Genomic DNA, 576716 nt, shown 5'->3' with positions numbered 1-576716 from the left:
ACCATCCCGTGGGTTATGTTGAGTGAATTTGCCTGCGATACTAGTCTTGAATGGAAAATTTTCCACAATCAGGTATCATTACATAGTGTGTTCCATGCTTCGAAATATCATCATCTTATCCACTTCCTCCCAGATCAGCCATCATTCAGGCATTTTGGAGAGTGATGTCATCAAGAGTATGGCAATGGGCTGTGTCCAACAGGTCCACTATAATGCTCTGCAGTTGATTGATGTGAATAGAACTGTTGATCATGGTGCATTTGACTGGTGGTGGAAATTGGTGCTAGAGATCTATAGACCTCTTCTTCAATCTTCTCTATTACCTTTTGACATGGGATGGACATTCATGGCTGCCATATCTTGTGTACTATGTCTGACAGTTCTAGTTGCTGCAAAATGCTGTATCTCCTGTCTTATTGCCTGACATATGAGAGGTGAAGTCATGGTGGTTCTCCACAGCACCCATTGGGAATAGGGACCACATCAGGCAGTCATACCTGTTTGATCCAGCTCTTTCCTGTTGCATTTCCTTGAGATGCTGGTGCCACTTGAATTCCTCGATTGTTGTGCTTCTTTCACTGGAAGAACTAGGTACATGTCTTCTGTGACTCCATTTCATAAAGTGTGAGATTTTGCTAACATGTCATATTCAGGTTCACATTGTGACATAGTGCCAAAACATTTTGCTTGTAAGACTGTGCCATTTCTGTATGATTGAGACATGTTCTTCATTTGTCTTTCACCAAGTGGACTTGCAGCTGATTGGTGCCAAATATTTTCTTCAGTTCGGCCTGAAATTTACCCTATCTATTGAGCTTCCCTTCGTAGTTCTTGAACCACTATTGCTCTGTGGTGCCCAAGTAAAATTATGCAAAAAAAAGGCATCTCAGCTATTGTATTTGGCAAGAAGTAGCTGAATACTTTCAACCATTTCATAGCATCCTAACCAGTAGCTTTGGTGAACACAGGTTGATGCCTAATACACAGCTGATTAGCTGTTACTTTGGAATCCATTGTTTTCTGTAATATACGGATCGTGGAATGATGTACTGCTCATATTCAGGTTCCTGCCTGTGAAGGTGATGGATCATATGCTGCCTAATTTGAGCTGCAATGATTTAGGTACTTTTGAAGTATTTGGCTTTTCCACCAAACAGTGTCATGTCGTATCCGTAATAAAGTGCAAACTCAAAAGCTGGATCATCAGTGAAGTAAAACACTTGGCACTAGAAGCACATTTATTATGAACACCAATGTACACCCAGAACAGAACTGAACACTTGGGTAGTTCTTGTTGCTGGTTATACAAACATAAAATTTTCCAGAATATACAAACATAAGACATTCCAAGAATTTTCCAGAATATACAAACATAAGACATTGCAAGAATCTTCCAGAAATGACGAATACTAAATAATTGCTGGTAATCAGGTTTGAGCTGATGACCCACAGCATGACAGCCAACAATGCTAACTGATGTGATACACAGCTTGCAGCACAACTTGTGAGAATATAATTAATCTGAAAGCTTCTAGGGTCCCTAGGACTTTCAAAGTTTACAGCCTTTGTTCATGAATCTGAAACCAAGTGTTAGTGATGATTAAATTATGCTTTGTGCAGGAATCTACTAAGCAGCTTCTTCTTGCAAATACACTTCTTGGGTATTCCTCCAGATCATATCGTGTAAATCCCATAATATTTCTTGTAAGCAAATGCTTGGCATCTTCAGGTGGTGGTAGTTGCTGCTCTCACTGCTGCGAAACTCTACTGATGATAATCACGTGGCAGCATTGAAATTTATCAGGCCAGGAGCAGGCAATACACATGAGTGGAAAGACACTTGCAGTTGGAGGAAAGCAGCACTCGTAGTGCCCCCTGCTGCAAGTCACAGAAAGACCTCGGTGCATGCACTGTGGACAATGACTATGCTGCCAGACACCCCTGTGGTTAAAAGCAGAATTAAAAGGCATTACCTGTGTTCTCTTAGTATTTATTCCTTCTCTTCCAGTTTGAATAATTTATCTCATTATACATTTTTATTTAAATCTTGTCCTCATCCATAGAGCTAGTTGACACACAAACTTGTAGTGTAGTGATGGGAGTTGGCTTTGTGACTGTCCTAGCTGTGATGATGTGTTTACTGTTGATAGCTTACCTGCACCCTATTTTCTCAATTGTTATTAGGCCTACTACTGTATACTGCTATTTCATTTGATGTTGTATTGTGAACCCTGTATTGACATGACCAGATGGCCTGTTCTTGCCATTGCACTTGATTGCCTCTCCTATGTCTTAAGTGTGTCCATTTTTCTTTTTAAATGCTCTAGCCTATCCACTCAGTTAAAGGTCTAACATTCCACATTCCGACCCATAGAATGTCAGTTTTGTTTTTCCTGATCACTGCCTGAAGATTCACGTAAGGTACCATTTTACCCTTAGAATATTTTCCCCATGTACATCTGCATACATATCCTGCAAACCACTGTAGGCCTATGTTACACAGTGGAGGGTTCCCTCTCTGTATCACTACTAGTCATTTCCTTTCCTGTTCCACTATCAAAAAGAGCAAGTGAAAAATGACTGTCTATGATGCCTCCATACAGTCTCTAATTTCTTATCTTTATGGCCCCTGCGTGAAATGTATGTTGCTGGCAGGAGAATAGTTGTGCTGTCAGCTCCAAATGCTGGCTCTCTAAATTTTTGTCTGCAGTGTCCCTCAAACATAATATTGCTTCCCTCCAGGAATTCCTATTTGAGTTTCCGAAGCTTCTCCATAGTACTTGCATGTTGTTCAAACCTACCTGTAATGAATCTAGTAGCCCGCCTCTGAATTGCTTCAGTGTCTTCATTCAATCCATCCTGTATGGATCCCAAACACTCGAGCAGTACTCATGAATATAAGAGATTGGGCTGAAATTTTGTGGGTCCACCCTTCTTTTTATACTGGAGTCACCTATGCTCTTTTTTGCTAGTCTTTTGGGACTTTGTGCTGGGTGAGAGACTTGCAATGCCAAAGACTATTCTTTGTAAAACTGTATTGGTACTCCATCTGCACCTGGTGACTTATTTTGCTTTCAACACTTTCTGTTGTCTCTCTATGTGGGAATGCTTATTGCTATGTCCTCCATAAGGAAGTCAGTTAATGATCAAACAGTGATGAATGATTTGTTAAATGCTGAAATTTAAAACTTCAGCTTTCCTTTTCTTATCTTCCACTGCTACACCAGGGAGGTTAATGCGTGATTGGATAGAAGTCCGAAATCCACTTAGTGATTTTACAAAGGCACAGTGATCTTTTTACAGGCATATGAATTTGTACTAACTTTTGTCTGTCATCACAAGCATTTTGTCTTTTGAACCAAGATTTCTACAGCCTTTACTTTCTCGGCAATTTCCGAATTTCATTATTAAACCGCAATGGGTCTTTTCCGTACTTAATCTCTTTACTCGACAAATACTTCTCCGTGGTACGATTTACTGTCTGTTTAAGCTCTACTCAGTTCCTCTATGTCCATCGTACTGAAACTAAATTATATCAATTGCTTGTGTAACAGGGATGTTAAAACTGCTTATCACTGTGTGTAGCAGAAATACTCTCCTAGCCTTTCTGGTCAGTTTGTTAACTGTAGTAACCAGTCACTAGTACCTGTTTATATTGATGCTGTCAGTAAGGTTGAGCCTTTTTGCAACTACAAGGTCCAGAATATTTCCATTTCCTGTGGACTGTCTAGCTAGCTGATAAAGACAGTCTTTTGGAAAATGTGTTCAAAATTACTTAGCAAGATTGTCTGTACCTCCCTGCATTGTATCCATAGATGTCCCATACCACACTAGATAGGTTGAAGTTTCCTCCAACTAATATCGCATGATCTTAGTAACCACGCTACCAACCCTGGACTTCCTGTGAATGATTATAAAACTGTCAAAGCAGAATCAGGTGGCTGGTAAAAACATCCAATAATTAACTTTATTTCACCCAGACCTGTTATACATGAATAAGTAACTTCATAATCATGCCCAAATTTGATCCCAATAGAGACAATATTTTTGTCAACCACAATGAATGTGCCTTCTCCCATGGTGTCTAACACGTCTTTCTCCCCTTGCGGGTCCGGGGTAAGAATAGGCCCGAGGTATTCCTGCCTGTCGTAAGAGGCGACTAAAAGGAGTTTTAACCATTTCGGCCTTCCACGTGATGGTCCCCCTTGGGGTTTGACCTCCATTTTTCAAAATTCTACAGAAGTACGAGCCTTTTGGGGAAGGACACCTTACGTGGTGTACCACTGGTCCTAAGTGCACTAAGACCTTGGCACTCAGCATTGTACCGGCGTTGTAACCATACCCACTATTCCTCAAATTGGGCCTAAACGCCTGAGGGGTTGTCCAAGTTACGTCCATAGTGCGTCCCCATCTGCACCAGCGATCATGATGGACTTTCCATGGCACCAGAAATCCAGCACTGTAGCCAGCCCGTTGTGGTGGGGTCGTCATGTACCCTCTAGGTTGTAGCCCCCTGACAACACAGGGATCGTACTGCCGATACCTGAGCTGCACCCTCCCCACGTCGGCCAAGGAGTAGATGCCCGTCTCCTTGGGGCATCAGGACTCCCGGCAACCCCCCCAGGGGGTCCACAACTCTTTCGTGGATACGTGCGTGGCGAGCACGGGGCCCCGAGCCATTGCAGCCTTCTTTCTCTCCCGGGCTGCATTTCCTTTCCCTTCCCCTCCTTTCCCCTCCATACCCCTTTCCCCTCGCCCTCTCCTGTCCCTCTATTGGTGTCCTTGCTTATGTTGGCCCCCGCTATCCTCCTGGTTCTGTTGGTTTTACACTCCGGCTTTGTTGCGTAATCATCTCCTCCTTTTGGCATTCCTTGGTCCCCCTCTGGGGTTTGACCTCCATTCCAAAATTTCTCTTCCGTAGTGTGAGCCATTTGGGGAAGAGCACCTTACCTAGTGTCTCCGACGTGTGCCCTCCTAGTACATTCCACCTTTTCTTTTACGTCGTTGTCTGATGCTAGGGTGCATAGCCAGCCCGTGTGGTGGGGTCGCTATGTACCCTTTTGGTTGAGCCCCCTGAACACACAGGGATCACACTTCTGATACCTGAGCTGTGACCTCCTCATGCATGCCTTGGAGTGGTTGCTCGTCATCCTGGAGCATCGGAACTCCCGGCAATGGCCGCCGTGCCAGACGGCCCTTGCTGTGGCTGGGTGGCGCCCGTGAGGAGAGCCCCTGATCGGAGTGGGTGGTATCAGGGCGGACGCTATGCAGATGAAACGCATACGGGTCCAAAACTCTGGCCGCTATTCTGCGGCCGTCTCTCTGCGTGGTACTGATTCCTCAAGTGCTGCTTCTCTTGTCCCTTCGGCCTTCCCTTCCGTGGCTACCCCCTGGGAGGAGGGTCAGGCCCGTCGTGTAGGGGCAAAACCTTTCCCCCGTTATCTAGTTTGCACCAGGACTGATGGAGATACTTTCACCAGTGTCAAACCTTTATTCTTTGTGGAACACATTGAAGACAAGTTGGGCGAAGTGGACTCCCTGAGCAAGATGCGGTCGGGTTCGTTACTGATAAAAACTGCTTCGGCTGCCCAATCTGCGGCCCTTCGTGCCTGTACCCATCTTGGCACAATTCCCGTGTCCATTACCTCTCACCAGTCTCTAAATATGGTACAAGGTGTGATTTTTCACAGAGACCTCATCCTTCAAACTGATGAGGAACTTCGGGACAATCTCGGACGGCGGGGTGTTCACTTTGTTCGGCGTGTTCAGAAGGGTCCTAAAGATAATCGTATTGATACTGGTGCCTTTATCCTGGCCTTTGAAGGGGATACCCTTCCTGAGAAAGTTAAGATTATGGTCTATCGCTGTGATGTGAAGCCGTACATCCCACCTCCTATGCGGTGTTTTAAGTGCTTGCGTTTTGGCCACATGTCTTCTCACTGTACCCAGGACCCTCTCTGTGGTGACTGTGGACGTCCACTCCATGAGGGGAGTCCCTGTGTTCCCCCTCCTGTATGTGTAAATTGTCATGGTAGTCATTCTCCACGTTCAGCAGATTGCCCAGTCTATAAGAAAGAAAAAAAGATACAGGAGTCTAAGTCTCTTGATCGTTTAAGCTACACAGAGGCCCGTAAGAAATATGCACAATTGAACCCTGTGTCCATGACATCTAGTTACGCCTTGGTTACATCTTCATCCCTTCCTCCCCCTTCCTTACCCCCATCCCGGACCCCTCTCCTTCCCCCCTCCCCTGCGGCTCCCACACCTTCTCCTCTGGGCGCTGCTCCCCCTCCCCAGCCGGAGAAGTGTCCCACTCCTTCGGCGTCTGCCGGTCAAGGGCGCCTCTCCCGGGATGCCCCTTCCCGGCACCTTCCAGGTCAAAGGTCTGCTGCAGCGCGGCGACCGCGAGAGCCGCGGTCTATCGGCCCCAAGGTCGCCCGGTCTCTTTCTGTTCCTGATCTTGCTGCAGCTGGCCCCATTATGCCACACAGCCCTCCTCGATCTCAGCCTGAAAAGAAGAAGAAACATAAGTCCCGGGACAAAGAGCCTCTGGTGTCACCGGAGGTCCCTTCCCCGGCTTCACAACCGGATTCTGACCTGTCGTTTATGGATGTCGCCCCCTCCTTGTCGGTGACGGGTGGGGACCCGGTGGTATGACTGGATTTAGCGTGTTCAGCCCTCATTTAAACCATCGTTCTGTGGTTCTCCAATGGAATTGTAATGGCTACTATCGTCACCTTCCGGAATTGAAATCCCTTCTTTCGTCCTACTCAGCAGCTTGTGTGGTTCTCCAGGAATCTCATTTTACTGATGCTCACTCACCGACCCTCCGTGGGTTCCGTGTTTTCCGTCGAAATCGGGTCGGACCCTTGCGGGCTTCTGGTGGCGTTTGTACGTTGGTCCGTACAGACATTGCTAGCACGTGGATTCCTCTCCAAACTACATTGGAAGCGGTTGCTGTTAGGGTCCACTTAGACTCTGCAGTCACAGTATGCAATCTTTATCTCCCTCCTGACAGGACTCTTACACCTGCTGCCTTAACCACCCTTCTTCAGCAACTTCCTCCTCCCTTCCTCCTCCTTGGGGATTTTAATGCTCATCATCCTTTGTGGGGCAGTGCCTTTCCATCTAGACGAGGTCTTCTTATAGACCAATTTATTGCAGACCACGACCTGTGCCTTCTTGATGACGGCTCCCCTACTCATTTCAGTGCTGGTCATGGTACCTTTTCTGCCATTGATCTTTCTCTTTCTTCTCCCTCTCTCCTCCCTTCATTACACTGGTCGCCACACGACGACCTTTGTGATAGTGACCATTTCCCGTTGATTATCACGCTCCCTTCCCGCTCCCCGATGGACAGGTTACCTCGTTGGTCTTTCCATCGCGCCGATTGGCCTCTATATACTGCACAGGTCGAGTTTTCTCCCTCTTTGTCGGGTTGTATTGATGACGTCCTACGTGACGTGTCTGACGCGATTGTTCGCGCTGCTAACCTTGCTGTCCCGCGCTCATCTGGACAATTTCGTCGTCGGCAAGTCCCGTGGTGGAGTATGGCCATTGCCATTGCCATCCGTGATCGCCGTCGAGCTTTGCAACACTTTAAGAGGCACCCATCTGTAGCCAGCCTTTCTACCTTTAAGCGCCTTCGCGCTAAAGCCCGTTATTTAATCAAACAGAGCAAGCGGATATGTTGGGAACGATTCGTTTCTTCCCTTGGTTCCACTGTCCCTCTGTCACGGGTATGGGCTACACTTCGCTCTCTCCAAGGTTGCCATCGGCAGTCCACCCTCCCAGGCCTTCACCTCCCAGATGGCATTTGTGCGGACCCATTAGTTCTCGCAGAACATCTTGCGACCCATTTTGCGGTGGCATCAGCGTCGGCCTCCTACCCAGCTGCTTTCCTTCATCAAAAACAGCAGGCTGAAGCTGTCACCTTATGTTTCACCACTTGTGAGTCAGAATCTTACAACGAACCTTTCACTGAATGGGAATTTCTTTCTGCTCTATCTTCTTCTCATGATACGGCCCCTGGCCCAGATTCCATTCATAACCAGCTGCTTCAACATCTCAGTGCTCCACAACGGCACCATCTTCTTCGGGTGTTTAACCGTATCTGGCTCCAGGGTGACTTCCCTTCTCAGTGGAGGGATAGCATTGTGGTTCCTGTCCTTAAGCCTGGTCAGAACCCCCTATCTGTTGACAGCTATCGGCCAATTAGTTTGACCAATGTTGTTTGTAAGTTACTTGAACAGATGGTAGCCCGTTGGCTCACTTGGGTCCTCGAATCTCGGGATCTATTGTCCCCTTACCAGTGTGGCTTTCGAGAGGGACGATCTCCAATCGATCATTTGCTTCGCTTGGAATCCGCAGTTCGGCAGGCTTTTTCCCAGCGCCGCCATTTGGTTGCAGTGTTTTTTGACCTTCGCAAGGCCTATGACACGGCCTGGCGCCATCACATCTTACTAACCCTTCATCAGTGGGGTCTTCGGGGCCCACTCCCGATTTTTATCCGCCAGTTCCTGATCCATCGGTCATTCAGAGTTCGAGTTGGTACTGCTTTTAGTTCTCCACGGACCCAGGAGACGGGCATCCCACAGGGTTCTGTCTTGAGTGTCCTTCTTTTCCTCATTGCTATCGATGGACTTGTGGCCTCTGTCGGTCCCTTGGTCACCCATGCCCTGTATGTGGATGATTTCTGCATTTGGGTTAGTTCCTCCTCGATGCCATCTGCAGAACGGCAGCTCCAGGTGGCTATACGGCGTGCCTCTGCATGGACCCTCTCACACGGGTTTCAATTCTCTCCTTTAAAATCGCGGGTGGTCCACTTCTGTCGCCGTACTACGGTCCACCCTGATCCAGAGCTCTATCTCACTGCACAAAGATTGCCTGTGGTTCCACAGTTTCATTTCCTAGGTCTTCTTTTCGACAACAAGCTCACTTGGCTGCCCCATATCAGACTCCTGAAGGTAGGATGTTTCCGTAAACTCAATGTCCTTCGCTTCCTTGCCCACTCCTCTTGGGGTGCGGACCGTTCCCTCCTCCTCTGTCTTTATCGTGCTCTAGTTCTGTCACGTTTGGACTATGGTTGTCAAGTTTATGGTTCAGCTGCTCCTTCCACGCTGCACGTGCTGGATCCAGTCCACCATCGTGGTATCCGTTTGGCCACCGGTGCCTTCCCTACTAGCCCTGTTGATAGTCTCCTGGTTGAAGCTGGGATCCCCCCCCCTTTCTGTTCGGCGGTCCCAGCTTCTGGTGTCTTATGCCCTTACTATCCGTTCTTCTCCCGCTCATCCTTCCTATTCTATCCTATTCCCAGACCATGGACATCGCCCGCCTGACTCCCGCCCTCGGGCGGGTTTACCGGTTGGGCTGCGCCTTGCGTCTCTTAACCGTGATTTTCGGCTTCCTTCTTTGTCCTGTCTTCCTCGCTCCCTCCCCTCCACCCCTCCTTGGTTAGTTCCTCGGCCTCGAATTCGGATGGATCTCCGCCGCGGTCCGAAAGATTCCATCCCCCCCGGTGGTGTTCCGTTCCTTTTTCCGCAAAATTTTATGGGAGTTTCGGGATGCTGTTGTTTTTTACACTGATGGCTCTAAATCTGCTGATCATGTTGGGTATGCCTTCACATCCTTTGTTGGAACGGAAAATCATCTACTGCCACCCTCATGTGGGGTGTTTACTGCGGAATTGATGGCAATTTCCCGGGCCCTTACCTTTATTAAACAATCCCAACACAACCGCGTTTTGTTATGTACGGACTCGATGAGTGGCCTTCTTGCTATTGACCGGTGTTTTTCGCGCCATCCCTTGGTCTCTGCCATCCATGACCATCTCCCTGATCTTCACCGTGCTGCTTGTTCCATTGACTTCCTATGGGTCCCGGGCCATGTGGGTATCCCGGGTAATGAGCTCGCTGATCGTTTGGCTGGGGGAGCAGTTACTTACCCCCCGTTTTCTGTAACCCCTCCTGCAGCGGATTTACGGCTTCACATCAAATCCCACTTTGCACAGTCATGGGCCAATTCTTGGGAGGCTACTCCACTGTCTAATAAACTTCGTTCCATTAAGGTGAATCCAGGCCCATGGCGTTCTTCCTTTAGCCTCTCCCGCAAGGACTCGACCACACTGTGTCGTCTCCGCATTGGCCATACCAGGCTGACCCATGGTTTCCTTTTGCGTGATGAGCCACCCCCGCTATGTGGTTGTGGAGCCTTCCAGTCAGTGGCCCACATTTTGGTTGAATGCCCCCTTCTTTTGGCTCTGCGTGCTAAGTACAGACTACCCCACACTTTACCTTTGATGTTGGCTGACGATTCCCGGATGGTATCTCTGGTTCTAGGTTTCCTCCGGGAGAGTGGTTTTTATTCTCAGTTTTAAAGTTTTTAATCTCCCTCTGGTGTTGGGGCAGGGCGGTGAGTGTTTGGGTGTCTCCCACTGTAGGCAGTGTTCAGAGATTCCCGATTCACCTCCCTGACCGGAATCCTCTTTTCTTTCCCTTTTACTCTGTTTTTACCCCTTCTTTTTAAGGCTTGGTTAGTTTTTCTATTCCCATACGTACTTTCTGCATTATAGCAGTTGTACCTTTTAAGTCACAGGTGGTCTTGCCTATGCTGCTTCAGCATAGTGTTGGGTTCGTTCTCTTGCCAACTTCCCTCATTTGTTTTTTACTATTGACAACGTGACTGCCCTTTTACGTTTCCCCTTTTTCTGTTTTATTTTTCTGACTATACTGAGATGTCCCGTTAGCAGAATGGAGTCTATTTGAAACAAGGGACTGATGACCTTGCTGTTTGGTCCCTTTAACCTCAAACAACCAACCAACCAACTCCCGGCAACGGTCATCCTGCCAGGTGGCCCTTGCTGAGGCTGGGTGGCGCCCGTGGGGAGAGCCCCTGGTCGGAGTGGGTGGTATCGGGGCAGACGTTTCGCAGATGAAACGTCAACACGTATCAGGTCGCTCTGCGGCCGAGTCTTTCAAAAGAAAAGGTACCGTTTCTAGTTCTGGTTCTCCTGCCCTTTCCCCCTTGGCCACTCCCTGGGAGGAGGGACAGGCCCGCCGGCTTGGGGCGAAGTACTTCCCCCGGTATTTGGTCTGTTCTCGAACCGATGGGGGACGTTCGCCACCTCCAAGCCCATGTTCTTTGTTCAGCACATTGAGGACATCTTCGGGGAAATCGAGGCTCTCAGCAAGATGCATTCAGGGTCCGTTCTTATCAAGACCACCTCCGCCACACAGTCGGTGGCGCTCCAGGCGTGCGACCGCCTAGGGGACATCCCAGTGTCCATTGTCCCGCATCTGGCACTAAATAGGACGCAGGGGGTTATTTTTCATCGTGACCTCCTGCTACAATCTGATGAGGAGCTCAGGGCCAACCTGGAGCGCCGAGGCGTGCATTTCGTCCGGCGAGTCCAGCGCGGCCCCAAAGACCGTCGCATCGACACCGGGGCCTTTATCCTCGCCTTCGAGGGGGACGTTCTCTCGGAGAAGGTAAAGGTGATGTGCTACCAGTGCGACGCGTGACCTTACGTCCCGCCTCCTATGCGCTGTTTTCGGTGTTTGCGCTTTGGGCACATGTAGTCACGGTGTGAGGCTGAGCCCCTTTGTGGCGATTGTGGACGTCCTCTTCGTGAGGAACATACATGCACCCCACCACCTCGGTGCATTAATTGTCCTGGCATCCACTCGCCTAGATCCTCAGACTGCCCCGCATATCAGAAGGAGAAGAAGATACAAGAACTCAAAACTTTGGATCGGGTCTCTTATTCTGAGGCCAGGAAGAAGTATGACCGCCTCCATCCCGTGCCGCTGACCACTTCGTTTGCCTCAGTTGTGTCCACTCCTTCCGCGGTATCCTCACCCCTATCCTGTCCCCCCTCCGCCTCCTCCGCCCATCAGGGGGCTCTGCCTCCGCCTCCCAAATCCCTCCCTTCCAAATCCTCCTCCCCCGTGGCCCCCACCCCCTCTGCCCCAGGGGCCACCCTTCCTCCTCCTCCTCCTCTCCCCTTGCCACCTGAGAAGCGATCCTCTTCTCAGGCGTCCATCGGGGAAACGTTCCGGACCCCAGCTTCCGAGGTCCGGCGTTCCAAAACGGACCCCGCGCGTGAGGACCTTCTTCCAAGAAGGCCTCCAAGAAGAAGTCTCTATCCCCCTCTCCACCCCGGCGCGTTTTGTCTGATGCTCCATCCGTGAGTCGCTGCTCCCGGCCCTCCTCAGTTTCGCCGGGACGCTCTGCTGCCAGGCGCTCAGCTGGCCTCTCGTCGGCAAATGATGATGCCCCTCCTACACAACCAGGGACAGCGGCTGCAGCTGGCGACGACTCGATGGAACCGGATCCGCCTCCTGCCGGTTGTAGCGTTGTTCCCTCGCAACCTGGCCCTCCGCAGCCGTCGAGGTGACCAGCTCTTCCCCCGTCTCGTTCCCCCAACTTTTTGACTAGCGATGGCCTTGTTACATTGGAACATAAGAGGTACTCGATCTAATCGGGAGGAATTACAACTGCTCCTCCGCCTGCACTATCCGCTCGTCCTTGGTGTCCAGAAAACCAAGTTGCGGCCGACTGACCGGACCGTATTGCCTTTACCCACTATACCTCGGAGCGGTATGACCTCACCCCTGTGGACGGTATCCAAGCTCATGGTGGGGTCATGTTGCTCGTTCGGGACGATGTCTATTACCATCCCATCCCATTGACCACCCCACTCCAAGCAATAGCTGTCCGTATTAATCTTTCTGCTTTTACTTTTTCAGTTTGTACCATCTACACTCCACCGTCATCTGCTGTTAGTCGGGCTGACATGATGCACCTGATCGTTCAGGTTCCCCCACCGTTTTTATTGTTTGGCGACTTCAATGCCCATCATCCCCTTTGGGGCTCTCCTGCATCCTGTCAAAGAGGCACACTCTTGGCGGATGTCTTCAACCATCTCAATCTTGTCTGCCTCAATACCGGCGCCCCGACTTTCCTCTCGTACTCTACTCATACCTACTCCCACTTGGACCTCTCGATCTGTTCTACCACTCTTGCCCGTCGGTTCGAGTGGTATGTCCTTTCTGACACCTATTCGAGCGACCATGTCCCCTGTGTTGTTCATCTCCTGCACCACACCCCATCCCCACGTCCTTCGCACTGGAACATACTGAAGGCTGACTGGGGACTTCACTCCTCCCTGGCGACCTTTCCGGACCACGATTTTCTCAGTTGCGACAGTCAGGTCGAATACCTCACAGCTGTTATCATCAATGCTGCCGAACGTTCCATTCCTTGTACTACCTCTTCTTCACGTCGCGTTTCCGTCCCCTGGTGGAACGAGGCTTGTAGGGACGCTATCCGTGCTCGACGACGTGCTTTACGCACCTTTTGCCGCCATCCTACGTTGCCGAATTGTATTGAATACAAACGACTCAGAGCGCAATGCCGTAGAGTCATCAGAGACAGCAAAAAAGCTTGTTGGGCCTCTTTCACCAGCTCCTTTAATAGTTTTACTCCCTCTTCCGTCGTTTGGGGTGGCCTGCGCCGGCTGTCGGGCATTAAGGCCCACTCCTCGGTACCTGGCCTGACCTCAGGTAATGAGGTCCTTGTTGATCCTGTGGCTGTCTCCAACGCCTTTGGCCGCTTTTTCGCAGAGGTTTCAAGCTCCGCCCATTACCACCCTGCCTTCCTTCCCAGGAAAGAGGCAGAAGAGGCTCGGCGACCTTCCTTCCACTCGCTGAATCTGGAAACTTATAATGCCCCCTTTACTATGCGGGAACTCGAACGTGCGCTTGCACTGTCCCGGTCCTCTGCTCCGGGGCCATATGCCATTCACGTTCAGATGCTGGCACACCTTTCTCCGGCGGGCAAAAGCTTCCTTCTTCGTACCTACAATCGCGTCTGGACCGAAGGTCAGGTCCCCATGCGTTGGCGTGACGCCGTCGTTGTTCCTATACCCAAACCCGGGAAGGATAGATACCTTCCTTCTAGTTACCGCCCCATTTCTCTTACAAGCTATGTCTGTAAGGTGATGGAGCGCATGGTTAATGCTCGGTTAGTCTGGATTCTTGAATCTCGACGACTACTTACTAATGTCCAATGCGGCTTTCGTCGCCGCCGCTCCGCTGTTGACCACCTTGTGATCTTGTCGACATTCATCATGAACAACTTTTTGCGAAGGCGCCAAACGGTAGCCGTGTTCTTGGACTTGGAGAGGGCTTACGATACCTGTTGGCGAGGAGGTATCCTCCGCACTATGCACAGGTGGGGCCTACGCGGTCGCCTGCCCCTTTTTATTGATTCCTTTTTAACGGATCGAAAGTTTAGGGTATGTGTGGGTTCCGTATTGTCCTACGTCTTCCTCCAGGAGAACGGAGTGCCTCAGGGCTCCGTCTTGAGCATAGCCCTTTTTGCCATCGCGATCAATCCAATTATGGATTGTATTCCACCTAATGTCTCAGGCTCTCTCTTTGTCGACGACTTTGCGATCTACTGCAGTGCCCAGAGAACATGCCTCCTGGAGCGCTGCCTTCAGCGTTGTCTAGACAGCCTCTACTCATGGAGCGTGGCAAATGGCTTCCGGTTCTCTGAAGAGAAGACGGTTTGTATCAACTTTTGGCGATATAAAGCGTTCCTTCTGCCATCCTTACATCTCGGTCCCGTTGTTCTCCCATTCGTGGAAACAACTAAGTTTCTAGGGCTCACGTTGGACAGGAAACTGTGTTGGTCTCCACATGTCTCTTATTTGGCGGCCCGTTGTACACGTTCCCTTAATGTCCTCAGAGTTCTTAGCGGTTCATCTTGGGGAGCGGATCGCACTGTCCTGCTTCGCTTGTATCGGTCCATTGTCCGATCAAAGCTGGATTATGGGAGCTTCGTCTACTCGTCCGCTCGGCCATCCCTCTTACGCCAGCTCAACTCCATCCACCATCGGGGGATACATCTTGCGACCGGAGCCTTCTACACTAGTCCTGTCGAGAGTCTTTATGCTGAAGCTGCCGAATTACCATTGACCTACCGGCGCGACGTACTGCTGTGTCGGTATGCCTGCTGGCTGTTGTCTATGCCCGACCACCCCTCTTACCAGTCCTTCTTCACCGATTCTCTCGACCATCAGTACGGGTCGTATGTGTCTGCCCTGCTGCCCCCTGGAGTCCGCTTCTGTCACCTGCTTCGACAATTGGATTTTGCCCTCCCTACCACCTTCAGAGAGGGTAAGAACCCGACACCACCTTGGCTCCAGGCTCCGGTTCATATTTATCTCGACCTCAGCTCACTCCTGAAGGAGGGTACTCTGGCTGCAGTGTATTGCTCATGGTTTGTCGAACTTCGTGCTCGACTTGCCGGTCACACCTTTATTTACACCGATGGCTCCAAAACTGATGATGGTGTCGCCTGTGCCTTTGTCGTCGGGGCCGCCACCTTTAAATACCGACTCCTCGACCAATGTTCGAGCTTTACGGCCGAGCTTATTGCTCTCCATCAGGCCGTTCAGTATGCCCGCCGCCACCACCATTCATCGTATGTACTCTGCTCTGACTCACTCAGTGCTCTTCAGAGCCTTGGAGCTCCCTATCTGGTCCATCCCTTGATTCAACGGATACAGCAGTCCCTCCATTCTTTCGCTGGTGATGGTTCTCCTGTCAGCTTTCTGTGGGTTCCCAGACATGTAGGAGTGCCTGGGAATGAGGCTGCGGATGCTGCAGCCAAGGCTGCAGTCCTCCTGCCTCGGCCAGCCTCCCATTGTGTCCCGTCATCTGACGTTCGTGGGGATGTATGTAAGAGGCTTGTGTCGTTGTGGTGGGATGCTTGGTCATCCCTCCAAGGAAACAAGCTCCGGGCAGTAAAACTGCTCCCAACTGCTTGGACAACCTCCTCCCGACCATCTCGGCGAGAGGAGGTCCTTCTGACCAGGTTGCGGATTGGGCATTGCCGGTTTAGCCACCGCTACCTGCTCTCCGGTGACCCAGCCCTGCAGTGCCCTTGTGGTCAGGCATTAACAGTGCGCCATGTTTTATTGTCGTGTCCCCGTTTTAGTCAATTTCGTGTTGTCCTGTCCCTGCCATCTACTTTACCAGATGTTCTAGCTGATGACGCTCGAGCAGCTGCTCGTATTCTGCGTTTTATAACTGTGACTGGCTTGTCCAATGACATCTAACCTTTTTACTTATTTTATCTGCATCTTTGTCAGGTCCTTATGGTGTCCCCCCCCCCCCCCCCCCCCCCCCCCCCAATCCCCTTGAGTTTTACTAGATTCCATGTGCTCTAACAACAGTGACTGGGCGCTAATGACCTCAGCAGTTGAGCGCCCTTAAACCCCACCAAAAAAAAAAAAAAAATGTCTTTCTGACGTACGTTCCATGACTCACTAAATATCTAGAGCTTCCTAGTTTGGGTTTCAGCCAACTCTTGGCCCCGACAATAATTTGAGAGCAAGAAATATCATGGAGTTTAGTAAATTTGGGACCTTTGTTGTGAATACTTAGACAGTTTATTGATAAAATTTTGACAGTTGAAGTGTGTGTATTCTTGACACTGTCTGGTGTCACTTTCTGCATATTGTCTGGTGAGTGTTCGTCTGAGTACCTAAACTACTGCCCAACCTGAAAAACCTCCATGTGCACTCCACAAGTACTCGATTACCCAAGTAGCTGTTTCCTTTGTCTTGTGCTGCCCTGATCTATCAAGGGAAGTCCTCAAATTACCCACCCGACAATGCAGGTCCAGAGTTCTACAGGAAAGACCATCACAGTTTCGATGAAGTGTTTGGTTGAGACCTTCCACTTGGTTCCAAACCAAAGGACCCAAATCAACTCCGGCAACAATGCTGCAATTTGCAAGCTCTGCTTGCACCTTGTGCACAAGGCCAGCAGCTTTCACCACTTCCACCAGCACCCTGTATGGACTGAGGATGGCCTCAAATCCCAAGTGAAGTTGTTGGTAGTGATGCGAGCCACAACTTGCAAACGGCTGCATGCTATATGGTCACAGGCAAGGCCTCCTCCACATCTCGGATGAGGCCCAAACCCATCTCCCAGCAGACATACTGAGCATACATTGGCTTTCTTTCTGTTCCTGAACACTATTTCCCTAAGGGGCTCTATGATGCACTGATAACTAGCAAACCACTGCCCCCATGTGGCTGCTTGGACCCTGCTGAAGAAACAGCCAGCTGTCCGTTCACAGGGCAAATAGGTGAAGCCAGATAGCCATTCTCCATATTGGGCACCTGCCGCAGTCAACTCGAACATGTTACCACTCACCGCTCATCCTGCTGTGGGGGCAGATCCGCCACATGGGATACACAAGAAGGTGCCTTAGCAGCAGAGCCTGTGAGTGAAACAAGTGACACCTGAGGTGCCCTATGCTCCGTGCCCCATGCCCCATGCGATGCATGCCACTGCTACACCGAGGGGCAGCAGCCGGAGGATGACTGACAACAAGATAGAAACCTAGAGAAGCAACTTGCTACCCTCCTGGCATGTCATCAGTGGAGGCTGATGCCTTATGAGCTGTGTAGCTAGCTGTGCAGAAGAAATTACAACCATGCTACACTTTACATTTTAGTTACGAAAATGCGAGATTGCAGCTCTTAAATAGAAAAACCCGCACGGAATTTAAGAAGTATACTAGTTATAAAACACTTTTACTCTTACACAAGATTGTGCTATGCTCATTTAACCAGACAGTTGTGCTGCAGGCCCTCAGGACAAAAAATGCCTATAGTTTCTCCTTGCTTTCATCTGTCTGCCATACCAGCACAGAAAGGCCATGTTTGCTAATGTTACTAGGCCAAATCAGTCAGTCACTTCAATTGCCCTTGCAACTACTGAAAAGACTGCTGCCCCTCTTCAGAAATCATTGTTTAGTCTGGCCTCTCCACTGATAGCCCTCCATTGTGTTTGCACCTACGGCACTGCTATCTGTATTTTTGAGATGCATAAGCCACCATCCTGAGGTCTGTGGTATGTGGGTAGCTGTCGGATCTAAAATGTTAAGTTTTCTTTTCCATCTCTTCTACCCAATATGGCTGGATAAATATGACGCTAAGTGGACGTTCATCAAATTGATTGATCTATTGAACACCTGTTTTGACTCTTATTGAACACAATTAAAATTTTTTATGTGGTCTTAATGTATATAAGGTGTTTGCTTGAGGATGCAACAGTTATCATCCAAAGTAGTATCACTTTGACAATGCTATAAATTAGTTTCAGTAAGTAACTGCAAGAAAAGTGTTTGCTTAAATTAGATAGATACATGTCACTTTCATGATATGATTGTCTAGTTGAGAGGGCTGAAATAAAACTGCAAACCAAGCATTGTTTTGTACGTCACTGAATGGCTGCTCAATATAGTGTTGATTTTCTGATGCATAATGATGTATGTTCTGAGATTTCACATATCCAAACAGGCTGAACCAGTCCCCCAGGTTAGTCTTCCGGTATTGCCTGCTGAACTGAAAACTTACAGGTTTGTCTGGAAGCTTTATTTCGTGCAAATAGAAGATTTGTAAAGTTGAAACTACAGGTATTTTAGAACTGTGGGATGGCTATTTGATAATTCTCTTTGCCACAGCTAAAGTGCATTGCAGTTTTGCTGCCCCTTCTTCAGGCTTTCTTTCCCACGAGTAGTTTTACTGGTTCTCCACACATTTAAGATATTTTGTTAATGATCTCTTTGTTATGTTGTCATGAAAAGCTGAAAACAATTGTTGGACGAGTTTTGATTTTACTTAGTGAATTTACATTATTGATATGTTCATTGTCATAAATAGCACCCATAATTGTCCTGCAGTTGTGTAAATTGATCTTAGGGGTCCAGCATTTGTTTGCTGGGTACAGGCTTGGCGACCCTGTGGCCTGTGGTTCCTGAGCTGGAGCTGGTAAGTGCCACCCGTCCCAGCGTGATGGGCATACCGCCTGGGAGTATTCGCATCCATTCATCCAAATGAATGTGGGAGGCTAACCCACCTAATAATAAGGATCAGTTGGACTTTAGTAACAGGGCTCAAGGAGGTGTAAAACAAAATGTTTTTAGTGATCAAGAGGAAGGAGAGGCCGTTTGAAAAAGTGCCCCCGTTTATCCATAGAGGTTTGGAAGGACTTGCTGGCACCTTAGTGTCTATTAAACACTTGCATAATGGTTCGTTGTGGGTTGGAACTAATCAGTTGAAGCAATTTGAACTTCCTAAGAAATCACAAAAATTGGGTGAATATGATAATGTTGAAATGCAAACACCTTTCAGCTCAAGCAAGGCCACTACAAGCACCGGTCCTTGCACATGTACATGCCAAAGCAAACTGAGCAGTTACAACAAAAGAGACCAGCAACAGTTCTGCAATGAGCATCCAGAAGGCACAAAAAGCATTGTCTCAACACCCCCTTTCCCCATCATCCTCGAATGGACAGGGCTCAGGGAAAGGATCAGGACGTTTGGGTCAAAAGCTATCCTGGGCCCCGTCAGACATCATTCTGGCATGTCTCGCTAATGAAGAGGACATCATGCTGTTGGATGCCTGATCATTGCACCCAGGCAGGTCCTCCACTCCTACTTGCTCTTTAAGTGCCTCACCTTCCTGATGCAAAGGTGGTGGTAAATTAAAACAACGCCATTGAAATGACTCCCATACTACAGTGGAACATGAATGGATTCAGGACTCATGTGGAGGAAATGAAACTACTAGCACAGGCACACACCCCTTGTACTTGTGTTTACAAGAAACAAATTTTAAAGATCTTGACAGCCCTGTTCTACAGGGCTATATCCTACACTAAAAGGATGACCTGACTGGGAAAAGAGCCAAGGGAGGGGTCACTGTGCCTGTCAATAACACACTCCACTCCGTTGCTCTCTCCCTGGCAAGTAGCTGCATTTGAAATTCATGTGTACGAGAGGATCACTGCTTGCTCACAGCATTTACGTTTGCAAGATGCAGCCTCATGACATCTCCTGAGCTGTGGATCCTCAACACAGGTACTCCCACTCATTTCTGTGCTACTAGTGGGTCATTCTCAGCCATCGACCTCTCTTTCTGCTCTCCAGCCCTTGTGAACTCTGTTTAGAGGAATTTATTGACCTTCACTCCAGTGACCAGTTCCCACTACGCGTTCGTCTACCGAATGGAGTGTTACCTGAACAGAAGCCACTAAAATGAATGGTAAGCGGGGCTAATTGGACACTGTTCAGCCAGCTGACAGTGTTTGAACACCACAACAGTGTCTAGAAATAGGTGGATCACAACGCACAAGTGATCCATCGTGCAGCTGACTTATCCAACTCAAAGTCGTCAGGTCATCTTAGGAGGCAGCCTGTATCTTGGTGAACTGGTGATTGCTGTTCAGCAATCTTTGACAGGTATGTGGATCTTCGACGATTTAAATGCCGCCCAACAGCAGCCAACCTCACAGTCCAATCATTCCACTTGTTCTACAGAAGTACGGGAAGCCATCCGAAGGATTTCCGGCAAACACATTTGTTTACCAATAGCAGCAGTGCTGAAATGGGTGTCTCCAGACAATGCCTGGAGACATCGCTCGGGCATTTTGCTATGACTACTGCCAATGCCAGCCAGGATCTGGCATTTCGCTGCTACTGTGTGACTGTAGAGAAGGGGAGATTGGAATAAAAACTACCCTTTCTTCATGTGGGAACTGGAATCGTCACAGAGTCTCGTGATACTGCACCCTGTTATGACCAAATCCAGTACTGCATGCTTAGACATTTGCCAGCAGTGTCAAAGGAAATCATCCTTGAATATTTTAATTTGATATGGCTACAGGTCACTTCCCCAAATTGTAGAGAGGCAATTTTGATACTGCTCCTCAGACAAGGAAGGGACTGCATGTGTCCCAGTAGTTCCCGGTGTACCACCATAATGAGCTGTGTAAGAAAGTCCCTGGAGTAAATAGTTAAGCATCTTTCTGGTCTGGTTGTTAGAGATCAGGCAACTCCTTAGCTACTCTCAGCGTGGATTCCGGAGATTTCTGTTCACTGTCGACAACCTGACACAGCTAGAGGCGGCTGTTCAGCGAGCTTTCCTATGTAAACATCACTGTATTAGCATATTCTTTGATATCAATAAGGCATATGATACTACCTGGAGACAGTTTTCTTGTGCAGCTGCATCAATGGGGCTTGCGTGGTCACCTCGCCATCTTCATAAAGTCTTTCCTGTTTTATCCGCCTTTTAGGTCCCGAATTGGTGACATGCTGTCAGTTGTTTTTTAACAGTAGAATGGTGTGTCTCAGGGATGTTTCTTTACCCTCTTCACCATAGCAATAAACAGTATCAAATCTTCGGTAAGCAGTCCTAAACAGTTCTTCTTATTTTGGATGATTTTGCTGTTTTCTATTCCTCCTCCATTGTTGCAGCAGTGACCTGTCAGTTGCATCTTACAGTGCGAAGGTTAGAGGAGTATGGTGCAAAAAAGTTTTCATTCTTCTGCAGAAAAGGCTGTCAGTGTGTGTTCGTTTTAATTGTCATATTTTTAATTTGCCTGACTTGCATATGAGGGACACCAGTCTACATTTTAAAGACTCAATGATATTTCTGGGTCTCATTTTTTTACTCCAAACTGTTGCGGTTACGTCATCTGAGGGACCTGAAAGCCAGAACTTAAAAGGCACTGAATATCATAAAGGGCCTTAGCCACAGGTCGCGAGCGAGCTGACGGGGCTTTTGTGCATTCATGGCTAGACTATGGTTGCACAGTATATGGATCAGCAAGGTCTTCTTACCGGAAGATTAACGCTATCCACTATGAGGGAATTAGGCTGACCATGGGTGCTTACAGGATCAGTCCCATACCCAGTCCACATGCTGAGGCTGGGGAACTGCCCTCGCCATCTGGCAACAGCTCCCTATGGTGCGTCACTTGCTTGTAAGTTTTTTGCAGCTCCAGATTCACTTTCATACCATACAATTGCTCGTTCCCAGCTGGAATGCCTTTCCTCCAGTCGTTCACAAGCAACAATGCCATTTTGGATCCGTGTGCAGCCTGTGCTGGAGTCATCTGATGTGGAAAACTTACAACCCCAAGCCAAGGGTTTTAACTGCCTGCCACCATGATTTTTGCATGGACCCAGAGTAATTTTAGAATTAGTGCAGTACAGGAGAGATTGCACTCTTGCATATGTTTTAATATCCTTTTTTCTGCCATTTCAACTGAGCATCACAACTGTGCAGCTGTGTTTTGCAGATGAGTTGGTTGCTCTGTTGTTTTCCCTAATTGTGTCATTAAGGTCCGATTGCCCTGAGATTTAACTGTCTTCAATGCAGAATTATATGCAATGTTGCAGGCACTGGAGCAGATGAGGCATGCTTAAAGTGCTAAATTCCTTATTTATTCTGATTCTCTGAGCACTCTTCACTCTCTAAGACGCCTGTACCCAGCAGATAAAGTAGTCCAGAATATCTGGAATGCCCTCCTTCAATTAAAATGGCTGGGGAAGATGGTACCTTTCTGCAGGGTACCAGGACACATGGATATTGCCACATAAACTTGCTGTTGGGGTACAGTCATGCATCAATGGGAAGGTGAGTGGCTGGAAGTGGCTGATAATAAGCTGCATGTAGTAAATCCCACTGCACGGCCGTGGCGTACCTCTTTTCGATCACAAAGACGAGATGAGGTCCTGCTTACTCTTCTTCACACATGCCACAGTCCCCTGATGCATGGCTTCTTGCTGTGGCGAGAGAATCCTCCAGTGTGTGGTGCTTGTAACACGCAGTTAACTGTAAGCCACATTTTATTGGACTGTGTTTTAGTTTTGGACCAGAGATCAGTGGCAGATTTGCCCTATAGAATAAGTGATATTGAAATGAATGTGGTTAGAGTTTTAAGATCTTGTGATGTGTGCAACTTGTTTCCAAAAAATTTAGGGTGATGTGCTTAATGTGTTAACAAGGAGACTGGCTCATCCATGTTTTTTGTAAGTGGTCAGCCACTCACATTTCCCTGTGCCTTTCTTTTAGCTCCTCTGTAGTCGTATTTCAGTTTTAACCCCAGGACAGTTATCTTTCACCCTACTCTGTTATATGAAGGCCTGTGAGATGGAGTGATTGAGGGGGTCAACACGAGTGGGGTGAAAGTGAGTGAATGAGTGTCATTTCATAGGTTTCCTCCTCACTGTGTGACACTGATTTTAGATGTTTTATCATTTGTTTCTTCTAATGTGTGTAAGGGTGCTGATAACCTGTGTTGAGCACTTGTAAACTCCACGCACGCCCCCCCCCCCCCCCCCCCCCCCGCCCACACACACACATATTATGTAATGGCTACTAAAGTGGTATACATAGTGGTGGTCGATAATCTGTAAGGTTTGTAGTGTCCAGGCAGAAAGCTCTAGTGACCCAAAGCCCTCTGACTTTTACCTGTTCAGAAATCTGAAGTCCAACAGTTAAGTTCATTACATTGTAGATTCTAAAACACTGGACTTACATTTGAGAAAAGCAAAGGTTTTGAATCTCATCTGGTTAATTTTTTCTTTCTTATTTTTTGTGTTTTGTTTAAAGCCAATGTGTCAATACAGGTGTTTTCACACAATCAAGAAGTCAAACAATGAAAAATCCAGGATCCTTCCCCCCACCCCCACAGTGGTGTTCCACTGCCCACTGGACCCACACAATATACTTGTCCATTCCTACACCCCCCCCTGCTCCCAACCCTTTGCTTCATGCCTCATATCCATGTAATAGATGCAAGACCTGTCCCATACATCCTCCCACCACCACCTACTCGAGTCCAGTCACAAACATCACCTATCCCATCAGAGGGAGGGCCACCTATGAAACCAATCAAATAACCTGCAAGCTAAGCTGCAAGCACTGTGCTACATTCTGTGACAGGCTGTCTGTCCACATGAATAGCCACCATCAAGCTGTGGCCCAAATACAACTGGACCGCCCTATTGCTGAGAACACCACCCAAGACATAAGTCTTCATTTCAATGACTACTTCACAGTCTGTACCATCTGGATCCTTCCCACCAACACACCAGCTTTTCTGAACTATGCAGTATAGCCTACGTTCCCATAACCCTCCTGACCTCAGCCTTTGTTAGTAATTGTCCTTACCCATCTAGCCCTTTCCCTGTTCCCATTCCAGCACTACACAACCATCTGTGCTGCCAACCCACCCAGTCTTTTCACTTCTCTCATTTTCTGCAACCCCCCCCCCCCCCCCTCTGCCATCGCCCTCTGTCTAATTAATCTTCAGACTGCACCTAGCTGCCCCCCCCCCCCATTTTCCACCTTTTCCCTGCACACTTCCCCAGCAGTGCTTTAAGCTCCACTCCCTCCCCCACCCCACCCCTCCATAACCTGCTATCCCTCCTGTCCCCTCCCCTCCCCACCCCACCTGGTTGCCTCTCCCATCATCTGCTGCTGTTTGTGGTCTGGCTTCAGCTGCCTGTGTGTGTGTGTGTGTGTGTGTGTGTGTGTGTGTGTTTGTTTGTGTGTGCGTGCGTGCGTGCGTGCGTGCGCGCGCGGGGTGTGTGTGTGTGACAGACAAAAACCTTGTTGGCTGAAAGCTTATTTTGTGACAGTCTTTTTGTTGTGCCTATTCTGCGACTCAGCATCTCCTCTGGATGGTGAAAATCAAGAAGTCAATAATTTAACAAAAATAATATAAATTTTATTGTTTTCTTCAATGTAAGGTCTGACACCAGACATATATGTGGTTATAAAAATGCTTCCGAACCACCTGTTTTTATGTGGATCAGAGAGGGATGAGGGTTGTGCATAAAGCAGCAACTGGTCACTTGGTTGCTGCCATTGAAGAGTGTATGGAGGTAAGAGGTGCAATGTGAAAATTTCTGCAGGTCAACAGGTTGGTGAACTTGCATTGAGAAGTAGGATTGACGGTGGCTCCCCCTCCCCCTCACACACACACACACACACACACACACACACACACACGCACACTGTAAAATCACTGCTGACTGTCAAATGTTTGTAACTCTGAAATTCTCTGTCAAAATAAGATAAGAAATAAAAAGAAATGGGAGTAGAAAATATATAGAGACAATGAATTGAAGGAAAATTCTCTGCAAGCCATGTGTAATGTAATTATTGGAAACTAGTAAACGACTAATACCCAAGATTGATTCCAGAGTGCCTTCTTTAGTCAGTTGTCTACATAAGCAAACTGCACAGAGAAAGACAAGGATATTCAAAGGGATAGGCAAACTAATCTGAACAGTGGTAGTAATGGGATGGTTGTGTTTGACGGTCAACAATGCTAGTAAGGCATGTGTTGCACTGGTCTGTGGGAGTTCAGTATGGACTAGGTATCAGTGCAGGTTGCCTACAAGTAGTGCACACTTCATATTTGCATTCAGAGCCCAAGGTCAACATGCAGTGAAAGACCTAGCAGAAGAGGGCAGTTTATGGGGACCCGATTAGCTGGAGCATTAGTAACCAAGACCAATTGTTTCAACAGTCTTGACAGTCTACAAAAAAGTGGAAAGACATCATCATGTAAACATAATAGTGGGTGAAAATCAAAACTAAATGACAGATGGTTATACGCTAACATGAATTGTGTCAAAAAAACCCCAAAACTATGGCAGCTAAATGACTGCAGAGCTCAGTAGCCATCTTTGAGATGGTATCTATCGACACTGTCCGCTGAGAACTCCATAAAGCAAATATTCATGGACAAGCTGCTCTACCAAAGCTATTAGTGACAACAACCAATGCAAAGAACTGTAAAACATGTTGTCAGAATAATAAATCCTGGATATCCGATCACTGGAGACAGGCCGTATGGTCCAATGAGCCAACGTTTTCATTATTTCCAACATCGCACAAAGTTTACGTCTGGAGAACGCCAAAAGAAGTCTACAATCCTGATTGCTTGAGTCCAATGGTTTAGCATGGAGGTGGAAGTTTGATGGTGTGGACAGCCATATCGTGGTATTCTGCTGGTCCCGTCATTACTCTCAAAGGCCATTTTACAGCCAACAATTATGTGAACATTTTAGGTGATCAGGTGCACCCACGATTCAAATGATGTTCCCCAACAATGATGGCTTATTTGAGGACGATAATGCACCCTTTCACACAGCCAGGATAGTACAGTCATGATATGAGCAGCATGCAACTGAACTACAGCGTCTTCCCTGGTCAGCACAGTCCCCGGACTTGAACGTTATCGAACCCTTGTGGGCGGTATTGGAGCGCAGACTCCGGAGCAGATTTCTGCCTCCCTCGTCATTGTAGGATTTAGAAGATGTTCTGATCGAAGAGTGGCGTAACATTCCACTGGAGACTATACAATCATTATATGCCAGTATTCAAAGTAGAATCACAGCTGTGTTATGGGCAAACGGGAGTCCAGCCCCTTATTAACTCACCGTCCCCAAGTAAGTACCGGTACAGGTGTTCACATTATTTTGCCTATCCCCTGCAACTACAGCATTGCTAGTTTCTACCAGACACTACTGGGGTTCCTGAGACATGACATCATATATGGTGTATTGTGTATTTAATAAGATGGGTGGTGGGGTGACAGGCAATGGCAAGGAGCAGTCTACGTCATGACACTTCACCCAGCAGCATCATTCTGTGACATACGCTTGTGCCACACACATCAGGATGCATGTAAAACATTTAGCATTGATTTTCATGTTAGTTTAGTTACGATGGGGTTACTTGACCACTACATACTCATTATGTGTGGCATAAAGCAAACATGACAAGTATAACATTAAGAACTAGCAGCATTAGTTTTCTCAGCATTTAAATTCTACTAGGGACAGTCAAAAGCAAGACTAGTAGCCCGGTGGGTGCTCACCCTGGTTTTGCCAGTTAGCAGGGGAGGCGAGACAATGGCTGGAGCATGATTTTGTGTGTGTGTGTGTGTGTGTGTGGGGGGGGGGGGGGGGAGGGGGGGGGGGAGGAGAGAGAGAGAGAGAGAGAGAGAGAGAGAGACTGGCACCACCACAAAGTGTTCTGTCTGTCACTGTGCAGCAAGTATCATACAGCCGCCTTCTTGAAAGTGCACCACTAAAGATGGACTGTTTTCCTACTTTGCGCCTCAACTAAGTGTGTGGTCCCCAGATTTTATCTTTTGCTTATTTACGAGGTGGAGTCCAAAATTTTCGGGACAGGTGCTGCCATCTGGATAGTAGTAGTAGTAGATATTAGCATGGCCAGGTGGTGAGATCTGCATATCTGAGGAATCAGTGTGTGGAGTGGCATTCAGCTGGGAGGATGTGTTGCGTGTCCACAGTGATTTCCATAATACTCTGTGTTTGGTGTTTGGCAATTTTACGATGGATCTGTGAACAGAACAGTGTGTGTGTATCAAATTCTGTACAAATCACGGGAAAAGTGCTATGGAGGCCCTTGCAATGATTCAACTGGATTTATGGTTATGACCCAGAGACAAAGCAACAATCGTCCCAGTGGAAGAGCCTGGGCTCTCTAAGACCCAAAAAAGTGAGACAGGTGAAGAGCAAAGTGAAGAGCATGATCATCATTTTATTTGATACCAAGGGAATTGTGCATAAAGAATTTGTCCCGCCCAACCAAACAGTGAATTCCGCATGCTGCTGTGACGTTTTGTGACGGCTTCGTGAAAACGTGCAGTGACAACAGCTCGAACTTTGGTGTCGAGGGAACTGGCTGCTGCTTCACAACACACCCTGTCACGCATCCTGGCTCAGCAGGACCTTTTTGGCAAAAAACAACATGGTGGTTGTACACCACCCACCGTTCTTGGCAGATTTGGCACCTTGCGACGTCACGCTATTCCCAAAACTGAAACTCAAGTTGAAAGGTCATCGGTTCAACACTCTAGAGAGGATTCAAGAAGCATCGCTGGCAGTGATAAACATCCTCAAAGAACAGGACTTCCAGAAAACGTTAGACCAGTGGCAGGAGCCTTGGGGCCGGTGTGTACGTGCGGATTGGAACTACCTCGAGGGTAATGGTGACCATTAGTCCAAAGATGGCAGCACCAGTCCCAAAAATTTTGGCTAGCACCTTGTATGTTTTGTGTTGTACAGCTCCAGATGTTATGAGTATTGGTTACAATGTAACAGTTTTAAAGATAATAGTTCAGAACAAACTTAACGTAATTACATTTAAAGTTCAAATTGATTATCTTAATTGCAGTACTCGGGAAACAACTGATTGCTCATTGAAAGTTACAGACTACGAATTGTGCAAGAGGTGCAGAATGATCTTGAATCTTGTCCACCTTCTTTAAACAATAGTTACTAGTTAAAATCTGAACAAGAAGGAAATGGCAACATGTAAAATTAAACCTAAAAGCAATGAAAATAATTGGTGAAACATGCAAAACTTAGACAAATTTTATACAAAATAATTATTTGGGTTTTAAATAGACCAATTGTCGAACAGCAGAAGCATTGTCATTGACTGACACACAAAAAAGAATGAAAACTTGCTAGCTTTGAGCTAGCAAATATGCTCTCTCATACACCCTACCTCATGTGCACATGTACAGCCAAGTGTGCCACCTGAACACATGTCAGGATTGCAGTTTTTCTTGTAGAATGGGATGAGTGGTTGTATCAGTTGGGTGAGTAGGAGAGGCAGGAAGGGGATTGCGAAAGAGTAGCTGGTGGCTTGTAGTGAGGCAGCAGATGTGTTTTGTAAGAATGCGGGAGTGAGAGACAGCAGGTGAATAAGATAGGAAAATTACACATGGGACTGAAGCCATGAGTTTGTACGGCACGCGATGATGTGAAGGCATAGGTTAGGATGGGGTGACAGGACATAGGAAGGAGAGACTGTTGGGTAGAGGGTGTGGGTGCATTGGCTTAGTGGAGATTGAGGTCAGGAGTGAAGGCTGTGTGCAGGGATAACTCCCATTTGCGTAGTTGAGAAAACCTTGTGCTAGAGGGAAATATCCAGATGATATCGGTTGCTAACCAGTCATTGTGCTCAGCAGTGTGTTCCTCCAGTTCATTCTTGGAGACTGCTAGTTGTCATGCCCACGTAAAATTTTGTGCAGAAATGGTAGCAATGCTGGTATATGATACAGCCTACCTCAGATGGGATAAGACAAGCTGGTGAAAAGGTTAAGTAGGGTGTGCTGGGTGGGTGGATTGAGCAGGTCTTTCACAGTGATTTGACTCCTGAGACAAGGATGTGGAGTGAGGGATAGACGAGGTAACTGTGTTGACTGGATAGGAGGTGGCAGAATATCACTTTAGGAGGTGTGAGAAGGGTCTTGGATAGGATGTCCCAGATTTCCGTGCATGGTGATAGTCGAAGTCCTGGCAAAGGATATGGTTCATTTGCTGCAGTCTCTGGTGTTATTGGGCGATGGGGGGGGGGGGGGGGGGATGCTCCATTGCAGCTAGTTCTAGGAGGTGGTGGGAGGATTTTAGGTGTGTGGGGAAATGATGTAGGAAATCTGTGTGTGGACTTGGTTTTGGGGGTATTGTCTGTTTGTGAAGATCTTTGTGAGACCTTCAGCATATTGAGCTAGGAACTTCTGGTCACATCCACAGGTAGCCGGGCTAAATGTGAGCAGTTTTTTGGTGTGGATGGGGTGACACTTGGTGGGGAACAGGCTTTGTGATGGTCAGAGCTGTGGATGAAACCATCAGAGGTGAAGAAAACGTCCAGGAAGGAGGCATTTTTTGCTGAGGAGGACCAGGTGAAGCAGATGGGGAGAGGTGTTTGGGAAAAGGGTTTTGGCCATAAACAGTTTGGCATAAGGGGGTGCCCTGCATGTCCCACAGATATGCAAGGGATTTGTTTGTTTATTTTCCTGTCAAAGGAGTAGTAGTTGTATGCGAGGATATGATTGGTAAAGTGCATAGGAAATTAAGTAGTATGTGTGGACTCTAAAGGACACTGGGGAGGTACTGTTCAATAGCAATAATGTAAGCAACATGAGGGATGTTGGTATACGATAGGCAGCATCCACAGTGACAATTTGTAGTATAGGTGGTAGGAGGTTAGTGATGGTTAAAAGTATTTAAAAATTTGACACAAGAGGCTAGTACCGAATGGTCATTTGGAGATGTTGATTGACAAGAGTAGAGAGTGTTTCTATGGGAGCAGAGTAACCAGGTACAATGGGGTGTCCAGGATTGTTCAGTTCATGGATTTGGGAAAGCATATAGAAGATGCTTGTGTGTGACAGTCATTGGGGTAAGGGGAAAATGGATTCAGAGGAGCTATTTGAGTGGGGATTGGAGGTTATGTTGGACTTCTGGGATGGGATCACAATGGCAGAGCTTCTAGGTGGAGTAGTCGGGCAGTTAGTGGAAGCCTTCTATTCAGTAGTTGTTGTGATTCATCACAACTGCGGTGAGCTTTCATCTGCAGGGGAATGTTGTAAATGGCTGTTCTTTCCTGTGTTAAGAGGTTTGTGTTCTTGAGACTGCCTTGTGGGGCTGTTTAACAACCCTTGCCACCTGGATCCTTCCTCTAACCCCATCGTGTCTGATCTGTGCAGGTGAGTTATTCTTGCAATACATTCTGTGCCCTTGTGATCCTCCTGACCTTCGCTCTAACTCACTGGCTCAGGTGCATATGTGTCACATTCCTATCCTGAGCACCCACTGTCTCTCTCCCTCCCGTATTTCTAACTCGCACACCTGCTGCCTCAGCCCATTCCATCTGCGAAATTTCAATCCCAGCATTGTGTGTTCATCTGGCACAAGGCACCTAGACAGGTGCGTGCATGTGAACTTAGGGGTGGTGTGTGTGTGTGTGTGTGTGTGTGTGTGTGTGTGTGTGTGTGTGTGTCCTCCAGCTCATTAAAGGATTTGTTCAAAAGCAACCAAGTTTCCATTCTTTTTTGTATGTCCATAGCCTTTGCTATTTAGTAAGTGGTCTCCTTTACTCCTAAATTATTTTTCTACCAAAACTTTCCTTACTGTGGTTATGATAGTAAATATGATATGTAACAATAAGAACATATTTTTAAAAAAGAACCCATACAGTGAAGGTCTGATATCGCAGGAAGGAAATACAAAAAACCTAAGGAGAAAGACTGCGAAGAGAATGATAGTAAGTTAAGACCAGAATGATGATATGGCCACAGTACGTGTTGGAGAGCTGGTTGCAGCACTTAAAGTTAGGTCATGCAAGTAAGTTTCCACAGACAATAATGGAGACCATAAATTTGCGGAGGTCCTCAATGTGAGGGGACTTGCAAGGACTTGGCTGACACGTCATCTCCTTCATCACGAGGATCTGCTGTACTGCGATTGTGATGCCCATTTGACGGTGGTTCCCATTTTGCTGGACTTTCATAACCCAGCCACCCTGCGGTGGACTTTTATTAATCTTCCTGACTCGTTATCTCATGTTAATTGGTAATGGCTCAGTGGCTGACCTGGTTTAATGGTTTATTTATGAAGGGGTTTTTTAAACACCCTCTCTAAGGGAGGGCGCCTCAGCCTTGTCGGACCATTGAGTGTTTGGCAGGATGCACTGTTGCCTCCTCTGCCCCAAATGGCCTGCGACTTTTGGGATTGGTGGTCCACCTCGGCCCTCACCCTACCCTCTCTTTTTGTTCTTCTTCCTTCTCAGGTGTTCTGTTTGACTTTGTGTTCTGCCTTTGTTTTCCTCTGATTCTCTCTCCCTGTCCAAGTTGCTAGACTTTTGTGGGTATTGAGTAGGGTGCTTTCTGCATTTGGGGCCTCCAGCTGCTCACTGGATGAGGCACCTTGCCCACCTTTCTTCCTTTTTGCCCCTGTTTCTTCTTCCTTGTCCCTTTCTCTAGGCCTTGTTGATGTTTGGTAGACCTTGGAGTCTTTTCTTGGGTTTTGCACTCTAGAGCCTTCTTCGATGTGTAGTTATGTTGACTTGCCTGCTCCATGCAGGAGGGTCTAATGATGTCCCAGTTTTTGGTCCCTTTAATCATTAAACCAACCAGATTTTCCCTGTATTGCCAAATTAATGATCAAATAATGTTAATAATCAGTATGGCACTTTAAAAACTTCAGTACATGAAAGATTGAAGCAGGTGTTTCAAAGCATAAATACACATGTAGTTGCTGCACTGGACATGAGAGGCTGAGGCATATCTCTCACTTGCCAGTCAAAAACGTTTACAGTTAGTGATTCTGATAAAAGTTTGTGACACCAGTGTAACTGGGTAAGGTTCAGAAGTCTGGTTGATACCAGAGGGAACAAAAGTGAATGAGCACCGGCAAACAAGGATTCTCTGTGGTATAAATGGTAGCAGTGTGTGAGCAGATGTCATTCATTCCTGTTGAGCTCATATTCACTGATGGTTGCTTGTGTTCCACTGGTTGTTGGGCTTTCAGTGAACCATCAAATTAACTTCATGTCTTTTCTGCTTCTGTGCTAGCAGCACAGAGAGCATTTGTCTGCTGTTTTGAGAGTGAACTTTTGTCGGTGACTTGAGTTGCATGAGCAGTGGAATGGTTTGAAGAGAATGTAATGTTTCTTATAGAAGAATATGCATACTTGTGAGAACCATAGTGCAAATGCTGAACCAAATGACTATGATGCCAAGAAAATTTCCAAAGCACTCGGAGGTCCATCTGGATATATGAAAGACACAAAAAATTAATGTTTCAACCAGATGGGAACAGAGTGAATAAGCACAAGCTTTGTGTTTATTTTTATTAAAAAGTAACAGCACTGTAAATTTCCTTGAAAGTTAAAAAGAACAGCTATGTATCTATTATGCTGTTTAAAATTAAAAATATGCAAAATCCCTAATCATTCTTGTTGCTTTACTTCACTAGCTGTAGTTACATGGCCTGTATATCACTGTTACTTTAGTGATGTAATAACAGAATAAATAGAAATAATTTTCCTGTTACCACACTAGTTGCCCTCTAGCAAAATGTGTAGGAGATTTTATCAAGTAGCTTATGTGACAGGTTGTTCGTATAGTCACATTTCATTAATCATACTTTGACATTACCTTCTTTAGATACACTTCAGTAAAATCCTAGATGTGCTTACAATATGTATTTGTAGACACTGGGAACTATCTGGGATATACGAGCTACATACAATTTTAACCAAAATGTCTTCAGTTCCTAATAGTTAGAATGTAAATGGTAGCTTTTCTTCATTATGTTGTTCACATGCTTTTAAATCTCATCCTCTTTTGTAATACAGAACCAGTGGAAAGTGTCAACCGAGATATGAACAAAGTTTTGGAATTAATAGTGTTTTTGAGTTCATAGCCTGGCTGAAGTTACCTACTGTGGCTAATGACACAGCCACATGCTTCAAACATATGACCATGTAGCACTTGGTCTCTTGTGTCCACTTTGGATGTAGGTTTGAAAAAAGGGTATGAGGTGCTTCCTTAATTTATCGCTACACCTCAAGCTTTTATTCTTATTCCATACATTACAGTTATAATCTTTGATTGTAACAAGTATCATTATTTTATTTTATTAAGACTTAGATGTGACATTCTGATGAAATGATCTATCTGCAGGAAGTCAGTAAGGGCCATCATTCTGTGGGGGATTCACTCACCTACCACATTCATTTATTGTATCATACTCCTGGAATTCTGAGGAGGAGGAAGATAATACAATGTACTAACATGCCTTTGTATAGCAATGGCCTAGGTAACCTTATATTACAGTTTGCTTACCACACTACATGACTTAGTTCAATGTTCATGTCTCAGTTTTTATACCTAATGTGGTAACGTGTATAAAATAACTTTCAAAATGGATAGTCACTTGAAAGAAGTGTAAAATTACTAAGAGACAGAATGACTGGCCAGTATTTTTATTAGCGGTTGGAATTCTCATACAATCAATAGGCTCATTTAAAATAACAGTAATCCTAACTTTTGGAACTATTGGTTCCTTCCTCAAGGTGGAAATAGGAATAGGTTGGGGGGAGGTTAGAAAGGAGAGGCAAATTACTCAGATCCCAGAATGCGAAAAAGTAGACCCACTAGTTATGAGAAAGAGGATAGAGGGGAAGGCTTCAAAGATAGTATATTGGCAAGCACTCTCCAATCCATAAGTTAGAGGGAGAATGATAGTTGAAATTTCAAAGGAATGATGCAATTAAAAACTAAAGAGGAGGTGGGGATATAGAGTGAGAGGAGGAAAGGGAAGGGGTAATGTTGATAGAAAAGGAACAAAGAAAATAGAGCAGGGCTATTGAAAATGGAAATTACATCCAGAAGGATGGCAGCAAGCAACAATATTTGAAAGCAGTTTCTGATTTTGCAGTTCAGAGAAACTAGTATCTGATATGAGGATCCCAATAGCATGTGTGGTGTAGCAGGTATTCAGGTAGTCTTTGAGTCAAGCTGCAAGGCATGCTGATCTACTGGCTGCTATATGTCCCCAAAATGGGCTGTTTTTCAATGACCATATGTGAACTTGGCTAGTCTTGTGAATCATTACTATACAAAGCACCGTGAGTTGCTTTTCCTTTTATATTGTAGGATTCACCAGTGATGAGACTAGAGTAAATTTTAGTGGGTGGGCACATGGAGTAGGTTTTGCAGGGGAATTATTATTGCAAAGATAGGAATCTCGCAGTAGCGATAATGGTCAGGAAAGTCCACATATTTTTCCTCTAGTGCTGCTTAATCTACACTATTGCTCTTAAATACATCACATGACACATTCCTATAGTTGGAGTCACAGTGGTGGTAGAGTTAAGACTTGTCCTGCGCATCTGTCACTTATTGTCCATCACCCAATGAGTATGCAGCAGTGTAATCACTGCTCTACTGTAATTGTCGTAGCGAATGCGAGAATGAATTGTGATCGTTGAGTTATTTAGTGAATTTGTATTCTATTTGTTGCGAGTCACCACGGCTGATAGTGGTGAGCGACAAGTTCTGCACAAGCGAGTGAAAGATATAATTTGCAGTATACATGATTTCTTAAAGTGCAAAGCACTTGTGTGCACTTACCAGAACCATCGCTTGGAGCCGGCAACGGTGCAGTCCTGTGTCTGTGTCTCGATCTGCGTGGACCACGATCATTCATAGATCAGACTATACCTCTGACTGTAACCTATATTTCTCCATTAAATTCAATTGATCAGTCCAAGCCCTTATCCACATTGGCCTTGAACAATACATTTCTCCCTCCAACCGCCACTCCCAACAGGTACTGTTTATTTAAAATAGTCCGCTTGCACCTAGACATGTTGCCATATTGTGCATATTGTCCTTGAATCCACACTTCTCGCCACTTGAAGAAAATCTCTGGCTGGTTGGTCAGATAACTCTGAAATGGTGTCCCTCTCTCACACCACGACCACGATGACGATGACCACCACCACCACCACCACCATGACCACGATGACCACCACCACCACCACCACCACCAACAACAACAACAACAACAACAACAACCTCCTATCCAACAGTTCTAGCCTTGTCTCCTTATTTATCCTCCCAATTTCAGATATCACTAACACAAACCTGGCCATAACTGAAATCACTCTCCAGCATCTCCCAATTGTGGCACCTGTTCAGTCCTATACCTCTCATCTGGACCCTCTTAAATGCTGTGAGGCATTCAGCCTTCTCAAATGCCTAACCATATGTGTCTCAGCCACATTCATTCACACAGGCCTAGTCAAAGATCTCTTGTCATTCAGACTTAAGCTTAATTGAAAATATCACTTCATCTTTGAATCTCAATCCACAACCAAAAGATTAAGCATCAAACCCTCCCAACACAAACCCTGAAGTGGCCCTCATCCTGTTGCATCCAGTGTTGTCTTCAAGTCTTACCTGAAAAGGTCACCAAAATTCTAACCTCACCCAAGCTTAACTCGGAGTTGTCTGCACTGAAGGCAGACAAAGTTCCACTACTGTGGTAGAGCAGCTCACTTGTTCTGAGGCCAGGAGCAGCATGATGACTGGTGGGATATATTTCTTTATGAATTAATTTCAAGTTAACTTTGCTGATTCTTTTCTAATTTCAGTGTTTGTTAATCTACTACAATTAAAAATTTGCTCTAAGAAATGAAACTAAAGCACCCATGACTTGTTTTTTCAGTAACGAGAGAAATCTGGGTAAAAATTAATGACTTCGGTAAGCTGTTTGGAAGTAGCGGGTGCACTGAGTTAGGGAACACTCATCTGTCTTGGGTAAAATTTTAAAGAACCTTTTATCTTTGAACAGCCAGAATATTGCAATTTTCATCAAAGAGAGAATAAAGGAAATGGTGGCAACAATAATAAAAGCATACACTATGAGCAGTTTAAGGTTTTTGTAAAAAAAAAAAAAAAAAAAAAAAAAAAAAAAAAAAAAAAAAAAAGTTAAATAACAGCATTTTAGCTCCAAAATTCAAGAAGGAACCATTTCTGTCTCGTTATTTGCATGATGAATATACTCCCGTTAAAGAAAAGTTCCAATACAAATTACACTTACCAAGTAATGAGCCTAGCTCCTACTGAAGTAATCCCCTTGGCTATCTATACACAATTGCCTATGTTTCTGAAGGTCTAGGAAGCAAGCAGGAAATTTTAAGCTGTGATGCTTGTAAGTTCATTTGTCACAGCCTGTTGGATGTCTGTGATATCTTGATGACACTTTCCTTTCAGTCACTTTCTTCTCGCAGAAACTAGGAAAAATCGCAGGAGAGAGGTCGGGTGAACATGGCAATAGCAGAATGTCTAGCCAGATATGCAGTAACAGATTAAGCAGAATGGGGTCTTGCATTATCATGTTGTAAGAACAACTCGTTAGAATGCTACTAATCAGGGCAGTGACGTCGAATTGCTTGTCGCAATCAAGACTTCAGTGTAAAGAGTTTGGTTCACTGTTTGAGCTGGAGGAACAAACTCACAGTGTACTAATCCTTTACTGTCAAAGAATGTGGTCAACATTGTCTTTGTTCTCAAATTGGAGAGAAAAGTTCAACCCAAATGTTTACAAAGAACCTAGAGATGTTCAGAAGGGATAGATTAAGTACATTTGGTGGCAGCGTATTTTTTGCTGTATGTAGTAGTTTGATTGGCAAAACTGAAGTATAAGGAGCAATCAAATGAAGACTGAACACCTGCCACAACAGGACATTCAAAAGTAATCCCCCACACATGTTAAGACATTCAAGACTGTGAGTCCTGTTTCGTAGAATGTGGTCGGCCACTGATGGATCTACAACCACACTCACTCTTGCACGTCCTGTCTGATGTGAGTCACACGGTTAAGAATCTGGACTGCATGGATGGTGTTGCAGTGTATCCCAAACAAATCGCTGATGTGTAGCCTTCATCCGATTGGCAGCATGATAGTGGATGTCACATGTCAACAGGATGCTTCAGTCTGACAGCATTCCTGGTTGTTTGAATTTAATGGTGTGTAACAGTTTCTGCAAAGTGTCTTCATAGTGTTGCGCGTTGATTGTGGTTCTATGCTCAAGGAACTCCGTGAGCAGAGGCACACCGCACTCGAAACAGGTGGTTGTCGTGACTTTACTGGAACCTCTGTGAACAGCTTTAGATTTCTTTGGTGGGGAGATGTGGTTTGTTTCCGCTGTTGGCTTTGCCATTTACCCTCAGGTTGTCGAATCATCCTATTGCATGTTTATGCCCACCCCCACACTGCCAATCATACGTAGGCTATGCTTCAGCAGTTTGGTTGGGAAACACTGCAACATCCTCCATGCAGCTTGGGTCCTTCAATATGTGATGTTTCACATCTTTAGCAACCTGAAGAAAGACTTGTGGACATCAGCTTCAGTTGGACAAGGAAGTGCAGGTGTCGGTGCAGTTGTGGATCTGTCAGCAGCTGATCGCATTATGTGAAATATGAACTGGTCATCTCATCTCGCCGTGGGATACATGTCTTAATGCATATGGTTATTACCTGTGAATGAAGCCATTCCATGGTCTTGTTGGGGCAGGTGTTCGGTTTTCATTTGACTGCTCCTCATACATTGTTCCTGTGAATTAGAATGGGTAAAGGTTATAGTTGACAATTGGAATAAATTAATAATTGGTTCCTTTTACGAACCCTCAACTCAGACAATGCAGTTGCTGAATAGTTCTAAGAAAACTTGTCTCATATCCAATGGGTAACCCACTCATACAGTTGACTTCAATCTGTCCTTGATATGTTGGCAAAAATACATGTTCATAGCCAGCAGTAGCTATTGTCAGAAATTGTACTAATGCTTTTTCTGGTGATTATTTGAGCAATTCGTTCAGTAGACTACTCAAATTGTAAATGGTTGCGAAAACATACTTGACCTCTTAACAACAAATAATTCTGAGCGAACAGGGAGTATAATGATTAGTGGCCACAAGGTCTTTGTAACGAAACTGACCACTGCAACATGAAAATAAAAAAAAATAGATAAAAATTCTCTTGATGCCTTCCTAAGAGACGGCCTCCACTCCTTCCCAACTATCTGTGTAAATGTTAACCAGTTGTAGCTTGAGCTCAAAGAAATAGTATTGACTGTTATTGCGAAATTTGTATCGAATAAATCAGTGAAAGGTAGTACTGAGGCTCCCTTGGTACACAAAGCAGGTAGTTACCGAAGCAACGAAAAATCATTCCAGATTTGAAACAACACAAAATGTATAAGATAGTTTTACTGAGACTCGAAACTTAGCATGGACTTAAATGCGAGATGCTTTCAGCAGCTTCCACCACAAATCTTTGTCAAGAAATGTGGCAGAAAATCCAAAGAGGCTCTGCTCATGTGTAAAGTAAACCAGTGGCTAGACACAATCACAATCAACTTCGTGATACAAATGATATTACCGATGACATCGGCACCAAAGTGAAGTCTTGAAAAACATTTTCCGAAATTCCTTCACCAAAGACGAAGTAAATATTCAAGAATTCGAATCGAGAACAGCTGCCAGCATGAGTAACTTGGAAGTAAATATCCTCAGTGTAGCAAAGCAGCTTAAATCATTTAATAAGGGAGAGTTTTCCAGTCCAGATAGTATTCCAGGTTGGTTCTTTTCAGAGTATTCTCATGCAGTAGTCCCCATACTTTGAATCACAAACAACCGCTCGCTCAATGAAAGATCCGTACCAAAAGACTGGAGAGTTGCACAGGTCATGCTGGCACTCACGAAAGGAAATGGAAGGAACCTAATGAATTACAGACACACATCACTGACATCGATTTGCAGTAGGCTTTTGAAACCCACGCTGCGTTCAAACAAAATTAATTACCTCAAACGTAACTGTCTATTGATACAGTCAGCGCGGATTTAGAAAATATCGTACTTACTAACCCTTTATTCGCACGAGGTAATGTTATTAACAGGTGATATCAAACTGATTCCTTATTTCTAGGTGACCTGAAGGCTTTCGAGCTGCTACTCACAAGAAGAAACTTCTAATCAATTGCTTGCCTATGGAGTATAGCTTTAGTTGTGCGAGTGGATTCATGATTTCCCGTCAGAAGGATTACAGGACTTGGTAATCTGCGGAAAATCAAATGAAACAGAAGAGATACATGATGTGCCCGAAGGGAGTGTTCTAGCCATATTCTGTCCTTATCTGTATTAACGATTTAGTAGACTAGACAATCTGAGCAGCCCTCTGGTGCTACTGTCATTTACTGTTAGCAAATTCATCAGAAGAACAAAACCAATTACAGAATGACTTAAGACAAGATATCTATATGGTGTGAAAAGAGGCAGATGTCCCTGAATAAAGAAAAATGTGATGTCATAAACTTGAGTACTAAAAGAAATCCGTTAATTTCAGTTACTACACGGTAAATCACAAAAATCTGGAGGCTGCCAATTCAACTGAATGCATAGGAATTACTGCTATGAACACCCTAAACTGGAACGAACACTCAGGTAATGTAGTGGGGAAGAAAAACCAGACTGCTTTCAATTGGCAGAATACTTAGAAAATGCAACAGGTCTACTAAAGAGACTGCCTACAGCCGTACACTGTGCTTGCCCGTCCTTTACTAAGAATAATGCCATGCGATATGGGAATGTTACCAGATATTTCTGACGGAGGACATAAAGTCCAAAGAAGGGCAACTTATATTATCGCGAAGTAGGTGGGAGTGCCACGAATATGATAAGCAAGTGGGGGTAGCAGTCATAAAAACAGGCATTTTTTGTTGTGGTAAGACCTTGTCATGAAATTTCAGTCACCAACTTCTCCTTCTGAACGCGAAATATTTTCTCACCAGCCTACTTAAGGAGATATGCTCATCATAATAAAATTAGATAAGTGAGAGCTCGTACGGAAAGATTTAAGTACAATCACCGATTGGGAAACCACGAAGCTCAGGTTGGTTTACGGAACTAAATTTTAATCTGCCCGAAGATAGGACACAATTGAATACCTTTCTCGCCCCAAATCGTTTTGATGCCAACCCGAGTTGTCCCTCCACTAGTTAACCATATACAACCCATACCTGATATTACGCGTAGATTAGAAATATCTTGGCCGAGCGGTTCTGGCGGTAGTCTGGAATCGCGCGACCGCTACGGTCGCAGGTTCGAATCCTGCCTCGGGCATGGATGTGTGTGATGTCCTTAGGTTAGTTAGGTTAAAATCACTAAGTTTGAGGAACATTTGTGAATAAACTACCAAATAGCAAAATTTGTTTTTTTACATATGGAGTGGTTTAGTATTGCAGTTATGACAGAGGGATTTTGGAGTATCTTTTCTAGTTTCCTTCCAATTATATTTATAATCAAACTGAAATGAAACTACTGAACATATTGCCAAGTGGCTGTGTTACAATGTAAATTTGACCGCTAGGAGTGCTTTATAAAAATTTCATCTCTCTAGCTTGAGTGAATACTTTGACGTACCAGTACCATTCTGTACTGTTTTGGTTTTTTTAATGTATGTTTTAAATCTATTATTATGTGTGCAGTATGTGTAGGATTGTTGAGCAAAGTCGTTGGCCATCTGCAGCAATCATTTCTTGGCATTTGTACACACAAGAAACCCAAAGCTCGAAAACTCGCGATTTCTTTTGACAGTGTTGAATCTCAAAAAAGACTGGTAGAAATTAGGCATTTTTACTTTTTATACATTTCTGATAGCACAGGTCTGCGTAATTAATGGTCAGTTCGTTTTAAACTGAAATATACTTTCCGTAGGGTATTATATATCATGAAGAAACAGTTTCGTGTTTTATTCTAAATAAAAATAATGAAATATTCTACATGTGGTTGGATAGGATGATTGGAGGAATAGAGAAGTAAAACATACATCTGAAGTGTATAAAGACTGTAAAGTATGGTATGCTGTGCCGAGGGAAATTTCAGCATCTGCTTCAGAACACTTCAGTCATTTATTTTTATCACAAAATTGGCATCCTCACTCCTCGATTGTGTGTTCTGCTTTGCAACTAAGTCAATATGAAATCAACAGACTGAACGTGAACCAGAGTAATGAGGAACAAAAATCACACTCCCTCCAAGTCGCGGTGACTGTGGGACTCCACTGCTGTAATATCCTCGTCTGAACAGCCCCACCTAATTACACATGCTGGCTCAGTCGCTTGGAGGCCTAAGTATACCTATTGGAATAGGGCCATAGAATCGCACGTCCCATATATATACTACTAGGGCCCCTCGCGTTCGATAGGCAGTCATTCTGTAGAGATATCGTTGGTCATCCCTCTACCACTGCACCTCTCTGATTCCAGAGATATTTAAATATTTGGCAACACTGCCTGGAGGCTGGAACTTCCGTTGGAGTGAGCACATGGGTGGTAGATCACCGAAGTTTAGCTGTCTTCCGGCTTGTGTGCGACATATATGTTTAGTACTACACAGTGTTTGAAGACATCCATGAGGTAGACTACTTCAACTAGCCACATCATTTTTGAATGAATAATTTATTTCTCCGCATATACTTCTGGGTGTATGTTCTGCATCAGAGTGTAGCCACTGTTACTCCAAAAAAAATTAACGTTTGTTCTATATCACACAATATAAAACGTGAAACCATTGATTCATATAATATGTGGCTAGTTGCAATACCCTTGATAAATGATGTGGAAATATGTTTCTTTGCTGGCGGATGCATATGATTATATAGTTCCACGGTAAAATGGCAGTTTATGACTATTGTTCGAAGACTGAAGAAGATTGGCCTCCTGCTGTGAATAGGGGACAAACTAGTGGTGGGCAGGAAATCGCGTATCTGTTAGAAATCGCAGTGACTGAGAAGTCACAGATATCACAGTAGCAACTTTACAGAATCTAACTGCGATTTCAGTCACAGTTAGCAGTCGCAAGTAGTATTTCACATTCAAACACGTGAGCCATCTATTGGTCGAATTTAGCACTGCTTTCTGCGATTTCAGTGAAAAGTCGCAACTAAGAGTCGCAGTAGCAACTAAAAAGCGCGGTTAACAGTGGCATCTGTTGGCCGAAGTTCGTACTACGTCCATCTCTGCGGTACGCTATGGAGTCTAACTGCGATTTCCGTGACAAGTCGCAACTAAGAGTCGCAAGTAGCAACTAAAAAGCGCGGTTAACAGTGGCATCTGTTGGCCGAAGTTCGTACTACGTCCATCTCTACGGGACGCTATGGAGTCTAACTGCGATTTCCGTGACAAGTCGCAACTAAGAGTCGCAAGTAGCAACTAGAAAGCGCGGTTAACAGTGCCATCTGTGGGTCAAAGTTCGTACTACGTCCATCTCTGCGGTACGCTATGGAGTCTAACTGCGATTTCCGTGACAAGTCGCAACTAAGAGTCGCAAGTAGCAACTAAAAAGCGCAGTTAGCACTGCCATCTGTTGAGCAAAGTTCATACTACGCTATTCGCTACAGAGTCAAACTGCGATTTCTGTGACAAATCGCAACTAAGAGTCGCAAGTAGCAACTAAAAAGCGCAGTTAACATACTTTTCCTAGTGTCATCTGTTGACCGACGTACGTACTTCGTTATGAGAGCCTTGTGCCTCACGAGATCGATGTGCTGTGTGTGCATATGAAGGGCTTATTTCAATAGTGGTACAAGTCCATTTTTGTTATTTTGAGATATAGAGTCGTAAAGTTAAATGAGTGCTGAAAAATCTGCAGTTGAGATACCAGAAATATTCAAGCATATGGCTTCTTGCTAGAGATGAACCTTTATTTATGTTTGTTTGGATCGCTAACTTCAGAAGCATTATAGACAGAAAAGTGTAGGTAATGGACTTGTACCACTATTGAAATAAGCCCTTCATATTATATGACGACATGCACATTCAGCATCAGTTATGGTTGGTCAAATACTGCTGTGACTCTGAATGTATTATATTAATAAGAAGCAACATTGCCTTTTTCTCCTGAAAATATCAAGTAACGTAACAAATGTGTTTGATTCTGCTTCCAATATGACAGTTTTGGTTAATACTCCACATGCCTACAGGACTTTGCAATGTTAACACAGCAGAACTCAGACATCTGTATAAGTGTAGAGAAATGAAAACAGTCATATGAATGCCTCACTTTTATTCCGACACAGTTCAAGACTCGGGAGAAAAGTTTTACACCTGATGTTCTACATGGCAACTTCACACACAAGAACTTTTTGCCGACACTACTACCACCTACATAAGTAAGCTTTTCCTGTGTCACTTTCAAGTAATGCACTTAAGCTATTCCTGATTTAACTGGAAGATCTGTACTTCCCACTTTCATATCAACAGCCTCAAAATGCATATTGTAGACTTCGGGATATGTTACAGGTCAGTGTCACACCAAGATTGGTGAGAAAGGGGGGGGGGGGGCGGCACGTCGGTATCCAACAAGTGTTTACCAATAAATAAGTGGCGGAAAATTACGGGTATAGGACGGCTTAACATGTGGAAAATAACATTTTTATTATTCACTCAATGTATTTAACATTTATTATTCCTTTAAAATCGCACAACAACTTCAATAAAACACTTTAATCAGTCACACACTTATTTCATAATTATTTCACTTTTAAACTCCAAATCCTCTAAGAGCTGCCTTGAATCTTCACGAGTCTCTCTCAACAGCCTTGATGTGGATAGATATGTACAGCAAACAGTAAACAGTCAGAACTGCGTCTGCAAAAACACAAGGATTATTAAACAATTTTTGCTGTCACTTTACTAGCAATATAATTGACAGTGTACATTGCTAATATTTGCTATATCACATTTGCTAATATTTGCTATATCACATTCGCAAGAACGATCTCACTGAAGTAATTAAGTCCATCAAAACGCTTAGAAACTAACCTCTCGTCTGACGAAAACGGTCTAAAGACTGACAATTTCTTCAGCTCTGTTGACAATGATATTTTGAATTATCACTTTACTGAGTGACTGAAATGTAGTTCAGGTACCTACGAACATAACAATATGTTAGAATTCATTTTCTAAACACGAACTATTACGGTACTGTGCGGCTACTTACATATTAATTACACTATTAATATTTTCACAGTTGTTTCTTTAATACAAAATTAAAGCCAACGGAAGAATAAACGTAAAACATACTTCCCAATGACAGATTTGTTGAGATGCAATTTTCTGTGTGGACAGATGTAACTTTTTCATACGGTGGTACGTCGCAGAAATCGCAGGAGTCACAGAAATCGCAGAAGTCGCAGAAATCGCAGAAGTAGCAGAAATCGCACAAGTAGCAGAAGTCGCAGAAATCGCGGAAGTAGCAGAAATAGCAGTGGCGGAGGGATACGCGACTTAGGTTCCTTAACTGCGACTCTTAACTGCGACAAATCACAGTTAAGAATAACAGATACTGAAAAGTAGCATTCACAGAAATCACTGATATCGGAAAATCGCAGTTTAGCCCAACACTAGGACAAACCATCCACGTCTCTGCGAAAGTGTTCACCGAGAAAACTTACATACGTATTAATCAGAAAAGATCCCACCTGGAAGAAGGTATCTATTCCACGTTGGACATGCAGAGCATATCGAAAATTACAAGAATTAAAAAACATTGCAGACCATTATTTGGGTTAATTTTGCGTGATGTGTATCATATAGAAGAAAGATTGCATGAATTTTTTTGTGGGGATGGATATATTTGACCCACCTGAAGGAAATGCTACCGAATGGCGCATCTGTGTAACGATGATGCAAGTCCTACCATCATAATTCTGTCCGTGCGTCAGCGAATTGTTAGCTCGTTACATTAACGTTTACCAGGTATGTGACGAGATGTAGTCGTAGTTTGCTGTTTTTATGCAGATTTTGTTATTAACATTTCAGTAGTTTCCTTATTAAGACAGTACTAAGCCGAGCCGCTTACCACAAATGGCACTAACAGTGATGCGTTTATTAATAGATAGCTTATGTAATGTGTCAGTAGTTTTCGATGAAAGCACGTTAAAACATATTTAATTAAGGCTCGAAAAACTATCAAATTGAACCTCTACAGAACTCTGAAATACTTCAGCAAAATTCACAAAGTAGACATCTGAAAACATTTTTTGTAGTTCATGTACGGTATACGTAAATAATATGGACGAAAATACTCATCTAAGCTATGCCCATTATTGAAATATATTTTCTGAGTTTACCTGAAGTTTTAGCAAATGTAATAGGGCAGTCACAGAAAGTGTTTGTAATGGCTAAATTTTATTAAAGGTTAGATGATATTTCAATTAGATGTGTTAAAATGTCTGAATATGAAAGTTGCCTGGTTCTTAGTCTCTTACAGATGTACTGAACAATGATGCTTCTACAGTTCCTGACCTGTTCTATGCTGTGCATGCTCTGAACAGTGTAGGTCAGCGCAAATGGGATACACAGAAGCTAATAAAAGGTCTGCAGTCGGCCTTGAAGAAAGATGACAGCCTTCTTAAGTATGTTATATCTTGTGGTGTTATTGTTGTTGCTCTGTTGACATTTTGATTGAAATCCAAATCTTTTGTTACTTGTATTATATTTCTAATTTAAATATTTTCATGCAGCTTGGGGTATTCATTCCATATTGCTGTTTTGCTGGGAGCTGATGGGACATTTGCATTTGATCGAATTGAAGATGCTATAGTGCAAGCCGATGAAGTAGATAGCCGTTTCCTGCAGTTTGAAGGTGGCCTAAGCATCACAGGTATGTTCAGGAAAACTGGGCCTAAGTCCTTTGAGTCACTCAGTGTTAATTCAGCCACGAGCTCCAGCTCATATTCTCAGATTTGGCTGAAAATTAATACACCAATGTTACCTTGTGTGGATCATTCATGTAAAAAAGTACTAGATTCCCCTGCTTAGTTCCAGCATTATAGCTTGCGAAAGAAGGTGTGTGACCCAGAAAATATAACACACAGTTAAACTTCAGTGCTTAAAAACTTGACTTTTCCTTACTGTTCAGTGAAATTTTACCATCTAGTAAGATCCACTTAGGGAACATACTCAATGTATCAAAACACCAACATGTTTGATGGGAATACGAATTTCAAATTGTGCTAAAAAGGTAACTTGTTAAAAGATACGTATTGTAGGTGCTTGCTAAATATAATTCACCCAGGTGTGTGTGTGTGTGTGTGTGTGTGTGTGTGTGTGTGTGTGTGTGTGTGTGTGTGTGTGATGTAGGCTAGAACACACACACCACATCCACATCTTTGACTCATACTGAGATACATTCATAGGAAAGAAGAAAAACTTGAAAAATCATTGGAAAAACTTGAATTCTCAAATAGTGGTAGCAAAAAAGGGACAAGTGATGAAGCCAAATTTCAAACACTGCCTAAGGATACCATAATGTAATGTCTCAGTTTCAACATGTTGTTGCAAGGCATTTGTGTACTATAAAAGTTGACTTGTATTTGGTGATATGACCATTGTTGCAGAACAAAAAATAATCTTTAGCTCTTATCATCCCCATGCCTCTTGATCACTTAGCAGCAACATATGAGTAGATTAACACAATCTACCTTAACTTCAACAAAACAGGGTGTTTAGAGCAGAAGTTTTCCTATCCTCTACCTACTGTACACTGTACATCAAATGGCAAATTGTAATGTCATCCTGACTCAGTATAGGAACTATAATGGTCATTAGAGTATGTTAAAAAGGAATCAAACTCGTGTCTGTCAAACATGCCCATTGAAATGACTTGCTGGTGCCATCACCTTCTGCTTCACAGCATGCTGGCACATCCTTAGTACCATTTGCCATAAATAGCAGCAACATAGTAACCTGGTAGTACATTGCCACTTTTGATTCTGAATCCAGGGTCAGGTGCACTGTGAAGACACATGCCATGTGTGAACCAATAATTATAACCCAAAGGTCTGCTAATTTACACATTATCAGAGTAAACCAGAGAAAAGTAATGATGGCTCGTTGTGCCTGCAAGAGTTTTAACATGTTCAAACTCTTCAACAGATTTCGCTTCATCTTTTGAAACATTAAATGAATTTATGCTGGGGACATTTTTTTGTACAAAGTTAAATAATTTAAGGTGTTAGAATGTAGCCTTCCACAAGGTGCTGAAGATTAGGTAATGATCCCATGTGCTTAATGGTAGCACCAATACAGTCACATAGCCTACTTATATACCAGCAGATGTTGCTGCCAAAAAATTCCAGTCTGTATGATTCTGAAGATCATGGTAATTCACGCACAAGTTTTGAAGATTTTTATGATTTTTGTACTGGGTAGCTGTCCCATTACGGAAGTATTTTGCAGAATGTGAGAGAGGCTGCTTGTAAATAACATATGCCATGACAGTGTGTATGTGGGCATGAACTGCAATGGCATCAAGAATTGCGCAGTTCACACAAAAGTTCATGGTAGGCACACCACCTGGTTCATCTCTTTAGTAAATTGTAAATGGTTGGACAATTTCTTGGCTGTTGTCCCAGTGATATCCTAGAATAACATGTTGCACCATAAATGCATAATTTTTAGAAAAGTCCAGTATTACTATAATTTCATCATGTTTCAATTGATCCTCACTGCTGGAGATCTGCAGATTTTGCTATTGTAAAGCTGTGTGCAGTTAGGTTTTTCCCACACAACACAGTTCACAAATCTCCCACTGTACTTTGCTTTCTTTCAAGAGTTGTCCAGTCTGTGTGTGTCCATTGCTTGGAAGAAATAAGTTAATCATCGATAAGGAACTCACCATACAGTTTATTATTCATATGTTCTGCAAGTTTTACGTTGCCCATACACTTCACCTGTGTGTGGACTTGTAGGCACTGATATCCACACACTAGCATTTTCATTGCATTCTTATAATCCAGACTAGGATCTTTTATAGCAGCAAACATTGACTTAGCATTCCGACAAGTCTCACATATACATGGTGTGTGCCGCTTACACTTGCAGGCACAACACGTATTGGCTGAAGACTGAAAAGGCAGTAAACCCACTTTGTCATTGGGAAACATTTCCTTGAGTTCTACAGATAGTTCAGATATATATATATATATAATTTTTTTTGTCTACACATGTACATTTTCCATTTTTACCATAACCTATTCTTTCTTGCCAGGCATTATTCAGCTGTAGTCATCATTTTCATTAAACTCCGACACTAGCACCTTTTTCTGAACTCAGTTGTTTACTTTGAGTGTACCCTAAGTTCGGTAAGCAGTCCTTAGGTTGCTTCATTTCACCTGGTTTGCTTTACCATGTATATAGAAACATTTAATTTCTTGCAGTATGCTCAATAGACCAAATGGAAGATGCAATGTTAAGAACAGTACTTTTTCTGGCATGTGGTTACGATACATTTTTCTTTCAAATTGTGCAAATTTCTGATTTTTGTTCCCTTGGAGTGTACAGTTCTTACTCAACCACCATTAGTGTCTGCCATTTGGTGTTTCATTTCCATTTCAGCTTCTTATAGTTATCTTCCACCATAACTGGGTCTGTCTGTTTTCCCAAAATTCTGTATCTTCATGGGAGACAAACCAAGAGCAGTCACTGAAATGTGCAGCTGCTGTGTCTAGTGGCTGGCACCCTTTTGTCACCATCATGTACTTCATCAGAATATTCTTCACATTTAAGTTGTGTGACACCTGGATCATAATTTTTGTTCATTTTAAGTCCTGTATACTGATTCACTTTCAACACTGATTTTATACCAACTTTTCTAAGGCTGCATCTTACTCTCTCCTTATGTATCCGAAATGCGTCAAAACAACATATTCGTAGGAAAGAGTACTTAACCAGCAACACTTCATGTGGTAATAACACACACGTTTCCTGGAACTGTACTTCTCGTATGCTTGTGGTACGTCCCAGATCTGTATAGCAACAAATCTTGGTGTGATTAATCCAGATCATGTACAAAGCGAATGCCACATTTAATTACATGTGTTTTATGACATTCAGATTCTTGTGCTCTACCAACACTGCAACTTGTTTGAACAAAAACACCAGTAACACACACTTCTGCCTCCATACTGCTTCACCACAACAGCATGGACCAATTTGATCTAGAACCTTGAAAGCATGAGTAACCTGTGATGCTTGATTGTTTCCTTTTTCCTTTCTGCCCCACAATGACTTATGTTTTGAACGCTTCCATTGTTTAACTTTCAATTGCTAAGTGGTTCCCAACACTTGCTGCAGCTTTATGTGAAACAAGAAATGAATCTCAAACAATGGAAACTTCAGTAGAAATATCAACCATTTAGGAAAAGTCAGATAGCTACTTATCGTAAAGAAGGTACATGAATTTACATACGAGCACAATTAAGGCACTATGTAAAGCTTCCGGCCACTGCCTTCATCAGTAAAAGAGAGACACACAAGCAAGCACACCTCATGCATACAGCGGTATGAAATGAATCTCGTCAAGACTACAGCTGTCGACATAACCACTATAAATTGCTAATCTATTAACTTCTGTTCCACACAAATGCCTTGCAGTAATACGTTGAAACTTTTGAGACATATTACATCATGGGTTACTTATGCAGTGTATTAAATTTGGCTTATATGTCACTGGTCCCTTTTGTGCTTAAACACTTTGAAAATCCACATTTTCCTGGTGCTTTCTAAATCTTTTTGTTTACCTGTGCACGTAACTCAGTCTGTATGAAAGATGTGGACACGCATGTTGTTTAGCTCACGAAAGGCCTACTACAAAAAATATTCCTGTCCTCATGGTAGCATTCGTATGCTAAATTTCAGCCAAATCTGAGACTGAGCGGGAATGCTTTCTCAAACTGTTTGAACTGATGTGGAATGACTCTTCTTTCTTTATCTGCCCAATCCCCATTCTTACACCATCTTCCTATTATCCCATCCACATTTTTTACTTTCCAATTGTCATATTTGTATTGAGTGTTTCCATTAGTAGTCAGTCATTTCCTTCACATACAACTCTTCTTATTGTTTACCAGTCCTACCTTTATCAAGGCTTTATATGATTGTAGCAGTAGCATCCTCATTAAAAAAAATCATCTCATTTGTGTGTATCTTAGTGAATAACCAAGTTTTTGAGAATTTGTGGAAGTTAGAAGTGTCATGTGTAACATTCACCATAAGTCGTCATAACTTCAACCATGCCCTAGAGAACATTGTTATGATCCTTGCTCTTGTTGTACATTAATGACATTGCAGACAATACTAATAGTAAAGTTTCACAAATGATGCAGTAGGACCATTTCATGTCAAGTAGTCTTATTTCAGGAAAGTTCCCGCATGACCATCATGATTTTGATGAAATTTTGTGTGAAAATTTCCACATGTTCTCAGTAAACATTGGTAAATGACACACTTAAAGTAGTAAAGGAGTTTTGCTATTTGGGAAGCAAAATAACTGATGATGGTCAAAGTAGAGAAGATGTAAAATGTAGACTGGCAATGGCAAGGAAAGCGTTTCTGAAGAAGAGAAAATTGCTAACATTGAGTATAGATTTAAGTGTCAGGAAGTCGCTTCTGAAAGTATTTGTATGGAGTGTAGCCATGTATGGAAGTGAAACATGGACGATAAATAGTTTAGACAAGAAGAGAATAGAAGCTTTCGAAATGTGGTGCTACAGAACGCTGAAGATTCGATGGGTAGATCACATAACTAATGAAGAGGTATTGAATAGAGTTGGGTAGAAGAAGAGTTTGTGGCACAATTTGACTAGAAGAAGGGATCGGTTGGTAAGACATGTTCTGAGGCCTCAAGGGATCACCAATTTAGTACTGGAGGGCAGCGTGGAGGGTAAAAATTGTGGAGGGAGACCAAGAGATGAATACACTAAGCAGATTCAGAAAGATGTAGGCTGCAGTAGGTACTGGGAGATGAAGAAGCTTGCACAGGATAGAGTAGCATGGAGAGCTGCATCAAACCAATCTCAGGACTGAAGACAACAACAACAACAACAACAACAATGCTTGAGTATCCGTGGTACAAGCTTCTATGACAGTTGTTTGTGCAGCAGCTGCAGTTCAGTAGTGGATTTTTAATCATGGTTTTGTTGGTGTGTCAGTTCTGTGTCAAATGGTATCAGTGAACATTGAATTCTGCAAGTTTTGATGTTTGATCCATTTGTCAATGAGTTTGTAATACTGTAGTTTATAGGTAAGTTCTGCACGAGTAACTGACCATAAATTGATTTGTTAAAAAAATTGATTTAGCATCAAAATTCCTTGGTTAAGTATGTTGTTGCAAATTTTCAGAATGATTTGAACTAGTCTATATTTTATTCCTGTGTTCAAGTTTGGCGTGCTTACAGTATTTGTGATATTGAATTAACCCTTTGACTGCTGAAGGCACACCACCATCTTGGCGCGCTGAGGCGCCGCAGCCTGCGGCATAGTCTGTCTACCTGTGCTGCGTGCCCCTCTCTCTCTCTCTCTCTCTCTCTCTCTCTCTGCTGCCGGGACCGGATCGGCCCGCACTGCTCAACCAGCCCTGTCCTGAATATTTCTCGACTGAATATGACTCGCGCAGAGCCAGCGTGAATTTTTGGGAACTTTGAGCTGCAATATCTAGGGCAATAGTTTTTGTTAAGAAATAAAATTTGGCCATCTTGTACAACTTTATGCGTTCTCTTAAGAATAATAATGAAAAGAATTTTACGAGCCATATTGAGCCAGAACATTGTGGGTAAATTGGCCAAAAAAATAGGCGCCCAAAAAAATTTCGGGCTTCTTGCATCTCCTGAACTAATGCTGTGATGAATGTGAAACTTGGCATGTAGTAACCTAACAACAAAAGGTTCTGAAATACACAGTTTCATTTCCATAGCACTTTTCAGTACTGAATGAATTAAGCACAAAATTGAAGATTTTGCAAAAACGTCAATGTGGTATTTTCGTTCCGATTTTGCTAAAAAACTATGCTCTGTAAAACATATCAAGCTGTGCAACTGGAATGAAAGTTGGGTGCGAAAATCGGGTCCAAAAACAATGTAAACTTGGGGTCACCATGTCTAGCAGTGTGAACGCATGATGAAAATGAAATTTAGAGTGCAATAGATGGACTGCACAATGATGAGGAATAAAAATTTTTATTCCCTTACTATTTTCCAGTAATCTACAAATTAGTTGATTTTTATGAAAAGATGAAAGCAGGGTGTATTCGATATTTCTTTTTCAAATGCCGTTTTCTATTAATGCTTCAAAGCCAGTCTCATTTGAACAACAAATTTTAAGCCCCCCACCCTCTCCAGAGCAATGAGTTTAATTTTCAACATTGGCTAACAACAGAGGCAAAGTAGCAAGAAAAATCACACTGAGAAAAGAGTTTTAACTTTGGCATGTTGTTTCTTGTTGATCAAAGGCATTTGAATGAGTTCTGGGAAACATGTTTCGTACAAGTAGACAGTGCGTGATCTACATTTGTACTAGTAAGGATAGAAGAATATAACTGTCCATGTTATGTGTTAATAATTTAAATGTATCGTATGCACATTAATGCATGGGTTTTATTATAATGGTGCAATGTACTCGGCGTAATTACATTTGCCACGGTACAGATATTGCGCCATTTCAATTACCAGGTTCGTTCATTTGAAGAAGATCTTTTCGATCCGGTCTTTGGACTGGCACTGGCGAAGTTAAAAATAGATTTATATTTTCTTTACATTTTTGCCATTTTTTAGTAATTCATTCAGAAGCATCGATTAATTTTCTTGGATTTAGTTCCCAATGATTAGTAATGCTTCTTTGTATGATAAGTCTCAAAGCAGGGTGCAATGCATAATGTAACGTTGCAAGTTTTGCATTGGTATCTAGTTTCCCGGTGCACTTTCTGTTTTGTTCAAACCACACATCTGTGCATTAGCGTACTTTTCTGCGAATGTTCACTCGCCTTCCCCTACCAGCTTTTCTCCATTCTGTAGCATATTTTTCTGCAATCTCCCTTATGAGAGAAAGGTGAAACTCCGCGAGTGCCATGTTTTGCCCTGTTTCCGGCCAGTGGAGAGCATGAGCATTTAGAATGCACAAATGCAGAATGTGAAAAGATTATTTCTTATACCATTTCACAGTTTTAAGCACTAATCCCACTGAGCTGAGTAACATGTCACAACGGTCAGCTGCACCCGTACTTGAATTGTAATCTACAATACATTGCGGTTTCTTTATTTTTTTTGCCAGTAGTTCTGTCAGTCTTCTCTGTTTCAACCATTTGTGTTTACAATAAAATCTAAAATATACCCACTCTGACTGTGTCTTTATTACGAATCTACTTCGCTTGGTTCGAACAAATTGCGTAAAAGATAATTGCGTTTGAACAGTAAGACACTTTCATCTATACAAAGATTGTGATGTGGGCGAAATGAATCACAAAACTTCTTATAAACTTTGTCAACAATCGACCTAATTTTAAATAGACTGTCACCTCCGGTACTCGCAGAGTTATCACTGAAGTGTAACATTCTCAGAAGTAGTAAAAAATGGTCTCGGGACATAATTTCGCTGAAAACAGGTGTGTTCAAAAGTGTGTCTCTGGACCAATAATCACTTAGTTTTAACTTTTTAACTTGCGCCATTAGAAGGCAAACAGCGAGGAAACAATACATTTCCTCAGATCAAGTCTCTTTCCACTTTGACAGTCGAGAATTCGCAGATTCTGTAGTATTTTCTCTGGTGTAAACGTAAAAACGATTTGTTTCGTCAGCAATAAGTTGCAACAGTTCTTCAGACATAAATATCACAAAAAATGAAAGAATGCTTGAGTCAGTATCTAACTGACATTTGTGTTCTGAACTTGAGGCATCGAAGTAGTGGTTTAACGGCTGGAAATTGGTTTCTTTCCAGTCAAATGTGTCACTTAAGCACGCTCTTTTCTGATCCGTCTTGCTGTCGCTTTCAGATTCCTCGGATTCAGAGAAACTGCTGACAGTGATTCTTGCTCTCCCCTCTGATGTAAAGTGCTGAGGACTACAGCTTCGAGATTCTGTTGAAGACTCATCACTGTTAGCAACGTTAGATAATTCACACTCACTGTCACTCTTAGTGAGCATAACCAGGATTTCTTTATCTGAGCAACCACAGTGACGTGACATTTCTCACGTAGAAAACAAGAAAACTGACGAAAATACAGGAATCTAAGTCGAATTCTGCAAAGAGTGAACATAGCAACAAAGATATATGCACTCTCGAACTACACAATCAGACCACTGAACTGCTACTAGAAGAGTGGGGCGGAAAGACAGCTGTGTGTGTATACACGTCCGTAGCGCTCAGGTAGCTGTGACTCGAGCTCCTAAACTTGTACCTAGTGGTGGGAAGGCCGGTGGCGCGGGACACGTAAACACGTCCTTAGTGCTGTAGGGAAGACCCAAGGCTGTATACATGTCAGGCGCGCCAGGGGAATGGCGAGGCATGACGAGTTAATATGTCCGCAGCAATCAAAGGGTTAAATCTGTAACTAAACAGTATTTTCTTTTCTGCTTGCGTGTATTTATTTACCTGCATTACATTGTAAATCATACATGTAGCTTTGGTTATTCATTACAACTTTGTTTCAGCTTTGCTGGTTAATGGAGCTTACAAACTTGCTGGTACCATCAATAAGCCACCACCAATTACAGGAGATCAAGCTGTGAAGTTTGCCAATTATTTCCTAAGTCGACGCTCAGTCCAAACTCCAAAAGGGGCATACAGCTTATTAGAAGTTCTTAATACTCTTACAAATAACAAGGTGTGTTTGTCAGAGTTAGTCTTAGAACTGATTTTTAAGTATAAAGCTAAGATAAGGTATGAGGGGCAAGAAGTAACACAGTGTATGTGAAGGGTTAATATGAAAAATCTGTTGTTCATGAGGATACATAATCTTATTTAACTATGGCTTAGTTGTTTGAATCAACAAAATTTATCTAATTGGTTTCCATGATTGAAGATGTAAGATAAATACTGTTTGAAGTGAACTCATGGCTGTTCTCCAGATTTCTTCCATAGAAAGGGTGCTCAGGCTTAAAATGGTCATAATTGAATTTTGTAGGTCTGAAAGTAGTGGACCAATGGAAGTAACTGTGTTGTACTTTTTGTTTCTCCTTGTTTACAAATGTTCAAAGAAGTTACAGGAATGTGGCAGGGTGATTTATTCAACGATTCAGAATGATATTTTGACATGTGAACACCCTGTCATTTCCAAGCTGAAAATGTAATGAGTTAGTGCTGTGAAAGGAAATTTTAAAACTTCAGTTTGGAGGTTGTATGCTGAAAGAAAACACATGCACACACAGTGTAAACAGTAATGCCACCATGCAACCAAAGATGACCCATGCGGAAGTTATCAGTAGTAAATATTAATTACCAGTGAGTGAGGTCCCTTTATTATTTGACGAGATAGAGAATAGCTTGAAGTGCACATCAGAACCTCCTTATTGTCGTTGGTCCTTTGTGGTCGCAATAGCCTGACCAATGTATGGTAAGACACAACTGCAAGGTATTCGGTAGACACCCATCATATGCACACAAAGATCATCCTTTTGCAGACCCCTAAGGGCCCTGATCTTAGATGGCATAAAGAAATACATTTTACATTGTGTTTCTGCAGAATTTGACTAATTATTTTGGAAAAGCTTCCTACATAAGACAAAAATGCCGTAGAGTTTGGTGCCACCTTATCACTCACCCAGTGCACGGTTGGCACGTTGGCTTCCTATAAACTGCAGGGCCCAACATTGTCTTTTGTTCCTCCCACCCTGCAAGCTCCAGGACACTTTTTGAAATCATCAATAAACAGATTGGCAATAATAGGTGACAAGGGCACCCCTTCACATGTCCATATGTCTGTTTATAGAGCTGGTCATGTGCCTATAAATTGTGCAATGATTTTGCTGTACAGGCAGTGGTTGTATTTAATGATGTCTCTGTATGTGGGCTGCATATGTAGGATCCTTTCCAGAAAGAAAACTTGAACAGCATGTTTCAGGTCCCCCCCTTCTCCAGAATACATGATTTAATAACCTATATTGATGACTGCATCTGAGGAATGTATTGTTGTTGATTTAATTGCTTTGTTCAGTTTTATTGACTTTTAATTCCTATGAACTACAGTAATCGTGTTATTCATTTGTTGTTACATTTCAATATGATGTACTTTGAAAACTTTCGTTCTTCTGAATATCGTTGACAGAAATGAACGTGGACTGATAAAATTTTATTTCTATAAATAGTACTTCATAATCACTTACAAAAACTAACTTCCAATTTTATTTGTAGTTCCATTTACCAGTGGCAATTACTTTGGCAAGCCCACCAGCTGTTTCTTCGGATCAGCCAAAGGTTTCTGTTAAAGTGAGCAATCTTCTGGGGAAGCCTTTAAGTTCAGATCCACTTTCAGTGACTGCCGAGAGTGCCACAAGAGTTGGTGATGAAGTAGTTGTACTCTCCAAAAAAAAATTTGAACAATCAGCAAGTGACAGGTAGTTTTTACATTTTTGTTCGTAGTTTCACCTCATGATATTAAATTTCACATACACACCATTGACTTCGACATTTTGTTTAAGTAATCTAATTCTGTTTCTAAGATGCTTAATGTATGTTGGACAATAATCAACATAAATTAATAAGGAAAGTTCATTTTAATTTTTTGTACAGGACTATGTATTCATTAAATTTGATGGAAGTTAAACCAGAGCGAGGACTGTACAAACTTACAGTTAGTGCAGCATTAGCAAAACCTGATCCACGTCTGGTTGGAAATGTTGGAGCCTCTCTCACAATAAAAGTCATGTGTGCAGTAGCTGTTGAAAATGTTGAAATAGGCACTGCTGATGCAGATCAAACCACACAACCAAAGTTAACAAAGTGAGTACCATTCATAGTGTTCCGTATTGTCCCAATAATTTTACTGCCTTGTTTGGTAACACTGCAGCTATACGGTTGGGACAGAGAAACTTGATAAGCAGTGCACATTCTTTGCAAAGAAGGTTGTTGCACAGCATGATCAGACAGAACTTAAATGCTATTTTAGATGGGCCTAGAATATTTTTGCTGTCTATATTTGATTTCTTTATCTTAAAATTTTTCTTCTTGGTGTGCTAAAACAACAGTATTTACGTGCCATTTGTTGTATTCGCTTAATAAATTGTGCTGCAGATCACAGGTTCTTTATTTTCCTGTTCTTAAGTACTGATAATTTATTATGGTGAACTGAATGTAAATTTTATACTTTCAGAGTATTGTTCCCAAACCAGTTAGCAACAACAATTGAAGCAGATTCTCTTCAGAAGCTTATTATGAAATTTACTCTGAAGGACAAAACTACTAATAAACTAATGACAGTACACCAAGCATTTGTCAGATTATATAAAAAGGATACCAACCAAGAAATTATATTTGTAGCTGAACCTGATACTTCAAAAACCTATAAATTTGATATGGTGAGTTATTGTTTCACTTTAAAAATCCAGAGTGTGAATAGAAATAAAAAAATTAAAAAAAAAAAACTTGTTTAATAGGTGAGATGTAGGTAATAGAGATGTAAGTCGGAGCTTCCAGGTAAAAATTTTTATTTGGATAACAGCAAAAAAATTGGTTGTAAAAGTTGCAGTGTTTGGGGTTGGAGTTTGTAGGCTCAGATTGATTTTATTAAGTTAAAAACACCTGTCTGTACATAAGGAATATTTTTTTTTTCTTAGAATTGTCTTCTCCCTTAAAATAAGAGATTCTTTCTTAATAAAATCTGAAGAAATACAGTTATTTTTTTGTCCTCGAGGGTGCTTGTAATGAACATGGTACTCGTTTGGAATGATAATAGCACATTCCCAGTGTATCATTGTATTTCCTTTGTGGTTCATCTCCCTTTCATAAAGATGCTGCAACCTTCCCATAGCATTAGCAGGGTAGTTCTGAAGCTGATAACTTTTAAGGTGGTGTAGCATGTTCACATGGCAGCCAAAAGTGTATCTTACATCTTGGGACAGAGTAAATGACGTATTTATAACCTCAAAATATCTAATATTAGTCTCACCAGATTTCCTCAATAAGTGCTCTTTTATGAAGTTAAGGTTGTGCATACTATATGCTAAATAATACTTGTACTACTTCTAGTTTTTTTCATGTAACTCATTGCGTGTTAAAACTGTTGTCACCGCAGAAAAATCTAATCACGATTGATGGATGAGATATAGATCACCATAGATAACAGCATTCACGAGGATGGTGTTAGTAATTTTCGAAAGTTTATTAATGGTCTGCATCATCAAATCGACAAAGAATTGATAGGTTCAACAATCTGTGCATTTGTGTAATGGAACACAGTTGAGTTCTAATAGCTAGATAGAATGTTAATTTGTGGTAGCTAATGTCTTTTACTTAAAGGCAAATATCTAAAGCTGAGGGGCAGAGGCCACCAGATAATCCCAAAAATCTATTGGCTGAATTGAATTTGTCCCAAGACATGGATGTACATGGTTCTTTCTAGGACCCTCCAGCTGTAATATTGGATCTGATATCAAGATATCCTCATCCTAGAATATTTCTAAAGTGTGTGGGACTCACGACAAATAGCATGGACAGGGGGTATTGAATGTACAAAGGGGTACCGAAAAGAAACTGGAGTAACATTGCCAAAGGCAGAGCCTGTGTTCTAAGTATTTCTCCCACTAGGCTTCTATAGCATAACTCGTTGGCATTTGTGCTGCTAGGTGTTCGTTGTGCAACTCGTTGCCAGTTCAGTGCCACCTGTGTTGTTGTTGACCTGGCTTGTTCTTTTCCTCTGCTGTGATTGTTTTTGCCAGTGCTGTTTTGTTTTTGTTTCGTTCTTTATGATAGCAAGTTTTAGTGAACAGTGTGCAGCTGTGAAATTTTGTTTTCTACTTGGTAAAAAATTCTTCTGAACCTGTTTGAATGTTGAAAACAGCTTACCAAGATGACACCAAGGGAAAACTCAAGTGTAGGAGTGGTTTGTTCAGTTTTGAAAATGGTGACATGTTGATTGATGACGCGACTCATTCTGGACATCCATCAACTGCCCGAATTGATAAAAATATTGAAAAATTTCAAGAGCTTGTGCTCCCAGACTGTTGACGTACAATTGATCAACTGTCAGTGAATAGGGATTGCAATATTCTTCAAGAAAGATCCGATTTATAGCAGACAAGAGACTGGTTCTTCCACAACAACACATCTGCACTCACAGCCATCACCTTACTCCCCTGACCTTGCTCTGTGCGACTTCTTATTCCACGCATGAAAAGGGGTATGAAAGGACACTGATTTGACAATATTGAAAAGTCAAGGAAAAAATGAGGGAGGAACTAGCAGTCATTTCTAAAGATGACGGAAAACTAGTTGTAATAGAGAGTATTTTGAAGGGGCTGAGGTTTTTTCGTAAACAATTAAGAAATATATAGCTTTTAAAAAATAATTCCATTTTTTTGGCACCTCCTCTTGTATAAAGAAGGGCAGCCTAAATGGTCACAGGTTTGACTTCTAGGAAATTCTTTGAAATTATGGAAAACGTAAACTATCAGACTCTTCAAGAAAGACTAATTATCCTGCAAAAGCCTAATTACAAAGTTTTAAGAATCAGTATTCACCAAGGAATCTAGAAGTATATTTAAGTTCCCATACATATCACTTCCGTTCGGACCACAAGACAACTCGAATAAATTACAGCGTCCATAGAAGTGTTGGGCTGTCATTCTTCCAGCACTCAATTATTATGGGAAGAAATCATAACATGGTAAAGTGCTAAATCAAACACTGAAAACTCCAGATGGGAATATCAACAATGTAAGGAAGAGAGAGATTGCTACACTTAAAAAATGACACCCTGAATTGCAGGCAGCACCATTAAAAGAAACAGCTTTTGGCCAAAGCCGCCTTCTGTAAAGGAAATACTCTCTCTCTCTCTCTCTCTCTCTCTCTCTCTCTCTCTCTCTCTCTCTCTCTCTGTGTGTGTGTGTGTGTGTGTGTGTGTGTGTGTGTGTGTGTGTGTGTTTTCTTTACCGAAGCAGGCTTTGGCCAATAATCTATGTGTAAGTGTCTCCATTGGGGCTGTTTGCACTCAACTTCTCATCTTTACAGTGATTAGCAGTGTGTTTTCCTTGTATTGAGGGTAAAATTCTAGAAATACTCTGTCATGCACTCTATTGCAGTATGTCCAGTTCTTAAGATACATTATCCATTTATGTCAGCATAGATTCCAGACAACGGTTGGGTCACCAGAAAACGAATGTGGAAACTTATTTTCAATTTGTGTTATTTATACTGCAAATAACCAAAATAATGCTAAAGACATAGTATTTGTTACAGGGTGTATGTGAGCTCGGAAATCCTGGGAAAATGCGGGAATTTTTTCATCCGTTAAAAACTTGGGATTTTTTATGACTGGAAATTTTTCATTGTTTTAGTTTTCAGTTACATTTTTTGCAACTTTGACTGGTAAGACCTGATATTCTAACAAAGAATTTTACTTTAACCTGCTCCTGCTGAAAACTGCAGCAGTAAAACATAAATGAGAGAAAAACACTAAGATAAAATTCTACTTGCAAAGAAAAAGTGCCATTTACAATAACAAAACACAGTGCACACACACACACACACACACACACACACACACACACACACAGGTGTCTACCAACAGAAAAATGCGTCAAAGGCTTTAGGACGAAGACCAGGCAATACTTCGTAACAATAGACTACTTTGATGAGCATGTCATCACAGCTGTGCACATTTCTGATAAGTTGCAGGAAAATATTGCAAATGGTGGTTTTATAAGTGTTACTTCCAAAGCAAATTTACTTTCACACAAAGTGAATTATGCTACGTGTGAGGGCGTGCAATGAATTTCTTAAATCCAGAGCATTCAACCTTTTTAAAACTAAATACTTGGAGGACCAATCACTTTTTTGGGCCCATAAGACCAGCCAGTTAGGCCATTATGAAAATTTTACTGTCACGTTTCTGTGTGATATATCTTGTAAAGTGTAACACACACTAAAAATTTCCAAGCTTCAAGGTTAGTTTTTCATGTTTATTTTAGTTCTTTCACAATACAAATTACGTGGTAGCAATGGAAAAAATGGAGTTCCCGAGCAGTTTCACATGTAACATTCCTGTGGAAAAGTCAAAAGTGCTGGAAGAAACATGTATTCATCCAGGTAATCTACAAAATGTTTAGTGCACAGCAGTGAAATTTATAATATTGCTTGTCAGACTTATTCAGCTGGTGCCTAACCACACCCTCTGGGAAAACAGCAAATACATTTTGACAACCAATGTTCTGTGTGGAAGCTTAGCTTTTCTTGTAGCTGTACTGTAGGTATACTAATTCAAACCATTAACTTTTCCTGTTTGTGAATTCACACTCGCTTACTACTTAATGGTGATGTTGCTTTTGGCTGACTGCATCACATATACTAAGCTACGAATATCTACTGCCATTGATGGGTGAGATTGCTTGACATGAGCTGTAATTGGCTGACACAAAACACATTGCAGACTCGATTCCAGTGCTTCAGGAGCTACCGTGCTATATTTGGTGAAATTTGTATTTGTTAATCACTGGGTTTTGTTTCCTAAAGTGCTGAGAAGTTCTGTGCTGATGTATAAAACCTCACCATTCAAAGGATTGACAAGTTTTAACCTGAGGAAAAGTATGTAGTCACGTAACATGGAAAAACTTACTTTCACATGGGATAGTGTGTTTTCACGCAGGAAAGTGTATTTGTAACCGGAAACTGTGGGAAAAATGCAGGTTCCCCTCCCTCGTGTACATACTCTATACTAACATGTTTATTAAAGGCATGAAAGGCAAAGGAAAATTTGGGATTGCGAATAAATTTCCAGGAAGGGTCTGTAACACATACGTGAGAAATTAGTTTATGACAGTACTTCTGTTGTTTTACAGTTGGTGATGTACACATGCTGGGTAATATTTATTGTAAAAACAGGGAAACATACGAGGGTTGGAACTTACATAGTTGCAACTATTTATTCACAACTGATACAAAAGTTACATGTTTGCGCCTGTTACTGTCCTTCAAAGTAGTCACCAGCATTGTGTACAATCCATTGCCAGCGATGTGGATGGTGTAGTATACCGTTAGCAGGGCCTGTTCCGTTGATGGTGCGAATGGAGTGGTCTACTGCCTGTCGAATCTCTGGAACAGTTCTGAAGCGAATGCCACAAAGTGGTTCCTTCATCTTCGGAATCAAATCAGTCACAAGGACTAAAGTCTGGGGAGTATGGTGGGTGGTATAGTACTTCCCAGTCCCACCGACTCAACAGAGCAGCCACAGCTTATACTGTATGCGTCCACGCATTGTCGTGCAAAATGATGGGTGGGTTGCACAGAAAGTGTCATGGCTTTCGCAAAGCTGGTCGCAGATGATGCTCCAAAAGCGAACAGTAATATGTCTTAAGTCCTTGTGACTGATTTGATTCCGAAGATGAAGGAACCACTTCGTGGCACTTGCTTCAGAACTGTTCCAGAGATTCGACAGACATTAGACTGCTCCATTCGCACCATCAACAGAACAGGCTCTGCTGACTGTATACTACACCTTCCACAACGCTGGTGACTACTTTGAAGGGTAGTAACAGGTGCAAACAAGTAACTCTTTTGCATTGGTTGTGAATAACTAGTTGCTACTATTTAAGTTCCAACCCTCGTATTATTCGCGTGCAGCTACTTATAGCTGCTTGAAGGTCAAAATGAAAGTAACTGAATGTGAAGTTTTGTATGCTTTAATAATATACCTTCTTGGATAGGTATTTGCAGTTATTGTAGATGCTGAAAGTACAATCATTGCTTGGGAAATTTTTGCCTTCCCTTTTCATGCCTCTTGTGGAGATATACATTCAGCATTATTACAGTTTATTTGCAGTATAAAGAAAGTAAGAGTTGAAAACTAATATAAAAAAGTACCCTCATATGGTTGCATTCCTGGGATTACTCGTCTAAAGTCTTTATACCGTTCCAACCATTATCTGGAAACTACACTGAGATAAATGGCTGGTGACTCTATCGACCCATGCCAAAAATCCTAATTTCTCTAAATGCTTGGGAATCTGGAGCTGCCATTTCTGTTGGTTTCATTTTTTACCCAAGCCCTGCATATAACATAAATTTGAACAAAAGCAGTGTGATGAGTAGGTGTGGTCCCCTTGTGTGGTGTTGGAAGTGAAATTTAGTTCAGTTTGTTTATTCTGAGACTTTGAAATAGCCATCAAAAAATTCAATAGTATCATTCATTGCAGGCCTAGTAAATAGTCTTCCGAGTAATAGTGTTTTGTCATATGAGGAATTGTAATGTTACCTCTTATTTACAGGATGTTGGAGGTAAAGCTGCAGAATTTGGGCACAAGTCTGGAGTATACAGTATTGAACTTATAATTGGTGATGCAGTTTTATCAAATTCATTTGCATGGACCCTTGGTTCTGTGAATTTGAAGTTTGCTGAACAAAGTGCAGCTTTTGCGGGTGCTAAAGACCCATATTTGTATGCCATTAAACCAGAAATCAAGGTATTACTTCAAATGTATTTTATGTTTTGTTTATGAAATTTACATTCAGAACTGTTGTAAGTAACAAACTTTTTTCTTTGTTCCATCATTTAGCATCTATTCAGAGAACCTGAGCGGAGACCACCTGTTTTTGTTTCCAATCTATTCACAGGACTACTTTGTATACCAATATTGATATTATTAGGACTGGTGAGTAATAAATTTCCTTTATTTGAAAACTGAAGAATACTCTTCATTCTAGAGCGGTGTGCACATCTGGAGGCAGCTGTAAGATTTATTTATTTATATATTTTTTTTTTGGGGGGGGGGGGGGGGTTGGAGGACTTGGTGTTGTTGCAAAGTGTGCTCTGTCCCATACAACTCTCTCTCTCTCTCTCTCTCTCTCTCTCTCTCTCTCTCTCTCTCTCTCTCTCTCTTGTGTGTGCGTGCGTGCGTGCATGCGCCTAGTACAAAGATAGCTCTCATAATGTGTGTAGTAACACTGATCCAGCAAGTGCTACTGACAGGTGCAGCATATTGGCCCTGTTATGTGCCAAATAATGCAGTACACTGCGTTTGGTTGCCATGTACTGCCCTATCACCTCCCTACTTATGTGTGCACTATATTATAAGGTATATAAATTTATAAGTCACATAATAGGTCATCTATTCTGGTTAGTCAGCTCAGGTGGTTTCCTAAGTGTTAACGGATACTTACCCATTGAAATTTATATAGTGGCAATTGTTTTGAACTTACTTATCTTGCTGCAATTTTGCAAGTGATGTTTTTGTTAGGTCTTCAGGTTTTTGCAGGCACACATCCAAATTGAGAATTAGATTGCTGGGGCAAAGTAGAACTACAGTATAACCCCCATTTCTATGTTCCCAGAATTAACGTTTTCCTGTCATTTACGCCATTTTTTTGTCATTACTGTCAAACTTCGCCACAGTGGATACACCGGTTCCCATGAGATCACCGAAGTTAAGTGCTTCGGGCGTGGTTGGCACTTTGATGGGTGACCATCCTGGCTACCATGCGCAGTTGCCATTTTTCGGGGTGCACTCAGCCTCGTGATGCCAATTGAGGAGCTACTCGACCTTTTAGTAGCAGCTTCGGTCAAGAATGCCATCATAATGACTGGGAGAGCGATGTGCTGACCCCACGCCCCTCCTATCCGCATCCTCCATGAGGATGACACGACAGTCGGATGGTACCGGTAGGCCACTCGTGGCCTGAAGGAGGAGTGCTTTTTTTTTATGATTTACGCTTTGTGAAAAAATGTTAATGGGGAAACCGACTGACATAACTGATGTTACACTAGGCTGGCTTGGCACTGGCCATCAAGTAGACATTGTTAAGGTTTTTGACACCAAGGGGCTCTACTAAGCAGATCTGAACCGGGAACTGGGTAAAAGTTGGAACAGTTTGTGCCTTACCTCCTGCTGCTACCAAACACTACCTGGCATGTTGGCTGATAGGAGTGACAAGGTTTTGTTTGAATAAAGGTATTGTGACCAATTCCAAACCATCTCTACTGTGCATGAACAGCTTCACGATTGTTGTGATAGTCTTTGTGTTATTCGAACTATATTTAGTATGTTTTGTTGTTCGGCCACTTGTAGCTCTAGTTGACATATTTTCTGACTTTGCAGCTAGTGCAAATATGTACAAGTATTTTTTGCGATGTTTCACAAACAACGTGAGTGATTGTTTGTGTATGGTTTTTATGTAATTGAGGAGGCACAATACCTGATAATCTGAAAAAGATGATTACAGTGAAAGAGACGCTGAACACCATATATGCAGACACCACACAATATACTTACCTAAATATTCGCATTTGACAGAAAGAATAAATTCTCAAAACAGAATGTAACTGGTGCAGTGTTTCATTATTTACGTTATAAATGACAGTTGCAGTCTTTCAAAAAACATCGATTATGATGTATGAAATTAAGTCAAACATTTCTACATCCCCGTAGTTACCAGTTACATCGGCAGTTTTTATTAGATAATAAATAAGTCTCTGACAAGTAATTTGATGCCTGTTATGAAAAATGCAAGGTGGGATTCTGTATGTAACTTTTAATGCTTAAAACATTTCCCACATTTTATATTTTCCCTGCATTTTACAGTTTTTTTTTTATTCCCTAGTCCCTTTAAAAGTGTAAAAGTGAGGTTTCATTGTATTTTTGCCTGTTTCTTCTCCCATTTTACTTATTCAGAAACATGAGTTTTGGAAAAGGGAAAGTGTTGTTATTTAAGAAAGTCATAATTAACTAACGAATTTTTTATGTGAAGAATTGTTTTAAAGCCCCAGAACAATAGTGTCATATCCCGATTGGATCATTTTATTGTGATGTTACAAAAAAAAAACTTTCGTTCTTCTGATGAGAGTGATGTGAATACATATACACTGAATAAACAGATTATATTTTTACATGTCTTTGATTTTTCTTATGTGCCAGCATTGATTGATTTACTTGTTTCAGTGGGTGAAAATAGGTGTCAACATATCAAACTTTCCGTTTTCTCTTAGTGCAATTGGTTTCCACTTGGGATTAGGTGGTAGGTATTTTCATTTCTGTGGCGCAATATACAGTTTTTAACAGTGTAAAGAAAGAATTAATTGCCATTGTGTTTATTCCAGGAATTTTTGCATTATTTGGAATATTCTGGCTCCAGCTCAACATGTTCCAGACTGTTAAATACCTTCTTGGAATTGGTGTTGTCACATTTTTGTGTGGCAATAAATTATTATCAAAGATTGCAAGTGAACGTAAACATCGGTAGAATAGTTATTGAGCTTTCTGTGCAATTGCATTTTGTTGTGACAGTGTATGAGAAGACTTTTGTGTTAAATAAATTTGTTTTCTAAACATTGGACTTAAATTTATTATTTACACTTTCTCTCTCTCTCTCTCTCTCTCTCTCTCTCTCTCTCTCTCTCTCTCTCTCTCTCTCTCTCTCTTGCAAAATACTGTCCATCCATTCTATATGGCACAAAATACATTGAAGATAAAAAGCAATGAATCATCGTAAAATAGATAAAATGCATCTATTGAAAAAAATGCACAATTTTCATGCTACATGTTATGTGATTTTATTTTTTTCCAATTTATTGAGAGTTTTAATAGCTAGAAACCTAGTATGTAGCAGGACTTTTTTGTGAAATCTTAATTGGGGTACAAAATTGAGGTTGCATCCCTATTGTTCATAATTCAGCTTGTAAAGTTCTTCTAACTTTATGTATTAATCTATCCATGTTGTTCACTGTATTAATCTATCCATGTTGTTCACTTTATTTCCCATATTGATTACATAATTTACTTTAAATGAATTATTTTATTGTTAGAGCTTTATCTTTTGGCACACATTGTCTTGGAATAGAGCTAAAGTGTAGATACAAGGTGGGTGAATCAACTTATGAGTCACTAACATGGAACAGGTACTACGTATTACGGATCCTTCTTATACTAAACTTCAGTGTATTTTGCAAAACATGACCGGAAAGTTTAGTTGTAGCAAACTTTCATTACGTGACCATGAAACTAGTTTTTATTTATATTATTTAGCTACACTCACTACTTTAAAATGCGGGGGGACCAGGGGCCCCAAAAGATTGTTCATGTCGAAAATGAACATGTAGAATTTTACCGATGCAGTGCTTCAGATTCCCCCCCCCCCCCCTCCTCCCCCCCCCCCCCCCCCCCCCAATGAAACGAACCAAGCAAACGTCTACAATCTGTGGAATATTGTTAGTACCCTAAGAGCCGTTTCCAGAATTTGTCTTGGAATCATCGCTGATTGACAGTGCATACTTTGTTACTGATTACCAGCAGTTCTCTTTTGTGTGTTCATCAACGCTCGTACTAGTAGAGTCATCCCCTTGTATAGAGTCCTGTTTTCCTTGGGTAGTTTTGCTAGGTAAACATCTTGAGCACTGATACTTCTCCCAGAAGTAACAATTATTCTTTTTCTCTGCATATTCAGTGGTTCATCACCACCTCTCAGACTCTCCAGCATGTCAACTACTATTTGTGACACAGTATGCAATGGTGAATTTATTTCACCATTTCCAGAACTACGGGAGGACTGGTTGTGAATTCAGTCTGTTCAGCACATCAGCACATTGCTGACATTGAGAAGATGTATGCCACATTTGTCAAAACCAGGCACTAGATTTTCACTTATTCTGTACTGTGTTGGATATAACTTCTCGTAAAGTTGATTGAGAAATGGTGGAAATTGATCCTTGCTGAGTGTTTTCTATTTTCTTTTGTCCAGATGATTTCAATGTGTATAGTACATATCGTCAGAGATGTTTCAATGGTCCGTAACAGGCAACATTCAGTGGGTGCAGAAAGTGAGTTATTTTTGCTGGCAGAAATATGAATGTAATAATATTTTCTTGTGCTTTTACCCTCTCTCAAAACACTTTTATTGAAATGGCTTTTGAGATTGTCACCTATTAATACTGTCCTTCCTGGAATATTTCTGACATGAGAAACAAAAATTTTTGAACCAGTTTCTGAACGTAATTGCGTTTAGCCAGCCACTCTTAACTCGGATTATATTGTGTATGAGGTAACCACCTTCTGTCCATGTAGACCAGATGTAAGCTGGTGACATAACACCAGAGGCTGACTCATATAACATGATTGAAATGGAGCTATTGACACTGTTCTGGATTGTGTGTGGGGTATTTGACTCCCCTGTTAAATATGCAATGTCTCTGGTCAGGGTCATCTGACATATTGGTCTTGTCATAATTAAATATATTATCAGTTGGGACATCAGAGCCATCGCCATTTTTTCAGAGTTAAACTAGAGTTGTTAAAGTAACCTTTAACATTTCCTGCAGATAATGAAGCTATGTTTGTTGTAATGTGGTGTCTCAAGCACTGTGAAATTCTGTCCCTGTATCTTTTCAGAAAAACCAGAGCCCAATCTGCAATCTGGCACATTATTTTTAACTGCAGGAAATTACGTCCTTATGCTCTCAAATAGGCATTTGCCATTATTCGCAAGTCTAGCAGGTCAAATGGAAATCCCCAGTCAGATACAATTAAGGGATGGTCAAAGGTACTTTCTCCTCATCAGAAAATGCTAATGGCTATCCTATATTGGTGTGTGTGTGTGTGTGTGTGTGTGTGTGTGTGTGTGTGTGTGTGTGTGTGTGTGTTTCACAATTGATTGACGAGAGTTCCTATGAGAATGGAAAGATGCCTGCTAGCTGTTCTCATAGTCATTCTACCATTCTCTACTGCATTCACACCTTCCTCAAAGATCCGCAAGAGTAGCTCTTGTAAAGATGGGAATCAGCTTTATTTATGTATATCCTTGGCATTTTAAAACTGAAACATAAAAAATCCACCATATAACACCTACAAATGCTAATTTTAGTATAAAGTAATGATTAATTTCATACAAAATTGGAGGAATTATGAGTGGTAGATAATTTAAATTGTGGAGTAGCTCTGAACAATGTTCTGGCATAACCTTAAGAGAGGTTCAATGCAGAACTCATATATGTGACATTTATTGAACTTATTAAAGACTACTATACAAATATTTTCAGAAGGTTAGTCAAATACTAACCTATATGAATATAAAAATGGTCACATGTGAAGAATTAGACAATTGGTGGTGCCATTTCAAATTTCAACCAAAGAATGTACAAATGCTATGAGACACAAACATTGGTACCAATATGTTTGACATAAATATCCCAAACAGAAATTTACCTTTCAATATTGTTTCAGTTGTATTTATAATAGTGTATGTAACTTTCTGGAAAACTATTCAGTGTTACACTGTTGTTCAAAGTAACTTCATTTTACAGTAATCATTTTAGTGGGGTTACCTGAACTAAACATAACAAAAATGTTATTAAATAATTTAGAGAATGTCTTAATTCTTTTGTGGGTGTTGTGAAAGTATGTGGAGAAAGTCTCAAGTCTTGTAGTAGTACACAGCCATAAGATATCACTTGTCCCAAGGGGAAATGGAGTACTTAAATTTAGTTCATTTTGCTTTTCAGCATGGTATGTCACTCATATTTTATTTTACCTTACAGTTGAAAAGGTTAAAATTTCAACCATGTTTTGGAACATGAGCAAAGTTGCTGATAGAATCAGGTTGCATTTCCTGAATTGTTTTCTTTTGAAGACTTTTTATATGTTTGAGAGTCAATATTGTTCGTCAGATTGAGATTTCATAATTCCTTTGTGGAAGACATTAGAGAGAAAGTGTAAAATACTGAAAGCGACCAATCTGTGTAACATTAAGAAGCAAAATATGGTTAGAGCGTACGTGAAAGACACTACTTCCTTTTCCATCAAAATTGTAACATTGTCTAAGAAAAGTTTTATAGTTAGCAGTATATATACTGCATTGTGTTATTCTGATGTTAACAGCTTGCTTCCATGACATCTTTGGTGTATTATTTATGGCCAATGGTCCTCTTTCACACTTCAGTTGAGTTGATGTTTGAAATCAATTACAGATTCACAACTTTTCTATTACATTTCAGATAAAAACTTCTCCAATGTTTTTATTGATGTAAAAATAACATTTGCAATAGATTCCGAGCTAATACAGGTCATCTGGTACCTTTACCAGGTTATATCAAGACTTATACTCGAGGGTCAATCCATACAAAGTGGTCCAGCTCTGTTTGCAGTACCATCGCAGAAAAATTGATATTCGCTAGGTGAAGCCCCTCAAGGTGGGCTCAAAAATACATTATCAGTTATCATTTAGAAACAGTGCCATTTTGTTTCAGGTCACAAGCATTCTTTCACATTTAGCATCTGTGGTTTTTAAAATTATTCAGTAATGGGTTGCCGTAGACCTTGCAAATGAGAAGCATTTAGTTCAGCACACACAAGACTATAAATTAAAACCATGGTTAACTATCTGAATGTATTCTTTATTTAATTAGACGGACAAAATCTACCCACCAAGTGGTGGCAGAACACATACCTAAAAGACTGTTGTGATTGGTAAGCTTTTGGAACCAGTGGCTTCTTCTTCAGGCAGAAAGGGAAGAAAGAAAGGTGAAGGAAAAGGACTGGAGAGGCCTAGGGAAAGGGGTAGATTTTGGGAGTTGCCCAGAACTGTGATTCAGGGGAGACTTACTGTACAGGATGAGAAGGTACCATACGGTAAGACTCACCTGACTTGCAGTTCTGGGCGACTCCCAAAATCTGTACATCTAGAGTCCTTTTCTTTCACCCTTTTTCCTTCCCATTCAACCATTCTGCCGGAAGGAGCCACTGACTCCGAAAGCTTGCCAATCACAACAGTCTTTTATGTATGTGTTCTGCCTATGCTTAGTGAGTAGATTTGAGCTATCTAATTAAATAATTTTATCAATATTTTTTGTGCCATTACACCACACAGTATAGTTACTTTCTATAGAGTATCTATAGTGAAAATCTTACACTTAAAAAATACACTATTTTAAAAAAACAGATTTTTTGAATTTTTCATTCTTTGGCCTGCAATATCTTTATTAGGGGACCAGATAAATTCTGAAAATTACACACTTAATAAGACCTTCAAATTTAAGTATAAATCTGCAATATCTGGACTAATAGATAAAGTGTATCAGTTACATGTTTAAACATACCAGTGATCACTTTTTTTAAAAAGAGCCCGTTAGCTACATTATCTTGCTCACCCCCCCGCCCCCCCTTTTTCACATTTCCATTGACCAACAGAAACTTCCTCACCCAGTTTCGGTGTTAGGTTAAAAGTTCCCCTAGTTGCAGTTGTAAATTCCATGGTTGACAGCTTCTCCAGTACATTTTTAACAGGCATCCAGACTTGACCCTTTTAAACGTTTTTAAAATGAGGTCCAAGTTGATGGTAAAAAAATATCGTAAACTTCTTGGTTTTGACAATCAGTATTACCAACTTTGGCAGTCCACGACTGTTAACCGTAAACACAAGCCAATAACTCCTTATTTTGAAGTGTCAGTGGTACAAGTTTTCCACATTGATAAAGTTCACTACCAGAGGATGTTGATGTGAACTTTACGCTTGAGCAAGTTGTGTGACCGAGGTATAAAACAATGCAAAGATTAGATGCCTTTAATCTTCTGACAAGTGCTGAATTTCCCTTCCTACAAACCACTGGAGTAGAGTTCTTGTATTTCTTCACATTTTACAAAAACTTAGGTAATCCGTTTTACTTGTTCTTCACAGAATTTAAACATTTCTTGAGGTGTCAAGATCTAGTACTCAATAGTCCACTGCAGACTAGCTTTAGTGACAGCTCACTTTGTTGTACCCATGGTGGCATCACATGTATTCTTCCCATGGCATGATGCAAAAAAGTGCCATTCTGCATCAAGTTCACAGTCTCCTTTGTGAAAGGAGATGGTAATAACATTCTTTTAAATATTGGCTTGCAGCACCATCAGAGAAGTAGATCAGTTTGTTTATGGAAGGGTGCTGCTGTTTTATGTAATTGAATTGAAGTTGAGAAGCATGCATTGCTGTAGCATTGTGTTCAAGGTAGTCACTTACGATACAAAAATTGTGAAACTTCAGTTTATCTTGATCTTAATAATAGAACGCAAGATATTAATAATAGAATGCAAATGGCATCAACTGTCAAGGTTTGCTTTATGTCTTTCACAAATTAACCCTGAGCTCTGGCAATAAAATGCATGTTAAGGTTTTACCTACCAGCACTTCATGAAACTCCTTGTGGCTTTGTAATTTTCACCGTTTCCATTTTGTCTTGCCCATTGTTTGTATTTTGTATGGTCAGGTATCAAATCGTCATCTTCAGATTCTTCAAACATGCCAAGTAAAGCTTGTTTACCTGGACAGCCTTGACATTTTGCCATGATCATATAATTGCAAAAAAAAAAAAAAAAAGAAAAAGAAAAAAAGGTCTCTATAGTCAACTCTTAAGATTGGCCCTATACATCAAAAACTACACATTCTGATGATACAAATGCAAATATTGAGAGTCCTAGGTGCCCCTGCAACACTTGTCTCAACTCTCAAAATTTCTATGTTTCAATAATAAAAAGTTGGGATTTTCTTTTTTGAATTTAGTGAATAGTTCATTTAAATTACATAATTTTAACCTTTTTTGTCTCTGAACCTTAGTACCATTTTCTTTCACAGGAACACAATCTTTTGTACCAGGCATTGAATGGCTGTTATTGTCATCTTCATAAAACCTAATAACTTTTTCAATCATGTTTTCATCTATGAAATTGTTGACATTTTTATTATGTAATGCAGGTAAAATTCCCTGCTCTTTTTTGAAATGCCTAGATAATTTAACCAAGTGTTGTAACACATTAAATTCATCACTGACTTTTACTCGACTCTACGAATTGGAAGGAAACTGATAAGATTAACTTTATCCTCTTTGTTGGAAATATGACATTTAGTTTTTAGCTTTTCTATCGAATCATATTCGGCCGAAGAAGTTTTAGAACTTCCATCTGGTTTGGTGCAACATTTATTTTGAAATGAAACTTCCAAATTCTTTTTGACAGTAGGTGTCACTTTTCAATTTTTGCATCAATGCAAAAGTCTCTTTTTCTTCATTTAGTTTTCTAATTTTACTAGCAGGCAATACACCTACTATTTCACAATCTAAATAAACTTTTTATAGTTTCTGAAGAGTCAGAAAAACTTCATCTGAATTATCATGATCCCTTTCGTTGTTAATGACGAAGATCTTAGAATAACAATGATCAAACGTTATTTCTCTCAGACCTTTTGTTTTAGGCTTCATATGTTTCTTAAGATTCTAAGCAAGACTAGCCAAAAGGGCGATGAAATTTCTTTAAGTATTTAATTTCATACTACGTGTAAGTTGAGTTAACCTCTGAGAAAACTCGCAAGTAAAATGACACTTCACTGTAATCCTCAATTAACATCTTTAGGAAACACCCCATACACAATTTTACTGCAAGCTTCATTAATAAGAACACCAATAGAACTCTGAGACTCCATTGTAAAACTGCACACTGAAAGAGCTCATTGGTAACTGAATGTAAGAGAACAAATAATGATGGAAGGGGGAAGACAACATGCAGGCTTGTCTATGAGCCTGTACAGGCTTGCAGATGCTGTCTGCTAGCCTGCTGAAGCTTTCAGCAGAGGATTGTTTCAGCAAATAATGATGCTTTACTTTAATTTCATGTGTTGTTTTGTGTGTTAAATAATATAATTGATATACTTTACTCCATTAGTTTTGATATTAAGAAATGTGTTGTTGACTTGTATATTTGTAATTTTTTTAACTTCCCATTGAACCCCAAAGTTGAAATTTATACTGAAGTTTGATGATATAAAGGTTTATTAAGTGTGTAATTTTCAAATTTTTATTTATTTTCCCAATAAAGATTTGCAGGCCAAAGAATGGAAAAAAATCTGTGTCTTAAAATAATGTAATTTTTAAGTGTAAGCTTCTCACCATTTTCTCTGTAATACTAAAAAAGATGTTACGGCTGAGAAATTACTTCGTCTTTGGAAAAATGATGTTCAGAATTTGAGTTTCTTAATTTTCAACCAGTAACTTTGAGCCATTAGAAAAATATTAAGGAATAATTCATCTAAGTGATCATGGTTTTAGTTTGTAGTCCAGTGTGTTGAACTAAATGCTTCTTGTTTGAAAAGTCTCGGCAACCCGTTACTGAATAATTTAGGGCAAAATATAAAATTTTTCTGAGATGGTCGAGCAAAAAATTATTTTTTTCCTGGACCACTTAGTGTGGAATGACTATTAATTTAATCATGCAAGGGTGTGTGGCCCTTACTACTGTTCAGGTAAAAGAAGACTGTCATCTCACTGTGTGTCTAAAGCTCTTTTTCTTTGGATTCCTGTCAGAGAATATTCTTAATTTGTCCGTACGTACTGTCAGATAGCAAAGCACAAGCACTTGGCTTTGCTTATAAATCAGTCTGCGAGCTGTGACACCAGCAAGTGCCACGAGTATCTTGACTATATTAATCAAAACAGGCATTGGGTTCACCAATCTGGATGGTGCATCCCTGCTCATCTACAGTAAATATGCCAATCACACCCATCTGTTAATGCTTTTGCTCGAATAAGCTTGGAGTTTCTCGATGTGCCGAAGCGCTCGACACAGTATTGACCTTCCTCAAAAACTAGCGGCGTCAGTGCAAGTAATATGTGGGAAACTGTGAACTAGACACTACAATAACATAATGCTCTGTTTAAAAATTGACATATTTGGGAAAAACAGGAGGAAATAGCATTAAAATACAAACTTTTGTTATATTTGATCAAGTTAGCGATAAACGTTATGCATACATTCATGCTGCTTTTTAAGAAATAATCAAAGGCGAAAATCTTGCCCTTCAAAGACCATTGTTTGACTCTGAACCCAAATCAGTATTATATTTGGTTATTAGAAACTTTAATGATTTACCAAGTGGGCTACTAATGAGAAGTTTAACTGCTGTTCATGTATGAAAATACTGGGATAAAATGTCACCAGCTTTTAATCAGCTTTAGAACAAGATTGGTAACATTAAAGTGAATCGGGAATTAAAATTAATCCAGAATTATATGTCCAAAAAACGAAATAATCACATTGGACTGCACGCAAGAATAAATCACAGCGGAAAAGCCCGTTGTGGATATAGTACCAACAGAAGTCACTAGATTGCAGGACAAGTGAAAATACACGAATTGGAGTGAATAGTGATCGCAATCCTTTATTTGTGTATAAGTTGCTGCTGTTACGTATCACGTGCACCATAGAAGATATTGCTGTCGTGTTTCACTATTTCTCAAGCAAAGCAGTACGGAATGGTTGGAAGGGGGCGACACCAGCTTGGCTGAGAACTAGGATGATTGCCGGAAGGGGATTGGTAAGCTTGCAGCAAATTTCGTTGTGCTGCCAACCGTGGGAATCTGTACTGTGTACTATGGCTTTTTATAAAAATATACTATGTGTAAACTGCAGTTTGCCTGAATCCATTTGTGCTCAGAACCAAATTGACTCTTCAATTGGAAAATACTTAACAATAGCATACACTTCTGCAGGAGATGCTATAAGTCTAGATTGCAGCCAGTGGCCTACTTCTGTGTTTCTTGCAACAATGTCAGCATACACCATTGGGTATGATGGGAACAATAGGGTGTGTGTCAGCTACTGAGTAGGCAGCCAGTGAGAGAATGGCGTGCAGGCGATATGTTTAGGAAGCAGGAGATGTACCACTCTCATGTCAGTATAGAAGCAAAATACGCTGTGTGTTTAGAGGAAAAAAAAAGGGCTGTGCCCTCAGGTCCCGCCTAACTACAACAATCACAACACATTTGGGAGAAATAGCCAATTATTTGTGACAATGAAGATATAAGTTTCACAGCTTTCCTGGTAGGTTAATGATGATTATTAAAAATAGTGATACCACAGGCGACAGTAAAATAAAAAAGGCAGTGAAGATAAAAAAAATGGTTTACATTTTATTTTATTTCTCCTTGTATTATCAAAATGTAGACAATGAATAAATGACCAAAGTTTAGAATAGCATTTTTAACTTTTTAGGCAAATACCTTACATCAATAAAAGTTGATTAAACGAAGGGAACTCCAGATAGTGATATCATCAATGTAGGAAAACATGAATTGCTACTTACTGTGAACAAAAAACATTAAGTTAGAGACAAGCACAATTAAGACACACACGTTACAGACACATCGTTCATCAGTAAAAGAGAAACACACTTCACTCATACACACAAGCAAGCACATTAATTTGTGCATAAGGTGTCTTTGTTTGAGTGTATCAGAGGTGTGTCTTTCTCTTTTGTTGAGGAAGGCTGTGGCTGAAAGCTTTATGTAAATGTCTTGGAACTGTGCCTGTCTGCAACTTAACATTTCTTCTTTATGGTAAGCACCAATATAGCTATCCTTACAGTGCTGTAATTTTGATTAGTTAGAATATGTTGAAAAATAAATTTTCCTCAAGGATCCTCTTGGAAAAAGGGGGTACATTATATTCATGGTCGACTAGTACTCTGGTAATAATGGCATCACAATTACTGTGGGCAATGTTTTCAGGTGTTGCAATAATACACACCTTGAGTAGAACAGTATTTTCTAATATTCATCAGTGGTTGAATTGTTTTTGTCTGCATCTAATCCCAATTAACCCTTTTGCTGCTGTGGGTATATATGTATATCAGGCCCTGGTCATTCTCCACATGCTGTGGATGTGTATATGTGCGCCACTTAGGTTTTCCTACAGTACTATTGATCTCTGTATGTCACACGAGCTGCTGACATCTCATTGCTGCAGATGAGTTACTTAGATATCTTGGTGCAAAAAAAGTTTAAGAATATTTATCATAGAACATATTAGTCTCTTTGCGTGCTATCATGTGCAAAATATCTTGTTTTAATCTCTTGAACTGTTCAAGAAATATGACGATTGTTATAACCACATAAAATATGATGCGCTGGGACGGAATTGGGTGAGTCATGTACAACTGACTGTCAGATATAAAAATCAATAACTAAAGAAAAAAATGAGTGTTTGTGCTGATGTCAGTTTTAAATAAATTTCCAATGTCTTACCTACATTTCATGTACTGCAATGTATGAGCTAGTATCAACTGCACACAAAGTTTATACAACGAGTTTTTACCTCTTGCAAACTCTTTACATTTTCATGCAATGTTTTACTTAATTTCATGCAGCACAGCAACTCTGACAAATAACAAAAAGAACTTCTGTCCTTTATTGAGCAAAGATGTTGGACTCTACGATGTGCAAAACTGAAATCTTTTCTGCAGATAGTTTTCTTAAAATCAGATAAGTACTTCATAGTGGCCAAAAAGTAGTCTCTCAGCACAGATAGTAGGGTTTCGGGAGCAGTACAGTCACATCATATCCCTAACAGCAAAAAGTTTAATCTATTAGCTCGAATAATCTTTTTCCAAAAGTATCCCAGCTTTGCTTCTAATAATGTAGTGCACAGAAACAATACACCAGCATAAAAATGTTAGCAAAAATTATTATTCTGTGGCAGTGCCTTGAAACACACCTCTATTTCTTTCTATTTATGAAACTTTTTGGCAGATAAAACTGTGTGCCAGAGTGGGACTCTTTAATTGGGACCTTTGCCGTTCATAGGCAAGTGCTGTGTCAACTGAGCTATCCAAGCACAACACACGACTTGTCCTCACAACTATACTTAAGTTAGTAACTCATCTCCTATCTCCCAAAATTCACCAAGCGTGGTGGTGCAGTGGTTAGCACACTGGACTCGCATTCGGGAGGAGGACGGTTCAATCCCACGTCCGGCCATCCTGATTTAGGTTTTCCGTGATTTCCCTAAATCACTGCAGGCAAATGCCGCGATGGTTCCTTTCAAAGGGCACGGCCGACTTCCTTCCCCATCCTCCTCTAATTCGATGAGACCGATGACCTCGCTGTCTGGTCTCCTCCCCCCCCCCCCCCCCCCCCCCCAAAAAAACAACCCAACCCCAAAATTCACAGAAGTTCTCATGCAAACTTGCGGGACTATCACTCCTGGCAGAAATGACATTGCAGACACTTGGCTTAGCAACAGCCTGAGGGGGTGTTTCTAGAATGAACTTTTCACTCTGTAACAAGTGGGTGCATTGATATGAATGAAATTTCCTGGCGGATTAGAACAGTCCCCAGGCTGGGTTAAGCCAGTCTCCACAATATCCTTTCTTTGAGGAATGCAAGTCCCACAAGTTTCACAGTAGAGCTTCTATGACGTTTAGAATGTAACAGATATACTGCCAAAAGTAAAGTTGCAAGGTTGTTTCGTGAGTCATGCTTGGGTACCTCAGTTGGTACCGCACTTGCAAGCAAAACGCAAAGTCCCAAGTTCGAGTCTTGGTCTGACACACAGTTTTAATCTGTCCGGAAGTTTCAGGTCGGTGTACACACTGCACTAGAATAAAACAATCCATTCTTTCTTTTTATGCTTCCACCTAAAACCAAACGAAAGTATCTCCTTTTTGTTGTAGTATGTCATCTTACTGCAATCACTACAATCCACATTAGTAGTTCATAATCTCTGTAGCTTTCCTCCACCATAATTTCTAGAACATAATTGATGAAATGTATGATGAGATAAAAGAAATTATTCAGATAGTGAAGGGAGACGAAAATTTAATAGTCATGGGTGACTGGAATTCAATAGTATGGAAAGGAAGAGAAGGAAACGTAGTAGGTGAACATCGATTGGGGGTAAGAAATGAAAGAGGAAGCTGCCTGGTAGAATTTTGCACAGAGCATAACTTAATCGTAGCTAACACTTGGTTCAAGAATCATGAAAGAAGGTTGTATACGTGGAAGAAGCCTGTTGGTACTAGAAGGTATTAGATAGATTATATAATGGTAAGACAGATTTAGGAGCCAGGTTTTAAATTGTAAGACATTTCCTGGGGCAGATGTGGACTCAGACCACAATCTATTGGTTATGAACTGTAGATTAAAACTGAAGAAACTGCAAAAAGGTGGGAATTTAAGGAGATGGCACCTGGATAAACTGACTAAACCAGAGGTTGTACAGTGTTTCAGGGAGAGCATAAGGGAACAGTTGACAGGAATGGGGGAAAGAAATACAGTAGGAGAAGAATGGGTAGCTTTGAGGAATGAAATAGTAAAGGCGGCAGAGGATCAAGTAGGTAAAAATACGAGGGCTAGTAGAAATCCTTGAGTAACAGAAGAAAATTGAATTTAATTGATGAAAGGAGAAAATATAAAAACGCAGTAAATGAAGCAGGCAAAAAGGAATACAAACGTCTCAAAAATGAGATCGACAGGAAGCGCAAAATGGCTAAGCAGGGATGGCTAGAGGACAAATGTAAGGATGTAGAGGCGTATATCACCAGGAGTAAGATCGATGCTGCCTACAGGAAACTTAAAGAGACCTTTGGAGAAAAGAGAACCACTTGTATGAATATCAAAAACTCAGATGGAAAACCAGTTCTAAGCAAAGAAGGGAAAGCAGAAAGGTGGAAGGAGTAAATAGAGGGTCTGTACAAGGTGATGCACTTGACAATATTATGGAAATGGGAGATATGATACTGCGTGAAGAGTTTGACAGAGCACTGAAAGACCAGAGTCGAAACAAGGCCCCAGGAGTAGACAACATTCCATTAGAACTACTGACAACCTTGGGAGAGCCACTCCTGACAAAACTCTACCATCTGGTGAGCAAGATGTATGAGACAGGCGAAATACCCTCAGACTTCAAGAAGAATATAATAATTCCAAACCAAAAGAAAGCAGGTGTTGACAGATGTGTAAATTACCGAACTATCAGTTTAATAAGTCATGGGTGCAAAATACTAACGCGAATTCTTTACAGACGAATGGAAAAACTAGTAGAAGCAGACCTCGGGGAAGATCAGTTTGGATTCTGTAGAAATATTGGAGCATGTGAGGCAATACTAACCTTAAGACTTATCTTAGAAAATAGATTAAGGAAAGGCAAACCTATCTTTATAGCATTTGTAGACTTAGAGAAAGCTTTTGACAACGTTGACTGGAATACTATCTTTCAAATTCTGAAGGTGGCAGGGGTAAAATATAGGGAGTGAAAGGCTATTTACAATTTATATAGAAACCAAATGGCAGTTATAAGAGTTGAGGGACATGAAAGGGAAGCAGTGGTTGGCAAGGGAGTGAGACAGGGTTGTAGCCTCTCCCTGATGTTATTCAATTTGTATATTAAGCAAGCAGTAAAGAAAACAAAAGAAAAATTCGGAGTGGGTATTCAAATCCATGGAGAAGAAATAAAAACTTTAAGGTTCGCCGATGACATCGTAATTCTGTAAGAGACAGCAAAGGACTTGGAAGAGCAGTTGAACGGAATGGACAGTGTCTTGATAGGAGGATGTAAGATGAACATCAACAAAAGCAAAATGAGGATAATGGAATGTAGTCAATTTAAGTCGGGTGATGCTGAGGGAATTAAATTAGGAAATGAGAGACTTAAAGTAGTAAAGGAGTTTTGCTATTTGGGGAGCAAAATAACTGATGATGATCGAAGTAGAGAGGATATAAAATGTAGACTGGCAATGGCAAGGAAAGTGTTTCTGAAGAAGAGAAATTTGTTAACACTGAGTATGGATTTAAGTGTCAGGAAGTCGTTTCTGAAAGTATTTGTGTGGAAATGAAACATGGATGATAAATAGTTTGGACATGAAGAGAATAGAAGCTTTCGAAATGTGGTGCTACAGAAGAATGCTGAAGATTAGATGGATAGATCACATAACTAATGAGGAGGTATTGAATAGAATTGGGGAGAAGAGGAGTTTGTGGCACAACTTGACTAGAAGAAGGGATTGATTGGTAGGACCTGTTCTGAGGCATCAAGGGATCACCAATGTAGCATTGGAGGGTAAAAATCGTAGAGGGAGACCAAGAGATGAATACACTAAGCAGATTCAGAAGGATGTAGATTGCAGTAGATACTGGGAGATGAAGAAGCTTGCACAGGATAGAGTAGCATGGAGAGCTGCATCAAACCAGCCTCAGGACTGAAGACAACAACAACAACAATTGAATGTCACTCTCTGTGTGGTGGTAAACGTGTATTTTTCTACATGATAGTCCTAAAGCAAAAATTCTACGGGTTTTGTTAGATCTCCCAAACAAATCTTAAGACCGAAATCACTATACACTTGGAAGTATATTGCCTGCCAATAGAGCTTGTTATAGTCCTGTATCAGGCCTGACATTAATGAACATTTTTTAAATTCTTTTTATTTGTGGTTTTTCAATTCAATTCTTTAATACAAAGTAATATAAAATAAGTAATGTTATTCAAATAGATACAAAATACTTCTCGAGTGTAACTGATTACTTCTTTTTTAGTTTCCCTTCTTTTAGCTCATTATGCCGGAGACACACACATTTGAAATTATAGTGGACTCACTAATGTTGACACACACACACACACACACACACACACACACACACACACACACACACACACGCACCTGGAAACAGCATTTTAAAACACTCCGATTCAGCAGTGCTGTAATAATAAAACAGGAGGCAGGAAGGTCTCCAGTGTTGAACAAAATGAAATGGAATTGTATCTTGAGTAACATGGTAAAGATGCAGGCAATCTTTCTGATTAATTTGGAATTTCATGTGAGTAGTTTGAGGAGTGTATAACAGAAGCATGTGAATTAAGGAAAACAGTGTTATTAATTGTAACAAAATACAGGGTGTTTGAAAAAGAACTCCCTAGTTTTAAGTATAAATATAATGGGGAAATTATGAAAAATTATATCAATGAGTACATATCGTGGATGAGAATTACTTTGAGTTTTGTTAAATGTTAGTAGACTTCAATGTGGGATCCATTTGTTGCCCTGCACACGTGGAGACAATGTTTCACTTCTCGCCACATATACACCTACATTTCAGGTGTAACTGTCCCAACCACCATGACGATTCTTTTCCGTAAATGATTGATGTGTCTGATCTTTTCACTGTATACAATTTTTATGTGGTTCCAAAAGAAAAAGTCTGGTGGAACTAAGTCTGGGCTTCGTGGTGGCAAGGTATTGGGCCAGACTTCCTGTCCACCTTCTTGGAAAGCGAGTGTCAACAGCCAACATGCACATGGTTACTCTAATGAGGTGGGGCGCTATCTTGTTGGAAAAACACAAGCCTCTTTTTCCACCTCAATATTGTCCATTTGGGGAAAGATGTACTCTTTCAACATGCCACAGTAAACATACCTGTTTGTTTTTTTCTACAGAAACAAAAATGAAAGAACCAATCACACAATCTTCCATCAAACCATACCAGACATTAACTTGGGGAGTCACGTTGATGCTGAATAACTTCTTGTGGATGCTCTGCTCCCCCCTCCTCCCCTCCCCTCTCCAAATGCTGCAGTTATGACAATTAACTGTTCATAATGACATGAAATGTAGCCTCTTGAGAAAAGAAAATCTTTTTTAAAAAACTGACATCATCTTCGTCATCATTAATTCTGTGTAGAAAGTCAACAGCAACCCTATACCTTTCGATTTTATCAGTAGGTTTTATTTCATGTAACAGTTGCAATTGGTAGGCGTGCAACATCATACACAATACCTTTAGGCACTCCTAATTGTAGACTATGTGTGGCCAGTGACTTCTTTGGGTTCCAAACACACGAAATACGGATCTGTTCAACATCATCTTCAGACGTTCTCGGTCTACCTGGTAATTTTGATTTTAAAACACTAGCAGTTTCCTTGAAAGGCTTAAGTCATTGACAGATAGTTTTTGCTGTAGGTGGTTCACCACCACATTGACATACAAAATTATGTCGCACTGTTATAACTGACTCAGATTTCACACCAAATAACACATTGTGCTTTCTTTTGCGGAGTATGCATTGTTGCTGAGTTGCTCTGCACCGCATGCACACGTGGACTGAACTGTGGGAACAGAGGAAAAAAACAGCACTGGTGCCGTCTCAAGATCAAGCAGACTTGCCAACTTCAGGGGAGCCAAACTTGGAGAGTTAATGAATCAAGTGCCACAAACTAAAATAGTTAGAATGATGTATATCACTTTGTACAGATTCTAGGACATGTTAAGACTAGGGAGTTCTTTTTCAAACACACTGTACAGTGCATGCAGTTTCTGGCACAAATACTGTAATGGTGACGCTTCCTTGTGGTTCATTTTATGTGCCCAGGACTTACATAAGGCAAAATAATAAAAATAACAATATTTTGTCAGGCACTGTTGATTTTCAGTTAGATGGACAGAATTCTGCTGTCTTGATGGCCTTATCATGCTACATGTAGATCTTCTGTGGTGCAGGGTCCGGGCAGGTATCTGCAGGCCAGAATGTGATGTCAGTCCTGCAGATCACCAGACTCGGGTGACTCATCTTCAATCATGGAGCCCCACTTTCTGAGGTGCGCTTTGCATTGTGACACGCCTGTCCTCAATTTGTGTAGTGTCTTCTAGGCCACATAAGGCAGACGAAAGCCTGCGGCAAGTTCTTGTTTGATGTTCTCCCCAACCCTTTCGGTTAATTAATTTTGCCATAGCTCTGTTTTGTGAATTCCAGGTGTTGATGGGGTTGCTGATGATGTGTGCATGATGCTGCTCCTTGACCTTAACCTAGACTTCTGTAGTTCTTATGCAAACAGGGGATGTCAGGGTTTGATCTCCTGTTTTTTTTTTCCTCCTGTGACTGCTGTTCTGCAGATGTCAGGTGGTGCTATATCCACAATTTGATAAATTTTGGCAATCAGGTAAAATAGTTGAACATTTGACTGTTGATGGATGAAAGCAAAACGCACTGCTGTTTTTTTCTGTAAGAATATTATCTGACATTGCAGTACAAAGGCTTGGTGACTTTGCTGCCTTCCACTCTATTAACTCCCAAGGCATCATATTTTTGCATTCACAAAAAACAATCATTGGTGAGAAAAGGTTGGTTTGAATAATCTGTGCAAATATTTACATAGGTATTTTATGTATTTCAGAAATCAGACGAAAAAAATCTTTGACTTCGCAGCAAACGATACATACAATGCAAGAGGGGCAGAGCAACAGACATATATCATCACATAAAGTATCTATGTAAATATTTGTTCTTGTTAATGAGAATAAATACTGACAACATTGTCATGTTAAGCATGAAAAAATGTGCAACTAGTGCAGTGTATCATTATTTAAATCATGAGTGACACAGATGTTCCACAAACATAACAATGAATGAAATGAGCATATTCTTTGCAAATATGAGGAGCTGCTTCAACAAGGACAGATTGAAATGTTTGTCCAGCCATTCTGAAATAATTTTCATGGTTTGTCTGTACACTGTAGTTCATGAACCAAATTCTGGTGAACACTTGAGCTTTTCTTCTCACTATCCATGGTTTCACCCATAATCATTTCCATTTCTCTTCCTTTTCAAGCAATGTGCTTATCACCTACATCACTAGAATGCTGCTGAAGGGTCAGAGTTACAGGAAGAACCTGTTAATACACCAACCGAGGAAGATACTCTATGCTGGAATTTAGTTGGTCCTTATGTTTTAGAGCTTTCCTTATCTTATAACTACATCCACATCTATACTCTGCACACCACGATGACATGCATGGCAGGGGGTATGTTCCATTGTACCAATTATTAGGGCTTCTTCCGGTTCCATTCACATGTGGAGTGCAGGAAGAATGATTGTTTGAATGCCTCTGTGCTTGCAGTAATTATTCTAATCTTATCCTCACAATCCCTATGTGAACAATGCACAGGGGGGTTTTGCATATTCCCAGAGTAAAGCTGGTTCTTGAAACTTTGTTAATAGACTTTTCAGGATAGTTTAATTAATCTTCAAGAGTCTTAATGTCCAGTTCCTTCAGTATTTCTGTGACACTCTCCCATGGATTAAACAGACCTGTGACAATTCGTACTGCCCTTCTCTGTACACATTCAATATCCCGTGTTAGTCCTATCTGGTATGGGTCCCACACACATGAGCAATATTCTAGAACTGGTCGCACGAGTGATTTTTAAGCCATGTCCTTTGTGGACTGATTGCCCTTCCCCATTTTTCTAACAATAAATCAAAGTCTATCACCTGCTTTACCCATGACTGAGCCTATGTGATCGTTCCATTTCATATCCCTACAAAGTGTTACAGTTATTCTTTGATTTCCTCATTGTGGACACCCTCCTGCCATTGTTCCCATCTACTAGTACCTGCAATCATCCTACCTACTTTCATATCCGTAACCTCAACCTTGTTGATAAGGTAACCTGAATCCACCCAGCTTTCGCTCCCATACAACAAAGTTGGTCGAAAGATTGAACGGTGCACAGATAACTTAGTCTTGGTACTGACTTCCTTCTTGCAGAAGAGAGTATCGTAGCTGAGCGCTCACTGCATTAGCTTTGCTACACCTCGCTTCCACTTCCTTCACTATGTTGCCATCCTGTGAGAATATGCATCCTACGTACTTGAAACCGTCCACCTGTTCTAACTTTGTTCCTCCTATTTGGCACTCAATCCGTTTATATTTCTTTCCCACTGACATTACTTTCGTTTTGAAGATGCTAATCTTCATACCATAGTCCTTACATTTCTGATCTAGCTCTGAAATATTACTTTGCAATCTTTCAATCGAATCTGCCATCACAACTAAGTCATCTGCATATGCAAGACTGCTTATTTTGTATAAGGGGGCTATGCTCCAGACTGAACGCTGAAAGGCATAATCAGTCTTAGATGATGATGATGATGATGATGATGATGACAAAGTGTTACACCCAGGTATTTGTTGTATAAGTTGGCCGATTACAACAGTGACTCATTCACGTTATAGGTTTTTAGTTTTGTGAAGTGCAAAATTTTACATTGCTAAATATTTAAAGCAAGTCCCTAATCTTTGCACTACTTTGAAATCTTATCAAGATCTGACTGAATATTTGTGCAGCTTCTCTCAGGTAGTACTTCATTTATAAATAACTGCAAAAAGCCTGATTTTACTATCAATATTGTCTACAAGGTCATTAGTATACAGCATGAACAGCAAGGGTCTCAACACACTTTGCTGGGGCACACCTGAAGTTACTTCTACATCTGACAATGACTCTCCATTCAGGATAACATGCTGTGTCCTCTCTACCAAAAAGTCCTCAATCCAGTCACAAATTTCACTTGATACCACATATGATCATACATTTGACAATAAGTGTACGTGTGGTACTGAGTTAAAAGCTTTTCAGAAATCAAGAAATACTGCACCTACTTAGTTGCCTTGATCCAAAGCTTTCAGAATGTCGTGTAGGAGAAGTGCGAGTTGGGTTTCACATGGTCAGTGTTTTTAAAATCCATGCTGGTTGTCATTGAGGTGGTCATTCTATGCAAGATATCTAATTATATTTGAGCTCATAATATGTGCTAAGGTTCTGTAACAAATCGGTGACAAGTAAATGGGGACAATAATTTTGCGAATCAGTTCTACTACCCTTCTTGTAGATGGGTGTGACCCATGCCTTTTTCCAAGACCTGGGTGTGGTTTTTTGTTTTAGAGATCTATGATAGATTATAGTTAGAAGAGGGGCTAACTCAGCCACAAATTCACTATAGAATCTGACAGAGATTCCATCAGGTCCTGGAGCTTTGTTCAGTTTTAATGATTTCAGCTGTTTCTCACCACCACTAACATTAATACTCATTTCATCCATCTTTTCAGTGGTGCATGGATTAATTAGGGCAATTCTCGTGGTTTTCCTTTGTAAAGGAACATTTGAAAATTGAGTTACGCTTTTCTGCTTTTGTTTTGCTATCCTCAGTTTCAGTTCCTGTCTCATTCGCTAGGGACTGGACACTAACTTTGGTGCCACTAACACCCTTTACACACAAGCAGAATTTCTTTGGGTTCTGTAAAAGATCAGTTGCTAATGTTCTGCTACAGCAGTCACTGAAGGCATCATGCATTGCTCTCTTGACACTCAAACATGTTTCATTCAGCATACCCCCATCAATCCTGGATTTTTTTTAGTAAATGAGGATAAAAGAAAGAACTTTTTGGCAAAATTTTATTGTGCTCAAAATTTTTTATCATGCTTGAAAAGAAAGATGAAATGTTATGCCTGTACATTAGCCACTTGGTTGCAAACTGAACACTGGAGCCACAGGGGTCAAACTACCTAATAACAACCTTGTAACAACCAAATCTCAGCACTACAATAGTTTCTTACTGTGTTCCCTGATAAGTTTTAGAGGTGCTAACATGGTACAATCATGTTTAATATTCACAAATAGTGATAAGTATATTAAAAATGCTACTACAGTAGAAATGTACTTATGGGAGTAAAGTACATTCTAAAAACTTGCACTACCTATCAAAAGGTCAAAGTTAGTGTGTCATGGCAATCTGCTGTCTGTAAATTCATATGGTCCTTTGCCCAGAGGAAATACGTAACCACACCTCCCGTTGTTATAAGTTGTTGGTCCCTATAAGAAGGCAACAGTTAGTAAATTGTAAATAACAATAAGCATACTATACCTAACACAATGTGTCCCACATAAATCCGGTATGCCTCACATGCATGCATTGTCTGACATGTGCATTATTGGCCCCATACATTTCTATTGCACCGTAAATAGTGCCAGATATCAGTGATCTTTGTTCCCATGCACAATTAACATCCAAAGAAGATATATGCAGTACTCCAACAAGATGGAGCAAACCAAAGTATGGCCCACATCACCAACATGTTCCTGAAGGCATACCGATTTTGTGTGGGGCACCCAGTATAACAGCGGAACGTCGGTCTAAGTTGTACCCCCTAAAGAAGGCAAGTTGTGGGCCATTGTTAACCATTTAGTGAACAGTATTTTAAAAATACTGTGAAACCTGAAAGGTGGTTGTCAGACAATTGAGACTCTTAGAGCAGATTTAATTGAGTGCGGTGTGCTTTGTAATATATATGTCTAGGAAGGTAGGCTGAGCATTAGTAAAGTGTAATAAAATTAGCTAAGGGTTGGAAGTAATCTTTGGGGCCCTAAACTAGACGACTGTCAGTCAGGCTCAAAGTGTTGCACATTATACACCTGCAGAACAGCAAGTTTATTATTTGAATTTTTCCTGATTTCACTTATAGTATATTTCTTAAATTTCGTGCATACTTTTCTATTTAAGAGGAGTGATATCACAGCTTTGCAACTGCAAAGTGTAGACTCAGGCAGACTGTAGCACAATTGTTATTTCCTCTGAACAGCCAGCTACATAGCTCATAGGTGTCGGCCTTCACAGTGATACATCAGAAGGGTAACAAGTTGCACACACGGCTTTCTGTCTGTGCTTTTAAGGTTAGTACAGATTCATGCAGTTGTACAAAGATCGATGTGTGAAGCATACAGCTACCACTGACATACCTTAGCAAAACATCATAAGAACAAACTGAGAAAATTCTAGTCCTACGTAAAATCGCAAAGTAGATCTAAGGGTTCTATCCAGACACTCATTGACTAGTTGGCTGTGGCAGTAGCAAATAGCAAAAGGAAAGCTGAAGTTTTAAATTTCGCGTTTAAGATACAGGACATACTAATAGGCATCACTGGTATAGAGAAATAACTGAAATAGTTGAAAACAAGTCACTCCTCGGGTCCGGTTTTACACATAGAACAGCCATGGTTTTAGAAAACATCACTTCTGTGAATCTCGGCATGCTCTTTTTTTTTCTATTGATGAAGGGCAACAGGCAGATTCCACATTCCTAGATTTCCGAAACATGATGCCTCACTGCAGACTGTTAACAAAGGTACGAGCATATGGAATAGGTTCCCAGATAAGTGAATGGCTTGAAGACTTCTTAAGTAACAGAACCTAGTATGTTGTCCTCAACAGCAAGTGTTAATCAGAGACCATGGTATCCCAGGGAAGTGTGATAGGGCTGCTATTATTTTCTGTATACATAAAAGTTCTGGCAGACAGGATGAGCAGCTATCTGCAGCTGTTTGCTGATGATGCTGTAGTGTATGGCAAGTGTCATTGTTGAGTGACTGTAGGAGGATACAAGATTACTTGGACAAAATTTCTAGTTGGTGTGATGAATAGCAGCTATCTTTAAATGTAGAAAATAGTTGTTAAAGTAGATGAGTATGAAAAACAAACCTTTAATGTTCGAAAACAGCATTAGTAATGTGCTGCTTGACACAGTCGTACCCATTAAATATCTAGGTGCAATGTTGCAAAGTGATATGAAATAGAATGAACAAGTAAGGAATGTATAGGTTGATGCACAAAAAACCAGAGTACAGATTGCTCGCCAATTATGTATGAATTGTTGCCCGCCGTGAGCAGATGCAACAACAAATAGATTAATGTGTAATAATTAGATAATAAAGAAATAACAAATAATCTAATGCTATTGTTGTTATCTGCTCATGGCAGGCAACAATTCATGTGTAATTCGCAAGCAGTCTGCGCTTTGGGCCAGTCTTTTATATGCCTCCCTGTAGCAGGGAAGACGAATGGTCAACTTTGGTTTATTGGGAGAATTTTAGGAAAGTGTGATTCATCTGTAAAGGATACTTCATATAGGACACTAGTGCGACCAATTGTTGAGTACTGCTCAAGTATTTGGAATTCGCAATAGGCCCGACTACAGGAAGACTTCGAAGCAAATCAGAAGTGAGTTGCTAAATTTGCTACTGATAAGTTTGAACAACACACAAATATTACGAAGATGCTGTGGGAGCTCAAATAGGAATCCGTGGAGGGAAGGTGACATTCTTTTAGAGGAACAATATTGGGAAAATTTAGAGAACTGGCATTTGAAGCTGACTGCAGAACAGTTCTACTGCTGCCAATGTACATTTCGGGTGAAGAACATGAAGATAAGAGAAACTGGGACTTACAGAGGCATATAAACAATTGCTTTTCCCTTGAGTTATGTGCGAGTGAAAAAGGAAGGAAAATGACCAGTAGTGGTACATCGTACCCTCCACCACGCTAGAGTATATATGTAGATGTAGACTGATGGTATCCATTCTATAGGATTGACAAACACCATGACACCAAGTAGGTAGTGTAATCCTTTCCACAGATGTAATCCTGAAGTAGATGAGGCAGGGAGTGGGTTATGGGTGCCTGTTCATGGAGGTACCATCTTTCTCTGTTTACAATGTCACATTTTATATTTTTCATATCTTCTTTTTCCTCTCAAGTGGAGGAAATCAATCTTTCTTGTTACTTCTTTCCATACATTTATATTTACTTGTGTCACCTCTTCTCATCGCACATCCCTGACAGTAGTCCAGCTGACAGGTAATCATGACGTGTAATACTGTTCCCGAGCCCTTCCCGATGAGATCTCATATGGCAGAATTCATTTGTGTTTGCATAATAATAATAATAATAATAATAATAATAATAATAATAACAACAACAGTAGCAGTGGTAGTAGTAGAAGTAGAAGAAGAGGAGTTAAGATTATAGTAGCAACTGTTGTTAACTTAATCAGTTAAGGCATCTCTTTCCTCCTTAGTTATTAATTACTGATTGCAAAAAAAGGTGTTTTTACACCATTTGTGTGTGAAATGTGTTAAAGCTAGTAAACACAACTACTGTAGTGTAATGGATACACTGTCATGTAGGTGGAAGACTGCTCGAAACTTGCACTGTGTTACAGACAGGCCAGTGGGAACACAGTTACACTATGCGAGACATTCACCTGGGCTTCTAAGGACTAATGGTAATAACTGAAGGCACCATGATAACTGTGGACTATGCAAACGTTATTGTGGACCACCTGTGTTCCTTATCTCCCAGAAGGATAACTGTCCATGTCAAGGGCAAGAATTGTGTTATATCGGTTTAAAGAGTGATGGATGCCTTTGCCACCAAAGTTGCCTGATATGAACCTGATGGCATACATCTGGGAAGCTGCTTTGCGCCAACAGGCTACAGCATCATAATTTATGGGAATTGTGTGATCTGTGAGTAGACATCTGGTGTCAGATGCCTCTGGAAAACTGCTACATACTTCTTGATTCCATGCCATACAGAAGAGCAGCTGTGCTGTGTCAGAGGTGGGCCACCAAGCTATAAGCAGGTGATCATAATATTTAGGCTCATCAGTGGCACTTGAATTGATCAGTATCCTGATTCAACTTGTTAACTAAAAAAACAATAATTGTTAACCACTTACCTGTTGTAAGAATAATATGAACTGTCTGAAAAATGCAAGTGACAATAGTAATACAAAAAACTCTCCAGCTTTTTATATCTGTCACTGCCACCATCATCAGTAGTTAAAACTTCTGACTGCAGCATCCAGAATGTTCCAGAGGTGTCCTAACTAAACACTGCTGCTTCGTGTTTATAAGACTAACTTGTTGCATACCCTGCAGTCCAGAGAATGATGATGGTAATAACTGTTGAACTTTGAGAATTTTATCTCAACCAATGAGGCTTGGAAATCAATACAGTGCAGCAGAAACCTGAATCACACAGAGCAGGTGACTAACCACAGGTGCCAACTTCAGATTCCTGTATGTAGAAGGTTCTTTGGAGAATGGATCCTCATTCTCTTCTGTTCAGTCGTCCTCTGGTAATCAAAATTACTTATTTCCACGCTGGCCTCACCTTTCTTTCCTAACTTCTATCCCAGTGAGCCCAACATTGCTCTTACAGAACTCACAGCTATCCATAACCTAAAAACCAATACAGACCTTATTATCCTTTCCAGAGACAAAGGTTCCACCACACTTGTCATGAACCGTAGTGCCAATGTGGCTGAGAGTATCTACAAACTATCTGACTCCTCTGCATACAAACCTTATGACCATGATCCCATCCCAGACACCCGGCATGGCCTCCAGCACCTGACACCAGAATCCATTTCCTCCTCATACCACCAACCCCCCACATTCCTATCTTTTACCTACCCCTCCGAAATCCAACCCCACAAGTCTCCCCACTAATCATCCCATTGTCGATGAGTGCAGAGCTCCCACAGAATCAACATTGGCCTTTCTTAACCAACACCTCCAAACTATTGTCCCTAACCTCTCATCCTACACACAAGAAAAAGTTCATTGCCTTTACTGCCTCTCCAAAGTTCTCGTTCCATTACTAGCAAACTCCTTGTACATCAACATCAACCATACCCATGCGGTCATGGAACACTACCTTTCCCAGTGCCTCCATGACACCAAACCCACCATCTCTTTCCTAATCCTCCTACCCAACCACATCCTGGCCCACAATTACTTCTTTCAAAGGCCAAGTCTATAAACAAATCTGTGGTTCTGCCATGGGTACTTGCATGGCACCACCCTACATCAATTTATTTACGGGCCATCTGGAGGAATCCTTTTTCTCCAGTCAACATCTAAAACCCTGTGTCTGGTTCAGATTCATTGATTACATTTTCATGATCTGGATTTATGGCAGGAATGACATTTGCTCCTTTCTCTATAACCTTCACACCTGCTCCAAAATCCACTTCACCTGGCCCTCCTCAACTCAATTAGCAATCTTCCTAGATGGGTCCTTAAATACATCTGTTCAAATCAAATTCACCAACCACCAACAGTACCTCCACCATCTCAAGTAGCGTCTTCCTCACAGCCTTACCACTCATGACCACTGGTCGAAATCTACCAATGCTACCAGAGCCTTGGAAATGGTAATGTCGTGTGGCTAGGGCCTCCCGTCGGGTAGACCGTTCGCCTGGTGCAGGTCTTCCAATTTGACGCCACTTCGGCGACCTGTGCGTCGATGGGGATGGAATGATGATGATTAGGACAACACAACACCCAGTCCCTGAGCGGAGAAAATCTCCGACCCAGCCGGGAATCGAACCCGGGCCCTTAGGATTGACTGTCTGTCACGCTGACCACTCAGCTACCGGGGCAGACACCAGAGCCTTTATTGACAGATAATATCCTACCCAACTCATCCATAAATAGATCTCCCATGCCATCTCCTCCTCTGACACCAGTAAACCTATTAGCCAGCCACTCACCAGTGCTTCCCTGACACCCATTATCATCTGGGCCTTCGACCGTCTCACAGTGTCCTGAGATAAGTGATATCCTACTCACATCACCCAAAGTTGTGTTGTGCCACCCAACCAACATAACAGAATACCCTTGTCCACCTCTATCCCAATCCTGCACCCCATGGGTCATTCCCTTGTGGTCAGCCCAGCTACAAGAATTGCTCCATACATAACCCCCAGCACCACTCTCTCCTACCAGAGTCCAGTCATACACATTTTCTACATGATAAAAGGCAGGACCACTTGTAAAAGCTGACTTATTCTACCTAAGCTAAGCTGCAACTACTGTACAGCATTCTATGGCCATGACAAGTAAATCCACTGTCTACTCACATGGATGGCTGATGCCAAACTGCAAACCTGACTGTCCAATTGCTGAACATGCTGCACCACTTCATATGGGGCAATTTCAATCCTCCTTTCCAGCAAACATTTCTCCAAACTACACAGGTGGGAACAGTCGGTCCAGCATAACCTGTGCTCTCGTGATACCCCTGGCCTGAACATCCACTATCCTGTTACCCACTCCGTCATGTTACTTTTTACCTTCTCTCTTCGATCCACACCAAGATTGTGTACTGCCTTCTCCCACCACTCTTGCTCCCCTCACGAGGGCATTATGTCTCTCTTTCTCTCTCTCTCTCTCTCTCTCTCTCTCTCTCTCTCTCTCTCTCCCCCCCCCCCCCCCCCCTCTCCATCTCGTGTCATCTGTCAGAAAGCCTGTCTCTTTCCTGCATCCTTCCCTACCCCTGTCCCACCTCCTTCAGCACAGGAAACTGTTTCCAGTAATACATAATAAATAATCAGTCTCACCATGACCACAGGAGTGTGCATTTGTATTTGTGTGTATGTGTTTACTTTTGCTAGAAAAAGAGCAGCAAGAGCTTGAAAGCTATTGTGATTAGAGTTCCCTGTTACGTATTTCTGTGCCGTACACATCAGTCCGCTATAGGTAAGTGGTTACTTTTCCCTTATTTACATACCGAACAGTGTGTTTCTGACACAAAAGATCTCTAGTATAAACTTCAACCTGTTCTGAAGTTATCATGTTAAAACTTCAGCCAAAATGGATGCTGATAAGAGAATTTCAGATTCGGGCTTTTTACTGGTTATCTGCAGTTTAATGGCAATTTCTGAAAGGTACAACTTCTTTTTAGAGGAAAAAAATATTTTATTGAGTAATTTCATGAATTGTGTGAAAGCTGGGTTTCATATAAGGACTTGGATTGCACCTTAAAAGCTAGGTTTATACAGCTTATGTCATCATCAGTATATATTGAAGCTTTACAAACATTAAACTTTTTTTTCCGGAGATTGGTTCACCAACTGACTCAAATTTATAAATTTCAAATGTTTAACTTGCTACTGCTTCCCCTCTATATCAGACCAAAAATATATCACAGTAACATTGCTGAGGCTGTGATTATGTTGAGCTCTCTGACAATTTTCTCATAGTCCCACAATAAGTTTGAAATGTATGGAGAGGAACTAGTGTCATGTTGAATCATTCTCTTCATGTGAGAGCAAAATAAGTACCTTTCCTTTATATCACTATTTTCAACTGTCATATTGGTTTCAATTTTACCTATTTTTACCATACTTTAGTTGAATGGACTCGGTGCACAAGCCTTTTGTGAAGGTAAAAGAGCATCCTACATGCAAGTGATACCACTAGCTATTTACCATAAATAAAACAAATATTTTTTCTTCAAACATTCATTTATAATTGTGCAGTGATGCACTATATTACTGCATTCATTCAAACATTATATACACGTGTATACATAAGATGGTTAACAAAAATATAAACTCATAATCTTATTTAAATAATTTGATTAGAACACAAAAACATAAGTAAAAGTGTTAAGTAACTGTACAATAAAACATTTCTCTGTGTTTTCCAACAGTTTGCTGCATGACCAATAGTGCTCATTCATGGACTGTATGTCACCATTCTTGGATGAAAAGAACAGACACAATCCATACAGGACATCTGAGTTATTCTTTCTGTATCTTTTCACAGCTTTGCAATACAATCTCACCTGTGAGATTGGTTATAGCAGAAACTTTGTACCTTTCTTGAATGCCACACTTTAAAATAAAGTCTATTTTTTTGACTTATTAAATAAAAAGACAATGGATTGAGAAGATAAACTCCTGGTTGACTAATGATGATGAAGATGATTTTTTAATACCCACTTGGAGTAACTATTATGTTAAAGGTGATATTACGGATAAATATGTTTACACATTTTACTTGACCTACATTGAAGTACAAAACATATTCCTGATGCCAAAAAAAGATAACTCTGGTGGCTTAGACACCAGTTGTTTGAAGTATGCTGCTGTACATTTAGCAGCATATGATGCAAGTTATACCAATCACTGTTCACGGAATCTGATAATTTACAAACTAATTATTTAAAAGAATATTGATTGATTCAGTCAACACTTACTGTCCGTAACAAATAGTAACAGTCTGCATCCATACAAAATCACACACATTTATTTGACAGTAACCACCATTGTGTGTGAAAAAATTTACAAAAATTTCAAAATATTTAATGTTTAACATCCTCATAGAGAAATAGTAGGAAAAAGATAACCCATTTCTTGTGAAATGAACATATTCCCAATTACGGGTGTAGATAACACACCTTAAGAAAAAAAAAAAGTTTACCTGAGTCAGCTGCATTACAGATGTTATTAGGTAACTACTCACACAACAGACACATGAAATATGCTATATTGTTAAAAAAAAATCACACCATGATTAGTGCAACAAAACTTATACAATATGGTTTGCTTACAAAAAGCAAATTGAACTTTAACTTTCTGCTGGTGTGATATCTATGCCCAGCAGTATTTTTAAAAAAGGAATGGAGGGGGAAATAATTTATGTGGGAATACTGGTTAAGGATCAGTGCCACTTTACATTGCTGCTATCAGATGGAAACTGAACTGTGATAAATGAAGAAATGCAACCAAGCAAAATAACTGAACAAGTTGTTATCTATTCAGAAACCATGTTCTTTAACTATGTACACAACACACAGAATACTCTGCTTTTATGCAAAAACACATTCATCTTATCCTTACCCTTGTAATGACATTTCTTTTGCCCCTCTTTGGAAAACGAGATTATCAGCTCCGAAAGTTCCAACTATTTTTGTTGTCATTTTTAACAAACCTATAAGAAATCCTAGTTCTAATACTAATCCAAACTAGAGTGCCACATAGACATAAGTGCTGAAAACATTCAATGAAGAACCAAGCATTAATAAACATCAACAGCTACTAACGACATTTGGGACCAAGTATACCGGAGAGCAGAGAAATATGAAAGCCCAAAAATCAAAACTAAGATAATCACTTAAACCACTCAGTTTAATTTACACACTGAAAATCAACAAACAGAAGTAACTAATCCAATTCCTTGCGAAAGGAAAAACCATTCTCCTAATAAAACAGGACTTTTGAACACTAAAAAACACAGGTTCATCAAAGGGGAAACCTGGCAAAAGGTGAATGAAGCATGTCAATGATGTTGACTTTGACTACCTTTCTGGTGAAGTTTGAAGTGGTGTTATTAGTGTTATGATGTACTGTGAATGGCAAGAATCTCTCCATATAAATATGTTCAAATAAAGTGAATTCTTTCAACTGTGATGTGCTGCATGTTTGTGTATGCTCCCTACTGTTTTCAAAGAAGATTAACAGGGTATGGGCCTAGGATTACCACTCCACAGTGACAGGAAGTGAGGGTGCCATCAAAATGACAAGAAAGGCTGGAAAATCTTTCAAACACACTGATGAACTGTGGGTACTGAAAATTTTCCCTTTTACTGAATACAAAGAGAACTTGCAAGTGATTTTATGAGATCAGTGAGAAAGTGATAGAAGCGTCTGAATTGGATGATAATAAGTGAGAAAATATATGAATCAAACAATGAAAAATCCAGGGTGGAATGTAACAATACCAGAGAAAGGAAGTTGCTACTCGCCATATAGCGGAGATGCTGAGTCGCACTAGGCACAATAAAAAGATTCACAAAATTATAGCTTTTGACCATTAAGGCCTTTGTCAGCAGTAGACACACACACACACACACACACACACACACACACACACACACACACACACACACACGCAAACGCAACTTGTACATACGTCTGCAGTCTCAGAGAGCTGAAACTACACTGCGAGCAGCAGCACCAGTTCATGATGGGACGCGCGTGTGTATATATGTATGTATGTATGTATGTATGTATGTGTGTGTGTCTACTGCTTAATGCCTTAATGGCCGAAAGCTATAATTATGTAAATCTTTTTGTTGTGCCTATTGTGACTCGGCAACTCCACTATATATTGAAAAAATATATGAATGGACAGTTTTTGTGGAGTGTGATACATTTACGGTACATAATCAAAAACTCAAATGTGGTGGACCAGCAACAGACTGAACTGCTGAATGAAGATAATTATCACCACAAGTCAAAACGAATCAAGGAAATTCTCATAAGTAAATACACCAAGGAAGGGTGAACAAAGAGCAAATGAATGGGCTGTGGGGATTCTGTTAACAAGACCACAAAACTGTGAAAAATATACGACATCCTATAAGATTCCCATTTGCATTTTGATTAGTGGGATGGAATGCCTGCAATAAAGGAATATGTGAACTTTGAGTTGAAAGCAGATGAATTAATGTTAAATTACCATGTAATATGCAACATGCTGCTGATTCAAAGTTTGTGGCCCTGGCGTAGAATTACCAGATAAGTAAGTAAATGTGCATACCTTGACAGGTCTACCTTACAAAAATGAAACTTTTGCAACTGTGTTGATGAACATCACTGTAACCTGACCACTGAGATAAATCAGGCTGAACTGTTTGAGCTGCCTAATGAATACAAGGATGAGAATGCCAGGTGTCCTTCAAGCGGTAGTTTTGACCGAGCTCCTCAGAAGGATGAGTAGAAAGATGGGTAATAACAAGGTTTCTAGCAAGAGGCTGCCAGAGTGCCAAAGTTGCCGGCAGAGAGCAACAAAGAAGCCCGCAGAAGAAAGACATTTTACAAACATGAGATAAAAATGGGTGAGAGCATTAAAATTTCAACAGTCTGAAGAGAGCAACCACAACAAATAAAGTGGGGTGGAAGTGTTCAAATGGGACAAAGTTGTAGCATCAGCCAGCATAATAACAGTCTCGGCAATTATGAAAAAATATATAGCCATGGTCCACGATGTTTTCATTGTTAATAGCATGGGAATATTGGGAAATATTGCACACAATAAGGGGATCACATTTCAACCAACACACCATAGAAAGGAGGTAGATAGTTACCATCATTTTAAGTGACACTAACTGCAAGCAAACGTGTGTTACTAACAGTGAAACACAATGACATAAAATATCATCCTACACATGAATTAAATGCAATCATGCTGGACAGTGTTACATATTCACATGTGACATACACCACTTTAAGAGAAAATGAAAGAAACACTGTGTGGATTCTGGACATTGTAGCAACAGATCACACGGCTTACCAATGTGATAAATTAGTCACTTTCACCGAATGGGAAGAGTCCGTAAAGGCAGCTGGTGGTGGACATTTGCAAAGTACAGGCTTTGACACTGTGCGCCTACAACTATCAGAAGAATGTGGAGGGCAAACACTTGTCTTGCACAATATGTTTTACATTCCATCCATCATGTGTAGTTTGATATCAGTCTCTCAGGCAACTGATAGAAGAGTGATGTTATTCTTAACAAAAGCTGAAGCTAGTCATGACACATAGGAGAAATAATCATGATAGCTCCAAAGAAAGGCAATTGGTACTACTTCAGTGAAGACAACTCCAGTATTTCAATGGGTTGACTTGGGTGGCCCTGTCACAAATTTTACCACTAGTCACAAATGGATTTATGGCATCCACTCACTTTGAAAAAGCTAACAAAATGATCCATGGTAGTGGAATAATACACTAAGTATCATACATCAGATAAATCAGTTGTACAACGTGTGCACTGAAGGCAAGATGAAAGCCAAACCTTTCCCCATACAGACTGGAAACAGAACAAATTAATTGCTACATTTAATACACAGTGATGCAGGTCTGTGTCTAACTAACACTTAAATAAAAGAGCTAAATATATTGTCAAATTTATGGATGATTATTATTAACGATATGCAGTAATATATTTACTAAAACTCAAAAGTTTCTGTCATTCAAAGAGTACAAAGCATATGCAAAAAATTTTCCGCAGAAAGTATATGGCTAAAGCAAATGGACAGTATCTGCTAAAAGAAGTAATTTGGAGGCAGTTGACCAATTCTAATACACTTCAATAAAGGGGAGTTGCAGAACAGTTTAATGGGTTTAGGTAACGAGGAAATCTGACAATTTTTGGGAGTGCATTTGGAAAAACAATGAACTGTTGCACTAAGAAAATCTGTAAGAGTAGCGAAGCAGAAAAACAGCTTTCTCAGTGAGATCGTTCATAGTCAAAGTGCAAAGGAGCAAGCTGAAAACTGTGAGGCTTCGGAAGAACAAGCTTGTCGAGTGTCTGACAAAAGCATTTGACAACTTGTGGTTGAAAAGACATCAGAAGTTAATAGGTGTCAGGGACCAAGGGCTGTCAGTGATGTGGACTATAATTTTTGTGAACTTTGAAGTGTTGTTGTACTTGTTATGATGTATTGTGAAATGAGGAAATCTCGCTGTATGTATGTTTAAATAAATGTGTTCTTTCAACTGTGATGTGCAGCATGTTTGTGTGCGCTTCCTACTAATCAGAATAAGATTAACAAAATGTACCACTCGTCCAAGAACTGCGTGCAGTGTAAATAAAAAGATATTTCTACATATTGTATTCCTCCAACCTTATATTACAGTTAATGTTAATTTTTAAATGCAGAATCAAGTACCGCATTTTTATTAAGTTCCTTGTACCAGTCCACATAGAAAACTAGTTTAAAGTAAAACTATCATGAGAATAACTGGGAAACAAACTACATATAATTTCCAGATAAATTCTTCAGTGTACCGAAAGAAAATACATCAAAATGGCATAAGACTGACACAAATTTCCAATGCCTTTTATTTGTTTACTTGAATGAATAAGTCTGTTGGAAGAAGGTGTGTGTGTGTGTGTGTGTGTGTGTGTGTGTGTGTGTGTGTGTGTGTGTGTGGTGATTTACCTGTAGTAACAATGAGGCAAGGCAAACTGTTTCTATTCATGGTACTAGGAATTGTGCTGTCAACAGGAAAGCACTAGGAAGCCTTTCTGGCTCTTTGTCATCTTAACTATTTTTCCATCTGAATTTTTTTGTTTGATGCATATACCTCTTTTTTATAATGTCATGGGAAACAAAATATCTGTGAATGTCAAAATATGGCACTTGGATAATTTTGAATAGATCATGTAGTAATGTTAATATAAAAGGAGAAGCCCATGAAATTCGGAGCTGGAAAAAAAACTGATATTACAGTAGGCCAACATTTTTCGAAACCAAATATTCAAATGAAAGTTAAAGTTTACTGTCAACACTGAGATAGCTGAGGATGAAATATTAGCAAAGCTGCAGAATAATGGTAGAAGGGAATACATCTAGACTCTCAAAGAAATTAGGGATTATATTTGCAAATTTAGCTCATAATTATAGGAAATTAACAGTGAAAGTTGGGAACAAATCTTCAGAACAATCACCAAAACAGTGAAGGAAATAACTACAGCAAAACATAATAGAATACTGAATGTGATAAAGTCCTATATAATAAAATTACAATCATGGAAAAAATTTCAGTAAGAAGAAAATAATTTCAAAAGCCAGCAAAAATATCATTTCACAAGGTGCTTTAAAGAGTTTATGAAATATATTCTAAAAAAATAAAAACCCAAAACAGTAAACTAGTCTGATTTCTTAAAAGAAATTGCGAACTTGAAGAAGCGGGGAAACAAAAGCATGGGCTATCCACTGTGTAGTTTAGAGGAGAAAATTCTTTGGAAATAGAAAACACAGACACATTCACACAAGCACAACCCTCACACTGTTTCCGGCCGCTTCAGCCCAAATGTGCCTGAAGTCTGCAGTCCGAGCATTGTATATGTAAGAAAATTATCTGTATTTTGTCATGTTTGCTCTTCATAAACACCTTACAAACTTCTCCCCACCTCTCAATACAGGGACTATGGACTATTATAACATGCATTTCACTGACCATTAATACCATTGTGTGTTCATTTTATTATCACATCCATAGTAATTAATAGAGAGCTGATTATTCTGTGAACAAGTTTTGATGTGACTAATCTCTCAAAACATGACATATCTTGTAAATGCAAACTTCTAGTGAAACATGTGAGTTCCCCTTGCCTCTCTGATCTGCACAGGAACTGACAAATAAGGCTGAAGCCAATAACTATGAAGCACAGGAACAAAAGCTTTCTAAAAGGTCTCACTTTTCACATAAATGTAAACTAAACAATAAATATATTTTGGAAATAACACTGCAGTTATCTATCAGTAAACCTACAATGATTCCCTCTAAATACTTACTCTTACTTGTGAGCTTTCCTACAATTATGTCAGTGCACATAATTGCCACAATTCACATTCTGTGTCTGCTAAAAAATTACTGAATTGCAGTAAAAAAGTGTTTTTCGTTTGAGCTAGTTACAATCACCATGAACTTGTTATTCCACTGTATACAGTGCTCCCCAAATACAGTTGCAGTATTTAGCCCCGCAGGTTACTTCTCCCATGCCACTGCTTACTAAAGCTGTCATTTTAAAAAGAGAATACATTACAATTCCACTGGATGGATTTGCTAGCCATAACTCCGTGAATGATACAACAGTTGCAGAAATATTAAAACACTCCTACCAAAATACCATATTACATTTGTCTCCTATTGTTACATCATTCTTAAGTTCATTATAAAACAGTGAGTTAACTATGAACAATGGGTTTCAACAATGTATAAAAATTATAAATCTGTTCTAAGTCGCTTCTGCAAACTTTTATGAAATGATTCACATTAAATGGCAGTGATTGGACAGAAGTTCAGAATATTCTTGTACATGTCAGTATATTTAAGGAAACAAATTCTTGATGTGTTTGAAGGAGTTGCTCTGCCAATGAATGGTGAGCAAATGCAGGGCATTACGCACCAGAAAGCTGCAAAACATGTAAAAGTTTTAGTATTAACATACAGAGTGATTTTTAATATGTAGAACACATCACCGGTACACAGGAGACACAGGAATAAACGGAAGGTCTACATGCACATGAGTTTTAAGTTTCCTTTCATTGTGAATTATGGCCCACATTTCGACTCTGCGGTAAACAACAATATGAAAACTTTCATTATGGGCAACATACTAAATAAATCTGAGGATTCTGGTGAACTTGAGGAAAGACTACATATCAATACCTGTAACACACAAGTGACACCAGATCTTTTCCTCACTTCCATCAGAAACTGGAAAACAGGGAAGATGATCTTGGAATGCACACAACAGACTCTACTAACTACTTACATATGATTAATTAGTAGCTTTCATCTGTACTTTAAATTATGAAACTCTTTTCAGTGGCAATATTAGCAACACTGCCATATACAATGAGGTGACGAAAGTCATGGGATACCTCCTAATATAGTGCTGGACCTCATTCTACCTGGCTTAGTGCAGCAGCTCAAAGTGGCACGGACTCAACATGTCATTGGCAGTCCCCTGCAGATATATTGAGCTATGCATCCTCTGTAGTCGTTCATAATTATGAAAGTGTTGCCGGTGCAGGATTTTGTGCATGAACTGATCTCTCGATTATGTCGCATAAATGTTTGATGGGACTCATGTTCCAGAATGTTCTTCAAAACAATCATGAACAGTTGTGGCCCTGTGACATGATGCACTGCCATCCAGACAAAATCCATTGTTTTTTGGGAACATGAAGTCCGTGAATAGCTGAGAATGGTCTCCAAAAGTAGCCAATGGACCAGAGGACCCAGTCTATTCCGTGTAAACTCAGCCCACAACACTGTCGGGCCACTACCAGCTTGTACAGTGCCTTGCCATCAACTTGGGTCCACAGCTTTGGCGGGGGTATATGCCACACTCGAACCCTACTATCAGCTCTTACCAACTGAAATCGGTACTCATCTGGCCAGGCCACGGTTTTCCAGTTGTCTACGGTCCAATGATATGGTCAGAAGCCCAGGAGAGGCACTGCAGATGATGGGCTGTCAGCAAAGGCACTCATGTTGGTTGTCTGCTGCCATGACCCATTAATTCCAAATTTCATAGCATTGTCCTAATGGATATGTTCGTTTCACATCGCACAATGATTTCTGTGTTTACTTTATGCAGTGTTGCTTGTCTGTTAGCGCTGACAACTCTATGAAAACAATGCTGCTCTCGGTCATTAAGTGAAGACCTCCGGCCACTGTGTTGTCCGTGGTAAGAGGTAATGCCTGAAATTTGGTATTCTCAGCACTCTCTTGAAACTGTGGATCTCAGAATATTGAATTCCCCAATGATTTCAGAAATAGGATGTCCCATGGGTCTAGGCTTCAACTACCATTCTGCGTTCAAAGTTTCAATCCCACCATGCGGCAATAATCACGTCGGAAATCTTTCCACACAGATCACCAAGCACAAATGACTGCTCCAGCAATGCAATAACCTCTTATATCTTGTGTACACAATATTACTGCCATCCGTTTATGTGTGTATCGCTGTCCCATGACTTTTGTCACCTCAGTGTAAATGTTGCTGTCAAAAATTCAGAATAGCAGTAAACATTCTGAACACAAAATGAGTGACCATAAATCAGCATCCAACATTGAAACAGAACTGACAAAAAATCTAAAAATACATAGTTAATCATTATTAGATACCACTCACAGCTATGTAACAGAGCTTAAGCACAGTGATTGTAAAAAGATCCCGGTCAACAGGGACATGGAGTATCACACCTTGGCAATAACTAAAGGTTTCAAATTTGACACATCTCCCTCAACCAATTCATGAGTGAACATTGTGAATGGAACTGCATGCAATGGCCATTTGGAGTCGAGTAGCTCACAAAAAGCTATTGTTCACAGCACCACATAAAGCTGCAAGTCTACAATAGACCAAACAACATAGAAAATGGATAACAGCTGACATTAAGTGTATAGCATCGCCTGATGAACAAAAGTTATGTAATATAACATACTGAGACTAATTTATAGTACTACACCATACACCTGTTTAATCCTTATGCTGCTGCAGACGAGGTCTTTGTATCCTGTTCTGAGGCTGCTTTTGTTATGGCTGTACTGCTTGCCAAATGCTAGAGGGACAGTGTTCTGGATGATATGACACGCGTATCACCCAATATTTAAAAAACAATTAGGTGTAAAAAATTTGCACATCTTAAAGTCTGATACCTTCACTCGATAAAGAACTGAATTTCTTTTCATTGTCCATCACACTTACTGCACTGCATCAAATTAAATGAAACTTTGCATGAAATTTTAAAAAGTTCACAGAGTAAAAATGCACTGTGTAAACTTTGTGTGTGGTTGAGTTTAGCTCATACACAGCAGTCAATGAAATGTAGATAAGATATCAAAAATTTTATTTAAAATTAAGAGCAGAAGTATATCTCATTTTGTTCCCAAGTTATTGGGTTTCATATATGAAGGACGCTCGCATGTGACATGTCCATTCATGTCCCTGTGCATCTCAAATAACGTGGTCATAAAATTGTCATATCCCATAAATGATTCAAGATATTGAAACATAGTTTTCTGCGAATGATAGAACACAATGAGGCACATATGTTGTATGATAAAACTTCAAAACTGGGATATGGAAGTAACTAGTCCACAACAGTGAGAGGCCAGTGGTACAAGGTGCTTTCGGATGTCCATAGTACTGTAGAAAAATCTAAATGGTGCACTTATATAAGTCCAAAACGCCTGGGAAATGGTGTAGCAGGATACGTATACAAGCCCATAGCAGTAAAAGGGTTTAGAAAATATATCAATTCAATATTGGGTTGTTTATGCTATTTTATGTGACTACATTTCACATTTATTTTTTATTATTTAATATTGTAAGATATAATTATGAATTGTATGCTAACTGATGTTAAATACCGTGTGTTTTGTGAATATCACAAAATTTTAATAACCTACAATAATGTATTTATGCTACTGGGAAGAAATGACAAAGTAATAATATATCTGTTCACTAATGTATACCATAATTTACTAAGAACCAACTAAATTAAAATATATTACTTCCGAGTGAGATCTCTTGTAAATGTTAGCAACTGAAGTAATTATGCAAGAAGGAAGAAATCTTAAGTTTTTTAACAACTAACTGTTTGCAGATCATATTTCACAAGATTTTACATAGAAAAACTAAATTTGTTAAAATTCAATGGATATCAAACATTGTTCTTATTTTTGTAAGGCATTATGTTGCACTTAAAAATGGGTGAATATGTAATTTGTCATTGTACATTAACTGAAGTAACTGTCTCAATAATGAATTTATCATTTTGGATTATTACCCCCCCCCCCCCCCCCCCCCAACCACCCATACACACGAAGAGCAAGAGAGGGAGGGGGGGGGGGGGGGAGAGGAAGTTACAGCAGTTTTAGTGCAGACCATTAATAAATCAAGCATGTAAATTTATTGGAGGTGTATAAGTTTTTATTTAAAGGTGATCAGTCAAAAATTGTAACTAGAATACCATTGTGCTCCAAGAGGAATGATTTAGGACTTCTTTTGTTGCAGCAAGCACAAACAGCTGATGACAGGAGCCATGTGCAAAGGGCTCCCTGTGCATGTTTCTGATTTGATAAACACTCAGAAACAGACACTTTGACTGGCCAGCAAACCCATCCAATCCTTACCCAACTGAAAATGTCTGGGAGTATGTGGAGCAGTGGATGAAATATAGAAATCAACATCACCACAATTTGGTAGCTTTACAAGATCTAATAATCAATTAATGAATGGCTTCAGTGGCAAATGGAGTACCTGAAGAAAATCTTGGACTCTTTTCCTTCTCAAATTGAGACCATTTTCAAGGCTTGAGGTACATGTTGTTGTTGTTGTTGTTGGGGTGTATGTGTGCTCAATGAAAACATTATTAGCGCCCTTACTAATATTGAAAAAATGAATAAGTGTAAAAGCGCTAAAAATGTTGACACACTCACTCATTCACTCCTACCTCACTCGCCTTGACCCACACAATCACTTCCTATCATATGCCACAAAATGAAGGAGATACAGTGAAAGGTGCTACATATTAGATGAAAACAGAAGTAAAGAGACAGAGGAGCTAAAACAATGGCACAGGAATATGCGACTCCCTGACCAGTTACAAAAAAAAAAAACAAAAAAAAAAAACAAAACAAAAAAAAAAACGTGTGAGTCAGTCACCTATTAACACAACAAGAATATCTCCCTAAAATTTTCAGAAACAGGTTGGATAGATCACAAAACCTCAAAACTCTAATGACATTTGTTTCAATGTCACTTAAAACAGAGGGCAGAACTGCCAGAAAATCTGCCACTGCCCTCTGGTCTGAAAATAAAACACAGCCTAGTAAATGTGGCGTACAGTGATCTGTACGCGACAAGCACCACACATTGCAGGATCCTCTTGCTGAAGCAAGAAGCCATGCAGCAGAGGGCTGTGGTGTATGTGAAGGTGCGTAAGGACAACTGCATCCCATCTTCATGGCTGAAAGGAGGTATGCCAAGGCTGTGTAGTGAGCTTTAACACATGCAGCTTACTGTCTGTCACTTACAACCAATGGCCTTCCCACTGATGCAAGACTCTGTACCTCAACAGCAATGTGATAGCATATAGGGGGATGGCACACTGAAATAATTGAGAATCACAGTACAGCTCCTTAGTTGCTGCATCCCCCCTTTCATTCCCAGCAGTAGCCATGTGTGCTGGTACCAAGTAAAAAGACTTCCATCCCTAGCCATAGTAGTTGGAGGAGGGTGTCTTGGATATTCTGGACTACTTTATCTCCTGCCTACAAGTGTTGTACAGAGTGAAGGGCATTCAGAGAATTGGAACAGTCAAAGAATTTAGCACTTGAAGCACACCTCATCTGCTCCAATACTTGCAAGATCACATATAATTCTGTACTGAAGACAGTAAAGTCTCGAGGCAGTTGGACCCCAAGGACACGTTCAGGGAAAACGACAGGACAACCAATGGAGTCCCTCTGTTTCGACCGATCCTTGAAGGCAGCTGTAGAGTTGTGGTGCTCCATTAAAATGTCGTAAAATAATGTATTAAAAATATATGCACGAGTGCAATATCTCCTGTACACCACCAAACCTAAAATCACTCTGGTCCTCTGCAGTATCCATAGAGGCATGCGGTTAAAACCGTCAATCGCTCCAGAGTCTTTCCTGCATAGTTCATTAAGGTGACACTCCGTTGACTAATGGGACATGTAGATAGAGATATCAAAATTCTCTCTCTCTCTCTCTCTCTCTCTCTCTCTCTCTCTCTCTCTAAGGTCTGAGAAAGTGACCTGTCTGCCCTATCAAATTCAAACATTCAAAGAGGATTTCCTTTGAAGCCACTGGAAAATGCCGAAGCATGCAGTACTGGATTTAGTTGTGACCAGGTGCAGTACAAGGAGTCTCAGATAATGCCAATTACAGCTCCCACAAGGAGGAAGATCAGTTGTAAGACTCAGATTTGTGTTATCTGAAGTCCAACTTGCTCCCCTCTGCAGTCACACTATAGTGGCAAAATTCCAGATTCTGGCTGTCATTGGAAGCAGCCACTGCAAAATGCTCTACCATAATCTGAGTGATGTCTCCAGGAATTGTTTGGAGACACTCCTGTTCCAGCACTACTGCTACTGGTAAACACATTCGTTTACCAGAAAAATCTTCCTGATGGTTTCCCATTCTTTTGTTGAACATGATGGCTGATGGAGTCCAGAAACACTTGCCATGACCTTTTCTTGCTCTCCTTAATTATGTATCAAGCCTTGGATCACCTGAAGGCTTAGGGATGGATAAGTTGTTGGCATGACAGATCACTTGTGTGATGTGGTCCATCCATTCTTGGATCCTGTCGTGGTGTTCAAACACAGCCAGCTGGCTGAATAGCATCCAGTTAGCCCAGTTGACCATACATTTTGGTGGCTTCCTGGATTCTGTTCAAGTAGTCCTCCATCCAGTAGGCAGATTCACAGTGGGAAGCGGTCACTGGAATGGAGGTCATCAGTTGCTTCCCATTGTGCAGAGTCTGCAAGGGTTACAGAACAGAAAGACAGGTCAATGGCAAGGTCAACCCAGTAGCAACCGAGGAATGAGTGGGACTGCCTATGTTGAGGACACACAGCTCTAAGATATGAGGTTCTCCAAGTATCGAACCCTGGGGCAAGTATAGTTTGATCCCCACAATACATTATGGGCACTGAAATCACTCAGTAGGTAAAATGGACAGGGGAGTTGTGCAATAAGGCCTGCGAGAGCCTCGGAGTCTACGCCATCCTTTGGAGGTAAATACAGGGAGCAGATAGTGATCTTCTGAGCCATATGAACAGCAATGGCTACTGCTTCTGGGTCAGTAACCAAGGAAGGAGCAGAGGAGTGGTGTGTGCAATTGACAAACACAGTAACACACTTGGCTCTGCCCTCAGTCAGGTCATCCTTTCGGTGAAGGGTATAGCCCCCAAGAGTGGGGGCATCAGTGGCTTTAAAATGTGTTTCTTGTAAACTTTTCCAGGAGTTTCAATTCCTCTACATGTGTACTGAAACTACTAACATTCCACTGCAGTAAGGGAGTCGTTTATCAGGGGTTGAGCCTGTAGGGGTTGAGGCACAGTCTTGGGGTTGAGACTCGGTTTTGGGGCAAGATAAGTGCCCTAGGCCAACATCAAGCTCCATCAACTCAGAACACGAATTATGAGAATGTCAGAGAGAGCAATGTTGAAATTGTAAGACTGCTTACCTCTAGCCTCCATCAGTAGCCGAGTCTTTGCCTCTGTCTTTGATTTTTTGCCCTGGGTAGGCTTCAGAGCCACAAATGTGGCAGTGGTAGTGGCAGTGCTGGACAGAGGACCAAACTGTATCTTTGGAGGAGCAGGGATCTCTGCATCATCACCTACCGTGGCCTTATCTGATGTTTTGGGAGGAAGTATAGGCTTCAAAGTAACTGCAGAAGAAAAATTGTGATGACAAATGCAGATACTAGTGCTGACACTGTCTGTGTAGCAATTTTGGATTTCTGAACTAGTTGTTTAACAACCAAAGCAAAGGATGTAGCAAACAAGGGGGGCTGCATGGCCTCATCGATCTTTTTGGCCTCACCATAGGGGATACATTTTGCCGTTTTGATCTTCTGTATCTTCTGTTCTTCCAGGAAGACACAGCAGACTCTAATCCAGGTGAGGTGAGCCCCAGAGCAATTCACAAGCTTTGGAGGAGATGAGCATCTGACTCTTTCAGGGCAGCCTTACCACATTTGCCACAAGTGGGATCTCTCTTACATCCAAGAGAGGTGTGGCCGAAGTGCTGGCATTTAAAACAGTGCACTGGGCTGGGGACATGGAGTCACAGTACGGGAGTTTCGCACTATTAAAAGTGAGGATGAATCTGTTGGGTTTGATTACATCACCTTCCAACCTTTTAATGATATTCTGCACATCTACAATGCCTTCTAGGGCCCACTCAACTTTTAAGTCTTCTTTGGGGATGTTTGCCTTGTTTCTGCACATCAAAACACCATTACTTTAGTTTTCAGTGGTATGGAGCTCAGTCTCAATGGCACATTCCCCAAGGCTTTTGGCCTTTCGTAGGTTCGTCACTTGTTGACATGCAGCTAGGGAAATAAAAGTCCATCTAGACAGAGCCCTGTGGGCATGGGTAAGTCTTATACAACTGGGAAGCAGCAGTCTCTCCAGAGGGTGTCCAGTAATGACACTGTTCCACCTCAAAGCCATGCATCTCATCACTGGGCAGAAGCCCATGAGATTGAGGTTTTTGTTCTGGAGGATTTTACCATCTGAGCCATCAAGCCAAGATCGCCATTCCCTGACACGCCGCACACACGGGTCACTGAAGCATGCCTAGAGCTTACGGCGACAAGAGGCCTGGCAGTGCATACCAGTCCGCAGCTCGGGAACCCAGGGATCATCCAGCCACAGCTCGGGAACCCCAGGATCACACAGCCCATACCCAGCAAATGAATGCTGCGCCCTTGAGGGCCTTGAGTTGGATTCAGTCTGCTTAGTAGTACAGATACAGTAGTTAGTTGGTTGTAGTAGTTGTGGTAGTTGGTACAGTCTTGATAAACAGTATGAATAGCTACACCACTCTATGGCGCTGCTCCCAGAGATTCTAGACCTTATCTCATTGAGAAACCGTCTCAGGAGAGACTGGCAGAACACCAGGTGCCCACTGTATAAACTGCACATTAACAGGCTCCAGGGTATCATATGGAATAAAATACGAACATTTAAAGCCACACAATGGAACCAAAAACGTGCTGGGCTCGATACCATGTATCTTGGCATATGGCAGCTAGCTCGACACTTCACAACAGGAAAACACTACATACCAATGCTACAGGGTTCGGACGGCCCCACATATTCTGCGGAGGAGCAAGCAGAGCTCATGACCACCACACTAGCAGTGTCTTTAACACTGAATATGATGTCTTCCAATCCAGAGTTCACATTTCAAGCTAACCAGGTGGTTACACATCTTATAGTCCAGCCAGCGCACATTGAAATCGAACGCACGATCATTCATGAAATTACATGCTCTACTGAGCAATCTTCACCTAGGAAAGTCCATGGTCATGATGGCGTTCAGAGCTGTGCCCTCCATGAGCTCATGCCTAAAGCTAATAAATAACTTGCACGCATCACAAATGCCATCCTACAACACCAACACTTCCTTGCCTATTGGTAGGCGGCCAAAGTCCTGATGTTCATGAAGGCAGGGACAGACCACCCCCTCCCACAAAATTACTGCCATATCAGCCTGCTGAGCGAAAGTTGTTGAGAACGTAATACTAAAATGATGCACTTGGTTTAGTATCGACAATAATACCCTGTGTACGGAGCAATTCGGTTTCCAGAATCACCACTCCACAACACAACAACTCCTAAGAGTGGTAGAGTACATGACACATGGCTACAACACGAAGAAAGCAACTGGGGCTGTGTTCTTAGACATCAAAAAAGCCTTTTATCATCTCTGGCACAATGGCCTCATACGCAAACTCATAGATGCTGGGTTCCTCATTGGACTCATATGTCTTGCTCACAAACAGATGTTTCAATATGCACATTCAGAGCAAACAATCTCAGCATAACATATCCAAGCATTAATAATACCCCAACAACACGCAGCATGATGGTAGCCATGCGAATGCGAATGCGAATGACACTGCCGTCTTTGTGCAAGACTGTAATCCATCGCACATTATCAGGGGACTACAGACAGCACTTGGATAGTGCATTAAAAAGTAAATGTTGAGAAGTGCAAGGCAGTTTTGTTTACTGTAGACAGATAACGCTATAAAAGTGCTCAATATGCTTCTGTGCAAAAGTCAGATACCTCGGCATCTGACTCGAGAGGAAGCTTACTTTGGGGCACCACATTCATACATGACCAACAGAGCTAACACGAGGCTTAAACAACTATACCCAATGTTCGACAGGAGTGGATATGCAGCAGCTACAATACCTAACTGCCTTCAGAAAATACAGAATAAAATTCTATGCATCATAAGCAACGCTACCAGACATACTCGTATAGTGGTTCTTCACAACAAACACAATCTGAAGACTCTCTCAGAGGTGTTCAAAAAACATGCCACACCCACACAGCAGTATAGAAAATCTGGTCACTCGGTCAACCCTCACATCCAAAATCTGGGGAACTATGATCACAGCTAAAGATGGAAACACAAGGGCCTAAAGACACTGCTCCTTAGGGACTATTTATGCTATCATGCAAACACACAATAAAGCGAGCCCCTGCATAACAGACACTGACTAGTACTGCTATCTGAGCCGCAGTCAAAAGAACTGGCAATTGCAGGGAAGTATAACACATTTCCAACATAAACTACACTAGGTACCAATACATATACCCAATCATTAGTGCATTCTAATACAATCTGACCCTTGCATGATCTGCTGCAGACAGCAAGAGACTGCTACTGCCCTTACAACCTGACGCGACTATCGCAGAGGTTTGTTTCCCTTGGCACTTTCTCCCCTCTGCCCTTCAAAACCACTACCCTTCGACCAACTCTATCCCCTGATAGGCCCAGGTGATGGTTCAAATGGCTCTAAGCACTATGGGACTTAACATCTGAGGTCATCAGTCCTCTAGACTTAGAACTACTTAAACCTAACTAACTTAAGGACATCACACACATCCATGTCCGAGGCAGGATTCAAACCTGTGACCGTAGCAGCAGCATGGTTCCGGACTGAAGCACCTAGAACCGCTCGGCCACAGCGGCCGGCAAGGCCTATGTGACATCACAGACGCATCGTACGAATTCCTTGATTAAACACTACAAACCCATAGGTGACAGTACAACTTTTGTTACGGTCACCATGCCAGTGCAGGTATGATGGGGCTCCACCCTATTTTTTTTTAAAAAACATGCACACCCATGAATGAACAGCAAAGATGTAGTCAGTAATAAATTTTCTATCTTTGACCAGTTTGTGGGGGTGTCAGCAAGAAAAAGTTTGTTGATGGTTTGAAATTATATGTGAAGTTTGTTGAAAGTCACTACGTGCTCTCATTCTCAAATACTGGATGAAAATAGTCTGGGTAATTTGCGCACCATGCCTCAGGACATACCATATTTACTCGAACCTAAGCCACATTTTTTTTCCAGTTTTTGTAATCCAAAAAACCGCCTGCAGCTTAGAATCAAGTGCAAAGTAAGCGGAAGTTCTGAAAAATGTTGGTAAGTGCCGCCAAAACTAAATTCTGCCATCGAATTTGAGTAGCGCTTCACAGGCATGTTTGCTGGCACAAAGATAAATAATGGTGCCAAAACCTCTGCGTCAGTAAATAAATTAAAAAGAAAGGTAGAAGACGAGCTTTTTTTCTCCGCCCCAAGTTTCGACCAATGCATTTTCATAGATCTCCAACGAAGTAAATAGAAATTCTGTATTGTTCATCTTTGAATGTAGCAGCCTTTCAAATATTCATAGCAACAAAAATAAATTTCTTTACATAAAAATACCAACAATGCACAAGGCTTTAGGATTGTTGCACGAGTTGATACACTGGGGCTCATTAAGATTTCACGTAGCGGCACCTATTGCTTTTGTGGAATTTCGTTAAGTGCTTCTTTGGTGTTAGTGAACCATAATCAAGCGCTTTCATAATAGTGCCAAATTCAAGAAGGGAGTTATTTCTTTTGCAGAACAAAGTCCTAATTGTGTTGCAGGTCTGTGATACGGGATTGATGAGAGTAACGTCAGGCGATGGCGACAGCAGGGAGACAAATTATTTGAATGTTCAAGTAGCAGAAAAGCATTTAGTGGGTCAAAGTGTGGCCGATACTATGTACTAGAAGTGATTTTAAATGAATTTGTTATGGAAGAGCTTCAGAAATTCCTGCCTGTGAATGCCGAAATTTTAAAAATTAAGGCAATGAAATTGCTAGAGAGCAAAAAATCAAAAATTTTAAGGCTAGTCGCAGCTGAATTGATCTGTTTATTAAGTGCTGGGCACAGAAGCTGCTGAAAAATTATGAAGAAAAACTTGTAGAATTTCAGCGCTTGATAATTAGGCGGCGCACAGAAAAGCAATATGTTCTTAGTCAGATAGGAAATGCTGACTAAACTCCCGTGTATTTTGACCTGCCATCAAATTATACGGTTGACGCCAAAAGAAAGAAAGACCTAAGTGTTCTTACATCAACCAGTGAAAAACAGCGGATGTCCGTCATGCTTGCTTGCACAGCAGATGGACATAAATTACCCCCATTCATAGTTTTCAAGCAAAAGTTTACCGAAATTGGAAGTGTTTCAAAAAACTGTAATTGTACCAGCAAACGAAACTGGGTGGTTTTCGGAGGACATGGTGCTGGAATGGATTAGGCGTGTGTGGAATCATCGTCCTAGCGCAGTCTGTTGGTATTAGATGCGTACGCAGGCCATATAACACCTGCAGTAAAACAAAAATTAGAGGAAAGCAAAATGGACGTGGCGGTAATTCCAGGTGAGATGACATCAATTCTGCAACCACTTGACATCTGTCTGAATAAATCATTTAAGGATAAGCTTAAAAGTATGAACACAGACTGGCTTTCGAAAAGCGACAGACAACTGACACCAACAGGACATGTAAATTGCGCAAGTTTGTCGCAAGTGTGCCAATGGATTTATGATGCATGGAAGTGTGTTCCAAATCAGGCTGTGCAACAAGCATTTAAAAAATGTTCAATATCCAATGCACTAGATGGTATGGAGGAAGATGATCTGTATGAAGAAATGAGCAACAAAGAATCGAGTATAGTGATTCAGAATCATGACTGATATTTTAAACATTTCGTATAAGATATATTACAAACCTAATAAAATTTTGTTTTACATTTCAGCATTTAATTTGTAAGTTATTTTCATTCCTATTTTATAAGTTCTGCTACTCTGCATTGCACAGGATAGAAAAGCATGGAGAGCTGCACCAAATCAGTCTACGAACTGAAGACAACGACAACACACTCTGCATTTGAAGTCATCATTAAAAATCTACGATGAACATCCGACTGGGAAGACCGTTTGGGATGTATGTCAATATGGCCAACTCTACGCTTTGAATTTTTTCCTACCTGTGACGAGATGGTTGCTAATAGGAACTTCTATGAATTGTGAACCATATGCATTCACCATAAGAATAATACGAATGTAAACATTATGCCATGTATTCTTTCGTGTTTGCTGCTATCTCATTTAAATCCTGTTTGCTTAATAAACTACGAAACTAGAGTGAGACAATAGCAAACACGGAAGAATATACATATCATGTCATGTTTATATTTGTATTATTTTTATGCTGAATAGTGATACAGCCAGAAATGAAGCACAGCAGCTGATTAGATTTTTAAATCTAAGATGACTCTAATTTTTGTGCAGAATGTAATGTACAAAAGAGGCATCTGCAGAGCTTTCCAAACGGAGAAAAATTTTCGCTAAACTCTCATTCAGAACATCTTCTACCACATGCAGTCTGTTATTTGGTTCTTGTTGATCATTATTAAAGAAAGCAAGCAGTGTAAGTAACAATAAATAGCAGTCTCTTGCCATTGTTTCGCTAATGAGACTGTTCCTCTCTTTTTTTTATTGTAAGTGGCAGTAGTGCGCACAAAAGCAAGCCATGCTGCAAGTGGCGACAGGTCGTAACCCCTCATTACCAGAATGTGACAAACAATCCATGACACAGTACAATAATGCATTTTCAGCTTAGAGAGACGTAAATACCCATAACAAAGAGAATGGCACTTATCAGATCAAAGCAAAATAAGCAATCAATTTAAACCAGGCGAAGCACGTAAAAGAGGAAGGGTACCCTTATAAATACAGACAGAGTACCTGACGTATTGCAATGGCTACCTGGTAAAGCTTAACTGCTAAGCTTAAGTCTTGAATCAAACTACTGTAGCTGTATCTTCATCCATTAGACCGAAATTGTGTCTCATGTTACAATGGACCAACTTTGTTTCTATTTGGAGGTGCGGTCTAAAACTTTTCTCTCCCCTAGAATTTTGAGACTCAAATTTCAGGTGCAGCTTAGATTCGGGAAATTTTTTTTCCCTTGATTTCGAGTCTCACTTTTCAGGTGCTGCTTAGATTCAAGTAAATACAGTATACACAGCTTCTAATTGTAAAAATGAAATGATCGTGTGGCATTGATGGCCGGGAGGCCCGGGGGCCCCGCCCGGGGAAGTTTGGCCATCGAGTTGCAAGTCTTTATTTCAGGTGATGCCACATTGGGCAACTTGCGAGTCTGTGGTGATGATGATGATGATGATGATGATGACGGCAACACAACACCCAGCCCACAAGCGGAGAAAATTTCCAACCCGGCCGGTAATCGAACCCGGGCCCGCTGCATGGTAGGCAAACATGTTACCACTCAGCTAAGCAGGTGGACTTCTAATTGTAATATATGACATATTGTTTTAAACCTTTAACATAACATTATAGCTATGGAAATGGAAATGCCATGTGGCTAGGGCCTTCCATCTACATCTACATCCATACTCCGCAAGCCACCTGATGGTGTGTGGCGGAGGGTACCCTCGGTACCTCTATCGGTTCTCGCTTCTATTCCAATCTCGTATCGTTCGTGGAAAGAAGGATTGTTGGTATGCTTCTGTGTGGGCTCTAATCTCTCTGATCTTATCCTCACGGTCTCTTCGCGAGATATACGTAGGAGGGAGCACTATACTGCTTGACTCTTCGGTGAAGGTATGTTCTCGAAACTTTAACAAAAGCCCATACCGAGCTACTGACCGTCTCTCCTGCAGAGTCTTCCACTGGAGTTTATCTATCATCTCTGTAACGCTTTCGCAATTACTAAATGATCCTGTAACGAAGCGCGCTGCTCTCCGTTGGATCTTCTCTATCTCTTCTATCAACCCTATCTGGTACGGATCCCACACTGTTGAGCAGTATTCAAGCAGTGGGCTAACAAGTGTACTGTAACCTACTTCCTTTGTTTTCGGATTGCATTTCCTTAGGATTCTTCCAATGAATCTCAGTCTGGCATCTGCTTTACCGACGATCAACTTTATATGATCATTCCATTTTAAATCACTCCTAATGCATACTCCCAGATAATTTATGGAATTAACTGCTTCCAGTTGCTGACCTGCTATTTTGTAGCTAAATGATAAGGGAACTATCTTTCTATGTATTCGCAGCACATTACACTTGTCTACATTGAGATTCAATTGCCATTCCCTGCACCATGCGTCAATTCGCTGCAGATCCTCCTGCATTTCAGCACAATTTTCCATTGTTGCAACCTCTCGATACACCACAGCATCATCTGCAGAAAGCCTCAGTGAACTTCCGATGTCATCCACAAGGTCATTTATGTATACTGTGAATAGCAACGTTCCTATGACACTCCCCTGCGGCACACCTGAAATCACTCTTACTTCGGAAGATTTCTCTCCATTGAGAATGACATGCTGCGTTCTGTTATCTAGGAACTCTTCAATCCAATCACACAATTGGTCTGATAGTCCATATGCTCTTACTTTGTTCATTAAACGACTGTGGGGAATTGTATCGAACGCCTTGTGGAAGTCAAGAAACACGGCATCTACCTGTGAACCCGTGTCTATGGCTCTCTGAGTCTCGTGGACGAATAGCGCGAGCTGGGTTTCACACGACCGTCTTTTTCGAAACCCATGCTGATTCCTACAGAGTAGATTTCTAGTCTCCAGAGAAGTCATTATACTCGAACATAATACGTGTTCCAAAATTCTACAACTGATCGACGTTAGAGATATAGGTCTATAGTTCTGCACATCTGTTCGACGTCCCTTCTTGAAAACGGGGATGACCTGTGCCCTTTTCCAATCTTTTGGAACGCTACGCTCTTCTAGAGACCTACGGTACACTGCTGCAAGAAGAGGGGCAAGTTCCTTTGTGTACTCTGTGTAAAATCGAACTGGTATCCCATCAGGTCCAGCGGCCTTTCCTCTTTTGAGGAATTTTAATTGTTTCTCTATCCCTCTGTCGTCTATTTCGATATCTACCATTTTGTCATCTGTGTGACAATCTAGAGAAGGAACTACAGTGTAGTCTTCCTCTGTGAAACAGCTTTGGAAAAATACATTTAGTATTTCGGCTTTAAGTCTGTCACCCTCTGTTTCAGTACCATTTTGGTCACAGAGTGTCTGGACATTTTGTTTTGAGCCACCTACCGCTTTGACATAAGACCAAAATTTCTTAGGATTTTCTGCCAAGTCCGTACATAGAACTTTACTTTCGAATTCATTGAACGCCTCTCGCATAGCCCTCCACACACTACATTTCGCATTGCGTAATTTTTGTTTGTCTGCAAGGCTTTGGATATGTTTATGTTTGCTGTGAAGTTCCCTTCGCTTGTGCAGCAGTTTCCTCACTCGGTTGTCGTACCACGGTGGCTCTTTTTCATCTCTTACAATCTTGCTTGGCACATACTCATCTAATGCATATTGTACGATGGTTTTGAACTTTGTCCACTGATCCTCAACACTATCTGTACTTGAGACAAAACTTTTGTGTTGAGCCGTCAGGTACTCTGTAATCTGCTTTTTGTCACTTTTTCTAAACAGAAAAATCTTCCTACCTTTTTTAATATTTCTATTTACGGCGGAAATCATCGATGCAGTAACCGCTTTACGATCGCTGATTCCCTGTTCTGCGTTAACTGTTTCAAATAGTTCGGGTCTGTTTGTCACCAGAAGGTCTAACATGTTATCGCCACGAGTCGGTTCTCTGTTTAACTGCTCAAGGTAGTTTCCAGATAAAGCACTTAAAAAAATTTCGCTGGAATCTTTGTCCCTGTCACCCGTTATGAAAGTTTGAGTCTCCCAGTCTATATCTGGCAAATTAAAATCTCCACCCAGAACTATAACATGGTGGGGAAATCTACTCAAAATATTATCCAAATTATTCTTCAGGTGCTCAGCCACAACAGCTGCTGAGCCAGGGGGCCTATAGAGACATCCAATTACCATGTCTGAGCCTGCTTTAACCGTGACCTTCACCCAAATTATTTCACATTTCGGATCTCCATCAATTTCCTTCGATACTATTGCACTTCTTATCGCTGTAAACATGCCTCCCCCTTCACTGTCCAGCCTGTCTCTGCGGTATACATTCCAATCTGAGTTTAGGATTTCATTACTGTTTACGTATGGTTTCAGCCAACTTTCTGTCCCTAGTACTATATGGGCGTTGTGACCGTTTATTAACGAGAGCAGTTCTGGGACCTTTCTATAGACGCTCCTGCAGTTAACTATTAGCACATTAATCTTGTTATTCCCTGTTTCATTTTGCCTACTCCTACCTTGCCGCTTTTCAGGAGGCGTCTTGTCAGGCCTAGGGAGGGAATTCTCTAACCTAAAAAACCCACATGTGCACTCCACACGTACTCTGCTACCCTTGTAGCCGCTTCCGGCATGTAGTGCACGCCTGACCTATTCAGGGGGACCCTACATTTCTCCACCCGATAGCGGAGGTCGAGAAATTTGCACCTCAGATCTCCGCAGAATCGTCTGAGCCTCTGGTTTAAGCCTTCCACTCGGCTCAAAACCAGAGGACCGCGATCAGTTCTGGGAACGACACTGCAAATAGTTAGCTCTGATTCCACCCCGCGAGCGAGGCTTTCCGCCTTCACCAATTCCGCAAACCGCCTGTACGAACTGAGGATGACCTCTGAACCCAGACGGCAGGAGTCATTGGTGCCGACATGAGCAACAATTTGCAGTCGCGTGCACCCAGTGCTCTCTATCGGCGCCGGCAGGGCCTCCTCCACATCTCGGATGAGACCCCTCGGCAAGCAGACAGAGTGAACACTGGCCTTCTTCTCCGACCTTTCCGCTATTTCCCTAAGGGGCCCCATCACCCGCCTAACGTTGGAGCTCCCAATAACTAATAAACCCCTCCCCCCGTGTGCCTGCTTGGACCTTGCTGAAGGACCATTCACCTGGTGCAAGTATTTCGATATTTCGAGTTGACGCCACTTTGGTGACTTGTGTGTTGATGGGGATGAAATGATGATGATAAGGACAACACAACACCCAGTCCCTGAGAGGAGAAAATCTCTGACCCAGCTGGGAATCGAACCCAGGGCGTTAGGTATGACATTCCGTAATGCTGACCATTCAGCTACCAGGGGAGGACATTATAGCTATTAATGGTGAGTGGATTATGACAGCATTTCAAATTTTTAAATTCACTCAATAAATGTAAAAATATGGAAATCAGCTTTCTGTTGCCCTTGAAAGCCACTGAATATGAAACCTGAAACTGGGATCATGCCACATGTTAGCCGTTTAGTAATGTAGATTATCTGGTGGATAAAATCTTTAGCTCTTTGGTACTATTCACAGATGACACACAGGAACATGACAGCTTATTATTCAATGCAAAGAATTGTGCATAATCAGGGTTTGACGGCAAGATTGGCAACTGACCCTGACAAATATATATATAATCCAGCCAACAAAAGAGCTCAACCGATTTGAAATCATTTGATTACAGCCCCACATAAATCTAGTCATGAGAAAGACAGATCTCAGATTGAAATTTATTGGGAGAATCTTTAGAAAGTGTAATTTATGCACAAAAGAGGTTGAATGCAAAAATCATGTTTCACCAGTTCTTGACCATTTTTCATTTATCTGGAACTGTTACTTAGTTGTATTAATGGAAGGAATGTTAAAGATTCAAAGATGAGCTGCGCAATTCTGTCCCACTTTGCTCAGTTAGTTTGAGAGTGTTACAGAAGTGATCAACAAAGTGCAATGGGTGACCTTCTATTGTGCTTTGTAAAGAGCCTTCCTCACAAAATTCTGAAAGCCCATGTTCCACAATGAGTTGCTTCCTCCAAGAATAGTGGAATAGTCTATATGTTTTATGGATTGAAGAATCACTTAGGTGGGTGTGAGTGGACCTGGATAGTGTGGTGTCTATAGTGAATGTAGGTTGTCATTCATGGTTTGCAGCTGTTTTTTTTTGTCTTGGTTCAAGTTAATAGTAAAAACAACTTTTTAGACCATAATAAGCCTCCCCAAGTGTGGCAACTGCTAGAAACTTTTCTGTATCATCTACTATCCATAGAGCAAGGAGGAACACTACACTGAGGTTTGAAAGAAATCAAGCTGATATACATCATTAGCCTGATCAAAGCCATGACCTAAATCCAACCAACACCAAAAATTAGTGGAAAGCCTTCCCCAAAGATTTAATGCTATAATAGAACTGCATGTTGCATGTTTAGTATCCCTGTAGCAAACAGCAATAGATGTCTACAGATTTTTCACCACAAAAATTATCTTAACCCTCGAGCAGTCGCACCTATGTATAAAGTGCACCAAACAAAAATAAAATTGTTTTGCATTGTTCCACTGTTGTTTTGCAATTATAGCCCATACCTATTCCTTCATTACTGATTCAGCTAACTCTATTCCTTCATTATTGGTTCAGCTACCTCAGTGATAAATTGTGTTGTCATATGTCCAAGTGAGCAGCGGTAATATAAAATAAACAGTGAGCTAGGTCAAAAAAATATATGATCCATGTAAAAAAATTACCCACATTGTGAGCTAGCAGCACAGTCCCACAATGAGGCAGTTGTCTATGAGATAATGAGAAATTGAATAAGCAAGTGGTTGAGATCTGATGCAAATGCACTGTTTAATACTTCGAGTGGGTCATTACTAAAGGGGAACATTTGTCCATGGCAACAGAGCGATAAAATAAAAGTTTAATTCATTATTGTCTAATTACACAGTGTTTCACCACATATTATGTACATTTATTTTATTGTTGTTTAATTAAATTAAGATTAAACTATGCTTTTCCCCTTACATATTTACCACCATAACATAAAGATGGCTATTCTTTACATGTGTACACAGTATGCTGCACGCCTGCTCGTGTTATCAAAATCAGCGCACCCTCTCAAGGGTTAATGTGGGGGGGTCTGTTTGTAATCGCAAACCAGTTTCAGACTAAAGTCACTGGCTTTTGAAAGATTTTGAAAATGGATTAACGGCTACAAAAATGCTATCAAAATTTAATAATACATAATACTTGATATAAATTAATAAGAAATATTACCTGTGCATCTCATTTAGAACAGACATTAAGATCACTTTGGTTGCCCATCAGAATATGAGTGATGTGATGATGGTGGAGGAAGAGCAAGGGTTGAGGTTGGAGGTTGTGGTGAAGTGCCTGTGGCAGATGCTAATGTTGTATCAAGTTTTCGAGTCTCATGCTCCAGCAGGAGAGCATCAAGTCCAGGATCCTGTGCCACTGTGCGTAAGGAATCTCCAAGTGCCTGTCTTAACTGCTGCATTTCTCGACCAGTTCTTGAGCTCCGTAGTACATAAAGTTGCCGCCGCTTCACTTCTTGTGCCAGCTGCTCCCGCAATAATTGGATCTAAAACATGTACTTTGCTACTCAAAATATGAGCTGTGCCAAACAAATATAGCAATTTTCCAAATTTAACTGTATTCGTCAGAACAAATGTCATGTTGGTTTTACCTGATTTTCAAGACGAAGCACCTGCTGCCGGTGAGACTGCTCCCGAGCTTCCAACAGGCGTTCTGCTTGTAGCTGTGCTGCCCTCACTCTTTCCAGCTATAAGATTTCAGTAATGTATTATTCAAAAGTAATATATCTCCATCCATTTATTTTTCTGCATATATTAGATGCATTAATTACACTGCATTCGTCAGAGCATAACGGGCCTGTCATCTCATCCCTCCTCCTCCCCAGTTCTTTGTGAATGTATACAAACACAGTAATAACAACATCTAATCATTCAGTATCGTGAAATACTCTACTTCTAAAACTGTAATTTTAAAAAGGAAATAAAAAGGAAGTGAAGGAGGAATATCAGTGTGCAACATCCTGTTGACAATGAAGTCATTAGAGGCAGAGCACAAGTGTGAGTTGCGAATGAATGGGGCAGGAAATCTTATGTCCTGTTCAAAGGAACCATCCTGGCATTTGTCTTAATTAAATTTAGGAAAACCACAGAAAACTGAAGCTTGGACAGCCACACAGGGATCTGAATTGCCTTCCTCCCAAGTGGGTGGGCACTACAGTCTCAAAAATTTCAAGGAATGACATCATTCCCATGAGACTGTTAGTTTAAATGTGCACAATGAATTAAAAAAGAGCCCTTATGGACAACATTATACTCCACAATAGTGTATGTCAATAATTTGTGTGTTTCAAAACTGAATTGCAAAGCTCTTTCTCTTGGGTAGTCTTTATTATAGAGCTATAGTTATACCACAGCAGTTACTTAAAGGGATATTACTAAAAACAAAACGAGCTTGTACTTATGTACATTATTTCCTACTGTCTTTGGACAATTCTGTATTGTGCCATTTTTTCCAGGGACAGAAGAAAGATTTGAGGATAAAACAAGCACTGGTGCCTTTCATTTGGCACAGCTTTATTAATTCTAGTTATGACTGGTGTGTGTGTGTGTGTGTGTGTGTGTGTGTGTGTGTGTGTGTGTGTGTGTGTGTGCACGCGCATGCGTGCATTTTGGGGGGGGGGGGGGGGAGGGAGGTTGGGGTGTACATGTGACATGAGAGCTGATGATGTGAACACAAGCTGAATGCATTAAGATTGTCCAGATATCAGGAGAGATGAGTACCCATGTTAATGCACAGGGTTTCAACCCCTTCTAGTATGATAGACCCCTCATTACCACACTGCAGAGGTGAAAATTCTCACAAAATCACATGGAACTGGTGGCTTTGTTGCAGAAAAACTGGAAGCTGCATGACCCAAAATGTCTGATGGGAGGTACAACTATGTGAGAAAATCCCTCACTTGAAATTCTGTACAATCAAAGACTACATGGAACTTCAAACAGATTTATTAACTCTCCACATTCGTAGTAGTGTACAAGCATTACTATGAAAACATGATTCACAGAATCTCCACAAAAAACAAAGAGTAAAAATCAGTAGTAGCTCTGCTATTCTAAGAGCAAATGTGGCGTGTCGCTGCATGCGAATCGCTGCACCCCGAGTGGCAAAAACGTTCAGCTTAACGATAGCATTCTTCTGTCCTCATTTCGCACTCAAGCACGAACTTTGACGTGAGTGACTATTGTATGTGCTGACTGTAGTGTCAGTGTGCAGCATTCACTGTAGGAGCCCCTTTGGTGAGAGCGGAGCATGGTAAGTCTTCTCTGTACCTGGCAAGAAAATGAACGTGTCTTCCTGAGCGAGTCGTGAATTTTGCTTCGTCTTGATGTGGATGAGGTGGTGGTGGAATGGGAGGATGGATTGTAGTCCCTTCCTTCTCCTCTCCCGAATTCTTTGGCAGTGTAGTCAGCACCTCTTTGAACACGTATGCCGACTTAACTCTAATCACCGAAATTATAGCTTGTTTGCCATTAATGAGACTGTCCATGGTATGTAAACTCCTGCACAGCAAAAGGTGTGGTCCAGTGTAGGGTGGTTGCAGTGGCAGTTTGACGGCTTCCGTGCGAAGCATAACATGCGTGCATGTGTCCAGATCCTTATGCACGAACATTGTGTGCTGTCCGTGACTAGTGGCTTTCACTGGTTCCATGCAGTCCACAGTCTTATGTAAATGACGTAGGAATTGTGGTTGATCGTTAACGTCGCATATCTGTGTGGTGTCGACGAATTCACCCAATAGGTGCAGTGACTCTCTATATACAAGCTCTGCTGGTGAAGCCTCAATGTCTGGTTTGAACACAGTCCTCAGACCAAGTTGGACAATGGGCAGTGCTGACATTCATGTGTTCTTGTGGCACATCAGTGCTGCCTTTAAAGTGCGGTGCCATCTTTCCAGCATGCCATTACTAGCCAGGTGGTAGACTGTGGTCTTATGGTGCGAGTATCCACAGAACTTGGCTACCTGCATGAACAATTCAGACTCAAACTGTCTCCCCCTGTTGGTTGTAATAGGGACAGGGCAACCGAATCTGGTGAGCCATGTTGACGTGAAAGCTGCTGCTAGCATTTCTGCTGAAATGTGATCCGTAGGTACTGCTTCTGGCCAACGCATGTACCTGTCGATCATTGTCATTAAATAGTGATGGCCATCTGAGGGAGGCAGTGGTCCTACCACGTCCATATGAATGTGAGCGAAATGCGCACTGCCATCTGGGACCTCCCCTATTGGAACATGCATGTGGTGGGCAGCTTTGCATAACTGGCAGTGCAGGCAAGCTCTACTGCACTGACGACAATCTCTGTCCATGTCCAGCCACACAAACCTCTTTGACACCAGCTAAACCATTGGGTACACTCCAGGGTGACAGGTTATGGAGGTTATTGAACACTATTTGGTGGAATGCGGTCGATACATATGGTTGTGATCTGCCGTGCAGTACATCGCAGTAGACCTTGCCAGTTTCGCCTGGAATGTCGACCAGTTGCAATTTTATCGAAGTTTTGTCGTCGCGTAATATTGCTTGTAGTTCAGGGTGTTCTTGCTGCGTGACTGCTAGTTCTGTCATATTCAGTGGTTGTGAAACACCAGATATTCTGGATAAGCAGTCGGCCACCATGTTGGTCAATCTGGAAATGTGCAGCAAGTCCATTGCACGGGAGCATTATCTCATACCCATGCGCCTCATAGTGCTGCATTTAACGGTGCTTGTTGCTCGGCGGCACGTGGTAAATGGTGCCGGTAAAAATTCAGCATCCCGAGGTATCTGCATAGCTCTTTTCGCTGGTAGGCTTTGGTAGTTGTAAGATGGCCTCTACTTTTTCTGGTACTGGTGCAGAACCAGAGGACAACATGCGGTGGCCCAGAAATTCAACTTAAGGCTGGCCAAAAATGCATTTTGCAGTGTTTAAAACTACGTCGTACTTCTCCAGCCATTTAAAAACCTCACATAAGTGACTATGGTGCTGTTCTCTGGTTTACGAATAGACCAACGTATCGTCCAGCTATGTGAAGCAGATAGGTAGCCCACACAAGATGGAATCTATAAACTGCTGCCAGGTCTGTGCAGCATTCTGCAACCTGAATGTCATAAACTTTGATATGAAAAATCTGAAGGGTGTAATTATAGCCATCTTGGGAATGTCCTCTGGCATGACTGGGATTTGTATGTAGACATTCACATAATCAATGACGCTCAATATTGTTGAGCCATGAAGATCATGACTGTAGTCACGTAATAACGGTACCAGGTTGTAGTCAGGAATAGCCCTGCCATTGAGCACTTGGTAATCGCCGCAAAGACGCCAGGCTCCACCTTTTTTAGGTACTAGGTGTAATGTTGATGCCCACGGACTGGATGATGGGCAAATGAGTCCCTCCTTCAGCATAAGATCAAACTCTGCCTTTGCGCTACTGCAAGGCGCCTGGGCACTAATCTGCGTGGGTGACATGACACAAGTGGTCCATCAGTAGTCGTGGACAGTGTCGTGCAACACCTGCTGTGGCACTCCCGGTGGTCTAGTTAAGGCTGGAAAATCTTGCAAAATTGTGTGGTACTCTTCATTTGCTACTTGCACAAGCTTGATGTTACTGGTTCTAGCATCGTGGAGATATCCAACGGCTGTCAGACCATTACGGCTGTTCATAAGGCAGGCATTAGATACGTAAGCAAAAGTTTGAAATATGCTAAGAAGTTAGCGCCTATTATTGCCTCAGCCATATCTGCTACTGTGAAATTCCATGTTAACTGTCTGCGCAGGCCTAGATTCACATCCTCACGCCATGTACCATAAGTTGGGATCTCTGTATTGTTAGCAGCTGATAAGTTGACTGCCGTGCATGGCCGGCAGCAACGGAGTGACTTCCTCAGTAAAATACTCAGATCAGATCCAGAATCAATTAGATATTTCATTCCTGAGGTCCGATCCATTATAAATAGGTGCCGAGAGGTGTTGTGCCAGTCAGTGGCACCTACTGATGACCATCATTCGCATTTGGGAATGTGCATGGCCTTGTACACTTTTCCGCCTGCTCACCGTATCTGTTGTGGTACCAGCAAACTGTGGGGCAAAACTGACGTGGTATGCAAAGTGGAGCGACACCTTAAATGCCGTTGGCTACGCCTCCTACGGAGGCTTGTATTACCGCGTGAAAGCAAAGCTGCCATCTGTGCACTTAAGAGACCATCTTGGCAGCCAGGGCATCGCAATCAGTATGTGACACCATAGAGGTTATTGACAGAACACTGGAAGAAACAGTTCTTGAAGTGACCTGCGAGCATGGCATGATGGCATCTTGAAAGTGGTCAACAAGTTCTGCGACCGCGTCCAGTGACATGTCCGACTGCATAGCAATGATAGCTTTTACCTGGACCAGCAGAGGGTTGCTCCAAATCGTGTGCAGGAGGTTGTCAGGATGCCGATGTCCACATTGTTGTGAAGGTCAGAAAGATATTATGAGGGTTTCCTATTGCCCATTTCTTCTTGAGTCAATACCAGATGAAAGCAATCTTCCTGTGAAGCTGGTATATGATGTATGAGCTCTGCTTTTAATCTGTCATACATGTTTTCCATTGGAGGAGCTGTTATTACGTCTTGCACCTCCACAGCACATCGCTGGTTGAGCTGGCTTATGACCAAAGAAAATTTTTTGTTATTGGTGGTTATTCCGGCGTAGGAAAAGTTTGCCTCCACCTCAGAAAACCACAATACGGGATTGTGGGGCCAAAAGTGTGGGAGGCGCACTGCCAGGCGTGATACTGTAGACAGTTCCATCCATGTTTGCAAATACTGTACGGCAAAATCACTTCGGGGTCACCACTGATGGGAGGTTTGACTATGTGGGAAAATCCCGCACTTCAACTTCCGTACAATCAAAGATTAAATGGAACTTCAAACAGATTTATTAACTCTCCACATTCGCAGTTGTGTAAAAGCATTACTATATCAACAAGTCACAGAATCTCTACAAAAAACAAAGAGTAAAAATTGGTAGTTGCTCTGCTATTCTAAGAGCAAATGAGGCGTGTCTCTGCACGTGAATCACCATGACCCTAGCGGCAAAAGCACTCTGCATAAGGTCGGCATTCTTCTGTCTTCATTTTGCACTCGCGTGTGTACTTAGACGTGGGTGACCATCGCACGCACCGACTGCACTGACAGTGTGTAGCAGTCGCTACAAGTCTATAGAAAAAGTAACATCAATTGCTGATCTGGCAATTTTCAGTAACAGTCCACAGTTTAGTACTCACCGCATCTTGCAGGAAATTGGGGTTAGCTGTGCACCAATAATGATAATTTTGGCCACACATAAATAACACTCTTATGAAATGAAAATATTATAATCTCTCACTGAGACAATCAGGATCGTAGGGTCTAGTCTGCAGGTTGGGTGACATACATACTGGATGAAGGCAATCATTTCCCCTATGACATACTATTTACTGATGAAGCTAATTCTTATACGAATTGGCCGGATGTCAACCATCACAGGATTGATCCATGAAAGACAGCTGATGCATTGTAGTGATGTTTTGTGTGGAATACAGAGTTCTCATATTGTTGGGCCCTTCATTCAAGGTACTTTGATAGCAGTGTGTTATCTACAGTTGTTAACCAAAGATGGTTCCACTGTTGCTGTCTGAAGGCAGCAGGTTCCCACTTTCTTTCACCATGATGGTGGCTCACTTCATTATGGGTTAGCAGTCTGGACATATCCACATATCCAGGAGAACACACACATAAAAAAAGGTTATACTTATGCAAGCTTTTGGAGCTAGTGGCTCCTTCTTCCGGAAGAAGGAGCCATTCTCCGAAAGCTTGTATATGTATAACCTTCTTTTATGTGTGTGTTCTCCTGCTGCCACTTGGTGAGCATTTTTTTTTTTTAAATGTATTCAGTACATTACATCACATTGTCAAAAATTGATTATTTTCAATGTTATAAATAAACAGTTTGATGTATGGTACCGGAGAGAGGCTGTCACACTTCTTGCTTTAAATCTATTAGGTTTCTAATTGTGCAGACATGTGAAGGCAAAAATTGCATATTTCAGGGAAAACACTGCTGATGCTTGTGTTCGCATTGTGGTATACGTGTTGATTAAAGTCCAGGAGGAATGGCTGAAATGTATAACAACCACCTTACATCATGTTGGAAAACATGTCAAGCACATACTGTAGCTTCTAAGTGCTACAACCATTTGCCTTGTTCTGTACAAAACATGATGTAACTCGTGAATGAATACAGGTATACTCAAATGCAAGACACCATTGTTATTCTCGTGTGATTCTTTATCCATGTAATGTATCAGTGACCTCCTTCCATTTAAAAATTACGAGTTGGATCCATGGTGACAGCTTTTAAACTTATTCTCAATTAATTTCCTTACCTCTGCAGAACGATCTGGTCTCTGGTCAGAGTGCTGTGAACGTAATCTTGCCAGCTCTGACTCCTTTTCAGCCAGCTGTGCTTCTAACCGCCGCACTTGCAGTCGCAGATCACGGTTCTCCTTCTCCACTGCTTGAATTTCTGCAGTATCCGTCTTTTCTGGTCGCTCATAGCTCTTGCTTCGGCTTGACAACATTGCTTTGCTGCTGCGTTCCAAACTGCGTTTCTCTGCTTCTAACTGACGTACCTAAATGGAGGGGGAAACATAAAGTGGGTCACAATTCTCACTAGACAATAATAGGTTTGGTCTTACATCAGTGAAAGAATATTCTACAGATGAGTTTTAACTCTAATATGAACAATAATGAATTAGAGAATATGATATGTCTTGTGACGGGAAAAAAGGTAATGTGCCAAGCTGAAGTAATATTGTTTTCTGCTATATAATTCTAAATGAATAAATACATCAATGGAAAATTCAAGGTGCAATGTGGTTATGTATAACAGGATGGACCACCAACTGCAAGAGGTGCTGAGCACAGGTAGACATACAAAACAATAGCAATATTCCTCATTCAGAGTTACACACACACACAGTAGTCTAACTCACAGTCAACTGTACCTCTCTGCTAACAAAAACAATGGTTTTTACAACAACAAATGTTCACTAACTGAGAAACAACGGGTAGAAAAGAATTGACTTAAAAGACAAATAAATAAAATCTGAAAGTAGTTGTGAAACGTTACTATCATTTCTGTTCATGTAGGGAAAATTTCATAGTGGGTGCTCCATTTAAAACATTTGAAAAAACACCAATAAACATTATTTTCTCACATACCCAGATTTATTTGTAGCAAATAATTTTCAACATGATTACAACACCAGAAATCAAAATAATTTTATGCTGCCCACCTACAGTTTAAAACTTTGTGCTCAATGGATATGAAAATTTATAACAAAGTGAAAGGAAGAGAATTGCTCAGCATAAATTTAGAAACACTGAAAAAATCCTTATACGAGAAACTAGTGCAGAAATGTTACTATTCAGTAGAAGAATTCATAAATGACAACCTGGAAATTTGAGCAGGAGAGAGCAAGTAATTATAACTGTTAATTTTTAAAAGTTTGTTACTTTGAATAAAAATTATTAATCGCTTAATAAAGTAATTATTCAGTACCGTATGTTATATTACTGGTATTATAAGGAGACACCCTTAGAGTAGCACTGTCCATGTGGGTGAGAAGGTTTGCGTGCTCCAGGGAAGCAGAGGGCCATGCCGGCAGTAGTGTAGCTACTGGCAGGGCCTCCCAAGCTGGACAGGCCTCTGCAGAGCAGTCAGATAAAGTGTGTCTCACAATGCCCTTTCTTTCCTCTTATCCTATCCTGTTTCCCATCTCTTGTCTTCGGAGATACAGACTTCGTTAGTACTGGCATGCCATCTGTATAGGAGAGGGACAACTCCAAAGCCCGGAATCGGCACTTCCATTAGGCGCAAGTACAGTCCAACCGGAATTGAGTGGCAATTGCCTGCAGCCAACCTGATTCCACACAGCACATATATTTGCTCCTGTGGAAACAGTCAGCTAGGCCGAGAACGTGGCATGAGTATTGGGCAAGCTCGATGTCACCTAAAATCTGCATTCCAGGTGCAGTAGCATCCATGGAGAGGACACTCTAATGGGTGTAAGAGTGGGTGACAGGGATTGCTGTTGTCAGTGGGAGGGCCAGTAGGTCCACTGGCCAGTCACCGCTTGCTTCAAGCTGGGCAGCCCCGGTCAGTTAGGTACTGGTCCGTCCTGGTGCCAAGTGTTCCATCTGGTGTATGGAACACTAGCACTGCTAGAAGTCGTCACCATAATATTGACACCTGCTGCTACAAAAACAAAATAAAAAGTGAAGATATTTCATTATGCACATCGGTACATGGACCATCTCCACTATGCTGCAAGGCTTCCCAGACACCTGTGGAAGCTCCCAAGAGCTCACAAAACGGCTGCTATCGACTTGCAGCTAGTCAGACCCCAGCACTGCAGGAAACCACACTACCAGAAGGAGGCTCAATATGGGAAAAAATCTACACTTTTCTGGAAGGGCAAAGATGTTGCTAGCCCCTGACAGCATGGACTCAGTTTTGCTGTCTGCAATGGCTTGCGGTGTTGTAACAAAAACCCGATTGAGATCTCAGAATGCATTATGACTGCATTTCACAACAAATAGTGGACCACTGATGCTGATATCTGTACAAGCACCAACACTTACCTCAGCTGCAGATGCCAAGGGTCAGTTTTATGAACAACTCAGGGATGTGGTACAAGGAGTGCACTCCGAGGACCGTCTATGCATCCTTGGTGATTTAAATGCTCATATTGGTAGTGATTCTGCCACTTGGCCTGATTGCCTAAGCAAGCATGGAGTGGGCAAGATGAATGAAAATCATATACGGTTGCTTTAATTCTGTGCAAAGTATCAGTTGTGTGTCATCAATACATACTTTAAAGGCAAACTGAACCACAGGGTTTCCCGGATGCACCCCTGCTTAAAACATTGGCACCAATTAAATCTTATTCTAACTAAAAGGAAAGATCTGCATTACTTTCTTCACACACGTTCTTTCCTTAGTGCAGAGTGTGACACGGACCATGCACCAGTAGCGACAAAAGTGCACTTCATGACCAAAAAGTTTCACTCTGCCAGAAGACCTTGCAAAACAAAAATTAGTCTTTGCCAAACAACAACACTGCTGCAATAGAAGTATTTAGTGACGTGATATGAAAAGAGGTGGATCCCTGGGACCCAGCCGCTCCTATTTGTGAAGACTGGCAGAAGATAAAATTGCTTCTTACCGTTACAGCTGGAAATGTGTTCGGTAATCTGGAGGCAAAATCTCAGGATTGGTTCATTGAGATGTAGAAGTCCAGAAACCTTTCGTTGAGGCTAAGCGTCAGGCCACTGTCATATGGCATAAAAACCCAGTCAATTCTACACGCAGGGAGTTAAGCAAAGCAAAGGCAGCTGTTCAACACACTGTCTGCAACTGCATCAATTCTTATTGGGGGCAATTTTGCACTGGCATACAGGAGTGTTTCAATACTGGCGACATTCGTGGTGTGTACTTGAGCATTAAACGGGCCATTGCACCCATTCCAGAGAAGAGTGTACCACTCAAGGAAATAGATGGAAAAGTCATCACAGATCGAAATCATCACAGATAGAAATCGTCTATTACTCCATAATCTACTCACATACCATCAACATTAGTCCAAACACAGTGGATGAAATTCCTCAGATCACACTTTACCATGCCTTGGATGTCACGCCTACTATGGAGGAGCTTCAAAGAGCAATTGCACATCTTAAATGTGGGAAGTGGCCTGGCAAAGAAATTGTAAAACTTAAGCCAGTTTTTCTGCTGCTTCTCAACCTCTTACTGAAATGTTGGGATGAGGGTACAACGCCAAAAGACATGTGTGATGCCAATATTGTTGATTTATACAAAGGTAAAGGTGATCATGGCGATTGCAACTGTCACCATGAAATCTCAATTCTGAGTATACCTGGAAAAACATTTGCCCGTGTTGTGGTGGACAGATTTCACAAGCTTGCAGAGCACATATACCCTGAGGAACAACGTGGGTTTCGTCTCTAATGATGTACAGTTGATACAATCTTCACACTCTGGCAAATTCAAGAAAAGTGCCGCAGAGCACTTTTCAAGTACAAGCAGAAAACCCTTCTGTTCATCGCCTTTATCGACCTAAACAAGGCTTTCGACACAGTCAGCAGAGGACTGAATGCAGTACTTTTGAAGATAGGGTGTCCTCCAAAGCTCTTAAAGATGATCATGGCTTTTCATGAAGATATGGAAGGTGCTGTGGTCATTGAAGGAATCACATCTGACCCATTTGCTGTGACAAAAGGGGTTCATAAAGGTTGCGTGTTGGCTTTCACTTTGTTCAATATTTTTTACTTACCACTCCTCAAAGTTGCTTTTGGTGAAACTAACCTGGGCATTCATCTATGTACCAGAGCTGATGGGAAGCTCTGCAACATTTCTCTATCCAGATCCCAGCACTTCGGAGAATACTTGCTTGTAAATAGCCTTTTATCTGCTGACGATGGTGCATTTGTAGCACATACTCAAAATGATCTGCAAGAGTTTGTGGATAAATTCTCTACTGCATGCCTATAAATGTAAAGAAGACAGTTCTCATGGCACAAGGATACACAGATCCATCTGTCATCAAACTGCATGGCTCCTTGTTGAAGGAAGTCAATAAATTCTGCTATCTTGGTTCAATAACGACAGAAGGTCTCTCCCTGGATGATGAGATAAATGCATGAAATAGGAAGGGCTGCCAGCACTTTCGGAAAGTTCTGTACACGAGCATGGGACATCAATCTTACATTGTTGACAAAAATACTTGTGTATCAATCATGTGTGCTGAGTACTCTCCTTTAAACACACACTTATTGCTCTCATAATTTTAACACTGCAAGGTAGCTAAGAAATGCAGTGATGTGCGAACTTAAGAAAAATGTAACAGGGGAATTTGTGAAACCACAACAGTTCTCAAAAATTAACTTTCTCCCTCTAGAATACCAACAAATAGTCTCCACTCACCACAACTGGACAATTACACAACATCAGGTTTGAAAGGAAAATTGCGTGAGGTTTTTAATTTTAGCATGCAGTACAATCAGAATAAGAACAGCAGCAGTTCTAGTGCGTAATGGTGCAATCTGCATAATCTTTTAATACCAGAGCAATACATCAAAAACCCAGAAAATTGTAAGATATGTTTATATCCAAGTGCAGACATTGCTCACTCACTTACTGAAATTAAGCTGACTGACATAATAGATGTAATCACCAAAATTTTGTATACCCCATTTTCACTAAACAGTTTTATAGTTCTTATTTATCATAAACACAGCAATCACACTTTTCCTCACCTTGTCTGAGAGTGCTTCAACACGACCACGTAATTCAGAGCGGTCCCTTTGGGATGCAGCAAGTTGGCGGTTAAGCTCATCATCACGGCCAGGCAACTGTCCAGAGGTTGCGCCATCAGATGGCCAGGCAGCCAAACGTAATTGAGCCTCTAGCCCTGAGCGCGTGACTTCCGCATCTGCTAACTCTACTTGAAGACGTTGCGTCTGCTCCTGCAACTGCTGCTGTGAACGTCGAAGCTCTGCATTGCTCTGTTGCGCTGCGTCTAGTCTCTCAGACAGAACACGCCGTTCATTTTCACTGTTGGTTAAAGACTTCTGCAACTGTGTAGTAATTTTACCATTAGGATAACATTAAAATATTATTTTAATAACTTACTGAGAATAATTTTATATATACGAAGCTACGTTTTACCAGAAATATATTGTCATATCCAAACAGAATTTTATGTAATGCAAGAAAAAAGAAAACAACAAGTAATTTGTCTCCTTTATGTTCCTTAAAGCTGTCCATCTTTATAAGGTGACTGTCAGTGAATCACATTTATTCAACTTGAGACATGACAGGCCCTATGGATGAATGCCTTCATAAATGAAAATGTCATGTTATTTTACACTGTGGAGATAATTAGTGTATATAAAACACTTACATGTAACACAGAAGCACAGTTGGGAAGGAGGAAGGGGTGGGGAGGGGAGGGGAGGGGGGGGGGAGGGGGAGAAAGGGAAAGTGAAAGAGAGAAAGAGAGAAAGAGAGAGAGAGAGAGAGAGAGAGAGATAGGGTTCATTACAATGACGATAGAGAAATTGGACAGAAAATATAGACGGGAAAGATTCTAAAATGAAATACTCCTGGTACCAATAAAGTTGTAATTTTATTCACACAACTGATTTAAGTAGTTATGCCACATCTAGCTGCAACTGCTGGGAGCCAAATGCCAAACACTTCCTCTGCCAATCAAAACAAGCTTTGAGAGAAAATGCACACCGAAATAAACAGTGATAAAATGAAATGATACAACAAATGTAATGAACAAAATGAGAAGTGTGTGAGCTGCAACTTTCACAACTGTAGCCAAATTGAAATATGAAAGTAATTTGAAAGACTGTCTAATCTTTTCTGAGCAATGAGGTGGTGGCATTTAAGGTAAACTGAGAAAGTACAAAAACTGCTTCTCCTGTATAGTATCAATGACTGAAATTGAAAAGACTGCAACAATTGGATAGGGATAAGGTACAAAGTACCTCCTTCACACATCATGCAGTTGCCTGTGAAGTATGGACACATATGTTATCTTTGCATAAAACTTGGAAACAAAATGTTATCAGAGATAATACTGCGTAAATAACTTGACTTAAGGCCTGCGACAGTGACTGAGATATATGTGATTGTCAATAAAAGTGATGGATGCTGTTTCTAATAGTTTAGGTCATAATAATAATTTTTATTAACATAGTGCTTCCAGGTGTATAGCCAAGTTGTTGTTTCCATTTTTTCCAGTTAGGGAAACAACTCTGCTGTATACGAGATGCACAACATTTATCAATCATAATGAGATAATCTGACAAATCACGATAACTTTTATTATTACATAAACTACTATGAGCTCTGCAAATTGTGCACTACCTTCAAACAATAAAATCTAAAGTTGCTCCTCCTGTTTCTGAGAATCATGAGATAAAATTCTGTGATTTCATTACACCAGCTTCAAGCTCCTAGCCTGACTACAAATTTCCATCTGTTCAAAGTATCTATAAAAAGCAAATAATGAAGCAGATACAAAAGTCTCAGAAAAGATATTTGCAAGTAAAGAAGAAGTTGCCTGAAAGCTAGAATATTTTTAACTTATTTATACCTATGTTGACAACTGAGTGCCTCTACCATTCACTGAGCTGTTCTCTAAATTCCGATGTTATCTGTGTTCTACCCAGACTATCCACTATCATATCCTTATTTCCAAATTATCAACTACAGAGTGATTGTTACATCAGTAAAATAATTAAAAATTGAAATCATTTCTACACCTGAGTCACAGTTTTGATACTGACCATTTTTTTCTTATTATGTATATTTTGTTACTGCTAGGGTGAAGGTACATGCTTGCCAAGAAACACACTGGATAAATGGGAAGGAAGTGAAGTGAAACAAGAGTTCAACATTTGACACCATTTAACACAAATACTGCATTATTTCTGATATGATGATGGCGAATGAACTTCTGTAGAAAAATACTGAATGATGTAGTAAACATTTCCCTTCATGAACATTGTATAAGAAACTGATAACTAAAGATCTGGTTTTGAGTGACTGAAACCCATACTGAACAAGCAGTTGTGGCAAGTAGCCGTAATGTTGATGTCGAAAACTGATGGTGTTTTTTGAAGAGATAAATCCAGAAATATCACAAAATCTGCACTAATCATATTGAAACAAGCAATAAATACCTGTTTAAGCCTCTCCATACTACTCTGGGCAGTGGAACTAGAATCGGCAAGAGCTCGCTCAAGTGCTTGTATTTCTGTTCGAAGCTCCTGTTCAGCTGTACTTGCACGCTCCAGAGCAAGGTTTAATTGTTCAATTGTTGTCTTCAGGGATGCACATCGTTCTTCCAAGCCTGTCAAGCTACGAGCCTGTGTGTCGCATTTCTCTTGCATCTTCTGAAATTTATAAATAAACAAGTTTGGTATCAGGCAAACAGATTGCTAACAGGCAAACAGGGGACTACAATGTAACAAAAAACACAGACACACACACACACACACACACACACACACACACACACAGGGTAAGGTGAGGGGGAGGGTGAGAATTTCTGTCGCCATTCTGGCTAATGACAAATACAAGTCTGAAGGTCAGGCCAATTGTTCAAGATGTGCTTATCTGCTGTTCAACAATACCTCGGTCGAGGAATGTCAGAGAGAGAGAGAGAGAGAGAGAGAGAGAGAGAGAGAGAGAGAAAACAATAACTGTGTACAACATACCACAGTGGTGCAGAGGAAGATGAGATGAACAATTTAGAAACTACCAAAAATTGGCCTACAAAACCCACCTAAGCTAAAGTGCATGCACAGTGCGCAAGAGTTTCAGTATTCTCTTGCTCTCTGTGTGCAAACTATTGGCCCTAGGGAAGAAAATGAATAGGTCACTTTCTGCAGTAAATTGAATGTAGTGTAATTTTGTACTGGGGTACATTTTCGCTAGAGCCTGCAGTTTTTGAGTTATTCAATGAAAACACGCAAAAGTGTCCTTCATACGCACCCCTCTCCCAGTCATGATTTTTAGTATATTGTTCATGGCACTCCCTCCTACAAATGTACAAAAATTTGTGGCTATATGATTCTTTTCCATATTTGACATTTATGGTCCTCATTTTCTAGGCTATAGTTATGCCATCAGCTTAGTCGTGCACTTCTTGTTGCTGTGATCTTCAGTCCAAAGACTGGTCCACAACTCCTGGTCTAGTGGATAGAATTCCTGCCACTGGATCATGGGATCCCGGGTTCAATTCCCGGCTGGGTTGGGGATTTTCTCTGCCTCGGGACTGGGTGTTTGTGTTGTCCTCATCATTTCATCATCATCATCATCATCATCATCATCATCATCATCATCATTCGTGACAGTGGCTAGAATCGGACTATGTAAAAAAAACCGGAGTGTGAAAGATCTCCCTCTACAATTTTTACCCTCATTGCTTCCCTTCTATACTAAACTGGCGATCCCTTGATGCCTTTTTCCCCAACACATTTAAATCTTGTAGGTAAAGATGAGACTTAAATGTCCCAGGGATAATTTAATTATAAGATCTATGGGTTTCTTCTTATATTAAGAAAGCAGCTTTCTGACAACCATTTAACAAACATTTAGTTTGTCTTCTGTAAAGAGTTCCCTACCGAGAAAGCAAGAAATGTCCTCACAAACTCAGTTCTGGTAGAGATAAACAAGAAAAATCACATTGGTGGTATTCTCTACGAGCCTGTCAAGACCCTTGATTGGGTAGATCATAAAATTCTACAAGGGAAATTAAAATTTTATCTTATTTATTACATCCCCTTGCATAGACTGAGTCATATCTCAACAAAAGAAAATTAAGGACCACATTAATAAATGATAAAACAAGACTAAAGCTAGAATCAGAGTGTGGAAATGTTAAATATGGAGCCCCACGAAGTTTAGTACTTGGCCCAGTTGCTTTCTTGACATACGTGAATGACTTACCAAAGATATCAAGAGGACTCTTCAAAAACTGTTATGTTCACAAATGAAACAAGCATATTCACTAAAGGTACAAACAAATCCTTACTAGACACAATTAACAGAATAGAGAAATAAGTTTACAACTGGTTCACAGCACCCAAAAGTGAACAAATCAGCTTTAACTTACAAAAGACGATGACGGTGTCAATATTATGAAAAGGATAGATTGCTATGTACCATATATAGGAGATATTGAGTCGCAGACAAATACAACAAAACGACTTCTATACATCTGAGCTTTTGGCCAAAAGACCTCCTTCTAAAGTAGTAAACACACACAAATTCACGCAAACACAACTCACACACACGACCACATGCATGGCATACTTTAAACACAATGGCATGCAAACAGTTCACACACTTAGCTGCTTCGGAAATGCTTCCACTCTTGTCCCAGAAGCCAATGAATGTATCCTTTTCGAAGTCAGATAATGCTCTCTGTTTCTGCATTACAACAACTGCACTGTTTTCTGTGTCCCCTGACACGGTGGTGGTGGTGGTGTGTTGGGGCTTATGGGCGCTCAACATCGAGGTCATCAGCGCCCTCACACACTTTAAAAGGAACGAATGTGGACAGATCACGCATTTTTATATACTACTCCTAGTGCTGCCACCTGCCATGTGAGAGTGGTTATTGTACGTTGACATCGAACATAGGTGGTGATAACATTAATGTGACTGGACTGTGTTTATACCGCACATTCAGGCTCTATCCAACACAAATATTAGAGTTACATGTAATTTATATTCTTGAGTCACATATTCTGATAAATTGTAGAAGGAACAGTTAATGAAATTTTCTTTCCTGTGTTTTTAAATACTTGGGGATCTCCAGTTTCCTGTCTGATGTCTACTGACAAACCTGCTATACTTTTGGAGCATGATATAAAGGGCCATTCTGAATCTTAGATAGGGATTTCTAGAATTGTTGTGAATTACTGAGTTCATACTAAATTCACTCTTGTTATTAACCAAAAATATCTTGAGGGAGTATATATTTTGGCATGCAAGCATAAGTCCATGAAGGGGTTTCTGCAAGATGTTTGGTAAGCAGAGGTTAAATGTTTAAGGAGATATGCATTATGTGGGTTCCACTTCAGGTTCTTATCAATTTAAATACTCAAGTATTCTGAATATTCTGTTTGACTTATTGCTTTTCCCTATTTCATTATCTTAATGGTATGATCAACCTTTGTGCAATACTGAATTGCATGTGCTGTGTTTTATGTAAGTCCAGTTGCAGCCCATTTGCAGAGAAACAGTCAATAATATTCACAGAAATTTAATTTACCTTTTTATGTACTGCAGTTTCTCCAGCTGATTATAACACTGGCAACATCAACAAATAGAATTGTTTCAACTTCTTGGATTACAATGGTAGATCTTTTATATGTAACAGAATATGATCTAGACTTTGTTTGATAGCTTAGTCTACTTTCAAATGTACTTTAAATGAGCCTGTATGTACTCTATGGCTCCTCAATGTTGTTAGAATATGCTCTTTCATTGGTATCATTCTTTGGTTACTAAATGTCACTCTCTGCATTCTTTTAGATACATAGGATGAATACCAGTTACCAGCAAGATCTTAGATACCATACTACCTGAGCTTCTCTATAACACTATGAATTGCAAAAATGATTTTGACAAATTATGCAAAACATCAGTTGGCAATTATTTTGTTATTAAATTTTGTGTAATCTAAATCATGAATTGAAAGATGACTTTTTCTGTGGAGAGTCTTTGAAATACAAACTGAGACTAAGTATCTTATTTTGGAACAGTATGTTCCATACAGCTAACATACATGATTTCTCCCAATATCTTAGAGAAGCAGGCAAGCACTGTGACTGGATGTAGTTACTACAATCTTAACTTCCAAGCATGTAATACAAATTATCTGACAACAGTGTATTTCAGGATGCGACTACTGAAATGTATATTATATCTGTTACTCTTGACAGCACTAAATTAAGAGGAAGTATGACTGCCACAAGAAACTGCCAGTTTAGTGCACATGGCTATACACTGCTTAAGTTTGATACTGTAAATTTTGGCATTAGTCTGAAAGCTAAACTGATATCTCCTACACATATCACTCGATTTTTTTCTCAGCAACTGTTATCACAGCAGGCCAGCTGGGTTCCTTTATGATTACAGTAAATAGTTCCATTATTAGTAGTGACCTGCAAAAGTGCATCTTTCTCCTGAAGCATCATGTGAAGCCGCTGAAGATCTCCTTCAAGCCCCATGCGCTGCAGCTCTAGTTTGGTTGCACGTGATTCACTACGGCTCAATTCCTCTTGCAAGTTCCGTTTTTCTCCCTCACATTTTGATAATGCTTGCTTTAACTTTTCCAGTTTATCCTGAAAAGACAAAAAAAAATTCCTTTTTACAGGCTTAATAGTATTCTTTAACAGAATGTATAAAAAAGTGATACAATAAAATGAAATACACACTGCTGACAACTTTATGTAAGTACTGAATAGCTACATTAACTATGAGTGACCTAATGCTCTGTCTTTTACATTCATTTTTCAGAAACTAAATTTGTTAGAAAAAAGTGTCCCCAAATTTATACCCTCACTTGCATATACTCTTTCTAGAATGCTTCTTTAAGGCATGTGTCCACTAGCAATTAACTTCCAAAAGTAACTTCTGCAAGGACTTGGTGAGGTGCTTACATTAGAACAAAAACTAGCGCAAGTTTATTTCTACAAGTCATCTGGGAAGGTTAATTTCAGGAACTTGCTGCAAGTCCTTGCAGAAGTGTTTCCAATAGAGTCTCATCATGAGACAGGCAAGTGTAAGTTTATGGTGCCGTATTTAAAACCCAGAGCAGTCACCACCATTGTTGAATTATTATTACTGAAGAAGAATCATGACAGAAAACTAAAAGTTAGGAAAAAATAAATATTTGGGTAAAGAAATATATACAGAGATGTACATATTTAAGTTATCCATGCACACTATCAATTGAACTAAAATCAGAGGCTTTGCCCATAATACGAGGGGTGTTTGAAAAGTTCGTGCAAAAATAAAAACTACTTATATGTTTGGGGTAAACCTTTTTTATTTTTCGACACAGTCTCCTTTTAGACTTATACACTTTGTCCAATGCTGTTCTAATTTGTTGATCCCTTCCAAATAATAGGAATTGTCCAAGTCTGCAAAATAGCTATTAGTTGCTCCAATCACCTCCTCGTTTGGATAAAATCTTTGTCCTGTAGTCATTTCTTCAAATTGGGGGACAAATAGTAGTCCGAGGGAGCCAAGTCTGGAGAATAGGGAGGATTTGAAATGAGTTGGAATCCTATTTCCATTAATTTTACGAGCACAACTGCTGAGGTGTGTGCTGGTGTATTGTCATGATGGAAAATGACTTTTTAGTGGTCCAATCACTGGCGTTTTTCTTGCAGCTCAGTTTTTAAACGATCCAATAGTGATGAATAATATGCACCTGTAATAGTTTTACCCTTTTCCAGAGAGTTGATGAGGATTATCCCTCGTGAATCCCAAAAGACAGTCGCCATAACCTTTCTGGCCAAAGGAATGGTCTTTGCCTTTTTTGGTGCAGATTCTCCCTTGGTAACCCATTGTTTAGATTGTTGTTTGGTCTCACGAGTATAGCAATGTATCCGTGTTTCATCCACAGTGACGAAATGACACTTAAAGTCCCGTGGATTCTTCCTGAATAGCTGCAAACATTCCTTGCAACACCTCACACGATTCCATTAAGCATGAGCAATCGCGGAACCCATCTTGCAGATAGCTTTCTCATGTCCAAATGTTTATGCAAAATATTATGTACTCATTCATTCGAGCTGCCCACAGCAATCTCATGCACCTTAACTCTTCTGTCATCCATCACCATATCATGTCCGCCCCGGTAGCTGAGTGGTCAGCGTGACAGACTGTCAATCCTAAGGGCCCGGGTTCGATTCCCGGCTGGGTCGGAAATTTTCTCCGCTCAGGGACTGGGTGTTGTGTTGTCCTAATCATCATCATTTCATCCTCATCGACGCGCAGGTCGCCGAAGTGGCGTCAAATCGAAAGACCTGCACCAGGCGAACGGTCTACCCGACGGGAGGCCCTAGCCACACGACATTTCATTTACCATATCATGGATTTTATCAATGATTTCTGGAGTTGTAACCTCCACAGGGCATCCAGAATGTTCAGCATCATTTCTGCCCATATGGCCTCTCCAAAAATTTTGAAACCACTAATAAACTGTTCTAATCAAAGGTGCAGAGTTACTGTAATGTTTATCAAGCTTCTATTTAGTCTCCTGAGGCGTTTTGTCTTTCATAAAGTACTATTTAATCACCACACAAAATTCTTTTTCGTCCATTTTTTGACACACACTCTACTTTCGTGATTCACACAAATGCCAAACACAAAGAAATAGACCAATATGGCTGAAACTTGGTGTGCGCTCTTTCCAAAGATGCTACTAACTAAACATGACCTCGATACGCGCCGGGGGTGCTATCTCTCAGACTTTGCATGGACTTTTCAAACGTCCCTCGTACAAACTTTCAAAGAATGTTGTGTGAAAGTTTTAAACAGCTTTTGTCTACTGTACAACCAAATTTTTAAAAATGGGGCACAAAAATATGTCAAGCTATATCATCATGAGGTCACCTATTAATTACTCTTTGATTTTTGCAAACACTATTTATTACACATTTATGTTTACACTGACTCCAAAAAATCAGCGAAAATTTAAAGACACCTGCACCGGCATTCTACTTCCTCTTCTAGTGAAACAAAGTAATTGGTAAATTCAATTTGCACTTCTTTGGCTGGTGGTGATCTGTTACATATATTTAGTGGTTCTAAGGCCACATTTGTTTTGGCACACATGTCTTTGTGCCACTCTTCTTTTCAAGGCTGGCATTTTCGTATCAGTGTTGAACACACAAAACTTCTGCAAAGTCTGGGAAAATTTCCCACAACAGACAAATTCGAGAAGTATTTCGAGCAGGATGCAAGAAACTGTTTCCACTGACTTGTGGAAGCAAAACATGCAAAAGCTGACTTGCTGGCAGTGTTTTAATGTCAAAGAACTTGCAAAAGTAGCTTCTGCAAGTGATTTGCTGAAGTTTATTTCCTTGTAGACACATGTCTTTAGGTCTACAATGAATACACCATGTGGATATTTGGATGGAATATGATTCTCCAGAGCAGATAACATGTTTCTAGTCTTTCACAGTCCACAGAATATCTTTGACCACTGGAAACAGTCACACTTGATGAACAGGGATGAATTAAGTTCATTATATGCAATTCTCATCCAAATATCCACATGATACAATTTACACCAGAACTTCCATTCAAGAATGGGTCAGAGTGGACCTCATTCACTTCTTGTCTTGTAACAAAATACTTTTAGTTACGTCTTTCTGTCACAATTCTGATAAAAATTCATCGAAGAATGGGCTTTTTGAAACTGCCAGGAAGCCCGAAGGAAAGTGTGGAACTACAGAGGCAAAATCTGGCACTTTCTTCAGAGGATAATTTTTTGTATGCTCTATGTTTGTCATCTCTAGTTACCATTTCATCTTGTCCCTTGTATTTTCTTCATAAGGTTCTCCTGTATGACTCCTAGTACCATGGAAGTCATTCCATAATATCTTATGTTCTGTTTACCTGTTTTTCTTCTAATTTGTGTTTTCCATGTATTTCTTGCTTCATTGATTCTGCAGAGGATCATACCATGTTTTATCTCAATAGTCTATTTAATTTTCAGCACCCTTCAGTAACGCCACATTTCAAACACTTCAATTTTCTTCTTTTTTTTGTTTTCTGTCACTCATGCATTCACTTCCATCTGATGCTGTGTTTAAGATATATAGCCTCAGAAACTACTTCCTTAGATGTTTCATATTAGTGCACTTATTTTACCTACGGATGCCCTCTGACTGTGCTAGCCTGTTTCTTATATCTTCTGTTCTTCATTCATCACAAAGCAGAATTTTGCCTTCATACACTGCATAGTCCCCAATTTATTACTGATCTCATTTCTGCTACCCCTCATTACTTTTTCTACTCTCATTCTACATTGTGTTCATTATAATGGTAAATACATTCTACAGGTACAGTAATCTGTAATTTTTCACTTTCTCTAGTGATAGCAATATCCTTTCATCCTGAGTTTTAATCTTACTTCTGAAACTTTTTTCTATTTTCATCTGTGCTGCTTCAGTGTACAGGTTAATGAGTAGGAGAAAAATACTGAATTTCTGCTTTATGCCCTTTTTTAATCTGACCACTTCTCTCTTGGTTTCTATTGTCATTGTTAACTCTTTGTTCTTGTACCTATTGTATATTACACATTTTCCCTGTAGCTTGTACTAATATTTCTGAGAATATCAAACATCTTATAGTGTCACACACTTAATACCAGTCTTTTGTTTTGTGTTATGTGTGGTGAATGAGATAGGCACTATACCTCTCATCTCTGTGGATAATTTGAATATTAATCTAAACTTGTCAAGAATTTGCCAACCTTGTTTCGCACTATCAGTATGTGTCTAAAATTACTGTTAGCTTCGATCAGCCAGTTGAGGAATATTCCACACAATGAGATTACACTGTATTAGTTTTAAGAATGACTCTTGTGTCATGTGATTTGAATAAAATGCTCAACATCAATAAATTCTATCCATATGCTATGAACTAAAGACTATGTATTGAAATTAACTGCTTTAATCCAAAAGTAAGAGACATAGTACATCTGGAAAGATGACATAGTTGATAACAGTCAGAAACACAAAAAAAATTATTTACTACTACACATAATACACACATAATATATTGTATCAGTTCCTTTCATCTAAGATCAGGTGGTTGTAAAAAGTACCAAAAAAGCATTTTGCTATTTTCTCTCAAATTGAAGTAATTTGCATTAAGATGTCATATACTTAAGTTAAATTTTTACCTCATATTGACCTTTCTCTTCTGAGCTACTTTGCATGTTCAATTCCAGTGTTGTAACTTTCTCTCTGAGTTGTTGTAACTCTTCTGATTTCTGCTGCATTGCATCAGCCTGTAACAAAGTTCTCTCATCAATCATTTTTATCACATTTATCTACATTTAATGACTCAAATAATGAGTTATCCAAACAAAGTTTTTTCGAGTGCACACTCAAATAGTGTTTTATCTTGAAAGAAAAAAAATGTTGTCTCTGATTATAATTCGCCTAGAAATCTTCATAGTAGCTAAAAATTACTATTTTTTTCATTTAAACAAAAATGTGTTATCATGAAAACATATATTTTGCTATGAAACACAATGAATAAATATTATGGTGTGATAAAAAATGGAACATGGGAAGCCATGCTGACAATGATTCTTATAACAGATATGAACTGTGAAAGAGCACTAGAAACATTCAATACTTTTGTGATGCTACATCTTAAAATGAAGGCACTGACTTCTGAAAGATATGATTCACTTGAGTTGCTTTCACCAATCACATGTTAAAATTTAAAGAAGGCATTGTCATTCATGTTTTTTTTTCACTTGAAAGATCTAAAGCATTCTTAACCATTGTCTCCCCAAGCAACAATTAATGTTTTTCAATTAACCAACAGCTGGGTGGATTGGCCAAACTTACCTTCAGGAAGCACAGCTCACAGTACAGCCAACAGAAATATATATACAGAAAATAAAATTTCTAGCTTTTTAAACCACAGGTTCTCTCACCAAGACAGAAAAAGATGAACATATTTGGTTATGTAGCAAAAAAGAGGGGAGGGGCAGTTACTTAGGACCCAAGTGACAGAGGTATTCGCGAGGTATGAAGGCAAGATGAAAAGGCCTTGCTCTGGCATTGAATTATTGTGTTTCTTCAATACAAAAATGTCCTCTTTTTGTCATAGTCTCTTTTAAGAACAAAGCACAGCGTTAAATGTTTTACCAATGAACAGATTCCATCCATGAAGTGTGTTTCTGGAAAGTATGCAAAATAGCTATGGCTCATATGGGGTGTTCATTGGACTCAATTTTTCAACAATAAATTGTTTTACATCCAGGAATTGATGGAGTAATTAAGGAAATAAGATTACATTTCAGTGCACCATCAACAGTGAAATTATTAGAGAGATATCGTAACATATACTGAGACTGGAGAAGGATAGGAAAGGAAAACAGCTACGCCCTTATCTAAGAACCATCCTGGTATTTGCTTTAAAGTGATTTCTGCAAATCTGGAAAGTCTATTCTTATGGCTTTGGATGACAATTTAAGTGTGAAGTAATATAACTTCTACTTCTTTTATGAGATGACTTACTTGAGATGTTCGGCCAAACTCCTTTGCTGGCCAGCCTGCTGCTGAAAACTCTCTTTCACCTTCTTTCCCGAAGTACTCAAGTATGCTGCTAGGTACAGGAATTTCTTAATACTAATAAAAATAAGTAGACATACCAATTTCATTTGCTACAACTAATGACGTATATTTGAACTTCAGACATATTACAAATCTCACTCTTCATATAAATATATACTGCTTCATAAGTCTCTCATGTCTCCAAATGTCAGAAACAAACTAATATACATATAAGAGAAAGTTGGCTTAACACCATGTCCATTCTCAACATCGATCTTAATACACGTCTTCCCTTCAACCAGACTAAGAGTTTTTCTCAAGAGTACCTTCTCAACTGTTCTCTTTATTATAACCATGGTCACTGACACAATTAGCACAGAATAACATAGAAGCTCCATGGTTCTTCCGTACAGTTTCACTAAAACTTCCATGGATCGCCTGAAAAGTACTTGTTGTTGCCATTCGACCACCACGTCTACATTCTTCTCACGACTGAATTTCAAACCTGCACAGACCAACATGAGACGCGCAATACATAGGATTCTATCATCCCACACTCACTGAGTGGTTCTTGAATTTACACTGAAATTCTCGAAACACTACACTAACTCTGGTTGGCCAAACAATATTTTATCCCCAGTTCTCATAATTGCTTGGGTACCAGTGGATTCTGCCCAAAACCACCATTCTTTTTTTAACTACCAGTGCCTTTAGCATGAAACCACCAATGCTGTTGCAAAGGCAGCATATTATAATAAAAAAAAACCACTTTCTAAATTCAGTAAACTTGGGTATTACAGCACTGTAATCAAACCTGAATGTCTTTATGGAGCAGAAACTTTAATTTTAAATGGAAAGAGGAGATACAGAAGAATGTCAAAAGAAAAAAAGAAAGATTATTAGGCCCCAAAATTACTGATGGTGAAACTTATGGACTGAAAAGTAATAAGGAAATACAAGAATACACAGACATACATGGTGACAAAAACAAAGACTTAAGTTTTAGGGGATCGTTAAAAGAATATCACCCACTAGATTGACAAAACAAATAGTAGATTTCTACGAAAACAGAAGTAAGGCAAAAGCAGAGTCAATTAAATGGATCACTGCGATTAAGGAGTGTCTTAAAGTAGCTAGTATAGCTCAGTCAGACATTACAGACAGAAAAACATTCAGACAAAAGATATGTGACTGAAAAGTTGGTCAGAGGAAAATTAGGAAACAGACTGGAACACTGTAGTCTGATGAAAGAAAGGGACTTCACTCTGATAGGATGAAACAGATTTGGACACAAAAGAAGGCCAACCATCAAAAGTGACATTGACTGATTGTACCTCGTGCGGTCCTATTGGGCCCATACATGAATAATAATGAAATAAAAACATGTTTTCTTTAATCAACTGTCTACACACATCACACAATACTTCCAACAACACACTTGTAGATTAAATTTTCTGTTGTTGGTGCCTTTGTCTCTTTTCGTACTTAATTTCTATGTTCTCCATCTTTTTTACATCTTTGTTTTAGTATTATAATTTTAGATAATTTCTTTCACAGTCCTTTTTCTCAGATTAAGAACTGTGGCACAGCCAGAAAATTAAGACAAAGATCACAAAATTGTAGCTAGAAAATCAAAACCAGTTTAACCCTTGCATTTTTATGGGGAGGCATATATTACTAAAAATTTACATCTCAGAAAATTATACTATGAACATCACAACACTTTTGTAGTTACTAGGGAAGACTAGTTTTGTTTCAGATGAAAACATTGTATACATCAAGTTGTTTTCTATATTATCACTCATTTGTGGGAAATTTTGGATGAAATAACCATTAATTAAAAACTTAAATACACAGTATTGATGTTCCATGACGATATTTATTTAATAGTTTGTTATGAACCAGCTTTTGTTTTTTTAAGCCATCATCAGATAGTTGTAAACTATCTGTTTAGTATTAAACTATCAGCAAGAGTTCATAGCTGTACAAAGATTGTTTCCGAAAGATGTGTGACACTTTACGACACAGCAGGACCTGCCAATTCCCATCGCCCCACAACACACAAACTTTCTGCTCCATGGTGCAACGCTTACTATCAATACCACAAACCAAATCAGATTTTGACATTAATTGAAAATAATTAATGAAATAGCAGTAGTATTTTTATTTTCAAAATTTCTTGTTCAATGACTTACTTCTTATGCATGTTGCAGTCACTATGCAGATTATGTATATGTGATTCCCCTCCCAATCACGTACTGAGCAAGGTGCCTACACCATTCTTAAAGTACTGGACTGACATTTGGGAGACTGGGGTTTATTCCCTGTCCAGCCATCCTGACCTGGGTTTTCCAATATTTCCCATGTTACTAAGGTAAATGCTATGGTTATAGTGCTACCCTAATTGAAAACATAATCAGTAAGATAAGAGACAGAGGATAACTGAGCTATTGTATCCTCCTCAGAAAGTGCTGAACCACTCCAGTAACAACTGCTTCCACATGCTATACGTACGTAGGACTTGATAGATACTTGCCAGCTAACTAAAATCCAAAAAATACCAAAAATATACTCAAGCTTTTTATGCAAATAATACTGTTTCCCACTTTCTGTTCAACAGTACAGACAAGATTCCAACTTTAGAACAGGGTGGAATTCACAGGGTTTCCTGCAATCTGTGTAGCAAATTATTGTAGGTCAATCAGACAGGGCTATTACTACTAGACTAACTGACATGAAAGGAGCTGGAGAATGACAAGAAAGATCCCACCTTTGCTGAACATGCTCTTAAAGAAAGCCATTCTTTTGATACTGAATGCCATGTTCTCCATAGAGGAACTACAGATGGAAAACTAACATTATTTGAACTTCTAGCTATTAATGAACACCAATCACCTGGTCTGTAATGAATGAACATAGTTTCATTATTCAGCCTCACTACAGTAGCAGCAACCAGTTAATATTTTTCTCACCATTAGATAATATGTTTGTTATACCTGTTCGACACAAACATTGCATAGACTCCATTCTCCCCTTTGCCTTCCCCACCCCCTTTTTTCAGTCTGTTCATCACATTTACCAGTTTATCCATGCAACACAGTAGTAGTGCCATTATTATCATTTGATATATAAAAAATCTTTATACAGCTATGAACTTTCACTGACGTTGTGTGGACTATCTGCTTGGTATTGGGTTAAATCCAAAAGCTGGTTCATAAAGAACTACTAAAGAAATATTAATGTGAAACATCAATATTGTTTATTTAAGATTTTTAATACGTGGTTCCTCCAAGTACAGACAGGATATTCCATAACTATAATCATTAATTCTTCATTTTAGCTCTCATACTATCTTTAGGGCAAATCATATCACCTACTGTTTATGTTCTGCCTAGTTACAAAAACACTCCATGTTACTCACAAGCTGCTGTCATGGTAATGTAATTCTTTAATACAAAAGAGCACACTTCACAGAACACTATATGTAAATGGATTGTGAAGGAGAGCTAACTGTATTGACAAGCAATGCATACAGACAATACATTGTATAGTGGTCGTGGACATTAAATTTATATGCAGGATCTATAATTAAAGAGACTGGAATCCACTTTTCTTGCCTTTATGCCAATAGCTTTTAGTAAAACAGATTTACACATGGCTGGATCTGTACGTCACTTCCATTGAAACACAACTTTATAACCGATTTTATTTGTCACACACTTACCTGAGCTTGTAGAGCTGTCTGCTTCTGTCCAAGCTTCATTTCTAGGCTTCCCTTCTCATCCTGTAGTGAACGCAGACTTTGCAAGGCAGAACTCAGTTTTGTTTCTGTTTTAGCATTTAGGTCTTGAACCTCTTGCAACTGGCGCTTCATGCTTCCCACTTGGGTCTTGTAATCATCCTACACACAAACAAGCAATATGTAATGCAATATATGTAATTAAAATAGCCACAATTTTTTCCAGCTGCCTAACAGAATGGAATTCTGTCTCAGACGCAGTAACTGTAGATAAACATTTAGAATACTGTTTCACACTTCCTTGGCTATCATCTGTCAACAATGCCAGGGTTTCCCTCTACTTATTATTGCACATTTTATTCCACTAGGAGTTTTCTTAGGTAATTCTGGTGATAAAACTGTGAATGCAGCTGTCTTTGTTTTCTGCACCGATGAGAAAGAAAGGAAAGACAAAAGCATTCACTTGAACACAATGTACACATTCAGAATGTAGTAGTGGTAATGTCAACGAATCTGTACAAGGTGAAGGTGGCTGACTCCATCCGATGAAGCAAATTCTGTAGCAATTGAAACTTACTGGGACCACTGCACCTTAAAGGAGCCTGTACACAATGAAACTTGTTAGTCAAATTTGCTCTTTTTATCCACAAATTCATCAAACAAATCTGTACTCTTACCAACAAAGTTTGTCAATTTAATCTCACTTTTGAAACGTATGATGGCTGCCAATGCAGAAAAAGTTTTACTGGCTTTGACTTTAGCACTGTATGTAAGGAAGAAAAAGAAAACAAGATGCTTGTCTAAGGAATGGTTGAAATGGAAAGAGAAATATACCCATGTAAATCTGCTAAATGAAATTACACTCAGAACCTGTTGATTACTTCACCTTTCCAACAATAGACAGTCAAACTTTTAATAATGGAGTTACATTGCACTCACACTGAAAAGAAGACACAAGTATATGAAAAAATTATTTTCTTACTTTTGGTCCTTTAATGACACTTCATTAAAATATCACAATGTTGGAACATGTATACTGTCCATGGAATAACTGGAGAGCTCCAATGTTTTGTTTTATTTAATTTAATTTTTATTTTATTGCACTCGCACTTCTATGTTGTGGGTAGAGCACCAACTTTCTTCTTAACCTCTTCCTGCATAATATATCAATGGTAAAGATGCAACACCTCTAACATTTTGATAACTGCCAAAGCTATTTTTTCTCCCAGAGGATAGTTTCCATAATTGTGGATACCTACATTACAGCGAGATAAATTGTAATAACACTATATTTCAGTAAACATGTGCAGAAAAATATCAACACAAACATTCACCATCTTGTCAAATCTGCTGCTGATCAAAATTTCTCTCAAAACACGTCAAACATAATCTAACAACAATATTTTGAAAATGATAGATTGCTACTCACCACAGAGAGAAGAAGAATCGTGGACAGGCACAACGAAAAGACTGCTTATACTTAAGCTTCCTGCAGAAAGGCCTTCATCCAAAGCAGGAAACACCTACACATTCTCACAAGCACAACTCACAAACACGTTTCTGCTGTCAATGGGCACTGTGGCCACACTGCGGACTGCAACTTGCGATCTAGCGTGTGTAAGGAGGAGGCGTGGGGAGGGGATAGCAGAGTAGGTGTCGGGGGGAAGATGCAGTGATGTTTGTGGGAGCGTGTAGGGACTTGGTGGGAAAAAGATAGGGCTGCTAGGTGCGGTTGGGAGATTTGGGGAGGGGGAAGGGAAGGAGGAAGACGGGGGAAAATACTAGTGGGTGTGTTGGTAGAATAGAAGGCCATGTAGTGCTGGAGTGGGAGCATGGGAGAGAATAGGTAGGTGGAGGACAGGGACTAGCAAATATTGAGGTCAGACCCCCAAACCCCCCTGACCTCAACCTTTGTTACCCCCTGTCCTCTACCTACCTATCCCCTTCCCAGCTCCCACACCAGCAATACACAGCCTTCTATTCTGCCAATGCACACAGTAGTCTTCCCTCCCTTCTCTACTTCTCTCCTTGTCTGCCGTCCCCAAAGCCCCCACCTGCATCTACCCTGTCCTGAATATGTCCCTGCATACTCACACAAACAGTGCTACACCTCCCCCCACCTACCCTTCTATCCCTTCCCCTCATCACCCCATGCCGCTTCCTTACCTCTACCTGCCACACTAGATTGCTGCTCCCATCAGGTGCAGTTGAAGTCTGCAGTACAGCCACAGCAGCCAGAGACGGTAGTCATGTCTGTGTGAGTCATGAATGTGTGTGTCTTTTCTACATTAGAAGGAGGTCTTTAGTGCAAAGCTCAAATGTATAACAGTCTTTTCATTGTGCCTGTCTGTGACTCAGTGTTCCCTCTATGTGGTGAGTAGCAATCTATAATTTTTCATAATATCATTGTTATTCCATCCTGGACTTTCCATTGTTCAGACACACTATGTTTGACAAACAGTGCTGTACACAGTCAAATAATCAACAAACCTAGTAATTTTTGGCAAACAGTTTCACTGAGTACGCAGCCTTAAGAAGCTGTCCACAGTGAAGATTACCATCTAACCCAGGCTTCTGAACAGCTGTTGACTGTTGGAAATTGTGTGAGTGAAGTGGTGGTGGTGTTTGGTGAGACACAGACGAGCCAGTGTAACAGCATTTCCATGATCAGCTCTTGTTGCTTCTGGAGCAGTGCCAGTAGTAGTTGGTGGTGCTCTTCCTGTAGGTCTGACTACTGCTGTTACAGGTCTAACAACTTTAATACGCTACGTCCCATGTGAAGTAATATAACTAATGGCCTAATAATGAAATAATTACATCAGAATGACTACTAATGCTATGTGTGACAATCCTTGTTGCCAGTTTCACTGTAATCTAAGCTAATTAATTGAGACACGACACCTGAGTCTCTGAGGAAATTTTTCCATTTTTGGAAACTTGTGATATATATATATATATACACACACACACACATACATAGAAACACCAGTGGTTCTAGTCAGAGACTCAGTCTGTGAAGTATTGTTGAGCCTTGCAATTGCATTGCAACCAGTCTTACTTCCTGGCAGCAATATATGGCAAGACTAGGGGATGTGACAGGAAACAAAGTCCTAAATGGAATCGGTGGCATAATGTTGTTGACATTCCTTGTAAGAATGGTACCTCCATATGGCTGTTGAGCCTGTACTACAAAGGCAGGTTATAGCTGTTGCTTGAAAAGTGCTCTAGTTGTTTGGACATCAGTTGTGGTGTGGGACCTATTCTGCTGTTGTGCATTGACCAGTATCCTTGGGGAGCTGTAAAAAACAGGGGTCAACTGACTCCATGGTCAATACATCTGCATCCATTGCAGGCTGAGATACAAAATCAGGAGTAAGAAGTATCTAAAATTATCTTAATACTTCTCCCAATTATTATGATTATTTTTCTGCTGCTATCTTTAAGACATTACTCACAAACTCTGTTCTTAGAATCAGATTTAAAAAAAGTGAAAGTAAAAACAATGATAAGTAATATCTTATATAGCAGAAGAGCATTAATTACTTCTGTTTCCTTCTGTGCTCCCTGCATGACACTCTGCTTTCAAATAACAAAACAATTCCCTTTTTACCTGACCATCTTCTCCAATCTAAAACCTAACTGGGCTCAGTCTAGTTGCAGTGCTGAGACAACATAGCTGTTCATATGTATGTGCGTGTGTTTATCTTATTCTGTTTGATAAAAGGAAGGAAACTGCCAGACAGCTTAGTGGCAATCTCCAGCTTGTCTATGTACATTCAGACTACACTCAGTATATCAACCATACAGTGAGTGATTTTTTTTACTTCTTCAACTTTCTTATTATACTACTATTACCAGCATTGTCTGATTTCAAGACTGTGGAGAAGGTGGAGTACATATTATTATTATTATTATTATTATTAAAACAGTTCAGTATTTTCTTGTCCAATGCTTTCTTTTAATTTATTGACAAATAACTTCAAAATCCTTTCAAGAGTTTTAGTTTGTTTGATTCACCATTTCATTTTTTCCTGACAAAGGGAAGGGTCTGAATTTCATTGTTATTTCAGTTGCCACCATCAATCTGTCATGTTTTTCCACTACATAGAAGTTCCTTAATAAAATAAACCCAAAAGGTTACACAAATTATCACAATGACCAATTAAAGCATACGAGAAGAATCTCAGTTAAGCATTCTATAAGCTTTCAACATTCCATTAGATGAAAAAGCATAATATTAAGAATTGAGGTACAATTTTGACGTACCCTTTCTCGTTCTATTTGAGCAACTTGATGCATGAGGGACCGCACTCCTTTTCTAACAAGCTCTGGGTCAACATCAATAACACCCTCACCTCGTGAATCTGCATCCTGAGCTGTAATGATTATAACATAAATTAAATGAAGCTGATAACAAGTTAATATTCAGTACATGATTTATAAAGAATTATTATGCTCAAATAATTTACAAAATCAATTGTAGGAAAAAAGAAATAAAAATCTGATAGTTTATATTTCATGGCTGAAAACAGTCAATATTATTTTCATATTTTAGTGGTTCACAATTAATCTGTAACTAATTATTTCTTTTCTTTAGCATTTATTATGTCTAGTACAGGGTTCACTTCTTTGGGAGTCAGCAAATATTTTATTTTATTTTATTGTTTACCTTTGTGACCAGATATCCTTTGACATCACAGTTGTCAATCTAACTTAAGGCACAGAAGATGTATGCACCGTCTGTCTATGAATTTCTTATACTTTGTGTGTGTGTGTGTGTGTGTGTGTGTGTGTGTGTGTGTGTGTGTGTGTGTGTGACTGTATTTTAACTGCTTGTGTGTTGTATTCTCTGTGGTAGAATACAGGGACCAGCCCAGCATTTGTCTACAAGAGTGTGAGGAAATGCCTAAAATCCACACTCATGCTGGCTGATGCACCAGCCCCTGGTCATTAATCTACCGTGTGAATTCAATCTGGATCTGGCTCACCTCCCTGTCTCGTAAGCTAGTGCACTGTACAATCCACTATATGAGCACCTCAATCTGTGATTTATTGTTTACAGGCCATTACTGATGATCTTTTTGTGCAAAAAACTTCGAGGCATTACAGTAAACAAGCCTATTTTTTATGTTTCAGTGAGCATCTCTTATTAGAAACATATGAAAATTTATGCTTTTAAATTTTTATAGGAATGCTTTTGAACGTCTTAGAGTTGGTCTCTGAGCATTTCTCTGTGACACACTTGTTTTTTTCTGTTCTTAAGTTTTCTATGGAAAACATGGAATATATAAATCTGGATAAAGTCTCTTCACCACTGTCTCCAAGCTTACTATGTAATTGAAGGAAATGATCTGGTGAATTTATAAATTGTCTTAGAAAACCAGACTGGAATGTAAATAATGAAGCTATCAAATTACTAGATAAACTTACATCAAAACACATTTACCTGCTCGGACTGGGCTCCAACGTCTTGAGGGGCTGAGCAACCTGTATGGAAGTGTGACACTTCCATCCATCTGTATGCCAGCAATTCTTCGTAGTGTTGATCCAACACTGCTTAACTTCTGCTCCACTTCTTTCTTAGCAGATTCCAGTTGTACTAGTTGCTGATCTAGGGCTCTGACTCTGCCCTCTGCACCACCAAGTCTGGCCTATAGGTTAAAAAAAGGTCTATACACTGACCTGAAAACTCCAAACAGCTTACAGGAAAGAAATCTTTTTAACAAGAAACTTCAACAGACACAGTTTCAGCTCCAGATTAACAAATTTACATATAAACATTGCCATGATAGTCCAAGATGAAACTGAAAACACCACACGCACACACACACACACACACACACACACACACACACACACACACACACACACACACACACACACACACACACTATATTTGGTCTGTTAATTATGTGTTATGAATTAAAACTAAATATGCAGTCACATTTTCAGAGATTGTTTGTGTGAAACACATTTAGTATATTAAATTTCTTTGATCTAACACATGTATTTTCTGAGATCATATAGGACTGCTCATACACCATTACTATGGTTTACAGTATTACAGAATACTTCATAGCTGTTTATGATTGATTTACCAAGTAAACAATGCACTTGGCAAACTGTGAGCACAATAACCACAACAAATGTCTAGTCAGGTGGGAAGATGTCCTGCCTAATATTTCGGCCACAGAATAAGTCAATAGTTTTATTACACATTTTATAAGGGGAATCAAATGACAATGAGCCAGATGAAAAAACAGTAAGTAAACTGTTTATTATTTCAAAAGTAAGCACCATAAGTGTTACCATATTTATCCCATTGAGAGGCAAGTTGGTCAGTGCCTGTATGGAAAAATGTTTGCGGGTTCCCATACCCAGGAGCAAAGGGGAGGCCACAGCCCAGCCCTCCCTAGTTCTCAACGCAAAAAAAAAAAAAAAAAAAAATTCTTTCAAGAAAATGTCTTAAAAGTCATTATTATACAGGTTGTTAACAGAATCGGAACTGGAGCCTTTATATGGCTACTTACAAGTCGCCATTCTTCTTCCAACATATTCAAAATACCTCCATGGTCTAGGCTTTCCCCTAAAAAATACCATATGAGCACCATTGCTATGGAAACCTGATTGTACCCAGGCAAGCACCTTTTTGTCTGAAGCAAATCGATGGGCATAAATGTGTTTCTTCTGGACTCCAAAATTATGGAAATCATATGGGGAGAAATCAGGACTGTATGGAGGATATGTAAGAGCTTCTCAGTGAAATTTCTGCAGAGTACTCAAAACAATAGTCATGCCAGCTCTGGGAAAGCCATGACCACCTTTTTCTTTGACTGCAGGGGCCCACTGCTCATTGACTTTTTGGAACACAGCGTTACAAGTAATGCACAGAAGTAAGTGGACACTTTACACAAATTGATGGTTGCCATGAAGTCCAGACACCGAGAAATATTGACAGATGCCATCATTCTGTTGCAGGATAATGCCAGTCCACATACTGTTTCAACTAAATCGCAGAAGTTTCAATGGGAAGCCCTTACATTGCCTCCATACAGACCTGATATTTTTGGAAAGATATTTGTGGCCACTGATTTGCAATGGACAAGGAGAGTCTTAATTGAGTAAAGTCATGGTTCCATAGGCAACTGAAAACATTTTTCCATGAAGTCATTAAATGTCTTGTCTCACAGTGGGATAGATGTATTAACAGTTATGGTGATTATTTTTGAATTAATAAACAGTTTGCTTATTTTTTCCCATCTGTCTCGTTTTCATTTGACTGATCCTTATAAGAAATGAGCAAACAATGAAATTATGAAATTAAAAAAGAATAAGGCCTGAAAAACTACTGGAAATGTCAAACATGCACTGAGAAATTATTAAATCAACATTGTAAACCGAACTATAAGGTTAATGTCTACACTACATGGTCTTTAGTCATTCCATTATTTGCATCCATCAGGAGAATACATTATCATATACTAAAATGATACAGGTTTCTTCAGAAGCTTGTATTTGTCTCTTGCAGACATAAATATGATGGTCAGCATCAGCTGGCGGAGTCACAGTGATGAGCTGGAGGGCAATATTGATCATCCCAAGGTGATTTACTCATACAAAAAGAAAAAAGAAAAAAAAAAAAACTGCTATTGTATGGTCAATTTCAGTGTTGATTTTTGCACATCCCCCCCCCCCCCCCCCCACCCCATTTTGGTGAAACTATCTGAACACTTATTTATCACTTTGACTTTTTATTTTTCTCTTACAGTCTTACAGTTACAATGATTTCTACACTAATAAATAATAGCACTAAAATAAATAATAATGCTATAATGATATTTCTTGGGATATGTAACACATTGTATCAATCTCAATATTCCAATTCGTCCTGCATGAATGCATCCACTGAGTAACAACATTTCAGTGTCAGTACAGGAGAATGAAAATTTATAATACATTAAAAGGGAGCAAGTTAATGCACATGAATTTAGGTTCACCTGAAAGAACCTAAATTCATGTGCATTAACTTGCTCCCTTTTAATGTATTATAAATTTTCATTCTCCTGTACTGACGTCCCTGGGCATACAGTTTGAGGTGGTGGGTAGGGAGAGTAAAATTTTCTTTGTTTCTTGTATAATGTGAATGAACAAAATGGTTTCCCTCAAATACACTCATGTTCAGAAAAAAACAGAACGCCTTGAGCAACTAGAGATAGGATGTTCATTTTCACAGGACAGGTACATTATTATATTCTGCAGAAATGAATAGCATTTGAACCATGGCATCGTATGGGTTCCAGGTCAACAATATGAGCGAATTGTACTGTTAAATCAGGGAGTATGAAAGAGGGTGCATTATTGGTTTGAGAGAACATGAAGCATCTCTTGGGGAAATTGCTGTTCGTATGGGACGAAGTGTTTTGGCTGTGAACTGCGTGTGTGAAGAATGGTTCACGGAAGGCTGTAGAACATGATGAGATGGATCAGGTCGTACCACCCAGACCACCACCTGAGAAGCTTGACACCTCATCCTAATAGCATTGGAGTACAGATCTGCATCCTCCTTGGCTCTAGTGAAACAGTGTAACACATCGTACACTATCAGGGGTGACAGTCTATTGCTGTTTATTATGGCATGGGTAGGAACAGGAAAAATCTGTTTAAATGATAATGCGATGAATAATGAGAATTTGGTGGTTTTTGCGCAAATCACGCGAACTCAGCGGTTTTTAAGAAAGTAACGGAAAATCGGTGTTTTTCAACAAAATTTCTGTGTCCTCGTAAGAAGTGTCATATATCTAATTATGTCAGTGACATATTAAATGTTGAAATGTTCCATGTTCAACTATTGCACTACTTTTTGCAGTCGTGACATCACTAGTGGCCTTTCGACTATGGACTTTTGCGAATGTGTACAAATGACCACTGTGCGAATTTCGATTATTTCTTTCTTTTGTAGTGTATGTGCCACTGTATGTCATTTCAAAGCAATGGTGCAATGAGAATCTATCACAAACACATCACCCTGCTCATTAAATGTGGTTAATAATGCAACAACGATGTAAGGCTTGAAGAAATGAGATCACTGAGACTTGAGACAGTAGCCGAATGAGTAAGCCATAACAAAACGGATAGTTTCGTGGTTTGCGATACAAATGGATGTAAGTTTGTGTCCCACTGCATGCTAATATATATTTTTTTCCATCGTAGCATTGTCAACACAGCCTGGATCTTTTGTTATGAATGTAACGCAAGTATTTGGAAGGAGGTGGGTGCGAACACTGCCAACACTGTCATCAATCATTGAGCTTATGACGCTAGCACCTTTTACAATAAAAGTAAAGGAAAAAATCCGAAAGTGTAATACAAGTATGTTCTGCAATAAATGATGTTAACATTTCCGTCTGATTAGAGATCGAAGAATGAAATAAATATTTGGGTGTTTATTTCTGAATATGTGATGAGATCCGAATAGTTGGTGAGGCAGGTATCTTAAAGGGCAGCATTAACTTCTTTGACGGAAATGAGCAGCTATAAGGTTCATCTTTTTGGATTTCCAGCACGCTGGATTAATAACAGGACAGCAACTTGAGTTAACCAGTTTGATGTAGAAAACAGCCAAAGTTGTCAAATTCAGTTACTTTTGTTTAATTGATGACCGGTTTCACGTATGAGAACCTATTCTCAAATCATCTTACCAAAGAAGAAAGTGTACTGTATGATAGAATGCAAACTACGTTAATACTGTACATGCTTGTGTTTAAGCAATTAGTTAAGTTTACAGAGACCATTCATTGGCAGGACAACTGTTTTAGGTATGCTCTTTGCCAACACTTGCAAATAAACAATATTTTGCACAGTACCAATAGCAATGAAGCATTGAAGGCTGAGTGCGTATTTTTCTGCCTGTATTAACTTACGAAAATTTTAATTAATATCGATATGATTGTTTTCAAATTTCGGTGAAATAAGTTTCGTTTAAGCAGTTACCAGACAGCTTGCCGTGCTTGCGCAGAGATGACTTAGAAGCAGCGCCAATTCCCATTTCTGGCTACTTGGAATGTGGTTGTTTGGTGTATAAACAGAGAGAGAAAGCAGCCAAAAAAAACCTCTGATGCTGTCAAGCTGCCACATTCACGCATGCACATAGCTGTCTCAGTTGGAGTGGGGTACACTTCACTTGACTAATGTTTTGTTTGTGGCGCGTTTTTCAATCATTTCGAAGCTGTTTCAGTTCCTGCATTCGGATACTCATTTTTATCATCTGCTGTTTTTTTTTTTTTTCTTTTTTTTTTTTTTTTCATTATATTCTTATTCTAGACTTGGCAATGAACACGTGTGTTCTGTGAAAATGCTGAAGCCTACAGTAACCACTGATGAAAGGGCATTAGAATTCGAAATTAATGGTTTATATGCTCCCGATAAGTTAACAGTGTTTTGTATGACTTTCATGGGAGACCTATCTTTGTTAGCTTGTTGCCTTATTCTTCTTAAAAAAACTATGCATACGCTCACTTTTTCAAATGTTTACTAATTTTTACTTCTCTGATGTAAGGATGAACTATGCTTCTTTTGTCTAAGGATGGATTTCTGTTATGTCTGTGTTTACCCCATTAGTCCAGATCTTGGTAAAAACAGCTGAAAATGCAGCACATAAATGAGCCTTACTATCAGTTCTACATATGTGTGTTAAAAAAAGAAGAAGAAGAAGAAGAAGAAGAAGAAGAAGAAGAAAAAAAAAGAGTGCATTAAAATAAAGTATTATTGTATTAAAATACTGTGTTACTGATGGGAAATAGAATTTAAAACTCAACACTTCTACTAAAACATATTATAAACAATGTTTGCAAGCAACATTAAAAAAATTAAGAAATTAAATTCTGTCTTATTTTTAACCCAAGTTAAATATCTTTTGTAAATATTTACCTTCACGCTTTCTTGGAGATATTCATACAGAAAAATCAGATGCTAAGCTAAGACATTTTACTTACTAACAATAGCACTGCAAAGGCAAAGATTTTTCTTTACATTAAAAGATTTTCTTCTAAGTTTCATTTCTGCTATTCCGTAAGAAATTTCAACCATTTAACATAAATATTTAAGTTGGTGAGAAAAATTGTTGAGTGTCAAAAATAGATTGTGGACCTGAAAAAAGGAGAGTTTTGTACACTTTTTAATGTGCTGGATACTTCACTGATAAATATTTTTTTTTGCAGTATTTAAAATATATGTATCACTCCACACCATTCTTGCTAAGCACAGCAACAGTAAACATATGTTAAAAATTGAAATAATAGTCTCTGTTGCAGATATTTCATTGATGACGCATTTCACCCTCCTAGCACATCTTCAGATCATTCTTGAGCCACGGAGACCAGCTTCTGTAGTCTCCACAGCTCAAGAATGATATGAAGGAGTGCAAAATATGTCATCAATAAAATATCTGCAATGTACTATTATTTTCATTTTTACCTTTGGAATTTGTTTTAAAATAATTATTGGTGTCAAAATTTTTTGTTAAAATAATTTTTCTCTACACTTGTCTCATGTTTGGACCACCCTATCTTAGGAACAGTTCCATTTTCAACATAGCATTGAAAAATGGTTAAATATGACAAAAATAGAAACCTGACAACAGAATAAGCTTTCCAGAAAATAACATCAAAAAGTGCAACAAATAACACTGATTTTGGTCATATAACAACACCGATTTTTTCCTGTCCCTAGGCGTGGGTTACACACGTGCCATCCATTTCTCTGCCTACCTTTGACGAATGTGCAGAAACATGCCAGTTGGCAATGGTGTACGGAACGTCATCACTGATGGCTGCATTCTGATTCACCGCAGACAGGGGGAGTGGCATCACAGAGACTGCATTTGCACAACACATACAGTGCCAACTCGTGGCCTTCCGGTGTGGGGTGCTACTGTATACAATTACAAATCACAGTTGGTGCATGTCCAGGTCACTATGACAAGTGTGACCTACACGGATGACGTCCTATGACTCCCAGCCACACACTTTCTGCACAACACGCCAGATGTCATTTTTCAGCAAGACATGTTGCTGCATGAACACGTGCCTTCTTGAAGTTATGTCAGCTTTTTGCCCTGGCCTGCCAGATCACCAGACTTGTCACCAATCGAAAATGTGTGGGATATGGTGAAAACACAGATGCACCACTGCGACCCAGTGCCAACCACCACAGATGACTTTGGAACCAGGTTAATGCAGCATGGATGGCTATACCACAGGATACCACAGGATGCCATTTGCGCCTTATATGCACTGATGCCATCGCACATGGAGAAAGATATCAGGGCTCATTGCACAGAGGTGACTGAAATGCTAATCATTTCTGCAGAACATATTAATGTACTTGTCCTGTGAATTTGAACGTCCAATCTCCAGTTGCTCAAGGTGTTCTGTTTTTTCTGTATATCCACGAACCTACTACGTTGTCATAGCAGGCGGAGAGCTGGTACACCGACATGGCGCGTCCCAGATGGCAGGTAGGGGGGTCCTCGCCGGCTTGCCGGCGAACTTGAGCAAAATACGATAGCTCTCACACAACATCAAGAAATCCCCTAGTGTCTGTTCTGGTATCCAGCGATTAGTGGTCAGAGTCAGTCTGTTCACCTAGTTGATGCGGCTGTGAAATATGGCTTGATCTCAACAATCAAGTCTGCAATCATTGTGATCTTTTTCAAAGATCACCGCAACTAAACTCAACTTGAAGTGATCTTGGTGGAACAAAAGGAAATGAATCCACTACCCCAGGCCCCAGTCAACGCACTGGATTTTCCTGGTCATCAGATTCTGGGGGACCAGGAACATCATGAGGAAAAGAATCAGAGCTTTCCAAAATCTCTTCGCAAACACTACATTGTCACTCTCAATACAAACACACTCTTCAAACTTGGAAAACTAAAACAACTCACAGACATACTAGAAAAGTTTCATATCAAAATTCTTGCCATTCAAGAGACGCGCTTCAGAGATGAAAACCATTTCAATAGAGAAAATTACAGGATCTACAAAGGGAAACCTGCTGTCAGAAGAGGCATACCATCATTGTTAGGTACAGGATTTGCTGTACATAAATCAGTAATGGATAGCATCATAGACTTCAGTTCTATATCAGAACATATTTCCACACTTTCCTTCAAATCAGGTAATAAAGCATACACAATTAGCAATGCTCATGCCCCAACAAATAACAATAATAGAAAAAAGCCGCAAGAAGTTGAAAACTTCTGGGAAGACATGGAAGAAGTAACTAACAACATTCCAGAAAGACATGTGAAAATTTTAATGGGAGATTTTGGTTGGTTGGTTGTTTTGGGGAAGGAGACCAGACAGCGTGGTCATCGGTCTCATCGGATTAGGGAAGGATGGGGAAGGAAGTCAGCCGTGCCCTTTCAGAGGAACCATCCCGGCATTTGCCTGGAGCGATTTAGGGAAATCATGGAAAACCTAAATCAGGATGGCCGGACGCGGAATTGAACCGTCGTCCTCCCGAATGTGAGTCCAGTGTCTAACCACTGCGCCACCTCGCTCGGTGGGAGATTTTAATGCGCATTTAGATAAAGAAAGAAAATACACACAAATCACAGGTCCGCACTCGGCACACGTTCATACAAACAAAAATCGAGACCACCGCATAAAATACTGTCAAAATTTCAACCTCAAAGTTATGTCGACGCAATTTCGAAAGCCAAGACGAAAACTTACAACAGGAAAGCACCAAACACTGTGTGGGGAGAATTCCAGATTGATCATGTGGCCATTTCCACCAAATGTACACGGGAAATTCTAAATGTCAGAACATGTAAGGGATTTTTTGAGTTTGGTCATTATTTACTACAAGTTAAGATTAGGAAAATCCCAAGGCAGAAAAAAAACAGCATGAAACAAAAGAGTCAAACCTGATCTGGAATACTTGAAGATAAACAGGGACAAAGTTGTTGAAGAGATTAATAGGCATTCAACAGACACATGGTCAGACTTTGCGAAAACAATTCAGAAGGTAATGCGATGGGGGGAACCTCCTAGGAAACGAAAACATAGATGGTGGAACACGAATTGTGATCTAGCCATTGAAAGAAGAACACAGGCATGGAAGAAATTCAGCAGTAACAGAACATCAGAAACATGGAAGGAATTTCATGAGATTCAGAAATAATCAACAAAGGAAATCAGAATAGAAAAATGGGCATAAGACAACAACAGGTCGAAAGAAATTAATGAAGATTACAAGAGAAATAACACTAGAAACTATTACAGAACATTCACAGAGAATATGAAGGGTTATAAACCTCCTAGCTCTGCTTCTGAAGAACAGATGGATCCCTCGAAACGAACACGAAAGAAAATTGCAAAATCCTCAAACAATACTGTGATGAACTTCTAAATTGGAAGAAACCCACAGAAAAATTAACCTTCCAAAAGGCCACAGCCAACCTAGATTCTAATCCACTCACAATAGAAGAGATAGAGAGAATCATCAAACAAATGAAAAATAACAGAGCAGCAGGAGAAGATGGTATTATTGCTGAGATCTGGAAGCTTCAAGATGAAAACATCACCAAGCAAATTAGTAAGATTATCTCAGAAATTTGGGTCACAGAGAAGTTGCCAGAGGAATGGAAATGTGCTTTGATCCATCCCCTACATAAAACGGGTGATAAGTCAGGTTGGTTGGTTGGTTGGTTGGTTTGGGGAAGGAGACCAGACAGCGTGGTCATCGGTCTCATCAGATTGGGGAAGGATGGGGAAGGAAGTCGGCCGTGCCCTGTCAGAGGAACCATCCCGGCATTTGCCTGGGGCGATTTAGGGAAATCACGGAAAACCTAAATCAGGATGGCCGGACGCGGGATTGAACCGTCGTCCTCCCGAATGCGAGTCCAGTGTCTAACCACTGCGCCACCCCGCTCGGTGATAAGTCAGATCCAAATAATTACAGAGGTATTTCTTTACTACCAGTCACATACAAAATTCTCTCAAAGGTGTTATTAAACAGACTAGAACCACAAGCAGATCCGCAAATAGGGGAATACCAGGCAGGCTTCAGAAGATGGAGGTCAGGCATAGAACAGATCTGGAACTTGAGAACACTTCTGAAAGTCAGACAGACAGGAAATACTGTAGTTATCTTTGTTGACTTTAAAAAAGCATACGACTCCATAGACTGACAAACGCTCTTTGACATACTGGAAGAATATGACATCGACAGAAAAACCAGGGCAATTATACAACAGACGCTCACAGACACCACCTCAAAGATTAAGTTCATCGTGAAATTTCAGAACCCTTCCAGATACACACAGGTGTCAGACAAGAAGATGGGCTTTCACGAATCCTGTTTAACATAGTCTTAGACAAAACTGTCAAACAATGGAAAGAACAAGTTAAAGGAATACAGCTAGGAAGAACACATGAAACAAGAACAATCATAAAATGTCTGGCATTTGCAGATGACATAGCCATACTTAGTAATAACACAGAGGAGGCAAAGGAAGCACTGGAACACCTACATGAAATAGCTGCCGAAACAGGTCTACAGATATCGTATGAGAAGACTCAGTACATGGAACGACAAACCAACAATGTACACATCATGCAAATGATGTATGGATCCGTAAAAAGAGTAAAAAAATTTAAATATTTAGGGGAATACATACAAATAGGAGGATCAAACAAAGCATCCAATACAGAATGAACACAAAGACTCCAGAAAGCATACAAACTCACATGGTCACATTAAAATAAGAAAAGCATATCAAGACAGGCCAAAATTAGACACTACAAAACAGTTGTATTACTGGAAGCACTATATGCATTAGAAACGACCACAATTGGAGCATCAGGCATTATAGAGACAGAAAAAACAGAACGCAAAATTCTCAGGAAAACATTCGGACCAATACACAAAGATGGCATATAGATGAAAAGACCTACAAATGAGTTATACCAACACACTGACGGACTCACAGACATAATCAGAAAACGCAGAGTAAATTTCTGCGGACACATACTGAGAATGGACAACACCAGACTTACAAAGAGAATCTTTGAAGTAGTAAAACATTCAAGCCTTAAAACAAATTGGTATCATGAAATAGAGGAAGACATAAGGCAGCTGATGATCAACAAACAAACGATAAAAGACGGAAAGGAATTCAGGAACAAAATTAGGAATGCAAAATTTATGGTAAATGAGAAGAGGAAGACGGGAGCATTATGGATTGAACAAAGGAAACAAGAGCTTAGTCAAAGGATGAAGAGATTTTGGGAAGAGAAAAGGAAGAAAAGAAAGAAATGAAAATTGTGTCATCATGAGATATTTGAGTTCAAACACTGTCCATAAGGGCAAACACTTTTTACTTACAAAACTTACAATACTAACTCTGTGATATATATCACAGAGGTAATATTGTAAGTTTTTGATATATATCACAGAGTTAATATTGTAATATAATAGAAGGAAACATTCCACGTGGGAAAAATTATATATAAAAACAAAGATGAGGTGACTTACCGAACGAAAGCGCTGGCAGGTCGATAGACACACAAACAAACACAAACATACACTCAAAATTCAAGCTTTCGCAACAAACTGTTGCCTCATCAGGAAAGAGGGAAGGAGAGGGAAAGATGAAAGGAAGTGGGTTTTAAGGGAGAGGGTAAGGAGTCATTCCAATCCCGGGAGCGGAAAGACTTACCTTTGGGGGAAAAAAGGACAGGTATACACTCGCACACACGCACATATCCATCCACACATACAGCCACAAGCAGACATATTTAAAGACCTATATGTCTGCTTGTGGCTGTATGTGTGGATGGATATGTGCGTGTGTGCGAGTGTATACCTGTCCTTTTTTCCCCCAAAGGTAAGTCTTTCCGCTCCCGGGATTGGAATGACTCCTTACCCTCTCCCTTAAAACCCACTTCCTTTCGTCTTTCCCTCTCCTTCCCTCTTTCCTGATGAGGCAACAGTTTGTTGCGAAAGCTTGAATTTTGTGTGTATGTTTGTGTTTGTTTGTGTGTCTATCGACCTGCCAGCGCTTTCGTTCGGTAAGTCACCTCATCTTTGTTTTTATATATAGTTAATATTGTAAGTTTTCTAAGTAATGGATGAGATAGTTCATCATCATTTCCAGTGCACATTTTGAGAGATTTTTTTCTATTTTTTTAGGATCCGAACTTTGTATGTCAAGTTACCCCAAAAACAATACAATGCCCAATAATGGATTCAAAGTAGCTTGTGTATGTTCCTTTTCTTGTGTCCATGTCAGTAGCAGTGGATAATACTTGCATTGCAAATGCAATGCTGTCCAATTTATTTCCTAGGTTCTCAACATGTGCCTGCCAGCTCAAATTTTTTCCCATATTTAAACCTAAGAATTTGACTGACGCAACTACCTCTATATCTTGGTTGTTGTGAACAATATTAATCTGCTCACATTTTGACTGTTTGATTTTGAGTTGCATCATGTGAGTCTTAGATATATTTAGATTTAACCCATAAAGATGAAACCAAGTTACTACGGTACTGAAGGTACTGATCACAGACTTGAGAATTTTCCCAATTTTTAAGTAAGACAGAAGTACCCTCTGAGAATAGAACTAAAGGGGAGATGTTATTTATTTACAGAATCAAACGCCTTTGTGAGGAGACAGGAAATTCCTGCCACCATATTGCTCTTGTCTAATGATGTACTTATTTTCTCAATGCATGGTGTAGGAAAAGATTGATTGCTACTTACTGTAAAGAAGATATGTCAACTTGCAGACAGCCACAATTAAAAGACACTTACATAAAGCTTTCAACCACAGCCTTCGTTAGTAGGAGAGAGATATACGCTATTCACACACACAAGCAAGCACACCTCAAGCACACACGACCACCAACTCCAGCATCTTGGGCTGGAATGCAACTATCCCATGGGATGCAAGCAGCAATCTGGAAGGGGTACTGTATGGTTGAGGAGAGAGATGAGCCCTGTCTGGTGGAGTGTGCGCGAACTAGTCTGCAAATGGGCACAGCGTCAGGAGGTTGTGGGGCAGGGAAGTGGGGGAAAAAGGAGCAAGAAAGGTCAGGAGCAGGAAAAGACAGATGGATGAGTCGGCAGAGGGCTGCAATTAAACAGGGTGGGAGATGAGAATGAGGAGGAGATAATAGGACAGAGGGGTTGGAAACTATTCGGTGGAGGGTGTGGGAACAGTATGTTACTGTAGATTGAGGCCACATAATTATGGGAGTGGAGAATGTGTTGTAAGTAGCGCTCTGCCAATGCATCCACTTGTCTTTCCCTGGTCCTCTCCTTTTTTCCCTACCTCCCTGCCACACAAACTCCTGACACTGCACATTTTGGCAGTCCCTGCACACTCCACCAGACAGCATTCATGTCTCTCCCCACCCGTACACTATCCCTTTCCCTTCCGCACCCCCTCCAGATTACTGCTTGCATCCCACGTGATAGTTGCATTCCGGCTCGAGATGCTGGAGTTGGTGGTCGTGTGTGTGAGGTGTGCTTGTTTGTGTGTGTGAATGATGTGTGTCTCTCTTTTACTGATGAAGACTGTGGCCGAAAACTTTATGTATGTGTCTTTTCTTTTAATTGTGCCTGTCTGCAACTTGATGTGTCTTCTTTACAGTAAGACACACCAAGCCATCTTTTCATACATTTTTGGTATTTCTGCCTGGCGTTTCCATTGCTTTATTTTCTCAATGAAACTGTTCACTGCATCTACAAAAGCATGCACATTACCCTAGCTATCAAAACTCCTTGGGTGGAGATTATATACATGTATGAGAGTAGTACATGTAGTATGTAGTTTGATATGTGTCAATCAGTAGCAATGAAAATTTCACCTCCTGAAGGTAAGAAGTAGCCAGCAATGCTGTCTCTTAATTTTATAGTTTTCTGGAGTGAATTTTGCTTTTGAGGTAATTACTTTCTGTTTGCTTTTTGTGTGTGTGTGTGTGTGTGTGTGTGTGTGTGTGTGTTGGGGACGGGGGGGGGGACGGGGGGGGGGGGGGGGGACCTGCAGTCCTGGGGGGAGGGGGGGGGGGGGGACCTGCAGTCCTGGTACACACGAAATCCCTGCAATATGCCTCTAGAGGAGCTGAAACAAAATGGAGTAGCTCTTTGATAAGGCAGAGATAGGTCTTTTGCCTTGGTTCCTCTGGCAGCATGCCAAAGTGCTATGGCACGGAGATTTTAATGCATAACAGGACTGCAAAGAGACAAAAAAAATTACTAAATAACTATAGTTTTTTAAGGTGATAAATAAAACTTCAAGATTATACCTCATAGAGTAAGGCTAACCCCATACCAAATTTTTGTGTAGCTTCAAAGTAACAAAATGAACAGGCAAGTTAGCAAGGCTGAGAACAAGTCAATTGAGCGGGAGGTTCACATGACAGCCAAAATCAGCGCTGTGTGTTCTCACTGAGTATGGTTAATGTGCTTGATGTTCCATTCCACTGACAGTTAGTGAGGCTGCCATTATTTCACCAGCAAATGCGAATATAAGGCGAGTCATTTTTGTCCTTCTGACATTTCGTAAGGTGTGAACCAATGATCTTACTATTAATGGCAGTTAGTAATTGAAGTTGGACTGAAGTCTACTTTCATTTCTGATCAAAGGATTTTATTTTATAAATGCAATGTTTTAGCTTAGAACTATTGGTGATGGCAAGTTATTTTCCAGCATTCAGGATGAAACTACATGCTCAATATGGAAAAGGTGAATATTTATTATCAAGCAAAATTGTTTTCTATTTTGACAATAGATACTAATTCAATTTAGTGTATTTTGTGACAAATAATCTTAAATAATGGTTATAACGAAGTGCAAAACATAAAGCCCCAAAATCCCCAACAATTTTACTCATGAAACGGAGAAATGCCTAGTTTTGGAATAGTTCACAAAAAAATGTTGATTTTTGTTATGACATTAAATTTACCATTTGTACAGGATTCATGACTTCATTTGTTTTAATGGAATTACGTGTAAGCTATCACCTGTTCTTCATTTCATACTGTGTTTAAACTTGTGTCAAATTTTTCAGCTGCCAAAAATGTTGGCCATTGTGCATTTTGCCAGTGAGATATCAAAATGTGTGATGAAATAGTACTCTATTTCTTCTGGGATCAGCTAGAATTATTTATCTCAGAGTTACATCTGTCTAACTGACCTTCAACTCTTGTATTTGTTGAGTAGCATCTGCAAGACACACTTCAAGGTTGTGCCTCTGGTCCTCCAATTTTCTCTCACGGCAGCGGCCATCTTCCAGTCTGACTGCCAACTCCTGCTCTCTCATACGCCACTGCTCCTCCTGCTCAGCGCCCCGTGACCTCAATCTTCCACATTCCTGGCGTAGCTGTTCCGCACCAGATTCCACCTCTGCAAGCTGTAAGCAAACAAAAATTATTTTCTGTTATAACATCATATTGATATACTGTTAACATATGATAATGTTTTTCTCCAAATTAATCTGACTCTAATAAATGAATGCCAGGAAATAATGGAATATATAGTTGAGACTTTCAGCAGCTGAAAAGCACATAAATAAGAATGAAAATGTTCTATTGCTTTGTACAATGTTGTCCTCTTTTAGATATTAAAGACGGTCATTCACACACCGCTACATATCAGGGGTGTGTGTGTGTGTGTGTGTGTGTGTGTGTGTGTGTGTGTGTGTGTGTGTGTGTGTGTGTGCAGGGCAGAGGGGAGAGGGGAGGAAGAGGGGGGCGGGGGATGTGTATGTTTCTTTTGTATTAGTCAGCTCCGAAGAAGGGCACTATCTGAAATATAGGTAATATTTTTAATCTTACTATTGCACTTGTGGACTGCTCAACACCTCAACTATACACGGTGGTCAGAAAGAGTCTAAAAACTTTTAAGAGTGTTGGAGGGTAGGTTGTGCTGAGAAATGTGCCAGTAATGTGGATGATTGAGGTCACGGGGTGCTGAGCAAGAGGAGCAGTAATGTATGAGAGAGCAGGAGTTGGCAGTCAGACTGGAAGATGGCCACTGCCGAATTAATTAGCACTGAAGTTAGCCAATCAGCCAGTTACACATGCAAATTCTAGCAGCCTTCCAGACACAATTAGGGTCAGTTGTTCTCGCAGCGTAGATGACAGTGCACAAGACTGCTCAGCCTTTTGGCTCAGGTTCAATCCTTACTACCATTCCATGTCGAATTTTTGTATCGCTCTCTTGTTCAGTCTGAGGAAACCAAATAAGAACACTTTTGGTGACACTGTCTTTGGTGGGCTGCTTGAATTTGCATGCACAATGGTGTGATTGGCTAACTTCGATGCTAATTAACTTGGAAATGGTGCAACATATCAATTTTATTCTTAACATCTATTTCTCAGATAAACTACCCTGCAACATCCTTATAAGCTTTTCAGACTGTTTCTTACTACACTGTGCAGTGAGTAGTTACCTTTAACACTTCCATCATTTGCATTTTATCCAGGACTTTCCAATGTCAAATGTGTGGCTTCAATAGTACGAAAATCAGAAACTCAACTGCTGTACTGACATGTAGACAATATAACTGTGACTAACAGATTCACTACATGTGTAACTATGTACTTTAACGTTAGCGCGCTAAAATGTTGTGGAGATGAGAACATGACACTATCAGCATTCTGGAAATAAATTAAAATGATTGCCCTGCCCATGCTATACTCAACACCGTGGAAGCCATTCCTGTCTTCTCTTTCTGTGTTTCGGTGTTCCTAACTGTCCTTAGCTCTTCTACATGGTGGCACTCTGGGCTCCCTTGTTGTGCGCTATAGTGGTTGCTGAGTGGTAGCTGTTGTGCTTGTGATGATATCATGAATGTATTTTTCAAGAATGAAAATTCTGGACTGTTCTGTTTAAGCTCTCGATATTTTATAAATATTCCTGAATGTTCAAAATATTTCTGAATGTTATAGAATGCAACTTGGGAAAGGGACAAATCACATTGATCTTCGGCAAAACTGTCTTAAAATGAGCCGTGGAATGTAGTAAAGACATAGGAACAACATCAAAAAAGTGTATCTAATTATCTCAAAATACTTAAACAATAAACTGCTGCATGAGCAAATAATTTTAGCAACAAAAATGCAGTAGCTTAAAAAAAAAAAAAAAAAAAAAAAAAAAAGAGACAGAAAAAAAACCTGTGAATACAGAATATGATACCAAGTGAAGAAAAAAATATTTGAATTCATTGGTACAATGATGACCCAAAATGAAAGTGTAAACTTCCTGATGACAAAATTTCTCAATTCATTCAATGTTTCTGGTATGGCCTTGCAAAATGGAAAAAAAAAACAACCTTCTAAACAACATCATAGAAGTGGAAATATTAACTGGAAAAGAAGAAGGCAAGTTGGTGTTCATACCATGAATTACCCATTTCAACTAAGTAACCAATTCAGCTTTAAGCGATTCCAATTTCCAGTAAGATTAGCACACAACATGACTATCAATAACATACAAGGGGAAATATTCCAATGTTGTGAAGGAATTTCAAAGAATCATGTTTCCTGCATGGGCAGCAATATGCAGTGAGTTCATGTGTTGGATACCCACATAATTTATTCATCTATGCACCCAAAAGAAAAACACTGAATGTCAATTATAATGCAGTTTATAAGAATATACTGTACTTTGAATAAGACAGATGCTATACAAATGAGATTATTATTATTAAGAAAATAAGAAGTCATATGTTCACCATAAATGGTTGTGCAATTTACTGTCTATCAAAATTGCAAAGCTTTGTATGTCAATATCAGTTAAATTGTGTAGTATCTTCCATCTATTAGTACTTCACTGTGTTTAGTATGCAAGCAGAACACTTTTTGTTTCTTATCTGACACAATTTCAGTTATGAATAGTTATTAAAAGAAATGAACATAAAAGATTACTGTGTGCAACTGACCTGTTTGCGAAGAGTGTGTACTTCCTGCTGAGCTCGCTCTCGTTCTTCAATTTCTGTAGTTAGTCGTGCTTGAAGTTCGCGCTCTTCATTGAGCCTCTGGCTACCTTCTGCCCGAGTACGTGACAGTTCTTCTTGAATAGCCTGGAGCTGCTGAGCTGTCTGTAGTTGTTGTCTCTCCACCTCACGCAGCTGGCCCTGTAGCCTTGACCGTTCACTGTCGAGTGTTGCCTTCACATCTTCTAAGCCTGTGTTATGTTAAACAATAACAATCTTTCTTTTTTCTAAACAATAAATATGAAATGCAGAACAGAAGTGGAAAACCTCAACACTTATTGTTGAAAAAGAAACAAAGAAAGCTGGGCTGAGAGGTGCTTGAATAGAAAACCATTGTGAAAAAGGCAAGATAGAAAATGAGAAATAGCAAAGAAAAATAGACAAGCAATGAAGAGGAATACTGATTTTTAGAACTATTTGACAAGTCAGACATAAAATGTAGCTCAGGAGTCACAAGTAACAGAATATAGTAAAAACTCTCAAATTTGTTAGTACCCATAAGAGCTGAGGAAACTCCCCAAGCATGATATGCAAATACTCCGAATTCAAGTAACAGTGTAATAAAGCCATGGAGGCAACAAGTTAAATACACTTTTCTCTATGAAATGACTTAATGCAAACGTACTTGCTATCTTCTGATATGCATCTTCTAGGGTGCGGCTCTGTTCACGTTTTTCACCCTCAATACGTTTCACATATTCTCTTAATTCTTTATTGGAGCTGCTGTACTTGTCTTTTTCATAGTTGCTATCTGCAAGCTGTCTTCGGACATCGGTTAGCTCCTTGCGCAGCATTTCACTGCTATTTTCCACTGAAAAACATAAATAATACAGATTGAGTTGCAAAAAGGAAATAGATGAACTAACTAGCAAGAAATTTAAGTCCAGGAAATCAGTTCCAAAGAACAAAATTGTAAACATTACACACGTCATGAGTATATTATTTTTATTTATAATGCACAACACAGATGAGCATTAATAATACTTACAACGGCAGAAATGTGTATATTTAACTGCTGCCAAAAGAATAAAAAGTCTGTAGTTAGATTATCAGACAAATAAGTTGAAAAAGAACGGCTAAATATGCAATGATCAAAAATTTAGATATCTTTTGCCATCAGAAAGGAAAATGAAAAATGAAAAAAAGGGAAGATGTACAAGTATTTATTGAGGGGAAGCAAATACTCACTCAGAGCTTACATTAGAGAGTCGGAGCACAAAGGTGTACTTGGGAAGAAAGGAGAAGGAAACTGTCTGTGCCCTTTCAAATGAACCATCCTTTTGCCTTAAACAGTTTACCGTATTTACTCGAATCTAAGCCGCACTATTTTTCCGGTTTTTGTAATCCAAAAAACCGCCTGCGGCTTAGAATCGAGTGCAAAGTAAGCAGAAGTTCTGCAAAATGTTGGTAGGTGCCGCCACAAGTAACTTTTGCCGTCGAATATATGTAGCGCTACACAGGCATGCTTTGCAGGCACAAAGATAAATACTGGCGCCAAAACCTCTGCGTCAGTAAATAAATTAAAAAGAAAAATGTGGAAGACGAGCTTTTTTCTCCGCCCCGAGTTTCGACCACTGCATTTTCATACATTATCCAACGAAGTAAATACAAATTCCGTATTGTTCATCTTCGAATGTAGCAACCTTTCAATGTACTACGAAAATCCGACTGGCAAGACTGTTTGGGGTGTTTGTCAATACGGCCAACTCTACGTTCTGAATTTTTTCCTACCTGTGACAAGAGATGGTTGCTAATAGGAACTTTTATGAATTGTGAATCACATGCAGTAATCTCTTCATCATAAGAATAATATGAATATAAACATTTTGCCATGTATTCTTTTGTGTTTGCTGCTACTTCATTTAAATCCTGTCTGCCTAATAAACTACGAAACTAGAGTGACACAACAGCAATCGCGGAAGAATGTACATATCATGCCATATTTATATTAGTATTATTCTTACGCCAATTAGAGATGCAGTCAGAAATGAAGCACAACTGACTAGATTTTTAAATCTAAGATGACTCTAATTTCTGTGCAGAAGGTAATGCACTAAAGAGGCATCTGCAAAGATATTCAAACGGAGAAAAATTTTCGCTAAACTCTCCTTCACAACATCTTCTATCACACGCAGTCTATTATTTGGTTCTTGTTGATCATTATCAAAGAAAGCAGCAGTGTAAGTAACAACAAATTGCAGTCTCTTGCCATTGTTTCGCTTATGAGCCAATTTTATTTATTTATTTATTTTTTTATTTTTCAATTGGAAGTGACGGTAGCGCGTACAAAAGCAAGCCATGCCGCGAGCGGCGACAGGTCGTAAACACTCATTATCAGAATGCGATAAACAATGCGTGACACAGTACAATAATGCATTTTCAGCTTAGAGTGATGTAAACGCCTATAACAAAGTAACGACTCTTATCAGATCAAAGAAAAATAAGCAATCAATTCAACCCAGACGAAGCACATGAAAAAGGAAGGGTACCCGTATAAATACGGACGGAGCGCCTGACGCATAGCAATGGCTACCTGGTAAAGCTTAACTGCTAAGCTTACGACTCGAACCAAACTACTGTAGCTGTATCATCATTCATTCGACCTAAATTGTGTCTCATACTACAATGGACCAACTTTGTTTTGATTTGGAGGTGCGACCTAAAAACTTTTCTCTCCCCTCGAATTTCGAATCTCAAATTTCAGGTGCGGCTTAGATTCGGGAAAATTTTTTTTCCTTGATTTCGAGTATCATTTTTCAGGTGCGGCTTAGATTCGAGTGCGGCTTAGATTCGAGTAAATACGGTAGGTAAATCCTGGAAAACCTAAAGCTAGATGACTATGGGGATTTGAATTGTCATCTGCAACAATGACAACAAAAACAACAACAACAACAACAGTAATAGTTTGTAATTTGAGCCTCAGTTGTTGGACCACAGTTACTTTTGACACTCGTCCTGCATTCGCTTGTCTCTAATTCTAGTATTATGAATGACTTTTCATTTCCTCTATCAACTGTACATGCTATACTATTTTAGGTATAATTCTCTTTCATCAATTTTGGGATTTCTTTCTGATGACTCATTTCTGAAGCTCTGTATGTTCCTATTTTTATCATTTTATTATCTGTGTGTTACACTGGAAATGAAAATACACCTTTTAATTAATTACATTTATTTACATTATTAAAGAAGGAAGCATTTATACTGAACCCATTAAATGCAATCAATTAACGAAAAACAGCTTTACAACCATACACCACTCAAACATATTTTTAAAAAACGTTGTCATAACTTCTAAGTTCTCTTCTGAGACTTGAAGCCAATGGTTCGTCAATACTTGACTATAGTGTGGAAACAGCACCCCATAATTTGAACACTGAAGACAAATTTCCTTCAGCACAACACCAGACATTTGATAAAGTACACATAACTTGCTTGCATTGAAAATTGCTTTTGCACTAAGAATATCTTATATGGCTGAGACGTGCTATATGTGCACGTAATAAGACTATTTGCCATCTCAGCATTAATAAGAGTTCATTATGGTTGAAACAAGAACCTAGAACAGTGAACACAGACTTAATAGGCGGATCTGTTGCCACAATAATTGTTGGCCTAATTTGAAGGTGCAGTCCAATGCGTTTCAGTGTCTTCTTTATAATGGTTCCCTTTCTTGTGATTTTTTTTTCCAATGGCAGGTTTAGTACATTCCATGAAAAGAAAGGTACCTCAGAAAAAGGTTAAGTCATAATTTCTTTTTCCATTACTACTACAAAAATAGTCCTTTTTTTTTTAAACTGTGCAATATATTTTGTAAAACTGAAGTTACGTTTTGCTTAAGGAGTCAATTTAACAACTCTTATTACTTTTTAGATAACTTTCTTGAATCAACCCTGAAAAAGAATTAACAATAAATGATTTTTTTTAAAAAAAAAAAAAAGAACAGCCAAGTTGGACATTATCTTTGACTGCACCAGTGGCAGAAGTACGAGAATGAGCGTCAAAAATTTTGAGATACTACACATTCACTTCTGCCTGAAGCATTAGTGCCTTCATATTTCTCAAAAGCTTACTAGTTTAGTCACTAAAAATTCATTTTTCCACAGCAATGAAGCAATCTTCACTTTCAACTTCGAATACAGGTAACGTTTTCTTCAGCGAAGTCAGATTTCACAATATTTTTGCACAGGAATTCGTATAAAAAATGACGCTGTTTAGAGTGATCTTTAATGTGATGCACTGATTAAAATGGGTATTTTTGTAGTATGTCAGTATAAATAAGAAAATCATAAAATACGGCACTGGAGCTTCACAAATTTGCAAATCAACATGGCACCTGCTTGGTGTGCTTCTATCAGCCAAATATAGTACAGGACACTTGACATCATGAAAATGTATTTCTGCCAGTAAAACATGACACAGAGAATATTTAAAGCAGGACACTCAGAATATTTAAAACAGGACACTGAGAATATTTATTTCAATACTTATTAATATCATTTTCACCATTCTATGAAAGTAGTTTATTGTGTAGTTTAGTTTACACTGGAGTGAGCAAGAATTCTCTCTGGTGTAAACTGCATTCAGTCTTGTTCAGTTCACATTTGTTAGTGTTCGCTCATGGTCCTCCGGCAGTAGGTCGTCAAAGGATCAAAGGTTAAAAAGGAAAAGTACAATAAATTTCCTTGAAAATACACAAGTGTGAAAAATTAAAATTATACAAAAGATCTGATCATTGTCACTGTTATGTTCACAACAGCTGTAATTACAAGACTGATGTATGACTGTTATGTTGGAGATTTTTGATGATAAATGAAAATGGTTTACATGGTATCATGCTCACTGCCCTGTAGCAAACCAAACAGCAGATTTTGTCAAGTAGCATATGCGACAGCTTATATGAATGTATTAAACCTCATTAATCATATTTTAATGACATTATTTTACTTGCACATACTTTAAACCAGTCCTTGAAGTGCTTTCCACATATCACTGCAGACATCAGAGACTGTCACAGGAGATAGCAACTACTGAATTGTGAACAACCACTAATGTAAAAGTTTCCAGTAACTAACAAACAGAGAGTAAATGCTAGCATTTATTCAGATTATGTTGGTCATCGGTACTTAATATTCTGCTTTTAAATTTCCTCCTCAATTGTACTGAGACGCCAATGAAAAGCAACATATATGCAAAGTTTTGGAAATTAGAGTTGCAATTCAGTATTAACTGCACTTCTCAAAACATTTCCCCTGAATACCTCTTTTTATAATGCTATTTTGCTTACTTTGTCACAAACAATGAGCTTGCCATGCAAAATAAACCTCTCTAAATTTCAAAGGTAAGCACAGTATTGGCTCTGTGCTCCAATTAACGCCAAGAAACAATAATGCGGTGCTATATGCTTTGCCTGTTATTTTGTATTCTTTTCTGTTCCAACTAGTGTAAACACTTGCTCAGGGATACAAGTGAATTGTAGTAAACACTGGGAAATTTTCTGTAACTGTTCATTTGCTTTACTTCACTTCCATTCACCTAGGTGTAAATCGGGCTTGATGTATTCATAGGCCGGGGCATATATTGGGTTAAAAGTCCTCAGATACCAAGCTCATTTACGTTTTTGCTAAACAAAAGTGTTGCACTCAATGTTTTTCACATTTACAGCTGCTTATTATGAAAATAACTAGTTTAATTTATGATCTGCATTAAAGAATTTTTTTTTTAAAGTGCCACTTTTTTGTACAATAGGTTGTGCAAAAATGCCAGGAAATGTCACATTGGCGAGTAAGATTGGTACTGGAATGTTGTCACTTGTCATATCTGGAACCACAGTTCTTTAAACAAGAAAGCCACTGTTATTTTAAGATTATATGTAATTCTCAGAATTGGAAAAAAAGGTCAAATCCAATTTCAGCATTCAATAACTATTAGTTACCAATATCAGTAAACTGCTACCTTTAGATTTACAACATTTTTGCAAGGGAACAGAAAAATACCAGATTTTGTGACATTTAGTAACCATTTCAAGTTGTATTGTAGTTGTAGTAATACTGTTCACGTTTACGTCGCACTTCACTTAGCGTAGACCAGGACTGTGTCCTAGGCATGCCCGATGTTAACTGACTGGGCACGGCCCGTGCTGCCGGAGTTCTTGTTGTTGTTGTTATGCCAGTAGAGGTCGCGTCCGAATTTTTGCGTGCCCTCTGGTGGACGGGACTCTACTTGCGGCAACTACCGTCCGTGACGCGCCGTGCCGATGTGCGCCTTCTGCGATCTTTCTGGTGGCTACTGCACTCTTCCTCCTTCGGGGGGTGAAGCCACTGTGATCCACTGCGTCGGAAGGTGGAGCGTTGGGCAGGAGCGATGACCTCCACATCCATTGGAAGGCCGGAGTCGAGGGGATCTGCCAACCCTCGAGCTGGAACCTTCGAATATGGCTGGAAGTGACCCACACAAAGAGGCCCCCCGTCGTTCCACAACCGGAGCCCGGGACAGAACGGGCGACAAGCTGTCGAACTCCAGATCCTGTTCCACGTCGGGAGGGGCAAGACCCAGTGGTGGGGACGATGGGGAAGGGACGACCACATGTGAACCAGCCTCCTGAGAAACCGGGCCTGCGAGGGGGGCTGGCTATCGCTGTGGCATCTCGAACGATGGCGATGCCAGTGCTGGAGCTACTGGAGGCTGCCAGGGCTGAGAACCATCGCAGTGCGGCAGAGTCACAGGGGGGAGAGGCGGTAACGTCCCCTGCGAAACCAACACAGGTGCCGGCAATGGGGAAGCCGGTGTCCGAGAGGTCGGAGGGTGGGTGCCCAAACGTGGACGTAGCTGATTTTGGTGACGACGTACCACCCGGTCCCTCGCCTGCAAGGTATAGAGCCGGCGGCCATTTCGGTGCAGGACCACCGCCAGTATCCAACGTGGATTGCGACCAAACCCATGGGCCCGGACCGACATACCCAGTGCAAAGCCAGGTACTCCGTTTTGCGAAGACTGGCGAGGACCAGGCCGGAGGAGGTGCTGCAGAGTCCTTGGTTGACGCCCATAGAGGAGCTCTGCGGGGCTGCGTTCTTCCATTGGTGTGGTCTGGTATGCCGTCAGGAAAAACATCAATGCTTCCTCCGCAGGAAATTTGTGCACATACTTTTTCATCTGCGTCTTAAATGTGCGCACCATGGGCTCGGCTTCCCCATTCGATTGTGGATGGAAGGGGGGAGAGTAAACATGCCGAATACCGAAGTGCCTACAAAAATCCTGGAAGGTCTGTGAAATAAACTGCGGTCCATTGACCGAGACCAGGGTGATTGGCAGACCTTCCACAGAAAAGATTTTTGCTAGTGCCTGGATTGCAACTTCTGAAGTGGTTGAGGAGCAGCGAACCACATATGGGAAGCGGGAATAAGCATCAATGACAATGAGCCAAAAGCCATTGAGAAATGGGCCCGCAAAATCGATGTGAACACGTTACCATGCTTGGGTTGCCGGCGGCCATGAAGAGAACGCTGCCTTGGGAGATGCCTGTTGGCTCGCACACTGGGAACAGGCAGCCACCAAGTGCTCAATTTCTCTGTCAATACCGGGCCAGTGCACATGTCTGCGAGCCAAGGTTTTAGTACGGGAAACACCCCAGTGCCCCGCATGTAATAACGTGAGGACCTCCCTTCGTAAACTTGCAGGAACAACCACGCGAGGAGCTGTATCATCGGTAGCTAGATGGAGAACTCCTTCCAAGACCGAGAGGTGGTCTCGTAGAATAAAATAATTACGAAGAGGGTCCGAGGCCCGACCCGGAGGGCGGGATGGCCACCCCTGCTGAATGAGGTGAACTACTTGCTGGAGAACCGGGTCAGCTGCCGTTTCCCTGGCGACTCAGGAACTAGTGATCGGGAAGCCATCAACCGCTTGGCGGGACGCCACATCCAAATGAAAACAAACAATCTCCTCACGATCGAACGTAGGATCCGGGCCCACCGGAAGACTGGAAAGAGCGTCGGCGTTTGCATGTTGTCCGGTAGGGTGAAAATGAATGTCATAATGGTACTTAGAGAGGAACAAGGCCCAGGGCTGTAGTCTGTGGGCCACCCTATCCGGAATCTGAGAGGCGGGGCCAAATAACGATATTAACGACTTATGGTCAGTGATTAACTGAAACTTCGTGCCATACAAGAAAGGGTGAAACTTGGTAACAGTGTAGACAATGGCCAAAGCCTCGTTTTCCACCTGGGAGTAATGGGTCTGCGCGGGACTAAGAGTTTTAGACGCACATGCCAGTGGTTGCTCGGAACCATCGGCGTTTCGATGGGCCAGGACCGCCCCCACCCCATACTGCGAAGCATCTCTAGCCAGGACTAATGGCTTATGGGGGTCAAAAGTAGCCAAACAAGGCGCTGACATGAGGAGGCCCTTCAACGAGGTGAACGCTCGCTCGCATGCAGGCGACCAATCAAAAGGAACACCCTTGCGCAGAAGGCAGTGCAGGGGGCGCGCTATGGTGGAAGCCCTGGGAATGAACCGGTGGTAATAGGCTATCTTGCCTACAAAAGCTTGTAACTCTTTCAGCGAAGCGGGCCGAGGAAGGTCGACGATACCTTGGACCAAACTTCCAAGTGGCCGGATGCCGTGGTGAGAGATGGTGTAGCCCACATACTCAATGGACGGTTGGAAGAAGTTTGACTTATGCAGGTGGCAAAGCAAGCCCACAGACCTGAATTTGAGAAAGAGGGTGTGAAGGTTGTGCAAGTGTTCCTTCGTGCTGTGGCCTGTGACAATTATGTCATCCAGGTAATTAATACAATGAGGGATTGTCGACGTGACGTGCTCAAGATAATGCTGGAATATCGCCAGGGCACTGGATATTCCGAAGGCCAACCGCTGGTATTGGTAAAGGCCAAACGGGGTGTTGACAACCGCCAGCCGTTTGGAGTCCTCATCAAGTGGTATTTGATGATAAGCCTCTGAAAGATCGAGTTTCGAAAAATATTGGCCTCCCACCATGGCAGAGAACAATTCATCAGCACGAGGCAAAGGATAGGTGTCCACCACCAATTGGGAATTAATGGTGGCCTTGAAATCGCCACAAAGACGTAATTTTCCCGAGGGCATCCTCACAATAACGAGGGGCGAAGCCCACTCAATAGAAGAAATGGGAAGAACGACTCCTAGGGCTGTCAGCCGGTCTAACTCTTCCTTTACCTGAGGGCGGAGAGCCAAGGGGATCTGCCTTGGCCGTAGAAAATGCGGGCGAGCCGACGCCTTCAACGTTAAGTGAGCTTCAAAATCAGAAACACGCCCCAGGCCCTCCTCAAAGATATCGGGAAAGTCTGAGATCAAAGATTCCAATGATTGATAGGGAACGTCTTCGGAGACCAACTGTATGGTGTCAGTGATAGAAAAACCGAAAGCTTGAAAGGCATCCATGCCAAAAAGTTTAGCGGAGCTCACATCACTGACAACAATAAAAGTAATAGGCCGAGTGACTGATTTGTAAGTCACGTCGGTAGTGAATTGACCCAGTAGGGGAATGAACTGTTTACCACAACCGCGTAGACGCCGGTAAACTGGCGCCAATGGGAGCGATCCAAGGTCGGAATAAGTTTGTGCATTCAACAACGAAACTGCCGCGCCCATATCTACTTGCAGTTGTAACCGGCGCGACAGAACCGATACCTCGATAAAGAGTTTGCGTGCCGATGCGTCGGGAGCCTGGCCCGATGAAACTTCCTGAATGTCAACGTCCATGTCCTCTGTACCTGCTTCCTTCGATTCTTTTGAGGCTGAGCGGCAAACTTTAGCAATGTGACCTTTTTTATTACATTTGCGACAAACGGCCCAACGCTGGGGGCGCTCTGACCGACCATGATGTATGTAGCACGACGCACAGGACGGCAACGGGGGCCGGCGGCCGGAATTCTGTTTATGCGCCATGCGGGAGCGGCCGTAACGGTCGGATTGTACCGCTCGCACGTCGTCCACCCCGGATACAGTGGACGCGGACGCACCGCCCTTAACCGCCACGACGTCGCACCACGCTTCCAGCTGTTGACCTGCGGTGTGAGACTTCATACGATTGAGCAATGGACAGGACTTCCTCAAGGGAAGGGTCTTCTAACTGCAGGGCCTGTTGCCGGACCTCCCTATCAGGGACCGAACGAACAATGACGTCGCGTACCGTAACGTGGGCATACGACTCTCGCGACTGCTCCGTGACAAAATGACACTTGCGACTAAGACCATGCAGGGTAGCGGTCCACGCCCGGTAAGACTGATGGGGCTGTTTCTTGCATTGATAGAACTCGACCCTAGCCGCCACAACATGCGTGCGGCGGCGATAATATGAAGACAGCAATGAACACAATGCGTCAAAAGACAAGGACGAGGGTTTCTGCAACGGCGCTAGCTGCCGCAAAACTTGATACAGCGGTGGAGATATCCAAGACAAGAAGAGAGCACGACATACCTCCGCATCGGCAACATGAAACGCCTGGAAATGCTGCCGAAGGCTGTGTTCGTATGCGTCCCAATCCTCCGCTGTCTCGTCATACAGGGGAAAGGGAGGAGGGAACGGCGCTGGAGCAGACGGCGTGGAGAGCAACGCCGGAAGCACTTGTTTCATGGTGACCATGAGCTCCATCTGCTGCTCAACCAAAACCAGCACTAAATCCTCCATGCCGTGGAGAAGCTGCGAAACCGGAACAACGACGCAACACGCGAAAGAACGACCCTACTCATCGCCAATTGTGTAGTAACACTGTTCACGTTTTCGTTGCACTTCACCTAGCGTAGACCGGAACTGTGTCCTAGGCATGCCCGATGTTAACTGACTGGGCACGGCCCGTGCTGCCGGAGTTCTTGTTGTTGTTGTTATACCGGCAGAGGTCGCGTCCGAATTCTCGCGTGCCCTCTGGTGGACGGGACTCTACTTGCGGCAACTACCGTCTGTGACGCGGTGTGCCGATGTGCGCCTCCTGCGATCTTTCTGGTGGCTACTGCAATAGCACTAATAGTTGGAGATTTTGTATTTATTTTTGCTTTGTGACAGAAACACATAACCACACTGCACAAACACTCCCCAGTTGTCCCTATGCAAAGGTGTACAATTTGTACAGTACACTCGAGGAGGAAGAAATAATTGAAGGTATGTTAGTCAGTCTCTAGGTTACTATAGGTACACCACCAGATCTGAGCAGCAACAATGGAAGAAGTATGTCATGACAATGCCAATGGAGCCAACCTCGTAATCACCTAAAGCGATTTAAGTAAACCATGAAAAACCTACATAAGAGGAAAGTGCCTTCACCATTGAGTCACAAAAAATGCTAACATAATGATCAGGAATCCATCTCACCATTTCAGGGTAACTAATAAAACCTGTGTATGAGAGTCACAACATTTTTTTGTCACAATAACTAATTTATTGCACCTACAGCGGCAAGGAAACATAACATATTTGGATGAGATGCTGGATTATGTCATAACTTAAATGAGTTATTTAATAGTTTATATAGCATAATAAATGCTCAGAATTTAAGGCCTGCTTACAGGATTATGCGTCTTGCTGTAGTTGTTTGTATTTCAGCAATTGGAAAGCCTTTTCTATTTCAGATAGTTAAAAATAACCTGGTTAAAGAAATTCCAAAATGAGTATAATAAAATATTTTTGTACATTCCTGACCAAATTCAGAGTCTTAAATATTGTGTACAGTGTTCTTACAGTTTGAGCTGTCCATGTACAATTGTCCGTAGATCTTCAGTTCTCCAACATACGCTCTCCTACAATCACAAATCAAAGAATCTATTCTGCACACCTTGCTGGACTAGTAGAAGTAGTTTAAAAACAGTTCACATCGCAATGAAGGGAGAAATATTTGTTCTGGAAACAACTTTTAGGCTGCGGCTAACATTTCGGTGATAACATTTCTTCCATAAATATTGGCATAGCAACAGATGCAGGGGGGCTTAAGTACTAACAGCGTTGAAACTGTTCACGAACAGTTTGAGAATCATGATACCTCAGTAGGTGAGAGTATTACTTGCAAAAGGCAATGTTTCAGTTTTGAGTCCCATTCCAGAACACAGTTCCACCCTGAAAGAAAGTTTCAAAATCAGCACAATCTGCTGCAGAGTGGAATATTCATTCTGAAAAGAGACACTAGTCTGTGCAAAGCCATTTATTCACAACATTCTTTCCTCTAGGAGAGCTGATCTAACAAGGTGTGCAGCAGCATTTCCATGAAGTTTGAAAATTAGGAGAGTACTACTAAGAAGAAAGCTGTGTGAATGTGTCATGAGCAGTGCCTCAATAGCTCAGCCAGAAAGAACGACGGAAGGATGATTAGGGTTTATTGTCCTATCAATGATGATATCATTAGTGATGGAGCACAAGTTCAGATTGGAAGAAGATGTGAAAGGAAATCAGCTGAGACCTTTTGAAAGGAACCATCCTGACATTTGAATACAGCAGTTCAGAGAAACCACAGGAAATCTAAATTGGGATGGCTGGACAGGGATCTGCACTGCATGCACCGTGTCTTACCACTGTGCCTTCTTGCTTGATCAATCTGTGAGAGCATTATCTGGGAAAGGTAGGATTCCGGGTACATGTTCTTCTCTGGCATGTATTATAGCCTGTCATGTAGTTTCCAAAAGAGTGCGCAAACAGTGCATACTCTGCTTCAGAGTGAAAGATTCATTCTGAAAAAGATTATATAATACGTACATCTCTCTGACTACTTCTTATTTTGTATAACATGAACTGTAGATTTCATTCAAGTGAAGTACATGAGGAATATTTTTGAAACAGTATCAACAAAGGTCTTATTCTGAAACAAAAGATCAACAGATGATAGTAGGATTCGGGTTTGTCACAGATTACCATATCAATTGTACGATGTTTTTAGCAGAAGCATAAAACAAGTTATTGCATGTTTAAATTGGTTATCAATCATGTGTGAGTTTGATAATGGAACACAATTACATTTCTGGTTTTTTAAAGAATTACATACTCATTACAAACCCATCATGAATAATGTGTTATTTACCTCACTGCAAAATACTGGAAGACACTAAATTCCAGAAGGCGTTTTTGCTCTAAAATTTGAGGCAATGAAAGAAATACAAGAATAATGACATCAAAGTACCCACAAGAGAAGCCCCATCAAATTTCTTTTTCTTTTTCAATTTTTTAAATGATGTAACAAATGTAGTTGTAGGTAGATACTCAAAATAAAAATGTGAAACCAAAAATTATGGCAAAGGGAATACAAAATCACTTTTCAAAATTAACAGAAATGCCTCTTCCTGTAGATAAGTAACATTCACTGTGGGAATGATCATGAAGAAATGGCAAATAGAGTGGACCCATGACTGATTCATTTCCTACTGGTGTTAATAGTAATACTGAAACCCTACCTAACAAATGTGCCTTACATCTCACAAATAAAAACAAAAGGTTCCAACTTACATTCTTTAAGTTTGCGCAGTGTCTCCTGCAGTTGCTGATGACAACTGTCATATCTATCTTCAGCTAGATGTAACTGAACTTTCAGTTCTTGAGCTTCCTGTTGAGCAAGATCACGCTCCTTACGAATTTCAGCAGCGGATGCTTCAAGCTTAGCTCTTTCATCTTCTCCTCTCACTCTAATGGAACAAAGACCTTCTGTTAAATATTTTCACAAGACACAAAAATATGCATATAGTAGCATAAATGGTGAAGTTTTCCATGATGACCTACATTCTACCTGTATTGATAATATTCTAACAAACTATGTATTTGAAGATGTTTATAAATTTTGCATAGATTTAGGAATCTCTGGCCACTCTGCATTATTCAATGAACTACAAAAAATTAAGAAAGAAATATCCTGTAACAAAAGCCACATGAAAAGGATCTTCAATGAAAAAAATTCAGTTACATTTAGAAATAAGTTAAGAGACACTGAATGGCCCTACAGCATCTGCATTTTGAGTAATAGTAACTTTAACAATTTTTTAAGTAACTTTCCTGAAATATTTATTGGAACTTTTCCACTCAGAACAACATGCAACAAAATGACTAACTTAAATGGATAAACCAGAGTATAAAAATTTCTAGTGCCAGGAAGAGGAAACTCGACAATGAACTGAAATATAATAAAAAAGGACATTTTACTGAATATGTTTGTCAGTGTAAAGCTATATTTTTAAGAGTTATGAGGGCAGCCCAAAAAAGGCAAACAAGAAGTTTATAGTACAACCTAAAAGTAAACCAAAAGCAGTGTGGTCTGTTGTCAAATCAGAGTTACGTGTTAGAGTTAGTAGCAATGAAATATCTAGGATTAAAGTAGATGATAGCTTTATTGTAACCCCAGATCAAATTACAGAGTGTTTAAATGAACTGGGGCAAAGTCTGATGTTGATGTAGCAGAGTATCAGAGTAAAGAAAATCCCTTTGAAGTCCACTATGAAGTTGAGTATCTTACAGATTTTAAAAAAGTCTCAATAAAGGATATGGAAAATGTCATATTATCATTAAAAAATAAAAACTCTGATGGTTGGGATGGGATACCCACTAAAGTGATTAAAATGGTGAGTGGCATAATAGCTGCTCCCCTCACTACGGTATTTAACCAGTCTTTTGAACAGGGATGCTTTACCGATGTTTTGAAGTATACCAAAGTCAGACCTCTGTTCAAGAAAGGGTAGAGGGAAGATTGGGAAACTATTGGCCAATTTCTATTCTTCCAGTCCTGTCAGAAGCATTAGAGAAAGTACCTGCAAACCAGATCAAAAACTTTATTGTAAAAAATGATATTATTATAAGTAACCAATTTGGATTTCAATGAGGAGCAAACGCTCTGGATGTAGTGAGTAACTTTATTGAAAAGATAGACAAATTACTGAAAAGCTAGACAAATCATTGGATGAGAGGAGTAAAAGTGCAGGTATCCCCTGTGATCTCACAAAAGCATTTGGCTCTGTAAACCATGACTTGCTTATCTATAAATTAGACAACTACAGGATTAAGGACAATGCTCTAAATTGGCTGACATCATACTTACAAAACAGAAAACAAAGGGTAACTAGCACCTCAGATGCAGTGAATCATTATCCTAAATGGAGTACAGTATCACAAGGTGTGCCTCAAGGCTCCATTTTGGGGCCAATCCTGTTCCTGTTCTATGTAAATGACGTATCCGTAAATATAAATTCCTCATCAGTTCTGTTTGAAGACAATACTTCTGTTTTAATTGAAGATGACAATGCAGAAACAATTCCAAGCTCCATCATAAGCACATTGGATATCTTAGAAAACTGGTTCCAGTTAAATGGGTTGAAACTGAACACTGAAAAAACTCATATAATACAATTAAAACCCAAACATTCAAAATGTATGGAACTTAAAATATAACATGACAAGCAACCTATGAAAGAAGTCGATATGGTCAAATTCCTGGGACTAAATGTGAACAAGAACTTAAGCTGGAATACACATATTGATTTCCTATCAAATAAACTATGCAGTTTTGCGTCTGCAATGCAAATACTAGCAAATTTGACTGATTTGAGTACACAAAAAATTGCTTATTATAGTTATTTTGAATCTGTCATTAAATATGGGATAATCTTCTGGGGAAGTTCAAGTAGTGTATCTCAAATACTGAAACTGCAAAAGAAAATTGTCTGACACGTGTACTGCACAGCAAACAGAGTCTTGTTGCCCATTATTTCGGAAACTAAAAAAATCTAACCGTTCCCTTCACATACAATTATGAAATTATAATCTTCCTACATCGCAGACAAAAAATATTTGAGGAGAATCATTTTAACCATACATATAACACAAGAAATAAAAATAATTTTATGCTATGCACACACCAGTTGAAATTATATGCACGTCTCCACAGTATATGGGGATGATAATATATAACAAGCTAATGGGCAAAAAACATATTTAATATGAAGCCAGAAATTTTAAAAATGAGGCTACAGTAGATTCTGTGGGAGGAATGTGACTATTCAATAGAAGAATTCATAGAGGATGAAATGATAATTTGAGCAATTGGTAATTAAATGTTAGATTGTATTGTATCCATATATAACAAAATTGTATAATTATTATGAAGCTGTTTGTTAACATCAGTTGTTCTTTGTTTATGGTGAAATTTTACCACAATTTGACGTGTCTCCTGTACCTGAATCAAATGATTTAGGTTATGTAAATTATGGGACAAATACGCCACAATTCACGATTCTCTTAACTGTAAATGATATTCTAATGTATGTTAATCTACATAACAATCTTCATTTATGGACAGACATTCCTTGAGCTCAACATACAGAAAATAATTTTTAATAATTGTATTTGTACTTAAATACATTTTCTCTACCACTGGCACACATCCAGTGTTAATATACTAATGATATACAAGGGACATGGGTATCTTTCACATTACACTGTACATTAGTTTTGGCAACTAATTACCAAAAATTAACCACTGTACATTATTGCAAATGAACAGTTAACAGAGATGGCATCTGCTCTAATTTCACAACAGAAGTAGTAGTAAGTATTGTTTAGCACAATATTGTCAGAACACATGATGGTAAAGGAAAACATATTGTCAATATTAACCTCATTAATGACCAAGATGTAAACTGAAACCTACCATGTTGATTACTGGAATGGAACAAAAATTTGATGTTGGCTTTTCAGAGTTTTGTAGTACTGATAATAGCTACAAAAAATAAAGATGACACAAAGTCTAAACAACAACTGAATTTTGTATCTATATATTCCCAGAGCGGAATAACACCCTTAAATTCCATAAAACTTTTTTCCCCACTGCATGCAGGCGCATCATTATTATGAAAAAGAAAGAGAGAGAGAGAGAGAGAGAGAGAGAGAGAGAGAGAGAGAAATTAGTATTAAATTATGTAGCACATCTCATATAAACTAAAATATTCATTTCAATTTAGAGCACTACCTCACTGTTTGCAGACAGTAATTTTGTTGATGCTACTGCATCATATTGTTTGACCCCCACCCCCTCCAACACCCTCCCTTCCCGTTCCACTACAAGTTATTCCCTGTTTTTGCAGAATCTAACAACAGACATTTAATGACAAAATTTCAGCCTCTATTACAAAGCTACACATTACAGGTCCCTCATTACTTCATCAGTTCTAGTGTTCCTACACCGTGACACCGTGTCACCAAATTAACAAATAAAATCTGTCTCAGCCACAACCTGGTAAACATACAGTAGATTTCGTCTCAGCATGGCATAGAACTATGCACATGGAATACTGATGGTGCAGCATGAAGTGTTCCATGAACCTAATGATGGGGCCGAATCGCCACATCACTACCCTACTGTGGAGTTCACTGCCTGAAACTTGAAGTACTAATAATGATATAATATGATGCTATGCTGGAGCAGTTTTACACTCATTAGTGGTCACTATAAGGTGATGCATGCCAGCAGAATATCCAAGGACAGGTAAAATTGTCATCCTTCTTTGATCATATTCAGAGTAGTCACAACAAAATGTTTCCAGAGATTTCTTCACTGCTGTAGTTTTGGCTGTTAATGATTCTGCTGTTGTTGCGCTTCAGTGAGAAGAGGATATGTAAGACACTCTTCCACAATTGGAGACACTGACGTGCAGGCCCCACTAATATGGAAAAAAATTGACAAATCCAATCAACTAATTTCTCTATAGGTCTCCTATCAGCCCTTGTCAATTGGCAACCCAATGATGTACTAAGGTTTCCTCAAAACTGTGCCTAAGCTTCTCCCATTTGATAAACTTGTACATCAACAGGAAAATTACCTGGATTAATATTTTGCTCAGTAACAAGCATTTTGTTTCCATATATCTACCTGGCTGCAGACCAATGATCTCATTAATTACTGCCCTACTCAGATTTATCCTTAGCATTTCATTTATAAGTTTTCCCCCATTCATTTTAGCAACTTTTCAAATGCCTGAATAACCACCTTTTCCAATGCAGACGAGCAGGAAGGGAGTCAAGCACTAGACTTCTTGGTTGACGACCCATGATGCAAACAGCCCGATCAAGATGGTCCCACAGATTCTTAACTGGGTCTGAATTCAGGCCATTAGGTGGCCAGGGGAGTATGGTAAACTCATCCCGGTGGTCTTCGAAACCAACACACACACACACACACACACACACACACACACAGTCTCTCTCTCTCTCTCTCTCTCTCTCTCTCTCTAAAACCTACGTGAGAGGTTGCACTATGCTGCTGGTATATGGAATCAAGACGAGGAAAAATAAACTGCATGTAGGGGTGGGGCATGGTCTCCAAGGACATGGCCTTCCACAATGATGACATTTCTCAAGGACTCCACGAAAATTTTCCCCAGACCATAACGCTCCCTCCTCTGGCCTGGACCCTTCTGACGATCCAACAACTATCTGTCTGATAGAGTACAAAACATGATTCATATGAAAAGGCTACTTGGGGACAGAGCTGGAGATGACGAGACAGGGGCTAAAAGAAAGTGACAACAATAGGATTGTGGTATGTGTTGTAAGGACAGTTCCCATCCAAGTAATTCTGAGAAGCTGCTAAGGCCAAGAGATGGGGGAGGATGGAAGGTGTTCAGGTGGCATGGGAAGGTTTTCAGGTAGTGTGGTTTGTAAATCAGCTGTTGAAGTAAAATACTTCTCTTGGCTACAGTTGATGGTAGTCACTCTTTTGAATGAGCAACTGCTTGGTTGATTGTCATGCCCACATAAAAGTTTGTGCAAAAGTTACAGCAGAGCTGATGTATGATGTAAATGCTTTCACTAGTGGCCCTGCATTTGACAGGATAGTAAAGCATATACTTGTGACAGGACTGATAATGGATGTGCTGGGTGGATGCATAGGACAGATATTGCATCTGGGCCTTCCACAGGTGTGTGAACCATGCAGCAAGGAGTTAGGAGTGAGTATGGTGTATGGGTAAACTAGGGTGTTTTTCGCGCTAACAATGCGGTGGTATACCACTTTAAAAGGGATGGGAAGGAATATGGGTAAGATGTTCCTCATTTCTGGACACAACAATAACTAGTTGAATCTGTACTGAAGGATATGGTCACATGGTTGCAGTCCAGATTAATATCAGGTAATGACGGGGTGCTCCATTGCATGTGCTTCATGAAGTCACTTGGAACATTGGGGGCTCAAATGGCTCTGAGCACTATGAGACTTAACATCTGAGGTCATCAGTCCCCTAGAACTACTTAAACCTAACTAACCTAAGGACATCACACACATCCATGCCTGAGGCAGGATTCAAACCTGCCACTGTAGCAGTCGCGCGGTTCCAGACTGAAGTGCCTAGAACCGCTCGGCCACACTGGCTGGCGGAAGATTGGGGGCATACATGAACATGGCACATAGTATGTTTGCAGACTAGGCTTTGGAGGGTACTATCAGATTGGGAAGACCTTAGCAAGACCTTTAGCATACTGGGCATGGGATTGTTCATCACTGCAGATGTGTTGTCCAAGGGTGTCCAGGTTCTATAGCAGGTACTGTTGGTGGTTAGAGGGTTTAATATTGATCAAGGTTTTTATGCAGCCACCAGAAAGGTGTAGACGAATGTCTAGGAGTGCAACATGCTGGGCGGAGAAGGAACAGGTGAAGGAGACGTGAGAGAAGGTGCTGAGGCTGTGGAGCAAGGAGGATAGTGTCTTGGCCCTTGGTCTAGATCATAAAGGTAGTATCAACAGATCTCAACCAGACAAGGGACTTATTTGAGATATTAACAATGTAGGAAAAAGACAGATTGCTACTTACCATAAAGATGACACATTAAGTTGCAAATAGGCACAATTAAAAGACACTTACACAAAGATTTCGGCCACAGCCTTCAACAGAAAAAGAAACACACACCATTCATTCACACAAACAAAAACACTTCACACACGATTGCCAACTCATGCAGCTCAGACCAGAATGCAACTGTCACATGGAATGGAAGCAGCAATCAAGAGGGGGTAGGAAAGGGAAAAGAATAGAAGAATAGCATTGTTCATGCGAAACTCAGCTTGTCCTTTTCTCACACAATATACTGAGAACTATGGATCAAGGGCAACAGGCAGATTCCATATTTTTAGATTTCCCAAAAGCATTTGACACAGTGCCCCATTGCAGGCTGTTAACAAAGGTATGAGCATATGGAATAAGTTCACATATATGTGAATGCCACGAAGCCTTCTTAAATAACAGAACCCAGTATCTCGTCCTCGACAATGAGTGTTCATCAGAGACAAGGATACTGTCAGGAGTAAAGCAGGGAAGTGTGATAGGACCACTGTCGTTCTCTATATACATAAATGATTTGTTCATCAGGCTGGGCTGCAATCTGCAGTTGACTGCTGATGATGCTGTGGCGTATGGTAAGGTGTCACACTCAAGTGACTGTAGGAAAGATACAAGGCGACTTATACAAAATTTCCAGTTGGTGTGATAAATGGCGGCTATCCAGATGAGTAGGAAGAACAAACCTGTAATATTCACATACAGTATTACTAGTATCCTCCTTGACACAGTCAGGTCGTTAAAATATCTCGACATAACACTGCAAAGCAATATGAGGTGGAATGAGCATGTGAAAACTGTGCTAGGGAAAGCAATGGTTGAGTTTCGTTTATTGGGAGAAATTTAGGAAAGAGTGTTTCACTTATAAAGGAGACTGCATACAGGAGACACTGGTGTGACCTTTTCTTGAGTACTGCAAGAGTGTTTGGGATCTGTACCAGATCAGATTGAAGGAAGATATCAAAGCAATTCACGGGCTGCTAGATTTGTTGCTGGTAGGTTCGAATGACACATAAGTGATATGGAGATGCTAGAACTCAAATGGAAATCCCCGGAGGGAAGGTGACGTTCTTTTCAAGAAACACTATTGAGAAAATTTAGAGAACCAGCATTTGAAGTTGACTGCCGAACGATTCTACTGCTGCCAACATACATCACGTGTAAGGGCCACATGGATAAGTTATGCGAAAGTAGGGTTCATACGGGTACCTACACGCAGTCATTTTTCTCTCACTCTATTTGCAAGTGGAACAGGAGGGAAAATGACAAGTAGCGGTACGGGGTACTGTCCACCACACACCATACGGTGGCTTGCAGAGTATCAATGTATATGTAGATATACAGCTGGCGGCCTATTGGGAGTCTAGTCCCTGCACACTCCACCAGACAGTGCTGCTCTCTCACCCCACTCGTACACTGCTATCCCTCCCCCTTCCCCAGCCCCTCCAGATTGCTGCTTCCATTTCAAATGACAGTTGCATTCTGTGCAGAGTTGCTGGAGTTGGCTATCATGTGACCGTGAGGTGTGCTTGCTTGTACGAATGAATAGTACGTGTTTCTCTCTCTTAGTCTGATGAAGACTGTGGCCGAAAGCTCTGTGTAAGTCTCTTAATTGTGCCTGCCTGCAACTTAATGTGTCATCTTTATGGTAAGTAGCAATCCATTTTTTCCTACATTGTTGCTATTCCAGCCTGGAATTTCTATTGTTTAATTTGGGATATTAGGCGGCTAGGAAGGTTGGCTTTAGATTGCCCATAAACAGAGTGGCGTATGATGGTACCATGTGGGTGCCAACTGTTGTGCCAAATCTGATTGTACATGTAGTTTACATGTGTGTAAGGTATCAGGTGGTGCTTTGAATTAGCAGGATGTTGGGAGAGTAGTGTTTGACAACAACAAGTCCACCGACAGGGGGGATGTTGGATCCAGGTGGTAATGGTGTGAGGATGGTTGAAAGACAATGAACAAAGTGTTTTGTCTTTGATACAGGAAGCTAGGTTGCAGGCAATGAGTTGGAGGTGCTGGTAATCAAGAATTAAGATTCTTTCCATAGTGGCACAGTAAAACCCACAAAGTTATATCCAGGATGGTACTGATTATAAAATTTTGGAAGCATGTAGGAGGGGGGTATACAGGAGATAATATGAGTGAGTAGGGAGGTGTATTCAGAGGCAGAGGTTCTGCGATGGACAGAAGTTTATGCCCGACTTCTGGGATGGGATCTCATTGGCAGGGCTTGTAGGTGAAAGGGCAGACAATTGGGGCACAGCTTATGTCACATAATTGTAGCAGTTCATCTCGAAAGTGGTTGAGCCTTTGTTTACAAGGACAATCATAGATAAGGGGTCTGTCAAATTTGCAGATGACAGTTATTTTCTCTACAAGTGGTTTGGATTTTTGGAAAGGGACCTAGGAAAAGAGGATGAGATAAGGTCAGACACCAGGAATTCCTAGAAAGTTACCCAGGGGTGGTTGGGTGGAATTAGAGGGGCTTCACTGATGGTGTGGAAGTCTGTAAGTATATTGTAGTGTCTAATTTTTACATTTACTGGCATTTTTTTCTGCTAGTATCCCTGGTTGATACGCTATCTCAGACATTCTACATCTGGCATTATTTGCATCTGTAATCAATTCATTTATGTGAATTACTTCTTGAAGTATTTTGACTTATGGACTGGTTTTTAGCACTTTGCATGCATACAAGATGTTGATTAAATACTTTGTTTTGGATGTTGACATTTGAAACACTGTTTTATCTTCAATTTTTCTAAAAGATTTATTTCAACAAAGCCTATAGTCAAATACTTAAAAAAATAGCTTAATCATTAGTGAAAAAAACCAACCACTTAATCTGGACACCTTTGTTTTGGTCCCCAATTTCATTTGGTTGTTTGTTCCAGTTTCTTATAGAGCCTTTCCAATTACTGAATTATTTTTCTGAGTTTGTTATCAACTTTAAATTAACAAAGTGCTACATCTAATACTATGTGTTGCTCAGATTATGGAGGAAATTTTTTTTAAGGATCGACCAGCATGTTTTCATGTTTATTGTGCTATTTTATATTCTTCTGATTTTTTTGGTGTGATTCTTGTTTATGGATTATTTGTTGGACTTCTTCTAAAGCAGTTAACACAAGTTCACATTTCGATTTTCAGGTTCCCACGTGGTTTCCAAATTAAATGGCTACTAGCACATAGTCCCTGTATTGTTGAGTTTTGTTTCCCCATTTTCTCTTCAAACGCATACAATAAGGTTTTGACAATGCTATTGTACCTCCCTGAACATTTTCTAGAAGTCTGTTGTGTTATTTATTTGAACTAATTCTTCAATGTATTCTGACTGCACCTCCTGGCATTTGTTAGTGTTTCAGCAGTTGACTATTTTTAACTTTTTGTAAGTGATGGTAATATCCACTGTTTACTCTTCACATAAAGCAGTACTCTTCTCATCAAGCAGTACAGCTCATTCAACACCAGCCTTGATCTGCAGCTTAGTTCAGGAATGGAAACACTGTATTTGTTCGTGCCTAAGTACTGTTACCATCCAGTCTCTCTTAACGAATGGAGAACTCACTATGTTTATCTGTCTAGTGTTATCTCTATGTTTCCTCACACTACAGTTTTACAAATGGGAGAAGACAGCCACATATGAAAAAAATACTGTATTCATGGTGTGTGTGTCCCAGTTTTTAAGCGTTTCTTGCAATATTTGATAACTTGCTGTACATTTTACAGCAAATCTGTCAAAGCATACAGTTTATGTGGGGCTCGAGAAGCTGATAAATGAACCAAAACATTCTGGTTACAAGGGAGAGGGTTCTCAAAAAGAAAATAGCAAATGTAACTTTTTGATGGTTGATTACTACTGAAACTGTGCTAAAACCGAAATAATGTTTCTCTGCAGCATTTAATGCAAAAAATTTTTCATTTTGATATCATAGTAACAATTAACAACTCCTCAAAAAACAAATCCATATTTTTATAGATTCCACAATGAGAAATCAATGAAAAATCATACAAGGAAATGATAGGGAAATAAGCAAAAGAAAGTGTAAGATGTACAGAGGTGAAGAGTAGGAACAGTTGGCCCAAGACCTGGATTAGTAGAGTTGTAAGGAAATGATGTGGTAACTCCCAATCCTTGTGACTTAAGTCTGCCTCTATAGAAACACCTCTTACAGAAGTGTGTGATACGTATGCATCTTAATAAGCTCTTATTGCTGAAGTCTGAGGAACTGTTTTTGTGATCTTAATGCATCTCTGTACAATAGTCAATTCTGTGCAGATTCTCTGCAAAATTACCATTTGAGCCTGCTTATCATCTCCCACTACAATTTTTGCTCCCAACAGTTCCATACATTAACAAACCAACAATTCCTGGACATTTCTGGTTGCATCTGATCTATCAGTTCCTTCTTTTAGTCAAATTGTGCCATGCCCTTCTTTTCTCCCCAGTTCAGCTCAGTACCTCCTCATTATTTATCTGATCTATCCCATCTCATAGTCACCATTCTTTTCCTGAATTATGAACAAAAAAGGCTCACTTACTAGTTTGTAATAATAAATAAAACAATCACTGAATGGTTTCAGTTCTCACACACTATCTTTTTCTATAGCCTGAATTATCAATATTTTATCACACACCTGGCTTCATCCAATCTTGCTTTGAGTCTGGCAAGTTCCTCTCGTAACTGATTGACACTGGCACGGTCCTGCTCTGCACGTACTGATGAATCACGTCTAAGCCGCTCCAATGCTGCTTGCTCCTGCTCCAGTTCCCGTTGCACTGATTCTAATTTTGCTTGAACCGCTTGCTGATCATGGTGTGCTGAAAAAAACCTTTGGTTAAGCTCTATGTATGGTTATAATATAATTTGAATTTAAAAAGTTTACCTTAAAATTGGCAAGATATAACCAATCAAGTTTTTGAATTTTCATTGTACTAAATATATCTGAGTCTTGCTTATTTTTCCTCTTCATACAATTAATAGCATGCATCTTTTGATGTAATAACATAAAATGTCATTCACACTAGTGGGGGAAAAATCTGGCATATGCTGTGTTAAAGTCATTCTCTATTGTATCCATTCTCCCAGTAACATTATTCATACTGTGTCTTTGGAAAGCTTCCACATAGGTTGGAACCACACAGGATAAGCAATGACAAACTAAAATTTTGTATCATTCCAGGAGGAAATATTTGGTGGAAAGCAGTTCAAGTGAAAGCTAGGATCTGATCAGAGAGAGAGAGAGAGAGAGAGAGAGAGAGAGAGAGAGAGAGAGAGAGAGAGAGAGAGAGAGAGAGAGAGAGTGTGTGTGTGTGTGTGTGTGTGTGTGTGTGTGTGCGCGCGCGCGAGTGTGCGTGCGCACGTTTGGAGCTTATGAGCACTCAACAGTCAGGTTATCAGTACCCTTACACACATTAAAAGAAACAAATGTGGTTAAAATTACAAAAATGTTATCATATAATGAGGAGGAAACCTATAAAATGACACTCATGCACTCACTCCCACTTCACTCGCATTGACTACACAATCGCTCTATCCCACGTGCTCTAAGACAATGGAGAAAGGGGAAAAGGTGCTATACATGGGATTAAAACACAAATAAAACAAAAGAGGAGCTAAAAGAAAGGCACGAGGAAGTGTGACTGACTGACCACTTACAAAAGACATGAGTAGGTCAGTCATCCCATTCACATGTTAAAAACATCTCCCTAAACTTTTTGGAAACATGTCAGACAAATCACTAAACTTTAAAACACCACATATGTTTGTATATTACTAAAATAGAGGGCATTTCCATTGGCAAATCTGCCACTGCCCGCTCATTGGAAAATAAAACACAGTCTAATAAAATGTGACACACTGATCCATACACAACGAGTACCACACAGTCGAGGTTCCTCTCGCTGGAGCAAGAAGATTAGATTAGATTAGATTAGATTAATTATTCATTCCATAGACCAACAAAAGAGGGGATCCTCCTGGGTGTGGAACATGTCAGAATGCCATGCATCATAGTGCTGTTCCCTATGTGAAGACAAGTAAGGAGAACCTCGTTGCATCGACATGGTTGGAAGGAGGCACATTCTGGGCTTAACTATACGGAGCTTACTGCCTGCCACTTCCAGCCACTCATGCTTCCACTGATGCAAGACCCTGTATCCGAACAGCAAGGTGGTAGCATGAAGGGGAATAACACACCAAACTAACTGAGCATCACATGTCTCCTTGGCTGTTACATCTGCTCTTTCATTCCACACAGTACCCATGTTCCCTGGCATACAGAAGAAAGACACCACCTTTCCCAGTCGTTGTAGTTGGAGGAGGGTGTCCTAGATATTCAGGACTACTTTATCTGCTGGGTACATGCATTTTGGAGTGTGAAGGGCACTCAGAGAATTGGAACAGGCAAGGAATTTAGTACTCAAATCACATTTCATCTGCTCCAGCGCCCTCAAGATCGCATATAATTCTGCATGAACACAGTAAAGCCTTGAGGCAGTCGGACCTTGAGAATATGTTCAGAGAAAATATCAGAACAACCAACAGAGCCCCCGTTTTGAGCCACCCATTAAGACAGCTGTAAGTGTGTGGTGCTCAGTTAAAATGTCTTTAAGTAACATATTAAAAACTACACTAAATCTAAAATTACTCTGAGCCTCTGCAGTAACCAGGGAGACGGGTGGATAAATCCTGGATCTGGGGTTGTACCTCCTCCACAACAAGAGATTCCAGCACATGCTGCATGTGGATCCCAATGGCCTTGTTGCTCATGGACAACTGGAGAAAAGGCACCCAGAAGCAGACAAGTAACAGTATGGTATGCAGGTGAATTTGGAGCAGTGAGGAACTTACATGCCTGATGCAGCATGAGAAGTTGCTGTTGGATTGTAAGTGATTGTTCACCAGCCTCAGCAAAGAGATTGGGAATGGGGCAGGGCCTATGAGCACCAGTGGTCAGCCTAATTCTCTCATGGTGGATAGTGTCAACGATCTTCAGACCAGAAGGCCTTGCCGACCCATACACTGTGCACTCATAGTCTAACCTCAAATGCACGAAAGCCTTATAAAATAGGAGAAGGTGCACCCCATCTGTTCCCAAAGCCTGCAGCTAAGCCACTTTATAGTATCCAGTGCAATCGGTATTCTGGATTTCAGGTCTCTTGGCTGTGGTCACCACGACAATATGGAGTAAAAAATGAGGCCCATAAATCTTAGTGAGTCTTTAAAAGTAGAATGGTGTCCCTCACATGCAAGTCGGTTAAATTAAAAATATGACGAGATTGATAAAAACGACCACAAACAAACACACACACACACACACACACACACACACACACACACACACTTATCTGCAGAAAACTGAAATCCCATCTTTGCAGCCCACTCCTCAAACCTATGCACTGTAAGTTACAACTGGGAGGTCACTGTTGCAACATTGGAGAAGGAGCAGCAAACAGCAAACTCATCTACAAATAAGGTGCACTGTACAGTACTTCTGACCGTAGACATGACACTGTTTATGGTGATGGCAAAGAGGGTAACACTTCAAGCACTGCCCTGAAGAAAACCATTCTCCTGCCCTAAACGATCCACGAGCACATCACCAACTCTGACCTAATAAAGTGCTTAGACAGGAAGGACGAATGAAGATGGGGGGGGGGGGGGGGGGGCAGGAAAGCCCCAGTGATGGAGTTGCATGAGAATACATCTCCAGGTAGGGTCCTATACCTTACTGAAATCAAAGACTATATCAAGACAGTGATGGTTACATAGGAAAACCTGCTGCACAGACGCCTCTAGTAGGGTCTGGTTGTCGACAGGGAAGTGAAATCTCCGGAATCCACACTGAGAGTGGCTACGGAGTTGCCTTGCCTCTGACAACAATACCAGATGACGGTTAACCATTCGCTCCAGGATCTTATCTTTCCTACACAGCTTGTTATGGCGACGTTCCGGTAAGAACTGGGGAATGTGTGATATTTTCCTGGTTTGAGGAGAGGTATCAGAACTGCCTCTCTCCATGAGTTGGGAACGTTTCCTGTCTGCCATATAAGATTAAACCATTTGAGGAGGATTTCCTTTGACACTGCTGGCAAATTTTGAAGCACAGAGTACCAGATTTGGTGATGACCTGGTGCAATATCACAAGTCTCAGAAAATGGTAATTCCATTTCTCACATGGAGAAACGGCACTCTCAAGATGCAGAATTGTGGGATCTGAAATCCAACTTGCTTCACTCTGCAGCTATATGGCAGCAGCAAAACACCAGATCCTAGCTAGCACTGTCAGTAGTTGTAGCAAAATGCTCTGCCACTGTCTGAGCGTTGTTTGGAGACACTCATGTTTCAGCACTACTGCTATTGGTAAACAACTGTGTTTATTGGAAATCATCCGGGTGGCTTCCATTACCTCTGTAGAACAAGTGGAAGTGCAGGAACATTTGCCATGACCTTTTCTTGCTCTCCTTATTTACGGTCGAGCGTTGGCTCTCATGGCTGTGACGTTATCAGTTGTTGGGCAGCATTTAAACTGTCAAAGAGCCACATTCCTGTCCCGGATTGCTGAATGCTACTCATCAGTCTACCAACGTAAGGTTGCCTCCTAAGATGACCTGAAGGTGTTGGGATGGATAAGTCAGCAGTATCAGTGGTCCACCCTTCTTGGGTGCTGTCATGGTGTTCGAACTCAGCCAGCTGCCTGAACAGCATCCTGTCTTTCCACAGTGGATGTGAGCCCATAGAGGATGAGGTTGAGTCTTGAGGGGTAGATGATGTCCTGAGTCCGACATCGAGGTCCATTAGCTCTACCGAATAATTTTGGGAGATGTCAGAGAGAGTGGCATCAAAATCGTCTTACTGTTAATTTCCTGACTTCATCAGTGATGGAAGCTTGGCCTTTGATTTTCAGCCCGGTATAAGCTTCAGAGACATAGCTGCAGCTATTTTAGTGCAGCATTGGCCGACGCCCCACACTGAACCTTTTGAGGGGCTGGGAGATCTGCAATGGTGACAACAATGGCCATTTCTGAAGTTCTTGGGGGAGGCACAGGCATTGAAATAACTGCTGCACCACTAGTGCATTGACAAATGCAGCGGCTAGTGCTGACATTGGCAATCTCTGTTTGTGAAGCACCATCAGCATTCTGCACTTGCTGTTTCAGAACTGAAGCATAGGACGTAATCAATGTTGGGGACAGCATGGCTTTATAAATCCTTTTAGCCTCACCATACAGGATGCACTTCTTAGTCTTATGCTCTTGTATCTTTTGTTCTTCAAGATATATGCTGCTGTTCTGACTGCAGACAGGGTGATCCTCAGAGCTGTTCACACACTTCAAAGGTGATGAACATGTGACTCCTTTGTGGGTAACCATACCACATTTGCCACAAGTGTCTTCTCCCTTACACCTACGAGTAGTATGCCCAAGGGGCTGGCATTTGCCAGATTAGCCACAACTGGTTTCTCTTTTACAACCATCAGTAGTATGCCCAAAGCACCAGCATTTAGCACATTTCCGACAAGAGGCTTCTCCCTTACACCCATGAGTAGTATGCCCAAAGCACTGGCATTGGAAACCATACATTGGGTTGGGTACATAAGGCCGCATGCTTAGGTGAAGGAAACCTGCCTTAATGTGCTCTAGAAGTTTCGTGCAGCTGAAAGTCAGTATAAACGAGTTGGATTTGGTAACATTGCCAGCCACCCTTTTCATGATATTCTGAACGTCGACTATTCCTTCTTGGACCCACTCAACTTCCATTTCTTCTTTGGGAATGTCCACCAGATCCTGGCACATCACAACACCTTTGCTGTAATTCAATGCAGTGTGGAACTGTGTGTCAATGGCATATTTCCCAAGGTATTTCACTTTCTGGAGTTGTGTTGCCTGCTGGGAATTATTTGTTCCAAAAAATAGTGTCCCACTGCATAACCACTCGACTCATTTTTAATGTTCCTGCAATGCCCTCTAAACCCTTTTGAATGTAAAAAGGGGAGACATTTTCAAAGATGCCTTCTCTTCTTTTAAATATCCAAAATACATTCTGACCTGCAGCATGCATTCTGTTAGTAAATATCTAAGTGGTCTTAACAACTGAAGAACCTGGAGGGCTCATCACATGAAACCTCTTGTGTGGTTGGGTGGTGGTACCTCCATGTGGCACACCAGTTCTGCTGAGAAAAGAAGAAGAAATTTCGAGGGGTCCATCTCATTCCCACAAGCAGCTAGGGAAGAACGAGTCACCCTAGACAGGGCCCTGTGTGTCTAGGTAAGCCTGCACCCAGCAGACAAATGCTGAGCCCCTGAGGGTTGGGATCTGGATATCCATCCTGAAATATCACACAATTTTCATCCCTCATTAAGGTTTGTGTTTGTATACACTGTGCTGAAAAGTGAGACATTCCAGTCACACCACTATTTTCTGATTCAGTTTCATAAACAGTAGGTCTTAAGGAGACAAGTCATGGAACTTCTAATGTAATGACAATGGCTAAAATTCAACAGGTATTGCAAAGACAATATTCTATCATAGATTTGTACCTATTGATAAAATTGAGATAGGCATCTTGTGTGATGAAATTAATATGGATTGCAAGAGAAGTAGTGATCCATTTGAAATATTATAGTTAGGTGTGTATTAGTGAACAATTTTTTAAAGAACACTTCATAAAACTATACGAGACTTTTTGTAACTGATGTACTTCAGATGACAGCTGCTGACAGTGCAGTCTTTGACACAAGCATGTACACATTTTTGTACCTGAGAGGGATTCAGATCTCTTGCCCAGCCTGAGTAGTGAAACAGAAGCTTGGTCAAAGGTCCTCCTGCTGTGTAGTCACTCAGTTGACACAAGTTCCATGGAGAGAGCAACCAGCAAGTGTGGTAAGTGCAGCTACTGGCACATTAGTGTTAATGAATACCACAGCCAACCATTTGTCTTTACTCTCTCACATAACCAGTGAAGCTTTTGTCTATGCACAATACGATTATACTGAGGTCAGCCTTGCATGTTTCTTGATTTGGATTACTCTCTGGATGGATTTGTCAGGCATCTTGACAAACGTCACTGCGTGTTCCAACAGCCCCTGTGAGAGCGACCGCAAACTTTGTTTCTACCAATGTCTGTACAGGACAGAAGAATGGTGATGAGAGTGTTTTCCACCACACAATATCACAGTGTTAAAGATGGATTGCGACTTCCTGAAGTTGAGGTAGCAGCTGTTGGAAATGCAACAGCAAATGTAATCCGTCTAACAACTGGAAGAAAGGTAGGAAATATCAACATCAGCAACAGGTGTTATAATTTCTGCAGCAGCAACAGCTACTACGATAGCAGCCTGCACCAGTAGCAATGTTGCCTAACCCTCAGACATTTACTTGCTCCAGCAAAACAATTTGATAGTTGAGTGATCTTTGTGTACCATGTTGCCTTCATCACAAGACACACTGAGTATCTGAATCTGACTGTCAGAGTGTTCCCTTACTGTATTTTAATAACAAATTGTATTAAGCGGTACAAAAATTACCATCATTCTCAGACCCAAGTGGTTTGAGTTTTTATGATATTTGTGGTTTGCAGACTGACTACTATGCCATGGTCACCAAACCCAAGTTGTAATAATGTGTTAGCAATATAGCCAAACATACACACAATGAGCTGCAGATTTACTAGCTGTATGACAGAAGTATGATTTTTCATGTAAACCGTGAGGCTCATCCTATACTAAATCTTTAATCCGTGACACATCATAAGTGTAGTCACAGCAAAACTAGATAGGTTATGAAGTATGGGGGTAATACCTTCAGCATCTTTATGTCTGCACGCAACTATGTAATTCAAGGGAGAAGGTTCCAAGACGTGCTTCACTCATCACATAAATGTAAATACTGGCATAAATGAGCACTTTTGCTACATATCGTGTTAATAACTGAAAAGGATCAAAGGAACACTACATATGTAGACATGCCACATTCCACAAGGTGCATTTTATGTGTGTTTATTTTTACTTGTGGCAAACCTCTTTGTAATTTTCCTATAGTCAAACCTGTGTGGAATGTGCAATAACCCTCCACTAAAATGTTACATAGCAAGAGTTATGAACACACAATGGAACATGATGTACAATGAAAAAAGTTTTCAAAGATCGGAAGATGACAGTTTTACTTGTTGAAACTGGTCAATAAAAAACAGGTTTGAATGCGACCTTGGCCATAAAAAAATTCTGTAAAGTACATACAGAATGCTTCTTCTCATTTCTCTTTATGAGAAACTTCAATCATAGTCATGATTTGCAAAGCACGCTATGTGCTAAAAACATTTTTTGTGTAAGTTAAACAATATATTTGCATGTTGGTGCCACCTGGTGACAGTTTCTGTAAATGCACTCTCTGCCCTGCCATGAGCTGCATGTCCATTCAGTTCCTACCTTTATGCTGTTGGTTTGTGAAATTACATTTTACATCAATTCCATTTCACCTCAACAAACACATTTGGCACCATGTGTAAATTATATTTTCATTTCAGTAATCTTTCTTTAATACAGTATTAAGTTTTCTTCTGTACAAACCTATAAGAAGAGCTTGCTGTTTCTCATTTTCTGCTCGCAGCATAACCTCTTCGTGCTGTTGACACACATGTTCTAGATGCTGTTGAAGTTGCTCTAGTTGTTGCTGTAAGTGTTGTATCTCAGAATTCTTCTCTATAGCCAGCTGCTGCAATGACTGCTGCATACGTTTTTCCAAAGATATTCGCACTTGTTCCTATGTGTAAAAGAAAACATAAGGTAATCAGCACAATTCACAGGAAATATTCTCTGCAGCTATTTTTAGCAGCCACTTCTCATCAGTACATAAACTAAAATACTAATCATGTCAGCAGATGAAAGTAACAGAATGAGTTCTGATATTGAAATATAGTTCTCAACTTCAGCATATAGTGTAAAAACTGCTGTCTAATAAATTTTTTGATTGAAATAATGCTGATCATTCTTGTCCTTAATATATTATTCATTCATAAGGTAAACCAAACAATGGAAAATCCAGGCTTGAATTGCAACATGAGAAGGAATAGTTTGCTGTTCAGCAGACAGAGAGGCATTCAATGGCTGACATGCACATTTAAAAGCAGATTGTTAGATTCATTTAGCTATCTATCTACTTTTAAATATGCTTGTCTGCCAGTGAATGCCTCCTCTATATGTTGAGTAACAGTCTACCCTAATTCGTATTGTCATTCATAAGATAAAAGAGAGAGTTAGGAAAAATGTATAAAAACTATTAATGAAACTGCCATGGGACAAACATAAAACACACATTTCTGAAGCCCTATATAATTGTTTCTCAGATGAGCATTATATACTAATGCCTAAAAATTTATTTACCTTTTCTTCAGAAAGTTTTCGTACATTATCCTCATTGGATTTACGCAAATTTGAAAGGGTATGTTGATATTCTGCTTCTTGTGTACCCGACTGCTGTGTGAGTGAGGTCTTTATATCTTGAGCACGCTTTTCTGAAGTTTCAAGTTCACGTGTCAGTCGACAAACCTGACCCTTGAGTGACTCTTGTTTCACTAACAGATCCTGCTGCTCCTGCTCCAGCTGCACACGTCTAAGGAATCAAGAAAAATTCATCATGAGCTAAGTCATAATAGGGTTTTCCTTACTGAATTATGTTGGTGCAATCAAGTGGTGAAAAAGATGTTTTTCACAATTTCATTTGCAAAGTTTGCAACAGTGACATTCTTAAAGGCACAATAAACTACATACAACAGTATCTCAAGAATTCAAAAATAAAAAAAGGCAGTAAGCTAAGATAAAGAAAAGAATTACCACAATATAATTACTTTTCTCTTTCTCGGCAGTAAGTTTTGTATCTGCATGAACAATGTGACTTTTAGGCCACCTACTTGATTACATTAATCTAATAGGCTTAACATTATTCACTAACCTCTAATTGAAAAACAAAAAAACTGTTTCTGAAGCTTCATCAGGAATATTTTCACCGAGACAGAAAATGCAAGCATCAGGATATTGCAACTAACATTTTACACTGTAAATTCACTTAAGGGAAAAGAAGAAGAAATCCAGACCCCAGGTGTGGCAAAAAATAAAATAAAAATTACTGCTTTGTAAGATGGCACGTTCCAGAGTAAAGGGCCCTGCATCAAGTGACATTCAAAGTACACTTACTGCAGATTTAGAAGTTTTAAGAGTGCCTTTAGCATAAACCTCAATACAAGGTGAAAACAACTAAGAAAAAAGAAAGAAAGCAAAGCATCAAAGTCCCTTACAAAACGCCAAAAACAACAATTTGCTGACCAGAAATGCAATGAATACCTGGTTTTGATTATTGAGAGTTTAGGCTTGTTCCTACATCTACATCTATAATCAGCAAGCTGGACTGTACTTTTTGTATCACTTCACCTGTTCAAATCACAAATGTTTTACAGGGAGAAAGACTGCTGGTATGTCTCTGTAGGAGTTCGAATCTCTCTAATTTTAGTTTCACAGTCTTCTCTCGTGATAAATGTAGGAGTAAGCACTATATTGACTGACTGCTCTACAAAAGTATGCTCTAAGAACTTCAACCATAAATCACATCATAATGCAGAATGCCTCTCTTGCAGCATCTGCCACTGGACTTGGATGAGCATCCCTGTGAGACTTCCATGCTTATTAAATGAATCAGTAATTAAATATACTGTTCTCCTTTGGATCTTCTCTAAATTCTCTATCGGTCCTATCCGGTACAGAACACAGACTGCCAAGCAATATCCAAGTGATGGTCAAATGAGAAATTTGTAAGCTATCTTCTTTGTCTCCCCAATGAACCATCGACCTTGCCGTTGGTGGGGAGGTTTGCGTGGCTCAGCGATACAGACTGTCGTACCATAGGTGCAACCACAAAGGTGGGTATCTGTTGAGAGGCCAGAGAAATGTGTGGTTCCTGAAGAGGGGCATCAGCCGTCTCAGTAGTTGCAGGGGCAACAGTCTGGAGATTGACTGATCTGGCCTTGTAACACTAACCAAAATGGCCTTGCTGTGCTGGTGCTGTGAATGGCTGAAAGCAAGGGGAAATTACAGCTGTAATTTTTCCCGAGAGCATGCAGATTTACTGTACGGTTAAACGATGATGGTGTCCTCTTGGGTAAAATATTCCGGAGGTAAAATAGTCCCCCATTTGGATCTCCGGCAGGGACTACTCAAGAGGACGTCGTTATCAGGAGAAAGAAAACTGGCATTCTGCGGATCGGAGTGTGGAATGTCAGATCCCTTAATTGGGCAGGTAGGTTAGAAAATTTAAAAAGGGAAATGGATAGGTTAAAGTTAGATATAGTGGGAATTAGTGAAGTTCAGTGGGAGGAGGAACAAGACTTTTGGTCAGGTGAATACAGGGTTATAAATACAAAATCAAATTGGGGTAATGCAGGAGTAGGTTTAATAATGAATAAAACAAAATAGAAGGGTGGGTAAGCTACTACAAACAGCATAGTGAACACATTATTGTTGCCAAGATAGACATGAAGCCCACGCCTACCACAGTAGTACAAGTTTATATGCCAACTAGCTCCACAGATGATGATGAGATTGAAGAAATGTATGCTGAGATAAAAGAAATTATTCAGGTAGTGAACAGAGACGAAAACTTAATAGTCATGGTGGACTGGAATTTGATAATAGGAAAAAGAAGAGGAGGAAACATAGTAGCTGAATATGGATTGGGGGAAAGAAATGAAAGAGGAAGCCGCCCGGTAGAATTCTGCACAGAGCATAACTTAATCATAGCTAACACTTGGTTCAAGAATCATGAAAGAAGGTAGTATACATGGAAGAAGCCTGGAGATACTAGAAGGTATCAGATAGATTACATAATGGTAAGACAGAGATTCATGAACCAGGTTTTAAATTGTAAGACATTTCCAGGGGCAGATGTGAACTCTGACCATAATCTATTGGTTATGAACTGTAGATTAAAACTGAAGAAACAGCAAAAAGGTGGGAATTTGAGGAGATGGGACCTGGATAAACTGAAAGAACCAGAGATTGTAGAGAGCTTCAGGGAGAGCATTAGGGAACGACTGACAAGAATGGGGGAAAGAAATACAGTAGAAGAAGAATTGGTAGCTTTGAGGGATGAAGTAGTGAAGGCAGCAGAGGATCAAGTAGGTAAATAGATGAGGGCTAATAGAAACTCTTGGGTAACAGAAGAGATATTGAATTTAATTGATGAAAGGAGAAAATATAAAAATGCAGTAAATGAAGCAGGCAAAAATGAATACAAACGTCTCAAAAATGAGATCGACAGGAAGTGCAAAATGGCTAAGCAGGGATGGCTAGACAACAAATGTAAGGATGTAGAGGCGTATATCACTGGGAGTAAGATAGATACTGCCTACAGGAAAATTAAAGAGATCTTTGGAGAAAAGAGAGCCACTTGTATGAATATCAAGAGCTCAGATGGAAACCTAGTTCTAAACAAAGAACGGAAAGCAGATAGGTGGAAGGAGTATATAGAGGGTCTATACAGGGGCAATGTTCTTGAGGACAATATTATGGAAATGGAAGAGGATGTAGATGAAGATGAAATGGGAGATATGACACTGCGTGAAGAGTTTGACAGAGCACTGAAAGACCTGAGTCGAAACAAGGCCCCAGGAGTAGACAACATTACTTTAGAACTCCTGACAGCCTTGGGAGAGCCAGTCCTGACAAAACTCTACCATCTGGTGAGCTAGATGTACGAGACAGGCGAAATAACCTCAGACTTCAAGAAGAATATAACAATTCAAATCCCAAAGAAAGCAGGTGTTGACAGATGTGAAAATTACCAAACTATCAGTTTAATAAGTCACAGCTGCAAAATACTAACGCGAATTCTTAACAGACGAATGGAAAAAACTGGTAGAAGCCCACCTCGGGGAAGATCAGTTTGGATTCCATAGAAATGTTGGAACCCGTGAGGCAATACTGACCCTGTGACTTATCTTAGAAAACAGATTAAGGAAAGACAAACCTACATTTCTAGCATTTGTAGACTTAGAGAAAGCTTTTGACAATGTTGACTGGAATATTCTTTTTCAAATTCTGAAGGTGGCAGGGTTAAAATATAGGGAGCGAAACGCTATTTACAATTTGTATAGAAACCAAATGGCAGTTACAAGAGTTGAGGGACATGAAAGGGAAGCAGTGGTTGGGAAGGGAGTGAGACAGGGTTTTAGCCTCTCCCCGATGTTATTCAATCTGTATATTGAGCAAGCAGTAAAGGAAAAATTCGGAGTATGTACTAAAATCCATGGAGAAGAAATAAAAACTTTGAGGTTCGCCGATGACATTGTAATTCTGTCAGAGACAGTAAAGGACTTGGAAGAGCAGTCGAACGGAATGGACAGTGCCTTGAAAGAAGGATGTAAGATGAACATCCACAAAATCAAAACGAGGATAATGGAATGTAGTCGAATTAAGTTGGATGACGCTGAGGGAATTAGATTAGGAAATGAGACACTTAAAGTAGAAAAGGAGTTTTGCTATTTGGGGAGCAAAATAACTGATGATGGTCGAAGTAGAGAGGATATAAAATGTAGACTGGCAATGGCAAGGAAAGCGTTTCTGAAGAAGAGAAATTTGTTAACATCGAGTATAGTTTTAAGTGCCAGGAAGTTGTTTCTGAAAGTATTTGTATGGAGTGTAGCCATGTATGGAAGTGAAACATGGACGATAAATAGTTTGGACAAGAAGAGAATGGAAGCTTTCGAAATGTGGTGCTACATAAGAATGCTGAAGATTAGATGGGTAGATCACATAACTAACGAGGAGGTGTTGAATACAATTGGAGAGGAGTTTGTGGTACTACTTGACTAGAAGATGGGATCGGTTGGTAGGATATGTTCTGAGGCATCAAGGGATCACCAATTAGTATTGGACGGCAGCGTGGAAGGTAAAAATCATAGAGGGAGACCAAGAGATGAATACACTAAGCAGATTCAGAAGGATATAGATTGCAGTAGGTGTTGGGAGATGAAGAAGCTTGCACAGGATAGTGTAGCATGGAGAGGTGCATCAAACCAGTCTCTGGACTGAAGACCACAACAACAACATCTTCTTTGTGGCTGGACTATATTTCCTGAGGATTATTCCAATAAATTTCAGTCTTGTAAATAACAGATTTCAGCTATCAGTCATCCTTTTGAAATTTTATTGGCAGATCTAGATTTCAGCTAGAAACTAGTGATTCTCAATGCACTATCATTTTTGATCAATGCACGTAATGCCTGTTGGTCAGGCTTCATCCACAGTTCATTGAATATTATTAGTATTGAATTATTAGTATTCAATGAACTGTGGATGAAGCCTGACCAACAGGCATTACATGCATTGATCAAAAATGGTAGTGCATTGAGAATGGCTAGTTTCTAGCTGAAATCTAGATCTGCCAATAAAATTTCAAAAGGACGACTGATAGCTGAAATCTATTATTCACAAGTTGATATAACAGTTGCTGCATGCAACAGCCTTCTGAATGGAGGGTAACCTGATGAAATTTCAGTCTGCTATTTGTCTTACCTGCAATTAGTTTTAACTGGTCGTTCCACTTTAAATCACCCTGTATGCATATTCCTGGATGTTTTATTGAAGTAACTGCTTCGACTGATTGTTCTGCAATCAGGTTATCATACAATGATGGGTCTTTCTGCTATTTATGTGCAATAATTACTTTTATTTGTGCTAAGGGTCAACTGCCACTTCCTGATTTAAGTGTCGATCCTCTGTTGGTCTTCCTGCATCTCATGATAATTTTATAGCATTGTGAGGATAGTGACTTCTCTGTATTGTATACCACAGCATCATTCACAATAAGTCTCATGGAAATTTTGACATAACACACTAGGTCATATACATATTTTTTTTTTTTTTTTTCATTAGGTGGCAGTGTGGAACTGTACTGAACATCTTCCAAAACCAAAAGTGAAGGATCACTGCATCAACCTGGGAGCCTGTATCTACTGCTTTATGGGTCTTGTGGACAAACAAAGTGAGCTGGGTTCATACAATCATTGGTGTTGGAACCCATGTTGATTCCTACAGAGCAGATTTTCTGTCTCCAGAAGTGTCATAATATGTTGGCATGAAAAATGTTCCAAAATTCTATAACAGATGATGTCAGAGAATAGGTTTACAGTTCAGCACACCTGTTCAATGATCCTTCATAAAAATTTCTCCAGGGGCTATGGCACACTGTTGTTACAAGAGGAGTAAGTTCTTTTGCATGCTCTATGTAGAATCTTACTGGTATCCTGTCAGGTCCAGTGGTCTTTCCTCCATTGAGCAATTTCATTTGCTTTATTATCCAGCGGCCACTTATTTCAATATCTGTCACTTTGACATTCAATTTAAAGGAGGAATTACAGTGCAGTCTTCTATAGCGAAACAATTTTGTGAAAAGACATTTAGTATTTCGGACTTCTCTGTGTCATCCTCCAGTTTGATGGCATTATGGTCACAGAATGTCTGGACAGATGGCTTCAATCTGTTTACTATTTAACATGAGACTGAAACATCTAAGGATTTTCTGTTAAATCAGTTGATAGAATTTTACTTTCAAATTCGTTGAACACTTCATGCACAACTCTGCTTATGCTATATTTTTCAAGTAAGACATTTACAAAATTTCCCATGATTCCCTGCCCATAATACCTGCCCTAATTGTCTGAGCCTCCCCATCTTTGGCTGCAAAGTTGGAACCTCCACCTAACCTACAACATGATCAGGAAATTTTGCCCTAAATATTCTCAAAGTTTCCCCTCAAACATTCTGCCATTACTGCTCTTGAGGCAGGGGGGTCTACAAAAGCATCTGATGACCGTATGCAATCAGACTTTAAAACTTGTCTTCCTCCAAATTATTTCACATTTGGAATCTGTACTAACCTCACCAGATGTTACCATATTTTTCACAACAATAAACAGGCCTCCACCATCAGTGTTCAACCAATATTTGGGATATACATTCCTATTAGCATTTAGAAATCCATTGTTATTAACTCCTGGTTTTAGACAGTTTTCTATCCCTGGTACCATATTGGCTTTGTTATGTTTATAAGCGAGACCAGTTCTGGGACCTTTCCAGAGACACAGCGTTAGTTAAGTGATACTATATTAACATTTTCTTCCTCTAATCTGCCATGACACATCCTAGTTTCTTTGATTAACGAGGTTAGCATTCTTCCCTGTTTGAAATTGGAACACATCTTCTTGGGCCTGTGGACGGATTTCTCTATACTACAAAACCCACATGTACATGCCACAAGCACCCCATTACACCTTTTTTTTATAGTGTACTATACTAACATTTTCTTTCAATAATCTGCCATGACGCATGCTAGTTTCTTTAATTAATGAGGATAATATTCTTCCCTACCTGAAATCAGAATGCATTTTATCGGTGCTGTTGAGGGATTTCTCTGTCCAAAAAACCCACATGTACATGCCACATGCACTCCATTACACATTTTTATAGTAGTTGCTTCCTCCATGAAGTGTACACCTGACCTAATGAGGAGGGGAAAGGGAAGGTTGGGTCTCCTACAATTCTTCGCCCAATAGCAGAGGTTAGCAAATCCACATCCAAGATCTTCACAGAATCGTCTGAGCCTCTGGTTTAAGTCTTCCATTCAGCTCCAAACCAGAGGACTGGGACTGGTTCTGTAAATGATGCTGCAAATGCTAACTCTGCTTACACCTTGAGAGCAACGCTAATTGCTTTCACCAAGGTGTGTCAACTTAAGCCACAATTAGTGGCCAGGTGCAGCCCATATGCTCAGTCACTTCTAGCAGAACCTCTTCCACCTCTCGGACAAGATCCACTGGCAGGCAAAAAGAACAGACAGTAGCCTTCTCTCCCAACCCTAAGAGGTTTCATCACCCACATACCACTGGAGCTCACTGCACCTGTTCTGACTTTCTGGAAGATCTGCCCCAGTTTCAACAGGTGAGGTGTCTGAGGTGGCTCAGATATACTTTCAGAAGTGGGGAATACCTCAAACCTGTCTTCAAGGGACAGGGGTACAGCTGTGCGGCCAGTGCCAGAAGGTGAAAACCTTCTACCCAGAGATTCATGTCCCCCCCCTCCTCCCCCATTATTTGGCAATTACTGTCAGGTAAATGTCGACAGGCTGGGAAGTACAAATTGGGAGACATTGTGGCATCAGGGATCCAAGGTAGTACTACAGCATGGTGGCTACTCAAACTTGGGGGAAAAAAAATACTCCTTGAGAATTCGATGTATAGGGAGGAGGGGAGGGAGATTGCATCATAAGAAGTTCCCAATAAATGAACGGTGAGTGAGTGAGGAGGAGGGGGAAGGGAGCATACCACAATAACAACTTTTCTTTCCACTCAGCTGAGATGTACTGGGCATAAGCAGAAATTTGACCACTGTTTTTAAATATAGATGACTTATGTGGAATAATATTAATGTAACACTATCTGAAATATTAATTATCTTAAAATTTGAGGTATTAAAACTCAATTAAATTAAACTTCAGTGCTAGATTAAAAACAGAATTCCCTTAGATTTATGAAATTCCTTAATCTTCCTGAGATTCCCCATATCTTTTCAGGTGCCCAACACCACTGCAACCTAGGGCAGCAGCCTGACACCTGTGGCCAACACAGTTCTCTGCTGCTTATGGACAATACCCCATGCATCTGTACACAACAGATGCTGTCCCTCCCCACATTTAATCAAGTTTCACCGATACCATAACTAACACAATACTAACCAGAGGAGTCTCTGGGTTCAATCTAAGTTCTGCTGTTACATTACTTCTGGTTTTTATTACACTCCAAAGTCAGCCCACATATTGGTAATACACTAAAATTTACACAAAAACCTATAACAACTTAGTATTCATCAATCAACACCATAAAATACATGGATACAATTCACTTGTTCACAGAAGCCACATGAAAACAAAAAATAAACTAAGTCCTGTGTATAAAACAGAAAGTGCTGCTGCTGGTGTGTCCACTCAACTCTAGGACTGTCACTACGCTGACTGTGTGAGCACTACTGAATGCTCACCCCTCAGAAAAGGACATTAATACATTATGCATTGCCTTTAGTAGCAAACATTTAAAAAAAAAAATCAATAATGTCATCATCATTAAAATCTCACTAAAGTTCTCATTATGTTATCTTCTCATACCTTGATAGAGAGACACAAATGTACATCTATATGTAAATTAAAATAAGCCATCTACCAAGAGTTTTCTCACTTTGTATGATATTATAGCCACGTAGATATTATAAAAGTGGTGCCGACAAAGGAAAGTTGGACATCAACATCTCTCTACAATGGTGTCATCAGAAATGAAGCACAAGCTCAGAGAGGTAGGACAGGGAAAGAAATTGGCCATTTCCTTTTTAAAAAGAACAATCCTGGCACATGTCTGAAGCAATTTAACGAAACCACAGAATACCTCGTTTTGGATGGCCAGACAGTGAGTTGCACACCGTACTACTGAATGTGAGACTACTGTTTCACCACTGTGCAACCTTGCTTGTCTGAGACAGGAACAGAGAAAGCAATATCCAAATCAATCAAAACTATGACTTACAATGATGAACTGTGTACTTTGGCTGTATTTGATGCCCTATTGCTGGACATACTGTGGAACATGGCAGGAGGAATGTGGCGACCTTTTTCATCAAATGGATCAGCTTTATCCTCACTTTCAGCATGAGTGATTTTAAGTTTTGGAGATGAGAACTGGCTACCCAAAACATACTCAGCTCTCACCATCTATCTGGTCTTCAATTATGATAGTCTCTTCCTCCTCTAATTATTTTTTACTCTCTCTGAAACTACGGTTACCTTATAACTTCACTTTGTAACACCTTTTTATGTTTTTATCCACCCTTTCTATATTATTTTCTCACAGGCCCCACTCCCTCCACCCCTACCTGAGACATCCCATCCTTTTCTCCTAGTATGCAGCTTTTACATTTACTCTTTCTCCTGATGAAGGACTTCTGGAGTTACACAATCTTTAGATACACTTATATTTTTAATTTTGTACATCCATCAGGTATGCTCCAGTCATTCTTACTTCTACACCTACATCTACACTCCACAAGCCACCTTACAGTGTGTGGCATTGGGTACTTCTAGCACCACATTCACATCTCCCCTTCCCTGTTCCAGTTGCAAATGTTGCGCAGAAGAGCAGCTGCTGGAAAACTTCTGTGTGAGCTTGCCTCTTCTTATTTTACCTTCATGGTCTTTCTGCAAGAACCTATAACAGATGCTCTGCTATTCTTTGTATTTTTTCTTTTTCCACCTTCATAAGGAGAGGTCCCCAGGGACAGGATTGACTTTTTGAAATCACCTATATGCTAATGTAGGTTAGGGTTCCAGGTATCTCACCATGCAGCCATTCAACCTGGTGTGCCCTCTTTTCCAAATAATTGACAAAAGAACTTCTTTTGTAACTTTGCATGATGTTCTACAGCTTTAATATTGATAGTACTATACATATAATGGTGTTATAACAAGTGCAACCAGCTTAACCAAAACATGACAGATAGGCTACAAACGTAGGATCAGATGCTCTCTAGCAGCTGAAGAGGTAACTATCTGTGCTGAAATGGAGCACAAGCTCAGAGAGGGGAGCAGTTTTATCTTTTCAAAGGTCTGTTCTTAAGTTGCCCAAGTGTACTCAGGATTTTAAGTTCCTGCCAAAATAATAAAAACGAGATAACTCAGGGTTTTATGTTAAGTAGTTTATGTGTGGATTGTTCAGCAGCTGTGTAATCAAATAATTACTAGTCTTTCTGCTTATTAATGTCCAATAAGTTAGAATTGGAGTCATCTACCAATCCCTGTACCAAGTGCTGATCCTCTGCAGATTTTCCAGCATATTGCTAAAATTTCCTAGTGTTCCGACATCTATATATAAAACAGGGCAACATAAGGACAGCTTCATGAGGCTTCTGACATTATCCACTAGGTCACTTATAAATATTGTGAACCATAATGGTCCTACATTGCTCTCTTTGGTTGCACCCGAAGATTCTTTTACCTCAAAAGATTTCTCTGGGTTAAGAACAATATGCTGGGTTCTATTTGCTAGGAACTCGTCCATCAAACCACGAAGCTGGTTTGATATTCACATTTTATTAAGTGACATTTTAGCACTGTGGCAAATGCCTTCTGGAAGTCAAGGAACACAGCATCTACTGGTTCTAGGTCTTACGGATGAACACAGTGTAGTGAGTTTCACACGATTGTTGTTAATGGAATCTTGAATGTAACAGTGGAGATTTTTGATCTCTTGAAAGGTCATGATACATGAGCATAAAGCATGTTAAAAATTACAGAACAGATCTCTAATACAGGCCTATAGTTGAATGCATCAGGCTGATGACACTTCTTAAAAATGGAAGACACCTATTCATTTTTCCAATCACTTGGAACACTTTGTTCCTTCGGAGACTTATGATAGACTGCTACTAAAAGAGAAGCAAGTTCTGTAACTTACTGAGCATGCTGAATTATATGGGTGGATGCTTCTCTTCTGCCATAAATATTGCTAAGAAAAGTAACTACACAAACAACAACATTTCTCACTGTCAATATTACTACATAATAATGGGCAAAGGTACAAACCTTGTTTCTGCTGTTTCCAGGTTTGTTTGTGTATCAAACAGCACTCCTTCCAGGGCTTCTTTCTCACTCCTCATTGCAGCTAGTTGTTCTTGGAGTCTCTGAATTTCTTTCTCACTTGTTTCTAACATTACCTATATTACAAATTTCAAGTGTTTTTTATGTTTCTGCAATCCACATAAAAGAGAAAATGCAAATTACAGCATATCTTTGTGCAAAATAACAAAAATATAATGGTATAACTGGCAGGACACTGCTGATAACTGATTCACATGCAAATAATTTGTACTGAAAAAGAATTAACAGAGTTGTTTAATAAATATATGCAATTATGTGACAAGTAATTACAGTGTATGTTTTTATATACAACCATCCTTTCAAAATTAATGCCAAATATGATTATCTTTATAACAGTCTGGTTCCCTTTTCATAAGAAATTATAGCATTATATTGGTTGTTACTTGTTAGTCACACTACCTGTAAAAAAATCATTCCAATTCAATGCTTAAATGTGTTTCATAATTTCCATACTATCATTGGAAGGCAACAATTTTTTTTCCTGTTCAATCACAAATACTTACATGGTATACCTGTACTTATAAATGAGTCCAACACTATTATTAGCTGCACATTCTTTCTTTGCTGCTTTCTGAGTGGGCTCAAGGAAGCAGTGAGAGCTTCACCCAACACTATAAGCATTCTTAAAAGTGGAGTAGAGTTACTACTTCATGTAGTATTGTCACTAGGAAATATGTGACTTGTACAAGTGGGAACCCAAAAGTAATGAGAATGTCTTCCTATAGGTAATAGAGAAGGTACTAGTGGGTTTACCTGCTAGGTGCCCCTATTACACACTATTTTAAGTGATCAAATGTCTTTTATGAGGAGGGTCAATTAGGTTAGAGCATTTGTGTTTATAAATGTTGTTTTATGCATTTGGCTATTTTGTAGTTGTGGATATGGCAGAACAACATGCTACATGAATTATGTTTTCTATTAGGGAAATCTGCATCAAAAATTACTGCCCTGCTTAGTCAGGCATACAGGAAGAAAGAACTGAGTCACAGGTGGGTTTACAAGTGTTACGGAAACATCAGGTGTGTGAGATAGGATTGTGGGAGACTGACACAAAAGGTGCACACAATAGGAATGTGACACACGGGCACTGGAGCCAGAGCATTTATGCTGTGTTCAATGACAATGATGTGGGGAAGTGGCTTTGCCAAGGCTTTGTCTATTTATCACTCTATCCATTAATGAGGGACGTCCTCCCCAACTCTCCCAAAGCAGTATTTTGGTGCCCACCCAACTGACACAATATCCTGATGTATTACCATGCCACTCCCACTCACAACCCCTTGCCATATGGGTCATATGCCTGTCAAAGCCTCAGGTAAAAGAGATGCTCAATTCACTCACCTAACATAACCTACTCCAGTCCTGTCACAGGCTTATCTTATCCCATTAGAGGCAGTGCCAAATGTGAAAGCAACCCTGTCATAAACCAGCTCTGCTGCAATTTTTGCACAGGATTTTATGTGGTCATGACCACCAACCAGCAGTTCACCTGAATGAATGGCCACCACGAAAGTGTGGCCAAGAACAGAGTTGTCCAACCAGTGGCATAAAATACTGCAGAGCACAACATGGTTGATTTCAATGGCTCCTTCGCATTCCATGCCATTTGCATCCCCCCCTCCCCCTCCCTCCCAAGTACCAACTGCTGCAGAGGCACAATCTTGTCAGATAGGACAATGCAGCTGTACTGGTGTATCTGTGTGTATGTGCACTCTATAGCTATATGGAAGGAGGATTCATCTGAATGTTAGTAGCCTTTTTAGTCTTGATAATGTGCTTTAACACTCAACTATTTGGTTAAGTCATTATCTTTACTCCTTAAATTATTTATATTATCGTTATGTCTAGGTATGCATTTTCGTCCCTTGTATGGAATGGAAAATGCAAATAAAGTTAGTGTTTTGGAGTGAGTGAAAAATGATAACTTCTTTGTTATAAGAGTTATTACGATGAAAAGGGTTACTTTTTTTCAGCCTATTGTGCAATAGGTTTGTATACTTATGCAATGTGATTATCTCTTTCTTTATAACTAAACTTGAAAAGAAGCTAAAGTCATATGATTAGTTTCATCCTGAAGACTAAAGCTCAAAACAAAGAGAATTAATAACACTTCCCAGCATTAATAAATTGAGTGATAAGTATGTCAAGAAACATTATGACATATTTTGCTATATTGCAAGGACTGTTTGGGGATCTAACTGAATTATGCTATAGGACTGAGGCATAATTTGGTAAATATTATATGTAATTAGTTTGTGAATTCAAAATGCAAATGTTAAACTTTTAGGAAATTTGAATAATTGAACTGCCTTTTCGTACACCCGTTATACCTACAGCTAATTTACTAGGATTGTACAACAAGTTTCTATCCTCAATGAATTCTGATGAATCAAATTTGTAATATGTAAGATGCAAAAAATTGACTTAATTTGAGAACATGTGTAACAAAGATGCACATTGTACCAATACATCAACAGAAACATTTCCCTAAGATAATATGGTTAACAAATGAATGAAATTCACTCTTTTTGTTTCAGCCCTCAAACCTAGCATTCATTTGAAGCAATTGCTTGCTGGCTATCCTCTTCATTTCAGTGTAACTGCTGAAGCCAGAATCATCATACCCGTACACTAATATGTATGGGTACCCCTGTGGTTCTTTCTATTGCCATGTCTTCAACTACAATCTTCAGCAATGCCTCATTACATTATATGTGGCCAAGTAATCTCTCTCTTTGATCTATTACATTCTGTACTTGGTATATTTTCTCACTGATTCAATCAAGAATATTTTCGTTCTTTACTCAATCAATCTGTCTAGTCTTCAACAGTCTTTCTTAACACAAGACACCAAAACTCATCCAACTCTTCAAGTGTCCCATCTCAAAGTTTAACTTTTCCCATTCTACATGTTTACATAATGCACACATCTTTACCTCAGATTTCTTTATGTTTATGTGCATGTTACAGCCATAAGCCAGCACAAATACAATTGTATTTAGCACTGATTGAATTTCTGTTCATTTTTGGCAAATAACTGCTTTGCTGTCAGCACACCATGTCAAGCTACTTTCTGTCCCAGATAAACAGCTTTGACATCAAGATACTAGTGGTGAAATGTGCAAACTTGTCTTACACCTCTCTTGGTTGTGGTCTCTCATACCACTCGATTAGTTCTGATTATTCCAGTCTACTTTGCATAACAAGACTAGATTACCTTTATGTTCTTGCAGTTGACACCACACCAACTAAGAATTAAAAACATTTTATTTAATTTTACTTTACAATCTAACAACACTAACTGAAATCTACAACAGCAATACATTTTTCATTGTTTAAACTAAATCTGCTCTCTATTTTTGGGCACTGTGGTATGATTCTTGGCCCAAAAACCACACTGGTTCTCTTGTTATCTACTTTAGATTTTTGCCCTTCCATTCTTTGACAATGAACTCTTGTGAGTATATTCAACACATTTGATGATAGACTGACTGTGCAGTAATTTTCACATTGAGATTCAACCACTTTCAATCCCAGTTCACAATTCATACACATTAACAACACATTAGAATAAGTTTCTGAAGTTATTGCTAAAAGTTACAAATATGTCGTTCAAGTTATTTGCTCAATGAAGTTTGATAAACTTGATAGTGCAGCATGAAAAGAAGTTTACATTAGAGAGAGAGAGAGAGAGAGAGAGAGAGAGAGAGAGAGAGAGAGAGAGAGAGAAATGATACTGTTTATATTAGTATTATGATTTTTGGGTTTGCTCACCTGTTTCTCTTCTTTGTCTTTCACAAGGTCCTCAAGATCCCTATTCAGTCTACCATTAGTTTCAGTAGCTTGTTCTAACCTTTGTTTCACCCTCATTAGTTCTTCATTTAATGCTTCCTTTTTGCGAGCAAGAGCTGACAGCTGGTTACTTAAGTCACCTCGTTCACGTGTTACTTGAGCCAACTCTACCTCCACCTGAAATTTTTAAGTACAGTTTATGAAATATTTAGAGAGAATTTTGCCAGACTAACAGGCACTAAGCTTCAAACATGACAGTTTTCTATGAGCTGTGTAAAGATAAAGTGACTTTAGAGACTATACCTAGAATGTCTTTAATGAGTTTCTGTGATTAGATTTCACAATGATAAAACCTCCACTATAAATTATTTCCCTTTTTCTTCCTTTATTTCAGTGAATCCCACTGGAGTTTATTGAACATAACTTCCCTATAGTATTTCTACCTCATCTGTTAATTATTTTTGACAAGGATTGCAGGAAAAACAAACAGTACTCTCAAGGGGAGGTTGGACAAAACCTTTCTAAGTGGCCTCCTTCACATAACAGTAACATTTTGCAGGAATTCCTTCAATGGATCTCAGCCTATCATTTGATTTAGTAATTAGATTTATGTGGTCATTTCATTTTAAGTCACTGTAGATATTAATAACTTACTGCATGTTTTACAGTAAAAATGAAAAAAAAAAAACCTTTTTATTTGCTCACATGTATTTTATCACTTTTACTTATAGTGACTCAACTGCGAATATTTGCTGATAAATTGAAACAACCTTTACAGTTTACAAAAATTCTCTATCCCCGCCATCTCTCTGCTCATAACACCATCATTGCAAACAGTTTCAGAGAGCTATCAGTGTTATCTACAAGTTCATTTCTATATTTAATTAAGCGCAGTACTCCTGTCACACTTCCTTGTGAGATGCCATATACTATTTTCACTTCTGATGATTTCTCTTTATTGAGGTTCTACCTGTTAGGAAGCCCTTAGTCCATTCCTACATTTGGTATAATATTTTGTACGCATATGTGTGAAAAGGAAATGTTTAAATAATTTTTGGGAGCAATATATATATATATATATATATATATATATATATATATATATATATATATATATATATATATATATATATATAATGGAAGGAAACATTCCACGTGGGAAAAATTATATATAAAAACAAAGATGAGGTGACTTACCGAACAAAAGCGCTGGCAGGTCGATAGACACACAAACAAACACATACACACACACAAAATTCAAGCTTTCGCAACAAACTGTTGCCTCATCAGGAAAGAGGGAAGGAGAGGGGAAGACGAAAGGAAGTGGGTTTTAAAGGAGAGGGTAAGGAGTCATTCCAATCCCGGGAGCGGAAAGACTTACCTTAGGGGGAAAAAAGGACAGGTATACACTCGCACACACGCACATATCCATCCACACATACAGACACAAGCAGACATATTTAAATATGTCTGCTTGTGTCTGTATGTGTGGATGGATATGTGCGTGTGTGCGAGTGTATACCTGTCCTTTTTTCCCCCTAAGGTAAGTCTTTCCGCTCCCGGGATTGGAATGACTCCTTACCCTCTCCTTTAAAACCCACTTCCTTTCGTCTTCCCCTCTCCTTCCCTCTTTCCTGATGAGGCAACAGTTTGTTGCGAAAGCTTGAATTTTGTGTGTGTGTATGTGTTTGTTTGTGTGTCTATCGACCTGCCAGCGCTTTTGTTCGGTAAGTCACCTCATCTTTGTTTATATATATATATATATATATATATATATATATAAAAAAAATCAATTTGAGCAACACAATAAACAGATATCAACAACAATGATATGCTACCACCTGCGATGGTCTACAAACTACACCAGATATGCTACTGTATGTGGTGGTTTACAAACAAAAGCCAATAATGAAATGAAAACAGTTCATTATCATGTAGTGTGTGAGACTATAAGGTGTGAAATTATCAGTCTTATTAAACAAATAGATTCTTCAGAATTGCTCAAGAACGAATGTGGATGTGACAAACACACCCATGTTGTGCAGTGGTGCAGTAAGAAACATGGTTAGCAGCAGACAGGAGGGTGGCAAGGAACGCTGGACCAAGATGGCACCATCTGATGAACATGCACATCAGTCTCTTTAGAAGCCATGTGACATTAAACATGTGAGATTTTATTCAGTGTAGTTGCCTCCCCACAGTTTCTGCCACATAGTGAAAGGAATGCGTATTTCATTAGTATATGACACTAAACATTGCAAAGGGTAAAAGGGCCTATTTCACTGAGCAGATTCATTTTCTTATTTCTAGTAGTAGTGGTCTTCAGTCCAGAGACTGGTTTGATGCAGCCTTCCATGCTACTCTATCCTGCGCAAGATTCTTCATCTCCAAGTAACTACTGCAATCTACATCCTTCTGAATCTGCTTAGTGTATTCATCTCTTGGCCTCCCTCTACAGTTTTTACCATCCCTGCTGCCCTCCAATACTAAATTGGCGATACCTTGATGCCTCAGAACATGTCCTACCAGCCGATCCTTTCTTCTAGTCAAGTTGTGCCACAAATTCCTCTTCTCCCCAATTCTATTCAGTACCTCCTCATTAGTTATGTGTTCTACCCACCTAAACTTCAGCATTCTTCTGTAGCACCACATTTCAAAAGCTTCTATTCTCTTCATGCCTAAATTATCGTCCATGTTTCACTTCCATATATGGCTACACTCCATACAAATACTTTCAGAAATGACTTCCTGACACTTAACTCTAAATTTTTCTTTTGTTCTCCTTACTGCTTGCTTAATATACATATTGAAGAGCATCAGAGATAAGCCACAACCCTGTCTCACTCCCTTCTCAACCACTGCTTCCCTTCTGTGCCCCTCGATTCTTACAACTGCCATCTGGTTTCTGTACAAATTGTAAATAGCTTTTCGATCCCTATATTTGTCCCCCGCCACATCCATAATTTGAAAGAGAGCATTCCAGTCAACATTGTCAAAAACTTTCTTTAAGTATACAAATGCTACTCATATAAACATAGGTTTGCCTTTCCTTAATCTATCTTCTAACATAAGTCGTGGGGTCAGTATTGCCTCACGTGTTCCAACATTTCTACGGAATCCAAACTGATTCTCCCTGCAGTAGGGCATCTACCAGCTTTTCCATTCGTCTGTAAAGGATTCGTGTTAGTATTTTGTAACCGTGACTTATTAAACTGATAGTTTGGTAATTTTCGCGCCTGTCAATACCTGCTTTCTTTGGGATTGGAATAATTATATTCTTCTTGAAGTCTGTCTCATACATCTTGCTCACCAGGTGGTAGAGTTTTGTCAGGGCTGGCTCTCCCAAGGCTATCAGTAGTTCTAATGGAATGTTGTCTTCTCCTGGGACCTTGTTTCGACATAGGTCTTTCAGTGCTCTGTCAAATTCTTCATGCAGTATCATATCTCCCATTTCATCTTCGTCTACATCCTCTTCCATTTCCATAATATCGCTCTCAAGTACATCGCCCTTGTATAGACCCTCTATATACTCCTTCCACCTTTCTGCTTTCCCTTCTTTGCTTAGAACTGGTTTTCCATCCGAGCTCTTGATATCCATGCAAGTGGTTCTCTTTTCTCCAAAGGTCTCCTCAATTTTCCTGTAGGCAGTATCTACCTTATTCCTAGTGATATATGCTTCTACATACTTACATTTGTCCTCTAGCCATCCCTGCTTAGCCATTTTGCACTTCCTGTCGATCTCATTTTTGAGACGTTTGTATTCCTTTTTGCCTGCTTCATTTACTGCATTTTTATATTTTCTCCTTTTATCGTTGAGTTCAGTATCTCTTTTGTTACCCAAGGATTTCTACTAGCTCTCATTTTAGTATCTACTTGAAACTATGCTGCCTTAACTATTTCATCTCTCAAAGCTACCCATTCTACTTCTACTGTATTTCTTCCCCCTGCTCTTGTCAATCGTTCCTTAATGCTCTCTCTGAAACTCTGTACAACCTCTGGTTTATTCAGTTTATCCAGGTGCCATCTCCTTAAATTCCCACCTTTTCGCAGTTTCTTCAGTTTTAATCTACTGTTCATAACCAGTTGATTGTGGTCAGAGTCCACATCTGCCCCTGGACACGTCTTACAATTTAAAACCTGGTTCCTAAATCTCTGTCTTACCATTATATAATCTATCTGAAACCTTCCAGTGCCTCCAGGCCTCTTCCACGTATACAACCTTCTTTCATAATTTTTAAATCAAGTGTTAGCTATGATTAAGTTATGCTCTGTGCAAAATCCTACCAGGCGGCTTCCTCTTTCATTCCTTACCCCCATTCCATATTCACCTACTACTTTTCCTACTATCAAATTCCAGTCCACCATGACTATTAAGTTTTCGTCTCTGTTCACTACCTGAATAATTTCTTTTATCTCAGCATACATTTCTTCAATCTCATCATCATCTGTGGAGCTAGTTGGCATATAAACTTGTATTACTGTAGTAGGCGTGGGCTTCATGTCTATCTCGGCTGGTATAATGCGTTCACTATGCTGTTTATAGTAGCTTACCTGCGCTCCTATTCTTTTATTCATTAGTACATCCACTCCTGCATTACCCCAATTTGATTTTGTATTTATAACCCTGTATTCACGTTACCAGAAGTCTTGTTCCTCCTGCCACCAAACTTCACTAATTCCCACAATATCTTACTTTAACCTATCTGCTTCCCTTTTTAAATTTTCTAACCTACCTACCCGATTAAGGGATCTGACATTCCACACTCCGATCTGTAGAACGCCAGTTTTCTTTCTCCTGATAATGACGTCGTCCTGAGTAGTCTCCGCCCAGAGATCCGAAATGGGGGACAGTACCAGCACAGCAAGTGCGTTTTGATTAATGTTACATGGTCAGATCAGCCAGTCATCCAGACTCCTGCCCCTGCAACTACTGAAAAAGTTGCTGCCCCTCTTCAGGAACCACGTGTTTGTCTTGCATCTCAACAGATACTCCTTCGTTGTGGTTGCACCTATGGTACAGCTGTCGCAGGGAGGGGGGGGGGGGGGTTCTAGTAGTATGACAAGTACTCTGTGTGCTACAAGAATGCTGGACATTAATTCTAGTAGTATAACTGATTAATTAATGTTCAACATTCTTGTAGCACATAGAGTACTTGTAGGTATTTTTTAGTATAAAGAAGGTACTGATATTCTAAATTGGGTGTTAGTATAGCAGGTGTACAACAAACATGTATTATCATATATAAAAACATCAGGAAAATGAAGGAGAAACAATCTTATGACAAATTTTACAATACCAAATATTCATGAGAATATTTTTCATGTGATCATAATTATGTAGAAAGGTAATTTTGTTTCAATTCTTAACACTTGCATCATTCATATGAGAGATGTAGTGTCATGAATAATTGCGCCCGACAGTGCAGTATTTTCTGCCTCAGTGACAACATGTGAGTGACTCGGTCAGATGCTTCTTGTAACTAATTCACAGTTACTGGGTATAAAATAATTTTTTAAAAATCTTTGATAAGATTTATTGTACCATTGGCTTGTGGCAGAAATGTGAATTATCAGAAATAATTCACCATGGATATGCGAGGCAGTGAAATCACCACAGCCCTATTGTTTAGCGGCACATGGTCCAGGTAACATTCCTGCAACACCTCCATCTGATGATGAGTTAACTGGATAATGGCACAATAAACCACTTCATAATTCAAAAAGGCAACTGGTTGCATATTGTACACATATAAATTGCCAATTTAAATCGCAGTTGCAGTTTGTCATCCATAATGGACATAGTGAATGTAAGTAATGTTTATTAATATTGTATGATATTTGATGTGATTGACATAATGATACTTCCTTCCATTTGACATAGAGTGTGGGGATGATTGCCAACATGGTGGCAGCATCTTCGCTGTTATCATGATCTAAACTGAGCCAGCCATTACTGAAATTTATACAACATCCTATACACATGAGAAGACTGAGAGTTAATATGTAGGTTTAGCCACACACTATTTATTAGCGCTAATTCAACATGCTGCGAAGGTATACGCTTTCATCATCAGAAATATCTACACAAAAGAATCTGCACTGCATGGAATACACTTCCAAATGTTCATCCACGGAAGGTCCATATGGTACTGTCATTAATGTATAAAAGATTAAAAAAGGTAAAAATACATAAAAGTTAATAAACTTTTGTGGTCATTTCCCTTGTAACCATATCCTATTCTTAAAATGTGGCCCATCATCATCTGTATTTCAGCAAAAATAAATCAGTATATGCTGACTGCGAATGTTGCTAGTGATGCAGTCTTAGAAATTCATGTGCAGGTGCTCTATCTCCATGAAAACACATGTGGATGTCAATACACATACAGGCAGATGTTTCCTCTTAATTTTGAACTGACTTGCCCAACGAGTTGGAGTTTCCTACATTTAATTATGGACTGCAAAGCATGACATAACTTGGCAGTTTTTGAAGTTCTTCCAGTTCATATGTGGCATACAGCAAACCAGTGCTTAACAGTATTGGTTAAAAAACAGTCTTTGTTACAATTTTAGTTTTTTATTTTTCAACAACGTGTTTCGCTTTATTTAGGCATCTTCAGGTTATCTACATAGAAAACAGAGAACAAATACATCTATTTAAGAATTGCAATTGCATTGTGCAGACTTGGATAACCTATAAACATGTATAAACAGATCAACTATTGAAAGAGCAAATACCTTAATTTGGTATTTCTTAGAAGAATCCTTTAGTCAGTGTAGCCGAAGGGCATCGTCGAATACATCAGGCCAACATCGCCTTCATTAAACTCTATAAATATAAAATAGTAAAATCACTACCTTTTCTAGATGGATGTGAGGGGCACAAAGATCTGCATAACACGTTCCCGTTCACAGGAGCAAGTAATAGAGTATGATGGGGGCTCTGGTAGTAAGTATAATGCACCACAGCGTCATGTGCTAGTACTGAAGACTAATACAGAATCACCCCAATAGGTGGCGCTGCGACGCAGTGATAAGAATGAGAAATCGTAAACTGGATATACATACCCCTACAACTTTATAAATGTGATGCACACAAAACATTGATAAGATGGAATTACTAGGGGCAACACCTGTGCAATAACTTAACCTAAAATTTTGCCAAAGTAAAATATAAATGAAGGCGGTAAATTTAAATGAGAAAACAAGGTGTATAATACAACACACAGCTGCAGTACATCAACAAATTTTTCGTATCATATACCACTAGAACGAGAACATTAAAAACACAGGACCATAATTACAGATAAAGAGGCCGCCCATATAACACTCAATACTGCATCATTCGGAGCTAGAACTTCTAGCAAGAAATCTTTTTTTATAAAATACAAGTAAAATTATTAGGCTTAAAAAATACACACCAACGTGGAAGACGGAAGTTATGCGGGTAAACTTTTCCCCCCTTTTTTATAGCTACATTGAAATGCGTAAAATGCGTCATCATTTAAATCAAAAAACTCGCAAGTATCCTGTTTGAGCTCTCGTAATTCTGCCTACATATGAGCCCTGTTCCTCTCTGGTCTTATGTCATCTTCTTAGCCAAGCCATTAGAGGTTTTTTTTTTACTCAAATAGGATCCTTGGGAGTTTATCTGTAATTATGGTCCTGTGTTTTTAATAATCTCATTCTAGTGGTATAGGATATGAAAAATTTGTTTATGTACTGCATCTGTGTGTTGTATTATACACCTTGTTTTCTCATTTAAATTTACTGCCTTCATTTATATTTTACTTCGACAAAATTTTAGGATAATTTATTGCACAGGTGCTTCCCCTAGTAATTCCATCTTATCAATGTTTTGCGTGCACCACATTTACAAAGTTTTAGTGGGTATGTATATCCAGTTTACAAGTTCTCATTCGTATCACTGGTGCATCGCAGCGCCACCTATTGAGGTGATTCTGTATTAGGCTTCAGTACTAGCACACGACGCTGTGGTGCATTATGCTTACTACCAGAGCCTCCATCTTACTCTATTACTCGCTCCTGTGAAAGGGAACGTGTTATGCAGATCTTGGTGCCTCTCGTGTCCATCTAGAAAAGGTAATGATTTTACTATTTTATATTTATAGTTTTTACTGAGTTTACCGAAGGCGATGTTGGCCTGGTATATTCGACAGTGCACTTTGGCTACACTGACTAAAGGATTCTTCTAAGAAATACCAAATTAAGGTATTTGCTCTTTCAATAGTTGATCTGTTTATACATGTTTATAGGTTATCCAAGTCTGCACAATGCGATTGCGATTCTTAAATAGATGTATTTGTTCTCTGTTTTCTAAGTAGATAACCTTAAAATGCCTAAATAAGGCGAAATGTGTTTTTAACCAATATTGGCACTTTTCACATTAACATAACATTCCAAGAGGTGTAAGAAGTGACAGGAAAAACCCTAGGATCAACAGGGTATCAAATTCTTGACGTTTGGGTTTGCAGTCCGCCACTCACCTACACAACCACTGTGCCACACTTTAGAAAAATTATCATGAGGAACTTATTTGCATTTCACACATAGGCACATAATAGACTGAAGTACACTATTTACCTTTTCCTTTTCAATTTCCAGGAACTTAACTTTCTCTTGGAGTGATACTTTATCTGACTCCAGATCCAAGCGTGTCTGTTCGGCTTGCAACAGCTCTTTCCTTAGTGAACTGAGATCATTCTGCTGGTCAATGCTCTGGCTGTGTAAGGCTGCCTTCTCATCTTCAAGCTACAACATACATGTGTATATACAAAATTATTGCTTCCAATAATGAAATTGGTTGTTTAAACAACTAAGGATAAGATGATGTATTATACTTTTTAAAAGCAAAACTTTTATTTTAATCTGTTGTTATAATCAGAAGGATCCTTTCAGATATAGTGCAATATACTGGGATATACTGTCATAGGTGCTTTCTAACTTCCGTCTACAGTCTGTGTGCAGCAGGTCACTATAACACAATTTTGAAACAGTGATGGAGGATCCATCACAATCTGTTCCTTAAACAACATACAGCCCAAACTACTTCAAATTCTGGACAATCGCAGCTGTTGAAAGGCATGATGTTAGGAAGAATTCCGCAAACAGCTGGTAAAATTGTTGTTTATTAAAACACAAATGATTTCATGACCTAAGGCTGCATCATCAGGTGCATCCTACATGGTAAAAAGCAAAGTCCAGTGTCACCACATTTTCTAAATATTAAAATTGATAAAGGAATGTCTAAAATATACCCACAATGTTAAAAGACCATAGGCATACCCATCACTCGAAGCAAAAATTTACTGTTCAGTGAATGTTGTCAATACTATTGTAAGCGAAAGGTAAAAAAGAGGTGCACCATTCATTAAGCACAAATTACTGATAGGCTTGACTTGTGGTTACAGCGCCATGTTTTAAAACTTACTTGCATCTAAAAAGAAAAATATTTTAAAGTGAGAGGATGCTAAAATTTTTTAAAGGGGCCAGATTGGTGATAAAAAAATTTTCACTGCTAACATGATTAGTCTTGGCACTATACAAATTACAATGTGGAATGTAGCAGGTGGCAGTGTCTTACTAGTGTGATGGCAGTGCAACCTGGTGTTGGACAAAGTAAAAGCGGCAAGCATGAATGACAAAGCAAGACAATCTGGCTGGCAGAATGCAAGCTATCCACGTGGACAGTGTGACATCTTATACTCATGACTAGAAAGTGCTTGGTTGCTACCTTTAGAAGCAAGAACAATACAAAATGTTATTACATACTAGTACCTAATGACATAAACAATCACAATTAGCCAGAATGCTATGGTGCTTTAATTCTAATTGGTTATTCAATGTGAACTGTGCATCTTCTTTTTTATATCTAAAAATTTCTACTTCTTCTAATACATTCAAAATATGGTTTTTTTTCTTTTTTTATGCAATATTTTTAAGTTTTATGAATGGTTTGTGATGCTGTGACCCTCTACACCTAAGTGCGCTGTTAATGCAGATCATGATTTATTTAAGTTAAGGTGTTCCTGAAATCTGAAATGACCTAATGGTTTGCCCTATAATTTTCTCAGGGCAATGATTCCATGTAATGCAGTATACATCCACTTCATTATATTTATTTACTATAGCTTTTTCCTTGTGCCATAGTTTTCTACCTAGATCTGAAAAAGTCAAATACACAGGAATAATGAAACTTACTGGCAGATTAAAACTGTGTGCCGGACCGAGACTCGAACTCGGGACCTTAACCTTTCGCAGGCAAGTGCTCTACCAACTGAGCTACTCAAGCACGACTCACGCTTCGTCCCCACAGCTTTAATGCCGCCAGTACCTCATCTCCTACCTTCCAAACTTCACAGAAGCTCTCCTGTGAACCTTGCAGAACTAGCATTCCTGGAAGAAAGGATATTGTGGAGACATGACTTAGCCACAGCCTGGGGGATGTTTCTAGAATGAAATTTTCACTCTACAGCAGAGTGTGCACTGATACGAAACTTCCTGGCAGATTAAAACTGCGTTCCGGACCGGAGGAGAGCTTCTGTGAAGTTTGGAACGTAGGAGACAAGGTACTGGCGGAATTAAAGCTGGGAGGACGAGGCGTGAGTCGAGCTTGGGTAGCTCAGTTGGTAGAGCACTTGCCTGTGGAAGGCTAAGGTCCCGAGTTTGAGTCTTGGTTTGGCACACAGGTTTTAGCTGCCAGGAAGTATCATACCAGTGCACACTCTGATGTAGAGGTAAATTTTATTCTACACAGGAATAATGTTTTTAGGTCTCATACGTCTGCCAATTTTTTCAGATACTGTACCGACCTGGTATTCTATAAAAAAAATTGATAATTCCTGTGCCTGTTCGGCAGGTCTAACCATTCTGAAATCTGGTTCTGATCTGCCATGTGAAGGAAGATTTATCTTTTTCAATATGTTGTTGTTGTTGTGGTCTTCAGTCCTGAGACTTGTTTGATGCAGCTTTCCATGCTACTCTATCCTGTGCAAGCTTCTTCATCTCCCAGTACCTACTGCAGCCTACATCCTTCTGAATCTGCTTAGTGTATTCATCTCTTGGTCTACCTCTACGATTTTTACCCTCCACGCTGCCCTCCAGTACTAAATTTTTGATCCCTTGATGCATCAGAATGTGTCCTATCAACCCATCGCTGCTTCTAGTCAAGTTGTGCCACAAACTCCTCTTCTCCCCAATTCTATTCAATACCTCCTCATTAGTTATGTGATCTACCCATCTAATCTTCAGCATTCTTCTGTAGCACCATATTTCGAAAGCTTCTATTGTCTTCTTGTCTGCACTATTTCTCGTCCATGTTTCACTTCCACACATAGCTACACTCCATACAAATACATTCAGAAACGACTTCCTGACACTTAAATATATACTTGATGTTAACAAATTTCTCTTCTTCAGAAACGCTTTTCTTGCCACTGCCAGTCTACATTTTATATCCTCTCTACTTCGACCATCATCAGTTATTTTGCTCTCCAAATAGCAAAACTCCTTTACTACTCTAAGTGTCTCATTTCCTAATCTAATACCCTCAGCATCATCCGACATAATTCGACTACATTCCACTTTGCTTTTGTTGATGTTCATCTTATACCCTCCTTTCAAGACACTGTCCATTCCGTTCAGCTGCCCTTCCAAGTCCTTTGCTGTGTCTGACAGAATTACAATGTCATCGGCGAACCTCAAAGTTACTATTTCTTCTCCATGGATTTTAATGCCTACTCCAAACTTTTATATAGTTTCCTTTACTGCTTGCTCAATATAAAGATTGAATAGCATCGGGGAGAGGCTACAACCCTATCTCACTCAATTCCCAACCACTGCTTCCCTTTCATGTCCCTCGACTCTCATAACTGCCATCTGCTTTCTGTACAAATTGTAAATAGCCTTTCGCTTCGTGTATTTTACCCTGCCACCTTCAGAACTTGAAAGAGAGTTTTCCTAATCTATTTTCTAAGATAAGTCGTAGGGTCAGTATAGCCTCACGTGTTCCAACATTTCCATGGAATCCAAACTGATCTTCCCCGAGGTCGGCTTCTACCAGTTTTTCCATTTGTCTGTAAAGAATTCGCGTGAGTATTTTGCAGGTGTGGCTTATCAAACTGATAGTTCGGTAATTTTCACATCTGTCAACACCTGCTTTCTTTGGGAATGGAATTATTATATTCTTCTTTAAGTCTGAGGGAGTTTCGCCAGTCTCATACATCTTGCTCACCAGATGGTAGAGTTTGGTCAGGACTGGCTCTCCGAAGGCTGTCAGTAGTTCTAATGGAATGTTGTCTACTCCTGGGGCCTTGTTTCGACTTAGGTCTTTCAATTCTCTGTCAAACTCTTCACGCAGTATCATATCTCCCATTTCATCTTCATCTACATCCTCTTCCGTTTACATAATATTGTCCTCAAGAACATCGCCCCTGTATAGACCCTCTATATACTCCTTCCACTTATCTGCTTTCCCCTCTTTGCTTAGAACTGGGTTTCCATCTGAGTTCTTGATATTCATGCAAGTGGTTCTCTTTTCTCCAAAGGTCTCTTTAATTTTCCTGTAGGCAGTATCTATACTACCCCTAGTGAGATAAGCCTCTACATCCTTACATTTGTCCTCTAGCCATCCCTGCTTTGCCATTTTGCACTTCCTGTCGATCTCATTTTTGAGAAGTTTGTATTCCTTTTTGCCTGCTTCATTTACTGCATTTTTATAGTTTCTCCTTTCATCAATTAAATTCAGTATTTCTTCTGTTACCCAAGGATTTCTACTAGCCGTCGTCTTTATACCTACTTGACCCTCTGCTGCCTTCACTATTTCATCCCTCAAAGCTACCCATTCTTCTTCTATGTATTTCTTTCCCCCATTCCTGTCAATTGTTCCCTTATGCTCTCCATGAAACTCTGTACAATCTCTGGTTCTTTCAGTTTATCCAGGTCCCATCTCCTTAAATTCCCACCTTTTTGCAGTTTCTTCAGTTTTAATCTACAGTTCATAACAAATAGATTGTGGTCAGAGTCCACATCTGCCCTTGGAAATGTCTTACAATTTAAAACCTGGTTCCTAAATCTCTGTCTTACCACACACACACCATGGACCTTGCCGTTGGTGGAGAGGCTTGTGTGCCTCAGCGATACAGATAGACGTACCGTAGGTGCAACCACAACGAAGGGGTATCTGTTGAGAGGCCAGACAAACGTGTGGTTCCTGAAGAGGGGCAGCAGCCTTTTCAGTAGTTGCAGGGGCAACAGTCTGGATGATTGACTGATCTAGCCTTGTAACACTAACCAAAATGGCCTTGCTGTGCTGGTACTGCTAACGGCTGAAAGCAAGGGCAAACTACAGCCGTAATTTTTCCCAAGGGCATGCAGCTTTACTGTATGGTTAATGATGATGGCGTCCTCTTGGGTAAAATATTCCGGAGGTAAAATAGTCCCCCCATTCGGATCTCCGGGCGGGGACTACTCAGGAGGACGTCGCTATCAGGAGAAAGAAAACTGGAGTTCTACGGATCGGAGCGTGGAATGTCAGATCCCTTACTCGGGCAGGTAGGTTAGAAAATTTAAAAAGGGGAAACGGATAGGTTAAAGTTAGATATAGTGGGAATTAGTGAAGTTTGGTGGCAGGAGGAACAAGACTTCTGGTCAGGCGAATACAGGTTATAAATACAAAGTCAAATAGGGGTAATGCAGGAGTTTGTTTAATAAGGAATAAAAAAATAGGAATGCGGGTAAGCTATTACAAACAGCATAGTGATCGCAGTATTGTGGCCAAGATAGACACGAAGCCCACGCCTACTACAGTAATACAAGTTTATATGCCAACTAGCTCTGCAGATGACGAAGAAATTGAAGGAATGTATGATGAAATAAGAGAAATTATTCAGATAGTGAAGGGAGACGAAAATTTAATAGTCATGGGTGACTGGAATTCGGTAGTAGGAAAAGGGAGAGAAGGAAACGTAGTAGGTGAATATGGATTGGGGTTAAGAAATGAAAGAGGAAGCCACCTGGTAGAATTTTGCACAGAGCACAACTTAATCATAGCCAACACTTGGTTCAAGAATCATAAAAGATGGTTGTATACATGGAAGAAGCATGGAGATACTGACAGATTTCAGATTCATTATATAATTGTAAGACAGAGATTTAGGAACCAGGATTTAAACTGTAAGACATTTCCAGGGGCAGATGTGAACTCTGACCACAATCTATTGGTTATGAACTGTAGATTAAAACTGAAGAAACTGCAAAAAGGTGTGAATTTAAGAATATATGGAACCTGGATAAACTGAATAAACCAGAGGTTGTACAGAGTTTCAGGGAGAGCGTAAGGGAACAAATGACAGGAATGGGGGAAAGAAATACAGTAGAAGAAGAATGGGTAGCTTTGAGGGATGAAGTAGTGAAGGCAGCAGAGGATCATGTAGGTAAAAAGACGAGGGCTAGTAGAAATCCTTGGGTAACAGAAGAAATATTGAATTTAATTGATGAAAGAAGAAAATATAAAAATGCAGTAAATGAAGCAGGCTAAAAGGAATATAAACGTCTCAAAAATGAGATCGACAGGAAGTGCAAAATGGCTAAGCAGGCATGGCTAGAGGATAAATGTAAGGATGTAGAGGCTTATCTCACTAGGGGTAAGATAGATACTGCCTACAGGAAAATTAAAGAGACCTTTGGAGAAAAGAGAACCACTTGCATGAATATCAAGAACACAGATGGAAGCCCAGTTCTAAGCAAAGAAGGGAAAGCAGATGGGTGGAAGGAGTATATAGAGGGTCTATACAGGGGCGATGTTCTTGAGGGCAATATTATGGAAATGGAAGAGGATGTAGATGAAGATGAAATGGGAGATATGATACTGTGTGAAGAGTTTGACAGAGCACAGAAAGACCTGAGTCGAAACAAGGCCCCGGGAGTAGACAACATTCCATTAGAACTACTGACGGCCTTCGGAGAGCCAGTCCTGACAAAACTCTACCATCTGGTGAGCAAGGTGTAAGAGACAGGTGAAATACCCTCAGACTTCAAGAAAAATATAATATTTCCATTCCCAAAGAAAGCAGGTGTTGACAGATGTGAAAATTACCGAACTATCAGTTTAATAAGTCACAGCTGCAAAATACTACCGCGAATTCTTTACAGACGAATGAAAAAACTAGTAGAAGCCAACCTTGGGGAAGATCAGTTTGGATTCCGTAGAAATGTTGGAACATGTGAGGCAATACTGACCCTACGACTTACCTTAGAAGCTAGATTAAGGAAAGGCAAACCTACGTTTCTAGCATTTGTAGACTTAGAGAAAGCTTTTGACAATGTTGACTGGAATACTCTCTTTCAAATTCTGAAGGTGGCAGGGTTAAAATATAGGGAGCGAAACGCTATTTACAATTTGTATAGAAACCAAATGGCAGTTATAAGAGTTGAGGGACATGAAAGGGAAGCAGTGGTTGGGAAGGGAGTGAGACAGGGTTGTAGCCTCTCCCCGATGTTATTCAATCTGTATATTGAGGAAGCAGTGAAGGAAACAAAAGGAAAATTTGGAGTAGGTATTAAAATTCATGGAGAAGAAATAAAAACTTTGAGGTTCGCCGATGACATTGTAATTCTGTCAGAGACAGCAAAGGACTTGGAAGAGTAGTTGAACGGAATGGAAGGTGTCTTGAAAGGAGAACAGAAGATGAACATCAACAAAAGCAAAACGAGGATAATGGAATGTAGTCAAATTAAGTCGGGTGATGCTGAGGGTATTAGTTTAGGAAATGATACACTTAGAGTAGTAAGGGAGTTTTGCTATTTGGGGAGCAAAATAACTGATGATGGTCGAAGTAGAGAGGATATAAAATGTAGACTGGCAATGGGAAGGAAAGCGTTTCTGAAGAAGAGAAATTTGTTAACATCAAGTATAGAGTTAAGTGTCAGGAAGTCGTTTCTGAAAGTATTTGTATGGAGTGTAGCCATGTATGGAAGTGAAACATGGACAATAAATAGTTTAGACAAGAAGAGAATAGAAGCTTTCGAAATGTGGTGCTACAGAAAAATGCTGAAGATTAGATGGGTAGATCACATAACTAATGAGGAGGTGTTGAATAGGATGGGGGGGAAGAGAAGTTTGTGGCACAACTTGACTAGAGGAAGGGATCAGTTGGTAGGACATGTTCTGAGGCATCAAGGAATCACCAATTTAGTATTGGAGGGCAGCGTGGAGGGTAAAAATCGTAGAGGGAGACCAAGAGATGAATACACCAAGCAGATTCAGAACGATGTAGGTTGCAGTAGGTACTGGGAGATGAAGAAGCTTGCACAGGATAGAGTAGCATGGAGAGCTGCATAAAACCAGTATCAGGACTGAAGACCACAACAGCAACAACAACAACACCATTATATAATCTATCTGAAACCTTCTAGTATCTCCAGGGTTCTTCCATGTATACAGCCTTCTTTCATGATTCTTGAACCAAGTGTTAGCTATGATTAAGTTATGCTCTGTGCAAAATTCTACCAGGCGGCTTCCTCCTTCATTTCTTAGCCCTAATCCATATTCTCCTACTACGTTTCCTTCTCTTCCTTTTCCTACTGTTGAATTCCAGTCACCCATAACTATTAAATTTTCGTCTCCCTTCACCACCTGAATAATTTCTTTTATCTCATCATACATTTCATCAATTTCTTCATCATCTGCAGAGCTAGTTGGCAATTAAACTTGTATTACTGTAGTAGGCGAGGGCTTCGTGTCTATCTAGGCCACAATAATGCGTTCAGTGTGCTGTTTGTAGTAGCTTACCCACACTCCTATTTTTTATTCATTATTAAACCTACTCCTGCATTACCCCTATTTGATTTCGTATTTATAACCCTGTATTCATCTGAGCAAAAGTCTTGTTCGTCCTGCCACCGCACTTCACTAATTCCCACTGTATCTACCTTTAATCTATCCATTTCTCTTTTTAAATTTTCTAACTTACCTGCCCGATTAAGGGATCTGACGTTCCACGCTCCGATCCGTAGAACTCCAGTTTTCTTTCTTCTGATAACGATGTCCTCTTGAGTAGTCCCCGCCCGGAGATCCGAATGGAGGACTATTTTACCTCCTGAATATTTTACCCAAGAGGACCCCATCATCATTTAACCATACAGTAAAGCTGCATGCCCTCGGGAAAGTATATTTTTCAATATACTTACATTAATTACATTAACAATTTCTGGATCATAACTGTTTTGATATGCTAAATATTACATAACCTCATATTCAGCCATTTGAGCTTCACTAGTAAGGGACACTTGACACAAACGGTTTAACTCGGCTCAGAATGCCACATCTTTATATTTCATTGCATGACATGACTGCCTGTATCCAACAAGATCCATCATGGTTGACTTTCGGTAAATATCGAAGCCTGTATTTCCATTTTTTACCTTCACTTGAGGGTCCATAGACAGCTTACTGTCACTGTCACAGCACTGCCCAGTGAACTATATATTTTTCCAGGATCTAAGTAGTTTGAACCAAAAGATACAGTTTACTGGACATTACACTGAGAATGGTACTTAAGCATTTTTGAACCTCCAAGTGACTAAAAAAAATGGAAACTTAAGTTTTGATATTTATGCAAAGTCAACCATGATACATCTTGTTATACACATGCAGCCACGTCACCCAATGAAATATAAAGCTGCGGCATTCCGAGCCATGAGGTTATACAGTACATATCGTATCAAAACGGCTACAATCCAAAATCTGTGAACACAATTAATAAAACTACATTGAAAAAGAAAAATCTTCCTTCACATGGAAGATCAGAGGCAGATTTTATAATTCTTAGACCTGCCGAACAGACAAAGGAACATTTTTTATAGAATACCATATCTGGGTGCAGTATCTGAAAAGGCTGACAGATGTACGAGACCTAAAGACACCATTCCTGTGAATTTTACTTTTTCAGATCTAGGTAGGAAACTCGGGCACATGGAAAAAGCTGTGGTAAATAGATATAATGAAGTGGGTGTATATTGCATTACATACAATGATTGCCTGGAGAAATACACAGAGAAACTGTTAGGTCATTTTTAATTAGATTTCAGGAACACCTTAACTTAAATAATCCACAATCTGCATTAAGAGTGCACTTACGCAAAGAGGGGCATAGCACCACAGGTGTTTCAGAGAATTTAAAAATGTTGCATTAGAAAGAAAAGAGTCATATTTTGGATGTATCAGAGGAAGTAGAAATTTTTAGATACAAAAACGAAAATGCACAGTTCACACTGAATAAGCAATTAGAATTAAAGCACCATAGCATTCTGGCTATTTCTGATTGTTTACATGATTAGGTACTAGTAAGTAATAAAATTCAGTGTTATTCTTGGTTCTAAAGGTAGCCTTCCAGTGCTCCTAGTCCTGAGTGTATGATGTCACACTGCCCACATGGATAGCTTCTGTTCAACTAGCCAGATAGTCTGGCTTTGTTGTTCATGCGGGCCACTTTTACTTTGTCCAACACCAGGTTGCTCTGCCGTTACACTGGTAAGGCACTGCCACTATTACATTCCACATTGTAATTTGTATAGTTCCAAGACTAATCATGTTAGCAGTGAAAATTTTTTTATCAGCAATCTGGCACCTTTAAAAAATTTTAGCATCCTCTCACTTTAAAGTATTTTTCTTTTTTCTTTTTAGATGCAAACAAATTTTAAAACATAGCTCTAACCAAAAGTTTCATCTATCAGCAATTTGTCCTAAATGAATGGAGCACATCTTCATTACCTTTTGCTCGTCATAGTATTGACAATATTTATGGAATAGTAAATTCTAGCTATGAGGAATGGGTATGTCTATGATCTTTTAACATTGTGGATTTATTTTAGACATTTCTTTATTACTTTTAATACATACAAAAGGTCATGACACTGTACTTCGCTTTTCCCATGTAGGTTGCACCTGATGATGAGGTTTTAGACTGTGAACCTGGATGTGCTTTAATGAGCAACCATTTCAGCAGCTGTTAGTGGAATTCTTCCTAACATCATGCAATATACAGTCATTAGTAATGCCCTTACACTACTGTGTACCACCCCCCCCCTTTCTCAGCAATAATTGAAATGAATTTATTATGTAGTATTAATTTGCCATTGTATTCAGCATTTCATTTTCCCTTTACCTGGTCTGAATTTTGCCATGTATGCTTTTAAATGTTCCAATTTGGAAAGATAGGGAGACAGTGTGATTCATCTAGCAAGATTTAAGCCCCGTGTTACATTTAAAAAAATGCAGTCTACTTTGATTTTCAACATTACAATCATACTGTAATCTTTGGTGGAGACTTTAATCATTCAACAATTAATTGGGAAAATTACAGTTTTGTTGGCAATGGGTGCAAAAAGACATCCTGTGAAACTTTACTAAAAGCCTTCTTTGGAAACCACCTATAACAGATACTTAGGAACCCTATTCATGATGGGAATATATTGGATCGAATGTTAACAAATAGACCTGACGTCTCTGAGGACATCCACATCGAAACTGGCATCAGTGACCACAACATAGTTGTGGGAACAATGATGACCAAAATATAAAGGACAACTAAAACAAGCATAAAGATATATTTGTTTTGGAAACTAGATAAAAAAAACAGTAGTGTAATAGTTCAATGAGGAACTTGTAACTTTAAGCATAGGTAAGGAGCATGTAAAGGAACTTTGGCTCAAGTTTAAAAGAATAGTTTAGCACGTGGGGGAACCTCCATGGTATGCATTCACAATAAAGAAATTTCTAAAGACACAGGGATTACTGCATAACAGGTGTAAAACAAAGATTAGGGCTATAGGTGGAAAGATGGTGAGTGAAACATTTTGCTGTGAAGAGAGCAATGCATGATGCCTTCAGTGACTACCATAGCAGAATATTGTCAAATGACAAGTCATAAAATCCAAAGAAATTCTGTTTGTGAGTAAAGGCTGTTAGTGGCACCAAAGTTAGTGCCCAGTCCCTAGTGAATGAGACAGGAACTGAAATTGAGGGTAGCAAAGCAAAAGCTGAAATGCTTAATTCCATTTTCAAATGTTGTTTCACAAAGAAGACCCAGGAGAATTGCCCCAATTTAATCCTCAAATCACTGAAAAGATGAATGAAATAAGTATTAGTGTCAGTGGTGTTGAGAAACAACTGAAACTGTTATTAAACAAAGCTCCAGGCCCTGATGGAATCCCTGTTGGATTCTATATTGAATTTGTGGCCGAGTTAGTCCCTGTCATAGATCCCTCAAACAAAAAAAGTGTGTCCAGCTCTTGGAAAAAGGCACAGGTCACATCTGTCTATAAGAAGGGTAGCAGAACTGATCCACAAAACTACGGTCCAAGATCCCTGACATCAATTTTTTTGTAGAATCTTAGAACATATTCTGAACACAAACATAATGAGGTATCTTGGACAGAAGGACTTCCTCAGCATCAACCAGCCTGTCTTTTATAAACATTGATCATGTGAAACCCAACTTTCACTTTTCTCACATGACACACTGAAAGCTCTGTGTCAAGGTAAATAGGTAGATCCAGTGTTTTTTGATTTAAGAAAAGCATCTGACTCAGTACTGCACCTAAGCTTATTGTCAAAAGTATGCTCATATGGGGTATCAAGTGAAATTTGTGACTGGACTGAGGATTTTTTGGTAGGACGGACACAGCATGTTATCTTGGATGGAGAATCATCGTCAGATGTAGAAGTAACTTCGGGTGTGCACCAGAGAAGTGTGCTGGGACCCTTGCTGTTCATGTTGTACATTAATGACCTTGCAGACAATATTAATAGTAAAATTAGGCTTTTTGCAGATGACAAATTTATTTACAATGAAGTACTACCTGAGAGAAGCTACATAAATATCCCATCAGATCTTGATAAGATATGAATGTGCTGCAGAGATTAGCAACTTGCTCTAAATGTTCAGAAAAGTAAAATTTTGCACTTCACAAAACGAAAAGCGTAGTATCCTATGACGATAATATCAATGAGTCCCTGCTGGAATCAGCCAACTCATACAAAAAGCTGGGTGTAACACTGCGTAGGGACATGAAATGGAATGATCTCAAAGGTCCAGTCATGGGTAAAGGCGGTGGTAGACTTTGCTTTATTGATAGCTACTGTGGAAGTGCAATCTGTCTACAAAAGAGATTGCTTAAAAGTCACTCGTGCAACCCAGCCTAGAATATTGCTCAAGTGTGTGGGACACGTACCGGGTAGGACTAACAGGGGATATTGAGCGTTTACAGAGAAGGGCAGCACGAATGGCCACAGGTCTGTTTAATCCATGGAAGAGCATCAGAGAGATACTGAAGGATTCTTGAAGACTATTCCGAGATGGTCTATTAACAAAGTTTCAAGAACTGGCTTTAAATGGGTAGTCTAGGGATATACTACGACCCCCTATGTATCACTCAAACAGGGATCGTGAGGATAAGATTAGACTAATTACGGCATGCACAAAGGCATTCAAACAATCATTCTTCCCATACACACACACACACACACACACACACACACACACACACTCTCTCTCTCTCTCTCTCTCTCTCTCTCTCTCTCTCTCATCGCATTTCCACTGCCGACTGCTCATAGTTCAGTATCGAGATGTTGTTTGTTTCGTTCGCTGCGCACGCCCATTCTAGATCTGTTTCAAACCTTTTTTGAACTCTGAACTTCTTGTTCTTTTCACATTCTATTCAATGTCCATGACCAGTAATTAAAATGAATTTTATAATTATGTAAATTACATAAAAATTATGTGGTATGTAATAGATACATGTTTTCAGGTAACAAAACAGCATATCAGCTTACTTCACTATTTCGATAAACAGCAGAAGAAATACTTGCAAAAAGGAAAGATTTTTTTTGTTATTAGACATACAAAGGAAGTCAGCACGGCATACATGAGTGGCCATTTTCTGTCTTTTTTTGATCCAAGGTAAAAGAGCATGTTCATTGTTATGGAAGGCAGACCGACTTACAAACTAATGAAACCCACGCTCCATAATCGAGTATCTGGTGTCACATTTTGTAAAAAGAATATGATAACTTCTACAATATTATTTCAGTAGTATAGGGTGGCGCACGAAAAATTGGCCCGAGTACTAGACTGCTCACTTCACCCACCAATCATCATCTATTGTTTTGAAGCTGTTGTTTGCATTAGCTTATCTGTTATTTCTTTACTGCCTAATTATTACATGTTTATCTGTTCTGCTCATAGTAGTCAACAAACTGTGCGTAACTGGTGAGCAGTCTGTACTCAAGGCAGGTTTTTCATGTGCTGCCTCAGATTATTTCACAGCGATCAGCCACATAACGCTACAGTTAGCTAAACGAGAGGTTTTGCAGAATCACGATAATTACAAGTGTGTGAGAATTCTGTTATGAATAAAAACTCTGTACTCCAGGGGGGAAGGTAAGTGCCCCCTCTTGGTGCCTTCCATCTTCAGGCCCTATGCTACTAATTTTCAATTTTTATAAGAACCATATACCAAGCACAAATGAATGGTGAATGAGTAAAAATGAACAGTTCAAAAAAAGGGCAATCACCAGTGAACTAGTTCCCAAGGATGAACGAGTTTGCCCATCTCTAGTCACAATGAATGTTTTGTGCAAATGAGATGGACCCTTAAAATAAAAGACTTCTTTGTTAACCTCCAACCATTGCTGACCTTTCCTGAACCTGGCAGAACAAGATCCTACCACCAGTTAAAGTCTGTAGGCTCAGTCCCTATACAGCCCACACTTTAATAGGAGAATCAAAACTATATTCAGTGAGAAGATGTAAGGGATGGAGTTTACACTCTTCTTCGAGGGTAGTTCAAGACTGTAGGCATTATTTGACATGAGACAGTACAGGGAAGGTCAGACATTTTGCAAAGCATATGGGTGGGACACTTGTTATAGTCCGAATCAAATTACTTGTTAGTGATGTCTGCCACTTGCTGCTACAGTGTTGCCACATCGGCTGCCAGCTACTGCTTGGTTACAGGTGACACACAACATGGTGGGCTACTTCACAAGCACTGTTATTTAACCTGGAGCAATGCAGGAAGTTGCCACTGTGAGGGGACATAAGGTGCTATGATAATAGCTGATTTTGAGTGGCCAATGACTGAACTGTGGCAGATGACCACAACCTTGTGATGTGCTATGTATCCAAGAAAATGGCGGTCAATAACCTGCAGCAGAAAAATTTATCATACTCATTTTGTTCACGGCGATCAAAGCTAATTTCTACAAGCAAACTCAAGACAGAAAAATATCAGTTTGAGCACAAAAAGGAAACTGTCATTTCTTGCCTCCATCAGTTATTGATTACCTGAAACTATCTTCACATTGGCTACACGAGCTGTTGCATTGCCAACCAATGAGCTGTTGTGGTTACAAAGATGATTTGCTGCCTTCAGAAAGTTTGGCCTCATGTACAAAGCTTATCTAATGTGGGCCAATCTCTGTGATGGTGATGATTATACATGTGATACTGAATCATGTCTTGTGCAAATGGATTCAATAGTGTTTGGTTAATGCTATGTATGAATGGTGCATATTTCGTTAGTATTGTTCTCTGTGTGTTATCATTTCTGATAAAAGTCCAAAATAAGAAAGGGGCAGGCCCAGGGATCACGATCCAAAAATTGAAACCACGAAGAAAGATAGCCAGTCTAGGAATTGGAAGAGAACTGATTAAGTGTCGTGGCAGTTTGTCAATAGTAAACAATTCTATCATGTCACTGAGCACTCTAATTGGAGAAAACCAGCTCCACATCATGAAGTGTCAACTAACAAGTAATTTATATCAGACCATAGTCTCATCATTCCTTTGGATTCATTCATGTAATCTGTTCTGATCAAGAAAAACTTCAGACACAGAACATTACTGAAATGCAAGAACTTTACAGATAAGCTGCAAGAGCTTCATAAACAAGTTAAGATTTATATTTCTTGAAGTTTTCCCAGTTGTTTTGGGCTAGCAACTCACTTTGAGAATGGCTGTAAGGTTATCAATTGAAATATCGGAAAATGAATTAAAAATATCTTGGATGCATGCCTGAAAAATGGTGTAATAAGCTATGATTTACTGGAAGTATACCATCCATATATCTTACCTTCTTAATTTCATCTTGAAGTCGCTTTTTATCTTGCTCAAGACTAGCACACACTGTTTCTGCCTTAACCAGTGCTTCTTGTACATCAGATTTTTCGAGGAGGATACGTTCTAGCTCCAAATCTATATCACCTGAAATGAATGTGAAAATCCACACATTAGATAAAATTAAATGATATTACTAATATAAAAATATGAACAATAATTACTTATACAGAAAAATTTGGATTGTCTTTTCAGTATGCATAAGACTGCAGTTGTAATATACTACTTTTGAGTTTACAACACTACAATCAGCAAATTTCAAATCCTCCTGCTATTGATAGTACAGGGATGGAACATGCAGTAGTGACATTACCTAAGTTTCTTCAGAATGTAATTTCACTCCATTTGGGTATTCCGTTTGCAATGGTGGTTAAGAAAGAAGGCACATAAACATTCTTTATTGTTTTGACATGCAGGAAAATCAATGTAACACTGGAATCTAAAGAGTACTGCAAGTTTACTCACACCAATCTATATTTGCAGGCAACAAATTGTAACTACCCTCAGTATCATTAATTTATTTGTCCAAAGACCATTATACGTGACATAGGATCTGTAAACTTAATGCAAGGAAAACATTAAATCATCTAAACATACCAGAGAAGGAAAGTTGCTACTCACCATACAGCAGAGATGCTGAGTTGCGATAGGCACAATAAAAAGATTCACACACTCATAGCTTTCGGCCATTAAGCCTTTGTCAACAGTGGACACAAGCACACACACGCAAGTTGCGTCTGCGTGAGTGTGTGTGTGCACGTGTGTCTACTGCTGACAAAGGCTTAATGGCTGAAAGCTATGAGTGTGTGAATCTTTTTATTGTGCCTATCGTGACTCAGCATCTCTGCTATATGGTGAGTAGCAACTTTCCTTCTCTGGTATTGTTACATTCCACCCTGGATTTTCTATTGTCAGACATATAAACGTATATAAATGTGTTTAATGAAGGGAGGACAGCACAGACGGTCAGACATGACCTTGCTGAATCAATCATCCTGACCTTTTCCTGAAGTGATTTTTCTAAATCAAGGAAAGCCTAAATCGAGATGACCTGACAGAGAATGAGCGTCTATCCTCCTCAATCTGAAGCCCATACCTTCACTAATGTACTACCTCTGTTGGTTTTACTTATCATGAAGTTCTCTTACATTTACACATACTGGTACTTGGAACAAGCTGGCTTTGTAGCATAACAAAATAGTTATTCACTGTTCATTTAACTTCATAACACAAAACATTATTAAGCATGTTGATTGATATGCACATGACAGCATGCACTGCCTAATACGTTCCATAAAAGCTGGATTATTCGGGGGCTCACACCTTGAGTTCTATTGGTGATAGAAAGGAAGTGTCGTTTTGGATAGCCCTTAGGATAGGGACCATTCGTATACCCAATAGAAGGATTGTCTTAGCGTGGTGGGCCTTAAGGGAGTTATGGAAGCATCATCAGTTCATGGGCAGTTCCTTACAATACCCCCCCCCCCCCCCCCCAAAAAAAAAAAAAGTTTTTGGCGTTTTTTGTACCAAATATTTAGGATGGCTATGCACCGTCAATGGCTGAAATTTTTATGATATATTCCTAAGATCCTGATTCTGAACAGTCTTGAAAATTGTACTGATATCTTTGTTCATTTCCAAGATACAGAGGTTCAAAGTTACCTTATTTCTGTGTGAAGTCGGATTGCAACTTTCCCACTTCTTTTATATGAGTCGACTTACTTGGTATGCACAGCCGATCTTCTTCTATGGATAGCCGGCTATGTCAATCTCTAAAAACTTCTTCCCCGAAGAATGATGCTAGTTAAAGGAACATATAAGACACTCTCTCTCTACTCGTGAAATAAGTAGGTACTCAAAGAATACTTTTAGTTCATTCTCAGTATATTTCAACTTCCACAAAGAACAAAATTATCACATCTCACATAAATATCTGACTTCTTGTAAGTCACCCATGTCGTCTCACATTACACACAACTGAGATACATTTACAACGGAGTTTGTTTGACAACCACAGAAATCATTAACATGTCTTGCCTCTAGCAAGCCTGTGTCAAGAGTTACTTAAAAGTCTTCCTCAACTCAGCAGTTCTTTAATCACTAACAATAGTCACAATTACAAAACAGCACAGAATAACACAAAAGTACCTTGGTTCTTTCATGTGCTTTCACTACGACTTCCATGGATCGACCAACAAGTACTTGTTGGTGCCGTTCGACCGCCATGTCTACAGTCTTCTCACAACAAATTTCACACCTGCGCGCGCGCGCCCACACACACACACACACACACACACACACACACACACACACACACACAGGTGATGCGCAGTAGATAGGGTTCCTTTTTCCCACTCACATCTAAAATATCGTGTAGTCGAGATGGTGGAAGGCCGAGTAGTTCTAGAATTTATGCAGAAATTCTTGAATCACTACATATCCCCCCCCCCCCCCCCCCTCGATCTAACACATGATATTTTATACATAATCGTTATGTACATTAATATCACACATAATAACAATTCACATTTTAACAGTATACATTTCTTTTCTTTCAGTAATCGTGAATAACCTTTTGCTTGCTATTTAGCTATTCTTTTCTCATTTTACTTTGATAATAAAATGTAACATTTCACTCAAGGTTTTAGTCAGCTCTTTTGATATATAGGAATCATGAGGGCTATATTGTCCTTTTCTTTTTTTTCTGCCATCTTTCCAATCGTAAACTCCAGATATTCATGACACATGAGTAGTCTACTTTCTGTTCTCACCTTTTGCACTACCTTTCCTAAGTATGTACTCATTCATAATCTGTTGTAGTTTGGAAGAACTCTGGGCAACATGAAAGTGTTCCTTTTGACACTCATAAACTTATATAAAATGTAATAATGCTCGTTGTGCATAGAATTCATACTTTCCAGAATAATTCCTATAAAATGTGTGACTTCTGTCACAATACTGTCCCCTTCTGCTAGGATCAGTACCTATACCTTGTCTGAGGGTTGACTATATGATTGCACTTCCTCTTTCCATTCTGGTAGGTACGCCCCTTTACAAAACATTACTATTTTTTAGGCCACAGGTCGTCCTATTTCCATGTGGGTACACCTGCCCCATATACTTAGCAAATGCCGGATACACCTCCCTTATCCTTCCTGAGTAGGCCTCATAGTTCATTACCCCAGTATACATTCCTATGTACACTACAATTAAGTGTTTTCTGGTAAAGCTACAAATCTACTCTACACTTTGCGTATACTTCTTCATACTTCATTTAATTCCTAGAGTCCTCCTCTACTTCTCAGATTCTATACTCTTAGTGGATACTATGTCTACCTATAATTCAAGTCTCACTATCCTAGAATTCGTCATAGTATTTATTAAACTGACATTCTTTAATGATTATCACACTTAATTCCTTTCCGGCTTATGTTCTCTTTCATTACTCACACCTCCTTCTTATGTATACTTGATGGGAAATCATCACCCCCCCCCCCCCCCCCCATACATATTCTTTCCCGCACAATACCTGGCGGTTCTCACATCTCGACATGTTTCTAATATGTAATTTTAATATTTGTGTTTAAATGTAATTTTGTGTGTATGCGTGTGTTCATGTAGTCTGATTCTTCGGTCTTCTTATTGAAAGATAAGATGTAGGTTATTATAAACCACAGAAACTAGGAAGGACTTCTGCGATAGAAGTATGTGAATATGGAAAGAGTGAAAAATAGATAGGTCCTCAAATGAGAAGTAAGAAAGGAAATAAATAGAAATGGTTACTAAGGTCGAAGAAGAGAAAGAAGATAGCCCCAAAGACAGGAAACGTTTCCCATCCCCCTTCCCTACCTCGCAGGTACTTGAGTAAGATGTCGGAGTAGGTCAAGTACTTGTTGGCGCCGTTTGACCGCCGTGTCTACAGTCTTCTCACAACAAACTTGAGACCTGGCACTTAGTGATACTTCCCACTAACACCAACCTGTCAGAACTCCGGAGATGGGAACTTGCCCTTCAGTATATCCTCTCTTCTCGTTATCCGCCAGGCCTCAACCTCCGCTAATTTCAAGTTGCCGCCACTCATACCTCACCTGTCTTTCAACAACATCTTTGCCTCTTTAGTTCCGCCTCGACTGACATCTCTGCCCAAACTCTTTGCCTTTACAAATGTCTGCTTGTGTCTGTGTATGTATGGATGGATATGTGTGTGTGTGCAAGTGTATACCTGTCCTTTTTTCCCCCTAAGGTAAGTCTTTCTGCTCCCGTGATTGGAATGACTCCTTACCCTCTCCCTTAAAACCCACATCCTTTCGTCTTTCCCTCTCCTTCCCTCTTTCCTGATGAAGCAACCATTTGTTGCGAAAGCTTGAATTTTGTGTGTATGTTTGTGTTTGTTTGTGTGTCTATTGACCTGCCAGCGCTTTTGTTTGGTAAGTCTCATCATATTTGTTTTTAGATATATTTCTACCAAAATTTTACTGATACATAAAGTTCTTTTCGTATTAGTGACATGCTCTGCTGTGGCACAGAAAATAAGGGAACCAGCACAAAAATGCTTTTTATGCTGAAAGATAAAGAGACATAGGGAGTGGGAGAGGAATAAAGAGAAGGAGAAAGTGGAAGTGCGGTGAGAGCCAGTGATAATGAGAGACAGGGTCTATGACAATGCCAAAAATTAAAAGAGAGACAGTAGTAGTAGGACAGAGTGAAGGAGAACTTGACTATGAGACAAGAGACAGTGAGAGTTAAGAGAGACACAAAGAGACAATGACAATGATTTGCACTGAATGAGTGAGTGAAAATGAGCAAGTGGGCGTGGACTGGTACGAGCAACTTACAGCAACAGACTAGTGGGTGAGAGCGAGTTACAGTTAGGGGAGCTTGTGGGAGTGAGAGGTGAGTTGCATGTTAAAAAAAGAGCAAATATGTCTGCATGCCAAAATGTTTGGAAAATTTTTTAAAGGTGCAGAAGAGAGTGGACTGGAGCAGCTAGTATCTTGGTTTTCAGTAAGACTGCTTTAAACAGGAGCATATTCACCTCTTATTATTCCGACAGGAACATTTATCCACTGGTCTTTTCATACTTTCTACTACTGATTTTAGGAGCACGTTCATGTTGCCACATCTCTATTACATCTCCATGTCTTCCCTTATGTGTACCTGAAAATCTGAGTCATCATTCCCTCATGATGGATGAGATATTGAACTCAGGAAAATGGTGACACAACAGTACCATACACTACAAATCACCCTTTTTTTAATATTATTAATCCCAATACTGAATTCTCTAAGAAATCTATAACTGTGTAGTAACCAATATTTATGAGATACGTTGTGACTGCCTTTTATGAGGTGGAATCCAAAATTTTCGGGACTAGTGTTGCCATCTGGAAAGTAGGAGTAGTAGATCTTTGCACCGCTAGGTAGTGAGAGCTGCATACCTGATGAGTCAGTGTGCGGAGTGGCATTCAGCTGGGAGGACGTGTTGTGTGTCCACAGTGATTTCTGTAATACTCTGTGTTTGGTGTGTGGCGATTTTATGATGGATCCGCAAACAGAACAACGTGTGTGTATCAAATTCTGTGCGAATCTTGGGAAAAATGCTACCGAGACCCTTGCAAATAGTCTTGTGTAGTTCGCAAATGAACTAATTCGGAAGAGCACTCCCAAAAGCGAACTACGCGAACTAGTTCACAGATAACCTTGCTACTTAGTTTGTTCGCTCTTTACCGAAGACCAATGGACAATAGCGAGACAGAGCGAGAGCCCGCAGTAGGCTTTAAGAAATCACACTGTTATCAATGAACAAAGTTTCCAAATTAATGTTTTTACATAATAAAATGTAAATTTTTGTAGTATTTCACTTGAAAATTAGAAGACTGATTATTTAAAGAATGATAATGCAAAGCACAAAAAGTATGCTTTAGAATACAATCTCACTCAGGGGTCATAGTTATTTTTTCTATGTCTAATTGTTTGGTAACAAATTATAAGTGTTAGTGTTTCTTCTGTTAATGATAATGGTATTATTGTTTGTGCCATATAGTACTTAACCTGCACCTAAGGCAGAAATATTTTTTGTTGGTTATTTCCAAAACTTTAAAAAAGTCTATTATTTATGAAAGCGTATTTTTATTAAAAAAAATAATAAAAAAAATAATAAAAAAGAAACACGCATTTAGCATATTCTGTAAGTAATATTCCTACAATGAACTAATAAATATATTTTAAAATTAAAATACTACAAGTGCACTGTATGTAAAGTAAAGTTGTTGACTACCCCATTTTACCAATTTGTGTAAATAACTGGTTTATTTGCCCATTCGAAGTCTAGTTACTCGACATAAAACTGTAATAATACAGGCATTGGCAACACTGGTCATTATTTAAAAGACTAGCATAACGAATAAAAGAGCGTGAGCAGTAGCAAAGCAAGCGAACTGTCTTTCTGGAAATCGAGATATAAGCTAACGAACTAAAAGAGCGACCTAGTTTGCGACAGAACTGCGAACTAAACTGAATGTTCCCAGTCGCGAACTATTATGCGCAAGACTACCTTGCAATGATTCAACAAGTGTTTGGGGGACAGAGCAAGAGCCGTACACATGTGTGAGTGGCATGCTCGGTTCAGGGCCGGCCGAACAGACATCGAAGATGATGCTCACACTGGAAGGCCTGTTCGCCACACAACGCCAGACATTGTTGCCAAACTTCAACAATTGGTTCGTGCGGATTGACGTCGAACCATTCAAGGCCTCCCGGATGAAGTGGGTATTGGTTGTGGGACATGTCAACGAATGTTGACTGATGAATTGGGCACGCATCGTGTTGCCACAGAGTTTGTGCCAAAGAACTTGACTGCCGATCAGAAGGGACAGAGTGTTGAAGTGTGCACGGACTTCGTCAGACAACATCTGATGATCCAACCTTCTTGTCATGGGTTATCCCCAACAAAGAGAGCTGGGGATTTACGGTTATGACCCCGAGACAAAGCAACAATCAATCCCAGTGGAAGAGCCCAGGCTCTCCAGGACCCAAAAAAGTGAGGCAGGTGAAGAGCAAAGTGAAGACCATGATCATAGTTTTCTTTAATACCAAGCAAATTGAGCACAAAGATTCGTCCCACCCGACCAAACAGTGAATTCCGCGTACTACTGTGACGTTTTGCGACAGCTCTGTGAAAACATGCGGCGATGATGACCCGAACTTCAGCATCAAGGGAACTAGCTGCTGCATCATGACAATGCACCCTGTCACATGTCCTTGCTCACCAACACCTTTTTGGCAAAAAACAACCTGGCGGTTGTACCCCACCCACCGTTCTCGCCAGATTTGGCACCTTGCGACTTCGAGCTATTCCCAAAACTGAAACTCAAGTTGAAAGGCTGTCAGTTCGACTCTCTAGGAGGATTCAAGAAGCATGATAAACACCCTCAAAGAACAGGACTTCCAGAAAACATTTGACCAGTAGCAGAAGCGCTGGGAACGGTGTGTACGTGCGGATGGGAACTACTTCGAGCGTGGTGGCGACCATTAGTCCAAAGGTAAGATTTTCAACAGATGGCAGCACCAGTCCTGAAAATTTGCACCTTGTAAAATAAATTTATTTGAGTTATATCCTTCGTTTCCTTGGGCAAGTTATTATACCGCTTTAATCCCTAATAGGAAATGTTACAGCACAGAATCTACATTGTTTTTGATTCACAGTCTTTCAAGTGAGCTTCAACGTTAAGGTTTAATATCTTGTTGATAATGAGGTTATTACAGATGCAAAAGAATGGACACATCATCAATACTTTTAAGTGTTCTGGGAGTTTTACTGATGCAATATGGTACTCATGTTTCATGGCTTATTCTTGTGAAATATATGGGGGTATTGAAGTCCATGGGTTGAAAAGCAATATAAATGCATCCTCAAAACTCAGGCAGCTGCTTGAGAAGAAGAGTAACAGATGCAACCTTTCTACCCACTGGCAAATTGTTACGATCTTGAGAAGTTACCTGGCCAAACAAGCAGCAAAGCAGATGTTCATTTATACAACTCAGAACTTCTAAGTAAGCGTTCCTGTGTTTGGAAGCTTCATCAGACTGTGGGGTTAGGTGCTGGATAAGTTTGTTAGATATATGATGCTAGTAATAGTGTATTCTGTAAAGATAGATGGCTCACAAATCTTTTTTACGATACTACACAAAACACACGGAGCATGAATGAATTCTGAACATGCTCAACTGAAATATGTAGAGTCCTTGCCACCTCCCTCCCCCAGTCAGTCAGAATAGTAAATTCACTTTCTTATTCACGTGAAATGTAGCTTTCTCAGAGAAAACAAGCCTACTGGAAAAGGGTTACCAGAAGATGGTCTTCTGGCATGATTGACTACTTTCAAGATGTGTACGAAAATATCACTCTATAAGTGCACTAATTTTGTGTTCCCAAACGTCTTCTGCTAGTCACTTGCCATTTTCTTTTATGAACAATCCTATTGCTTGGGACAGCACAGTGGTGCAACAACAGCAGTGTGCATAATACAAACAAAATAAAGTCTTCCTATACTGCAGCATTCTGCAGAGCTTTCTATCATACTTATTTCCACTATGGTAGTTGTTTAATTCTTTTTGACATGTGCTGTATAATAACACCAAAAATTCAGCAATAAAACCTAATTACCTTTCCCTTTTTCAAGCTGTGATATTAATAGATCTGTCTCTAACTTCTGCTGCTCAAGCATATCACGTGCCATTTGGGCATGATTTAACTCTTCACGGAGTGTGAGGAGCTCTTCTCGTAATCGACTACATCGCTCTTCTTCTGCACGCATATTTATTTCCCTGTAAAATTTGTTGAATATGTTAAACAAGTGACATCTTGAAAGTTTGCATGGATCAATTCAACACTATGAAGAGTTTTAAAAAAATAAATAAAATAAAATAAAAAAATAATAAAACAAAAACAAAAAAACAATTAAAATAAGGAATACAAATTTTTTATTCATAAAACCACATGATGCGATTCATTTCACTTTTAAAGATAACAGCCATTACCAATGAAACTCAGCTGCAGCAACTGTATTGTTCAGTGGTTAAGTACATTTTCATCTGTGTGGCACAATAAATGAACAAAAGTTTCATAGAGTGTGATAAGTAACCTCTGTGAACTTGGCAAATGTATATTATGTAGACGTGAATGGTGCATTACAGTAATGTACAAGTAGAATCTGTGTATTCCACCAAGGATGGAGGTACAGCAGTAACAGTAGTATAAAATCAATATGGTTATATGTTACGGAACTTTCTAACATCCAGCTCGGAGGAACTCCTGAAAGATATCAACTTCATATAGACCTTCAGTCTACACTTCTCATCATTCTGTCTCAAAGCTGAAAGAAACCTGATCTTGTGAGCTTGGTAGGGTAACTTTGCCACCCGATTTGATCCATTTTGTTTGTATGTGCTGGACATTCCTAAAACCCACGACCTACAAATATCCTTCTGAAACACTGAACAATCAAGAGAAGCAATATGGAAATACGGCACAGGCATGGCAACGTCTTCAAACAGTTGAAAAAAGTGTTATCAACACAAGCTCCCACTTGGGTGACTTCATCATTGGAAGGGATGAGCAAATAAATAAAGCTTAACAGATGTGCTGTTTGTAAACAAAAGAACTTTTTTCTGTTCTTTGATTCATATGATATTTATTGCTCTTAAAACTATGGGAGTTACGTTTGCAAGTGCAAATGTTATTTCGGGTGTATTTTACATTTCATTGTGATATAACAGTGTAGCTAATATTTGAAAGAAGAATGTATGCTTTAAATCCCATAATTGGTGGTTACATGGTTAATATTAAATGACATTAACAAATACAATCAATGACAGAAATAAATGTTGACTACGTTTTTGTTTTCTGTTTACTTAACATAACAATTTCACACAATTTCTAAAGTATTCTATATAACAGGGTGTATAAGGGGACAAGAAAAAAAAAATTCCCGGATTTCCCGGTTAAAAACACACTTTCTCCAGGGCGAAAATACACTTTGTCCATGTTAAGTGACAGGATACTTTTCCTCAGAACTGTAAAACTTATCAATCCTTTGAATGGTAATGGTTTTATACACTGGCGTAGAATTTCTCAGACGTTTAGACATCGAAACTCGGGAAAAGGTCATGTACACTGCATATTTTCGTATTGCGAAAGTATAAATTTGAATTCCACCAAACACTGCATGTTACTTTCTGAAACATTGAAATCGAGATTGCGATGCGGTTTTCTAAGACAGTAATAGCTCATGTCGCATGATCTTGCCAGCCGATACAGCGGATATTCAGAGCTTAGGACACGTGATGTAGTCAACTAATAGCATTATCACTGTTAAGTACCGCATACACGCAAATAGGAAAAGTTAATGGTGTAAATTAATATAGATGGTGTTGCTACAAGAAAAGCAGAGCTTTCTGCAGTAGCCACCGGAAAGATCGCGGGAGGCGCACATCGGCACGGCGCATCATGGACGGTAGTTGCCGCAAGTAGAGTCCCGTCCACCAGAGGGCACGCGAGAATTCAGACGCGACCTCTGCCGGGGTAACAACAACAACAAAAACTCAGGCAGCACGGGACGTGCCCAGTCAGTTAACATCGGGCATGCCTAGGACACAGTCCTGGTCTACGCTAAGTGAAGTGCGACGTAAATGTTAACAGTGTTACTACACAATTGGCGACGAGTAGGGTCGTTCTTTCGCGTGTTGCGTCGTTGTTCCGGTTTCGCAGCTTCTCCACAGCATGGAGGATTTAGTGCGGGTTTTGGTTGAGCAGCAGATGGAGCTCATGGCCACCATGAAACAAGTGCTTCTGGCATTGCTCTCCACGCCGTCTGCTCCAGCGCCGTTCCCTCCTCCCTTTCCCCTGTATGACGAGACGGCGGAGGATTGGGACGCATACGAACATAGCCTTCGGCAGCATTTCCAGGGGTTTCATGTTGCCGATGCGGAGGTATGTCGTGCTCTCTTCTTGTCTTGGATATCTCCACCGCTGTATCAAGTTTTGCGGCAGCTAGCGCCTTTGCAGAAACCCTCGTCCTTGTCTTTTGACGCATTGTGTTCATTGCTGTCTTCATATTATCGCCGCCGCACGCATGTTGTGGCGGCGAGGGTCGAGTTCTATCAATGCAAGAAACAGCCCCATCAGTCTTACCGGGCGTGGACCGCTACCCTGCATGGTCTTAGTCGCAAGTGTCATTTCGTCACGGAGCAATCGCGAGAGTCGTATGCCCACGTTACGGTACGCGACGTCATTGTTCGTTCGGTCCCTGATAGGGAGGTCCGGCAACAGGCCCTGCAGTTAGAAGACCCTTCCCTTGAGGAAGTCCTGTCCATTGCTCAATCGTATGAAGTCTCACACCGCAGGTCAACAGCTGGAAGCGTGGTGCGACGTCGCGGCGGTTAAGGGCGGCGCGTCCGCGTCCACTGTATCCGGGGTGGACGACGTCAGAGCGGTACAATCCAACCGTTACGGCCGCTCCCGCACGGCGCATAAACAGAATTCCGGCCGCCGACCCCCGTTGCCGTCCTGTGCGTCGTGCTACATACATCACGGTCAGTCAGAGCGCCCCCAGCGTTGGGCCGTTTGTCGCAAATGTAATAAAAAAGGTCACATTGCTAAAGTTTGCCGCTCAGCCTCAAAAGAATCGAAGGAAGCAGGTACAGAGGACATGGACGTTGACATTCAGGAAGTTTCATCGGGCCAGGCTCCCGACGCATCGGCACGCAAACTCTTTATCGAGGTATCAGTTCTGTCGCGCCGGTTACAACTGCAAGTAGATATGGGCGCGGCAGTTTCGTTGTTGAATGCACAAACTTATTCCGACCTTGGATCGCTCCCGTTGGCGCCAGTTTACCGGCGTCTACGCGATTGTGGTAAACAGTTCATTCCCCTACTGGGTCAATTCACTACCGACGTGACTTACAAATCAGTCACTCGGCCTATTACTTTTATTGTTGTCAGTGATGTGAGCTCCGCTAACCTTTTTGGCATGGATGCCTTTCAAGCTTTCGGTTTTTCTATCACTGACACCATACAGTTGGTCTCCGAAGACGTTCCCTATCAATCATTGGAATCTTTGATCTCAGACTTTCCCGATATCTTTGAGGAGGGCCTGGGGCGTGTTTCTGATTTTGAAGCTCACTTAACGTTGAAGGCGTCGGCTCGCCCGCATTTTCTACGGCCAAGGCAGATCCCCTTGGCTCTCCGCCCTCAGGTAAAGGAAGAGCTAGACCGTCTGACAGCCCTAGGGGTCGTTCTTCCTATTTCTTCTATTGAGTGGGCTTCGCCCCTCGTTATTGTAAGGAAGCCCTCAGGAAAATTACGTCTTTGTGGCGATTTCAAGGCCACCATTAATTCCCAATTGGTGGTGGACACCTATCCTTTGCCTCGTGCTGATGAATTGTCCCCGCCGTGGCGGGAGGCCAATATTTTTCGAAAATTGATCTTTCAGAGGCTTATCATCAGATACCACTTGATGAGGACTCCAAACGGCTGGCGGTTGTCAACACCCCGTTTGGCCTTTACCAATACCAGCGGTTGGCCTTTGAAATATCCAGTGCCCCGGCGATATTCCAGCGATATCTTGAGCATGTCACGTCGACAATCCCTCATTGTATTAATTACCTGGATGACATAATTGTCACAGGCCGCAGCACGAAGGAACACTTGCACAACCTTCGCACCCTCTTTCTCAAATTCAGGTCTGTGGGCTTGCGTTGCAACCTGCACAAGTCAAACTTCTTCCAACCGTCCATTGAGTATGTGGGCTACACCATCTCTCGGCACGGGGTCCAGCCACTAGGAAGTTTGGTCCAAGGTATCGTCGACCTTCCTCAGCCTGCTTCGCTGAAAGAGTTACAAGCTTTTCTAGGCAAGATAGCCTATTACCACCGGTTCATTCCCAGGGCTTCCATCGTAGCCCGCCCCCTGTACTGCCTTCTGCGCAAGGCTGTTCCTTTTGATTGGTCGCCTGCATGCGAGCAAGCGTTCACCTCGTTGAAGGGCCTCCTCACGTCAGCGCCTTGTTTGGCTACTTTTGACCCCCATAAGCCGTTGGTCCTGGCTACCGATGCTTCGCAGTATGGGGTGGGGGCAGTCCTGGCCCATCGCAACACAGATGGTTCCGAACAACCACTGGCGCTTGCATCTAAAACTCTTAGTCCCACACACACCCATTACTCCCAGTTGGAAAACGAGGCTTTGGCCATTGTCTACGCTGTTACCAAGTTTCACCCTTTCTTGTATGGCACGAAGTTTCAGTTAATCACTGACCATAAGCCGTTAATATCATTATTTGGCCCCGCCTCTCAGATTCTGGATAGGGCGGCTTACAGACTACAGCCCTGGGCCTTGTTCCTCTCTAAGTACCATTATGACATTCATTTTCGCCCTACTGGACAGCATGCCAACGCCGATGCTCTTTCCCGTCTTCCGGTGGGCCCGGATCATACGTTCGATCGAGAGGAAATTATGTGTTTTCATTTGGATGTGGCGTCCCGCCAAGCGGTTGATGGCTTCCCAATCACTAGTTCTTGAGTCGCCAGGGAAACGGCAGCTGACCTGGTTCTCCGGCAGGTAGTTCACCTCATTCAGCAGGGGTGGTCATCCCGCCCTCCACGCCGGGCCTCGGACCCTCTTCGTAATTATTTTATTCTACGAGACCGCCTCTCGGTCTTGGATGGAGTTCTCCTTCTGGCTACCGATGATACAGCTCCTTGCGTGATTGTTCCTGCAAGTTTACGAAGGGAGGTCCTCACGTTATTACATGCGGGGCACTGGGGTGTTTCCCGTACTACACCCTTGGCTCGCAGACATGTGTACTGGCCCGGTATTGACAGAGAAATTGAGCACTTGGTGGCCGCCTGTTCCCTGTGTGCGAGCCAACAGGCATCTCCCAGGGCAGCATTCTCTTCTCTTCTGGGTATGTCGGTCTGGGCACGTGGGTTTGGTCGCAATCCCCGTTGGATACCGGCTGTGGTCCTGCGCCGAAATGGCCGCCGGCTCTATACCTTGCAGGCGGGGGACCGGGTGGTACGTTGTCACCAAAATCAGCTACGTCCACTTTGGGCACCCACTCTCCGACCTCTCGGACACCGGGTTCCCCATTGCCAGCACCTGTGTTGGTTTCCCAGGGGACGTTACCGCCTCTCCCCCCTGTGACTCTGCCGCACTGCGATGGTTCTCAGCCTTGGCAGCCTCCAGTAGCTCCAGCACCGGCATCGCCATCATTCGAGATGCCCCAGCGAGAGCCGGGCCCTCTCGCATGCCCGGTTTCTCAGGAGGCTGGTTCACCTGTCCCTTCCCCATTGTCCCTGCCACTGGGTTTTGCCCCTCCCAAGGTGGAACTGGATCCAGAGTTCGACAGCTTGTTGGTCGTTCTGTCCCGGGCTCCGGTGGTGGGATGACGGGGGCCTCTTCGTGTGGGTCACTTCCAGCCGTATTCAAAGGTTCCGGCTCGAGGGTTGGCAGATCCCCTTGACTCCGGCCTTCCAATGGATGTGGAGGTCATTGCTCCTGCCTGACTCTCCATCTTCCGACGCAGTGGATCACAGTGGCTTCACCCCCCGAAGGAGGAGGAGTGCAGTAGCCACTGGAAAGATCGCGGGAGGCGCACATCGGCACGGCGCGTCACGGACGGTAGCCGCAGCAAGTAGAGTCCTGTCCACCAGAGGGCACGCGAGAATTCGGACGTGACCTCTGCCGGCGTAACAACAACAACAAAAACTCAGGCAGCACGGGCCGTGCCCAGTCAGTTAACATCGGGCATGCCTAGGACACAGTCACGGTCTACGCTAAGTGAAGTGCGACGTAAACGTTAACAGTGTTACTACACTTTCACATATAATACTGGTCTCTAAGATCAATAAGTTGTAAGAGAAGCTAAACTTTCACGTATAATGTTGATCTTTTTAGTGCATATTACACTTTACGATACATCACACAAATGTGCCAGTAAAATTTTTAATACCAACATAAATGTCTGATCTTCTGGGCTCGAATTTTTTTCTAAATGGTCGTCCTCAAAAAGTTGATTTTTCAATGAGAGTCAAACGCTCTGTGATTTAAGAAATTCATCACACTTTCTCGCACTTAGTTCATCATGTGTAAAAGGAAATTTACTTTGAAAGTAATGCTTTTCAATCAGTCATTCCCAATATTTTCCCATGACCTTTTAGGAAGAGGTTTCAGCAGTTGCCAGAGAGCGCCAGATACGAGGCGTCACCGCACTTGCACAGCTACGATGATGCAGGAAGCCCATATTTGCATACGTGTAAAACATTAAAAGATCTTACATTATGTCATAAAAGAAACAAGACATCAGAGGAATTTCGTGAACCATACTAAAATGCATAATTTGGTTTAAAGTGCATATTTGTATGTCCAGATTCTTTTGTAAATTTTCTTGGAATACCAGTACTGTATTATCTCATTTTTGGTTCTTTATTATGGCATAATGCCATATGTGCTAGAAGATGAAAGCATGCTCTTTTGAAATGGAGCGAACAATTGAAACTAGCCAATGGTGTGGAATTAAACACTTCGTTTCAAATAAATTGACTGCCTCAGCGGAAAAGTTTAATAAACCATATTTCTTTAGCAAACCGAGAAAAATAACTTCATTGTTCTGCAAGGCAATTAATGCTTGACTGAAATAGCCGTCTGTGGCAGATATCCCGGTTTGCTCCCTGTGAATATGGCAGCTTGCGCACTCCAGTAAAATTTTTCCGGGTAGCATCTTGCTTAAACAGATAACAGCCACTCTTTTGTGGCCAGAAGTGGGAGAAGGTACATGCTCGACTCGACTGCGCATGTGCATGGGCCCGCTTGCAATTGCTCACATGAATCAAATGTAAACAGTTGTGATGTCATGCTTATCGGAGGCAATTTGTTGTTATGAAGCATTGCATAGTCTTCTAAAGCCTTTGGCACATTTTGTTACTGGCAGACACTTGTATGAGCTCTGTGTTTTGTTGTGTACATGTTGCATTTCCTTCGCAACTTAAGTTTTATTTTAGTTTTTTCCTCTCGTTCATGTTTTACTGCTGCAGTATTATTTTGCAGTAGCGGGATGCAGTAATATCCTTTGTTCGAGTATTATTTCTTACAAGTCAAAATTACAAAAAATTAATTGAAAACTAAAACAAAAAAATATCCTGGAATTTTAAAATATTCTCGGGTTTTTCCCGGTTTTCTCCCGGTTGTCCCGGGTTGTATACACCCTGTATAAGCAAGTTCAAGCCTCAACCAGCACCTAGAAAACACTAAACACTAGCAATGCTAATACAATAAAAAGAATGGAACTGATTAAGACACCTGACATGGACATAATCAGATAGAAGAATGGATTCTGAAGTGGCTGCTGTAGGCATTGATAAGCTACAAATACAAAGTAAGTACATAATATAATGCCTCAGTACTCTGTGTTGTTGTTGTTGTTGTTGTGGTCTTCAGTCCTGAGACTTGTTTGCTGCAGCTCTCCATGCTACCCTATCCTGTGCAAGCTTCATCTCCCAGTACTTACTGCAACCTACATCCTTCTGAATCTGCTTGGTGTATTCATTTATTGGTTTCCCTCTACGATTTTTACCCTCCACGCTGTCCTCCAATGCTAAATTTGTGATCCCTTGATGCCTCAGAACATGTCCTACCAACCGGTCCCTTCTTCTTGTCAAGTTGTCCCACAAACTCCTCTTCTCCCCAAATCTATTCAATACCTCCTCATTAGTTATGTGATCTACCCATCTAATCTTTAGCTTTCTTCTGTAGCACCACATTTCGAAAGTTTCTATTCTCTCCTTGTCCAAACCATTTATCGTTCATGTTTCACTTGCATACATGGCTACACTCCACACAAATACTTTCAGAAATGACTTGGTTGGTTGGTTGTTTGGGGAAGGAGACCAGACAGCGTGGTCATCGGTCTCATCGGATTAGGAAAGGATGGGGAAGGAAGTCGGCCATGCCCTTTCAGAAGAACCATCCTGGCATTTGCCTGGAGTGATTTATGGAAATCACTGAAAACCTAAATCAGGATGGCCGGACGCGGGATTGAACCGTCGTCCTCCCGAATGCGAGTCCAGTGTCTAACCACTGCGCCACCTCGCAGAAACAACTTCCTGGCACTTAAAACTATACTTGATGTTAACAAATTTTTCTTCTTCAGAAACGCTTTCCTTGTCATTGCCAGTCTACATTTTATATCCTCTCTACTTCGACCATCATCAGTTATTTTGCTCCCCAAATAGCAAAACACCTTTACTACTTTGAGTGTCTCATTTCCTAATCTAATTCCCTCAGCATCACCCGACTTAATTCGACTACATTCTATTATCCTCGTTTTGATTTTGTTGATGTTCATCTTATATCCTCCTATCAAGACACTGTCCATTCTGTTCAACTGCTCTTCTAAGTCCTTTGCTGTCTCTTACAGAATTACAATGTCATCGGTGAACCTCAAAGTTTTTATTTCTTCTCCATGGATTTTAATACCTACTTCAAATTTTTCTTTTGTTTCCTTTACTGCTTGCTCAATATACAGATTGAAAAACATCAGGGAGAGGCTTCAATCCTGTCTCACTCCCTTCCAAACCACTGCTTCCCTTTCACGACCCTTGACTCTTTATAACTGCCATCTGCTTTCTGTACAAATTGTAAATAGCCTTTCGCTCTCTGTATTTTACCCCTGCCACCTTTAGAATTTGAAAGAGAGTATTCCAGTCAACATTGTCTCAATAATGCATTCATTATGCTGTTTGTAGTAGCTTACCCGCACACCTATTTTTTTTTATTCATTATTAAACCTACTGTATTCACCTGACCAAAAGTCTTGTTCCTCCTGCCACCGAACTTCACTAATTCCCACTATATCTAACTTTAACCTATCCATTTCCCTTTTTAAATTTTCTAACCTACCTGCCCGATTAAGGGATCTGACATTCCACGCTACGATCTGTAGAATGCCAGTTTTCTTTCTCCTGATAACAACGTCCTCTTGAGTAGTCCCCGCCCGGAGATACGTATGGGGGACTATTTTACCTCCAGAATATTTTACCCAAGAGGACGCCATCATCACTTAACCATAAAGTAAAGCTGCATGCCCTCGGAAAAAATTACAGCTGTAGTTTCCCCTTGCTTTCAGCCATTCAAAGCACCAGCACAGCAAGGCCGTTTTGGTTAGTGTTACAAGGCCAGAACAGTCAATCATCCACTGTTGCCCCTGCAACTACTGAAAAGGCTGCTGCCCCTCTTCAGGAACCACACGTTTGTCTGGCCTCTCAACAGATACCCCTCCGTAGTGGTAGCACCTACGGTACGGCCAACTGTATTGCTGAGGCACGCAAGCCTCCCCACCAATGGCAAGGTCCATGGTTCATGGGGGGGCCTCAGCACTTTAACCCATTTTAACTGCAGCATCCAGAGAAGAAGCATTTAGCTTCCTATTATGGCAAGGGGAAACACAAAGAGAATGTAAATAATATACAAGTAAAGGTAACAACTCACCAAACAGTAGAGGCACTGAGTTGTCAATACGCACATAAACCAGACAGAAGGTGCACGACTTAGAGGACTGAAATGGGATGGTATGACAACAGAAGCAGCGGAGACTGCGAAGAAGAGGGTGCGGGCACAAAATAAGTGAATAAGTGAAGCTTGTGTCCTGCGTCAGGCGAGAGGTATGTGTGGGGCATGTGGCAGGGAGCTAGAGAAGGAGACTGTAGCCAGGAGGATTACATGAACAAAGGCTGTGTTGCAAGGGTAACTCCCAACTACATAGTTCTGAGTAGCTGGTGTTGGGGGGTGGGGTGGGGGGTGGGGGGGCGGGGGGTGCAGGACAAGTGGCATCCGGGTGGTATGGATTGTGAAACAGCCATCGAAATTGAACGTGTTGTGCTCAGCAGTGTGTTCTTCCAATGGTCAGTCATCTATTCTTGGTGACAGTTTTATGGTGGCCATTCATTCAAGTGGACAACTGTTTGTGGATGAGTTTAAATAAAATGCTGTCAAGAAATTGCAGCAGAGCTGATATACAATAGGGCTGCTTTTTGCAGACTGCATGTAATGGCTTTGGTGTAAGATGTGTTGAGTGGGTATATGGGACAGGTCTTGTTCCTAGGTATTCTGCAGGGATATGGCTCATGTGGTAAAGGACTGGGAGTGAAACTGGCATAAGCAAGGACCACAATATTGTGCAGACTGGGTGGGAAGCATTATGGGTACAATGTTCCTCTTTTCAGAGCACAAAGATATGTACCTGAAGACCTGGTGAAAAAATGGTTCAGTTGTTCCATTCAGGGATGATATCAGGTGATGAGCAACTTTGACTGCTACCTACCCACCTGATTGCCAGATTATAGTTCAACATTATTTAAGTAGAAAATTGCCACAGTTTATGTCCAAATTGATTAATTTCTCCTCATTCCTTCCCAGCCTCAAAACACCTTTTCTACCATTCACTACACATAGTGCTTCTCAGCCCAAATGCCACTTTCCTGGATGTTGGCCTCCACCTCTCTGATGGCTCCATCCATATCTTTATCCATATCAAATCTACTGTAAATCAACAAAACTTGCATTTAGATAGCTGTCATCCCTTCCAGATCAAAAAATCACTCCCATATAATCTACCACCCATGGGTACATTTTCAGTAATGAGATTTCCCTTATCCAGTACACTCAAGATCTCACTAGGGTCATCACAGACAGTTACTAACACCAAATCCTCTACAGACAGATTTCCTACGCCATACCCTCACCCTCGCACACTCCTACTGCCCCAGAACCAGATGCAAAGGAGGACTCCCCTCACCATCCAATATGGACAGCTGAGCCATGTCTTTACAATGCAGCTATCACCATGAGCACAATGCTTGGTGGACCTACTACTGTTCCTCTAAAACGTGGGCGGCTGTATTATATCACTGTCTGCATTTCATCTGTACTTTCTATTACCATCTTACGTTTCTGCAATATTGTGAATGGAGAGTCCACTTCACACTGACAGCTTGCTTTCTGAATACTAAGATAATACAAAATATCAGCATGTTTTAGTTTAATGAAGTATCAAGTACTGTGACAGAAGATGCCCTATACTGACCTAATTTCTGAATCCTTTGTAATCCTGTCTAGTTCACTTTGTAAGAAGAGTTTTTCATCTTCAAGACTGTTGCACATTTTCTGTAGTCTTACATGGGATTTCTGCAGTTTATCGTAGTCACTATTCATGGTGTCCAACTGAAACAGATAAAATTATATGTTGTATGTGTTACGAAATTCTCATGTAATGTTAACTGGCTATTCTTTGCAAAAATAATTTCAAAACATAGTTTAAAATGCAAAAAATAAGCAAAATATCTCCTTTCTGTATTATTGGAAACAATAAACCAGTTTATGAAAACATGACATGTTACAATTTAAACACGCTGCTATTTGTAAAAATGTAGTTTGAATTATGGTGGAGAACATTACAAAATCAGATATTGTCAAAGAATTTCATTTGATTGTTATGTAAACCATCTTGCAAATTAAGGTGGAACTGAGAGTCATGGCGTAAATCAAATTCAGCAACACGGAAATACGTGTTGCTAGTGTAAACAGTCTGTTTGGTGCCATGTATTAAGATGGAATGCACGCACAGACATATGACTAGTTGTTGCAGATACACATTCTTTCAGTTTTCATCTACAATACCCCAAAATAGGTAGTTGGGGCAAGTATTGTAACAGGATTGCTTCAGTGTTGGTTTGAATGGTCTAAGACAGGTTTCCTGCATGGAAACACGATCTCCAACTTAACATCTGACAATTATATGACCCTGCTCATTGTCCATTTCTGGACAGCAGAAGCATTTATAATTACGCTTAAACTACCAAATCAGATGACCTGCTAGCAACAAACAGTCCTGAACTTCTTAAATCACTTTATGTAGAGGAGGATATCAGTGATCATTATGCAGTTAGTGATCATTATGTTGTTATAGCATCTGTGACTGTGGGTATTACAAGGAATATTAAGAAAGGTAGGAACACTTTTTTGCTTAGCATGAGTGAGAGGGTACAAATTGCAGAGTATCCGAGTAGACAACTTCAAATATTTAATGCTGAGGATGAAGTTGTGGAGTACAAATAGAAAAAATTAAAAAGCATCATTCAATATGCCTTAGACAAGTCTGTTCCAAGCTACGTCAAAAGGGATGAGAAAGACCCACCATAGTTTAATAGGTCAGTTAGAAAACTGCAATGTAAACAGAGCGAGCTTCATCACAGATTCAACAGAAATCAAAACCTAGCTGACAAACAAAATATGAGCAAAGTAAAAATGAGCAAAATGAGAGCAATGAGAGAAGTATTTAACGACTTTGAATGTAAAAATAATCCGATTAAGAAACCCTAGGTTTTGGTCTTACATAAAATCAGTAGACAGTTCGAAATCATCTATTCAAATGCTCAGTGACCATGATGGCACTGAAATGAAAAATGAAAGAGAAGTCCGAAACACTGGATTTGGTATTCTGAAATTGTTTCATGGCAGTCCTTTCAATCATCTTAAGAACTCTGAAATAGCAGATACTCAGGTAATTGATAACAAAATAGAAAAACAACTACAATAGCTCTGTAGTGGAAAGGCATCAGCACCGTATGAGATACTGATCATATTTGACGCAGATTACGTGAAGGAACTTGCTCCCCTTCCAGCAGCAATTTACCGTAGGTCACTGGAGCAATGGAGAGTACCTAGTGATCAAAGAAAGTGCAGGTCGTTCCCATTTTTCATGAAGGGTCACAGGACAGATGCAAGTAATTAAGGCCTGCATCTCTGATGTCAGTCTGTGGTAGAATTATGGAACACTTTTCATGCTAATGTTTTATGAAGTTTTTGGAGAATGAAAATCTCCTCTATAAAAATCAACAGGGATTCCACAAACATAGATCTTGTGAAACTCACCTTGTTCTGTTCCTGTAGGAGATCCACAGCACTGTAGATATCGGCACTCAGGTTGACGTCATGTTCCTCGACATCAGGAAGGCATCAGACACAGTCCCACACTGCTGTTTACTGAACAAATATGAGCTTACTGAATATGGGACCAGATTTGTGACTGGATTCATGACTTTCTTGCAGACAGAATTCGATGTGTCACTCTTAACGGAACAGGTGTTAAGGTAATTTGGCAAGTACCCAAGGAAGTGCGATAGGACCATTACTGTTTACCAATGTATATAAATGATCTACCACAATGTGTTGAAAGCTGTTCACAGATATTCTGATTGTCTATAAGAAGGTAGCAACATCAGAGGACATTAATGATTTGCAGAAGGACCTAGAGGATTGGTCAAAGGTGCAGGGATTGGCAGTTGAGCCTGAATGCAAATAAAGTAACATATTGTGCATACATAGGAAAAGAAAGCCACTACACTATTGTACTATTACAGTACTAATGACAAATTGCTGGAAACAGCAAGACAGATTCATAGGAAGAAATTACAGAAATGTCATACAAGGTGCTTGTTAGACCAATTCATGAGTACTGTTTATCAGTCTGGAACTCTTACCAGGTAAGACTGATGAAAGAGAAAGAGAAAGAGAAAGAGAGAGAGAGAGAGAGAGAGAGATCAAACAAAAACTGGCCCTGAGAGCATTGCAGATGCTACAAGAGAGATGTTGTGCATCATGGAGAGCTTTACTATGGAAATTTCGAGATAATATTTTCCTAGAGACGGACAACATATTCCTTCCTCCCACATACACATCACGAAATGACCACAACAAGAAAATTCAAGAAATTACAGTTAATAAAGAGGCTTACCAACAATCATTATTCCCGTACACCATTCCAATGAAACAGGGAAGGGGGGTTCAGATAGTGGTACCAGAAGTACCTTCTGGTACACAATCAGTTGGCTTGCAGAATAGTGATGTAGTTGTAGATATACATGAGTAGTTACTGTTGGCGACACAGTTACCACAGGAGAATGTCAGCTACAACCACTGGGAACCATTTTGCTTGAAGCTGCAGCCCAAAGCAGATAATGTAATGAAAAATACAACTGGAGAGATGAATGGCAAAGTATCCACAAAGTGGACTCTGACACTCCTCTGACCATCACCGTGCATGAGTTCAGAACTGTGTAGTAAATAAATATAATATTAGCCAATATTGCCTTGCTGTGTTACTACTGGCGATGGCTGAAAGCAAGGGGAAACTACAGCAGTTGTAATTCCTGAGGACATACAGTCTACTGTATGGTTTAATGATGACCATATCGTCCTGGGTAAAATATTCAGGAGGTAAAATAGTCCTCACTCAAGAGGCTGTTAGTATCAGAAAAAAAATCTTGCAATCTACAGGTTAGGGTGTGGAATGTTAGCTCTTTTGTTTTAGCACATAGGTAAAAGGAATCAAAAGGAGAAAGGGGTATATTGAAGTTAGATATAGTGGTAGTTACTAAAGTACACTAGCAGGAAGGAGACGATTTCTGGTTAAATGAGTACAAGGTTGTCAATATAACAGTAGACAGGAGCACTGCTGGAGTAGGTGTAATAAACAAGAAAATTGGAATGTCAGTGGACTACATAAACTGCGCAGTGAAAGTATTATCATAGTCATATGAATTAATAGAGGGAAACATTCCACATGGGAAAAATATACCTAAAAACAAAGATGATGTGACTTACCAAATGAAAGCACTGGCACGTCGATAGACACACAAACAAACACAAACATACACACAAAATTCAAGCTTTTGCAACAAACTGTTGCCTCATCAGGAAAGAGGGAAGGAGAGGGAAAGACGAAAGGATGTGGGTTTTAAGGGAGAGGGTAAGGAGTCATTCCAATCCCGGGAGCGGAAAGACTTACCTTAGGGGGAAAAAGGACAGGTATACACTCGCACACACACTCATATCCATCCGCACATACACAGACACAAGCAGACATTTGTAAAGGCAAAAGCATCCTTTCGTCTTTCCCTCTCCTTCCCTCTTTCCTGATGAGGCAACAGTTTGTTGCAAAAGCTTGAATTTTGTGTGTATGTTTGTGTGTCTATCGACGTGCCAGCGCTTTCGTTTGGTAAGTCACATCATCTTTGTTTTTAGGTATATTATCATAGTCAAGATAGACATAAAGCCACAAACCATCACAGTAGTACAATTATATATGCCCAATAGATCTGCAGATGATAAAGAGATTGAAAATAAAATGTTTAATAAGGTGAAAGAAAGCATTCAGTATGTTAAAGGAGGCAAAAATTTCATTGTGATGGGGGGATTGGGGTTGGATACTAGTGAGCCATGAGTACATAACTGCCAGTTGGTGCCAGTTTGATATCGACACTTTGCGCACGTACCCTTCGATTTGGCTGGGCGGAGCCTGTGACTTACATCGAGAAGCGGCATTGGGGGCCAATAAGAAGTGTACTTTGTGACATGCTGAGCTGTCTCTGGAGGAAGCTGACCCCAGGAAATAGTAGCTGGCACGGCCTGTGGATGGAGTATGCCGCAGGATGGTGTTGACGTGGAGCAGGCAAGTTTGGCAAGGAATGAGGTGGCACTGCTGTATATTGTTTGTGTGGCTGGGGCTAGTGGCCCAGTGGACCAGTGGCCTTAAATGCAGCAATAACTGTTGGGGAACCTGCACTCCGCTCAGTATCGAGAACATGGTGAGAATACTGGTAGTTCAAGATACATTTGTCTGTGTAAGACCATTCGTGATGTTTTGGTTCTCACTGTGTGCTGCTTAATTACATTGCGGCTTTAGTAGGGAAGGCATGTGCTTGGTGTATTCGGTTAAGATTAAGCCGAAGTCATTTGTGTAACTATATTGGTCTTTGTTTACTTAAGAGAAGTGCTGCTGGTAAATAAGGCCAGATTGTTAACTTAGCTGGTGCTGTTAAGCTTTGCTTCTCTTGTTAAGGCTGGCAAGTGAGTGCCCGTGGCATTAGGCTCCCTGATGTAAGCATTGCATTATAGGGCTGTACTTCTAGCTGTCATGGCCACTTTAGTTGAACAGTGTGACGCCTTGGGTGGCAGGTATAATTTTTTAAATTGAAGTTTTAAATAACGGCGCACACTTTTGAGCCTTAGGGTCAGCTGTAAGGACATGTCTTGTGTGACAAATCTTGCACTGGTTGTTTACCATTTTGTGTGTGCTGTTATCAAGTCCGTTACTGGCTAGTGTGTCAAACTTGTGAAGTGCCTCTCAATTAAGATATGTTATGCTATTTGGTAAAATAAATGTTTTGCACAACATTAGTGATAACATGAGCTACCCACAACTGCCTATTATGTGTATTACAGGTTTAAGGTAGTGGTGTGGGGCAATTATTATAATTATCGGAGTGCAATCATTTCTGTTTGACACCATACTGAGATCTGCATTGTGATGTTATTTGTTTCTCTCAGACCTTTTTTTTTCTTTTTTTTCCTCCTATATATATACCACCTGCTTGCCTGTGTGCCTGTCTTGGCAGTACTAATTATTTGGTCCAACGCACCGTTGTTTAATCAATTCTTACAGAAGTATGTTCTTGAGGCAATGTTCAGTCATGAAAAAAGTAATGGTTAACAACTGTGAACTGCTAAAAAGTGGCTGATAATGGGTAATTTTTTGAGGTTACTATGGAGAGTGTTTTCATTGGAGCACTTTTTTATGTGTATTGAAATGGTACATCAATTTTTTTGAGCACTGATGTGCAATGGTTGCCATTTCTGTTTAAGGTTGCATCTTATGTAAGCTCCCCAGAGCCACTGACTTTATTTGATTACTACTCCTTGATGGGACTGGGAAAGGGGTGCATGCCCTACCCCACAATCTGAGAAGCAAAAGATTGGGATCTTAGCTAACCAAACCAGAGGCATGTGAAACTGCACAGAACGACATAAATTGTAAAAGAGTGTAAATCACATATTGCAAAATTTTGGTATTCATTCATTGTTTTGTGTAACCTTGGGTAGTCTTTAGGATAAATGTTGGACGTTAAGACTTAGTTTGCTCAAAACTGCCTTCGATTGCTGAAATAACTTTCAGTGTAAATCTGATTTAGTTTCCTGCTTTCTTGTAACTGGCAAAATCACTAAAAGCAAAGAGGTATATACATTTGTTTCTTCAGGTTACCTGAGGATTTACTTTGCCATCCCTAATGTGTGTTTCAATTATGCTTTTATTGCTTTTATGTGGATGTAAAGAACAGGAGCTATATAATACCTGTATGAGAATACTTGACCTTTGGTGATGAGATTGGTCTCTGGGTTAATCCATGAAGTTTTATTAACTGAGTCTAGTGGATTGTTTAACTTCTAATTCTGGAGGCACTGTTTTGTTTTGGTGATTTTAACACAAAAAAAGAGCAAATAAAAATTAACTCATGCTAAAATTAAGTAAGATAACATGCATCAGCACCTTACTGCTCCCAACCAAAACCACTGCCCTACCACTTCAGTAACAAGAGTAAGAGAAGGAAAATAGTAGAACATGGACTGTGAGAAAGAAATGAAAGAGGTGGCAACCTCACGGAATTTTGTGCAGAGCACAATTTAATCATTGCTAACATTTGTTTTAAGGCCCATGGAAGAATACGTGAAACCAGATTTTACACTGCACAACATCTCCCTGATCAGATGTGGACATAAAAGAAGATGATTGGGTAGTTTTAAAAGATGAAATAGTGAAAGCATCAGAGGAAAAACTAGGCAAAAGACAAGATCAAGTGGGAATCCTTCTGCAATGCTGTAATTATCACCTGTCATTTACCTACAGCCTGGCCATCCAGATCCCCTGCTCTCTTAATCTGTTTGACTTCTGGCTGGGGGTTTACCAGAAAGATGATGTGTTCAGTACTCTTATTATGAATGTACCTGAATTGAAGCATGTACTGGGTAACACATTCTTAATGTGACCCCCAAGAGACATGGGTCTGTTGTGGAACATGCCATTTCTCGATTTCAACTTCTGGCAGAAAACAATGGACAGCATATTGAACATGTCTTATGCCACTCTCATGACAATAAGAAACCAGAGTAATTTTGATTTTTATGTGGTTTTTGGCTGCAAGACAGTTAAAAACTGATGTTATTTTGTTTGTTATGCAGTTTTTGACCTCAGGGCAATTAAAAACCGATTTTTCCCGTCCGATGTGGTATGCCCTTGGCGTGGTGGATGGGCTTACCTAACTAACTGCTGAACTTGTCCAGTCATGCACATTGAATGGTATGGATGGTGTAATGTGCAATTCAAGCCATAGCCATCACATTATGATTCATCTGCCATTTGTAGCTGACATTATTTACATTAATTCATTTACAGTGCCATCTATTAGTAAAATTTTTGTTAAGTTTCTTTAAGTTCCATGACATTTCCCCCTGCATCAATAATATTCATTCTGATTTGACATCATCCTTAGCAACGGTTCTCTCTCTACAGTGTTTTGAAACTGGAACTTTAGTTACGGACGCACTGTATTTTCGTAGGCTGCAAGTGTCCATCATAAACAAAGGTGCCATCAGGAGAGCCCCAGTAAAGTGTGATAGGGCTGCTCTTATTTTCTATACAAATAAATAATTTGTCAGATAGGGTGAGCAGCAGTTTGTGACTGTTTGACAGTGAAGCTGTAGTATATGGAAGTGTCAGCATTGTGTGACTGCAGGAGGATACAGAAAGACTTCGATATAGTTTCTATCTTGTGTGATACATGGCTGCTTGTTGTAAATGTGGACAAATATATGCTGATGCAGATGAGTAAGAAAAACAATTCTTTATTGTTCAAATACACTATTAGTAGGGTGCTGTGTGACACAGTCATATCAATTAAATATCTAGGTGTAACGTTGCAAAGCATAAAATTGGTTGTATGAAAAGTGAATTGTCTGACTTTGATTTATTGGGAGCACTGTAGTAAATTAGAGCTCATAAGCACAGGAAAGTGCATACAGAACACTTGTTCAACCCATTGTTAAGAAATGCTCAAGTTTTTGCAGTCAACACCACATCGGATTAAAGGAAAACTTTGAAGAAATGCTGAGGTGTGCTGCTAGATTTGTTACCAGTAAGTTTAGTCAGCATGAGTATTACAGAAATGCTCTGTGAACTCAAATGGTAATCCCTGGAGGAAAGATGTTCTTTTCATAAAACACAATTGAGAAAGTTTAGAGAACCAGCATTTGTGACAGACTGTAGAACAATTCTACTTCGATCAACATACGGCGAGTAAAAGATAAGAGAAACCAGTACTTGTACAATGGCACACAAATAGTCATTTTTCCCTTGCTCCATTTGCAAAGTGTTGTACAAGGTATTCTCTGATATATACCATACAGCAGTGTGTAGAATAGGTATATAATTGTAGATACTAAATATTACATAGGTAGATCAAGCAGTAATGAGAAGTTACTGCATTGAATTGAGGAGAAAAGCAATTTATGGCAAAACTTGATTAAAAGAAATGAAAGGTACATGGGATGCATCCTGGGGCATCTAGGAACAGTTAATTTGGTAATGGAGGGTAGAATGAGGGGTAAAAATTGTAGAGGAAGATGAAGAGCAGATTTTATGAGCAGATTTAAATGGACATAGATTTCAAAGTTATGCAGAGATGATGAGACTTGCACAGGATAGACTAGTGTGGAGAGCTGCATCAAATCAGTTTTAGGACTGTACACCATAACCCATACTGTATACACAACAGGCTATACAAGACACTGAAATTGTTATTTAAAAAATCTGTCCACTGGAGTATGACCCTTGATTATGATTATACACAGTACACAACCTGCATATCATGTGAAAAAACTTCATTAATTTGGGTCACTGCCAACAGTTATCCATTTTCCACAAGTGTATTTAACAGCAAAATAGAAGTAAATCAGAGTCAGATGGGGAACCACAAGTTCAAGCTCGAATGTTACTGTGTACAAGAACAACATTTCCCAGACACAGAATGGGTAAAGTTCAAAAGGACCGATAAGTCAGTTGTATTATGAAATACTTTACCTATGACTACTTAAAACACAGATGGGAGAGAGTTTAATACGGAATGAGTGGAAAGTAAAAACATGAAGATACTGCTTCTTGCTGGTTCTGATGTGAACAGATATGTGAAGCTAACATTCTATGGGGTGGATGTCAACAAGTTGGAAAGTGACATGGAATTTAAAGAAAATCAAATTAACTAAATAGCTTATAACTGACTTAAGCTTTTCTGGACAACTAAATGATGTGTGCTCATTATGTGGAGAGAGGGAAAAGATATTAAAAGATATTTCTTGTCATTTTAAGTGGAGCCAGCTGTAATTCCTTTCAACTCTAGGAAAGCCAATTTCAAGTACAGTGAAAATATTGTTCTCATGGTGTCCACAGCTGTATCCTTGAGTTGATTTCAAGTATTCCTCTCACATGTGACCCTGAATCAAAATAAAATTTATCAAAACCATGATGAATAAGGTCCTGATTTTGGAATATAATAAACATTAAGGACACAAGTTTTTAGCAGTAGTCAAAGACAGGATGTTAGGTTTATTTGTGTGAGAGCAGTGATATGGACAATAGTGAACAGGGAGTTAGGCAAAATATATAGTAACGTAAGATGAATGTTAGTGCCCAAAATATGATATGGGTTATTCCAAGCTATACATTGTGGTACTGATTACTTGAAAACAATAGAGTAACTAAAGACAACTACTACTGCATGTGGAGGCACTGAGCAGTAGCGACATATAAATGAGAAATGGAACGTGACACCTCACCTAACAGTCTTATATTTTTGTTCAAAGCACACAAAGACTTTCTCATGACACAATTGTACTCTTGCAGAAATGGGAACTGAGATCTCATCTGACACTCTTCGATATTTGTTCAGAGAGTACACAGGACATCTAGTAACCCTTATAATCATCCTCCTGCAGAAACGAGTGTCACATACAGAAGCACTCAGTGACCTACCTTCTCAACTGCAAGTTCAGGTGTAATATTTGCACTTTTGCCAAAAAATGCTCAGTAAGGGTGAATCAAAACTGACAGTCACTCTATACTAGCAAGCCACTATTATCGTCAAAATGCAAACACAAAGCAGCACATAGCTGCACACACTTAGCAACATTATTATTAAGGTACTGGGGTAATTTCCAGAACCCTGACCCCTTTCCCCACCTGTGTCCTACTGAGACTAAAGTCTCTGAAATCTAAAGTTGGGAAACAGTTCTCCCGACCATACTAGGTTATTATTCTCGTTTTCCACCATGATTTTACTAGTCACAATTTGTTTTAGATTCTTATTTCCTTCCATTCTTTTTTTATGCATTTCTGCCCTTTAATTCTTCTGTCTTTGCTCTTGTCTACACTGGCTTTACTTTTAGTTTTATGTATCTAAATACTCAAATCTTCATTTTTCCTAATAGGTCTTGCTGACAATGAATTATCCTATGTTCATTTTTTATTTCTTATTCATTCTTTCGTTCTATTGGTTTCAACATTTTAAAATTAATATTTCCCGTTTTAATTACATCTCCTTCTTTCAATTGCTTCTCAAAACCTTTTCATTTCGCCAATCAATACCTCGAGCCTGACAATTGCCCTCTACATAATATAAAGTGTAGTAGTTTTGGAATCTCAGCAATCCATTAATTACTCCTAATTATATCTTTTTATTAAAGCAACTGATTCCCAAATGTGTTCATGGCATCTTCAGGTGTATAAAAACTATTGTGTGAGATCTTTGTCTAAATACAAAACAACATGAAATTTCCTTGCAGAATAAAACTGTGTGCCAGGCTGTGAATCGATCCTGGGTCCTTTGCCCTGCACAGCTAAGTGCTCTATCGATTGAGCTATCCAAGCATGACTCATGACCCAGCCTCGCATATTTACTTTTGCCAGTACCTTTCTGCCACTTATTAACCTCACAGATGTTCTGCATACCTTGCAGAACTGGAAGAAAGGGTATAGCAGAGCGAAGGCTTAGCCACAGTTGAGGGGATTCTTCCGGAATTAAATTTTCGTTCTGCAGCAGAGTGTGTGCACTGATTTGAAACTACCTGGCAGGTTAGAGCTGTATACCTGACTGGGACTCAAATCTGGAACCTGTGGCTAGCTCTTCCACAGCTATATCATTTCTTCCAAGAGTACTAGTCCCACAAAGAATGCAGGAGAACTTCCGTAAAGCTTGTAAGGTAGTAGAGAGGTAATAGTGGAAATAACATTGTAATGGCAGGTGATGAGTTGTGCTTACAAGACAAACTCCCCACCGCACCCCGCCTCAGATTTAGTGGTAAGAGGGCCCAGTGGATAGCCCATCAAAAACTAAACACAGATCAAGCATGAAAACAGGAGGAAAGTGTACTGAACAGTGGGGGGTAAAAAAACAGAAACAGTGAACTGTCCACGAACAAGAAATGCTATAAAGAGCAACGTGATGCAATAATGGCGCCATGGGTAAGTGGTCTTGGTGTTGGACTGCCAAGCAGTTGAGCCGTTTTCAGAACTCCCTCGTGCCATTTATTTATTTATTTTTCCACAACATTATGGACTGTCTGTCCAGTCACTGAAGTGTTTGTTCTCTTTCTGTAGTCTTGGCAGTTGTCACTTGTTATAGAATAGGAGTCATGTGATAAGAAGATGTTACCGTCACAAGTAAATATGATGAATAATGACAGCAGCCGAGAAACCACATAGATGTCTCACAGAAATGAAAACCATAAATAAACATGTGTGAAATATGTTACAACAAAGGAATTAAACAGTTAAGACTTCCAAAATGTTAAAAACGTATGATCTGACAATGCACAGAGAAACAGTGTGATAGTTCATTTGTTGCAGCTTATGTGGGAAACTATTATTTTTTCATCATTTCCTTTGGAGTGATTACATTCACATTCATACGAACACCTATATCGGGCAAGGAGGCATATTTCACTCACTCATCAGGTGTACTAGTTAGGTGCGTTGATAAGAGATTACTATCATATGATGCGTGTGCTGTCACAATGCTGTGTATGACACAACAGACGAGTTTTCCAGTGGATGATTTGGATGACTTGTCACCTTGTCATCAAACATTTGCGGTTCCCATTTGAAAACCACTTGCTTTAGGCTGCTAATAGAGTAGTTGGGCAGAATGAACAGTCATTGTATGTCTCTACTTTACAGCTCGCTGTTGCAAACAGGCGTTAAACCACAACACAGACTTGAATAAAGCAAACAGTGAAAAAAACAAAGTAAGTAAATTGGCATGAGGAAGGTTTGAACATGGCTCACCTGCTTGGCATTCCAACACTGTAACCACCTAACCACAATGCCATTTGTTGTGCTGGTAGCTTTATACCCACTTCTTGTTCTCGGATCATTCACTGTTTCTATTTTGCCTTTTTTTTTTTTTTTTTTTTTTTTTTTTTTTTTTTTTTTTTTTTTTTTTTTTTTTTGCCCCCCCCCCCACAGTCCAGGACACCTTTTTCCTGTTTTCATGCTTGATCAGTCTTCAGTTTTTGATGGGCTGTCCACTGGGCCCTCTTACCACTATATTTGAGGAACAGGGGAGGGTGTGGGAGGAGGGGGGCAATGCAGAGTTTCCCTTGTTAGACAGTCTAGTCAGTAGAGAACTTGGCCATGAAAGACAAGGCTGCCAGGTTTGGTCCTGCTCCAGTACACAGTTTTAATCTGTCAGGAAGTTTTCAAATCAGCACATACTCTGCTGCAGACAGAAAATTCATTATGGAAACAAAACAACATGAATATAAGTATGTAAGCAGTGACTATGAAAATAACTGGAAACCATATTTCAGCAGACAATTTTTTTAAGCTGTAAGCAAAATAATATTCAAATCCAGTTACCTCCACTTTCAATAACCCCTGTTCAAGCCTTGGCTGATTTGGAAATTGATAACAAAGCCTTTTTTAATTTATCAGTAAATGCTTTATAATATTGCCTTGTACATCTGAGAAATTAAAATAAAGCACACACACAGAAGATATTTATTTTCGGTTAGTTTAGTATGTTTATGTTGTTGTTGTTGTTGTTGTTATGGTCTTCATTCTGAAGACTGGTTTGATGCAGCTCTCCATGCTACGCTATCCTGTGCAACCCTCTTCATCTTCAAGTAACTACTGCAACTTACATATTTCTGAATCTGCTAACTGTATTCTTCTCTTTGTCTCTGTTATGGTTTTTAACCCCCTCACTTTTCTCCAGTACTAAATTGGTAAGCCCTTGATGTGTCAGAATGTGTGCTACCAAATGATTCCTTCTTGTCAGGTTGTGCCACAAATTTCTTTTCTCCCAAATTCTATTCACTATTTCCTCATTAGTTACATGATCTACTCATCTAATCTTCAGCATTCTTCTGTAGCTTCACACTTTCAAAAGCTAGTGTTCTATTCTTGTAGAAACTGTTACACTTTCATAGATGGCTACACTCCATACAAATACTTTCAGAAAAGACTTCCTGACACTTAAATCCATACTTCATATTAACAAATTTCTCTTCTTGCCGTTGCCTGTCTACATTTTATATGCTCTCTATTTTGACCATCATCATCATCATCAATTATTTTACTGCCCAAATAGTAAAACTCATCTACTACTTTAAGTGAAACTTCCCAGCAGCCAGATCGAGACGTGAGCTCGGTAGAGTATTTGCCCGCGAAAGGCAAAGGTCCTGAGTTCGACTCTTGGTCCAGTACACAGTTTTAATCTGCCAGGAAGTTTCATATCAGCTCATGCTCGGCTGCAGAGTGAAAATCTCATTCTACTAATTTAAGAGTCTAATTTCCTAATCTAATTCCCTCAGCATCACTTGATTTAATCTGACTACATTCCACTATCCTTGTTTTGCTTTTGTTGATATTCATCTTACATCCTCCTTTCAAGATACTGTCCATTCTGTTCAAATGCTCTTCCAAATCCTTTGCTGTCTCTGACAGAATTACAATTGTCATCAACAAACCTCAAAGCTTTTATTTCTTCTCTCTGGGCTTTCATTTCCACTCCAAATTTTTCTTTTGTTTCCTTTACTGCTTGCTCAATATACAGATTGAATACCATCGAGGATAGCTACAACCTTGTCTCACTTCCTCCCCAACCACTGCTTCCCTTTCATGCCCCTCTATTCTTACAATTGCCATCTGGTCTCTGTACAAAATCTAAATAGAATTTTAAAACCTGTCAGCATCTGCTTTCTTCGAAGTTGGAATATTATATTCTTCTTTAAGTCTGAGTGTATTTTGTCTGTATCTTGCTCACTAGATAGAAGAGTTTTGCCATGGCTGGCTCTATCAAGGCTATCAGCTCTAACAGAACACTGTCTACTGTCAGGGCCTTGTTTCAACTTAGGACTTTGAGTGCACTGTCAAATTCTTCACACAGTATCATATCTTCCATCTCATCTTCATCTACGTCCTCTTCCATTTCCATTATATTGCCCTCAATTATGTTTCCTTTGTACAGACCCCCTATATACTCCTTCCACCTTTTGGCTTTCCCTTCTTTGCTTAGGACTGGTTTTCTTGCAATTCATACATGTGGTTCTCTTTTCTCCAAGGTTCTCTTTACTGTTCCTGTAGGTGGCATCTATCTTTCCCCTAGTGATAAGTGCTTCTAAATCCTTACATTTGTCCTCTAGCCATTCCTGCTTAGCCACTTTGAAATTCCTGTTGATCTCATTTTTTATATGTTTATATTCCATTTTGCCTCCTTCATTTACTGAATTTTTATATTTTCTCCTTCCATCAATTAAATTCAATATATCTTGTGTTACCCATGGATTTCTACTAGCCCTCATCTTTTTACCTACATGCCTCTGCTGCCTTCACTATTTCATCTCTCAAAGCTACCCATTCTTCTTCTACTGCATTCCCACCCCCCTGTTCTTGTCAATCGTTCCCTAATGCTCTATCTGAAACACTCAAAAATCTTCAGTTTATCCAGGTGCCATCTCCTTAAATTCCTACCTCTTTGCAGTTTCTTCAGTTTTAATCTGCAGTTCATGACCAATACATTGTGGTCACAGTCCAGATCTGCACCTGGAAATATCTTACAATTTAAAATCTGGTTCCGAAATCTCTGTCTTACCATTATATAATCAGTCTGAAACCTTCCGGTGTTTCCAAGTCTCTTCCACATATACAACCTCCTTTCATGATTCTTAAACCAAGTGTTAGCTGTGATGTGCAAAATTCTACCAGGCAGTTTCCCCTTTCTTTCCTTTCTCCAAGTTCAAATTCACCTTCTATTTTTCCTTCTCTTCCTTTTACTACTGTCATATTTCAGTCCCCGTCACTATTAAATTTGTGTTTTCCTTAAATATCTGAATAATTTCTTTTATCTCATCACACATTTCTTCAATCTCTTCATCATCTGCAGAGCTAGCTGGCACATACATTTGTACTGCTGTGGTGGATGTGGGCTTCATGTCCATCTTGGCTACAATAATGCGTTCACTATGCTGTTCATAGTAGCTTATCTGCATTCCAATTTTTTTTATTCATTAGTAAACCTACTCTTCCATTACCCTTATTTCATTTTGTATTTATAATCCAGTATTCACCTGACCAGAAGTCCTTTTCTCCTGCCACCGAATTTCACTAATTCCCACTATATCTAACTTTAACCTATCCATTTCCATTTTTAAATTTTCTAACCTACCTGCCCAATTAAGGGATCTGACATTCCACACACTGACACGCAGAATGCCAGTTTTGTTTCTACTTATAGTACACAATATTAAAAACTTAAGTTCACTCACAGCAGCAGTTAAATCCTGACGAGCCCTTTCCAGAGCAGCCTTGTCTGCTCGCACACCGTCAAGTGCACGCTGAAGGCTGTCCTTGTCCTGCTGTAGCTGTGCTCCATGGGCTCGGCAAGTGTCCCACTGCACTGTTAATTCCGAAACACGGCTATTCAGGACATTCTGGGCTTCTTCAGCTGCTTCACACTGCTTTCTGCATGTCATAAGCTGCTCTCTGCTTGTCTGCAGCTTCACCTGTGTTATCAGGAAACACAAGAGAATCTTTAGAGAAAAGCTTTATTTGCCTGGGAACATTTAGCTCTATAGTACCACATATAAATTCAGCTATCAGACAAATAATACTGGGTGAGCCAAAAGGACTTCCCATATTTGGAATGATATGGAAATTTATTGAGATAACATACAGAATCAGTAGATGTGTTATTTTGTAGCAAACAACCTCAAGTTTTATTTACACAGTGAATCAGTACCACATTTTGACACCAGGAGTGGCTAATTTCACTGGTGTGAGGTATGCTCACTGTGTGTTTGGTTTCATGAAACAAAATCTGCAACACCTGTTCGGTGTAAATTTTGCACTCAGTATGCCAAAGAACCTCCAAGTAGACCTAAAATTTACTCTTGGTACAATAACTTTGTTGAGATGGGTTGTTAACTGCGATGTGATAAATAACCAGGATGCCTGCTTGTTGATGATTAAATTGTGCAGGATAGAGAGAGCTTTGACCACAGGCCATAAAAATCAACAGGACATGCATCGTGTGAGATGGTATTCCACAAAAGACTGTTTGGCAAGTGCTGTGAAGATATTTATACTTGAAACCATACAGATTTTCGATGGCACAGCACATAAGTGATGCAGATAAGGTTGCTCATGTGGAATTATGTGGGGAAACATTGCACTGGATAGAGGACAATGAGACATTCCTGAACACAACCATTTTCAGTGATGAGTCAACATTTCACATAGTGGCATAGTGAACACCCATGACTGCAGAACATGGGCAGTGAAGACTGACATGCAACCCTGGAACACATTTGTGACAGCCCCAAAGTTAAGATCAACATGCAACCCTGAAACACGTTTATGACATCCCCAGAGATAATCTGTTTTGTGACTTTACAGAGTGAAAGAGTATGGGCCTTTTTTCATCATGGAGGAAACTGTCACTGGTACTGTGTATCTGGATCTGCTTGAAAACTTTTTATTACCAGCAAGACAGTGTACCACCTCATTTCCTCATGGAAGTTTGAGGTTTCCTCGATAATCACTTTCCAGGTTGGTGGATTGCCTGTGAAGGGCCAATCGCTTGGCCATCTCGCTCTCCAAACTTGACACCATTGGATTTCTTTCTCTGATGTTTCATTACAGACCGTGTGTACGTTTCTCCCCTACCAGGCAATTTAGCTGACCTGAAAAACTGAATATACTCAGCCAATGCACAAGTTACATCCGATTTGCTGCAATGAGTGTGGGAAGAAATTGATTAACGGTGGAATGTTTGCCACATCACAAATAATAGTCACATCACACCAAAAAGACACTTGACACCTTTATGTGAAAGTTGTGGCTGTTGGCTACAAAATGACATATTTGCTGGTTCTGTAAGTTATCTCAATAAATTTCAATATCATTCCAAAGTACAAAGTACTTTTTGACTCACCCTGTATAGAAAATATAATGTTGCAAAGTTTTCACGAAACACAAATTTATGGACAGGACCACATCACAGGAGCATTTATGTAACAGTTTAGTCTGGACTGGAATTTATTAAAACACTTAAAAACTTTATCGATTTCAGTTAACAGCCATCTTCAGAACTAAATGCAAATTGCAACATGATTTAGATAAGATATCTACAGGGTGTGAAGAGTGGCAATTGATTCTAAACAATAAAAAGTGTGAGGTCATCCACAGGAATACTAAATGGAATTGATTAAATTTAGGTTACATGATAAACTGCACAAATTTAAAGGTTGAAATACAACTAAAGGAACTACAGTTACAAGCCACTTAAACTGGAATGATCATGTAGATAATGTTGTAGGGAAAGCAAACAAAAGCTGCATTTTATTGGCAGAACACTTGGAAGACTCCCTACACTATGCTTGTCTGATCTCTTCCAGAATATTACCGCGCATTATGGAATCCTTACCAGTTAGGATTGATAGAGATCATGGAAAAAGTTCGAAGATGGGCAGATCGCTATATACTATCATGAAATAGGGAACAGTTTCATGGATATGATGCGCCGATTGGGATGGCAATCATGAAAACAAAGGCTTTTTCATTATGGGAAGATCTTTTTATGAAATTTCAATCACATTTCTCATTGTGAGGGAATGAAATTTCAATCATCAACTTTCTCTTCCGAATGTAAAAATATTTGTTGATGTCCATCTACATAGGGAGAAATCTACATACGGAGAAATTATCACTGTAATAACATAAGAGAAATTAGAGCCTGCATGGAAAGATTTGTGTGTTCTTTTTTCCATGTGCTATTTGAGAGTGGAATGGGAGAGAAATAGTGTGAATGTGGTTTGATGAAGCATCTACCTGAATTGCAAAGTAGCCATGCAGATGTAGAAAACAAAAGAAACAGACATGGAAGGATGGAAGTGAGAAAGGAAAGTTAGGATTTACTGTCCTATTGACAATGAGATCATTAGTGAAAGAGCTGTAGTGCAGACAGAGAAAGGACAGTGAAGGTAACTGGCTCTGTTCTTTTCAAAGGAAACAAACCATAATTTGCCTTTGACAATTAGGCAAAGCACAGAAAATATAACTTTGAGTGGCTGGACAGAAATCTGAACTGTTGTCCTCCTAAATGCAAGTTGGCAGTATTTGCCACCTTGCTCAATAAAAATACAAGGTGATAAGTATTGAACTACACGAAAAAAAAAATTAGTTATAAACTATGGGTTGCACAGACTTTATTCAACATGTAAATGTCACTACAGGTATTCGGAATTAGGTTATGACACCTTTGATATGCCTTCCATCATTGGTGATGATGTGGTGCAGACAAATAGCGAAATTCTGCATGACCTGCTGAAGTGTTGGAACATCACTGCTGTCAATGACCTCCAAAGTGGCTGTTTTAAGCTCAGCAATGATTTTGGGGTTGTTGTTGTACACCTTGTCTTTACAATAGCTCCACAAAAAGGAGTTGCATGTGTTCAGAACCAGAGAATATGGTCAAACACTCTCCTGCTTCGATGGGGTCGAGCTCTGTCTTGCATGAACCATGTCTTCTCGAAATTAGGGTCACTTTGGATAAAATGGATGAAACCCTCTTTCAAAACCTTTACATAATGTTTGGTAGTCACTGCGGAGTCAAGGAATATCGCACCAATTATTCCATGACTGGATATTCCACACCACACAATCACCTGTTGAGGACGAAGAGACTTCTCGATGGTGACATGTGGATTCTCAGTCCCCCAAATGTGCCAATTTCGCTTATTGACAAACCCATCCAAATAAAAGTGGGCTTTGTTGCCAAACCAAATCATCACGCACATACTAATTTCCATCATGTCCCGGGGGCAATCGTGCAGTTTAAACATCCTAATGCAAACCATTCAGGAGTAATGACAGGTTTATTTCATACAGTTCAATAACTGTCACCCTGTACATACAAGGTATCTTGACAGACTAGTACATACCAGTACCTTTAGCAAATGCTAACATGTAGTTACACTTAAACAGTTTATTGGTCTAGCCAATAGCCACAGAAAAGGAACAGATATACTGTAGACAAACCAGAACATGTCAGTATCCCTAGCAAGTAAGCACTTGCCAATGATATGTACTAACCTGACAAGATACCTTATATCTACATGTTTCATATTTTTCTTAAGATAGCTGTTGGCCAAAACCCACAAAGAATTCCATTACGATTCTTCAAACAAAACTGAGTGTGGCGCCTGATTGCCCCGTGGCTACATTTATGTTGTCATTCTGCCTTAAATTTATCTGGCCATTTATTCCTGCTTCCAGTTTCTTTTCTTTTTTTTTTTTTTTTTTTTTTTTTAATTGTTGGTTCCATTAATGCCAATGGCATTAAAGTTTCTAGGCTATGGAATGAGGCTGTATTTTTACAATATTTACACCCATTAACTACTTACAAATTTTATAATAATGGATACAGTAGAATACAATTGAGATGTAACATGTCATTCATAGGAGACATTCCACACCCTTGATATCCACTGGCCAACGAAAAATATTCATGGGTAAAGGTAGGTAGTAAGTAGGAAGTCCCCCACTTTTGGGACTTTTTTGATGGTTTGTGCAGATTGAAATTGTAATGATTGTGTGCTATTGGCAATGCAGGCTGTGGACTGGCACTTCTACCTGCTGGATGGTGTCATTTGCTCTGTGGTACCACGAGGGAAAGGCATGAAGCGCACGTGACCTCCATGTCAGAAAATGCCTGCTTGTGTCTGTGTATGTGCGGATGGATATGTGTGTGTGTGCGAGTGTATACCTGTCCTTTTTTCCCCCTAAGGTAAGTCTTTCCACTCCCGCGATTGGAATGACTCCTTACCCTCTCTCTTAAAACCCACATCCTTTCGTCTTTCCCTCTCCTTCCCTCTTTCCTGATGAGGCAACAGTTTGTTGCGGAAGCTTGAATTACGTGTGTATGTTTGTGTTTGTTTGTGTGTCTATCGACCTGCCCGCACTTTCGTTTGGTAAGTCACACCATCTGTGTTTTTAGATATATTTTTCCCACGTGGAATGTTTCCCTCTATTATATATCTTTTCTTTTTGTTCTGAATATGGCTGTTGGCCAAAGCTGTAAATTTCTTACACCTAATTGCATGTGAGCACTTGCTAATGGTGCTGATATGTACAAGTCTTACAAGATACCTTCTATCTAATTTAGCAGATTGTGGTGGCACAGTGGTTTAGGCAGCTGATTTGCATATAGGAGGTTGCCAGGTCAGATCCCTGTCCTGCTATTCAAATTTATGTTTCCTGTAGCTTCCAGGAATTGTTTATGTCATATTTTGGATTGGTTCCTTTTTAAAAGGTTATTCACATTTATTACAAGAATCCTTAACAAGCATAACTCATTTACAAAAGTTAAATATTCCAAAATGCTTGCTTAAACCATTATTGAGGTGTGTTTGACAGTCTGCGACTCTTACTATGTTGAATTAACAGAGCAGAAAGAGAAGATTCCTGGAAGAGTTGCACGCTCTGTTTCAGTTTCCTTTACTCATAGTGAAAGTGTCGTACAAGTGATTACGAAAATTGCAGTGGAAAACATTGCAGAAAAGTGTTGTGTGTCATGTGTAGCCTCACTCACAAAATACCGAGAATCCACACATCAAAACAAGCCCTCAAATATTATTTCCTATATATATCTTTGCACAATAACCACAACAATAAGACTATGCAAGAAGTAATGACAATGAGTCTTGCCTCGTACAATTTGCAAACAGAATAGGAAAGGAGGCAATAAATCTGATACAATATGAATTTTCTGTCACAAACCATATAGTGGTTTACAGAATATAGATGGAGACATAACATCGTAAGTTTATGCACAGTACACACCCCTTGGCTAGAATACTCTAAGAGAAGGAACATTATATGATGTGACAAAGAAGATTAAAGGAAGCTGTCATCACCAGTGCATGACTATATGACAACATTTACCTGTAGTTCATGAATCTGTAGCTGGTATTTGTGCAGAGCTGCTTGAACTGCAGAAATTGTGCTCTCAGCAAATGCCTGAGATGTTGGCGTGCGCATGGAGCGCTTTGGTGACCTGTGTAAAATAGAAAATCGAACAATAAACTACATCCTATGATTTATCTACAGATTGGTTCACATGTTTAATATTTAAGTTAACGATATAGCAAGCTTTCCCTCGTACCATCTTCCTTTCATATTATTCAGCTGAATTTCACATATTTTATTTTCTGAATTGTCCTAGGCACAATATCGTTTAGTGTCAAACAGTAATTGGCTTGTTCTTGTCAAAATGTTAATATAAGCTGCTGATCCACTTTTGTTTCCTTCTACGTTCCTTCCAAAATACACATTAATTCTATTCACACTGCTGCTGTATGTAATAAAGTTTAAAAATCATAACAAATCACTTTGTATAACTCGGTTGTTTTATTACATGCAATTCCTCTGTTTCTTTAGGGGCAAAATACAAATAAAAGTGATAATATGCAATAAAACAATTTTGTTAGAATATATTTTTGGTAATACACTAATTCCTGTCATCAGATTTCATACAGTATTCTAAACACCCCCCGCCCCTCCCCCCCTCTCCTTTTAAAAATCACGAACTTCTATATTTCATAATACTCTTTTCAGACTACTTATACTCCATGATTTATCGACTAACATCTGTCAAATACAGTTGTACCTCCTATGATTTCCATACCAAGGGCAATATTCCTCTAACTTATTCTGACTGTGCTCGATAAAATATAAATCTGAAACAATTCAGAAGATCTTGATAGTATAGAAGGCTTTCTGACAACACAATTAGCAACACAAAAATGGGACAGGAGAAACCTAACACAGACTTGTTGATGCATTCTTGCTGGAATTACCATTGGAAATGTCACATAGAATTCATTTTCCATTTCCAAAGACTTTGAATGAAGCAGCAGACATTGTAGTGGCATTAGCTGAAATTGATATGGTCACCAAACTGTGGGGAAAGAAAGACATTTAACAATGGATATCAGATGTTTTAAATGTGGTTGTCAGGGTCATAATAATTACAATTGTAGAGAGTAGCAATGTCAACCATGTAAACATTTTGGACACTCCAAACGGAACTGCACATGCAAGCGTTTGCAGGGACAAGAGAAGGTGGTCGTGGGAGAGACCTCTTACCCCACTGTTAAAGGGGGCAGGAAAAAGTAAGTCTGCTAGACAACACTTGCAATAAAAGTTAGCCAGGTATCCTCTGATTCGCTAGGTGAAAGGAAAGTTGTGCAAATTCTTATTAGATACTTGATCTCAAGTAGTGGTGGCAAGTAAGAGTTTATTTGGTGAAGTAGAATTAAATCTGCCATGATGGAGGTTAAGCGGCATAGGTGGATTTCATGTAGGTCCACTCAATTCGGCAGTGCTAGGATTCCAAGTGGGGCGAAGTTTCATCCAGGTGAGTACAGAAATTCTCCCTATTGTTGACTGTCACTATGAAGTCATGACTTCATTTCAACTTGTTTTTACAGCTGGAAATTCATCACTGTCACAAGGAAGGCCCGGCATGTCCGATAAACCTGCTGAACTGCATACAATGTCCTTTACAGTCAACTTGCGGGATAGCATACCAAAAGGATACTGGAATGTTAATTTGGGTAGGAGCTGAACTGCCACTTAATTCTTTTTGTGAACATCTGCTTGAAAATAAAGAATTATCTAAAGCACAATGTCAGTCCCCAGCTCTTGGCTAATACGCATCTACAGAGAGGTAAGTTAAGTGTTTATCTTTTCCTGTGTTTTCCTTGTAGTACATTTCTTATCTGTGGCACAATTTTCATTTCTTCTGAACAGCCAGCTATGTAGGTCATTAACGCATCAGCATCCATTGGCGACACATCAGGAGGGTAGCAAATCATGTACCTAGGATTCTGTCTGCTTTTATGGTTTACTTCTTCATTTAGACTTGGTACGATGTGTGAATGCTATGTGCAGGCAGAGGAGGAGCTGGCCACAGTTCACGAACAACTGAATGTGCTTTTTGCTATGGTCAGTTGTCTTGAGGCTGCTGCATTGCAGTGCAGCAGTGGCAGAGAATCTGGTGCATATGGGATGCCTCAGGTGCTGCTCATTTTGCCCATGGGCTCTATTGCTGGGGCACCTTCTAGTGCACACACCATGGTGGATCCACAGCAGTGTGAGTGGCAGGTGGTAATGCTTTAGCATCAATCAAGGTGGAGAGCCAATGTGGAGATTGGCCTCTCCCATTCACCTTGTGAGTGGACAGGTGGCTGCTCCTTCAGCAGGGTCTGAGCAGGCACACAGGGGAGGGTTTACTGGTTATCAGGAGCTCCAATGTTAGGCATAACATGGAGCCCCTTAGACAGATGGCATTCAGGACTGGAAAGAAAGCCAATGCACACTTGGTATGCGTGCCAGGAGGCCTGGTCCGAGATATGGAGGTGGCCCTGCCTGTGCCTACTGAATGTGCAGGGTGATGTCATCTGCAAGTTGTAGCTCCGTCTACACCAATAACATCTGTCGGATGGGTTCTGGGGTCATCCTCAGTTCGTACAGGTGGCTGGTACAAGTGGTGAAGGCTGCTGGCCTCTTGCATGGGGCGCAAGCAGAGCTTGCAATATGCAGCATTATTCCCACAGTTGATCGTGGTCCTCTGGTTTGCAACTGAGTGGAGATTTCCAAACAAAGGCTTCGTTGACTCTGTGACAGTCTTGGCTGGCGATTTCGAGACCTGCATTATTGGGTGGGGATTCATAGGACTCCTCTTGATAGGTTAGGTGTGCACTACGCAAATGAAGCAGCTACTTAAGTAGCAGAGTACTTACAGAGTGCACATAAGGTTTTTTGAGGCCAGGTGGTAGTTTGAGATATTCTGATAAGCATTCACCAGTAGACACACAGCAAGGGAAATAAGACCATGTTAAGAGTACAGACATTTCGTCTTTCAAAATTTTATCAGTAAACTGTTGAAGTATTCACAACAAAGTTCCCAAATTTACTGCACTCCAGGAAAGTTCTCGCACTCAGATTATTCTTGTGACCGAGAGCTGGCTGAAACCCAAAGTGGAAAGCTCTGAGTTATTTAGCGAGTTGTGAAAAATATATCGGAAAGACAGGTTAGAGGCCAAATGAGGGGGAGTATTCATTGTAGTTGACAAGAACAACGTCTCTATTGAGATCGAAGTTGAGTGTGACAGTGAAACTATCTGGTCATATATAACAGGTGTAAGTGAAACCAAGTTAATTGTTGGCAGTTTTTAGTGGCAGCTTGATTTCGTTGTGAGAATTATACACTCATTCAAAGAAATTCTATGGTCAGTAGTGATTTGAACATGTTTTCTCAAAACTGTCTCAAACAACTAGTTCGGCAGCTCACATGCAACAGAAATATCTTAGAGCTCGTAGCTATGAACAGACTGGACCTTACTGACACCCTAAGTATAGAAAAGGGGATTAGTGATCGTGATGTCACTATAGCAACTATGGTTAAGAAACTTAATAAATCAGTCAAGAAGGCTAGGAGAGTGTTTCTGCTAGACAGAGTAGATAAGCAGTTGCTAACATCTCACTTCAACAATGAACTGACATCACTTACTTCCAGTACGATGGATGTAGCGGAATTATGGACGAAAGTTTAAATAGATTGTAAATTGTGGTCTGGAGAGTTAGGTGCCTAGTAAGAGGATTAAGGATGGAAAAGACCCACTGTGGTCTAATAATGAAATCTGGAAATGCTATGGGAACACAGGCTGCTGCACTCTCAGTTTAAAAGAGAATGCACAAATGACAAGAAGCAAAGGTTAGTGGAGATTCGTGAGCCAATGAAAAAGTCTATGCACGAAGAATACAACAATTACCACTGTCATACCTTAGCATAAGATCTGGCAGAGAACGCGAGTATTTTCTGGTTCTATGTAAAATCACTAAGTCTCTCTCAGGCTTCCATCCAGTCTCTTGTTGAATAGTCCGGTGTGGCAGTTGAAGATAGTGATGCAAAACCTGAAGTTTTAAATTGCACATTCAAGAAATGCGCAAACATTCCACCATTTGACCAATGAACAAACACTCATATGGACAAGGTAGTAAGAAAAAGGAAGGCAGATTGGGTTTAATGTCCCATTAATACTGAGGTCATTAGAGACTTAGCACAAGCCTGATTGTGTTAAGGATGGGGAAGAAAATCAGCCATGCTCTTTCTAAGGAACCATCCCAGCATTTGCCAGGAGCAATTCACAGAAATCACAGAAAACTAAAATCTGGATGGCTAGATGCACTTCCAAACCGTCATCCTCCTGAATGCGAGTCCAACTTGGTAATAGGCATCCCTGGTGTAGAGAAACAACTGAAGGATTTGAAAGCAGATAAGTCACCAGGACCGGATGGAATTCCAATTCGGTTCAACAGAAAGTACTCTACAGTACTGGCCTCTTACCTAGCTTCCATATATCCCGAATCCCTCATCCAGCACAAAGTCCTAAGCAACTGGAAACAAGTGCAGGTGACTCATGTGTATAAGATGGATATAAGAACGGACCTGCAAAATTATTGACCACTATCCCTAACGTCAGTTTGCTGCAGCATCCTTGAACATATTCTTAGTTTGAATATAATAGATTTTCTTGAGATCAAGAAGCTTATTTCCATGAATCAGCATCATTTTAGAAAGCATGGCTCATGCAAAACAGCTTGTCCTTTTCTCATATGATATACTGCAAACTACGGATGAACGACAACAAGCAGATTTCATGTTTCTGTATTTCCAGAAAGTATTTAACATGGTGACCAACTGCAGGCTGGTTCACAGAAATGTAAGTGGCTCAAAGACTTTTTAAGTTATAGAACCCAACATGTTGTCCTCAATGGTGAATATTCATCAGAGACAAGGATATCATCAGATGCCACACAGAAGCATGATAGGACCACTGTTGTATTCTATATACATAAATGATTTGGCAGACAGTTTGGGCAGTAATCTGTGTTTTTTTTCTGATGGTGCTGTGGTGTAGGATGAGGTGTAGAAGTTGAGTAGCTGTGGGAGGATACACGATGACTTGGACAAAATTTCTAGGTGGACTGATGAATGGTGGAAAAATGTAAGTTAATTTGGATGAGTAGGAAAAACAAACCCCTAATGTTTGGATACAGCATCAGTAGTATCCTGCTTGACAGAGGCACATCGTTGAAATATCTGGGCATAACGTTGCAAAGCAGTATGAAATGGAACGAGTGTGTGAGGACTGTAGTGGGGAAGGTGAATGGTCAACTTCAGTTTATTGGGAGAATTTTTAAAAAGTGTGGCTCATCTATAAAGGAGACTGCATATAGGGTTTTGATTTGACTTGTTCTTGGGTACTGGTTGAGTGTTTGTGATCAGTACCAGGTTGGATTAATTCGATTAAAAGAAGACATCGAAACAATTCAATGGTGGCCTGCTAGATTTGTTACTGGTAGATTTGAAAAACGCGTAAAAGTTATGGAGATGCTTTGGGAACTCAAATGGAAATCCCTGGAGGGAAGCCGACCTTCTTTTTGAGGAACAGTATGGAAAAAATTTAGAGAACTGGCATTTGAAGTTGACTGCCGAATGATTCTACTGCCACCAACATACACTGCGCGTAAGGGCCAAGAAGATAAGATACAAGAAATTAGGGCTCATACGGAGGCATATAGACAGTCATTTTTCTGTTGCTCTATTTGTGAGTGGAATTGTGGAGGAATTGAACTAACTAGTAGTGGTACATGGTACGCTCCGCCACATGCTGTATGGTGGCTTGCGGAGTATCTATGTAGGTGTAGATGTAGAATGTTCTACGTGGCATAGTTTGTCATACATGCAGGAAATTGAGGGGAGCAGAGTTATGTCTATCAGTATTTATAACCTTAGTTCTGAAGAAGTGAAGCTGTCACATGATATTCTGACAGGCAGCTCAGAAGTGATGGAAGAGAATGAGATAGGTATGGATTTCATGTCAGTTTATGTAGCACTGGGAAAGTCTGTCATTTTTAACTGCACTGAGGAGAAAAGTATCACATATAGAGGGAGAGGATAAGGAGTACGTAGAGAGACCATTGAAAGAACACACTGAGTTATTTGATCCTCCAGGACCACTGCCTGCTATGCCCACTTATCGTATTCCCACTGGGAATGAATCGCCTGTCTATAAAAAGGTGTACGGAGTTCTACTGCAAGAAGGGATCACAGAAGAGAGAAATAGCATCTTGTCCACATCTATTGTCTTGTGCAAAATAATTCATCAGATGGCAGTAACATACACAACTTTGGTGCAGCCACTGTTAGTTGAACCAGAAAACAGTTACAGACACCTGCCCTATGCCTATTATTACAGAGACTAATCTAGGCCAGTGTCAATGTTTTGCAAATATGGACCTACAAAGTGGGAATCATCACTTAGAAGCAATGCCTTTAGATCATCTGAAAATTGCATTCTCGACTCTGTATAAGTATTGTCATGTGCCATTTGGAATGATAAAAGTGTCAGCAACCTTCCAGCACCTATTAGGTTTCATATAACAAGGAATTAAAACAAAGCATGTAGGATCTATTTAGAAGACAACATCGTGTTCTTCAAGGATTTACAGGAGCATGTAGAGTGTTTACGTGAAGTCTTTGATCATTTATGTGCAGCATGATTGACACTCAGCCCAGAAATGAGCCATTCTGTGACACCATAAGACTGTTAGTTCGGCCAAATATTTGGCCTGGATGCATACCTGCTGAACTGCGACTTCTTGATGCTGTGAGAAATTTCCGTTCACTACTGAAAAGGAATTACAGACATATTTAGGCTTAGCTTATTTCTATAGAAAACTGATTCGAAAATTCACTGAAATTGAAAAACCCCTCACACAATTATTAAAGAAAGGAGTAAAATCTGACTGGTGTCTGAATTGTGAAACAAGATTTGTAAATTTGAAAGATTTATTGACCACTAGTCCAGTTCTCACTTCTCCAGTCTATCAAAAACAATTTATACTGTTGTGTGATGAAAGTAATTTTGTCGTAGTTAGCATTTTAAGCCAACAATTAGATGGACAAGAACACCTCAGCAGCATATGCATCAAAGACATCTTATTACTGCAGAGAAAAATTTTCAACTATTGAGAAAGAAATGTTAGCACTAATGTGTGGAGTAACTTATTTCTGCTGTTATATGCATGGACAACAATTCAAAGTAATGTGGTATTGAAATGATTACTAGTATTCAAAAGACCTGATAAGTCACTTGACTAGATGGGCAGTACAATGGGGTGAACTCGATTTTGAAGTAGTACACGGACCGGGTAAATCACTCAGAAATGTAGTTGAACTTAATTACAAAATATACGCTATGGAATGCGCCAGTATAGACAGACGAATGAATGAGAGGCACTCAGACTGTCAGTGATTTGCAAAACAGCCACAATTTAGCATGGAAGACAGATCACTGTACACAGAGACAGAGGTGGGTTACACATAGAAGTACCACCAGAATCATGAAACAAAGTGTTGAGGGATGCACACAATTCAATTTTAGCTGGACACAGTGGCTGTTGAGTCACAGAATACAGAGCAGCACACAATTACTGGTGAATAGCAGAAAATCAAGATTTAAACCATTACGTCAAAAATCATGTGCCAAGCACACAAAGAGCGAAACTCGTTCACGGAAAGATTACATTGCAAAAGTTACTAGAGGTTGATAAACCATTTCAGATGATTGGCATGGTTATACTTGGACAATTTGTTCAAACATCAGTGGAAACTTTCGTGTGCTTTTCATGTCCACGATAGCCATAACTATCCAGTAGGTGGTGCAAGCGATGGTTAACAAATGGATACTACAGTTTGGAACACTTGAGGCAATGATAAAGGACCAAGGAATGAATTTTATGTCTAATTTAATGAAGTGGTTGTGCCAGTTATTAAACATTAAGAAATTCAGCATCAGTGCATTACACCCGCAAGCAAATGAACACATTCAAAACAGAGAGTACAGGCTTATGCCCATATGAGGCCGTTTTTGGTCAGATGATATCTCTTTTTCAGCTGTGTAGGATTTATCAGTGGCTCAAAATTTCTTGAAATTGTTGAAAAAGATCTGGCACGAAGTTAAAAAGGTGAACACTAAAGCCCAGGAAAGACAGGAAAGTACCCATACAAAAAGTAAACCTTACCAAAGTATCATGTTGGACAATGAGTGATGCCAACCAAAACCTATGCACCAAAGAGAGAGACTAACAAATTTGGTGTGCATTACCAAGGGCTCTCTCAAGTAATAGAAATTACATCCTCTTTTAATGCTAAATTGTAACTATCAACCCACACATCAGCAGAGCATGTAAGTCACGTGCCCCATTTTAAAGGAACCCCAGTGGCGCTGCCCCACTTCCACCAATACCTTCAGAAGAGGAGAAGGGGCTGTCTGGGGAAAGGGAAAAGAAGGGTAAAATCAGGCAAGAAAAATAAGACACTTCTATAGTCATTCCATCACATCGCTATGCTCTTAGGCCATCAACAGGAATAATAAACTGATAGGAAGATTTAGGGGCACCACTACTACCCAAGAGCAAGAGGGAGCAGCTCCTGCACCAGGTGTTGAGTTTGGGACAAATGGGAAAAGGGACACAGGATGCTTCGTCATAATAAGTCTGCCATGTGGCTGTGGGGTGACAGAAGGCTTTCAACATATGTCCACTAACAAGTGGCACATTCTTCACACAGCAACCAGATGTAATACTATCATATCATCAGTGGACTCTGAGGTTGGATTGTAATGCTTGTGCTAAGGAAAATGAAATTCAGCAGTTAGAAGACTAAAATTTGTGTTGATAAACAAGACAAAATTTTAGCGATACACAGCGAGAATACCATTGGCTACTGTCAGTTCCTATACAATTATAGAGTCAGCTGTGCCAATCTATGGAGTCTCATGCATTGGACAAAAAAGGGTTGGAACTATGTAAACTGAAGGGAGAGGAGAGGCCAGGGGAGGGGAGGGAAGGGATAGGAAAGGAAAGGAACTAAAGGTGCATTGGGACTCTATGTGGAATCAGCAGTGATGAGTGAAAATGCGAGCAAGACTGGGACTCGAATCCGGAATCTCCTGCTCACTAGGTAGTTGTGTTAACTACTATACCACATGGACACAATGTTTATTGCAAATGCATGAGCTATCCCAGCCTGCTACATGGCTGACTCACATACCCACTAGCACCACCTATCCACAGTCCCCATCCATCTTATCCCATGCTCACTAATTTTTGATCCCCACTGGAGGTCAAACGTAAATGTGCATTTGCACTACAGGTTGTGGATTCATTGCACAATGAGGCGAATCAATTATATGATTGTGTGGTGTCAGAAAGAACAGACAAACAGATGTAGAAGTCAACCTGGGAACAGCAGACCTAAACACCACACAGCTTACCAGTCTTAAAAAGGACAGCTGCTCTCTTTGGCTGCAACACTGATGTCCTACATTTGGGCATTTGTTGACGCCACTAATCATGGTGTGGGCATACTCTGGGAGCATTTGGATATTGTAGACATCCAATTAATGACTGCATACATACAATCATTTAACACTCATACTCATACACCCAGCTCTGTTTCTAGAAGGTTTACACAAGATTCAAGCTGATATACCTGCACCATTAGGGTTGCTTACAGTGATAGGAAAAAAAAATTATCACTATACTATTACATGGCCACCATTACTAGTACACGAGAGTGCACATGGGTGAAAATTCAGGAAAGGTAGTGTAACAGAATAGAACACAAACTGTGCTCTGTGCCCTAGACAAACTAATGGATCCTGAGCATGGATTGGCGCCAAACAATGCCCTGTCTGTTCAGCAACTTCAGGAAGAGTAAGCCCCTTCCATAATGCTGCTTTGCGTGTCAATGGCCTGGGACATTGGCCAACCTCCACGATACTTCTGTAGTTCAACCCACTGTGTGTGTCTACAGATGGCCCTTGCTGACTGACCCTGTTCCACACATTTATGTGCGACACAGAAACACAGCCATTTCTACAGAGTCAGCACTGGGGCCACTGCATTTAAAGTCCTGAGGGGACCAGCCTGTCACTGTCAAACAGCTGGGCAGTGGTATGATATCCAATGTCTGCGGTCAACACCATATCAATGATGCTGCCATCACTACCATCTCCAGGCCTCGAACCTCTGTCACGGAGCGAGGTGGCGGAGTGGATAGTACACTGGACTCACATTCAGAAGGATGATGGTTCAAACCCATGTCTGGCCATTCTGATTTAGATTTTCCTTGGCCATTCTGATTTAGATTTTCCATGATTTTTCCCAAAATCCCTTCAGGCAAATGCTGGTGCTCAGAACGGCAGGGCCGATTTCCTTCCCTATCCTTTCCTAATTCAAGCTTGTGCTCTGCCTCTGATAACCTCATTGTCAGCAGGACATTTAACACTAATCTTCTCCTCCTCCTCTAACCTCTGTCCACCACTGACCACCCGGGGGCTTGGGCAGTTCAGCACTCTGCCTGCCACCTTCAAGAATCTACAGCTGGGGTGGGGGGTCGGGCGACCAGGCATCCTGCTCAGCTGAGATTTCAGTGGAGGACTCTTTTGCCCTGTGTCACTGGGGGCAAGATGCAGGGCAGGACCAAAGTATTCCCGGTGACACTAGCCACGTTGGGCTGACCATTAGGAATTGAGAGACTCCATCGACACTCAGTAGCCACAGCGTAGCACATAGTCTATGCTGCAGCCTAAAATGTGGGCCAGAGGTTGGCGTACACTGTGTCAATGTATTTGCCATGCTCTCCATCAACATTTGCAGCATCAAAGTCTAATGAAAGTAAATAAACAGCAACAAAGGGTTCCTTGTACTCATGAGCTGCCTTCTCTGCCACATCTGCACCCACCTTTGGTGGAGAATCATACCTAGCCAACCTACACATCCTGTTATGCAGGAATGTAGTGCTTAGTAAGAAAATAGACTGAAGTTTAAACTCAAATTATGTCTTTGAAAGTGGAATAACAAATATGATTTCTGTATTAAGTAATTGCATTTTTTTGTGTAATACTTGCAGTACAAGAGTTAAGAATGAAATTTGGTTCTGGCCTTGGCAGCCAGGCAGTGGCCATATGTGTGTGCGTTGCATTTACTTTGTGTGTGTGTGTGTGTGTGTGTGTGTGTGTGTGTGTGTGTGTGTGTGTACGTTGTCTAATTCGAATGCAGGTCTTTTTGGCCAAAGGCTTACTTGTTTCACAGTCTTTTTGTTGTGCCTATCTGTGACTCAACATCTCTGCTATATGGTGACTAGCAATATATCCTTTTCATATTTTCTATATAAAAACAAAGATGAGGTGACTTACCGAACAAAAGCGCTGGCAGGTCGATAGACACACAAACAAACACAAACATACACACAAAATTCAAGCTTTCGCAACAAACTGTTGCCTCATCAGGAAAGAGGGAAGGAGAGGGGAAGACGAAAGGAAGTGGGTTTTAAAGGAGAGGGTAAGGAGTCATTCCAATCCCGGGAGCGGAAAGACTTACCTTAGGGGGAAAAAAGGACAGGTATACACTCGCACACACGCACATATCCATCCACACATACAGACACAAGCAGACTGTCTGCTTGTGTCTGTATGTGTGGATGGATATGTGCGTGTGTGCGAGTGTATACCTGTCCTTTTTTCCCCCTAAGGTAAGTCTTTCCGCTCCCGGGATTGGAATGACTCCTTACCCTCTCCTTTAAAACCCACTTCCTTTCGTCTTCCCCTCTCCTTCCCTCTTTCCTGATGAGGCAACAGTTTGTTGCGAAAGCTTGAATTTTGTGTGTATGTTTGTGTTTGTTTGTGTGTCTATCGACCTGCCAGCGCTTTTGTTCGGTAAGTCACCTCATCTTTGTTTTTATATATAATTTTTCCCACGTGGAATGTTTCTTTCCATTATATTGATATCTTTTCATATTTTCATCAGTTAAGAAGACAGTTATCGTAATCACACAGACGAAAATTAGCAAATCACAAACTACTACACCTAGACCTGGAATACAGCTGCACATACCTAGGTGGCGGTGGTCCCTGTTGGGAGAGATGTACATGGGGTGATGTGTGTGGTGTAGAGTCAACTTCCCGTTCACGTGATTCTGAATCTTGAATCACAGCGTGAGCAATGTCTCTTAATGCACCTTGCAACAAGTCCAGTTCTTCTTGCACACGGGACACTTGGCTCAAATTCTGTTCTGCTTCTCCACAGCGTTCTTCCTGGAATATCAGCATTTAGGACATTTTAGAGTTTTTTAGTGTGTGAAATTTAAAATCTCCAGATCTTTAAAAACAGTGTAAAAATACCTCATTAGTCACTCCTCCAACAATTTATCAGTCTATTTGGATTCAGCAATGTAAATTCCACACAATTCTAATGTTTAATACAAGCACATCTTGATTCTGCCAGTATAGAGACAGCTGACTGTGCTCTCTGCAAAGTTACATAAATGCTTTATTTTAAATATTAAATACAGTAGGTAGCTGAGTAGTAGAAAAGGAGCAGTTTTATTACAACTACTTTTTAAATAGCAATCTTTTCCCTAGCAATGGAAAATCCAAGATAGAATGAAACAATATTATGAAAAGGATAGTTTCTACGCACCATATAACAGAGATGCTGAGTTGCAGATAGGCAAAACAAAAAGACAGTCAGAAAATGAGTTTTTGGCCAATAAGGCCTTCATCAGAAATAAACACACACACACACACACACACACACACACACACACACACACACACACACGCGCGCGCGCGCGCGCGCGCATGCGTGCGACCACAGTCTCTGGCTACTGAGGCCAGACTGCGAGCAACAGTGCATGATGGGAGAAGCAAGTGGGTGATGGGAGTAAGGAGGAGGCTGGAGTGGGGAGGGGGAGGCGTAGCAGGGTAGGGGTGGGAGTGGGAGATGGTAAAATGTTGCTTGTGAGATCACACAGGGTTGAGGTGGAGAGGGTAGGGCAGCTGGGTGCAATTGGGAGACTAGATGAAGGGCAGAGTGGGGGGAGGGGTGGTAGTGGACAAGGAGAGAAGTAAAAAGACTGTGGGTGTGTTGGTGGAAGAGAGGACTGAGTAGTGCTGGAATGGGAAGGGGCTAGACGGGTAAGGACAATGACAAAGGAAGGCTGAGGCCAGGGTGGTTATGGGAATGTAGAATATATTGCAGGGAGAGTTCCCACCTGCACAGTTCAGAAAAGCTAGTGTTGGTGGGAAGGATCTAATGAAGGTATTGTTGGCCAAAAGCTCTCTTTCTGACAGTCTTGTTGTTGTGCCTATCTCCGACTCAGCATCTCTGCTATATGGTGAGTGGCAACTATCCTTTCCTAATATTGCTACAATCTTTGCCCTATTATACATAAATATGCATAAAGTTGTTTAGAAGTAATTCCCACAATTACTAGAATTAATGAATGAACACTAGTCATAAGTTGTGCATACTTTTAGAATGGCTTTTTCTGCCCATAAGGGAGGGGGGGGGTCTATGATCTCCCCCCCCCCCCCCCCCCCCAAAAAAAGCAATTTTACTAAATAATTTTATATTTTTAGATTGACAGATTTCCAAATTTATTGGTTAACTTTCATAGATTAAATCTGAACACAGACAAAGTATCTAAATATGTTAAGGAATTCTAGAAATTACAAAGTATGTTTAACAATGGATACATTTCAGTGCGGGCCTGTTCTTGCGGAAAATAGACAAAGGGAGTGGCCTCGGTAAACCCGCTGGCTCCTGGGATTGCAAAAGTCTACACGGAACATTCTACATCTACATCTACATTGATACTCCGCAAGCCACCCAACGGTGTGTGGCGGAGGGCACTTTACGTGCCACTGTCATTACCTCCCTTTCCTGTTCCAGTCGCGTATGGTTCGCGGGAAGAACGACTGTCTGAAAGCCTCCGTGCGCGCTCTAATCTCTCTAATTTTACATTCGTGATCTCCTCGGGAAGTATAAGTAGGGGGAAGCAATATATTCGATACCTCATCCAGAAACGCACCCTCTCGAAACCTGGCGAGCAAGCTACACCGCGATGCAGAGCGCCTCTCTTGCAGAGTCTGCCACTTGAGTTTATTAAACATCTCCGTAACGCTATCACGGTTACCAAATAACCCAGTGACGAAACGCGCCGCTCTTCTTTGGATCTTCTCTATCTCCTCCGTCAACCCGACCTGGTACGGATCCCACACTGATGAGCAATACTCAAGTATAGGTCGAACGAGTGTTTTGTAAGCCACCTCCTTTGTTGATGGACTACATTTTCTAAGCACTCTCCCAATGAATCTCAACCTGGTACCCGCCTTACCAACAATTAGTTTTATATGATCATTCCACTTCAAATCGTTCCGTACGCATACTCCCAGATATTTTACAGAAGTAACTGCTACCAGTGTTTGTTCCGCTATCATATAATCATACAATAAAGGATCCTTCTTTCTATGTATTCGCAATTCTGAGGAGATGGTCCCTCAGATTGGTAGCCAAAAGCCCAAGCATTTCTTCCACTAAGATGACAATGTTTTTGTGGTGTGAGAGCATCCATAGAACATTGCATTCACATTGGAAACTGAGGATAATGGTTGTCCACCTTTCTTTGACATACATACGGCACACATCATCTGCAATAAAGAAAGTTTCCTGGCTGAACAACAACACCTGAAGGAAGTTTTCCACAAAAATGGGTACAGTGAAGCACAGATTGGTAGAGCATTCAAGAAAAGAGAAGATGAAGCAAACCAATAAGAGGAGGAAGAAGACAGATCCTCCTTTTCCTTCCACACTTGGGACCACTCTCAGCCAAAATTGCAAAGGTACATGAAAGAATCCAACATAAAAACTGCCTAAGACAAAAGAGTGTCTTGGCTTGGCGAAAGACACACTAGAACTGAATGTATTGGGATATACAGCATCAGTTGCTAATGTGGCCACCATTACATTGGGCAAAAACAGAGCTGTATTTTGAAATGCTGTGAGGAGCACATCTGGCACTACAATTACGATCCACAGAGAAATCAGTGATAGCATAGCATCAAGGAAGACCACACCTCTGACTTTCAGAATACCACTTGCTATGTCAGGCAACAGGCTGTTGGAGCATTGAAATATGGATTCATAAGAATCTTATCAACAGGGATGAAGGATACCAACTGAATGTGGCACAGAATCCTGTGTTAGTGGCAATGCGACAAAAGCTGCCCAGCACTGACCAGCTTGTGAGATGTATCCAAAACATCCCGACAGAGATGTGAATGGCAAACCCACTATCACACCACTGCAATCCTTCCCTGCCCACCAGCCAGAAACATGCAGCTGCTTGCAGCAAGATGGAGCACACCGTTAGTATAATTATTACAGCTTCCACAATACTTTGACATTTTCCCAGAAGACAATGAGTATGACCCTCTCCAAAAAGTTGCGCTATTTCAACACTGACACCCTGCTGGAAATCCAAGAGCTTTTCATCAACAGTATATGCTGGGAGAGTCTATATTCACACACTGGACAAGGGGTGGAACAAATAGGAAGACTGACTTCTCAAACAATGGCGTAAATGACAAAAAGAAACAGCATTACACTCATTTACATGCTTACACAGTCATAGTCTGGAGACCTGTGTAAACAATCTTAGTGCTAAGTGAAATACCGACAATGGTCAGTACACACTACAATTTTATATTGTGTAAATTATGGTGATGTGAAAGTTTTGAGAGTTTATTGCTATATGGTTCTAAAATCAATTGCATGACACATGCATTCAGGTGAATGCTTTTCAAATGCTGTATTTATGAACTGTACTTTCTTGGAAGTTATGCTAAAGTGATGTACTAAGAACTGATGCAAAATGAAGTTGTTATTATACTAAAACATTGTCTATATTAACTAAACAATTTGTTATTATTATTATTCACAACATATTTCACTTTTTTAGTGTCATCGTGCTAGTATTAAAATTGTAGGGATGTGTGGCACATAAAATGTGATGCTGCTGGCAATTTTTTATAATTTTTTTTTGGGGGGTGGGGGGGGGGGGGGGGGGGAGGGGGGAAAAATGTAACAAACTGTGATCCCCTTTGCATCTAAACCCTGGATCTTCATCTGCTGCCTATTAATTTGTAGCTTGACTTGTTCCACATTCCTGAAGCCACAGGATTTACAGAAAACACTGTGCGAACGAACAAAGGAGTAAAGGGACAGAACACAAGCACAGTCACAGTTAGGTCAGAGATAATGTTCCTTTCTTTTCATATGGGCATGTACAGAGAGTACTGATAACCAATGGCGAATAATAGCAGAGATGTGATTAGAGCGACAAGGTTCAAAAGAAAGAAAATATCCTAGCCTTAGTGTACAACAATTTTTGCAGTTTAGATTTCCTTTCCAGCATCTATCCATTTCTCTCCCTCAGAGTAATGATAGTAAATCTCTTAAATCCAAGCAAAAAATTAGCACTGAGAGAAGCACATAGTGACAAAAATATTAACAGAATTTTGGCCATGAATGGTACAAAGGCCCACTCTTGAAAAAACAAACAAATTAGCTCTGTTTGAAGACAGATAATTAACTTGTGTATTTTCACTCTGCTCACTTTTCAATAACCTGTGAGTGAGATAAACACACACAAGAAAAACTGTTTGAACATACATCATAAAACCCGTGAAAGTCTTGCTGACTTTAGTCAAACTGTACATCAAATTGTTCTGTTCTGTATGTACCTTGCAAGCGACTTTTCAGACCCTTATGCTGAACACAGCACAAACAGACTTGTCTCAAAACATTTCCTTTTTTAAAGTATAAGACTGCCAAATAAAAGCTGAGTTTAAAAAAATTAATATTTAAAGTGGCTTCTCTAAGTTGAACTGAACACAAAATGCAATTTTTGTTTTTCAGTTCTATGATGCAGTCTTTATCTAGAGTCAGAAACTGAGATCAGCTTTCTTCCCCCCCCCCCCCCCCCCTTCAACTCTCTCAGATACCTCTCTCTTCATCTTCACTCATTCTCCCATAAAGAGGGACCCTCTCACCATGGGGGCAGGTGGGGTGCACCTCCTTTCTAGCTTTTCCTGACCTGTCCCTTTTTGCTCCCTGAAGTGGAAGATCTTGGTAGGATAGTTTTTTGTACTTTTGTATGTGTGTATTGGCAGTGCTAGAGTTTTGTGCACTGAAGGAGGGAGATGGCCAGATGTTCTGTAGCCTTATAATTTTATAGTTTCTGAAGAACATTTTTCTTCTGATACAAAAGACTCATATTATGCAACCTCAGAGAAATAAAAATGGCTTACATGTGCCAGAAGTAAAGATAAATGGGCACATTGAACAAGGTTTCATGTGTCTAATGACTGTGCTAGAGTTCTGCATTCTGAAGTTCCTGGCATCCAGAAGGATAATAAACACAAGGATGAGGTAACCAAAAAGCTCAACTCTGCCTGCTTTGCACTTGGGAACACACCTCATTCTGTTAACCTGCATATGAGATTGCTCTGTACTGTCCTATGGAGCTAAGATGAAAAACGGATTTATTCCACATAAATGCATAGTAAGAATACTGTGTGAAGTTGATCAAACATCTTCTATAAGTCTCTTCACTTGCCTCTTACACTTCCATGCCAATACATAATTCCCAAATGATACTTGGATTAAATTTGTTGCAGTTTCAATATGAAGACAATTGTTTCTCTAAACTAGTCTATCCATTGTTTCTCTAAACTAGTCTGTCCAGTACAAGCCTCTTCATATCTTCAAGATTACTACAATTAATCTACCCATTTAATCTACAGCTTTCACCTGTAACACCTAATTTCATAAGTGTTTATTCTCTTCTTGTCGGATCTGTTTACTGTTCATGCTTCGCCTCCATATAAGGCTTCACATCCAGAAAATATATTCAGAGAAAACTTTTGAACATTTAAAATTATATTTGATGTTAACAAATTTTGTCTTTTTCAGAATCACTTTTGTTGCCATTGGGAGATTGCATTTTAATCCTCACTCTTCTGGCCATTGTCTATTATTTTGTTGCCCAAATAGCATAACTCACCTACTACTATTAGTATCTCATTTCCTAATCAAACTCCCTCAGCGTCATCTGACTTGATTCAACTTCACTCCTCCACATTCTGTTCAACTGATCTTCTAGGTCCCTCTGGAGTTTCTGACAGAAATACGGTGCCAATGGTAAATCTCTGAACTCCCCCCCCCCCCCCCCCCCCCTCTTTTGGTAACTAATAAACTTTCCAAGTTTCTCTTTGGTCTCCTTTACAGCTCGCTCAGTGTACAGATAGAATAACATGGGGGATAGGTTACACATATCTGTCCCTCCCATCTAATCCACTGCTTCCCTTTCATATCCTTCAGGTCCTTATAAATGCGGTTTGGTTTCTGTACAAGTCGAAAATAACCTTTTGCCACCTGTATTTTATCCCTGCTACCAACAGAATTTCGGAGAATGTATTCCAGTCAGCACTGTCAAAAGATTCTCTAAATGCTATCTGTTTTCTAAGATAATTTTTAGGGACAGTATAGCCTTGTGTGCTCCCACATTTCTCCAGACACAATCTGATGTTCCCTGAGGCTCCCACATTTCTCCAGACCCAATCTGATGTTCCCGAGGTTTGCTTTGCAATCATGACTTATACATGGATGGTCCTGCAATATTCACTCCAGTTTGTGCTTGCCTCCTTTGGAATCACAATTATTAAATTATCCTCGAAGTCTAAGGGTAGTTCACATGTCTCAAACAACCTGCATATCAGGTGAAATAGTTTTGTCATAGTATGTTCTCCCAAGGATGTCAGTAATTCTGATGGAATGTTGTGTACTCCATGTGCCTTGCTAGAACTTAGGTCTTTCAGTGCTCAGTCAACTTGCAGTATCACATCTTCCAGCTCATATACTTCACCTTCCATAATATTGCCTTGAAGTACATTTCCTTTGTACAGCTCATCTAAATATTACTACCACCTTTCAGATGTCCCTTCTTTATTTAGTACTTGCTTGCCAGTTGAGCTCTTGATATTCACACAGTTGGTTTTCTTTTCTTCAAATTTTTCTTTAATTTTCCTACTGGTGGTATTTATCATTCCCACAGTCATGCATGCTTCTACAGCTTTACATTTCTCCTCTTGCTTTGCCATTTTGCACTTTCTGTCAGTCCATATTTTAGACATGTGTATTAACTTTTGCCTGACCCATCTCCTGTATTTTTATATATTCTCCTTTCTTCAATTCAGTATTTTGGAACAATATGCAGTTCACAACCACAATCCAAGAAGTAAAGTAATTTCAGTATATACTATACATCAGTATCTTGGGCTCCACAGGGAGTCTTATATCCCAATGTAAAATTCTCTAACAGGCTGTTGGTAGGCATTAGGCAGCAACCTGAAACCCTTGGGTACCCAGAAACAAAGTAAAAAAAAATAAACTTATTACTAGTTACTAACCACTCCTTTTACAATTTATCCTAGTATTTGAACTCAGGGGTGTAAAATTCACACAACTCTAAGGGCTGTATTCAACAAATATTGACTTTGCTGAAATATCGACAGCTGATAACGGTCCATGTAAGGTTACATAAATGGAGTTTGAAGTGTCAGATAAAAGATGATTTTTTTCTATTATGCTTACACATAATTAAGTGTTCTACAAGAAAATCTCATAAGAAGCAGACTAGCACTACTTATTGTTTGTTATTAGCATATTTTACACAGACAGCCCGCAAAGGCTGCTTCTAGCTGTTAATATGAAATTTAACTCATTCCACATCCCAGAAGGCTCTCTATTATGATGGGATTCATGGGACATTATGGGAGAAAAAAAAATACGAATGTAACTATATTTATATGTCACCTTATACACACAGAAGGATTTAACTGACATAAGGGTTTAACTAACCTGCTCATGCATCTAATATCTACTAAAATCTATGCCTTTTGATATAGCAATGTTATTTTCACATTCCACAGCATTTCAACACTGTATTAAATAAAAATAATAATTTAAAAATAAAACACTTCAAATCACAGTGTTGGAAATGAAAACTGAAAATGTATACACTTAATATACTATCATTTCAAAAATTTTTGGTGCACAGATTATGAATATTACAGATTTATTCAAAATATAATAATTCATTCATGCTTCTTTTGTAGTGCAAGTAATCCAAAAACATTGTTAAATTTCAAGAGCGCACATTGGGTGTTAATCTCTACAGTTAATAACAGTACATTTCCTCAAAATTAGGAAAACATGTCAGCACATTACATTTTTTTTTATTTCAAAAAACTATACTGTAGAGAGTAGTTCATCTGAACTGCAGAAACACCTGTGCCCGTAAAATATTATACTTCATGTTGGGAAACATTTCATTAGTTTAGTATAAGCTACTTACACATTTTTTAAAGCCACATATAGCTTCATGCTGGACATCAACAAATAAGCAAATGAAACAATGAAAACAGTTTACATAAATTTACTGTGCTTACTACTGTGCACTGTGTTTTACATTAATTCACTGAAAAAGTGTTTCAGTGAAACATAAATAGTATTGTCCAATATCAACCATGTAAATAAGATATCACAGTTTTTCTTCTAGTTATGTTTATCTGACAGTGTGGTAACATTTAAAAATATTATGGGTTTCAAACATTGGTTAACTTTTGAAATTATGTTCTTTAGTTCTACTCACCAGTGTCTGTAGATCTCTTGCAAGCTGCTGGATGCGTTCATCTCTTTCCCGAACTTCTGCAGCAGCTAGATCTGCCTGCCTTCTAGCAGTGGCCAACTCTGCTCGTAATTCTGCTTCCTGCTGTTCATGCCTCTGCTGCATCTGCTCCTGTGCAACATAAATGAAATAACACAAACATATTATAAAAACTACAAAAAAATTTACAAATCTTGAAAACATTAAGAAAGAAGATTACGTAATTAAAATGGAGGAATTGTTTCACTGTTACAATCCATTAATCAAAAACATCATATATTTTCACGCAATTTATAATTCCAGTGCTGTAAATAAACAATGTTTTTTACAGGAAAATTCTATCAAGAAACCTTTAAATTATGAGACAGAACTTGCTGAACAGTTCTTATCTTCAGGAGGAAAACTATTTAGTACTGCCAATAGACCCATATACATGCATCTATCAGCATAACAAAACATTTTGCCTCCAGATGGTAAGTATTGGTCAGCAGTTCCATGACATAAGTAATATATTCTCCCATTCCTTCTTCACAGACAAGGTGTCAAGAGTGTAATTTTTATATGGCTGTTCATAATGTCTACATATGCATTTACAGTTGTAATGTTCTCTCATGTCAGTTTACTATTTAAAGCAGAATTCACCTAAAATTCTTTATCAAAACAGATATAATATCACAGTATATTATATCTTGAGTCTCCATTGTCATGCTTTGCACTGTCAAATGTGACCCCAATTAGTTTTTACACAAATTTCCACACACAAAAAAGGATACAATATTATGTTTCCCTGCATCATGTAATCATTTGCTCGACCAGTGAAACATTTGCTTTACATAAGACACACCTGCTGAATGTTTACATTTGATATAACACAAAATAATGGGAAAGATGAGAAACTCATTTATAAGCAAATAATGAATTTTTAGCTCCTCCATTTTTAGCTGTATGGTAGGTTTCAGGCGTTCTACCTGCAGTCTGCTCCCTCTAGCAGTACTCTTAGGCATTCCCTATTTGGTCATGAGCTTCTGTCTCTGGGCTCGCTTTCTGTTTCCAGTCCACTGTAGTTTCAGGTGTTCCCTCTGCAGTCCTCTCTTGCTAGAAATGTGCTTAGGCCTTTCCTTTTTGGTCCTGTGTGCCAGCCCAAGTTCTGGTGTTTCATCTTATCTCATACGCCTGTCTACGTGATGGTATTCTTTTTTTGGCTGGGTGCAGTCTAGGTGTCCCCTTTGGTGTTCCACTCCCACTCAAAGCACCCTGTGACATACTATCTTCAGTCTGGTGCACCTGGTGCTCTATCTGGGGTTTGTTTCCAATGTCCATATCCTCAGTTGTTCTTTTTTGTGCAGTTCTGCTCTGCCCCTGTTGCATTTTCAGCAACTCCAGCACAGGATTCCAAGCTCTACTGAGTTGGTACCCAATGTAATGATTCATGAGCTTTTCTGTCACCTTTGTTTCTATATACTCCCTTATAAAACTGTCCCAGTATCTGGGGGTCTGTGCCAGAACTCTCATTTCAAGATGTCAAGAAGAAGGGAGATTAGGGTTTGACATCCTGTCAACAATGAGGTCATTAAAGAAGGAGCACAAGCTCTGATTGTTTCAAGGATGAGGAAGTAAGTCAGCCATCCCCTATCAAAGAAACCATCCCAGTATTTCCCTGGAATGATTTAGGGAAATCACAGAAAGACAGGTTTTCAACTTTTGCAGTATATAAAGAATGCACAGAATGGGCCAAAAGTCACGAAAGGGTTCGAACTGTTGCTCCATTTGCATTAGTTTCCATTGATATTTCACAGACTTAAAGACCATGGGAGACCCATCTCCCATCCTTCCTCTGGCTAAATAAGAAACAAAAGAAATGAGAAGAGGATAAATTAAAGAGTTATTCACAGTTACAACCCCACCATGACTTCTGGCCCACCTCATATAATTTAATTGATTTTCACATTTCAAAAACAGCTGCATTATTTAAGATGAAGAAAAAAATGTTTCCTGGCCACTTAACAGAACACCACTAAAATTATTCTTTACTTTTACTTAATGGATAATAGCTGACACTGACAGCAAGTCAAGTGCATTCTTATAATGGTTATGGATTAAAGACAGTGACTGTTGTTGAGTTCATTTGGTGGCTGTCAACTAAAGACAACAACAGTAACAAAGAAGGTCTGCATGTATACTATGAGATAGGTCTGACAGTTATCCAGATGATGTTAACTCCAACTGTATCTTGCACATCTTTTTGCAATAAAGAAGGTGGCCTCAACAACTTGAGCAATGAACACCAATTTCATCTCAGTCATTTGAAGACTATAAACAAGAAAGCAAAAAGTTTCTCCAAACCTATATCTTTTCACTTTCACAACCGAGGATGCACTGATGTGTGAATTTGCCATTGTATATTGATAAAACTGATTGTATCAAATATTTGATTAGAAGTACCATGATAGATTTCACAATTTTTGAGTCATTATCTAGTTGATACTTTTGACCTAAAGCTAAAAATCACCAAATGGTTATGTAAACGAACAAAAATAATTTCCTTTTGAATTAAATGTCACATCTCTCTTTTAGTCTTTGGTTTCTGAAAAACTGCCAATTACATCTCTTGCAGGTAGGGTATACACTGATATTCTGTAACTGCTGTCATATTTCAAGATTCTACAGAAAAATTCAATTGCACTGTCATTTCTTCTATCAGTAGGATTCTTTCCCTGTGAACAGTCATAGATCATTTTCTATGAAAACTGACATGAACTCTGCCTTTGTTGAGCAAAATGGCAATTTACTGCCAATATTTAAAAAAACCTGCATGAGACCACAACAAAATTTAAGCATTCAGAGTTTTGACTGCTAAATAAATACAGGTAACTTAATGACGTACCCCTGCACGTGGAGCTTGTCGCAGAGTAGATGCCACACTGCTGCAGACTGAACACACTTCACGTGAAGTACTGCTAACTTCTGCTCCAATACGTGCAAGATCGCGCTGTGTTGCAGCTTGCGTTTCTGCAAAAAGACGTTTGACTGATACCACTTCCTTCCACAGATTCAGTAAGCGATGATGTTCCATTGTGTAGTACTCATTGAATGCCTGAAACATTGTAACACAGTACATAATTATCGCAGATCTTCGCAGCACGAAGTTCTGTAAATAGTTATGAACATTAAGAATAGAGAATGAAGTACTTATACAGTGGATACCAATACCCATTACATCCACAGTGGACTTGTGCTCTGTAATAAAATCATAACATTATGTAAATACATGTTCAAAAAGAAGTATACATTTGACACAATATTACAAGCTTGCATACACTAAGATATGAGCCGTGCTTTTCACAAGGAGAAATAATTTAGAAGACACCTCCCAACTGCTGAATATGATTGTATTATCACTGAAAATTATAGTAGACAAGTAATAATTTAATGACTGATGCAGAAGTTGTAATATTTGCAGATAAAAACTAAGCTCAGAAATGTTACTGGTTTTTTTACTGATGGGGTCACAACTGAACAGAGCTTGTGAGTTCACAGTAATACAGCACAAACTATAAATGAACAATATTCTTTACCTATAAGTTGTATCAAAGGAAGATATGACTGAAAAAACTAATTAATAATGGGACAGAATTGATGATGATGATATTTGGTTTGTGGGCCACTCAAATGCATGGTCATCAGTGCCCTTACGAAGTCCCGATTTTTACACAGTCCAATGTTTAACTCAATCCAATCTAGCAACTGTCACTGATGATGATGATGAAGAAGAAGAAGAAGATGATGATGATGCTGATGAGGAGGAGGAGGAGGAGGAGGAGGAGGAGGAGGAGGAGGAGGACACCACAAACACCCAGTCTCCAAGCAGAGAAAATCCCCAACCCGATCAGGAATCGAACCCGGAACCCCGTGATCCAGAGGCCACTAGACTACGAGCTGTGGACGACAGAATTGACAGCTAGAGCACTTATCTTCAGGAGGTGAAACTTGAAGTACTGCCAACAGACACATGTCAAAATAAAAGTGATATGATACCTAATTTTTGAAACTAACAGTTCATACCTTGAGGAATAGAGAGAGATTGACTGCGGAAGTTTAAAGAAGGAGGGCAGACCTCTCAGAACCCAGGATGAGCGGGAGCCACCAGTATTGAGTACAGTATAGAGAAGGGCAGAGTGAGAAGTAAAGACAGATTTGGAGGAGGAGGAGGAGGACGGGAGGGGGGGGGGGGGGGGAGGTGAAGGTACATGACTTAAGTCCTGCTCGACAACTGGGTACAGGATGACCACAATGCATACAGTTCTTCTATGTCCATTAAAAAGGTGGTATCTACATCAAACTGTAGGCTGTAAAATAAATGCTCACCTATTTTTGGTGTTGTAGAGATAGCACACCTTTTATCTCCAGGAATGCAATGGTTCAATGCGTCACATTAGCATAATTTCATGTATGATTAGTCATCTGAGGGAAATACAACATTTTGGTATATTTAATCATCAGCTAATCAGATACCAGATATAAGAGAAACTCCATCTGTGGAGTCATTTCCGCACTATGTATTTTTTGAGCCTTCATACCAAGCACCTACGCAAGCTCTTGGACTAACTCGGTTGCTATATGTGAACAACATTAGTTCCAATGAAGGGAAGTTAAGGAAGGAATAGCAACAATACAAAAAGGATAGATTTCCACTCACAACATAGAGGTGGTGCTGAGTCACAGAAAGGCACAATGAAAAAGAATGCTAGAAATATTTCAGCTTTTGGATAAAGTCCTTCTTAGTGGCCACACACGACAAGTGTGTGTAAGGATTTGCTTGTGTGAATGTGTGTGTGTTTTCTACTTCTGAAGGACTTTGTACAAAAACTGGAATATTTCTAGTATTCCTTTTCACTGTGCCTGCCTGCGACTCAATGTCTCTTCTATGTGGTGAGCAGTAATCTATCATTTCCATATCGTCAACATTAGTCTGAGGTCATTATGCCAGGATGGTCCCACTTACTTTAGGTTTTGACTGACCTGTGTCCCCCCATTCAACTTCCACCATTCCCCCAACCAAGTCTTTTTTTTTTTTTTTTTTTACTTGTGAAGGAGGAAATAGTTCTCCTGAAAGCTAGGAATGTTACATTCTATTTTTACACGTTTCTCTAGGTAGTACTGAGAGTTGTACCCCACGAAGATAAGTAATGGCCCCGTTCTGCCTCTTTTCAATTGTTGCTCATCATTTTCTGGAGGAACGGTCCACAGCACAGCAGGTAAAATATTGGTTTAATGTTACAATGCAACAATATGCAAGCAGTCATGCCATCCAGAACCATCAATTCACCATCAAACCACAGCGTATTCTCATCACCTCCACAATATGTAAGTTACAGGACACAGGAATTACTATGGATGTGTTGAAAATATATGAAATTATGGACCTTCCTTTTTGTCGATAGGTTTCTGACCAAAACGGTGGTGGCATCACTGTGAATTGTGTAGGAGCCTTCGTACATCTGGCAAAATTCTTCAACTGTACATATATAGAAACCAGAACAAAAAGTAGGTTTTTCTTAAAGCAACCACTTCCTCCCCCCTTTTTTTCATCCAAAACTTGTTTAAAAAGTAGCACACAGCACCATCCGTCACTCCTGAATTGTAACGGTTTGGTTCAATCAACAATCCACAGACATTATCATGATTTTGCCTAACTATTAAGCTTAGACAGCCTAAACACTATTGAACACATTTTAAATGCTGCCAAGAGGGTTGTGCACTGCTTACATCCCATTCTGACAAACTTGCAAACACTTAAATGGATTTTTAAGATGGCACAGGTCTGTTCGGTTCTTAACCATGTCTGGCACTATGGGGAATTCCACACCAGAATAATTCATAAGGAAAAAAGTACAATACTGATTTCTTCTGCATGAGCCACACTGTCTCAATAAATTTAAAGAATTACATTGTTTCTATCAGGCTGTAAGTTTAAATAAGTACTTTATTAAGCCGTACTAGCTAGTTTTTAGCATTTCCTCTTTCACACGTGCACAATGGACGTGTTCACATTACCCACATAGGTACTGTAACATGAGTAATAAGAAACATATGCGCAATACATTTTGCCATATCAAAAATCACATTTTTTTAAAAATCAAGGAATGTGTTAACTCGCTGATAAAATTCACATTTACATATTTTGGTTCGCAGATGACAAGCTAGCACTGCAGGACCCTGTACAGATGGTCCTGCAAAACCAAATAATGTAAAACCATGGTAAGAACAAAAACTGTTTTTAAGGCCTCATTTTGTTAGATCAGCTACAACCTAAAATATGTTCACTTTTTACAGTTTTGAATACACAAAAACCCACTGATGATTACATGGAGGTGCCGAAGCATGTTTGGGCAGCAAAGAAATAGCTGCGTTTTAACATAAAAGGCGTGACCTGTATCCAACAATTTTAACTCTAAACACGGTTAAATAAATAAATAAAATTACAAGAGCTGCAAACCCAAATGATGAACACTATGACTCATTTAAACTAACACCCTGTTGGAAATGATACATATCTGTGTGTGTGTGTGTGTGTGTGTGTGTGTGTAAATAGGGAATGTTAAATATTCAGGGATATGACAGGAACAATTATTTAAAGCAAAAAAACTTAATGTGGGCACGGTTTCCAAGATAGAATACATTTAATGTACAGGATGGTGGATGAAAAACTGGTCCTGCTCGTCAATTACTCATGAATTGTTGCCCGCCATGAGCAGATACAACAACAAATAGATATGCATGTAACAAAAGAAATAATACATAAGCTAATGCAAAGGTCTATATTTCCTGAATTGATCTTGTCTTTTACACTATGTTACATTAGGTGCCGTAAATGATCTCCTTGTGCTTCAGTGCACTTTTGTGGATGCCCTAACACGTTAATATACACTTTGCGCAATTCTGCCAAATCAGTTCTCAAAATTTCATTATGAATTTTGTCCTCAAATTCTCTAACATTATTGGGTTATTTGTGTACACTTTTCTTTTTAGACTGCTCAACAGATAAAAGTCATGATTGGGTAAGTCAAGCAAATGTGGTGGGCACAAACCTTTGCTCAGAGTCCTTTCTTCTGTGAATCTTTCATGAATTCATGAAATTGACTAAAGTGAAATGTTGAAAGACAGCATATGTATGTTCATCCGGGTCAGCTATGCGTAAAATTCCTCAAAAATTTGCATATACACAGCAACGTTTACTATTGTTTAAAAAATTATGGGACCCACAATCCAACTTGCTAACGTGGCACACCACACTTTGATTATTTCACAGCGAAGAGGTTCCTCATTAATCATGTAGGGATTGTTTGTTGACCGTATTTGGTGTTCTGGGAGTTCACGTGCCCTGTCAGAAGGCACTAGGCTTCATCACTCATGAAATACAGCAGCAGATCTGGATGTCTGAATATCCACAGTCATAGAAGGTGTACAAATGGAAAGGGCCCGAAGATATTTTGCATTTGTAACGGATCCTCAGGAAACTTATTTTGCAAAAATGTCCTGTGGTCTCTTAAATAACCAGAAGGCATGTATGCCTCCACTACTGCAATTCATTCTTGAAGAGGATACATCTCACTGGGATGTTTATTTCACATGTCTTAATCAAGTTGCAATGGCTTTTGTAGTGACATAACAAAATGTAATCGCAACAGCTTCAAAACAATAGGTAACAATTGGTGGGTGACAATGAGCAGCGTAGTGCTCGGAGCAGGTTTTATGGGCAGCACCCTGCACATTTTATATATTTTCTGTATTACTCAATACACTGTCAGGTTTACAGATGTACAACTACATTACAACACACATTTTACAAAGTATTAATTGAAAAACATATATTTTCAACACATTCATCTCCAGGCATCTACATCTACATAGATACTATGCGAGCTGCCGTTCGGTGTGCGGTGGAGTACACATGTTGTATTACAGCTGTTGTACAGTTCACAATAAATCTTCATACAACCCACTGCCAACTTCATGTATTTGTTAACTCTTGCAAGAACATGTGTTGCTAGTCTAATTGCCTCTCCATTTTTCCTACAGACCATCTCACATGGAGTAAGATTCACTGTAAGCTTACTTGCTGGCTCGCGCAATGACTCGCCCTGAGGGAGCTCTGGTGTTATTTTCCTTGCAAGTCCTGCTTTTTAGTGGGACGAATTTAAACCTGTAAATTTGTTATATGAAATTCTGTTACCATTAGAGTACAGAAAAATCAATGATACCACCAAAGTTACAGTATTAGTTTTTGTTATTTACAAGAGATTGAAATGCAATGTAACTGCAAATAACATTTGCAGGTGTGAGAGGAGTTGACAAAAGAGTTTAATCTGTTGTTGAACACTTGCAAATGGCTGAAAGAAATATTTTAAACAAGGCACTATAAATAAAGCAATTGCAGTGCATGAGGTACGTTATGTGCCACTCTCTTCTGGGTTACTACGCCTGTTCCATATGATAACAGACTTTCATACTAAATATATATTTAATACTGAGTGGCACAGCAGTGACAGGCATCAGGTATGCCAACTCACAAATTCTATTTACAAAAGGTTTTAGAGAAGAACAGACAAATGAGTGCTACCAAACACTTAAGATTGTATAGTTCTTAAATCCAAGCAGAAAAATTATAAATAAAAGTTTTAGTCATGATTAAGAATAAATGTAAATGTTGATAATAGAAATGGGCTCTACAACACTGAATGAAGAAGATGAAATGCTGACAACGGATCTAATGAAAATCTGAGAAAAATAAATGGAGTGCTAAATGTGGGACTTCCTTGATGTTAATAACTCATCTTTTCTGATATTTTCATACCCTGAGTTTCATTTGCAACCCAGAAGCCACACTAATAGAGTTTTAAATTGAATAAGAGAGATAAAAAGAAAGGAACTCGTAAGATGTCAAAGTGAACACTCCAATACAAAAGAGAAGAATATAAATTGGTAATGAATACTCACACCAAAAGTGTTACATTTTAGTTTCTCACTGAGAAAGAAGTAATTAACTGGGGTTCAGCTCAACAAGAACTGAGGGGAAAAATGAAAAAGAAAAGGTGTGGCATCCAAAGTGACCTGGAGACAGCATGGAGTACATATAGCCTTCTGCCTTGTGCAAACAAAGTGTAGTTGATTATTGTTCAGACATAAGGTGACTCAAGTTGGAACAATAAATATGAGTACTGATTGCACACAATTCCAACGGCTAACTTTTCATACGAGCAACATGTTGGCTGGTAGTGAACTGGACGTGTTTAGGGACTCAAAATAGTTAGATGCATGCAGTGAACAATACTTGTCACTATTTTGAGCTATGTTTAGTATGTCACTAATATTATTAGAGGTGCCCATTGGAACTGCAGTTAATTAATGGGTATTCAATAGACAGGACTTGTAAACTCTATACACGTAAATTGTACCTCTCAAATGATTTCAGTTCTATATCATACCTAAACTTGGTGTGAATGATCTGTCCCATTCCAACACTGATTATACAGTGTCCAGTGTCTTCACTACTATACTGCAACAACCTCTGATGAATACATTGTGGTGTAGTGTGGCTAGTGTCGCTGGAAGGCATGCTACAGATCACCGGTTCAAGCCTGACCACCAGCAATTACTTGTTATTTCATATTGATCATTTCTGTAAATCGAGTTCAAATATCTTATGTTTGTATATCTGAATATTTGATGGTTGTATAACACCAGTACCTTGGAATAGCCATCTTTTGTATAAATCACTGCACTCTCCATCCAGGTCAATTCTGTTGTGACTGTACTTAAGGGCCAGTAATTACATGCTTTCAGTTCTAACTGTTGAACTTCATTGATCACCCTGCCTTCAGATTTTGACTTGTTTCAATGTGACACTGTTTGGTGGAGACACTGGGTACTTCGAAATATCTACATTATCACGGCTCCTATAAGGCAATGAAAGAGCACCACCCACAAGGACAGGAACTGAAATGTGAGCAGTTCATCATTCTTAAGATCTGTATATTCAGGAGATAGATGGATTTCAAAACAGCAGTAAGTCAGTTGCACATCAAGCATCCATAGTGTTTTCTGGAGATGCTGGTCAGAACCTGAAAAATGGCTCAATGGATTTGACTGAGCCTGCAAATGCAAAAGGTGGGATGACATGATGTGTTTGGCAAATGCGTACTTCTAGTTGGGTGGCACAGCACAGCAATTGTTCAAGAACAATGAAGAGAAGCCCAATAGCTGGGACACATTCCAGGTCGAAGTGAAGAAAATGTGTGGCAACAATTAGTAGCGAGTTCGCACAGGGAAGAGCAAGTGAAGAACAGGGCGCAACTTCATGGAGAAAAAACACAGAATGTTTCGGCCCTATGCCATATAATGAATCTTGACATGACAGAAGCTGACAAAATCTCACTCTTGATGAAACAAGTAAAAGACAACTTGTATAATCTCCTCTGCATAGGATATTACAACAGAGGAATTCATCAAATGGCCAGCAAATTGAAGAAATGTAACAGAAAAGAATCGGGTGAAAAACATATTACTGACTGCCAAATGTGGTCAATATGGCAGTTGAGGAAGACCACCATGAGCTCACCTCTGTATATGTCAGATAGCAGGAGAAGAGATACAGCAATGTATGGCAGCTAGAAATGCTGCAACGATTACACAAGAGACAGCAGCCTTGTTTGTCAGCCCGATACATCACAAGGTAATAGATAATTTTGAAGAAAAGATATATTGATCTTTAGCACCAACGTGTGTCACCAGCTGAATCCATCAGGAAGAATGGACTCAGCCAAATTGAATTTATGCTGCAACCATCAAACAACAACTCAGCACCTGACCAACACTGGTACAACCAACTCCTATGCCAATTATAATGACCTGAAACAGAATAGACATTTGAAGGATGGAGGACAACACGTCAGTTCGTTATCAATGTGGATACCCTGGACACATTGTCATTGTGCACTGCTGCAGAGAAAGTAGACGAGTGTTCGACGACTATTATGCCACATGACATCAACCATCACAACAGTCCTATTCACTCCAGGTAACTGCAGAGGATTATAGTTGATCTGTGAGCTGAAGCTCATCACCGTACCCTAAAGGATGTCACACTCCAATATGCCGTACAGAGGTACCAGCCACTTGTGTAGCTGTTAAATTCGAGAAAATTAAGCATGGCTACCATCTAAGGAGGTGAGGCCACCACAGATGAAAATTGTCAATGGACAACAATTACCACGATGACAGGAAATCTCATCAAAGTCATCGATGATGACCATCCTGTCAGGGCAGTCGTAGGCTCAGGGGCTTCTTTTTCTGTAACACTGAATGCTTATCATCACAAGCTAAAGAAGGATATCTTCCGCAATATTAAGACTATTGTGCTGAAGGTTGCAAATGGGAAATATAGCTAAGCGACAAGAACATGTACTGCAAGAACAACTTCCAACGGCAAATTACAACTCTTTGAATTTGTTGTTTTAACACAATGTTATCATGATATTATTCTTAGATGGGACTTTTTGCAGGGGGTCACAAGCAATCACAGACTTCGAAAGATCAGAGCTGTGGACTGACTAAGCTACTGCAACAAGCACGCATAACAAATAATTGCTGGTGGTTGAGTTTGAACTGGCAACATGCAGCAGGCCAGCCAGTGACACTAAGGCAGTACACCACATGGCATGTGCCAGAACCCGCTGCATTGCAGGTCAGAAATACTGAAATATTTCCATGAAGCTCCAAAATCTGGTCACCGAGGATTCATTACGACTCTAGGCTTAATCAGACGCAGGTATCACTCGCCAGTTCTCTATCGATACATTAGACACTATGTAAGCCACTGTAAAGAATGCCTACGATGGAAGCATTTGTTGCAATTACCCCAACATTGGATACCCCAATCCCACCTTCAGCAGCACCAATACATTGCACTGGAATCAACCTAATGGGGAAGTTCCTGAAGTCAACAAACGGGAACTGATGGATGATAGTCTGCACTGACTACCTCACCCATTATGTTGTTACCAAAGGTGTACCAACTGTTGAAGTTCAGAAATTGTAAAGCTCCTTGCAGAAGATGTCACTTTGAAGTACAAAGCGCCCCATGTGATAGCCTCTGATCATGGAAAAGTTGTCTAGTCCGGGCCAGGGTAAGAGATAATTTCAATTGCAACATCACACACAGCATGACAACTGCCTACCATGGTCTCACAGAATGCTTTAATATCATTGGCAGATATGCTTCTGAAATTGAACAGAGAGGTTGAGATACAACACTGCCCATCATGATGTTCACATACAACACAGCAAAGCAAGACATTACAACACAGAAAAGCAAGACATTGCAAGCTTCACATCATTCTTTCTGCTCCACAGTAGCAAGACCGAAACAACAGCGGATACACTGTTCGAGTTTCAACCAGATGTTGCTCAGGATGACCACATGAAACACATCATCACTAGAACTGAAGAAGCAAGGCAGCTGGCTTGCAAACGAACGCTGGACACCCAGGAGAAAGCCCAAGAGGATTACAACACCAAGCACAGGCCTGTGGGATGCAGTCCAGGAGAATTGGTATGGATTTTTAAGCCTGTGATGAAAGTGGGACTATAGTAAAAGTTAATAAAGCACAACTCTGGGCCTTATCATAATATTTGTCACTTGTCGCATGTTCCATATGAGGTCTAGGATTATGATCCTTCATCAATAAGATAAAAGCACAAAGACATCGCCCATGTCCTTCGCATGAAACTCTACTACAGTTCATAAGCACAGAGGGGAGGCTCAGGAAACTGTAGCGACACTCGTTTATTGTAAAGCTTTGATGGGAGGGTCCACCTTCCATATTCATCATAGTGAAGAGGAGGTAATCGCAAGACTGGAATGCAAGGATCTGCCAGTGCTGCAACACAGAGGACCATTGACAAATTTAGATCCAGTGTACTGCAGTCAGGGCTCTCCAAGAGAGGGAGCAATACCTTGAGCAGTGGCACATGCAGCACAGTGTAGTGCTTAGAGTCACCAGCAGGCATTCTACAGATTGCCAGTTCAAATCCAACCACCAGCAGTTATTTGTTATTTAGCATTAATCAATTCTGGAAGGTTCTTGAAATATCTTATGTTTGTATATTCAATGGTCATTTAAATACTAGCAGCACGGAATTTTGATTTTTGTATAAATAACTGCACTCTCCATCCAGGAGGTCAGTTCTGATTTGGTTGTACATTGGTATCAATAATAAATGTACTTTCATTAATGAACATGCTTTCGGTTCTAAGTGTTGTACTTCAATGTTGACCCTTCCTTCAGAGTTGGTCTCGACTACGGTTTCAACATGACGATATCACTTCATTTTTTTCCTTCAATGTATCATATTTTGGTTCCAAATGAATGAGATTCAGCACCTTTTTGGTGAAGTTTGATTATGAACATTTTTAAGTCTTTTATAGAAAACAAACATGTTGCAATAATATTTTTTACCAATCTGATTTAGTAAGGTATTACATAGAGCCAACAGATCATTTCTGAAATATGTACTAACTAATTACATAAAAATAACTTATCCCTTGTGTAGAAGTCATCGAAACATCATAGAATACTGAAAAATAGGGGGTGACACCCCATAACTGCATACAAGCTGTTCCAGTCAACATAAGTAAACCCAAACTTCACTGTGTTTCTTTTTTTCTTCTGGTACTCAAACTTCAACAAATGTAAGGTTTTCTTCATAGAACATATCTTTCGTGACTTTCCACATCTTACCTTCTACTTGAACCATCTGTCTGTCCCTGTTCTACTCTGAGCATATCAACAACCTCATTAAAACAAATTTTTAACATTTATGTAAGTAATTAAACTGATCATTCTTGTCCCCTCTAGTCAATTTTTGTGACAGGCATTTTTTATTTCCACCATACAAAAAAATTATTTCACCCTATAACTGGTGCACTTCCTTGACATGGCCCAAGAATCAAATTTTAACCATCATCTGACAGTAAAAATTACTATCAGACTAACTTAGCACATTATTCTTCTGTACAGCAACCTCTCATGGGTTGTTTGTGGGTATTATGCAAATGTGGCGAATTGGTTTATCTTTCATGCTGTAAAGGGTGAAGTTCAGTGTTCTGGCCCTACACAGGCAAATCAGGTCTGAGTGACTACTTTGTCATCCTCTGCTAATGGCATCACTGGATGCGGTACAGGGGCATGTGGTCAGCACACCACTCTCCCAGTCATTGTCGAATTTCTTGACCCTGGAACCACTAATAATTGGCCTAGTAGATCCTCAATTGTCTTATGAAACTAAGTGGACCCTGTACCTGTCCCCTCACCATAGAAAAATCCCTGGCAGTACCAGGAATCAAACTTAGGTACTCTGCATAGCAGTCAGCTGCACTGACCACTCAACTAGAGGCAGACATGTTCTGTGTTATGGGTTGATGCAAATATGCGTCTTGTAGCAGAAAGAAGGTATGTGTCCTCATGCAGGTGAACACACTACCCAATGCTTGAGATAAAGGGCTGGCAGATTCAAAAGCTATGATGTAAGATTAGTAAGTATAATTTCTACTATTACTTGACTTGCATATTGTTTTGGTACCATGTGCAGCCAAAAACTATAGTTTATTACATGCATGCAAAAACATAAATGCGAAAAATGTACCTGAGCTTCTTCCTTCCACTCGTCTTCCTTTGCCATCATCTCTTCCCGCATTTGTTCCCAATCAGAAGTTAGCTTCTGCAGATCAGATGTCAATGCTTCATTTGTTTGGTGGCATTCTTCTAACTGGTCACGTAAAGTTGTATTGAGCTGCATAAGCTTCTCACATCTGGAAAGTTTAATGTTCGCATAAACCAAGAGTCCACCTTTAGTTCAGTGTCTTATGGGTAATTTCTTTACAGAGAGGTAAGAAAATAAATTTCCAGCAAAATTATTCTATCATAGCATTATTTGGATGCACTGCAACATTTACCTGCATGTTGAATCAGGAATGTGTTACAATGAAATTTAGTCTTATAAAACAAACACTCATTTATGGTTAATATTGTTTCAAAAACAAATGTTACACTGATTGATACTGGGAACTGGGGATCTGACATTTAGACTGTTGTGGTATGTGAGCATTAGTTCAACAGAATCTCCAGACTCTCAGTTTGGCTTCAGAAAAGAAGTGTCAACATAAATTTGAATTTGTGTGTGTAAGGGCTAACAGATAAACTGAGAACAGTAAGTATATCAATATATCAAAATGGCTCTGAGCACTATGGGACGTAACATCTGAGAGTAAGTATATCCTGTAACAAATTGTGGACCATACTGTTCTTTGCTATAGGTTAGACCATTATGAAATTAAGTGTAAAGCTCACCAACGGTTCCTTCCATAACTAGCAGACTGGAGCAGAAGATTGCTCTCCTGTGTCAATGAACAAATTTGAAACTGATTAAACTAGAAGGCATTCAAATAATAAAGTCTTAATTAACAGCAACAAAACAGCTCACGTGTAATAACATATAAATCAAAGCCAGGGGTAGAATAGCCTCAGGAACCAGCAAATTTTTTAGATGTCTGTTTCTCTGGTATGGCAGATAAGTTACAACAAAATCTGCCTAAAGCACATGTAACACCCACAATGACGTACATGGGAAGTAAAATGATGATGTTTCACACAACAGAACTTGAAGTGAGGAAGATAATACAGAAATTAAAAAAAGTCAGCAGCTGTGGATGAGGTTCCAGTCTCTGTTCTTAAGGTGAGTGTAGGCAGCATACAAGCCTCATTAACAAATATAATAAAATGAGTCCTTTAGTTCAGGCATTTTTCCAGAGTACCTAAAGCACACACAAGTTGTAACATACTAAAGAAAAGTAATGCGCAGAATATTGAAAACAACAGGTCAGTTTCACTGCTGTCACCATTTTCAAAAATAATGGAATGAGTCACGATAAATAGACTAATGAGTTACGTGAATAAATACAACCTTTTTAATGAAGCAAAGTTTGGTTTCCAAAGTGGGACAAGTGCAATATGAGACATTACGGAGTTCACAAAAGTAATAATTGAAGTTCTTGACATGGATGACTATAACACAGGCATATTCTTAGACTTGTCCATGGCTTGTGACACTGTTGACCATAAAATACTGATCGCGAAGTCCAGGTCTTCCATCATGTGATTTCCACATTTTTGGCAAACTGAAGGAACATCTAAGGGGGAAACAGAATTTCCAAAGATGAGAACATTCACACGACAGTTCACAAATGCTCTGTGAACAAACAGCAGATTTCTAGTGTCAAGGAACTGAAGGATTGGTAGAATATTCTGACAGTTGTTTACAGAGGTTTGCTGACTACATTGAAAAATGGTGTTTTGTACCTGTGCCACTTTGAAGTAAAGGGAAGCACTGAAACTGGAAATTTGTGATAAGTCCTTTGGAACCAAACTGCTGAGGTCATCAGTCCCTAAGCTTACACCCTACTTAATCTAACTTACGCTAAAGACAACACACACACACACCTATGCCCGAGGGAGGACTCGAACCTCTGGTGCTGGCAGCCACGCGAACTGTGACAAGGCGCCTCAGATCGCATGGCTACCCCGCGTGGCAGGGAAGCATTGAAGAAAAGTTTCTCAGTCGGTCATAACAATGTGTAACTTGCAGTTTAAAGTTCCTCTGTATGTACTGAAAAAATATGAGTGGTCACAGATGTAGCTATCAAGGCACATTTTCAAATGCCACAAAATTCTGCCAATCCCAACAACCTGCAGGTATTTGTAAATAAAAATCCACTTCAGCTGTATTGAGAATTTATTTATTTAGCTGTGCAATTGGTTTCAAAACAATGGAGTTCCATCCTCAGGTGCTAACAATTAACTGAAAACCATCATACATGCATGGCAGATGGACCAGTCAGTATTGAAAAATCAAACTCATGCATGCGTGCATGGGAGCTACAAACAGCCAATGGAGTGTGTCACTGAGGCCAAAGTGAACTGTGTAGTTCAGCTGCTGAAGGGCTAGGAGGGTGTAGGGGTGCATAGGCTGAATGTTTGCCTTGTGCGCCACCACAACCTCCTAACCTTTCGTTAGGTAAAACTACACAGTTTCTTGTTGGCCTCTGTGACATGCTCTACTGGCTGCGCACAGCTCCCTTACACATGGGAATGTGTGAGTTTACTTTGCACAATGACTAGCCCAACCACCATGTATGTATGATTGTTTTTAATTAATTGTTAGCATCTGCACATGAAGCTCTAATGCCGAAAACCAGTTGTGCAGTTAAAATGTTACTCAGGTGCAGATCCCTCCACATCAAATCCTTTGTACCTGCAGACAGCCAACTTCATACCCACTTTGCTTGAAGATGATGGGTACAAAACTCAGTGAAACTTTGTGAAAAGACGATGCCATCACACAGCTGATCACCTGAGAAGATTTCATCATTGGAGTATGCCTGTAATCACATATATTCATACCCAGAGACCATCCTATAAACTGTTAACCAAATCAGGGGTGGAGAGAACCATTTAAATATATGTGAAGGTCATGCCTCGATGAAATAAGGATCTCACAGTATCAGATTTTGTTTTCAATGATGCTGATGGTTGTGATACGTTTGGGTGGCTAAAATGTATCAAGAACAACTGTCCAGCTAGTACCCCAACATACTAAAACAAATATTCTGTTAATTACCACAACACAAACTATTTGCTCTTCACTCAGTTTCCAAAGTCTATCTACAAATTTATAGACAGGTACATTTTTCAGTTTATGGAGTTAGAAGTACCAGGGCTAGATCAGTACATGCTATCAACTTCACCATTGCATGAAGAATCTGATAAACTCTTTTTATTTATGTATATAATTTTCTTTCATAGCTTTCAAACTTATACATAAAATTTTTGATTATATCTATGAACACACTGTAAAACACTGAGCAGCACATGACAGAGGGTTTTTCCTTAAAATATGTCATGTTTTCATTTTAACACTTTCTGTTAATTTTCTAACAGATTAAAATTTTGTCTGGTCAGGATGTCAACTATGAAGCTTTACTTTTGTGGGGAAATTCCCAGGTGATAATAACACTACTCACTAAAGGCAAGGTTCCATGTTTGAGTCCAAGTCTAGAAAACAATTTTAATTCATTAAAAATTTTTATCACAACAGTATTCACAGAGCTGATGAATGCTTCAAGATATACAGATGAAAAGTGGTTCTGTTTATCAAAGACAAGTGGAAAATCTCACTGTATGATGCCTACTCAAAATAAAACAAAACATCTTGAATTGGTACTCCAGCGTGCTTCTTTAACTATAGTTCTCCATAAAGCGATTCTATACAAGTAGTTTGTCATTTCTTAATTCATTTTATCCACTGAACCAGCAGTTGACAATTATTCATTTTGATTTACTTTTTATGAAATTGAATCTGTGACTCACAAATTTATCTACAAAAAATGAAGGATATTGCTAGGTCTACAACTTTGCTTTCGCCGTTTTTTCTCAAAATTTGGGGCTTTATTGTGAAAAACTTACAAAAAAATTACAATTCATAGTATGGCCCATCACTGGCCACTATATTCTCCCATCTTTCGGATAATATATGAATCCCGTGGCGGAAGAACTGGACGTCTTTTGTGGGGATCCATGAATCGATTCAACTTTGCACTTGTTCGTACGATCGGAAATGCTGGTCAGCCAGACCGTATGCCACTGATAAAAAAAGGTGGTAGTCAGAGAGAGCAATGTATGGAGAATACGGTGGGAGGAATAGGACTTCTCATTTCAACATTTCCATGTATATTTTGATGGGTTTTACAACATGGAGTCGAGCACTGACCTGCTGCAAAATTAACTTTATGTGTCTCTCACTGTATTGTGGCCATTTGTGTTTCAGTGCTGGGCTCGAATGCGCTCAATTGCTTTCGATAATGATGTCCTGCGACTGTCTTTGTCTGTTTCAGCAGCTATAAAAACGTTCTGTCTTCCACTACCATGTTGGTCTTTGACATTAAAATCACCATTTTAAGGTGTTGAAAACATTCTCTGCACATTATTTCACTGATAGTTCCCTCACCATTGGTCTTACCCAGCATTTTAAGAGCCACAGCCACAGATATCTTAATGTTAAACCAGAAAATTAAAACTTCCCGCAAGTTGTGAGAAATGGGTACGAAAGTTGGCATACTTAATCGAGAGAAACCTTATGATACAATTATAAATCGACTAATATTTTTATGGCATTATGTTTACAGATGCTTAAGCTTACTTTATTACACCTACGACCAACCACTCGAACCCCACTTGCCGTTACTGCCGTCTATTGCAAAATGGTGGAAGCAAAGTTGTAGACCTAATACTTTTGCATTTATCTTCTACAGCATTCTTATTTTGAACAAATGTAGGATACAGCACAATGTAGGATACAGCACATTCTTCCAAAAGGAAAAAGAAAACGGAAAAATCAGTTTCATGGGTTAAGCTGAAAATTCTCTTTCTTACAATTTAAAAATACAAAATAATAATGATATGATTTTTATCTCATTTATCTTACTGGCTAAATCCCTATTGTCCACAGAGCCTCTTCCATATTTGCCAGTAGGTGCTTTAACCCCACTACAATTTGGCTTTGTTTTGATCCTAACAAGCACTGGAAGACACACGCTCCAAACGTATCTTTTCCCCAATGAATGTGCAGTGTGTGCTGACACTAATTACTGTGACATACGAAATACAAAGTATTTTCTAAATTTGTGAAAAGCACCAATTTTTACTGATCTATGCAATACCTAAAGTGAAGTTAATTCCAGACAGAGGTAGGAAGGAAGCTACTCCACTTACTTCAAATAAAAAGTACAACAAATTACGTTTCACATTATTCAAATATATCAAACATTATTTACTAAAAACTAAACCAAACAGTTGAGCACTGTGTGTTTCTCTACACCAACAACGCATTTCTACACAGTTTCAATCATTAACTGTAAAGATGAAGTTTTGTTCTTACATTTACTTTGGGCCTGTTAGTCCATACTATAATTAAAGAAATTTTCAGTCAGTATATGTTAAATTAAGTGGTTCTGCATCAGTAATTACTGAGCTGCTAGAAATGACCTATAGCTAAGAGGTGCTTGTTACATTTTATTTTCAGTGCTCTCACAAAGTAATGCCCGATGAGGGGCATGCATGCAGGTTGCCGGCCGTCTCACTTGCGGCGCTCTTCATCCAGTTTCCTTAGGGCAGTGTCAAGGTCAGATACACGTTCAGAATCACGCTCACGTAATCCCATTGTTCCAACAGCAGCAGTCATGGAAGGAATTTCACGGGCTGGTGATGCAGGTGCTACCTCCACCATTTGGTTTTCCAGCTCAGAGCACCGTTGTTTGTATTGAAGAACCTAATGGGAGATGGAATCAAAACTTAAAAAGTATTAAAATATATCTATAGATACAAGACTGTGTGATGAATGATGGAATACACCAATTTTTTTTCTCTGGATTAACATTATGAATGTACTTCTGATCGATTTAAAGATTGTCTTTTTATTTGCAAATTAATGGGGAATATGCATTGCTTTTTAGAACATATTTTGAAACTGGAACATAGAAATTATTGCAGGATTCAACAGAGTTTATATTATTGTTGATTTCAAACTGCATATAAGAAAAAGGAAGAAATCACTAGAAGAAATCTGACACTGAAACCACCCGAATGATGTTTCATTAAGTGAGTGCTATTCCTGCAACTAAATCAAAACTAATGTGATAAAAAGTTATAATCAAAATTCTAAATAAATCCAACCTAAGCAGAACATTCTATCACTCCACTGAAATAAAGATGATATTTCAATAGCTGAAACAACCAACTTACTTCAAAACAAATACAGTTTATAATCATATATAATTTCTGCCTCCTTTCCATAGTTTGGTTAAAGAAATAATAAAGTTGAGAAAACATATCATACAAATTTCATTTCATGACAATAACATTTAACAAATTACAAGGCAATGACTGGTTGTTTTAGTTTTATTCCAATTTCAGAGAACAGAAAGAATTGTGAAAATAGTTCCTATCACACATAGTTCTAAAATATTCTACAGAATTTTTTCCTTTTTAAAAATTTCTATGGGGTTCCATTTAACCAGACATGAACTTGAACATAGTTGATACTGCCACCAATCATTGAGGTAAATATAAGAACGGTAGATTTAGTACTAATATCAGGCATTGATAATCATATTTGTATGTGTTCAACCCCCTCTCTTTCCTTTTGAGCTTCAATACTATGTTTATGTATACAACAGGTGTCTCAACAGTACTTTTTTTTCTCTCTTCTTATAAATAGTAAGGTGCATTCACATAAGCTTTGGCAGAAATTGTGCTATGTATCTCAGAGTATACTGAACACACCCCCCCCCCCCCCCCACACACACACTAATTTATGTAGGCTCATATTCTTTCTTGGGACTGAAGGACAAATCCTAGCATTCGCCTGAAGCAGTTTAGGTAAACAATGGAAAACCTAACTCTAAATAGTTAGAAGGGGTTAGAACTGCATTTCTCCCAAGTTCTCCAGTGTCTTAACTACTGCATCACCTTTTTCTGTCTTTCAGCATGAAACTGGTTCTACGGGAAACAGTGATGGGTATATACTAAGGCAAGTATACTGGCATAGTGGCAATAGGAAGTGTAACACATTACATGACAGCTAATGCCATTATGCTGCTTCTGTCTGTTGCTGTATTTTAGATTGGGGACTTCTGACTTAGTAATGATTTTCATGTTAGCGCATATTTTGTGTAGTATGTTTACTATTGAAGCACATATTATCTGTATCCTAAAAAAAAAAAGCCAAATAATAAACAAACAAATGAATGTGACTGTTGCGTATACATCAACTCTTCAGAAAGACTGCTAACAGCAGATAATGAACTCCCACAATAAGTTTGCCTTTGCACTGCCAGCTGCCAGAAGAGAGCAGCTGAAATATGCAGTTTGTGAGCAAAGCAGTATGAGAAACAAATTGCAAAATGTCAATGGTGTGCGATATTCTCTGCGTGGAACTCACCATACACTTGCTTTTATTTGAGCAAACCAGTGCTTTACAAGAATAACTAGTTGTGCATCACTCCCACCCCATTTTTTGACAACAGTGCACAATGCAAGCACAACATTATACATCAAGCACTTATTATAGTGCAGACACTTTACGGTGTCAACTAACCACACATAAACAAATGAGGGTTGGTAGCAACATCCAGGAGTTGTACTTATGCAAAAGCAGAACTGACACATCATGATAGCGATCACTAAGCCTTTTTTGTGTTGTGGGAGTCGTATGAAAACACACACATGGACCAGGTTTAAACTCTACACTAATTTCAAAACAAGAAGCAACATAAAGCAAATTGGAATGCACAAACAATTTGGCAATTGCTACCACACAATTGTTTTCTGAGGCTAGCTGTGTTTAAAGGAGGTAGCTTACACAGGCACAGCTCACAATAGCTCCCACCCTCCACCCCCCCCCCCCCCCCCCCCCAGCCTAAAACTGCAACATTAATCTCCCCACCCTTTACAGTCACTGAGTCTGTACAGTTATGCACCTCACACTTCAGAGCAAGACATTAGCAATTCATCTTTATCAGCACTTTCTGAGAAAACACCATTCTGTAATTGGTTCCATAATAAATTTCATAAAAGAAGGCACCATCAAGGTACATTTCTGGCTATGGAAATCCAACAAAGAACATAATTTCTGGAGTTCTGTCCTTTTTTTAAGATTTATGCATTGCACAGTACCAAAAATAAACAAACATCTACATATTACAATATCAAATGATTTACAGACACTGGAAAAAAACTAATTTTAACTGTACTACAAAATCCATCACAAGCTCTGTTAACTTGCATACAAATTTGTCATCCTTGCTAATTGCAAATGGTGAATGACTGGTTTATTCTCTATTTATATTCCAAAACTGTGTCCTCAAATGGTCCATTATTACTACATGTACAACACAACTTGCCCCTTAACGTTGGGCTGTGGCAGGACGTTTAAAGGATTGTGCCGATTTTTCCATTTCCAACTTCCCATGAAAGAAGTGCCAAGTTACTCTGCATGAGCAGGAGCTGTTTTTTTTATTACAATACTCACTGGTTAGTTCTTGTCAACAGTAATTTGTTACATGAATACATTTGAATTTCACAATTTAAAGAAATTTTTCCTATTCGTAAGCTATATTTTCATTCATTCATTGTGTTTTGTAGATTCCATCAAGAAGGAGAATCTTCTGGAACATCTATGAGAAAATTATCCACAAGTTTGACTTAGAAATAATTCTGCATTAATATTCATTGTGGTGTCCTTACATCATGGAGAAAGGATCTTTCAAAAAGCTGTCCACCCATGTCCAGGCTAAGCTTGCAAACCATTTCTAACAAATCCACTGTCGCATTCAAACACAATCTTCCTTCATTCTTTTTAAGGAAATGGACAGCAAAACATTCCAAATTATATATCATCCTTACAACCCTTACCACAGACACTTAAATGTTGATGTAAGTTAAGTTAGAACTGTGACATGTGTGCATAACTGATTCTGCAGCTGCGGTCCCTAACACACACTTGTGTGTGGCATTTGACTCAAATTCTTGAGGGTTGATGAAATTTTTGCTGCCAGTGTTTGACCAGCAAGGAGATGATATGTGATAGCTTAAACTTCCTGGTCACCAGTCTTTGCACCAATGTCCTGGATAATATTGCAAACATCTCTGCATTATCTCATGAAGTGACAGCACGTGACACTATAAAAGGTGATATGTCCATTGAATTAAGATGTTAAGCCTGGTGGCCCCATTGGTGCTATTGAAGAGGGGTATGCTATATGCCAGCAACTGCTTCTAACCTCTCCCTTCTCTCATCAACATCATACAACAAAAATATAGCACTGCACTAACATGCATACATTACACTCACCTAACTCTACAAATACACACACTATACAGTACTCACATATTTGCAAGGAAAAGGGCCAGTCCGTGCGGAGAAAGAACAATCGTTCCAAAAGGCGACTGAACCCACTCTACGGGAAACCCCAACAAATTTACATTTTACATGTGAGTATCATACATTAAACAATGAGAAGATGAGCAGGAAGACTTGCGTTCACTTCCTATAGAACTTCAATATCACTCACATCATTATCGTTCTAAAAAAAAAATCCAAATAAAGGCATCAATGAGGTGATTTTAATAAATGACTCAGTAATTGTAAACATTTAAACAAATTAATCTTTCAGTACAGGGACAAATTTAGGTATACAACTTTTCTACCACACCCAGCGTATAGATCTAACCACACAAAAGAGGATCTATAATTAAAAATTAATGTACATATAACTGTAAACCACATGACGATGGCAGCTCATTGCCAAAAGTGTCATATTAAAAATTGTTAGTAACAAGTGACAAACAGAAAAATTGTTTCAGGAATTTTGTAACCTCAACAAATTCCATACAACATGGATAAATTTAAACTAAACATAATTCACTGTTGCACATGATACAAGAATACTGAATTAACATTATTTTCACTACGCAAAACTGATGCATTTTCTATTTTTGATAAGAATTTTTTTGAGCAGAACTTTCATGTTTTATATTTGGCATGTTTATTGAGCTTTGTGTATATTACATTGCATTCATCATGTTTTTTCCTTTGATTTTTGAAAAAACAGTGTACAGCCAAGCCCCTCCCTATTTCTATTCAGTTTCATAGTGAGCAAGTGAACTTCTACTTCCATTGTGGATTGTGGGCTTTCTTTTCCAAAGAGGGTTTGTATTTAACACACCGTGAACCAGGAAATGCTTTGACACTCATTCTAGAACAGCAGCCCAACACAGCAATAAAAAAAAGACTGCATTAGACTTGTTGCTACAGTCTTTTCTTCTCATGTTGGCAGATGCTGAACACAAAACACTAGCCACTCTGTCTTAACTGACTTCTACCAACAGGGGAATTCGCGAGATGAACACACAAAAAAAACTCAGAGATATGTATATAAGACATATTCAACATTATTATCTATATTGGTAATGTAGCATAACCAACAGAATGTAGAAGTATATGCAAAATGTCTTGTTGGATCAAAAATATCTTACTCTACAAAGGAAGAAACAAGTTACAATTTCGATCTGTACTACAGCCACAAGGGTAACACCAGTGTTTGTCAAAACACAAACATTACAGCTTTCTTTCACATGAACATATTTCTATCACCTTTGCCTGAAGGCGGCTGACAAGTGCTGCCTGGTGCTGCTGTGCTTGCCTGTATGTCTCAAGGCGTCTTTTGTAGCTTGCCGATTCTTCTTCCAGCCTCCTCCGCAGATCCTCATTTTGACGCAAGAGTGCCTCTGGCTCCATTCTCCCTGCAGTCACCAAACTCGCCTGTTAAAGATAACACAGATTAACGCAGGTATTTTCTGGAGTAATTGTACATTGTGTCATAATACATAGGTGGTGAGCTGTGAACCAGTTATCTTTATGTCACAATGTTACAGGTGCTACACAACAAGTTCTCTACTGGGCAACAAATCATTAAGGGAACTTTGGTATTCAGTGCAAATTTGACAGCCTTGACATCGGATGTGATTTCGCACTGCAGATCTCCAAATTCTTCTGGTAACATACGACTTATTACTGGTGGATAAATATTGCATTGTATATCTTCAGCAATTGTGAAATAACTGAATAAACAACAGTTTACTATAAAACTGATATCGCGTACATACTAGATTTCACATTCCTATACCTTATGTTGTCGAGACATCTTTTACTTACCGCTGTATAATGAGTTGTTATTAATTGTTATCTGCGTATGTTGATCTCGCAGAGAAACAAATACAAACACTTATTCATAAATGTATTACAGTTGTTTATGTTTACAAATTTGAAAGACGAGGGTATTGATTGAATGCAAAGATATAATATCGGAGAACAGTAGGGCCAACAGCTTCAAAAAAATTGATCGAGTAACAATATTTAAGGTCGACATACACTTGACGGAACGGAAAGGGACAGAACTGAAAAATGAAACACTCAACAGTGCACTGCAAATGGCAGCAGTAGAATTGTAAAACTACCGTAGGCTACAGTAGATTATCATAAGTCGTCGTATACTACATTTGTTTTCCTAGTAGCTTAGGTCAGTTAGGAACGTAACCGCGTTACCTGTGTGTTAGGTGTGTTGCATACCTATCGCTCGTTACTTCATTTCGATCTTTTTGTTTGGATATGTGATTAGCCTCTTATTAGACTCCCGTAGAAATCGGCAACCGTGAACCGTTTAGAAACTGAGTTAGGATATATAAACCGCTGCACAACTTAAGAGACATTTTTGTTCCACATAGTTATCCTCCTATCTGTTATTCAAAAGTAAACAGCATTTATAGCAAAATTGAAATTGTCAACATTTCATTCGAAAAATGTTGATCAGTAACGTAAAAATGAAAAAAATGCAGATTTATCATATGGCGGTATTTGCTCGAAAGAAAGGTAAAATAAAATAAAACATATCAAACATCGCTTCAATACTTCGTCGAGCTTATACAAGACATGTTCCTGTTATTCATGAACAACTTTTGCACTAATCTATGGTAACAGGGAGCTCTTGTCTTTGATTTAAATGAAAAACATTGTACTGAACACAAAATAACAGCAATATTTATACAGATTCTTTTAAATTTGCGGATGTAAAGTGTTCTTGCATTAAAAGTAACCGTTCTGGTTACATGAAAGCACAGATGTTACGCGATCAACTATTTTTATTACTTAAATATTGCAACCGATACTTTGTGAGGATATAAAATACTCACTGGACTAACACTGAACATTATGCAATTCTGATTTTATGCAACACAAATAAACAAACAAAAAAACAAAGGGTAGTCGTCAGCTCCCAGTTTCTCTCTCTCACATTCATTTATGGTTCTTTCCCTACCAATTCTACCAATACTACCGGTACTCCTAAATCATTTATGTATCATGCCAAAACTACCAAATCATAGTTTTGGTAGAGCACAACTCTAGGCAGCATTTACGTAGGTCGTAAATGGAGTGGAACGAGTCATCAAAGTAAAAGTTTAGGAGGGGAAAGTGTTGATGTTGACATTTGCTGAGAGGGGTTGGTAGAGGTTAGGGGACCATGTTGTCGCCTGATAGCTCCTGAAGTAACCTGTTTCCACCTTGTCCAATCGTGTTATCGTTGTGGGATCTTCTTAGTAATTACTTTATTACTGTATGATTTTCCTGGCACACTCCCAATGTTTCATGACGACTTGGATATTTTTTTCCTCTGAGAGGTGTTCTAGAAGATAGGTCAAATATCTGAAAGCGGAAAATGATTCAGGTTTTACAATATCCAGATAGAGAAAAGGGCTAAATTGTATAATAACAAAAAAATTAACTGATCAAGCACTTTTTGTCGATGGTGAAAATGTCAGCTCTGTTGAAGGCGAAGAACACTATTGTTTTTGTAGGTATTAACTTGGAAAGGGAAAAATTCAGTGATTAAGGTAAACATTTTCTGTGTTTGGCTTTATATTTCTTGCTGTGTTTGCATGCATATATAGCGTGTCCGATGAAGGACACAATATATAATTTAATAATAAAGCACATAATTTATTTGAAAATTGCTTGTCTTATTATGACAGTAAGAAACACAAAGACTGTAATTAACCATAAAACAAAATACCATGCAAATAGAATGAAATTTTCACTCTACAGCGGAGTGTGCGCTGATATGAAACTTCCTGGCAGATTAAAACTGTGTGCCGGACCGAGACACGAACTCGGGACCTTTGCCTTTCGCGGGATAGTGCTCTACCGACTGAGCTACCCAAGCACGACTCACGCCCCGTCCTCACATGTTGAATTCCGCCAGTACCTTGTCTCCTACCTTCCATAGTTTGGAAGTTGCTTGGGTAGCTCAGTTAGTAGAGCACTTACCCGTGAAAGGCAAAGGTCCTGAGTTCGAGTCTCGGTCCGGCACTCAGTTTTAATCTGCCAGGAAGTTTCATATAAGCGCACACTCCGCTGTAGAGTGAAAATTTCATTCTAGAAACAACCCCCAGGCTGTGGCTAAGCCATGTCTCCGCAATATCCTTTCTTTCAGGAGTGCTAGTTCTGCAAGGTTCGTAGGAGGCTTCTGTAAAGTTTGGAAGGTAGGAGACGAGGTACTGGCGGAATTAAACCTGTGAGGACGGGGCGTGAGTCGTGCTTGGGTAGCGCAGTCGGTAGAGCACTTGCCTGCGAAAGGCAAAGGTCCCAAGTTCCAGTCTCGATCTGGCACACAGTTTTAATCTGCCAGGAAGTTTCATACCATGCAAATGTTCTCCACAGCTTCGTCTGCACACATCCGTTCTGTGGACAAAATTTTCGAGGACTCTCCAGCAAAGTTTTGCTTGAATTTGACCCTTGGGACGTTTAATTTCTGCCCTGAGTTGAGGGATGGTTCGTGGATTGTTCACATAATCACAAGATATGGCATACCGCCACAAAACAGTCACACAGTGTCAAACCACACGACCTCGGTGACCAGTTTTGATCGTCACTGCGAGAGATGAGACGTGCAGGGAATCTTTCTCTCAGAAGCCATGTTGTTTCGTTGGCAGTGTGGGCAGGATGCCTCATCCTGTTGGAACCACATGTGTTACAATTCAGTTCTTGCAGTTGCAGCCATAAAAACTGTGTTATCATGTAGCGATAACGATCACCAGTCAATATTACTGCTTTTCTAATTTCGTCGTCAAAAAAGTATTGTCCCATTAATCCGCCAGTCCATAACCCGCACAAACAGTGACTGTTTCTGGATAAAGACACTCCACACAGATCATGCGAGGGTTCTCTGAGTTCTAATTCCGGCAGTTTTGTTTATTCACACACCCATTAGGCCGGAAGTGTATCTCGTCACTGAAGATTATATTCTTAGGAAAATCACTATCGAATTCTTGTTTTGTGAATACAAAATCGGCAGATGTTCGACGCTCCAAATGGTCCATTGGCTTCAGCTCTTGGGTTAGTTGGATAATAAAAATGATGCAAATGCAAATCTTTTGTAATATTTCGATGAAACCTGCTTCTCAAAATTGCTAACTATTGAGAACGGTGGCGAATCGACTTCAGTGGAATCGTAGCGACGCTCTCACTGAAGAGAGCTCTGTTATCTACCGATCGACGAGAGTGAGGATGTTCAGGTGATTTAATGTTCACTGTCGATACTGTATCTTCAAATTTCCTCACCAGTCTCTGCACTGTTGGTACATAGGAGCATTTCGCCTACCAAAAATTGCAGGAAGTCTTCGAAGGTCTCTACAAAGCATTCAGTGTACGTGAAATGCCCTATCAAATTCTAGATACGTTGATCCGTCATGTAACACTCTACCTCCCCATTTACATGGGGCTCCCAAAACCGGAGTTTGTAAACCGATTTCCCAATTCCGCTTGTGCGTGGTCATGTAAACAATTCAAAGTCGACTTTGGAAATCGATTTTCGCTCCCATGTAAACGCAACCGGTTTTGAAACGTACTTGGGCTGACAGATTTCGTCTTGTCTTTAAAAATTCGTCTAATATAGACGGAATGGTTTTTGTACAGTGCAGAATAAACAGAAATATTAAACTAAAGCTCTTTACATCTCGTCTAATTGAAGAGAAATAGTGATTTTGCTTACTAAATCAGAAGCTGTAACAGTTGGTTTCCAGGCGCCACATTTAACTGGGATAGCAAATCCGCTTTAGACGATGTGTGTGAATTCAAAAATGGTTCTGAGCACTATGGGACTTAACATCTGAGGTCATTAGTCCCCTAGAACTACTTAAACCTAACTAACCTAAGGACATCACACACATCCATGCCCGAGGCAGGATTCGAACCTGCGGCCATAGCGACCACGCGGTTTCAGACTAAAGCGCCTAGAACAGCTCGGCCACAGCGGCTGGCTTGTGTGTGAATTCCTAAGGGACCAAACTGCTGAGGTCATCGGTTCCTAGGCTTACACACTACTTAAACAACTTATACTAAGAACAACACACACACCCATGAGCGTGAGAGGACTCGAACCTTCGTTGGGAGGGGGCATGCAGACCGTGACATAGCGCTTCAAATCGCGCTGCCACTCCGCGAGTCTCCGCTTTAGACCTTAATATGTAAACACAACAGCGAAAAATGGTTTTCGATATCCAGTTTTCGTCTTCCAGAAGATGTATCACATGTAAATGTAGTGAATTTTAGCTGACAACAATACGCAGAAGTCCCAGTTGACAACGACCATCGATAATCGCAGAATCAACAGATGAGAATAGTTTAGATTTCAGATCCCGCAATTTCGCAAACCGAACGATTTCTTCAACTTAAAAATTGCGTTCTGTATGGGATACCCTTTAATTTTGCGAGTAAATTAATGTCGATGTTTTGAAATGCCTGGACATCACACTTCCTGCTGCTCTACTTCTCATTAGTTTACAATGCAGACTTTATAAAGGACATCGGTTAAAAGGTTTGTTCTGATGATTAATCAACTTTATCAATACCACTTATTAAAGGTTGATTCACATCTGACAGAATAGAACATCAAAATATTCCACAATGATTTTCACATGATGACATTCATACTGGCTGTCAATGGAATGGAATGGGACTTCAAAGCCAAAGTTTGTTGGGGAGAGTGTTTTGACATTGATATTGATGGGGGCACGATGTTATCCTCTGCTAACATCGGAAGTTTACCTGTTTTCAGAGTGCTCACTCATATAAGTATAATGGGTTTAAACTTAAATGTCGCCTTAGTCTTCATTTTAGTATACTGCTTTGTTTTCATGGATTTTTGTACATTGATTGTCCTTCCTCAATACAGGCCAGATATTTGAAAGTGTAAGATGATTTAGACTTTAGGGGCCAATATCAATTGAACAGAGCTGATGTACACACTGTGTATAAATAAAAATATGGATTGACAAAGAAATTTTCGTTAGCTATCCTTTTTTAAGTCAAGAAGTCAGCTCTATTGCAGAGAAAAAATAGCTTGCTGTTAAAAAAGAGAAGGCAAAGGTTCTGATTTCGAGTCTCGGCCTGGATCACAGTTTTAATCTGCCAGGAAGTTTCATAACAGCGCACACTCCGCTACAGAGTGAAAATTTCATTCTGATAGCCTGTTGTTGTTTCTTAAATATTTGCTATGTAGGAAAGAAACACAGTGGATGAAGTAAACAGACTCTATATATTCCTTTATAAATATTATTCAGTGTTTTTGTTTGTACATTATATATTAGAAAATATTTTTTTAAAATGTTGTTTCGCTCCTCAGCACTTTATTATCCAAAATGGATCGAAAACATCCATTATGAAGTTAGGTTTGGACATTAATAAACTTTATCATGGCTAGTTCCTTAATTCTGATACTATGCTATATTCTAGGTTTTTATATCATGGATGGTATCTCATAACCCTACTTTTACAATTCAGTACCAGGCTACATGAACTGACATCAAGTTGACTTTCTGTGTAATATGAACACCGCACCGTTTGCTGGTGACATGCTCTGATGTTCTTTTTTGTTGACATTGGCTGTGAATCAGCCTAATTCTGCTACGACGTGGAATGACATAAAAAGACATACAAGAAACTCACTAAGATAATACAATGATGGGTTGTCTTAATTTCTAAGTCCCAGATGGAAAAGCACAGGTAGTGATACAGTACATCTCTTACATCTCTCTACAGACTCCCTAACAAAACTGTGGCACTTCTGGAGGTTTAGTAGAAAAAGGGGAGGATCTTACACTTGGGATTTCTTGTGGACGTAAAACTTGATAGCATTTGGATAATTTGTGGCAGATGCATTTGACATTCTTTGAATGGGAAGAAATCCAGCTGCATTTGGGTAATTTATGGTGGAAGGAACTACTTATTGCCAAGTTATGTTAAGAATACGAAGTGTAGTTTCAACAGCACATGCAATGGGAAAGCAACCAGGAAGTGAATAATAAATTTAAAATGTGACTGAAATTTGTGATTTGGGGTAACATCATGGAGTGCAAAAGGTATACTGCGAATTGTAATAAGTATAATGAACGATTGTCAAGAAGACATTGTGAAGGAGAAGAAAGAAGACAACTGCATCAAGCATGGCAAGGATACTCTTGTAACAAGAGGAAACATTGTGGCACACCAGGATCACGTGGGAAGCAGCACATCTCAGCGCAGCAGAGGAAGGGTGCATTGCACTGGAGGCACACACACAGAGGTACAGATTTCGACACTTAGTGAGGAACTGTTGTGTTACTTTGACCATAGAGTACTGAAATCTACCTACAGCAGGTTAAAATTCATTTAAAGTATATTAGAAAATTGTATTAGTGAAAATGTAATGCTGCTTAGAATCAGTGGAGTGAAGCACAGAGTGATGTCTGGCTCCAGGAAACGTAGATTTATTACAAGATAGTGATATGTTTCCACTTGCAAAGTGTAAGGAAGGATCAGCAATTATAATGAATGATATAGTAGGAAACAGGGAGCAGAAAATGCCTTCATGAACTTTGGAATCAGCAGGAAACGTGGCTGAGATAACAATATGGCAGTTGTTATTGATTATATGACCACAGCAGATGAAGCTACTAAAAAAAAGGACAGAGAATTTAATAAGCAGTAAATTTTGTCAGCTCTAATAAGGAAAATGGAAGAAATTGTTGAGAATGCTAACCAATGGTAAAATGCAAAGAGAGAAGAAACTGATGGGCACACTAACCAAAAGGTAAATAAAGTCATTCAGGAAACTAAAAAACACTGATAAATTAGAGGAATATATCACAGAGACTGACGACAGATTTGAAGAAGGGGATGGAAGGCTAGGGGATGTCAATAGGCACCGTGGGCAGTGGCAAAAGGGTTTGCTAGTCGAACTAATTTCTGGAGAAACCAAGGCAGATGAATTGAAACTGGGTCAGAACTGTCTAAGAGAATAGAGTTAGCACAGAATTTTGTAAAGACTAATGTTAAGGAGATATTTGACATTATAGCTGATAAGATGTCAGTAATTTTACTGCCAGAGCCACTGATATCTTTGCTGAAAGAGTAGAAGAAAAGTTAGATTCAAAATCTTAAAAAGCTCATTGCAGTAAATAGGAATATAGGAAATGCTAACAATGATGTATTACTTTTGGTCAATTTGCTACTAATACTAAATCACATAGCACAAGCAACTATAGGAAGAAAAATGGAAATGATGTTAATGAGGGCTCTGTTTGAAAGTAGGTAGCTTACACATAGTTATAACTAAGTAAAAAGGACGCCACATTGGGAACCATAGAAAGAAACATGGGGATATTTTGAAAGCTTTAGGTCAAGTGGTTACTTTGCCAGAAAGAGCAATGAAAGGCCGTGGTTGGAAGGACATAAAGTAGAAATCTAAGAATGATAGGAATGAAAATAGTAATAAAGTCAGCAATGTTTAACCAAAGGAAAATGGAAGATATGGTAACAGTTTCCCCCCCCCCCTCCCCCAAAAAAAAGGAAAAGGTGGGAAACGAAGAGGATCACATTTTTGCGGCAGTAAACAAAATAACGATTGTAAGAAAGATAACACTGATGAGAATTTATATTTTCATGATCGTGGACAAAATAAAGTTTTCAACAGAGAGAACCTTGGTGGGATTTCAACATTTCATAATAATAGATGATGTAATAATAATGTCAAAGAAAATAGAAGGAGTCACAGAATAAGAATAAAGAGGATTATCAAATTATTGTGCGGTTTGAAGCTGGTAGTATTAAAAGAGTAGCGATTATTGTGGCTAGAAAGTTACATGTCATTGTAAAAGGAGGATCGTATAAACAAGTAATAAGTAGAGAGAATGTACCAGTGTTAGCAGTGCAGTGATATGAAGTCATAGATGCTACTGAAATAAGGAAACGAATGCTAATGAAAATGAGGTATAGAGAAAAAGTAGTGAGAATTAATTATTGACATTGTGGCAGCAGATCGAGATATCACTTTCATTATGGGAAAGAATCTGTTGGTACACCATGCTGACATTGTGGGTTTTGAGAAGGGTAGAATGACAGTTAAGGTAAGCGGTATGGAAAATACAATGAAATCTGAAAATTACAGAGAAGTCATAAGTGTTGCTATGTGTCGATGAAAAGTTAATGTTTTCAAAACAAATCCAGTAAGGGTGAAGTTAAAGCAAAAAAGGAGAATAATAGTCAGAACTTAAGTGAAGCAAAATTAGTAAACTGTGAAATGAGTGTTAAAGTAAGGGGAATTAATATGATTAAGAAATTGGTAAAAGGAACAATAAAGAATTTGATTTTGAAGTATCTGAGTGTACTTTCAATTAGTATGGATGTGATGAAGACTGATGGTAAAGTATGTAATGTCATTCACAGAATAAAAGTGATATACAAAGCTGTAAAAGAAGGTTTGCAGAATTTGTTTAAAAAAAAACAAAACAGAATACAGTCAGGGAAACTAGTGGGAAATCACTCAGTATTAAGGACAAAGTAAAGACATGTTAGAGTATTTTGGAGAGCAGTGTATTACGAGCAGGGTGCACAGACAAAATCCAATAGAAGTGACGCATCCTGAAGCCAAAGCAATGTGAGGTAAATACAATGTAGTTGATGTTAAGAGATACCATGGTAGTTACAGGGAAACCTGCCAGATCCTACAAGTTTGAAATTGAACTACCAACGAGAACATCTCTTTAGTAAACAAACATATGCCATGTACTTAATGGTCCCAGATACGACATATAATTCACTGTACAAAGTACCCCAGTAAGGGTGTAAGATTATTAAGAGAAACAATAATTTTAACCATTTTGAGATATAGTGTGTTTAGTTCCATGTCTGATTCAGTAAACGGCAGGAGCTAAATGAGCTTTGTGAGAGCCAAGAGTCAGGAGTGTTGTGGCACCTTCAAGGCAATTAAGGGGCCGGGACAGCTGGAGAGGTACTAAAAGTCTCTGAGTGCTGCGGCCGGAAACTGATGTGGCCATAGTTTGAGAATGAATGAATGCAGATGTCATGTAATAAAGTACACATCTCGATTTGTTTGTTAGGAAACAAATTAGCTGAAAGGTATTGCCCTCAAGGAATATCGATAAACGAACTTCATACATATAATTATTTCATGCAGGGGATTATTATTTATGATTAAGTTCTCAATTAAAGAATGTTATGTAATAGACTTGTTAGTTAATGGACTTGGACTTTGAAGAAAATTTGAATGGGCTAGTGAAGGTTTTGGTGTATTATATAATGAGTTACTTGTTTATTAAGAATTAGTTACTTAAAGAAATGCATTTAAAACAAATATTTGTTGGTTAAGAAATTATCACTTGAAGTGTCTTTCAATTTGTCACTTGGCCAGAATAGGAAAATAATTATCAAAATATTCATCATGTGGGAAATGTAAACAACTGTCATTGTATAATTTCTAACATGTGTGATTTTGTTGCATGTATTCTTACTAAATTTAATGGTGGATCGAAACACTGGAAATTTCAGAGAACGTGTAACAAGATGGTGTGCCCTAAGAGCCAAATGAGAAGAACAGTCAACAATAAGAGCTGCAACTGGCATATGCAGTCATGATGGCTGTCATCAGGGAAACACAGAGGGAACACATTGCAGAGGACCAACAACTTCATATGGTGAGTAACATTTCAAGCAAAGATAATTTCTCAGTGTCATGGGTTCTGCTAGGACAACCTTTAGTCATAAGTGCTCCAAAACTGATACGGTGGAAGGCAATGCACCATTGTAGAGCAAAGAGAAATAAGTTTCCCATGTGTCTTGTGTAATGTGTTTGTGCACTGCATCTCTTTAGTGTCTGTACAGTGCAATTTGTGGAAAATGCTCTAATGGAATTATTTGGGATGGCTACCAGTCGCTGAAAAATATTAACGAAATATTCTATTGTTTTATATAAAAGTTAGTAAAATCAAATAATATTTTTCTGATGATATTTGTGCCAGCCCAGTGGTCGAGTGGTTCTAGGCGCTTCAGTCCGGGGCCGCGCGACTGCTACAGTCACAGGTTCGAATCCTGCCTCGGGCATGGGTGTGTGTGATGTCCTTAGGTTAGTTAGGTTTAAGTAGTTCTAAGTTCTAGGGGATTGATGACCACAGCTGTTAAGTCCCATAGTGCTCAGAGCCATTTGAACCATTAACACATTTGTATGCCTAATCAGTATCCAGTAACTGATATTTGTTGGCTTAGGTATAGTATTTGAAGTGTTGTGTTACTTATGGTATTTGTGTCTAGTAGTTCTCAACTTGAAAAAGTAATGATCTTTAATGTTATGATATTCTGTTAATACAATTAAAGGGAAATTTGAGGAAATCTGTGTACTTGCTGCAAATTTAATGATACTTCTTGATCAATCAGATTTTGTATTTAAAACTTATCATAACGAATTACTATAAATAATTTAATGAAAGAAAAGATATATAAAATGGCCTAAATTGAACAGCCTGCTTCTAAGAAACGTAAAACCACGATAATGTTGTTTCCAAAATTGCAATTTTGTTTACAAACAACCACAATTTTGAAAAGAAATTACTGAGGAGATGTATAAGTTACCCATTATTTTCAGATCGCATTTTATTTCCTTATTTTTCAGGTTTATATTTTATACTGCGACTGCAAATATCAGTAGAATTCAATAAACTCAGGCAGCACTTTAGAATGCATAACAGGGACCAAGATTATGATTCGCACACTGACTGAGGTAGCTGATGGACACTCTGGCATTCCTGGTCGACAGTGGGGTGAAGTGCTTAGGCTAGCTGTGAGAAAGACAGTTACACCAGCACACAACACATAGAGAAACGACAGCCTTCTGGCGTGAAACAAGTTATTTTGTTTAAGAAATATTTACTTACATAAGACACTTTTTTCACTACATGCGTAAAGAGAAGTGGTCATAAACACTTTCTTACAACAATATTGCGACCAAAGAAAGCAGTCACTTTAAGTAACAGATGAATAATGTTTGAGATAAGTTGTATGAACAGGTGCAATGTTTCACAATTGTAAGTACAAGATATAGACTGCACGCCTTAGTCGTCAGTCGCCTAAAGGATGCCTTTCAAACTAGTTCTGTCGTAACACCAGGAAATAGCTAATTTTGATGGACTGTTTCATTATTGTCACATAAAGGTGTTTTCGTAAATAAATGTCATAGGGAATCCAAGAACATTGTTTCTATTGCAGCTTGCCGCTTTCAGCACTTACATATAAATAGGATATAGAATTGCACTTTCCAGAGAATTTGATGGCACTGATACTGATACTGCAAGGAACATTAAGTACAAGAGCTTTACGACAAAACAGGCAGGAAGAAATCCACTTCAAGAACTCACTACGGTAATCCAAGGATGGGTTGCCTTAATCTCTGTAAGTCCAGATGGAAAAGCATGGCCAGTCATACTGTACACCTCTTATGCCATCTTCTACAGATTCCCAAAGTAAACTGAGTCACTTCTGGACGTTTATTAGTAAAAGGGGGGGATGGGGTCTTACAACCTCCATAATCACTGACAATTATCTGAAAGAAAAGAGTTTCACAATGGACCATGTATGCATGGGGTATTTTACCAAATAACATGGGTAACAGACAGATGTCAGCAACATATGTATCAGAGAAGATTCCTAATGAAAGATGACAAAAACAATAAACAGAAATATTCGGAAGACAACTCCATGCTACATTAAACAGAAAGACTTGCGCTGGAAGGCAGTATGGGCAAATCCATCAGCTCACAGACACACTCAACAGCACACATGATTTAATTCTGGTAACCATCATGTCACCACAAATAAAAACTGACAATCTTCCCTACCGCACTGCGCAAGAGCTCACATCCCTATATACCGAAAAGTAAGTTACCACAAGTTTATCTATGTGGAGATGGAAATAGTTTAAAAACCTGGAAGTAACATGGATGGATGTCAGTGTGTTTCCAGCCTGTGTGATGAGAACATTTACATGATTTGTATATCCATATTCAAAGAGGGATGAATACCTATTGTAATGTGGAAATAATTGGGACATAAGTAAAGACTGTATGTGTTCGAGATAATGGATGATTGCTCACTTGTGATGTAATGATTTCAGTAACAATTTATTACTGGAAATATTTTCGGTGTCAAGAGAGATGTTTATTTTTAAAAAATTAGGTCGTTTTTAAGGCTGTCTGCAAACTGCATCCACTGGCTGCTTCTGATGTCACATACACTGGTTTAAACTCAGTTGTGCTGGTGGGTGGGTATTTTTAAGGAATGGTGCGACTGTTATCTTGAGGACAGAGATGTGCCACTGACCATTACCCATCTTGTATATATGTGGCTTCTGCAATTTGTGGCTCTGGATCTTTGGCTGAAGCTGGGTGGCAGATACCTGTATTTCACCTCTGTCAAATGTTGTGGCAGTCATGGCAAGTATGCAGTGGCAGCCAGCACCAGCGCCAGTTGCTTCTGAGCAGTCTGTCTGGAGAGTTGTGCAAAGATGATTGCATGAAAGTCTCTGCATTGCCGTCGCTATTTTCAGTTTGCAATAAAATGTATTTCTCTACTGTTCCTATCCACTGTTGGGGAAATTTTTTACTGTGCAATTTAGTGGTCTGTAGAAACATTACTACTCGGATTCTCCGTCGTTTATATAACAGAATACTATTATCTTTTGGCGCTAGACTTCTCTAAAATGTCTTATTAGTTATGACAATGTTTTCTTTATCACACAATTATGTCATTTTTATACTGGTGATGAGTGTAATTTTTATTTGTTCAGAGTGATTTTAGCAATCTCTTGTGTGCGGATTTTTTTGTTGTCAGCAGCTTATGTAGTGCTTCCAGAAAATGCTATGACGTTATTATATTATAATATTTCTGCTAATAGAAATACATGCCCATTTTAAGATATGCAGAATGACATCAGACACTAGTAATGTAGGGGTGATGTAGACTTAGTATGTAGCAAGAGTTTATTTGTGTAAATATCATGTTGTGATATTTGTGCAGTCCTAAAACATTGACTGCACACCAACCAGCGCTGTGCCGCGAAACAGCGTCGAGAAGGCGTTGACCTGCACTCTATTGAAAAGAGCAGGCAGTGCCACATCTCAAGGAAAACAGAGTTCAGTGTCCCTCGTCAACGCTGATTTAACTAGCTGCACATCACTGATCGCCTCACTCGCTGAGTGGCAGTCAAGGGTTGAGCTTGCTCCTCTGACTCGCGCACTGTCAGTCATAGGCCCCCGCTTGTACGGGTGACACACCAGGGGAATCCACGGCTTTGCTTTTATTAAAGCATCGGCGGGACCCAGTCAAGGTCTGCAGTAAGGTCTTACGGCGGGCAGGATATTTTTGGAGACGCCCGACAGCAGAATTGTCGTGTTTCCTCTTCAACTGCGGGATGTCGAGCTCCAGTGGTGCTTTGGGGTCGAAGCGGTCAACCGCTGTCGACAAAAAGCGCGTCTTGTTGTTGCCGCGGGCCGCGTCGTCGGCCGTCTCGAACGCCCCAGCTGCCGCAGAGCCAGGCTCTGCCCCCCCCAAGGCTAGGGAAAATGTGGGCCAGGACCTGGGAGCCGGCCGCGGAACCGCAGAGAAGGTTTCCGCCGCCGCCGATCAGACCTCCGCGTCCACTATAGTAGTAGGGCCAGCAATGCAGCCGGGCTACCTAACGGTGTCAACGACGGCTGTAACTGGCACCCCCCTGGCAGCGCCCCCCCTCACCGCACCGGACGTGGCAAATAACACAGCAAGTAACGCCACCCTACACAAAACACCAACATCCTCATACATTGTCAGTACTTGCAATCCTACCCCTCCTAACCTCGTCCTAACTCCGCTCCTGCTTGCCCACGCCACCGGCACACTTCCCGAGTACCTTACGTCCATGAAGAATGGCAAGCAGATGCCCCGTCTGCCGACCAAAATCCTCCCCAAACCCACCCCCTCGTCTCAGTCCTCCACCCGTTCCAAATACCTTAAATCCCCCCCACACAAGTCCACCACAACAAAGCAGCGGCGTGTAAGGAAGGATAGGAAGGAGAAGTACTCCAAGGGGAAGAAGCAATCCACCACCCCCACCCTAACCACGTCCACACCCTCCGAGGAGCCTGCGCCCCCGACAGCACCTGTCGTCGTTCTGGGAGGGGACCAGGAAACACCGGAACTGGAAGGGAACCATGTAACTGGGCAGGATTCGGATGGTTTCGTGCTGGCGAAGAAAACGTTTCGCCAGCCGAGGCTTCCGCCAGCCCGGGGAGTGGAACCCACCCCAAACAGATTCCAGGTGATTGCTGAGGAGCCAGCGTTAACAGAAAACACAACGCAAACACAGAATCAAGTCGCCCACCACCTCCCCCCGATTGTCGCAGAGTTTCCTCAAAACTACGAGGAGCTCTTTGAGTTGCTCAAGACAGAAATCGGGGGAGGCAGTTTCCAGGCAAAACCCGCCGGTGGAGACAAAATTAAAATCACAGTACACACACTCGAACACTACAACACAGTCAAAGCACTGTTCAGCACAAGAAGCATACCTCACTACACCTTCCCAACAACAAAGACACGAAACAGAAACATAGTAATCAGAGACCTACCAAGACGAGTATCCCCCCAGGCAATCAAAACAGACTTGACTGCCCGGGGGTATGTCGTCAAGGTAGTACAGCAAATGGGCAGCATAAACAGTAAGTGGCCGCTGTACCAGGTAACACTCCCTGACGTACCTCAAAACAAGAGGGAGATCACGATGGTCCTGGCAGTCCCTGTCACCACGGAGCCGCTGCGCCGTAAAAACAAGACGGTGCAGTGCTTCAGGTGTCAGGGCCTGAACCACATCGCTGCGCACTGCAACATGCCAGTGAGATGCAGGAAGTGCGCTGAGGCCCACGACACCAGGACATGCACACTCCAGCACACGGACCCACAAATAAGGTGCGCGCTGTGTGGCAAAAACCACACAGCGGGTTACCAAGGTTGTGAGGTCCACAAAAGACACTCACAGCAGGCAAAGGGCGCAAAGGCCGCCCCCCACACACGCAAACAGAACACCACAAACCCAACCACTCACACAAGAAAACAAAATACAACAACACACACAGACAAGGCCTGGGTAAAACCAAGGCCGGACACACCGAGGGCGACATATGCGGAAGTGGTTTCTCCCCTGAGGAACCATGAAAGCGTGGCCCAATCACCACAACACCAGACACAACAAACAGAACAACACCGGGATATACACAGCACCAACGGCCAGGTCCACCACGACGGAGGAAGCTCTAGGGAACCCCACACACACTCCCCCCCCATGGATCAGTTGTTAGGCGTAATGGTGCAGACCATGAACCTCGTCATGGAAATGATGAAGGAATTCAGGGAAGCCCAGAAGCAGAACACACAGATCCTCGTTGCCCTCCAGGCAACAGTCCAGCAGTCGCTCCCCTCTGCGACTTCCTCAGTAGTTTCAAAACCCCATCATGGATAGACGACCAAACATCCATGGCCTGACAATGTGCGTCTTTAACGCAGACGGCATTGTTAACCAAGAGGTCGAGTTCAGAGAACTCATGAAGGAGTTCTCCATCGACATATGCATGATGGGGGAAACCCACTTAAAACCGGGAATAAAAGCGACAGTCCCCAACTATGTTACCTATCGCAAAGACAGGCCAACCCAAGGCGGAGGAGTGGCCATATACATAAAAAGAGGGATCCCCCACCACCAGGTATTCTTACCAGCTACCAATAAAATCGAAGCAGTGGCGGTGGAAGTAGCCACTGCCACTGGACCCCTAACAATCGTTGCAATCTACCGACCCCCACAAGACCAGATAGATGAGGGAGACATAGCTACTCTAGGGCAAATTGAAGGCAAACTCATAATAGGGGGCGACTTCAATGCCAAACATCCTGATTGGAATTCTAGAGTAACCTCCAGAGCAGGCGCCAGATTGCAACAACTAGCGCGCAACCACCACTTCGAAACCTGGGGTCCAGTCGAGCCCACACATTTTCCAAAAAATGGAAGCAGGCCCGACGTGTTGGACATAGCTCTCACTAGGAGGATTACGGGGTTTGTGACCGCGAGGACGATCAACAGAATGTCCTCCGACCACAACCCAGTGATCCTAGAGGTCGACGTGGGAGAATGGGTAGCACTCCCACGGTACCAGACGTCTTACAAACGTACAAACTGGGAGCGATACCGAGAAACTGTCGCCTCTGATATCGCTCGCGCCCCGCCACCTACTGCCGAAACAGTAGAACAAGCGCTACAAGACCTAACAGGCACCATCTTGCAGGCAGCGGAAGAAGCCACCCCTCCACAAAGGGATGGCCCGCCGCCGCAAATACAGCTCCCGGAACACTTGCTAGCTCAAATTCGACATAAGAACAGAGTGGCAAAAGAGTGGAAGATAACCAGAAACCAGGCCACAAGGAGGCTGCTCAATCGTCTACAGAGAGAATTGAAGGTAGCGCTCAATGAGCACAGAAACCAGCAATGGCAAAACCGCCTCTCAGCCCTCAAAGTAGACGATCACACACTTTGGCAAGCAACCAAACAATTCACAAGAAGACGCGCTAGGATGCCGCCACTGCATGGCGAGCGGGGTATGGCCTACAGCCATGCTGAAAAGGCCAACGCCCTCGCCGACACTTTCGAGAAGCAGTTCCAAGCGGCTGAACCCCAGGATGATGAGCATGAAAGAGTGGTCCGTCGTCAACTGGCTGTCTTCCTCAATGCTGAGGAGGACCCAGAAGACGAACCCACAGTTTTTGCCCCCGAAGACGTGGCAAAAGTAATTAGGTACCTCCCCTCCAAAAAGGCGCCAGGACATGACAATGTCACCAACCAGTTGGTCAAAAACCTCCCACCCACGGCGATCGAACACCTCGCGAACGTCTTCAACGAGATTACTCGTACCCGCGAGTTCCCAGCTTGCTGGAAACACGCGGAAGTGGTCGCAATACACAAACCAGGGAAAGACCCTCTGTTCCCGCAGCACTACAGGCCGATTAGCCTCTTGCCAACTCTCAGCAAGATCTACGAGCGCCTCCTGCTAAGACCCATACAAGAACACATCACCAGAGAGCAAATTCTGCCGGATTTCCAATTCGGATTCCGGCAGAACCACTCTGCCCCACAACAGATCATGAGAGTGGTTGAAGCAGCCACAGAGGGCTTCAACCACAGAGGCTACTGCGGGATAGTGCTACTTGACGTAGCCAAGGCCTTTGACTCAGTATGGCATAGAGGGCTACTCTACAAGTTGTACACCCAAGGGTTCCCCGGGAGTATAGTTAAACAGATTAAAAGCTATCTCTCGAACAGAAGTTTCTCTGTCAAAGTAGAAACGTCCACCTCCACCAGAAGGCGTATTCGTGCTGGGGTGCCACAGGGATCGGTCCTGGGGCCCGTTTTGTACAGTCTGTACACTGCGGACACTCCAACGGCCCCCCTGGTGCACACTGCACAGTACGCTGACGATACAGCCTTCTACACAAGAAACGCGAACAAGGACCTGGTCATCCGTAGGCTACAAAGGGTTTTAGATGACACAGAAACTTGGGCCCGTCGCTGGCGAATCACCATCAATTCTGAAAAGACGCAGGCGATGCTGATCACCCGTAGGCTCGGAAGGCGCGAACCTCCTCAACGGCCCCCCCTCCACCTTCACCTAAACGGAACCCAACTCCCCTGGCGCAGAACCGCCAAGTACCTTGGCGTAACCTTGGACTCTCGCCTTACGTGGAAACCCCACATAGACGAGGTCCATAGGAAGGTCTGTGCCAGAATGTCCATCCTGTACCCAATCCTCAACTCATCCAGCTCCCTTTCCTGCTCAGTAGGAGTGAACGTGTACCAGGCCCTGATCCGGCCAGTCATGGAATACGCGTGTCCTGTCTGGGGATACGCGGCGAAGCAGCACCTGGACAAACTCCAGAGGCTGCAGAACCGCGCCCTCAGGAGGGCACTGCGTTTACCCCTTGGATTCCCTATCGACGATTTGCATGCCGCTGCGGAAATCCCACTACTGAGAGAGCGTTTTCAAGACCTGGCAAGGGCCTTCTATGAAGGTACTTCCAGGTCGGGAAATGCTCTCATCCACTCCCTAGGTCGGTATGACATGTCCCGCGATAAACACAATCGCCCCATGACGATCTTCGACGACTAAGTCGAAGAGAAAAATCCCAATACCCATTCCCAAATCCTACTCCTACCCAAAATGCTACAATTATCTCGCCAAACCTCAGGCAAGTACCAGACCCACACAGAACAAACATCACAAATCACAGACATCAAAAAAGTACAGAAATAATCACACACACAAGTACACAGGGGAGTAAAAGCCGAAAGGCTACAAACTCCCCCTCACACTTCCCCAAAGAGGGGAAAGTATTAGATGTAAGCAGCAGATCGCCTCAGTTCGATCGCAGTTTTCGACAGCATCAGTACTAAGTAACAGGAAGAGAATGCTTAGCCTGCAATCCACGAGTACTAATAGTCTGTATAAGTAACTGCACGTAGGAGGTACAGAAGCACATACAATGTAATGGCTTTCTTCTTTGTAGAAAAAAAGTGTTCAATTAATCTGCAACTGTTTTGAACAGATCATTTTGGATACCTGCTGATGACCATCACAACTTCTCTCTGTCCTTGTTCGTGTCAGTGCTCATTTCCACTGTAGCCAACACAACAGTATTAACATTTATAGTCTCAGCAAGAGCATATTTGTTGTTAAATTATGTACTGCAGAAATTACTTAACTCAGGATATTAGCATAATTTGTTAAATAATTTACTGCAGTAATTGGATGACATTTTATTTGCTTGTGTCTTAGGATGCAGATGTGGATATTTGTAAAATCGGTGAAATTGCAACAAATTGCCTAAAATTGTAACTAGTATTTAGTTATGATCATTAATTATGACGTGATGGGGTTAATTGTCTTTACAGATCTTCTTATTCCTTTTGTTCTTCTTGGGGGACAGTGACTGACATCTGTTAGCACTTCATGAAGATACTTCCACTACAGTGCACAGAATGATGAGGCCTAAGCAATACCTCTAGCAATAAAAGGAGGAGAAGGGGTGCAGAGGAACTTCATTCCTATTGGTCAACAGAGGAAGGGAGGAGGGAAGGACGTGACCTTGAAGTACCTCATACAACTGCCTCAGACGTGTGGGCAGGCTGTGGGACCCCATGTGGAGGTTGTGATGTTGGATGGACCTCATGCAATTACCTCAGGCATAGCATGGTTCTCCTTATCACTACAATTCTAATCTCATATGTCCACCAACCTACTCATGCTCCAAAATAGCTTCGATGTCTTCCTTTAATCCGATCTGGCAGGGACTCCAAACAATCGAGCAACACTCAATAATGGGTCATACTAGTGTTCTATATGCATTCTCTTTTATAGATGAGCTACACTTTCCTGCAGTTCTGCCAACAAACCTAAGTTGACCATTGGCCTTCCATACTACACACCTTGCATGCTTGTTCCATTACATATCACTTTGCAATGTAATGACTAGGTGCTATGCTAATGTGACAGTGTTAAGCATCACACCACTAACTGTATTTAGACGCAACAGGACTGTTTTTCCTACTCATCTGTGTTAGCTTGCATTTTTCCACATTTAGAGCAAGCTGCCATTCATCACACAAAATAGAAGTTCTGTCTTCCTGTATTCTCTTACACTCACTGAATGACAACTCTTTTCCATACACTGCAGAGTCACAACCAAACAGTTGCTGGTTGCTGCTCACCAAATGTATTAAGTGGTTATAATTAAAACAGAGGTCCAGTGTGGGCTGTAATTAATGTTTGGCAGCAAAACTTGGTAGATATTCTAATGTGTTAATGCAGAGCCAATGTACGTTCAAAAAAATTAGTTCCAATTTTGCTCACTAGGTGATAACCTGGCGCTGTGAATGCAAGCTAGACGAATAGAAATTTTCCATATGTAATGGATTAGGAATGGGACAAGAGTAGGAAAGGTCAAACAAGTGAGAATGGCATAATGTTCATTTTATTAGCAACCACTGCTTACACAAGTTGTTCAATATGAACGCTGGAAACGATAACGAGACACTGTACAACGTCAGATTAGCACCTGGCAGCTAAAACTGGAGATCTGTGAGTAACAGCACTTTAATTATAACCACCCAGTCTGTAGAAAACAAGAGCAGTCCTATCAAACTTCCTTAGGGCACTACTGATGATATGCTCGTCTCTGATGAAAACTTACCTCCAGAAAAATGTTCTGGATTTTATTACTTAAGAAGTCTTTGAACCACTCACACATCTTAGAACCTGTTGCAAATGTCCGGACCTTCGTTGACTGCAATGGGGCACTGTGTCAAACACTTTCTGGAAATCTAGGAATGTGAAATCTGCTTGTTGCCCTTCATCTGCGCTTCACACAGTTTCGTGCGAGAAAAAGACAAGCCGAATTTTGCACGAACAATGCTTTTAAATTCGTGTAATTTTGTGGGACATCCTTTTACAATTTTTATGTACGGGAGTCACTTGCCCTTTTTCTGTAATTTTGCGAATCCGTTCTTTTACAATTCTTATCTGCAGGAGTCACCTGGGCTTTTTCAGACCCTTGGAATTTTGCGCTGGGCGAGAGATTCGTGATAAATGCAAGCTACGTAGGACGCCAAAGTCGAAGAATAGTCCCTGTAAAACCGGAAAGGAGTTCAATCCTGACCTGCCAACTTACTTGTTTTCAACTCTTCCAGTTGCTTCTCTAAGCCAGGGATGCCTACTTCTATGTTCTCCATACAGTATTCTCTGTAGTCCACCTCGATTCGTGTTGTGCATTGCTCGTTGTTTTCTTTTCTCATTTTGAAATGAATAAAGAGAGTTATCTTGGTACATGACAGAGTTTGAATACGACCTTCACAACACTACAAGAGATCGGCGATCCCTATGACCATTATCTCAGTTCTGTTTTGCAGCAGCGCGGAACACGGACGTGGACTGGCAGCCCTGCAATAGAGAGGCGGGGCTTGTTCCTCCACTCCGCTCCTCTCCCCTTGGGCAGCCAAAGTTCTCGTTTGTTCACGCTCGCTGTCTAATGTTATGTATTTATTTCCATTGTTGCTCAAAATAGGCAAGAATTTTTAACATCAATTGCTGTTTCATCAGTGATGTGTGAATGCATGCGTAATAATGTATTCAAATAATGCTTTCCGCCACCTTCATATATACTAGCGTGTGGATGGGTAAATTCAGTGGGAGCAGTGACAAAAGAATAGCCTTTTGAAACTGAAAACATTACTGTACTGTAACAATAATTGAAACAGTGTAACAAAAACTGAAATAAGGGCAGTCTGTTCGAAAGTGCACGTCTTTGCACAAGTGTCAAACCAAAATCCGCTGCTGGGTAGCAGTGAATATCAGGCTTCTTCATCTTGTACTTTGTAACATACTTGAATTCTCTTTCATACGCTATCTGTCTGCAGAGTAGTCGAGACACTGCTTCTCAGGCTTTTCTATATCTTTGTTGATGGCCCTTCTGAGGTGATGCAGCATGGAAGGTTGCACTTTACGGTGCACTGCAAGTTATAACTTGTCCCAAGCGTGCTCAGTCGCATTCATACCAGCAGATGCAGTAAGCCATTCCGTTTGGTTATGTTCACTTAGTGGGCACGATGTGATATAAGACGAATCAGTGGCCACAATGTTGACTGTAAGGTTGGACAATAGATTGGAGGATCCTGTCCCTTGCAGAGCCCTCAAGTTATCACCGATATATGTAGATGGTACTGGCACAAAGTACGACCGATTCGTCTTCCTGTTGAAATTGTGGGACCGCATGTCTGATATACATGTTTGTAGGTGGCTGCCTCCGCACTGTTCTACGACGGATCACCAGGTATTAGACAAATCACGCACTCTTTGGTCGAGATAACCCGATGCCACTGATTTAGGTTGCATCACATACGTTACCTTTCTCACCTTTTGGTCACGCCATGCCGCTGCAGGTTTGTGCTTTTGTTCATAATAGACACTTACGGGCGAAATCGATCGTTTCGCATGGCCTGCGTCGACACAGCCCTCCCAGTCACCACCGAAAAAGCTAAGTAAAACGTAACTCAGCGTTCTGGCCATTTGAGCCAATCGGGACTGACCGACTGCCATGTCATCCTCTGCCAATGGCACCATATGGATGTGGTATGGAGCAGCATCGGATTAGCACACCACAAGGCTTTCTGGACCTTACAGCCACTATCTCTCACTCATGTAGCTCCTGAGGCGGCATTAAGAAGTTAACTGCATTCCAGTACAGTTCTTGCACCAAGGAAAAGTTTCTGCCAGAACCATTAATCGAATCTGTGTCCTCTGCATAGCAGCCACACACGCTGACTATTGGACTAAGGAGGTGGCTGCTGTCACCACCATGGCAGCATGTATTTCTGTAGCATTATCCTCAGAATATCCACGAGTCATAACTTGTAGGCGGAGGTCATCAACAGGTGTTGTTGAATGCGAGTGACAGCTATAAGACAGATCTATAATATTTGTGCGTTACGATAGTAGTCAAATGTTCGAATAAAGTCGCAGTGGTGTAAGCCAATTCTGGAGGCAACTTCCTGTGCTGGAACCCCTTCTTACCATACAGTGCCAAACGAACACACCCTCTAAGCTTTGAGTTACACTTTGAGGCATGTTGACAGACTGAATACACAATCTGCATGGTCCCATTCATGACTGGGGCACAGTGCACTCTAATGGAACGAACTGAGGATACAGGCTTGTTTCTACCTCCATTAAGCAGCAGTCTGTATACAGCGACTTTCTGTAGTAAAAAGGCTACTGAGAGAGACGTTCCTGACGTAAAATATACCACAAGCTAAGCAAGTCACGACTGTGGTGCTAAACTTTTTTATGAGCGGTTTATGTTTTTGTTCTTGTGTCTCGACCAGAAAGCGAGGATGGATCCGCCACAGACGGTATCATCATGAGCAGAATATTCGCTGAGAGAAGACTGCTTACATCCTCTTTGTGATATGTTTCAGATACATGGCTGCTCTGTACTAGATATCGACTTTGGATTGTTACACAGACTGATAGTTGCTGCACTGCTACCGACTTTGCAACGTCACGTGGTGTGTCATAAATTAGCACTTTCATGGCACATTTGAATTCCCGTCCTTCCTAGCAGTTAGCGCCAACGCTCCTCATGCTTTCCTGACACGCCAGAGGGGCCGTCTTTCTGCTAACTGCTGAACACAGCGCCATGGCGAAGTGAGCAGCGACGTGCTGTCAGAGGAAAGTGCAGCCTGACGACTGGAAAGGAATTGGCTACATCTTTTTGGAGCCAGCGTCGAATGGCTGTGGGCCACTGGAGCAAGACTCCTGATTCGGCGCAGAGACCAGATGTGTAATAGTCACTTGTGCTATCTTGTAGTGCAAACAGTTGAGCCTGTACTGGGGTACTTAAATAACTGAAGGTTTAAATAGGTGAAACATGGTAAGGTCACTGTTAGGTCTGAATGTGTAGAGCAGTGCCTTGTATTTTACTGATAAGTTTTCCTGTTATAGGTGTTGCTATTCTTTGTGTCCTTGATAAAGGACAGAAATTTGGTTAATGTGTTAGAGCAGATTGCATGTGTCTGTCTGAGTCATTTACCTCCTATTTGCTTAAGGTGTCAGACATAGTTGAGTGTGTAAAATTTGAAATTTTCCCGGCGAATCAACTTGTCAAAAAGATTTCAGGTTTGCAGCCGGTCGTCGTAAACTTCATTGCACGATATTTCGGCTGGACAACTGCCAGCCATCTTCAGGTGAGCCGAATAAGGACTGACGTCTTCCTGGTTTGTTATTTCTCATGCATGTACAATGATTTTGTATGTTGTTGACATCTTTTATGTATATATTAAGCAGAGCATATGTATGTATGTCCTGTATATCCTCCAAAACCCATGGATCGATCTCAACTAAATCTAGCACAGAAACAGCAGGCATCATGAGTATCAGCACTGTGGGGTTTATGACCTCCTAGTTCCAAGAAGTGCAGAGATATGGGCAAAAATAAGTTTATTCCAGCCTCTGGCATATAGGCTGTCCTGCATGACAGCAAGATTGTGCTCTTACTGCTCTGCTTGTCCATATACACTGGACAGGGAGAGAAAGGGGTGGACACAGAGAGTGAGGATGAAGAGATGTGTGAGATAAATATGCTGAACATATATGTGTTCAAAGCCATGGGGAAAGGGGTAGTTGCTTAATAAAATTGATTTGCATTTGGGTAAGAGTCTACACTTGCAAAACCACTAGCCAACTTACCACTCCCACTATCCTCCATAACCAGAGTGGACTTTGTGGTACTATTCTTCCATGTATTAGTTCATTAGTTCTAGCCAATTCAGCACATTCAGATTTCATGAATTTTACTTTGGTCTCTTCTTGCTTTCAATTCAGAGCGAATAAACATTGTGCATGTTGGTACACAGGGAACTTACTAGTCTACACAAAACATCTGAAAGTCAGCCAATATTGGAATCACTCAGTATTTATCGTTTTCTTCTAAATTACCCTGTATTAAGTTGTAAGACAAGTAGGATTAAAGAGAAAAGAACGCTAGAGTGGATAATTGAACCCAAAGTCAAAGTGTTCATTGAAAGACAGTTTTGCTGCCATTATAGAGAGAAAACGAAAGAGTTGTTGTTTCATGTATTTCTTTCTAGACAGTTCTTTTAATTCTTGGCGAGTACTCAGAAACACTCAACCTAAATGCTCAGCCAATCATAGACTCTGAGAGCACGGCTGCTGGTCTCTAACCAAGCACAACGTGGCGCCCACAGAGCGCTGGCTGCAGAAGGCGAGGCAAAGATTACCTCTGGCAAGCGCGGCGCTCTCGAGGGTGGCCTCCTGCGCGTTTCTGCGCGGCCGCCGTCCGTGCCGGCCGCCCCTGGCCGCGCTGCGCCCTGAAACAACCAATCACTGGGCTGCACAATGCTGCGAGCGAATGGACAGATGGTTATCAAGTTGGTAAACTGATCATTTCGTGCAGCCAATGTTGGTTCCTTAGAGTATAGATGGAACAAACTAGGCACTAAAAAATAGCAGTTGTATCACGCTCAATTGTATCCCCAAGGTGGAATTAAAACAGTGAACAGGTATACAGCACACACACGTCAAATTGAAAACTACCATAAAGGAATTTTCTCGAAGTTTATGTAGGTACCTTCTTCACTCGTGAACTCTCTACAATGATACAATGAACACATCAGTCATCTCACCAAAGAAGCAACATTAGTAGGAATTTTCTATTTTCCACTGAATGATTTTACGCTATGAGTGATGTAAAAGACTGAAAAATGGTAGAAAGAATAAGGGAGCGCTTCTACAGTTACAAAAGTTAAGTGGTAAGCCTCACTTCAGCTAGAAATTTCATCAAAACCCTAATTCATAAAATACAACAAACCCATGATAACGAGATTGATAAGGATAAAATTCAGTCAAAGAATCTTTCCTGCATACATGCATCGAATTATAATTTTCAACAGGCCATTATGGGATTGTAGCATTAACTCACTGTAGATCTAAATTATTAATTTTTACATGCTCAAAAATTTTTTCAACAGCCGAAAATATTAATAGGAAGGTTAACAGAATCAGCTAAACAGTTTTCGTATGGAATGCCCAGTGTGTTATATGGCAAGAGCATAAATGCATGGAAGAGTTTATTTATATTTATTTCATCATAAAATGTTAATTTACAAATATTTAAATCAGCATAATACGAAATAGTAAAATTCTCTTATGTTAAGAACTGAGGTAATTTGAGTCATATAGAGATAAAAAAATAGGTCTAATGTTTGTATTATGTTGTATATGTATGATTGGTGGCTATGTGGTAGTTAAAATCTACCAAATGCCAAATAAAATAATAACATAAGAAAATAGGGGATAGCAAATGGCATCATTATACTGTATCCAACAGTTAGACCAGTCGATGGTTGATTCTGGGTTTCAGGTGGCTTATGGAGCAAATGTGAATTTTGTGAAAGAATGTAATGTTTCGCTCCAATAGTAAGGTTGTTTCAAATATATCAGAATTTTGCTAACAAATTTTAGAGATTAAGGCATTAAATTAACGAAATACCACACTATTTGTTTCAGGACAGTATATCTGTCTTTTTTAAACCAAAGTGGCCGGTTCTGGCTATATATATTATGTGATATGGCATCCAACCCACAGCCAGGGGACAGAATTGAACTAGAGGGTGCAGCTGAGGAGTGATATACTTATCCAGCAGGTGAGGAACGTTTTTTGTTGAAGAATATGCATTAGTTATATAAATGCTCCAAATTTATTGATAAATTTAAATTGATATAGAAGTTCATAGAAGTCTGTGCAGAAATTAATTAAACATTAATTACATTCTCTTTTTATTCTTGATAAAATATATCGTAACTTTCTTTTATATTTCCGTAAGTACTATTGAATGTTTAGCCACATTTGAAGTACAAGTGAATATTTCTACTGTTGCCTTGAAAAGGAAAGGTGACCGTCAGTTCCACTTCACATAGCACATGACAGAGTTCGTGGCATCCATGGTCTATATGTGTCTGTGGTCTAAGGTCAGTTCAGTTCACACTGAGCTTGACAACATTATGCCACATAGCAGACAGCAATCTCATTGAAACCTTCATGATACAATTCACACTGATTGCGAATGGATGGGAACGCCACCATCAGCCAGGTGAAGAGTTGTTGGTAAGGATGTTTCAGGTTTATAGTGAGATGTCATAAGGCAGTCTCATCGTTCTACTGCCAGAGACAGTCATGACGAGGTGAAAGGATCGAGATATGTAACCCCCCCCCCCCCCAAGCACTGCTGGCAAGCAAATGTAAAAAAATGTCAGCTATATTTAATTCTCCATTCTGAATAACTATTTGTCTGAGCTCGGTCTGTGAATTTTCGCGCACATAATTTAATACTCGAACATCGCTCTACAGGCATCTTTCAACGATAACGACACTGAGTCTGTTACTGATCGAATACATTGTTTGTCACCACTGTTGGGAAGCCGGCCGCTGTGGACGAGCGGTTCTAGACACATCAATCCGGAACCGCACTGCTGCTACGGTCGCAGGTTCGAATCCTGCCTCGGACATGGATGTGTGTGTTGTCCTTAGGTTAGTTAGGTTTAAGTAGTTCTAAGTCTAGTGGACTGATGACCTCAGATGTTAAGTCCCTTAGTGCTTACAAGGAAACCTCCCCATCGCACCCCCCTCAGTTTTAGTTATAAGTTGGCACAGTGGATAGGCCTTGAAAAACTGAACACAGATCAATCGAGAAAACAGGAAGAAGTTGTGTGGAACTATGAAAAAAATAAGCAAAATATACAAACTGAGTAGTCCATGCGTATCATAGGTAACATCAAGGAGAGTACGAGCTCAGGAGCGCCGTGGTCCCGTGGTTAGCGTGAGCAGCTGCGGGGTAAGGGGTCCTTGGTTCTAGTCTTCCTTCGAGTGAAAAGTTTAATTTTTTATTTTCAGACAATTATTATCTGTCCGTCCGTCCGTACGATGCGAGGTAAACTGCGCCGTAGTATCGGGCAAGGTAGAAGAATCTTTTTACCCATTCGCCAAGTGTACAAGTTAGGTGGGTCGACAACGTATTACTGTCACGTGACGCACATGGCGTCGCCAGTGTCGTATAGAATGTATCAGACGTGTTTTCTTGTTGAGGAATCGGTTGACCTATGACCCTGCGATCAAATGTTTTCGGTTCCCATTGGAGAGGCACGTCCTTTCGTCTACTAATCGCACGGTTTTGCGGTGCGGTCGCAAAACACAGACACTAAACTTATTACAGTGAACAGAGACGTCAATGAACAAACGGACAGATAATAACTTTGCGAAAATAAAGAAAAAAAATTTTTCACTAGAGGGAAGACTTGAACTTAGCACCTCTTAACCCGCAGCTACTCGCTCTAACCACGGGACCACGGCACTCCTAAGCCCATTCTGTCCTTGATGTTGCCTATGTTGTCCATGGACTACTCAGTTTGTATATTTTGCTTATTTTTTTCATAGTTCCACACAACTTCTTCCTGTTTTCTCGATTGATCTGTGTTCAGTTTTTCAAGGCCTATCCCCTATGCCAACTTATAAGTAAATCTGAGGGGGGTGCGATGGGGAGGTTCCCTTGTTAGAGCCATTTGAACCATTTGAACTGATGGGGAAACCTGAAGCTTATACTATGGTCGCACCGCGAAATGTTTGTTGTCAGAGGGGAGTTGGGGGATGATACGGTAGGAGGAAAGTGCCCTGTGTGCAGGCGCAACATGAGTAGCGAAATCTTGACGGAAAACGTCAGCTGTCTCATTGTTACTGAGGTAAGTGGACCAATGTCGGCAGCTTAAGTGGCATGGGGACAGTACAGTGCACGCCCAAAGGCTTCTGACTTATTGAGTTCGTTCCTTGAGAGCTCAGAGATAAAGCGAGTAAAATAGCACTATAGTATTCTGCTACAAGCTCCTGTTAATCAGATTTTACTATTAACAGATACTGAAAAAGCCTTAAGTTCGTTATATACAGTAACTTTCGGGCAGTAACTAATTCGGGCGCTATGCTATTTTTACTTCGTAGCATCATAACTTTATTCTTAACAAAACAAAAATAAAAAATAATCAAGTATTATTTTAAGGCAGATGTCCAGTAAATAACAGTATGAACAATTATTTAACTGTTCTTAAATAATACGATTTTACACTGTTCGATTTTCATGTTACTGTAATGCTCCGACAGTTGGCAGTGTAGCATTTGTTTTGGTCGTTCACGCCAAGTTAAGCACTCGGAGTTACAAGGCAGCGTTATTTACAAGGGCGAAGCACTGTCGAGACGGTAAAATGCCACGCAAAACTCATACTACTTTTGATACACGACAACTTAGGATTTTCGTAACGCGAAAGGTGGATCATACAGGCAAGCTGCTGCCATGCTTAACATGAGTAAGCGTACTGTGGCACATATCGTCAGACAATTGAAAAACGAGGACCGTATAGATTCTATACCTCAAAAGGGCCAACCAAAGAAGTTGAATGCACGTGACAAGAGGAATCTATTAAGAAAAATAAAGACGGGTACTACACTCAGTGCACGTAAATTAGCAAATGAGTTTCTAAACGAGACTGGAACGATTTGCAGAGCATTGAAAGATAGTGCCTACAATGGAAGAGTGGCTAGGAAGAAACCGTATGTGAATGAACAAAGTCGAAATAAGAGATTGGACTTTGCTAAGGAGTTCATTACGAATGATAAAACATGGCAGGACCACGTCATTTTTACCGACAAAAGTAAAATTGGATGGACGAAGGATGGTGTGACGGAAGAAGAATGAAGAATTTAGTCACATATGTAGAGCATGGAGGTGATAGTGTTCTTTTCTGGGGCTGTTTACCAACATGTGGACTGGGCGACAGTATTGAGGACAAATACGTCTGTCTGAACCAGATTTATGCAAAAGTTCTGAAGTGGGGATATAAAACACGTCCGCAGTAAACCGAAACATAAGACATGCATTGCGCAGGAATATTTGTTTTACAACTGCCCGAAAGTCTTACAACCATCCCGTTAATCACCTGACCTCAACCCTATTGAGAAAGTGCGAGGGGAACCAGAGCGACGTATTATAAAAACCAATAGTAGCTTCCAAAGAAACTTTGAAGGGTCTGTTAAATGAGGTATGGGACGGCCTATGTACCAACTATTAAAAAAAGATCATTAGCAGTATGCCGGAGCGTTTGAATGAAGTGATGCAACAGAATGACTACCTGACAATATATTGAAACACAAATTTTTCACAAAAAAAATTGTCTTGAAATAATTTGTTCTGAAAAGTGTCGTAAAAATTTGACCAAGTTTTATTTGGATCGTATTAGTAAAGAACTGTTGTAAGTTATCTTAATACAGTTTATGCTGTTATTTAAAAGACATACAACTTAATATAAAACTTGGTTATGTACTTTGTTGTTTTTTTTGTCTGAATATTAAAGTTACTCACTGTACTACATTGGAATTGTTAGCACTCTGCCTCTTCAATATTTGAACATTTTCGATTAACATTCATTCTCTGTGAGCGGGAAACTATTAACTGTGCTGTACATTTTTCTGTATGTTATTTAGTGAAAAAAAAATAAAAAAGAGAGAAAATGCTGATGTGTAGGAGGATGCATTTCTTCCAGAAGTAACGTGTGAGCATTAAAACTCTCAAAATAATGGACCTAAAGAGATATAGGTATATGCCCTTCGAGTAATAAAGCAACTTTAAATTGAGTAAACTCTCCACACATTTTAGAAACTTTACACTCATAGTTGATGGCACGTTCCTGGAAGGCCGGACAGCATTAACAGGCAGCACTGAGTATAGCACGTCGTGTGTTTTTGTGCACGAAAGCTAACGTGACACGTGGACTTAACGACACGTGAAACAGAACTCAGCTCAGTGAAGACAACACTGAATGACAACTGTGCCAATGTACACTGCATTGAGTGCTGGGCTAAGGTTGGTAACGACGCGAAAGAAGTTGATAATGGTTCTAACTCGTATACCATCCAACGAGTTATATTCATTCCGCTCCTCGTATCAGCCAATGCGCCGCATCTGTTCTTGGAGTGTGCGGATAGTGTGATTACGTGGTACGGGATTTATGTGCTGGTATGTAAAGATAGTCTTCAATTCCCATATAAGAAACAAATTATCTTACGTCTAAGAGGGTATTAATGAAAACTTTTTATTTCATGCCAACGGTAATGCGTTTGTCTTTTCCAGTCTAAAAAGTCTGCACACGATATGTAACACAGCAGCTGTTCGAGTAAGTAGCGACAAAAATTTGTACAATTGCTCTCTCTGCAGGGCAAATGATGACTTTTCATTTAAATTTGGCGGAGAAACCAACGCACTTTTATAGGTATCTATGACTCATATTTCAAATTTAAAATAACAATAGATTGCGTGTTCCCGACATCTGAAAGACATGATTTATTGTTTAAATCCAGTAAAACAGTTTCGATCGCAGAAAATGTTTATTATGATTGGTAACCGGTTTCGATGTATAATTTCGACCACCTTCAGAAGCACTGCAAAACAGTAATAATACGTATTCAGGAGGATTTTTATACAGAGAGATGGTAACGTAGCTAAAAATATCTAGAGTAAAAAGTAAAATAGTAACAGAATAAGGCGTTGTACCCATGATGGAGGCTGATGGCTGTGGCTGGAGAAGAGTCGTAACAACACGGATGACTACTGGTGAATAAGGCAGCATTATTCTAGAATGTATACTTAAGCCCTGCCCACCACATACGGCGTTACATCAGTGACAATCAGTCCTTTACTCATTACGCGTGGCACGTTACATTAAATGGTACGGTCGAAGTTTAGAAGAAAACATGCAACAATTTATACAAAAATTACTTACATAATAGCTCACAACATATCCTGTCATAACCTACTTAAAATAACGAAACACAATAAAAGACAGGATTTGGTCGGTTTTGTGTATCGTCTGCCCTCCATGGGCATCTGTAAGAACTCGTAAGTAGTCGTAGCAGACATGGCTATATTGGTTACCATAGCAGTGGCTTGCCGGTATCGATAGTACGTTCCAGCGAGGACCACCATCGACGTCTTGTCTTATTAGGTATGGGCTAAACTGTGATTTTCCGATATCACCGTAGATAATACACTGTCATTAGTCGCAAGTAAGAAGTGAACTGTGTATAGGCGATTATTTGTCAGGGCCTAAAAGGTTAACGTTTCAGTAACCCAACTGACAAAAAGTTACGTGAAATGGTATTATTAATATTTTCAGTAATTCTTCCTCAGTTGTTACATATTACACGAAAGATACGGTTGCCACAGACAAAATTTCATCTTAACAAAACAGTCAGTAGTATGTTCTATGTATGTTCTTCCTTTGGCTTTAGTTTTATATGAATGGAATACGTGTGAAAATATTGATGGTGTGATGTTGAGAAGAATAACACAAATTACCACGCAGTACCATAAGAGTTCACGTTTAGAATACGGATTCTAACCACATTATTACGTTGACAAGTACCCGAACCACACTGTCAGTCATTCGATATAGGGATAATTGAAAATATCAGTGACAGCAGAACTGGAGAAGTTGCCACATCGTCTTCTTCAGAAGCAGAGTTAGTTCTAAGTCTGTGAATGAACATAGGTGCATAGTTTATGCAAAGTGTGAACCTACCCAACTCAACTGCATTCATTATCAGAAATATTAGCGGTTGTATAATGTTAATTATATTGTTAGTAATTAGTAGCAGTATGAAAGTGTAATAATTTCATTATTTTCCAGATGCAGTTCCCATTCGATTACTGGCTGCTCTGTGTGCCCGTACACATCTAGAAGAGATAATCGTGAAGATTCAGAACGACTCTTGAAGAATTCGCTGCATAAAAGAGCCGTAATTGCTAACATATGCGTGCAAAAATGAGTATTGGTCCGGTGTGCCATAGAGGTCAATATGTGATTTGAAAGGGAGGATAAATAAATGTGACCTATACAGTGAGTGAATAATGAAAATTCCATACTCGCCTTGTTAAAGCATGCCATACCCTAAGATTTTCTGCCGTGTTTAGCGATAAAGATTTGTTTGAGTGTGGTATTGCTCCATCCATCCCCTCCTGCCTTGGATGTTGGTTGTGGTGATAGACTGATCTGTAGCGTAGCCCAAGGTCAAGGTTAGGTTGGAAGGTTGCGTGTTTTAAGGTTGACGATGTCCAGTGAAAGCAGTGGAAAGTGCTGATCTTACAATTAAAGGTTGACATGGGGAATAGTATTAATGCAATATTTGAAAATACAGACAAAAGTATAACTGTGTATTTTACTGTCGGAAAAAAATATCCGTCTTGTGAATACAGTTGTTAAACATTTGGTAGGAGTTACATAGTAGACACCAGATTGCAGTTTTAGTAATTTATGTACGATTTATGTGTGTAATATGCATCAAAATACTCATCGGAGCCTTATCCATTATCTGTTAGTTGCGATTACTCTGCAGTTTTAGCTTTTATAATGAATAGTGTGTTTAAATATGTCATGAAAATTCCAGGCTACGCTATACGCGCATACCTTATTCGGCCCTCACATTCCTCGGCTGCACCAGTTCTCAACCAGGTACAAAATTTTTCTCAGAGCAAATTAGCTTCTAAGTTCATTCCTTCTAACATACGTGTGTAATACATCCATATCGTGGGATACAAGTTTCTTAGAAAGAAATACAGACGTAGGTCAACAGATTGCATGCGACATCTAATGTTAATTGCACTCTTATTGCTACTTGCGACTTTTAGTTGCGGCTTGTCACAAAAAAAAATGGTTCAAATGGCTCTGAGCATTATGGGACTTAACTGCTGAGGTCATCAGTCTCCTAGAACTTAGAACTACTTAAACCTAACTAACCTAAGGACATCACACACATCCATGCCCGAGGCAGGATTCGAACCTGCGACCATAGCGGTCGCATTTCCAGACTGTAGCGCCTAGAACCGCTTTTTTTTCGATATAGTTCGTTGCGTTTGGTCTAGGCGGACGTCACAAGACATCCGTTCAAGTTGATCGTTGATTCCTTGACTCAGTTTTTTTATTACAGAGAGCGCGCAGCCCTCTGACCGAACACCCCTGAGCTACCGTGCCGGCTTGCTACTCGCGACTTGTTACTGAAATTATTGCTAGACGAAATGTTCACAGAAAGAAGTACGGAATTCGGCCAACAGATGGCACACGGCGTGGAATGTTAAATGCTACTTGCGACTCGTAGTTGTAACTGAAATCGCGACCAGATTCTGTAGAGTTTATTATGATGTCTGTGACTTCTCAATCACTGTGATTTATAACAGATACACGTTTTCTTCCTCACCCCTATGTCTCATTCAGCAGTTGTCGTCCGTGTTCTTACGTATCTTTCCCCGTCCGCCATCAGGCCATAACGTCTTATTTCGTATTAGACATGTTACCATCTCTCTGTAGAGAAATCCCTCTGAATACTTATAATTATCGTATGTAGTGTTTACGGTCTGAAGATGGTGTAAATTATAGACCGAAACTAGTTGCCAACCATAATAACAATTTTTTGCGATAGCGACTGTTTTATAGAATATTAATATTTTACGTCGATCGCTGTCAAATCTCCGTTGAAAGAATATTTTCAAAAATTTGAAACGGATCTGTTGTGTTCGGAAGAACACTGGTGCTGATGTTAAGCTCTTAGTGGATGTGAAACTTTTTGAGAGACGGACATGGGCCGTGAATACACAGTACCCCCCCCCCCCCCTCCCCCAACTGCTAGACGTGAAATCCTGGCGCCCCTGAGGTTATGACGGCGCGATATTTTCAGCGCATGGTTAGCCAGAGGCAGGCGCGGCCTAGCGTGCAGCCTGGTACAAAGCGCAACCCCCCCCCCCCCCCCCTTCCACCCACAATACTCCATATAACGCCAGAGGGGCGCTGACCTCGATTGCTGTTGGCAGCACGTGTCAGCACGCACACACTTTCTCCCACCTACCTCGCTATTTGCCAGAACTGTGACTCCCTGAATAAAAACTATTGGGGTGGTGCAGTGACGAAGGTACGGGACTCTTCGAAAGGAGTGGCGTTCACCCCCCTCTCTAACAATGTTTACTCAAGACTGCTGTGTTTTGCGTAAATAATTCGAAGCAAATTCCTAAAACTATGCATGATCAACTGCTAATGCTATTTCATTTATGACTCGATGAGACATTACATACTTTTATCTTCTTTCACCATGAAGGAAGCCTGTAATGATACTAGGTGGTACCCAAAAGTTCCGAAATTTGAATTCTGCGTGCAGATTGTTACGACTACTCTGAAATACCGCTAGGTGTCTTCCTATACAACCTTATTGGATTACTGTGACAAATGCCTGCGAGCTGAGTGGTTTCTTTTGTACAATAGTTGGTGAGCGTATTTCCATTGTCGTGTTTCCGTACGTTTGCAGCTTTGCGATTGCTCATTTGAAAGAGAAGGGTATCTGTATAAAGGTTTGTTTTAAAATTGGTAAAACAGCTGCAGAAACACTCCAAATAATAAACCAACGTTTTGAAGACAAAGCTGTTAAGCCAGACACAGGCTTCAGACTAGTTTAAGTGCTTGAAAAACAGACGAACATCGACTGATGTTACAATCGTTCTGGACAGCTGTTAGCTGATATCTCAACAGAAAATGTTCAGAATGTAAGGATCTGATTCTGCAAGATTGTAGACATCATACAAGACCTCTGTGACACATTGGGAACAAGTAATGGTAAACGTAAATGCATTCTATTAGAAGAACTGAACATGAGAACGTTTGAGGTGAAATTTGGCTGCTTCCAGACAATCACAAACATCATGTGGAAGTCTGTAGAGAACTTAAACTGATTCAAGGCTTCCCGAATTTTCTTCAATAATAGGTCGTCACTGGTGGCGAAAGTTAGGTTTATGGCGACGACCCTGCAACTAAGCAGCAATTATACTGACTGGATTTTTCGTAAAAGTTCGTCTGTCTTGGTCAGACGACCAATAAATTCAGTCTCTGACAAATAAAATAAGTCTCTGAACTTCTTGTATGGACGGTGTATACCAAGAGTGAATTTCAGAACTGTTACTGCATCTTTGTGACAGTCAAGGACTTTAAAAGTAATACTCGTTACGAGATAAATATTGGCAAAACTGAAAAAAAGCCATCTTTCGAAGGTTATACTTATACACTGATCAGGCAGAACGTTGTGACCACCTAGCTAATAGCAAATATGTCCACCTTCGGCACGGCTAACAGCGGAGACGCGTGGTGGCATTAAAGCAATGAGGCCTTGGTAGGTCGCTGGAGCGGGCTGACAGCACATCTGCACAAACAAGTCGCCCAATTCCCGTAAATTCTGGGGAGTGGGCGATGAGCTCTGACCCTATGTTCAATGACATCCCAGTTGTGTTTGGTCGGGTTATCTGGCGAGTTGTGGGGACAGCCATCAATTGGAACTCGCCACTGTGTTCCTCGAACCACTCCATCGCAGTCTTGGTCTTGTGACATATCGCATTATCTTGTTGAAAAATGCTACTGCCATCGGCAAACATCGCCATGGGGTGGTGTACGTAGTCTGCAAACAGTGTACGATACTCACTGGCCATCATGGTACCCTGCACGAGCTCCATTGAACCCATGGATGCCTACGTGAATATTCCCCAGAGCATTAACGGAGACGCCGCCAGCTCGTCTCTGTCCCACAGTAAAGGCGTCAAGGAACTGTTCGCCCGAAAGACGACGGATTCACGTCCTCCCATTGGCATGGTGAAGAAGCCCTCGGGATCCATCACACCACGTAATGGTCTGCCACTGCGCCAACGGTCCAGTGCTGATGGTCACGTGCCCATTTCAGTCGTAGTTGCCGATGTGGTGTTAACATTGGCGCATGCATGGACCGTCGGCTGCGGAGGCCCGTCGTTAATAGTCTTCGTTGCACTCTGTGGTCAGACCCTGCCCAGCATGAAAGTCTGGTGTTAGTTCCGCCACCGTTCACCGCCTGTGCTGTTTTACCAATCTGCCCAGCCTATGACGTCCGACATCTGTAATTAGGGGTGGCCGCCGAACTCCAACAACTGGATGTGGTTTCACATTCGTTTTGCTACGTTTTGAAGACACTCACCACAGCTCTCCTCACACACCCAACAAGTCGTGCGGTTTCCAAAATGCTCGTGCCGAGCCTCCGGGCCAACACAATCTGCCCTCGGCCAAACTCAGAAAGATCGCACGCCATCCCCATTCCACTCACGGACAGCACGCTCACTGATACTACATGCAGCGCGCGTGTGTCTGACTAACAGTCATTCCCAGCTATCTGCTGGACGGGTTTATGTCGATAGTAGGTCAGTGGTCATAACTTTCTGACTGATCAATGTAAAATGCAGTGTGATACATATCTTTGGAAAGATCCTTTGCAGTGGGAGGTATTTTGGTAATCAATGAAAATAAGTGTTATGATCAGTTCAGTAGTTTTCGAGATAAGACGTGATAAGTCTAAAATGCTTCCCGGATAGTCAAATGTCACCCATTAAAAAAAAAGGAAATAATAGAAAACAGCGTAACTGTGGTCCTAATCGAAATAAGAACATATTTTAAATTCTTGAGACACTATAGAGACGTATTCCAAATGTGAATTTGAGGCGTTTAGCGTGATTTTTGTGGGAGGCAGAGACTATTGGGCTGTCTGATCCGAAGTATCTGGACAACTATTACTGGACATTAATGTGGGGTGTGTACACCCTTCACTTTCATGGCAGCCTGAATTCTGCTGGGAACACTTTAACAGTGAGTCGTCTGAAAGTCTGTTGAGGAATGACAGCCCATCTTTCCTGGAGGCAGAAACTAGAGACGGTAATGATGTTGGAGTTAGTATCTGGTGCGAAGTTGACGTTCTGACTCACTCCAAAGATTTTCCTTTGGGTTCTGGTCGAGACTCTGGATAGACCAGTACATTTCAGGAATGTATATAAGCAGACTGAAGCGACGAATGAAAATTTGTACCAAGGCTGGGATTTGAACCCGGGTCTCTTGCTCAGTAGGCAGATGCACTAACCACTACACCTTCGTGGCACAGTGGCTTTGTACAACAGAATGGACTACTCTTCCACGCCTCCCTCCTGATCCGTCGTTTCAGTCTGCTTATATACGGGTTCGAATCTTGGCCCTGGTTAAAATTTTCACCCGTCACTTCAATCTACATATGTATACCGTAGATGTTTGAGACTTGAAAAGGTCTCTAGAACCATATAGTTTCACCTGATTTATTTCAGGAAAGTTATTGTCCACAAACCACTGCCTCAGAGATGCTGCTTTATGACAGGGTGCATTGTAATGCTGATAGAAACTGTCATCGTCTCCGAAATGTTCCTCTTTTCTACACAGTACATAATGCTGTACAATGTGTTCATATCCTTCCACGTTTAGCGTTTTCTTAAGCGCAATAACGGGAACTGCACCCTAACCACGAAAAACACGTCCATACACTAACACCACCTCCTCTACACCTGACTTGGCGCTAAACAAGACGGCAGGTAAGGTTCTCCTGACGTCCGCAAATAACATGACTCGCCACTCCAAAACATTTCTTTTCCAGCCATCTACTGCCGCTCTTTACATCACAAGTGTCGCTTAGCGCTGACTGCAGAGCTGTATGGCTTATGAGGAGTTGTTCAACCACTGTAAACCATTCTTTGTAACTCTCTACACACGGCCATCGTGCTAGCTGAACTGCCAGCAGCACTTTGGAAATCCTGCGTGTTTCCTTCCGCTAATTTCCAGCGATTTTTTTGACAACCACCCTCCGCATTGCATTTGTTACTCAGGTGACATTCAGCGACTAACCCACATTCGAAATCACTGAGCTTTCCTAACCAACCCATCCTGTTGTTACTGCATCTATACTGACAACACAGTACTCCCAGCCTCATTTTTTACTGGTGGATCTGCCTCTCATGACAGCTAATGGCCAATTCCGCTTAACATAGGGATAAATACTTTTGATCGGATAGTGACAGAAATAATACAATGTCATTCATCATGAGCCGGCCGGTGTGGCCGAGCGGTTCTAGGCGCTACAGTCTGGAACCGCGCGACCGCTACGGTCGCAGGTTCGAATCCTGCCTCGGGCATGGATGTGTGTGATGTCCTTAGGTTAGTTAGGTTTAAGTAGTTCTAAGTTTTAGGGGGCTGATGACCTCAGAAGTTAAGGCCCATAGTACTCAGAACCATTTTTGAACCATTCATCGTGTATGTCTAATTATTTTACATTTTTTTATACTAGACGATTAGCGATGAAAAATTTGAGTTTCGCTTCAATGAGCTTGTGTAACGTTTCGAACTGTTCACGAGACACACGAAAATACCTGAAGAAACGGTCTGCACAAGACCATAGCTACTTATTAAGGTGGTGGAATTCGCCGTGATCTTCTTGTTTACTACTGATAGCAAGTAACAACTTTATTCGATTTCTCGAATAGTGCGCAAATAATAAAAAGGAAAAAAAACTGCTGTCACCGGAGCTATTACTCGTGTTTATTGTTTACAGCAGCTGACACACTCGCAACGAACGCCATTTGGCGCCTGCTGGCGAGTTCGCTGTGTGTCTGACTGAAAAGGATTTCAGTACGTGCTTCGGATTGGGGGCGACCTTCAAGTGAATAACGTCCTGTGGCGTTGCGGTAGGTCATGCATTCTGATCAGAGGTAAGGAGTTGGCCCAAGTGCGTGTAAGCGGCGGAACGCGATGGTAAACAAGCCAGGCACGTCAGCGAGCGTGCCGACAGCCAGTCAACTCGGGCATTCTGTGGGGGAGCATCAGCTACAGCCACGAATCTATAGCATTTCGTACGCTTTCGCATCTCTGAATAGTTAAAAAGTGTGATGGAGTTTACAGGAGAGATATTAAGAGCGTCGAACACGGCTGTAGTTCAAGGTGAGACACTGGACCCCTATTCGGGAAGAGGGCAGTACTAATCCATCACGGCCATCCAGGTTAAAGTTTTCCTTGATTTCTACAAATAGCTTAAGACGAGTGCCGGGATTATCCCTTTCAAGGATCCGATTTCCTTGGCCATTATGGCCCCATCCTAGCTTGTACTCCGTCTTTAAAGAAGCGTTTACACGCGTCACTTTCTACGGCAATGTGTGGCGCCGTAATGCTGCTGTCAATATTGTTGCAATAACGCCAATGTTACTGATGCAGAGGACTGTGGCAAGTAATCGCCGAGGTACGGCCGGGGTGTTGCTGGTGCTATGCACCAAGGATAGAGAATTTTCGCATGGCTGCGGCCATATCTGTCTCTGTCCTTGTCTGTCGATACTCCCGCCTCACTCTCAGCCACGATTCGTCTTCTAAAGCCGACAGTGCTGTGATATTGAGTGATGTAATCTGTGCGTGAAACAATATTTCTCTCCATAACGAAAAATGGCACACGTACGTAGAGACACTAAATTTGTATGTTGTATACTGGTATGTAGAACTAGACAAACGACACAATTAAGAATTTCACAAAAGTGATAGTATCTAAGACGTAAAACGTAATATGTCCAAAGACTGCAATCTTAAAACAGACATTCTTGCTTCTCCGTCCCATTAGAAGAGCCGCATCACCGAGTTACAGTTGTATAACACATAAAGTTAAAACGTCTAAACTCTTTTTTTTAAAACTTGGTAACGCTTGTTCATGAACGTAACGTTTGACCATGGACAGCCATTTGCCAACTGTCGTATTTTTAATTATGTTCTTTACGTGTATTACGTTTCAAGTGTTATAACGCTTGTCATAGGTGTACGGTATTTATGAAACTCATAGTTATTTCACTGCATTCGTGAACCACGATAAAATATTAACATAAACATTCGGTCGTTATTTCAAACTACCTTAATGAATTCCTTGACTCTATCTGCTAATGCGTTTCAAATTTCTAGTACCAAGACACTTATTGGCGAGAAGTGTGCTTTAGAATCACATCAAAATTCTGTATGAATTATGGATGAGACACACAACACTGGTATAAATTTCTACAATATTATTTGTTACACGAACCTGTTTTCGGCTGTTACGCCATCTTCACGTACAAAGATAAGTATGTGATGCAGTGTTAATTTTGTTGGATCAAAGATTTTCAACCAGTGTCTACTGAGCATCTCCATTTCCAGAGATGAAAAATGTTAATGGTAGAATTAGGAATAAAACAAGAGGGATTATTTCAGTGTAAATGCGATGTAGATTATTTAACTAAAGTGAAATATGTGACAAATTAACTAATGAACTGTAGGTAAATCACAACAGCTGAAAGTAGAAGAAAATAAGTGGACAATTAACTTTGGTGACATATTCCAAAGATGTGGTTGAACAAAATAATTTTACTTTTAATAGGTCCTAAATTACAAACAGTTAAGATATGATAATGATATTCAGCAGGCGAGTGAAGCAGCTGCGATTATAGAAAGTAAAATTTTTTAACACAACGAGATAAGTATAGTAAATTAAATAAAGGAAAATAGGGCATTTGAGTAAGAATGGTAATTCAAAAATAGCCTGGATGGAATTATGAGTGGTCTGCAGTTACAAGTGTGGAGTAAGAAAAATAAGTGAATCAATAGCAGCCAAAACCGAAGTGTAATCGCCAATCTGTTTATAAATGATATACAGTCTTTCATACTGGTATAAGTCTTACCACTTCTCTGCCAAATTGCTTTTACGATTTATTCAAAATCCTTTTTCAATAACCTGGAAAAGCTGATGAGTTTGCGTTTGGGAAGCAGGTCGCTTACTTAATAAACAATGCATCCACAAAGCCCCATTTCTCTTTCTCTTGATTACTTTATTCCCTGTGGAACGACCCTTCCATCTCCGGTAACGTAGCAGGTTTCTAGAAAGCAGGTAGAGTTTCATCGTCGATTTAAGCATAGTCAAAGCTTTGTTGAAAAACAAAAACTGAACGAAGCCAACATTAGCGTAAGAGGAACAATAATAATAATAAAAAAAATCAGTGAATAAACGGATCACAATAATCTATCCAGTCACTCAGTAACCATACTGCCACAGAAGCGAAAGATAAGAGAAGGTCCAAATGAGGTATCTTCCGTAGTGATACAATTTCGGAAGACTTAATCTGAGCGCATTTTAGTCATCGTACGAACACCGAAATGCCAGTTATTAAGATGAGTGTTGGCGGAATAGAAAATCAACTAACATGGCTAAACAGAGGGTAGGCACCTGGACCTTATGAGACATGTTTATGTATGCAACAGAACTTGCTTCCTTTTCAGCAGTATATTACAGTATGCAGCTAGTTCGACGAAACGTATCAAGCAAATGAAGAAAATTGCAGGACATTCTCGTTTTCAAGAACGGTCGAGTCGATGAACAGATACATGTTATCACAGGCCCATTTCGCTGACGCAGATCTGTTGTAAAATTATGGAGTCCATTTTATGCTCTTCTGTAAGAATTAACATGGATTCTGTAAAGAAAGGTTTTCTAAAACTCAGCTCTCTCTATTCGTCCATGAGTACCCGAGCGCCGTAGTCACTGGCCTATAAGCTGACGCCGTGTTCCTCGACTTTCCGAAGGTGCGCGATGTAGTTCTGCATTGTCCTTTGGTAAGTTAACCACGAACTTAGGTGGTGCCGTACGAACTGTTTAACTGAACTGAGGAATTCTCGGCAGAGAGAACTCAATATTTCTTCCTCAACGGGACGAAATCGACAGATGCTAAAGTAACTTCAGGCATTCCTCAACGGCTGTTATACGAATGTTACTATTTACGGCACATATAAATGACGTAGCAGATGCCCTCGAAAGGTCCGTGAAGTTTATCGCAGAATATGGCGGTGATTACAGGAAAGTCGGAGCGTCAAATGGCTGTAGCGAAATTCTGGAAGACTACAGAGGGTATATATTGATGCAGTAACTGGCGGTTGACACTGAAAGTAAATGACTACTACCACTTATTTCACAAAGATCAGTGGGAAGACACATTGCTGTTGGACTACATTATCGGCGATAAATCAGAGGAAACAATAAACCGCAGAATGTCTAAGACTTATCGTCTGGAGCGTCCTAAAGTGAAGGGCGAAAAGAATTAGTTGTCAGAAAGCAGACCCAGGCTGAGGTACGTAGGAAGAATGTTAACGAATCGTGTCATCCATGAAACAAGATTCTACTGATTCGTGAGTAGTGCTCATCAGTTTCGCGTTCGTGGCAGGTGGTATGAGTAAAACAGAGTGAAGGTGCAAAGAAGAGAGTCGCATTCCGTCGCGGATTCGTTTAGCAAGCGCGACAGCGCTGTGAAGATGCTAATCAGACTCCGACGGCAGCGGTGCTGAGCATCCCGTAGAGGTTTGCTGCTAACTTTTCAAGAGTGTGACTACCGGTAACAGACGAGCGCTATTTTATTCCTAGTGACACGTCGCGAAATAACAACGACGAGTAATTAGAAAAATTAGATAAATAGTTTAGACAAGAAGAGAATGGAAGCTTTCGAAATGTGGTGCTACAGAAGAATGCTGAAGATTAGATGGGTAGATCATGTAACTAATGAGGACGTATTGAATAGAATTGGGGAGCAGAGGAATTTGTGGCATGTAGGGATCAGTTGGTAGGACGGGACGTGTTATGAGTCACCAAAGAGTCACCGGTTTAGTATTGGAGGGAAGGGTGAAGGGTAAAAATCGTAGAGGGAGACGAAGAGATGAATACACTAAGCAGATCCAGAAGGATGTAGGTTGCAGTAGTTACTCGGAGATGAAGAAGCTTGCACAGGATAGAGTAGCATGGGGAGCGGCATCAAACCAGTCTCTGGACTGAAGACAACAACAGCAACAACAACAGAGCTCACTCACAGCCTGCTCAGAAGACAAAATATGGTGGTACAGTATTTTATTTTATGTACGAAGGTTGGAACTTTAATAGTGGCAACTATTTATTTACAGCTCGTACAAAACAGATACGTGTTTCAAAGTTTTACTGACCTTCAAAGTAGTCACCAGCATTGTGTATAACCCGTTGCCAGCTATGTGGAAGTCATAGGATGCTCTTGGCTGTGCCAGTTGTTTTGACAGTTCGAGTGGCGCGGCCTATTGCCCGACGAATTTGTAGCAGTTCTGAAGTGAATGCCGTTAAGTGTTTCTTTCAGTTTAGAAAATGGCTCTGAGCACTATGGGACTTAACATCTGAGGTCATCAGTTCCTTAGAACTTAGATCTACTTAAACCTAAGTAGGATTCGAACCTGCGACCATTACGGTCGCGCGGTTCCAGACTGTAGCGCCTAGAACCGCTCGGCCACTGCAGCCGGGTTCAGTTTAGAAATCGAGTTGAACTCACGAGGGCTTAAGTCAGGGGAGAGCAGTAGGTGGTATAGCACTTAGCAGCCCCATCAGTCAAACAAATCAGTAACGGCTTAGAGACAGAAGTGACGACACTTTGTGCAGGACCTGACCATCGTTTTGCAGGACAATGCTCAAGCACGTACAGTGCAAGCTGTTATTGATTTGTTTGACTGATGGGGCTGCTTAAGTGCTATACCATCTACTGCACTCCCCTGACTTAAGCCCTCGTGAGTTCAACTCGATTTCTACACTGAAGGAAACACTTCACGTCATTCGCTTCAGAACTGCTACAAATTCGTCGGGCAATAGACCGCGCCGCTCGAACTGTCAACACAACTGGCACAGCTAAGAGTATCCTACGACTTCCACATCGCTGGCAACAGGTTATACACAATGCTGGTGACTACTTTGAAGGTCAGTAAAACTTTGAAACACGCATCTGTTTTGTACGACCTGTAAATAAATAGTTGCCACTATCATCGTATATAGATTGAGGGTGTGAGTGAAAATTTGTAGGAAGGCCGGGAATCAAACGCAGGTCACCTGCTTACAAGGCAGGTGCGCTAGCCTCTTTTTTTTTTTTTTTAACAAGCGGTCTTGGCAGAGTGGCTCAGACTACTGCACCGATTACCCTGGTATGTTTCCCACCTCGATTCAACTTCTCACTGCCGCCCCAACCTACTCTAAATTTCCCCTTACTCACGCTTCAGTCTATATACACTCCTGGAAATGGAAAAAAGAACACATTGACACCGGTGTGTCAGACCCACCATACTTGCTCCGGACACTGCGAGAGGGCTGTACAAGCAATGATCACACGCACGGCACAGCGGACACACCAGGAACCGCGGTGTTGGCCGTCGAATGGCGCTAGCTGCGCAGCATCTGTGCACCTCCGCCGTCAGTGTCAGCCAGTTTGCCGTGGCATACGGAGCTCCATCGCAGTCTTTAACACTGGTAGCATGCCGCGACAGCGTGGACGTGAACCGTGTGTGCAGTTGACGGACTTTGAGCGAGGGCGTACAGTGGGCATGCGGGAGGCCGGGTGGACGTACCGCCGAATTGCTCAACACGTGGGGCGTGAGGTCTCCACAGTACATCGATGTTGTCGCCAGTGGTCGGCGGAAGGTGCACGTGCCCGTCGACCTGGGACCGGACCGCAGCGACGCACGGATGCACGCCAAGACCGTAGGATCCTACGCAGTGCCGTAGGGGACCGCACCGCCACTTCCCAGCAAATTAGGGACACTGTTGCTCCTGGGGTATCGGCGAGGACCATTCGCAACCGTCTCCATGAAGCTGGGCTACGGTCCCGCACACCGTTATGCCGTCTTCCGCTCACGCCCCAACATCGTGCAGCCCGCCTCCAGTGGTGTCGCGACAGGCGTGAATGGAGGGACGAATGGAGACGTGTCGTCTTCAGCGATGAGAGTCGCTTCTGCCTTGGTGCCAATGATGGTCGTATGCGTGTTTGTCGCCGTGCAGGTGAGCGCCACAATCAGGACTGCATACGACCGAGGCACACAGGGCCAACACCCGGCATCATGGTGTGGGGAGCGATCTCCTACACTGGCCGTACACCACTGGTGATCGTCGAGGGGACACTGAATAGTGCACGGTACATCCAAACCGTCATCGAACCCATCGTTCTACCATTCCTAGACCGGCAAGGGAACTTGCTGTTCCAACAGGACAATGCACGTCCGCATGTATCCCGTGCCACCCAACGTGCTCTAGAAGGTGTAAGTCAACTACCCTGGCCAGCAAGATCTCCGGATCTGTCCCCCATTGAGCATGTTTGGGACTGGATGAAGCGTCGTCTCACGCGGTCTGCACGTCCAGCACGAACGCTGGTCCAACTGAGGCGCCAGGTGGAAATGGCATGGCAAGCCGTTCCACAGGACTACATCCAGCATCTCTACGATCGTCTCCATGGGAGAATAGAAGCCTGCATTGCTGCGAAAGGTGGATATACACTGTACTAGTGCCGACATTGTGCATGCTCTGTTGCCTGTGTCTATGTGCCTGTGGTTCTGTCAGTGTGATCATGTGATGTATCTGACCCCAGGAATGTGTCAATAAAGTTTCCCCTTCCTGGGACAATGAATTCACGGTGTTCTTATTTCAATTTCCAGGAGTGTACATAAAATCATATCAGAATGAGACCAGTAAAGTCTCTGAAATTTTGTCTTTTCACTTGTAACAGTATTATACGTTAACTTCACTGTCTGACGAGGAAAATGAAGGACTCACAACACATGATCCAATATCAATGTAAATTTGTACACGTACTCACCATCGGCAGAAATGTGAATGATTAGAAATGCAATTCTCTGTGACAGGCAGAGCAGCCACCAGAGTGCATCAGTGTTATTGGTATTTATTCGTATTTAGCGTTGTTACTAGGGCTGACAGGATGTATAAGGGGCCTGAACAGTTTCAGATGTCGAGTGATCACTGTCAAGGACTCGGAGATGCAGCTTACTCGTGTGAGGCAGCGTTACCAGCAAATAACTGAGTTTGAAAGGGGTCTCGTTCTGCGTATCCGTTTGGCCAGTTAGTCGAGTGGTGCAATATCCAGATTTGTGAGGCATTCGGATGTGATATTGGCCCGATGCTCGACTGCGTACGAACGTGAAGGCAGGCATATTCCATGTCATGGTGCTTGTCGAGGACGTGTGGTCACTACAAGGTAGGATCGCTGTATTGTGCGCTAAGTGCACCGTAACACCTTCATATCTGCGCCTGCTAGCCGAGAACAAGTAATGACACCCTGTAACATTCCGTGTCATCCCGGACCATTGGTGGGAGAGCAGTGGCAGCCGGACTGGGGAATTACCGTCCCGCTTGTAGGCTGCCATGAAGACCACAACACTGACGGCTGAGTTTGGAGTGGTGCCGTGACCAGGAAGTAAGGATTGCTAATGAATGGCGTCGCATTTTGTTCCGTGACGAATCGCGGTTCTGGACTATCGCGAATGACCATCGTCGGCGACTATGGTGACGACCTGGGGCGAGGTCCCATTCTTTCAATGTTTTGGAGAGGCCTAACGGTTCTCTCCCTGGCAATGTATGGAGAGCCATGGGCATGACTTCAGGTCACTGCCGGTTATGACTGAGGAAACTATGATGGCGCAACGGTACATCATGGACGTCCTGCGTTCCCATGTGTTCGTTCTCACACAGCAGTACTGTGGTGCCATTTTTCAACAGGACAATGTTCGTCCACTCGTGGCACGTGCGTCTAAGAGCTGTATGCGTGTTGCTGAGATACTCCTGTACCCAACAAAATCACCAGACTTGTCCTCGATAGAGTATGTGTGGGACCAGCTCGGGTGTCAACTCTGTCCTAACCCCAGTTTCCAGGACATGGAGGACCAGTTACAACAGTTGTGGTCCAACTTGTCCCAGGAGCGGATACAACGGCTTTTTGGCCACTCCCAACCGAATGAGCGCGTACCTCCTGGCCAGGAGTCGTACAACGTCGTGTTGTTAAGTGGGCTCATTCTGCAAAGTTATTTGTAAATTGATTCCATTTTGTAATCACTGCAGTAAAGTCACATGTCTCTAAACCCGCCTAGTTCTGTTTCGTTTTCTCTTCTACTACTGGGTTTTCATTTTTTTTGTCATACTGTATATTTCCAGAATCACATAGGTTTTAACTACAGAAAGAAAAACGAATGGTGGGTGTTGCTATTCGGTTGTTGTTCATAATTACTATTATATTATTTTTAATGTTGCTGTACTGTTATATTGTTAACATACGCCTCATCCAAATGAATCGATAGATGCAAAGCTGTTTGAAATCTGATGTTTTTTTTTTTATGTCCACATTCGTCTATTCAAGCAGCTAAAGTGGGATTGCAATGTCAGAATAATATTTCCGTATTTTTCCTACATTATCCCGAAAATGTACAACCCTGGGAAAATAATTTCTGTGCGCATTTCTTTTGTTATCTATGTCTACTCTTTGAGGGCTATTTATTGTCTGGTATTGACAAAGGAGTGTACAATAAAGCAATCATAAAGATGTAAATCATTTTTGTCATCCAAGTGTGAATCCAAATTTAAACAGACCGCTCGAGATGCGCGCACTGGTTAGGACAATGTTCTCTCATTCCGTCCGAGTTGTGTTTAAATCTCGTCCATATGTACAAATCTAGATTTTACATGGTTCGCTTAATCAACATGTGTCAATGGTTCCTATGTATGAGACACGGTTGAGATCTACCCCATTCCTGCCAAATTAGATTGTGTGCTTCGTCTCTAATCACTTAATGGTCGGAGGGACGATTTAAAAATAATTCCCACGTTTGCCTAGCTCACTATTTTATGTCCTGTTTACCATAACGGGGTACTGATTTTTCTACCACCAGAATCTGTCTTGGGAGTCTTACACCATTGGGTTGCTTAAGCCTTGGTTGAACATTTGGTTGTATGTGTGGTTATCCGTACTCAGTTGTTGCACGTGTTCTTTTCCGACCGTTGGTTGCAGGCAGACCGTGTTCAGCCAACTTGGTGCTACTAAAATTTACGCTTGATCGTTTCTTTTTCATATATGAGCATATATGTAGTTGGTTATCCGCAGAGGGTGTTGAGGCTATTTGCTCCTAAAATCTTGCCTAGATCTTTTTATTTTCTGTGAGCAGTTATGTTAAAGTTTTCTTAATCGAAAATTGGTTAGGGGGAATTCTTATCGCCGCTGTTTGCTGTGGCTGTTTCGTGCAGTATCACACTGCTTATAGAGCGCTATTACAGACATTGGTTTTCATGGAGAAAACACAGCCATTAACTGTTAAAAAACATTCAGCAGCCTAGATCACAAAACAGCCGTTTCAACAGCCTAAGCTGTCATCTTCAGGTCTTAAAATCTTTTTGTTGTAAAACATGTTTATTTTACGCTGATCTCACGCGCAAGACGTGAAGTGGATAAAAATAGTACGTTTAGTCATCGCTAAAATATTTAAAATACATGAAGCACCTTGTGCAACAATCTATGTCCATATACATATTGCTCACAGTTGCTTAATGCGTCATTCGAACACGATACACAAAAGCATACTGTTTATAAGAGTCCAGCATATGTAAACAGTTGTGTCTTTGCGAAAAAGATTTTAAGGCCTGAAGATGACAGCATAGTCTGATGAAACCGGTTGTCTTCAATAAAAAAAATATTTTATGCGATGTTGGCTGTTGAATGGTTTTTAACAATTAAACAGATCGCCCCTTCAGTTCTCTCAAAACGAGAAAATTCAATCAACTTTAGCCATCGATTCTCACACAGAAAAGAGAGTAATCTACGAGTATAAGACGTTTTACTAGCAAGAAATGTAGAGAGACACAGGCACGACTAAATATGGAGTTAAAAAGAGACCACTGATGAGATGTAATGCAGGTGACGACAGCTACATAACATCAGTATGTGCTATTGAGAAAAATAAAGTGAAGCCACCCACTAATGATGGTGAAATTTCACTGGAACTTGTATAGCCGAAAAAACAAGAACATTGTGTTTGCTCAAGGAAGAATCCTTTTCCAAAGACTTATTTACTGTCCAAAGTGTACAGAAAAATTTCAGATAAAATCTCTGGTGGTTTGCAGATATTCAAACTAAATGTATCTTCGTAGTATTTTTCATAGTAGCTGGAAGAAGACACAAAGATTTAATAGCCGTGTGGTACTATGAGGTTACTCAAGCAAAACAGATGACTCCTGCTGAACTTTAATCTGCCTTCTCTTGAGCATACTGGACGCACTTCCTCAAAATATGGTGTACAGATAGTCAAAATGGTTCAAATGGCTCTGAGCATTATGGGACTCAACTGCTGTGGTCATTAGTCCCTTAGAACTTAGAACTACTTAAACCTAACTAACCTAAGGACATCACACACACCCATGTCCGAGGCAGGATTCGAACCTGCGACCGTAGCAGCAGCGCGGCTCCGGACTGGAGCGCCTAGAACCGCACGGCCACCGCGGCCGGCTACAGACAGTCGCACGCCGTAAGTACTGCAGAGGTGTGGGTGGGTCCATTCACTGGACGACGTCAGGCACCGCCGTATCCTCATGCATGTTGAGAGGACTTTTCTCCTCGTTAATGGCTAGAAGAAGCTAGGTCGCGGTCTGATAGAAATTTGCTAGCTCAGTTACTCCCATACACACATGGCGCTGAGAGTTACAACAGTGAGATGACGGCTCGCAGGAGTATTGCGCGTTGTCTCACTAAGCTTTCATAGCCTTTGCGAAAACGTCCATCGATTGACCTCCAGAGAGCACAGTGTTCGATCTACTATCAACAAAGTATTTCACACGGGGAGGAAAAATCAAATGGTTCAAATGGCTCTGAGCATTATGCGACTTAACTTCTGAGGTCATCAGTCGCCTAGAACTTAGAACTACTTAAATCTAACTAACCTAAGGACATCACACACATCCATGCCCGAGGCAGAATTCGAACCTGCGACCGTAGCGCACGGGGAGGATGTCTGAAAACAAAAATAAGCTGTGAACGCGATCATCTGTTGTCCTTCTGTCCTCATCTGAATGAGATGGAGATCTGATTAACATTGTGTTAACACCTTGGTACAATACAACTGGGGATGAGTCAGAACGCTAAATCTACTTTAGAAAAGACACTTAAATTACGTTATGGCTCTACTAGCAGGACACATCAATCCAAAAAACAAGCCGGCCGCGGTGGTCTTGCGGTTCTAGGCGCTCAATCCGGAGCCGCGCGACTGCTAAGGTCGCAGGTTCGAATCCTGCCTCGGGCATGGATGTGTGTGATGACCTTAGGTTAGTTAGGTTTAAGTAGTTCTAAGTTCTAGGGGACTAATGACCACAGATGTTAAGTCTCATAGTGCTCAGAGCCATTTGAACCATTTTGAACCAAAAAACAACACGCCTATAATTTAAACCAATTACACGTTAAAATCATTCTAAAATGGTTGCAAACCTATCATTAACCTAAGAAACTAAAAAAAAAGATATTTGCGGCTAGATGATCGCCAACTTTCTACGTGATAAAATCTGTTCTGAGACGGAATTTCATACAAAATTTTAACTTGTTGTTATCTAAGCTGAGGGTACATTAACAGCACACATTAATATTTGCAGACTTCCGGAAATTAAATTACAAGGTGAAATAATAAAAAAGGTACAAAACAACCAAATAGCGCACTATTAAGAAAGGATATTCAGACGAAACGTGGATTCACTGTGAATAAGTATTGCCAAAATGATACTGTTCTAGCAGTATTGTCAGAAAAAAATATCGATCAATGTTTAACTGTTGTCCTATACATGACATTCTCGTATGTGACAGTGCTTCAATTCTAAGAATAGTGGAGTGCACGTTATTGCCAACTCCCCTCTCTGTTTTTCGGACGTAAATGCGACGGTGATGACACGCTACCCAGGTCTTCAGTTTATTAATACAAGTACATGCAGAGTTTAGAAAAGTGGGTAGCTGGTTTATTTCACTGCTAATACATAAGACGATCTCGATAACAAATGTAAAAAATATACTATTGTCGAACATTCAGATCGCTAATACGAGTCATGCAGGACTTAGAAAAGTGGGTAGCTGGTTTATTTCACTTCTAATACGTAAAACCACCTCGTAAACAACTGTAAAAAACATAGTAAATGCAATTTTGTCGGGTATGTTCTTAACTACACAAATAAGGAGGGGTTTAGAGCCTCGTCGTCGACGACGTCATAACTGTATCAAAACTGCAGTTGCCTTTTATGATATAACAGATTTAACTACAAAGTTTTTAAGTTTTAGCTTTTAGCACCAGTCCGAGAGAAATACTAGTTACACTCGCAACTCCCTTTTAGTCAGAGCTGAATAAAGGGGGAAACGTCGTCCGAAGTAGAGGAGAAGCGTCTCCCCCCACCCTTCCACTTTCCCCCAAATTTGTGTGTTGTAGTGTCATATGCAAACACAGTGGACTCTTCCTACCCCCCCTTCCAACTTCCCACCAAGTTATGGATTACGGTCTCGTGTGCAACACAGTGCACACTTTCAACATGTAGCTTAGGGATGTAGATACACCACAAACACACACGTTAATGGTTCCTCTCGCTCGAAAGGAACCCGCGCGACAATAACAGTGGCAACCCGGGAGGCGTAGCAAGTACCAAAGACGAATTGTCCGTATACGATCTACAAATGCGTCATTCAAGTAAAATACGGAAGGAGGGGCACACGTAATGCGAATAGCGATAAATCGAGGTGGGCTTCTGGCAAGTAATGCACTGATCCAGGATAGGACTGCAAGGAAGGAAAGTAGCGCAGCGAAAGAAGCGTCAGTTACCTGGAGGTGGCGCCGGGCCGCGCCGCAGCCGCGACTGCCGACCGACGCCTCCGGGGAATGAACCAGAGGCGCCAGCGGAGACGGCCGGCGGCCAGCGCTTCCGCGCCTCTCGCCCGGGGCCTGACACCGCCAGGCACAATCGATAGCCACGCCGCCACGTGCGAGCCACGCGCTCACGCCCACTGCCGGCGCGGCCATCAACATCAACACCGCCAGTCCGCGCCTACCTCGTCTACGCGCTACCTAAAGTACGTTTACGCGGGCCAGAAAAAGATTGCGTGTTGCCGACAATACACCCCGACAATATTGTCCGGCAACACTGCGACCACACGAGCTGCAGCCACGTATACCAGAACCTTACCGGCCGCTGTTGCCCAGCAATGTTTGGGGCAAGAAAATTCCGTGGCAGGAGTGTTCACAAGGGGTCACACTATTGCCACAAGATGGACGAACGCGAACTAGTAGAACTTAATGCCGCTCTACTGCTTTTATATCACACAAGGAATAAAATTAGAAGACCATGAGAAATAGGGCTTTGTGGATGCTTCAGAAAATTTGACTTGTGAGCTTATGCTGGACACATATCTTTTCCAGAATTCTACCCGAATGTCGAAACACGATTTCGAGCGCGGGATTAGCCGAGCGGTCTGAGGCGCTGCAGTCATGGACTGTGCGGCTGGTCCCGGCGGAGGTTCGAGTCCTCCCTCGGGCATGGGTGTGTGTGTTTGTCCTTAGGATAATTTAGGTTAAGTAGTGTCTAAGCTTAGGGACTGGTGACCTTAGCAGTTAAGTCCCATAAGATTTCACACACATTTGATACGATTTCGAATACCTTGTATTGGCAACTGGTCCGCGAATTTCTGAAACCGATATACAGTGAGATGCCAAAAACCATAGGCTAGTGATATGCACACATACATAAGGAGGTACTATCGCGTACACAAGATATAAAAGGGCAGTGCATTGGTTGAGCTATCATTTGTTCTCATTCGTATGAAAACGTTTCCGATCTACTTACGGCTGCACGACGGGAATTAATATACTTTGAAAGCGGTATGGTAGTTGGAGCTAGACGTATGGGACATTCCATTTCGGAAATCGTCAGCGAATTCAACATTCCGACATTCACTGTGTCAAGAGTGTGCGAAAAATACTAAATTTAAAGCATTACCACTCACCACGGACAACACAGTGCCCAACAGCCTTCACTGGAAGCGTTTGTGTAGAATTGTCAGTACTAGCAGACAAGCAATGTTGCGTGAAATAACTGCAGAAATCAATGTGGGAGGTACGACGAACGTATCCGTTAGGACAGTGCAGCGAAATTTGGTGATAATGAGCCATGGCAGTAGACGACCGATGCGAGTGTCTTGGCTAACAGCACGAAATTGCCTGCAGCGCCTCTCTTCGGCTCGTGACCAAATGGGTTGGATCCTAGACGACTGGTCAGAAGAGTCCAGATTTCAATTGTTGAGAACTGATGGTAGGGTTCGACTGTGGCGCAGACGCCATGAAGACATGGATCCAAGTTGTCAACAGAGGCACTGAGGAAAGTGCTGGTGGGTCCATGGTGCTGTGGTCTGTGTTTACATGGAATGGACTGGCTCCAACTGAACCGATCATTGACTGGAAATAGTTATGTTCGGCTACTTGGAGACCATTTGCAGTCACAAATGGACTTCACGTCCCGAAACAACGATGTTCTGTCACCGGCCCACAGTTGTTCATGATTCATTTGCAGAATGTTCTAGACAGTTCGACCAAATTATTTGGCTTGCTAGATCGAACGACATGAATATCATCGAATATTTAGGGACGTAATCGAGAGGTCAGTTTGTCCACACAATCCTGTATCTGCAACATTTTCACGATTATGGACGGCTATGGAAGCGGCATGGCTCAGTATTTCTGCAGAGGATGTCCAACGATATGTTGAATCCGTGTGACGTTAAGTTGCTGCACTACGCTGAGCGGAAGGTGGTTCGACACGATGTTAGGAGGTATCCCATGACGTTTGTCACCCCAGTGTAAATATGAGACCGTGTGTACCAGTTACAATCCGATTGGCTATAGCCCTTCGGTTTTTAAGTCACTCGAGTGCTCACGCACAGATTAATCGATACACCTTTACAGACGGCGCAGCGATCGAGTCATGAGCTCAACCGTACGCGCACTACCACTACGTGACCATAAGGCAGCAGCGATCAGTGAGATGATATGTTTCAAACGGACGTTGTATGTAGACATAGGTAAACACAAGGGCGTGGCACGATTCGTAATAAAGGGACAATTGTATCTGGCCGTGAAGTAGCTGGATTTTTTGGTGATTCGTGGCGGACTGTTCAACGTGCCCGCAAGCAGTTGTGTAACACAAGTGGTTACGAAACACGACCTCAGAATTGTGATCATAAAAAGATCCTGACTGAGAGTGAATGGAGACGTGTTTCAAGGCTTGTGATTCAAAATTGCTTCCAAATCCGATAGGAATTGCTGCAGGCAGTGAATGACTGTCCATCCCAACCTATTAGCGAGAGAATATTACGACGGGAACTGTACGCAACGAACATTTGTAGTCGGTCACCATCCAAGAGACGCTCACCCCTTCTTTCAAGACGACAACAGCAAAATTTATCACTCTGGAGGAATACGTGACTAGTTTTCTGAACGCTTCCCCATCCTATTACATCTCGATTGGCCTGCAAAATCACGTGGCTTGAACCTCATACAAAATCTGGGGGACATGTTGGAACAGCGGGTAAAACTCCGTTATCAGCATCCCCACAATTTGGTTGAATTTCACGATTACATCATCAGCGAGTGGTTTAACAAGGATGTGACGTACCTGGGTAACTCATGGACTCACTTCCTAACCAAATCCAAGCGGTTATCAAGTCCAGGTGCGGAATTATGCGGTTTTAAGTGATGCTTGTAATCCAGAATGAGATTTTCACTCTGCAGCGGAGTGTGCGCTGATATGAAACTTCCTGGCATATTAAAACTGTGTGCCAGACCGAGACTCGAACTCGGGACCTTGCCTTTCGCGGGCAAGTTCTCTACCAGCTGAGCTACCCAAGCACGACGTACGACCCACGACCCGCGAAGAGCTTCTGTGAGGTTTGGAAGGTAGGGGACGAGGTACTGGCAGAATTGAAGCTGCGAGGCGGGTCGTGAGTCGTGCTTGGGTAGCTCAGTTGGTAGAGCACTACTATTGCTTTAGCAACTGTTGGTTCAACAACTGTAGAGGTTATCTTCATTTTATGAAAATGGACATCTACAGTTACGGTTGCCCTGCGAAAAGAGCTCTCTTTGGTTTTTATCAACCGGTGATTTTTACAGAAATTTAATGTAACTCCTTTAAAAAGCACTACTCATCAATAAGCCTCTTGGTACCAGAAGTATGGAATAATTTGATAGAGGGACTAGAGGATTTCATTAATGTAAGTCTGAAATAAGAATTCAGTTTTTATTCATACTTTCTCTTAGCTCGCCAATATACGGAAACACACGTGATGAAGCTCCCAACAAAATAAAGCGTGTTTCCGACCTCACCGGCAATGGCTTGCCAACTGTTCTTTTTCAGAGTGCGATCTTTGTATACGTTACTTTCAACGTACCACAGTTCTGGTCGAAGACGAATAGCATGCATGACATTCGTAGTTCTCTCGTTTGTCCAATTCTCCATTGTTGTTTGTTGTACACAACAAATACAACAACAAACGACTAACAAAACGGGTGGATATACATATACATATATATATATATATATATATATATATATATATATATATATATATATATATGTGTGTGTGTGTGTGTGTGCGCGTGCAAACTTCGTAGAAAATTCAAACGATAAATTAATGTTTTTGCTTCGGCGTGTGCCTGCAGCGCTGTCGGTAAGGGAAATGAGAAACAAAGGCGAGAGCAAGAGGGAAGCATTTACAGACAAGGACAGAATTCGATATTGCCCTGCAATACTAAATATTTTCCATCCTTGGTGGACAAACCGGCAACACTTCGGCAACTAGGTTACGTGCAACAGCCTTCAGTATAAACAACACTGCCCGCCCACACCGCAAAATTAACGTATTTTGCAGCAACATTGCAGTAGTGTAGACGGCAGTGCAATTTTGGGTTACTATGGACGTAAAATATGGCCCCTGTTTTCAAGGCTTCCACTCTAGCAGTAGTTTATCGTGGTCACTGGAGCAACGAGGGGTACCTTGAAATTGTAAAAAAAAGTCGCATGTCAAACCCGTTTTCAAGAAGGGTCTTCGGACAGGCGCGGATAAATCATAGGCCTATATCGCTCACATCAGTCTGTTGCAGAATTATGGAACATATTTTAACTCACACATTACAGTATGACGGTTTTGGAGAACGAAAATCTCTGCTATAAAAACCATTGTGCGTGCCACAGAGATCTTGCAAGCTCAGCTCGCTCTCTTCGTCGATCAGATCCAGAGCGCCTTAAACAAACGCCCTCAGTTGAATAAAAGAAATTTAATTTCTTAACTAGTTTCAGGTACTTAGTGCACTTCTTCAGAAAATTGCCGTATTATTTGCGAGTGCCAACAATAAGATGCACGCAGCATATTGCTGTGGTCATGTGGTTCATAGTGCTTGTACAAAAATGGCAATCAGACGAGTGTAGACATCATGCCAGAACTGGACCTAATCAGTGGGTGGTCCTATTGGCTAGGAAAGCTGAACGTAAATAAATGTGACGTATTGCTCCTCAATAAGCGACGACAGTCACTGCTGTTCTATTACGCTATTGGCGACAAAGTCTCTGGAAACTGTAACCATCGTAAAATACCTAGGAGTAACTTCCAGAGTGACCTAAAGAGGTATGAACACATAAAGCAAATAGTAGGAAATGCAGACGCGAGATTGAGATTCACTGGGAGAATTTAAGGTAATGTAATTAATTCACGAAAGAAGTTGTTTACAGAACACTTTTTCGACCGATTCTTCAGTACTGTTCATCAATGTGGGGCCATTACCAGGTAAGATTAATACAAGAGATAGAAAAGATGCAACGAAAAGCGACACGTTCCGTCGCGGGATCGTTTCGACGGTACGAAAGTTTTGAGGAGATGCTCAACGAACTCCACTGATAGACGCTGCAAAGATGCATTGTACATTACAGGGAGGGTTACTATTGAATTTCGAAATAACACGATTCACCAGCAGTCCGATAACATACTACTTCCTCCCACATACAAGTAATCTGGCGAGGCTGGTCGTGGTGCCGGTGGCAGAAAAGATTGGCAGCCTGCTAGGTCAATTTCAGTCACTCCATACCCCTTCTATTCCTACACTGCTGTAGGGCAATTGGGTGAGGTAAAAATGAAGGTAAAATAACAAAAAATGAGTGGTCATATTGGCTAAGACACCCGGCGCAGCCTGCATGATTGCTAGAGCTGTTTAAAATGGCAGCTATAGCTGATGATCTGCCATGCCGCCTAAATTATTTATTACGTAATTATGACCTGTCAGTTCCAGCCATGCCCTCTCTCTGATTTATGACGAAAAAGTGAAGGGAAACCTGGGTGAGCCTGGATAGTAGACAAATAGAGTCTGGAAACCTGGGCCAGTCTGCATGATTGCCAGATTTACCCACAACTGGGTGAGATACAAATGGCGGAAAATTCAAAAATAGAGTTGTTGCTTTATCCTATTGGTTATTACTCAATTAATCTGCTATAATTTATTACCCAATTTATTATCCCTATTTATTACTCAGTTACTTTGGAGATGTGTAAACTAGTAACTACTGGTCTCATGTTTAACAATTATTACAGACACATTACAAGACGTGGCTAAAATTATACTGTGGATGTGTATAAACAAAAATGCATGCATTTTCCCCCAACAAGCAGTCCAAAATAGAGACATAAATGGGAAATTGAAAAACTGAAGTTGGGGTGTTTGGTTGTGAGATCGTGCTGTACCACCTGATGCGGTAGGAAGGAGTGGATTAATTACGAAGGCTTTATTAGGAACGGCCACAGCAAATGATGAGTGGAGACCACTAGTAGAGTTACCTCAAGTAGCTACACAGCACGCGACCTGCCGGGAGAGAGAGACTGCTGCAGCAGACCAGGGCGCACTGGTGGGGCCCTTCCCACCTGCCTTGCACTACCTGCGTCCCCACTGTGGGGGAGGGAGGCGATGGTCGTGGATGGAGTTCAGAGTGACGTTGACATATCAAGCACAAACAAAATTGTGGCCCCCAAAGTTAGCCCACCCAGGCAGCTCACGAAGTTTCTCGCCAGCATCCTGCAAGTTTTCTGTTAAGAAAAATGCCTCAGTATTTGACTATCAGTAATGTACCATGAACAGTGATCATTTCTGTCATAAGAACATTGCAAAAATCGTTTCAATCCAGGTTAGGTTACTCCTGTTTTGCACGCATTTGATCCCTAATACTATTGGATCATTCACGTTTTTCTCGTTTTTGTGACTTGTACGTCATTTTTCTGCAACAGTAAACCTACCTCTGTTATGCAGTGCCTCTCATAGTAGCAAATGCCGCAGGAGTCTGTGTGTTTTGTAAGCGTCTTCTGTCACAGATGGTGAATTACGTTCCCCGAAGATTCATACGAGCTCGGCATATGCCTCTCCAACTATTTGCCTTACGTTGTCATTCCAGTTTAGGTCGCTCTTGAGTAGTTCTTCTAGGTATTTTGCGATTTCCACCGTTTCCCGTGATTTACCACCAATATTGAAATCGTACAGTTCTGGATTTCCTAACCTATTAATGCACAATGCATGTTTACTAGAGTCCAGGTCCCAGCACTTGCCATCAATCCCGGTTTCTTTTGCATCCTGTTTAACTGGCTTGTCCTTCATGACAGACGAACCTTGCGACAGTACATAAATGGCGACAGTTTCCCAGAGGTGTTCAAGTTCTTCTTACCGAGCGAGGTGGCGCAGGTGTTAGCGCACTGGACTCGCATTCGGGAGGACGACGATTCAAACCGGGGTCCGGCCATCCAGATTTAAGCTTTCCTTGATTTCCCTAAATCGCTTCAGGCAAATGCCGGGATGATTCCTTTGAAAGGGCACGGCCGACTTCCTTCCTCATCCTTCCCTAATCCGATGGGACCGATGATCTCGCTGTTTGGTCCCCTCTCCTGAATCAACCAAGTTCTCCTTCCAGCCTGTCTACCCCTGTCTCCGCCGCAACCGTGAAAGCAGCTCAACCTGCCGCAACGGAGTTACAAGAGTTCATGTGTACCGAAGCACAGTGGTTAAAGCAGGAGAGCTTGGGTTTCGGATAACCTGGCAAGCTTCACGGGACCCGTTCAGCCTGCTGCACCCTCAACAGGTTGCGCTGTAAGCCCAATGTGGCTGTAGAATAGCCAGGTACACTATGTGATCAAAAGAATCCGTATACGTGCCTGAAAATGACTTACAAGTTCGTGGCGCCCTCCATCGGTAATGCTGGAATTCAATATGGTTTTGCCCACCTTTAGCCTTGATGACAGCTTCCACTCTCGCATGCATACATTCAGTCCGGTGCGAGAATGTTTCCTGGAGAATGGCAGCCCACTCTTCACGGAGTGCTGCACTGAGGAGAGGTATCGATGTCGATCGGTGAGGCCTGGCACGAAGTCGGCGTCCCAAAACATCCGTAAGGTATACTATAGGATTCAGGTCAGGACTCTGTGTAGGCCAGTCCATTACAGGGATGTTATTGTTGTGTAACCAGTGCGTCACAGGCCGTGCATTATGAACAGGTGTTCGATCATGTTGAAAGATGCAACCGCCATCCCCGAATTGCTCTTCAACAATGGGAAGCGAGAAGTTACTTAAAATATCGATGTAAGCCTGTACTGTGATAGTGCCACGCAAAACAACAAGCGGTGCAAGCCCACTCCATGAAAAACACAACCGCACCATAACACCACCGCCTCCGAATTTTACTGTTGGCACTACACACGTTGTCTCCCATAAGTCCAACCCCTCGTCCAAGTCGTGGGAGATGGGCAACGGCACAAAGTAGGGGACTGCCTATAGGGGCGATGTTCATCGGTGACTTCGTGTGCCCCAGGACCGCTACGGTAGCTGGGAAGGCCCTATGGGAACCCTGAAACGTGACGGCTAACGGGGCTCTGGTGAAGCTGCGATAGGCCTAGCAAGCCAGTAGTGGATAAATCAACTGCTTTTAAAAAGGGAACATGCCTCGGATCACGGAACGGATTTAAAGGAAACCGACCAAGCAATGGAAAAGGATTACGAGATGGTTTACGACTGGGCACCTTAAACGTAAGGACTCTAACTGGGAAGTTAAAGGAAATTGTAGAAATGATGGAAAGGAGGAAATTGGACATCTTGGGACTTGCTGAGACTAGGTGGAGAGGAGTTGGTGAAAAACCACTAAGTAAAGGATGTAAACTGTACTGGATAGGGAATGAGAGGGGAAGAAATGGAGTGGCAATAGTGGTCAGAGAGGGTCTGCAGGAGGAGGTGGAAGGTATCAATGATCGAATGATAAAAGCCAGAGTACGAGTGAAAGGATAAAGCTTTGAAATCATCCAAGCATATGCCCCACAGGTGGGGTGTACAAAAAAGGAGAAGGGAGGAATTTGAAGATGACATGCAAAAGCAGCTAAATGGAGGTAATCAGATTATAATAGGGGACCTCAATGCACGTGTTGGCACAGACAGGAAAGGATTCGAGGAGATAATGGGACCAGAGGGCTGGGGGAATCGAAATAGAGAAGGAATATTTTTGCTGGAATTCTGCAAGAGGAATGGGCTGGCGATCCCAAATTCCTGGTACAAGAAGAGAAATAGCCACAAAATAACTTGGTACAGTGGAGACTGGTCCCAAACTTCAGTAGTAGACTATGTACTAGTGGATAGGCAGATGATGAGCAGCCTCACAGATGTTAAGATCATTCCATCTGAGGCCTTAGACAGTGACCATCGGCTGTTGGTAGCCACCCTGAGAGAGAAAAAAGATAGGAGGGCAACAGATATACAGGAGAAAAGGTTGAAGACATGGATGCTGAAAGAGGATGAACGGAGGACCCAGTACCAGACACTGATCAGGAAGAAGCTGCCAAAGGAAGATCAGAGAACAGTGGAAGAAGAATGGGGAGATTTTAAGAGGGCTCTAGTTGAGGCAGCTGAGACTGTGTGCGGAAGAACTAGCACAAAGAGGAGAAGTAAGGAAACCCCATGGTGGAACAACATATGTAAAGAGGCAGTACTTCGAAAGAACAAAGCCTTCAGAGAATGGTTCCAGACCCGAACTGAGGAAGCTAGGGTAAAATATAGGGAAAGCAAGAAAGCGGCACAGACCATAGTAAGGGTGGAGAAGAAGAAGTGGATGGAAAAATGGACAAGAATGTTAGAAGAGGACAGTGAAGGGAACAAAAAAGTACTTTACACCATGGTAAGAAATAAGAGGTACGACAGAAGCGAGTGCCTGAGGACCATGGATAATAATGGAAGAGTTGTGGAAGAAATGCATGAGCTCAAAAAGATTTGGAAGGAGTACCTTGAAGATCTGTTGAATGCCGCCAAGCGGGTAACTAACAGCGATGGAGAGCCAAAGGCAGCAGACGATAATTATAGTGGGGAAATTGATGATCTAACTTGGAATGAAGTGGAAGAAGCCATAAAGAGGATGAAAGGGGGCAAGGCACCAGGTTGGGACGAAGTAACAGTGGATATGATACGAGCAGCAGGAGAAGTAGGAACCCAGTGGCTATACAGAGTGCTGAGGGTGGTGTGGAAGGAGAACAGAATTCCTGAGGATTGGAAGAAAGGAATTATAGTCCCGATCTTCAAGAAAGGGGATAAAAGGAGATGTGAGAACTACAGAGGAATCACCCTGCTATGCCACTGTGGAAAAATCTATGAAAAGATCCTGGAGAAGAGAATAAGAAGCAGTATTGAAAGTAGACTGCAAGAGGAGCAGTATGGTTTCAGACCGGGAAGATCAACAACGGACCTCATATTTGCGGTAAGGCAACTGCAGGAAAGGCACTATGAGTACGGGAAGGACTTAATCATGGCCTTTTTAGATATTGAAAAGGCGTATGACAGTATCTGTAGGGACAAGCTCTGGGATGTGCTGAACGCAAAAGGGATAGATGAAGAGATAACACGAAAAGTCAGAAAAATGTATGAGGGAAGTGAGAGTTGTGTGAAAGTGGGGAGGGAACGTACTGCATAGTTCAAGCTGGAAAATGGGCTGCGACAGGGAAGTGCACTTTCGCCTTAATTGTTTATTATTGTTATGTATGAAATCCTACAGCAAGTATCAGATGCAATTGGAGATCATAAAATGAAAGCAGTGCTTTTTGCCGATGACCTGATGTTATGGGGAAATTGCGAGAAGGAGGTGCAAGAGCAGCTAGATGTATGGGAGGCAACGGCAGCACAATATGGAATGCATTTCTCTGCAAAGAAAAGTGAAATAATTGTCACAACAGGGAAGAAGAATAGGCCAAATGTGGATATAACTTGTGGAGGGGAAAAACTACAAGTGGTAGAGAACTTCAAGTACCTGGGAAGCATGATTGAAAGTAAGGGGGGAAACGCAATGGAAATAAATGAAAGGAGCAGAAAAGCAGGGCAGTTCTACAAATGCATTAGGGGGCTTATTTTGAGCAAGGAGGTGCCACAGAAATCCAAGGGCATTATATACCGAACCTACTTTGTCCCCATATTGGCATACGGAAGTGAGACATGGGTAATGCACAAAAGCGACAAAAGTAGAATACAGGCTAGTGAAATGAAGTTCCAGAGGAGCGGGTTGAGTGTAACAAGACGAGATAGATTGCGAAATGTGTATGTGAGGGAAAGACTAAAGGAGGAACCAGTACAGGACAGGATAGAAAAATCAAGACTGCAGTGGTATGGACACATGAAGAGAATGGATGAGGGAAGAATTCCAAAGAGGATGTTTGATCTGCGACTGGAGGGGAAGAGGCCCAGAGGAAGACCAAGAGATAGATGGGTGAAGGGAGTGAAGGAATGTGTGACGAGAAGAGGAGAGAACTGGACGAAGGTGGAAGAGGGGGAATGGTGGAAAGACAGAACACGATGGAGAGGCTTGTGTTCCCGACAGACCCAGCCAGTGGCTGGAAACTGTCCAAGATGATGATGATGATGACTACACACGTTGGCAGATGACGTTCACCGGGCATCCGCCATACCCACACCCTGCTATCGGATCGCTACATTGTGTACCGTGATTCATCACTCCACACAACGTTTTTCCACTGTTCAATCGTCCAATGTTTACGCTCCTTACACCAAGCGAGGCGTCGTTTGGCATTTACTGGCGTGACGTGTGTCTTCTGAGCAGCCACTCGACCATGAAATACAAGTTTTCTCACCTCCCGCCTAACAGTTATAGTACTTGCAGTGGATCCTGATGCAGTTTGGAATTCTTGTGTGATGGTCTGGATAGATGTCTGCTTATTACACATTGCGACTATATATAAAACAATTGAAGACGTGGAAATGACAACATCTGCCGCCGACAAGAAAAAGAATACCATCAAATCTGTCGCTGCACACTCTCTACTGGACGGACCTGCAGTGTTTTGTGGTTGCAGACTGAACTTCAGCATCGACATTAATGATTCGTTTACCCACGGTAATGGATGGTTAACAGTTGCTGTTGTACGTGGTCTCTGTCAGTCACCAGACGAGGTCGGCCTGTACGCTTTTGTGCTTTACGTGTCCCTTCACGTCTCCACTTCACTATCACATCGGAAACATTGAACCTAGGGATGTTTAGGAGTGTGGATATCTCGCGCACAGGCGTGTGACAGAAGTGATACCCAATCACCTGACCACGTCCGAAGTCCTTAAGTTCCGCGGAGCTCCCCATTCTGCTCTCTCACGATGTCTAATGACTACTGAGGTCGCTGCTATGGCTCAAATGGCTCTGAGTACTATGGGACTCAACATCTGAGGTCATCAGTCCCCTAGAACTTTGAACTACTTAAACCTAACTAACCTAAGGACTTCACCCACATCCATGCCCGAGGCAGGATTCGAACCTGCGACCGTAGCAGTCGCGCGGTTCGGAACTGAAGCGCCTAGAACCGCTCGGCCACCAAGGCTAGCCGCTGCTATGGAGTACCTGGCAGTAGGTGGCAGCAAAATGCATCTAATATGAAAAAAATGCACCTGATATAATAAACGTATGTTTTTGGGGGTGTGCGGGTACTTTTGATCACATAGTGTATGTCTGCGTAGGTAATTTCAGTGCAGCTTACTTATCATTACGCTGGGAGCAGCCTAAAGGAGACTGAGGACAATTTAAGAATTGGGGAATATATACCAGTCACGAAACGCAGCCCAAGTGCAGCAGGGGAAAAGTTTTCATGAGTTTATGAGATCTTTCAAATAAAAATGATAGTTGTCTCGCAATGCAAATTGTTTAAAGAACTACCAAGCACTCATTCGTGAACCTCGAGTATGTTACAACATGTTTGTAAATCTGACCAACAGTTGCCTCCCTCCATAAATATTTTGAACGAGGGCAAAGTCTCAGTGGCTGATAAGTGTGAGGAAGTGTGTGCTCAGGACTTGAGATCCTTTAGTAGTTTACACTGGACTCGCATTCGGGAGAACGACGGTTCAATCCCGTCTCCAGCCATCCTGATTTAGGTTTTCCGTGATTTCCCTAAATCGTTTCTGGCAAATGCCGGGATGGTTCCTTTGACAGGGCACGGCTGATTTCCTTCCCAATCCTTCCCTAACACGTCTCTAATGACCTCGTTGTCGACGGGACGTTAAAACACTAACCTAACGTAACCCTTAGTAGTTTCTAAATTTAGGGCAAACATTGACTGAAATGGGACAAAACGTGACTCGTTGGATATTAAAAACTACATTCTGGTGGCACGCAACGTAGTACGAAGAGAATAGTAATGCGGGAAACGAACATCGTGTTTTCTACAATGCCTTTGATAAATTTAGAATAAGCTATTTTGACCACTTGGAATGAATTCAGCGAACCCGCAATTCATGTCCTGGAAAAAGTAATTAAAAATTTTATATATGTTGTCATATTTGGCTGAAACACGCTAAGGTTACTGAAACTGGACTTCGAAAACCCGACTGCAGTTGCCGTTGCAGTTCTCTAGACATCTTCAGGTTCTTAGGTTCAAAGGATCTCGATTTTCAGAGCTGGTTCTGCTTACTACAGGAAGCATATATTAGAGGTGACGTGATGGTGTTCGAACTGAATATAGCCAGTACTAGTCGAAGGAGTGAAAGTTGCAGAGAGAACCATTCAAATCGAAATAAATAAATGAAACCGAAATACGCCCGAACGAAAGAAAAGGACAAGTAAATTCCAGAATTTTCTGTCATACAATGATCTTATGACAGTCGGGTAAAAAAAGACTTTTCATCAGATTCCGAACCCTATTCGTAACTCTACAACGAAAGCGTACAGAATAAACTGCTACGTAGCGTATCAACACATGGGAGGCGCGCAGGCAAGCAAACTCCTTTAGCCTGCTGACGTTGGGCAGAGCTTGGCTTGGATGGGTGTAGAGCAGCCTGCCCGTTCTGCTGATAACGTGCGGCAGCTTGCCTGCCTGACTAACAGGCAAGCAGGGGATAGTTAAAAGCGGAATGTGTACACCTATGCAGTTTCCCCAGTTGTAGCTATGTTACCCCGAGTTCTACTGTGTTTCACCGAAAGTCAATTTCATCATGATGATTAAACAAAACGTCCAACCCTAGGAATGTGCAATACCCTTCCTTTTCCCAGTTTTTCGTTTTTATTCCTTGCGAAGCAAACAGTAAGAAAAATCACTTTTTCATTGCAGCCAAGGCAAACCATTATTTCTCACAGATGAAGCTGATTTCGCCCTCTTTTATTTGGAGTCACTGGGTACCCATCAATGTTTTATATGATTCTTGTCGTCGGAAAAACTTAGGGTTCGGTAACATGTATCTTTGATTGCTGGTAAACGTCCACATTAGCTCTAATTTCTAGGATTTTCTCACTGTGATAATTTCGCAGGACATGTGTGAGATGAATTTTTATGTAGTTTTCATACAGTAAACCTCCACTGATCAGCTGATTTCTGGGGGTTCTCCAATGTATAAACACTTTCTGTTGTTATTTCGCTACGGTCGCAGGTTCGAAAATGGTTCAAATGGCTCTAAGCACTATGGGACTTAACATCTGAGGTCATCAGCCCCATAGACTCAGAACTACTTAAACCTAACAAACCTAAGGTCATCACTCATATCCATGACCGAGGCAGGATTCGAACCTGCGACCGTAGCAGCAGCGCGGTTCCGGACTGAAGCGCCTAGAACCGCTCGGTCACCGCGGCCGGCGGTCGCAGGTTCGAATCCTGCCTCGGGCATGGATGTATGTAATGTCCTTAGGTTAGCTAGGTTTAAGTAGTTCTAAGTTCTAGGGGACTGATGACCTCAGAAGTTAAGTCCCATAGCGCTCAGAGACATTTGAACCATTTTGTTGTTGTTATTTACAGTAAATGCTGATATTTTGTAATCACCAGTCATAGCCAGATTTTTCATACACTGTGTTTAAAGTAATTTACTAGTCTTAAATTTGTCATTCTCTCCACCTTGTACCGCACACAGAACTACCTAAGAGCTCTGCAATTATCCAGTTTAAGGAAGCGATCTCAAACAGTACAGTAAGGTGATAACAGCCATCCCAGTTCTGTTATTTAAGCAACTAGTTGAAAAACTAAATGTGTAGTTATTGATGATACACATGGTGGAAAATAGGGAGCGTTTGTCAGTGTTTTCCATATCTTATTTTCCTCGACGATTCTACGGTGGCCCTCCTCATTCCTAATTTTCAACATTCGCCTGAAGCACCACATCCCAAAGGCATAGATTCTCTTCTGTTCCGGTTTTCCCATAGTTCATGTTTCACTACCATACAAGGCTGAGCTCCAAATGTACATTCTCAGAAATTTCTGCCTCAAGTTAAGATCTATGCTTGATACTTGCACACCTCTCTTGGCCCCTTTTTCCAGTGCTAGTCTGCTTTTCACATCCTCCTTGCTCTGTCCGTGATGGGTTACTTTGCTGCGTAGATAGCAGAAATCCTTAACTCCATCTACTTCATGGTCTCCATGGTCACTGATATTAAGTTTCTCGCTGTTTTCATGTCTGCTACTTCTCATTTTGTCTTTCTTAGTTTTGCTCTCAATCCATATTCTGTACTCACTGGTCTGTTCATTCCATTGAACAGATCCTGTAATTCTTCTTCACTTTCACTAAGGATAGCAATGTCATCAGCGATTCTTATCATTGATATCCTTTCACCTTGAATTTTAATCCCACTCTTGAACTTTTCTTTTGTTATTTGTTGGCTCTACTAGTCCCACTAAGAGTACATCCTTAATTGTGCATTATAAATTTCCAGTTAGTCATTTAAGTTAGCGATTGTTTGGTGTGCCTCTTGTTCAATATTATTGATTTTCTTTCCTCTCCCTGGAAAAGTATCTAATGGCCTATTCACACCCTCTAGCTCTAATTCTTCAAATTTTATTGTTGTGGTAATTTTGTGAGATGTATGTGGGAGGAAGTAATTCCTTGCCTGGAACGTAACCTTCCAGATTATTTTCAGAAGTAAAGGCCATCCGTGATGCACAACACATGTCGGACAGCGATACTTTTCCGTATGTTTTTACGTAGTCATTCTATTGTAGCTCACTCGGGGTGGCTACTTCCAATTATACTTCAATTGTTACTGTTTCCTGTGATTTGTAATCAGTAGTGTAATCAAACAGTAGTAGGTCTCTCTGTCTGTGTGCAGTACGCCACATTTAACATTTATATTGATATGGCCAATCCCGTCTCCGACATATTGGGTGATAACTCTCTCAGAAAAACATCTATTGTTCCACGTCCCACCTCCTGGAAAATAACTTTGGTTGGTTCATCATTCTCCATCAACTCGCATGTATCCACATTAATTTTCCTTATTCTGTTGACAAAACTTTCCCGACTCGTCCTACCTCTGCGATACCCTCACTCATCTGTTCTCAAAAGAATCTTGAGCTATTGTGCTTCTTATGGCGCAGTACGATACCATTTCTCAGTTGGCTGAATGTGTACGTCTTTCTTAAAGTTTCCTGATACGTAACAAATGCATTTGCTCCGCCCGTCAAACACAATTTGGTCTTCTGCAGTAACTGCTAATACATCCAGAAACTCTGCCTTGGAACTGCCACTAGGCCGTCTGTAAATGATAACACATTCCCCCTTGACTTGTCTGTAAAGGGATTAACCAATCTGACAGCTGCCCAGTCTAACAAAGGAGGGGTCAAACTGTATGACGCCATATCCTATCTCATAGCAACTACCTGCCTATGCATCTCTGTGTTATCCGATACATAGTTGTAGCATAATCGATATCTACCATGCAATACTTCCCACTGGCTGTGGAATAACAACTGTTTCACCAAATACTCCAGTTCTCGTTTATTTGTCTTCGATCTCAATCCCTTCCAATTCCAGTTTTCCACATTAACGGCACTTTAAGGAGTCATTCCTTTAATAGGAATAGACAATCAGTACATTGATTCTCTTTCTTAAGACCTATGGAATAACATTATTTGTGGGAACATCTATAATACAATGTAAACTATGCAAAATATCTGAAACACGTACTTATCTTCCATGTCCCCCACACACGAATATCATGTAAAGTAATGCGTGTTGCTGTATGTCACCGTAGTACCGTGTTTTACTACCGAAACACTTACAAGATACAACAAAACTACTAAATAGACTACAAGCACAAGGCCTGCCATTGTATGTACATTGCTACCACCAGCCCCAGCACTGCCAATAAGTGATCCAAGCATTTCTTTACCGCTATAGAACAAAAAAATTACAACAGTAGTGCTACATGTGCACTTCATGCTCGAAATCTTATTATTTTGACAAATAATACGGGCAATTTTATTTTTGAATGCAGGACTGATTTTTTTTCATTCGCGATCAGAGATCTGTAATCATACTTTCATATTAAGACAGGCGGCATGCATGTATTTTTTTGTACAAATAGTGTTTCTCTACACACCAAAACTCATACTTAGGGAGGAAACTCCGATGTGTGGCCACTTTCCATAGTTATTTACGGTAAACGCAGATGTTTTATATTTCTCTGTTGTATCCAGATTTTCCCATACATTGTGTTTAAAGTAATTTGTAGGCATAGCTTGCTTGAACATCTGCAGTAGCCTGCTCTTTGTCCATCCAGTTTATTTCGCCACTTACTCGAGTTTTCGTTTTTAAACTTCCTTCTATTCTATTTCCAGTTTTCTTTTGCCTACGGCTCTTAAAGATTTCTTTAATAGGCCAAGGTCTAAGTTTGTTTGACACATTGATTCACTTTCTTAAGGTCTGTGGAATGATACTGTTGGTATGAACCAATTATATTTCAGTGATATCTATATCTGACGGTACTGCTGGGAAAAATGTCCTGCATTGAGAAAAAAATATACTTCTCTAGCTTCAATATAATACTTCTTTATTACGCTGATATCACCTTTCTTGCAGCCTGTGTTACCAGTGTCCACAATATTTATAGGTAAATGAGCAAAACTGTAGGCAGACAGAAATTAGTTTATAATCTGTTCTTGCTCTTGATTGTATGGAAGTTTTACTTGTACACTAGTCAACTCTCTTATTTTCTTATTACCCCCCAGCAGGCCAATTGCAGAATACTTTTAAATACAACACGCAGCTGTTTCGTAATAATAATATACATCACATACAAGTGATAGGCACAGAGTACAGTGGAACATATTGTACCTTCTATTTGGTAGTATTTAACACATTTAGAGAGTATCTCACAGGGTTATTCACACCATTCAAACCATAGTTATAGTAGTCTAGTCTGGTAGTACCATGTTATTTAGTCAAGGAAGACGTATAAGTTTTTCATAGATGAGTTCATGTTACAAGCAGCATAAACGTATTTAATTCGTCTGTATGTGTAGTGTTACTCTACACCGAAAACATTTGCTTGTGGAGGAAATTTGGGAAACCAGACGAAAAGCACGTTTGGCGACACCGTCTCTGGCGGGCCGCTTGAATTTACGCGCACAGTAGTCTGATTGGCTAACTTCAGTATTAATTAACTCGGAAACGGCGGAACGCATTTAATTTTTTCCTTAACAATTATTTCGCAACGCAACTATCCTGCAGCATACTCACAAGCTTTTTAGACTGTTTCTGACCAAGCTGTATACTCTGCAAAGCATTCACATGGCGGAGGGTACTTGGAACAGATTTTAGCAGTTTCCTACTCTATACGCATACTGAACAACAGAACAATGATTGTCTGTATGCCTCTGCATGCACTCTAACATCTCTCAACTTATTACCGTGGTCCCTAAGTAAGATATACGGTGGTTGCAGTAGAATTATCCCACAGTTTACCTCGAAAGCCCGGTACCTAAACCTACAAAAAGAATTTTGCGAGAACTAAATTGTATTTCTTCCGTAAAATCCCATTTAAGTTCCTGCAAAACAAGCACAGGTCACTTGTCGTATGTGTGGTAAGAGCTACAGACTATTCCGTGTTTTAAATAAAGTATGAATTATGCTGTATTATTTGTCTACTGATCGTCTCAGTTCAGCTAAAGTTGACATTATAACCAGGAATATCGACCATTCCACTCTAAAATAGTACGTAGGAAAAAACGAAGAATGCGTGTGTTAAACACCTAAATTTTAATATAGCTCTGTTATGCAGGCAGGCCTGTGAAAACAATACTAAGCAATGTATAATTATAATTAACTTAAACGAGGAGGGATCTTGTGAAAACACAATTAACGACAGGATATGTTCTTAATGGATTGGAAGAAATTTGTGTTATGCGTCTTTTGGTACAACAAAAACTATAATATTATTACAACTGAAACATCTGTCTGTGCTGCGCATTAAAAAGACAAGGCGAGATTGATGCTGTGTGACGGATAATGTAATATTTCCGCTTGTGCCGCTAATGGCATAGACTGAACTGTGTTTAAATAAAAAGTGTAGACATGGGACCGATCCTGTTTATGTGCAAGCGCACTATAAGGAGGCAAGCAGCTCGCAGAATAACTCAGTGGCGTAAACAGCGCGGCGCATGGCTGACTACAGTTGGTCCACCGCCTCGTAGCTCCCCCAGGCTCATGGCCCGATGACCCACAAACACTAGCTGTTTCTTCCAGCGTGTGACCTAAATACCCACTGAAATTTTAGAAGCAATTTTCGGTGAGAAACATATTAATAATAATCACAATTAATAAAATATTCCGGGCTACTATCCCGTGGTCGAATGGATTTCACCTTAAAACCCGACTTTTTGTCCCCATCTGCGGAAGACATTTTCAAAGGGGTCACAGCTTTAATTGAATGTCGGATTCACACCTTGGCTTGCTACTGACTACAGAAAAATTCTGCTACAGCGAGCTTCCTCACAATGGCGTGACGTCACATGTTTTGAATACGCGAGCGCAATTGGCCGTTGTCGACTGCCGTGGTCAGCTGTTGCTCTCATCTTGCAGTAGAAGACTGGTACACATCTTCTCCAGCGCCGGAATCCATATGTCATTCAATTTCACGCCCTCCTCCTTCCTGTTGAAATTCCTGGGGTGTTTCACAATCTCCATGGCCTCCCTATATAGCCTTTCGTGGTATTCCATTGTGGCTGCCAGTATTTGAGTCCTATCAAAATGAAAGTGGTGAACTGGCTGTAAAGCATGTTCCGCAACAGCTGATCTGTCAATCTCCGCTCTTCTGCAATTGCCCTTGCACTCTTAGAGTCGTTTTTTGACACTTCTTTCTGTAGTTCCCACGTACGCCTGCCCACAACTACACGGTATCCTATAAATTCCCGCTTTTTCCAGTGGCTGGGGAGCACGCTTGGCCTATTTTAAGTGATCTTGTATCTTCCGTGTGGGTGTGTAGATTACCAAGATTTTTCCTGTGCGGTCATTCACGTCCTTAATGAATGGCAGGAACTCTTTCGATTTCACCGGCGCTTGAGCATCGCTATGATTTCTACACCGCGGTTTTAACTCTCTTTTCACCGCAGCGAACGAATAACTATTCTTGAGCAACGTATTGGTGAGATGTTTTAGTTCTGCGTCAAACAGCTCTGGTTCATAGATTTTCCCCGCTCTGTCTGCCAAAGCTTTTATGATGCCTCGCTTTTGTTGTGGGTGGTGGTTCGTTACCTACATCGGGATTCGAACCAATTGCCCTCGCGGATTCGAAACACGTGACGTCACGCCCCTGCGCGGAGGGTCGCGGAAGCGGAATTTTGCTGTAGTCAGTAGCGAGCCAGGGTGTGAATCGGACATTCAACAAAGCTGCGATCCCCACGAAAGTGTCCTCGGCAGATAGGGACGAAACGTCGGGTTTTAAGGTGAAATCCCTTCGAAAACGGCATAATAGCCCGGAATATTTTATTAACTGTGACAATTCCGGCGGTGATAGCTTATGTTTTACAACCATACAAATAATATTCATCAGCTCTGGGCCATGTAGGAAGAGCGTGTGGTCCAGCACCTATCAGATGATAGAGGCAAAAAATACACCCTTGGCGTGGGGATGTGGAGCAGGATGCTGCTCGTTGACTTCCGGTAACAAGGTGTGGGCCGGCCGAAGTGGCCGTGCGGTTAAAGGCGCTGCGGTCTGGAACCGCAAGACCGCTACGGTCGCAGGTTCGAATCCTGCCTCGGGCATGGATGTTTGTGATGTCCTTAGGTTAGTTAGGTTTAAGTAGTTCTAAGTTCTAGGGGACTAATGACCTCAGCAGTTGAGTCCCATAGTGCTCAGAGCCATTTGAACCAACAAGGTGTGGTGGCGACTGAGACGCGCTTGGCGCTGGCGTACCCCTCACATCGCTTTTAGCAACTGGAGTATTGTGGAGAGCAACGACACCGGCGTCTGCATTCACTGCTCGCTAGTGAATGTGTTTAACAATAACGTCCTAAATGTTTCCTTTCCTTCCTACTACACTGGAGGACGCAGCACGATGGCATAAGGAAACGCCTGCGGTAATTGGTAAACACGGAACAAGAACTGTCCTAACGTAAACCGTTCAGAAGATATGACGATTTTATTTCATATAGTTCAATAATTGTCACCCTGTATGTCATGTCTGTTCTTTCGGATATGTCTGAAAGAACAAACACCGTATATATATATATATATATAACTAGGGCAATCTGCAATCGTGAAATTAATGCAATTCCCTCCAAATTAATTCGAAGTGCAAAACAGACGCTGTTGCTGTTGTGGTCTTCAGTCCTGAGACTGGTTTGATGCAGCTCTCCATGCTACTCTATCCTGTGCAAGGTGCTTCATCTCCCAGTACGTACTGCAGCCTACATCCTTCTGAATCCGCTTAGTGTATTCATCTCTTGGTCTCCCTCTACGATTTTTACCCTCCACGCTGCCCTCCAATACTAAATTGGTGATCCCTTGATGCCTCAGAATATGTCCTACAAAAAATCGATTTCTTCTCCTAGTCAAGTTGTGCCACAAGCTCCTCTTCTCCCCAATTCTATTCAATACCTCCTCATTAGTTATGTGATCTACCCATCTAATCTTCAGCATTGTTCTGTAGAATCACATTTCGAAAGCTTCTATTCTCTTCTTGTCTAAACTATTTATCGTCCATGTTTCACTTCCATACATGGCTACACTCCATACAAATACTTTCAGAACGACTTCCTGACACTTAAATCTGTACTCGATGTTGACAAATTTATCTTCTACAGAAACGCTTTCCTTACAATTGCCAGTCTACATTTTATATCCTCTCTACTTCGACCATCATCAGTTATTTTGCTCCCCAAATAGCAAAACTCCTTTACTGCTTTAAGTCTCTCATTTCCTAATCTAATTCCCTCAGCATCACCCGAGTTAACTCGACTGCAATCCATTATCTACTGTAAAAAACCCTCATTAACTAACTGTGCACAATAAGATCATTGCAATCATTTCAAGTTACAGTTAAATAGCGAGTTTCTGACGTTTTTCTGCTGTAGTACACCACAATCCCAAGAAACTTTCGACACAAAGGGGAAAAAGCCTGACAACAAATATAAACAGCTAATTTGAACGTGAACAGTCGACTGAATGTGACCCATTCTGAGCGAAACCGATAACGACGCCAATTTGTGTAAATAAATAGTACTGTTAAGAACGGTTGGTTGCTGTTTTCTTCTTTGGAAGAATCAATTTGATTTCGTAGGCAGCCACGGCCCAGAGGGTCAGCTTTCGATAGAAGAGTATTTTGTATGGTTCAGGGCTGAGCTGCAGCGCCTCTGACATTCGTACGCCTGTGGAGCTGCTAGCCGCCAGCCTGTTGTGGAGGCACCTTCGAGATCGGCGCTGGCGCATGGGCGCCGCTGTCGCTTTGCGCGGCCTCGCAGACAAGACGGCGCGGCCGGAAGGATCCACCGGCACGCAGGAGGGATGGCCGGCTAATGGCCAGTCAGCTGCCCCCCTATCGATCCCCGGCGCGGGAATCCGCCATCCTCAGCGTGGGGCCCGCGCCCGCCGGTGTATTCCACATCTGGTGCCTGGCACGGCCTAGAACACACCCGGCCAGCCGCCCCTCCCCTCGCGTCGCTGATTTATTTGCCGCGCGGACTGGAAGCGAGAAAGGGAAGACGGGAAAAAGAAAGGGGAAAAACTTTTGGCTGCGTGTCTCGGACCGTTTTTCTGGCCCGCCGAGCCGTCTTCGTCCCGGACGCCGCAGACGTGATCGCCCGGCCGACAGCAGCCATTTCCTGTGGGTCCGCCGGATACACCGCGGCGATTGCCCTCGACGGAGCTCGGCGTGCCGTCGGCCCCGTCGTATCCGTCTCAGTTTCAGAAGTTCTGACCTCATCTCGATAAACAAGCAAATACACATGGTTTTAATATACAACAATACACGTCTCGGGTAAATTTGACGATGTTAACACATTTTATCGCTGGCTGGAAGTCTTCGGCAGGAGCCACACAATCTGTTAACCTACAAAAAAATCATGAAACGCTTTATTGGTGTCAGAAGCTCGTTACCATCAATCACAAATTGGTACAAAAATAAAAGTCCAAGATTTATGTCGTTATGCACCTTACTAACTTAGCTCGCATTATTTTATATAATTGTCATCGGGGACAGTTGGAGTTTACAGAAAGCTCAGTGTACCTACTTCTTCACTTGCAACCCCGTTCACATTTAGGGTTTCCTCGGTTTCCCTAAGTCGGTTAAGACTAAAACCGATATAGGCTGTTTGACACTGGCTTACCAGGTTTCATTCCCGGCCCGACTGAATGAATGCCTCTCTGCGAATTTAAACTAGTCTATGACGGGCGACGAATCAAACGCAGAACTTCACTTTTCGCGAAAAATGCTATTGCCGACTGAGCCAAGCGCACCTCACGATACCCCCCCCCCCCCCCGCCCCCTCCCCCCTTACCTCCTCTTCCTCGCAAATTAAAGCTTTACTTTCGCAATTACCTGTCTCCTACTTTGCAAACCTTACTTTCTCTGCGTACGTTGTAGGGCTAACACACACACACACACACACACTGTGTGTGTGTGTGTGTGTGTGTGTGTGTGTGATGTCCTTAGGTTAATTTGGTTTAAGTAGTTCTAAGTCTAGCGGACTGATGACCTCAGATGTTAAGTCCCATAGTGCTTAGAGCCATTTAAAGCATTTTTTTGAACAGGGAAACAAATGACCACAGTTTCAGAAAAATTGGATGATTTGTTCAGGAAGAAGGGCTTCACAAATCGAGCAAGTCAATAACGTGTTGGTCCATCCTAGCAGTTATTCGGCTTGTCATTGAGTGATAGGGTTGTTGCATGTCCTACTGAGGGATATTGCGCCAAGTTCTGTCCAATTGTCGCGTTACATCGTCAAAATCAATGGTTGGAGTGCCCTGCCCGTAATGCTACAAACGTTCTCAGTTGGGGAAAGATCTGGCGAACACTTGCCAAGGTAGGGTTTGGCAAGCAAAATCCAGTTTTACTGTAATTGTAATAATTTGTTTGTCTATACAAGTACATCACATCTACCGAGTTTCGTCCCATTCAGATGATTCCTTCATGCTGCGTGTTTTTTTTAATTACTGCCCCGGATTTAAAAATTTAAAATGCTGCCATAATCTACTAATTAAGGAGTGTAATCGAACGTTAAAAGTTTAACACAGTAACACATGTATTATAGAAACTGTCTAGTACACTTCTTGAGTTAGCGTAACTCCCGCTGTGCAAATTTGTGGACTATTTTCACGCAGTATTCGTGAATGAGACGACTTAGCGACTTCCAATTAATTTTCCATATAATTTCAAACCTTTTCGAAACTTTTAGCGCTGGCACAAATCGTAATTTAATGACAGAAAAAAGTTTATCGGTTACTACGTTTTCGTTGACCATGCAGTAAAACTTCATCATCAGGCATGATTTTTTTATTATTATTATTATTTCCTTACTACTAACTCTACTCGTAACACATTTTGCAGACAGTATCCACGCATACGAAAGAATGTACCTCAAAATTATATGATTTTACGATATATTGTTCAGAGGTATGACGTGATAAACATGGAGTTGCTTGAAAAATGATATGTAGGGAAAACGAGCTTTTCCTAAAACTGAGCGCAAATTATCCAGGTTTTGGTTTTGACTTTTTCAGTTGTCTAAAGGTAAATAGCCCGAAAGTAATAAAATCAACGTAATTAGGGCTTTGCATCTACATCTATAAAGGCTTTACACGCTTGGAGTCAAGTACCTAACACATTAACTCATTTGTAAAGAACTCAGACGTCTGAAGCTGTTTTATAAGTGAGTGTTGGATTATTTGAAGAATCGCAGATGGGGAGGGGGGGCAGGGAAGGGGGGCGGGGGATTACTGGCCTGGAGGAAAGGGTACTGCGGAGGTTTTGCTTCCAGAACGAATCTCTCAAAAAATGGTTCAAATGGCTCTGAGCACTATGGGACTTATCATCTGTGGTCATCAGTCCCCTAGAACTTAGAACTCCTTAAACCTCACTAACCTAAGGACATCACACACATCCATGCCCGAGGCAGGATTCGAACCTGCGACCGTAGCAGTCGCGCGGTTCCGGACTGAGCACCTGAACCGCTAGACCACCGCGGCCGGCACGAATCTCTCAGTCTGCAGCGGAGTGTACGCTGTTTCGAAGTTTCTTGGTAAAGTGTGCAGGAGATCTTTTAACAAGTTTTCAATGTAGCAGAAGGGTACTGGTGAAAGTTAAGCTGTAAGAAGGCCCCTGAGTCGTACCTGCATCGGTAAGTCGGTAACAGCGATGCCCACCAAAGGTAAATTTAGGCCCTGACTCCCGGCCTGGCACACAGCAATGAAGTTTTGCATGGTCTCACATAATCGATATCCAAAGTGAAGAAGTTCAGCTCTCTTAAACAGTGTGCGTTCGTTTTCTATGTCGAACACGAAATTGGCGTCTTTCTCTCCTAATATGTTTTTTTCCGTGGTGTTGTTTCGCAATTTATAAATATACACAATTCGTCTCTTCACGTGATCAACAAGTTTCTTCGCTCACTGAAGATATGAGCTATTTGATTTTATTAAGTCAGACGCTATCCCCCAGTTCGTTAACCGAAATACGTGACAATATTCCGACGATAATTTTTTCTCGTCAGAAGAATGCAATCATGATCATACTTCTCATTCCTAATTTGGAAGATATCTGGCACTAGTTCTCCCACTATGAAGCGTAACTATTTGGTCAACAAGAGAATCTCAAACAGCGAAAAGCAAATTTTCCTACAATTCTCACCAGATTAAGTAGACAAACCGCACTTATCTTTCCAGTTTAGTAACATTTAAGGCTCATAAAGCTTAAAAGCGAAATGAGTACTGACGGAAGAACTAAACAGACTCTTTAATGCAGCGCATACGTTGAAGATTGATCAGACTGAAAGTCACTCGAAGACAAGTCTCACATAGTTATACAATCATGAGACTTCCGCGGCCACTTACTGATTTGTTTAAGACCTGACATCGTCCAGTTAAGGAGACACAGCGGTATGTATTATTTATTATAAATTTCGCAATAACATTTAATTACAACTTGATGATTACTGGTTGCAGTTGTCTAGCAATTATCCTCAGATATATGGAAGTAAACAGAAAATTGGTTTTCGGTTAATATGAACACTTAACAATATTTAAGAATCACACGTTTTTGTAAAAGTATTAAAATTTGAAAAATAGTAAAAACATATCATGCTTACTAACGAATCAGTATTTAAGTTCTCTGTTGGCAGCTACAACACTGTTCGCCACAACAACATCATTGCTAGTCACACATAGTAACTGTGTTCTTGTCAGCAATACTGTATGTACTAATGTACCGATTCTTTAGTAAGCATGGTATGTTGGCCACAACAATATCGTTATTTTCACACTTACTAATGGTGTTGCTGCATCCAAAATAGTAGTAACATTTACTTAGGTACGGTTTCTTTAGTAAACATGATACGTTTTCACTATTTTTTATGTTTCAATACTTAAATAAAAATTTATATTTCTTAGAGACTGTTAGGTTTCACATTAATCGAACGGCAATTTTTCTGTTCATTTTCATAGATTCGAGACTGGTCACTAGTCAACCGAAGCCACTAATGATCAAGCTGTAATTATATTTTATTGCAGCGAAGACCATTAAAATTTGTAGTTTCTTAGCATCCTGCGTGGGGGCATGTGTTTGGGTTCGTTCTTGACACAGTGGTTTAGTTGACAATCTAACGTTTCGGCAGGCCCACAGATTTCTCAAAGAATTATCCTCCGTAGGTATTAACGAAGTGTTCAGTCCTGCGCTGATCGAGAACTGAATTTTAACTTTTTTATCGTTTATTGCTAATATTTGTATCGCATTTTCGAGCTGAGCATTAAATATATGCATATAATACTAAGAAATTCCATGATGAGTAATATGATTAGTTCCATCTCGATCTCATTTCTAAAAGCTTTGCTGACTGCCGTAGTATTTTATATGTTTATGAACGAATTACGAGATGCAGTTTCAATTGTTCAAAGAAGACGCGCCGTTAAATGTACTTCAAATCACTGTTTACATTGTTGATCGCTAACAGTAACTAAATGAACTGGACTTTCACCAGAAGTCTTCGAGGAGCAAATGTTGGCTGTCTTTCGTTAAACGTTTCAGTTGTATATCTTGAATAGCGATACACAGTTTCAGCACCGATTCATTTGTGCACGCATATGCTTCACGGCTAAGTCTTCTTGGCACGGTAGAAAACGTCCAGGTAATTTATGCCTCACACGTGCGCGCACACACAGCTAGGGAAGCTCTGATAATTTTAAAAAAATAACCCGCACAGATTACAAGTGCAATACATACTGCCGTTTCAGATCGGAATGATACCCCGAAACCGGGTGCGGAGTTAAAAATGAGTATATGAAACGGCAGAGGTGGTTTTGTTGGAGTGATTCTCGCACAGTTACAAGGAGCAGTCAAAGAGAAACAAGCGGGAGGTTGTAAAGTGAGAACCGTTGGAGGTATTGTAACCAACAGACATGCAGCGCCTTCCGTACACCTGAGCCATTCTTCGACGAATTTCCGTCACCTGTGCCCCTTCGTCTATAAGGAAACACTACACACCATTTCTCTTCTTTTAAAACCATTTCTCTATTTTCAGCACTTCTGAGTGCAGTGGACTGTCGACGCGTGCAGGTGCTTGGTCTGTCGTCAAGTGATTGTGCGCACATCTCTCTCTAGCGGCGAGTTTGGGACCACACTTCTCTTCATGGGTGTGTCTCTCTCCACACAAAACAGGCCAGAGGGGACGTATCTGGGGATCGAACAGGCCATGGTACAGGACCACCTCTGCCAATCCACGTTTCTGGGAACCGTCGGTCCAGAAATCGACGCACACGACGAGTGAAATGTGCCGGCGCCCCGTCATGTTGGAACCACATGCGTTGTCTTGTAGGGAGCGGGACGTCGTCCAGCAATTCTGACAATGCTCTGGCGAGAAAATTGTACTAGTGCCTGCCATTTAATGGCCTAGGTAGCAGATACGGCCCAATTAAACAGTCCCCAACAACACCGACCCACACATTAACCAAGAACCCCACTTGATGAGCGCTAGTAACTGTGGCATGTGGGTTATCCTCACTCCAGACATGCGAATTGTGCATGTTGAAGACTCCATCACGCCCGAACGTTGCTTCATCGGTAAACAACACAGAGGATGGAAATGTAGGATTCATTTCACACTGTTCCAGATACCACTGCGAAAACTGTGCTCTGGGTGGATAATCAACTGGTTCCAGGTTGTGGAATAACTGAAGAGCGTAATACTGCCTCCACCGGTTTAAATAGTCTTCACAGGAAAAAATGACATCAAGGAAAAATATTTGTTTTGATGTCCCCTGCAACCTCTCAGAGTTTGTCGGTTTAAATACTTTTCACCCTGTGCATATACAAAAAGAGTTCCGGAACCTGTACAGAAAATTGGAATAGAGCTCAACATAAACAACATTTCCGCCATTTTTACTGCTCATGAAAACCACACATCGCATGTTGTACCACCATACAGCGAGACCTTCGGAGGTGGTGGTCCAGATTGCTGCACACACCGGTATCTCTAATACCCAGTAGCACGCCCTCTTGCACTGATGCATGCCTGTATTCGTCATGGCATACTATCCATAAATTCATCAAGACACTGTTGGTCCAGATTGTCCCACTCCTCAACTGCGATTCGGCGTAGATCCCTCAGAGTCGTTGGTGGGTCACGTCGTTCACAAACAGCCCTTTTCAATCTATCCCAGGCATGTTCGATATGGTTCATGTCTGGAGAACATGCTGGACACTCTCGTCGAGAGTCATTCACAAGACGTGCACGATGGGGAGCGCGAATTGTCGTCCACGAAGTCGAATACCTCGCCAATATGCTGCCGATATGATTACACTATCGGTCGGAGGATGGAATTCACGTATAGTACAGCCGTTATGGCGCATTCCATGACCACCATCGGCGTACGTCGGCCCCACATAATGCCACCACAAAAGAGCAGGGAACCTCCAACTTGCTGTACTCGCTCGACAGTGTGTCTAAGGCATTCAGCCTGATCGGGTTGCCTCCAAACAAGTCCCAGACGATTGTCTGGTTGAAGGCATATGCGACACTCATCGGCGAAGAGACGTCGGGAGTGAAGTTGCGCATCATGCAGCCTATTGGGCTCACTCAGAGTCGTAACACGACGTCCTGTGGCTGCACGAAAAGCATTATTCAACATGGCGGCGTTGGCGTGAGGTTTAATCCGTAGGTAGCGGTCATCCAATGCAGTAGTAGCCCTTGGGCGGCCTGAACGAGGCATGGCATCGAGAGTTCCCGCCTCTCTGTGTCTCCTCCATGTCCGAACAACATCGCTGTGGTTCACTCCGAGACGCCTGGACACTTGTTGAGAGCCCTTCCTGGCAACAATGCGGACGCGACGGAACCGCGGTACTGACCGTCTAGGCATGGTTGAACTACAGGTAACACGAGCCGTGTACCTTCTTTCTGGTGGAATGACTGGAACTGATCGGCTGTCGGTCCCCCTCCGTCTAAGAGGTGCTGCTCATGCATGGTTGTTTACATCTCTGAACATTCAAAGGGACTGTGTCTGTGGTACAATATCCACAGTCAATATCTTCAGGAGTTCTGGGAATCGGGGTGATGCAAAACTTTTTTTGTTATATATGTAATGCGTCGTAAATGAGGAAAAATATCTCGTACAAATTGTCACACATTGGGCTACAAACATAAACTTGTTTTCCCCATATTTCTGTGTCACTAAATGGCAAAGCAATTGAATGTTATTAAGATCGAGAAATGTGAAGCTGACTTCTGGATGTTGCTGTGCGCCGACGTAGGCCAAAGGGAAAGATCAGAAACGCCGCACAACATGCGAGTGTTGTAGGTAGTTGACACTGCTGATTAGACAGCGAGGCATGCGACGTCAAGTGACAATGAGAGTAATCGTTGCTATTTGGCGTAGGGAAAGCAAAGTGAGGAGGAACTATATTACTGTGTACGCACACGGATGTAGTCTTAAGGAACGACAATAAGAAATGAGAATACGAAATACATCTCAGCTAATCCCAACAGTACAACACAGCTATGCATATCTAAACTAACGTAGAAACACATGACCAGAAGCTGCATTGGCGTTTCGTATGTACTGTTCGAAATGACGGCCAAAGTACGTCTTATCGCAGAAAGGATTGCTGAACACGATCCATCACGTCTGTATCTTTTCACTTAATACCACAGGCATATTCTATTCTGCGTCGAAGTTTGTTGACGTCAACAATTCTCCCTTCACAAATCACAGATTTCAGATGGTCCCATAACAAAGAAATCCAGTGGATTAAGGTCCGGCGATCTAGCTGGCCAAGCTACACGGTCTCCAGCACCAATCCATTTGGAAGGGAAGGAATTGTGCAGGTGCCGTCGCACTGTGGCGCTGAAGTGAGTGGGGTTTCGTCATGCATGTGCCACAGGTCCATAGAAGAGGCCAGCCTAACGTCATCCAGAATCCCGGTAATACATCACCAAGTAAACGCAGATATGGCTCGCTTGTCAGCATTGGTGGTAGCAAGTGTGGCCCTATGACATGCCGATCGAGAATACCACACCTGATATTGACACCGCATCGTTGTTGATACCTGAGGACTATTGTGCTGTGGAGGTTTTCTTCTGCCCACTAGCGCCAAATTATGCGAATTCACTGCAACCTCCTTCTTGAAATACGTTCGTAAAAAATGCTAATCGTGCCTCTGACGCCGCAACCTGTGTTTCCAGAAGTCCAGCCTCTGCTGATAGTCTCCCGGCGACAATGGTTGTACCTTCTACACGCGAAAGAGATGGTAAAGGTTTCTGCGCAGTACTCGCAAAACAGTACACTGTGACATTCCGATCGCAGTGGCGAGAGACCTGGTGCTTATTCTTCGGTCCTCGGCAAACGTTTGTAACAAATTCTCTCCGGCCACTAAATCCTGGAGGTGCTACACATGCACCATACTCCTTCAAACGCCTATCCACAGAGCAAAATGTTTTTGCGGATGGAAGACGCCGGTTAGGAAACTTCTCGTGATTCAGTTGTGTAACGAGAGATCAAGACGACTGTATCTTGCAACGTCAGCTCTTCCATAGACAAGCTCATAGGTGAGGTGGATGTCGTCGTATGCCTCGTCTGTGCAACTTGCCACGGTAGTAACACTGCGACGTGTCCGTCAGCAGCTGCTGTTGACGCGACGAGTGTCGGCTAGAGCAAACACTGCACTGCTGTTGTAAACACACCATGCGCGCCGCGATTTTCCTTCCGCCAATGACAACACTTTCCTTTTACAGAGAAAACTTTCCCTTATACGAAACTGTAAACTCTGTCAACGCCGGCAGCGTGCGGTTCATATGCTCTATTACAATTTCACTAGCAATTACGATGGGATTTGCTGTATCTCGTGTCTTCAAAACGCTGACAGATACAAATCAGCTCGTTGGTGTGTCATGTGATACATCTGTGGATGAATAACATGTCGTGATCGTGTGATTTGTTAAATGGTTAACCGTTTCGTTTGTTTTATGTGCACAGTACGTTGACAAAAACAAAATTAACAACGGACCGTCACTTGTTGCGCCTCGCAGCATGCGGTAATCGGAAAATTTTCCCTCATTTACCTCTCACCCTATATATATTTAAAGGAGTGTAAGGCAAGGTTCAGGAGTGGAATTAAAATTCAAAGTGAAAGGATATCGGTGATAAGATTCGCTGTTGACATTGATATCCTCAGTGAAAGTGAAAAAAAATTTACAGGATCTGCTGAATGGAGCCGGCCGGAGTGGCCGATCGGTTCTAGGCGCTACAGTCTGGAACCGCCCGACCGTAACGGTCGCAGGTTCGAATCCTGCCTCGGGCATGGATGTGTGTGATGTCCTTAGGTTAGTTAGGTTTAAGTAGTTCTAAGTTCTAGGGGGCTGATGACCTCAGAAGTTAAGTCCCGTAGTGCTCAGAGCCATTTGAGCCATTTTTGAGCAAGATAATGTCGATAGCAAATAGAAAGAACCCAACAGTTTTAAGTACAAGATTATCGACGAATATCAGGCACAAGTCCGACCGTTTAAATAAGTAGTGACAAAAAAAAATGTAGATAGAGGTCCGCATTCTAGCCCTAGGCAGTCCAACCAGGCCCGAGCGACCGCCGTGTTGTCCTTTGTCAACGGTGTCATCGGATGAGGTACGCAAGCACATGTGATCAGCACCCCGCTCTCTCTGTCATTGTCGATTTTCTTCACTGTGGAATCGCTACTAATCGATCGAGTAGCACCTCAGTTGGCCTCAAGAGGCTGAATGAGCCCTGAACCAGTCCTTCTACCAAGGAAAAATCTCTGACAGTACCAGGAATCGAACCCAGGTCCTCCGCATGGCAATTTAGGGATAATCCTAAGAAATTATATGAAAGGGGCGATTACTTAAAATAAGTGTTAAGCATGGCTAATGGAGGAATTAGATTTCTGGAGAGAATCCTTGGGAGAAAGACCATTCAGTTTTCTAGGAACACTATTGGGTATATGTAGACTGCCTGTATTTGAGGTGGAGTGGGTGCACATTCTGCTGCTACGATCGTATATGTCGTTTAGGGCTGGTGAGAATAAGCTCAGAGAGGTCAGGGTGCATATGCAATGAAGGGTCAAAGAAACTGGTATAGGCATGCATATTCAAATACAGAGGTATGTAAACAAGCAGAATGCGGCGTTGCAGTCGGCAACGCCTATGTAAGACAAGTGTCTGGCGCAATTGTTACATCGGTTACTGCTGCTAAAATGTGGGCTATCAAGATATGAGTGAGTCTGAACGTGGTGTTATAGTCGGCGCACGAGCGATGGGACACAGGATCTCTGAAGTGGAGATTTTCCCGTATGACCATTTCACGAGTGCACTGTGAATATAAGGTATCCGGTAAAACCTCAAATCTCCGGCATCGCTGCGGCCGGAAAAAGATCCTGCAAGAACGGGACCAACGACGACTGAAGAGAATCTTTCAAAGTGACAGAAGTGCAACCCTTCCGCAACTTGCTGCAGATTTCAATGCTGGGCCACCAACAACTGTCAACATGAGAACCATTCAACGAAACATCATCGATATGGGCTTTCGGAGCCGAAGGCCACTCGTGTAGCGTTGGTGACTGCAAGATACAAAGCTTTACGCCTCGCCTGGGCCCGTCAACACCGACATTGGACTGTTGATGACTGTTGCCTGGTCGGACGAGTCTCTTTTCAAATTCTATCGTGTGGATGGACGTGTGTGAGTATGGAGACCACCTCATGAATCCATGGACCCCATATGTCGGCTTGGGACTGTTCAGGCTGGTGGAGGCTCTGTAATGGTGTGGGACGTGTGTAGTTGGAATGAAGTGGGACACCTGATACCTCTAGATACAACTTTGGTGGGTGGCACGTACGTAAGCATGATGTCTGATCACCTGCATTCATTGATGTCCATTGTGCATTCCGACGGACTTGGCTATTCCAGCAGCACGATGCGACTCTCCACACTTCCAGAATTGCTACAGAGTGGCTCAAGGAACATTCTTCTGAATTTAAATACTTCCGCTGGCCACCAGACTCGCCAGACGTGAACATTATTAAGCATATCTTGGATGCCTTGCAACTTGCTCTTCAGAAGAGATCTCCATCCTCTCGTACTCTTGTGAATTTATGGACAGCCCTGCAAGATTCATGGTATCAGTTCCCTCCAGCAGACTTCAAACATTAGTTGAGTTCATGCCACGTCGTGTTGCGGCATTTCTGCGTGCTCGCGGGAGCCCTACACGATATTAGGCAGGTGTACCAATTTCTTTGGCTCTTCAATGTAGAATAATATATATACAGTCATCTTGTTCTCAGTCAAAATCCGAAAGAAATAGGAGAAGTAATATCTAATATTGGTACAAAATACTCTCCACCACACGTTGTGCCTTACAGGGCGTATACACTGCTGGTCATTAACGCTGTGACACCGTGATTGATATCAAATATTTTACTTTTTGTGCGTATACATTACTATAAATGATTAAATTTGTAGGGGAATTGGTTGTATACAGAGCGCGAAAATTTGGAACACAGAATTGCCCCTTCTAGCAACTGCAATGACTTCAAACTGGGCGTGGATCGCACATACGTGTACGTTATTCTTTGCTGCTACGTTTGTATCCAGAGTTCGCCGATGGTAGCGCCCTAGGTAATCCATGACCAGATGTTTTCAGTTTGTAAGAGGTCTGGTGAACGCATTGATTATAGTAGCTGTCAAACATTCTCTGGCGGGTCAGGGCAGCACGGGCAACGGATGATCTTGCGTTATCTTGTTGAAAGATAACGCCACGGAGACCTCGAAGATAGGACACAGACACTGGATGAAACAGATCAGAAAGGTAATGGCTGCATCCAACTTACCGGCAACGCGAATCAGAGGTTTTCTTTATGTCGCTAATGGCAACTCATATCACCACAATAGTTGCTGGGCTCATATGACAATGACGAATTAAATCTGGCAACGTTCGTTCTCCTTGGAGCTCCCACACTCGGATACGTCCGTCATGGTCATAAATGTAGATCTTGATAACAGGTCCAAAGTTTATAGCTGGAGGATCGTGGAAGGAACGGTGGGAGTACATGTCTTGTGAGAAAAAATGAAACAGAAGTTGCATGTTTTCATCTGTGTAACAGACTGGCGCACACAGGGCCACTGATGTCTATTTTGAGGGAGGAAAAATACGTCATAACATGCATCCAAAACACCTACTTGGGGATCGTTAACAGGCACTCGTCGAGTATCAGCACGCTCATTGGTATACTCAACAGCAGAATACTGCGCGTCTGTCTGGCTGAACAGTGCAAATGTGAAAAAACTACTTGTACAACTTAACGAATGCATGTGCATTGTTATTAGTGGGTCAATACCATTCATTCCCACATACCGGTTACGTACTTTGAGTCACAGTCCACTACGTGATATAAGAGGGAACAGTGTGCTACTACACTAACATCAGAAGATTGTTGATAACCCAGATTTTCCAATATTTTTCATTGTGGAGCAAAAAGGATGAAGAGAACGAGTCCCAGCGTTATCACAGCCACGATTCTTACTGAAACTGAGTTCAATGGCATCGATGAATGGAATCGCTGTTGACAAAAAAACGTGCCTAAAACTGTCCTACGTCCAGGAGAAAACCCCTGGATTTGACTAGTCTCGGGCAATTTGGACTACCCTCAACCGCATCTCATCGGACCATGGAAGATTTGCAGAAACGCTCCACAAGTGGGGCAAATCTTCAGCATCTAGTGAGTCTGATGCAGTACGACAGACAACTGCTCACGTTTTATCAACTTGTACCGCACGTGCATACAAGCATCCTTTAGTGGTGTGATAAATTATACAAAAGACATTGATATTCACCTACAGATACTGTCATTTATGTTATATTCAGGGCTGGTTTAAGGGCGCTGAGAGGGGCGTCGGAGGTGCCGCAACGATGATATTTCTATACTGGATGTAATGCAATGTTAGTAGTGGCCACCTGAGGCGCCAAGCTGAGAGTGCAAAATATGTATATAGTGCGTATCACAGGTAGTAGCGAAAAATGGCATAGTGTGAGAATTCGAGGGAAAACAGGTGAAGAGGGGAAAGCCAAATGTTAGGTCGCTTGTATGGAAGATTGTTCTCCGACCATCACTGGTTGTAGACGGTCCAGTCACATTAATTTGACAACCGCCTTCGTTTGATTTCAAGGTGCAATAACCACTCATAAACGGCAGGTGGCAGCACTAGCAGTGAGGGGTACACAAGGTGTTACAAAAAGGTACGGCCAAACTTTCAGGAAACATTCCTCACACACAAAGAAAGAAAATATGTTATGTGGACATTTGTCCGGAAACGCTTACTTTCCATGTTAGAGCTCATTCTCTTCAAATCACATTAATCATAGAATGGAAACACACAGCAACAGAACGTACCAGCGTGACTTCAAACACTTTGTTACAGGAAATGTTCAAAATGTCCTCTGTTAGCGAGGATACATGCATCCACCCTCCGTCGCATGGAATCCCTGATGCGCTGATGCAGCCCTGGAGAATGGCGTATTGTATCACAGACGTCCGCAATACGAGCACGAAGAGTCTCTACATTTGGTACTGGGGTTGCGTAGACAAGAGGTTTCAAATGCCCCCATAAATGAAAGTCAAGAGGGTCAGGAGAGCGTGGAGGCCATGGAATTGGTCCGCCTCTACCAATCCATCGGTCACCGAATCTATTGTTGAGAAGCGTACGAACACTTCGACTGAAATGCTAGTACTGTAGAGCAATGAGTCGCATGTCAACACAAGCACCGAAGTCAACACTACCTTCCTTCAATTGGGCCAACTGGCGGTGAATCGAGGAAGTACAGTACATACTGACGAAACTAAAATGAGCTCTAACATGGAAATTAAGCGTTTCCGGATACGTGTCCACATAACATTTCTTTATTTGTGTGTGAGGAATGTTTCCTGAAAGTTTGGCCGTACCTTATTGTAACACCCTGTACAAAGTGTGCCGGCCCGTGTGGCCGAGCGGCTCTAGGCGCTTCGGTCTGGAACCGCGCGACCGCTACGGTCGCAGGTTCGAATCCTGCCTCGGGCATGGATCTGTGTGCTGTCTTTAGGTTAGTTAGGTTTAAGTAGTTCTAAGTTCTAGGAGACTGATGACCTCAGATGTTAAGTCCCATAGTGACCAGAACTATTTGAACCATATATAAAGCGTATTGGGGAACGCATAAAACAGTGCAGTCGTTATCGTAATGCGGAAACGAAGCTATTTATCTGACGTCCAAAAGGGAATGATCATTGGTTTTCGGGTCAAGGGTGGAGGTATTTCAGAAATGGCTAAGCCAGTAAACTGTTTGAGTGCCACTGTGGTTGAAGTATACCTTGCGTAGCATAATGGCACTATCAGAAACCGGTGCTGAGGCAACTGCGGTGCCCCAAGGGCCATAGATGACAGTGGGGGAACGATAGCTGGGGAAATTTGTACGGTGAATAGATGTGCAACTTTGAGCAACTGACCGCCCGTATGAACCAAGTGGCTACCAACAGTGTCTCATCAACTACAGTTCAGCGAACACTGCTGCGTACGAGCGTTTACAGCAGGTGCCTGGTTCATGCACCCATGCTGACTGCTATCCATCGGCGACGAAGGCTGGAATTTGAACGCCAATACCGCAACTTAAAGCCCACCGGGTGGCGACAATTGCCTTTTTCAGATGATTCACGTTTAGTGCTCCATCGGCTTGAAAAGTTTGAAATCAAACAAGCAAACACCCTGCAGGAATCGTCGGAAGGGTGCAGGCCAGAGCAGGGAGTGATCTTGTCATTATGGAAGGCACAAAGGATCAATACAAGTATGCATCTATTCTTGAGGACCATGTCCAGCCCTACATACAGTTTGTTTTTCCTCGGCACGGTGGCATCTACCAGGAGGAATTCAACTTGCCACGCAGCTCGCAGTGTAGATGCGTGGTTCGAAGAGCGCCAGGATGAATTTACCGTACTTTCCTGACCACCAAACTCCCCGGATATAAATCCAATCGAGAATCCGTGGGACCACCTCGATAGGGCTATATGCCCCATGGATCCTCAACTGAGGAAACACAGCTAGCCACGGTACCGGAGACGACGCGTCTGCACATCCCTCTCAGCGCCTTACAGAAACTCATTGACTCTCTTCCTGTACATCTCGCAAAAATTGGTTATTCAGGCTTTTGACAAGTGGTCACTTTAACGTGACTGAATGGCATATTATGCTGGAGAGCAGTGTTGAAATGTTGATATGTAGTAGTTTAGTAATGTTTGTATTTGTATATATATCCTTAAAATTCAAAAACTCTACCATAAGATAAATAAATAGGTACATAAATGTAAACGGAACGGAGACTCGTCTGAAAAGAGGACGTGGTACCACGTCTGTGTCCAGTGTCGTCATACTGTCAGCATGCCTCTCTCTGCTTCTACGCCAAGTGAAGCCGCAAAAATCGTCCCTGTGTTGACAGCCTGTTCTGCTCCAGACGTCGTCTCATTATTTGTGCGGTACTTGCCTTGCTGTGAACGAACGTGTTTACTGACTCAAGGTACGTGACATGGCTGTGTAATCCCGCATGGCCGAGCGATTGATACAATTCCATATTCCCAGAATTATCATCGGATCGCGCCCAACGTGGTCAATAATACCGCAGAAGATAGATCGGCCTCGATGGACTGCGATCCTACCACTGACGATCGAATTACACTGAGGTGTCGAAAGTCATGGGACACCACCTGACATCCTGTCGGAACTCCTTTTGTCTGGCGTAATGCATCAGCTCGACGTGGCATAGACACAAGAAGTCACTGGAAGTCCCCTGCAGAAATACTGCCTCTATAGCCATCCATAACTGCTAAAGCACTGCCAGTGGAGGACTTTGTACATGAACTGATCTCTTGATTACATCCTATAAATTTTTAATGGGACGCATGACGGGCGATCTGGATGGCCAAATCATTCGCTCGAATTGTCAAGAATGTTCTTTAAACCAATCGTGAACAATTGTGGTCTGGTGACATGGTGGATTGTCAACAATTCATGAATGGGTGAAAATGGTCCCCAGGTAGACGAACATAACCATTTCCAGTGACTGATCGGTTCAGTTGTACCAGAGGATCTAGTCCTTCCACGTAAACACAGCCCACACCATTATGGAATCAACACCAGCTTGCACAGCGCCTTATTAGCAATTTGGGTCCATGGCTTTGTGGGGGCTGCGCCACACTCGAACTCTACCATCAGCTCTCATCAACTGAAATCTGGACTCATCTGACCAGGCCACGGTTTTCCAGTCGTCTAGGATCCAACAGATATGGTCACGAGCCCTGGAGAGGCGCTGCAGACCATGTCGTTCTGTTAACAAAGGCACTCACGTCGATCATCTGCTGCCATAGCCCATTAACGCCAAATATCGCCGCACTGTCCCAAAGTATACATTCTTCGTGCGTCCCACATTGATCTCTGTGGTCATTTCACGCAGTGTTACTTGCACTGACAACTCTACGCAAACGTTGCTGTCGTTAAGTGAAGGCCTTCGGTCTCTGCATTGTTCGTGGTGAGAAGTAATGCCTGAAATGTGGTATGCTCAGCGCACCTTTGACACTGTAGATATCGGAGTATTGACTTCCCTAACGATTTGCGAAATGGAATGTCGTATGCGTCTAGCTCCAACTACTCGTTCAGAGTCTGTTAATTCTCGTCGTGCGGCAATAATCACGTCGGAAACCTTTCCACATTAATCGCCTCATGACCGCTCCGCCAATGCACTGCCCTTTTATACCGTGTGTACGCGATACTATCGCCACCCGTATATGTGCCACGACTTTTGTCACCTCAGTGTAAGACACTTGCTGGTTGATAAGTCTCCTTCTTGCATGAGACATAACATGATCGTCTCTCAAACAACTAACATTCAAATGCAATTTCTGAATGAGAGTCCTACTGCTCAATCTTTCCGTATGTACTGAACTTAGGTGTCAAAATCCTACCTACTTTGTGCGGTTACTCTGAAATATGGATCACAGCGATTATCACGTTTTTTTTCGTTACAACTTCATGGTGTAATTTTAATGACCACAGAAGTAAATAGAGCCGCGCGGGATTAGCCGAGAGGTCTCAGGCGCTGCAGTCACGGACTGTGCGGCTAGTTCCGGTGGAGGTTCGAGTCCTCCCTCGGGCATGGGCGTGTGTGTTTGTCCTTAGGATAATTTAGGTTAAGTAGTGTGTAAGCTTAGGGACTGATGACCTTAGCAGTTAAGTCCCATAAGATTTCACACACATTTGAACTTTTTTTTTTAAGTAAATAGATGTAAGCAATGGCGGCTCGTAGAGAATTATGCCAGTGTGCTACAATATGATGGCCTATAGCCCTCTGACTTACAATGGTAGTAGTCGTAACTAAATTTAATATGTTAATTTTACGTGTAGGAATTGGGTTGTTTAAATATATTTTAATTTTATAGTCAATAGTTTAACTTTTCGAGAAATAAAATACAATGAAAAAAAATGTTGATACAAGCAGGAATCGAACCCAGAGCCTCTTGGCCACTGTGATGTTACAACAGCAGCTGCTCAAAAATCGCTCATACTCTATGAATGAATAATACGCTACATGCAATTTCAAAGAAAACTGCTGTGAACAACGTAGCACTCGCAGTGCCAGAAGGGATGACGTCACATCAGAACGTGCACAGTTTACAACAGACAGCTGCGTTTCTTCTCTAAGTTATTCGTGGTGCGGCTGACCATCGTTTCAGCACTCAGCATCTGTTTCTGTTCATCACGGAGACAGCGCTACAAAACATGTTTTTGTCCGTTTTATTTGCGTACCAGTATGCACTCGAAGAGCCGCGCGGGATTAGCCGAGCGGTCTACCGGCACGGTAGCTCAGCGTGTTCGGTCAGAGGGCTTAGCTACCCTCTGTAATAAAAAAAACTGAGTGAACGGATCAACGAAGAACCTGAACGGGTGTCATCGGACGTCCGCCACGAACAAATTCAACGAACAATATAGAAAAAAATGACTTAATGGATCAATGATGAACTTCAACGGGCGTCAGAGGACGTCCGCCACGAACAATTGCAACGAACTACTATAACGAACAAAATGAGATTAAAAAAAAAAGCAGTCTAAGGCGCTGCAGTCACTGACTGTGCGGGTGGTCCCGGCGGAGGTTCGAGTCCTCTCTCGGGCATGGGTGCATGTGTTTGTCCTTAGGATAATTTAGGTTAAGTAGTGTGTAACCTTAGCAGTTAAGTCCCATATGATTTCACACACATTTGAACATTTTTTTGCATTCGAAGAGAAATGCCGGCCGAAGTGGCCGAGTGGTTCTAGGCGCTTCAGTCTGGAACCGCGCGACCGCTACGGTCGCAGGTTCGAATCCTGCTTCGGGCATGGATGTGTGTGATGTCCTTAGGTTAGTTAGGTTAAGTAGTTCTAAGTCTAGGGGACTGATGACATCAGACGTTAAGTCCCATAGTGCTCAGAGCCATTTGAACCATTTGAACGAAGAGAAATGGCTCAATTTTAGTGTGATTTCCGCCTCGCATTCTAAGAGCAATGGCGTGATTTTAGTACAATTTCCTGCTTGCATTCGATGCGATATGGCATAATTTTAGTGCGTACTTACAGTTTGTTGTAGCACATCAGCACATGATAACCAGCCGCCACTGGATGTAAGACACTTCATTTCTAGTATCTGCATGTGTTTATTTGTAGACTGTGTATAGTCTCGTAATAACACAGTAACAATTATATTTTTATCCTATTTTGTTCTATATTTAATCTTTTAATTATACATTTACTGTGTCCTCTTTTCATTCTGTCTCGCGGTTCTAGGCGCGCAGTCCGGAACCGTTCGACTGCTACGGTCGCAGGTTCGAATCCTGCCTCAGGCATGGATGTGTGTGATTTCCTTAAGTTAGTTAGGTTTAAGTAGTTCTAAGTTCTAGGGGACTGATGACCACAGCAGTTGAGTCCCATAGTGCTCAGAGCCAATTTTGAACCGATTTTCAATCTGTAACGTTCAAAGAGTATAAACTTTCTTGTGAGATACTCTTCCTACCAATAAAAACACATCAGGAGATAAACGCATTTCTTGGGTTTCACGTTTCAAAAAACGGTAGCTGTTCACAATAGCTGGAGTACACAGTGCTGAAACGCTAGATCTGAGACAGATGATTTGGCACAATTGCGGTTTGCATGGCGCTGGATGACCGATAACGACTAGTATAGTCGCGATAAAGCTTCACTGCTTGCTTGTCAACATAGGTACGGCTGCCAGACAATAGGCTCAAGAGCCTGAACGCTACGTTGCCAGAAGCAAAGAGGCGGCGTCCGTAATGAATGCGAAGAATAAACTTGCAGCGGCCGGGACTTGGTCTGTGTAGGAAGTGGGACGCGCGGCAGATAACATCTGCTGGCAACTCCGGCTCGCGCTTTCTTGCTGCCACACTCCAGGTCTCACTGCGGAAATTAATTCAGGCGCCTGCCGCAACTACGACTGCCTTGGAGAGCGTGGCGCACGTCTTCCGTAAACGGCACAGGTAAGACGGTCCTGGGAAAACCGTGAAGGACAAGCCCATATTGAAATCGAAGCAAGGAAGTTACGCAATTTAGTAACGAGGAAGGATAGGCCGAAGTTTAAGGACGGACAAATATCACTACAAGAAAAGTGACTGCGAGGAAATTGTTAGTAACAATTGACTGACGAAAGAAGAAAATTCAGAAATGTTTAAATTATAAAAATAATGCAAAATTATAAATCGCACAGGTATTAGATCAGTAGGAAATACAACCAAACTACAGCAAACTGTCTACAGAAAAATTGTGAACAAATCGAAAAGAACACATTCGACGGAAAGGCAAATTCCGCTTTCAGAAAAGCCAAAATAGCTTTTGGTGAAATTGAAGACAAAGAGGTCAACATTATAATAGAAAAAGGAATTTCACTATTAAAAGTTGAGGAGAGAGCGGATAGGCGAAAAGGTACATTGACGGCCTCATTCGCTCAGAATTTCTTAAAACGTTGGGAGAAAAGGCAAAGATATACAAGTAAGTGTATAGAATCTGTCGGAATGGAGACATACCATCAGACTTTCACACAATCCCCAAGACTGCAAGGCAGATAAATGTCAGAACTATCGCAGAATCAGCTTAGTAACTGATGCATCCAATTTCCTGGCAACAATCATACCTCGAAGAATGTAAAAGAAAACTGAGGATCTGTTAGTGAGTTGGCTTTTGGAAACGCAAACGCAACAGGGAGGCAATTCTGACGTTTCACTTCTTAGTGCAAAGTAGACTTATTAAAACTCAAGATTTTTCATAGGATCTGTCGGCTATGAAAAATTAAAATCTACGTAAAGGCATGGTTTCAGTCTTTCTCCTGTACTGTTCAAGTTGTACATCGAAGAATTAATGAAGGAAACGTAAGAAAATTGCAGAAATTGGACTAAAATTCAGAGTGGAAGATATGATTTTCTGAAGTCATTGATAACCCTTGTGAAAGTGAGGAAAAAATTACAGGTTATGAAAATCTAATGAGCAAATGAAATCAAAGAAAGACGAAACTACCGAGGAATAGCAGAAATAAGATTAACGACAACCTAAACATAAAAATTGGAGGTCACGTAGTAGCGAAGGGAAGGGACTGTGCTACTTTGGAGTCAAACTAACGCATGACGGGGGAAGCGGTTTAATGATGAAAATGGTTCAAATGGCTCTGAGCACTATGGGACTTGTCCCTTAGAACTTAGAACTACTTAAATCTAACTAACCTAACTAACCTAAGGACATCACACACATCCATGCCCGAGGCAGGATTCGAACCTGCGACCGTAGCGGTCGGTTCCAGACTGTAGCACCTAGAACTGCTCGGCCACTCTGGCCGGCGCTTACTGATGACTCAGGATTATTTTACAAATGGAATACGTTATGTTATCCAGAACAACGTACACGCATCGGAAATTAAGGTAAGACCGGCAGTCCCCTATAAAAAGTGGGGACATCTTTATTTAATTTTATATTGGTTTTATTTCCCTACGTGGATGACTCCTCTACTGCTGGTCAGGAAATATAAAAGCAGATTTAGCAGTTATACTGAGATGGGAATATACAACGAAAATGATTAACGTTGAGGAAGGCATTTCACAGCAGCATTGTCCACGATGTGGGAAGTATTGATACGTGGGTGACAATACTGCTGGCGGCAACTAGGCCACAAATAATGAACCTTGATGAAGCTCGTTTGTAACATAAGTACCCTGATGCGGGTGACTTGTGGCCGAGGGAAATAATACTGCTGCTAGCAATTAGGTGACAAGTGCAATTATATAAAGAGGTCACACTCAGTGAGTGTCGAAGGAAAGAATAAAAAAAATAGGAATCTTATAGGGAGAGCTGTGTGTCATCGTCTGGGGGCTGGATGCGTCCCAAAAATGCCCACAAGCTATCAGAGATTAATCAGAGTCGTTTCGTATCACAGTATCAAAGAATGTTAGATCTCCAGAGGCCGTTGCAATGTAATTCCTTCCATTCGTTAACCCCTGTTACATCTGTGGCTCTGTTGTACGGATAATACGTGCATACTAAGTCCGAATGAGTCTATGTGAATTACTTTGTTTCCTGCATATTGCTGTAGGAACCAATTTGAAAAGTAAAATCCACTTGGAAATTTCGTTGGGTAACACATATACTCTTGTAAATAACAAATAGCATTCCGACGCGTCCGTAGACGAGATACATGTTGGCTAACTCTCTAAACATAAATCCATCCAAACTGTATCACTGTTTGCGTATACCATCAAACCACGAAAGAAAATCTGAGACAGGCCAGGACAGTAGATAATTCTGATATCTTTGGAGCAGAGAACTGATGGACTGTAATATCGATGAAACAACAATACGAAACAGACGAGGGAGGAAAGAAATATACGCTGCAACTTGACGAAACGGAGGGATCGGTCGATCCGACACATCCTGTGGCAGCAATCAATAATTAATTAGGTTATGGAAGGGAGTGTGTGCGTGTTCGTCTGTGTGTACGTGTGCGTGGTCGCAGGAGGGGGGGGGGGGATTAGGGACGGGGAAGAAATGTAGGCAGAACGCCTACTACAACAGTTAGCACATTAAATTGGACGTATATTACAACATGCAAGGATGAAAAGGCGTCCACAGCGTAAACTAGCGTGGGAAGCAGCAGACTTCGGACTGAAGAAAACTACTGAATTAAATTCACTGATATCAAACAAATGGAATCGATGAGGATAAACTCAGTGAAATACAGTGACATTAAAAGTTTACAGCGAATTGTGCTCAGAAGTGCTGAATTTCAGTGTAGTGAATGTGTCGTGACTTAAAAAAATTTGTGTCAAACCAGGAAACAAACATGGATCTTTTGCTTAACTTGAGCAGTCGTCTTTACCAGTTATGTCACCTAAACACGCTATCACTCCTGTCAATGCATGTAATTGCAGTTTTAGAGGTTGTTATATTGTTGCTCTGTTGAAGTTACGAATCAGATCGAATCTGTTTCACAGTGTATGTACATCAGTGTTCAGTACGCAGATTCTAAGTAAAATTGCCTTCAAGGACGTGAAAAAAGTAAAAATAATGTACACATTTTTTCATTCCAAAGCTAATTAAAAAGATCATTTCTACTAAACTGCTTTCGATGATTCCTAGCCTATTGCAACCAAATATCGTCAGAAGAAAACAGCTTGCTCCCAATAGTTTCCAGAGGCCATATTTGTTTACAAAATATGACAGTACACATGTGACGTGTTACGACAGTGAAAGGAACATGTGACCACTGGAGACAGTGCCAGAAGTTCCTCCAGAACATCGTAACACAACACACACATACAACTGTCATATTAACAAATGTAAATCCGCCTGATGATGGAGGTTTAAACCTTTCAAACGATTCGTGGAGATAAATAAACAGTGACTGGTAACAGTAAACTTGTTGTTTCATTTAAACAGCTTTGTTATCATCAAAATGGTGTGATAGACAGAAGTGAAAGATTTCTGTCGTCTAGGAAGCGGCATTCCATGTGGTCGCCGAAGGAAGGATGAAAAGAGTAGCATCTAACAACGCTAAGGAAAACTTTCTGCAACATGCATTATCTTCCTCTTCTGCTTGTGCCTTTGTCCCACAGTTTTTGCACAGTTCACATGGTTGCGGTCGGATTTGGCATGGTTAATGCAAGGGGTGGTGGCCACATGCCCTTCCTGTCGCCACCCCGTACCCCCTGGGATGGAATCAGTGTACCCCAGCTGTCTGCATCTAGTGTAATCCTTGGAATAGGGCGAACGTATTTCAGATGACTGCGAGTCGTGTAACTGAGGCGGGACGTGGGGATCAGCCCGGTATTCACCTAGTAGGATGTGGAAAACCACCTAAAAACCTCATCCAGGCTGGCCAGCACACCGGCCCTCCACGTAAATCCGCCGGTCGAATTCGATCTGGGGCCAGCGCGCCTACTTGTGTCCAGGAATCAGCGCATTAAGTGCTCTCGGCTAACCTGGCGGGTTACATCATGCATTATCTCATCAAAAATATATTGACACTCCCACGTAATGCGGTGTTGGTGAATGAACCGAAAGTGTAAAAGGAGGCGGGGAGTATTGTGTTGTCAGTAGAGAGGCAGCAACAGCAGAATGGGTCGGTCACGAGAGCCCAGTCTATTTGAACGTAGGCTACTCATTGCGTGTCACCAGAGCGCAAATCCCCCAACGACATTTCAACCTTTGTAAAGCTACCAAAGTCGATTGTTGGTGATGTGACTGTGAAATGGAAAGGCGAAGCAACAACCACAACTAAACCAAGACCGGCAGACCTCAGGTACAGATGGGTGTGGTCCATCGAGCAATGAGGAGGGTGGCTATAAAAACTCCCATGCAATAATCGAAAGGGATCAGGTGTGAGTTCCAAAGTACTACCAACAGTCCAGCTTGCACAATGAGCGTGCATAGGGGTACAATGATCAACCAGCTCCTAATGAGACACACAGTTCCTTAGTCAATGCTAAGAGACGCTTGTGGTGGTCTGAAGAGAGCGACGCCACTGCCCACTGGATGGCTGGAAACGAGTGATTTCGAGTGATGATCCACACTATACGCTGTGGCAATCCGATGGAACAGTATGAGTTTGGGGAATGTCTAGAGAACGTTACCTGCCGTCATGCGCAGTTCCGGCAGTGAAGTACAGAGGAGATGGTGTTACAGTATGGAGTGTTTTTTATGGTTAGGGTGTGGTCTCATTACTGCGCTTAAGAGAACGCTAATTGCGGAAGGATGTGAATTCATTTGACAACATTTAGCGCTGCATGCAATAGACGAAAAGTTTGGACAAGATGATTGTATCAGCATTACAATGCACCCTGTCATAAAGCATATGTGAGGCACTATTTTGCTGGCAATAATATTCCTGAAATGGACTGACTTGCCCAGAATCCCGACCTGAACCGAATGTAATACGTTTGGGTTGAGCCAAAACGCCGACCTCATTTCAGACCCGGGTGTCGAGCATCATTATCTTCCCTACTTTGGGCTTCTGAGGAAGAATGGTTTGCCACTCCTCTACATACATTCGGACACCTCATTAATAATGTCCACATCAGAATTCAAGCCGTCATTACGACGATGGGGAACACACTCCATATTAATGCCCACTAATAGGTGTCTGGATGATTTCCATCAGACCATGTAGGAACTCCAATGATATTAAGTATTGATGGAGAAATAAAAGAGAATCTGGTTAATAGAATAAAATTGTACAAAGAGAAACGTGGATATAATACACCAAATGAAAGAGCAACTCAAACAGTTTTTGTTACAATTATTCAGTGTCAACACCGATCAGACATCGAGTCGATGGGCGAGTTGTTCCGGAAACTTGATCAGTGTGTCAGGAGTAACTGTTACAATAACACTGTTTCTAAAGTCGGACAGAGCAGATGGTGTGGTATCAACGTCCGATACCACACTTGTTAGGGGTTGCAGTAATCGACCGCGGTCCGAATTAGTATCGCTGGACCCGCGAGTCGCGGCTAGCGCCGCTCCGCGGCTTGTATCAAGTTTCTAGCGAGCCCTCGTCCACTCTTGCTTTGTACGTCAAGTAGTAAGGTAGCATAGCCTTCAGCTGATAGGAAGCAAGCTCTAACAAGGCGCTTAGTAACTCATGGCCTAAGTGAGGCCTCAGTAGCTATCTGTTTATAATTGTATGTATGCAGCCAAGAAGAATCCTGTACAACCATTTAAGTACAATATATATTATTTTTTACCAACGACTTCTAATTATTTTAGTCGTTGCAAATACAGACCATGCAGTCAGCACCTTATCGACGTTACTGACAAACCTGCTGTGATTTATATGTTTCTGTTTAGCATTGGCCACCAGTCAACATAGGCGACGAATCGTTCATCGTCATCATAACAGCTGGTATCGGAGGCACAAACACATGATCGCGTCAGATCGTGTGTGAGCGTGGAGGTCATGCATAAAATGCTGTGTCAACTGGCCCTTTACGCCCAGTCCACCGGCCGGATACAACGTCGTTTAACCAGTCGCGTACTGAGTTACGCCAGCGAGGCGGCGCACTATCTTGCTCCCAAATAAAGATGTGTTGTTCAGCTTCTTCCCATTGAGGCACGGGCCATAGCTGTAGCGCATCAAGATAAGAAACATCAGTTACAGTTGATTCACCCAAAAAGAAAGGCCCATAAACTTTCCGCGGGGATATTTCTTGGCGTTAAGCGTGAAGGACTCGCACTCGTGCAACATGTTTTTCAGTCACTAATTTGTCATTCTATACTCTTCCTATTGCGCACAGGTATACAAACAAAACTGTTTGAGTTGCTCTTTCATTTGGTGTATTATTTACAATTGTAAGTGGAACGTAATAAATGCTACAACGCCTTAAAACAGGTACGTTCATTTTGAAACACCCTGTATTATAAGTTCATGACCGATTTATATAGTATTGCTACAAAAAACGTTGTGTACATGCACACTTGAAAATACTTGAGATTTCGTTCTTGCTACGGAAAAGAGTAAAGGAACTAGCTATTAAAAGGAATGTAGTTCTCCGTATTCATGAAGTTTAAGAAGCAGGAACGTAATGAAATGCTGTGTGACCGAAGGATACCATAAACTGAATAAAGAGATCACTACTAAATGAAAATATGCAACAAATGCAATGTAAAAAATTCTCGGAATCTCAACGGAAGACAGAATTTTGGATGAAAATGCAGTTCTTTCAGCGCAAGTTCCAATTTAGGTAACGCACTTTATCCACTTTCACATGAGCAGATTGTGTCTCTAAGGTCCGACGAACTTTATCCACAGTTTTTCACATGAGTAGGTTACGCCTCTAAGGTCCGATTCGGGAAGTTTGCAGAATACCCACAATCTCTCAATCGGGCTCAAAACGTTTAGTGGAAGTCAGAGGATGCCAATCTGGTGAATAAGATGGACGTTGTGATGTCGTAAGTAAATACGTACCTTACCGAGGAGTCTTTCTGTGAGCATCCCAACATCACCATAGCATTTATTTATTGTTTTGTTTATTTCTTTTAAGTAATTATATTTGTACGCCCGTTAATGTTGCGCAGGGAGGATACCAGCGAAACTAACGTAGTTTAAGATATAAATTCCATATCATACGTTATTCATGAAAACTGCTCAGATATAGTATGCATACAGTATTGTTAGTGGTTAAAAGCGATTTTATTGAAATTCGTCGCTCAACACATCGATATGACTGAAATACATTAGTGTCCGCTTTTCAGTTAGCAGCGAGACGCTAGCTGCATTTCTTAGCACACAAGAAGAAAGACAGTTTGGGTGAGCGGTCTTTTACAGGGTGTTTAACAACTTTCTGCACATCTTGCGGTTGCGAGCGCCGGCTGCTAACTTCAACCGTCCACACGTCACAAGCTCGTGGTCGAGGAAAGTTAATACGTGGTGGCCGAAACAAAACAAGACTGGCCCGACAAGCGGTTTCGTGACAGCCTTTCATAAAGCGTGCAAAGCACTGCATCGATGTCAACGGTGGTCGTTTCCTGCATCTTCAAATGGCTCTGAGCACTACGAGACTTAACATCTGAGGTCATCAGTCCCCTAGAACTCAGAACTACCTAAACCTAACTAACCTAAGGACATCACACAGCCATGCCCGAGGCAAGATTCGAACCTGCGACCGTAGCGGTCGTTCGGTTCCAGACTGAAGCGTCTAGAACCGCTCGGCCACATCGGTCGGCCTCCAGGATCTTCTGTAAGCGCCAGTGCTAAGACAAGGGTAGTTTGTTTCGTGAAAGACTTCCTGTGGACGTTTTTTTGGTCACGCATCAAAAAGCCGATCATAGTTGGAAACTGTCTTTGTTACTTTACGCGTCTCGTTTTAGCAACCACTCCACGTTCTTATTCTTCATATAATTCTAGGAATGAGGTGTTCAAACTAACTCCGATTGTAGGCTTCACTGTTATGAACTGACAGTGTTGCACGGTGTTGGCACTAACACACTGAACTCGTTGCATTGCCCCTCATTGCATCGGAGCTGGAGTGCTGTATGTTCTGGTTTCCTAACAGGGCTCAAGTTACTCCAAGCATTTTCAACATTATACACTGTCTTGGTTAACCATAGATCACAAAGCCTATTCCTATAGTTCTCGTACATAAACACAAATCCTCGTAAATTTTTCTACTTTTTATTATGTTCATAAAAACACACTATAATAATTTGAAGATACAATGAAAATGGTACAACTCAAAACAAAAACAACTTTTTAATTATTATATGTTCTCGAAGAAACGGATACCACTGATGACCGTGCAGCTCCCCTAGAATGAAATGATAATTAAATCGTTACCCTAGCTGCAAAAAGGCGTTGATATACATCATTGGGGGCATATTGAAAATGTGTGCCCCGACCGGGACCTTAACCCAGGATCTCCTGTTTACATGGCAGAGGCTCTATCCATCTGAGCTAGGGTATAGATTTAATTATCATTTAATTTTAGAGAAGATGCACGTTCATCAATGGTATCTGTTCTTTCGAGAATAGATACAATCTTCATATGTAGTTAAAATATGGCTACCCGGCCATTGACCTTCTTCTGTGCGAACGTACGCGCTATGGCCCAACTCGTACAGGACTTGGTAGATTAATCTGTCACGAGTAATGAATGTGATGGGAAAACACATATTAGGCGTCTACGAATGTAGTGGTGTGGACATGTTGAGAATGTGGGTCTCACGGGGAGCGTGCAAGGGATAAGTCCCTGCAGGCGCACTATTCTGTGTGTCCTCAGTGGTTCAGATGGAAGCCGGCACGGTAGCTCAGCGTGTTCGGTCAGAGGGCTGCTTGATCTCTGTAATAAAAGGAAACTGAGTAAAAAGATCAACAACGAACTGCAACGGATGTCATGTGATGTCCGCTACGACCAAATACAAAAAGAAAGAGGGTTAGCAGCCCTCTGTAATAAAAAGCTGAGGTAATTGATCAACAACGAACTTAAACGGAAGTCTTACGACTTCCGCCCCGCACAGATGCAACGAACAAACGCGAACAAAATGAGATTTAAAGAAAAAAATATGGATAGAGCGTATGCCATGTAAGCAGGAGACCGTGGGTTCGAGTCCCGGTCGGGGCACACATTTTCAACATGTCCCCAATGATATATATCAACGTCTGGTTGTAGCTAGGGTATCAATTTAATTATTTCATCTAACAACTTTTTAAGTATTTTTTGCACTGTTGCAATTTTTATTGCTCGTTAACTGCAGTCTGTACACAGATTTATTCGATATTTTTTGCAGTAAGCTCGACGACATTCTCTGCAGTATCTGATTGTCATTTTTCTTTTTTTGGAAAGGCAAGTGGGACAAGAGCTCTCTTGTCAGTGGTAGGTTGTTCTTGATTTTTTGATGGGGACTCTTTAGTTAGCATGTCTTGCACGGGAACTCGAATATGTGTTTGTCGACTAGGATCTTCTAGCATCTTCGTCATCCAGGGTTTAGCGTGTTCTTCACCCTGGTGTATAAGAAATTCTTTTCTTGCCAATCTGTTGGCTCTTTGATGCTGATTATTGTAGGTATAGTAACCCAAGTATACACACAACCAATATTTATCTTGCCATAAAACGCATGCAGTTGCCATCTCCTCGTTTTCCGGCTACATGAATAGGTACGGCACAAATGGTCCAGCATGCATGCTCCAAATTTGGTAGCATTGTAATCCCCTATTATGTGTGGTTTCTTACTAATGTGGGCTGATCATGAGAGTTGGCAACAGACCAACTATTTAATCTGCGTTAAATGTATTCGCAACTGCGAATATGGACAACCATCAGCTGCATAATGGAATGACGAAAATGAAAATTTGTACCGTACCGGGAGTCGAGCCCGGATTTCCCGATTATCGCTAGCGGTCGCCTTACCCTTTTTTTCATTCCGTAGACCTCTTTCACTTCAGTCGTTGGCCCCTATCACCCATACTACCCCCAAAAACCCGCCTAACCTAGAAACAAAAATAAAGCTAGTGCCACCGCCACTTTCACCCTAAAGCTAACATGGACGGTTGTTTGCACCACTTCAAGCTCCGCCCACGAACAAAAATTAAATACGCCTCTGAACGTTTTATTAAAAAAAGAAAAGGATAAAGGAAGAGGTACAATACTTTACTATATTTTATTTGTTTTTCATTTTGTTGTTACGTTTTTATTTGTAATTCTTTTTTTCTTTTTTTTTTATCTTCTTCGGGTGTGTCCGCAACAGCCAGACGGCGGGATCTCCTGATCGTCTTCTCGTTCAGCGAGGGTGAAACACCCTATAATTACCGGTGATGTCTCTCATCAGTCCATCACGCGCTATATCTCAGTCTCCTCTCACACCCGGTACATCCCAACGGTCTGGAGGGCGAGTAAACAACGACCTCAAGTAATTCGCAAAGAGCGTACCATACGACTCTTTGCGTCGTAAAAGTGTAGTTGCTCGTTAAATAATGCCAGAAATCTAACAACCTGCAACGCTCTCACTAAAAAAGTACGTATGATAATGTCATACCCTTAACCCGCACTGTGGCTTTGTGGCGAGTAGCAGGGAAGTAAGGGACGTCGGGATGGATCAGCTCGGTGGGCTCTACGGACTGAGGCGTCCGTCGCAGCAACAATGCCAATATGCGCTTTGTGAGGAGCCAGCAGTCGGCAGCCGCACCATAAACGAAACGGTGCATGCCGGTGTCGACAGCGGCGCATCTGGGGCAGAGAGGGTCCTCGGCAAGATGTATCATGTGTAAACGCTGTCGGGAGGGGAATTTTTCAGTCGTTATCACATACCACAGCGCCATGACCGTGGTGGGAAGGAAAGGCGAGTGTTTGTTACTCCATGACCACCTCCAGCCAACCATCGGATGTCGGCGCTCAAACACATTAGCGGGCAGCGTCCGTTGAAAGTAGCGGTAGAAGTCCTTGGTTCTAGGATTTAGCGCGGTCGGCAAGACATCCAACAGATAACTCATGTCGACCAGATAAGTGCGAATGTGACACGGTGCTGGTGTGATATGATCAACAGGAATCGGCGGTCGGGGGGGGGATTGAGGCACCACTTCCTGAATCAGTGTACCACGGAGGGTGTCCTTGTCCGAAATACGTAGGCGATGCATCGTCCGCAGGAGTACGTTTATCATTCCAATGCCACCTGAATGTGTGGGCAACGTTAGCGTCTCGTAACGGTTCTTGAACACCCTACTCTCGATGACGAAATGACCTAAGGCTACCTGGAACTTGGCAGCTGCCGTAGCGGCCATTGGGAGAACGTGTGTGTAACGATTAAGTTTCGAAGCGAGGTAGATGTTGACAAAATGTACCCGCATGATCAAGTCAAGTGTTCAAAAGTTATGAAGACGAACTTGCGTGCGGATCACATTAAGTAGTCTGCGATACGTATCTCCTGCTGTAGCCGCAAGTTCCCATATAAGGTCACTCCCAGACACGTCATCGACGAGACTTTGGTAATGGGCACTGGCGTACTCATATGAAGTCCTCTGTCCACATCCATGTAGTGCGACTTTCGCAGTTTTTATACGGCTCCTGGCCACATCTCCGTAACGCTGAAACCACGCGGTCGCCATACATATATCTTCTGCCGATCTCACCAAGAAAACTACATCGTCCGCATAGGCACAACATTTAAAATGCACACCGCGGAGGCGAATGCCCTCCAAACGCTGTTGTAGACCATGAAGTGCTTGCTCGAGGGCGTCGACGAAGAGAAAAGCTAACAGAGGACATCCTTGTCGCACTGAGCGCTCAGAAGTGAACGGTGGCAAGCGCTAGACATTGACCAGGACTGTGGAAGGGGCTCCGTGGATGAGACGGAGAACCACAGTCCCATCTTCTCTAAGACAGCCTGCAAGAAATGGTGCTCAACTCGGTGAAGTTCGTGGTCTAGGTCAACTGCCACGAGCGACATGAGCGCCACCACACCTCTGTAAAAGCTGAACGCCTTGTGTATGTTACTGCCACCTCCCAGACATGTCTGATCGACATGGATGGTATCTTTGACAATAGTGAGGAGGCGAGCACGAAGAATGCTGGCGAACAGCTTGTAATCCGAATTCAATAATGTCAACAGTGGGAAGTCTTGCAGTCTGCACCCCCCGTTTCGTTTTGGCACAGGGATGATCATGTCCTCCAAAAATTCGGGGCGGACGCGTAAGTCCGGACCCAGGAGTTCGCAGCACATCTGCCGCCAAACTTCCCCCTTCAGGTCAGAAAAGATGCTATGAAATTAAAGCGGAAGACCATCAGGTCCAGGGGATTTGTTTCTCGCGCTCCGCGACAGGGCCATGCGCATTTCTTCCCACGTGACGGCCTCCAAAGAATGTAGCGTCGCCTTGCGCCATACCCGAAGATGGCAGGTCGTGCAGGAGGTCGTAAATGTCATTGTCACTCCGTTAATCTGCTAGATAGAGAGTGTGGTAATAATCTGTGAGGGCACGGGAGATGGCGTTGTTTGTCTCTGCGCGTTGCCCGTCCGCAGAAATAATTGCCGTGGTGAACCGTCTCTTACGATGTCTCCGTTCTCTGACGATGTGATAAAGAGAAGCACGTTCCTCTGGGATAGAATCTTGCAGTCTGCTCGAACCCGCGTGCCGTCCAATCTGTCAGTCGTGATCTGCAGAAGCCGTGCCTGTGTCCAGTGGACGGACATTTGGCGAAGGTTGTTGCGACGCTAGTTCTTGCAAGACCGTGTAGTAAAACTCAGAGGTCGATCGGAGCCGAAGCACCCTGTCTCGTCCATAAGCCATGAGCGTGCAGCGAAGAGCAGGTTTGGCGCAGTATGTCCACCATTGTGTCGTGGAATCATAGTATGACGCCGTCCCTCACATTTGTGCTAGGTAGCAGTGACGGCTACACGGCAAGAATCTTCTCGGAGAATGCTGACGTTAAGAGTCCAAGGTCTTCTACTACGGCTCCTCTGTTGTCGTGGCTGAGTCACGGCGAAGATGAAAGCCTGATGGTCGGTGAATGCAGTGGGCCACAGCTCAGCATCGACAGTTGCTGTCCGAAGACCTCGGAAGACATAAATCCTGTCCAGATTGCTGGCCGAGTGGCTGGTGAAGTATGTATATTCGCGTCGGTCACCGTGGCATGAAAGGCTGGACGTGGGACATGGTGAGGGATCTGATCCTCAAGGCGTAAGACGCTGTTAAACCCCCCGACCACCACCAGGTGCTCTGTAGCGCCTTGAAACAATGGAGCTACCTTAGTGAAGTAATAGAGCTTTCGCTCTCGATGCTTCGCAGTACTAGATGGGGCATACAGATTCACAAGGCGGACTGTGCCGATGGTGAGCGCAATGCCTCTCGCTGATGGCAAATACTGAATTTCCGTTGGTTCGATGCCATCGCGTAATAGTATGGCTGTACCACCACCACCGTCGGAAGTTGGTTTGACGTAAGACGCGTATTCATATACATCCAGGAGCAGATCAGGCCGTACATCTTGAAGAAACACGATATGAATGTCCACCGACCGAATCATGTCCTTTAACAACAGGATTTTGATCGTGGAACTAGTGCCGTTGACATTGACTGTACCTATCCAATACACCTGGGTCATTTGGTAGTACTATGCCGTATGTTGCAGCTATTTAAGCCAGTATGTGCCACGTCGTCCGTCCGACCGTCCCTGTCACCCGCACCATATATATTGTTGATCAGCTGAGACAAGATGTCCGTCCGACGATCCGCCGGCCGAGGGCATCTGGTCGTCACTCGAGACTGATACCATTCTTTCCATCTCCATCTCGGACGCTCAATCACCGAGCTGGAGGTGTGGTACGTTAGGCGACGCATGACGTTCATCCGATGTCTTAGCCGTAAAATCGCCATGGGACTCGTCGGTGAGCTGAGCATCGTCAACTTGGCTTTGTCCTTGGGCGGACGTTGCCAGCAGCGAACTAGGAACCATTGGTGTGGCCGCAGACGGATTTTCCTCATCCTCCTGCAACGTATCACCATCTCTCGAATCATTTCCTGCAGACAGCCTCCTCTTCCTTCGTCGCTTGGGTGACTTCTGCCTGCGGGAACGCGTGTCCGCGTCCTGTGAATCACGACAAACAGTAGGCACCTCCCACACCTCCGTGTCCGAGCTCGAATCGATTTTCTGGTGCTCTCCTTCCTCACTCGGCTGGGGTGCAGACGTGGTCGCTCCCGTCGAGCACGGCGACGTTTCCGATGGAGGCTGCGTCATCATGGTCGCGGAAACCGGGAGGGGGGGGGGGGGGGGGAGGGGGTCGGTAACTGGAAAGGAATAACGTCCGCGTCCGTCATGTTCCTCGCTGCCTCAACGTATGTAACAGGCAGAATTGTCGGTTGCGATGTAGGTGTCGTGTCTGCACGTGGTATCTGGACGAGGCGTCGCTGCAGGCATTCAGAGCGTACATGCCCTTCCTGTCCGCACCCTGAACAAGTCCGCAGTTGACGGTCATAAATGACGATCGCTCGATAGCCAGCAACGGTCACGTGCGATGGCATGTATTTGCGCAGTTCGATTCGCACCTGACGCACTCCATTCAGTACAGGATACGTCTCGAACGTATGCCACTTCTCTTCCACGTGACTGAGTACTTCCCCGTAAGGCCGCAGCGCGTTCACGACAAGCGTGACCGGAACTTCAAACGGCAGCTCGAAGATTCTTGTGTTCCGAAGGCCGTATCCTGGATGGTCGACAGTCACTACACCAACGTTGCCGTTCGAGTGGTGGAAACGATATCCATCGGAACGGCGAATAAGCCGTTCGCACGCTGCTCCATCGACACGTTTCAGGTAAACCGTGGTGGAGACGATCGAAAAATGTATACCGATAAGTTCCTGTGGATCGACGTGCATTACTTCACGCAGGAAACGCTTCACGTCGTATGCGTACTGGGCGTGGAACGTTAATTTAATCGTGGCCTTTCTATAAGAGAGCGCCATAGTGGTTCGAGGTGATCTGTTTACACTGCAATACCACTATCCGCGCGAGTGAACAACGGCCCGCTTGCGGAGCGCCGCACAGAGCCCCGTGCACGTCCGCTTCGCAACACGTCTGAGAGCCGACTGCCATAGGCTATCCATGCACGATCCATAGCCAGGCCCAAACTTCCATACGTTATGAACCAAGTGTCTACAACCTGTACTCGTATATCCATTACATGTATTCCCCGTACAGGTGAGCATTGTACTTGAAAGTCGCTCGTCCGTTGGCGGCAGATAAATACGGTATTGCAGAGCCTGCATGCATGCGTACAAGCATGTCCAAATGAACAGGCACTAAGGCGACTACAGCCGTTATGAAATACAATAAATATGTTAACAACTGCGAATACGGACAACCATCAGCTTTGCGATGAAATGGCGACAACGAAAATTTGTGCCGGATCTGGACTCTAACCCAGATTCCTCTACATCCATTCAGACACCTCACTGAAAGGGTTAAAGGAACATTGCATCGCAATTGGGAATAACACAGTATTTATCCGCCGACACTGGACGAGTGACTTTCAAGTAAATTGTATGGCCTGTAAGGGGTACATAATGGATGTACGAGTACAGGTTGTACACAGACGGTTGACGAGATATGAAAGTTTGGATGTGGCTGTGAGTCTTGCTCGGATAGCCTAGTGGTAAGACGACCGCTCATAATGGAATTCCGGGTTCTAGCCCCAGATTGGTACAAATTTTCATTAGAACTGTTGTATTACGCCTGCCTCCTCATCCCCAGCCCTTTCACTTAATGCTCTGTTACAACGTGTATGTGGTAGCAGTATGTAGAACGATGCTTCCAGCATGTTTTTCATTTGACAGATAGTGCAGGGCTTATCCTGTCTTGTATTCACCGGACCACGTTACGCATCACTGCAAGGTTATCGGATGTTACGCTTTTAATACGTGGTGGCAGCATATACACTGACGGAAAAAAATCGGAACACCAAGGAATTGTGCGACATAAACAAAAGATGGTAGGCGTGTTTCTACAGCTGAAAGATGATGCCTATTCACATTTCGCCCCAGTCGCAGTAGAGTAGTGCGAGTAGCGGCACTGTGAAGATGCAGATCAGGATTGTTTTAAATACACGCTGTACCGGTCATGAGCGTTAGATACCTTTGAGATTGGACGTGGTGAGTTGATGTTTGTCAATAACGCCTTTAAGACGAAATGACACCATTATCAACACCTCATTGAGTTTGAACGATGCTGTTTAATAGCAATACGAGAAGCTGGAAGTTTCTTCTGCGGTACTGTAGAAAGACTTGGCAGGAATGTAGCAACTGTGCATGGTTGCTGGTAGCGGTGGGCACGAGAATATACGGTCGGGAGAAGACCGGACTCCGGGCGGCTACGTGGCACCACCGAGAGGGAAGACCATCGTTTTCGACGTACGGCTTTGGCTCATCGTACTGCATCTGCAGCAGCAATTTGAGCAGCAGTTGTTACTACATGACGCAATGAACTATTACAAATCGGTTACTTCAAGGACAGCTCTCAGCCAGACGTCTTTAGCGTGCATTCCACTGGCTCCAAATCATCGCCATTTACGACTTCAGTGGTGGGTGAAGCGCCAGCTCATTGGAGGACAAGGTGGTCAGTTGAGCTTCATGATGAAACCTGGTCCTGCCTTGGTGTCACTGATGGCAGTGTGTTGATTGATAGGTCAGTTAAGGGCGTGGGGCCAACCTATCTGCATGCTAGACATTCTGGACCTACACCTGCGATTTCGTGTGACAGCAGGAGCTCTCTCACGATTATCCCGCGCACCCTATTGCAAATTCGTACACCAGTCTGATGATTCGACAGGTTATGCTGCCATTCATGAGCAGCATTCCACCGAGTGTTTTCCAACAGGAAAACGCTAGCCCACTTACCGCCTTTGTAACCCAATACGCTCTATAGAGTGTCGACATATTGGTTTGTCCTACTCGATCACCAGGTCTGTCTCCAATCGAGAACATATGGAACAACATCGAACGTCAACTCCAGTGTCGTCCACAAATAGCATTAACCGTCTCTGTACTGACCGGTCAGGTGCAACAGGCATGGAATCTCATCCCACAAACTGACATCTGACATATGTGCAACACAGTGCATGGGCGTCTGCACACTTGCATTCAACATTCCGGCGGCTACACCCGTTGTGAAAGTACCAGCATTTCAAATTGCAATGGCTTATGTAGCGCTTACACTAACCTGTGATCTTGAAATGGCCGGCCGGTGTGGCCGTGCGGTTCTAGGCTCTACAGTTTGGAACCGCGCGACCGCTACGGTCGCAGGTTCGAATCCTGCCTCGGGCATGGATGTGTGTGATGTCCTAAGGTTAGTTACGGTTAACTAGTTCTAAGTTCTAGGGGACTGATGCCCTTTAGATGTTAAGTCCCATAGTGCTCAGAGCCATCTTTTTGATCTTGAAATGTTAATAACTTAGATCTGCAACTAGACAAACGTATTCTCGAAATTTCATTACGCATTATTATTTTTTCGTGTTGCGATTTTTTTCCTGTCGGCTTAGTAGGAAAAGCAGATGTCAGGATTTGATCCGTAGGAGGAATCTTGAGGAAGTGTACTGTCATACATAAAAGAAAAGATTTAGAATTCACTTAGTCGACGGTTCCTGACTATTGCTCACCATTGTTGGACCCTCACCAGGTTCGATTAATGGAACAGATAGACAATATCCAACGAAGTGCGGCGCATTTCGTCGCGGGATAGTGTAGTAGACGCGAGGGCGGTGTGGAGAAGCTCAACAGACTCCAATGGCAGGGGCTACAAGAGAGGGGTTTTGCATCACAGAGTGGCGTACTACCGAGGTTCCGAGAGAGTACTTTCCGGGAAGCGTCGAGCAACATAGTACTTCTTCCCACATACGTCTCGCTAAATGAGGACAAAGAATAAATCGGGTGAAATTTCAGCTAATTCGGAGGTTTTCCGGCCAGTGTGACCGAGCGGTTCTAGGCGCTTCAGTCTGGAACCGCGCAACCGCTACGGTCGCAGGTTCGAATCCTGCCTCGGGCATGGATGTGTGTGATGTCCTTAGGTTAGTTAGGGTTAAGTAGTTCTAAGTTCTAGGGGACTGATGACCTAAGATGTTAAGTCCCATAGCGCTCAGAGCCATTTGAACCATTTTTGAATTCGGAGGTTTACCGACAGTCTTTCTTCTCATGAGCCACGCGCGAATTAAAACGTTTTCCACTACAAAACCTACAGCAACCAGTATGTACAATGAGGAGAGGAAAACAGTCTTGGTTGCGATTTGGAAATTACTGTTTATTTATTCATCAATGACGCTTATTTAGCCTAATCCAAGGTATCTTCAGATTGTCCTATAAATTCTGATAAGCAAGGTATGGACGTTATGGACATCGATGATGAAACATTCGCAAAATAAAGTGCCCTCGTCCTGTGCAAGAGAAACAGTCGGGGCAGATATATGCTCCCGTCAAATATTAAAAACATAATATCCAGTTACCTTGTCGGGACACGTAATGTGTATTGGTCGCAGGATGTAGACGACGCTTCCAGCATGTTTTCCATTTGACAGGTTGTACGGGGCTGATCCTGCCTTGTATTCACAGGACCACGAGGTTATCGTATGCTATACATTTTATACATGATGGGAGGATGTATTTGCCGCGATTATTTCTCTTGCACATGGCGAGGGCAATTTATTTTTGCGGGTACTTTATCGTCGACATCCAGAACTTGCTTACCAACATTTATCGGCCGATCTGCAGATTCTCTGAATTAGTCAAAATGCGCGTCATTGAGGAATAAATAAACAGTAATTTTAACATCGCAACCAAGTCTGTTTTCTCCTCCACTTACGCGAATTGAACAGGGAAGGGGGAGCTCTTATACTGGTACCAGAAGTACCCTCCGCTACACACACCGTAAGGCGGCTTGCGGACGATAACGCAGCTACAGAATACTACCTGCCCTGCCGGGCAGCGCATGCGCCGCCAGCCGTGCGGCAGAGTACCGGCTGGGCTGTCTTGCAGTGCGGGCGACCCGCATGTCCATGACCTAGTACACTGGCTATCGCTCGCCGACGCTGCTTTGTAAGCACCGATGTACTGTCAGACTGCTGCAAACGCAGATATCTGCAACGCCTCGCTGCAGTCCATCTCTGGCGCAAAGAGTTGCGTCAGTCACGATATTTGCAGCGAGACGGATCCCAATTTGTGCGACAGATTGCGGACAGAGTGCAGCCAGATAGGGCGGGTGCAGCTTAAAGTTTCCGACAATGGGAGACTCCAGACTTCAGTACGATGATTACCTACGTACGTACTGTTTGATCTAGTTGATGTATTGGGTGATTTTCCTCGATCATTGAGACGGAAGCTCACCTCCAATGCATTCGTAAGATATGACATGCAAATGGAATTAAAGGATTTACTGCCTCACTGTTGCATGCCCTGCCAGGCGGGTTGCCAGTAGAGAATGAACGTTGGCGAGAGACCCGAATAGTCCATGAATGTTATACTGTTCATATTCTATGCTAAATAGCCTCACGTGCGCAGATTTGTTTTACAAGTGCCTCGACTTGACATAAACCATGTACAGTAACACATGCAAGCGACACTGCAATATTTTAGTCTCTCATTCGCTACTACATAGTACGCTAGTTAAACACCAGGCGCTATCATCCTAATAAGAGCCTGTCTATAATCTGTATAGCACTGACATGAAATGTTACCTCCGATTTTTCGGAAGAAAGTTTGTTCAAATTAAAAGGACATCTCCACTCTTTTCCTCAACTTGCGGAAAGACTCGAAATAAAACAAGTTAATCATATACTAGAATACTCAAAAGGATCAGAACAACCTGAATTGCGTTCCGCCTGATTTGCACGCAGTCCACATCTCATAGCTGTCTTACAGATCCTCTAATCTCTTTGCGGTACAGTCGTTTGTCTGTACAAAACGGCAATCAGTCCACGTGTAAATTGATACCACGATCTTGCAAATAGCTAACTTAGCGCCCGCTGCTTCCTATATGACCTGGAGAGATTTTTTTTTGTTTAATCGAATTTTTATTTTGTTCACAAACTGCAACACCTTCTAAGCTTTCCACGTATTTGAGGCCATATAAAGGCCTATAAAGTAGAGTTCGTATTTGTGCTTTACATTCTGAACTCTTATTGTTAGCTAAAGGTTTTGTTTTGTGCCTGCATCTGTCAGTGTACAACACTCAGTATTTACGTTTATTAGTGTCATTTAGACGGGATACATGGAAGGTAGCAGTTTTTATAGTGTTATTAGGTCATTTTCACGTGTACTTAAACGTTTGTTTACATTATAAATACGAGGGATGATCAGTAGGTGTAGCTTACCGTAGGTTACTGTTTAATTCTTGCAAGAATAACATTCACTAGATATCCCCTAGCTGTTTACTGTAGGTCTCTGTTTCTTTTTTCTTTAGCATTCACTAGATAGCCCCTAGCAGGAAAATAAGCACCAGATCTAGCTTCTACCATACATTTTTTATCACTGTTGATTGTCCTTTCTACCAACTAGTGCTGCTGTTAACCTTATGCGGCAGTAGGTTTCCCTAAATTTCTTGTAGTAAATCACATATTAGCTAGATGGATAGGAACTGTGTCTGTTGTGTGCGGATGCAGGAGGAATTGGGCACTGTCCAAACGCAGCTGGAAGCTTTGTTGGCCACAGTCAACAGGCTCCAGAGTGCCACCTTGAGGTGTAGTGGAGATGGGTGCCTCTGCTGTACTAGATGTGCAGGGGGGATGTCACAGCTTTCTGTCACTGAGCCGACCTCAGGTGCGACTGAGCCGGCCGGCCCACTCTTACCTAAGTGTGGGTGGCGGACTGTGCCGAGGTCTCGAGCCTCAAGGCGAAGGATGCATGGGGGACGCAGGCTCCTGCCAAATCCCATACACTTTGCTAATAGATTCAGTGTGATATCTGATGCTGGAAGAGGGGGTGGAGGAGAGGGGGCTGAGTCGGATTAGAATGCACTTTGCACTTTCTGCCAGGATAGTGGCCACTCCTTCAGCGAGGTCCGGACAGGCAAGTGGGGACAGGGATTTGTTAGTTATTGAGAGCTCCAATGTTAGGCGGGTCATGGAGCCCCTCAGAAACATAGCGGCTAGGGCGTTCATTCGGTGTGCTTGCCGGGGGGCCTTTTCCGGGATGTGGAAGAGGCTCTTCCGGCGGCTATCGAGCTTGCGGGTTGCAGCCAGCTGCAGATTGTTGCACATGTCGGCACCAACGATGCCAGTCGTCGGGGTTCCGAGGAAATCCTTGGGTCCTTCCGACGGTTTGCTAAATTGGTGAAGTCGACTTCCATCTCTCGAGGAGCGGAAGCCAAGCTTAAGATTTGCAGTATCGTGCCCAGGGTGGACAGGGGTCCTCTGGTTTGGAGTCGAGTGGAGAATCTAAACCAGAGGCTACGTCGACTCTGTAACGAAAATGGTTGTAGATTCCTTGACCTACACTATGGGCTGGAAAGTTGGACGCACCTCTATAGATCAGAGATGCACTACACACATCGAGCGAGGTGGCGCAGTGGTTAGACACTGGACTCGCATTCGGGAGGACGACGGTTCCATCCCGCGTCCGGCCATCCTGATTTAGGTTTTCTGTGATTTCCCTAAATCAGTCCAGGCCAATGCCGGGATGGTTCCTCTGAAAGGGCACGGCCGACTTCCTTCCCCATCCTTCCCTAATCCGATGAGACCGATGACCACGCTGTCTGGTCTCTTTCCCCAAAAACAACCAACCAACCAACCACTACACACAGGAAGCAGCTACATGGGTAGCTCAGTACTTGTGGCGTGCACATGGTTTTTTTTTTTTTTTAGATTAGGGAAACAAACCATTGGCTTGAAAAATTACCAGTTCATGACACTGATGTGTGTGTGCCAACTGTAAAAATTTTTAGTTCCCCTAAACAGGTCATTCCAAAGGATTTAAATATGCTAAATCACATGTTAGTAAAATGTCGAAGTGTCTGTAGCAAGATCCTCCAGTTACTCTTCGATATAAACAGTAGTAATGCAAATATTGTATTAGGTACCGAAAGCTGGTTGAAACCAGACATAAATAGCAGTGAAATTTTGAAATCGGATTGGACAATGTTTAGGAAGGGTAGGAATGACGCTATGGAAGGTGGTGTGTTCATTGGAGTTAAAAGCTGTTTAAACGCAGTTGAGATCGATACTGGGTCGGACTGCGAAATAGTCTGGATAAAGCTGTCAATCAGACAAGGAGGGACCACCAGCATCCGCAACAAACGTCGCAGAACGTTTCAGGGAAAGTCTTGAGTACATAGGAAATAAATATCCGAATTAGCCATTAGCTATAGGTGGAGACTTTAACCTGGCATCCATTCACTGGGAAAATTACACGTTTATCACAGGGGCAGAAGCAAAGACTCGTGTGAAGTTATTGTAGGTACGCTCTCAACATACAACCTTGAGCAATTGGTTAGAAAACCAACTCGAGATGGGAACATATTAGATATCTTGGCGACAAACAGACCTGATCTTTTTGAGGAAGTTAATCTAGAACAAGGTATTAGGGACCATAATGTCATTGTGGCTTCTAAGTCATTAGAAGATAAAAAAAACCAAAGACATAGCGTAGAGTTTTCTTGTTTGGGAAAGCAAATAAAAGTGTCATTAATGAATATCTTCATAGTCAGCTCCAAGCATTCACGGCGGGACTCGAAGATATTGAGCATCCTTGGTCGGATTTTAAAGGTATTGTCCACCACGTGCTAGAGAAACATGTGCCTAGCAAAAGTATAGGGGAGGTAAAGGATCTACCTTGTTTCAACAAACATATTAGGAAGTTGCTGAGAAAGCAGAGAATTTTGCACAGTCGTTTTAAACGTAGTCACTGCCCCCGCTAACAAGCAGAAATTATGCGAAATGAGAGCAACTGTGAAAAGGTCAATGAGAGATTCTTTTAACGAATTTGAAAGCAATATTTTATCTGTAGATTCTAAAAATAACCCCAAAAAATATTGGTCGTACGTAAAATCTGTGAACGCTACAAATAATTCAATACCTTCTCTTGCTCACAGTAGCCTACGGGTAATGTAACGGATGATGGTAAACAAAAGGCCGAAATTCTAAACCTAGCTTTCAAAAACTCGTTTACGGTAGAGGACTGCAGCACCATTCCCCCTTTCAACTGTCGAACAAACGCAAGGATGGCTGACATAGTGTTTAGTGTATCTGGGATTGTAAAACAATTAAGATCCTTAGACGCCAGGAAGGCATCTGGCCCAGACAGTATCCTCGTAAGATTTTATGTTCATTATGCTACAAATATAGCACCATTCTTATCCATCATCTATCAGAGATCATTGGAACAGCGGAAAGTTCTACGGGACTGGAAGAAGGTCCAGGTCATAGCTATCTATAAAAAGGGTAGAAAATCGGATGCATATAAGTACCGGCCAATTTCACTGACATCGACTTATTGTAGAATCATGGAACATATTTTGCGTTCAGACATAATGGCCTTTCTAGACTCTGAGAAGCTCATCTGCAGAAACCAGCACGGTTTTAGGAAACAGCGGTCATGCGAGACACAGCTCCTTGTACATGATATACAACAGGCTCTAGATACCGGCTCCCAGGTTGATGTCATATTCCTCGATTTCGAAAGGCGTTCGTCTCAGTTCCGCACTGTCGCTTGCTCCAAAAAGTGCGCGATTACGGTCTATCCGATGACATATGCGAATGGATAGAAATTTTTCTAACAGACAGAGAGCAGTATGTCGTCCTGAATGGGGTGACTTCAACAGAAACAAGCGTAACACGAGGTGTGCCCAAGGGCAGAGTAATAGGTCCGCTGCTTTTTACGATTTACATAAACGATCTGGTTGATGGTATTGATGGCGACATTAGACTGTTTGCCGATGATGCTGTAGTCTACAGGAAAGTAGTATCACATGAAAGTTTTGAACAAATCAATGAGGATTTGCAGAAAATAAATGCATGGTGTAATGACTGGCAGTTATCTCTCAATATTAGTAAGTGTAACCTACTACGTATAATACAGCGAAAATCCCCATTAATGTATGAGTACAAAATAAATGCCCAGTCTTTGGAAGCGGTAACATTCGTCAAGTATCTGGGTGTGACTATTCGAAATATCTCAAATGGAACGATCAGATTACACAAGTAACGGGTAAGGTGAACTCTAGATTGTGGTTTATTGGTAGAATCCCGAAGCGATGCAGTCCTTTAACAAAGGAAATTGCTTACAACACTTTAGTTCGTCCAGTCTTAGAGTATTGTTCGTCTGTATGGGACCCTTACCAGTTGGGTCTGATTCAAGAGATTGAGAAGGTCCAAGGAAGAGCGGCAAGATTCGTGACTGGTACATTCAGCCATCGCGAAAGCGTTACGAATGTCATAGAAAGTTTGCAGTGGGACACATTTGCAGATAGACCACGCGCTAAACGAAAGGGGCGGCTCACTGAATTCCAAAATCCGATCTTCGCCGAGGATGTAGAGCATATTACCATCAACTTTCAAATCGAGCAATGACCACTATTCAATTATAAGGGATATTGGAGCTCCTACTGTGGCGTTCAGATAGTCGTTTTTCCCTTGCGCGATCCACGAGTGGAACAGGGGCGGGAGGGGGGGAGGGGCGGGAATATGACTTTGGCGCGAATAGTGCCCTCCGCCACACACCGCTTGGTGGCTAGCGGGGTATATGTGTAGATAAGCACGGTCTTTTCCGAATATGCTTCTGACCAAAAAGCGGTTCTGGTAGCTCGAGTGCAAAGTTTTTATTAATCATGTTTTTTACGTTCTGGTGGAGATATTTCCATAGCAACTTCCATCCTATAACAAATATTTCTTTATATCTAAGCGAGAAGTGAAATACAAGCTTCCATAAATTTTGCTTTAAATTTTCTTGATATAACAAAATATTTTCTTAAAAATTTTCATCTCATGTGGCACTCCCTTAGGGTTTGAATTTCCAGAAACACTGAAACATGTTTTTTTTTTTTTAATTTCTAACTGATAAGTCAAATACCAATTGTCATAGATGTAGTCTTAAAATCCTTTAGCAGTTCTTTAGTAATTATTTTGAAATAAACGTCACCCAATATTTTACCCCCTTAGTGGGTGAATTACCAAAAATGCTCAAACACGTATTTTTTATTTTCTGACTGAGAAACCAAATTCCAGTTTCCGTAGTTTTAGCGTAAAAATTCCCTTAATAGCGACATACTTTCAGAAAGCCATTCATCCCCTGTTTCACCCCCCTTAGGAGTGGAAGTTCGGACAGTCCAACGATGCATACAGTATAACATCCACACTCTCTCGGAACCTCAAGTTTCTGACCTTAACGATTTGGGCTGGACGGTGACCCTATTTCACCCCATTAGGGGTAGAATTTCCAGAAACAGTGAAACACGTATTTTTTCATCTCTGAAAAGCCAAATATCAATTTTCAAAGATTTCGCTTTAAAAATGCTTCCACAATGGAATAGTTTCATAAAACGTTTCACCCCCTATTTCATCCCCTTAGGGGTTGAATTTTCGTAAACAGTGGTAGGCGTATGTTTTATTTCCAACAGAGATGCCAAATACAAATTTTCAGAGATTGAGCTTCAAAAATGCTTACACAATGAAATATATCCATAAAAATTTGCATCCACCGTTACACCATCATAAGGATTGAATTTTCAAAAATAGTAAAAGAAGTATTTTTTATTTCTGAGAGGCTAAATTTAAATTTTCACACATTTAGCTCTAAAAACGTTTTGATAATAAAATATTTTCGTAAAAAATCTCATCCCTTCTTTCACCCCTTAGGGGTTCAATTTCCAAAAACACTGAAACATGTATTTTTTTTTATTTGTAACCGAGAAGTCAAATACCGGTGTTCATAGATGTAGCTTTAAAAATACTTTAGTAATTATTTATTTTAAAAAAGCTTCCGACTGTTTCGCCACCACAGGGTTAAATTTCCACAAATGCTGAAACACGTATTTCTTTATTTCTGATCGAGAAACCAAATACCAATTTTCGTAGTTGTAGCTTCGAAATTGCCTTAATAGCGACATTATTTAAAAAACATTTATCCTCTATTTGATTCCCTTAGGGTTGGAATTTCAAAAAATCTCTCAATAAACGACACCTACAGAATAAGATCCACACCTTCTCCAAATTTCAAGTCTCTATCCTTAGTGCTTTGGGCTGGGCGTTGATGAGTCATTCAGTCAGTCAGTCAGGACATTGCATTTTACTGTATATACAGAGATGAGACAGTCCTCAACGTTTGTAAACTCAAATTTATTACAACGAGTGATACTTCAAAACTGCTGCCATATTCATTAGTTTCTGAGACAAATAACATCCGTAACTCTGCCACATATATTTTTCAGTAACCCTTACTCAAAACTGAATTTTTTTTATGAAAAGATTTTGAAAGAATATCTGGACTCCCAAAGTTCTATGACAATTGGAACTATTTTCCTCCGTAAAAAGGTTTCCCAACCATTTACTAACCGTCATTCGTGTAGGAGTGGTTATGCATAAACAGTTTAATGAGCTAGCCAGTTAAAAAAAAAAAAAAACGATTAATCGCGGGAAGCGCTCTATGGAAATCTCGACACTAACAGCGGATGAATAGTAATTTCACAGCACTCATGACGACACGTGTATCTGTGTGAAGTACGATAGCCACCTATCGCCCTTCCAATCTAGCACCAAGTTACACTAAACACCACGTTACACTAAATATCTAGGTATTAATGTGCAGCTACTTGTGCACATGTTTGAACTTTCGACGACATGACGAATTTTTTGTTCTGGGTTAGGTCTCAAACCCAGAACCTACAGCCAATGCTAACTAAGCAACGGTTTCGTGTCTGAACGAGACTCAGTCACGGCATTGATCGACATTGCTGACTAGGCATATAGCGACTTGAAATATCAAAGTTTTCACTAGTAATCAGTTAGCAAATTTGAGCTTGAAACTAAATGACGAAAATTTTTGTACAGCACTTGGAACCCTATGAAGCATCTTTTGTACCTGTTAAGCAACCACGGAAGATATTTAAGTAAGGATATTTAAGTGAGGAAGTCTGCGCGAGTTTAAAATTGAAATACCATGATGTAAAATTTTGTGATGGATGAGGAGTCGTAGCTAGTACCTAATCACAGTCCAGTCATATGTTACTTGTCGAATGTTTTGACCAGAAACAAGCTTCTTCAACCTGAAATGACGATACTTCTTTTTTTTTTTTGCTGGGATTCGAACCTTGCACTTACTCCCTTTGTTTTATAGCCAGGAATAGACAAATATCGATTGCTTTTTCATCAGTCTCGACTGGTGCAGCCACGACACGTCCCTTGAACCAGGAAACACGCTTGCTTACTGAATGACGAGTATCCACGTGAACAAAATGACCGCATCTCAGCCGACACAGAGCGTCGTCATGACGACCATTGTTTAGATTTCCCCGACGCAGCAGCAGGGAGGGGCGCGCCGCCAGTGCGGGGGGGGGGGGGGGGGGCCCAACAACTCTAGATACAAGCTTGACACCAGGTCTCTGTTCTGTGTACACTATCAGGATGGAGTATCCGTGTGTGACCTGCCTGAGCAATGATGCAGTGCGTTTGCAGCTGTTACATGGTTTCATGTTTTCAATGTTTCCTGCTTGCTTAAGTCGGTATTATGGCGTGAGGTAACTTTTTCTGACGTTGGCAAGTCAGATAGGCCGACTTTTCTGGTTAAGGAGCATGTATGACATGTGAAGTTGTCACAATATTTTACCACTGTGAAGATGATCAATGATCGAAACCGGTTGTGAATAAATATATTGTAAGACAACACAGGCTGTGCCATGCATTTCTGCAAGTTTTTAAAATTTATTTTACATTACACTTCTATTTCCATTAGACCAAACTGAGGAGCAAATCCCATGGTAGTGGAAAGACTCAGTACGTGAAATTAGATCCAGAAAAATAATAATAGATAAAATAACATGTACATGAATCCTATGCTGACGACAAAAGGCGAGTATATTTCAGGGTAATCAGCAATATAACACGGGAATTAGCTAAATTTCTTTCCACGTACTGCCTGACAGAGGAGTGAGCCATGAGGCAATTCAATTTAGACTTGAAAGAGCGATGATTACTGTTAAGATTTTTTTAAAATTCTTGTGGTAGCTTACTGAAAATGGATGCAGCAGAATACTGCACGCCCTTCTGCACAAGAATGAAGGAGGTGCGTTATAAATGCAGGTCGCTTTTCTGCGTAGTATTAACTGAATGAAAGCTACTAATTTTTGGGAGTGAGCCCATATAGTTAACAACAAACGACATTAAGTAATGTATACACTGAGTGGCCAGTGTCAGAATTACTAGACTCCTGAAAAGGGATCGACAAGAGGTTCGTGAACTTATACCACTGTCCCGCTTCTGAGGCCGATATAACCATTCGTAAATGGGAAGAGTTGTCCCAGAATATAATGCAGTGTGTCATGGAGAACGAAAATAAGCAGAGTATACTAATTTCCATGTTGGACTATCACTTATTGCTGATACTGTTCTGATTGTAAATACAGGGTGTTAGTGGTACAGACGCTGATATTGTGATCATTGGTACCTTAATTTGTACTCCCTTCAGCGTGTTAGTTGTTTTTTTTTCTCTGCACCTAACACTTTTCGCTCAAACACGTCACATAATTGGCTCACCTTTCTACTCAAAAGTCAAGGAAGTGCGAGCTAAACACGCATAAGATTTCTCCCTAGAATTCTTAATTATTTCGCGCTCTGTTCATCCCCAAACCAAACAACAAATTTAATCATGTATTATTCTTCCTGCTGTAGCGAACATACACAAAAAATAAAACTTCATTTGTTATCCGTGCTGTTTTAATGGTCATGAGCGTACTTAGAGAACTGTACTGTTTACGAGTGGGTTTTCGTATGTGAACACATTTTCTGTATTTATACAAGGTATCGATTTATTAAAAGTCCGTAATCTTGCACCCCTGTCTTCAGAACTTTCGTAAAAGTTAGTTCTCCTATGGCTAGTGCCCGTGACAAGAAATGCTCCGTTGCTCGAGACAATGAACGGCAAGATACTCCCAGAGCAGGCTGCACCCTTGCTCTATGGTTGGTTGGTTTGGGGAAGACCAGACAGCTTGGTCATCGGTCTCATCGGATTAGGGAAGGATGGGGAAGGAAGTCGGCCGTGCCCTTTCAGAGGAACCATCCCGGCATTTGCCTGGAGTGATTTAGGGAAATCACGGAAAACCTAAATCAGGATGGCCGGACGCGGGATTGAACCGTCGTCCTTCCGAATGCGAGTCCAGTGTCTTGCTCTATGGGCAGCATCCTTGACTAGTAATCAGATCGTCCTGGGTTCCCGGTCCGAACCTCGCCAATACTTAATTTTTGAATAAAAACCATCAACAATGGCGACCGAAGACATCCAGCGTAAGAATTTACCGTCGTTTCGCCGAAGTCCTTGGCAAAGAGGATGGAGAAGCGGACAGAGGTTCAGAGCACTCTCTTCCCATTGGGGTGGTTCAAATGGTTCAAATGGCTCTGAGCACTATGGGTCTCAACTGCTGTGGTCATTAGTCCCCTAGAACTTAGAACTACTTAAACCTAACTAACCTAAGGACATCACACACACCCATGCCCGAGGCAGGATTCGAACCTGCGACCGTAGCAGCAGCGCGGTTCCGGACTGGAGCGCCTAGAACCGCACGGCCACCGCGGCCGGCCATTGGGGTGGAAAACTGCCCCTAGAAGGTGTAAGAATTATCAACGATTAACTGTATGAGAATGTAGAAGGCAATGGAAACCGCTGCACTAAAGACACACAAAGTATATCTATAGTACACGTGGCCTGTAGTTGAAAAAAATTGTCATAATGATCTATCCATTGGCAAAAGATTCTGGTTCTGGTCTCGTCCCCCATTCAAATCTCTGGGAGGGGACTACCAAGGGAGAGGTAAACATGAGAAAAAGGCTGAATAACCATCGAAAGGGTAACATTCTACGAATCAGGAAGTGCGATGTTAGAAGATTTAACTTGGCAGCGAAGCTAGAATATCTGAAAAGGGAAGTGCTAAATCTCATTTTAGATATAGCGGTGGCCAGAGGATCGTAATGCAGAGAAACAAGAATTTCTGGTCATACGACTATAGCAATATACCGACAGCAGCAGAAAATGATATAATATGAGTAGGATTCGCTATGAATAGGGAGGTAGGGCAGAGAATAGGTTACTGTGAACAGTTGAGTGATAGGATTGTTCTAATCAGAATCGACAGCAAATCAATACCGACAACAATAGTTTGGATGTACATGCAGATATCGCAAGCAGAGGATTTAGAAATAGGGAAAGTATATGATGATACTGAACGATTAAATCAGAGCGTTAAGGGAGATGCAAATCTAATAGACATTTGCGATTGGAATGCGTTTGTAGGGGAAGGAGTAGAAGAAAGGGTTACGGGAGAATATCAGCTTGGTAGTAGGAATGAGAGAGGAGTAAGACTAATTGAATTTTGCAACAAAATTTCAGCTGTTAATAGTGAATAATCTGTTCAAGAATCACAATAGGAGGACGTATGCATGGAAAAGACCGAGGGGTGCGGTAAGATTCCGTTAGATTACCTCATGATCAGGTAGAGATCCGAAATCAGATATTGAACTGTAAGATGTACCCACCGTCAGATATAGACTCACACCACAATTTAGTAGTGATGAAGAGTAAGCTGAAGTTTAAGAAACTAGTCAAGAAGAACCAATGGGAAGCGAAATGGGATACGGAATAGGTATGAAGAGATGTTCACTTTGAGACTATAGATACTGCGATAATGAATAGCTATCCAGGTAGTTCAGTTGTAGAGGAATGGACACCTCTACAACGGACAGTCACAGAGGTTGGAAAGGAAACCATAGATACAAGGAAGGTAAAAGCGAAGAAACCATGGGTAACAAATGAAATACTCCAGTTGATCGACGAAAAATGGAAATATGAAAATATTCTTGGAAATTCAGGAATACAGATCACTTAGGGATGAAATAAATTGGAAGTGCAGGGGAGCTAAGGCGAAATGCCTGCATAAAAAATGTGAAGAAATCGAAAAAGAATGATAGTCGTAAGGTCTAAGCATACAGAAAAGTTAAAACAACTTTCGGTGAAATTAAAAGTCTGGGCGGTAAATGGGAACAATGGGAACTTTACTCTTAGATGCAGAAGAGAAAGCAGCTAGGCGGAAAGTGTGCATTGAAGGCCTCTATGGGGAGAACATGTCTGATGACGTGAGAGAAGGAGAAACAAGACTTGACGGGGAAGAAAGAGGATGCAGCACTAGAATCAGAATGTAAAAGATCTTTGGACATCTTAAGATCAAGTAAGGTAGAAGGGATAGATAACAGTCCATAGGAATTTTTAAAATCATTGGGGGAAATGGGAACAAAACAAATGTTCACATTGGTGTGTTGAACGTATGAGCCTGGCGATATACCACCTGACTTTCGGATTTAACGTCATCCGCACAATTACGAAGATAGCAAGTGCCGACAAGTGCGAGAATTATCGCACAGTCAGCTTAACGTCTGGTTCATTCAAGTTGCTGACAATAATAACATACAGAAGTATGGAAAAGAGAATCGAGGATCAGGTACATTACGATCAATTTGGTTTTATGGAAGGTAAAGGTACCAGAGAGCAGTTCTGACGTTGGGGTTGATGATGGAAGCAAGACTGAAGAAAAATCAAGGCACTTTCATACGATTTGTCGACCTGGGAAAAGTTTTAGACAACGTTAAACAGTGCAAGGTGCTCGACATTAAAAGAAAAGCAGGGGTAAGATAAAGAGAAATATGGGTAATATACAGGGTCCTTATAATTAAAGTTAAACTTTCCAAACGTTGTAGAAATAACACCACTGGTCAGAATGGCGTCAAGTTGCAACGGAATATTATCGTAGAAGGAGGAAAACGTATGGCAGAAGAAAAAAAATAGCGTGAAAACTGATCAATAGATGGCGGTGTATGTGTCAGAATAGGCAAATGAAAACACCTGTCAGGCGCACGACCCATCGAAGCTGGTATAAACATGTCGGGTACACGGTTTTCCCTCCTTTCGCGTCTGCGACGTTCCTCATGACTGTCTCAATGCAGGATTGCGCTCTGCTTGTGAAGCTGTATTACAAGAATGATGACTGCGCACAAGTCGCTCTGCAGAAGTTCCGGACACTGAAGCGCCGATGACTGCCGTGGGTCTGGAGAAAATGATTCGGAAATTTGAAAAGACAGGTTCTGTTGATGTGCAATCTGGTAGAGGGGGGGAAACGAATTGATTCGACTTCAGTGGAAGCAGTGATCACTGCAATGCAGGAGGTGACGAGTGGTGGTGTGCAAACGTGTAGTGCACGGAGAATTGCCCGAACATTGGACATAGCCGTGAGCAAGATGCGTAAAATCCTACGAAACATCCTTCTTTGCTGTTCATTCAAAATTACGCATGTGCACGAGTTGCTTCCTGTTGACCTGCCAGCAAGAGAAACCTTTGCTTTAGAATTTCTATCTCGCATGGAAGTGGACAATGATTGACCGTGGAAGATTTTGTGGACAGACGAAGCCCTCTTCCATCTGACAGGATATGTCAATACACAGAATTGTCGAATATGGTTCAAATGGCTCTGATCACTATGGGACTTAACATCTGAAGTCATCAGTCCCCTAGACTTAGAACTACTTAAACCTAACTAACCTAAGGAAATCACACACATCCATGCCCGAGGCAGGATTTGAACCTGCGAACATAGCAGTCGCGCGGTTCCGGACTGAAGCGCCAAGAAACGCTCGGCCTGTCGAATATGGGCAACGGAAAATCCACACGCAAATCAACCAGTACCACTTTATCCTGGAAAGGCCACTGTGTGGTGCGAGTTTACGGCATCATTTGTCATAGGACCATATTTTTTCGAAGACACAGGTGCTTCAAGTCCTGTTACCTGTACTGTCGCTGGTAAGCGCTATGAATATCTTTTGCGCAACCACGTCATTCCAGCTTTCCAACAGCGTGGATGTGTGGATGGGATCATTTTTATGCAAGATGGCACACCTCCGCACATTGCAAATCCAGGTAAGCAGCTGCTGAAGCGCCATTTCGGAAATGCTAGAATTATCAGCCCCCATTTCCCCGCACCTGATCTTAATCCGTGTCACTTCTGGCTGTGGGGCTATTTGAAAGATACGTCCAGTGTTCCGATTGCAAACTTAGCTGCATTGAAGGTACGCATTGCGCAGCACGTTCTGAACGTGACCCCGGAAACACTTCCATCAGTTGTGGAACACGCTGATTCTCGATTTCAAGTTGCTGAAGAATACGCTGGACAGCATGTTGGACATGTTTTGCGCCAGTCACACGAAAATTAATAATCCGATTTGATTTTGATGGATGCTTTTTATGCGGTTTTTGGCCTCACAACAATTAAAAACCGATTTGACTGATGCTTTTTACGTGGTTTTTGGCCTCAGGACAATTAAAAAACGATTTTTCTCATCCAATGTGAAATGACGTTGCTGTGGTGGATGGGCTTAATAACTAACAGTATCACACCTGTACACCCATGCACACTGAGGAGTACAGTTTGCTTAAGGTCAAACTTACACTTTGTTGTATGATTCATTTTGTCATTTGTGGTCGACCACTATTAAATTATAGTGCTTACAGCGGCCATCTAATGGTACGTTTTGTAAACTATTTATTTTTCTTCTGCCATACATTTTCCCCTTCTCCGATAATATTCCGCTGCAATTTGACGTCTTTCTGACCAGTGGTGTTATTCCTAGAGAAGTTTTAAAGTTTAACTATAATCACCCTGTATAATATGTACAAGCGCCAACAGGGAACACTAAGACTGGAAGACCAAGAACGAAGTGCTCGGATTAAAAACGGTGTATGACAGGGATGCAGTCTTTAGGCCATACTGTCGAATCTACACATCTAAGATGCAATGACGGAAATATAAGAAAGGTTTAAAAGTGGGATTAAAACTCAGGATGAAAGGATGTCATTGATAAGATTCACTGATAACGTTGCTATCCTCGGTCAAGACGAAGAAGAATAATCGTAGGATCTGTTGAATGGAATGAACAATCGGATGAGTATTGAGAAATAGCCCAAATGAGAATAGCGAAGCCGCGCGGTCTCAGGCGCCATGTCACGGATTGCGCGGCCCCTCCCACCGGAGGTTCGAGCACTTCCTCGGGCATGGGTGTGGTATTTTTCTTAGCGTTAGTTAGTTTAAGTAGTGTGTAAGTCTATGGACCGATGACATCAGCAGTTTGGTCCCTTAGGAATTCACACACATTTGAACATTTTCAGAACAGCGAGAAACTAAATATCAAAATTGATGATGACGAAGTCGACGACGTTATAGAATTCTGCTACCTTGGAAACGAAGTAACGTTTGACGGATGAAGCAAGGAGGACATAAAAAGGAGACCAGTGCAGGCAAAAGGGTCATTCCTGGCCAAAAGATGTATGCTTCTATCAAAGATGGGGCTTAATTTGAGGACGAAATTTCTGAGAATTTGGAGCCCAGCATTGAAATATTTGAGATGTGGCGCTATAGATTAAAGCTGAAAACTAGATGGACTGGTAACCTAAGGAATGAGGAGATTATCCGCAGAATCGGCGAGGAAAGCAATGTATCGAAAACACTAACATGAAGGGACAGGATAATAGGACATGTGTTAAGACTTCAGGGAATAATTTACACGGTACTAGAGGGAGGTGCAGAGGTTAAAACTGTAGCGGAAGGCAATGTTTGGATTCCATCTAGAAAATAATTGAGGATGTAGGCTGCAGTTGCTATTCTGAGATAATAAGATTGGCACAAAAATGGGAGTCATGGCGGGTTGCATAAAACCAGTCAGCTGACTGATGACTGAAGAAAAAAGTGCCAGATCTGTTAGAGCACGAGCCAGATGCTTTCCATCATGTCAACGTATCCTCCATGAAGTCGAGCAAACCGTCCCTCTAAAACGGATACAAATAGCGGCTCACGTGGCTGAAACACTGTCGTATTGTTTGTTCGCGGGGTTATGTTTGGGTCACACGGAGTCAGCAAAGAGAGGAAAAACAGAACGTTACGTAAGGCAGCGGAGAGAGGCGACGCCAGATAAGGCGCTGTCTTACGGGCGCTTCGGCTCTGCTCGCCTCGGACAGAGTTAGCTCTGACCTCCACCAGGGTCACCCCAGGCGCTCGTCCTCCTGCAACGTACAACTCTGATTGCGCAGTTATTTTTTCCAGTAATTCGTCAACTGAAATATTATCTCTGTCTTACTGTCTATCGTCTTAGGAATGCCTAGAGCAAAATGAAACTGTCTTCGAAAACAGCTCAGGTCGACAAGCGGCGACGGTAAATCGCTGCTGATTGGCCCGGCGTGAGAAGCGCATAGGTAGATATCCACAGTTAGATCCTGAAATGATGTATTGTTATATGTGAAGAAGTGAGCAACTAAATAGAAAATCGGAAGAATAACGAGAAGCGAGCCTGACAGAGAAAGACTAATTCGTCTAGTACAGGCAGTTGAAAAGGTAGGTGCTATCGCAAAGCCTCATTTTGATCAAATGCTTAGGCTGTCAGTGGCTCAAAAATCGATGTCCAGACATTTGTGGCTGAGGCAGGAATCAGAATAGGAAATTGCACAACAGCCATAATAACAAATTCTATCTTGTAAATTTTTCTTCACAATTCAATATTAAGGAATGTTATCCTTATTCACTATCCATTCCACTGCAGCGTGACACAGTAAGGGAAATGAGCGTTTGGCGTCATTGGCCGGGAGGCCCCTTGCGAGGCAGGTCCGGCCGCCTTGGTGCAGGTCTTATTGCATTCGACGCTACACTGGGTGACCTGAGCGCCGGATGGGGATGAAATGATGAGGAAGACAACACAACATCCAGTCCTTGAGCGGAGAAAATCTCCGACCCAGCCGTGAATCGAACCCGGGCCCGTAGGATGGCATTCCGCCACGCTGACCACTCAGCTATGGGGGCGGACGACACAGTAATTAGTACTAGCAGCGTTGACAAACAACTTAAATCGCTAAAACTCAGTATGGAGTCAGAGCCGGATGGAGTACCTGCCAAGTTCTGTACTACCGATTTTGCGAGTTAACTAGCTCCGTTCTCGACATAATTTACCGCCGGTATTTTGAAAAGAAAAGATACGTTCCCCATGAATCGGAAAGAGCGATAGTGATGCCCTTTTACAAAAAAGGGGACCACATCACTCAGCTTTACTTGTACCAAAATAATACACCAAGTTCTAGATTCAAATACTGTAATCTAAAAAAGACGAGATAAAAGAAATTATTCAGGTAGTGAAGGGAGACGAAAATTTAATAGTCATGGTTGACTGAAATTCGTCAGTAGGAAAAGGGAGAGAAGGAAACATAGTAGGTGAATATGGATTGGGGGGAACAAATGAAAGAGGAAGCCGCCTTGTAGAATTTTGCACACAGCATAACTTAATGATAGCTAACACTTGGTTCAAGAATCATAAAAGAAGGTTGTATACCTGGAAGAATCCTGGAGATACTAAAAGGTATCAGATAGATTATACACTCCTGGAAATAGAAAAAAGAACACATTGACACCGGTGTGTCAGACCCACCATACTTGCTCCGGATACTGCGAGAGGGCTGTACAAGCAATGATCACACGCACGGCGCAGCGGACACACCAGGAACCGCGGTGTTGGCCGTCGATTGGCGCTAGCTGCGCAGCATTTGTGCACCGCCGCCGTCAGTGTCAGCCAGTTTGCCGTGGCATACGGAGCTCCATCGCAGTCTTTAACACTGGTAGCATGCCGCAACAGCGTGGACGTGAACCGTATGTGCAGTTGACGGACTTTGAGCGAGGGCGTATAGTGGGCATGCGGGAGGCCGGGTGGACGTACCGCCGAATTGCTCAACACGTGGGGCGTGAGGTCTCCGCAGTACATCGATGTTGTCGCCAGTGGTCGGCGGAAGGTGCACGTGCCCGTCGACCTGGGACCGGACCGCAGCGACGCATGGATGCACGCCAAGACCGTAGGATCCTACGCAGTGCCGTAGGGGACCGCACCGCCACTTCCCAGCAAATTAGGGACACTGTTGCTCCTGGGGTATCGGCGAGGACCATTCGCAACCGTCTCCATGAAGCTGGGCTATGGTCCCGCACACCGTTAGGCCGTCTTCCGCTCACGCCCCAACATCGTGCAGCCCGCCTCCAGTGGTGTCGCAACAGGCGTGAATGGAGGGACGAATGGAGACGTGTCGTCTTCAGCGATGAGAGTCGCTTCTGCTTTGGTGCCAATGATGGTCGTATGCGTGTTTGGCGCCGTGCAGGTGAGCGCCACAATCAGGACTGCATACGACCGAGGCACACAGGGCCAACACCCGGCATCATGGTGTGGGGAGCGATCTCCTACACTGGCCGTACACCACTGGTGATCGTCGAGGGGACACTGAATAGTGCACGGTACATCCAAACCGTCATCGAACCCATCGTTCTACCATTCCTAGACCGGCAAGGGAACTTGCTGTTCCAACAGGACAATGCACGTCCGCATGTATCCCGTGCCACCCAACGTGCTCTAGAAGGTGCAAGTCAACTACCCTGGCCAGCAAGATCTCCGGATCTGTCCCCCATTGAGCATGTTTGGGACTGGATGAAGCGTCGTCTCACGCGGTCTGCACGTCCAGCACGAACGCTGGTCCAACTGAGGCGCCAGGTGGAAATGGCATGGCAAGCCGTTCCACAGGACTACATCCAGCATCTCTACGATCGTCTCCATGGGAGAATAGCAGCCTGCATTGCTGCGAAAGGTGGATATACACTGTACTAGTGCCGACATTGTGCATGCTCTGTTGCCTGTGTCTATGTGCCTGTGGTTCTGTCAGTGTGATCATGTGATGTATCTGACCCCAGGAATGTGTCAATAAAGTTTCCCCTTCCTGGGACAATGAATTCACGGTGTTCTTATTTCAATTTCCAGGAGTGTATAATGGTAAGACAGAGATTTAGGAACCACGTTTTAAGTTGTAAGACATATCCAGGGGCAGATGTGGATTCTGACCAAAATGTATTGGTAAGGAACTGCAGATTGAAACTGAAGAAACTGCAAAATGGTGGGAATCTAAGGAGATGGGACCTGGATAAACTGAAAGAACCAGAGGTTGTAGAGAGTTTCAGGGAGAGCATAAGGGAACAATTGACAGGAATGGGGGAAAAAATACAGTAGAAGAAGAATGGGTAGCTCTGAGAGATGAAGCAGTGAAGGCAGCAGACGATCAAGTAGGTAAAAAGGCGAGGGTTAATAGAAATCCTTGGGTAACAGAAGAAATATTGAATTTAATTGATGAAAGGAGAAAATATAAAAATGCAGTAAATGAAGCAGACAAAAAGGAATACAAACGTCTCAAAAATTATATCGACAGGAAGTGCAAAATGGCTAAGCAGGGATGGCTAGAAGACAAATGTAAGAATGTAGAGGCTTGTCTCACTAGGGGTAAGATAGATACTGCCTACAGGAAAATTAAAGAGACCTTTGGAGAAAAGAGAACCACTTGTATGAATATCAAGAGCTCAGATGGCAACCCAGTTCTAAGCAAAGAAGGGAAGGCAGAAAGGTGGAAGGAGTATGTAGAGGGTTTATACAAGGGCGATGTACTTGAGGACAATATTATGGAAATGGAAGAGGATGTAGATGAAGACGAAATGGGAGATAAGATACTGCGTGAAGAGTTTGACAGAGCACTGAAAGACCTGAGTCGAAACAAGGCTCCGGGAGTAGACAACATTCCAGTAGAACTACTGATGGCCTTGGGAGAGCCAGTCATGACAAAACTCTACCATCTGGTGAGCAAGATGTATGAGACAGGCGAAATACCCTCAGACTTCAAGAAGAATATAATAATTCCAATCCCAAAGAAAGCAGGTGTTGACAGGTGTGAAAATTACCGAACTATCAGTTTAATAAGTCACAGCTGCAAAATACTAACACGAATTCTTTACAGACGAATGGAAAAACTGGTAGAAGCGGACCTCGGGGAAGATCAGTTTGGATTCCGTAGAAATGTTGGAACACGTGAGGCAATACTAACCTTACGACTTATCTTAGAAGAAAGATTAAGAAAAGGCAAACCTACGTTTCTAGCATTTGTAGACTTAGAGAAAGCTTTTGACAATGTTAACTGGAATACTCTCTTTCAAATTCTGAAGGTGGCAGGTATAAAATATAGGGAGCGAAAGGCTATTTACAATTTGTACAGAAATCAGATGGCAGTTATAAGAGTCGAGGAGCATGAAAGGGAAGCATTGGTTGGGAAAGGAGTGAGACAGGGTTGTAGCCTCTCCCCGATGTTATTCAATATGTATATTGAGCAAGCAGTAAAGGAAACAAAAGAAAAATTCGGAGTAGGTATTAAAATTCATGGAGAAGAAGTAAAAACTTTGAGGTTCGCCGATGACATTGTAATTCTGTCAGAGACAGCAAAGGACTTGGAAGAGCAGTTGAACGGAATGGACAGTGTCTTGAAAGGGGGATATAAGATGAACATCAACAAAAGCAAAACGAGGAAAATGGAATGTAGTCAAATTAAATCGGGTGATGCTGAGGGAATTAGATTAGGAAGTGAGACACTTAAAGTAGTAAAGGAGTTTTGCTGTTTAGGGAGTAAAATAACTGATGATGGTCGAAGTAGAGAGGATATAAAATGTAGACTGGCAATGGCAAGGAAAACGTTTCTGAAGAAGAGAAATTTGTTAACATCGAGTATAGGTTTAAGTGTCAGGAAGTCGTTTCTGAAAGTATTTGTATGGAAGTGAAACATGGACGATAACTAGTTTGGACAAGAAGAGAATAGAAGCTTTCGAAATGTGGTGCTACAGAAGAATGCTGAAGATAAGGTGGGTAGATCACGTAACTAATGAGGAAGTATTGAATAGGATTGGAGAGAAGAGAAGTTTGTGGCACAACTTGACTAGAAGAAGGGATCGGTTGGTAGGACATGTTTTGAGGCATCAAGGAATCACAAATTTAGCATTGGAGGGCAGCATGGAGGGTAAAAATCTTAGAGGGAGACCAAGAGACGAATACACTAAGCGGATTCAGAAGGATGTAGGTTGCAGTAGGTACTGGGAGATGAAGAAGCTTGCACAGGATAGAGTAGCATGGAGAGCTGCATCAAACCAGTCTCAGGACTGAAGACCACAACAACAACAACAACAATCTAAAAAAAATAAAAAAATCAGAAGACGCCCCCGGAGAGCCTATGGTACCGACCGACAGCAGTGTCATACTCAGCCCGATAGGCGTCACTGGACACATATGTGGAGGGGTTTGTGGTCAGTACAACGTTCTCCCGTCCATTGTCAGCTTTTGTGACCGGAGTCACTGCTTCTCAATCAAGGAGCTCCTCACTTGACGTCACAAGGACTGAGTGTACCCCGCTTGCCAACGGCGCTCGGCAGACGGGGACGGTCACCCATCCACGTGTTAGCCAAGCTCGACAGACTTAAATTCGGTGATCTGATGGAAAGCGGTGTTACCACTGCGGCACGGGCGTTGGCGCTATAAAACATGTAGAGCAAAATAACTTTCTCTATGGAACAAAAGCACCAGTCATACGAAACTCAAGTCGCACTCTTCCACAAATGTGTGTGAATTCCTAAGGGACCAAACTGCGGAGGTCATCGGTCCCTAGACTTACTCACTACTTAAACTAACTTATACTAAGAACAACACACACATCCATGCCCGAGGGAGGACTAGAACGTCCGGCGGGAGGGGCACTCTTCCACATGATATCTTCCGTATGATATCTTCTAATCGAAGAAACCCCCCCATGAACCATGGACCTTGCCGTTGGTGGGGAGGCTTGCGTGCCTCAGCGATACAGATGGCCGTACCGTAGGTGCAACCACAACGGAGGGGTATCTGTTGAGAGGCCAGACGAACATGTGGTTCCTGAAGAGGGGCAGCAGCCTTTTCAGTAGTTGCAGGGGCAACAGTCTGGATGATTGACTGATCTGGCCTTGTAACATTAACCAAAACGGCCTTGCTGTGCTGGTACTGAGAACGGCTGAAAGCAAGGGGAAACTACAGCCGTAATTTTTCCCGAGGACATGCAGCTTTACTGTATGACTAAATGATGATGGTGACCTCTTGGGTAAAATATTCCGGAGGTAAAATAGTCCCCCATTCGGATATCCGGGCGGGGACTACTCAAGAGGACGTCGTTATCGGGAGAAAGAAAACTGGCGTTCTACGGATCGGAGCGTGGAATGCCCGATCCCTTAATCGGGCAGGTAGGTCAGAAAATTTAAAAAGGGAAATGGATAGGTTAAAGTTAGATATAGTGGGAATTAGTGAAGTTCGGTGGCAGGAGGAACAAGACTTTTGGTCAGGTGATTACAGGGTTATAAATACAAAATCAAGTAGGGGTAATGCAGGAGTAGGTTTAATAATGAATAAAAAATAGGAGTGCGGGTTAGCTACTACAAACAGCTTAGTGAACGCATTATTGTGGCCAAGATAGACACAAAGTCCATGCCTACTACAGTGGTAAAAGTTTATATGCCAACTAGCTCTGCAGATGATGAAGAAATAGATGAAATGTATGACGAGATAAAAGAAATTATTCAGGTAGTGAAGGGAGACGAAAATTTAATAGTCATGGGTGACTGGAATTCGTCAGTAGGAAAAGGGAGAGAAGGAAACATAGTAGGTGAATATGGATTGGGGGGAAGAAATGAAAGAGGAAGCCGCCTTGTAGAATTTTGCACAGAGCATAACTTAATGATAGCTAACACTTGGTTCAAGAATCATGAAAGAAGGTTGTATACCTGGAAGAATCCTGGAGATACTAAAAGGTATCAGATAGATTATATAATGGTAAGACAGAGATTTAGGAACCACGTTTTAAATTGTAAGACATATCCATGGGCAGATGTGGATTCTGACCACAATCTATTGGTTATGAACTGCAGATTGAAACTGAAGAAACTACAAAAAGGTGGGAATTTAAGGAGATGGGACCTGGATAAACTGAAAGAACCAGAGGTTGTAGAGAGTTTCAGGGAGAGCATAAGGGAACAATTGGCAGGGGTAAAATACAGGGAGCGAAAGGCTATTTACAATTTGTACAGAAACCAGATGGCAGTTATAAGAGTCGAGGGGCATGAAAGGGAAGCAGTGGTTGGGAAAGGAGTGAGACAGGGTTGTAGCCTCTTCCCGATGTTATTCAATATGTATATTGAGCAAGCAGTAAAGGAAACAAAAGAAAAATTCGGAGTAGGTATTAAAATTCATGGAGAAGAAGTAAAAACTTTGAGGTTCGCCGATGACATTGTAATTCTGTCAGAGACAGCAAAGGACTTGGAAGAGCAGTTGAACGGAATGGACAGTGTCTTGAAAGGAGGATATAAGATGAACATCAACAAAAGCAAAACGAGGATAATGGAATGTAGTCGGGTGATGCTGAGGGAATTAGATTAGGAAATGAGACACTTAAAGTAGTAAAGGAGTTTTGCTATTTAGGGAGTAAAATAACTGATGATGGTCGAAGTAGAGAGGATATAAAATGTAGACTGGCAATGGCAAGGAAAGCGTTTCTCAAGAAGAGAAATTAGTTAACATCGAGTATAGATTTAAGTGTCAGGAAGTCGTTTCTGAACGTATTTGTATGGAGTGTAGCCATGTATGGAAGTGAAACATGGACGATAACTAGTTTGAACAAGAAGAGAATAGAAGCTTTCGAAATGTGGTGCTACAGAAGAATGCTGAAGATAAGGTGGGTAGATCACGTAACTAATGAGGAAGTATTGAATAGGATTGGAGAGAAGAGAAGTTTGTGGCACAACTTGACTAGAAGAAGGGATCGGTTGGTAGGACATGTTTTGAGGCATCAATGAATCACAAATTTAGCATTGGAGGGCAGCGTGGATGGTAAAAATCGTAGAGGGAGAGCAAGGGATGAATACACTAAGCAGATTCAGAAGGATGTAGGTTGCAGTAGGTACTGGGAGATGAAGAAGCTTGCACATGATAGAGTAGCATGGAGAGCTGCATCAAACCAGTCTCAGGACTGAAGCCCACAACAACAACAACAATCGAAGAAACCCGGTTGGTCCGGTGTGTCAAGACGTTCGAGAAGCTCTCGATTCACTACCACACCGATGCCACCTAAAGAAAAAACGTTCCTGCCACCCAGCCATGTCTGCTGTTGGACAGTAAATATCCTGCCCGGCAGGAAGCAGCATGCTATCCTGGACAGAGTTAACTACAGACACTGAAGGATTGTCTGATGCACCACAAGAGAATAATAGGCCCTATGCTGTGATTCCGTAGATTTTCCTGCCGTCATATATGTGTACGCTCTTCACGGGTATGCTGCCGGATATGATCGTGTTCACTACACGATATTTCGGAGATCCATCTGGCCGCCATCTTCAGGTGCGATCGCTGAGTACGCAATCACTCCGGAACTGGATGAACGTCAGAAACGGCGGATCCTTTATGCTCCGGGTCCAGGCCACTGCGCCTGCACGAGAAGCGGAAGTGCTGCTCCTGCGTATGCTCCAGCCTGAAAAATCTGCCGGTGCCGAATATTGTCTCAACGAAGGGCATAACATGTCGTTTAAAGAGACGCAAATTATTGCTCCGGCTTCTCGTTATTGGGATTGTGTGCTGAAGGAATCCATCGAAATACGATTATCTGATGACATTATTTTTCCTTTAAGCAAGATTTGGAAACCTATTTTATCTGATATAAAACAACAACAGTCTGGATTTCGACCCGCTGCATTTAATTTGCGATTTATCACTGCCCGCATCTCGTGGTCGTGCGGTAGCGTTCTCGCTTCCCACGCCCGGGTTCCCGGGTTCAATTCCCGGCTGGGTCAGGGATTTTATCTGCCTCGTGATGGCTGGGTGTTGTGTGCTGTCCTTAGGTTAGTTAGGTTTAAGTAGTTCTAAGTTCTAGGGGACTTATGACCACAGCAGTTGAGTCCCATAATGCTCAGAGCCATTTGAACCATTTTTTTGATTTATCACTTTCGCCAGTTTCTACCTCTGGCGGCACTGCAGTTCTTCCCTTCGCAGGGGGCAGCTCTTCCGCTTCTCGCGCAGACGCAGTGGCCTGGACCAGGGGTACAAAGGAGCCGCCGTTTCTGATGTTCATTTGGTTCTGGCTTGATTGCGTACTCAGCGATCGCAACCAGATGGATCGCCAAAATGTCATACAGTGAAGACGATCATGTCCGGCAGCATACCTGTGAAGAGCATACACAGGACCTAAGTTGTTCGCGCTATGAGTAAATGATTTAGCAGGTAGCGTAAGCTGCAATTCAGGCTTTTCGCAGTAACATCCAGTAATATCTCGACAAAATAACCGATCCGCAACTAACTTACAATGTGCAGAAGAGCCAGGCTGTGCAGTTCGCAGGACGTAATGTCGTGGTATCCTCTGACTGTAAGATTAGTAAGTCGCAATTACTGTGTCTTTCGACACAAATACTTCAGAGTGCAGTGACTGTACACAATCTGATCAGGTATCCAGGCATCCCTATGTAATGCGCAATTGACCACTAGATGTCATGAGATCCGCCATTCTACTTTCTTTGAATAATGCCGCGTATAATAAAGAGCTTTTTACAAGCTGCCAAGGTATCTTAGTAGCAATAGCGTAGTTCTGGGTGCTATATTAACAGTCGTTTCATTTTAATGTATATATTACGTATGCAGTTATTTCAATTTAGGAATCTAACGTTTGTATCACTACTGTTTCTGTCCATTTCCGTTTTACTTCCAAAAATCTGTGGTGTCAAAATAACTATCTTTGTTAAAACACCCAGTAAAATTTGGTTAAACATGTTTTAATATGTTTATAACTGGGCCACAGCATCATTGTTAATCGTTAATATTGTTGTATTTTTTATATTTTTCTTCAAATTAACTAACTCTGTTGTTCTATATTTTACATACATGTTAAAGCAACAGTAGACTTAAAAAGCTCTTTGCAAAACTCGTATCTGTATACTTTCCTATCATACCATCAGTTTATGTTTTTACTGTGTGTCGATCATTTAATTTTTATCTGGATAAATGGCTATTAGACGACGAAGACCAAATAAATAAGAACGTAAGAAGGGATACATTGATAGGACACATCCGAGCTATCAAGAAATTGGTAACTGAGGGAAGTGCGGGAGGGCATAATCGTAGAGGGAGACCATGACTGGACAACAATAAGCAGTTATCAGTGGATGCAGGTTTCAGTTATACAGAGATGAGACTCACACAGGACGGACTTGCGTGGAAACCAGCGTAGCAACAGTCTCCAGATTGAAGAGTATAACAACGACAACATTAGGCACCTTAGCCAGAGACAAGCCTGGCTCACTCGCAGAGATTATTAGACAGAAGTAACTCTGTATCCAACCCGCCTCTGTTATAACATGTCAATAAATAACCGCTTGTCGATACGTTTCAGCTGCTATGGAAATTGAATCGTGTACTCATAAGGAAATATCACCAATGAAGAATAAAGAAACCACATTTACAAAATATCAGTCCCAGCATATTAAGTTTTACGCGCACCGTTTTATGTGTCACTCACTCCGTCGCCCTTCAGCTGCCTAATGCCTGATCTCGAAGTATTGTACATTTCATTGACAACCATAGCTCTCCTACTTGCGGGATGTTGAAAGCTAGGGAAGTGGAGGCGGAAGGGTGGACAGCTATAAACTAAGTCTTTTGAAACACGAAGACGAAGTAAATATTCCAGAATTCGAATCGAGAACAGCTGCCAACATGAGTAACGTAGAAGTAAATATCCTCGGAGTAGTGAAGCAACTTAAATCACTTAATAAAAGCAAGTTTTCTGATCCAGACTGTATACCAATTAAGTTCCTTTCGCAGTATGCTGATGCATTAGCTCCATACTTAACAATCACATACAACCGTTCGCTTGACGAAAGATCCGTACCCAATGGCTGGAAAGTTGCACAGGTCACACCAATATTCAAGAAAGGTAGTAGGAGTAATCCACTAAATTACAGGCCCATATCGTTAAGGTCGATTTGCAGCAGGATTTTAGAACATATATTGTGTTCGAACATTATGAATTACCACGAAGAAAACGGCCTATTGACACACAGTCAACATGGGTTTAGAAAACATCGTTCCTGTGAAACACAACTAGCTCTTTATTCAGATGAAGTGTACAGTGCTATTGACAAGGGACTTCAGATCGATTCCGTATTTCTGAATTTCCGGAAGGCTTTTGACACGGTACCACACAGGCGGCTCGTAGTGAAATTGGGTGCTTATGGACTATCGTCTCAGTTATGTGACTGGATTTGTGATTTCCTGTCAGAGAGGTCACAGTTCGTAGCAACTGATGGAAAGTCATCGAGTAAAACAGAAGTGATTCCTGGCATTCCCCAAGGTAGTGTTATAGCCCCTTTGCTGTTCCTTATTTCGGAAACAATCTGAGCACCCGTCTTCGGTTGTTTGCAGACGACGCTGTCGATTATCGACTAATAAAGTCATCAGAAGATCAAAACAAACTGCAAAACGATTTAGAAAAGATATCTGAATGGTACGAAAAGTGGCAGTTGACCCTAAATAACGAAAAGTGTGAGGTCATCCACATGAGTGCTAAAAGGAACTCGTTAAACTTCGGTTACACGAGAAATCAGTCTAACCTAAAAGCCGTAAATTCAACTAAATACCTAAATATTACAATTAGGGACAACTTAAATTGGAAGGAACGCACAGAAAATGTTGTGGGTAAGGCTAACCTAAGACTGCGTTTTATTGGCAGAACGCTTACAAAATGTAACAGACCCAGTAAGGAGACTGCCTACACTACCCTTGTCCGTCCTCTTTTAGAATACTGCTGCGCGGTGTGGGATCCTTACCAGATAGGACTGACGGAGTACATCGAAAAAGTTCAAAGAAAGGCAGCACGTTTCGTATTATCGCGAAATATGGGAGGGTGTGTCACAGAAATGAGACAGGATATGGGCTAGACCTCATTAAAAGTAAGGCGTTTTTCGTTGCGACAGACACCTGAATCTGATTTGCAGAGTATCCATACAGATGTAGATGTAGAAATCTTGTTGGGAAACACGTATTATTTTACGTGAGAAATAGTAAGCAATATGAGTACTTAATATCTGAACCTGACGCACATATATATTCAGTATTATTTTAACATTATTCTGGTACTGATTTTCAGCAGCTATAACGAGGCAGTGCTGAAAACTAATGTCTCCGAATTGTTTATGCGAAAACTCTTAAAGATTCTTAAATAAAACGGGAGTTGGTAACATTCTACATCTTTATTCTTCAAGTCTCCATATTTGCAATCCTCTGCCGCTGGAGGGCTCCAAATTGTAACGCGTAACATGGCGGTGTGAATCGTAGCAATGCCGATGCGTGAGAAACAAAGTGCTGTAATCGAGTTTCAAATTCGAAGAGTTGGTCCACACATGGAGCAGGCTATCCTTCAGCATGACAATGCCAGACCACACACGAGCGCTGCGATATCTGCAACACTCCGACGCCTTGGGTTCACTGTCATCCATTATCCACCATACCGTCCCGACTTTCCCATCCCATTTTCATCTGTTTCCAAAACTTAGAGAGCACTTTAGAGGACTTCACTTCGATAGTGACGAAGCGGTGCAAACAGAGGTGGTGATGTCGCTCCGGCAACGAAGTCAGGCTAGCGTTTGTGTGGTTCCATTGTTCAAAAAATGGCTCTGAGCACTATTGGACTTAACATCTGTGGTCATCAGTCCCCTAGAACTTAGAACTACTTAAATCTAACTAACCTACGGACATCACACACATCCATGCCCGAGGCAGGATTCGAACCTGCGACCGTAGCGGTCACGCGGTTCCAGACTGAAGCGCCTAGAACCGCACGGGAACAAACTGGTCTCTCGTTGTGGGGAATGTGTTCGTAGCCAGGCTGATTATGTTGAGATATAAATAAGTAGACATGAAGAATAAAGATGTGGAATGATAATAACGCTTGTTTTATTTTAAAAAGTTGTAAGAGTTTTCACACAAAAAACGCGGAAGCATTAATTTTGAGCACGCCCTCGTATGCGACCCAAAATCAAAATGAATAAATCTAAGATCCTGAAGTACTATTATGCAATGAAGTAATTTTTTTCGATTAACAAATTAATCGCGGAAATTTGTGGTTAGGACTATGGGACCAAACTGCTGAGGTCATCCGTACCTAGGCTTACACACTACTTAATCTAACAAACTAACTTACGCTAAGGACAACACACATATCCATGCCCGAGGGAGGATTCGAATCTCCGACAGGGGGAGCCGCACGAAATGTGACGAGGCGCCCCAGACCGCACGGCTACCCCGCGCGGCAATTTAATCATGCCAATCACGTTGAAGAATAGCGTATTCCATTCAAAGGTAACTCACTTCAATAGTGCCACCTTCAAAATCAAAAAACGATAACGCACAACAGCAACTTTCATATTTGAATAGCATTACCCTGCTTCTTCAATGACACACTCATTCGTTTCCACCGCGTTTGTGAATCGTAATATAAACATATTCGAAGCAAAGAGATCTCTGGCAACACGTACAGGTTAGAAACCGCGCACTTCAACACAACGAGCAAAGCATGTACCAATTTCAAATCGGTTTTTGACAGACCTCTTACTCCATTGTACGATACTTGGCGTTCGGGCATTAGGTGGCTGCAGAAGGGCCGAGCAGATGACAAACAACCGGAACTCGCCGAAGTTTAGAAGCTGTGCTTTCAGACGATCGTAACTGCGGTCAGAGTTATGGCCAAAATTTTCGCGTGGGTTTGGTTGCTGATATCTTGCTAGTGTACTTTTTTCCCTAAAATATAATGTTTCCTTGTCAGACTTAAATAATTATTTGTTGTAATATAGACTCTTTTAGCTTTTTAAAATTGATATGTGTTCTATAAGAACTAATAGTCATCCTTTTTCGTTAATCAAAGATAATAAAATCGAGACTAATCTAACCTCAAATGAAATGGTTTGAGCAACAGAACGCAAACAACCTAACAAAGAATAATTTGAATTCGAAGATCAACCAGAAAAAAGTAGCATTTTCGTAGCAACCTGACGTAGATCCATGCAGTCTCATCATACTTCCTCCAGTGCTAACTTGATAAAAAGTTAGTTGTACGAAAGCGAAACAGGGATGTTAAACAGTTCAGACAAGAAGACAATAGAAGATTTTGAATTATGGTGGTACTGGAGAAAGGTGAAGATTTGATGGGTAGATTGGGTAAGGAATGAGGAGTTAACTACTCATATGTCGAACTTGGCAAAAAGAAGTCGTTTGATAGGAGACATCCTGAGGCATCAAGGAATGGTCAATTTCGTAATGGAGGCAAGTATGGGAGGTAAAGCTCAAATCGATGTGAGTCGCATTAGTTATGCAAAGCTGGAGAGTTGCTTAGAATAGACTAACGTGGGGAGTTGCACCAAACAAATCTTCAGACTGAAGGCCTCGGCTTCACAACCTTCACAGGAAAACTTTTAATCGCGTTTTGTAAAGTAACTGTCACTGACGACGGCTTTGACGACTGTGTTGAAGGGTATACTTATACTCGAAATCGCATGGTGGGTTGTATTTTTAGAAATATTTGTTGCAGATTATGATCTAAAGGTTTAGGGCTAGAAGTGAAAAATAGTTATTAACTGAACAATATAAAAACTTCTGAATAGGTCTTTTACACTACCGCTATTTCTGGGGTCAACTGCAGGAGTGAAAATGTTTTGAATTTTGTTCACCTGCTAGACACATTTAGATCTTCGCAGCGACTTTATGTATTTTCATATTGAACATAACGTAGTTCTTTATATGTCTATACCAAACGCAGCAGTCGAACTCAATAAGGCAAATGAGGAGCAGCAGGTTCGAGATTCGTCGTGGCCGTTCCAAAGATTTTGATCTGTAACGCGGCGGCTATTATATTTGCTACAGTCTTCCCTGTGCTTGAGATGTGCTCTTTCGTTTTTATTTCTGACTAATCCACAGAGAAAGCTGTTATTTCATTAATGAAAAAGCTTGTTTTAATCATATGCACGTAGCATTTAGACATGGGTAAAATCAGCAGTCATTAATTATTCTGAGACGGGTGATTGATAATTGGTGCGTCAACTGCTAGATACTGTATGAATCGGCCTGACGTCACTACAGCGACAAGAAAACAAAAACAATACGAGGCAAGAGACGACAAATCATCAAGAGTCTAAAGATACTATGTGGGTGAATGGCACATGCCAAGGTCCAAGAGCGTCCAAATGCACTGCCGACCGTTATTCACAGATATCCTTGTTTTCCTCCTGAACTTCACTGGTCTTTACTGAAATTATTGGCTGACGCATGCAATAATGGGAAAAGTAAATTAAACCCATTTTTATCGGAACGACGACACAGAAAAAATACCGTTTTGAGAACTTTCAAGAAGCGTGACCATTTCGCATTAAACAGAGTAGTCATTAACTTGGATGAGCTGCATTTATCCTACACCCTCTGAATCCAGGGAGGAATAAATATAAAATTTCTTCGTAATTGATCCATTTACTTAATGAAACGAAGTTCCCCACTTTTCTTCTCTGTCGTTCACTTAATGTTTTGGCTAACGTTTTCTGCTGTCTTGGAAAACGCCACGTTTTTCTTATTCATTTTCGACATCCACGACATTATCGTGTGTTGATAATTCTTTTGCGGATTCTCTCTGTGTTGTTAATGAATTAAATTAATGTTAAATGGATGATATGAAGATCGAGTTCATAATGAAATGCTTCCAGGACTGATGAATGGGCTGTCACTTGGGCAACATTTATCACCAAGCGAAGCAACGAATTTTACCCTTTTTTCTCTATTCTGGTCACCATTTCAAATTTCAAACATCTTTTGATTATGCTGAGATCAGCTTCGCTTTCTAACACCAAAGCATGGTTAGTTAGCTGTATTCCTACTTTGTGCACCTTCTTCTCGCATTCTCGTGAATGTCTGCGTTTTCCCAGGAGCAGGTCCAGGTCCATAATTTACTTCTTTTTTTTGCCCGTAATCCGAACGAGGTTAGTGAAAAGCCTGGCAGTGAAATCAGCACTGGTCCTTCTTGTACCTTGGTGACTACATGACAAATTCAAAATGGCACACGATGTTTAACAATTATTCGTACAGTTTTAATCTCCTACCTTGGGCATATTTCTTTTGAAGTACATTAACTGATATGAATCAAGGAGAAATAAGAAAAACTTCGATAACTAAAAAGAATAATGTGTCGAATGTAATGGTACTTAGCGAGAGAGAAACGTATTTCGAAAAGGTTCATCGGATTCCACAGGAGTGTATCTCACACCTGAATGAAGACAGAAACTTGGGACACTTTTAAACCTAGATATATAAGACTACAAAGAATCTTTTTCCAAAACAACTATCCGATTTTACAAAGGTATATCTTACAGAAATGCACATTGTAACATACCACTTTAATAACATCTATAAAATGACATGTCCGTTTTCCTGAAGTAGCTGTCATTGAAGGGCACTTTCAATTTACTAAACTATAAACTAAACTTTAGTAACTGCTTGAAGTTGACCTTGTTGTCTTCTTTTCAGAAGTATGACAATGTGTGCAGGTCTTCAGTGTGCGCAGAATATATACTGTTCCTGGGGTTGTGAATGTTAGAATGAATCAAATAGCTCTGAGCACTATGCGACTTAACTTCTGAGATCATCAGGCACCTAGAACTTACGACTAATGAAACCTAACTGACCTAAAGACATCACACACATCATGCCCGAGGCAGGATTCGAACCTGCGACCGCAGCAGACGCTCGGTTCCAGATTGCAGCGCCTAGAACCGCACGGCCACTCCGGCCGGCTAGAATGAATCACCAACTACAAAATGAAATAAAATGTATCCAGTTTTAACATTCTGTACTTTCAGCTCTTCAGATATCAGACTGACAGCATTTAACATCTATTCACTCTTTCAAATCAATAATTCTAGCTGAATATGTATAATTCCTACAGCACCACAAAACATGACTTGACTCCATTTCATGGCAGCTTTCTGCCAACTACGAACAAGAAGGAGGACAAATATTAGATTTGAGCCAAAGAAGTTTAAATGATATACATCGTTCTCAAAGGAATTGTTTCGATTAACTGATACATAATTTGGCAAAATTTATTAAAAATTAAATTTACAGATTTTCATGTTAAATCTTCAAAATTATCATAATCAAACGAAATGAAAATAGCTGTGCATGAAATACTGAATTTTAGAGAACGTAGTTTCTACTTGTAAATGAAACTATCGATGCCCATTTGTAGCGAAGGCTTCAAAATGTGTAGCAGGCTTGATTACATAACAACATACAACATTAGTATACTTGCTTCAACTCCGTTTAGGATCAAAGTTTTCATTTACCATACACAAATGTTCACCGTCCCCTCCCCCGGATGCATACCAAAATCCAGACGTAAGTCAGACTTGTCCAATATTTTAGCGAGCATTCACAGCTGTTGCTACGCGTCGTCACAATTCAGCCAAAGTTGTTGTAAGGGGAGCACATAGACGGAGTCTTTCGCGGACCACCTCGTACCGTGAGATCAGGCGACCTTGGAGGCCAATGATACAATATGAGGATGTCTGAGGCCCTAGGACGTGCAGTGCCGTATTTTCGACGAAAAACATGTCTCATAGTTGTCGCCTGTTGAACCGAAGAATGAAAAACGTCTTTTGTTGCTGTGTTGTTGCCAGTTCGATCGACGCCCATTGGATAATGGGCCGAGAGAGATACCCGGCGTTAATCACATGAAGTGGCAACTTACAGCTGGCGCCAAGATAAATTTATGTGGATGCATAAGTTAAAATGCGCCCCTCATTTCTATCTTCATGCTCGCATAAGATTCAGTCTTTTTGAAAGACACTGTATTAGGCACGTCAAATACTAATAATGAAAGGAGATAAATCAGTTTCAAATAAAGAATCTGCACTCACGAGCCTTAATTACGATGTTCATTCTGAAAGCGAATAAAAGCTTTGACCTGACAAGGTGCCATGTGGCTGACTTTCCTAATCACTGACGCAAGTATGACGCTAATACCGATCAGGAATAGTCGTTTAATGCTCCTTTACAAATTTTAAAATGCATGACAAAATTAACGATCCCGTCGAGCGGGAAGTTCGTAGACTAATACGATTTCTGAATGCAAACAATAATCTGCCCTATTGAAATTTACGGATAAGCTAATTTATGGAAATTTGATGAATGAAGCTCCAGTTCGAAAATGGCGGATGAGGAACCTGTAGGCCGACCTTCAGTTGTGACCGACAAACTTAAGGATTGAGGAAGATATTCAAAAGGTATAGACGCGTCACTTTCAATGACCTGAAATTTTCACGATCAGTTCCTTACGAAATTGTTAGTAGTGATTTGGGGTATAGAAAAGTGTGTGTCAGGCGGCTGCTTGAAGTTTGCACCGTGTGATTATCATCATTATGAAAATTCAAGGATTTTTTGGGTGGAAGGTATTATGGAAATGAAGACGAAGTGAGAGAGGGGACGATAGTGACTGCGCCCCTCGCCCTCGTCCCCATACCTGACGCCCCCCCCCCCCCCAAAATCTCCCAGGAAAATGATTATTCTTTGTAATTTTTAGCAAATTTTATATTCTTTTAAGTAATTTTGATAAAAATGAACATTATGAACATTTACTGAAAAATGTTTCTTAAATGAACTGTAGTGATGAAAAATATTACACATGAAAACTAACTGTCATTGTCTTAAATAAATCACAAATTGTACAAATTTGCTAGAAAAATTGAAGATAAAATCAAATCACCGTTTCATTGTTTACGACAGCTACTATACTTTGGTTTTAGTATAATGTATAATAAATAACATTTTATTTGAAAATTTAAACATTGCTGCCAAATAGCAATTGTGTAGATCTGAAGAGGTTGAAAAATCAGCCAACCACTTGCAAAGGAAAGGTTTATTAGCCCTTGACCTAGGTTTCGATATTTCTAAAAATATCTTATTCAGAAGCAGTGGACCTAGTGGTACTTCAGATTAGATGAAGACGAGCGGATCTTGTTACATATAAAATTGACAAAACAAGAACTATCACAAATCATGGATTTAGATAGCAGCCAGATTACATATATAAAAGCCATGGCTTTAGATAGCATCCAGATTACATATATCGTACATCAGAATGAATGCTCACTAGTAAATGCCCATAGGTAGAGGCTCTCGTCTTAGTCTCTGGCATGATGTACACATCCTGGGACTCCTGTTACAATTTTATCTTGACAAGAGCCTCTACCTATGGGCATTTACTATGAGAATTCGTTCTGAAGTACGATATATGTAATCTCGCTGCTATCTAAAGCCATGGCATGTGATAATTCTTGTTTTGTCAATTTCATATACGACAAGAGCTGCTCGGCCACATCTAATGTAATGTACCATCATGTGATGTAACAAGGCCGACTGCTTCTGAAGAAGGTATTTTTAGAAATATCGAAACCTAGGTCAAGGGCTAAAATACCCTTGTTTTGCAACTGGTTGGTTGGCTTTTCAGGCTCTTTAGATTTAATTTGCTTTTCATAAATTATTAATTATAATATAAAAGGAAAAAGCTATAATCAAGAGCTGGCATTTTATTATAATTTCACTTTGAATTTCCTCGCTTTGAACAAGGCGTCAAAGTTGGCACCAAAAGTTGACGATTTTCTTTCACCCAAACTCGCCCTTAAGTAATTGTTCATCTAATTTTCTAAAACTGCATTCATAAAATGCTCCAGTCCATGTCACAACCATAAATATCACGAAACAATTTTCAGGCCGCGCTGGCGACCACGGAACAAGCACATAATTACCAGCGCACGTAACCTGTGAGAGCGTTGCCCATCTAGCTGGGGTTGGCTCGGATACGTGCATACGAACAACAGCACGGCTGCTAGACACAGCGAAAGCGACTGTCCAGTGACATTTCATACAAGAATAACGGGCTGTGCTAGATGTTTAGCACAGAGATTAATAAAGAAGTTTAACGCTTTCGCGTGTGTTAAGAGTCTGACTAGAGCTAGAATAACAACAAAATATCCAATACCTAATGAAGGCTTATTTTCAGTGGTATTAGGACAGCAGATGCTTGAGAAATGCAGCAGAATGAGCAATGGAAGAGCATGTGTTTGCTTACACGACTTTCAGCTTAGTTGAACAGAATATAACTATCTATACACACAACGACCAACACCTCCCATGTTATTATTAAGGAGCCATAGTAGGCTTATTCTTTTTTATTTACACAGCAGAACCTACCAACCAAAACCTGTGAGCAGCATTAATACTGGCTGGAAGGAGCTTCGTCCATCATCGTGTCTCGTGCCAGTCCTCAGTGGGCAGAAATCGTCAAAAATCGGAATCCTTCGGTCAAATCCCATATTTGGTTCAGCAGCCACTCGCCGACATCTGAGATCCTACAATACTGTAGCGTTGTAGCAACAAGAACTCCATTGTCGAATTCGAGGGAGCTGTGTGAACCAAGTCCACTGTTTCAGCATAAACCATGTTAGCAATAGACGTCTGTTAATAGCCGTTTCTTGGTAACCAGTAAAACGCCGGCTGTTTTAAAAATCTAACTCTCCCATGTATGAAACAGCTTCAAACTTCTCATTATTTTACAAATGCGTGAATGTATTAAATATCTGGCGTTAAGCACGCAAGTGAGAAAGAGTTTAGAAAAGGTGTGAAATTGTGAACAAAGTTTGCTCCGAGTCACTAAGTGGTCTCATTCTCGAATACCAAATGAATGTAGTCGGGATATACGCGCGCGGTGGGTTACTCTCCTTCGAGAGATAGCCACTTTTCCTAGCTGTGGTTAGGGTGGCCATATCTAGCTGGGACCTCGTCGGGACACTCTGAGACGCTGGTGCAGAACTGAAGTAAAAAAGTTGCTTAATATAAGTACTTTTTATTTAGAATACAATTACATAGAACTTTTTGCGGCAGAAGTTATTGTTACGCCACATTTTTCGCAAGATTTCACCTTTTTCAGTAAGTGTTTTCTCCCTTTTACGTAGTATGAAATTCCATGCAGGTTAGCTTATAGTTAAATTGGCACTGTAAGACTGATTCCATAGTCTCTGGCAGCAGTCTACTGGGTCGACCTCAACGAAAATAGTCTTTCCATAATGGCGTCGTGTGCGGGAATAGAAAACAACTACTCATAATTTTAGCAGTTGGCATTTGCGTTCAGGATTTTCGGTTCCTTCCTCCCACGAAGTGTGTAGACTTCCATTCTTCCGATTCATGCTTAATTTCTAAAAAGCTCTTCAGATACATTTATTGATGAAAACAATTGTCTGTTGAAATCTTCACTCTACTTTTAGTCAGGTATATAACAATGTTTTCAAATGGTTCAAATGGCTCTGAGCACTATGGGACTTAACATCTTAGGTCATCAGTCCCCTAGAACTTAGAACTACTTAAACCTAACTAACCTAAGGACATCACACACATCCATGCCCGAGGCAGGATTTGAACCTGTGAACGTAGCAGTCCCGCGGTTCCGGACTGGAGCGCCTTGAACCGCACGGCCACCGCGGCCGGCAACAATGTTTTCAATCATGTTTTCAATCATCACCCAATCTGGAGTTTCAGATAAAGTCATCCAATGAAATTTTTGACACTTATGAAAAGAAAGAAATAGCCTATTTCTCTAAGTAATCAAATGCTGTGGTATAGAAAGCCATTGCCTCTTCCTCAAATTTCGATACCAAATTAATTGTTTCTTGGTTATGGATCTCATCCTTTAATTTGTTCAAGTTCATCTTGTTTTACATGCAAATGAAATTCGCAATCTTCCTTTCACTCAGACATCTTTGAGTATCGATTAATATATTTCTTATTTCAATTATTGAGACTTTATTCTTCTCTACGCTTTTTATATATTTTTTCAAACATACCCAATTTTGACTGCAGAAACATGAAGTAAATTTCGCTGCTCGGACTACTGAAAAAATCTGAAATTATTTTAAGAGTATTTTCTTCGGCGTCAAAAAATTGTGTTAATGGAATCCAAAGATTATAACTCTCTCAACTGCGGACGTAAATGACTGCCATCTTGTTTTTTACTAAGAAGAATATGATGATCGAAATCAAAGTATAGCAGAACTCTTTCAACGTCTATCTCCTTAAATATTTTCATGATGATTATTTCAATGTCGACAGATTAGACTCCAGCTGTTCTCGATGTAGTATTGTGGAGAATAGGGGCAGGGCATCCAATTCCTTCCACATTTTTCCGAGTTCTTCTTTAAGTTGGTGAAACATTCCGCTGGCAGGGTCGATGAAGCCCTCCACTGTTGGTATTACCTTCATATAAGTGATTAATTTATCTAATGGAATTTGCGGTTGTGTTAAATTGTCTAGACAAAACTTTGCAGTTGTCTCCGATGTTTCATTATTCAGCGAATCGAACTTCAACAGCTTCTGATGGATTCCTCCAGTTTCTGTAAAGTATAGAGCAACTAAAGGTAACATCTTTTCAGCCTTGTGGTTCGTGCATCGGTGACTACGCCGTAAAATGAAACTTCTTCTAACTGTTTTATGCATTCGGACACGTAGTGTGATGCAAGAATATTTTTGACAATCTCTGTAGTTTTGGTTCTGGCTGTGTACTTCTTTTCGGCGAATTTTGAGTCGGGATACATCGCGGTATTCAGTTTTACGGTACATTCAAGAGAACTGAAGGATTGATAATGCTTGACAACTTTATAAGCTGCTGTTAGTTCTGCAGCAGCAACGAGAAATTCTTCCTGGGTATCTTCTTCAATAATTAATGTACAAATAGGCTTTGGTGTCGATGCTACCGAGAACCTATTTGTATGATTCTTCGTAGAAATGTGATGCCTCACATCTGCTTTTTTTTTAGCTCCGTGAGTTACTGAGATGAAACAGTCACAAATCTCACACAACGCTTCCTGATCCCTATATCCTTTCTGGACAAAATACCACTCTTTTGTGTAATCATCTGAAAAGTGACACTTTCTCTTTCCATCCCTGGGTATTTTCGTAAGCTATGATAAGATAAGTTTATTAGACGGTAAGCAGCCTACAATACCACTTTACTCATCGAGTCATCGAAATTCACGTTACTATACATTTCACGCCCTACGTACCCGCAGTAAACATTTCAATTATTACAACCTTGCACTCGTATTACATTTAGAAAGAATCTCCTTATCAGATCGTTATTCAAATTTGAACTGCCCGATTCTTCCGCGTGGCGCTGCTTAAATAGTTCCAGCCCCATGCTACTGGAGAAGTCTGGTATTTTCGCGAATGATGACGCTAGATTTAGAAGTGCTCGCATCATCGATACAGTATACGCAACATGCAATGCCTTTGTGAGACGATCCTGTCAACATAAACTTGTTGATATAAGTAAAACTAACTGAGGTTGTATTTACATGTTGCACTAAGAGATGGCGTTACTTCACCACCTGAGCCAAGTTCGTAATAATATTCTGCAGAATCGGGACAAAATTGAGTCTTGTCGGGATGTCGGGACTAGAAGGTCCGTAACAGCAACGGCTTCGATGTATCGGGAAGGACTGCAACCCTAGGTGTAATGCTTGTTTTATTTCTTAATGGGAAGATTATGACAGCTTTTTAAATTTTCAAGTTCTATCAATTATTATACGAAATATTAAAAATGAAATCGATGTTGCCTCCGGAAGCCGTTAGACAGGCAACCTGCAACTGAGACTATGCATCTTGGAGCTCTCGAAGAATTAAATTATGAAATGACAATGAAATCCAGACCATTAGCTGCTTACAGGCGCTGATAAATATCAATGGGGACAGTTGAAAATGTGTGCCCCCATCGGGACTCGAAACCGGCATCTCCCACTTACATGGCAGACGCTCTACCCTGCCGAGCCACCGAGGACACAGAGGATAGTGCGACTGCAGGGACTTATCTCTGGCACGCCCCCCGTGTGACCCACATTTCCAACTTAATGTCCACATTCTATATTTGTAGTGCCCCTGCCCACTATACTCATTACTCGCGGCAGTCAATCTACCGATTCCCGTAAGAGTTTGAGCAATGTGTGTGCATCCGTACTGAAGAGAAGATCCTTGGCCCGTAAGTCTTTATCTATATGAAGATGGTATCTGTTCTTTCGGACATGTCCAAATGAACGGGTACCATTGATGATCTTGCAGCTCTCGAAGAATGAAATTACAATGAAATCCACACCATTAGCTGCTTACGGGCGTTGATAAAGATCAACGGGTACAGTTGAAAAATCGTGTAATATCAACTCTGCTTATACGAAAATACGTTGTGAGAACAGCGCGTGTTTACAGTCGCGGGCCGAAGGAAAGGCTTCTTCTTGAAGCTACAAGATAGGAAGACGAGGGGTGTGAGAACTCGTGTACCTCTGTCAGTTAACTGAGGAGCTCTGGAATAGATAATGGTAGTGCACATTAAGTAAATTTTACAGGAGAGACTTTGAAGGTTCAAAAAATTTCATAAATCAGGTGATGGACATAACAGGTATGTTTATTGTATTATAAGATACTAAATACCTTAAGGTATTCCTGCCACATGAAGCAGAACATTTTTAACTACTGCACCTTGTGGAAGTACAAGGAATACGTACAATTTTGTGGCTTGTTATTGTGCTGTGTATCACCTCAGTTTCAGTGCCAACATGTGGCTTCACTGATGACAAATCACGTTACTCTCTAATTTAAGATACTGCCATCAATTACTTAAAGCCTCATACTGGGTCAGGGATAAATAATGTTCATGATGTACTGCAGGTATATAGGGAACCAGGTCTTTGACGTCAGTTTCTTATGCTGTGCAGGAATAGCACGAAGATATTTTGGTATTAAGGTCGTAATCCATGATTTTTGTGTAAATTCCCACACTTTTCGAAATAAATTTCGCAGTAGTTCCGGTGAACTGTGTGCTTCAGGAAAATTGAATCAGGGTTTCGGGTCAAAAACTTTAACTCTGTAACTTCTGAAAGGTTAGTAGGATGTTCATGGATTATCGTGTTTCCTTTTGTTACGTTAAGAATTAAATGTACTCTGTTAAAGAAGAAAAAATTGCAAAAGTTACTAATGGCATCAACCTACGAGGCTAAAATCTACAGTACAGCAATTTAGCAGCTATATAATGGCAAGCCACAATAACCCCTACAGCAGGTACTTAGTGATGCCCATCACAACTACAATAATTGTTTACAGTATACATCGTATAAATTAAACAATAATTATGGTTTCATTACATATTATTATTACTTAAGAGATACATATTGATGCCTACCTCTGATAATATATATCATATGGATTTGGCTGATCAGACACATCTACAAACCTATCATCGCACTCTCAAAATAATCAGCTTCCTTATCGGTCCCACAATCGATTTTTTCATCTGAACAAGTCGCGTTGCAAAACGCAATTTTGCTGCGGCTTACCACACTAAAGCGCAAAAACGACGAGCTGTGTCTTGGTGCAATACATGACAAAAGAGTGTGTTCTGCCGTCTCCTGATTTCTTCAAATACTAATGTAACAGTGGCTTTCCATCCTCTAACAGCGATGAAAAGTGTAAAAATCTCAGTATCATTCTGATTCTGGCTGATCATTATCAAGCCCACAGCGTCTCAATTGATGAACTCTATTTTTTTTTTGTCAGTTTCCCCCCCCCCCCCCCCCCCCACCTTCTGCGCCTTCACTCATGGTGGGGGTCTGTCTCGCCATTCCCTGGGGGTGGCCAGCCCTGTTGGCGGTAACTGGCTACACAGAAGGCATAATGAAACTTGTGCTGCGCTACGAGCAATGTTTATATTTGAATGGGGACTAAGTAGAAAGAGAGCCTGCTGTAAGATATCAAAATACGAGGGTTGCCCAGAAAGTAATACACCGCATTTTTATTCCTCAGCCGAAAACAATACTACGAATGCGAAATGTTACGTATGTAGTATTTGAAGTCTCTTGAGTGAGTGGGCCAAGATGACGTAGTTGCAGGACAGTGTCAAAATGGCGTCTGTAGGTGGTGTACATTATAAGCAACGTGCCGTCATTGAATTGCTCACTGTAGAGAAAGAAACTGTGGGGAATATTCAAAAACGCTTGTGCAAAGTCTATGGAGCATCTGCTATAGACAGAAATACAGTTAGTCGCTGGGCATGGTGAGGTCATTAGAAGGCGGTTCGGCGGACCTCCACGATTTGCTGCGGTCGAGGAGACCATCCAGGGCTGTCACACCTGACATGTTGCAGCGAGCTGATGGTGTCATTCGCCATTAAAGGATGCCATTCGTAGAAGACATTTTGAGATTGATGAGGAGTTGATTCTCACAGTGAATCACTGGCTCCGCCACTAGAACAAGGATTGGCACCGACAGGGCATAAACGCCCTTGTTTTGCGCTGGAGGAAGGCCACAGAACGAGATGGAAATTACATGGGAAAATATGGTGCGTAGAGATGGTTCAAATGGCTCTGAGCACTATGGGACTCAACTGCTGTGGTCATAAGGCCCCTAGAACTTAGAACTACTTAAACCTAACTAACCTAAGGACATCACACACATCCATGCCCGAGGCAGGATTCGAACCTGCGACCGTAGCGGTCTCGCGGTTCCAAACTGCAGCGCCAGAACCGCGCGGCCACTTCGGCCGGCTTGGAATGATCCTCATAGTACCGAGTAGCACTCAATATCACATGGATGCGCATCGTGACGTACATTCTACAAGCCTCTTAAAGTCATCCTGAAGGAGGAAGGGAGAGGGAGAAACGGGGGGGGGGGGGGGGGGGGGAAGGGAGAGGGAGAAACGGGGAGGGAGAGAGAGAGAGAGAGAGAGAGGTGTATCGCAGAAGAAACTCGCCGTCGGTAAAGCCTTCATCATAAAGAACTTGTTTCCCATTGCGAATTACGCCAGATGTGATGTTCGTTGTGGTTGCTGCATACTCTGAAATGACCTGCTACATCTTACAGAACGTGCTCCTCTTAGTTTATGACCGCAGCGCTCTCCAGCGGCAGTTCTAGGCCGCATCCGACGCGCCAGTCGCACTGTTTCTTTACGTTTTAAGACTCTCGTAAAACAGGTGCGTCAATTCTGTTTGTCACAGAAGAGCATCATTACTTTTTCATATAGACTATCAGTCACGTTAAAATTTATGGCCAGTGGGGAAATATTCCAGTATTTGGCCTATGCATCAATAACTGAAGCAAATACATATTTACAATAAATAATATCGACTACTGCAGTAACACTTCTATTAAATTTATAAGAGAGACCCACAATCTTTTAGAAAACAAAAGCTGGAAAAATAATTTGGAAGTAACCTGACACAGTCCTGATAACTTTCGCTTTATGTTTCGCGCTACCATCAACTACTCTACAGTTTCAGTATAGGAACAGTGTCTCAGTTATATGGTACACAGCTATGCCTACAAACGTCGTTATTTGATATTTAACTACGACAAATTGTACCAAAATGGTTTTGATAGATCATTATTATGCCGTGGCGTTGAAGCGATATTCTTTCACAGCACACAAAATTAAACACCAAACTCATCAAATAATAGAAGTTTTTAACTATCTGTATGTAGTTTCACGTCATTTTATCGTAACAAAGCGTACCTACACTGTGATTAAAAAAGCCATGACATAGCGATATGCACACATACGGATGGCGGTAGAATCGCATACACAAGGTATAGAAGAGCAGCGATTTAGAAGAGCTGTTATTTGTACTCAGGTCACTCACATGAAAACGTTTCCGACGTGATTGTGGCGGCACAACGGGAATTAACAGACTCTGAACGCGGAATGATAGTTGAAGCTACACCCATGGGACATTCCATTTCGGAAATCGTTAAGGAATTCAATATCCTAGGATCCACAGTGTCAAGAGTGTGCCAAGAATACCAAATTTCAGACATTACCTCTCACCACGAACAACGCAGTGGCCGACGGCCTGCGCTTAACGAACGAAAAAATGGTTCAAATGGCTCTGAGCACTATGGGACTTAACATCTGAGGTCATTAGTCCCCTAGAACTTAGAACTACCTAAACCTAACTAACCTAAGGACATCACACACATCCATGCCCGAGGCAGGATTCGAACGTGCGACCGTAGCAGTCTCGCGGTTCCGGACTGAAGCGCCTAGAACCGTACGGCCACCGCGGCCGGCAGTCCCGATTTCAGTTGGTAAGATCTGTAGTATGGTTCGAGTAGGGTGCGGACCCCACGAAGCCAGGGACGCAAGATGTCAACAAGGGGGGCAAGCTTAGGGTGGCACCAAATGGTGTGGTTTGTTTACATGGAATAGACTGGGTCCTCTGATTAGAAATGGTTATTTTCGGCTACTAGGAGACCATATGGAGCCATATATCGTTTCCAAACAACGATGGAATTTTTATGGATGACAATGCGCCATGTCAAAACATTCTGGACATTTCGAGCGAATGAGTTGCCACCCACATCCACCGACATGAATACCATCCAACATTTGTGGGACATTATTGGGAGGTCAGTTCATGAAGAACGTCCTGCACCATCAACACTTTCGCAGTTATGGACGGCTATAGAGGCACCATGGCTCAGTATTTATGCAGGGAACTTCCAACGAGTTGTTGAGTCCACGCCACGTCGAGGTGCGGAACTACGCCGGGCGAAAGGAGGTCCGAGTCGATATTAGGAGGTATTCCTTGACTTTTGTCACCTCAGTGTACAACGACGTGTTTTGAGATCCTCAATGCTTGCTTGCTTTGAAACAGTTATACTCGTACCACATACTCTGTAAGCCCGCCCGGTTGGCCGAGCGGTCTAGCGCACGGATTTCCGGAGCGGGAAGGAGCGTTTGGTCACCGGCATGAATCCGTCCGGCGGACTTGTGTCGAGGTCCGGTGAGCCGGCCAGTCTATGGATGGTTTTTAGGCGGTTTTCCATCTGCCTCGGTGAAGGCGGGCTGGTTCCCCTTATTCCGCCTCAGCTACACTACGTCGGCGATTGCTGCGCAAACAAGTTTTCCATGTACGCGTACACCACCATTACTCTACCATGAAAACGTTGGGGCTACACTCGTCTGGTGTGAGACGTTCCAAGGGGGGGGGGGGGGGGGGGTCCACCGGGGGCCGAACAGCACAATAACCCTGGGTTCTGTGTGGGGCGGTGGAGGCGTGAAGTGGACTGCGGTAGTCGTCGTGGGGTTGCGGACCACTGCGGCTGCGGCGGGGATGAAGCCTCTCTGTCGTTTCTAGGCCCCAGTTAACATACATACATACTCTGTAATAAAGAAACTCATCAAATACAGAGTTTAACTGGATACAAATTGACGTCTCCTAAGTTCTGCTTGTGATTTAAAATCAATGCCGCAACTCAATGGCCACGTTCCTCTCCACGAGACAAAAATCGGACATGCGAGAGTCTTCATTTCAGGCTTCACAATAAAGTGGATGGTGGAATTGCACGCTGTGATGTCACCAGCTCCTCGCCCACGTTCGTTTTCGCGTCCCGTTGTAGGAGGCAGCAGCAGCAGCGGCGGCGGCAGCGACCGCCGTGGCGCCTCGGTGGAGGAGGCAGGTGGCGCCGAGACGCCGTGAATGAGCCGGGGAAGGGTCGTGACGTGCCAGTCCGCAGTTAAGGGCGGCGGCTCGCATGTCCGGAGGGCGGTGCCAGGGGCCCTTAATTGTCTGCCAGGCCCCGGGAATCGTTCCCACGCACCCGCCTCCGTTGTCTTCGTATCGCCCACGGCTAGGCGTCGAGCACCCGATAAAATGCGGCGTTGTCACTGTTGTATATGCTTAGCAGGTGCCCGTAACACAATGTGTTTAATGCCGCAAGAGTGGACAGGACGAATCATAAGTTGACACAACTGAATACATCAAAAAATAAAGTGGAGTTGCGTTCGCGTGATTAACAGGAGTCTGCAAGATAGCACTGTCCACTTTCTTTCCACTTTCTTCCAGTTGACGGTGTTCTCAGTGAAAAAGAGGGCAACTCCTTTTTAATGGAAACTCCTGTTTAAGTGCATATTCGCGCTCTGCGAAGAAAAATAAAAACTTTGTCTTGAAACATGTTTCATTTTTTCTATTTGTTTCATAAAAACTCATAAAAGAATTATTCTAGTAGAGTTTAGAAGTTTATTTATTTATTTGCTATTTTCTTTTAGTCTGTTATCTATACAAAAGAACAGACAGAATGTTGCACATGAATTGGCACGAAAAAACCGCATAATATTTTAGCATAATTTCAAATGTGTTGGTAATAGCTAAGCACATTTTAGAAGTGATGATCTCCGTCTTCAATACATGTACTGACCCTTCTGGTAAAGAATTTCTGAAAAGGCAGTAATATTTGCTCGCCAATGTCTGCGCCAGCGTTTGTGTGGTTCCACTGTTCAAAAAAATGGCTCTGAGCACTATGGGACTTAACATCTGTGGTCATCAGTCGCCTAGAACTTAGAACTACTTAAACCTAACTAACCTAAGGACATCATACACATCCATGCCCGAGGCAGGATTCGAACCTGCGGCCGTAGCGGTCACGCGGTTCCAGACTGAAGCGCCTAGAACCGCACGGCCACACCGGCCGGCGGTTCCACTGTGCTTGCACGGTTTGATAGCATTTACATTTTAAGAAACCCGGGGACATAAATAAAAAAATGTGGGATCTGATAATCCTGCAGTCCAATTTACTGTGACACCTCTTCCTATCCAGACAGATACCATCGTAATTGCTATCGAACATCTCCAGCGGTTTTTCGTGAATAATACGCTTGGCAAGGACTACGTAACTCGGCGGTCTTGAAGAGTAAAATTTCTTTCGAATAGGCCTGGAGAAGTCCAACGTTACCGACGGACCGCCTTGTCATCCTAAGCCGATAGGCGTCACTGGATGCGGACTTGAAGGGGCATGTGGTCAGCACTCCGCTCTCCCGGCTGTTGTCAGTTTTTGTGACCGAAGCCGCTGCTTCTCAGTCAAGCAGCTCCTCAGTTGGCTTCACAAGGGCTGAGTGCACCCTGCTTTGCCAACAGCACTTTACAGATCCGGACGATCACCCATGCAAGTCTTCGCCAACCCCGACAGCGGTTAACTTCGGTGATCTGACGGGAACTGACTGTGGCGAGGCCTTCGATCCTCTTCAAGAGCAAAATCTTTTATTAATAGTGGTGATTCCTCCTCCAACAAGTTGTCAACCCAAGGTGAAACGAAACAAATCTTATCTACTATGATGATATTCAGCGCTAATATGCAAAATGATATTTCGGACAAACCTCTGCACGGTGCGACAGCAGTGCACTCGTTTTAATTACATGAATGAATCTGCTGTGATGGGGCAGTGTACTTCCACCACCCACTCAATGAACTGCGACAGTAGCCGGCCGCGGTGACCGAGCGGTTCTACGCGCTTCAGTCCGGAACCGCGCGATTGCTACGGTCGCAGATTTGAATTCTGCCTCGGGCATGGAGGTGTGTGATGTCCTTAGGTTAGTTAGGTTTAAGTAGTTCTAAGTTCTATGGGACAGATGATCTCAGATGTTAAGTCCCATAGTGCTCAGAGGCATTTGAACCATTTTTTTTTTTTTTTTTTGAACTGCGACATTGCTCAGGTCCTGTCGACTCACTCATTGTTTTTGGGATGAGGGAGGCAAGGAAGGGGTGGGAAAACGGCGGTCATGCTACATAATCAATCAGTATAAAGCTTTCATTTAAGGCACTTAATGAAATCTGCTTTCATCTTATCACAGATATCACAGAAATTTCTTGTTGTGAATGTCCGTTAAGCAATATTCCGGCGTCTGTAGGAATTTTAAAGACAACTAACTACTAACCATACAGTCAACACAAACTTGCATTCTCTACCAACACCCTGAAATTGCCTTTACTAGGCACTCGCACCATTTGACACTCGATACATTGCTAGTTACCCTTTTTTCAAATTTCACATTTGGCCTCTAGGCCGCAGGGCCAGCGTATACATTCTTAAAGTAGCCGAGGTGTGATTTCAATCAACGTTCACCGCTTTGTGAGACATGAACGCTGCGCCAATGTCGCATTACCCAGCGCCCAGCCGTACAAGTGCAGCTGTTGGAGTGGGGCCCAAAAGCAAATAAATGAGAAAGAAAGGGGTAGTCACTACTGTGTCCGCTGACATTGCGACAAATCTGTCTTGAATTTCACAGTACGTCATCCTTGAGTCACAGTTATGGCCATCTCGCGCAATAAATAGACACGAATTTATACCAAAATGAGAGATATTGGTCCAGTATAACACAAGAAGTTTTTCAGCCAAAACTCGGTAAGAAGAATTAAGTAGACTTTACGCTACTCAGTGATCTGATGGTTAGGTAAACTGGTCCAAAATATTTGAAATGCTCAGAAAAAAAGGTCTACAAGAATTTATGGAGGACAAGGTATAGTATCAGATTTTTTTCCATGATCACCAGGATAGATCTTTATACGAAGTGCAAGGAAATGACGAAACAAGTAAGTAACCGACAAGAGCAAATAGTTTATGAAGTATACTTACTTGAAGAGGACTGCATCACACATCTTCACCAAAGCAGATTAAATAAAGTGCTAACGATATTACAGACTAAAGACAGTATAAAGGCAGAATGGCAAAATCTAAAGAATCTGGTATATGTAGGGCAGCAGAAGACGCTCTTATACAAAGAAAAAAATAGGGGAAAGAAAAGGCCTAAAAATTTGGACTGATGATGTAATAAAAACTGTTAAAGAGAAACAGGAGGCATAGAGAAAATACTTAGGCAATCCCAAAGCTGAGAAGAAGCAATACCATAAGGAAAGAAGAAATATCGCTAAGAAAAGCATACCAGAACCATTGGGATAGATTTATGTCTAATGCCGAGCATGACTTTCGTGGGAGACGGCAAATGGCACATAAGTCAAGAACCTGAACCACAACAGAAAAATAGAAGAAAAAAATAAACAACACTGAAGGAAAACAATACGTAAATTATTAAAAGGATTATGGAGTGATGATACAGAAGAAGAAACTGAAATCGAAGCAGCAGATGAAAAGGGATTTGATAAAATACATTCTGACAAAAGAAAATCTGCATTAATATCACTTAAGAACACAACAGCGACTGGGAGAGATGGTGTTAATGCTGAATTGTTAAAATGTGGAGGAATTGTACCACGCCGACGACTGTTACATCTCTTACTCCAACGTTGGAAGAGCAAGAGTATCCCCAATGACTGGAAGATTGCTAGAGTCATACCAGTTTTCAAGAAAAAGGAATTATGTCACAAGCGACTAGAATAAAAGCAGTAGTGAGCAGTTGGAGTGACAACGGAGCAACAGTAGTGACACTTTTGACACACTTTGACAGCTACGGATGTGTAGGTTTTCAAGATGGCACTGTGCTCTTTTTGCCTAGAGGTAAGGTGACAACACTGAGGAAGTGATATATTGCAGCGAATCGTACTTGTATTAATGTTTTTGTGCTGGACAAAGATAAACATTACTCTAAGTATTAGTTTGATACTGATAAAGTTAAGATCATGTCATACATCTAATGTAATCGTGGATCGACGGTCATGGACAACCAACGACTATAAAATAAGTACATCCACAGGAGATGTTGATTTAGAATTCTATCACAATTAATAAAATCTTTCGGGCTATTACGCTGTGGTCGAAGGGATTTCACTTTAAAACCCGACGTTTCGTCGCCATCTGCAGTGGACATATCCAAGGAGGATCGTAGCTTTGTTGAATGTCCGATTCACACCCTGGTTCGCTACTGACCAGTAGCTGAATAACAACTAGAGGGAAATTTATTTCCAATTCTCCAACGTTGAAGCGCTACAGAAACAACAAAAGGGACCGTAACTAGTAAAATAGTAACACTGGCGCCAAGATTGTGTGCTCACAAAACATTGCGAAATTTTTTCTGTGTTACCTAAAACCTCCATGTCGTACTGTTCTACAAGACTTGAAGTGATAGGGGGCTATTAAGAGTTAGTATCTTAGTTAGGTAGTTAGTTAGTTACACGTTGCATACTTCAGTCGAACGATTTTTTTGTCTAGATGGTGTGGAACGAGTCAGTTTAGAGGATATGCGTACATGTTTAGTGTTAAGATAAATGAATACATCATTATTTTTAGTTCTATTAATGCAAGTACACCTTTTTTTTTACTGGGTACCAGTTGTCTAGTAGCAAATCGTCAGTGGAATAGAAGGAGTTATCGAGGAGAAATGAATTAGATTTAAAACTTGCTTCGTTACCTGTTAGACATTTTTTGTTATTGGGAAAATGATCAAAAACGTTTTTTACTGCATATTGAACTCGTTTCTGAGCCACAGACAGCTTTAAAAATGGGTAATGGAGGTCATTTTTCCATCAAGTGTTGTAGGTATGGCTGTCACTTTTGTTCTCAAATTGTAATGGATTATTTATGACGAATATCTGAATTTGACGGCGCAGTTAAAAAGACTAGTTCCTCGAAGAGGTCTCCATGACGTCCATAGGTGAACACCACATATTATTCTTACTGCTCGCTTTTGTGCAATCAATACTTTCTTTCTAAGCTATAAGCCGCCCAAGAAAATTATCCGTGAGACTTTATTCATTGGAAATATGCAAATATGTCAGGAGGTTGATTAGCAATCATACGAAGAGCAAAAGTAGCTGCACTTAACTGTTTGAGAAGTGCAGTAACACGCTTTGTCCAGTTCACGTTTCCACCAATACGTACACACAAAAATTTGAAATCTGCTACCCTATTTACTGACTCTTGCTCATGTGCTGTATAGATTGGTTGTATGACATTATTTGTTGTTACAGAACTGAATATAGTGTGTTTTTTCAAAATTTAGGGGGGGGGGGGTCCATTTTCAGAGAACCACTTAATAGTTATTTGGAAAATATCATTTAACACTTTGGAGACTGGCACCTGAGAAGAATATTTGGCCTTGCAAATCAACCATTTATACCGTTATTTAAAGCGTAACTGATGTATCTTCAAGAGTAATACATACAAAAAAGTTCTAAGCTTCAAGACTGACTTTCATACCAACTTTACTTCTTCGATAGATTACAAATTTTAAAATAATGATGACAGAAAGTGTAATTGTCCTCCAAAGAAAAAAGTACGAGGTGAGCTATTGATAAATTTCTTCCTCTTGGGCTTCCTAAATTCCCTGCACACTCAACAAGCGTGACGTATTTGCAGCAGAGTTACAGCAAAAACTGCGAAACCTAACGAGTACGTGTACGAAATTACATCAGTGTTATCATATTGGCTCAGCCATTCACGACAACAGTTGTCACGTTCGCTACTGTTTCTTTCGAAATATTCTAAAAATTGACAACAGAAAGCAGAACCAGTCAATGGGCAGGTCGCAAGACGTTTGTATATTGTTCTCATACGAAATGGGCCCGATTATCGAGTTGGTTCAAATGGCACTGAGCACTACGAGACTTAACTTCTGAGGTCATCAGTCCCCTAGAACTTAGAACTACTTAAACCTAACTAACCTACGGATATCACACACATCCATACCCGAGGCAGGATTCGAACCTGCGACCGTAGCGGTCGCGCGGTTCCAGACTGTAGCGCCTAGGACCGCTCGTCCACTCCGGCCGGCGATTATCGAGTGATTGGTGGCTCACGCAAAGAGAAAATCCCTGCCCACCTATACTCGGTTGCGAAATGCTGCGGGCCGAGCTGTGCTCGGGCTTGGTCCTGTAGGTGCTAAATTCTTCCGTCGGTTGCTCCCTAATAGAATTTATGGTAACACTAGTGTCGTCTGCAGAAAATACCAATTTTGCTTGTTGAAGGATAAGTGGTAAATCATTCACATTCACGTTACGGCACTAGACGGAACAATCGGACGCGATCACTGTGTTATCCTGGACTAAAGGCGTCAGCAGATGCGGTACGGAGAGACACGTGGCCAGCATATCGCTCTTCCAATCGTTATCGGATTTCTTGACCTTGGAACAGCTACCAACCGGTAGAGTAGCTACTCAGTTCGCCTCATGAGGCTGAATGCACCCCATACCAGTCTCCCGATCGATAAAAAATCCCTGACAGCACCGGGAATCGAAGCCGGGTCCTCTGCACATAGTGAGGTGAGTCAGCCTTGCTGATTAGTCACCTACGGAGGCCGACGGAGGGCACTGCACTACTGGCCATTAAAATTGCTACACCACGAAGATGACGTGCTACAGACGCGAAATTTAACCGACAGGAAGAAGATGCTGTGATATGCAAATGATTAGCTTTTCAGAGTATTTACACAAGGCTGGCTCCGGTGGAGACACCTACAACGTGCTGACATGAGGAAAGTTTCCAACCGATTTCTCATACACAAACAGCAGTTGATCGGCGTTGCCTGGTGAAACGTTGTTGTGATGCCTCGTGTAAGGAGGAGAAATGCGTACCATCACGTTTCCGACTTCGATAAAGGTCGGATTGTAGCCTACCGCGATTGCGGTTTGTCGTATCGCGACATTGGTGCTCGCGTTGGTCGAGATCCAATGACTGTTAGCAGAATTTGGAATCGATGGGTTCAGGAGGGTAATACGGATCGCCGTGCTGGATCCCAACGGCCTCGTATCACTAGCAGTCGAGATGACAGTCATCTTGTCCGCACGGCTGTAACGGATCGTGCAGCCACGTCTCGATCCCTGAGTCAACAGATGGGGACGTTTGTAAGACAACAACCATCTGCACTAACAGTTCGACTACGTTTGTAGCAGCATGGACTATCAGCTCGGAGACCATGGCTGCGGTTACCCCTGACGCTGCATCACACATAGGAGCGCCTGCGATGGTGTACTCAACGACGAACCTGGGTGCACGAATGGCAAAACATTTTTTTGGATGAATCCAGGTTCTGTTTACAGCATCATAATGGTCGCATCCGTGTTTGACGATATTGTGGTGAACGCACATTGGAAGTGTGTATTCGTCATCGCCATACTGGCGTATCACCCGGCGTGATGGTATGGGGTGCCATTGGTTATACGTCTCGGTCACCTCTTGTTCGCATTGACGGCACTTTGAACAGTGGACGTTACATTTCAGATGTGTTAAGACCGTTGGCTCTACCCTTCATTCGATCCCTGCGAAACCCTACATTTCAGCAGGATAATGCACGACTGCATGTTGCAGGTCCTGTACGGGCCTTTCTGGATACAGAAAATGTTCGACTGCTGCCATAGCCAGCACATTCTCCAGATCTCTCACCAATTGAAACCGTCTGGTCAATGGTGGCCCAGCAACTGGCTCGTCACAATACGCCAGCCACTACTCTTGATGAACTGTGGTATCGTGTTGAAGCTGCATGGGCAGCTGTACCTGTACACGCCATCTAAGCTCTGTTTGACTCAGTGCCCAGGCGTATCAAGGCCGTTATTACGGCCAGAGGTGGTTGTTCTGGGTACTGATTTCTCAGCATCCATGCAACAAAACTGCGTGAAAATGTAATCACATGTCAGTTGTAGTATAATATATTTGTCCAATGAATACCCGTTTAACATCTGCATTTCTTCTTGGTGTAGGTTTCAATGACCAGTAGTGTATATTGACATGCTCATGTTGTGGGAAGTAACAGACGGATATGACGTACATTTTCACGGTCCTTCTTGCGACTAACTGACAGTAGCTTCCGGTGGGCACTCGGGTGGCGGCGGTGCCGCCGCTGTCCTTCCTGCTGGCGATCCTGGAAGGCCGCGCGGTCAATAAACCGAGGCGAGGCGGCGCGGCGTATCGTTCCGGCCCTTGGCCCCTCTCAGATTAGCCGGCGCCTTGTTTTCACTCCCTGTCGCCAGCGATTCGCGATCAGTATCCCCTCCGAGGCCACATGAACTCTACACGACTACTGCTTTGCAGTGTCACCGTATCTCTTTTACAGATTGATTTGCCGGCCGCCTCCCATCGCAAGTCCAACGCCCTTCCACGCCACGTCTACTGTTCAAACAATGTGTTAGTCAGTTAGATTCCCCTACACTGATTATTTCAGTGTGAGGTGGGCAGAAAATACCTCAGTCGTGGAGAGACCGAATTATATGCCCTGTTTACAAGAAAGGAGAGGCGCTGGAGTGATGACTGGGTGTTGTGTGATGTCCTTAGGTTAGTTAGGTTTAAGTAGTTCTAAGTTCTAGGGGACTGATGACCATAGATGTTAAGTCCCATAGTGCTCAGAGCCATTTGAGCCACAGAGGCGCTGGAACCTGATAACGTTCGGGGAATTACGCTGCTATGCTCTAACATACTGTACAACCGCCGGGGTAGCCGAGCGCGCTAACGCGCTGCTTCCTGGACTCCGGTAGGCGCGCCGGCCCCTGATTGAATCCGCCTGGCGGATTAACGACGCGGGCCAGTGTGCCGGCCAACCTGGATGTGGTTTTTAGGCGGTTTTCCACATCCCGCTAGGTGAATACCGGGCTGGTCCCCACGTTCTGCCTCAGTTACACGCGTCGCATACATTTGAAACACGTCCGCACTATTTCACGATTTCCACTAGACGCAGACAGTTGTGGTACACTGATTCCGTCCTGGGGGGTACAGGGTGGCGGCAGGAAGGGCATCCGGCCATCCTTCACACTAAAATTGCCAAATCCGTTGTAACCACGCCGACCCTGCGATCGCTGAGGCACTATGGCGTAAGAGAAAGAAAGAAGAAGAAAGAAAGAAAAGCTCCATCATACTGTAGGATCCTATAAGGTTTTCATCTGTTTTCTGCCATTGTAAATAATTCACCTTTACTGTACTGGGATGAAGATGAATGAGTGCGTTGCACGATATGAATAAGAGCCTTGACTCTGTGTTTAACTGTGGTCCGGTTGCTCTTCAAACAGTTGTGCATCAATGGGGAATTCTTATTTGAAGCATAGAAGAGAGCCGTTGCGTTTTTAGAGAAGGAGACCTTATACTTGTGAATCTGAGAGAAATTATCCGAAATACTTTATTATGAAGATGAACTTGTTTTAGAACGTATGTTATTGATTCTATTGATGCAGAAGATTTTTTGGAGGAACTTTTCAAGGTAAATGATGCATGCCGCAAGAATGAAATGTTTGTTTGTCAGAGCTATTAATTGAAGGATATCTTTGTCCCTCAGATAACTAATAACATTTGTGATTAGTGTTTTGTCACAAATAATGCAACAGGTTGGAATGTCTGTAATTTCTGTACTGAGAGAATTTCGTAACTATTAGTGTCTTGTGTGCGCATTGCAGCTTACGCCACAAGAAGCCACAGATTCTTTCTGAAAAGTAAAAAAACAAATTTTGTAATGTCTGCTTTATTTTTCATTAGCTGCTGCATCTGCTGATTTCTATTTGCTTTCGATAACGTCAGTACACGAGACACAAAACAACATGCCGAGCATGAGGTAAGTTACTTTTATTCAGGACAGATCTCACTTTGTATTCTTATGAGGAAACAGTAAATTGTCAAAATTATCAGGTGTTCTGCTGAAAAAGCACATTGATTTACAATGAACAGTGTAGGTAACCTCAAAGAGTTATATTTTTCTGAGTGGAGCATTATTTTATTTTTGTGGACTCAATAAGTTTAAGGTTTTGTTTTACGATATTGCTCACATGCATCACACAGGGGCAACCAAAAGGCACTATTGCTCAACATTTGAATACTAGATCCAAACCACGCGGTACAAGAAGCGGAAATTTTTGAAAAAAGTGTATTAAGCATTTTCATTTATAGATGATTTTTTATAGAAAGCTTAAAAGCGTATCCTCCCGATTGTTCAGAGAGGGATTGGCTCATAGCAACGTGGATTTCTGCCAAGGAAATCAATGACACATCTAATCTTCACTATAAGGCAAATTTTAGAAAAGACTATTGTTTCGGGATTTGTAGGCGCCACATTTTCATCGACTACAAATCAGCATGTGATAGTGTAGAATGACAGCAACCGTACCGTGCTTTGATTGAGATAGAAACTCCTGGAAAATTGTTAAGGCTTGTGAGAAAGCCAATGCATGAGGCAGACAATATTATAAGAACTGAAGAAACGGTGTGTGATCCAGTAGACATACAAGATGCTGTAAGCGAGGAGATGCGCTGGCGTGTCTCGTTTCTAATGCTGCCTTGAAGGAGATCACGATGGAAGCAAATATGCTGTGCAGTGGTACGATCTTCTATAAATCAATGCATGTACTAGCTTATGACGAAGACTACAGATATAGCCGCAAGAACTATGAAGGCAACTAAGGAGACGTTCATTGAGCAGATAATTTGGAATATAGGACTGAATATCAACCAACAGAAAACTCGCTCGGAAAGCATGCAAGGAGAAGATACCACCATCAATAGAATTCAGCGATGATACTTTTGAGACAGTTGAGCAGTTTAAATATCTGGGATCGACAGTTACCCACCCTATGACACTTCTTATGAAATTAAATAGGGATTAATAGCAGCCAATAGAGCCCATTTTGCATTAAAAAGCTAATTTCTTCAAGTCTCTTAACTCTGTCACCAAAGTAATGTTCTAAAAAACTGCGCTGAGATCAGTGCTTATATACATCTCGGAAACTTGATCATTGATATCAAAAGATGCTGAAGTGCTAGATGCCTTTCAAAATTTCCTCAAAAGAACGTTGGCTCAACCTGTGGAAGAGGGTGGAGGAGGACGTACAATACAATCATGAGCTGTACACTATACAGGGTGATTTTTTCCACCGTGTACGAACTCTAGGGACTGATCGATGAGAAGATGCGGAAAAAAAAGGTCTAGTGAACTTATGTCAGGAAATGCATTATTTCCGTGCTGTAGACCATTTACTCAATTATACATTGTTACAGAGACTGAGGTCTAATACGCACTGTACCATGCAACCACAGTTGCAGTATGTGTTGAATATGGTTTTCATGAGCCTCAACGCAAGCGTGTACGCGCCGTAGCATGTTCTGTCTCATGTGTTCACATCGGCCAGGCTGCATACTAACAGTATCAAAGGCAGCAAGAATACGTTGCTCCATTGTCTCCACATCTGGAATGGGCTTCGCATACAAGATCCTTTTCAGATGGCCCATAACCAGAAATTGCACGGGTTTAGACCCGATGAACGAGCAGGCCATGGAACTGGACTCCTTCGTCCGAGCCATCAACCAGGGAAGACACGTCCGTGCGTGCGGACGTTAACGGCGAAGTGTGCTGGAGCACCATCATGTAGCAGCCACATAACCCTTCGAATCATCAATGACACTTCTTCCAGCAGGGGAGGCAAAGTCACCCGCTAGAAACGCCTATAGTTCCGGGCTGTTATGCGTCGTGGAAGAAAGACTAATCCTAAAATACGATAGTCAATTATCCCGACGAACACATTCCGGCTGCACTGATGCTGATGATTCGCTGCCACCATAACGTGGGCGTTGTGTATACTATCCCACAGACGACTGTAAAGTTGAGGCTATGACTCCGTGGAAAGGTGGCCTCGTCTGTGAATAGGATGGATGACACAAATCCCGGAATCGTGTTTGCCTGATGAAGAAACCAGCGACAAAACTACTCCCGATATGAAAGGTCTGTCGCTAGTACGCCATGCACACATAAGGGTAGTAACAATATTCCACACTGTCTCTGGCTTACCCTGTACTGGCGGGCCAGCTGACTGGTATTGACACGGCGATCGCCTTCCACGGTGTTAATCACATTTTCCTCCAAGTCTGGTGTCCGATCATTTCTGGTACGTCCTTCATGATTTCCTGCTTCCTGAAACGACCCTGTCTCAGCCAAACGACAAAATACTGTTTTGCCGGTGATGCTGTAGTCTACAGGAAAGTAGTATCACACGAAAGTTGTGAACAAATCAGCGAGGATTTGCTGAAAATAAATGCGTGGTGTAATGACTGGCAGTTATCTCTTAATATTAGTAAGTGTAACCTACTGCGTATAACAAGGCGAGAATCCCCATTAATGTATGAGTACAAAATAAATGATCAGTCTTTGGAAGCGGTAACATCATTCAAGTATCTGGGTGTGAATATTCGGAATGATCTCAAATGGAATGATCAGATTACACAAGTATCGGGTAAGGCGAACTCTAGATTATGGTTTATTGGCAGGATCTTGAAGCGATGCAGTCCTTCAACAAAGGAAATAGCTTACAATACGTTAGTTCGTCCAGTCTTAGAGTATTGTTCGTCTGTATGGGACCCTTACCAGTTGGGTCTGATTCAAGAGATTGAGAAGGTCCAAAGAAGAGTGGCAAGATCCGTGACTGGTACATTCAGCCATCGCGAGAGCGTTACAAATCTCATAGAAAGTTTGAAGTGGGATACACTTGCAGACAGACGACGCGCTATACAGAAAGGGCTGCTCAATAAATTTCAAAATCCAATCTTCGCCGAGGATGTAGAACATATATTATTAGCATCAACTTTCAAATCGCGTAATGATCACCATTCAAAGATAAGGGAAATAAGAGCTCGTACTGAGGCGTTCGGACAGTCGCTTTTCCCTCGCGCGATCTGCGAGTGGAACAGAAGGGGGAAAATATGACTTTGGCGCGAATTGTGCCCTCCGCCACACACCGCTTGGTGGCTAGCGGAGTATATATGTAGATGTAGATGCATAAACATTGAATGCTGTGGTTGTTGTCGGCGGGGATACGTTTCCTGATACAATCTTTCTGCGTATCGCCCATTGCCAATATCCTTTCCGTAACTAAACACCTGTGGTCTAGGAATGCACCCGTGGACTAAGGACGCCGGCACGGTAGCTCAGCGTGCTCGGTCAGAGGGTTAGCTGCCCTCTGTAATAAAAGACTGAGTGAACCTCATGAGACGTCCGCCACGAACAAATACAACAAAAACAGTAGAGTCTATGATTAGTAATCAAAACGTCCTCGGTCCCGGGTTCGAAACCCACTACCGCTTAAATTCTGATTAATAATCAGCATTGGCGGCCGAAGACTTCCAACATAAGAAGTCACCCTCATTCCGACAACGGGCTTTTCATGGCGGTGGAGGAGCAGACAGAGGTTCAGAGCCCTCTCTGGTCCTTGGGGCGGGAAACTGCCCCTAAATGCGGAAGAAGCAGCAATAATCAATGGCACGAGGATACAGAAGGCAATGGAAACCGCTGTATTAAAGGCATGTAATGTGTACACACAGGACATGTGACCTGTAATTAAAAAAGTGTCATGATGATCTCTCCATTCGCAACAGAATCAGGAATACTCCCTCATTCAGAGCTCCGCTACTGCCAAAGGGGAGGTGACGATAAGAAAAAGACTGAATAATCAACGACAGGATAGCGTTCTACGAGTCGAGGTGTGGAATGTCAGAAGCTGGAACGTGGTAGGGAATCTAGAGAACCTGAAAAGAGAAATGATAAGACTCAGTCTAGATATAGTGGGGTCAGTGAAGTGAAATGGAACGAAGACAAGGATTTATTCGTACATCCATATTTAAATTGGGTGAAAGTGGGACACAGCTGGTATAATTTTTATTAAAAATGAAACTCCTCCAGCTGTACTTAAGATTTTATATTTATTTGGCTACTAGTTTCTACGTTGCGTCAACGCCATCTTCAGGCCCGTACACTTTGACGCAACATCGAAACTATTAGCCAAATAGATATAAAATCTTAAGTACAGCTAGAGGAATTTCATTTTTAATAAAAGAAACAAGGATTTCTGGTCAAATGAGTATAGGGTAGTATCAACAGAAGCAGAAAATGGTATAAAGGGAGTAGGATTCGTTATGAATAGGAAGGTTAGGCAGAGAGAGTGTTACTGCGAACAGTTCAGTGATAATGTTGTTGACAGAATCGACAGCAAACCACCACCGACAAGCGATAGTTCAGGTATACATGCCGACGTCGCAAGCTGAAGATGAAGAGATAGAGAAAGTGTATGAGAATATTGAAAGGGTAATCCAGTACATAAAGGGAGACAAAAACCTAATCGTCATGTGGGACTGTAATGCAGCTGTAGGGGAAGCAGTAAAAGAAAAGGTTACAGGATAATGTGAGGTTGGGAAAAGGAATGAGAGAGGTGGAAGACTATTGGAGTTCTGTAATAAATTTCAGCTCGTAATAGCGAATACTCTGTTCAAGGAACACACGAGTGGGACGTATACTTGGAAAAGGCCGGGTGATACGGGAAGGTTGTAGTTAGATTACATCATGGTCAGACACAGATTCCGAAATCAGATACTAGATCGTAAGGTAGATCCAGGAGCAGATATAGACTCAGATCATAATTTAATAATGATGAAGGGAAGGCTGTAGTTTAAGAGGCCTTTACTGAGAAGGTTGTACAGTTTAAGAGGTTAGTCAGAAAGAATCGATATGCAAAGAAGTGGGATACGAAAGTACTAGGTATGACGAGATACTCTTGAAGGTCTCTAAGGCTATGGATACAGCAATAAGGAATAGCTCAGTAGGCAGTACAGTTGAAGAGGAATGGACATCTCTAAAATTGACCATCACAGAAGTTGGGAAGAAAAACATAGGCAGAAAGAAGGTAATTGCAAAGAAACCATGGGTAAAGGAAGAAATACTTCAATTGATCGACGCAGGGAGGAAGTACAAAGATGTTCAGGGAAAGACAGGAATACAGAAACACAAGTCGCTCTGAGGAATGAAATAAATAGGAAGTGCACGGAAGCTAAGACGAAGTGCCTACAAGAAAAATTTGAAGAACTCGAAAAAGAAATGATCGTCGGAAGGACTGACTCAGCATATAGGAAAGTCAAAATAACCTACGGTGAAATTAAAAGCAAGAGTGGTAACGTTAAGAGTGCAACGAGAATTCTACTGTTAAATGCAGAGAAGAGAGCGGATAGGTGGAAAGAGTGCAATGAAGGCTTCTATGAGGAGGAGAATTTGTCTGATGTTATTGAAGAAGAAACAAGAGTCGATTTAGAATCAGAATTAAAGAGAACTTTTGAAGATTTAGGATCAAATAAGGCAGAAGGAATAGATAAAATTCCATCAGAATTTCTAAAATCATTGGGGGAAGTGGCAACAAAACGAATATTCACGTTCGTGTTAGAATGTATGAGTGTGGCGACGTAACATCTGACTTTCGAAAAAATATCGTCCACACAATTTCGAAGACTGCAAGACTTAACAATTGCGAGAATTAACGCACAATCACTTTAACAAATCATGCATCCAAGTTTCTGACACGAACAATATGCAAAAGAATGGAAAAGAAAATTGAGGAGTTCTTAGATGCCGATCAGTTTGACTTTAGGAAAGGTAAAGGCACGAGAGAGGCAATTCTGACGTTGCGATTGATAGTGGAAGCAAGACTAACGAAAAATCAAGACACGTGCGTAGGATCTGTCGACCTGGAAAAAGCGTTCGACAATGTAAAATGGTGCAAAGTGTTCGAAATTCTGAGAAAAATAGGAGTAAGCTATAGGGAGATACGATTAATATACAGTATGTATAAGAGCCATGAGGGAATAATAGACGGGACGAACAAGAACGGAGAGCTCGGATTAAAAAGGGTGTAAGAGAGGGATGTAGTCTTTCGCCCCTATTGTCCAATCTGTACATCGAAGAAGCAATGATATAAATAGAAGAAAGGTTTAGGAGTGGAATTAAATTTCAAAATGAAGAAAGGATATCAATGATATGCTTCGCTGATAAAATTGCTCCTTTGAGTGAAAGTGAAGAAGAAGTGTTACATGATGTGCTGAATGGAATGAACAGTCTAATGAGTACAGAGTATGGATTGAGACAAATGTAATGAGAAGTAGCAGAAATGGGAACAGCGAGAAACTTAACATCAGCATTTATGGTCACGAAGTAGCTGGAGTTAAAGAATTCTGCTACCTAGGCAGTAAAATAACCAATGTCGGACGGAGCAAGAAGGACATTAAGAGCAGATTAGCACTGGCAAAAAGGGCATTCCTGGCCAAGATAAGTCTATTAGTATCAAACATAGGCCTTAATTTGAGGAAGAAATTTCTGAGACTGTACGTTTGGAGCACAGCATTGTACGGCAGTGAAATATGGACCATGGGAAAACCGTTACAGAAGAGAACCGATGCATTTGAGACGAGGTGCTACAGACGAATGTTGAAAATTAGGCGGGCTGATAAGGTAAGGAACGAGGAGGTTCTGTGCATAATCGGAAAGGAAAGGAATATGTGGAAAACACTGATATGGAGAAGGGACAGGATAACAGTACATCTGTCAAGACATCAGAGAATGACTTGCATGGTATTAGAGGGAGCTGTAGAGGTCACAAATTGTAGAGGAAAACAGAGATTGGAATACATCCAGCAAGTAATTGAGGACTTAGGTTGCAGGTGCTACTCTGAATGAAGAGGTTGGTACAGGAGAGGAATTCGTGGCGGGTCCTACCAAACCAGCCAGAAGACCGAAAAAAAGTATGACTGAATACATGGTCTCTAGCACGGAGAACATGCATTTCCGGACGTAATTTCATTAGATCTGTTTTGTTTCGTATCCTCTCATCGATCAGTCCCTAGGGTTTGAACACGCTGGAAAAAATTACTGTGTGTAGTACAAAGATCCACTTATTTGGAGAATCTTCGTATATCCGTAGTTGAAATGGAGGACAGTGGGACGTCAAAGATTCGTCTTGTGAGTCTATTTCGCTTACTCTTGTTTTTGTTTGAGACATTTCGTTGGGCACAAGGAATGGTTGGCTTCTGGCCTGCTGGTACGCGTGTTCCGTGCTTCCCCCATGTACTTAGTACCGAATTTTCAGAAACTCTGACTGGTGACTTCCTTGGTTATGCACGTATGACCACAAAAAGTGGAGAAATTCCTCCAGCTGTATTTAAGGCGTCGATTTCGTTTTGGGAGCTAGTTTCAACGTTGTAACAACGTCATCTTCAGGCCCTGTTTGACATCAACTACGTGCGGCTGATACTAGAAGTCAGTGGTGAGAAATGGACGTGCTCCGTGTGGAAGGTGGTTAGTAACATCTTGAATTACTAACCACCTTCCACACGGAGCACGTTCATTTCTCGCCACTGACTTTTAGTATCAGCCGCACGCAGTTGACGTCAACAGGGCCTGAAGATGACGTTGTTACAACGTTGAAACTAGTTGCCAAAATAAAATCGACACTTTAAATACAGATGGAGGAATTTCTCCATTTTTAATATAAATGTATTAGGAGAATAGTGAATCAGTCAGATTGAGAGGGGCGGAGCACGTGGCAGGGACGAGTGATACGGAGTGAAATCCAGAAGGTCAAAGATGACGGGGTCAACCGAAAAACGAATGGATTGATGAAGCCATGGAGGACCTGTAGAAAATAGGCTATAGTGGATGGGAAGCTCGACCTTTGAATCGTGATAACTGGCGGAGAACTGTTGAAGTGGCCAAGGCACACAGTGTACTGCAGAGCTACGGAAAAAGAACTATGACTTTAGCATGAAAACTGCCTATTGAGTGAATCAGTTTCCTGGTGTGACGGACGTCAACAGCGCACAACTCAGTCATTTTGTTATTGGTCTTCTGACATGTATCTTTAAATCTAATTCACAATGGAAGTGGTTCTCCGTTTTTGCTTTGTTACCCAAGTACAAACTGAGTTCAACTGCGTTTTTAAATAACACTCCTCATAGTTTCGGACTGATTATACTCACATTGAAAGGTTCTCACCATTTCTTAGCTAAGTGTCTTGTTCCGTTATGCAGAGTCATCCCAGCAAACACTCGAGGTGGAGTAGATTCGTCTTCCAATCATCTGTGATTCCGGAGATTGCACAGTCCGATGCGAGAGGCACGCAGTTTGCGGCAGTAATAAACTGGTCCCAGGTGAAGCAACATCTAACCTTCCACGCTATCACGCCAGTTCCTTAACTGCCTGCCTTTTATCATTCGCTTTTTAACGGCTGTTTTCATTTAAAAAAGTATCCCGTAATGGACTTGTGATCTCTAGGACGAGCGGTTATGTGGCGCAGTGGGCTAAGGTCCAGGCTTGGTATTTGAGAGGTACTGGATGCAGGTTCACGTCCATTAATCCAGATTTAGTTTTTTGTGGTTTCTCTAGGTCGATCAAGGTGAATACCGAGAAAATGTCACGGCTATATTTCTTCCAGTTCGTGTCTGATACGAATTTGCGCTCCGTCTCTAATGATCACTATGTCGATGGGACGTTAAAACCAAGCGCATCTTCCTTTCAAGTACTGTTGATCGAAGTTTATACCACTATTACGACACGTATCAACCACACGCTGGTCGAGGGTCCCACAACGGCGCTCGTTGACGACGTGGCCTGGGGAGGCCTTTACTGAGAAGGTTGTACAGTTATCAATACCCATCCCCGTAGCTGCGGTTGTCAACTTATGAACAACACCCGTGTGATAAACGATGCCATTTTAAATCGCCGCTAAATCAAAAAGGAAAAGAATTAGCAGTTATCTGGCCACTAACGACATTTTAGCTTGATAAGACGATTCGTAAAAGGCGTAGTGATTACAACCGTGACAGCCTGAGAAGAAGCAGTGGTAAAAGAAATGATAAACCTCTGACACTGTGATTTAATTTATTCATCACAATGCACGTTTCAGACATCCAGCATCAAGTGTGGTAAGATAAAAAGTTTAACTGTGGTCATTCGTGCATAACCAAGGAAGTCACCAGTCAGAGTTTCTAAAAATTCGGTACTAAATACATGGGGGAAGCACGGAACACGCGTACCAGCAGGCCAGAAGCCAACCATTCCTTGTGCTCAACGAAATGTCTCAAACAAAAACAAGAGTAAGCGAAATAGACTCACAAGACGAATCTTTGACTAACTATAGCTTTGACCAAAATTCGATCTTTGCTAGCATAAATATTTTCCGGTGGCACCACTGGCAGTCATAGCCAACATTACCTGTTTTTCAAAATGCTACATATTCGCTCCCCCCCCCCCCCCCCTCCCCATGAACCATGGACCTTGCCGTTGGTGGGGAGGCTTGTGTGCCTCAGCGATACAGATAGCCGTACCGTAGGTGCAACCACAACGGAGGGGTATCTGTTGAGAGGCCAGACAAACGTGTGGTTCCTGAAGAGGGGCAGCAGCCTTTTCAGTAGTTGCAAGGGCAACAGTCTGGATGATTGACTGATCTGGCCTTGTAACAATAACCAAAACGGCCTTGCTGTGATGGTACTGCGAACGGCTGAAAGCAAGGGGAAACTACAGCCGTAATTTTTCCTGAGGGCATGCAGCTTTACTGTATGATTAAATGATGATGGCGTCCTCTTGGGTAAAATATTCCGGAGGTAAAATAGTCCCCCATTCGGATCTCTGGGCGGGGCTACACAGGAGGACGTCGTTATCAGGAGAAAGAAAACTGGCGTTCTACGGATCGGAGCGTGGAATGTCAGAGCCCTTAATCGGGTAGGTAGGTTAGAAAATTTAAAAAGGGAAATGGATAGGTTGAAGTTAGATATAGTGGGAATTAGTGAAGTTCGGTGGCAGGAGGAACAAGACTTCTGGTCAGGTGACTACAGGGTTATAAACACAAAATCAAATAGGGGTAATGCAGGAGTAGGTTTAATAATGAATAGGAAAATAGGAATGCGGGTAAGCTACTACAAACAGCATAGTGAACGCATTATTGTGGCCAACATAGATACGAAGCCCACACCTACTACAGTAGAACAAGTTTATATGCCAACTAGCTCTGCAGATGACGAAGAAATTGAAGAAATGTATGATGAAATAAAAGAAATTATTCAGATTGTGAAGGGAGACGAAAATTTAATAGTCATGGGTGACTGGAATTCGAGTGTAGGAAAAGGGAGCGAAGGAAACATAGTAGGTGAATATGGATTGGGGGAAAGAAATGAAAGAGGAAGCCGTCTGGTAGAATTTTGCACAGAGCACAACATAATCATAGCTAACACTTGGTTTAAGAATCATAAAAGGAGGTTGTATACATGGAAGAACCCTGGAGATACTAAAAGGTATCAGATAGATTATATAATGGTAAGACAGAGATTTAGGAACCAGGTTTTAAATTGTAAGACATTTCCAGGGGCAGATGTGGACTCTGACCACAATCTATTGGTTGTGACCTGTAGATTAAAACTGAAGAAACTGCAAAAAAGTGGGAATTTAAGGAGATGGGACCTGGATAAACTGAAAGAACCAGAGGTTGTACAGAGTTTCAGGGAGAGCATAAGGGAACAATTGACAGGAATGGGGGAAAGAAATACAGTAGAAGAAGAATGGGTAGCTTTGAGGGATGAAGTAGCGAAGGCAGCAGAGGATCAAGTAGGTAAAAAGACGAGGGCTAGTAGAAATCCTTGGGTAACAGAAGAAATATTGAATTTAATTGATGAAAGGAGAAAATATAAAAATGCAGTAAATGAAGCAGGCAAAAATGAATACAAACGTCTCAAAAATGAAATCGACAGGAAGTGCAAAATGGCTAAGCAGGGATGGCTAGAGGACAAATGTAAGGATGTAGAGGCTTATCTCACTAGGGGTAAGATAGATACTGCCTACAGGAAAATTAAAGAGACCTTTGGAGATAAGAGAACGACTTGTGTGAATATCAAGAGCTCAGATGGAAACCCAGTTCTAAGCAAAGAGGGGAAAGCAGAAAGGTGGAAGGAGTATATAGAGGGTCTATACATGGGCGATGTACTTGAGGACAATATTATGGAAATGGAAGAGGATGTAGATGAAGATGAAATGGGAGATATGATACTGCGTGAAGAGTTTGACAGAGCACTGAAAGACCTGAGTCGAAACAAGGCCCCCGGAGTAGACAACATTCCATTGGAACTACTGACGGCCTTGGGAGAGCCAGTCCTGACAAAACTCTACCATCTGGTGAGCAAGATGTATGAAACAGGCGAAATACCCTCAGACTTCAAGAAGAATATAATAATTCCAATCCCAAAGAAAGCAGGTGTTGACAGTTGTGAAAATTACCGAACTATCAGTTTAATAAGTCACAGCTGCAAAATACTAAGACGAATTCTTTACAGACGAATGGAAAAACTAGTAGAAGCCAACCTCGGGGAAGATCAGTTTGGATTCCGTACAAACACTGGAACACGTGAGGCAATACTGACCTTACGACTTATCTTTGAAGAAAGATTAAGGAAAGGCAAACCTACGTTTCTAGCATTTGTAGACTTAGAGAAAGCTTTTTTCAATGTTGACTGGAATACTCTCTTTCAAATTCTAAAGGTGGCAGGGGTAAAATACAGGGAGCGAAAGGCTATTTACAATTTGTACAGAAACCAGATAGCAGTTATAAGAGTCGAGGGACATGAAAGGGAAGCAGTGGTTGGGAAGGGAGTAAGACAGGGTTGTAGCCTCTCCCCGATGTTGTTCAATCTGTATATTGAGCAAGCAGTAAAGGAAACAAAAGAAAAATTCGGAGTAGGTATTAAAATTCATGGAGAAGAAATAAAAACTTTGAGGTTCGCCGATGACATTGTAATTCTGTCAGAGACAGCAAAGGACTTGGAGGAGCAGTTGAATGGAATGGACAGTGTCTTGAAAGGAGGATATAAGATGAACATCAACAAAAGCAAAACAAGGATAATGGAATGTAGTCTAATTAAGTCGGGTGATGCTGAGGGAATTAGATTAGGAAATGACACACTTAAAGTAGTAAAGGAGTTTTGCTATTTGGGGAGCAAAATAACTGATGATGGTCGAAGTAGAAAGGATATAAAATGTAGACTGGCAATGGCAAGGAAAGCGTTTCTGAAGAAGAGAAATTTGTTAACATCGAGTATAGATTTAAGTGTCAGGAAGTCATTTCTGAAAGTATTTGTATGGAGTGTAGCCATGTATGGAAGTGAAACATGGACGATAAATAGTTTGGACAAGAAGAGAATAGAAGCTTTCGAAATGTGGTGCTACAGAAGAATGCTGAAGATTAGGTGGGTAGATCACATAACTAATGAGGAAGTATTGAATAGGATTGGGGAGAAGAGAAGTTTGTGGCACAACTTGACCAGAAGAAGGGATCGGTTGGTAGGACATATTCTGAGGCATCAAGGGATCACCAATTTAGTATTGGAGGGCAGCGTGGAGGGTAAAAATCGTAGAGGGAGACCAAGAGATGAATACACTAAGCAGATTCAGAAGGATGTAGGTTGCAGTAGGTACTGGGAGATGAAAAAGCTTGCACAGGATAGAGTAGCATGGAGAGCTGCATCAAACCAGTCTCAGGACTGAAGACCACAACAACAACAACAACAAACAACAACATATTCGCTGTTAAAAAAAGTGATCTAGGAAGTACAGAATTTTTTTCCATAATTCCAGTCAATGTCCACAAACAAACTGTAGTCAGAATATCGATTTGAGTCAATAATGACTATCTTCATTCGTATATATATGTGGGTTACGTGTATAAGTGCAAATATATTTTTGGTGACGGAGGACAATGTATTGAACAACATACATCAATATTTACATCATTTGCAGATTAATAATTTTAGCTATTAGGACTAGTATGTTTTCAGGTTGGTTAGTACCTCCAAGTAGATGTGGCAAGGGCAAACCATTAATACTTATTTTCGACTGGGCAGTAGGTCAGGTGTTGAAGTGTGGATGTGTGGACGCAAAACGGTTAGCCCATACTGACAGGCGTTATACACGTAGCAATGCTGTTCGAAAATGCGGGAAACATCAGGTCGTAAAGTTTGTGACGTTTCTGTGGGTAGATAGTTCGGCACAGAATGGAGACAACCAATATATCAATGTGTGTGCATATTAAGGTACCACATACAAAAATACCAGCATATTACACCATATATATGAAAAAGTCACACACACATACACGACCGTTTCTAAATTAAAATTGAAACAAATGAGCCCTCGGTCACAATTATTTTTAGTCTTATTGACCAGGTTTCAACACTTCTAAGAGTGCCTTCATCAGAATTAAAACAACTGAAAAGGCCTATACCATAGTTACAAATTTACAGGAAAAGAGATTATTTTATATAAAAAGTGTATGTACTGTCTAGCAATAAAAGACAGAGGCAGTACTTACATGTCACATTCAAAATAATTAACAGGCCAGAAGGGCTTTATTCATAAAATATATAAAAAGAAATGCGTGAAAGATAGCCACTATGGGCTGCTCGTACCTGTACAGCCACAGGTTGCAACCTGGCCATTTCAATTGTTTTAATTCTGATGAAGGCACCCTTAGAAGTGTTTAAACCTGGTCAGTAAGACTAAAAATAGTTGTGACCGAGGGCTCATTTGTTTCAATTTTAACACAAGGTTATAAAGAGATGAAACACACCTGATTAAAAGACAATAAGACTTATATTATCCTAATATTATTAAGCCAAAGTCGCATCATCATAAAATGTGAACAAAACAAACACCGTTAGTCTACCGACCGACTGGAATCAGAGAAAGAAATGGTCTGTTTTTGGAGCACGTTGGTTGAGCTCTTGGACGGCGCAAAATATGGGCTACTCGTACACGGATTATGTGTTTACACTTTACGGCTCGTTCTGAAGTTCCAAAACTTATAACGGGTATTATACTTTAGTTATGTATTTGTGGCTATTCGGCTAATCACACTTGATGTTGGATGCTGACCTTCTGAAACATTATGGCGGTGAATAAATTAATTTACTGTGGCAAAGGCCGAATATTTCTTCTATCACTGCTTACGTAAAGGGAAGGCAGAAGCGGAAACATCTTCGGAACTATTCATTCAGCAGCATAGGATACCTTGACAGCACGAGTGGAAAATATAGGGAATGCGTCAGTTTTTCACTGGGCGTACATGTTCGATCAGCTGGACTATTGTCTGTTTGTAAGATGTGGCTGGGTACTTTCAGCTGCGTGTCGTGAGGCAATCTGTGGATTGAGCACTTTCCAGCAGATGAAAGTAAATTCAAGAACAATTTGTCTGCCTATCAAAGACAATCCATTGGTGTTAGGAACGTTAACAGAAGGAAGCGGCGCAAAGCGCTGACGGCCTTGTAAAGTTTCCTAAGGCGGCTGGAAGACAGGCTGCCAAGTTCCGAAACAGTTGCCCTTATCTCGCTGAATAGCAGTAGAGACGCCCGGGAACTTTCTCTCACGGCGCGAACTCGGGCTATTCGGAAGTTGGTAACTAGGGTCGATGTGAACACTTTGTTACGCCCCACCTCAGCACACCACCCGCGGCTATGGCGTCTGGCGTGCAAGCCACGTGCAACCCAGCCAGCGGGACACGGGTACACTCTCTCTGCGGTAATGTCCACCTATGTTCTCAAATCGCGATAACGCACAGTGTGCGACGTTACTCTTCTGCTACTCGTACACATCGTGGCTTCTGTAGCATCGTCAGGTGACAGTTCGGTACCTTGCACGACTCGAGACGGTGGGACAGAAAAAGAAATACGGGAATTAATTTTATTGTTTGGTCTACTCTCGTAACAGTTTTGTCTGCCGAAATATAAAAACAATTATGATTTTTTAAACACAATTACACACGCTTTTAGTGGCGTTCAAGAAGGCCCTGGGCAGAGAAGCACCGTTGGGAAAAGAAAGGAGACTGAAAGCGTAAAGCGTAAAGACCACGACAGCCAACACAGCTGGACCAGTATAATTCGCTCATATTTATTTTGTTTATTTTCTTGTGCTAACAAGCTATGGTTCCTCACATAAGACTAGGTTCTGGTATGTGGATTTTGTTTTTAAGACGACTAAATGATCTGCGCCGCCCAGCAATGCAGGAAGGGGCACACTTGTGGCCCCTTGTGTTGGCAAACATTGTAACTCCTAGAGGAAAATGAGAAGACAGAGGGTGATCAGAAATCAAATGGTCACACCTTGTTAATTCGATGTAAGCAGTCCAATGTTAAACAGCATAATAAATTTTACCTTTAAAAAAGGCTGTACTGCGAGGCAACCAAAAAATATTTTTTGATCGACTTTGTTCTGTGAAGTGAAACTAAAGGAAAAATTATAAAAATATGTATAAATCAGTGGCGATTTTTATTTTAGAATGATGTAACGTAAAATGTTTTGTTTATTCTCTGGTGTAATATTATGAAGGAGGTAATAGTTACCTGTTGTAATTGCGTTTTAAAGAAAATATAAAAGAAGTAACTGAATAGTGGTGTTTTAAATCAAACTATTCTTTCCTTCGAATCTTTGTTATGCTATTGAAGAGTACAGTGTAGCAAGTTGTGTAGAAAGGCCGATCTGAAAGACAAACTTAATCAGACAAAGATAGTATTATATCGTGACATTGCTTATTTTTTCCCTTTCTTGAGGAATTGACGCCTTTCGCGTTACCTTCCACAATGCATAACGGTGGTAAAGAGTCGATTAACTGCAGTGAACGCTGTACGTTGCTTTGATATCGGCGCTGCCACGTTAAATGCCCCAAAACTTTACCAGATTACTGCTTACGGTTGCTTCTTGTTCGTACAGTGCACCACGAAAAAGTCTCCATTTGAGAGCGTTGCTGCAGCTTAAATGGAACGTAGCGCGTCTCCGAAGTGGGGTATATAAACACCGACATGCAGGCAACGGATCATCGTGACACTCGTGTCTTTCCGACGTGGTTGTGGTAACAACAGAAACGAGAAGTATGGCGACGTTATTAGCAAATGCGCCCAAACAAGACCAACGTGCTGTTATTCTTTCCTAGACTCGCGCCAGACATTCGTTGGAGACTGAAGAATATGTATGTGGCAGTGGTGTCAGGCAAGTAAACGCTGTATCTACAAAGAAATGGGCTGAAGAAGCGATTTATTAGCAAGCATCAGCATGGTATTTGATACGGCTTCCAGCTAGCTGTACTACACTTTTCTCGAGCTATCGACTGCATTTAAAAAGCGCATAGTTCCATTTCAAAATGCTTTTGGAGCTCTTAAAACACAGCAAATAAATATATATCGAGCGTTAACCATATTGAAAAACATTTACCCGTCTCTTAATTCTATTATTTACTGAAAACCGTGTTTCGATATCTGCAACAGTTGCGGGAATTTTAGGTCGTTTCCAAGAGGTAGATCATGTTGTATTCCAATGATTCTTACTAACTCAGTTGTATTGTAGCCCACGGACGCTTTATTTCAATTATATATCGTAAAACCCATATTCAGTGCCTCTCGTTTAGTGTTAATTGATGTTCACGCTTTTTAGAGGAATTATAATACATTCATTTAACGTGTCAAACCAAGGTGAGGATGACTGCTTCGCTTACCAATCCAGTTCACTGTTTTAAGTTTTTACAACAGATCGACGACAAACACAGTGTGCACTATACACTGAAGAGCCAAAGAAACTGACACACCTGCCTAATATTGTGTAGGACCTCCGCGAGCATGCATTAGTGCTGTAACAAGATGTGGCATGGACTCGACTAACATCTGAAGTATTGCTGAAGGGAATTGACACCATGACCCTGTAGGGCTATCGATAAATCCGTAAGAATACGAGGCGGTGGAGACCTCTTCTGATCAGCCCGTTGCAAGGCATCCCAGATATGCTCAATAATATTCATGTCTGGAGAATTTGGTGCCCAGCGGAAGTGTCTCAACTCTGAAGAGTGTTTCTGAAGGCATTCTGTATCAATTCTGGACGTGTGGAGTATCGCATTGTCCTGCTGGAATTTCCCAAGTCCGTCGGAATACACACTGGCCGTGAATGGATGCAGGTGATCAGACTGGATACATACGTAGGTGTCACCTGTCAGTCGTATCTAGTCGTATCAGGGGTCCTATATCACTCCAACTGCCCCCCTCCCCCCACACCAATACAGAACCTCCACCAGCTTGAATAGTCACGACCAGGCAACATGTTTCCAGTCATCAACAGTCCAATGCCGGCGTTAACGGGCCTAGGCGAGGCATAAAGCTTTGTGTCACGCAGCCATCAAGGGTACACGATTGGGCCTTCGGCTCTGAAAGCCCGTATGGATGATGTTTCGTTGAACGGTTCGCACGCTGACACTTGTTGATGGCCCAGCACTGAAACCTGCAGCAATTTGCGGAAGGGTTGCCGTTGTGTCACTTTTAACCGATTCTCTTCAGTTGTCGTTGGTCCCGCTCTTCCAGGATCTTCTTATGTCCGCAGCGATGTCGGAGATTTGATGTTTTACCGGATTCCTGATATTCACGGTATACTCGTGAAATGGTCGTACGGGAAAATCCTCACTTCGTCGCTACCTCGGAGATACTGTGTCCCATTGCTCGTGCGCCGACTATAACGCCACGTTCAACTCACTTTAATCTTGATAACCTGCCATTGTAGCAGCAGTAACCGATCTAACAACAGTACCAGACACTTGTGGTCTCATATAGGCTTTGCCGACCGCAGTACCGTGTTCTGCCTGTTTACATATCTCTGTATTTGAATACACATGTCGATACCAGTTTCTTTGACGATTCAGTGGTTTTGGCAGCCACGCCCAATGAGTGTCGCCATCTTGTTTTGCTTTACTAAGTACCTAAGCGCTGAACAAAAGTGGTTGGCGTCCCAAAACAGCAATCATAGATCAAACTACCGAGAAAGTGCACAATATGGTTTTAGATGATCGTCAACTGAAGGTGAATGGAATTTCTAGCGCAAGAGACGTACCAATTAAAAGAAATCGTGCAGTACATTTTACGTGAAATTTTGGAGTAATATGGATGCCCGATTTTTCGAATACTAACATAATGCAAATGTGAAATAAAGTCTCAGCAATATTTGCTCGTTTCAGAAAGGTTGTAACTGATTTTCAGCCCTGATATCTTACTGTGGATGACACTTAAGTCTACTACGTCACATTGGAAGCTATGAAGCAATGATCGGAAGACGATGCCTTCTTGCCGAGGAAGGCGTAAACTCTATTTCGTTACTGGAAAGTTTACGATTCATTTCATTTGTTACAGGGAACAAGTTACACAACAACTCATAGGTTTTCTGGACGAAATAGATACGAAAATACGCGAAAAAGTGCCTGAACTTAAAAAGTAAAAAGATAACTTTAAGCAGGTGCGTACCTATCCACAAAGATGCTTGAGAACTGGGAGAAGTATGGCATTTGAAGTATCTACAGTTGGAACACATCCCGTTCGCCACAGCTAGCACCCTCTGACTTGCAGCTATTTCCAACTTCAAAGAATTTGTGACTAGAAAATCAAATTGAGCCCAATGAAAAAGTTGCTATAACTGCAGGTGTATATTTTTCAGAATTTCAAAAAATGATGAACGGAGTAGACTGACTTGCACGGGGACCGCGCTGAAAAGTAAGTGCATTTTTGACGTAATAATAGTCGTCTTATACTGTTGGATACAGTTTTTTGCCTGAATACTAAACAACTACTTGGCAGCTTCTTTATTGTTTCCATTGCCTGGCTTTGTCATTTGCGTTTATGTTAATCATACCAGTGGTTCATCTTCGTGTTGAGAGTAATTAGTGTTCTAGTTTTCATGTTTTTACGTTCTTGTTTAAGAGTTGTATGAAGTATAAACTTCCGCTGTGTCCATTGTGCGTTGTTAACAAAGGAGCATATGCTAACAAAAGATGATAAAAAACAACGATGTTGTACGTTATATATGTTACGGACGTTTTAACTTGCATGTTCTAAAGATACTTACTGTGGTAACTGAACGAAGATTTAAAGGGAAACTACAAATAATAATAATTACAAAATAGCCAAATACAGGAATCTGACAATGAGGTAAATGCCATGTTTAAAAAATATGATTGCATACATCATCCTTGTAGCAATTAGCACACCGGGGAGGTTCCACATCGAACAGTGAAAACCCTACAGCGTCTGAAACTCCAAGTGTTGGCTGTACTCAACACCCTTGAAACGCTTCGTCGAAAGCAATGAACTTAGCGATAACATATTGCTTAAACCGTTACATTATGTCGGTGCAGTATAAAGATGAGTAGGTCAATAACAATAATAATAATAATAATAATAATAATAATAATAACAGAAACAAAAACTTCGCGATGGCACATCAAGTCATCAAGGACGAGTACGAGAAAAAACCATAACGTTAAACGCAAAATTTACACTGTGTAATTAATCATAGAAATCCAGGCACAATACACGGCTGAATTCATTGCGAATCCGAACCTTCAGGATGTAGGACGAGTGGTGTTTGAACAGAGTAATCCTTCGCAAAATTCGCAACCCTATATATTCATTTGCATTGTGTCTGGATAAAAAAAAAGTAGAAACATTTGTGTAACGACAAAATCACCTGTTTCCCATGGGATTTTTCACAGCACTTTTGAGCAACGTCGATACGTTGTGGTACATCACCCTTCTCGGATGCAGGCTTGAATTCGTCGTCATATACCATCGAGGAGATGATCAAGCCAGCCGTGGTCCTAATTGTCCCATTCTTCAACGGTGATTCTGCGTAAGTCGCACCGAGCATGTGGTCGTTGCCGATGTCCAGAAACAGCTCGCTTCAATTAATCCCAGACGTATTCAACCGTGTTCGTGTCAGGGAAGAGACAAGCCAATCCTGTCTGGTGATACTAGCATGCTGAATGAACGTGTTCACGAGGACATCACGATGAGCACGCGAGTTATCATCCATCAAGATGAAATTGTCACCAAAATGTTGGTGACAATTTCAAACTACTGGCTGCAGAACTCCTTCGCTGTACCTGGAGCAGTGACATTATTCTTAATAGCCACCAGAGGTGTGCGGTGGCCCCATGCAATGCCACCCGAGCCGGCCGCGGTGGTCTAGCGGTTCTAGGCGCGCAGTCCGGAGCCGCGCGGCTGCTACGGTCGCAGGTTCGAATCCTGCCTCGGGCGTGGATGTGTGTGATGTCCTTAGGTTAGCTAGGTTTAAGTAGTTCTAAGTTCTAGGGGACTGATGACCACAGATGTTAGGTCCCATAGTGCTCAGAGCCATTTGAACCATTTTTGGAGACAAGTGCTCCTCATGGACTTTATCACCGCACGACCGACATCACATCCAGTGCCTTTGGCTACTCATTATATATATATATATATATATATATATATATATATATATATATATATATATATATATTGTGTGTGTGTGTGTGTGAGAGAGAGAGAGAGAGAGAGAGAGAGAGAGAGAGAGAGAGAGAGCGTGCGTGTATATAATTGTTCGTTCAAAGTCACGGTAGGTATACAGGAGATGGACAAAAATATGTGAACACCTCACGGAATGCATTCTTGAACATAAATGCAGATGCTAACCAAGCCTGCAGGTTGCACTATTGTGTTCCCGCCACGAACAGCACCTGTACAATGTCATCAACACGTTTCCATTGTGAGTTGTGTTCCGAACTGTAAATTTGAAAATTTGTGGTAAGTTCCCATGGGACCAGACTGCTGAGATCATCGGTCCCTAGGCTTACACACTACTTAATCTAACTTAAACTAACTTACGCACTCATAAGGCCATCGACTGCCCCTCATAGCTCTGCAGGGTTGACTTGCCGTTCGTTGGACAAATACTTGGTGTCGCCCTGTGCAGCGATTTTAAGTGCGACATGTGGAAACATAGTCTCCGCCATACTAAAGATCCTCGCTAGTCGCTGTTGATCTCAGGAACTCGAACTACTGTGTAGTCTCCGATACGCTGTGACTCGCGTGTCGCATACCGATTACCACGTCAACGTCGATTAACTTGCGATGTGCTACCACGTTTACCACATCATCTGTAACAGATTGCTTGGATATCGTGTCTACACTCGCGTCATATGCCATATCTAGCAGCAACAGCCGACCCTCATACACGGCATGGCACACCTTCAAATGAGTCTGTCTCTCCTGTGGCTACTTGGCATTCGAGTATCTGCTTCTGCATAATAAAAAAAAAAAAAAGATAAGGTTTTAGAGTCTTATCGACAGAAATTGGGTAACAAACCTATGCCTGACCAGATTAAGGTTTTCTTTGGTTTTCCAAGTTCGGATGAGGCAAATACTGGGATGGTTCTTTTGAAAAAAAATGGTAATTTCCTATCCGTGTTTTTATTGTGTCTCTAGCGGCCTTGACATAGGCGGGATGTTAAACTGCAATCTACCTTTCCCCCGTTTTGTAAAGCTTGGAGGAATTTCAACTAAACACGGCACACTCATGACTTACTACTTGGTAAAAACTGCTGTGGAGATAGGGCTCCCTTGGCACTCCTAGAGGTGGTGATGGGATGAATAGCCTTGAATACCTGAAACAATTTCAAGCAAATTTGGTACCCATAGGACTTGGAACGCGGCAAAAAAGTTTGCGAGAATGACACAACCCCAGCTCCAGCGGGACCTTAGGGGTGGAGGCGAGATGGAGAGTTGAGGACGTGTGGAAATGAACATAACCAGGGACACCTGGATCAATTTCAGCAAAACTTTGCACACATTTGACTTACTACCTGGGAAGCAAATTTTGTGGCGCTAAGACGAATATCTTACCCCCGTTTATCTGGAACAATTTCAACCGAACTGTGGACATATATGAATTTCTATGTACGGAATGTATTGTAGGGTAAGACAACCCCACCACTGGTGTAAAATTAATCGGAAAGTGTATTATAAGCATCTAATGGATATTTTTCGAAATCACTAAGCTGATTTAGCCCAATTTTAGTCAAACAGAATGATTAATATTCTCTATATCCTTTGGAAGAAAGTAAACGAGCAAAAATGATTTTCCCACGCGGAAAGACAGTTGCTGAACAGCCACCAGATACCGTCACATCCATTTAACATCTGGGAGTATCCATACGCAGCGCTTTAAAGTGTAGCGACCAAATAAAAGTAACCGTAGAAAAGGCAGACGCCAAACTGAGATTCACTGGCAGAGTACACACGCAGTGTAGTCCATCTACGAAGGAGTTAACTTATAAATCCCTCGTTCAGCCGATACTTGATACTCGTCGGTCTGGAACCCGTACCAAATGGGAGTGATATATTTGACAGAGAAGATACAAAGAAGAGCCGCGCGTTTCACCAGTCTGGGATGCGTATCAAATAGACTGATACATGAATAGAGAAAATCCAAAGAAGAGCAGCGAGTTTCGTCACAGGTTCGTTTAGCAAACGTGAAAGCATCACGCTGATGCTAAACGAAATCCAGTGGCGGAAGCTACATGAAAGGCGTTGTGCATCATTTACTGGTAACATATTGAGAGCGTAAATTCCTAAAAGAAAAACCAATATAGAGCTTCCTCCTAGGTGTATTTCGTGAGGAGTGTATGAAAACATTGAGGGATTCGAGTTCGCACAGAGGCTTCCCAGCGATCGTCCTTCCAGCATCCCATTCGCAACCGGAACAGCACAGGAGGGAAGTTACAATGGTACAGAAAGTGCTCACCGCCATGCACCTTCAGCAGACGTGCGATGTAGATCTACGTTCGGAGTAACAGACAAAGTGCATTTACATATTGGTAATGGCTTGTAATCAGCTAATGAGTGTGAGTCGATGAACCGTCTACCAAGCATAAGTGCTCAATTATTGCAGAATGAGTTTGTAGATGTAGATGAGTGGAGGTTGAGTAAGTAAATGTCGTGTGGCACCCAGCGTGGTCCAAGGTGTCTGACTTCACTTGCGCTGGCTATGTACTGTTTCATCTTCTCATTCGTCCTCGTGAGTGATGAGTGAAATCCTGTTCCACAGTTCCCAACGCCCAAAAATTATGAGATGACGAAGATTAGCAGCCGGTAGCAGGGGCGCTAATCGTAGACCACAGAGGCAGATAACGTTTTACTGTTTACAGGAAATTATTTCGCTCGAATATCCAGAAATAAATGTAAACAGAAGTGCAGTGCTTACGCGGCCGTGGCGGCGGTACTCACCCTAGCGGCTGGCGCGGCGTGGCTCTGCATGTCGCGTGGCAGTGGAGGCGGCAGCGGCTGCGGCTGCGGCGGCGACGGCGTCGGGCGGCAGTCTGAGCCGTGGGGCGGTGGCAGCCAGACGGGCGCCCGCGAGCGCGCGCGCGCCGCCGCCAGCCGCCCCCACGACGCCTCCTCGGGCCACCCCTCCGCCCCCGCCTCCTCCGCCGACATGGCGGCCGCACGCGACGCTCGTCACCCCTGGCGACTGGCGCGCGCGCCCCTTCCTCGTCCTCTGCGTCTTGCGCCTCGCCTCAGGTGGCCCGCTGCTACCGCCGCCGCCGCCGCCGCCGCCGCCGCCGGCGGCAGAATCGAGCGTTCGCTTCTGTTGTTAATGGGGATTCCCTCCGCTGCGGCCGTCCGTGTCAGCTACCGAACGCTGACGCCGTCTCGCTGTCGCAAAAACGGCCACTCGTTAGTTGGGTAATGTAAGGGTGCGGCGACCTACAGAAAACAATAATACACCGTTGTCTCTATACAAGGTGAACATTAATAAAACCGACAAACTGCAGGGACGGATTCCTGACTGGAAACGGAGGAAGAAAGGTCCTATGAACGTGTGTCTAAAAATGGGCTGTATACGTGCGACAGCAAATCGTCCCGAAACACAGTACAGAGCTGCATCGCATCCACGTCACAACAGGTGTTCAAAGTGGCCTCCATGCGACGCAATGCACTCGTTCGCAAGTCGCATTAAGGATTGCCGCACTCTTTCGGACTTTCTGGCCTCTCTCCAAATAGCGTCAAGGCGGTGTGAACCCGCTATTGAAGGGTCTGCACGTCAGGAGCTGATTCAGCCTGTACAACGCTTTTCGGATGCCCATCCCCCCCCCCCCCCCCCCTCCCGAGGTAAAAATGAAAGAGGTTTAAATGTGGTGATCTAACAGGCCACGCTACAGGCCTCCGCGTCCTATACAACGTACGGGGAAGATGTTACTTAGGTGTCGGTAAGCTGTAATGTAGAAATGGAGTGGTCCTCTGTCATGCAGAAACCACATAACCTGACGCATTGCCACCGCGTGGGATTTCCGAACGGTCTAGGGCGCTCCAGTCACGGACTGTGCGGCTGGTCCCGGCGGCGGTTCGAGTCCTCCCTCGGGCATGGGTTTGTGTGTTTGTCCTTAGGATAATTTAGGTTAAGTAGTGTGTAAGCTTAGGGACTGATGACCTTAGCACTTAAGATTTCACACACATTTTTTTTGACGCATTGCCAAAGGCACATTCTCAAGCAGTCTAGGCTGAGTATTCCGCAGGAAGTCCAGGTACATTCCTCCTTAGAGGCGTTGTGGAACAACAACCGGTCCAAGTACGCGGACGCCAAGAATCCCTGCCCACACACTGATGCTGAACCGAGGCTGATGAGATGCATCGACCATTCCACTATTATTGTCTGTAGCCCACAGATGACGACTAGATCGATGATGCCAGATCTGGTAAAGGCTGCTACGTCAGTAATTACTGATGACAGAAATCCCATAACTGCGATGGTCGGCTGCAGAACCATCGACAAAATCCCTCCCGTAGAGAGAAAATTGCTGCTGATAATCCGTGCTCTACTTGAAGGTGATAGGGATATTAGCGGTTGTCATGCAGGATACACATTATCGTACTATGATTTTACACCATGTTGGCGAGCCATTTGCCTGGAGTTTGTTCTAGGATTCCTCTCAACAACCTGTAGAACTCGGTCCTCCACATTTATTGTACGCACAGTCCGACGCCTCCCTGCGCGTTCGTCTGTCTGAAAGCACCCCTGATCACACAAAGGCACATAAAGGGCTTCAAATACTGTGTGACGTGGTTGGTGTCGGCGAGGGTACTTGATTTCCTATAGCCGAGCTACTTCTCGACCGTTTCCATGCCCTTGTCGGTACACAAACACCATCTCGGCTTGTCCCAGACATGAATACCGGACCATTCACCAGCTTACAGTACGCTGCGTCAATCACACAGCCTGCAAGTGCATTATCGCGCAAGGAAAACGCGGCACACGGTCGGAGGAACTTTTATTCGTCAGAGCCATCGTGGCATTTCCGGAGACATGTTCATAGAACCTGTTTTCCTCGATTCCCATTGCTTCCTACCCGTCTGACCTGTTCACGTTACGTGATCTCCCTGGGCGATGTGCTGCCACCATTCTGGAGACTGTACCCTTTCCTGTCCGCGAAGGGATGTGGTTTCGGCACAACGGCGCACCAGCCCACTTCGATGTCAATGTCCGTGAGCACCTTATCGTTGGACTGGAAGGGGAGGTCTTGTCCCTTGGCCAGAACGATCGCTGCATCTCAAATCTCTGGACTTTTTCCTCTGGGTTAAGTCAAGACGTTTGGTGTATGAAATCCCCGTAAAAACGGATTAATACTTGCTTCCTAGGGTCCAAGATACCTATCTTCTGGTACAACAGATACCGGTGATCTTTGAGAGAGGGCGGCAGAATATCATGCGCCGTTGCACATGCATGCGTTGAGAACAATGTGCTACGTTGTATGCTGTTTACGCTGTGTACGAGCATAAAAAAATAAATATACGAGGGCAGTTCAATAAGTAATGCAACACATTTTTTTTCTGAAACAGGGGTTGTTTTATTCAGCATTGAAATACACCAGGTTATTCCCCAATCTTTTAGCTACACAACACTATTTTTCAACGTAATCTCCATTCAATGCTACGGCCTTACGCCACCTTGAAATGAGGGCCTGTATGCCTGCACGGTACCATTCCACTGGTCGATGTCGGAGCCAACGTCGTACTGCATCAATAACTTCTTCATCATCCGCGTAGTGCCTCCCACGGATTGCGTCCTTCATTGGGCCAAACATATGGAAATCCGACGGTGCGAGATCGGGGCTGTAGGGTGCATGAGGAAGAACAGTCCACTGAAGTTTTGTGAGCTCCTCTCGGGTGCGAAGACTTGTGTGAGGTCTTGCGTTGTCATGAAGAAGGAGAAGTTCGTTCAGATTTTTGTGCCTACGAACACGCTGAAGTCGTTTCTTCAATTTCTGAAGAGTAGCACAATACACTTCAGAGTTGATCGTTTGACCATGGGGAAGGACATCGAACAGAATAACCCCTTCAGCGTCCCAGAAGACTGTAACCATGACTTTACCAGCTGAGGGTATGGCTTTAAACTTTTTCTTGGTAGGGGAGTGGGTGTGGCGCCACTCCATTGATTGCCGTTTTGTTTCAGGTTCGAAGTGATGAACCCATGTTTCATCGCCTGTAACACAATTTGACAAGAAACTGTCACCCTCAGCCACATGACGAGCAAGCAATTCCGCACAGATGGTCCTCCTTTGCTCTTTATGGTGTTCGGTTAGACAACGAGGGACCCAGCGGGAACAAACCTTTGAATATCCCAACTGGTGAACAATTGTGACAGCACTACCAACAGAGATGTCAAGTTGAGCACTGAGTTGTTTGATGGTGATCCGTCGATCATCTCGAACGAGTGTGTTCGCACGCTCCGCCATTGCAGGAGTCACTGCTGTGCACGGCCGGCCCGCACGCGGGGGATCAGACAGTCTTGCTTGACCTTGCGGCGATGATGACACACGCTTTGCCCAACGACTCACCGTGCTTTTGTCCACTGCCAGATCACCGTAGACGTTCTGCAAGCGCCTATGAATATCTGAGATGCCCTGGTTTTCCGCCAAAAGAAACTCGATCACTGTCCGTTGTTTGCAACGCACATCCGTTACAGACGCCATTTTAACAGCTCCGTACAGCTCTGCCACCTCTCGGAAGTCAATGAAACTATACGAGACGAAGCGGGAATGTTTGAAAATATTCCACAAGAAATTTCCGGTTTTTTCAACCAAAATTGGCCGAGAAAAAAAATGTGTTGCATTACTTATTGAACTGCCCTCGTACATTTCTGACCATTAGTTGGTTGGTGGGTTGGTTGTTTTGGGGAAGGAGACCAGACAGCGTGGTCATCGGTCTCATCGGATTAGGGAAGGGAGGAACCATCCCGGCATTTGCCTGGAATGATTTAGGGAAATCACGGAAAACCTAAATCAGGATGGCCGGACGCGGGATTGAACCGTCGTCCTCCCGAATGCGAGTCCAGTGTCCAACCACTGCGCCACCTCGCTCGGTGACCATTAGTTCCCCATCTTAATATTATCTGTTGTAGACCCACTATAACCAGTTACAATTTGACCTAGAATATTTGAGACACCCTGTAGAATACATTCGAATATTTTAGTTCCAACGGTGTCCACATTCAAAAAATGTTTCTGAGTAGCAATGATCTGTCGCACCAGTCACTTCGGCAACTTTCGCGTCCTCTTGAAATGGTTTTTTTTTTTTTTTGGTCATCAGTCTGCTGACTGGTTTGATGCGGCCCGCCACGAATTCCTTTCCTGTGTTAACCTCTTCATCTCAGAGTAGCACTAGCAACCTACGTCCTCAATTATTTGCTTGACGTATTCCAATCTCTGTCTTCCTCTACAGTTTTTGCCCTCTACAGCTCCCTCTAGTACCATGGAAGTCATTCCCTCATGTGTTAGCAGATGTCCTATCATCCTGTCCCTTCTCCTTATCAGTGTTTTCCACATATTCCTTTCCTCTCCAATTCTGCGTAGAACCTCCTCATTCCCTACCTTATCAGTCCACCTAATTTTCAACATTCGCCTGTAGCACCACATCTCAAATGCTTCGATTCTCTTCTGTTCCGGTTTTCCCGCAGTCCATGTTTCACTACCATACAATGCTGTACTCCAGACGTACATCCTCAGAAATTTCTTCCTCAAATTAAAGCCGGTATTTGATATTAGTAGACTTATCTTGGCCAGAAATGCCTTTTTTGCCATAGCAAGTCTGCTTTTGATGTCCTCCTTGCTCCGTCCGTCATTGATTATTTTACTGCCTAGGTAACAGAATTCCTTAACTTCATTGACTTCGTGACCATCAATCCTGATGTTCAAAAATGGTGCAAATGGCTCTGAGCACTATGGGACTCAACTGCTGAGGTCATTAGTCCCCTAGAACTTAGAACTAGTTAAACCTAACTAACCTAAGGACATCACAAACATCCATGCCCGAGGCAAGATTCGAACCTGTGACCGTAGCGGTCTTGCGGTTCCAGACTGCAGCGCCTTTAACCGCACGGCCACTTCGGCCGGCTATCCTGATGTTAAGTTTCTCGCTGTTCTCATTTCTACTACTTCTCATTACCTTCGTCTTTCTCCGATTTACTCTCAAACCATACTGTGTACTCATTAGACTGTTCATTCCGTTCAGCAGATCATTTAATTCTTCTTCACTTTCACTCAGCATAGCAATGTCATCAGCGAATCGTATCATTGATATCCTTTCACCTTGTATTTTAATTCCACTCCTGAACCTTTCTTTTATTTCCATCATTGCTTCCTCGATGTACAGATTGAAGAGTAGGGGCGAAAGGCTACAGCCTTGTCTTAGACCCTTCTTAATACGAGCACTTCGTTCTTGATCGTCCACTCTTATTATTCCCTCTTGGTTGTTGTACATATTGTATATGACCCGTCTCTCCCTATAGCTTACCCCTACTTTTTTCAGAAGCTCGAACAGTTTGCACCATTTTATATTGTCGAACGCTTTTTCCAGGTCGACAAATCCTATGAAAGTGTCTTGATTTTTCTTTAGCCTTGCTTCCATTATTAGCCGTAACGTCAGAATTGCCTCTCTCGTCCCTTTACTTTTCCTAAAGCCAAACTGATCGTCACCTAGCGCATTCTCAATATTCTTTTCTATTCTTCTGTATATTATTATTCTTGTAAGCAGCTTCGATGCATGAGCTGTTATGCTGATTGTGCGATAGTTCTCGCACTTGTCAGCTCTTGCCGTCTTCGGAATTGTGTGGATGATGCTTTTCCGAAAGTCAGATGGTATATCGCCAGACTCATATATTCTACACACCAACGTGAATAGTCGTTTTCTTGCCACATCCCCCAATGATTTTAGAAATTCTGATGGAATGTTATCTATCCCTTCTGCCTTATTTGACCGTAAGTCCTCCACAGCTCTTTTAAATTCCGATTCTAATACTGTATCCCCTATCTCTTCTAAATCGACTCCTGTTTCTCCTTCTATCACATCAGACAAATCTTCACCCTCATAGAGGCTTTCAGTTTATCCTTTCCACCTATCTGCTCTCTCCTCAGCATTTATCAGTGGAATTCCCGTTGCACTCATAATGTTACCACCGTTTCTTTTAATGTCACCAAAGGTTGTTTTGACTTTCCTGTATGCTGAGTCTGTCCTTCCGACAATCATATCTTTTTCGATGTCTTCACATTTTTCCTGCAGCCATTTCGTCTTAGCTTCCCTGCACTTCCTATTTATTTCATTCCTCAGCGATTTGTATTTCTGTATTCCTGATTTTCGCGGTACATGTTTGTACTTCCTCCTTTCATCAATCAACTGAAGTATTCCTTCTGTTACCCATGGTTTCTTCGCAGCTACCTTCTTTGTACCTATGTTTTCCTTCCCAACTTCTGTGATGGCCCATTTTAGAGATGTCCATTCCTCTTCAACTGTACTGCCTACTGCGCTATTCCTTATTGCTGTATCTATAGCGTTAGAGAACTTCAAACGTATCTCGTCATTCCTTAGTACTTCCGTATCCCACTTCTTTGCGTATTGATTCTTCCTACTAATGTCTTGAACTTCAGCCTACTCTTCATCACTGTCCGCAGCTCGTGGCCGTGCGGTAGCGTTCTCGCTTCCCACGCCCGGGTTCCCGGGTTCGATTCCGGCGGGTCAGTGATTTTCTCTGCCTCGTGATGACTGGGTGTTGTGTGCTGTCCTTAGGTTAGTTAGGTTTAAGTAGTTCTAAGTTCTAGGGGACTCATGACCATAGATGTTAAGTTCCATAGTGCTCAGAGTCATTTGAACCATCTTCATCACTACTATATTGTGATCTGAGTCTATATCTGTTACTGCGTACGCCTTACAATCCAGTCTCTGATTTCGGAATCTCAGTCTGACCATGACGTAATCTAATTGAAATCTTCCCGTATCTCCCGGCCTTTTCCAAGTATACCTCCTCCTCTTGTGATTCTTGAACAGGGTATTCGCTATTACTAGCTGAAACTTGTTACAGAACTCAATTAGTCTTTCTCCTCTTTCATTTCTTGTCCCAAGCCCATATTCTCCTGTAACCTTTTCTTCTACTCCTTCCCCTACAACTGCATTCCAGTCGCCCATGACTATTAGATTTTCGTCCCCCTTTACATACTGCATTACCCTTTCAATATCCTCATACACTTTCTCTATCAGTTCATCTTCAGCTTGCGACGTCGGCATGTATACCTGAACTATCGTTGTCGGTGTTGGTCTGCTGTCGATTCTGATTAGAACAACCCGGTCACTGAACTGTTCACAGTAATACACCCTCTGTCCTACCTTCCTATTCATAACGAATCCTACACATGTTATACCATGGGCACTACACCATGGGCAGGGGCACTACAAATGTAGTGTGTGGACAGTAAGTTGTGTCCTCGATGGCTCAGTCGGATAGAGCATCTGCCACATAAGCAGGATCTGGGTTCGAGTACCCGTCGATACACACATTTTCAACTGTCCCTGCTGATATTTATCAGTGCCTGTAAGCAGCTAATGGTCTGGATTTTATTGTAATTTCATTCACATTTCGTGTCTGTTTAAGAAACAAGATGGTCGAAGTTTTACTACAATATTAAAATTATTTGCACAGAAAGACAAGCGAATTTACGTGGCAAGAGCTTACACTTTGTATCCCAAAGGGTCCCAAAGCTGTTCTGAGTTTATTATCTTCCTTTGAATCAGGAAGCGTAATCAGGAAGAGAAATCGGTGTCAAACCGCGTGAAGAAGCATGTAGACAGAAAGTGGCAAATGATGCTTCTGCGAAAGTTACTATATAGTTTTTCACGAATGGGCCGGTTTTAAACTTTGAGAAACATAGCCCATCCGGTTTTGTGTTGTCAAAAATACCTTCCCACACAAACAGAAAACGTTTAAGTTCAGTTATTTTTGCCATAAGCATAATTTCCAACTACAGGCACGTGGAAACGAGAAGATTAGCATAGTTTCATTGATTGATGTCGTTTGGGATAATATTTTGGAATAAATTATCATTTAAGCTAAATGTATTTATTTAATAAAAGAAACTACTTACAATTACAGTTAATAAAATTCTTCTGGGTTTGAAGCCGCATTCTCAACTATAAAATTCCAACGTTTCAGCGACTATTGCAAGACACCTTCCTATGGGTGGCGTCTTGCAATAGTCGCCGAAACGTCGGAATTTTATAGTTGAGACTGCGGCCTCAAACCCAGAAGAATTTTATTGACTGTGACAACGGCCGCGGAAGCCTACGTTTGCATTATACTTGAAATTATGTGTATGGTTCATATACATGAGTCTTGTAGGCATCTGTTCAAACGGTTGGGAACATTAGCCACAACCTCACATCACATTTATTCTCTGATGGAATATGTTGTCTAAAATCCAATTGAGTTCGACAGTGGTAATCATGGTTAATAATGCTATACTAGAAGGAAACATTACCTGCCCAACCATCTACACTCCTGGAAATTGAAATAAGAACACCGTGAATTCATTGTCCCAGGAAGGGGAAACTTTATTGACACATTCCTGGGGTCAGATACATCACATGATCACACTGACAGAACCACAGGCACATAGACACAGGCAACAGAGCATGCACAATGTCGGCACTAGTACAGTGTATATCCACCTTTCGCAGCAATGCAGGCTGCTATTCTCCCATGGAGACGATCGTAGAGATGCTGGATGTAGTCCTGTGGAACGGCTTGCCATGCCATTTCCACCTGGCGCCTCAGTTGGACCAGCGTTCGTGCTGGACGTGCAGACCGCGTGAGACGACGCTTCATCCAGTCCCAAACATGCTCAATGGGGGACAGATCCGGAGATCTTGCTGGCCAGGGTAGTTGACTCACACCTTCTAGAGCACGTTGGGTGGCACGGGATACATGCGGATGTGCATTGTCCTGTTGGAACAACAAGTTCCCTTGCCGGTCTAGGAATGGTAGAACGATGGGTTCGATGACGGTTTGGATGTACCGTGCACTATTCAGTGTCCCCTCGACAATCACCAGTGATGTACGGCCAGTGTAGGAGATCGCTCCCCACACCATGATGCCGGGTGTTGGCCCTGTGTGCCTCGGTCGTATACAGTCCTGATTATGGCGCTCACCTGCACGGCACCAAACACGCATACGACCATCATTGGCACCAAGGCAGAAGCGACTCTCATCGCTGAAGACGACACGTCTCCATTCGTCCCTCCATTCACGCCTGTCGCGACACCACTGGAGGCGGGCTGCACGATGTTGGGGCGTGAGCGGAAGACGGCCTAACGGTGTGCGGGACCGTAGCCCAGCTTCATGGAGACGGTTGTGAATGGTCCTCGCCGATACCCCAGGAGCAACAGTGTCCCTAATTTGCTGGGAAGTGGCGGTGCGGTCCCCTACGGCACTGCGTAGGATCCTACGGTATTGGCGTGCATCCGTGCGTCGCTGCGCTCCGGTCCTAGGTCGACGGGCACGTGCACCTTCCGCCGACCACTGGCGACAACATCGATGTACTGTGGAGACCTCACGCCCCACGTGTTGAGCAACTCGGCGGTACGTCCACCCGGCCTCCCGCATTCCCACTATACGCCCTCGCTCAAAGTCCGTCAACTGCACATACGGTTCACGTCCACGCTGTCGCGGCATGCTACCAGTGTTAAAGACTGCGATGGAGCTCCGTATGCCACGGCAAACTGGCTGACACTGACGGCGGCGGTGCACAAATGCTGCGCAGCCAGCGCCATTCGACGGCCAACACCGCGGTTCCTGGTGTGTCCGCTGTGCCGTGCGTGTGATCATTGCTTGTACAGCCCTCTCGCAGTGTCCGGAGCAAGTATGGTGGGTCGGACACACCGGTGTCAATGTGTTCTTTTTTCCATTTCCAGGAGTGTATATGGCTCAAAAAGAAGTGGTAATCTGCTAGCGAAAATAAAGTATCTGACAGAAAGTAATAATATTTCCAATTACAGATTAATGTTTCTCCTAAAAATCTCCTTCTGTGCGGAAGAGAATTTCTTGAAAAGAAATAAAATGTAAATTAAGAACCAGTATATGACCTATATGTTGCTGTATACATATATTTTTGTAAAAGGTGTGGGCATCATTTGTCCAACAGACATGTTTCGTATCACGATATAAACTGTGAGAACTGTCTGAGGATATTACGTCACCAGGTAATGCCGTAGGCCTTTTCAAGAACGAAGAATATATCGATAAAATTTGTGAGCTTAGGACAGCCGTCTGAATTGCCGTCTCTGATACCTTCAGAAACCACACTGGGAGTAGTCAAGGAGCTCCCTTGATTCTGGAACCCAAGTAGTGCACAAGTTCAACGTGAGCCCCAAGGAGTGTACTGTACAAAGATTGATACCATATTATATACATTTTTACTTAACACCTCGAAACTATGTAATTCATTTTTGTTTGTTTTCAAGTGAAAGTCTGCAGTCCTGAAATATATAGCTGAAAAAAAGCAACATTTTCAAGGACTGCGTGCAGTGGCACAGGGGTGTAATATGTGCAGACCAAGGGGTTGGTGATTCATTTGTCACGGTTATCGGCGGGAATATGGGGCGCAGGAGGCCTGTCTGTGCACCCTCTGTTTTGAATCTGTAGGCAGTAAGACTGCTGAGTTTAAAGGTGAACTGTGTTTGCAACATTCTTTCTAGGATAAACCATGACCCACCGTAGGGTACATACTTCTGCTGAACAGCTCCAGCCATTTCTATGGGGTCGCATTGTGGGCCTGTGGGAAGCTGGGAGGATGTATCGAGGAACTGCTGTTCATATTGGGCATAATGTTTGGTGGTGTGTCACTGCTTTAACAGTGTTCTGTGGAACATTCCCACTCCTGGGGACCAGGTTCTGGACGTAGTACACACGCACGTCAACACTGATGCGTTGTGCGAGCAGCGGTGGCCTACCGAACATCATCAAGGGAAGCAATTCAGGCACATATTGCACCTGATGTGTTATCAAGAACCATTTGAAACCGTCTGCTTGAAGCAGGCTACCACTGACACCACGACATCGCCAAGCATGGCTACACTGGTGTTGCGTAAGAGTTGACTGGAGAGTGGAATGGCCCTCTGCTGTCATGCGTGATGAAAGTAGGTGCTTTCTGTATGCGAATGATGGACGTACACGTGTATGAGGTAGAGCTGGCGAGCTGTCTAGTCCTTCACAACACACAGGTCCCATCCCAGGCTTCATTGTGTGGCGAACCGTCAGTTACAGCTCGCGGTCACATTTGGTGTTTCTGCAGAGCAAAATATGCATTGACCGCAGCATTTCACAGGCTGTTATCCGCGAGGTACTGCCATTTCTTCTACACGAAAATGACGTGCTTTTTCAACAGGCAGTGAACGCCCACGTAAGGCTGTTCCGACGCAATGTACTCTTCGTGATGTGCAACAACTATCCTGGCCAGCGAGATCATCAGATCTAGATCTCTTGCCAGTTGAACACGTATGGTACATGATGAAGCTGGGACTTACTCGTGTTCTAGGACCTGCAAGAACCATTGGTGAATTGCAATAAGAGGCGCTTGCGTTGCTGCCATGGAGGGGTATACTGTATATTGATGCGAATGTCCGGGCACCCTTTACTGTGAAATGTGTAGTTCAGCTAGTCTGAATTTGTTATCATATACTCCTACAATGATGAACTATCTGTCACCTCACTTGTCAATAAAATGACCTAGTCCTTGAGGAGGGTGCTGCTCCTTTCTTCCGACGGTGTACATTGAAGTACCCCCAGCACGACACCGCAATACGTTACTGGAGGAGTAAAACAAAATGGCGGAGCCCAATGATGGAGTGATGTATCGGTACAACAACTACCCTGGCCAGCGGTAATTTATTTTTTACATTTGAAGGTGAATAATGCTCCGTCAGTCTCTGCTGAAATTGGGGAAGTGTACGGCAACAACGAACCATCACGTGACGCAGTAGTTAAAGCGGGCAAACACCTCCAGTGTGGTAAACAAAATTTGACTGTCGAAAAATACCATCTTCCTGTGTAAAATCAACAAAAAACCTGAGAAGTGGGGCCCTAGTCCTTATAAGGAGTATCACGGGAAACAGCAGACATATTTAGAATATAACCATGGACGTTGGCGTACTGAATGGCAATTTTCTTGCTACCCAAACGCTCGCATTCAGAATTTCTTTCACTACTATAGTTCAATTCTTTTATCTTGGCGGCTCGCGCATGCCCGCCCAGACGCGGGAGATTGCTGCGTTGCCAGTTGCAAACGACGCGACGCACGCGCCAACAGAAGCAGCGCCATAGTATAGTATAGTGCGCAAACTTAGTTCAGGGGGGAGCACGCACTTTATGAAGTAAAGCCACCACGGCCGCATTAACCCTTTCGCTGCTACAGAGACGTGCTCCCCGCATTCGCCGCTGCGCACGATTTTGCCATCACTGCACTGCTCGCCGGTGCAGACACATGGTGTTCCGACTGCTTTGACACACTTATCATTCGATTTTATAAAAACTATTTGGCCCAAAAATTTGATTTTTACACATCTTGTTGACTGATACCTTCCCCCCCATAAATGACTTAATTTTGTTTCGATGTTCAACGTACTTATTGTGCAGAATTAAATGTAGTAAACTATTGCACGGAATTTGTAAGAGTTTGCAGAGGTAAAAGTCCATAGCGTATATTTCCGCATGGTCGATTTTAGTTGCCACAATGTTGAGAATGAAATGTGGACAAGATACCTAAATTTCATATAAAATTTACTGTATAACAATATCTCATTTAAGTACCAAATAGGTGTCGTATGTAATATTGAGAAATATTCCGTCTTTCGCGACTGTAACAAAAGTTTTATTTACACTGAGCACGTTTGGCTTTATTTTAAAGCACTTCAATGAACCAAAAGGAAGTAGACAAAATACATTAAACAAAACTGTGGACTTACAAAAACATTAGGACTTCAATATACCGTCTATCAGTGAAGCGCTCTCAGCTATGTCAAATATAATTTTTGTGTGTGGCACACACAAACATCATTTATTTGCTAAAACACTGATCAGCCAACACAAACGTTGAATATTTTGTTACCGCAGCACAAAACTACGAAAGGTGACTTGGCAATGGAGGAGACAAAATACTGTCCACTGAAGATGCTTCAAAAGAGAGAAATGCGTCTGGCCTAAATAAGTCGCTTATTACAGTTGCAGAAGAGGAATATATTTCAGTACCATAGGTGAAACTGCGACTGTGGAACAAAAACAAGAAAGAGAACATGAGTACCATTGTGTATGTGCCATACCTTTCATTGATTGAAGTGCTTTAAAACAAAGCCAAACGCGTCCGGTGTAAATAAAACTTTTATTACAGTCGCGAAAGACGGAATATTTCTCAATATTACATACGACACCTATGTGGTACTTAAATTAAATGAGATATTGTTATACAGTAAACTTTATATGAAATTTAGGTATCTTGTCCACATTTCATTCTCAAGATTGTAGCAACTAAAATCGACCATACGGAAAGTATACGATATGGACTTCTACCTCTGCAAACTCTTCAAAATTTCGTGCAATGGTTTACTACATTTAATGCTGCATAATAACTGCGTTGAACATCGAAACAAAATTAAGTCATTTATGGGGGGAAGGTATCAGTCAAGAAGACGTGTAAAATTCAAATTTTTGGGCCAAATAGTTTTTGTGAAATCGAATGATACGTGTGTCAAAGCAGTGGGAACACCATGTGTCTGCACAGGCAAGCAGTGCAGTGATGACAAAATTGCGCACAGCGCGGAATGCGGGGAGCACGTGTCTGCAGCAGCGAAAGGGTTAATGAAGAGACAAAGCACTAGAAATTTCAAAAACTTGCATTCAAACGAATATAATTCATGAAGTAAGGCACTTCGATATTGTTTTTAAATAATTAAAACATTAAGCACCACACAAGGTTTGAACTCATAACCTTTCACATAGAAGTCTAACACCTTAACCATTACGCTAACACAGATAGTCTGCCTACAGAGCACAGTAAGGACTCTAACACGTCACGCAAAATACTGACAAACACTTTTGGTATGACTATGAATTACTCACGCTTCGTCGAAGTACAATAGGAAATAAACACATACCGCTCTTCTTTAGTGTGAAAAAGCGGTTCGTGAGATTGATACAAACACCTTTCCTTGCTATCACCTGAATTAGGAGTCTTATTGCTTGTTTGGATTAATTAATTAATAGAATATGAAGCAATTGGTATAAAGAACGTTTTTTCCAAACTATCTATAAAAGAAAGTCTGCTATCAAGACATTGCTTTTGTTCTATTACTTTACTTATGACTGAACGTTTCTAAAACTGAAGACACTCGTCCATGCTATGCACTGCAGTCGAGATCTGGCAACGTCGTTCTCTGTTCATTGGCTGACTGTGTTTTGTGACGTCAGATGCGCAGAACGAACCTAAACTCGGCCGCCAACATAAATGACGCGCACTTTAGTACCCGAAACAGCTACCTCCATGTCGACTATCATCTCTCGAGCACATGATGGCTCCCTCTTTTCGATGCTCAACTCTGATAAGGCACTTACAAATCATCCTTTACATAATTTTACTTATTTACTTTTTAAATCGCTCTACCTCTGGAACGGGCGTCGAAAGAAGTCGGTCTTAGGACGACGCTCGATGCTCCTTCAGACTCTTGCCTGTTAGTCTGTAATTAACCCAATGCAGGATAAGCAGCTGAGGTGGGCGCCATAGCGGTAGTCATTAACCGGAGCCATTCTAGTTTCCTACCTCAATTTCTTCGACGTTGCAGAAGTCGGCCAGACTATTAACAATCTTTATGCCCTGAAGACGAAAAAGGGGCCAACTTTGTGTTACAAAAACTTCTAATCAATGCAAAGAAACTGCTTTATTATCTTATGTCTCGTCAGCGGCGGTAATTGTTACATATAAATTGCTTGCACTAGCTGAAAGGTGATCAGTGTTCTGCAGCGAATTCTTTTTTTCCTCTTTTGTATGTCTATGCAGACTAACAATCAGTGGCCTTTCAATCGGCTGGAAGTGGAACGCTAATCTGTCTCTCTGCGTCTCTCTTCTCTCCCTGTGTGTGTGTGTGTGTGTGTGTGTGTGTGCATTCTTGTATGAGTGTGTGAATGCTTGTGAGTGTATTTATTTGTGAGTAAAAGGGTTAAATGTGTACACAATCCTAATGTGCAACAAACTAGATTTCAAATCTATTCTCGGTTATACAGTATTTCAAATGGTTCAAATGGCTCTGGGCACTATGGGACTCAACTGCTGAGGTCATCAGTCCCATAGAACTTAGAGCTACTTAAACCTAACTAACCTAAGGACATCACACACATCCATGCCCCAGGCAGGATTCGAACCTGCCACCGTAGCAGTGGTGCGGTTCTGGACTGAAGCGCATAGAACCGCTCCGTCACCGCGGCCGGCCTATACAGTATTTCGATAAATTCTATATTATACTGCTGTATTGCCACTGGTCAAAAGAAACTTCGGGAATGTATTTGTCGTTAAGTTCACAAATGTACACCAGTATGTGTGAAAGTACAAAGAAAAAAAGTCACAAATTGTGTCTGTTTCAGTGCGAGTGTCTAACATGTACATGACCTTAATGAACAGTAAGCTTCACTCGAAATCTATACAGTATTTCGCTGGCCTTCTACATTACACCAATGCATAGTCACTGGTCACAAAAAGTAAAAGGAATAAATGACACCAGAGTCAGTGACTTTTTTAATCAGAGAAACAGTATACTCACTGAAAGTATTTTTGACTGAGAAATGATCATGTTTGGATTCAACTAACGACCTAAAGGGTTTACTTTCTTTTAGCGGATTGGTGTCTTTCCATCGCGAAGTGTTAGTGCGGTGCGACTGTTTACTGTTGATGATTGTTGACTGTTCGCAGTGACGCTGTTGTCTATAACAAAGTAGCAATGCCAGAAGACAGTATCGATTTGCAGCTGCGAACAGTCAACAATCGTCCATAGCTTTATAACACGAAGGAAATAGCTTACAAGACGACGCTTGTTCGATCGATTCTTGGATTCTTGAGTATTGTGCACATGGGACCCTTACGAGGTGGAATACCTGTAAGACACAGAGAAGCTCTAAAGAAGAGCGGCACGTTTTATTACGGGATCGCTTAGTCGGCGCCGGAGCGTTACCGAGACTCTAAACTCCAATGGCAGTTGTTACGAGAGAGGCGTTGTGCATCGGAGAGAGATTTGCTATATAATTTCGAGAGCGCACTTTCCAGGAATCATCGGACAACATATTACTTCCTCCTACATACATCTCGAATAATGACCGCGAAGAAAAAAATTTGAGAAATTAGAACCAATACAAATGCTTATCGATAGTCATTCTTCCGACGCGCCATTAGCGAATAGAACAGGGCAGGAGGGATTAGAAGTACCCTCCGACACACACGGAGTATGATGTGGATGTAGACTGCGTTTATGTCTTTCGCCATGAAGGAGAAAGGAGAAAAATGAAACCCGATGCCACCACGTACACTACTCTTCGCTGTCGTTGAGCCTAGCATCCCGATCTGGTCGACTGATCACCAACAGACTATCATGCCCTCACTCGAGGAGACACTGCGAAGAAGTCGCAATTTAATACAAAAGTGTGGAAGACGGTCTGGTGCTCATAACCTGCAATCTGAAAGCTCTCCTCGTTACCACCACCATCACAGGATACAACGTCATTGCAATGGGGTGCGTTTTTCTCGGCAACGGACGCAGGCTGAAAAATAGGTGCTACATTATGATAATTTGTAAATGAGAAAACTTAGGATATACAGAAAAAATTGCCGTGTTTGGCGTTAGTCTTGTAGATTCCAGTGTATCATGGTAAAAAGTGTAAACCTCGTACGGCGTTGTTGGCTGAGATATCCTATGGGATAGGTTCAGTCATTTGTCGCTAAAGGTGTTCTTCTGTGCGCATTGACCCTTTTCCTTTTGATATGTAAGAGTTATGTCCTATGTGTATGTGTAGAGTCTAGGTGAGGGTAATCGATCCGTGTGTAGCGTAGTGTTAAGTTTGTGTTGTGTGTATGTGTGGAATCTTGGTGACGGCAGTCGACCAGTGTGCAGTGTAGTATTAAGTCTGTGTTGTGTGATGTTGATGGTTCAAATGGCTCTGAGCACTATGGAACTTAACATCTGAGGTCATCAGTCCCCCGGAACTTAGAACTACTTAAATCTAACTAACCTAAGGACATCACACACATCCATGCCCGAGGCAGGATTCGAACCTGCGACCGTAGCGGTCGCGCAGTTCCAGACTGAAGCGCCTAGAACCGCTAGGCCACACCGGCCGGCTGTGATGATGATGATGATGAGAGAAGGGCGAGGGTGCCGGTGCAGGCACATAACCTGCTTGTCCGGAGTGGCACCAAGGGGAACGGGAGTCTTAACGTAGCCATTCGACGGATGGATCACCATAAACAGTGTCGCATGCTCTCACTTGATGAGACTCTGCGGAGACGTTTGGAATTTGATCCAGGACATTGGCGCAATATCTGGTGATCAGGGACTTTACACCACCGCCGGCCGGTGTGGCCGAGCGGTTCTAGGGGCTACAGTCTGGAATCGCGGGACCGCTACGGTCGGAGGTTCAAATCCTGCCTCGGGCATGGATGTGTGTGATGTCCTTAGGTTAGTTAGGTTTAAGTAGTTCTAAGTTCTAGGGGACTGATGACCTCAGAAGTTAAGTCTCATAGTACTCAGGGCCATTTGAACCATTTGAACTTTACACCACCACCTCTCCTCACTTTGCCGGCCAAATACGGGCGGTAAAAATACCATCCACCACCAAGATCTCTACCGGCTATCTGTGAATCGAGCGCCAGTGCATAGCCATCCGTTAGCGACCTCGGCTAGGGAGGAGATATAGGCACGAACCTTGCTTGAGTACAATCTGACTTCTGAGTACAGCAAGTGGAAAGAGTTGTGTAAAACTTCGGGTAGATAAGACCGGCTTGTAATTTAATCGTTAGCTATCTATATTTGTTGCCGGTGTGCGCCTGTTAAAAGCGCAGATAACCGAACAAAAACTTTAAATTCAAATAATCAAGTAGCTCATCCTATGTAGGTGTTATATATATATATATAGGGTGAGTCACCTAACGTTACCGCTGGATATATTTCGTAAACCACATCAAATACTGACGAACCGATTCCACAGACCGAACGTGAGGAGAGGGGCTAGTGTAATTGTTTAATACAAACCATATAAAAATGCACGGAAGTATGTTTTTTAACACAAACCTACGTTTTATTAAATGGAACCACGTTAATTTTGTTAGCACATATGTGTTTTTTTGTTAGCACCATATAGAAAACTGCTTCTCCTTCCTGACGTTTCGTTGCCCACTGCGGCCAACATCTGAGGTGAGTCGGCGACTGGCTGCTAGAAGAAGGATTAAAACTAGACAAGATATGGCGGTCGACTCTGTACCAACGAAGTTACTATCGATTACCTATAATCGAGAGAGATGGCACTAGCCAGAGATAGTTTAAAGTCGAAAGCACGTAATGAGTGGTGGCGCCATCTAAGCGCTCTATATAAGCGGGACCTCCAGCGCCTAGCAGCCAGTCGCCGACTCACCTCAGAAGATGTTGCCCGCATTAGGCAACGAAACGTCAGGAAGGAGAAGCAGTTTTATATATGGACCATGGCAATTCAGCCCGGAAGTTTTAATTAATGAAGACGACGGCCGTGAAAGCTTACACGTTATGATTCCCCACTGTCTTGGCTACAAGAAGCCTTTATTTCAACAAAATATTCGTTCAATGCGACGGCCTTACGCCACCTTAGTGGGAGGGGCCCCTATGCCCGCATGGTTCCACTCTACTGGTCGAGGTCGGAGCCAACATCTTGTTGTGTCTATAACTTCGCCACCATCCACGTATTGCTTCAAGCGGAGCCCGTCCTTCAATGGACCAAACAGACGGAAGTCGGAAGATGCGAGATCTGGGCTGTAGGGTGGATGACAAAGAACAGTCCAATAAAGTTTTCTGAGCTCCTCTCGCGCGTGTAGATTTGTGTGAGGCCTATCGTTGTCATGGAGAAATTCGTTTGCATTTTTGTGGCGAAGAACATGCTGAAGTCGTTTCTTCAGTTTCTTAAGGGTAGCACAATACATTTCTGGATTGATCGTTGCAGTACGAGGGAAAAAATTAAACAGAATAACCCCTTCAGAGTCCCAGAAGACTGACGCCAAGACTTCACCGGTTACGCTAGTGAGGTGGCGCAGTGGTTAGCACACTGGACTCTCATTCGGGAGGACGACGGTTCAATCCCGCGACCGGCCATCCTATTTTCGGTTTTCTGTGATTTCCCTAAATCGCTCCAGGCAAATGCCGGCATGGTTCCTTTGAAAGGGCACGGCCGACTTCCTTCCCCGTCCTTCCCTAATCAGACGAGACCGATAACGTCGCTGTTTGGTCTCTTCCCCCAAACAATCCAATCCAATTCACCGGCTGAGGGTGCCGAACGAAGGAAGGAAGATTGGGTTTAACGTCCCGTCGATATCGAGGTCATTATATGCGGAGCACAAGCTCGGATTGTATCGAGGATGGGAATGGAAATCGGCCGTGTCCTTTCAAAGAAACCATCCCGGCATACGCCTGGTACAATTTAGGGAAATCATGGAAAACCTGAATCTGGATGGCTAGAAGCGGATTTGAACCGTCGCCCACCCGAATGCTAGTCAGCCGCGCCGGGTAGCCATGCCGTCTGAGGCGTTTTGTCACGGTTCGTGCGGCTGCCGCTGTCGGAGGTTCGAGTCCTCCCTCGGGTACGGGTGTGTGTGTTGCCCTTAGCGTAGGTTAGTTTAAATTAGATTAAGTAGTGCGTAAGCCTAGGGACCGATGATCTCAGCAGCTTGGTCCCATAGTCCTTACCACAAATTTCCAAATTTCCGAATGCGAGTCTATTGTTCTAAGCACTGCGCCTCCGCTTTCGATCTGAGGGAGCGGCTTTGAACATTTTCTTCGGAGGAGAAGTCGTGTGGCGCCAGTTTGTGGATTGCCGTTTCATTTCCGATTCGAAGTGATGAACCCAGGTTTAATCGCCAGTAACGATGTTCACATAAAATTTGTCACGATGAGCCTCATAATGCGCAAACAATTCCGAAAAGATACTCCTTCGTTGCTACCTATGGTCTTCTGTTAGGCGACGAGGAACCCAGAGGCCACACATCTTGAGTAGCCCAACTGATGAACGAGTGTGTCAGCACTACCAACAGAGAGATCCAGTTGAATAAAGAGGTGTTTGAGTGTGATCTGTCGATCGCCTGAAATGAGAATCTCCGCACATTCCAACACTGCCAGACCCACCGCTCTGTGCGACCGGCCGGCGCTCGGGAGATCGGTCGGTTGCACGACCTTGTTGTGATGGTGACAGACGCCTCGCCCAACGACTCACCTTGCTTTTGTTCACTGCCAGGTCTCCGCAGGCATTCTGCGAGTGCCTATGAATTTCTGCGATGCTCTGGATTCCAGCCGAGGGAAACTCAACGACAGCTCTCTGCTTGGAACGGACCTCCGTTACAGACGCCATTTTGAAGGCTAACTATAGTGCCGCCACCTATCGGAACTTCATGAAACTTAAGAGGCTGCGGCGAGAATATTCCACTAGGCCCCACAAAAAATTTCACATTTTTTCTATTGAAAATGGCCGAGAAGAAAAAGTGTTGCGTTACTTATTGAATGCACCTGATAGCTTCAGGCATTCACTTTAGTTTAAGATAGAGTAAGAGTAAAGCCTTTAGTTCAATTCTTTTATCTTGGCGGCTCGCGCATGCCCGCCCAGACGCGGGAGATTGCTGCGTTGCCAGTTGCAAACGACGCGACGCACGCGCCAACAGAAGCAGCGCCATAGTATAGTATAGTGCGCAAACTTAGTTCAGGGGGGAGCACGCACTTTATGAAGTAAAGCCACCACGGCCGCATTAACCCTTTCGCTGCTACAGAGACGTGCTCCCCGCATTCCGCGCTGCGCACGATTTTGCCATCACTGCACTGCTCGCCGGTGCAGACACATGGTGTTCCGACTGCTTCGACACACTTATCATTCGATTTTATAAAAACTATTTGGCCCAAAAATTTGATTTTTACACATCTTGTTGACTGATACCTTCCCCTCCCATAAATGACTTAATTTTGTTTCGATGTTCAACGTACTTATTGTGCAGCGTTAAATGTAGTAAACTATTGCACGGAATTTTTAAGAGTTTGCAGAGGTAAAAGTCCATAGCGTATACTTTCCGTATGGTCGATTTTAGTTGCTACAATGTTGAGAATGAAATGTGGACAAGATACATAAATTTCATACAAAATTTACTGTATAACAATATCTCATTTAAGTACCAGATAGGTGTCGTATGTAATATTGAGAAATATTCCGTCTTTCGCGACTGTAATAAAAGTTTTATTTATAGCAGAGTCATTTCGCTTTTTTCTAAAAAGTTCTGATGAAAACAAAGTTGGCGAAGTACACAAAACTGAATTGTGGACTTAATAAAACATAGAAACTAAAATATATTGTCAGTGAGGCGCAGTGCGCAAACAATTAGTGTTTGTCACAACGGACAGCAAATACACTCCTGGAAATGGAAAAAAGAACACATTGACACCGGTGTGTCAGACCCACCATACTTGCTCCGTACAAGCAATGATCACACGCACGGCACAGCGGACACACCAGGAACCGCGGTGTTGGCCGTCGAATGGCGCTAGCTGCGCAGCATTTGTGCACCGCCGCCGTCAGTGTCAGCCAGTTTGCCGTGGCATACGGAGCTCCATCGCAGTCTTTAACACTGGTAGCATGCCGCGACAGCGTGGACGTGAACCGTATGTGCAGTTGACGGACTTTGAGCGAGGGCGTATAGTGGGCATGCGGGAGGCAGGGTGGACGTACCGCCGAATTGCTCAACACGTGGGGCGTGAGGTCTCCACAGTACATCGATGTTGTCGCCAGTGGTCGGCGGAAGGTGCACGTGCCCGTCGACCTGGGACCGGACCGCAGCGACGCACGGATGCACGCCAAGACCGTAGTATCCTACGCAGTGCCGTAGGGGACCCCACCGCCACTTCCCAGCAAATTAGGGACACTGTTGCCCCAACATCGTGCAGCCCGCCTCCAGTGGTGTCGCGACAGGCGTGAATGGAGGGACGAATGGAGACGTGTCGTCTTCAGCGATGAGAGTCGCTTCTGCCTTGGTGCCAATGATGGTCGTATGCGTGTTTGGCGCCGTGCAGGTGAGCGCCACAATCAGGACTGCATACGACCGAGGCACACAGGGCCAACACCCGGCATCATGGTGTGGGGAGCGATCTCCTACACTGGCCGTACACCACTGGTGATCGTCGAGGGGACACTGAATAGTGCACGGTACATCCAAACCGTCATCGTTCTACCATTCCTAGACCGGCAAGGGAACTTGCTGTTCCAACAGGACAATGCACGTCCGCATGTATCCCGTGCCACCCAACATGCTCTAGAAGGTGTAAGTCAACTACCCTGGCCAGCAAGATCTCCGGATCTGTCCCCCATTGAGCATGTTTGGGACTGGATGAAGCGTCGTCTCACGCGGTCTGCACGTCCAGCACGAACGCTGGTCCAACTGAGGCGCCAGGTGGAAATGGCATGGCAAGCCGTTCCACAGGACTACATCCAGCATCTCTACGATCGTCTCCATGGGAGAATAGCAGCCTGCATTGCTGCGAAAGGTGGATATACACTGTACTAGTGCCGACATTGTGCATGCTCTGTTGCCTGTGTCTATGTGCCTGTGGTTCTGTCAGTGTGATCATATGATGTACCTGACCCCAGGAATGTGTCAATAAAGTTTCCCCTTCCTGGGACAATGAATTCACGGTGTTCTTAATTTCAATTTCCAGGAGTGTACTTGCCAAAACATAGATCAGTCGACGAAAACATTGAATATGATGATGTTGCTAATGCAGCGAAGCAAAGAATTGCGTCAGACAATCAAGTAGCTCGGCAACTCACGAGCCGAAATTCTGCTTTAAATAATACTTTTAATACATCATTTCAAGATTTTAAACATGGCTGCAGCAGCAACTGTTAAAATTCTTCACAATAAAGGATGGCAGCCAAAAACAGTTGCAGGTTAGAATTTTTTTATTAAAATTCTTGACCAAGGTTTCGGTACATATAAATATACCTTCATCAGAAGTAAACTTCCTGAATAGAAAGACACATTCATTAGAAAAGCCATATCAACGAAAGTGAGAAACAGAAGCTTAAATAACGGTGAAATTGCTAAAGTAATACAGGCACACAATCTTTAGTACTTACTAAAATTACATCATGCACTGGAGAATAATGAAACAATTATGCCAAAAGGCGTCGTCAGTAATTAAAATATCATCTCCATTTGTACAACATGTGTAATGGGCACAGGATCAAAGCGAACAGTTTAACAATGTTACTTCGCCTATGAACTGTTGAGACACGAGTGTGAAGGCACTAAGGTAGATTGTTTCGCCGAGAGAGGGCACTTGCATGTGCCAGACTCGCGCATATTACAATCCATAAATACATACATAAGCGCATCAAAATTATTAAAGGTTGTGTTAATTCAAACTTTGTCTTAATAAATAAAGCGTATCACGCCAATTAAAGACATTTATGTAAACTAGAAATATAGAACCAAATTTACCTGTGTCCTAGTGTCAAACGGATAAAGCTTGCGCTTGGAACATCTAACGAGAGAGGGCACTACTGTAATGCGCGAGAGTCTCGCGTAACGTAGGCAGTGAAATACATACTAGCGAAACAACCAAAATGTTATAATAAAACGAAATCATCTATCTGTATGAATAAAAGATAGTAGTCATTTAACCACACATACACATTGAAATTCATAATTAACAAACATCACAATATGTAGATCCCAACAAGATAGGAAAAGCGCATTTCACCGGCATCAACAAGCAAGAAAATAACTCCTAGTCAGCCAGACTATATTACATTAAGGCAATGAGGGGTTTGAAACTGTCTAAAAAATTTTTGTTTCGAAGCTGCACTTGTTCATTAAGAACAAAACCATCTTTTAGAGACAGATGCTTGAAAATCTCTAATTCTTCGAGCAAGTCTAGTTTGTCACCTTTATCAGCTTCATGAAGCAGCTCTACGTCGTCCAGTTCTCTTGGCGTGTGCTGTAAGAGCCATAGATGTTCAGCAAAGGTGGAATTATATACGTTTTCCCCATTTTTACCTAACTTGTGTTCTTTATACCTAACTTTAATGGGTCTACCTGTCTGCCCTATGTAATAGTTTGGGCAGTCGTTACAAGTAATTTTGTATACACCGGACTTAGTGCTGAGTTCTTCTCGTGCTCCAATATTATGAATTACTCTACGTTTGAGGCTATTATTTACGGAAAAAGCAACTCTATAACCGTATTGTTTCTGTAAAAGTCTTTTAATCTTATATGAAACGTTCCCTAAAAATGGAATAGAAATAAAGTTATTACTCACATAGTTTTTTGCCCTGTTATCTCCTAAAGTAGAAAATTTTACAGCTGTTTTTTTCTTAGCAATTTGGTCAATTAATTTAGGGTCGTATCCATTGTTAGTGGCTATTGATTTTAATAAAAATATTTCATTTTCAAAACAATTCTGTGCTAAAGGTGTGCTCACAGCGCGATGAACTGCAGAATGAAAAAAGGCGATCTTGTGAGTTTGAGGATGACAGGAATCTGCTGGAATAATATTATCAGAAAAAGTTTCTTTACGGAAAATGTCGAAGCTAATGGTGTTACCCGATAACTTAAGTTTCAAATCAAGAAAATTGAGTTCTCTCTCGTTATTTTGTATCTCTTTTGTAAATTTCATTTTCTCGTGGAAACTGTCGAAAACATGAAACAGTTGTTGTAGATCTTGGTCACAACCTTGAAATAGTATGAGTATATCATCAACATAACGAGCATAAAAAGAAATCTTATTGCCTAACGTAGGGTTGTTTTTGAAGAAATTTTCTTCTAGTGCATTCATAAAGATGTCAGCAAAGATGCCAGCTAACGGGCAACCCATGGCTAAGCCGAATGGTTGCTCATACATTTTACCATTAAACTGAAAGCAATTGTAATATTTGAAATTGAGCAGGATCATACCCCTACGTTATGTATGAGCAACCATTCGGCTTAGCCATGGGTTGCCCGTTAGCTGGGATCTTTGCTGACATCTTTATGAATGCACTAGAAGAAAATTTCTTCAAAAACAACCCTACGTTAGGCAATAAGATTTCTTTTTATGCTCGTTATGTTGATGATATACTCATACTATTTCAAGGTTGTGACCAAGATCTACAACAACTGTTTCATGTTTTCGACAGTTTCCACGAGAAAATGAAATTTACAAAAGAGATTACAAAATAACGAGAGAGAACTCAATTTTCTTGATTTGAAACTTAAGTTATCGGGTAACACTATTAGCTTCGACATTTTCCGTAAAGAAACTTTTTCTGATAATATTATTCCAGCAGATTCCTGTCATCCTCAAACTCACAAGATCGCCTTTTTTCATTCTGCAGTTCATCGCGCTGTGAGCACACCTTTAGCACAGAATTGTTTTGAAAATGAAATATTTTTATTAAATCAATAGCCACTAACAATGGATACGACCCTAAATTAATTGACCAAATTGCTAAGAAAAAAACAGCTGTAAAATTTTCTACTTTAGGAGATAACAGGGCAAAAAACTATGTGAGTAATAACTTTATTTCTATTCCATTTTTAGGGAACGTTTCATATAAGATTAAAAGACTTTTACAGAAACAATACGGTTATAGAGTTGCTTTTTCCGTAAATAATAGCCTCAAACGTAGAGTAATTCATAATATTGGAGCACGAGAAGAACTCAGCACTAAGTCCGGTGTATACAAAATTACTTGTAACGACTGCCCAAACTATTACATAGGGCAGACAGGTAGACCCATTAAAGTTAGGTATAAAGAACACAAGTTAGGTAAAAATGGGGAAAACGTATATAATTCCACCTTTGCTGAACATCTATGGCTCTTACAGCACACGCCAAGAGAACTGGACGACGTAGAGCTGCTTCATGAAGCTGATAAAGGTGACAAACTAGACTTGCTCGAAGAATTAGAGATTTTCAAGCATCTGTCTCTAAAAGATGGTTTTGTTCTTAATGAACAAGTGCAGCTTCGAAACAAAAATTTTTTAGACAGTTTCAAACCCCTCATTGCCTTAATGTAATATAGTCTGGCTGACTAGGAGTTATTTTCTTGCTTGTTGATGCCGGTGAAATGCGCTTTTCCTATCTTGTTGGGATCTACATATTGTGATGTTTGTTAATTATGAATTTCAATGTGTATGTGTGGTTAAATGACTACTATGTTTTATTCATACAGATAGATGATTTCGTTTTATTATAACATTTTGGTTGTTTCGCTAGTATGTATTTCACTGCCTACGTTACGCGAGACTCTCGCGCATTACAGTAGTGCCCTCTCTCGTTAGATGTTCCAAGCGCAAGCTTTATCCGTTTGACACTAGGACACAGGTAAATTTGGTTCTATATTTCTAGTTTACATAAATGTCTTTAATTGGCGTGATACGCTTTATTTATTAAGACAAAGTTTGAATTAACACAACCTTTAATAATTTTGATGCGCTTATGTATGTATTTATGGATTGTAATATGCGCGAGTCTGGCACATGCAAGTGCCCTCTCTCGGCGAAACAATCTACCTTAGTGCCTTCACACTCGTGTCTCAACAGTTCATAGGCGAAGTAACATTGTTAAACTGTTCGCTTTGATCCTGTGCCCATTACACATGTTGTACAAATGGAGATGATATTTTAATTACTGACGACGCCTTTTGGCATAATTGTTTCATTATTCTCCAGTGCATGATGTAATTTTAGTAAGTACTAAAGATTGTGTGCCTGTATTACTTTAGCAATTTCACCGTTATTTAAGCTTCTGTTTCTCACTTTCGTTGATATGGCTTTTCTAATGAATGTGTCTTTCTATTCAGGAAGTTTACTTCTGATGAAGGTATATTTATATGTACCGAAACCTTGGTCAAGAATTTTAATAAAAAAATTCTAACCTGCAACTGTTTTTGGCTGCCATCCTTTATTGTGAATACTTTTAATACAGTCGCAAACGAATATATCTCAATATGAATGGTGAAACAGCGACTGCAGAAGAGAAGATATACAAACAAAACAGATAACATGAATATTGTATGTGTGCCTTTTCATTGTTTTTAATTGCTGTGAAAAGAAATATTGCAGGGCAAAATTAGAAAACTGAAAACTTATTATGATTATAATGAAGAGACAAAGCACTAGTAATTTCAAAAAATTACATTCAAACGAATAAAATTCATTCAGTTAGACACTTCAATATTGTTTTTAAATAAAGAAAATATCAAGCATTGGACAAGGTTTGAACTCAGAACCCATTTGCGTAACATCCAAACACCTTAACCATTACGGTAATGCAGCACATCATTGAACAGCACTCCTGGAGGACTCTAAAATATCACGCAAAATACCGACAAACGCTGTTGGTATGACTATGAATCACTCACGTTTCGTCAAAGTACAATAGGAAATAAACGATTACTGCTGTTCTTTATTGCGAAAAAGCAGTTCATGAAAATGATGCAAACACCTTTCCTCGCTATCACCTGAATTAGGAGACTTATTGCTTGTTTGGTTTAATTAATTAATAGGATATGAAGCAACTGGTATAAAGAATGCTTTCTCCAAACTTTCTATAAAGGAAAGTCTGCTATCAAGATATTGCTTTTGTTCAATTACTTTATTTATGTCTGAACGTTTCTAAAACTGAAGACACTCGTCCGTGCTCTGAACTGCAGTCGAGCTCTGGCAACGTCGTTCTCTGTTCATTTGCTGGCTGTGTTTCGTGACGTCAGATGCACAGAACGAACCTAAACTCGGCCGCCGTCGTAAATGACGCGCACTATAGTTTACACGACGACACTAGATTGCAGGCAACTGCGCTACCAGCCACTGCGCATGCGCGCCGTGCGTTTGCGCAACTCGTTGCTGAAACTAAACACTGTTGGCGTGTTCCAACTTTGGCGACACTAGTTGCAAGAGTTTTGAGGTTATGTGTGTTCGTAGAGTGCAGACAAACTGAAAAATGAAGTGTGGAACGGAGAGCAATGTTCGCTTTTTGGATATCTATGCTTTACATAGGTGTTGTGAGATTTCAGTGATGCTGGTTACAAAAATAAGCAACATATTGCTGCTCCTGAGGCCGTCATGTGCGACCAGAACATAAATAGTTTGACAATACTTGAGCTGCAGGGCAAAATTTGTTGATTTAGGAGCACATATACAACTGAATTAAGAAAAATACAAGCAAGTGTAATTCTAGATGTGGCAATGCTCTCGTCTGCAAGACTAAAATCCCATCGTTCGAGTTGGCCAACTCTTTGTTGAGGAGTATTGTTGATAGGAGGGAAGGCTATACATATTCAAGAAGCTGCATTCTTTATTCATCTATTTAAAACGTCGCTGCAGTGCTCCCCATTCACGTATGTTAAAATTTTGAAATATTGCCACTGTTCAGAACTATCTTCAAGAGAGTAGTTTGCAAACCATTCTCTTCTTAATGCAGCCTGCTTCGAATAATTACTGCTGTTAACGTTAATAATTATTGTTGTTAATGTTAATAATTATTGGTGTTAATGAAAAAGGGTCAGTACCAACTAAAACCGCATCTTATACCTTGCTGAGTGTTCTCGATTGTAATGCTTGCAATGTGATACGTAATTTCAGTTCTGGCGACAGTGCTTCATGCATTACAATATCTTTATTTCTTATCGCGAAATTAACTCTATTTAGAAAAAATGTGAGCAGTTCTGGTGACATTCTAAGATAATTAAAAGAAATTTTTGAGTCGTCCATTACAAATTATTTCAGCAAGGATGCTGAGCAAGCGAGCTGACGTGTTTTCTTCATCCAGTCACGAATCGAAACACGTTTCTTATTTTTTTCTTATGTAGCTATCCCACGCATTAAGCTTTAACTCCATCACAACTCGTGCGACGTGCAGCTGTCAAAAGTTTCATTTCAGACACGACTCAGGAACCCACAAAACGACGAAACTGAAGTGTATACTGGTTTCGCCATGTCTACAGTCAAATATGAAACCATTTGCGTGCAACACATTCCACGCAACGAGTGGCGCAACCCAATGTCGTCATGTAAACTAGGCTTACGGCACAATGCTACGTGCGAGTGAAACAGAGAAAGTTAGAAATATAGACAGAAATAATTGGAGACGTCCTAGATGAAGTGGGATACCAGAATGCCAAGACGAAGTGGGAAGGAAGAATAGGAGACGAAGAGACTTTAGATCAAGGGCAGTAAGGTTTCTGATCAGTAGGAGAATTTATATGAGTGATTAATTGAAATGTAGACAAGCAGAAAATGCTATTGGCAGATATATTAGAGAGCAGAACAAATGTGTTAATGCACATAAACCAGAATACGCGACAGCAGATTCTTCACACTGATTGTAATATCATGAGGAGATCTTAATGCAGCTCCTATCAAGATATGTTTTCCCATTTTGCAGGAGTTTGTGAAAGTTGTTAATGTCCGAAATAACGTACAAGCTAACTTCTACTCGACTACGGACATAGGAACAATCTCCAGATGAATTAACTTCTTTGTGGTGTTATTTCTTGGGCTTCAGGAATTATTTTATGGTAAGCCGTTAGTCTCATTTGGAACTGGAGAAGACGACCTAACGAGGTACTATACAACATTCCCTTCAAATATAGAAACAAACTGCACTCGAATAATGCACGCGTGTGAACATTATTGTTATTGAATAATGAGTGAGGAGCATTTTCTTGTCAAATAGGACCGTGGCTGTATATAGAAACAGGGGAGGGCGCATCGGAGGAAGCGAGAGTTCTCTTCCACGAATTGTTAAATCACTTCTAACTGCCGCTAAACTTCGCTCGCGTCTCCAAACTTGCTCGCATGCCCTCTGACAGTTACAGTTTACGTGACAGATGCGTTAGCGATCACAGCGCCGCCGGTCGCAGAAACAACGGATATTGGCATGTAGCGCTGGAAGTTACTGCGTATTATACGACATAACGCTCCGTTGTGCATTGTCCCGAGCCAGTCGCATTTCGTGATTCCGTCTCATCGTGTCAACGAGAACAAAGAGAGGAAAGTTTTACTGCATGTCACCAACATTTTTATAAGACAACACAAATTAAAACTTTTGATTTGTTCTTTTTCAGAGCGGGCATTTTTCTTTAGCGGGCTGACTCGACGGAAACATTTTAACGTCTCTGAGAATTCTTTTTTTTTTTGCGGCTGATGTGCGTAGCTAAAACACCCACCACTGTTTATTTTAACGAACAAAGTATTTTAACTTCTGAGAAACAGTTATTATGTGGTATATATATATATATATATATATATATATATATATATATATATGTATATTGTATTTTAACGAACAAAGCATTTTAATTAACAGAAATAGTTACTATAAATATAATGCCGATTCTCATTCTCTAATTACGAACAAGTTAATCTAGATTTCACTCATAAGCATGACATCTCGGTATCTGAAAGACACAAGGTAACTATTAGTTGAGTGTTTTTGCTTAGAATACTCAATTAGAGATAAATTTTACAAAAAATATGCTTCAAAATGTTTAAGTAACTGAAACCAATACAATTCAGTCACTAAATGAAAGATAATCTTTTTTTTAAATTTATGCAGTAATATACCGTACGTTCTGCTTAGAACTGTCCTTATTATCAACAGTAATCACTAATCCTTCACGTATTTAATTGTCCCTAACCAAATCACATTTGAAGGCGCCTGTGTATTATTATTACTACAAGAAACTAAGTAAAAATGTCGCGTTACAATTCCTGAGACTAAAATCCATGTTAATAACATTGGAATAAATTATTTTCCACCATTTCTTCGTTCTGTGAATGGTTCTTCCATTAAGTATCAAAGCTAGGTGGCGGAGGAGGAAATTAGTGTTTAACGTCCCGTCGACAACGAGATCATTATAGACGGAGCACAAGCTTGGATTAGGGAAGGATGGGGAAGGAAATCGGCCGTGCCAATCCCGGCATTTGCCTGTAGTGATCTAGGGAAATCACGGAAAACCTAAATCAGGATGGCCGGACGCGAGACTGAACCGTCGTCCTCCCGAATGCGAGTCCAGTCAAAGCTAGGTGTCCTTGCCATCCTCTATGTTTTATTATGTTTGTTTTCAATTTGCGTACTTAATTTATTCCCTTTCAGTTGTAAATTAACAAAGGTTGTATCAGTAACTCAGAACGTTTATTAGTCCAGGCATTGTAATTTTGTGGCCTCCTTCGTAACTACGACTGCAAGTGTACGTCAGCAAGCACAAAAACAGAACGACTAGCTAATGGGGCGAGTAATCAGTTAGTTCATGCAAAGACGGTATTCTGTAATAAATGCACTGAAATAGCAGACACATTGCGTTCAGACAGAAGCTAAAAGTTTTAGATGTAAGAAATTGATTTATGAACAAAATTGAAAACTGGTAAGATCGTTTAATAGTTCGAGAAATTGGAGCTCAGTTGGTTATTGTCGTTTCTAACAGGAAAAACTAAATAAATGAACTGTATCTCCCTAGTGAGCTGTTATCAAAGAAAATCGAGACTGTCAAAATAAACGTAGTCGATTCTTTTATGATATTGACAGAAATATGAACTCAGTCAGTCACACAATTAAAAAAAGAAAAAAAAAATCAAATGGCTCTGAACACTATGGGACTTAACAACTGAGGTCATCAGTCCCCTAGAACTTAGAACTACTTAAATCTAACTAACCTAAGGACATCACACACATCCATGCCCGAGGCAGGATTCGAACCTGCGACCGTAGCGGTCACGCGGTTCCAGACTGAAGCGCCTAGAACTGCACGGCCACACAGGCCGGCTTAAAAAAAAAGAAAGAAAATGATGGAGCTTATATTCAGTTTTTTCATGTATAACTAAAACAGCGAAACTCGCAGCTGTGTATATTGCGGTAGTTTTCTTTGAAAAATGTGCCACTGAAGAATTTTTGTAAAACTGGAAAGTGCTACCCTGCAGATTTTAAAATAATTGTAGACATTGTCGTTCATTTTTAAGAGAAGATGGAACACTGAAAATGGAAAAGGCGAAAAGTATTATCATGAGGAAACTCAGATAGCATAAAGTACAATATGTGCGAGGAATCTGTTTGGTGAAAAATTGGTGATCTGCGGCAAAGTAAATTAGAACTAAGAATGAACTTACAGATGGCGTTTCCATACGGACGGGAAAGACTGAATTACAGAATTTAGACAAAATCATTTGAGAAATATAGTCCACTTGGATATTAATACCTATCTCGGAACACGTAATATGGCGATCTGTAGGAGAAAGTGCAAGAAAACGGTAGACGCGTATATTACTCACCTTTAGATACGGCTTGTAAGTATAGAGGTACGGTACTGTAGGTGTCGAATGAGGGAATATGACGCCAGAGTGTGTCTTTTCGATGCAGTGACTCCAGCACTACACTATCCCTGGAAATAACCGGCGCCGTTAATATGTTGCCATCTGTCGATACGACCCGTGTAGTTCGGCTGTGCTAACGTGCTGATCACGCAGAGTTCCCGTCGCAACTGATTTCCTATCAGGGCTTCCAGCTATTGATTGCAACCACAACAATGGGGCAAGGATACCAACTTGCTGTTCGCACCTCGCCTCGCTAACACGGAAGGCAGGCTGCATACTGTTAATGTACAATTTTTGTAATGGTATACCTTTCAGATTGCTATGAATATAGCAAAACGTGTTCTCTTTTCGAAAGTGACGAAGTCCATGGTAAACGTGGCAGCCTAAGATTTCTATTGAATCAATTTCGTTAGTGCTGACAGGTGTGTAGTTTTCTTAAAAAATTGTGGCTCTCGCAAGAGATAACGCTATTTTATTCTCCTGTTAATATCCGGTCCTTTTAGTAATTCATTTACATTCCCTTACGCGTTATTCGGTTGTCATGAAAGATGATTCATTGCAAGGAGTAAACTCAGTACTAACTAAGAATGTCAGAAGCGACAGGCTGCAATGTAATCAACTCTGACCGTTTTTCTACAGGACCACAGCGACCACCTACTGTTTTTAATTGGTGTTTAGTTCATGGCATGCAGTGAAGCGCCCATGTCTCACCCACGATAACAAATAGGGGCAAAAAAATGATCAGGAGCATTCCTTTTATAATGTTCCAATTATTCACTCTCTCATTTGATTTTTTCCAAAATTCAATAAATTCATAGGTATTTTGGTCAAAGCTTTCTCATAATTAATACTTAATGTGCGGTTCTCTTTCTTCCAATACTCCTATGACGCCAGCAATTTCACCCTTTAGTTACAAATTTTCGATATTACCTACATTCTGGATGTTTCCATCACTTTTCGTCATGTTAGGATCATCTAGGAAATTACATGTGGGTTGAGCCACGTATTCCATATATTTGAAAATGCAGCAGCCAACTTCTTATAAAACTTTCCCAACTTAAGATTAATTGCTATTCACAGAAAAGATAAGAAAAATGTTATCATAGCAGGATATTCCACAATATCCCTTTAAAAGACACCCATAAGACTTGAATATAGAACGTCTGTAAACAGAAGTATTTAAAAGTATCACTACCAACCGCCGAGAGCTGATAATAAGTAACTTTTTATGCACAATCGGTTTCTTTCTTCAAATCACCATCAGGTATCTTGAACTTATACAAAACTGCTTATACGGCGATATTAAAAGTGAGTCGTCAAATAATGTAAAATCCATCGTACATCACTACTGTCAATTAGTAACATAGTCAATAGTAAAATGCATGTACCAATGCTTTTAACATTCGTCTACATATTACAGTCGGGTTCCACTCTAAATGCAGTGCCCACACATGAAAGTAATGTTTATTTCGTATTAAACTCTAGATTTGAAGTACACGTTCTATCTCGGTACCTAGAATTAAACTCACTGTTCAATGACTAAAGATACTAACGCAGTTTCTGGCACTATAACAACTGGAAAACTGAGTTCAAAGCTGAATCGTTTTCCGAAAGTTGGTAATCGAGTATAATATGTATACGGAAGTTAATATGTGCAGACTTAAAAGTCGAATGAAAATTTGTACCAAGGGCGGGATTCGAACGCTTACTAGGCAGGTGCGCTAAACACAATGGCTTTGCACCACTGCTTGGACTAACCTAGCTCTCCTCGCTTCACAGTCCAAATTCCCATTCACGCTTCAGCTCTCTTTGTGTTCCCCCTAAGCTCGAACAGCACTGCAGAGGCTCTCCAGCTGTACTGGAATAGCACTTCAGCGTCGAACAAAATGAGGGATCCTGCCCGAAACCCAGGCGCAGGTACGTTAATCAAATGAAATTATTTGGTTCCAGAGATGTGATTAAAGCACCTGTGCCCAAGTTTGAGTCAGGATCTCCCATTTCGTTCGATGATGAGGTGCTATTCCAGTACAACTGGAGAGCCTCTGCAGTGGTGTTCGAGTTTACGGGGAATACCAAGTGGGATAAGACGTGACTGGGAATTTGGATTGAGGAGTTGAAACGCCCCCTTTGGAAAATTTATGAATTACTGTGCTGATAAACCTCTTACGTTATTTGATTTTCAAACAGCTGAGCAGAACTGAACGTACTCAGACATTTCTCTCTTTAGTTATTCTGATCAACACTAAACTGACACACAATATTTTTAGCGCAACGTAATCAGACTTTATATAATCCCTACAAAAGAATGGCCCTGACTAACAATAACCTATACCTTTCATGAATCACTTACCTCACAAAAATCTTCGTTACTCGAACTACTGCAATACAGCGAGTGCCAATACTGCCAGCTAAATAAAAGATTCTAACAACTGAAGTCGCTAACTACTGATAGGCATAGTTAGCAAATGAAAGATATTGATAGAGAACAAACAATGTATTTACCTGAATAGTGTTCAAAAGTCATAATATATATATATCAGCCCATGACATCCACTCTTACAAATGTACTCTCTCTGATGGACACACGTCCAGATCATCCGCTATCAAAATTCCGCCATCTCACTCCACACATCCAACACTGCTGGCGGCTCACCTCCAACTGCGCAACGCTACGCGCTGTTCACATCCAACTGCCCAACACTGCAATAGCGACTATTTCAACAATTCCAACCAGCCACAGACTTCACACAGCACAGTCAGTGATTTTCATATAGAGCGCTACGTGGCGTTACCAACATAAAAACCTAAACAGCCTACTTACAGAGTGAGGAGTGCTAGGTTAGTATGTAAATTTATGCAAAGCCACTAAGGCAGAGTGGCGTAGTGGTTAGCACATCTGTCTAGTTAGTAGGTGATCCAGGTTAGAATCCCGGCTTTGGTACACGTTTTCTTTCGTCACTTCAGACTGCATACACGCATCATAGATGTTTGATAGCTGAAAAGTTCTCTGGAACTTCCATATACTTTCATATGAATATTAATAGTGTTGGTATATTTTATTGTTGACGATGTAACGTATTTTACTACTTGACCGAAGGGACACAGGACGGATTTTGTGTTACTTTGAGGACTCAGTTTTAATGGTGCCATGAAACCTGGTATAGATAACTTTAAGATACTTGATGATGATATAAAGACAGAAATACATTGAGGGTAAATAATTTTTTATTATGAGTTCTTGTTGATTGAAATGTGTCTTTATTTTAAACACTTACTAGCTGTTTGGTACCTCCTTCACTAAACAAAACAAAAATATTCAGTAGCTCAAGAGGACGCTTGACTTCACGTTATTTTTCGAAACATACAAACACAACAAAATCAAATTTTATTGATATCTACCGTATATCTGCGAAGACCAAGAACTTTTCACCTAGCCCTCGTAAGCAGGCTGAATATTCGTTACGGACACGAGCCTCTTTATCAGCTCAGCGGTATATTACAGCGAATGGAGCTAACTTATTTATACCGGCAGAAACAGACGGTGACGTTTCGGCAGTAAATCAGCGGCACCTCTTCGGGAGCGAGCTCGTTGGCAGCGCGGCCCGCGGCCGCCATCGATTGCGTGGGCGCCGTCGCCGCCACGCACGGCCCACGCAGCGCCCCGGGTGGTCCTGGCAGCCCGGCGCACAGCCAGCTGGGCGCCTCCTCCGAGTAGCGTGCGCTGCTAGTCTGTACGAGAGGGACGAGGGCTCCCTTCTCTGGGCTACTGTGTCTCGTACTCTGTGCGAGGAAACAGCAGTCCAGTGACCTATATTATCAGACGTTCTACATGGAAACGTGATGTCCAAGACTGATGTCTTGTGAGGAAATGTAAGGGAAATTTATTGATGAGTGAACACAGACTGATTTTGAAAGTCAACGATTCTGTTGGACATCTTCATAAACCTGATTCATTCACGACGGCACATTGTGACGTGTCCAGATATGCTACGCTCAGTTAATAGAGCGGTCACGCTGTTGGGCTCCATGTTGGAGAATGTCTAGCGTAGACTACACACTTCATTGATGTTGCTGCTTTTCAGTTGATGTTCCTTTTTCCCTAGCATGTATCGTATGTGGCTCTTCTGGTAACATGTTGAGCCGGTACGGCTCGCTATTTAATTTTAGTTTTTCTATTTGGAGTCACCCGCCTTGTCAGTACCAAGCCCCTACCACGCCGTAGCGGAGAAGCGAGGCAACTGTCCCCCGATTGAAGCAGCTGACCGCCGCCATTTGCACGGATGAATCCTAGTACAGTGGTTGTGATTTGAAGTATATGAGACGCAACAAGAGCAAATTGAAGCACAAATTAAATACATGTTTGTTTAAAAAAATACTGAGTATTCGAGTCTATTTTAAAAGTATACTTAAATGAATGAAGTTTCCTAATTTCTGGAGTACGTCTGCATAGAGACGCGAAATATAAGAATGTAAAGCTCTTTCCTGACAAGTTGGCGCGAGTTTACATAGAGCTATTTGCATTAGATAATTACATGAAACTTTTAAAGTATCAGACATTACGATTTTTTTATTTAATTCACATAGTTTTCCTGTCAGGTCCTGTTTGCTTTTTGCCGACTACTGTGTACATTTTGCACGCTTACTTTTGTTTAGCACAGTATTGTCTACACTCGAATTTTGGTATGATTAATTGTAATAACCCATGTCACTTTAAATACCGTAGAAATTTCATTCGCACATTTGATCAAATATTTGACCATTTACGAAGTATAATCACCACCTGGCAACACATGTTAAGTATCTAAACTTTCTCTGCCTCGTGATGACTGGGTGTTGTGTGATGTCCTTAGGTTGGTTAGGTTTAAGTAGTTCTAAATTCTAGGGGACTGATGACCATAGCTGTTAAGTCCCATAGTGCTCAGAGCCAACCAAGTATCTAAACGCAATTATTCGACCTACCTCTGATTCATACTTAATATATATTTGATTAAAAATCTAAATACTTATCATGTGCCTAGTTCTTCATTCAGTTCAACTTAGTACATTAACCCTGTTAGTATTTTTAACAATTTATATGCAAATACAATATAAGTACTTGACATGCAACAAAGTACCTTTGTCTGTAATCTAACACTGCAGCTTTTTCCCTATGTAACTTGCAATTTTTGTAGCAGAAAGTTTAAATATAGGTGTAAATATAGACATCAGGTTAGGCTATAGAACAATCTGATGTCACCTACATTTAGCATTTGCATTAATTGGCTTTGCAAACACTATACCTTTTTAAAATGAGTTGACAATCCAAATACTGTCAGTATAGCATCGTCTTTCAGTTGACGTCTATTTACATAATTTTCCATGTAACAATTCTCTTCAAAATGAAGAGAGCACAGCAAATGATTTGCTGCCGGTTGGAAGTTCTCTCTCCGAGTAGCAGCAATCCATTTGCGATTTAGAAAATCATTTGTAAGGGGAAATCTGAACAAAAATAAGCGCTCATGATGTATTATTTCTCCATGAAAATACTAAATACAAGTAATAGAAAGTAACAGAGAACCAGAAATGACTGACCTGTGAAATGTAACATTGTTTCTGTCTTCGTCTTTGCTTCCATTCTTACTGTTACAACTAAAAGCAGCACACGAACGAACCATGTTAACGCACTGTTTCCCTGCAAGTGGCGGCTTCTATCACGTTCAATGTGGGGACGCGACACTAGCGCCAATGCGCGGTCTAGTTTTTATTTAGTAAGCTCTCCAGCTCTCCATGGTCAGTACTCGCCACGATGTCAATATCGAGATCCGATTGGAGTGTCTGGTCGCCGCATATCTTTGGCGAGTTGGCTTCCCGCGCGCCGCGAGGCGACAGAACGAGGAAGAAAGGGGTTGCGGGGAGTTAGCTCTGCACTGTGCGTGAGGAGCGACATCGGTGTCGGAGGGAAAGGCCGCTTGGTCGGTGGGCCCCGAGGAAGGAGTCGGTTGAGGACGGAACGCCGTGGGCTCGAAGATCCTAGCGTGGAGAGCCGGTGTTGCCCCTTATGGCGGTTATCGTGTGGTCATTCAAGGGCTGAGAAGTGATTTTTTGGTTTTGCCCTTGGACTCCGACGAAGAACTACGGCAAGTCTGGTGGATGAGGTGAACATAAGAATTCTAAAAGGGTGCACTTTGGTGGCGCTTATATCAGACTTGTGAGTAGTGTAAGCTTTTCTTCGGTACTGCAGTCTCCAGTTAGAGCGCTGTTTAGGACGAGAGCATTGAGATCGGCATTGTCATCTATTTAGCTGCTTTAAAGTTAATGACTGTTTTGGATCGAAGGTGGATCCAAGTGAGGGACCGAGTCATTGCTTGCCTAATTAACAAACCTTAGTCGGCCCCCAACGGGTTACTACTGCAGCCTACATCCTTCTGAATCTGCTTAGTGTATTCATCTCTTGGTCTCCCTCTACGATTTTACCCCCCCCCCCCCCCCACACTGCCCTCTAATACTAAATTGGTGATCCATCAATGTCTCTGAACATGTCCTACCAACCGATCCCTTCTTCTAGTCAAGTTGTGCCACAAGCTCCTCTTCTCCCCAATTCTACAGATATAACTAGTAATTTGACACTCTGGTGGTGTCCATGAGTGGACTTTGGAGGTACTGCTAAATGTTTGTAGTAATGGTAAGATTGACTGTGGTTCTTTTCAGTCGGACGCTTATGAATCGTGTTAATTGCACTTCACTTCTTATGATATTTTACGGTTGTACTTGTCGTGGCGAAATCGCCGACAGTATTTTCATGATTTAGCTTGGAACGTCATTCTGGGTTTGGTGTGGCCCTCCCAAGAGTTTAAAGCCCCAAATATTTGTTACTACCTTTGCTGAGGTTGCGTTGCAACAGATGTTGCTTTGCCTTTTGTCTGCCTCACCGTACTGCTGTTTGAGGCGGCGCGATATAGTCGAAGTGTTCAGTAGCACCGCAGCTACTTCCTCGCCCGTTTTAGGATTTGCAAGCCGCATCCATATCGATGTATAATCGCAGTATGCAATTTGTGTAAGTTGGTTAACGTTTGGGCCATCGTGGAATATCTTTCCGGTGCCTCATGTGATCCTGAAGGACAGCACAGTGCACAACAGCGCATGACCACGACGAAATCAAAAGATGTGTATACTATTAAAAACAGTCTTGATCACAATTTATTTATTACGGTGACCGGTTTCGACCACTACTGTGGTCATTTTCAGACCAATGGGTAGGGACCTCCTTCTCCTGGAGCGATTTTCCAACAGAAGGAGGCTCCTACCCACTGGTCTGAAGATGACCACAATGTTGGTAGAAACCGGTCACCGAAATAAATAAATTGTGACCAAGACTGTATTTAATAGTAAATATTTGTAACACATTGATCACTGTCACTCCCATAATGTATTCAAAAGTAATCAAAATATGTGTATTGTATATTATTTTTTGTAACGGTTGTAACCACTGAGCTTAAGAGTTGATTTGTGTGTTTTCTTATTTATTCTGAAAGAAAAAGATTTACATACCTGGTTAATTATAACGTCTATGCTTAATTATTTGTCATAATTCGTTGGGTGTCGTATGCATCACATGTAGGGAGGTTTATGGCGTAAAGTGCTTAAAAGGAAGGAAAATATTTTGTGATACGGTGTGCATCGTAGAGGCTACGGAGTCTGAGTGTACGTTGATAGTAATCAGATTTTATTGCATTTAAGTTGTTGTTTTAACTGAAATTTTGTGATCAATATTTTATTGCCTTTAGAGATCAAAGGATATCTAGGAACATTTTGGTATTGCCATGTGGCATTTGAATCTTTTATTTAACCTTGTATTAAGCAATTTGTATCTTTTTCTTCTGCTTGAAAAGGGATTTTGAGTTTTAAGCGTTGTAAACTGATTTTGAGAGCTGTTCTTTGATCTGTTATTATTCAAGAGATTGTTGGTTATGTAATGCTTCAGGAACTTTCATTAAGAAACTATACTGAGGATCTTGCTGTTCAGGATCACGAATGTTCACTTACTAATTTAAAATCAAGTTAACAAAACTGTAAAATTTTAAAGGTAAAAAAAGCTTTTATTAGAGAAACGGTGGCTGGCCGTACTCCCAGAACTTCCACGTATTCAAGGTATTGGCCTTCGGGGGTAGTCTGATGTTTTCCCGAGTATCTATCCCAGCTAACGCCTGTGGGGCCATGTCACACATGGGTACTGGATCATAGTTCCAAAAATATTCTGTGATGTCAATTTAGTTCGTGTTATCAGTTGAGCAAGCGAGTTTCTTCAGCAACCCCTGACCTCATCTCACCACCTTTATATGCATATACAGGGTGTGTCTGAAATGAATGTAGAAGATGAGACGGCTAGTAGAGTGGGTCATAACAAGATTATTTCACTTAGTAACCCATGTGCGCATCCCTTAGCGTACGGCATAAGGTGTCGTTGAAAGCATCGCGCCGCCAAGAGGGTAGGAAAACAGCATGCCATCCGAGCCTTCATGGTAGCCGGTCTGCAGGGCGACGTTTTCAGTGTATTGTGGCATCAAGATCAAGGTAAATGAGAAGTCGGGGTGAAGTTTTACAACCTTTATTTGAAAACAGTTACAACAAGTGTTCGAAATTACACCCTTCTGCTTGATGCACGCCGTACAACGACGCTGGAGTGACTGTCGCACTCTTTCCAACACTCCTGGCAAAGTGGAGATTGCATTGGAGGCTGCCATAATGCGCGCTATGAGCTATTCATCAGTCACAATGGGTGTTTCATAGACAACAGATTTCAGGTGGCACCAGAAGAGAGAATCTGTGGGCGTCACGTCGGGGGAACGTGCAGGCCATGAGACCGGCCCACCGCGTCTTATCCAGTTCTCGCCAATGGTTTCATCCAAATGTATTCGCACTGCATGTGCGCGCAGGTGCACTATCGTGCTGGTACTACATTCGCTGGCGCACGTTGAATGGAACATGTTTCAGCAACTCTGGCAGAGTTTCTCGTAAAGATCTTAAGTACCTGTTTTGTGTTCAGTCGCCGGGGAAACATATATGGATCGACCAGATTATCGTCGACCAAGCCAAACCAAATGTTGACAGTGAAGCGATCTTGGTGACCACGAGCAAAGGAGGTGTGCGGATTTTCCCGTGCCCATAGTTGTTGATTGTGGCTGTTGAACATACTCTCTCGTGTAAAGAATGCTTCATCTTTAAAAAGTATACGGCTCGGAGCATTCGGTTGTATGCCATACACATGCAAAAACCACTGGCAGAATTCAATTCGACTTGGAAAATCGTCTAGTTTTAGAGCGTGAACCTCCTGAAGGTGGTAAGGGTGCAAATCATCTTCATGCCATGCTTAGGTCTTTCAGTGCTCTGTCAATCTCGTCACGCAGTATCATGTCTCCCATTTCATTTTCATCTTCGTCCTCTCACATTTCCAAAATACTGCCCTCCAGTACATCGCCCATGTATAGACCCTCTGTATATTCCTCCCACCTTTCTGCTTTCACTTCTTTGCTCAGTATTGGTTTTCCATCTGAGCTCTTGATACTCATACAACTGGATCTCATTTCTCCAAAGGTCTCTTCAATTTTCTTGTAGGCAGTATCTATCTTACCACTTGTGCTACATGGCTCTACATCCTTCCATTTGTCCTCTAGCCATTCCTGCTTAGCCTTTTTGTACTTCCTGTCGACCTCATTTTTGAGAATTTGTATTCCTCTTATCCTATTTCATTTACTGCATTTTTATATTTTCTCCTTTCATCAGTTTAATTCAATATCTCTTCTGCTACCCAAGGATTTCTACTAGCCCTCGTCTTTTTACCTTCTTGATCCTCTGCTGCCTTCACTATTTCATCTCTCAAAGTTACCCATTCTTCTTCTACTGTGTTTCTTTCCCCCGTTCTTGTCAATCGTTCCCTAATGCTCTCTCTGAAACTCTCTACAACCTCTGGTTCTTTCAGTTTATCCAGGCCCCATAACCTTAAATTCCTACCTTTTTGAAGTTTCTTCAGTTTTAGTCTACAGTTCATAACCAATAAATTGTGGTCGGAGTCAACATCTGCCCCTGGAAATGTCTTAGAATTTAAAACCTCGTTCCTAAATCTCTGTCTTATCATAATATAATCTATCTAAAATCTTCCAGTGTCTCCAGGCCTCTTCCACGTGTACAACCTTCTTTCATGATTCTTAAATCGCTGTTGGCTGTGATTAAATTATGCTCTGTGCAAAATTCTACTAGGCGGCTTCCTCTTTCATTCCTTACCCCCATTCCATATTCAACAAATATTTTTTCTTCTCTTCCTTTTCCTACTATTGAATTCCAGCACCCCATGACTATTACTTTATTTTCGTCTTTCCTTCTATCTGAATGATTTCTTTTATCTCATCACACATTTCTTCAATCTCTTCATCTGAGGAGCTAGTTGGCATATAAACTTGTACTACTGAGGTAGGCATGGGCTTCGTGTCTATCTTGGCTACAATAATGCGTTCACTATGCCGCTCCTATTTTTATTCATTATTAAACCTAATCCTGCATTATCAACATCTGATTTTGTATTTATAACCCTGTATTCAACTGACCAGAAATCTTGTTCCTCCTGCCACCGAACTTCACTAATTCACACTATATCTAACTTTAACCTATCCATTCCCCTTTTTAAATTTTCTAATCTACCTGCCCGATTAATAGATATGACCTTCCACGCTCCGATCCGTAGAACGCCAATTTTGTTTCTCCTGATAACGACGTCCTCCTGAGTAGTCCCCTTCCGGAGATCCGAATGGGGGACTATTTTTACCTCCGGAATATTTTACCAAAGAGGACGCCATCATAATTTAACCATACAGTAAAGCTACATGCTCTCGGGAAAAATTACGGCTGTAGCTTCCCCTTGCTTTCAGCCGTTCGCAGTAACAACACAGTAAGGCCGTTTTTGTTAATGTTACAAGTCAATCATCCAGACTGTTGCCTTTGCAACTATTGAAAAGGCTGCTGCCCCTCTTCAGGAGCCACACATTTGTCTGTCCTCTCAACAGATAACCCTCCGTTGTGGTTGCACTTACGGTACGCTATCTGTATCGCTGAGGCACGTGAGCCTCCCCACCAACGACAAGGTCCGTGGTTCATTGGGGGAAGGTTTATTGATCTTATTAAAATTTGAAGTAGATCATTAATGAACTTTTCGAGATTTTTGCTAACAGTGATATCCGACTGAACGTTTTTTAAATCGTAGTGTAAAAAATTGGAGCCGACTGAACGTTTTTTAGAGCGTAGTGTAAAAAATTGGAGTAAATCGGTCAAGACCATTGTGAGATTATTGGGAACAATGTTTCCTCTATAATATGTACGTTACATATAATATACTTGTAAGTTACAAATATCTAATATATGTAACCTATGACTGTCCGAACGTTTATTAGACCATCTTGTAAAAATACGAAGTAAATCGGTTAAATATTTTTCGAGATTTTTAGTAATAACGTTAAACAACAACTTGTCCTTATGAAGTATGTTGGTAAAGATATCTTAGACCGCTGGATCGATTTAAATCAAACTTGGTACACATATGAAGAATTTCCTATCTTCCATTGATTGGGGTGGTGGTGGAAAGAGCACCCTCTTTTCATCTTAACACCCAACAGAAATAGCTGGGTATTACTGACTCAACACAATTCAAGAACTTTACCAAGGAAAAATCATCAAAGAACCGAATATTTTCAGAAGTTGCTTTTTCTCCCTTATTTTCTTTTTACGACCAGTTTCGGCATCTCATTAATGCGATCTTCAGGCCCTTATGCACTTATGTGTAGAGAATTAGATACATCGATGCATACATAATCGGAGTCATCAGTACCTGGATGCCGTGACTTTTTTGTGGAGTTTGGTATATACTGGCCAGCCGCTGTCTCGTATTTACAATGGATCTACAGAGATTTAACTCGAGAACGCCTGCAGCAATTATAACCAAATTTTGTATACACGCGACTCATTATTTGAGTAGTTATTTATGTAAAAATATCATGGAAGTAAGATGCCCCTATCACTCCTAGGGTTGGGGATAGGGGTGAAAAACCATTGACAAGTAAATATATTCGATAACGATTGGTTTTAGGGTTGACTGTATACGTTCGGGGCCTTTAGGCGAAGTGGTAACAGTGGTAAGACATTGAAATATCAGTATATTTCTGTAACGGATGAAGCAATTTTTATCAAACTTGGTACACTTATTATTCGCTACCTGGAAAAAAAGTGGTAGTAAGACGCCCCTAGCATCCCTGTGGCTGGAAAAAAATGGTTCAAATGGCTCTGAGCACTATGGGACTTAACATCTGTGGTCATCAGTCCCCTAGAACTTAGAACTACTTAAACCTAACTAACCTAAGGACATCACACCCATCGATGCCCGAGGCAGGATTCGAACCTGCGACCGTAGCAGTCGCGCGCTTCCGGACTGAGCGCCTAGAGCCGCGAGACCACCGCGGCCGGCCCCTGTGGCTGGACGTGTGGGTGAAAAGCGATGATTTAAAAGCATAACTCAGGCACACGCCTGGAACAATTTTAACTAAATACGATGTACATTAGGGACAGACAAATGAAAACAAGGCAAATGGGAAAAAACCGGGCAAGTGACAGCAGGGCTCGTGTTCTGTGGGTTCCGTACAAAATCAATTATAACAACAATTTCGTGTAGCTCGACAGCATGATGCAAGTCTTTCTGTTGGACATTGCTCCGGCGACTTGCGTGTTTTTAACCTACTCCAGTTATACAACCCGGGAAAGTGGACCTATAGTTTAACGAGGGATCAGAAACACATATTGTTTCTGGAGGACCATATATTGTTTCCAGGGACTCCCCATGTCACTGACAGATGAAGGTTACGTTAAAATGTAGACTGAAATATCCGTAGCCTGACCGAGATTCGTCCGACGCGCTTTACTTCTGTACCACCACATCCCACACATATGTAAATAGTCTATCTGTAAGTTCTGATGAGTGAGTTTGCGATTATCAAAATATCAGACACAATGGCCGCATCTTTTGATTGTACTGACTTGGAATCTTAAATTATTTACACCGCCAACGGACCCTCGACCATAGCATTTGACATAAATTTCAAATTGACGCATCTTCCCGTTCCAGAGAAAAAGGATCTTTACAGAAGACCATATATTTTCACGTCACTGACTTAGAAGCTTAAATGTTTTACATAGCCAAGGCACCATATGCCTTACTACGAGGATTATTCGGAAAGTAAGGTATGATCGGTCGCCAAATGGAAAATACGGTGAAAATCTGTTGAAGCTTTGCACAGATGCGTTGGGCACTGTGTTTAGTACGCCCGTCGATCGCATCATGTCGCTCTTTTTAGTTCTGAGCTCACAGTGAGAAAGTGAAGATGGCTAGAAATTAGCGTCTCCCGCCAAGTATGAGGGCCTGGCGAAAGATTTCGCCCGAAGCTATGCAATCCACATAACATAACTGTCACGCGGTTCATTCTACACGACAATCCTCGGCCGCACTTTGCAGGGGCAATGAAGATGCTCCTGCAGTGTTTTCGATGGGAAGTGTTTGATCACCCACAATGCAGCCCGTAATTGGCTACCCCTGAGATTCATCTCCGCTTAAATGAACTGCTGGCTATGAAGACAATATTTTGACACAGACAATGAGCTGCAGTCCAGAGTAGAAAGTTGCCGAAAAGCGCTGGCGGCTGTCTTCTATAACGAGGGAACTGAAAAGTTGGTACTTAGACATCTCTAAGTCCGAGTGGCGACTACGTAGATAAGAAACTGGAAGTTGTAGCTAACCGTTGCAAATAAAACAATTTTGATTTTCACTGTGGTTTCCATTTGGCGACGTATCATTCCTTACTTTCCGAATAGCCCTCGTGTTTGACATTAGTTTCAACGTGATATCTCTAAAGGTTCTTGAGGAAAGAGGGTACTAACAGATGGACAACGAATGAAAAAATATTTGTTTGTGTGACATGATCGCAAATTAACAATTTTCGGTCTTTTTCCTTTACTTGTACTCTTAAACCTTGCTTCATATCGAATTTCATGATTCTAGGTCAATGGGAAGTACCCTATAGGCTTTGACGGGTGAGTTGGCGAGTATCCGAATACAAGTATGTGGATACTCTATCTTTTGATTGCATTGATTTTTTAAGTCGTGGCATTATGCTTATGCACTTTATTATTGACACTCGCAAATAACGCGATAGGCACAACTTTCTGAAGAAGGGCACTAAATGCCCGACAATGGCCAAGAAATAACATTTCTTATATGCATCTGGTTGCTAATTGTTTAATTATATATTACTACAGTTGCTTAAGATGGACAAAATACTAAAATGTTTATTATATCAAAAATAATCGCCATAACTGTTAACACACTGCTGCACCCAGGCGTACATCTCTTCGTCCGAAACAAAGCTACGGCCATGAACGTCTTGCTTCAGAGCTTAGAAAATATGGAAATCGCTTGGAGAGAAATTGGGACTGTTTGGAGGATGTGTAAAGGCTTTCCAGCGAAACTTTTTCAACGTAGCAAAAACAACCTGAGCAACATGTGGGCCCAGACACATGTTGCCAAGGTTCTTTCGATTAAACATTCGGCTACGGAGGAGGTCTTGGAGCACCAAAAGTAGATATAAATCACCGTTATTTTGTACGTAAGATGTACAAAACCACGCAACAGAATTCTTACAAAATCTGATCATCATTCATTAACACCTAATGTAATAATTCTCCTACATCAAAAATTCTTTTTTTAAAGTAATTATGAATACGAGGCGGAAAACCACGGCTGCCGTCGCTGGTATGGGGTTCCAGGTACTGCCACATCCAATGGATTCTTCCGACTTGGTCGCTTCTGATACCACCTGTTCGGGGCTATGAAGAAACCTATGCACATACATAATTTCATAGACTTTCAGTAACTATAAGGAGCTGTCCTGCAGTTCGTGCAACAGACACCAAAAAAATGGTTCGAGGAGAGCATACAGAAGTTAAAGCGACCAAATCAGGAGAATACCGTGGGTGTGGCAGTACCTGGAACTCCATGTGAGTAATGGCAGCTGCGGCTTTCCGACTCCTAAGTGGTCGAGCCTTGTCGTGTTGCGAGACCACTATTCCATGACGGTGCACACTCTACACACACTTCCATCAAAGGAATGTGTTTGCACACACTTTCCAGCGTCCAGCACTGACCTTAATGATCACATTCCATGTTGTCTGCTTACGTAGCGACAGCAGTTGGGAAAATGGGCCTGTACTGTGCAAAGATTACACTTCTGGTAATTGTCCTTCCACCTGCGGTTCCACCAAAGCACTAGATATTTGCAGCTGTAACGATCAGACAAATTGCGCACTAGTAATGAAGGGAAATAAAGTGTAAATCAATATGGAACGCCTCACATACTACCATTGCTAATATCGTCTGCACCTACATGCCGAAAACTCAAGTCGGTGACATCTTAGATGTCAACTTCCTTTCTCCTTCTTCTTCTGGTTCCGAACTTCTGCTGCTGCTACAACTACTACCAATGCTACTATTACTACCACTGCTGCTACTACTATTATTTCTTCTGTACCTTCATGACGAGGTATTATGAAAGGCAGTCAAAGATAGGACCGTTCATTATGTTAATTTTGTGGAATCATCCTTTTGTAGGATAACAGCTTTCAACTGACCCACAGCCACAGATGAAAGGTTTGAATTGTTAGCAACTGGATAATATAGTGTAGTCATTTGAGTACTGCAAGGCATCTACCTGCTTGTTCCTTAGACGGTAGGAGTTATGAGGCCAATATGCATAGTAGAATTCACCACGGAGCACCACGCGCACTTCTTGTTTGTAATTTATGCATGCAAGCATGCTTCACCTAGGAGCATATTTCGGTGCTATGAGAAAGATTCGGCACCGACCAGTGTCCGCTTATTCAGTTTAGTATATTCGTAAGCCGATGGTTCCGAAACTGCAATTTCGTTCGTATGAAGGTTGGTGGTTTAGGAATTACTATTCTATTCCAATTCGGCGCTGAAGAGAATATAGAGATCCGTTACTCCGGATGATACCCATTGATTACATACAGCTGATTACTTCAGCTAATGCTACTGTAGGCACGGTACAGCCTAGCCCAGAAGGCTCTAGGAAGGGATTTGCTGAAACGAGGGACCATCTAACTTATTTTTTTGCAGGAAAGTTGAATACCAGCAGAGAATTCTTTGGTAGCCTTTTCTGGTGAAGGCCTCGTGATTTAATGCTATTTGGTTTATAAAGCTGCACGCAACTTTTGAAACTGTCAGCTGAGATATTTCGCTCAAGTTGACCCTTGAAATACGACTTTGTGGAAGTTGTGAAAACCCCACATTCCTCGATCATCTGTCATCGCGTCTGGTCGGGGTTGTTTATGGTTCCACTATCCCCTCCGTGACATACTGGTCGTCTTTCTTCCGTTCGTGCTTATATATCTGTATTTCCAGCGTTTGATTTCTCTGCCAGTGTCTGGAAATACACTTTGGCTCTTTTTGTAACTCTTCCTTTTCAAAAAGAGGTTATTTATGCTGCTATTTTTTGTTTAACGAACCTGAGCTTTTACGACTTTAACCCACACCAGAAGCATGCATGCCTATTCTGTGAACTATGCACCAGCTGCGCTGTTTTGAGCTAAATTTAAATGTAGTTTACCTTTTACAATACTATTCAAAATGTTCGTTGTCGTTCAAAACAGCATTCATGTTATATGCTAGGAGAGAATTTTCTTTATGTAATATGAGCAAACATGAACTGATTATGGAATAAAGCTTATTACTGTTGTATTAATGTTATGCAACATGCATTTGCTCCGGGATTCATTTTTATCTGTTCCACTCGCGAATGGTGTGTAGGAAGAATGATTGTCGATAAACCTTGGTATTTTGCTATTCACTTAAAATTTTAACTTAATGATATTATTTCCAGAGCTCCCCGAGTATCTAACAGGAGAAAAGGTGGAATAGTTTCTACTGAACTCACAACTATTCCGTTAATATCGATTACCCGTAGTTTATCAAAGATAAACAGTATGCTTGTGAAAATGCACACCTTCAACCAAGCAATGGAGAAACATCGTGTTTTGCGTAGTGAAGACTAAGGCATATCACTGAAGCAACTTTCGTAAGTACCCCAATCATTTTTCGCTAAATGACAGTTTTATATCCCAG

General features: G+C 41.5%; 2 protein-coding genes across 2 annotated transcripts in view; one reads left to right on the top strand and one right to left on the bottom strand.

Moving 5' to 3' along the window:
* The window catches only part of LOC126457190 (dolichyl-diphosphooligosaccharide--protein glycosyltransferase subunit 2), a 72509-nt gene extending 5926 nt beyond the window's left edge, over positions 1-66583 (top strand). The window contains exons 4-13 of the mRNA XM_050093281.1: positions 45546-45700; positions 45809-45948; positions 54767-54939; positions 56466-56668; positions 56844-57053; positions 57424-57628; positions 63530-63724; positions 63818-63913; positions 66197-66272; positions 66355-66583. Coding sequence (XP_049949238.1) covers positions 45546-45700; positions 45809-45948; positions 54767-54939; positions 56466-56668; positions 56844-57053; positions 57424-57628; positions 63530-63724; positions 63818-63913; positions 66197-66272; positions 66355-66497 — 1596 coding nt within the window. The 3' untranslated portion in view covers positions 66498-66583. The remainder of the gene's footprint in view (positions 1-45545; positions 45701-45808; positions 45949-54766; positions 54940-56465; positions 56669-56843; positions 57054-57423; positions 57629-63529; positions 63725-63817; positions 63914-66196; positions 66273-66354) is intronic.
* A 35388-nt stretch (positions 66584-101971) lies between these two features.
* Positions 101972-334396, bottom strand: LOC126455555 (rootletin). Its single transcript, XM_050091311.1, has 33 exons — positions 334306-334396; positions 333745-333912; positions 328673-328860; positions 323125-323290; positions 311306-311515; positions 308407-308553; positions 299745-299944; positions 287658-287769; positions 281981-282217; positions 266355-266491; positions 254885-255045; positions 246176-246306; positions 230627-230794; positions 222005-222199; positions 218156-218286; positions 206869-207097; positions 206056-206248; positions 198123-198306; positions 187118-187293; positions 174284-174469; positions 173605-173849; positions 170857-171072; positions 156089-156299; positions 154915-155024; positions 150634-150810; positions 145520-145627; positions 140760-140939; positions 136764-136976; positions 134322-134642; positions 129368-129613; positions 122572-122667; positions 122142-122466; positions 101972-102439 (listed from the first exon to the last, which is right to left on the bottom strand). Exons 2-32 carry the CDS (start codon positions 333886-333888, stop codon positions 122173-122175), a joined length of 5712 nt encoding a protein of 1903 aa, XP_049947268.1. The 5' UTR covers positions 333889-333912; positions 334306-334396; the 3' UTR covers positions 101972-102439; positions 122142-122172.
* Positions 334397-576716: the final 242320 nt, after the last annotated feature.

Source organism: Schistocerca serialis, chromosome 2, assembly GCF_023864345.2.
Source record: "Schistocerca serialis cubense isolate TAMUIC-IGC-003099 chromosome 2, iqSchSeri2.2, whole genome shotgun sequence".
Taxonomy (NCBI): domain Eukaryota; kingdom Metazoa; phylum Arthropoda; class Insecta; order Orthoptera; family Acrididae; genus Schistocerca; species Schistocerca serialis.
Note: the sequence above shows the minus strand (reverse complement) of the source record. Positions and strands in the feature narration are given on the sequence as shown.

Excerpts from the sequence above, each read along its gene's own strand:
- LOC126455555 (XM_050091311.1), bottom strand. The coding sequence starts at position 333,888 with ATGGAGCCAGAGGCACTCTTGCGTCAAAATGAGGATCTGCGGAGGAGG. Across the intron at positions 222,200-230,626 it reads TGGAAATTGAAAAGGAAAAG|GTGGAGGTAGAGTTGGCTCA; the intron begins GTAAATAGTGTA and ends TAAAAATTTCAG. Across the intron at positions 145,628-150,633 it reads AGACAGCTCTACAAGCTCAG|GCTGATGCAATGCAGCAGAA; the intron begins GTAAGTGTGTGA and ends ACTTTGTTACAG.